Source organism: Mauremys mutica, chromosome 6, assembly GCF_020497125.1.
Source record: "Mauremys mutica isolate MM-2020 ecotype Southern chromosome 6, ASM2049712v1, whole genome shotgun sequence".
Taxonomy (NCBI): domain Eukaryota; kingdom Metazoa; phylum Chordata; order Testudines; family Geoemydidae; genus Mauremys; species Mauremys mutica.
In genome coordinates this window covers 13,457,108-13,937,722 of record NC_059077.1, presented here as the reverse complement: position 1 = coordinate 13,937,722, position 480,615 = coordinate 13,457,108, and the positions used below count along the sequence as shown (strand labels likewise).

General features: G+C 44.8%; 2 protein-coding genes and 1 long non-coding RNA gene across 8 annotated transcripts; 2 read left to right on the top strand and 1 right to left on the bottom strand.

Moving 5' to 3' along the window:
• Positions 1-6,654: 6,654 nt before the first annotated feature.
• ZBTB7C (zinc finger and BTB domain containing 7C) lies at positions 6,655-279,516 on the top strand. Of its 3 annotated transcripts, none has more exons than XM_045020359.1 (4): positions 6,655-6,758; positions 154,515-154,576; positions 265,927-267,123; positions 278,632-279,516. In XM_045020359.1, exons 3-4 carry the CDS (start codon positions 265,943-265,945, stop codon positions 279,266-279,268), a joined length of 1,818 nt encoding a protein of 605 aa, XP_044876294.1. In that variant the 5' UTR covers positions 6,655-6,758; positions 154,515-154,576; positions 265,927-265,942; the 3' UTR covers positions 279,269-279,516. The 3 variants fall into 3 exon arrangements, with proteins under 3 accessions (XP_044876294.1, XP_044876296.1, XP_044876295.1); XM_045020361.1 differs by lacking the exon at positions 6,655-6,758 and adding an exon at positions 47,953-48,064; XM_045020360.1 differs by lacking the exons at positions 6,655-6,758; positions 154,515-154,576 and adding an exon at positions 194,664-194,723.
• LOC123372332 lies at positions 232,296-247,150 on the bottom strand. Its single transcript, XR_006580216.1, has 3 exons — positions 247,031-247,150; positions 234,121-234,201; positions 232,296-232,845 (listed from the first exon to the last, which is right to left on the bottom strand). It is a non-coding gene; the product is annotated as an uncharacterized LOC123372332 (long non-coding RNA).
• A 45,721-nt stretch (positions 279,517-325,237) lies between the features above and the next one.
• SMAD2 (SMAD family member 2) lies at positions 325,238-408,967 on the top strand. Of its 4 annotated transcripts, none has more exons than XM_045021556.1 (11): positions 325,238-325,390; positions 339,856-340,139; positions 385,024-385,113; positions 386,192-386,385; positions 386,949-387,083; positions 390,846-390,920; positions 396,543-396,596; positions 398,498-398,710; positions 399,971-400,108; positions 400,271-400,415; positions 407,022-408,967. In XM_045021556.1, exons 2-11 carry the CDS (start codon positions 339,904-339,906, stop codon positions 407,143-407,145), a joined length of 1,404 nt encoding a protein of 467 aa, XP_044877491.1. In that variant the 5' UTR covers positions 325,238-325,390; positions 339,856-339,903; the 3' UTR covers positions 407,146-408,967. The 4 variants fall into 4 exon arrangements, with proteins under 4 accessions (XP_044877491.1, XP_044877494.1, XP_044877493.1 ...); XM_045021558.1 differs by lacking the exon at positions 325,238-325,390 and adding an exon at positions 339,575-339,614; XM_045021557.1 differs by lacking the exon at positions 325,238-325,390 and adding an exon at positions 339,601-339,681.
• Positions 408,968-480,615: the final 71,648 nt, after the last annotated feature.

The following is a 480,615-nucleotide window of genomic DNA, read 5'->3' as shown; positions in this document are numbered from 1 at the left end:
GCCGATGCTCTCACCGCAGAACTGCACATTGAGTTTGGTATTAGACATCTTATTGTTCAGATGGAAAGTAGTCACCATGGGTTTTGTTTTTTTTAAATTAGGCCTACATTTCCAGCATTGGAAATAATCAGCCATTGTACTAAGATCTTGGGTTAGGGTGCAGCTGATGGTATGGAGGCTTGTGTGCTGAACAGCTAGGGCACTGTCATCTGCATACATGAATTTCCTTGACTCCGTCACTGGTATATCTGTGGTGTACTGATAAAAAAGTATCAGGGCCAGAACAGAGCCCTGAGGAATGCCTGCGTTACGAGTTCTTGATCTACTGTTCTGGCCATGAAGGTATACTTTAAAGTGGCAGTCCCTGGTCATCGCCACCAAGAGGCGAATAGTTTGCTGGCAGTGAATGACATGGGAGATCTTGAGGAGAAGGCCCTGTCTCCAGACGGTGTCATATGATGAGGATAAATCAACCAGGGTGATCCCTGTCTACAATTTATGTTGGAATCCTGCCTCGATGTGGCCAGTGTGAAAAGCATGATTTTCTCTCTGAAGTGACACTTTCTACCCCTATCAATGTGGACTATTGTATTGGATTATCAGCATAAAGATGTTGCAGTCTTTCTTCCTCCACTCCCAATCATCTTATAAACAAAGGCCAGTTATAGTCTGGCCCTTTGTCTAATCATCCTGTTCTACAATTTACACCATAGACCAGATTTATTTCATGCAAACTTTTTTCCTGCTTCTGAATGTGGACAAAATTGGTGCTTAGATACAATATGGGTAAGTGCCTTAGAAATACTTGAGATAGCCAGACCTCTACATAAGAAAATGAAACTGACAAAGGAGTAAGGACTTACTTTGAAGATACATGTAATGCACTTTCTCTGAGAGTTGAAACACAGGGCAGTTCTAAGTCAACCTCTGCAGGTTGGGCTGAGTATTCTGTTCCCAGCTTAATACACAAGAGACACAAGCCCTATTACCCACTGAAGTATATGACAGAGAAGATATGGAGCTATTTATCCGTCAGTCCATCTCTCAAGTATGAGATCTAGGCTTTGATTCAGCCCCATCTCTGGCCAGGAGAAAAAAATTCACAAGTGGATCCACCCAAGAGAGACATTTGGACTGCTTAGAATAGAGAATTATCTCACTTTGGAGCTGCATTGTTAGTGCTTTCCCAGCTAGCCCAGTACTCAGTACCAATAGAGACTGCAGACCGTTTTCCATGGGGAAAATAACTGGATTGGCAAGGGGAAGATGGGCCTCCCTTCCTTCCAGCCTACTCACTGCCCATCCCCATACACATTGAACCTTGGATCTGCAAGGTGCCCTCCGTAGGGGCTGGAGGCACAGGGGAGCAGTGCTGCAGAGGCCAGTGGCCTCCCGTTCTGTGTGGAGGCATGAGAAGGAAGGCCCCCTCTGTGCATGGACCTAGGGGATATGATAAGCCTCATGTTTGCTGAGTAAGAACAGAGTCAAAAAAGAAACTCAAAGCAGTGTTTTGAAAACCCTGTCCCTGGGCTTGAGCTATGTTTGGTGATACAAACTACAAAGGCAAGGATGCTCTGGCACGGACTTTGGGGATTTCCTATGAGCCCCTTGTTAAAATTCCATCAAACTGAAGGGAGGGTTGGGATCATTTTCCTGTCCCTGGTGGAGTTTTGTTGTTGCATGATTTTCTCTCTTCAGAGACACTTTCTACCCCTATCAATGTGCTTTGCCTATGACTGCCTCCCTAGCAGTGTATTATCCTTTGTGCCTACCACGTGGTCACTAGGTGAAGGTGTGCACCGGTTAGTTAGCATGTCTGGTACGGCTTGTGCTCTCTAAGACTCTAGAATGCTGATGGAGACAATAGGCTGGCTACTGATGGGTTTAGGAGGCAGGACATGTATCCTGAGGTCAGGGAGCAGCAGCACATTCTGTCTCTCAATCACAGGAGTGTGTTTTACATCGGCTTGTTATTTTGAAAATAATCAGGGCCCAATGTGGTAACTAGTGAGCAGGCTAAGTGCTGGGCTGTTAGCTAGACTTCTCCATGAGGGCCGGAAGGAAATCTCCCCAGGAAGGCTGCAGGGGAGCAACACTACAACTAGTACTCCAGCTTCTGTAGCTGGTGCACTCCCTCTCCATAGGGGAAATTGGCTGGTAAATCCTCACAGCTGCTGATCCACTAGCCCTGCCTCCAAACCCTTGAGGCACGGGGGGCAAAGGCAGAACAGATCTTCATGACACACAGGCTTTGTGGATCCTGGGTGATGTCCACAAAGCCTGCCCCAACTTTCCGCAGTGGAAGCACTCTTCTGCGTCAGCAGAGAAGGCTCAGGATTTGGCGCTCCAGTTCTTTCTAATGGGAACCCCCATGTTGCAGTCCTAGGGTCCAATCCTACACTTAGTTATGGAAGATTTCTGTTTAAATCAATGGGAGTTTTGTCTAGATAAAGCATTCAGGATCAAAACCCTAGTTTGGATAATTAGATTAGCAAGGTTATCAGTACTGAAGTAGCACCAAAACACAATCAGGGCCCTATTGTGGCAGGTGCTGTTCACACACAAAAGATACATTTGAGAACAACATACCAAAAAACCAGTGGCTTGATACTAAATGTCCTTGTAAAATACCAGGGGAGTTTGTTTCCTGGCCCAACAGTGTTAGAAGATATCCTGGAAATGTCCTGGATTTAGATTTAGGTGTGAATAAAAAAAACCAAAAACAAATTACTGACGTGAAGGATGGAGTATGCGGCAACTGCTTAATGTTAAAGTTTGGAGCACTCTGGTATGACTCATCATATGCTTACTGTTCTCTGAAAGCTGGGGGACGGGAGGGGAAGAGAGTAGAAGGGAAGAAACCGATGACATTCAGGGTTACCAGATGAAGCACAATGTAGGTTACTTTCTGATTGTGATTTGGATAAACGTCACATGAAAAATACACAAACTGCTGTCAGATGCTCACTTTTTCTTCCTTTTGCAGCAGAGACAAATGAGTACTTGAACTAACCTGATTCAACAAGGGGAGGAGCTGTGGAGACTTATCACCCTTCTCATTTTAAAGAATAAATAGGATTTATTTTAGTTATTTATCTACTTTCTGAGAGCCAAATCTTACTCTCTCTTGATGTACCTGCAGGAGGTTGAAGAGCAGACCAGGAAATTCTGCAAGAGTTACCTCATTGTGGCATTAGCATCTGCAGAGGATGCAGGGAGTGTAGCCTCCTGATCTTAAGATCCATGGAAAAGGACACATCCCACTCCCATGGAGGGTCTTTTTCCTCTATGTAGCTATTCTAGCTCCCCACAGCTCCTTTGTAAGCACAATCAAGAATCCCCGTACCAGGTAGCATCCACACACCAGAAAGCAGCAGCAGCTGTTGCAAAAGAAACTCAGTGGGAATTCATGCTGTTCAAACATCTCTAACTCCCAATGAAATTTCCCATAAAAAATCCATATGGTCAGCAGGGGATAATGCCCTGGATAATGTCTATTTCCCTGCTCCACCACTTTGCATATCTGGATCTACACGCATAGAGCTGAGGAGCATCCCTGAGGGTCACCGTCTCACAGAGGTGATGAAACTATAGAGCAGTGATTCCCTCTGACAGCAGGGACCTGGGGTATTTCATCTTCTCCATGTATGACAGTTTCTTTACAGGAACTGCTCAACAGAGCAGTTTGTCCATCCTTCAGGTTTACTCTAGAGGGAGGGCGATTTCCAAAGTAAACTCTGCACAGCTCATTAGCCACTGTGAAAATCAGCAGAGTTGGTTGTACTGGGAATGGAAATGGGCTGAAGCTGTTTTTGTCTGTGTTTGCAGCAGTTTGACCAAGAGACCCAGGAAACCCTGACAGAAATTGTCAGTCTGCCGTTTAACTGGGCAGGAGGTGATCATATGATCAAATATATTGGGGGATGACCTGGGGTCGGGAGGGGAGAGAGTGATTTACACTAAAGAACAATACTGACACAAGGACAAATGGGTATAAACTGGCCATGAAGAAATTCAGGCTGGAAATTAGTAGGTTTCTAGTAGGCTGCCTCTCCCTCCCTCCCCACACAGCCCCAGCAGCTGGAGGAACTGTCATCTCCCCCTCCCCGCAGCCCTGGGGCTGGAGGAGCTCGCTCCCCCTGTCCTGGCCCCAGAGGAGTTCTGTGCCCCTGCTGATTGGGGGGGGCATACCTTCTGGAACAGCCTTCCCTTAGGAGGCATGGGGGTAAACAAGCTAAGGAGTTTTAAGAGACAGCTTGATAAGTTTATGTGTGGGAATCGGGATTACATGAAGGTTGCCAACAATAGCAGGGAACTGAACGCGGTGACCCAGAAGGCCCCTTCCAGTCCAATGTGTCTAGATGCCTAAACCAAAACACAGCCATGTATTGCCACCTTAACCCATCCCTGCCTTAGGCGCTGCCATTGTTGAGTATGAGGGGTAAGTCTGCCCCCAGGACTGGCGGCATCCCTCTCAACATGGCTGCATGAATATAATTTTAATTCCTGGGCCCGTTCCTCTCAACTTTTCTTTATGTATCCACTTCTATTCTCGCCGCCTCCCTTCCTTGCCCTCTGTTCAGTGAGCTTACTTCTGGCACAGTCTCCTGCCGCCACGCTGTGCTCAGGCAAAACTCCCACTAGCTTTTACTTGAGCACTTCTGGAATGAAGATTGCAGGGTTTACATTCTTATTATTTAACACTTACATTGCAGTAACCCCTGGAAGTCACAAGCAAGTCAGAGCCTCATTGTGCTAGGCGCTGTACAAACAGAGTAAACGACCATCCCGGCCTCAAAGAACTTAACAGGCTGAAAGAAAAGACAACAGGAGGATGAGAAAAACAAGTGGGAGGGGAGGGAGTGGCCAGGAGAAGAGAACGAATAGGATGTTCTTGCACAAACAACTTACATATACAAGTGTTAGCTAGTGAGTTACAGCCAACCACAACTTTACCACCTGCACATCCAGTACCAGAGACCCACTTCCTGTGCACGGTGGCAAAGGGATTTGAAGCAGAGTAACGCGGTGGCTTTACAGATTCTGGAGCGGGAGTCCCCCCCCCCGGCATACGGGGCAGCGCAGGCAAAAGCACCAAGGGGCTCACCGCGGGGGAAGCAGGCAAGCCCGGCTGGCAGAGGGAAGGCGGGAGTCAGCCTTGGCGCAGCAGCAAGGCGAGGCTAAGCTGTGACGGTCGGGAGGACGAGGAGCTTGTGCTCGAAGCGAAGGCTCCAGCCTGAAGCGTGTGGCCCCCAGGGCGGCCCTCCTGGGCTGGGGCAGCTCAGGCCGCCCCGGCTGCAAGGGGGAGGTGAGGGGCTGATTTGCAGCGGACGGGGAGAGAAGCGGCCCCTAGCACCGGCTCCCGCGCTGGCCCCACCGGGAGCCCCCCGCCGCTCATTCCTCAGGGCTCCGCCTTCGCTTTCTCCCACGCTCGACCCGCGCCCTCGGCCCCTGATTGGCTCCTTCCCGCGTCAGTCGGCCTGGGGTTCTTTGGTGGCGTGGAGCTGTCAAGTCCGGCTGGGTATCGGGGGGGATGTGGCTTGACCGGCCCGCCCTGCTCCCACGTGGCAGGCTGGGCTGGCCCCGGCGGGCAGCGCGTCCGAGGCCAGGTCTCCCGCGGCCTTTGCAGGCGGGCCGGGGGCAGCGGAAAGCCTGAATCGGCGCAGCCAGGGATCCCGCTGCCTGCCATGAACCAGGGGGGACTTCCCCCGCCCCTCGCTGTTAGCAATTAGCGGTGCAGAGACCTGGGAGAGCCCCCCACCCCCCAGCAATGCACCCCCCCCCGCGCATGCACTGACTAAGGGAAGCCCTGCGAGCCGCGCCTCCCGGGGAGTTCCTCCCGCCGTGCCAAGAATTAAGGGAACCCCTGGCGTGCAGTGACTCAAAGGGACCCTCCTTTCTACGCAGCGGTTCGGGAGATTCCCTTGTTCCCACCCACCCAGCCGCAGGGAAACCTGTGGGCGCTCAGGGGCTCCCCTGGGCTCGGCTGGTTGTTGGCTACCTTGAGCGCGGGGCTCGCGCGGGCTGCTGGCCCATGTTCCCCCCAAACCCAAAAGGCAGCGCCGGGCAAACTGCTGCCTTCTCCGCGGGGAGGGAGCCCCCCCCCCCAGCTGCCGGGAGTGCGACCCGGCAGAGCCCCCAGCCAGCAGCACCCCTAACCCCGTGGGCATGGACATGCCCTAGGTAGGCAACGCTGCACCCCCCTCCTCCCTCCCCGGGGTGTGCCCCGCTCCGGCAAGCCTGGGGGTGGGGGGCAGGGCAGGCACATGAGCTGGGCCGGGAAGGGAGGGTGTGGCAAGGGGTGGACGGCGCGCCGCGCCCCCTGCCCCGTCTCTCCCTGCCACAGTTCGCGTCTCAAGCCATAGAGGGAAGAGTGTGCCGAGGCGACACGCCGAGTGCATGTGTGAACGGGGGGGAGGAAGAGGGGAGGGGAGGGAGCAGGCTACAGACATCCGGGCCCTTTGCACATTCCAGTCCCACAGCCCTGGGCAGCCACCACCTCCGGGAGACGCTGCCAGCCGCCAGCGGAGCGAGCGCGGCAGGGCTCGAGCCCCGCGGTGCAGCAGCGGCAGCGGCAGCTGCTGCCAGCCCGGCCAGAGCCGCAGCTGGTGCCGGCTGCGCGGCGGGGAGACGCTGACAGCTGAGCCGGTGCCGCCTCCAGGAGACACTGACAGCCGCGGCAGCTGTGCGCCAAGTGAGGCGGGGGCGCTGCGCCCGCAGCTGGGCAGCGGGCGGAGGCGCCTTCATCCAGCACCCAGGTTTGTGTCCCGGCTGCGCTCCGCACGCGTTCCCCGAGCCACCTGTCCCACCCTCGGGTCCGGCTCTGGTGCCCGCCAGAGGGATGCTGCCATGCTTGCGGGAGGAGGGCTCTGTCAGGTCCCGGGGGAGGGCTCCGGGCTGGCATTAGTGGGCGAGATGGCTGGGAGGCAGGATCTTGCAGCTGCAAGCAGGGGAGGGTTGTGTCTGCCGGGGAGATGCAGGGAGGTGGTGGGGGGAAGCCATTCGCAGAGCGATCAGACAGGTGGTTTCCTTGGGAAGTTTTGCTGTAGTTTGCGTGGAAACCATAGTTTCCATAAGTCTGCCTGGCATTTGTAGGCGATTTCCTGTCCTGCCCTTATGGAGTTTATTTATTTACAGAGGCCGTGCCGGAGCCATGGAGCTGCCTGCAGCTGGGCAGTGTAACAGCAGCTCCTTGCGATGGCTAGTGGAAAGGTGGGGATGAGGGGTGCTAGTGCTGAAGTAGTGAGAGGACAAAGCTTTCAGCACGTCACTGGGATCTAAGGCACCCAACAGGCTGTAAGAATTGCCAACTTATTACATTTTACAGCAGCAGTTAGAATTTTATTCTTAATTGTTTTTAGTGCAGACTTCTAGATGGGCAAAAGATGTAGAGTGGTTTGGTGACATGAAGGAGAAAAAGTAAAGAACTAAGAAATGGCTTTAACAAGTCTCTCTTGGCTTAAAAATCACATACTAAAACCAAACCCCAAAGCGCCTTACCTATGTTGATAATAACACCGTCAATTTTAAAATCTAAATGGATGTTAATTTTGTAAGTAGCTTTACTTTTAGGATCTTATATTCTAGTGCAATGCTGTATGTTTTGGTAACAAACATTGGGCAGGGAGTGTGTGTGTATTTAAATCCTATTTATAAGGGTGTCTTTAAAAAAGAATGAAAGCATTTCTGGTGTTCTTAGCTTCTGTAAATTCTTGTTTTTTAAAAAATCTAAATTTTCAGACAGATTTGACCCCCAAGACTTACTGTACTTTTAAGCATCCACAATGTTCACGCCACAATTAGGAATTAAATGGAAATATAAGTATATCCTTTCACTGACTTGCTCCATAACACGATGTAAATGGTTAAAAGAAATCCATCAAAACTCTGCTAATGCAATGTGCTTTTGTACTTACAACAAATGGAACAGTCTCCCACTAAATTTGTATCCAGGAGGGAAAGGCTGGCTTGTGGTTAAGGCACTGATTGTGACTCAGGAGACTTGGATTTAGCTCCCAGCTCTTCCTGTGTGACCATGGACTTGCTTCATTTTCTGTGCCTCAGTTTCTTCTCTGAAAATGGGTTTAATAATATTTCCTTACCTCTTGGGCATGCTGCAGGGATAAATCTATTAATATTTCTGAGGCACTCAAGATATTCTGGTGAGGGACCTGTGTAAGTAGATATAACTGAAATTGCATTTCCCTCTTGTCTATAATCAAACGGGATAAAGAAACATCAAATGGAAATAATCCTAGGGGATTTTAGGAGACCATTGAAGTCTGTAAATTCTTGTTTTGTTTGCACCTGAACTTGCAGTCATTGCACATGGAGGTTAAGGACTGCTGGGTCAGTGATGAGAGCAGCCTTGAGACCTCCTGGAACAGAACACTGTATCGGGGGAGTGGGGTGAACGGGACACCTAGACTACTAGTAATTGTGCAAAACCCTATTCCCAAGCAAAGCCCTTTAGAAAGAAGTCTTGCTGTTTCAGTATTCCAGCAGGGATTAAGGAATGTGTCAGACTTGTGGATTTGTTTATTGTTGGCACAGATGTTAAATTCAAGGATTTGGACACCTTTCTGGATTCCTTTTTGCAATAGTTTAGAAGCTTGCAGATGAAGAAAGATGGCGCTACCCTTTCCCAGGGCTATCGTGGCTTTATCTTGTGTTGTAGCTAACAGCATAAAAAGATAAAAGAATAATAATAATCCAACACTAGGAAGCATTACTCTCTCCTGAAGATTCTCTGCTACTTTACAACCTACATTGCAGATCCTGAATCACAGATAGCTGAGAAGGCAGAGAACTCTTAAGTTATGTTGTCTATCTCCCAGCTAGCTGGAAATTTGTTACACCTTGCAGTATTCTTGAGTATTCTCCCTGAGATTCAGGCAGCAACTAAGCAAGCTAAAGACTAGATTGAAGCTGACTAGGTAGAAGGCGCACATTTTTAACAGTGCAGATAACTAACCATTGGAACGGGTTGCCAAGGGATGTGGTGTATTCTCTGTGTCTTGGAATCTTTAAATCAAGACTGGAAGTCTTTTGGAAAGATACACTCTAGTTCAGCCAGAATTTATGGGCTAGCCGCTAGATGCATAACACAAGCTTTGGAATGTCACCCAGGGATTCCTACAAGAGGTCAGACTAGATGATCATAATGGCTTTAAAATCTATGATTCCTCCTCCCCTTGATGGCCCAATTTGCTGTCTTTATTGAGACGACACCCCTGCCGAAAGCTGCCAGTAACACGACTTAATTTAATAGCTCTTACACTCAAGCAAATATAACGCTGAATGGTAACGTCTGTATCAGTTGATATAGCCTGCTACAGAGCATCCTGTGACTTAACAACATGTTCTTTTACTACTTGTAAATGACGCTGTCTTCCTATTTTATGCCCTCCAATTTTGTGTTTATGGGGAGGTATCTCTGCTGCAGCAGATTGCTGCCATGAATTATCTATCACATCTCCTTTGCTCATCCTCTCAGCACTAATTTCACAAACTCTCTTTACAATGGAGTGGGCCCAGTCCTCCCATTGAAACCCATTGCAGGACTCCCTTTGACTTTAATGGGAACTAGGGTGACCAGATGTCCTGATTTTATAGGGACTGTCCCGATATTTGGGGCTTTTTCTTATAGAGGTGCAAATTACCCCCCACCCCCTGTCCCGATTTTTTGCACTTGCTATCTGGTCACCCTTATGGGAACAGGACGGGAACCCTTTTTTGTGTACTAGCTTTTCAAATTCACTGCAGGCCAAACGCTTCCTTCAGGGTTGTGGGAGTGGAGGGGAGGCTGAAGCCATGGGTCTCAGTTGGGAGGGAGAGGGAGGGAGCGAAAGCTGCAGACTATTCCCCCCTGGGTAAGGGTAAGCCTTGTCTGTGGGAGCTCGTGGGGCTTCAGCGAAATGGGTAAGGCGGGGACTGGCTGGAGCAAAAACGGGTAGAGGAGCAGCTGGACTGCACTGTATTCTTTTCCCCCTTCAAGCCCATAGGCCAAGCCAGTGCCTGCTACTGCTCTGTGCATGTACAAGTGCAGTGGCTCCACTCAGCTCTGCATGGCTCCAATGACCCCTTGTTTCCAGAGAATCTTCCACAATGGACGGTCCCTGGAGCTCATGGGGAAGAAGGGGAGGTTCTGTTGAGCCAACGTCCACACCTACCTTTACCCATAATGTCTAATGGAACGTGGACCAGGCTGTGCGAGATTAACTAATGGGCGGGGATACAGCTGTGGCTCATTCAATGGCAGGACCTGCATACAAACTTATTAGTTGACTCTTGTCCTGTAATTGGATCCATGTGTGTGGAATGGTCAGTGGAGCTCAGCATGTGTATCAGAGCCCTCCTGCGTAGATCTGATGGGTGGATTGTGGACTTGCGTGGTAAATTTTGGAGGGCAGAGACCGTGGGTGAAATCCTGGCTCCCCTGCAGTCAATGGGAGCTTTGATACTACTGACTTCAGTGAGGCCAGGATTTCACTCCTTAGCTTGGGTACTGTGTATATGTACAGCACCTAGCACCATGGGGCTCTGAATGGAATCTTTGGGCACTACTGAAATACCAGTACTACCAGGGCCGCCCAGAGGATTCAGGGGGCCTGGGGTGTTCGGCAGTGGGGGGCCCCTGCCGCCGAAGACCTGGCACTTTGGCGGCGGGTCCCGGGGTGTAAGGACCCCCCGCCGCCGAATTGCCGCGGAAGATGCTCCGGGAGCCCGGGCCCCGCAAGAGTTTTCCGGGGCCCCCAGAGCGAGTGAAGGACCCCGCTCCAGGGGCCCCAAAAAACTCCCATGGGGGCCCCTGTGGGGCCCGGGGCCTGGGGCAAATTGCTCCACTTGCTCCCCCCTCTGGGCAGCCCTGAGTACCACTAATATTACTAAAAAGTGGAAAGAGTTGGCTGAGAAGGGGAAAAGACTGGAGTGGACTCCTGCTGGGCTGCGAATGCATTGCTCTACTCTACCATGGAAAGGGGAGGGGAACTTGGTGGGCAGTTTTCAGTGCTGATGACGGAGGGACCTTGCCTTCGACAGGTCTGTTAGTGTTAGCAATTACCAGGATGTACAAGCAGTGGTTAAAGTAGATTGGAACAGGAGAGGGAGCTCTCAGGGCATCAGTCACAGGGGTTGGGGAGCTGGGAGGAAGCACTGCTTACACAAGCCTAATGTAGCTCCCTCTGTTTTTAGCAGAGGAGGGGCAGCTGTGCTCCCCTCCCTCCCCCGCCCGATTCCCCTTACTTTAACCTGCTGTATACTGAGAAATATTAGTCATTATCTTTGACTTTATTATTAAGCCTTAAGATGTGTGTGGTTTTTTTAAATCTAAATATTGCAGGCCATACTATGCCATTGATTTTTTCTTTTTAAGTCAAACTCCCCACTGAAATCATTAAAGCTTAAAAATTGATGGTACAATATCGCCTTTTATTAGCAACATAACTTTCTTTTTTAATCAACACGAAAGGGCAGTCTAAGCTCAGATTTGTGTTCCGCATCTCTGCAACACTCAGACAATGCCCCCTCCTCCACATAGCAGCTCCATAGCTGTCAATGCAGCTTTACAAGGCTATTCTTTAAGAAAAACATAAAGAAGAGAATCAATGTCTGCGAGGTCCCCTTTTCTACTTTCCTCTTCCAAGGCCCTAGAGTGTGGAGAATGGTTCTATGTATTGTTTTAAAATGAAAATAGGTGAACGTTGACTTTAGTGGTCTATTATTTGTTATGTCTCTCGCTGCTCATGCAGAGACAGAGTTTCTGGTAGGAATGAACTTGCTATTTTAGTAACAGTAGCATTTTCCTCAAGGGAATCCCTCAGGGTTGGCCATTATGGTGTGGTACTGTAGCTCAGTAAAAAGATGGATTAGCTGGATGGATCTCCCCAGATGTGATTTTTTCCAAATGGCAGGTTTCAGCTATTTATGCCTGCACCTGTTATAATTCTTAGCACTTATATAGTGCTTTGCATGTTCAAAACCTTGCACATTCACTAGTTAATCAACTCCCTGAGAGGTATATATTAGTGTCCCTTCTCAGCTGGGATTATCAAGGTCCAGTGTTGCCAACTGTTGTGATTTTATTGAGTCTTGTGATATAGTTGATTTTTTTTATTTAAAGCCCCCACTCCTGGAGTCAAGTGAGCACATCAGAATCTCAGCTTTTAATTTAAAAAAAAAAAGAGTGTCTAGCCACAGAAAAGCTTGCAAGTGTGACCTGAGTGCACCCCAAAGGCTCAGAAGCCAGAAGACAAATAAAAAGAGCCCAAAATGTATTTTTTTTCAAGTCTCATGATTTCTGAGGTGGGGAGATTGGAGTCCCGAGGGTCACATAGCTAGTCGGTGCCAGAGTGGGGATTAGAAATCATGAAGATTAACTTCTGTGTGGCCTTGGCCAAGTCATTGCTGCTCACTGCCTCAGTTTCCCCAGCAGTATAAAGTGTGTGTTGGGTTCCTAACTCTCACTGCTACAGTTATGTCAGTGCTTCACAGTGTCCTGCCACCTGGCTCCTGCACCCCACTGTTTTCAGGGCTCTTATTCTTCTGCTGGGGGGCGGGTATGGAATACCTCCACCCTGAAATGCCTTCCTGCTCTTCCATAGCGGGAGCAAGAAAATCCGCCTTTGAGGTGATTGATGCAGCCATTCTTTCAAAGCAGGTGGAACTGCAAGAGAGATTTGCTCTCCCTCCGTGGATAGCAGCACTGGTTTCAGGCCTAACTTGCAGCTGGGGGAAATGCTGCCCCTTCCAGTGGATAGTGGATGTGCTGTTTGCTTAGTTATCCTGTCGGAAAGTGGTGCTACTGTGAAGATAGCTGCTCCCACGCTATCCCCTTGGAATTGTGGGCTGTTTGGAACTGATGTTCAATGTTAGGACCTGATCATATTCAGCACCCTTAACTCCCTCTGATGTTGGCAGGAGGGGAGAGTTCTCAGTGCTTCTCAGGATTCGGGCCTCGGTTTGCGATCTCTACAGACCGACTGTTAATTCCTGTCACTTCATTAGCACCTGGCTGTGAGCACAGTGGGCTGATAACTCTGATCTGGCTGAGCCACGTGCAGAACTACATGAGGTAGAGCAAAGGTGGCCTTAATTATGCAGTGACTTGTGAGCTGGAGACCAGCTTGGCTCCTGGTGCCGCTTAAAGTAGAGGTGGCTTAAGGAGAATGTGGACCCAATTGTGCAAACCTCGCTTACTGCTGGGAGTAACCCTTACTCATAGGAGTGCTCTGCCACTGCTGTTAATGGGACTGTTTGGGGGAATGCGTGTTTTTCACAAAGCTATGGCTTGTAGGATTGGCCCCTGTGTGAGAAATTCCTCCTTTCAGAATGGAGGAATGCACACAGTATAAAATCTGGGGACTATTTCACTGCCGATAGGCACGTGCCCCTACAATCTGTAATTATTATACAATACATCCAGACTGGGAATAAGGCATAAGTGTTTAACAATGAGGGTAATTAACCACTGGAACAACTTAACAAGGGCTGTGATGGATTCTCCATCACTGGCAATTTTAAAATCAAGATTGGAAAAGGTTTGCTCTAGTTCAATCAGGAATTGTTTTGGGGGAGGTCTCTGGCCTGTGTTATGCAGGAGGTCAGACTAGATGATCACACTGGTTCCTTCTGACCTTGGAATCTGAATCACATTCTGTTACTGAAAATTGCAAAGGCATAAAGCAAGAATGGGGCTTGCCTAAGCCAGGCTGTCTGGAAAACTAATGAAAAATGTGGTGATGGCTTAATCAGAGTGACTCTCTCTTATCTCTGTGGTAGGTAAATCTCCTAATAATGTTACTGCACTTTTTACAAACAAGAAGAAATAAAAGTAAAGATGCTGGAGGTGTAGAGTTTTTTATCATCACATTTTTAGGACTGTTTTTTCTACAGCCATAGCACCTGATTACACAGGGTGAGTAACTTTACTCTGGTAAATAAAGGCATGTGTGTGTTTGCAGGCTTGGGCCTGCAATAAGTATGGGGGGAGGTCAGAAAGGGATTTTTGAAAGTACCTAAGTGACTAAGGAGCACAGGACAATGGGAGTTGGGCACCTAAATCACATTTGAATATCGCATCTGTGTGTGTGTGTGTGTGTGTGTGTGTGTGTATATATATATATATACATATATATACACATACACACACACACACACACACACACACACACACACACACAAATCAGGATGAGATTTTCGTGTCTACAGGAGTCAGATGCACAAGTCCATTGACTTTGAATGGGAGTTGGGTATCTAACTTCCTTAGGTGGTCATGGAAATCTTATCCTATTATAAGGAAAAGGCAGAATTAATTCTCCAAAGACTTATTGCTCACCTGTGATGGGTTTACTGCCCACTCTTCAGTTGCTTGCTGGAAACAAAGTTTCTTACCCCAAGTCAGAATAAGCCAGAGATTTCACATTTCTTGGTCAAAATCTGCTGACAAAGGCACTTTTGAAGACAAAGTGAAACTGAGGATTTTAGAAACGAGGCCGAGGAACATAAATATCACTTTCAGCTACTTTTAAAAGTTCAACGCCCACATTTGCAAACATGGGTGCTTACAGCTAGGCACCTAAATCCAGATTCAGGCTTCTACATGAAAGTGGCCTGATTTCTTTTCTTTTCATAGGTGCTAAGTACCCCCAGCTCCTAAGGGACTCAGAGAGAACCGTGGGTGCTCACACCTTTGAAGATCAGGTCATTTATATTTAGGTGCCTACACATGGCTTTAGAAGCCTAAAGTTAAGTACCTAAGTTTGAAAATGTTGTCTAGTGTTTCCTCGTTTACTGCCAGACCGTACTCACATTTGCAGTGCTGCCATTCTCCATCACCCATCATTTAGATGAGGTTCACTGGAACAGACGTTTAGTGACAGAACAGGTATATTCAACTAGAAGTACCTACTATCATTGTTTTATTCAGTGTTTGTACAGTGCCTAGCACAACTGGATCCTGATCTGTGACTGGGGCTCCTAGGTGCTAGGGTAATACAATAATAATAATAATTAATACTTTATTGCAGTAAAATGGACAGTTCTTCTTACTAGCATACCTCACATGGGTGCTGTGAGCCTCAATTAGTCTTAGCAAAATATTTGGGATGATCAGATATATCATGCTACATACATGCAAACTATTATGGTTATTGGTTTTAAAAAGTATTCAGGAAGCTTTTTAAGGGCCAGATCCAAGACCCATTGAAATCAGTGGAAGGATATCTGTTGCCTTGGGTAGATGTTGGATCACGTCCTAAGGGTACGTTTACACTGCAAAAAACACCCCCCCCTCCCCCCGTAGCAGCGAGTCTCAGAGCCTGGGTCTGCAGACTTGGGCTCACAGGGTTTGTGCTGCCATGCTAAAAATAGCAGTGTAGTTGTTCCTGCTCAGGCTGGAACATGGGCTCTGAAGCCTGGCAAGAAAGGTGGGTCTCAGATCCTGAGCTCTAGACAGAGAGAGAATCTCTACACTCCTATTTTTAGCAACATAGGGTGAGCCTCAGTCTCTAGACCCAGGCTCTGAGATTCGCTCCCACAGGTTTGGTTGGGTTTTTCTGTTTTTGTTTTCGCAGTGTAGATGTACCCTAAGTATCTGACCTTACACATGAAGAGCAATAGCCTATGTTAATTTCAGGTAATGGAAAGGAGGAAAACCCTCTAATCATTAGAACTGGGAAGTTACAGGATTATTGGCTGTCACGTGTGATTCTGTGACAGAGTGCTGGGCAAAAGTACCCGAACCGGCACTCTGGTCACTGCAGCTTGAATTAATTACTCCAGAGCAGACCTCATTAAGAAGAGCCCTGCCTAACTGAGGAGAACTAAAGAGGCTAATTAGACATTTAGGGGATGATACAAAAGGCACAGGAAGGAAATGGGAAGGGTGGAAATTGAGAAATTGCTCTTCCCTGCTTGCTTCAGGAGCGGAGGACTCCCCAGGACTGTAGGTGTAAGGCTGTAAGACTCCCTAGGACTGTAGGCGTAAGGCTAAATAATGTACAAGAGGGGTGGAAACCAATATTGTAAATAAACTGCACGGGGTGTTTTACCAGCAAAAAGGTCACTGAGCTGTTTGTGAACTTGAGCAAAGGCAGGAGCGAGCAGGCCCTGCCACACGCTGATATAATGCATTGTTTGTTTTTTCATTGATTTGTTTTAAATTAAATCATACTAACTCTCCTAACAAAATAAAGAATAGGCCTTAGCCTGCATTCTTTCCATGCATGCCACTCCCACTGAAGGCAATGGGAATTCAGCATGCTTTTGGACAACACGGCATATTTCAATGCTTTGTACTTCTACAGTGCTTCCTATCTGAGACTCTCAAAGTGTTTTGCAAGCATTAGCAGTGGTGCCAGATCTCCTGATTTATCCTGAGTCTTGTAACATTCGATGGTTTTCTTGAGGCCCCAACTCCTGAAGTCATGGAAATATGAGAATTTCAGCTTTAATTTAAAAAAATAAAGTTTGTAGCCCTCATGGCTGTAGAGAAAATCTTGAAAATGTGATCCCAGTGTATCTCAAAGGTATAAAAAACAGAAGGTGGAAAGAACCTAACCTATACTATTAAATTTTGTTGGGGTTTTTTAAGCCAATTTCATGATTTTTGAATGTTTGAGTTTAGCAATACTGCATTAGTAAAGCTTTGTCATAACTCTTTCAGGCACTATTCTAGCAATTTTACAGATTGAGAAGACTCGGGTTCCATGGTGTTAAAAGGGCTTGATTCTGTGAGGTGCTCAGCATCCTCAACACCTCACTTAGGCTCAGGCACTAAGATTTTCAACGCTTGGTGCCTCAATCCATATTTAGGCACCTAAATACAAGTGGCCTGAGTTTCAAAAGTACTGAAATCAGTGTAAACAGATGAGTGCTGAGTACTTTGGAAAATCAGGCCACTTACGTTTAGATGCCAAAAATACGAATGTAGGAGCCTAACTTCTGGCTCATGTTTTTGAAAATCTTAGTCAAAGTGACTTGCCCCAGGCAATTCAGGGAGGCTGTGGAAGAGGTAGGAATGGAACCCAGACTACATGACAGCCCAGACTGTGTTTTTACCACAAGACCACTCTTTCCCTCTTAGGGCTTGTCTATACTTAAAATGATACAGCAGCACAGCATCAGGCTGGATACTGCCTACACCGGGGGGGAGAGGGGGCGGGTTTCTCCCATCGCTGTAAGTAAATCCACCTCGCCGAGAGGTGGTACAGTATCTAGTTTGATGGAAGAATTCTTCTGTCGACAGAGTGCAGTCTACATGGGACTTAATTTGGTTTAACTGTGCTGCTCAGGGATGTGGATTTTTTTGCATCCCCACCGTGACGTTGCTATGCCGATGTAATACTTTAATTTAGACCAGGCCTGAGTGAGGAGTTTCTGTTCTCCTCTCCCATAAGCACGGACAAAGAACAACCCCAAGCTTATACTATTTTCTCCAGGCAAGATTCTCGTAAGCTGTTATTTTAGGTACATTGTTTGTTTGTTTGTTTGTTTTTCAAACGAGATAAGTTTTCATTGTGTTCGAAAAGCTCTGGGGTTTCCTTTTCCCTCCCCCTCCTGGATAGACTTTTATAGACTCTGGCTATAAAAACGGGGAGGCTCCATCCAGGAAGTATTAGAATATAAAAGGAAATATTTCAGTTCTGTAGTGAATGAAGCTTGGCAAGTCCAGAGAGGATGTGGAGAGAAAGGGGGGGGGGGCGAAAGTGGCAGGTGTGTTTAGAGGGAAGGGCGTGCCATCAAATATATTTTAAGCTCTGGAAGTTCTCATTTTACTGCACTCTGGAGAAAAGAGGTTTGGTTGCTTTTTTTTTTTTTTATCCTCTAGTGACACACTTTAAGAGACAACACTAGCTGTTCTTTTAACTTGTTTCAACTCATCGAATTAATCAGAGCCTAGTTTATCTCTTGCGCTTTTTCGAGGGAGATGCCCAAGGTTTATTTAACAAAGAGCTCTTGCCTTACAGAACAAAAATTTGCATTTTTGTAGGAAATAGTGTTTGGGGAAATATCCTACCCATAAGTAGGGTGACCAGACAACAAATGTGAAAAATCGGGATGGGTGGGGGGTGATAGGAGCCTATATAAGAAAAAGACCCCAAAAAAACAGGACTGTCCCTATAAAATTGGGACATCTGGTCACCCTACTCATAAGGCTGCCCGCTTCCTCTACTGGATCCCGAGGGAGTGGCTGCAAAGGACCTGGGTTACAAAGGAAGGCTTCGAAGAGCAAGATGAAATGAGCAACTCAGCCGGACGGGGGGAGGTTTGGAGTTAGGGCACTGCTCCTGTTGAAGTTGATGAGAAAACTCCCAGGCAGCAGGATTGGGCCCTAAGGCTTTTGTCAAAGAAAAACTGTATAAGGGAAGCCAAATGGAGTGCAGGATGCTCAGCACCTGGCAGGACCAGGCCCAAAGATGGAGGGAACCAGCTGCTTGTTCTTACCTTCAAGTAGGAGAATCGCGTATCAATGTTTAACTCTTTAACATTCAGAGTACTGCATGGGCTGAAGACGTATGATCTGCCCATCCACACAGACTAAAACCAAACTGGGGGAAGAGTGGGGGAGGGGATTTGGCCAATGTGGGTAATATGCAGGATGTTGGGAAGAGATTCTCTAGTGTGCAGAGAGCAATTATCCTAATGAGGACATAGCTTGAGAGTCTCTTTTTCAGTGACTGGGTTCACAGAGCACCTTGCAGAGGGGTGGACTTATGCTTGTATCGTAATGCTGTTGCTTTCATAACATAGATTAATGTGTTGATGCAATACAGGCATCTCAATATGGCAGGATTTTGGGGCATTCTGACTCCCTAGTCTCGCTACTTGAAATATGGACTCCATGCCAGTCACATGTGGAAGGACGGTCTTATGGTTAATGTATTGGACTGGTACTCAGGAGCTCTCGGTTCAGTTTCTGGCTGTGCCATAGCCTTCCTACATAGAATCATAGAAGATTAGGGTTGGAAGGGATCTCAGAAGGTCAATCTAGTCCAACCCCCTGCTCAAAGCAGGACCAATCCCCACACAGATTTTTACCCCAGTTCCCTAAATGGCTCCCTCAAGGATTGAGCTCACAACCCTGGGTTTAGCAGCCCAATGCTCAAACCACCCAGCTATCCCTCCCTCTCCCTCTTTTCTCTGGGCTCAATTCTCCATCTGTAAAATAGAGATAATCATACTTCCTTTTTCTGTCTTCTCTAATTACATTGCAAGCTCTTCAGAGCAGGGACTGTCTCTTACTATTTGTGGGGATGGTGCCTAACACAACGTGGCCTCAATCTTGATTGGCACCTCAAGTAGCTACTGTAATACAAATAAATATTAATGAAGTAGTATTCAACAGAGCAATAGGTTGAAGATCTTACATTTACAGAGGGGCTTTCATCAGAAATGATGCCAAAGTGTTCACATAGGCTGCTGCCAGCACTGAAAGGTAGCCATCTCTGGAGTGGAGGGCAGCTGCTACCTAACACAACAGCATAGGACCTAGAGTATAGAACACTGCATCTGCTTGAAATGGTAGGACGAATGTAGTTCAACCCATGTAATTAAGCAGATTGGAATTTGACCAGGCTACTACTGCTAATACCCAACTCCTGAGATAAGTGTCACAGGATCTTTATTGTCTGCCGGTGGGCATGACATTGATTTTATAGATCATCTGAAAGTTTTCACCTTCTGCAGCATAGTGATCCCTGCAGGGTCTTTGGGCTCCTGAGTGGCATGCTGCCATATAAAGTGTGGCATATTGTCATTTGGTACTGACTGACAGGGCAAAGTGCTGCCTTCTGAAGTGCCATCAGCCCTTCCTGTAGATCTTGGGTTTTCCCCATATAGTGCATACCTGATTTACCTCTGCTTATCTTCTGCAATCTGGGGCAGTCACAACTCTTTCAGTCTCTATAGTAGGTCTGATCTGTCTTCTTGTAAAAGGGACAACTATGCAATTTGCAACAGCCCTTAGCAGCCGGTCTAACATATGTACAGGGAGGGGGAATTGGTTTTAATGCCCAGTTTACTTGGGGTAAGTCTCCACTAGAAACACTATAGCGTCTGCACTGCAGCTGGGCCGCTGTATCGCTGTAGTGTAGACACGTACACAGTGATGGAAGGGGGTTCTTCCATCGCTCTAGTAAATCCATCTCTCTGAGTGGTGGTAGTTAGGTTGACAGAAAAATTCTAATGGTGTGTGTACTGGGATGTGGGTTGGATTAATTATATTGCATAGGGTGTGAAATTTTTCACCCTCAAATTTGCATTTCCTTTTTTTGTAGCTATTTGATTGTAGTATTGTCTAGCCTAATGTATTAATTTTTATTTTACAGTTGTGCTTGGGTGTGGAGGGAGGGGATATGGCCATGTGTGAATGCATAACTTCTGGTGTTAAACACTAGCTTCTGGTGGTGCCACTCCAGAAGCAGCTGCAGGAATATTGGGTGGAGGGATTCTTGTTCCATAAACAATTCATAGAGTGGTTTGGGATCTCTTGCTATATAAATCCAAATTACTATGTCCTGCTTTCAAATACAAGCTACTGAGTAATCACACAAGTAAGTACTTATTCTCCCCATAATGTTTATAACAGTCTCATAAAGAAAGAGACAGACTTGATGGTATTAATGGGGACCATGTGGTCCAGTTGCATGCTCTTACACAGAAGATTAAAACAGCTGTAAATGGACTCTTATACAGCAACCTGATCAAAAGGGAAGGCAAAGAGAAGACTGTTTTTTGTTTTTCATTGTATTTTTTTTTTACATGGGCTGGCTTTATGATAAACACAAGATTAAAATGAAAACCCCAAAGTAAAAATAAAAAAGGGTGGGCAGGAACACAGTGACCTCAAGTAGACCATAAATGGGCTTGAGGTTAGAGTCCCAAAGGGCCTGAGACACGAAAGTCTGCAACTGTTTACAGTTTAAGGATTAAATTTCCTCTCTTGGCTTCCAGAAGTCAATCTCTGTGACATGAAGAAGGATATGAAAGAAAACATTCTGGGTATTCATTGTCACTTTTAAGCATGCTGATTGTCAATGAAATAGAGGAGAAGAGAAACATGACTGATGATAGTCACTTAAGTTGCTCAGTAGGGATTTGTAGCTGGCATTATTACTGCAGTGCTGTCTGCCCGCAGTGCTATCGTTGAGATCTGTCAGCATTTCCATTATAAATCTCTATTTTCAGATGTTCGGAACCTGATGGCAAAATTTCTGTCCAGGCTGAAATTTGGTAGAGGAGACCTCAGTTGGCTATCAGATTTCTCCCCCCGCCCCCCCCAAAAAAGGGGGGGAAGCATTTTTAAGTTGTATAAACGCAAAAGTCAAAGGACTACATACATCCTGCTAATCTTTCTCATGTGAATTGACTTTGATCAGTGATGACTAGTGAACAGAACTTAAATGAGTGTCATGGATTTTGCTGCTGTCTTGTAACTTCTTTTACATGAAACTTCAGGCATGCAAATCCTTCTTGCTGAATGTACTAAAAAGTAGGCAGCTGAGAGATGGAACTTAAAATGAGGAATGAACATGGAATGAAAATTAACTAGTAACTTCATTTCTTTAAAAGCAGCAAAGAATCCTGTGGCACCTTATAGACTAACAGACATTTTGGAGCATGAGCTTTCGTGGGGGAATACCCATTTCGTCGGATGCAACTGAGTATCCGTCTTGCACCCGACGAAGTGGGAATTCACCCACGAAAGCTCATGCTCCAAAACGTCTGTTAGTCTATAAGGTGCCACAGGATTCTTTGCTGCTTTTACAGATCCAGACTAACACGGCTACCCCTCTGATACTTCATTTCTTTAGAGTTTTTTTTTTTACTACCATATTTCAAATTTTGGGTCCATAACATGCATGTAAATGCACACTGTTAATGATACACATTCATAACCTATATTTGATGTATCATAATGTATATTGTAAATGCGGTTATGTACATTTATACACACATGCACCTACACTAGAGCATACAGGTATGTGCAAAATATTGTAAATTCAATATTAAAGTTGCAAATTTAAAATCACAAAATAGTAAAGAAATATAAAAAATTAAGGTTCCAATAACAACATTAGCTTGACCAAATTGCATATCTTCTGTATTTTATAAGGAATACATTTTATGACATAACTTCAATATATTAAGCTATACATTTAACAAAAAGAAAAAGCCAAGATAATGTTGATCTTTTGTGTTTACTATGCAATTTTAATATTGCATTTGCAGATTTTTGCATTTGTGTGTGTATAATATAATATATAAGTGCATGTGTGTATAACATTGCATTAATGGAGTTTTTTAATGTAATTTCATAGGCTTTTAAAAAGGAAAAAAATAAAATAAAAACGCCCATGCCTAATAAAGTTAGTATATTAACAGTCTTTGTTTAGAAGTTGCATTATCTTTGTATTACCCAGGTCCTCTCTTCCACTGTTGCCATCATTCAACTAACTTTGACTCTGATGTTTTCTGTCTCATATTATAACTCAATCTTGCAAACACATATTGTGTGCGTATAAAGGATTTCACTTCCATGTCCAGTTGATTCTAGAGTCATGTCTTTCAATTGGAGGATCTTTGGGGTCATGTGTATGGGGTGGTTCCAAAAGCCATTGACTTCAGTGGACCTTGGATCAGATCATATAAAAAACTGCGACCAGATTTTGGGTGCTGTGTAAATCATAAAAAAGCATGAGCAAAAATGATCAGGAATGCAGTCTCCTTGAGAACAAAGCCAACAAACCGTTTAGGCCATCAGAGGAGAGAGATCATATGCAAATCCAATACTCTACAGAGTTGCTTCATTTCTATCCCACAGATTATGCATAATCTAGCAAATAAAAATCTTTAAAGAATTCATCTAATGAAGAAGCATCTAGATCCTCTTCCAGATTTTCAATAGCAACTATATTAAGCCTCTCCAGTTCTTCTAGGGTTCTTATAATAAGAAAACAGAACAGACCAAAACCAAAAAAAAAAAAAAGCCCAAAACTCAAATCCACCCTTGAAGCAGTCTAAAATAACAAAGAGTTTACATGTGGAAAAAGGATGTTCTTGTGGTAATTCCTCATCTGTAAAGTGGGGATAATCTTGCTTCCTTTCTCACACCCTCTGTCTGTCTTGTCTATTTAGATTGTAAACTCTTTGGGGCAGAGACTGTATCAATGTGTATGCAGAGTGCCCAGCACAATGGGTCCTTGTGTTCAGTTGTGGAATGATGTATGCTATAGTAATATTTAGGGCTGTCAATTAATCACAGTTAACTCACATGATTAACTCAAAAAAATTAATTGCGATTAAAAAAAAAAGTCGATTAATCACACTGATAACAATAGAATACCAATTGAAATTTATTAAATATTTTTGAATTTGTTTTACATTTTCAATATTGATTTCAATTACGACCCAGAATACAAAGTGCACAGTACTCACTTTATATTATTATTTTTGATTACAAACATATGCACTGTAAAAATGATAAAATAAATAATATTTTTCACCTCCTACAAATATGGAAGTGCAGTCTCTTTATAGTGAAAGTGTTGGTTAGATAACTCCACTCAAAAACAAAACAGTGTAAAACTTTAGCGCCTACAAGTCCATTCAGTCCTACTTCTTATTCTGCCAACTGCTAAGACAAACAAGTTTGTTTACATTGGTGGGAGATACTGCTGCCTGCTTCTTATTTACAATATCACCTGAAAGTGAGAACAGGCATTCACATGGCACTTTTGTAGCCGGTGTTGTAAGGTATTTACATGCCAGATATGCTAAACATTTGTACGCTCCTTCATGCTTTGGCCACCATTCCAGAGAACGCGCGTCCATGCTGATAATAATGCTTATTAAAAAAATAATGCGTCAATTAAATTTGTGACTGTACTTCTTGGGGGGAGAATTGTATGTCTCCTGCTCTGTTTTACTCACATTCTGCATATATTTCATGTTATAGCAGGCTCGGATGATGACCCAGCACATGTTTGTTTTAAGAACACTTTCACAGCAGATTTGACAAAAGGCAAAGAAGGTACCAATGCGAGATTTCTAAAAATAACTACAGCAGTCAACCCAAGGTTTAAGAATCTGAAGTGTCATCCAAAATCTGAGAGGGATGAGGTGTGGAGCATGCTTTTAGAAGTCTTAAAAGAGCAACACTCTGGTGCGGAAACTACAGAATCCAAACCACCAAAAAGAAAACCAACCTTCTGCTGGTGGCATCTGACTCAGATGATGAAAATGAACATGCGTCAGTCCGCACTGCTTTGGATTGTTATCAAGCAGAACCCGTCATTAGCAAAGAAGCATGTCCTCTGGAATGGTGGTTGAAGCATGAAGGGATATATGAATCTTTAGTGCATTTGGCACGTAAATATCTTGGCAGTGCCAGCTACAACATTGCCATGCTGAATGCCTGTTCTCAGTTATAGGTGATATTGTAAACAAGGAGCAGGCAGCATTATCTCCTGAAAATTGTAACCAACCTTGTTTGTCTGAGTGATTGGCTGACCAAGAAATAGGACTGAGTGGATTTGTAGGCTCCAAAGTTTTACATAATTTTATTTTTGAATGCAGTTTTTTTGTACATAATTCTACATTTGTAAGTTCAACTTTCATGATAAAGAAATTGCACAACAGTACTTGTATTAGGTGAATTGAAAAATATTTTTGTTGTTTTTTACAGCGCAAATATTTGTAATAAAAAATAAATATAAAGTGAGCACGGTACATGTATTCTGTGTTGTAATTGAAATTAATATATTTGAAAATGTAGTAAATATCCAAAAATATTTAAAATAAATGGTATTCTATTGTTTTTTAATAATTTTTTTAATTGCGATTAATTTGTTTAACAGCGCGATTAATTGCAATTCATTTTTAATTGCGCGATTAATCATGATTACTTTTTTAATTGCTTGACAGCCCTGGTAATATTGCAAATAATAATAAAAGATGGGGAAATGTGCTGCTTGAGCCCCAATCTGAGAAAATTTTACTCCAAGAAAATGTAATTATTTTGGCTTTGTTTGGTGAGAGAGACCCAGGTGGAAATGTCTGTCTTCCCTAGTAAAATACCTATTTTGACACATGATCAAAAGCAAAAGAAAAGGAAGAAAAACTAACTCCACATCTCTGCAGTAGATCTTCCAGTCATATCAGTTTGAGGGAAACAGAGGGTTGGAGAGGGGGGTTGTTATAGGTTTTCTAACCTCATGAACAGCTCAACTTTAAAATCAAGTAACAGCTCAAGCCCCCCTTGCATTCTATCTGGAGTTCCCTCAAAGCCCCCTTGTTCACTATAAGTACCTGATCCTACAGTCTCTGGTTGTGGAAAACTTCTATTCATCTAGGCGGGAGTTTGAGCAAGAGCCACAGACAAAGGCACTGCCTTTGAATGCTCTATTCTTTTGTTATTTTAGTAAGATCCACACAGTTGTAATTGTGGCTTCAAATTACAGCATTTTACGCATTTAGACCCAAATCCTGCCATCTCATCTGCCTGGGCAACTCCATGTCCCTACACAAAGGCCCACCAAGATCACTCTCAGGAGTGTGGCCATAGTTACTTGATTTCAGGTTGTGAAACATAGGGCCAGATCCTCAGCTGGTGTAAATTGGTGTAGCTCCATTAACTTCAGCAGAGCTATGCTGATATACACCAGCTGAGGATCTAGCCCATAAATGCTTTCGTTTGCACTTACAATTTACTGTGGATGCAAGTATTTGTAGGATCAAAACTGTGCTTGCAATAGTGGAAACTCGGCTTTTGGAGCTAGATTTTCAAGGGTTTAGCAATCACAGTTGGAGCCAGATTTTCCCAAAGTGCTCAGCAGCTTTGCAACACTTCTGCCCAGTTTTCTAAACAGCTGTGCACCCAACATCTCGAGCTCTTTCCACAATCTGGCCCACTTACAGCAGTGCCTAAAAGGGAGCTGAGCTCTTCTGAAAATCTGGTCACTGGGGCACAGCAGAAATGGCTTAGCTACCAGCTGCTTCTTCAGAAGGGCACATAATGATTTTTGCTAACTAAGGAGTTTAACCCCTCAGAACCAAAACAGTGCAAAAAATTTACTGTGTCTAAAGCCTGGAGGAAGTGGGTATTATGTTATCTCGTAACTGGTGATATTGGGCAGCTTTATTTCCTAAGGCCAAGCCCACATCAGTTAGCATGATGATAATGTTATTTATCACATCACCTCCACTTCCAGTGGATGCATTGCTGTGAAACTAGATGGAACCTTAAGCAATGTTTGCATTAATGATTTTCATCCCATAACCAAGCTGAACTGAGGTTTGTTTGGTTTTTTAAAAATAATGCATAGAGTTTGTGCAGAGGATGACGCGGTATCACTGCGGTATTACTTCCTTCCCTTGTGCACCCTGTTCGATGGGCAACTACAGAATGTTACCAGGATAGCCAGACCATACATCAAGACCACGCTTTCCTTGGATATTACCAGGCAGTTTGGATGAAGGATTTGTTCCTGGGAGTTGTGGCCCAAAGGCAAAAGCAAACTTAAAAAAAAAAAAAAAAAGCAGAGGAGGAAGTTAAAGTAACCTTCCAGTCTTGAGCTAGTTTCCTTTGTTGTGTTTTTTGGCAAGAATTGGCATAGCACTCAAGGGGAAATTTGCTGTAACTTTCCATTCTTGCTGCCCATTGTCCTGCCCGTGGACACCAGATAAAAGGGACGAGGTGGGGGTGGGGAATTGTTGGTAGAAATATCAGGAAATTATACTTCTATTAACCCTCTGATGCTCACCCCATAACAGTCTCCAGTTATGGGCAGATGGATCTCACGTTTGTTGCACACACCGTTTGCTTTTCAGGTTAGTACTGTTTTAAATGAGGATGGTTTAGGTTGAAATTAATTCATTTGCCTTCCCAGGTCATGTTCCCATGAGAAGCAGGGAGCCTAATATGATGCTCCCTGGGGGAGGTGTAAAACTGGGGAGAGCTGGCTATTCAACATGACCCTTTCTTTCCTCTAAGCCCAGAGAGAGCCGATCCAGCAGGCCCACCCTGGAACCTGAGATCTGTAGGTGGGGTGGGGCAGGGTTGGCATCTTCCCTTTCCCCTCAAACCTTTGGGGCAAAACAGCAGAGTCTGCAGTCACTGGTGCAGCTTTCCACTCTGTATTATTAACCCCGCTCCTGAGTCCCTGAGGCCAGGAGCCATAGAGAACCAGTGTGTCGGACAGCTCTGCAGAGGCAATGGGCTTCTCCATGGTAGGCCTAATCTTGGTAGATCCCCCCGTGCAGATCTTGGTGGATCCAGAGGTTTAGCAGGCTGAGCCCCTGGTCTGTTCCCCAGATGTAGGAATACCACTCCGCTCCCGCGGAGAGCAGCCCAGGGGCCACAGTGGAATAGACATCCATTGCTATTGCCGCCACACCTGGGCATTTTCAGCCGCTTTCTCATCCCAGCCCCTGTGTTTCAGCAGCACATGGGGTTAATTTCATTCAGTAATGAACCTCTTCTCACCCACCTCAAACTCTTGCTGTGATTTTGGCCCTCTTCCCTTTTGTCTCTCCCCTTTGCCTCTGGTTGCCTGGCAACCCCATTGCTGTTGATGGGACTTAGTCATTATATGTTACTCTTTCTCCCCGTCCCCTGCCCCGTACTTCTCAAAAATAGAAAAATGGCCCACACTGGATTCCAGCTGCCTTTGAAGAACACTGCCCCGGGAGTGCAGAGAGCCTGCGTAGCAAGCAGAGGTGACTTATCACGTGGCCAGGCCAGCTAGAGGACTTACCTCTACAGGAGTCACTAGCTAATCTTGGGCCACAGGTTACGTCTCTGCAGGGTTTTCCCTCAGGGGCTTTGGAAATGGCAGGCACTTCGTCTGCCTAAACCTACCGATGTCCTGAGATCTGGATGGAACTTAGAGCGCCTTACAAGGAGAGAAACATCCACGTCTGAACAACTCCCCTTGGCTCTTCCCTGCTCCGTGGGGAACAATGGAGCCATGTAGAGGGAGCAGTAACTGGTAGGCCAATTTCCACCTGGATCTGCCCACACCTGAGATAAGCGTACCACAAAAAAACAGTTGATTCACGCCTCTTACCCGTACTCCCCATGAGGCACGGATCCCCGAGCCTCGGAAGGGCCTCAAGAAGGTCTGAGATCTAGTGGGAAGAATGCAACAGGGCCACACCTCTCCCCCTGAATTTCAATGGCACTTGTGTTCCTTCCGTGCGTCTAAAGATCCCACCTCAGCCTTTGGCTTGGTGCAATTTGTCACCCTCCAATTCAGATAGTGAAGAGTAGCATGCCCCAGTCCGACAGTCCTTGCCTCAGATAGAGTCTGTGGGGAGTTTTTTCTGACTAAGGGCTGTAGAATCAGGGAGCAAGTGAGAACAAGGTTGCTGCCTGTCCAAAGCCAATGGGGATGTCTTGTCTATTTTTGACACTGACTGAGCACACAAAATAAACAAGTAGCAATAAGACTTTGCATTTCTAGAACACTGTTCAACTGAGTGTTTCTGAGCTCTTCCCAAACATCTGTTAAGTCTGCTGGAACAATTTACCACAGGATGTGGTCGATTCTTCATCACTTGGTCTCTTTAAAATCGAGATTGCATATCTTTCTAAAAAAATATACAACTAGCTCAGTCACAAGATATGGGCTTGATGCAGGAATCACAGGGTGAAGTTCTCTGGCCTGTGTTATGCAGGTGGTCAGGGTAGGTGATCTAATGGTGCATTGTGGCCTGAAATTCTAGGAATCTACAGATTGATTAATACCCCTATGAAACAGACAAATATGTCATACCCTTCTCACAAATGGAAACCGAGGCATGGAGAGGTTAAGGGACTTACCCAAGGTCACAAAGTGCTTGCCACCAGTGGCAAGGCTAGGAACAGAACCTAGGAATAGTTCCTTAATCAAATCAATCAGATCATTTATCTTAATAAAAATAATATTTCTTTGAGAGTCATAGGGTTGAATTTAAAAAAATGCATGCTTGCAAAAATGCTTCTAATTGGCCAACTGCATACCCATTCATAGTAACTTTATATGCAGATTAAGTGCCGTTTTCATTCATTCTGCACATGGATTGCACAATCTGTCCTGCAAATACAAACATATGTGATAGCAGCAGTAGTCATAAATGAGGAAAAATTGGTTCTCCTGAAGACTGAAAAGTGTTGACCTATTGAAATACACAGGGATGAAAATGAGCCCATTTCTCCATAGGATCTACATAGCCATGTAATTCTTCCCCATGTAGAAACTCATATACACCTCTACCCCAATATAACGCTGTCCTCGGGAGCCAAAAAATCGTACCGCGTTATAGGTGAAACCGCGTTATATCGAACTTGCTTTGATCCACCGGTGTGCGCAGCCCTCCCCCTGCCCCCGGAGCACTGCTTTACCACATTATATCGAAATTCGTGTTATATCGGGTCGCGTTATATCGGGGTAGAGGTGTATAACTGATGACCCGTGGGGAGAACTGTGACACCCCTGAGAGATCCCCAAATGTTTCTCATTATTGAGGGAATGCAGGTCATCTTGTACTGCAATATGTAAAAGGGAGTCTGGAGCCATAACAGAGGAGGCTCCTCTTAGTCTGTTTTGTTAAATGGTCAATAGCACTTTTAATTTATGCTCAGAATAAGCATAGGAAACTGCATAGGTCATACATGCTTCATCCTTGGCCTCTTTGTTAGACCAAAGGAGGTGCATTTACATATGATTTACTTCTTATGTTATCCAGAACTGTTATTATTGATTCATACTCCAGAGCTTGGCACCAGGTGTAAACTATAATTCTCTGTGTTGACTTTCAGTTCATTGCATCTTGAGGCTTTTCCTTTGTAGGAGTCAGGGCTGCTCTAATGAGCTTTAAAATGTTTCCCACCCACTATTTACCTAATACACCTGAATTTGTATGGAATAATGGATGGTATAGCGCTCATCAGTGATGTTTTGACTGGGCCACGGATGAATTGTGCAGGTTATCCCAAACAATGGCAACAAAACTTTTCTGCCAAGGCTGTGCCATCACACATTATGTGTGTGCCACTTATTTTACAGAGATCATTTTAGAAACTCATCAGTGTGTTTGGATGTCTTATTGGTACAATTTCCACTGGGAAAGCCAAAAATCTCTGTAGAACTGAGAGTCCAACCGTCCAGGGCTTGGAAGGAAAAGGAAATTATACATTTTAGACACCACTGAAAATTACCTAAAATAGCTTTTCTATATATAATGATGTTGTGGTTTTTAGGGTTAGGTGTCTCAGAACCTGCTAGCGCTGGAAGCTAGCATCCCAGTGAAAGGCAAAATCCTCAGCTTTCCAGTGATGTCAGTCTCTCATTTTTAATCTTCACATGTTTAGAGCGTCGGGAAATTGAATTATTCTAGGGACAAAACTTACTGTTGTCCCTCCTGTCTTTTAGGGGCCTGTGTAATTTTGTAAGAGAAAAGTCTGTATTAGGGGGAAATTAGAAAACATTTTTTGACAGGATTCTGTTTTCTTTAACAAAATTAATAGTTGTTTTGAAGTGGCTCAAACATTATGAATGTTAGAATATATTCTAGGGGAGATGAATTAGTGGTCAGAGTGCAAATGATTTGTCAGAGGGGCATAATAAATGTACTTATCACATGGATCTGCAATTTATTCCCTAGATAAACCCCCTCCCCCCCGGATACATGGAATATATATTTATAAATTAATGGCACAGTATCTGTGGTGAAACTGTGACTGCTGCCTACCATGCTGACCAGTTTGGTCTTATTGTTTCCTTGTGCTCTCCCATCTGCCTATCTGTATCCACCTTACATTGTAAGCTCTTTGGGGGAGGAACAGTCTTGTGCTGTTTTTGTACAGCACCTGGCACAATGGGTTCCTGGTCTATGACTGGGGCTCCTAGTGCCAATGCAATACAAATAATAATGGTCCAGATCCACAAAGGGACTCAGGCATTGCAGTGCCGAGAGCAGGCCTGCCTGATCGGGCCATGGAGGCAAGATAGATGGGGCAATGGCTGTTTATCCCTTGTTTGATGATTGCACAGGAGCTGAGATGCTGTCTGCCTGAGGCAGCAGTACGCCTGCTCAGCAGCAGAAACTTGAGCACCTAGGGGATTTTTACAGCCAAAATGTAGATGCTGAGTGAGTTTAGACACCCACAGGGTTAGGAGGCAGCCGAACAGGGGTTTTATGGATCGAAGGAGTACCCAAAACTGGGACTTAGGCACTAAATCCCTTCGTGGATCTGGCCCAATAAAACTACAAATTTTGCAGATCCACGTGAACCAGTCTGGTCTCTTAAACTAACTAGAGTAGGTGGCTTTAACTGTATGTTTCCTACATGACTTTGATACAGTAGAACCTCAGAGTTACAAACCCCTCAGGAATGGACATTGTTCGTAACTGAACAAAACATTATGATGGTTCTTTCAAAGGTTTACAACTGGACATTGACTTTTGAAACTTTACCATGCAGAAGAAAAATGCTGTTTTTAACCATCTTAATTTAAATGAAACAAGCACAGAAACAGTTTCCTTATCGTGTCAAATCTTTTTTTAAACTTGCCCTTTATTTTTTTAATAGTTTACGTTAAGTACAGTACTGTATTTGCTTTTTTTTTTTTTTGTCTCTGCTGCTGCTTGATTGCATACTACTGGTTCCAAATGAGATGTGTGGTTGACTGGTCAGTTTATAACTGTGGTGTTTGTAACTCTGAGGTTCTACTGTACTGACAAACAAGTGTAGATAGAAGCAGCAAAGAATCCTGTGGCACCTTATAGACTAACAGACGTTTTGCAGCATGAGCTTTCGTGGGTGAATACCCACTTCTTCGGATGCAAACTAACGTCTGTTAGTCTATAAGGTGCCACAGGATTGTTTGCTGCTTCTACAGAACCAGACTAACACGGCTACCCCTCTGATAAGTGTAGATAGGTGGCTTAGATAAGCAGTAATACTGTAGTGATATCTGTCTCTGAGCCATCCAATGGCATTTTTGTGTTTTACCTGGATAGCGTTACCTGCACATGCTCTTTGAGCTGATAGCTTTTTACTAGAGCGCTGGTGGCCCCAAATCCTGTGTCTTTGTGAGTGACTGTTTTGTTTAAATTGAGGGAGCGAAGCACCCACAGGAGGGAGGGATATGCCACCAGGTGCTGCTGTGACAGACGTATGGCTTTGGTAGCAATGCAGCAGGGAATTTGTGGAGGGGTTTGGAGAGGATATAAACCCTCATGCTTCAGGGCATGAGCTGACCACTCACTGAGTGGTTTAGGATGGAACTTCACCCGTGGGCATGTTATTCTGTAATGGCTCATTACAGGAGTTCTTTTATCTTCCTTTGAGACATCTAGTGCCACTGGGGACAGGACACTGGACTGGATGGGTTGGCACTCTGATCCAGGATGGCTATTCCTATTTCCCCTATCCTCCTAGAGATGGCAATGGGTGGCTAGCCTGTTTAATGCCTGCTTACGCTTCCACAAAGAGCAGCTGTCCCTGTCCCCACCACTTGCAATCCCAGGGGCGTCTCTTCCCTAAGAAAGGTGTGTTGTTAACTAACATGAGGCAAAATCCTAGTAGAGATAAGAGACCCCTTAGCAGGTTGAGGCAAATTCTGTGGGGGAAGCCTGGGGTTTACCTTGACCTGCTCATTTGTTTGGAAACTGCAAAGTGCCGTGTCTTCACTAGGATTTTACCTCATGTTAACTTGTGTTAAGGACACACCTTTTTTCCTAGGGAAGACAATGACGAGCAGCCCTGCCTAATTAGAGTGAAAAGTCAGTGGGGCTTAGGCCAGGTCTATACTGTAAACTTACATCGGTATAATTACGTTGCTCGGGGGTGTGAAGAATCTCCCATCGGCATGGTTGTGTCTTCACTGAAGTGCTATAGCGGTGCTGCTGCATTTTAAGTGTAGGCTCATAAGCTGCGTTTGAAAATTTTACCCATAGTGTCTCTGTGCCTCAGGGTTCCATGTGTAAACTGCGGATAATAGCACTCGCCTGCCTCCCAGGGAGGTTGGGAGAATAAATACACTAAAGATTGTGAAGTGCTCAGATGCTACAATAATGAGGGCCATAGATAAATAGATACTTGGTGCAGATCTTGATTCCGTTTGCAGCTTACACAGCGAGGGTCTGTCAGTTCAGGAAATAGCAGGGCTTGGTTGCTTTTTGTGAATAGGCAGAAGACCAGCAAGGCCTGTTCCAGGACAGAAGGGCCCGGAGCCTCCACTGGGTCCCCCTCTGCCATTCCACAGACTTCAGTGGAGCTGCCCTGATTGACCCCAGCTGAGGGCCTGGCTCAGCAGACACCCAGCTGTGCGGTGTGCAGAGCAAGACCGGTGCTGTCGCCGAACAGAGCCAGTGAGTGGATGTGGGGGATCTGACATGATTTCTGTTTTACAGGAAGTTGTATCTAATTCAGGCTCATAAATAGACTGAAGAGAGGTGGCTATTTTTGCTTTGCTTGGTTAATTCTCTGGAAAGGTTTCAAGTCCCAGGTCTGAGTGTTGCCACATGTGTGTGCTTGGGGAGGGGAGCTGTGAAGACAGAGTGACTGCTATAGCTAGCACTTAGTCATACGCCCTTAGGAGCAACCAAAGGGCTCTTTACACGTGAGAGTCAGTCATGGAGCGTCGCTGCAATACCGGGTAGGTGCCTAGTTCTGTAGCCCTCATTACGTGCATAGTCCTGTTGATTTGTGTGCGATGACTCATGAGAGCAGGAGCTAAAGGATCAGGCCCTTTGATAAGGGCGTCATTAATCTCTGCTAGTGCGAGCTGCACCTTCCACTCAAGGTTGCTGTGACCCAATGTGATTCGCTCCCAGAGACGGCCAGGGGGTGTTTTCACTGCTGTTCTTCCTTGAAGGGTCTCACTGAGCGAGGGCAGCTTTACGTTCCACTCCATAGGAGCCCCACTGGTGGTGGGCTGCAGCAAGGATGCACTGATTGGGGGCATCTCCACCTATTTTAGCAGGGGTCCTACCCCTGCCAGTGACCCTAGAAGTTGGAGCTGTTGGGCCTTTGCATCTCAGCACCCACTCTCTGCCATGGGCCTTGCACACCTGCACAGACTCTAGAATGAATCTGGATCAAGTCAAGATTGGATGTTTTCTGAAAAGATGGGCGCTAGTTGAACAGGAATTAATTCAGGGAAGTCCTATGGCCTTTGTTATACAGAAGATCAGACTAGATGATCACAACAGTCTCTTCTGCTTTTGTAATCTATAAATCTGTATATGCTGACAACTGAGTTTTTTTTAACCAGGAGATTTTGAGATGAAGTGTGGGGAGTATAGGACCAAGCCGTGCTGCTCATGCTCCCTTTTTGGGTTAAAACCGTTTCACTTTGTTCAGGCCGCTCAGCATCATCATCTTTGTTTCCCACTCCCAGATCCCGTTAGCAAATGAAGAACCTAGTCGGGATTGTCTGTCTTGCGTTTTTTTTTAAATTGACTAATTAAAAAACAAAACAAATGTGTTTGCTTGAGATTCTCTGCCACGATCAGCTTTTGTTTGTTAGTGTTTGTAAAACAGAAATAATCTGTAGGCTGCTTTATAAAAAAAAAAAAAAAAAAAAAAAAAAGGAAGGCACCTCTCTTGTTTGATGTGAAAGGGGTGGGGGAGGGGGAGCCACACAGCCAGGCGATGTCTGTGGCGAAGGCCCAGAAGTGCCTGACATCAGCGCTAGTTTCAGTGCCCATGACTCCCACTGTCTAGAGGAAGCAAGTGACATTTCCTGTATTTAAACTTTCAGACCAAATAATCACAGAAGCTGTTTTTCGAAACTCACATTTAGGGCACAACCCCTCCCTGGTGTAAGTCTTGGTGGAATCGCACCAGTGATGAATTTGGCCCACGATATTCATTGTCATGTCGTTCTCATGCTCTAAAATTCATCATCTTGTTTAATCTCTTTTGAGTCCTTTTGAATTGCCTGTATGATGAAGCAGGAGATGCTCAGAATTTGTCTATGAACAGTTGTTTAGTTTTGGTTCCTGTGGGGTCTTGTTTTTAATAACATATGCTGTCCCACAGCAATGGAGATTCCAGCTCATTGCGTCTTAAGGTGGGAATGAGTTTCTGTTCTTTCTCTTGCCAGCCCTATGACTCTGAGTTATAAGTAAATTACATCCACATCTAACTCCTGCTTATTATCACGGTTACAACGAGGCCAGAAGGAAAAGAAAGAGTGGGATCGAAGAAACAGGAGATGGGGAGAATAGGGGGATGGTAAAGAAGGGAGGTGGCGAAGGAGGATTAGGAGGAAGAATATGAAATTTGGTTTTGAGGAGGCTGAGTTTGAGCAAGATGTCATGGGGGAGATGTCTGAGACACAGTTGTGGGTGCAAGGCTGGGCAGAGGGGTGGAGGCTGTGAGCGGAGCGCTGAATTTGGGGATCATCTGTAAAGAAGTGACAGCTGGAGCCATGGGGGCAGATGAGGTAATAAAAAAAAAAAAGGTAATAATTGGAGATATACCAATCTCCTAGAACTGGAAGGGACCTTGAAAGGTCATCGAGTCCAGCCCCCTGCCTTCACTAGCTGGACCAATTTTTGCCCCAGATCCCTAAGTGGCCTTCTCAAGGATTGAACTCACAACCCTGGGTTTAGCAGGCCAGTGCTCAAGCCAGCAGAAGAAGAGTAGGATGCTGAGGACAGAACCCTGTCCCCAACAGGTAGGGGAAGAGGAACAGATGTCAATGCTGCTGCTGCTGGAGCCATCACCAAGGTGAGAGCAGAATCAGGAGAACACAGGACTATGGACGCCAAGGGAAATGAGAGTATACTGCAGCCTGCTGCGTCTAGGGCAACAGTGAGATCAGGACCAGTGAGAATAGAGAAGACCTCTGTTGCCTCACCTAGGAAGAGGGCATTGGGGACGCTGGAGGGAGGCAGGAGCGGCTCCAGGCCCCAGCACGCCAAGCGTGTGCTTGAAGCGGCATGCCGCAGGGGGTGCTCTGCTGGTCGCCGGGAGGGCGGCAGGCGGCTCCAGTGGACCTCCCGCAGACGTGCCTGCGGAGGGTCCGCCGGACCCGCAGCTTCGGTGGAGCATCTGCAGGCACACCTGCGGGAGGTCCACCGAAGCCGCGGGACCGGCGATTGGCAGAGCGCCCCTTGCGGCGTGCCGCCGTGCTTGGGGCGGCGAAATGGCTAGAGCTGCCCCTGGAGGGAGGACAGGAGCCAGGCTGGCGGGGAATGAAACAGGAGCTGGAAGAGAGGCTGTGGGAACAGACACACATTTTAGGGTTATGGAGGTGACAGGAAGTAGGGACTAGGATAAAGCCAGGAGACTGAAGGAAGCAAGGGTGTGTCTAGAGGGAAAAGAGGCCGAGCAGATACAGAAAGACAGATAAAGAGAGAGAGATGGAGCGGAGGAAGTGCAGAAGTGGGAGGATATAGAGCCATGGGGACAGGCTGGGCAGGTAAATGCAGATGGTAGTTGAGAGATCTTAGGGTCTGAGATGGGGAGAAGGTGGGACTGAGGGTCAAAGGTCAGAAAGAGGAGGCCGAGGAGATTTCATCTTGCTTATCCAGAACAAAGCATTATCTGTGGCAGGGCAGGGTGTGGAGGAGTGGCCTGGCTGGGAGGGAGCTTGCAGGAAGGACAAGAGGATGCTGCCAAAACAAAAGAGCCGGAGCTCCAAACCCTGGAGAGGTGGGGAGTGACTAGCAGCTGTGTGCACGCGGTATTGGTGAAGCATGCATCAGTGAGCTTCTGCCATATTCGTGATCCAGGGACAGGTGCGATTGGCCCTGGGAGATGAAGAAAACCGCACCCAAATCCGCTTGATGAACCTGCCCCCTCGCAACATGATGAATTTGGAATCAGCCTCCATTCTCCCATCCTTTCCCCTGCCTCTCCAAAGCAGCAGCATCTTTCAGAGCAAGTCCCCCTGGTGGAGACGCTGTTGCTCCTGCATGGCAGAGTGTACTGGCTGCTGCTCCTCTTTTGTCTGATACATGAAGCAGCTGGATGGATTTGGGATTCGCAGGCTGGGTTTCTGAAGCCTGCCGTGCCCTGCAGCACTGGTCTAGTTGTGAAATACCATCAAAGGGAAGAGCGAGGTGCTGCGCACAGCTGGTGCCTTTAGTGTCGGCTAGTTGCCCAGTGGGAGGAGCCTGTGATTACGATGGGGCACATTGTGCCAGCTCCTCTGTGGATTTACAAGAAGAGGAGGGTGCAGGAAGCCCTGGCTTTACTTTTACCTCCAGCGTGGCTGTTGGGCACAGTTACAGCCCCTACCCTCCAGGCTGCTCCTTCCTAGTTCACCGATCACCACAGAGGATGCCAAGGCCCGGCTTCCCCTCTGTATCAACCATCAGGTCTTGCCGGCTGTGCAGCATGGAGTATGCTAGGGTGTAGCTGCAGGTGTGACCCTGCTATGAGCCTGTGAGCACCAGGAAGGAAACTGGATGTCAGGGAGCTCAGGGATCCACCCCAGAATTCCCCCCGCTCCCCAAGCTCGCACAGCTGAGTCTGATGTCATACCGCTCACCCCAGGCATTCAAAAATGAGTCAAGTCCCTGTCCCCCAGAATTGTAAGATTGGCTTAAAAATCATAAAGTTTAAACTAATACCTCTTGGCTCCTTTTCGTTTTCTTTCTGGCTTTGGGGCCTTTCAGGGTCATATTTTCAAGCTTTTCTCTGCAATTACAAGGGCTGGGGACTTTTTTTTTTCATGAAAGGTGAGATTCTCTCATCATCCCCTGACTGTAGGAGCTGGGGCTTTAAGCAAGACACTGAATGTTGCAAGAGTTGGCAACCCTGCCCAATGCTCATTGCCGCAGCACATGGGGAATCTCTTCTCAATGCAGGGCTGCTTTAATGAATGAGGATCCCAGCTACTCAGAGAGCAAGGTCAGCGTTATTGGGCCCTGCCTATTTGCTTTTGACCAAGTGTGAAGGGCTTGTGTTGCTTGTTCTCTCTGCTGCAGCCACAACTTTTTGCACTGTGAAATGCTGAGGAGCTGGAGATATTTATTGGTCAATAATATGATGAATGTTCATTTACAACTAGAAGAATCAGTGACAATGAGTTCCCAGGGATGATTTCTAGCAAAAGGCAACAAGAAGCCTCTCTCTCCTATGGAGGCCTGGGCGGAGTGTAAAAATATATAACCAGACTCTTGTGCTAACATGAACCTACTGGCACATATTACCAGGTATCCCTCCATCCATGTATGCAAGGGCTGCAGGAGGCAGCTGCACGCAGGCTGCGTGGGGCCGCTGAGCCAGAATAATCCATTTTGGGTTTTGTTTTTCTGGATCTTTTTAATCTTACCGTTGACAAAAGCAGGCTAGTGTGGTAAGTCATTTCCTTTCCAGCAAGCATTCAGTGTGTGCCACCCCTGGGCTCTGCCTCCCCCACCCCCACGCCCCTTTGCACAGATTGCTCCTTGTTCCATGTTCTGTACCACCCAGGGCTTCCTTTCCAAGTTTTCTCACACCCTTCTATATTTGTGCAGAAGAAATTTTAAACTTTTTTTAGACTTTTAAAGTCACAAAGCCTGGCAGCTGAGCATTCTAGAGGGTCATCTTAAAAACAGGCTCAATTCTCCACTGAGCTCAGGCGTGGTGGAGAGGAGGGTCTGACAGGGCACCTTTAAAATGCTTACTACAGCAAAGAATCAGGCACAGGGGAGCCTTGCTCTGCCATGACTCCTCCCTGCCCCCTGTATTCCAGGTGGCAGAGTTCTAGTGCAGGGACAGTGGAGATTCCTCTACCAGGTTTATATCACTAGAAGTCCCAGGACAATCCTTGGTTTCACTTAACACTGGTTATGTGGTACAACGTGAATCTGGTGGGCCAGAGAATGTTTCCAAAATCACTTTGTGACATTGTTGGCCCTAAGGCTGCCGGCATTTCAGTTAGCAAGCCAGCTGGAAGATGGGAACAGGACAGGATTTGTTAGTGCATGCTAGATGAGTTGTTAATTATAGTACAGTAGTGCCTAGAATCTCCAGAGAAGATCAGGGCCCCACTGAGCTGCAGGCTCATGTGTATATACATATCAGAGACAGTCCCTTAACTAAAGAATTTACAATTTAAATAGATAGTCTCATTATCCCCATTTTACTGACAGGGAATTGAGGGCCATATTTTAAAATGTATTTAGCTGCCTAAAGATGCAGATAGGTGACTGACGACATTTTCAAAGTGCTGAGGTGCCGAACTTTCATTGATTTCAACAGGAGCTAGGAGCTTAGAAGTTTTTGAAAACACCACTAGGTGCCTAAATAGCTTTGTAAATCTGGCCATGAGCAACATGCCCAAGGTCATGCAGGAAGTCTGTGGCAGAGCTGGGGCTAACGCTGGGTGTCTCAAGTCCCAGGCTAATGCTCTAACCACTGGACCATCCTGCCACTCTGGGCCCAACTCAGTGGTGACATAAACGAGCATGTAACTCATCAGTCTAGTGCCTTAACAACTGTAAGACCATCTTCTCACCCACTTTTATTGTACCTCAATGCTGAGGTTTTTTGAAATTTAGGGTTTGTACTATTTTGTCCTCTCCTCCTGTTTTATAGGTTTAATGTCTGCCCTTTCCCCATCTCGCCTGTATGTGTGTGTGAGTGTCAGAAAGAGAAGGGTGTTGTACACCTAAGACCTTTGCATATCCCCAGAACAGATGTGATGCAGGCTTCCTTGCCCTGCATAACAGGAGCTACCTGTTAAGTATGTGAAGATAGTTCAGTTTCCATGGCCCATTCAGACCTTAGTCTGTCTCCTAACACTGCCAGGTATAGTGATGGTTTTGCTGTAGACATCTGGCCAATAAGAATTAGAGAGAAATCTACATTTCAGAATTCAGATCCAGATCCCGATTTCGACCCCCATCTGCTCCCCCAAAATTTGGGCTCTTCAGATACACGATTTGGCATCGGCACAACTCCAGTGGGAGCAGAACTGAGGCCTTCAACTCATTTCACCGAGGTCACCAGGGAGTATCTTTTGTTCATTACTGACCTAAGCTGGAATTAAATTTAGTGACCTAGAAGTGAAAGACTTTTAAATTAAAGTCTGTAGCTAATGTAGAATGTAGACTGTTCCAGTGTCTGTCTGAGTCCTTATTACTAATATAGCACTACCGTTATTACTCTTTCTTACTCTTTTACTGCTAGTCATTCCTTAAGTTGTATATTGCACAGATGAAAAGGCACAAGATAATTTCTTCACATCAGATAAAGGCTTATTGCAAACCTCCTTTGCTGGAATCTTTGTTGCCTACACTCCGAATTCCCACTCAAGTGGTAGACCGTGTTATTGTTAAACTGTAATTGGTTACTGAATTATTTAACTGCACAGCTACCTCCACCAGTTACAAAAACGAATACTTAACTTGCAATTGTCTCAGCTGGGAAACAAATATAGGGCACCGCAGGCCCAATCAAATCCAGAGACGGAATAATTCTTCGGAGTCTATGTTTTAAAAGGGTTTATAGTTATTTTGTGAATGGAGAAATCATGCAGTGGAAGGCTTATACCAGCAATCTATTAACTGGTGCCTTTATAATTTGTAACTAGACCAGTGCTTCTCAAAGTCGGGCTGCCGCTTGCTCGGGGAAAGCCCCTGGTGGTCCGGGCCGGTTTGTTTACCTGCTGTGTCTGCAGGTTTGGCCGATCGTGGATCCCACTGGCTGCGGTTTGCTGCTTCAGGCCAATGGGGGCTACAGGAAGTGGCGCGGGCTGAGGGATATGCTGGCCACCCTTCCCGCAGCCCCCATTGACCTGGAGCAGCGAACCGCGTGTTTATCCAACCAGCTCTTAAAAATCTCCAGTGACAGAGATCCCCCAACCTCCCTAGGCAATTTATTCCAGTGCTTAACCCACCCTGACAGGAAGTTTTTCCTAATGTCCAACCTATACCTCCCTTGCTGCAATTTAAGCCCATTGCTTCTTGTCCTATCCTCAGAGGTTAAAGAGAACAGTTTTTCTCCCTCCTCCTTGTAACAACCTTTTATGTACTTGAAAACTGTTATCATGTCCCCTCTCAGTCTTCTCTTCTCCAGACTAAACAAACCCAGGTTTTTCAATCTTCCCTTGTATGTCATGTTTTCTAGACTTTTAATAATTTTTGTTGCTCTTCAAATTTCTCCAATTTGTCCACATATTTCCTGAGATGTGTCGTCCAGAACTGGACATGATACTCTAGTTGAGGCCTAATCAGCATGGAATAGAGTGGAAAAATTACTTGTTGTGTCTTGCTTACAACACTCCTGCTAATACACCCCAGAATTATGTTTGATTTTTTTGCAACAGTGTTACACTGTTCACTCATATTTCGCTTGTGATCTACTGTGACTTCCAGATTTCTTTCCGCAGGATCCTAGGCAGTCATTTCTCATTTTGTATGTATGCAACTGATTGTTCCTTCCTAAGTGAAGTACTTTGCATTTGTCCTTATTGAATTTCATCCTATTTACTTCAGAGCATTTCTCCAGTTTGTCCAGATAATTTTGAATTTTAATCCTGTCCTCCAAAGCACTTGCAACCCCTCCCAGTTTGGTATCATCCGCAAACTTTATAAGTGTCCTCTCTGTGCCATTATCTGAATCATTGATGAAGATATTGAACTGAACCAGACCCCAAACTGATCTCTGCGGGATCCCATTTGATATGCCCTTCCAGCTTGACTGTGAACCACTGAAAACTACTCTCTGGGAACGGTTTCCAGCAAGTTATGCACCCACCTTAGTGCAGCTCCATCTAGGTTGTATTTCTCTAGTTTGTTTATGAGACGGTCACGTGAGACAGTATCAAAAGCCTTACTAAAGTCAAGATATACCACACCTACCACCTCCTCCCATCCACAAGGCTTGTTATCCTGTCAAAGAAAGCGATTAGGTTGGTTTGACATGATTTGTTCTTGACATATTCTGTCGTGTGGATGCAGACTAGCGTCATTCGAGTGCCACTCCAGTAGCTTCCTACAATTCCTCCTGTGTGCCCAGAGAGGGCAAGCAAGTTCTCCTGCAGTTTACTAGAAAAGAATTCATAGAGTGGCTCCACAGCACAAAGAACCATGGGATGTGCCCCCAGAAGTCTTAGTGCTGTGACTATAATGCCAATGAGGGCACAGTAACTTGAGCACTATAACTCACTATGGCTGCTTTCACTCGAGCTAGGCTAACTTGAGAGGAGTAATTTGAATGTAAATAGCTCGAGTTAACTCCACAATGAAGACCTTCCCAATGGCAAAATTCTCCTTGACTTAAATGGGAGCCGAATTGTACCATAAATCTTTAGGGGCTGATTTTCAGCTTGGTCTTCACCAGGCCTTTTTAAAGTTGTACCTGCAGTTGTGTGCGCATAGGCAGCCTACTGACAGAAACACCTCTGCCAAGAATTACAGCTGCAAAACTGCACCCACAGTTATATTTGTCCGCAAGTTGCTGGCACAAAAATCCATCCCTTCAGGTGGAGAGAGAAGTTTTCTCATTGGTGAGTGCTAGCATTAACTCAGCAATGAGCCGGAACCATCGTTCGTCTGGAACCATTTCAGTTCCAACCCTGCTATGCAGCTTCTTCTGTCCTTCTGGTGTCTCTGTGTGCAGGAGTATCTGAGAACTGCACTGTGACCCTTCAGGGTTTGCTCTGAATTGGACTGTGAAATTTTCTCCTCCAGGTCCCGACATACGTGACTTGTTGGTGCTGGCTGTGGCATTGGGGCAATATGCAGTGGCTACACCTCTCAAACAATTCTGCACCGTGCTGTTGACCCTATTCTCTTTTAATTAAAATGTGAAGATAAATAACGTTGCTCGAGCACTTGGGGGGAAAAAGGAAATGAAGGTCATTTGTACATTGGGCTGCTGTCAGCCTCAAGTTAGACTCGTTCAAGAGCCATTTATCCTGCATGTTGCTTACTCCCAGCTAGGGTGATCAGACAGCAAGTGTGAAAAATCGGGATGGGAGTCGGGCGGGGGGGCGGGGGGGAGAATAGGATCCTATATAAGAAAAAGCCCCAAATATCAGGACTGTCCCTATAAAATCGGAACATCTGGTCACCCTACTCCCAGCTACAGTACACGTGGCAATTACCTTCAGACAAGAGAGTTTTTCCACATTTGTTTTTAGTTTATATTGCTCATAATAAAATCTAAACACATCCCAGGAAGCTGGCTATCTATTTTAGGGACATATCTGGCCCTCGTTACTGTATTATTGCTGTTATTGTTATTTTTTACTTGTATTACCATAATGGTCATGTTGTCCACAGATTGAGAAAGGAGGCGGTGGGGAGGCTTGGAGGAAGAGATTAAGAGCTCTGTTTTAGCCATGTTGAGTTTGAGCTGACACCTAGAAATCCACAAGGAGATGTAGTTATAATAGTAAAGATAATACGTGGGTATCTGAGAAGCCCCGGGCTTGGGGGAATCCCTGGCTGGCACAGATTTAATGTAGGGTAGTGTTTAATTGTTAGTACTGTCAGTGCTTCTTTGCTTTGCTCCCATCCGAACTCTGTGTGCTAGCAAAGTGAGATTTACTACAGTTCTTTTTCTGAAATGAAGCAAGCCCAATTCTGCTGTCAGTTACTCTGCTGTAACTCCACTGGCTCCAGATTTATGTAGGTGTAATTGAGAGCAGGCTCCCATGTTACAGAACTTTCCATTTACACCTTTTGTGCAAAATTACTCTTCCCGTGTGGAGTCAGGCGTATGGCAGCTGTGGTTATAAAATCTATCTATCTATCTGCTGAGACGTAGAGCATTCATGACTTCCTGAATGAGTGATATTAAAAAAAATCACAATTAACTTCAAAGCACAGAAGAGCTAATTAGTTTTAAGCCACACTTCACTGACACCCGACTTGGGATCAGAAACCAGTGTTTTTCTTCATAGCAATTTAGCTGGGACTTTTAAAACCCTAATAATATTTTTAATCCTAATTTGTAGCATGTAAGTTACAATGGAGATCAAATCTACGTGTAGTGCAAGGTAGCGGGCCCAAAAGAATCGCCTGCTCCATGGTGGTTTTATCAAACCAGCAGATAAACAAAGCATAACAAAAGAGCCAGCCTCCTCGGCACTGTGCCTGTTTCCATCACCTGCACTTTTCTGGTGCTATCATAACATGGATGTTCTCACGTCATCAATAACACAATAAAAAGGGATCTTATACTGGCAAGTTGCCAGGGCTGAAAAGGTTGGTGGCATGACACACAGGCTTGCTTTATTAATTCCACCTTGATTTGCTTAGCACTGCATTTTCACTCACTGGATGCCAATATTCTACAGCTGTCTTGAAAAGAGCTGAAATGTTCACATCATTTCTATGTGCATCATGGACACAGACAGCAAAAAGGCTAGTTGAGTGCCAGAAAATGGGGTGATCATAAGGGTCTATTCTCTCTCCATCTGCCTGCCTAAGCAGCATAGCTTTATTGCTGAAATGGATATTGCACCAGATCCTCAGCTGGCGAAGTCAATGGAGCAACTCTGATTTCCACCAGCTGAGGATATGGCCTATTATTAAATGGTTGATCTTTGTCTTTCATACTTTACAGACTGCTTTCGTTTTAATGTGTATTAAAGGACCTGGTATATTTTGACTGAGTTACTTTCCAGCAAAGTAGAAACAAAACAAAACAAAATAAGAATGATCAAATGTGTTCTTATGAGTCTAGAATTGCTGGGCCAGATCCCCAGCTGGTGCAAATCAGCATAACGCTATAGAAGTCAATGGAGTTACGCCCATTTCCCCAGCTGAAAAGCTGGCTCAGAGATGGAAAAGACGTATTAAGTCATTTAACACAACTTCCTGCCAGCGCAGAATTGTTCCCTACAGTTTTCTTTAATCTATTCTATGTTATCTCTAGTTCGCCATTTGTTATAGAATTTAAGCACTATATTCCCCAGTGCTTTGTCCAGTCTAGTTTCCAGTGACCCAGGTGATTGGGCTTCCATGACCTCCTTTACAATTTTTCTTCTAGCTGTTGAAAGATGTAGTTTGTGGTGATATCGTTTAACTGTGTACAAAGACTTCAAGATTGAGAATGTAATGGGAGGGCACTTGCTCTTGAGCGCCTCCTAGTGGCTGAGTCCTTTTCTCACCCCTGCAAGCTGCTGGCCCAGCTTGGTGGGTCTTCTGTGGGTTGGCCCTCTGGCTGAGTCACAAAGCCAAATGAACCCCTTGCGGGGTGATAAAGAGTCCAGTAAATGAACTGTCTATTTGCCCTCGCTCGAGACTTCAGCTCCAGCTCTGGGCCCTTTAAATTCAGCTCTTTGTTTGGACTCTCAAATAAACCCTGTCCCCTTTTGGGGGGTTATGCCACTGTGGGTGGTAGGGGAACCTGGGCCCACCAACTACTCCGAGTTCCAACCCAGCCGCCACGCATTGTTCAACTTCAGTTTCTTCCTTGGGCCTCTCCCTACCTGGCCCCTTTTCGCTTCACCCATACCTCAGGGTTAAGGTCTCAGGCCCTCTCTTCCTGCAAACCCAACTAAGCAAATGCAGCCAGTAACAGACTCTGGCTATCCTGTAAGTTCCTAAGGCCAGAGAGGAGCACCCCACCTTGCCCCTTCGGCCCCAGCCAGGGACTAACCTGCTCAAGCCCTGCAGTGCCTTTTATCTGAGCCTGTTGGGCTCTGATTGGCCGCTTCTGAGAGGACTGTAGGCAGGCCTGCAGAACCAACCCTTTTTGTTTCCTGGGACAGGGTGTAGTAGGACCTGGGGCCTCCGGGAGCCGCAAAGGCCAGCTATACCCCTCACAGAGATACAGGGCTGGATCCATCCAAGACTCTGCAATAGCTTCTGCCATCATAGACATTAGTAGGGGGTCTTGGTGTGCCAGAGCTCACCAGGGGATGCGGTTGCAGTGGCTGTACTCTCACTTGGACCAGAGAGGAGGAAGTAGCTGCGATCACCCTTGCACCAAAGGGGCAGTTCCTGCCCTCAAAATGGCTGATCTCAAGGGGAAGCAGGAAGCAGGGAAGAGCACAGGGCTGTTTATCTTCTAGGTGTAGGGTGAACAAGAGAGAACTGAACTGGAAATAGGCAAAGAATAGGTTGAGCACTTGGAGACGAACAATAATATTAACTAGTGCTTCTCATCACTAGATCTTGGTGTTGAGGTTGGGGGAGATTACCCCAGGTGGGCAGAAAACCCAGGTGCAGCTAGCCCAGGTGGGCAGAACAGGAAAAAAACATCCCAAGAACCATAGAGTTTGGATAGAACCTGGGATGCTGAACTTCAGAGTGGTTTGCTGAGTTGACGGCGGGAGAAGCAATAAGCAGGAGGTGATTGGAGAACACAGAATGAAGGAATGAAACTGCAAGTGTGGGGGTGGGGGAGGGATGAAGGGAGTTGGGATATTTTAGATTAGGTGAATGTTTTGGGCCAACTCCTGGCTGCAGCTGAGGCTGACTTGCTGTGCTTAGGCAGCATTAATCAGCTGGGAAACCAATTCAGCAGCTACCTGGGAATTCCCCTGCCATAGGGGGATTCCTGGGTGGTACAGGACTGGTGTCATGACTCCTGCAGCACCTCTACTCTCAGCCCATTGCGTATGAGATCTGGCAAAGGAAAAGGGCTTGTGAACCATGGTGCCGCTATGCCTGGCTGATTCCTAGGTGCTGCCAGAACCCCCTCGGGTCCATTGGCAGGTGGTGTTGGAGACCAGGGCAGATACTTATACTGGTCATGGGATTGGGGAGTAACCACAGTGGTTTAATGTCCCCTTTGCTGTTCCTGTCTCATGGACCTGCCCTGAGCACACCCAGTTTGGGGGTGGGATGGGGGATTGGGCCTTTGTCTTTAAATCTTATTGGTGATGTAACACAGAAAAGCAAAGCATGATTAAAAACCAGTCGCTGAGGTTACTCAAAGGCCCACGATGGTTTGTAATAACATAAGAACATATTGAAACCACATTTTGGGTATGTCTGCACTGCAGAGTTACCCCAGGGATTGGCACCCGGGTCTGAGCAGCCAGGTTAGCCTAACTGGGTACGAGCCGCCGCACTGCAAAGCTCTATTGGAGTTGCGGTGTCCTCACTGGCATAGTGCTCACCCATGTGTTGCTAGGACTTCTGGGGGCACATCCCATGGGTCTTAGCACTGAAATGAACTGAAGTGCTCTATTAGTCTTTCCCAGTGAATTGGGGAAGAAACTGTCTGCCTTTCTGGGCACACGGGAATTGTGGAAAAGCACTGGAGGACTAACAGAAGTGGCAGGTGGCCAGCCCGCCTCATTTGGACGTCAGCTTATGCTCTCTGTTGGGCCATCTAGCCTGGGTGTAAAGAACCAACAAACTTTGGTGAGAGAGTTTTGTGTGTGGACAGTAGCTGGGTTAGGGGTAGCACTTGAGTATGAGCCCAAGTTAACTCTGCAATGAAATCATTCCCAGCAAGACAAGTCACCTTAAACTCACAAGCCTCAACAGGAACCAGGCCAGGTTCTCTACTGTGCATCTCTTGGCACTAGACTCCTGTCTTAATAACTGTAAAGATCAGGGTTGCCAAGGTCTTTCTGTTGCTATAGTGAGATTAGATAGCACAGGGCTTCTGAATTCTGCCTTCCCCTATGCTGAGGAAAAACACAATCAGTTTGCTTTGCTTCACCAATAAGATTTTCCCAAGCAGCGACTCCTAACTGCACCCGAAATGCCTACTACACACCTTTATCTCTCTTAATATTAAAAAAAATGACTTATAAAGGCATTTTCCCCTTGAATCAATTTAAGATTCTCTCGGGCTGAAATGAGTTTACAGCTACAAATTGTGAAGTTCAAATATGTATTCATCTTCATATACACATCAGTCCAGCAAAATGCTTCCTATCTGGGTAATTAGTGAGTGCTGTGCTAGTCCAATCAGCAGGCTGCTCTTGGACACAGCTTTGCCTTTCATGTATGGGCGTGGTGCGGAGATGATTTATTAAATGAATGTGAGTGCTCTGAATCTGGTGAGGCTGCCGAGGGGAATTGCTGTTGAAATCAAGAGCTGGAGGGGTTGCAGGCAGAAGATCGGGGCACAGTTCTTATTTTACATTGCCAGCTGTTTGTTGTCTATTGCACATCATCAATAACAATTTATAGCATCTGGCCCAAGGATCAGCCGAGAGTAAGACACAATTTTATTTTAATTTTCATGGTGGATCTGACTACTTTCCCTTTTGTGTATTTAATAGTAATTCAGGTGAGGTTCCCCAAACGCAGGATCGTGTTGGGTAAGAGGCAGTTTTTTTTTCCTGTTTGTGTTTAAGATGTTCTTTACAAAGCAACGAGATTGAACTCTATGTGACCTGAGTGGAGTGAGGCACATCCATCCCCACTTCAGTGACTGCAGAGGACCCACTGTGTTTCTGCTGCGTGTGTGCATGGGGGGGGATGTTTGCATGATGTCTATGGGTGCATGGGAGGGGGGATGTTTGCATGATGTCTATGTTCAGTGTGGGGCTTCGGTTCTGTGCACACCATGGATCCCAGCTGGAGGAGTGCATCTGGTCTCCATTGCTCCCAGGGAGAAGAGAAACAATGGGGGCTACTCAGGGCTGCAGTAGTGTCTTCAGCCTGGCTCCACTCCTGCTTTGTGGCCCAAAGAAACAGGATTCCTTCCTCAAGAGCTTGTCGAGGATCTGTGCAAAGCCCAGCTAGTCAGGCTTGGTAAAGTGAGTGTGGGAGGATTTCCCTGGAAGATAGAGGTCTCTTTAGTGGTTCTAACAAGAAGCATTGCTTTGGGTTTGGCAGTCTCCCCATGTCATATCAGGCATAGAAGTGGACTAATGGAGATGCGTATTCTTGAAATGTTCACTTTAGAGTTGGGCTGCTGTTCTAAAGACTTAATTCTCTGACTCGGGTGGAAGGAGCTGGAGAAGTTTTTGTCACCAAAAATGTTCTGTACTCACTGAGCAGAGGGAGACGTGTTGGTGGGGAACAAACTAAACACTGAGATAAAGACATCGCCATCATTTAAGACAGTGGCTCTCAACCTTTCCAGACTGCTGTACCCTTTTCAGGAATCTGAGTTGTCTTGCGTACCCCAAGTTTCAGCTCACTTAAAAACAACTAGCTTACAAAATCAGACCTAAAAATACAAAAGTGTCACAGCACACTGTTACTCAAAAACTACTGACTTTCTCTTTTTTACCATGTCATTATAAAATAAATCAATTGGAATATAAATCTTGTATGTACATTTCAGTGTGTATCATATAGAGCAGTATAAACAAGTCATTGTGACATTTTAGTTTGTACCGACTCCGTTAGTGCTCTTTATGTAGCCTGTTGTAAAACTAGGCAAATATCTAGATGAGTCAATGTACCCCCTGGGAGACCTCTGTGTATCCCTAGGGGTACGCGTACCGCTGGTTGAGCCGGGGGCTAGCTTCCTGGGCCAAGAGCTCAGGGGCCGGGCAGGAGCGTCCCATGGGCTGGATGTGGCCTGCGGGCCATAGTTTGCCCACCTGTGACCTACCGTGGGCTCTCAGGACTGTCAATAAAATGGAGCTCCTTGCTGGTGCGCACTTACATAAAGTGCTTTGGGGTCTGGAGGTGAAGACGTGCCAGACATTCAGCACATTTCACAGGTGGAAAAATGGAGACACAGAGAACCTGAACGACTTGACTTTGTAGCCTACCAGTTGGTCTCTAAGCCAAAAGACCTGGCTTCAAACCTATTCAATAGATAAATATATCCTTAGAGCTCATTGAAAAATGGAGTTTTTTTCCTATGAAAAGTTTCAGGTTTTGGTGGAAATTTGAATACTGAAATACTTTGGCTGAAAACTGAAGTATTTTGTCTTAGAAATACTGCCCTGATGCATCATGGGAGTTGTAAGTTCATTGCCTCCAGCTCCCATTCTCTTCTATAAGCTAAGATCCGATTACATCTCCCATAGAATCATAGAAATATGGGGCTGGAAGGGACTTGGGAGGTTCATCTAGACCATCCTGCTCAAGAAGGGAGGTGGTGTATCACGGGAGATGTAGTCTGATTGGGGATCCTGGCCCATAAAGGAGAATGGGAACATGAGGCGACCAAACCACAACTCGTATGAAGCACCATGGCAGCTGTTATAAAGAGGACAGTGATTAGTTGGTCTCCATCTCCATGAAGGTAGGACAAGAAATAATGAGCTGACCTTAATCTGCAGCAAAGGAGATTTAGGTTAGATTAGGAAAAACTTTCTAACTATAAGTGTAGCTAAGAGAGGCTGTGTAAACCCCATCATGGAGATTTATAGGGATGGGTTGGACAAACATCTGTCAGCGATGGTCTAGGTTTATTTGGTTCTTCCTCGGCACAAGGGCCTGGACTTGACGACCTCTTGAGGTCCCTTCCAGCCCTACGTTTCTAAGTTTCTATTATTTCCGAATCAAATTGTACAGTATCTGTTTTCAAGAGTTTGTTTCTTCAACAAAAAAATCCAAAATTTCAATGCAAAGCACATTTTTACACACACACAAGAACTGTTGTAGTTGAAAATCCAATTTTCCATCAAAAAACAGTTTTGACAGAAATATTTCAACCGTCCCTATTTATTCTGCATCGGACACATGTCATCTCTGTGACTATATTTAATCTCTTTGCCTCAGTAACCCCATCTGTAAAATGGGGCTGTACTTCTGCCATCTGCGTTGACCTTTGTTGACATATGAGATTGTTATCACAGATTTTTTTCTCGCGTATTGCAAGGGTTTTATTGTAGCCACTCTGCATTAACTGCATGGCTGCTGGACCACTGAATCCATATAAACACAGATCCCAACCTTATCTTTGATCTCACCACTGCTTTTCTCAGCGCTGCCCTTCCTGACTCATAGTCACTTCGGGGTGGAGCTCTAAACGCACTATGTTAACATATTTTTTGTTGGAACTATCATGACTTAATCTTATCATCATTCGATGGCAATGGCTAAATGGCACTAAATATGTTAAACAATAATCGCTTGCATGAGCTCTGTTAAAAGGTTAAGTCCTGTTGGTAAATGTCATGCCCAGGAAGTCCAATTAAGGCTGATATTTATGCGATTGCACTCTCTGATCCCAAATGATTATTTTAGAAGCGATCGAGGGCCTGTTCCTGCTCCCAGTGAAGTCCAGCTATTTTGGTAGCAGCAAGATTAGGCCCCACACATGTCGACTTTTCAGATTTCTGGGAATTTTTATGAGCATCTTCCCTGTCCGTTTTTCTACAGCTGGTTTCCACTGTTCCCTCTTGCATTGCAGCTGTCATAACAAATGTACTTGGATTAAGAGAACATGGAACTTTTGAGGAAGCAGTTTTGACTTACACACATTTAAGTCCAAAGAGAAAAGCTTAGTTAAATATTTCCTAGGAGGAGGCACATGATCTAGGTACTACCCCTGTCACTGTAGTTCTTCACAGCCATTAATGGACTCTATTCTCACAACCGATACCCCACCGGGGAGGGAAATATGAGTCCTGCTTTGAGTGAGGAGCAGCTGAAGCACCACGTACAATAAGAGCAACATTTTCAAAAGTGCCTAAATCCCATTTGGAAAAGGGACAAAGAGACAGATTTAAAAATGGATTTAGGTGCCTAAAGATGCAGATAGGTCCCTATTAGGAGTCACAGAAGTGCCTAATTCCCTTTGGTTTCAATGGGAGTTGGACAGCTAACTTACTTTGGCACTTGTTGTGTAAATCCCAGTGGGTACTTAAATACCTTTGAACATCTTACTCTTAGTCACTTAGGAGTCCAAGTCTCCTTGACATTCAAGGGGACTTCGGGGCATAACTGTCAGTCACTTTTCTAAAGAGCACTGAGGCACTTTAGAGCGTATTCTGCCAAGTCTGTAGCCAGGCAAGGTGTAGAACCCAGGTCTCCTGAGTGCTAGTCCAACACCCTAACCACTAGACAATCCCTACTGTGACTGGGCCCTGATGAGCACTGTGCTCCATGTACCTGGCACAGAGTGCTCACAGAAGTGGGCTAAGGCTGTGGTCATTATGGCCAAGAGGAGAAATGGGAATCTCTCTGGCCTAGGAAAGGTTTTATCCTGAGCCCCTCTGCAACACACAGGGATCACAGACACAAATAGGCATCAGTGTCGCCTGGGGAATTAAACATGGGCCTTCAGCACTGAAACCCCAGGCCTCTGGCACTTAAGCCAAGGCAGACAGTAGGCTAGGGGTAGATAGTACTCTGTTGTAGTCACTGGGGCCAATCATTGCATGGAGCTGTGATCATGTGCCCAATCCAATGCCCACTAAAGCCAATGGACAGATTCCCATTGATGTTAGTGGACACTAGATTGGGCTGTAAACCAATATATAACACATTGTTAAGCAAAGTCGTATTAAAACTGCCCCGGACGTATTAACAATCAGATGTGAGGTGCTCTGACTTCCCTAAGATCGGACATTTGAATGATTCCCTTTCATACCATCTCTGAAACGGTGGTAGAAGAAAAGTATAAAATACGACTGCTCTCTCTTGTGTAGCGACCTTCACACAAACAATTTCCTAAGTAACCGTTTGCAGAGTTAGATGACTCATGGCAGAGTGTGATGGTCCCGCACCACTCTGAAGGGGTTAAGTTGGCTCAGAAGAGGCTAATTAACTTAGTAGGCTGCACCTGGGGGGAGACTTAGGCTTGACTGACCAGCACTAATTGAAGATGGAGCCTATCTGGGCAAGAGTAGGTGGGGGCTTGTATAAAGCAGGGAGGTGAGAACAGAAGGGGCTGCAGTATGGGTGTCTGCAGTCACTCTCTGGGTCTAGTAAGGAGAGAAGGAGGAAGCCCTGGGACCCTGACCCTACAGAAAAGCTGTACCCAGAGGGGTGGTGGAGAAGAAAGCCTCAGGAGGGAGAAGTAGGAAGAGGCCTGGGCAGTGGTAGCAAGGGTTGGGCCGGTGCAGACCTTGGCAGCTGATTGTTTTGTCCCTGGGTTGAAACCTAGAATAGTGTGTGGGCCTGGGTTCCCCATCTGGCCAGTGGGGAAGTGGCTCAGTTTTGAAATGGAAGACTGCCTGGAATGGCACCCAGACAGCTGGTCTGGTCAGACTCTGGAAGGGGAAAACTGTATAGTGACCTGGCCAGCGGGACTTTTCATGAGCAAGTAGAACAGTTCATAATTGGATTATGAAATGAATGAGGAGCAAGCGACTGGATTGTAGAGAGCAGGAGGATCCATGCAATGAGTGATTAAAGGAAGAGGGCATCAGACTGGACAGAGCAAATCAGATGCAACCACAAGGGGATGTCAACCCCATCACACCAAGGGAGTGAGAAACCAAGGGGCATAAGCCAGCACGCTGATTTCAGCGGAACTCTTAAAAGAAACAGTGAGGTGTGTAATATTCATCACTCTATAGATGTGCATGACACTTTACAAAGCAGGTACGTTCACTGATTACCGTTCATCATAGAACAACAGGAGTAAATGCTGGAGATAAGAATAGAGTGAGGTCTAGTTGTATGGTCATCTGGACCTCTAGAAGTTGAGACTTTTTGTGCTTTTGTTGATGAGTTGGACATTGACAGGAGCGGCAGAGGAGATGCCTTACTCACCAGCAGTGGTGGGAAAGAATTAGATGACAAAAGAGGAGGCCAATACTAGATCTCTGATGAGAATGGGAGTAGAGGAAATGAGGTCCAAGTCCAACCAGTGGAGCAATCCTGTGGAGAGTTTTCAAAGCAAGTAGAACAGTTCATAATTGGATTATGAAATGAATGAGGAGCAAGCGACTGGATTGTAGTAAGAATCAGGCTAGGAGTCCTTAATCTTGTTTACAATTGATAACCTACTCTATTATACTAAATATAAGTGTGGTAAGTCATGCATTTTTCTTACTGTATGGGATGGTTGATTTATGTTGTTTAAGGCATATTCGCTTTGAACTGTTAATTCCTAAGAGTTTCATTTAGAGTATCTTTTAAAGCCTTCCAAGGCATGATGGAGTTGTTTATTACACAGCTCACAGAGCACTGCAAACAGTTGGAGCACTTGATTGTTTTAATGTTCAAATGTTATGAACCACATCCTACAACATGTCAAGCTTATTCTGCTGGTTGTTAAACTAATGTTATACTTCATAATGAGCACTAGCGCCAGGAGGCATACATTATGCATGGCCGCTAACACTTTCACTCTGTTACTTTGGTGTATAGGAAAGTCACTGATGGAGCGTTAGGGGATAAGTAGCATTTGTGAAATCCTGATGTGAAGAGCAGAATTTGACTTTTTGGGAGTCACTAAGCTTAGGCACGCATCAGTAAAGCTTCAGCCCTGTGGATCCTAGCTAACCAAATCCCGGACTTTATAAAGGACCAATATCTTCTTAAAATTGATATTTGCTTATATTTTTAATCCTTCCAGATTTTGAGCAGAGCCTATGTTACATTGTTACTTCCTGCGAGTCAGAGTTTAACTCTCCTTTGTGTGCTTTAGTCTGTTCTAGTTGCTCAGAGGAAATATAGAACAATTTAGGAGTTTAAAGAACGGGGAGTACTTGTGGCACCTTAGAGACTAACAAATGTATTTGGGCCACAAGGGCTCCTCGTTGTCTTTGCTGATACAGACTGACACGGCTACCACTCTGAAACCTTTCTGAGTTTAGTCTTCTGTGCTGAACCTGACTTCTAGCTCAGCTGAGCTCTTCTCTGATGACAGGCAACTGGATTTTAAGATCCCAGAAATTCTAGGGTGTGTGTGTGTGTGTGTGTGTGTGTGTGTGTGTGTGTGTGTGTGTAAGTAACAGAGATGTAAGAGACATGATCATACCCTTGTTAGCTGTGACCCAGAAATACAGATTGTGGCACAAATGCAGTGAACTCTGGGGGGCGGGGTGTCAGATCATCAGCTAGTGTAAATTATCACAGCTCCTCCATGCATCCGACAAAGTGAGTATACACCCACGAAAGCTCATGCTCCAATACGTCTGTTAGTCTATAAGGTGCCACAGAACTCTTTGCTGCTTTTACAGATCCAGACTAACACGGCTACCTCTTTGATATTTCACAGCTCCTCTGACAGTTTACACCAGCTGAGGAGCTAACCTAGGATATCGGTGCAAGTTTGGAGCCCTGCACTAATTTTATACTGGACCTTAAACAGTGTACTGTATAGTGGGGGTGCTGAGAGCCATTGAACCAAACTGTAAATCCAGTATATGATGGAAACTCTTTCAAGCCAGTTCTAGCACCTATAACCTTAAAGCTTAGAAACTACTGTTTTGAGAACATTAAAAAGACATAGATATAGTTAAAAACCTGTCCACCGGATCACCTGATGTATTGTCTGTCTAGAATGTAAGCTTCTTGGGACAAGAACCATATCTTTCTGTTTTGTATAGGACCAAGCAGGCTGATGCTCAGCTGATAATGATAATTTGAGTACACTGATCATATTATGATGCCAGAGTGAAACAGCACTAATTCCTGCCAGCACCAGACCATGAAGATGTTAACGTGTGTCATTGTGAATTTAAACAGAACTCATAGAAGCAGAACTCTGCTGAGAGATTCTCTTTCAATGTCCTCTGAGGCAAAATGATACCCGTGCAAATCTGTTCAGAGCCATTTCTACAATATGACAACAATGGAAATGATGTTAGTGCGGGTCTGTGGAGACACTGTTAACAGTGTGACGATGAAATAAGATGTCAGAGTTAGCCTGTGGAGACTGTGGTACACTGTCGAGCCAAAATGGTGGCAGTGCAGATTGGAGTGGGAGGACATTGTAACATCTGATGTGAAGCGGTGTCAAGAAGGTTCTACAACTGCAATGAAGCAATCACCTTCCCTTCCCCTTCTCCCAGCAAAAGAAATCTCATACACGCTATATTTCAGTCACAGTATAGTGAAGCATAATTCTGGAATAGCAAAGACATTTCCACAGCCCACTAGCAAACGGTAAATCCCACTGGGATACATTCATTATGGAAGGAGCTAGAAACAAATGGTTTTGTGCACTCCTCTGCAGTAGATTTTTGATCCTGCTTACCTCTGTAAACAACCCCATGGATGGGTAATATTTGCTTTGGCTCTTCTTATTGTAACTGTCCCAAAATGTAACTTGATGCACTGGGCCTGTACGTTATTCCCTAGTACTATAATCTGTGTGTGTATGCCAGAAGTGTACTTGACAACGTAGTTTGCACAAGGGTAATCCTATCAATGCAGAACCTAGTGCCATGTTTTGCACTTGCTCTCACCCATAGCAGTGGTGCCTGATGACCATTTCCCCTGTGAGCACTCCTATACTCAGTCCTATGGAAAGTTGTTTTTGAAGAGCAGAGAAGAGATCTTGCTCTGTGTAAAGCAGAAAGGTGTTGAGAATACATTTACTAGAAACCCTAAGGCATTTTGCATGTGTACTCCGACTGAAATGTGCCACCTTAGCGCCTCTTTCTGCTGCAATCAAGATCTCTCTTGCTACAAGAGCAGTGGTAGATACCCCACTGTTGAGGCTGATGCTAATTCCCCTTTACAGGCCTGACTGAATTCCCATTAAAGCCGAAAGGCTGCCACTGATTTTGACAGCCTTTAGATCAGGTCCTAGAAGTCACATTTTCAAACCATTCCTACCTTGCACCAGTAAGAATCCAATAGTTTTGAATCTTTGCATAGTGCCTCTTCTCCCTAGGTAGAGGCTTTCTGCGAAACTTTGGTAGAAATCAGACTTTAGAGTTTTGAAGTTATGGGGCTGTAGTCTGCTTTTTTAAAAAACAAAAAACAAACCCATGATTCTAATGCTCTTTTGTCTGATCATGTCTTCAGAGCAGGGTGGATTGATTTAAATTGTGATTTAAGTGAAAAGCCTCAATTTTAATCATCGATAAGAATCAACTTTTCCATTTGTACTTCAGTTATTTTCAAAGGATAGGTGCATTCTCATTGGTAGACATAACCATTTAAATATGTTGGTTCACAACTAAATACAGACGTTATGCTAAATTTGGTACATCTTTTTGCTATCTGGGAGGGTATACTATAACTATATCTTTGCTTAAATGTATATAGCTTAATATTTTCAGATTCTTATTACTGGTAATTGTAAATTTTTAGTATGCTAGAAAGTGGTGAGTGATATTTCTTATTTACTAGATAATTAGCTTTTTGCTCATGATTTGTGTCAAGCTTCCTTAGGATGGTAACTGGAATTTAATTAAACACACAACAGCATATAATTTTTATTTTTATTAAACTAAACAAGCTCTTAATGCAGTACATGACCTATTGTGCCATATTTATAAAGCTTGACCTCAAAAGATAGATTATCTCTTTTTCCCCTGATTCTTTCATTTTGTGGAAAAGCAGCCTTTAACTCGGGTTTTGATAGAGGCTCCTGGATTCAGCATTTTTTTTTTATTTTAAATTTAGGCCTTAATATATTTCATATTTAAATTCAGATTTCATTTTAAACAGGTTTATTTTTAAAAAGAAAAACTTGCTATAACTTAAATAACAAAACAAAAAAAAAGCTTAAAAAAATAATAATAATCGTTTTATCCACCCTGCTTCAAAGGGGCTGGAGTAGGGATTCTACATTTATTTTTCTGGCTATGCTGGAAGACCTATTACAATAGTTTTTGGAGAGTTAATAGTGTAAACAGAGTCAGGATGAGCTCTATCCTGACATCTGGTGGTGAATTGTGGTGAGTTGTGGAAAAGAACTTCAAGGGCTGGTCTTGTTTGCATAGGCACCCCCACCTTGCCCAGCATGAGCCCACAGCTGCCCAAATAGTCACTTTGGCTGCTGTGGGATCCCCAGTTTCTCTGTTATTGGGGCAGGAAGAATAAAGTGGTGTTACCTTGATTATGTGAATCAAGGCCAGTGGAACTATTTTATGACGGAGGGACTCACCATCAGCTAAGTAGCACTCGCTAGACAAGGGACATGGGTTCCAAAACCTAGTGAATTGAGAGAGAGAGGGGTTGGGGACAGGTACTTGTACCTGATGGTATGGGCCCCTTTTGAGGGTCTAAAACACCAATTGCATCTCCTCTTCTCTCCACTGTTGAATAGCAGAGCTAATCTTGTTTCCATTAAGAATCTAGTTACAGGCTGCTGTGCTGAGTTCACTTTGGACCAAATGGTGCACCAGCACTGAGGCTCCCCTACTACAAGCTGAAATCACTAAAGAGCTAAAAGTACTAAGAGCTGAGATCACTGCGTGCTGTGTTAACTAGTGGGGGAGCTTGACGATATGTTGCTAAGTAGCTGGCAGAGTGGTGCAGTTTGGGGGATGGTTGGAGCGGCCCATGGGATGGTGATTGGAGTGAAGTGTGGCGGAACAGGGCAGAGCGGAGCAGTTTGTGGTGAAGGCTGCAGCAGAACCCAACGGGGAGGTGGGGCAGTTGGCCTCGGACCATGTAAGATGCCCCTTAATGCCCCGTGTGCCCCTTCCACCCCCCCCCCATTTCCACCCAGGCTGGGGTGTAGGGGGGGTAAAATTCTGCAGATAAACTTTTGAACTCTGGGGCTGCACTGACCAGGGACAGAGACTTTTGGGGTGTTGGACTTCTGGGACTTTGGGGTGATCTTTTGGGTTGTTGGACTAAAGACCCTGAGGGGAAAAGGATACTGCCAAACTTACTTGGGGTGGGTCTTTTTCTCATGGTTTGTGTTATAAATCCTGTTTGTGGTGTTTCCCCGACATAATGCCGCATTGTTTCCCTCCTTTATTAAAAGGATTTTGCTACAGTCAGACTCCGTGCTTGCAAGAGGGGAAGTATTGCCTCTTAGAGGCGCCCGGGGGGCGGTATGTAATTGTCCCAGGTCACTGGGTGGGGGCTCGAGCCGGTGTTGCATTGCGTTATTGAAACAGAACCCCTAGATACTGAACCCGGCCCTTGCTGCTGCCAACTCAGACGGGCAGAAGGGTTACAATAGGAAGGGAGATTAAAAAGTTATGAAAACCTGATGAGTATAAAGAGCAGCACCTGTGGTGTAAATGTTCATGACTATGGACTGATCTTCTGGCACCAGTTGTTGGACTTAGGTGGGAGGAAAGCAGAGGGAAATGTGGCAGGGCATGAGTCCAAGATGGAGCATGGGGGAAAGGCAGGGAACCAGGAGGGACATGTACTGGAGGGGGTAGCATGGGACTTCCTGGTCTTGGGATGGGGTGGAAGAGAGGACTTTGGAGGAGATAGGAAGAGGGGCACCAGAAGGATAGCAGAAACCGGTGGAAGGGATGAAGAGACTCTAGGGAATTCCAGGTGCACAGAGGAGGGGAAGCATAGAGAGGAGATGGAAGGAGGGCGCAGGGAACTGGGAAAGACCTAAATATGTGGGTAGGGTTGGCATGTGGAAACCCAGAGGGGACAGAGTGCTTAATACTTTTGCTTTGAAGGCATAATTATGTAGTAATGTTTGGAGGGCAGCCTGCTTTGGCAGCTTTTCAGAAGCTCGCAGAGCAGGGCTGTCCTCCTTCAGACCTTTTGCACTAACCAGCCTCACATTTTGTTGCTCATTCAAACAACAAACCAACCCTGGGAATTTCATAAACGAGACACTTTCTTACAAAGAGTTAATGCTCACGGTTGGAGGCAGTGTGGCCTCATGGATCAGGTATTGGACTGGGTGGATCTGTCATTGACCTTCTGTGTGACCTTGGGCAAATCACTTCACCTCTCTGTCTCCCCACTTTGTCTTGTCTTCTTTCCTTGTCAGTGCAGGGACTGTTTTTTCCCAGTGGAGCCCCAATCTTGGTTGGGCCACTAGGCATTCCTGTATTACAAACAATTAATGTTTTTCAGTAGAGTCCAGCTAATGCCCAAAACCAATAGGACACTGTTGTTGTTTTGTTGTTGCAAAAATTCTGTACCACTTGAAAGATTTAAATGTCCGGAAGCCACCTCTTCTATATAATCCTTTGTCACCCACTCTCAGCCCACTCAGGGTGCACTTCCCACCGCAATGTCAACATTTCCTCTTAAGAACCTTTGTAAAAAATATATGAAAGGGGAAAAATCACAAATTGCTGGGGTTTTATCATCTTCGTGTCCTTAGCCAAAGGATCGTAGAAGTTTGTTGTTTTGACCTTTGCATGTATTTTTGCAAATTTTACTGGGAGTTAATGAGAAATTTGGCTAGGTTGTGTAAATCAGCTGGAGTGAAATAAAGTGCTGAGGGACTCTATGTAGGCTTGGGAGAATTCTTTTTTTTTCTTTTATCATTTTAAAGGATTATCAGTGTTTTTAAGCATTTTTTCCCCAATTTTATCAATTTAAATTTTCACAGCTGTGCAAAGTTATGGAGGGTAAAACTATCTGGCGGTCAGACAATAATTAATGGCAATAGATGTTGAGATTCAAAAAGTTAAAGCTTAACTATTAAAACGCAAATGATCAGCATCACATATCAAAACATACGATGTAAAGAATATTAACTCAAACTCTTAAATTCTCAAGCAGCATTTTTCTTACTTTACCTATCTGTAACTTTTGATTATTATTGATGGAAATATTTTTTCATTGGTCCATGTGTGTACAGTAATATTGACATTTACCAATTAAAAATGAGTCCTTCCAACTCTAATTATATGGCAACAGGGAACTAGCTGGATCTCTTATTGTAGCATGCAGGCAGTGTTCTCCTGTGAACACATTGCCAAGTGGTTTTGATTCTGCTGGGCAATGTTAATATGATCCTGCTGTGACTCACTGACGCAAGAGGCTTGTAATTCTGCTTGGATATAAGGGAGATGGGAATGATGCTTTAGAGAGCAGGGAGGATCTAGGGTGTGGGCTGAGCAGTCATGAGAGAGGAGCCGCAGAGCAGCCTAGTTTGGGGAAAAGTTTGAGCTAAATTTTCTTATTTTCTGTTAATGGACACAAATACCAGGAAGGGGTGAGTTTTCACGGCATAGTAGATTAACTATGTTTAAGAGCATGTGGGGAAAGGCTCAGACTCAGAAAGGTGGGGGGTGACTTTTTTTTTTTCTTTTTAAACCTAATGCTGTTGTTGCTATCACTAGTTTTCTGAATCTGCAACATTCACCTCTTTTTAGTGAGCAGGGTGGTCTTGTGATTAACATGGAGTAATGGTCTCAAGTTGCAGTGGGGGATGTTTAGGTTGGATATTAGGAAAAAGTTTTTCCTAATGAGGAGGGTGAAGCACTGGAATGGGTTACCTAGGGAGATGTGGAGTCTCCTTCCTTAGAGGTTTTTAAGGTCAGGCTTGACAAAGCCCTGGTTGGGGGATTTAGTTGGGGATTGGTCCTGCTTTGAGTAGGGGTTGGACTAGATGACCTCCTGAAGTCCCTTCCAATCCTGATATTCTATTATTCTCTCCTGGACTGGGACTTAAAGTATGGGTTCAATTCATGACCCTGGCACAAACTTTTTATGTGACCTTGGTACTTAGCCCTTGGTCCTGCAAACTCTCGGGCACATGCTTGGCTTTACCCACCTAAGTAGCCCCATGTGGGACTGCTCAAATGCTTCAAGTTAAGTATGTCCACAAGTATTTGCAAACTTGGGGTCTTGGTTTCTTTGCCCTCAGTTCCCTATCTGTAAAATGGAAATAGCAGTTCCTTTGTCTGTTATGTCTATTTTTGCTCATTTGGTCTTTCATTATTGGGATATATGACTACTTTGTAAATTATTGATTGATTTCAGGTCTTGCAGTTTCCATAGACAGAAACATTCACAGTCCAAAGAAAGTCAGAGCTTCTGCTACGGGGCTTTGACAACATGCAACAGGCAAATGACCAAAGGAGAGTGTGGAAGGACAAGGTAACTGCAAAGACAAACCCATTTGTATAAACTAGTAGTAACAGTGGTCTGAGGAGTCGAAAGCAAATCTCAGAAAACAAAATAATAATTCTTCTAACTCAGAAGTGCGTTGGAACTGCTGAGATGGGGTGCATCTGCAAGGGGAACCAACAAGCCTATATACCCCTTCATCGAGGGGCACCAAGCTTTCTGGCATGGGGGTCTGAAATAGCCCTCACCTGGGCCTCTGTCCAGCAAAATACTCAAGAACATGCTTAACTTTAAGTATGCGAGTAGTCCAGTTGGTTTCATCTGGATCTGGGTCCTGAGTCAGGTCCTTGTGAATCACCATGGTAGCGGCGCTCCAGTGCACGGTGGTGTTGCTGGAAATGCCAAGAGGGCATGAGAGCCTTGTTTTAGACAGTTGCTTATTTTCATTTTTAATTAACAAAAAAAATACACTTTATTTGAAAGAATAAGCCAGCGGTACTCTCCCCCCACAGTTCTTCCCCTCCTCCCACTTCCTGTTTCCTTCTTCCCACCAGAATCCACTCCCTGATAAATAATTCACCCTGTCCCATTTTTAGGCTTATGGTATATACATTCACATGGATCCAAGAGTCTCCATTTAAAAATGTTACATTGGCTGAAAATATTCATTAAAGCAACAGATGTTACTAGCCCAGTAGGCTGGTTGGAGTAATAGGGAAGGGGCTTAAGCAGCAATGTGCAGAAGGGGATCTATGGAGAACTCCTCGTTAAAACTTTGTTACACGGCTAAAATGCAGATTGGGATGATTTTCATGTCACTGATGGATTTTCCCTCTCCCTGCCCTTTCCTTCTGTGCATCTTCACCCTTGGGAGATGGTCTCTCACTAAGGGAACCATTTTTTCTTCTTTTTTTTGTGTGTGAGTAACCTGTTAAAATGCCCACAGCACATCACTTGGTGTTAATTACTCTTGAAAGGCAGTGATCCAGATTCTACTCTGTTACAAGGGCGCAACTCACATTGACTTCAAGAGGCGCTTCACCCATTTATGGTAATCGAGGCGTATCCAGGAGTTTTATCACTTATTCCAAGCATAATTCCCAGATTGTTCTGTCTCATGTTGGAAACTTCAAAACAAGACGTTTATAATCCAGCCTTCATGCTGGCAGATTATGACTTGTAGTAAAAACTGTGCGTAGATCTCTCTCATCTCACCTAGCCGCTGTATGATGGTCCTGTTTAAACACATAGTACATGGGAAGAAAAAGGTGCACAACAAGCCACACGGTAGGGAAAAGAAATGCCAAGTGAACCAAAAGCTGAATGTTATGATGAATAGCTAGTTCTCACTGAGACAAGTCACTAGGCAAATTTGTAACCATAACTGAAGACATTTGTCCCATGTGACATTTGAGTTGTGTTGCAATGTATGGGTCTCTGTATGGAATAATGTAAAGTGTATACAACAAGACCCTGCCAGTCAGTGGAGGAAATATTGCTTCTCAGGAGACTGAATTGTATACTGTAGCTTATAAAACATGGTGTATACTGGCCTGTAAGCATTTCCTCTGAATGTGAACCATATTGCAGCATAGAAGAAGCAAGTGCAGATATGTTCTTGTCAGAGGAGAAAGTAGAGGGAAGCACCTCACAATCTCTTTAATATACATGCGCACACACATGCTAGATAGAGCTGCTTGGGAAATGGGGGAGAGGGGAAAATAGTTGTTGACTTAGGAGATCTATGAAGCCAGGACTCTCTCCTTTGTTTTTGTACAGCACCTTGCACAATGGGGTCCTGATCCTGCTTGGAGATTTGGGGAGCTGCTGTAATACAAATTCATTATTGCTGTTAATTATGGTCTTGTGCAAGTATTTCACTGTAAAGGTCCATAGTTGCTTAAAATTTAGACACTGAAACTGCTTTAGGGCTGGGTTCTGATGTCCATCACCCCAAGGTATTTGAAATAATAACCCCTTCAAAGTCAGTGGTGAGTTGCTATTAGTTGGAATTGTGCAATTGCAAGAGAGACTCAGTTCTGAGATACCTGAGTGACTCTATGGCAGTCATTGGAGATACTCCATATTTACAGCACGTAACTGGGACCTCGATGTGGCCCAAAGGGTGGAAAATGCCTCCACGTCTACTTGTCTACCAAACTGCCAACTTACTTCCCCTTTGTAATAAACCAGCCCCACCCCCTGAGATCATTCTTGAAGAGATGCAGAGCAGTTGCTTGGTATATGGACAGTAAGTTATAATCAGTTCTCAGTACTGTGTGAAATATGGGGTGCATGCTCGTGAGTGATGTTTTTGGCTGGTGAAAAGTGATTTTAAACATCCTTGTTTCCTGTTTGGCTTTTCTTAAGTGGACGGAGGGCCATCCAATGTTGGCATGGACACAGGATTCAAGGACACTGCTTGCTCCCCGGTGAACAAGAGACTGACTTCAGCTTCATTTCCCTCAGGGCAAAGATCATAAGAGTGGGGGAAGCATGCCTTTTGGAAAGTTGGCCTCTCCATCGGAGGGAGGGGGGAGGCAAGGCTGAACTCCCAATCTCTGGGAGCTTTCAGTTTCCTTTCTGCATGTTAACTTAGTTTGCTTCCAGGTGACAAACGCTATCCCTAGAGGAAAAGACTTTGCTGCCTGTGTGTCTTCTGCAGAGATGTTCCACTACTTGACAATCAATCATCTGTGGAGGGGCCTCAGCTGCGAGTTATTGAGCACCTGGACTCCTACTCTCAATGGGAATGGAGGACACTTAGCACCTTGTAGAGTCAGGCTTTTAAACAGGCTTAGTTAAGCACCACCTCATAACATAGTATAGTCACTATTGGGCGATTTATATTTGTGCGGCCAGAGGTCAAATGGGTTGGGAAATTTGCACTGGGGAGAAGAGGTTCTGCGAAAAATGTTAGGTTATGGGTGGGGTTTTTTGTTAGATAGCTTCTCACATTTCCAACTCGCCCTAGTCTCTGAGTATGCATGTGTGAATATGAGTTCCCCCTTCTTTCCTTCTACTCTGGCTGTTAGCTCCTGGACAATACAGTATTTGCATGTGCCCCTCTATGCAGGGCCAGTGCAAGGAAGTTTCGCGCCCTAGGGGAAACTTCCACCTTGTGCCACCCCCCCAGCTAACCCAGCCCCCCACCCAGGGAGCCTGCCACCCCCCCTGCCCGGGGAGCCCCCCCCCAACAGCTACCCCCTCCACCCGCGGCAGCTAACCCCGCCCGGGGAGACTCCCCCCCCCCCCCCCGCGCGGAAGCTAACCCAACCCGGGGAGCCCCCCCTCCCGCGGCAGCTAACCCCCCCCCCCCCCCCGCGCCCGCTAACCCCCCCGGGGGAGACTTCCCTCCTGCAGCCGCTAACCCCCCCGGGGGAGCCCCCCCCCAGGGCCCCAAACCCCCCCCCCCCCCCCGCAGCAGCTAACCCCACCTGGGGAGACTCCCCTTCTGCAGCAGCTAACCCCGCCCGGGGAGCCCCCGCGGCAGCTAACCCCGCCTGGGGAGCCCCCTCCTGCGGCAGCTAACTCCCCCCCCTACGCGGCAGCTAACACCGCCCGGGGAGCCCACCCCAGCTCTCCTCCGCTGAGCACGCCGGCGCCACTCTAAGTCTCCTCCACTCCCAGGCTTGCAGCGACGATTGGAGGAGACTTAGAGCGGGGGCTGTGTGCTCAGTGGAGGAGGCAGAGTGGAGGTGATCTGGGGCGGGGAGCAGTTCCCCTGTGTGCCCCCCCCCCCGTTACTGTGGGTGGCCCTCCCCGTGCCCTCCCCCCCCGGCCCCAGCTCACCTCCACTCCACCTCCCTGAGCAGGCTTTTAGGTGCCCCCATCCACTAGGCGCCCTAGGCGGCCGCCTAGTTTGCCTAAATGGTTGCACCGGCCCTGCCTCTATGGCTGTGACTGACTTCCCAAGCAGCTGCCATCATTAGAGGCAAGCATACAACATGTCTCCTATGCCACAGCACGTGCCGTTTTAATCTCCTGCAAGGCAATATTTCCTATGATGATGGGCAGGTGCCTTCATTATTTGTCAGCTAGGTACTGATCAGCACTCTCTGGGTATGACTACACTGCAGCTAACCACCCGTGACTGGCCTGTGTCAGCCGATTCAGGCTCGCAGGCCTTGGGCTAAGGGGCTGTTTAACTGTGGTGCAGACGTTCGGGCTCAGACTGCAGCCTGAATTTTGGGACCCTCTTGCCTCTCAGGGACCTAGAGCCCGATCTTTGCCAGATGCTACAAATGAGCTGCATCTTCCCAGGCAGTGAGTGCAAATGACACACCCAGCTCTAGGCCCCAAGACAGGAGTCATGTCTCTGGATTGCCCATGTGATACCACGTCATCCACGACCCACCACATCAGGTCTGTCATTTTAAATAAAAACCCCATATCAGTTGCACTTACAAATTTTTTTTCTACCTCCAGATTAGACAGGCTGAGTCCTGTGTGAGTGGCCTTTATACAATCAAAATAACAGTTAATAGATGCATGTAATAGCAATAGGTCATAATTAAAATAACTGCCAGACAAATATAAAGGTAAAGCCTGTAGGTACTAATCAGTCTTTTTTTAAAAACACAAAAAACTGGCTGGGGGCCCTCAAATATTCTTGGAGACTGGTTCTTGTTACCCGTAGATCATGTGTGGGGCAGGATACTGGGTGTGTAAAACCTTTAAGTTCTTTTCTTTTCCTTCCTTTATAGCCTAGGCACTCAGACAGAGTCACAAAAGAGGGATAGTCCGGTGGTTATGGCACTAGCTTAGGACTTGGGGAAACCTAAATTCAAGTCTCTGCTCTGCAACAAACTTCCCATGTGACCTTGGCAGATCATTGAGTATCTCTGTGCCGAAGGCCTGCTCTACGCTAAGGGAAGTGCTATGATCCCCATTTCCCCACCTCACAGGGGTGTAGTGGAAGGCTCAGACTTTATGGCAGTGGATGCCATGTAAGTGCCAAAGGTAGATGGGTAAAGCTACAGTAGAGAGAATGAACTAAAAATTCTTTCTCAGTCCCAGGACCATGTGCTTCTGCCATGCGATCTGAACAACCTAATGTAATTTCTGAGAAAAATGTTCCTTCCCATCCTGTTGAGGAGACTGAAGGAGAGGGAGATACAGTGTCATTCCTGTCAGTGCGCTAGGGAATGCAGCCACTTTTATTTTATTTTGATATTAAAGACATATTTTAAAGAAATGTCAACTTCTGAGCTGTTACTTTTATGATAAAAAAGACGTTTGCGCCCCCATCCGCTCCCAGGAGTAGTTTCAAGAGCAGCAAGGAAGAATACGTTGCGGGTTAGCTTTTAATTAATTTTAATTATTTTGAAAATGATGTGCACTGTACTCTGATACTTAATGGTCAGCCTCTAAATTCCCCCTGGATTGGGGTCTGCACTCTTGGCAGTGGAGTTGGGTGTTATTGCTGAAAAATATTGTTTGGTTTAATCTAGTCTGCAACTGACACAAGAAGCAGGAAACACTAAAGGCAAAATTCTCTTCCCGAAGTGATCTGTGCACCTCTGAGATTTCTAATGACTACTCTGCACTCCGTCCCCAAGGAAATCTTCCATTGCAGTGAGTTGCATAGGGACTGTGTGGTATATGCCATGTCAGAAATAAGACACCATCTCCACAAAGCACTTAAACCCATGTTTAAATCCCATTGAATTCAAAGTTCAGGTTAAGCCTGTGCCTACGTGCCTTGCTGAATCGAGACTTAAGGGGGAGTGTGTGAGGAAGAAGTTTCCTGAACTTATCAAGAATCACAAGAGACTTTTCATCCAAAAGTGATATGATTAGAACTGCCCGGCCCTCTGAGACTGGAGAGAGACCGCACTCTGTGGTGTCGAGATCAGCTGCTAGATCAGGAATGGATCAAACCCCAAACACATTGGGGTAAATCCTCAGCTCATGCAAACTGTCACTGCTCCATTGATGGAGTTTTGACAATTGACAGCAGCTGGAGATCTACCCTGGTTCCTAGCCCTGTCCTGAGTGCATTGTACTTACCTCTGACACATGCTGGTTTGGGGGAACAGAGGGGTGTGTCCCTTTTTTACACTTTGGCAACGCTTGTGTGGTTTGGGGTGCCGGTGAAGCTGAATTAAATAGCGTGTGGGATATACCATAGAGATCTGCAGCATAGTTCCAAGAAGGGAAAGCTTGGCTGAAATTTGGCATATGAAGAGAGGATAGTGGATTTGAGACCAAATTCAATGCAGCCAAATTATTGTTTTTGTATTCTGGCAATGCCTGCAGATCCCCACCAGCTTGGGGCCCCGTTGCGCTAGGTACTGTACAAACAGATGCTACAAGGCAGTCCCTGCTTTGGAGAGCTTACATTGTAGAAGACAAGACAGACAGACAGCAAAAATGCAACTGGATGCAAGTCCAGTTGAGTCTCTTCCTGGTTTTCCCCTTCTCATACCAAACCTTCTCCCCTGTGCCTGGCTGCCAGTCAAACTTCTTCATAGCCTGTGCTCAGCTGCGCCTGGATTCATACCCGTTTACAGCAGTGAGTAATTGGATCCTTTTATTTTCCTTTTCATTCAACTATTAGTCTCCTAAAAAAAGTACTACTGTATTGTCAGATTAACCCTTCCAGGTATTTTCCCTAGTAGAATTCCTTGGGGCTGATCCTGTGAGGTGCTGAGAGCCTTCAGCTTCCACTGCCTTCAGTAGGAATTGAGTGCTCAGCACCACCGAAGAGGTACTCAGGATCAAACATAATCAGGCCTCTGCGCTGATTAATCTGACTTCCGAATTCTTTCAATTAAGCCACAAAGCAAATCTTTTCTAGTGTCAGTACAGTATGTCGGTAGTACCAAGGGAGGCTCATAGAAATGCAGGGCTAGAAAGGACCTCAAGAAGTCAAGTCCAGCCCTTTATGCTGGCATAGGACAAGGTAAAGCTAGAACATCCCTGACAGGTTTCTCTCTAACACAGTGGTGGGCAACCTGTGGGCCGTGGGCCACATGTGGCCCGTCAGGGTAATCTTCTGGGGTGCCGTGAGACTGTTTGTTTACAATGACCATCCGCAGGCATGGCCGCCTGCAGCTGCCAGTGGCCGCGGTTCACTGTTCCCGGCCAATGGGAGCTGCAGGAAGGGGCAGCCAGCACGTCCCTGCGGCCCACGCTGCTTTCCGCAGCTCCCATTGGCCAGGAACAGCGAACCGTGGTCACTGGGAGCTGTGGGTGGCTGTAAGCAAACTGCCTCGCGGCCCGCCAGCGGGTTACCCCAGACAGGCTGCAGGCTGCCCACCACTGGTCTAACATGTTCTTAAGAATCTCCAGTGATGGGGATTCCACAACTTCTGTTGGAAGCCTGTTCCAGAACTTATACTCTCCAACTATAAGGGAATATCAAACCTAAATCTCCCTTGCTGCAGATATTAAGCCCATTTCTACTTCTCCTACCGTTAGTCGGCACTGAGGACAGTTGAACACAGCTCTCTTTATAGCATCCCTTAACATGCAAGAAGACTAAACAGTAACAGGGCTCTACAAAATTCACGATCCGTTTTGGTCAATTTCACGGTCATAGGATTTTAAAAACAGTAAATTACATTATTTCAGCTATTTAAATCTGAAATTCCACAGTGTCATAATTGTAGGGGTCCCGACCCAAAATAGGAGTGAGAGGGAGGATCGCAAGGTTATTGTAGGGGGGGGTTCCGGTACTGCTACACTTACTTCTACACTACACTGCTACACTTACTTCTGCACTGCTGAAGTTGGCGGCTGGCAGCTGGAGAGTGGGGGCTGCTGGCCCGGAGCCCAGCTCTGAAGGCAGAGCCACCGCCAGCAGCAGCACAGAAGTAAGGATGGCCTGGTATTGTATTGCCACCCTTACTTCTGCGCTGCTGCTGGCGGCGTGCTGCCTTCAGAGCTGGGTGCCCAACCAACAGCCGCTGCTCTCCAGCTGCCCAGCTGTGAAGGCCGTGCAGAAGTAAGGGTGGCAATTCCGCATTGCTCCTAAAATAACCTTGTAACCCCTCCCTGCAACTCCCCTTTGGGTCAGGACCCCCAATTTGAGAAATGCTACCTGGTGAAATCTGTATAGTATAGGGCAAAAGTACACGACCAGTTTCACAGGGGGAGACCAGATTTCACGGTCCATGATGCGTTTTTCGTGGCTGTGAATTTGGTAGGGCCAACTAATCAGGTATCCACTCCGTCATCTTTTCTCAAGACTAAACATGCCCAGTTTATTTTAAACCTGTCTTCATAGGTCAGGCTTTGTAAACCTTTTATCAAATTTGTTGCTCTCCTCTGGACTCTGTCCGATTTCTCCCTCTTTCCTAAACTGTGGTGTTCACACAATACTCCAGCTGAGGCCTCATCAGTAACAAGTACAGCATGACAATTACCTCCAGTGTCTTACGCATGACACTCCTGTTCAGACACACCTAAAAATAGGAGCCAGAATACTAGCCTTTTTGGCAACTGCATCACACTTGTGGACTCGTATTCAATTTGTGATCCCTTCAGTGCTTAATTTGTAATGAAAGAGGTGCTGGGGCTCAAGCCGTTTTTTTACTTTTATAACTGACATGGCAAACCCAGAGGTGCCAGGGTTCAGCCCTGGCACACAGTAAGCATTTGATCCACTCTAACCCCCAGCTCCTTTTCAGCAGTACTACCACCTAGCCAGTTATTCCCCATTTTGTAGCTGTGCATTTGATTTTTTTTCCCCCTTCCAAAGGATAACTGCAAAGTACTTCACTTATTGAGTTTCATCTTGTTGATTTCAAACCAGTTCTCCGATTTGTCAAGGTCTTCTTGAATTCGAATCCTGTCCTTCAAAGTGCTTGCAATCTTCCCAACCTGATGTCATCTGCAGATTTTATAAGCATACTCACTTGTCCAAGTCACTAATGAAAATATTGAATAGGTTGGACCCAGGACCAACCCCACTAAATACGCCTTCTCAGTTTGAACGTGAACCATTGATAACTGCTCGTTGAGTACGGCCTTTCAACCAGTTGTGCACCCATCTTATAATTTTATCTAGACCACATTTCCCTAGTTTACTTATGAAGGAGACTGCATCTTTTCCCCCATCCACTAGACCAGCAACCCTGTCACAGAAGGAAATTAAGTTGCGGTTTGGCATGATTTGTTCTTGATAGATCCATGCTGGCTGTTCCTTAATCCTATTATCCTCTAGGTGCTTCCAAATTGATTAATAATTTGTTCCAGTTTCAAAGTTAGGCTGACTGGTCTATAATTCCTGGGGTCTTCTTTGTTCCCCGTATTAAAGGTAGATACTATGTTTGCCTGTCTCCAGTCCTCTCACACCTTACCTGTCCTCTGAGTTCTCAAGATAATTGCTAATGGTACCGAGATTGCTTCAGCTAGTTCCTTAAGTACCGTACGTCGAATTTCATCAGGCCCTGCCAACTTGAATACATCTAATTTACCTAAACTTTCTTTCTGTTCTTTCCCTATTTTGGCTGGCATTCCTTCCCCCTTGTTGTTCATATTAATTGTTGAGTATCTGGTGACCATTAACCCTTTTAGTGAAGGCTCCAGCAAAATAGGCATTAAACACCTCACCATCAGCTATTAGCTCCCCTTCCTTGCTAAGTAGAGGACTTACACTTTCCTTCAATCTCTCTTCTAATGTATTTAAAGAATCTCTTCTTATTGTCTTTTATGTCCCTTGCTAGATGTAACTCACTTTGTGCCTTAGTCTTTCTGATTTTGTCCCTTCATGTTTGTGCTATTCTTTTGTGCTCCTCCTTAGCAATTTTCCCATGTTTCCACTTTCTGTAGGATTTCTTCCTGATTTTTCAGGGACATTAAAAAGCTCCTGAAGGAGCCCTATTAGCTTCTTCCTAGCTTTCCTTCACATCCGGATGGTTTGCATTTCTGCCTTTAATGTGATTTCACTGAGAAACTGCCAGCTCTCCTGAATGCCTTTTTCCCTTATATTTTCTTCAATTCCTCCCTGTTGGTCAGAATCAAGTCTAAAATGGCCATCCCCCCTGTTTACTTCCTAAAAGCGATCCCCAATACAGTCCAAGAACTTATTGGAAATTTTGAGTTTTGCCATATAACTTTTGCAACAGATATCTGGGTAGTTACAGCCCCCCATTACTAGCAGGTCTTGGGTTTGGGATATTTCTGTTGTTCTAGCAATACCTCATCCACTTCCTCTTCCTGATTCAGTGGTCTATAATAGACATTTACATGACATCACCCCTATTTTTCATCCCTTTTATCTTTAATCTTTACCCAGAGACTTTCAGCTGGCCTGCCTCTCACCTCCTTGTGGACCTCAGAACAAGTTTATATTATATTGATGTATCATGCAACACATCCTCCGTTTTTATCTTGCCTCTTCTTCCTGGACAAGCTATACCCCTCTCTACCAATATTCCAGTCATCCGACTTATCCCACCAAGTCTGACACCAATTAAATCATAATTTAGCTTATGTACTAATAATTCCAGTTCTTCCTGTTTACTCTCCATCCATACTCCTTGCATTTCTGTATAGATACCTAAGATATCAAGCATATTCCCTCACTGATTTCCCTCTTCCTGCTCCCATGACCCTACTGTAATTTTTCGTGTCTCCCCACTCCCCCATAATATAAAACCCTCTGTTAAGGGCACCTTTTTGGTGCTTACCTGCGAACTTTTGTCACCTGTGGGCTCGTGACACAAACATTCCTGATTTTCAGTTTGATAATGGAAACCCATTGTGATCCATGGAAGATATTTTTAGGAAACAAACAGGGAAACACTCCAAGACATGGAAACTTTCTGTTACATTTAAGGTTCTGAACAATCTCTCCTTACTGATAGAGGAAGTTCAGTGTTGGCTAAAATTGCTTGAAAGAGGTATTAAAATTATATCTTTGTGCAAGTTCCCATTATGCATAAGATACATTCGTTTGGGTGCAGATTACTGCTGACCTTTCATTGATGCTATGGGGAAAAGGGATTTCATGTGTTTATGTCAGTACCACAATTTAGCTGCGGAGTGGATAAATACTAATGCAACTGACAAATACCCTATTAGAGCCCACTGATACTCTATTATGGTCTGGGGCCATTTCCAATTTGGATGAAATCGTAACAGGCGTCATACGGTAATACTAGTGATGTCCCGCATTTATAGCACCTTTAATTTCAAAGTGCATTACAAACTATGCATCAAGAATCTCTTCACCCACCACTGAAATAGTCACTTCTGGCATAGAACGCAAGAGCTGCTTAGCAAGTAGATCTTTTAAGTCATTACTCATGGAAATAGTTGCATTGGAGTGAGTAGCTGCCGTGGCAACTTCATTACCACGAGTGGTCATGGTCTCCATCTTACATCTCCCCCAAAAGGTAGCATCTCCACCAAAGCATAACCCTTTCAGATGCTATGCTGGTGCATTAGTATTTCAACTCATGCTTGTTAAATCAGTGGTATGATTTCCTGCACTACCTTGGGTTTTCTGTTGGACTATTAGCTAAGAATCACCCAGGCCTGACCTTGTACAGCAAACAAAATCTGGTGAGTTTTCAGCCTTAACTGAACAGAGGAGAACAGCAGCTGTGCCTAACATGGTTGTGGTCAGTCAGTGTGTTCCATTCCTAGTCTGCATATCTTGGATCAGGTCCTTATTTTTTCCTGGCATTAATTATTTACTAGTTGAATGGCCAACTTAGTTTCAAAGTTGTTTAGTTTAATGGTGGGAATTGATTTAACCTGTCTCCCACAGTATTTACTGGGAACCAAGGTTTGGAGGTTATCCATCAATGGGAGGACATCAGCCAAAGACAGAAAATACATGGGGAGAAAAGACCCAAAGGGAAGAAATCTCTTCTCTGTCCCCAACCTCCAAAAAGAAGCTGTAGAGAGACCCAAAGAAAGAAGAGAAGAAGACAGGAGAGGGAAAGGAGACATACAGCTACATTCTTTGTAAAGATTCAGTTGCATAAATTATTCTTAATTTTCTTCTCCTAAAAGCACTGTCATGTTGCATTATGCCTCACCCATTCCACTCCAGAGATGGCTGTACTTGAATGGTGGATAATGCAATTAGTGTAGACATCAGGCCAAATTCTGAACTAACTTACACCCAGTGTGGCCTCAAGTAAATGGGGATCACAAGATGAGGGAGTAAATCAGCAAGGAATGGAGTCCACAGTCTGTGAAGCATCTTACTATGGAAGCTGCTATATAAACGTGGAAGTTACTCTTAGTCCTCAATTCTGTGCAAAATCCTTAGTGGCGCAATCTGGAGTGGGGAAAGGAGATGAATCAGTGCTTCAGATTTCCTGCAGCCCTGGTCAAGGGTCTCATTGCCGGAGGCAGGCATGTTTTCTTATTGGATCAGACCCTTAATTATAAATCCAGGTGAGTGGACATTCCTGTGCTTGGAATGTCAATTTTTCACAGTTTCATCAATTGGTGCAGTGTGCTTTCATTTGGAGAAAATTACACTATTAAAAAACAAACCAAATATGTGGTGCTATCAGAGGAAGGCTAAAATGGGAAATGGACATTGATAATAGTCAGGACTCTTTATTTATATTTGCTGTAGTGGGAAAGAGTTAGGATTTTGCTGAGAGTCTTTGGGCCAGATTCGAATACCAGTAACTCATATTCAATATAGCCCCATTGAGATCATGCCCACATGGTGGAACCCAGAAGCCCAACTCTGCAACTCTTCCAGTCCGTTTACAATCTAGCACATGGCATTTGGGTGCTGACTGAGATCACAGGCAAGAGGATTACTCGCATGAGTAGAGGTTGCTAGATAATACCCTTGATTGTCAGTGCTGGACTGTTCCCATCACTCAGAAGCCTCACAAATCCATCAAGGCTTGATATGTTTGCACACGTGTGTGTTGGGGGGAATTATTGGAAAAATGATATTTATTATATATGATTGCTGGCAAATAAATAAGGTTCTTACTTCCTCTGCCGTGCGAATGCTGAGAGAGTTTTTTCCTGTGCCTTCAAATCTGGTGATTAATATAACAATTGTTCCCCACGAATGACAGCAGTATATTAAGAGTGAACCCCATGTCAAAATAAATTGAGAGGTTATTTTCAGGTCATAGGCCAACTCTTCTCTTCGTATATAAATATATTTTTACAGGGTAGAAGTATTTCCAGACTTGAGACATTTCCAGTATTTGGTGTTTAAGGCATGTACAGAGACAGATCACATACAAGCATAGAGAAGATTTAAAACATGGGTTCTCAGCCTGGGGGTCATGACTCCCCTGACCGTGCCCTTCCTGTGTTAGATGGGAGGGGGATCCTGGCTAGGTAAGGAACAAGTTGAGAACCACTGATTTAAAACATAGCGGGGAGGGGGAGTGGGGTGATCCAGAATAACACTATGAAGTGAAGATCCTAAAAGTAAGATTTTGTGAAAAGGAGATTAGATGCAATATAGTTCTGCCTCTTCTTGTGACCAGGTGTGTAAGGTAGAGATTATGGGCTTGACCCTCCCTGGTACAGGTGCAGGGTGTTGCATGTATCAGAGCAAAGTGAAAATGGATAAGCAGCACAGGGAACTTAATCCTGTATTAATGAGATGTGTAGCCGCCAAGTTACTCCCACATAGTAGCAGGAAGAAGGTCAGAGATAACACATAGCTAAGCCCTCATGCATGCCAAGGACTGCATCTGAGCACAGATATGCCCATATTTTACACACCCTACTACTCTACCCACAGACTTGTAAGTATGGGAGAGGGTCCACATAGGGCTTGAGACTCACTCCTGCATAGTGCAGAGGATAAAGCATAACCTTACACATTCCCAACCCTAACCTCTGCTCATCTTTACGTAGCAGTTCAGGTACAGCTTGCGCTTCCAGCGGTGCCTTCCACAGTAACTTGCAGAAACGAGGCTTACAAATTGAGCTGCCTGGGATTTTTTCATCAAAATGGTTTTAAGATCCAAAATGGAGGGGGTGGGGGGGATGGGTCAAAATTGAAACATTTTTTTAAAATGTCAATTTTGGCAAAAGGCGGTGTTTTGATAATGTTGAAATGTCCCATTTCAACATTTTCAGAAGAGAATGTTTCAATTTTTTGTCTCAAAGTGACTTTTTGAGACAATTTTTTAATATAAAGTTGAAATTGGAGGGGAATGTTTCCATTTTATCAAAATGAAACAACTTGATTGACTCAAAATGAAAAAAAAAAACTTCATTTTGTGGGAAATTTTTTCTTCTGTTGTGGAACAGAAATTTTTTTGAAATTGCAGAATTTCCCACAAAATGGAAAACCTGGTTCCTTAATAACTGGTTAGAAGGTAAAGCCTTCATGTGTGACCCAAGCAAAATTCAGCACTTCTTTGATAAGGATCCATCTTGATTCCGGAAATCTTAAATAATATGCAGAAACACTGAATTTTCCCAGGTATCTGTCTAAGGTACTTATATGGCCCTATAGACAAGTGGCCGCCGCATGGAGCCCCCTGGTGGCCTCAGGGCAGCTGTGCATGCAGTCTTTCACCTCAAGTTTCCTTTCTTGGATCCCCAAACTTGACACTGGGTTTTTTCTGTCCAGTCACAACAGCCTTCCTGGGGATCTGGTTTAGTAACTTAAAGTTCAAAACTAAACAAAAGTCTTCACTTCAGCATAGCCCAAGCTCCCCGGTCTGGTCTGGTCAGGGTTCCTTACTCCCAGCCCTTCCTAGCTGCAGCAGGTCTCCGGGTCTTCCCTGCAGGAGCCTCTCTCAGGCTAGTGTCACTACAGCATCCTGAGCTTCCCCCCTTTCCTCCTTACAGCAGCCACCTCCTGCTCTTTCCAGGAAATGGTCAGATTCCCCTCAGGAGGGACTCATTCTTTAATCGGGGTTGGCATGGCCCCAGGCTCTCCAGCGCAAGGCAAGCCACCCTGTTACAGGCCCACCGTGTCATAGTGTTTGGTACCTCGCAGTCTTGAATGTATTTATCCTCCCAGTGCTCCTGTGAGGGAGGGAAGGACTGTTATCCCCATTTTACAGAAGGGGAACTGAGCCCCAGAGAGACTCAGTCACGTGCCCCTGGTCACACAAGGCGTTTGTGGCAAATTAAGGAGCGTGGGTCTCCTGAGTCCTAGACTAGTGCCCTAACCTCTGTGTGATGCTACCTTTCAATCCTGAGGCAGGAGCTTCCCAGATGACCGCTGCCCGATGGCTCCCCCCAGAGGGAAGGGAGGGAGCTGCATTCTGACACATCTTGAGAGGGAGTCATTCCCCTCTTCTTTTATTGACTCCGTTTATTATGCATTAATTATTCCCCTTGCTGTTTGTTCATGGAGTACCCTGGAAGGGGAGAGACTTTAAAGTGACCTGGCTGGAGGGCCAGGTTGGAGGAAGAGAGAGACCACTGCAGAGGCGGAGCGCCCATCGGCTGAAGACATCCAGCCAGGGGTCAGGGGCAAGGGGCAGGAGAAGAGCTGCTACACCACACCTGGCCGCAAGGTGGTGCGAGCAGTGAGTCACCCCCTGCACACTTCCCTGCACTCTTAAAGCATGATCGTAAAAACCATTCGCACTCCTTCCTGTGGATGAAGCTCAAGGGACTGCTAAGTAAAACGAAACATTTCATGTGCTTTTCTGTGGCAAACATTAATTATCTCAGGAAGTTTAGGGCCTGATCCTGCTCTCTCTAAAGTCAATGGCAAAATTCCCATTGATGTTAGTGGGAGAGGGCCAAGTTCTTAATTACTATTCTTAGAGAGAAAATGCTTGATTTGTTTTTCCAGAGCTTTTGGGGTACAGGATACCTGTTCTGGAAGCCTGGAGTGCAGAATCACAATAGAGATGGGAAAGACCTATCAGTCTTTGAGATTCTCCCCTCACACCCCTGGCTAGTTCCCATCAATACATTTCTTGGCACTTTGTCTAGCATCATTTTAAATATCTCAGCTAAGTGATGGGATATGCATGGCTTCCCTTGCAAGAATATTCCACTGTGCAATAGAACAGGACTTCTTTCCCTTTGATATTCCACCCAAACTTTACCTTGGTTACTTTCATCTGAGTATTCCTGGTTATGCCCTCTGGTTTGAGGTGGGAGAGGTCAGGAACCAGAATCTAAACCAAGCCTCCCACATGAATGAGCTGCTCTTTAGATTCATCAAGAGAACCTGGTGTGAAGTGTGCTCTGATGGAGAAGCCCTATAAAACTCAATAAGGGTGAAACCAACCCACTCATACAGAAATGTATTAGGGTTCTACAAAATGACTCTGAAGATTCTATAGAATTTCTTTAACAAAGCATGGAATCCTTTCTGTGGTGTATGTATATATTATGTATATATATATTATAACTGTCTTTGGACTTGTATTACTGGGATGTAATTCTCTGTTAAATTCTATAGGATGGTCCAAAAACCTGTAGAAAAGACATCATGCTCTATGAAATTCTATAGAGCTTGTGCATCAGCGTATGGAGTTGCTGAGCAAGCATGTTTGAGCAAAAGAGGAGATGTCTGTAAATCCTTAATTAATAGGCAAGCTGCAAAGCATCATCCAAAAGGTTGGTATCCAAAGTGGCTAGATAGGGCGGTCCACTAGTCACACCATCTAATCACCAGAGTCCCAGTGCCTACCGGCAACTCTATAACTGTCAACACCATGGCATGTGAGACAGGTGTCAGAAACTTTTGGATGAATGTTTCTCACAGCTTGAGGCTTCAGCTGTGAGCCAAAGCAGAGGTGTGGGAATAGCCATCTGTGTGGTGGTGATATCCCATTGCCTTTTGTTTCTTTAATTGCTAAGGGCTAGATTGTACCGTTTTAGGCACAGCCTTGGATTGGTGATAGCAACAGGGTCAAAATATTTAACCTTGTTGCCTTGGTTTCCTCATCTGTCAGCCTGGGGGCAACAATACTTACCTACCTCCCAGGGCTCTGGTAAGCACTAATTCGATAATGGGGCGCCCTCTTGCTCCCTTTGAATCCAGTGACGGATCTCTTCTTGATACCAGTGGTGTCCAGATTGGGGCCAGTGTTTGTAATGCTTTGGAATCTGAAGATGTCACATTCTAGGGGTTCGATTCAGACCAGTGAGGGGTTGTCACCACCTGCCCTGAGATAACCCTGGGAGCTTTAAATGCTCTGCTGCTCTGTGTCACAGCCTGGACACCAACAGCCAGCAGGCAAGCATGCAGTTCCCTGAGTGTCATGTGTTGTGCTTTACCTACAGCAGCCTGCCTACAACAAAGCAGCCTCATGGAGGTTCCACCAGCCTTAGTTACTACTTGCAGAGTGACCCCAACACACCCCAGTCCCGAATTTCCAGAAACCCATCTGCCCTATAATGTGCAGACCTCTCCTGGAACATTCAGAGGAATAATAAGGTCTGTTGCTCCTTTTAAAGAGACAAAAACAGAGCAGCTGGGTGCTTTAACTGGAGTTAACAATCTCTTCAATTCAAACACAGTACAGGGTTGGTTCAGATTAAAAGTAAAAGTAGTTTATTAACAGAGGTTTTAAGTGAGTTAAGGTATAAGGGATAAAGACAAAATGGTTACTAGCAAATAAAATACACTTTCTAATGGCTAAGACAAGCTACAGCCTTGGTTCAAGGTAGATTTCTTACCAATCTTTTTCCCCTCCGGCCACGGCTAACTTTCTCAGAACTACAAGGTGCTAATTTCCTTTGCCTTTCTCAGTGAAGGGTCTTTGCCTAAGCAGGTTTCTCATCTATATTCAGTTCCCAGAGACTTTAAGCCCCTTGGTTGAAGGATCCATCTTAATCAGCTTGCAAGAGCTCTGTCCCCTTGTCTGTTCAGTGATTGAAGCCAAGATGGCTTCTTCTCTCTCTCTCTCTCCTTATGTCTTCCCAAACTCACTGTTTTGTTCCCAGACTCAGGATGTCCTCATGCTGTTCTTCCCTGTGGGTGGGCTTCCCCTCTCCCTGCTGATGTGTATGTAAATAGGGCTTCCATTGTTTTTGGTCACACTTTGGTTAATTTCATTGGCAGTAGGTATGTAGCTGCCTTCCTTCCTGTCAGCGGGATAGCTCAGTGGTTTGAGCATTGGCCCTGCTATAAACCCAGGGTTGTGAGTTCAATCCTTGAGGGGGCCATTTAGGGATTGGTCCTGCTTTGAGCAGGGAGTTGGACTAGATGATCTCTTGAGGTCCCTTCCAACCCTAATAATCTATGATTCTGTGAGTGAGTACTTGTTTCTTCCTTTGGCCACACACTTTAAACCATAATATCAGTGCGTATCCATAACTCCTCATGTAGTGCTAATACTTACTTTTCACAATGGTATTTATCACCAGGGTGTCATTAACTTTCATAAGAGATGTTACTTGATACACTTTTATAATACAGCAATATTGTATACAGTCACTTGATTAAATTACTTATCATTTGAGATTCAGACCCCCTGTCTTTATAGTCTAGTAAGCCATTGAAATGTATTCTCAGATAAAGATCCTTTTCTCCTTCTGGGACGAGACACCATGCAGTCTGGTGAAGACTTCATGCTTTTTCCTCCCCTACTGGCAATAGTTGAGTCATTACCTCCTCCCTGTGTTAGCTTGATGGTTTTATTTACTTTTTATGTAAATTAACCTTCGTTGTCTCTGCCTGATGACCAGGCTGGTCAGCCAGGCAAACATATTCCCTTGTGTAGGATGGACTGGGCTTATGCATTGCTTGCCAAGCACATAATTCTAACACATATTCATAACTCTTTGTATACACCTTGTGCATACATCACACAAGAATATTAGTGATCAATGATATTCATGGAGGTTAAGTCCATTAATGGCTATTAGCCAGGATGGGTAAGGAATGGTGTCCCTAGCCTCTGTTTGTCAGAGGGTGGGGATGGATGACAGGAGAGAGATCACTTGATCATTACCTGTTAGGTTCACTCCCTCTGGGGCACCTGGCATTGGCCACTGTTGGTAGACAGGGTACTGGGCTGGATGGACCTTTGGTTTGACCCAGTATGGCCATTCTTATGTTCTAAGCTAAATGAACCCAAAGTTATGGAAACAGATATGAGTCAAGGAAGCCAGCAGAGTATCAGAAACCTGGAAAAATCTCTGACTGGATGGGCTCAGGCGTTTGGTCACAAGCTGAGATGGATCAAAAGTTTTGGATTTTTTTTAAGCAGAATTTTTTTATTGTTTCTTTAAATAAACACAGCAAGCAGCAACTGTTTAGCCACACACTTCTGAAACCCCAAACCATGTTCAGGTTTTGGCAGACTAATTTCAGCTTTTCAATTAAAAAAACCACAACAAATTTTGAAGGAAAGCAGACATTGTCCGTGCTTTTTTTCTGCTTTTTAAAAATCCCTAGTTTTTGATCCAAAAAAAGTTTTGACGGAAAATATTTGTCCAACCCTTTTAATGAGCTTGAGTGCCTTTTAGCACTAGCTGATGCTGAGAACCAGCGATACCTTGTAAAGGTGACTTGAAAAGAAGTGTTCTCAAAACTGGGTTTGTGCTGAGATGCGGAAGGTTTTTAAATGTTTATTTTTCCCAGGGCTCCCCCCCCCCCTCGGGCCCCACGAGAATATAGTATTCTATAGTATTGCAGATTTTTTTTATGGAAGGGGTCGCAGGCCACCTGAATCCTCTGGGTGGCCCTGTAAGGATGTGCTCAACTTTTTAAGCAGAAGAATAGCCCATTTGCATCAGTAGGGCAACTCACGTGCTTACAGTGAAGCATGTGCTTAGCTGTATTAAGGGCTAACTGAGGACAGAATTTTCCTCACAGTATTTAAAATGGCTGCTCATAAGGGCCACAGTTATACATTCTCCTAATTTATACGTTCCAGATATAGCAATACAGTATTGGTCCCAAACGAGTGCTGGCTTGTTTAGCCGAAAAAAAATCACTTGTATCTATTTCGAGTGCCTGTGATTTTTTTTCTTTAAATAGTACAGATGGTGTGTGCCATTTAACAGTGCGACTCAGAAAGGAAAATGCTACCAAACATTTGCCTGGTTATTCCTATGTGTTGGCACAGCAGAGTTTTCAGATGCTTGCCCGTATGTGGGGAAACAAGCTTTCTGTTTCTCGTATGCAGGGCAAACAGCTTCACTTTTAAAAAGTGACTTGCCTTTCTGGGGTGCTGTACGTAGGCAGGGCCTGATCAAAGCTCATTCAGGTCAGTGGCAAAACTCCCAGTGTATGCCTGTGCAACATTTGGAGCAGCTGAGAGATCTGGGCTAGAAAAACAGCTGTGTGGACAGACAGCACTTTGATGTTGCAGCTCAACCTCTGAAGCCTAGGGAAGGGGGTGGGTTTCTAGGCTCTAGAGTTCTAGGCTGAGCTGCAGCTTCAAAGTATTGTCTACACAGTGATTTTTAGAGTGCTAGCCCGAGTCCCGTCCCCCCCCGGAGCCCGAGTCTGAGCTGGGATGGGAGCCTTGCTTCCTTCCACTCACTGCAAAATGCTATGTAGAGATAACTGAATTGACTTCAGTGGGCTTTGGGTCAGGTCCATATTTAGCGAAATGCTTTGTAATCCTTGGGGAAGAATCGTGCTATAGAAATGTAAGATACTTAGCGTATTAGCCCTTTTAATGTAGAACAGTATTCAACCCATAATAACAAATAATATAGTATCTTATATTCCTAACGCACCCTTTATCCTAAAGTATCCCAAAGCACTTCATAAATGGCATCCATACGAATCATCCTTTCACGTTCCAGCTGCTGAGCTTACTTGTATAATCGTATTTTTATGATGTGTGTTTTTGTAGCACCTAGGAGCCCCAGCTGTGGACCAGGATCCCACCATGGTAGGTGTTGTACAAACACAGGGCACAAAGCCAGTCCTTGTCCCAAGGAGCTTGCAGTCTAAGTACCATAACTGGGACCAAACTTATGTAACCCACTGGTTAGTGTGTGTGGTACTGGGTCCCCTCTATGCCCAATCCACAGAAGATATGAATCTGTTGTGGCCCCAACTACGGAGCCATGGCTTTTTAGCTCAAGCTGTAGCAGTTCATACTTTTAGCTCTGGAGGTCTGCAATTCAGTCTTGGGTGAACAACACGCTCACCTCCTCCCCCTGTCCCCTCCCTGGCCAGTGCAACCCCCTGAGTAACCAGGCAGCAACTAGAGGCCCATGTATAACTCATATCAGTGTTCAGGCCTGTGGAACTGGGCAGTGGCATATTCCCTGGCCTCTTCTTTTTCCTGCTCCAGCGTATCACCCCTACACCACTTCTCAGGCCCTTCTTTCTTGCCCACAGAAGGGATGGCTGGAGAGCAGCATTTGGCCATAATGTGAAGTTTCCATTTATTAATAACACTGGGCCAGATTCTCTCCTCCTGTTCTAGTCTTCACTGCCCAGCTTTTCCCTGGACAGGGGACTTTGCAGCTGCCATAAAACAGCAGAACCAGCCCAGAATAGATGATACGTCAGGAACAGGAAGGGATTTGTCAGGGACGGGGCCAAGTGTGCCTGAGCGCCACCGTTTCTCACTGGGCATAAGGTCCCATGGAAACCATGGCCAACTGGTGCAAGCAAGAGCAGCCCCTAGACTCCTCTAACAGATGCCAGAGTTGGGGCATCTTGAGAATCAGGCATCTGTAATTGTTTCCCTAACTGCCCTCCCTCCCTTGTGCTATGTGGATTATATCACAGGAGAGAATCTGGGCCGCTGGATCTAATTCTGCCCTCAGACACTGAGGGTGAATCCTCTTGGACTAGAATGTGCATCTCTCAGGGCAGAACTGAGTCCTTTGTTTCTTCACCGGTGAAAAAAACTGTTTAGAACTAAAATCTTCTGCAATACAGAAGAATCACCTTCCATTTTATCTTCCATGCAACTCTGTCTCGGTGAGCCGCCCAGTAACATCCAGAGCAATAGTGAGAATGAGGCAGGGTATAAAAATGCTGTTCAGGTTCAGCTATAAATTAGCCTCTGCATTCTGCCTCTCAGCCTGGAGTGATTTCCAGATTCATAATGTACCTAGCCAGGAAGCGTGGAGCCCAGAGGTGTTTTAACCTTCATTTTGGAATGACCAATCTGGCAGCTTCAGTCACTCTCAAGTGGCAACTCTAGGCTCCTGCAGAGATAACGGCTCAGGTAATCACACAGGTCCCAAACTGTGCGCCACCTTATGTCATCAGGGCAATTTGAAAATCAATTTGATGTCTGTCAGGGAGGCAGCATGGCTCCCACAGGACCAGAGTGACATGCTGGGTCCACTCATTAGAATTCAGGGGGCAGCATTTTGTGCGAGCCAGAGGCTTGTGCAGTATTTTTCTGGGAAAGTCATAAAAATAAAGCATTACAATCATCTCCCCTAACTAAAGGCAGCAGTCGCATGGACCACAGCCCCGGCCCCAGCCTGTTACGCAGCTGGATTCTGTTTGGGCTTCAGAGACCGGTAAAGCGAAGTGCTAACCACAGAAAGTAGTGCGATGAGCAAATAAGAAAACAGACGCTGCTACCCCCTCATTTCCAACACCGGTGTGAGGGGGGCTCTTCGAACAGTGGTTTAGTCAAGCGGTTAGAAGATTTGAGGTCAAAGTCTGACATTGCTAGTGATGAATTTGAAGGCAATGGAAGAAGAGCAGCAAATGTTATGAGTAGGCTGCATGGACTGACTCCTGTGGAAAGATTAAAAGTGTTAAATACCTCTGTTATGCCTAAGTGACAGTAATAGGGACATAATTACAGTCCACACAATACTGGAGGGTATAAGAACCAAAGATAAAGAGAGATTGTTCAGAGTGGGGGAGGATGGAGCGGTATGAAGAGTAAGGGGATGAAATTAAGCAAAAGAAAGTTCAGGCTCAATTTGTGGACACTGAGATCTGTGAGGCTTTGTCATCTATGCATTATATTAGGCACCTTCTACATCACCAGCTCTCATGTCATTCCAGTTTATCACCCTCTGTTTTCAGTATAGCTACAATTACCTAATAAAGGGCAGGATTCTCTTCTCATGGATACTGGGGCAAATGCAGAATAATTCCATTAAACTCAAAGAAATCATAGTGTAAATGGCATCAGAATTAAAGCCCACAGGAGCAACTCTTTTGGAAAAAAAGAGGGTTGCCTTTTGCAACACTTAGTATAAGGGAGGGTGTCAAACATATGGCTTGCCCCCTGCATTGATATTCAGGATAGTCAGAATCTCAGTAAGTACATTTCTAGCCTTGAGGGTTGCAGAGTTAACCTTACAAATGGGAGTGTAGCCGACACAATGTCATCTTCCTGAATCTGCAGGCAGCCTGAGACAATAATGGAAAGTATGAACTCACCTGCCCCCTATTGGGATGCCAGTGATTTAACTCCCTTCTAGATCATCATTAACTCTTTCCACGTTGATTATTTTAGTATGGGAAAGGGAGGCTAAATTTTTCAATAGTTCTTCTACTAATTTTGCATGCCCGACTTTCTGAGTTCCCAGCATGAGACAGGCATCTGGTTTTGAGAGGTGCTTGCCACTTGCAGCTCACGTTGACTTCAGATGGACTTCAGCACCTCTGGAAATCAGCTCCTTAAAAGTATTTCCATATGATTTATGTTACATCAACTAAGGGCAGGTTGCACACAGGTTTTTTGCACTGGTTTAAACTCGTAATGTGGATACACTTAAAGTGTCTGAACCACCTCCAAACCAGTTTAGCTTCCTTCAAGTATCAGAGGGGTAGCCGTGTTAGTCTGGTTCTGTAGAAGCAGCAAAGAATCCTGTGGCACCTTATAGACTAACAGACGTTTTGCAGCATGAGCTTTCGTGGGTGAATACCCACTTCTTCGGATGGAAGCAGTGGTTGCATCCGAAGAAGTGGGTATTCACCCACGAAAGCTCATGCTGCAAAACGTCTGTTAGTCTATAAGGTGCCACAGGATTCTTTGTTGCTTCTAGCTTCCTTCAGTAATTTCCCAAATTGAACTAAACATGTATAAACACTGCATTTTTGTTAGGGGGTTGAAATCAATGTAAAATCACTTTAGATGCACTGGTGCAAGTTTTCTAATAAAGCCCTGAGACCCCCTTACACACATGTACCTAAATGAAACTTACACAGCATTACACGCTGCTTCTGGATATGGCCCGTTTGACGCACCGCTGAAATTAGATCATCATATTTATGGAAAATAAAATGAGCCACTCTGTTTCCTGCTGCACTTTCATTTTCTTCTCGGTGCTGTTGAAGCAACATTTGCTAGGGCCCGTGCCCACTTTTATTTCAGAGTTCATAACGTGTAATTGTGTTCAGGGCCAAATATAGGGAATGGAATTCTAGGGTGGGCTGCCTGCCTGTCACACAACAAAGCCTCAGAAAGGGTGTTGCCTCCTTTCAACATCCTCCTCCATAACCACTTGATCTGGTTGCGTGGTAACCCAGTGATCGTGCACAATTTACCTCCCCACCCTCCTCCCTTTTAACCCCCAGTCACCGCAACTGGCCTGATTTAGCCACTCAGCCTCTCTGGTTAATGTCAAATCAGCAAATGATGTTTGTTGAGTTCTGTATTTCCTTGCCGAGTTCGGGGGGAACAAGAGGAAAAAAGTGATCCGAAATATGAAACGATCTGCTGCATGACTGCACTCACTTCTCTGCTGATCTGTAGAGGTGTCAGGGAATAGGGATGAGACCGTGCTAAAGTTCTGCAAGTTCAGAATGCATGGAACTCCTTCCGAAAGGCAAGCAGTGAGTTAAGAAGAGTTTAAAAACTGCTGTGTTGACACAGAAAGTCATTCTCCATGCAGAAGCAACCTGACTCTCTGAGAGGGAATGCATTTGCAATGCAATTCTGCATTCTCTCTCATTTCTAGAGTGCCTGTTACCATAGGGCCTGATCCTGCACATATGCGTGGGAGTAACCTTATTTCTGTAGCAATCCTGTGGATTTCGTGGGAGTAAAGTTACTCATGTGCATGTTGCAGCATTAGGCCCTAAGTTAGTATGTAACAACACACGCAGGCATACCCACAGCTGTGTATATCCTGAACAGCTCAGCTAGGAGAATAAGCCTTTCTATGTGCCCAAGTAAATCTGGGATTTAGGGCTGGGAGGTTCAAAGGACCTACGAGTGTTAAGTGCCCGACTCCCACAGCAAGTCAGTGAGAATTGGGCACCTAATCCTTTCCTAGATCCCTTTTGAAAATCCCTGTCTAGATGGCGAGAGCTGCTCCAACAAATTACGGTAGATGTAAAGAAGGAAGCTGGGTTTTCCAGTTCAGGCCTGCTGAAAGCAGCAAAAAACGTCCCCCTTTACATGGGTCCTGCCCATTGATTGAATACCAGTATGTTTGAAATGTACCGGAGGAGATAGGCACCGACTGCGTGAGTGCTCCAGGGCTCAAGTACCCACCAAAAAAAAAAGGGGTGGGGTGGGGAATGCTCGTCACCTGCAGGGCTGGATTAATCTTTTGTGGGCCCTGGTGCCTCTGCTCCTCCCTTGCTGTACTCTGAGGCCCCACCCCTGCTCGGCCTCTGCCCATCGAGGGCCTGCCCACACTCCGCCCCGAGGCCCCGCCTGTCGCTTGCACGGGGGGAGGGAGGGGGAAGAGGAGCCGAAAACAAAAAAACAAAAGTCAGCGCCTGTGCCAGAGGACACCACTCTGGAAATTCTGTGCAGATTCAAAGAGTATAATGTACAAAATACAGCCACGATCTAACATGTCGGAGCAGGAGTCAAGAGATCCGGGTTCCGTTCCGGGCCACGCCACACATCTGTTCTGTGACCTGTGGCCTGTTAACTGAATTTCTCTGCATCTCAGTTTCCCCTTTGGAAAAGTGGGGATAATACCCAGGGCACAGAGGTGTAATGGGCCCTGGTTCGTTACTGTTTGTAAAGGTGCCCGAGGGAATAAATAGATCGTTCATTATTAATGATTATATGATATTACTGTTTATTGGTGTTAAGATTTGCCAGGAGCAGAATTTTTCCCCAGCGTGTTGTGTAACTCACAGTGATTGCCGATGGGAATTGTTTGAATAACAAGAGCAGACAAGGAGCCTGCAAAGTGTTTAAAGCCGGGGGTAAAAATAAGACTAAATTGTACCAAATCTGGCAAAGCAGCAATAATGAAATTCTACAGCGGGCAGTGGGAGGGCACCCCGACACAGTCAGCAAAAATGAATGTGGAAGCATTAGACTGCAGTGCCCTCCTTTAGGGAGCAACTGGGAGTCTTGGGGGGCTGATTCAAGCTTTAAGCTTCGTTAACCATGCAAAAGAACGTGATGATATGTGTGGTGGTGAGAGTTTCCTCAAAGTCTCTCTACTACTCAAAGGAAACACATGTCTAGGAGCACATGGGCAGCATGTGACCCCTCCCTCCTTTGGGGAGGCTAGCTCGTGGGCCCCGGCCCCGCCCCTTCCACTCCAGGCCCCGCCCATACCCCTTACCACTGGAGGACCCCTGGCTGAACTGCCCTGCCTCCCGGGCTGCTGGCCGCCCCAAGCACCGGCCACTCAAATCTTGGCCCGATTCCCGGGCTGCTGGCCTGACCCGAGACCCCACCAGCTTCGGGGGAGAGGAGGACCCAGGGCGGGGCCACGGTTTGGGGAGGCTTAACTTCCTCTGGCCTATGATACCCGCCGCCCATGCTAGGAGCAGGTAGACTCTCCACTTGAAACCTATTCTGGGGAGAGCTGCTGTTCCAGCTAGGAAAGCTCTCTGTGCATCCAAAGCTATGTGAGCCTTGGGGTGAGTGAACTCATGAGCTGGGTACCATGCTACCTGCAGTAGTGCCCTTGCGTCCCATTGCTCGGGGCCTTGATTCCTCCATCTGCTTATCACCTGATGTTTCTGAGCTGCCTGAAATGTTGGCCTCCTGGCTCCTGCTTAACTGGCCTCAATTCTCCTATGCCTTTGCCTGCTGCTCCCCTTCTTCGCTGGCTGCTCTGCCGTCTTTTTCCTGCATACAGGCTGGCTGTTAGCCATTTTCTTGCCTTGAGTGCTGTCCCCTTGCTTCCTCTGAGGCTGTTGCTTATTCCTTCTCTTCTGTTTCCCCACTCACCTGACCAACCCCAGGGCCACCTGCGTTCTGCAAGCAGCAGCAGAGGCAGTGGTACTGTATTCCTGGGTTTGGAGGAAGATTACAGCTGTTCATTGTATTTATTCAGTGTGTGATAGTGCATGGGCTCAAGCCACAAAATTCAGATCCAGGTTTCAAAAGCCTTAAAGTTACAAGGTGCTTGGATCTAGGGTTTTGGTTCAGGCCTATATCTCTGATTCAAGGAAACAATGAGACTTGATGTCTTCCTTCCCTGGACCTCAGCAGGGAGCAAAAGCTGGGAACTAGAACTGTGCAAAATGTTCACAACACAACCTGAGAACATCCAGAAGTCATGGGGCTCTGTGTTTGCTGGCAGCTCGTTTGGATCAGCTTCGTAGAACAGTGCGTGATCCCTACGTGAACGGCGAGGAGTTCCCAAATCTGGGCCTGTCTGTTTTCTTGTCAAATTCATACTTTAGATACAAAACCAGGTGGAACGGGCTAGTTTAACTGAATTTTGCATTGAGTTTTCAGATTCCATCAAACAAGACTCAAAGGTAAACGTGAGGGGCAGAGGGGTGTGTATGCACACCCCCTCCCACCCCGAGTGAGTCATAGCACAGCCCGTTTGGAGGTAGAACGGCTGCCATTTGCATAGCTGTGTTTAGAATCCCTGAATGAGTGAGAGCTGGATCCCTCCTCCTGACTATGCCCAGAACCCCTAATGAGTCACACCCCACACCCTCCTGTGTTCAGATGCCTTTCTGATTAAGGAGATCCTTGATGCACCAAGGTGCTGCTCTGTATGCCGCTGCTCCTGTTCATTCCCTTACATTTCAAAGGCTGCCCCTATGGGAAATTCCAGAAGACTCCATTCAAATCCTTCAGCTGATCTCTGGGGGTTCTAACTGGCTGACCAGTAGCCCCATAACCGGCAGTCGAACATGCCCATCCATTGATCTGTCCCAAAACCTCGTTGTGACCTGGAGGCAGTTGAAAATGTTGAGCAAGAATTTCCAGCAGGTCTGTGTGGCAACGACCTTGCTTCTGATGAAGGAGAGATGGACGTAACTGGGTGGAGCCTATCAGAGCCACTCTGCACAATGTGTGACAGGGGCATGAGCGAGTCACTGCTTCTCCCTCCCTCCCGCTGTAGTGAACACGCTTCCTCATCGGTCCTGCCAGTTGGGCATTTTAAAGTTAAGCTTGGAACCTAAATTTGCCTCTCCCCTCAGGAACGTATTGGTGTGCAGTCTCTTGGGGAATGTGTAATTCCCAGCCTGGGTAGATAGGTATGCGTTAACTCTGCTTGAGCTAGCACCTAAAAACAGCAGTGTGGGCAGCGGCTCGGGCTAGTTGCCTGAGTGCAGTCCCGCCTGATCCCTTGGCTATGTCCTTGGGGGGCTAGCCAAAGCCGGTATGTCTACCCATGCTGGGAATCACCTCTCCCAGTTCCTGTGCAGAGGTAACCTTGGCTTCCTCCTGATAATTGAGGTTTAGGATTCCCAGCCTCAGACAGTCTTCTCATCTCCAAGTCTAGGTCACCGACTGGCACTGCTTGTCCCATGCTCTGGCTTTTAATGTCTCCTGTGATTTGGAGTTGATGCTGGTACTCGGCTCCTCCTGTTCCCCATTCTGCGTCGCAAACTGGATGACATTCATACTGGGGGGCTGAATACCAGCTGACCCCGGACTACAAATATCACCCAAACCCATACAGTCTCTTTGTGTTCGGGGCTGGAATGGGCCCCCTCCCTTTCAGGCCTGGGGTTTGTTGATTAAGTTGGTTGGCCAACGGCCATTCGGTGGGGTTTTCAGAAGCACTCAGCACTACCTTAGATCTCAGGGAAGGCAGCCACCAACTAGGTCCTTCTTTCCCCACTCCCCGTTTCCACCTCAGTGAGGGCTTTGAGTCATCTGACGTGCAGTTTACCCCCAGTTCTAGCAATGGGTGGGAAGTGAGTGAAGACAAAGCTTAGCTGGGTTCAGAGATTCTTACCACTGTATCTAAGCCCTGTGTCAATTCTCCACTCCCACTCTCCACCAGCACCCCTGGGGCTATAATGCTGACCAATTATGGATTTTGCTTCTGCCAGAAGAGGTGCAGCTGCAGTGCCTTGATGGCCAGCCGCTGTCGTCTTTGGGCCACTGCAGAGAAAGCAAAGGAGAGGGGAAATTAGCTGAAAAGAAAAGGAAATCGAAAGGACATTTAAATAAAAGACCCAGCCATAGAATTTCTGTTGCCAGCAATAAATCAGCAGTAGAAGGTTCAGATGGAGGCAATGTCTCGCCTGGCAGGTGAACCCTAGGCTGCCCAGCCTCGGTAAGTGCATTTCCTGTCAGTGAAAATAGAAACACTGAAAACTGACTGGCAGGGAATGACAGTTAAAAAAATGCATGTGTCACAGAAAAGAGCTAGATCAGCTAGAAACTTAGCTTTGGCTTTTCTTCACAAGAGCCTATGGGTTATATGAGCACTTCTATTAGAATGTAACACATGGCTGTCACTATGCAGCGCTCCACGGCCACTAAGAACTTTGCAGGCGCAGAATTCAGCTCCTGCTGCTCCAAACTATGGACTCCAGACCACTTGAGCTAGAGGAAACTCTCCAGTAGCTACTAGCAGTATAAGGCTTTTATGACACACAGTAGAAAAGTTCTGATAAGCTTTTCCTCCCACATCCTCCATCTGTCCCCAGGCTTATGGTTGTGTGCCTTTGTGCACCAGGCAGCCAAAATATGGTGAACATCAGAGATGTAACTACACTGATATGGCTGCAAATGCATCAGTGTACTCCATAGCTTGTACTGGTGCAGTTCACCTGCACGCACACAAGCATGCTGGCACATGCCGTTCTTTTGGGGTTTTGGACACTGCAGGGAAATAGTTAACATTTGGTTGTTTCAGACATATTCCCTGTTGTCTGAGGAGGTTTCTGTCTGTGCAGTTAGAACAATTACGCTTGTAGGTCTGCTCTTGTTATGAGGCCTGTTTTATGAATGGAATTGTGTCAAATATGAAATTGCATAACTACTAACTGTGTTATGTAGCCTATCACTTAAATCAGCCTCTACCCCAGGTCATTGGAGGGTAGCTAATGAACCAGTGTTTTTAAAAAAAAAAAGCTCCAGAGGTGATCCTGGCAATTACAGGCCAATAAGACTAACTTCAGTACCAGGCAAATTGGTTGAAACAAGAGCAAAATTATCATACAATGTTGGGGAAGGGTAATGTTCCCTTTACATGGCTTTTGTAAAGGGAAATCATGCCTCATCAATCTATTAGAATTCTTTGAGGGTGTCAACAAGCATGTGGACATGGGTAATCCAGTTGATACAATATACTTGGACTTTCAGGAAGCCCTTGACAAGGTCCCTTACTAAAGGCTCTTATGCAAAGTAAGCTGTCATGGAATAAGAGGGAAGATCTTATCAGTAACTTGTTAAAAGATACGAAACAAAGAGTAGAAATAAATGGTCAGTTTTCATAATGGAGAGCGGTAAACAGGAGGATCTGCCAAGGACCTTTACTGGGACCATGTATGAATATGTTGAACATCACTTATCTGGAAAAAGGGGTAAACAGTAATCATACAAAGTTACTCAGATAGTTACCCTCAAATCTGACTGCATAGAGCTACAAGGGGAATCTCACAAAACTCCTGTAGAATCAGACAACCCAAGAAGAAGAGTGTGTACTAGTGTGCCAGAACCAGAAAGTGAAACTGACTATAAACAGAAAGTGAAACTCATCAGTTTAGTTTTCAATATCACCGGTGAGAAAAAGTGCAAAAAATAAATAAATAAGCAAACACCAACAGTGGTGAGAAGTAAATTTTATGCTTAAAATGATTTAAGCTTTAATCATCTAATATGTTTTTACCCTTATGGAAAAGTCCTATAGGACTTAGTAAGGATAAAACTAGTGGAGTCTAGAGAAATGCAATAGGGATCTGCAGAAGCTACTCTAAAAGTTTAAAGAGCGTGGGAGAGAATGATCGCTGTGCCATGGGTTTTCGAACCGTCCTTTTTTTTCCTCTATTAAATTTTATAGGAAGGTTAAAAACAACCTATAGAGAGGTGCCATCTTCTATGAAGTTCTATAAGATTTTCCCATAAAGTTGCTTACAAACAGTATCACTCATAACCTGATTGTGTGGCTGCACCTACAGTGGTAGAATTGACTCACCACCAGAGCAGGGCTAGACACCATAGTCTTAAAAACACCTGTGCCATGTCTACACCACAGTTACCCTGGTAGCCACCAGTAGTGCAGCTGCACCAGTGGTGAATTACAAATTCTGATTTTCCTGGGGTAGATACAGCCTTTTCATATCTCTAAACTGCAGTACAATATACAGCCCATGCAGTATAGCATGTGTTATTGAGTTGCAATACTATAGGACAGGCTGTGTGGTCTAGTGGTGAGGGCATTGGATTAGGACTCAGGACCCATCTCTGGGTGTGACCTCACACAAGTCACTTCACCTCTTTGTGACTCTCTTTTCCCTCCTACCCATTTTCTGTTTAGACTGTAAGCTGTTTGGGCCAGGGCTTGTCTCTCACTATGTGTATGTGCAGGGCCTAACCCAATGGGTCTTCGATCTCAGTTGAGGCCTCTAGGTGCTGCTGTAACCCAGACAATAAATACTATTAATTCAGAATCTCTCTGATTTTTGAGGATTTAAGGTGATCCCTAGGTATTGGCTGAGTATGTGGGGGTGTGATTTAAGTATGATGCTGCTTTTTTCCCTCCACTTAGATTAAAAATTAGACCAGTTCCATAGCACTGGTAACCCAGAGTTGTAGGGCCCTGCACTTATTTTAAGAGCTTGTAGGACTCTCTGATCCATCCCATTCCTTCCAGCTCCTACATGGCTGCTGAAAAGGCAGAACTGGGCAAACAACAGTAGCTTTTTATATTTCGATCTTGTAGTTTTGATGTGACTCATAGAAAATAAATGCTGCATCTTTAAGGATTGGCCTGCAGCTAAGTATAAGGGTGTATTAACTCCACCCTGCTGCTTTGTTAGGGATGTGGCTTTTTTTTTCTTTTTTTGGTGGTTCCCCCCCTCCCCTACTCTCAACCATGAAATAACCAAAGTTTTAAAGCAATGGTCCATAAGCATGCAGGCAGTTATCTGACTACGTGTGACCCACAGAAAACTAAAAGAGTGGGACTTAGTGGAAAGCAAATCTCATCTTCATGTAAGTATTGTGCTCCCTTACCTGGTGCTTATGCAGTTGTTATAATGAAGAGCTTAACAGAATATGTTGCTATACTTAAGACATCTCTCAGAAAATTCCAGCCTGGTGGTGTGCTGATGTTAGGTAAAGTAGAGACAGGTTTTTAATTAGAACTGTGTACATTGTTAAAAGCTGGGGAGCTGGTGTCACAGTGTATTTTCAATCAGTATGTTTAACGGTTTAGTCAATTCAATCTTAGTTTAGTCTATAGTTTTCTGCTATTGAAAGAGCAATTAATTCCCTCCTCCACCCCATTCTTCTTCAGCAAGAATCGGTTGATTTATCAGCTATCTTTTACAAGTGATGTTTGCTCTGATGTGCATCCACCTGCTTTTTATATGGTTGGTTAAGGTGTGGGCTCTTGCTCATTTTGTGCAGAGTGGATTTCTCTTGATAAGCCAAAGAAACTGCAGGACTAGAGACTAAAAGGGGCAAAAAATCCCCCTACGTGCTGTGCTATTTTGTTAGCAGCAAATTGTATGTTCTACAAATTACTGTTGGTTATGAACAAAATATGTCTGTCTGTTACCATATAACAATGTTCTGCCTTCAGATTGCCACTAATATATTTAAACTTATGATAATACCGATTGAAATCCAGTGCCCCCTTTTTTCTGAGTTCTGATTTATTCCTACCAGCCAATGTCATACTTAATTATACAGCCATAAAACTTTTACTTCACAGATTGTTAGGCATTTTATTAGAAAGGACTTGGAGTTTAGGTTGTTCCTTGAATAGCTGGACACTTTTAGCTCCCTGGTTATAGTTTCATAGTTTCTTTCTTTCTTTCTTTCTTTCTTTCACTGTGAGACTAGAAAACAGTTTCAAACTGAAGATATACAGGCTATTTATTCTGAAACACACAAATGTCAACCCAGAGATACTGTAAGTATTCAGAAACCACAGTGAAGCATTTGATGTATATACTTTGATAGACACATTAGATTACATTTGAGAAGTACCTTACATTTCAAAAATTTCCCCACCTAAAATATTATAAATTGACTCTAGCGTTTGAGGCTTAACAGGTTATCTACCAGCTGTAATAAAAAGTAGTAATTTTCATTTGGTCTTTTTTTTTTCCTGCAGAAGCTGGATAAAACCCAAGATACACATATTCACTTGCGTTCACCTTGGTCTAAGGGTGAGGTGGGGTGGGGTGGGAATTGGTCTAAGATACACAACTTCAGCTACGAGAATATGACCAATAGTCATCTAGCTTGGTACCCTGTCCTCACCTGCCTCTCCCATCAGACCAATGGTCCATCTAGGCTGATACCCTGTCTTCAGCAGAGGCCAGTACAAGATGCTTCAGAAGAATGCATGCCTGGGATTTGTTGTGAGGCATGAGGCTGAAGGTTAAGGCCTACATTTTCCAAAAAAGACTACGAATCGTAGGTGCCTCCATTTCTGGGTGTCAAACTTGAGACCTGATTTCCAGAGTCACTAAGCAGTTCCCATTGACTTCACATGGAGCTGTGGCTATTCAGCACCTTTGAGAATCAGGCCCAACCTGTGACAAGTGGCAAACTCAGAAATGGAGACACTCAGAATGAATGGACTCTTGAAATGGTAGCTGTAACTTAAAGCTGGGTGGGAAACTTTTGAGATTTCAAAAGATCTTCCTGTGCCAAACTGGGACACAGGCAAAATCTCAAGAATCTGAAAATAAAAATTCAGTTCAGGTCAAGCAGAATGTTTTGTTTTGATTTTGACCTTTGTATTTAATTTTTTTATTGTAAATGAACTTAAATTTTGAAGTGAAAAAACAGAACTTTTCATATAAAAAATAAGATAACATCCGATTGACAATTTCAAAACAATGTTATTTAAAAAAAAATCATCAGAAGTCACCCTTTCCTGAAAAAAAAATTGGTTTTAAAGAATCAACATTTTTCCTGATTAAAAAATGGTAAATTGAAAAATTCCTGTCCTGCTGTACCCTAAATGGCTTCATACACCTCTGGGCTTAGCGTACGCCTCACAACAGATCATTGCTTTTATAAATAGAAAAAGGGTAGGTGAAACTATGGTAATATGGTTACTAGATCCTGAGCCAGATGATCATGTTCTCCAGAGTACCCCTTAGCCAGATTGCTTCTTCTATGATCCTCACTTAATTGATTTAGATTCTAGGCACTCTTGCCATCAGAAGACAATACAGTTATCATTCCAGATCCAAAAGAGCAGCAAAACATACTACAAACCAAAGCCCTGCTCCTGCAAATACTTAAACACGTGCTTAACTTTACTCATGTGCGTAGTGCTATAGATGTCAGTGGCCATGCTCTCTATACATGTACAGAGAATGGCGAATAAACACATGCTGAAAATGTCACCATACTATTAGCTACAGCTTGTGCTGCTATTTGAGCATATCAACTATGAGTCTCCAGAACAGATGTTGTCTTGTTCCACTTTCACACCACCCATGGTTTCCTTTCCAACTTCCCCCTGACCCACCTTCTTCACAGACCGCATCACATTTTAAGAAGGAAAACCACACACTCTTTGGGGGCAGGGCTGTAGCACACAAGAGAGGACAGGGGAGACAGGGTTTATTCGCCCTGATGTTTTCATTCAAATTGCAGGTGCCTTTTGCCTTGGCGGCTGTGTTTCTATTACAAGTAAGCGCCTCGTCGTCGTTTCCCCGGTGCTCTCCCCCTTATCAGGTCTGGGCTTTTTGCTTTCCCTCATCTTCTCCCTGCTAGCCATTATCTGTGCTTACTGGAGTACAGGAGGTCAGCCATTCTGCTGACTGCTTGGGGAGAAACCTGCACTGTGGCCTTGTTCCATTCTGAGCACCCTCACTGCGATCCAGGCTTGGCTCTGCATTTATATATTAAGGCTGAATTCAAAGGCAAGGGGGAATCCTAGGTCCCTGCCTTTTGTTCAATGAACTCTATGATCCTTCAGTCACTCAAAAGATATTATTTACATGGCTGCTTCTGATTTTAAAACTCACGTGCTCACAGGATTATTGGCTATGGGATCGGGATAATAATTCCAAAATCAGTCCCCAAAATTCTAACAGTGCTAGGAGAAACTATTGGCACCGCAGCTCCTGCCTGTCTTTTTACGTCTTTCTCACTGCTTCCAGCAGAGTTCGGCGACCTCCTTAGAGCTCTGTTTATTTCTTCCAGTGGTTTCCATAAATGCTCTGAAAATGGGTAATGTCTACTGAACTTCACAGGGTTTTGAAGCATTTTGAGATGGAAAATGCTGCACAGCTCTATCTATCTCACCCTCACCATTGCGTCCTCATCCATGTTTGATGATGGTGACTTAACATTTACATTGCAGCAGCACCTAGAGGTCAACCAGACAGGGCCCCGTTGTGCAAGGCGTTTCCTGCCCCAAAGGTCGTACAGGCTAAAAGACAAGACATAACGGGGGGATGAGACAATCACATTGTGGATGGGGGATACGGGTAGTTGAAGCTGAGATACGTCTCTTATTCCATTCAGAAACATGTGAATTTGATTTTTTATGTCTGAGGCATCTTTTTAATACTGATGAATAAACTACTGGTTAGAACCTGCCAGTGCAGACCAGCCCTAATATCAGCAGATCCAGCCACAGGGTCTCTGTCCTATGCAGAGGGGTCTTTGAGTGGAGCAGAGCTGGTGCAGAGGCTCCTAAGCCATCTCCATTACAGCAGCTGGGGTGTTTGCAGTCCGGGCATGGCAAGGAATTCCTTAATCATTGGCAATCCCCAGCTGCCTTGAGGCTCATGCAGTTTAAAGCAGCTCTCAGGCTGCTCCAGCATGTGCTGGAGAACCACCCCAGAAAGTGGCAGGCCCAGGATTGGAAAGGTTCAAATGAGGCATGAAGCCACTGTGTCAGGGGGGCATTCACCTAGCAGCTGGGTGTGGTTCTGCAATCTTTTTTCCCCATTCCTGGCGCCCCCTGTAGGTTGCTGATCTCATGAGGCGGGTCTCCAGTGGCTCAGCCCTACAACCAAGTCACACAATCAAAAATGGACCCTTTCTACCATGGCAAAGAGTTCCCCAAACTGCCTGTCCTCGCCAGGAACTTCAGCCCCATCTCTGGGCCCTTTAAATCCAGTCCTTCGCTCGGTTATCTAAAGGAGCCTTGTCCCCTTCTTCGGGCTTCGGCGCCTTTGCCAGTGTCTGGTGGGGAACCCAACCAGGGACCCTATAAACAGCAGCCACATCCTGTCTCCTTTAATTCGTTGCTGCTGCATTCTTGTGGCTTCTTCCCACCTGGCCCCTTTACCTTCGCCTGTTACCTTAGGGTTACAGTTCTCAGGACCTCTCCCTCAGGTCCAGTAAATGCAGCCCCGTCAAGCTGCTCTGATCAGAGAGGAGCCCCCTTCCTCGCCCCTCTGCTTCCAGCCAGGGACTGACTTGCTAAGGTCCTGCAGCTATCTGAGCCTGCTGGGCTCTGTTTGGCTGCTTCCCTGCAATCTTTCCAAGCAGGCCTGGGGGACCCACCTTGCCGCTCCTCCCTGGGGCAAGATGTGGTAGGACCGCTGGGTCTCCAGCAGGGGGCCACGAAGGGCCAGGTGCACTCGGTCATAGCCGCTTTGCGCACACCCCTCCTCAGCTGTGCTTGCAGCCGAAGAGCTGGCCCACCGTTTTTAAACAAGCTCTCCCATGCCACCGTGACTTGTTCTGTATCAGTGTCCAAGGCCAGATTCTCAGGGGCCATGTGGCCGCTTTGCATGTGATTTGTAGCTCTGGAAATGCAGCATTTTGCCCTAGGAGGATCCCTCCAGAGCTGGCCAATCCCCTTGAGGCAGAGAGGCTCCTACTTTACCCTTCCCCCTGCTGCTGGGACACCCCTATGCTGAGCCGATCCGTGGCTGTGGTTTTGGCTCTGTGGTGGCATGGCATATACCATTTATAGGGTTAGGGAAGTGCAAAGATTAGTGGTATTTATCTGTACTGCAGTAGCACCTAAGAGCCCTAGTCATGGGCCAGGACCCCAGTGTGCTAGGTGCTGGACAAACACAGAACAAAAAGACACTCCCCACCCCAAAGAGTTTACAATGTCAGTATAAGACAAGAGACAACGGATGGATACAGAGAGAGGAGGGAGTGCAAGGAAACAATGAAACCATATCGATCAGCATTATGCCACCATTGTCCACTCCCACCTGCATAACTTGCCCAGAGTTCTCATTGGTTGTGATTTGCAGCTGGTAAAAAAAATTCAATTCCCATCCCACGGGAAATTCTGAGACTTCAAAATTTCATTTCTGTAGCCATCTCAGGGTATGTCAACACTACGAAATTAGGTCGATTTTATAGACGTCGATTTTTAGAAATCGATTTTATACAGTCTATTGCGTATGTCCACACTAAGTGCATTAAGTTGGCGGAGTGCGTCCTCACTACCATGCCTAGCATCAACTTACGGAGCAGTGCACTGTGGATAGCTAACCCACAGTTCCCGCAGTCTCCGGGAATTCCGGGTTAAGCTCTCAATGGCTGATAGGACAAAAAACAGCAGCGGGGGTCTGTGCTCTTGTTGGCCTTCCTGCAGCTCCAGCAGAGCTTCATCATCATGTCCATGTGCTCCCTCAACAGACGCTTCATCATGTCCTTTCCTGGCATCTGCCACTGAGTGCCTTGATGCATTAAACTGTGCCCTATCAATGTGAGAGGACTGCATTGAGCTCAGAAAACATGTCATCGCGAGTGAGTTTTTTTTTCGCCTTCTAATCTGCGATAACCTCAGGGACAGAGATGATAGGGGGAGCGTCGAAACATTCTACGCTCTATGATTCTGGGGGGACTGCATGGTCACCTGTGCTGCTGAGTTTGCCACGTGGACCAAACAGGAAATGAAATTCAAAAGTTCCAGGAGCTTTTCCTGTGTACCTGACTAGTGCATCGGAATTCAAAGTGCTGTCCAGAGCGGTCACAATGGAGCACTCTGGGATAGCTCCTGGAGGCCAATACCATCGATTTGTGTCCTCACTACCCCAAATTCAACCCAACAAAGTTGATTTTAGCACTACTCCCCTCACCAGGGAGGAGTACAGAAGTAGATTTTAAGAGTCCTTTAGGTTGACGGAATGGGGTTGGTTGTGTGGATGCATTCATTTTTAAATCGACCTAATGCAGCTAAATTCAACCTAACCCCGTAGTGTAGACCAGGCCTCAGAATGTTTCGTAAACTGAAATACTCCAATATATTTCATTTCAACCTTATTGAATTGTTTCATTTTGACTTTATTGTTTCCACACAGATTAAATTAGAGTAGATTCAAAATGATACAGTCAAAATGAAACATTTTGACATGTATCATTTTGAATCTACTCTAATTTAATCTGTGTGGATTAAACACATTAAATGAAACATTTTGACATTCTCTAAATAAAACGTTTGTATAATTTCCCACTGAAAATCTTGATGAAATCTGTATGTTTCCACAACACGTACAAATTTAATCGAATAAGCATTTTCAAATGTTTCGTGGAAACCTATTGTTGTGGAAAAATTCACCCACGCATCATTTTTGATCAGAGACTCAGCCTGAGGCCCGTTTATTGATAACACACCAACGCGTTGGGGGCACCAGCTCCCCTGAAGCAAAGCATACAGGAGCTTTTAAAGCTTGAAACCACAAACAAATTACACACACTTGAGTAATTATTACCTTATTTGGAATACATTGCAAAAGTAATACAGGTCAAGAGTTAGGTTCTTTTCGGTACTTTCCAGCACTCTTTTGCAACCTTGCCTTGTATGGATGTAATTGAGTTAGGGTCTCCTTCGTACTTTCCAGCATTCTGTTACGACCTTGCCTTTTAAGGGGTGCAATTACACAATTGTCTTCTACGGGGTACAGTTACACAATGGGGGTAGTTACACAAGTGGCATAGGGGAAATCATGAGTTACATTTATTTTAGATAATTGCTTCACGCTTATAGGTTACTTTATTGCTTCATGCAAGCGGTTATTGTATTTTAAAAGCAGTAGACACATATGGCAAATTGTTCTTGTTTTAGGGGCTTTCCACCGCCTTCCCTCTGGCCCCCCTGTGTCTTAACCTTTGACCGCCGCTGTCAGGGAGCACAACACTTAGGGCTGGTCTAAGTCCTGGGCTATTTGCGTAGCTGAAGTCGAAGTATCTTAGTTCGACTTACCTGGCCGTCCTCACAGCGGCGAGTCGACTGTGGCGGCTCCCCCGTCGACACTGCTTACTCCTCCTGCCGAGGTGGAGTATGGGCATCGATTCGCAGATCGATTTATCGCGTCTAGATGAGACGCGATAAATTGATCCCCAATAGATCGATTACTACCCGCCGATCCGGCGGGTAGTATAGACATACCCTTAGTTTAGCTCAGGTTTTGGGCCTGCTAGCTACAAGGCAGGCTTAAACCAAGCAAGTAAAAGCCTGGACCATCAGGGCCAGCTTAATTTTCTCCCACACTATTGTTTTGTGGAAAATTTTGTCCAGCCGTAGCTATAATCACGGATTTGGCCCCCAGAGAGCTAGATTAGAGAGAAACATGAGTAAAAGAAGATGCCTAGCTGTCTTAGAGTCTGAGCTGGTGAAATATATTTTGAATGAAAAATTTCAAACAAATAAAAAATGGCCTTTTTTCAACAACAAAATGTTCTTCTGAAAAATTTTGCTTTTCTTTAAAAAAAAAAAAAAAATCCCTGCTTTTTCCATAAAAGAGAAACATGGAAATTCGACGAAGTGGGTATTCACCCACGAAAGCTCATGCTCCAAAATGTCTGTTAGTCTATAAGGTGCCACAAGACTCTTTGCTGCTTTTTCATGGAAATTAAAAAATGTGGTGTTTTTTTTAAACCAAAAATCTTTGCCACTGAAATAGAAAATAAAAACCCAAACTGATTTTTTAAGTTTTAATTTTTCATAAGAAAAAAAGATTTGTTCGAAGTTTTCACAAAACATCCTTACAATTTTTCAACCCATTCTGCTTATAACAAATCTGGTGGTGGCAATGGCAGTGTTATTGTTAGTGGGCCTGATTCTGATTTCACACACAGCAGAATAATTTAAGAGTAACTCTACTGACAAGCCAGGTGCTGCAGAAATCACAATCAGGCCCAAATTCTTTCCTCCTGCTTTGGGCTGTGTACTTAGGGAACATGGACGTACCACTGGAAAGCCACCACACAACAATCAAACTATAGTTTAAGAACAGGAAGCAAGGAACTGCAGGTGGAGCTGTAGGCATTATGATGAGCATTATTTAATGAATGCTTCTTGTTCCTCAAACCTATAAAATGATAAAGGATAGTACAGTTGTTAGGACACTAGCCTGAGGCTTACTGTGTGTGGGGGGTTAATTCCTTGCTCTGCCACAGACTTCCTGCGTGGCCTTGGGCATGTCACTTAGTCTCTCTGTGTCTCAGTTCCACATAATTCCCTACCTCCCAGGGATGTTGTGAGGATAAATACATTTAAGATTGTGAGGTGCTCAGATACTACAGTAAAGGGGGGCATATATGTATGTTAGATAGATAGCCTCTGCCCACGATACTTACAAAATCTAGCCAATCTAAAACCATTTAGATGCACAGAATACACCAAGTGATAATGCTGGCTCGAGCTGGGCAAGTAATCTTGCAATGATCATTGTTGCTATGCTTTGCAGAAAGACTGTTTCAAGTAGGCATAAGAAGGAAAGCTACCCGTTGTCTTTAATAGACTGTGGGTCATAGTTTCATAGAGATTAAGGCCAGAAGGGACCATTAGATTGTCTAATCTGACTTCCTGTATAACACAGGCTATTAAATGTCACCCAGATAGCCCTGTATGGAGTTCAGTAGCTTGAGTTAGACCAAAGCATTTCAGTCCTCAGGAGACTAAATTGTTGTGTGCTGCAGGCAGAAACTAGGAGAGAATGAGGGGCCACCAACAGCTAAGACCCCTGCAATGAGCGGAAATTGATTACATAAGACGTGTTCCTAGCAGGTGACCCACGCCCCATGCTGCAGAAGAAGGTGAAAACTCCCCACGGTCCCTGCCAATCTGAACTGGGGAAAATTCCTTCCTGATCATACCCATAATGCATGAGTGCACATGTAGTGCCGACAGATCCTGATTGTCGGCGGGTGGGATCGAATCTGGGAACTCTGAAGCTTAGCATATCAGCCTGTACTGCATGAATTAAAAGCCACATGGCTCTTAGCTAAGTCGGTAGCAGACTCATCTGTCTCTAGCTGGGCTAGGTGCCACTAGAGGGGGACAGAGCACCACAGTAAACCGGCATGGGTTACACACACGCACATGCACCCAGGAGGCCGGGGACAGAGGTGTGAGAGAATGGGATGGCTCGGAAGAAGTTGTCAAATGAGACTGGGAGAAGACTCCAAAGGGAGAAGCTTGGTCAAAGTGAAAGAGGCGAGAGTGTGTGATTCAGTCATGTCTTAGGACAGAACAGCACCACCTACTGAACTACCAGCATCACTCCCTGAAGCACCTACGTCTTCCTCGCCTTCATGTGACAAGACCGCAGCCCCAGGTGAAATGCAGTCCTGACATCATAAGAAAGCAGAGTGAAAATTAAAGAGCACTACTAGGCTATAGAGCGTGAGGACAATGGTCCGACAAAACTCCAGGGCATTTAACTTCCCAGTCAGATTTCCACTTCTTCATGGGCCTGATTCTTTTGTCATTTTTCACTGGGTAAATCGAGAGTGAGTCCACCGAAGCCAGTAGAGTCACAGCAGTGAGCCACTGGGCTAAGTGTCAGGAGAATCAGGCCCAGTATTAAGATCCGAGTTCAATGTCTCGGTGTGCCACAGCCTTCCTGTGTGACCTTGGGAAGTCAGTGAGACTTGGGTGCTTTTACAAATGTTACCCTTAGTTGTTCCAGTTGTTGTTTGTGTTACCCTCGCACCCAGGACCCCACTGTGCAAGGCGCTGCACAAACACAGAATAAAACGATGGTCCGTGTCCAAAGGATTTTACAATCGAAGTATAAGACAAAAGACTACAGACAGACGGAGTAGAAGGGAACAATGAAACAGTAGTGCCAGCCTGGTTGGCTGTGGTCTCAGTGTGGCCTCGTGGGGTGTTGTGAGGCTGGATACCTTAGAGATTGTGAGATGCTTGAGTACTACGATGATGGGGGCTGTGGCAGTAGCTAGAATAGATTATCTGTGTTGTGGCATTGGCAAAATCCACATTCTCCTTCCAGCAGCAGTCAGGCCTGGTTTGTGAGGCTGCTGGGCCAGGCTCTCTAACGCAAAGCTCTGTTATATAGATTTCTCTGGCTTACAATATCACACTCCTGTTTTTGTGACTCCGTTACAAGCTGTCCAGCGCTCTCCGTTTCAGCTTTTATCGTTCACGCTGCAAGGCCCTGCCTAACATCTGGAAATGCACATGTGAGTCAGCGGAGGAGAGAAGGGCACAAATTCTGCTCTCAGGAGCCCCCACCCTATCCCCATTGCCTTAATTTGACAGATGAGGTATAAAAAATTGAAGATGTGCCTTTTGCATGGAAGCCTGGAGAGGCCGTTGGCATCCCGCTGCAGCCCTAGGGGCTCGGCTCATGGGGGTGGTGGAGAGGAACACCAGAGAGATTGTGCTTCAGGCAGCCTCTTCTGTTGCTGCTCCTTGCATACATGAGGCAAGCAGTCTGTTCCCCTTCACGGGTCAGTGCAAAGCAGGGCCGCGACTCTGCCTCCTTCAGCACCCCAGGGTGCAGTGTGCAGGGATTGCTAGAAGACCCTGGTGCAGACAGACCTGCAAGTGGGGAGTGGCTTCCCACTTGCCCTGGCAGGGCCCTCAGAGCAGAGCAGGCTGAATGGGCTCCGTTGCTGTGCAGCTGCACCTCAAACCTAGAGTGACGCTAATGGCCAAGCTGTTTAGAGGCTTGAAATGAAGCGAGCTGGTAAAACCTGAAAGGAAAACCCAAGTCACAGAGACAAGAGCGTGTAACACTGGACTCCTTCACATCAGCAGTTAACAAAGCACAGAGAGGCCCCGGAGAGAACAGAGTGTAGACAGTATTGCCAACCCCAAATGTTCAAAAATCCTGAGTCAGGCTCACCAAAAACCAGGAGATTGGCTTTAAAATCTTGAGATTTTTATAAAAATAATAGTGTTCTTTTTATTTGCCTTCTGCTTTTTGAGCCTTTAGGGAGCACGGGGGTCACATTTTAAAGGTTTCTCCACAGCCACGAGGGCTAAAAACTTACTTTTCCCTTAAGAATGAAGGCTGAAATCGTCACCTATCCACCTGATTCCAGGAGCTGGGGCTTTAAGGAAAACAATCATTATCATGAGACTCATGACAAAATCATGAGTTGGCAACACGGCATAGATCAGAGAAGGCAGAGGAGGGCAGGCCGGTGAGCCGCAGACTGGAGCGCGGCTTCCCATCCCCTGGACGGAGGGAAGAGAACATAAGCACTCACAGCTGATCCTAACACCTGGCAATATCTGCTCAGAACAGCCATTTCAAGACCACACTGAAGCAGAAAGCAAAGCACTTTGGGGTAACAGTCCCATGACTGGATGGCAAACAGGGACGCTTTATTCAGCAGCTAAGGAGATGGCGTGGCATATACTGGGGACTGTGATGGACCTACCACTAAGGCTACTTAAGAGCTTGCTTTGCCATGGTAGCCACAGCAAAGGGAGGGAATTCTCCATTGCAATGTGTCGGTTTGGCAAGGGCAGATTCATCTGAGCTGCCCTTGTGGTAGCCAGCCAGCCAAGAAATGAGAGTGGAGGAAGAAAACCAGGCTGCCACATCACAGGACCCAGGGAAATTTCTGGCTTGCATCAGGAATCTGCAGCCTGTCAGAGAAACTCTTTCAGGGGACTCCGAAAGGAGTTATGGGCCAGATGCTCGGCTGGTGTAAATCACCCTAGTTCTGTTTCATCAGTGGAGTGAGGCTGCTTTAGACTGGACAGGGATCTGGCCAAACTGACTTTAGAATTTATCAGTCAGTCCAACATTGCCAGAAAACATAATGAAAAGCGGAATCAGCTGCTACCAGGCAGGGTAGGACTGGTTGGCATAGGGAAATATAAAAGGGATTTCCTACGGCACTGCAGACAGCCATAGTACCAACACCGACGGTGGTTGTGTTTGCTGTAATCCTTCCCCCAGGGTCTACCTGTGGAGGTGACTTCCATGCATGCCTCTCCCCCTTCCTGCGCAGGGAGTCGGGTGTTTCCGTGGCACTGTTCTCCCTTCCCGGGAGCCATTTGAGATCTCTCTGCCATCTGAGGAGCTGCATGTGGGGAGTGGATGGCAGGAGCAGTGTGAGGGGGGGGTCAAGGGCTGTAGCTGAGCGAAGCTCATAGTTCCCATCAGGGGCGGCTCTAGGATTTGCGGCGCCCCAAGCAGGGCGGCACGCCGTGGGGGGGCGCTCTGGCGGTTGCGGGTCCCGCGGCTCCGGTGGACCTCCCGCAGGCCCGTCTGCGGGAGGTCCACCGGAGCCGCCTGCCGCCCTCCCACCGGACGCCGCCCCAAGCGCGCGCTTGGCGCGCTGGGGTCTGGAGCTGGCCCTGGTTCCCATTCCCAATGAACCCCCTGGGTAATGCATGGAATTGTCATGACCAGTGAGTCTGCCTTAGCATTGCTACTGAGCCCTTTCCATTCTGGGGAGCCAGCTCCCTTTGTAGACGGTCATGGGGGGAGGCAGCTGCTGCTGTGGCAGCATAGCTTATTTCAGGGCTTCTCAAACTGGGGGTTGGGACCCCATGGGGGGGGTCATGAGGATATTACATGGGGAGGTCACGAGCTGTCAACCTCCAACCCAAACCCCGCTTTGCCTCCAGCATTTATAATGGTGTTAAGTATATTAAAAAGTGTTTTTAATGTATAAGGGGGTTGCACTCAGAGGCTTGCTATGTGAAAGGGGTCACCAGTAAAAAAAGTTTGAGAGCCACTGGCTTATTTGGAGCTGTTGTGGAGGATCATGGCCACCTCGTGGGTAGCCCTGGGCTTCCTGGACATACCTGTGGATCTTGAATAATCTGGGGGTGTTAGGGCGCCACCCCCTGCTACTTCCAAATGGCAGAAGTGGGGCAACTCTCCCCCTTCAGATGATTTAGGGGAAATCCGTGCAGGTGGAACCCCTGTCTTCCTCCGTCTGCTCAGTTTCTGGGATGTGTGTACACAAATCGGTCTCTGTCCATTGTTTGAACTTGGCGTGGTGCAAACATTTCAGGGAGATTCTTGTTGGTTTAGGGTTGGCTGCAGTAGATGTTGCTAAAATGGAAGGTTACCGTCTCCTAATGAAACCAAAGCAGCATCTGCTTACAAATTTCAGCACATATTCAATAGCAAGCCAAAAAGGTAGGTAGGTGTGTATGTGAGAGAGAGAGAGAGAATGTGTTACTGGGAATGGCAAATCTCATTTAGAAATCCAAGTAAGCCCCACTCTTCCATGGTTGCACAGTATGAAATTAACTTGGCTCTGCCCTTCCCGTTGTTCCTAGCCATCATATTAAGTGCTGTGAAGACCCTTATATAGGCGGCTTCTTTCTGTTCCCAATTAATAATCCCAGATGCATGAGCTGGTTCATTTGTACAGCATTTGCTCTAACAGCTATCAGCATTCACTGAACTGTGGAGCAGCCACTTTGCAGAACAATAGGACAATCAGCACCACTGCAGTCTCAAGTGCTCATATCCTGGCCTTGAAGTGGCAGAAAAGAATTAGCTGGAATAATAGTTTGACCATTTAGGTTAATTGATTCCAAGGAAAAGCCTTGATGGAAGATCAGGGCTACAGAGGTGTGAGTCAGGGAAAACAGAGATCACCCTAGCTTGCAAAATTTGGATGTGGATTTTAATTGCCCCAGAGTTGAGGCATGTTCGGAGTGGGGGTTTTGGTTTCACACATTATTCTGGAGATGGGGATCAGCGGAGACATTCAGAGTCGGATGTGGGTTTGGATTCTGCGTCCCACCGAAGTTTGGAGAAGGGGCGCTGTTAGGGTGACCAGACAGCAAGTGTGAACAATCGGGATGGGGGTGGGGGGTAAAAGGAGCCTATATAAGAAAAAGACCCAAAAATTGGGACTGTCCCTATAAAATTGGGACATCTGGTCACCCTAGGTGCTGTGTCTATGTGCCAGTGCTAATCCGGTGCCTAACACTGGCTGGTGAAAGCACTGCCACTAGGTCCAGGAGAGCAGGGTGCGAATCGGGAGGTAGCTTGACTATGTCAGGGGTTTAGGCCCCAGCATAAGACTTTGAAGAAAGGCCAGTCATTAAGAGAGCAGATTGTGACTAGTCCTTGTATGGGAGCACATCTAGGCCTTCCTTCTCCTTGGACAGCCTGTGTAAGGGCCAGCCTCATACTCGGCCATACTCCTCCACTCCTTTTCCCCCAGCCTCATACTCGGAGTTGCTGGGGGAAAAGGAGTGGAGGAGTTAGTAGGGGATGGGTCCACTCCCTCTGCATCTTGGGACATCTGGGAAACAATTCGTATATCATAAGGATGCAGTTTTAATGACCAATGTCCTGAGGAATTCCAGGGCTAGAAGCCAGGCCTGTGTGTCTCTTTTTCCAGTGGGATAACACTCCTCTTTGTGGCCCTGTGATACAAGAGTGTAATCCTTTTCCTGGCCCAGGAGGGAATATTGCCCATCTTGTGCCTCTGGCCAGTTGTGAGGGATCACAGGCCTCAACCATGGGCCCACAAGTTAGGCCGTGACCACCACCTGCCAGCTCACCCAAACTACTGGAGAAGGGGGCTAGCCAATCTCTAGCTCAGAAAGAGCCCCGCCCACAAAGCTCCTGATTGGGGGAGACATCCAGTCCCACTGATTGGCTGGGACGTGTACTACTTAAGCCGGAAAGAGGCACTGGAAGTTGTCTGAGCAACTAGGTGAATCCCTGGTTGGCAGCCACTATGGACCCGGCCGGAAGCTACCCAAACAATGCTGTCCTGTGTGTGCTGGCAAGTTCTGCCGTTTATTAAAGCTATAAAGCTTTTGTGACTTAGGTCAAAAGGGAAAACTAAAATTCCATTTACTTGGATGGAAAAGCAGAAGATGCTCTGTGACATGAAGGCTTGAAGCTGCTGTGAAATTAGCACAGTGCATCTGGAGCAGAGAGGCGCATTCGATTTCCTGTTCCTGGCTTTGGTAAAGCTAGTATTAGAGATTTGGATAGCACAGGTGCACCCTTTGTTTCTCTGTAGGGGTGACACTTGTCTAGGGGAATTGTTGGAGCATATTTCCAGCAGAAGGGTATGATGGGTTCTGGAGAGAGGCATCAGGTGTGTGGTTAATATGATTGTTCTGCTCCTCCATCTTTTGTACAAGCCTTTTCAGCCCAGATTGCTTTCTGGCAAGAAAAGGTTTGGAGGGCGGCAGGGGAAAGGAAACACCTCACAAAGTTGTTGCTCTAAGTAAAGATGGAACTGTATAGAGAAACTTACAAGCAGGCCTCCAGCCTGCACATCCTTTCATTAGGAACGATCTATAAAGCCAAGGCATGGTTGATGGCTCTTCCTGACTGATGCTCTGTTTTCAGCACGCACCAAGGAGAATGCTTTGGTTCCAGTCACATAAATTACAGGCATGCAGAACAGGCATACAGATAACATAGGGCCCGACTCCACCAAGGCTCACATTCTAGAGGGTCTGGGTTGGGTTATATTCTCCTGATTCTAACTGATGATCCCTGTTTGATGCTCCAGAGGAGGGTGAACAAGCCCCTGAGATTTGCACCAATGGGGACAGTCCTTCCTGCCCCCCTGGAGAGGAGATTCTGCTGTGCAGGAATGAGGGCAGGATGAACCATGGTGCTGTGCTTTGCTGGAACATTAAGGGTATAGGGGTCCTGGATGTTCAGTGGGGCTGCAGTTGCACAGATCCCCTGGCCAAACCTCCCTCTGTGCAGGAGCTCCAGGCCAGCAGCCTGGAGAATGCAGTGACTGCGGCAGAGTAGCCTTCAACGGAAGATTCCATTCCCCTGCAGCTGAGCTCTCCTCCGCATGGTCTGTTTACTCTGGCTCAGTGCAGGGAGCAGGACTGGGCCCAATATTCCAGAGAGAAATTCCTTCTTGCTCCCAGATTTGGTGATCAGTTGACTCCCCCTGTGCATGTGAGCTGGAATCACGAAGGTTAAGTATCTCAAAGAAGAAAGTTGCTTTCTCTATGTGCTTATTGTGCTTGGTAGAAAATAATCGCCTCTTAAGTATCAGTTTGTGCGATGACAAAGATGCTAGCTAAAGTGTAAAGAAAGTCAGCTATTGCCATGGGAACTATTAGTTAATCTTCTAAAGTATATACATAACAAAGAAGAAAAGCTTTTATTTATTGGCAAGTCTCTTTTAAAAATAGATTCAGATTTTAATTTTAACTTCCCAATATTCATTTGGAAGCTGATTTCTTAGGAACATAGGACTGGCTATTGCTGATCAGATTAGGGTCCATCTATCCAGAATCTCGTCTCTGATAGTGACTGGTATTGGATGCTTCAAAGAAACCTCATAATGGGCAACTGTGTAATAACCTTCCCAAAGAGGAAGTTTTCTTCCTATCTCCGTCATTTGGTTATGTCCTGAAGCTTGAGGGCCTATATCTGTTATATATATATTTTTTTAATTCTGTCGATGTAACTATTAGAGCTGTCCAGGGAACTGAATTACACTTCTGCAGAAAATGTCAACGTTTTCGAAAAGTTTTCATCCCAAAAGGGGATAAAAAGCCAAAACCTCCACATGTGCCACGGAAGTGAAATTCCACAATGTTTCATTTTGGAAATGCTGAAACATGCCAACTGCACAGGGATGTTATGATGTTTTCCAAAAAGAAATATGCTCCGCAGGACCCTGGAATCCCCCGCTCCATGGCAACCCGTCAGGCTGGCTGCTGAGGAAACCAGCCTGGATTGCATCAGGAATTTTGCTGAAATCTACACATTGCCCATGGAACGTTTAGATTTTGAGGAATCAGTATTTTCCTATGGAGAAATGTTCCATTAGAAACTCTCCTACTAGCTGAAGTACCTGTGGATATTCTCATGAGCCTTATTAATAGCCAAGCCTTTGATGAAGCCTACTAAGCTCTTAGCTTCAATATCTTGTGACAGTGAGTTCCACTGGTTATAATTATGCATTGTGTTTAAAAAAAAGGGGATTTCCTTTTATCAGGTTTAAATGTTACCTTTCAGTTTCATGGGATATTCTCTTTGTTCTTGTCCTTAGAATTGCCTGATTTACCTTTTCTAGATGATTAATTATTTTATATATCCTCTCGTTTGTCACCTGTCTAAACTAAACTCACCCTGTGTGTGTGTAAAAGTCTTTTCCTGACCCTACTCATTTTTCTTACTCTCCTGTGAACTCCTATATCTGCTGTATCTTTTTTTGAGAGGGGGCCACCGGAACTATGTACTCTATTCCAGGTGAGGCTGTGCAATTGATTTATATAAGGACACTTGCAGTGTTTTCTATCTTATTCTTTAATTCTTTATTTGCTCTTCTGACTGCACTGAGCAGGGCTTTTCACTGTACTGTCTGCAATAGTATCTTTTTTCCGAGTGGTTGCAGATAGTTTAGAAAGCAGCAGTGTGTAGGCGGGGTTCAAAGAATCCGTTCCCCTGGGAATTGCCTGGCCTTGGTCAACATTAAATTTAATCGGCCATCATGCTGCCCAGTTGCTTAGCTCTGCCTGGTCCCCCTGGAGCTGTTCGCAGCCTTCCCTAGCCTTGAAGACTGGAACATTATTAAACACTGTGCTAGGCACCAGTTTCAGTTAGGGGTAGAAAAAGAAAGATAACATGCAAAGGAGCTGTTTGTTTAAGCTGCTTTTCTTTACAAGGGTTGTGGTCACCTTGCCAGCACCCAGAAATAAGTCTGGGCTAGATCACCCCATCCCACAGAAAAGTCTCTGGGGTAGGGTCACAGGGAGCAAAAATCTTCAAAGTGCCCTTCATTGCCAGATCGTTCTATCCGGGGGAGGGGGGGGGTTGCATCCTATGGAATAAGCCACTGGTTCGTCCCCCACAGCCTACAACCTGTGAAACCCCAGAGTCCGTTTGGATCTTTTGTGCCTCCTGACAAGTCCCCGACCCACTGTTGGCCTTCCTGGCAGCATGACTCCACTGGAGTTGTGCTATCAGGGAATACCCCACTGCCCCTAGGAGAACAGGTCCAGTGGGGTCACACTGCCCCAGGGACCTGGGTGGGGTGTAGTGATTCTGCAGTATAGAGGGAGTGCAGTTCAAAGCTAGTAGAACTTCTGGCAGTATCAGCTCTCCTGGAATTCCTGTGGGGTGGCTGGGAGTGAAGTGGGTCCCACTAGCTCTGCTCCCTTGTGCCTTGTCTCCTTTCCTCTCCCCGTGTGTGGGTCCCAGCCCCTGCAGATCTAGCTCCTGGTAAAGGGAAAAGGTGATGCCGTGTTGCTGGCAGAGACCTCCCCGCTCCCTCTGCTCAGAAACAGGGAGACCCCTGCATGAAATTTCTCCTTTGCATGTGAATCACGGGGATATCATCTAGCCCATTATAAATAATTAATACGACTTTGAGGAGTGTAGATTGGATCAGAAATGCAACAATTTGCCCTCTCGGTAACTGGGAAACATTTCTTTCCTTGCCCATTTCATCATTTCCTGTGTGATAAGAATTCCCTTTCCTTATGTTTCCTCTGGGGCCCAAAACAAGCCACTCGTTCGCTTCCTTATGTGTCAAATAGGACCTGGGCAAAGATGACAGTGGTGATAAGGTTGGTAGATAATTTGTGCTTCCTTTGCTGGCCAGAGTTCTAGCTCTGTAGATGAGGACACAAATTGTAGCTCCTACAAAAAGAGTGACTGTTTTTTTTCTCACTGAAAAGTGAAAGAATATCTGCATATTTCGGGCGAGGTTATGGAAAGTGACCAGTGATTTTTGGGTGCCAAGCTAGAAGGGGCCTAATTTTTCAGAGGGCAGGTTTCTAAGCCCTTTCTGGAAACCAGGCCCCTTTCAAGTCCTCAGGTTGGACGCTCCCAAAATGGAGGCACCCAAAATCACCAATCCCTTTTGAAAATCTTAGCCATAGATGCTGGAGTAGTAACGTGGTTATCAAGATGTCAACTGGGTTGCTCAATATTATGGGTTGGAGCCATGGTCCACCCGCCCCCCCGTCCTTCCCGTTTAGTTCGTGTGTTTTCCCCAACTCTGTCATGTAGTTGAATAAAGCAGCATGTTCCCAGCTTGCAGTCCTGTAAGGAAAGTGTGTTTCTTGTGCACTGAGCGGTCCCCTCAGAAAAACTGGAAAATGTTTCCCTGCTGGTGCTAATCATTTTGAGGAAGATCAGTACAGGGGCTTAAAGTAGAGGGTGGGACTTTCCAAGGCATGCAGCATTGGCCTAACTCTGCTCCCATTGAACTCAGTGGGGGTTTAACCTTTACTTCGATTGTAAGCTCTTTGGAGCAGGGACTGTCTCTGTGTTCTGTGTCTGTACAGCACCTAGCACAACTGGGTCCTGGTCCATGACTGGGGCTCCGAGGCACTATTGCAATACAAATAATGAATCATGCGAATTAATAATGTCATTGACTTCCGGGGGGGGGGGGGGCATGGGCGTAACGAGGTCAGTACTAAGTGCTTTGGATAAATCCTGCCACCAGTGTCTCTTTAAAATTTGTGAAAGAGAAAATGGTTGGTGATCACCTTGCTCGATCCCAGCATCACCAGCTCTTGTGGGATGGTTATGAGTCTTGCAAGATTTGGTGTTTTTTCTTAAAGCCCCAGTTCCTGGAGTCATGTGCAAACCTGAGAATCTCAGCTTTCTTTCTTTTTGTAAGTAACTTTCCAGTCCTCAAGGTTATTGATAAAAAACTGGATATCTAATACCCCTCCCCAACTTTTATTATATGCTTAAAATCTCATGGTATTCAAGCCAATCTCACGATTTGGGGGGAGATTTTTGAACACTTGGGGGTTGACCATTCTACAACCCCGCCCATTGACTCCCACCTCTTTCTTCAACACAGCTTGAAACGTGTGGCCTAATATTAGCCCATGGCTGACAATCAGCTAAAGCCAGCGCAGGAAGATCAGTCACCCTTCTGCTCTTCTGCCTATGCAGGAAAGGTGAATTGTTTTTTTGCAATGAAATTGTATATTGAAAAACTGAATGCTTCCTTGGCGTGCCTGGGTGGGGGAGCCCTGAAAAGCAGACCATGCACTGGTTCTAATTACAGGCATGGAGAAGCTAAGTGCTACAGTCAGTCAGGAATTTATACCTTTTCAGATCTACTTGAAAAGAAATAGCTTTCTTAACAAATTCAAAGCAGGACTCAGGAGCCCAGTCAGACAAGCTCTCTTTGATTTGTGCTTATGTTAATACTTCATCTTTGAAAATGTTCAGAATGGAGAAAATGAGCCAGGCTGTTTTTAAACTTCAGGGCCAACAAAATGGGGGGGGGTGCCCCGGTTGTACTTACCAGCTCCCCTTTCCTGTGCAAACTGGCATTGATGGGCGCACCATTATTAGTGGCATTCATTAGTAGTAGTGTGCATATTACAGTAGTGTTCAGAGGCTCCAATTAGGACTGAGGAAGGATGGGTTTGTAGGGAAGCCATGGGGCTAGGGCTCAAGAGATTTGGGTTCAGTTCCCTGTTCTGTTGCAGACTCCCTGGATACAACTACAAATCCCCCCCTCCAAAAAAAAACAAAAAAAAACAACAAACCCTACGGCAGTGAGTCTCAGAGCCCAAGCTGCAGACTTGGGTTTGTGCTACAGTGCTAAAAATAGCCGTGTAGACGTTCCAGCCTCAGCGGGAGTTCAGACTCTGGAGCCCGGGGAGGCAGAGCCCAAGCTCCAGTCTGAGCTGGAACATCTACATGGGTGTTTTTAGCACTGTACTGTGAGCCAGAGTCTGTAGACCCAGGCTCTGAAACTCACTGCCACAGGGTGGAAGGGCGTTTTTCTGTGTAGACATACCCCTTGTGTAAGATAATCTTTATCTTGCTGTGCCTCACTTCCCCACCTGTAATGTGGAGATAATAATCCTTCCTTTCTCCCACTCGTTATGCATCTCCTCTATTTAAATGGAAACTCTTTGGGGTGGGGGCTCTTTTACTGTGTGTGTTTGTACATCACCTAGCACAATGGAGGCGGATCTTGGCTGGGGCCACGAGGTGCCACCAACACATAAATAACAATCCTAATTCTGCTGAGGGGTTTACAGACAAGCAGTGAGAGACCATCCCTGCCCTGATGAGCTTCCGACCTAATTTAGGCCTAGTGACTTTTGCAAAATAGTGGAGTGAATGGGGGAGGGTGAACAATGATAACAGTGATAGGAAAATGTGGTTCCACAGACTATTTGCACAGTCAGTCAGTTTAGGAATAACCAGAAGGAGCAGCCTAGCCATTATCAGCTGGCAGCTGGCTCTAGGCATTGCAGTAGAAGTGAGTCATGGACAGTGACCGTGAAGGAAGACTCGGTGGCTTTGTGGACTAGCCCAAGGAGGGCGTTCAGTGCGTAAGGAGCAGTATGGAAAGGAGTGTGAAGACATTTGGGGGTATGACAGGTAACCTGGTGATGTTGGCTGGCATTGTTGGGAGAAGGGAAGGAACAGAGATGGCACGATGTACCAGAGCAGGCCTTTGCACACACAGATACATATGCATATGGTACGTGTGCCATTCAGCTCTCCAGTTTGGGTAATTTGGCCCCATTCTATAAGCTATATCACGTGACATTTTCATTTCCTAGGGCATAGGATTAAGTATAGAATAATAGATTATTAGAGTTGGAAGGGACCTCAGAAAGTCATCTAGTCCAACCCCCTGCTCAAAGCAGGACCAATCCCCAACTCCCTAAATGGCCCCCTTGAGAATTGAGCTCATAACCCTGGGTTGAGCAGGCCAATGCTCAAACCACTGAGCTATCCCTCCTCCTTGTTGGAGCCAGCTGCTAAGATGGGCTGAGATCACAAAGCTGCAGTGTGGGCCCCATTTTGAAATCTGCATGCTAATGAGACACAGTCCAGCGGCCTCCTTTATTTATACCGGGGACTTGCCGTGGTTGCAGCCAGGGTGTAGCTGCACCAGTGCAAAGCCCTAGTCTAGACAGACAAAGCCACTGGATAAACTCCACTGGTGCAAACAGTGGCTTTGCCAGTGTGTGCTAGGGCAGCAGTTCTCAAACTTTAGCATCCCCAGGACCCCCATTTTGATTTAAAAAAATGTGCGGCCTCCCAAGCCCCCTGCTAAGCCCCAGGCCCCTGCCCCCACTTCACCTCTTCCACCCCTGCCTCTTCCCCGCCTCTTTCCACCCCCTCCCATGAGCACACCCCATCCCTGCTCCTCCCCCACACAGAGCCTCCTGCACGCCAGGGAACCGAGGGTACTCTAGGGGGTCTGCTGGCCCCGCTGATCGACTCCTCCTCCTCCCTCCTTCAACTCCTCCCCCTGTTGTTCCCCGGCATGCAGGAGGCGCTGGGAGGGAGTGGGAGGAGTTGATCAGTGGGGCCGGCAGACCCCCTGGAGTGACCTTGTGGACTCCCATGGGTCTGCAGACCCCAGTTTGAGAAATGCTATGCTAGGGGATGTGCCAGTGCATTTACACTTGTTTCTGGCCAATGGCTGTAATAGATACACATCCCAAGTGCAGACAAGGCCTTAGTCACTGCTGATGTAATAATACTACTACTCACAGGAACTCTACTGTGGAGGGAATGATGAGTTGCCTACTCTCTAGGAAGAGGGAATGCCCCATTTGCACTGGTTCTCAGGGGTATCACCGCATCCTTTGAGCTGCATTTCGAAGAAGGCACCACTGGAATCACTGCAGAGATTTTAAGGGATTCTCCTGGGAGTTGAGGAGGAGTCTTTGCAACTACTGAACCCTTCAGCAAAGTTTGACTGTTCTGATACACAAGGCAGATGTTAGTCATGCTGCTTCATGCTCTTGTGGAAGGTGCTTAGATACCATGGTGATGAGGGCGGCATAAGAACCCAAACAGAAGAGAAGAGAATAGCCAGGGAAGGAATTCTGACTCACTCACTGTGTAGCTTGTGAGTGTGCAATGTGGCATGTACAGTTGACAATGTGTAAATCCCATTGTAGTGCACAAAAGTGCCCATGGTCCGGGCTTGCTGTTAGGTGCTGGGATTTTGTGGTTCCCAATGAGTCAGATGCTGGGCAGAATCAAGGGACTTCGATTCGAGGAGATGCGATTCAATTCAATTCAACAAGGCTTTATTCAATATGTACAAAGGGAGAGCCCCTGGTACAAAAAATCAGGCAGAGTCCCTCCAGCAAGGAGCCCCGCCCCTTGCTATTTTATAGCACATGGCACTGACATAACAAGTTACATAACATGAACCTCTAACCAATAAGCGTTAACCTTTCCATATATGGATTTCTTTATCACATGCTGATAGTTCTCCATTCCACATGCTGAGCTCAACCCCTTCCCCCGGCCTTCTCTAGAATGTTCCTAGGGTGGTGAGCCACAGTATGCTTCCCTATGCATAAGCACCCTGCAAACCACATTTTATCCAAAATGAACATAAGCGTACCCTTGGGACCCTCGTCCTAGACCAGGGCACCATTGTGCTGGGTGCTGTACAAACCCATAAAAAAGAGCTAATCCCTGCCCCAAGGAGTTTACAGTCTAAGACAAAGGAGAACAGCTGGGTACAGCAAACAGAGGTAGCACAAAGAAACAATGAGACAAAACTAGTCAGTATGAAAAGCAGTGGTCACAGCACACATACACAGTAGCATGTAGTACTGCAAGATGCTCCATATGCATATCTAAGGGGGTAGGGAAAATGCATCATATTCTATTGTATTATTGAGAAATAGTGTGTAATCATGTAAGTAAAGGGTTGTGTTGCAATGGATACACCCCAGGGGAGAGTTAAGATTGCTTATAAGCAACCTTAACTCTGACATTTCCTAGCTCTGGATGGCTCCAGCATGTAATTTTAATGTTGTTCTAATGTAGCTTTTTATGGATATGTTGTAGTAATTGCCAAATAATTGATAATTAAAAACAAATATATTTTAAATTATAAATCCCAGAAGAAAGAATTAAAGCTGAACTTTGCACTAACTCTGCATTCTGTTTTTCAAACCGACCTACCTACCTGTGCTCTCATCCTCATGTTGCCTGTGTGTTTGCTTTCTCGTTCCTAAGACTGCTATAATGCAATAATTTTTGCATGGAAGAAATAGCACATACAGTGTATGTTTGCCACTAAAGTTATGTTTTCTTAGTCCAATCAAGGGTGAAAGAGCATCTTTAATAGACACAAGCTAGAAGTAGTTTGCAGCTCCTCAGCTGCACAGATCAAGGATTATGTAAGGAGTGGTGCGGAACTACTTTTTTGAGAGGCTTAAGTAGTGGATTAATGAGAATGGGGGAAGAGTTTGTATAGTCGATATTTTGATTTTGAGAGAGCTTAAAAGCATAGACTTGTTCACTGTTAACATAGGTGTAGGTGGGAGGCTATGAATGGTTGTGATCTAAAGGCTGAATATTTTAATGTAATAACCAGGTTTATTTGATTTTTTTCTCAACTGTAACCTTGGATGAGCATCTTTTAGCATGACTTCGGCATCTAGAGGCTTTCATTCAGCACATGAGAACTGCGAGCACAGGGGTGTTATGACGTGATAGGAATAAGAGCAGAAATGGTTTTACAGTGCATGGTTTATTGAAATTCAGCCTGGGGGAGGAATAAGAATACATTTTGGGCCATATCCTGTTCTGATGTCACTGCACTGTCAGGAATGCATTTGGCTCATGATATCTTGCACTTAGAGGTAAGGTTGGGATTTCCAAAGGAGCCAATGGGAAATGAGTACCCAAATCCCACTGAATTTCAGTGGGTGTGGGGTGCCTAACTCCCTTTGGCTCCTTTGAAAATCCCAGCCTAAACCTTGTCCCTGGGCCAAGAGAAATCTCCTGCTAGGCTTGCCAAAAGGGATCATCCTGGGACCAAGAATTCCCAGACTGCTGGGCAGCCACCAAGACTCCAGTAGCCCGACTGCGCCGGGCCAGTGTAAGGAGCAAGCTGCCAAATGGATCCCCAGAGCAGCTGATCCACCATGCCCTCCTTTGTCCTCTATCCCATTCTGAGGCTTGCATGAGGATTCCCCATAGAGCAGAGCTCTGAGCGTTCCTCCCCAGGCAGCTTCCCCAATTCCTGCCCCCTGCTCATCAGAGCTGCATTGGTTCCTGTTGTATCTCACTAGGTGCACATAGCTCCCCTGGTTTGTGTTGGTAAGTTCCTAAGTGGTTCCTGTAGCATAGAGTCCGGGAACTACAATTCCCAAGATGCACCAGGGGAGGGAGAGGCGAGAGAGGAGAAGGAAAGGAAGAATGTGAGCTCTGGGAAAGAATGAGGGGAATTTACTTTACCTTTAAGTCTTCCTCCGAGGGGTTCAGGTACAACACAAACTGGCAAAGAGCGTAAAAGAACGACAGAGACGCAGAAATCTAACTTAGCCAAATGCCTCACAACTCCTGCTACTGTGATCTGCTGTTGCTGTTCCCAGGGAAACTCCCCCGGCCTAATGCATCTTGTTGAGGAGAGCAATTTAAAGGGGCAATTCTTATTTTTTCATAATGCTCCTTTTCCCCAGCCAGCACATCCCTCTGCCATTCTGAGTACCCCAGCTTGGAGAAAACCATAGAAACCACCTGACAAGTGGAAAGTGCCATCTACTGTGCTAAGTCCAAACATGATATCGTTCTTAAAAAAGTTCAGGAAAACTTCAATGAAATGGACTTACCGCCAGCAAGAAGAAATGTCAATCCCATACCAACTCAGTGACATATGTAGGACATACAATCTCTCAGAATGGCATAAGCCAAAACCAGACCTAGTGAAAGCCATTCATGACACACCAGAGCCTGACAACAAGGACAAATTTTGATCCTTGTTGGGATTGTGCGAATAAAATTCCAAGTTTCTACAGCAATTTGCTATGAAAGTAGTTCCTTTGCATCATCTCCAAAAAAGGATGTGAGGTTTGAATGGGATGAAGCATGCAAGCATAGCTTTAATGAGATAAAACATGCATTTTCCACAGCCCAGCTCTTACCCTTTTGATTCTGAGAAGCATACAATTGTCACAACAGATGCTTGTAAGTATGGTCTTAGTTCTGTCTTGACTCTCATAAAAAATGGATGAGAAGTCACCATTGCATTCACCTCCAGAGCCCTGACTGATCCATAAAAATCCTATTGTGTCATTGAAAAAGAAGCTCGGGCATGTTTCTGAGCAGTAAGACACTTCAGAACCTACCTGTGGGTTAGGAGATTTATCTTAAGATCTGATCACACAACTCTTTCAGCTTTATTCACCAAATGAGGTTCTGGATGAGCAATACCAAGAATTGCTGAATGGGCCATCAAACTAATGGACATTGTCAGGAAATCAATGTAACTTCCATGTGCCAAGAACAAAACTGCAGATTGTCCATCTGACCTGCCCATACCTTATCACGAGGGGGCAATAAAGATGATGCAGAGATTGTCATTGCACAGATCTCTGCTACAACTCAAGGAGTGATCACAGTCTCAGAGCGAGCAACAGCCATGAGTGAAGATAAGGTACATCAGGACCTAAAGACTTACATACTCAATGGATGGCCTTACAAGATAACACCAAAATATTTGCAGCCATATAGATACACATCATATGAATGGTCCCTAGTAAATTAATGGATTTTGAGAATTGACCATCTTGTTGCACCCACACTTCTGAGAGAACGATTCATTCACCTGAACATGAAGGACATCTGGGGAAGAGTCTAACTAAAAGACAACTATGACAAGACTTCTCGTGGCCAGGGATGGAGAAGCAGGTTGAGGAAATAAGAATTTCATGGCTAATAATAAGTCAGAGAAAACCTTCAGCATCCGTATCACACCTGTTGACTATCCCACTGTCCATGGGAGAAACTGACTCTCGACATAATGGGACCATTTGAAGAGCAGCCTGTTGTGCAAAAGTTTGCCATAGTTATGGTAGACTGTCATTCAAAGTGGCCAGAAGTTACATTCCTTGGAAGGGTTACCACTGAAATAGTGATTAAGTTCATGTCTAAGTCTTCACTTGAGAAGGATTTCCTAAGGAATTGGTACCTGACAATGAAATGGCCTCTGCTGAAATGCAACACTACCTTAATAGCAGTGGTATCAAGCACGAAACAGTTTCTTTATACCACCCAAGAGCTAATAGTCTAGTTGAGAGAATGAACAGATTAATGAAAGAAAGTTTGCAATTTACCAGGTTGCAAGTGAGAACAGGGAAAGCAGCTTTATCTGAAACACTGTTTGCTTTACCGGACCTCTCACCACTCAGCAACAGGAGTATCATTTTTTGAACTGCTAAGAGGATGCAAGGCCAATATATGACTTACTACCTGTCAAGGGTTTACATGTTTTCCTTTTTAAACCATACCGTCCAATGAAACGATTTGCGAACGTGTTGAGAAATACAGATAGCGCGTAGATTGTAAGAAAGGTGATAAACCTCAAGTTTGAAATTGGAGATTTTGTTTACGTGAAGCTGCCATGCAGAGTCAAAAAAGGATGTTAAAACTATTCATGTATCAGAGGGGTAGCCGTGTTAGTCTGGATCTGTAAAAAAGCGACAGTCCTGTGGCACCTTACAGACTAACAGATGTATTGGAGCGTAAGCTTTTGTGGGTGAGTACCCACTTCGTTAGATGCATGTAGTGGAGTATTCATGTTCTTTTCAGGTAACTGAAATCCAAGGTGATTTTGCTGTATTAAAAGTAGGAAAGAAGTGGAACGTTTCAAGCTCATCAGCTAGCAGCCGAAGAAGAGAATGCTGAATTCCACCTTGTACCAGAGAATGTCAGTGACATTTGGGTGCGGGCTCTGGGAGGGAGTTTGGGTGCTGGATGCAGGCTCTGGGCTTGGACAGTAGGGTGGGGCGCAGAAGAGGATGTGGGAGAGGGTGTTGGGGTCCCGAACATGGGTGGAACCAGGCCCCCTGGGCCCTGAATTTGCTGGAGTCAGGGCACCGTGGGCCCATACAACTCTCTGCCCCTGGCCATGGGGCTCTCACTGCTTCCGTCCCGAGTGCTGCTTTTCCTGTGGAATGAGGAGGGGGGAGAATTCCCTGTTTCCTTTTTTGCTTTGTCTCCCCCTTCTTTCCCAGCGCGTCTCAAGCCACCCCCTGGCATTCCTTTTCCTGCCCACCTTCCTGCAGGGCAGAGCCTTTCTCAAACACTAACTCCGGCAAGTGGTGGAGGAGGCTGAACTGCTCCCCGAGTCACTCTCTCCCACCTCGCCCTCAGCACGTTTCAAGGACCAGCACATTTGTTGTGAACTCCAGTCCCGTCAAACACAGCTGTAGTTGACACTGTGCGATTCCCTGGCAGAGTCATTCCAGCATGAGGGGCCAATGTTTTCTAACAGCTGAAAAGGAGGAGGGAAAAAAAAAAAGACTTTCCAGTCTATAATTGCCGGTGACCTGAGGAATCAAGAGCTCTGTGTGCCCAGTTCCCTCCCACTATGACTTTTCACTTCCCTCCTGGCTGGTCTCCACCAGCCACAAACCCTGTCAGGGTTTCTGTTTGTTTGTTTCACGGCCTGCTTTATTTCCTGCTTAGGAAAATGAAGAAGCAGCTCTAGGTTTTAATTTCTCTTTCAAGGCCTGCTCCTGCTCCACTGAAATCCACGGGAACAGGATAGGGCCCGGCAGTCTGTAATCAATGTGGTTGCCCAGAGGAAAATGTCTTTTGCAGGGCTCACCCTTCCTTCCAACGCCAGTTATTTCTCATGTTCAGTGTTAGCAGTATTGCCAGCTCCACGTGTTCAAAAATCAAGCCCCTTGCCAAATCAAGAGATTGCTTTAAAAATCCTGATATTTATAGTCAATAGTCAGTTTGGGGTCCTTTTCATTTGCCTGCTCTTGCAAAACATTTGGGGTTCAAGATTTGAAGCTTTTCTCTGCAAGGGATAAAGATTTACCTTTTTTTTTTTAATGTAAACTGAGATTCTCAGGTAATAAGATAATTCCAGCAGCTGCCATTCTAACCAAAATCACACATATCAAAAGACTCGTGATAAAATCGTGAGCATTGACAACACTGCTAGGGATTTTTGTCTTGGGTTTTGGAATTGCTTACTAGTAGGGCTAAGCTACAAAAGCTAAGCTACTGAGCCCAGTTCTGTAGGCCTTACTCACACTTAGAACTGCTCAAATTATTCACTCTCAGCAAATGATTCTGCAAACACAGCTTTTTGTGTCGTTTTTTTGTGACTCATCCACAAGTGGGTCGTGACATCTTCTACTTTGTTCGTCATTCGCAGCAGATAGTTTGTGTTAACAAATTCCAACCTCTGGATTGTCGACTGGCTGTTTTTCTTATTCATTGCATGGCATGATTGGTCACTTCAGTCACGTGGTGTTGCCTCTGTTTCCTGGTTGGATGACCTTTGCTTTATAAGCAGAAGGTGTCTGCCTTTGCATTTGCAAGCATTTGTAGTTATCTGACAAATCTGTTGCACAAATAATAACAAGAGCTTTTCAAATGCTCTTACAGCTGAAGTCAGAGGGAGTTGAGGACACCTGGAATCTTTCAGCAGGCATGGAGGGCCCTGTACAGAATCAGGCTCTATGTCACTGGAGATGATGCACCAGTAATTTACTGTACATGTCATTGGTGCAGTGCTGCCCAATGGCTGAAGAGCATGATGCAAGGCTGATGCTAAGGCTAGACGCGAGTCTGGATTTCTTGCAAGGTAGTATGCTGTTTGGCTGGACACAGTATAGGGCCATGTGCTATGGGATGCTACATACCCAGCTGTGGTTTTGAATATGATTTTGAGTATTTTCTTTTTGAATGTGCTTTAAAATGCATCTCTCCAGGGGAGCAATACAGCACACTGTGGGGCTTGATCCTCAGCTGGATGCTATGCCAATTTGTACCAGCTGAGGATCTGGCCCATTGTTCTGCCTTGCAGATAAAGCAGGATTTTGTGGATAAAAACAAATCTAAAAATTTGCAGAACAGTTTTGTGGAACTTGTAGTTTCCCAAACCATGGTCTTTGCTCCACCAGGGCTCTCTAGAATGCTTCCTGTGGTCTATGGGATTGACCATGTTGAGAGCCAAGCCATGGAGGGATAGAGAAGAGATGGGCAGGAGAGAGTGGAGGGACAGAGAAGAGAGCAGTGGTGACTGGAGAAGAGAGATCGGTCCATGAGAAGATCTCTCTCACTTAGTTATCTGCTGAATTTAAACTCTGGACAACCCTGGGTGTAACTCTTTCCTTTGTGTGGACCAGATCTTCAGGTGGGGTAAATCCATTGATTTAAACAGCTGATGATCTGTCTCATTATTTTAGAAGCGGTTTTTTATGTTCATATAACCATATCTGTAAATGTAAACCATATATTTTTAAAGCTATAGGGAAACACTCGTTCTCAAATTAAACCATTTCTATATCTGTAGAAACACTATCAACTTCAGTGGAGTTACACCGGATTGATACACTTTTGTTCCTTTTACAGTGCACGTTAAATTGCTAATCACTGTTGGTTAACCTTTTGAACACTACAGGCCAGGTTCTTGGCTGGTATAAATAAGCACAATTCAAAGGAGCTCTGCCGATTCACACCAGCCAAAGATCAGGGCCTACATCTCTAGCATAATCATGACCTTCCTTTTTGTCAAACGTCCATCAGGATTTTAGAGCATGTACCACAGTTTGTATGGACCCTCAGGTTATATTAGTGCCCCTTCAAGATATGCAGGCTGCGCTCTCTGGATCACCCAAGGAGGTTAGTTAAATAGGTGAGAAGAGCCGTTCTGGATCAGGAGCTCAGCATATATTCCTCTTTAAAAAAAATCCATTACATTAGTTTGGAATCCGTAGCCTTACTAAAAAAATAAAACTATTCTAATATGCCAGCACATGGCAGTATCGCAGTAGGAATCTGCAGGATTTTGAAGCTTTTTCTGTAGTAGTATTTTTTGTGATTTTTTCTTTTCTTTTTATAAAGCTAGTGGTGGTGAAAATTCGCCTAGTGGAGCTGGAAGAACACCACGGCAGCCATTACAAACTCATCAGCCTTCCTGAAGATAAATAGATTTAGGACACTTCATTATCTGTAGTATTCCTTTGTACAGCTCTATACTTAGCCTAGAAAATACCTTGATATTCCAAATCTTCAGGTTTACTGCCACAATTATTTGTTCAGTTATCCAAGCCAATTGGGCAGGTTTTAAGGGCTATCCTTCTGCTGTACTTTGCGCCTTTTGGGTAAGTTTGTTTAAAAACGTCCTAGCTCTCTGCATTGTGAATGAAAACTTCCGTATTAACCTTAATGCAAAAAAACCTTCCATGTTTGCCACTATAAAAATATGCTAATGCTATGATCCCTAATGGGTTACTCCAGAGAGCTGAGCCATCACTCTGGAACACTGCACTGTTTCTTTAAATTAAAGAAATAATTTAAACAGACAAATACAGTTTTTGGAAATTACAGCACAGTAAGAATGAGGAGATTTGCTAGGCTTCTTTTTAGAGCAGTAGCAGAGTAGCTAGCAACTGCACTAACCAGTCAAGGGGATGGGGAAAAAAGAAGGAGAAGTTTGCCTCCAAACAGGTACTAAAGCTCCATTTCCATGGCTACTGGATGATGGGACCTTTGAGCAAACAGCAATAAAATGGGCCTGATTCTGGTTTCTCCTACAAAATGGGCCTGATTCTGTTACACACCAGTGTAAGTGGGAACAGAATCTGGCTCTGCATCTCTGGGGATGGGAGGCCATCTGGGAACTGGTTTTGGCCTAGGCACTGTAAGTAGAAAATCCAGGCCGGTAACCATAGCTGGGTGAGTGCCCAGGCACAAATTCAGAGTGGGGTTCCCCACCGTCTCCCAACATGCAGCGCTGCGTTCCCATGGTTCACTTTCCATGCTCTTCTTTTATGTCCCTCACCCAAAACGTCATTCTCATTATGTCACCTTCTACTGCTCCCTGGTGACTCTCTGCCCACCTAGCCCTATCACTCCCCATCCTGGAGGTGGCTTCTCCTGTCCCTTCCACTCACATTGCTAACTCCAGTAGTCTCCACCTCTTCCAGTGGCTGTCTTCACTCCTTCCACTCCCTCGCTTACTATATCCGTTGCTGGTTCTGTGATAGGTGGCCACCTGTGTGAAGGTGGTCTTTGGAAGAAGCTCTGGCAATGCTCCTTCAACTTGCAGCTCTGTCCTCCGCCCCCTAGCTTCACAGAGGTGCAGGAATGGGAGTTATGCCAGGGAATAAGTCAATGAAAGAAGCACTGTATGTGCTGCTTCCACCCCTACACACCAGCCCCACCTTTTCACTGGGGGGGCAGGCTGTGGCTTGATCAGGTTATGGCTCTGAATCTAGGATGCTCTCATGATGAGAATTTTCCCTTGCTGTCCTGTGTAATCCATGGGTATCCTAACACCTGTTGCAACTTGTAGTTGGTACCCGGCCAGAGGCAGAGGCGTGAAGCGTCAGGGGGAGAATGGTGGGGAAACCTGTCCTCTGGTTTAGTCACTTCACCAAGAATCCGGGTAGCACAAGAGCTCCGTGGCTGATTTCTTCACCTCGAGGAAGGGAAGGGAAGGAGTGGGGGCACTCAAGCTTTTATGGTGCATGGGTGAGATTGTTTGTTCGATGCTCGCCTTGTGGCATAGAATGTATCCCCCATGTACGGAGGTGAATGTTTCTGTAACAGGATCCAGGGGTAGAAACCCATTTCATATCGATCACAGCCAGTTTAGCTGGCCTGTCTTTTCACCGCCCTGTAGCAGAGGGATTAGCCCACAGCACAGGTTCAAAGCACCAGCCTTTGTGCACTAGTAGACTGTCCATGCCTGTGTATTGTATTGCTTTGTGTGGCGAAGAGACACAGGGACAATGCAAACCTGTGTTGGTGGAGCAGGAAGTGGAATAGGGGGAAACAGGATGTGGTAGCCTGGCAAGCTCAGTGTTCATCTGAATGCTGCTAGGGCACAGATGTAAGGATAGCGGGACACTGCCAGGTTAAACATCCTATGTTAAAAAGATATTGTGCCCGATCAATCCTTTCTGTGGAAATACCTGGGACAGGAAGCCTGCGAGGAGGGAGGGCATCACCATCATGATATTCTTCTTGTAGAGTTTTCTGCAAGTCCTTCCAAGGGTAGGGATGGGAGGTGAGAAGAGAGGACTGTTTGCTTCCCAAGTCCTTTCCCCTTGGAGAAAAAGAGGGGGGACTGGCTATTCAGAGCCCTGGGGGTCTCCAGGCCACCCATGCAGAAGCACCAGCATAAAACCCCTTCAAGCTCTCCCCTCTGTTTAAAGTGTGCTGGGCTTCCCTACCCATGATGGTCCCCTGCAGTGGTGCTTTGCTAACTGAGTCTTCCTATCTGTGTACGGTACTAGTCTGACCCCCGTCACCACCGGATCTGAGTGCTTCACAATCTTGACTGGCTTTATCCGCACAACACCCCGGGGAGATCGGGCAGGGCTGTTATTTCCATTGTACAGCTCGGGAACTGAGGCACAGAGAGGATGAGTGTCTTGGCCCAGGTCACACAAGCAGTCTGATGAAGAAGACAATTGAATCCAGGTCCTATGCTTTAACCACTGGCCCATTCTTCGTCTCACGGCCCATCTAAAGGTTTCTTAGCTTTGTGATAGACCCAGGCCAGTTGTGAAGAGCAGAGTAGTAGAAGGGAGATATACTGGCCACTGGATAAGCAGTTTTCTGTTCCCTGAGTGACCACAGCAGGGGCTGCTCCAGGCTAATGAGAACAACTGACTCCAATTAACCTGCTAAAAGTCAGGTGAGGCAGTTAAGCACCTGACTCTAATTAAGGCCTCTCTGATGCTATAAAAGGGCTCACTCCAGTCAGGCCAAAGGGAGCCAGGGGAGAGGAAGTGTGTGTGAGGAACTGGGAGCAAGAGGCGTGCAAGAAGCTGAGAGTGAGTAGGCAGAGTGCTGGAGGACTGAGAAGTACAAGCGTTATCGGACATCAGGAGGAAGGTCTGGTGGTGAGGATAAAGAAGGTGTTGGGAGGAGGCCATGGGGAAGTAGCCCAGGGAGTTGTAGCTGTCGTGCAACTGTACCAGGAGGCACTCTAGACAGCTGCAGTCCACAGGGCCCTGGGCTGGAACCCGGAGTAGAGGGTGGGCCCAGGTTCCCCCCAAACCTCTTGACTCCTGATCAAACACAGGAGGAATTGACCTGGACTGTGGCTTCTACCAGAGGGAAAGGTCTCTGGGCTGTTTCCCTACCCACAGGGTGAATCTGTGAGGCGAGCTAATCCACCAATAAGCGCAGGACCCCCAAGGTAGAGGAGGAGCTTTATCACAGCTGCTTTTATAGATACTCAAAGAGCTACAGTCTATACTGAGTAATTTTCTTTCATATTCTTTGTGGAACAGCCATGGACCTTTGACTCTGTTAGGTCCTGTGGAAACAAAACATCCCTGTATTAGTGTTATTTATATAATGAATTCAGCACTCATAAAAGGTACCAGCTTGGCAGCTCTGAAGACAGACAATAGCATCTGTACAGCACGAGCAGTTCCATGAAAGTTTTCCTAATGTTATCCCTCACCCCCATTTCTCCAATGCCATTGAGTCTCAACCCTGACTAGAAAGACCACCTCAAGGACTAAGAAGCTACTTTAATCTCTATGGCCTATTTGATTCCAGGCCTCTCTTCTCAGATGACCAGTGAAGGAACCAACTGATGTTGCTGTTAATGTGTTTTTGGGTTTTTTTGTCATATCGCTTCTCTGTTAGGGACTGGACTGGGACCACCAACTTGCTTTGCCTAGGCCATGAAGGCTAATCCTGCAAATGGTTTAGTGCTCCCAGAGATACTGAAACCAATGGAAATTGAGAGCTCCCAACCCCACTTAGGAGGCACTCAGCGTCTCTCAGGATCAGGTCCTCAGCAACTATTCTATTCTATTCTAATTCACAGCATGAATTATTGGGTGAAATTCTATACTTTATTTTACGCAGGAAGTCAGATTAGATGATCATAGTATTCCATTTTGGCTTTAAAACCTGTGAATCTATTCTATTTAGATTCCTAGAGTCCAACCAGCACTATAGGAAATTAGTGCCTCAGTTACTACTGACTTAAGTTGTTTCAGACCTATTGACCTAGAGGTGAAAAACTCCAGAATTCATCTTACCAGGACCCTGAGATGGCTGCCACATGGCATTAGAAATTTTGCACCTAGTGATTAGATCAAAGGTCTGGATCCTGATTCTAATCTGAGTTGGTCACTCACTGCGATCTTCAGTATAACATATCCTTCTGCCTGCTAATCTGCCTGGAAATTGGTCAAGCTTAGGCCCTCACTAAAAACCAGATGCAGTCCGCGAATGGAACTTTCTTGGCTAAATGCATTTCTTTTTCTCAGTGTTGTCACACTGTAGATCAATGATTTGACGCTGTAATAATAACAACTAGTGTTCCAAATTACAGCCTCAACACCATCCAAAAGAATAAAATTAAATCCTTTACTTCCAGAGTGGGAATTTCTTGATCACCAGCCTGGCTGTGTTTTCTGTGTGTCCCATTTAGGAAAGAGCACTTCTGAACTTAACTTTGAGAAAGCTGTAAAAACATTTTAAATAAGAGCATTTCACGCCATCAAAAATAATCCAAGGCTCAATGTGTTGGCTTTCTCTGGAGGAAAAACCCCACAAGATTTGGAATTTTCAGAAAAGCTCAGTACCTATAATCAGGGCCCAGATTTTCAAAATAAAACTGATTCCATTTAGGCACCAGGATGTGCTAGATCCTTAAAAGGGATCTTTATGTTGGGTGCTGAGCCCATGTTTGGATGCCTAAATGGGATCTTAGCTGTCTTGAAAATCTGGCCCCAACTAAGAGTGTTGAACACTTACTCTGATTTCTGCTTAAAAATATGCTCTTAGCTGCATAATTGGACACCAGAACATATAGGGGCCAATTCCATCCTGCTTTGCACCATGTGCAGCTCCACTAGTCTCAGATTACCCCTGGGGGAATTCTGCACCAAAAAATAAAAACTTTCACACAATATTTTAAAATTCTGCATATTTTATTTGTCAAAGTAACTCAATATAATCATGCCAGATTCAATTATTTTGGTAATTTATTTCAAAATACTGTCAGCACGTCTGTCTGTAGCAATGCAGACAACAAAAAAGATTCAGGAAATTTTTTTTGACAGATTCCTTACTAGGCATATTAATACAGAACTCTGAGTAATAATTATTTAAACTACTATACAGAAATGTATTTCCCGCACCCCTCAGAAGCAGTGAAAAGGCTTGGGGGAGTCAGGGGAAATGGAGGAGCAGAGGGAGAGGGAAGTAATTACCAGGAAGGAGCCTGGGTGTGAACTTGGAGGGTTGTTGGGTGTGGGTGGGAGAAGTACGGAACAGGTTTTTTGGGGACAGGGAGGGATTGTTAGGAAGCCTCCACCATGAGAACCTGGCTGACCTCTAGTCCCTCTCATTCAGTCAGGCACATCTGCCCCTGCACCGCCCAACCCCATGTGTCCCTGCACCCCCACTCAACTATCCCCTCGCTCATTCCCATGTGGCCCTTCACTCCCACTCAGCCACCCCCACCCCATGTGTCCCTGCACCCCCACCCCCTTTCTCCATGTGTCCCAGTATCCCCACACCCATTCAGCCCTGCTCCAGTCTGCCCCCCCACTAGCCCTTCTGAACCCCAGTCTGTGATCCCCCAGCAGCCCCATGTACCCCATGCCATCGGTGTCCCCATGTCTCCCGACCTGGCCCCACAAGCAGGGCGCAGTGAGGAAGGCAGCCTTTTTCTCTTCCCTGTCCACAGCTGGGGCTACTGCTGCCTGGGAGTGGCTGCTCTGTTCTGGCACCACCGTGGCCACTGGTGGGCGAAAGGAGTAACTGCAGTACCTTTCTGGCAGGATTTATTTTCTGTGGGGATATTTTTGCATGGCATATGAATTCTGTTTGTGTGCAGTGGCACAGAATTCCCCCAGGAGTACTATCAGGAGGGTAGTATGGGTTATGAGCGTGGATAGAATTCGGTCCAGACTTCTTTCCATTTGAAGGGCCAGATTCTGCCTTCTTTCCATTTGAAGGGCCAGATTCTGCCTCAATAATCCCAAAGTAAAAAGCCCCCTGTAAACTGAAGCTAACTCTAAGGGCCTGATTCTGAGAAGTGCTGACCCTGTATGGAAAAGTCCAGTTGCATTTAATAGGGATGGAGCCAACAGGGTGCTACAGAAATTGCTCTGAAACCCAATCAAATTTAAGGGGGAATGAACTTCTTTCTGTAGGGTTTTTAGGTTTCAAACATCCAACAGAATTGTATAGCAGGTGTATCTGTCTCTCTTAAATGCTATATGATGGTTAATTTAAAAAAATCTGTAGAAAGTTATCATTTCTATTACATTCTGTAGGATTTTTCCAAAAGAGGAGGATTAATAAAAGCAGCTTCCCATTGACTTCAGTAGGATATGCGGTTGCTCAGCACCTGTCAGGATCAGCCCTTATTTTAGGAGACCAGGAGTAATAGTGTTACAGCAGAATGAAACTGATGATGATGATGAAACTGGCTTCACAGAGCTGGAGCGGCATCCATCAGTACCACAAGACTTGTCCTATTCTAATTCTGGTGCAACAATGTCCAGTGTCATTTCCAAGATCAGGGTTTGAGGGTTTTCACTGGGCTGTGTCCTGTTTTGACAGTCTTCGTTACAGCTTCTGCACTGCGCTGTTTTTAAAAAAGAAATTACAGCTCACTGCCTTGTAAATCGTAGTGGGGAGTGGGGATGTAGCTTCCTGCTCAGAAGCCTTGTTAGTTTCCTGTGTGAAGAGAAAAGAGATGAAAGTAGGTTGAAAAGGACCAAGCAGGGAAAGAGGAAGGGGTGAGGAGAAAGAAAGGGAGTGAGTCTTTGTTAAGCAGCAGCAATGCAATTAGCGATTCTTTCACATCCCCTTTTGGGCTTGGGGTTTTTCTTGAATTAAACGAGCAGATAAATTCATTCGCTCTGTGTTTTTAATGGCTCCTCTCAAAGCTTTGAACGTGATTGACACAAAGATGTCGTAGGTCAGATGGTGGTTTTCCAATTGCTTGCTTTATTAGGATGTTGCAACATAAACCTGTGGGAATAAACGACTGAACATCCCCTCCCCCACCATGACACACAGACTCTTGGTCTGCGTGCTGCCAGCTATGCAGGTGTGAGTCAGGAGTAGCTGTACAGAAATCCTCAGGTATAGCCCCTGCAAGGAGTGGGTTACACACCATTTGAGCACTGAATTAAGCTAGCGGGCACTCTGAATTTGAGTGTCCACACAAAAGGTTTGTACCAATTTAACTAAATCTGTTTCTCATCCAGTTTAGCTCAAAAGGTGCAACTTTTGTGTGGAGCCTTCAATGAGATCAGAACCAGGCCCCATATAATCAGGATGAAGGGGTAAGAAAATTGGCTCCATGTTGAGGTAGCCTGGATGTGAATCTGATCATACACCATGTAACTCCATTAGACCTGGTTCTGATCTCATTTACACAGGCATATATCCAGAGTATGCAATCAGAACTGGGGCCTTTGCCTGGAAATGGGTTCTTGTGACTCACAGTTTCTCAGCTCTGGGCCATATCTCCAGCTGGTTGGTATACACTGGCCACAGCTCCATTGACGAGCTGAGGATCTGGCTCTGTCTTTCCAGCACTTCCAAAACAATCAACAACACCTCCAGTTAAATGAGAACTCATTTGGGCCTTATGGTCACAGCTCTGCACTGTGGGAACACTAGGAGGCACTTGGCAGGGGCATACCTGCTGCTACATCCCGTAAGCAAGTACAGTGTGCGTTCCACTCCACAACTGGCCATGGCCCCTCCCTTTTTAGTGCTAGCCTCATATTCAGATACCACAGCTAACATTAAATTTAGGGTGGCCAGATGTCCCAATTGTATAGGGACAGTCCCGATTTTGGGGTCTTTTTCTTATATAGGCTCCTATTACCCCCCGCCCCCTGTGCTGATTTTTCACATTTGCTGTCTGGTCACCCTAGTTAAATGGTAGGAAGCACCTGAGAAGGGGGGAAAGGGAAAGAATTAACTTGTCTCCTTCCCCCTGCATTGGTAGAAGACCAGACCACACCCTGGTTCTAATTTATTTATAAAAGCAAAAGTGACTACATGTTGCACAGCGTCAGCAGAGCCGGGGGCTAGCTGCACATTGATTCATGTACCTTCCGGGATTTTAATGAGCTGTGAGGTGTGACAAGACATTAAAAAAACACCTGATGAGTGGAAACTGAACAGAAGGTGCTATTCAACCTTCTCCTACCCATATCCCTATGGGGACAGGGACGGGGACACACACACTCCCACACACGGACACACACCCCTGTTCTGAGAGACTATCAAGGTAACTCCACTTCTCAGAATTCTTCCTGAATTGTCTTCAAGATTTCAACACAGCTGATTATTCCTCAATTTGTTATAACCTGAAAATAAAGACAGATAAAGGCAAAATGTTCTGGGAAGAATGCCAAGCCAAAGGCATTAAATTATTATGTGATCTGTATCCAGATAAAGGATTTATGGCCTTTAACAACTTTTAGGAAAAAAGATAATGTTTTTCAAGACCAGTTTGGGAATTTCTTTAAAAACAGGGTCTTCCTTTTTATTTTATTGCTATTAATAATAACTGCCCCCTCCCCCAATGAAACCATATAGTCTGCAGATTTCTATATAGGAATTTCTATATAGGAAACCATATAGTCCGCAGATTTCTATATAGGGAGAATATAGTCTGCAGATTTCTATATAGGAATTGGAAATTAACAATGGGAAGTGATCAACATATTTTTTAAAGGCACTTTACAAGTCTCTCTGTATTGGAAAAGGTACAACTATCCATCAAAGCAAGGCTGGGGATAAAATAATTAGAAATCATACAACCATAGCAAGGGAAGATTAGTGCTAAAATTAGAAGCCATAAAGTTGTTTTTAGATTATATTGGAATCTGAGCAGTGTTTTATTGTGTGGCATTAGTTAAGAAAAGACATACCAAGTGGTGTGAATTGTCCAGATTTGGTTGTGTTAGAATAAATGTGCTATTGCCACTTTTGCTTGAGATGATCTATGAGACAATATTGATTGAAATCCTAGGTTGTCACCTAACGTGACTCTGCTTTTCCAATACATGGGCCTGAAGGGAGGTAGAATGGCCTTGCCGCTAAGGAATTGGTTTTGGCCTCAGGAGAACTATGGTCAGTGTTTCGCTCTGCCACAGATTTTCTTTGTAACCGTGGGCAAGTCACTTAATCTCTTTGTGCCAAGGTTTTCCCTGTGCAAAGTAGATGATAACGCATTCTTTCTCCCACCCTTTGTGTATCTTTGGGCAGGAACTCCCTCTTGCTGTGTTTGAAGAGTGCCTAACATAATGAGATCCCTGATCCCAGTTGGGGTTTCTGGATGCTATTGTAAATACTACTAATAATGATGCTGCCCTCACTTACATTGGTTTTATAGCCATGTTATGCCATTGACTTCAATAGAGCTACTTCAGATTGACACCAGCGCCAGTGGGATCAGGATGAGGCCTATTGGCTGGTCTCGTGGACAGCTGTATAGAATGTTTCCAGTTTCAGAGAGTCCCTAGCTTCTCCCAGCAGAGTCTTGTAGGAGGAGCCTTTATTTTTTTGGTCATATAAAACTTTTCATAGATTCTAAAGCCAGAAAGGACCATTGTGATCATCTGCTCTGATCTTCTGCAAAACACAGGGCATAAAGCTTCCCCAAAACAATTCCTAGAGCAGATCTTTTAGAAAAAAACACTTCATCTTGATGTAAAAGTTGCCAGTGATAGAGAATCCACCATGACCCTTGGTAAATTGTTCCAATGATTAATAGCCGTCACTCTTAAAAATTTATGCCTTACTTCCAGTCTGAATTTGTCTAGCTTCAGACTGGAAATCAGGCATAAGTTTTAACAGGAGGACAGATACAAATCCCAATGCAGGGTATTTTAAATGGATCTTTGTTATTCAGGATCATGTCAGGTAAAGGCTGTTTGAGTAGCTATAAGGTGAAAAGTCCCTCTCTGCTCCTTTCCGGTGTAATTGCTTTTAATCTTTAGACACTGTGCTGCTCCTTGTTGTTTACACACTGGGGAGTGGCACTGGCTTGCTAGTGCTGGGTGGGGAGGATAGATTGGGAGGGGTGCTAGGAAGTGAGGAAAAGCTGCCTGGATAAATGCTGCCAACTGGCATAATGCAGAAGCTAAAATCACAGCCTCCCAGTTCCAAGGTTAAAAAAAAAACAAACCAGCAAAGAAATGCATGAAATCTGAATCTCCAGTAATTGTTACTCATGGTTTGTTTTTCAGAGAGCCGAGGCCTGATGTCCCCGTGCATGTTCACACGTGTTTGTGTGCCTACTTTGCACGCACAGTTACTGCAACTGCATGTGCAGTCTAGGCATTTGAGCTTACAAAAAAAAAATAGCGCCTTATGCTCCTCTGAGCTATTTTACACTAGTGTAACTCAGTGGAGTAGAATGGAGTTACTCCTGATTGACACTAGTCCAGCTGAGAGGGGAACCAACCCAATAATCTCACTTCTTAGGAGCCCTGTGGTAACTGTTAATGCAGAGCTGGTTTGCACATATCAGCAGATCTTGGGCATCAGCCTTCTCAAGCTCAAGCCCTCAGTCGGAGCACAAGACACGTTATTACTTCCTGAGCACAGAGTGCTTGGCACTGAACGTACAGGGGAAGAGAGAGCCTTTCCCCCAGTGGCTTTTAGACCCTGACAGCGCAATTCGGACCCAAGTAATGCATTGGGTGATGGAGTCTTGCGGAGGTTGTTGTTGAAAGGCTTGGTGGAAATCTCTGGTGAAACATCTTGATTTTGAATAAAAACTTTGAGGATCGAATCCCGCCGAGGTGTCAGCCATAGAGTCCAGCGAAAGCAGCATGTGGGCTTTGGAGGGCACAACTGGGGTTTAAACAATGTTCTAAAAGTCAGAATGAGTTAGCACTCAGCCTGCTCCTGCCTTCCCCGTCCCCAAACAGAAACAAATCCTGTTGGCCCTATTTGTCCATTGACCTGCACCTTGTATAGTCATTTATACTTGTGCAATATAAGTGTAAAACAGGGATAAAGTGACACACTCATTTTGCACTGCAGCGGGCAATGGAAAATCAAGCCCATTGTGTTCAGTGACTGTTTAGAGCTGCACCGCAGGATTGGGCCCATTGTTAGCCCTGTGTCTCAGTTTAGTTTACATTATTGTGTGTGTTTCATTAATGCGCACACTAGCTGTACATTTGTAGGTAATATGGAGAATGGGTAAGGTGCCCATGCTCTGTGGCTTGGGAATGTTGCACAGTGAATAAACCACCGACCTGATGCTAACGTCCACTGTGGTGGGCATATTATTTCTTTTGTGTATCGCCTGTAATGGGGAGGGAGTGCGGGGGAACCTATTAGCTAGGTGGTCGCTAAGCACAAAGCAGTTGCCCTTGGCAATGAGATCGGAAAGCGAGATCCAAATCATGGATGGGTTTGGAACAAGGGGTTGTGTAATGCCTGGCTGCTGGCCTGCTAGTCTGTTAGAGAGACATAAGGGGAGTTCCTACGTCAACGGAGAGGGTTTTGTCCGGTCTGGCTGTGGTAAAGCCACGTACACCAAGGTTGTGATTTATTTATTTATTTTGGTTCACAAGACCTTGCTTCTCTCCGTGTCTGGCCCTCGGAATGTATGTTTCTCTTACAGAAATCGTCCAATTCCAAATGGGGACCAGTAGCTGCTGTCAAACACTCCCAACCCGGCCAGCCCATCAGCACTAATAACTCACCCACTCTGAGGCTCCACCACCCAGCCTCTAATCAAAAGCCTGGGAAAACAAATAAACCTTGCCTGGAAATGAACAAACTCTCGGCCTGCCAGACCAAGGCAGGGATGCAAGTTCCAGAATCTAGGGCTCTCCACTGACTATGCCCTTACACCCTCATCCTCCCATTTAAAACGGGGGACAGTTAACTGGAGCATCCCAGCTTGATCCAGTGACCCAAGAGGACAGAAGCAGCCCTCTCTAAGGTACCCAGGACCCAGCGTTCTGAGGGTGCTTTAGAGGGTGCATTGAATTGCAATGGACTATGCAGAATGTGGGGTGCTGGTGTGATGTGTTCCATGGGAGATACCCCAAGAAGCCAGTGGTACTATGCACCAGCTGCAGTCACCACATGGTGGTGTTACCAACATTACTATTCATTTAATTTGTTGGATCTGCACTGACTGTCTTGACCCATAGGTCTTGGATGTGGGTCTGCAGGGTGCCTGGGGGTCATCATGCTCCAACCCTTCTCCATGTCTTGAGGTCTTCAAATCAAGACTGGATGCCTTTCTGGAAGATGTGCTCTATCCGAACACCAATTATGGGGCTCAATAAAGGAGTAACTGGGTGACATTACTGGGTGCCTACGATATACAGGAAGTCCAATTAGATCTAATGGTCCCTTTGGGCCTTAAAGTCTATGTATCTATTATCAGAGGGGTAGCCGTGTTAGTCTGGATCTGTAAAAGCAGCAAAGAATCCTGTGGCACCTTATAGACTAACAGACGTTTTGCAGCATGAGCCTTCATGGGTGAATACCCACTTCGTCGGATGCAAGTCAGGACACTTGCATCCGACGAAGTGGGTATTCACCCATGAAAGCTCATGCTGCAAAACGTCTGTTAGTCTATAAGGTGCCACAGGATTCTTTGCTGCTTTTATGTATCTATGTATATTCAAATGCACACCCATTTTGTCATAGTGCGACTCTCTCACTCACTTGCCTTGGGAGAGTTAAGTTTGACAAAATTGAGTCATTACCCCTCAAACACACTTGAAAGAGTTTTTCTGCTAAGTGGTGGGAAAAGTACTAAAATTGACTCGGTGGCCTTAGAACGTGGACTTTAAAAAGTGGTTGTGGCAGAATTTTGCTAATTCAAGCTAATGACTCCCTGCAAAATACTGAATTATGGGAACAACTGGGCGCCTTCAAGAGATACAGACAAAAGATGCATGACAAAACACACTGTATTGTAATATCAGACAGAGCAGAACTTGGTCTTATGGAACACATTTCATATTCAGTGTATTTCAAAGCACTTCGCAAAGTAATGAGCTGAATACTGGCTGTGTGGCCAAATGGAGCATTCATTGTGTGCTTAACAATAGCTCTCACACAGCCCTATAGAGGAAAACCTGTCTCACTGAGAGAGGGAATATTGGCCAGGACACTGTGGTTATCCAGAACCCCTCTTTTGAAAAATACCATTAGATCCTTAGCATGCATTTGGACAGCTACCAGAGATGGTCCAAAGAGGCCACAATTTAATGCATGCCTTGACGGCGCTATCTCCATGGATATCTGTATGCATGCGTATCACTGAACACAAGTGGATCACTGTGAACATCCTGGTGCGAGAGGGACTGAGCTGTGAACTTTACAAGGCTGAACTGCCTATAAAAGGATGGGGATGAAAGTAAGGAGGCTTTGCTAGAGTGGATGTGGCCAAGAGACCGTTGTTGATGCGTGTAATATAGGCAGATGAGATGCTGGGAGTAGACGATCTTTTTTGCCAGAAGCTGGTAGTGGACGACAGGGGATGGATCACTCAATGATTGCTTGTTCCGTTCATTCCCCCTGAAGCACTTGGCATTGGCCACTGTTGGAAGACAAGATATTGGGCTAGATGGACCATTGGTCTGACCCTGTATGGCCACTCTTATGTTATTGTGCTCTTCAGGTTAACCCCTTGTTCTCTGTGTCCCATTTTGCCAAATATTGCAGATGACGTGCTTTGGAGGCTGCTGGACACTCGCTGTGTAATAATGCACAAATGCACGTCTCTCTTTTTTTATTCTCATGCCAGTTTGCATGACAGCTTCATTGGCTTAACTCATGACTCTATTCATCGTCTGTTCTCATTTACGGTCAGCCTTGCAAACCAGATCCCTGTACTGGAGTTCAGTGGTGCAGCTTGCTCCTCGAAAGGAGGGACATTAGCTCTGTGCTCTGCAATCTCAAATGGAACCAGTTGAACAAGATCAGACTCCTGTCGGCAGCTTCTTAAATTGCCATACACTGCAGTATCAGGCTCCTCACAAACAGGCTTTTTCTGTTTTAGTCTGGGAAGCATGGCGTTGACATGGGCTAGCTGTCAGTAAACAGACCACATATCTGGAGCGGGGAGGTGTCTGTCGCTCCCAGCAAGGGGAAGAAAAGGTTAATTCACTTCCCTGGAAGGGAGGAAAAGTACCTGCCACACCCTGAAGGGACTGTACAAATCTGTCAGTCCAGGAGGGTGGGGGCTGACTGAAGGGCCTCATTAAGGAAGTCGCCCTTTGAAAGGGAAGAATTTGGGTCATGGGTAAAACCCTTGATCTCTGGGAGGGAACCTGCTAGATCCCTTCCTACAGTCCTTGAGCTGAACAGAGTGAAGGGTGAGACCCTTTACTTAGACTGTATTTGGAATCAAAGGCAAAGCTGTAATGTTCTCTGAAGCCCCAGGGTCATGTGTAAGGAACTAATCCCTCCAGGGGGTTGGAATAAATCCATGCAAATAGGGATTTTTCTTTGCTGTGGTTATTTGTATTGTGGTAGTGCCAAGAAACACTAACCAGGATGCGGGCCCATGGAGGGAGGCTCCATAGAGGCACCGAGGAGGATCCAGCCCTAGGAGAGAGGAACTATTATTGTTCCCATTTTACAGGTGGGGAACGTAGGTGCAGAGAGATCAGGTGACGTGCCCAAGGTCACACAGGGAGTCTGTGACAGAGCTGGGAATAGACCCTAAATCTCTTTGATCCTAGTAGTCCCATGCCTTAGCCATAAGACCTATGTTCATCTGCGCAGCATCTTGTTTGAACCCTGATATTGGCTGAAGCCCGGGGACCTCACAGCTTCATTTGGGGATCATATGGTTGCTGTGCTGGATTGGTGGTGTATTCACTGTGTTACAAATCTCCAAGCAGGAGGAAAAGCAGGAACCAGACAAACTACTTCAAAGCCTGCATTTCCATCACCGCTTGGTCTCCATTTTCATGCAGCCAGTGTTCACAGAGAGGCGGGGACGATGCAGTAAGAAGAGTTCGCCTCGTAGCCAGTGCTGTCTGCTGTGCTGTCATCCTGGAGTAGGATTTTGATGATGTGCAGACTCTTTCCTTTCCTGTCTGCCTCCTGTTCGGTCAGGTCGGGTCTGCTTTCCAAGCGGAGGTGTCTTAAACTGCTGACGTGAGCGGCAACAGTAGCAAATGCAAACTGCCTGCCAGCCCCAAGCTCGTGTAGGTATTTATTGGATACCACGTAAATTAACTATTTCAGAAAAAAGGGAGGTAACCCTCTTAGCTTTCGCTGTGAGCCAATTACCTTGCATTTGAGAAAAAGAAACCCCTGCGCGATGGCACCGTAATGGATTGAAGTAAACTCCAGACAGTTTATGGGGGTTGAAGGCTTGTCGTATGTCGTGCATTGAAATTCAAAGCCATGGCATGTGCACTGACACAGGGCATCATGTTTCATGCATGTCCATTTCAGTTAAAAGCTCTGTCCCTCCTTACATCACCAGGGGCTGGGTTCTGCTAACTTTTGCTCATTGGAATGACCCTTACTCATCTTAGCAGCTGCTTTGAGCGTCATGGGACTTCTCGTGCGAGGAAGGGATGCTCTGGTGTGTAAGGGCTCGCAGGATTGCGAGCCCTGTTTGGGAGACAAGGATGTTATAAAGGTTTAAAGAGAGATGATGTTAAAGTGTTGCAACACTCCCAGTGACTGCACTGGGAGAAGGTTTGAGGCCCGAAGTGAAGGTAATTTAGGTCCTCGTGGTTGATGGAATTGCCCCCTCCCACCGCAAGTCTATGAGCAGAATCTCTGCATGTGGATCTCATGCCTCCATGGCACTGTTTCTATATCACCCCCCTACCTACTGTGGACTCTGCACTATGTGTCCAGGGTTTGCCCAGGGAAAGAATTGGGCCAGTTATCTGGTGTCATGGGGATTCTGTGGAAAACCTTGCTGTGCTATCTTTTCTGTGATCTCCAGGGTAGCCAGTGCTGGAGGGCTCTCTGTTAGTATTGCTCTAATGGAGCCATGCCACTAAGGAGCGGCATGGGGGTGGTATCTCTAAGGAGTGGTGATCCTACCTCCTGTGAGATGCTAAGTAAACTCAGCTCCCATTGACTCACTGGCCATTTTGGGGTGGACAGCGCTGGGTCTCCAATAGAGTTCCTGGACATGGAATTGCAGAGAAGGTCTTGCAGCAAGCCTGGAGAATGTGTGCCACTGTCTGTCGTGACTGCCCTCAGCACAGGGCACAATGGGGAGGTGTAAATGGCTCCTTATGGGAGCAGGGCAGACGCCAATCAAACCAAACCAGAAATGTTTGGGATGTAGGAAAACGCACGTTAATACAGCGACCCAGAGCTAGTCTCAGGAATTGGTCAGGGAACAAGAGGTGAATAGAAATGTACGGAGAGGGGTCACACAGACGTGTGTCCTGCACAGAACTTAGTCCAAGATTGCAGCATCTTGGACAGGCCTGCGCTTTTGGCCTTGCAATCCGGGGGTAAACCTCCTGCGGCGTGAATACATCCGTGGGTAAGCTGCACTGTAATTATACACGTCCAAGTCAAGGAGACCCTCACCATGAAATCTTCACACTGCAGAAATAATAACAATGATATTCATATCACTGTCCACACCTTCATATATTAGGGCTTCCCACAGCCCTGTGTTGTTATTCTTCAGGCTGTAAGAAAAATTGAGGGCTGCAGTTTTGTTGTGGAACGCAACTTTTACCACACACCGCAACTTTTAATAGTTGTTGCAAATTTGAGCAAGTGGCGTTCCGACCTGATGCTCAGGGTCACACCACCGCTGAAATGTGGCCCAGCCATCTCTTCGTCTAGCTTGCCTTCAAGGGCCATGCAGGACACACGGCGTCTCTTCTGTGCTGCTGCCCTGCTCTGGAAGGCAGGGTGCATACCATGGAAGAAGGTGCTGGAGCTTAGGTGTGAGTGAGTACCCAGGGCTGGTGCTCCTTGTAGGGGTACCCAGGGTTTCCATTTCTCATCAGGAAGCGGGTAATGGCCCATGGGCCTGTAAAGTACCAGAAAGATTGAAAAAGTTCTGCTATCTACACAGTATTTTCTTACTGGTTTCCACTGTATATAAATGAATCATGTGTGTTTGTTTTGAAATTTTTATGGTACTTGAACAGACCTCACCAAAACAGCAACTTTAACAAACTATGGCCACAACTTTTAAACTTAAAAAAAAATCACAACTTTCTCTCAACTTTAATTATTCCCGTTTTACAGCTGGGGAAGAGAAACACCAGAGGCAAAGTGATTTGCTCAAGGTTACATAGTGAGTCAGTGGCAGAGCAGGGATTAGATTTGCTACTGTACTGACTCCTAGTTCCTTTCTTAGTTCACTCCAGAGAGACCAAAACATAATGGGAAGCAATCAGCCAAAATATTAATGATGCATATTGTAAGATTCTCTGTAAATGACCTTTTTCAGCAAAATACTGAACAGGGACAGCGGGGGATAGGGTGCCAGGTCTTTGACCATGTACAGGAGAAGATAGAGTGTCAGATCTTTTGTCAACAGGGTCTCAGAAGGAATGGCTTTATTGGGCCAGATCCTCAGCTGGTGTAAATCAGTGTCCCTTGAAATCAGTGATGGTACACTGAGAATCTTGGTTCACTGTGTACATGTTAGCACCTCCCGCTAATCCTTTGTAAGGAAATACAGTATTGAGATTAGCCTTCTCATTGGGAGAATGCACTGTTCTCTTTACACTGGTCCTGGTGTTTAGGGACCATCACTCCCTGTGCAAATTGTTTTCCTTGGGCCTTCAGCAATGTGTTTCCTCATATACTAATTGGAATTCCTCATGTATTTAGTTTTTTAATACTAATTTCATTCTTCCTCCCCGACTCCCTCTCTGCAATATCTGAAGTGCAGACATATTTTTTTCGACTGGATTTGGTTAACGTACATTTTCCTGCGTGTGAAGGGTTTCTCAGGGTCTTGATAACTGTTTCTGTTCTGCAACAGTTGTCATTGACACGTGCCTCTTTCCTGTGGACTGACTTCCATCCTGCTGTGTTTTCTAACATCTCATAAACACATGGCTTCCATGCAAGCCTTACTATTACATATGCACAACTGATTATTAGGTGAGACTTTCCTGATTGCTGCCTAGATAAAGAACATATCTCTGTCTCTCAGGAGACAGAGAGAGCAGGCTAAAGGGAGCGTAAGTGATGGTTTAGATTTGATAGATTTATCTTCACGAGTGACAAGACAGATAATTCATGAGTGGCGTAGTTACAGGTGAGTTATCCTTCTGGTGTCCCTTCAAGAGTGAAGGTTAATGCCAGGACACTGCTGAGCCATCATTATTTTACCTATAGAATTTACACTTCTTCTCATGCCTTTTCAGAAACACTTTTGAGCTTTTTGGATAAGGTATCTTCGTCTATTTTCTTGTGATGAACAACTGCCCAGTTATTCACCTGTGCTCTTGTTTTGTTTGCTTTAAAACTAGAAATGAAGAATTATCTATCAAACCCTTAAGGGTTTTTTTTACTGCCACCCGTCACTGTAGTATCTGAACACCTTCCATGGAAAATGGATTAGCAGGAATGAAATCCCTAGTGGGGTTCATGGGGTCTCTAGCTCTTTTCCCTGTTCAGAGTATAAAATCATTGCTCGGGGTAGGGTTAGTTTGTTTCTTAAAGTCTGTGAAGGCTCATAAAGGCTCCTGGGCAGTGCTGGTGGTAGCCAGGGTCCCATTGACCTGGCTGGGGGGCAGGTGCAGGGGTGTAGCTGGTGCAGAGAAAATATCCTCAAATCGTAACATGCAGAAGCATTGGGCAGGTGGAAAGCAAAACCAACCCCACCCCAGGCTTCCAGAAAATCTACCCAACAAATATGACTAGACTGGAGGAGAGGAAGTGAATCTGAAAGCAAAATGACTAACAGTAAAAAAAATAAAAATTAAAATCAATAAATCTCACATTTTAAAATAAAAAGGCAACTAACACAAGGGACAATTATACAGTATCAGATAGTGATACAACCTGAATTCCAGCAGGATAGGAAATATGAAGCCAAAACCACTCAGGTGCTTCTAGATACAGATAAGGAAAGCAATTCCCATTTACCCATAGAAATAAAAAAGAGGTCCTGATAAAACACTCCATGACTGGACTGGATTAGGATTCTTGCTGTGAAAATTCATTACCGGCATGCAAAAGAATGAATATCTCGCAGCAGAGCTAAACTGAGTACAAAACAACATTCATCTGGGAAAGAGCCAATTCGTTCAGAATAAATAGATTTCTTTCAAAAGGAGTCGGGGGAGTGAATCTGTGGAAAACCTGTATCTCTGCCCTGACATTTATTATGCAAACCAGTGTACACCTCTCCAAAACCGGAAAGATTAGTACGTTTCCAAATACCAAATGTAGCCGCTCAAACTAACTTCGGGCCAGATTGTGATATGACTCATTGTGCTTTATTCCACAAGTACTTAATTGACTTTAGTGGGACTTCTGTGGAGTGAGGTACTACTCAACATGAACGTGTGTACTGCAAGCTTTAAAACAAATCCAGGCCAGCAGAGGGCTAGAATTTTCGTGTATATATAAAAGCTTATATTTGGTAATCTTTTGGGGGCCCATAACCTAGCGTTTTAACTTTGGGCCAGATTTTAAAAGGTATTTAGGTGCCTAAAGATGCAGACAGGCACCTAGGCTCTTTTGAAAATACCACTAGGTGCCTAACTACCTTAAAAAATCTGGCCCTTAGTCCTTACTAAGGCAAAATTGCCATTGAGGTGAATGGGGAATTTTGCTTCAGTAAGGGCTTTCCACCTAGGGAGACCAGACAGCAAGTGTGAAAAATCGGGACAGAGGGTGGGGGGTAATAGGAGCCTATATAAGAAAAAGACCCAAAAATCAGGACTGTCCCTATAATATTGGGACATCTAGTCACCCTATTTCCACCCCACAGTGGCAGGATGTGACCCTTAAACTGAATTTAGTGCTCAGCACTGGGGACTGAGGAACTGATCCTGTACTCCTGATGCTCCTGCTCCTGATGATCCTGTACTCCTGATGCTCCTGATCTGTACTCCTGATGTACACCTGTGTCTTCATGGAGCCTCACTGAAGACAATGGGGATCTGCCTACTGCAAAAAAATAGCAGGACTGGGACTCCGGGCACAATAATGAGAGGCTGACAAAGTGTATTGGGGGGTGGGGTGGGGTGGGGGGAAGGGATGTGTATGTAAATAAAAATTACTTATTTTACTTTGTCTTTGTATTTATGCATTTGCATGAACAAAAAATCTGGCCCCACTGAAGCCAATGGTGAAACTCCCGTTGACTTCAATGGACCAAGATTGCACTGAAGATTTTGAGCACATAGCTTGGAGCAAACAAGCTTTCTCAACCCCTCTGACTCAAACCAAAACAAACCAAAACAAAAAAATCAGCCTTGTGCATGCAATAGTCATTTGCATGGCCAAATGGGACAGTTTGCAAAAGGAGGTTCTAAGATGTGTAAAAACTTATTTGCCCCCAGAATATGGGGTGGGCACGTATTGGGCATCCTCTTTACCTTTAAGAGCTAAACTGAGAGATATCTGCACTAGCCTCTGGCCACAACTTGGCAGTTGCTTTTATTATTTATGAATCTTGTTTATTATGGTAGTGCCTAAGGCCCAGCCAAGAATGGTACCCCGTTGTGCTAGGTGCTGTACAGAAACACAGTAGTAGACAGTCTCTGCCCCAAGGATCTTAGAAAGCTTTTCTCGCTTTGCCCGTCCAGCCCCTGTGACAAGGTTGCACAAATATCTCCAGTTCATTAAGTGAGAGAATAGGATTGAATGATGAGTGGCAGGGGACTGTGGGTGTCTGAGGCTGGTTACAGGCTATGGGAAGGGAACAGCTTTGCATATTCTCTTTGGCTAATACAGGAGCCTCTCTGATTTGTTTGGGGGCAGTCTGTGTTTGTTTCTGCAGTGCATGGAGCCTACGGTGCTCCCCCTGGCATGGCTGCCCTCTGGTACTTCTCCAGCCCAGCTCTGCTAATGGGATCTGACCTGATGGCTTTGCATGTTTAAATGAATTAAACACAGCTGCTAGGAAAATACAGTAACCTGACGGCACCATGGCTCCATAGTCAACATTATCATTACAGCAGCACTTGCTTTAGAGTTCCACACTCTCGGGTTTGCTTTGAAAATAACTCGAAACCTGATCAATTGCTTCATCCCCTTTTTCTCCCTTCTCCTCTTCCTCATACAGTGTTTAACCCTTATCCCTCTCTCACTCCTCTGCCACCTTGGTCAAGTGGTTGTCTCCTCACTGCTTCTTAATCAGGCACATAGGTGGGTGGGTTAGCTATCCTGATTGGTCACAAAGAATGAAACGTGGCAAGTCCCCTCTCACGATCTGGGGCTGAACTGGTACCCTGGACACTGTTAGTGCTGAGCGTTGCCCTCTAGTTTATATAATATAATAATAATAACAATACCTGTCTCTTCTACAACAGTTTTCATCAGTAGACCTCAAAGCCCATCACAGTCTTTCGTGTGTTTATCCTCACAACACCCCTGTGAAGTAGGGAAGTGCTATTATCAGCATATCCTTCCTCTTTATTGTACATATGGTAGTTTGAAGCTGACAGCAACCCCGTTGAGAATTGAAGGATTAAATATACTGTCCCCAAAGCCAAATCCTATACAGTGTTGCATCTATCATGTAGACATTTCAGAAACTATACATTACTTTCAGACTGCTAGAGAGAGGCATCTCAAAACATGCTGCTTCTCTTATCATTTCAGCCCAGATACCTTTGCTCTGGTGACATTTCAACAGGAAGCATTTACATAGGAAGTAATGCTAGCAGCCCTATTGATTTTTTTTCCCTAGTCAGTCACTGTGTTGCATCCCTATTTGTAAGGACAGACAATGCCCACTAAGGATCAGAGGTGTTACATTTCCACAAGAACCAAGAAAAAAAGCCCCAGGTCAAGCAACACACATCTGGTTTCATTGTAAACTTGCACCAGGTTCACTGAAAGATCCACTCAAGTTTGAAATTTTGGAGCAGACGTAGGCCCAATGAGTCGAATTGTGGTTGTATATCAGAACCCCGAGAGGAGCTCAAGCTGCAGAATTTCAAACAACTCCACATCTGGGCTGAGGGAGAGTTGGTGTTTGGATCCAGGATTTTTGTTCAGCCCCACACACAAGGTGCAGTTTCAGTCCAAAGATCCTGAGTGCATGCTCACCTTCACCAGTTACATCCCATTGCAGTTCCACTGAGTTGATGTCTCAGAACGGTGCTCAACTCCTGCTGGGCAGGTATTCTGGAATTCTGACTTAATGGACTTTTCTCTCCTTCAGGGAACGATGGTTGATGAATAGTGCAGATGTACTCGTCCAATTCTGAAGATGCTTCTCTTATCCATATGATTTCATTCCACTAGTGTGGGTGGAGATTGCAGTGGGCAGATCTCTGGTTGTAATGATCAGATCTCAGGTCCCATATGTTGTCTGCAGCACTTTGGTCATATATCTATTCTGAGTTGCTAAACAAATATTCAGTCTGAACCAATGAACTGAGTGAGTGTGATTCGAGCTGTAAACTTTATGAGATCCTGCAGTTTATGGTAAATTTTAAATTGGCTTGCCAATCAGGGTACTTTTTTAAAGGAGAGTCATTTTGATGTGTTGCAGAATGCAATGTAGTAATTTCCACTATTATGTAGATGTTATCAACATTAAGAAACAAAGCAGGTGCTCCTTGGTGGACTGGTTTTAATGCATTCAATTTATAGAGTTCATACATATTTATCCAGTGTGGAAAACCCGTAACTTTTTCCCACTGGCTGTCCCCTTCCTTAAATTATGATTGTTCATTTATTTCTGTTGTGGGAGTGCTGAGCTGTCCTGTTCAGGTTTAGGGTTCCATTGTTCTAAGTCAGTGTTTCTCAAACTGGGGTTGCCGCTTGCGTAGGGAAAGCCCCTGGCGGGCCGGACTGGTTTGTTTACCTGTCTCGTCCACAGGCCAGGCCAATCACGGCTCCCACTGGCTGCGGTTCGCCGCTGCAGGCCAATGGGAGCTGCTGGAAGCGGCGGCCAGTACGTCCCTCGACCCACGCCGCTTCCAGCAGCTCCCATTGGCCTGCAGCGGCGAACCGCGGCCAGTGGGAGCCGCGATCGGCCGGACCTGCGGACCGGGCAGGTAAACAAACCGGCCCGGCCTGCCAGAGGCTTTCCCTATGCAAGCGGCGACCCCAGTTTGAGAAACACTGTTCTAAGTGCTGCAAAAACACAGGAAGACATGATCTCCTATAGCCCATGGCTCCAGTCTTGCAATCGATAACATGCAGCAGACTTCTACGCCTGCATGGAGCCCCTATCACTTCAGTGGGGCTTTGCCTAAATGCAGCAATTGCAAGATCAAAGCCTAAGAAATTATTCACCAATAAATGCCCATAAATTCCTGGGGGAAAATGCAGAGATATGTTATAATGATAAATAATAATATCTAAGGTGATTAAAAATCAATGACCAAGTAACAATGCATATTAAAAATTAATGTTCAGAAGTGTTTTTGAGGGTTGGATTTTGAGACATTTATTTAGTGTTCAGCACCCATCCTGTGCCTTAAACTGTGTCACTGGACTGTCTGGAGGGTGACTTCCTGTTTTGGCACTAATTATTATTCATTGCTGCTAATCCTTCACTATGGTTACCTATAATGATAGGATACTCAATTTCTGGTGTAGGGAGTAAGTGCTGGCAGAGGGCTGGTATATATGACATAGTGGGTCTTTTTCAATCAGTGTGCAGCGGCAGTCAAAAAAAGTTAACAGATTGTTAGGAACCTTTCGTAAAAAGATAGATAATAAGACAGCAAATATCATAATACCATGAATCCATGGTACACCCACACCTTGAATACTGCGCACAGTTCTGGTCAACCCGTCTCAAAGAAGATATATTAGAAATGAAACAAGTACAGAGAAGGGCAACAAAAATGATTAGGGGTATGGAACAGCTTCTATATGAGGAGAGATTAAAAAGACTGGGACTGCTGAGGTTGGAAAAGAGACAACTAAGGGGGATATGATGTAGGTCTATAAAATCATGAGTGGAGAAAGTGAATAGGGAAGTGTTATTTACCCCTTCACATAACACAAGAACCAGGCATCACTCACTGAAATGAATAGGCAGCAGGTTATAAACAAACCAAAGGAAATATTTCTTCACACAACGCACAGCCAACCTGTGGAACTCTTTGCCAGGGGATGACGGGCATGAATGAATGAATGAATGAATGACGTGAAGGTCAAAAGTGCAACTGGGTTCAAAAAAGAGTAAGATAAGTTCATGGAGGATAGGGCCATCAATGGCTATTAGCTAAGATGATCAGGGTGTCCCTGAGCCTCTGACTGCCAGATCTTGGGACTGGATGACAGAGTATGGATCACTTGATAATTGTACCAGTTCTTTTCATTCCCTTTGAAGCATCTGTCACTGGCCTCTGCTGGAAGACAGGATACTGGGCTAGATGGACCATTAGTTTAACCCAGTAGGGACATTATGTTTTTAGGATGCTCATCACTGTAGTAGCTGAATGACTTTTCTGAGCATGAAATCTTGACCCTAAAAAGGTCAATTGGGCTTTTCCTATTGTCTTCACTTGGGCCAGGATTTCACCCCGTGTGGCTAATTTCTCCCTGTAACAGTCTTGCTGTGTTTGCCTTTAACACTCTACCTTGTTAGCAGGTGTGAAACCTGCCGGGAAAGAGTTAAGTGGGTTCTGCTGACTTACTGGTGATGATGATTCCTTCTGCCACCTGGCAATAAGGGAGATGGCAGTGACTGTACAGAAAGCAAGGATCCTAGGACATGGGCAGAGCAGGGCTGAGGCAGGGACCCTAGGAACAAGCTGTGCCTGAGGGAAAAGTTTAAGCTGAATTCTGTTACCTTGGAGATTTCTTGGCTAATGAAGCCAAACCCCAAGAAAGTGCCTTTGTGTTTGTTGGCTTTAAGACAGCAATTCCCATTACTGGTGATGTTAGTGAAGATGAAAAAAACCTGATTTTAAAAGTGCTGAAACGAATAGATGATTGTAACGTTAATGAGCAGAATAGAGACACTGCTTAGCCAGCCTGTACCAGCATCTGCTTTCCAGTGCATCGAAGGGTGTTAATTCACAGCTGTTCAGTAACGCTGTCTAACCAGGAGAGGTTTATTTAAAAGACGGGGAAGAGATCTCTGTCAGGGAGTGATTTGTGAAGTTTGTTTGGGTGGAAGTAAGTCCCTGGCCTCTCATTGTCAGAGCTGCTTTTTTATGATATTAGCCAATGCATTGCAATGATGCTCCGTGTGTTTGTGTATGAGTGCTGTTCCCCTTTGCTATATCAAATCAGAATTGCTCGTTTGTGTGTCATAGGCCTTTTCCTGCAAATAGCTGAAGGAGATCCTTCTTTAATTCAAGTGGGCGTCTTTGTCTCTGGAGCTGGGGAATCTGAGTTTTATTCCTTGTGGCACCAGGAGACTGCAGATTGGCTAGGTACTGCAGCACAGCAAGAGACGTGACACCCTACACAGCCGTAGACTTTTCAGTGTATTAAAACAGAGGCTCTCCTCTACTTCCCAGTTCTTACATTAATGAGTTAAAGTTCTGTGTCTTATCACACTCATCAGCCAGATAGTCAAGGAACAGAGCCAGGTTGCAAAGAGCCCTGGAAGCTGCCCCATACTTTACCTTGTGGCTCAGAGAGAGCCCCATTGTCTTTGCAGGCTTCATGCAGTAGCAGCGCCTTCCAGCTATTGGTGTCAGACCAGGTGTCACACATCCAGTGCTCTTGAACAGTCCCTGGGAAGAGCCCTTCAGTGTGCCAGACCCTTAGGGTTGCACTCTTTCACTAGGGTAAGCCACTTGGCTTCACCGCCTCCTGGGACTGAACCCCGGAGCCTTCAGCATCCCTGCTTCATGCTGTGAGCTCCCGTCAGTGAGTCCACCTGAGTTGGATACCTGAGAGAGACTTGTCCACCCAAAGGGAGCAATGCATCTCCGCCTCCCTTAAACTGCAGTGACTCTCAGCCAGTGCTGTAAAAGCAAGAGGGTTTATTAGATGTCTGGAACACAGCGTAGAAAGTCCTTGGTTATCATAGAGAACAGAAAGTTACAGCACAGTCCATCTCTGTCAGCCCAGAGCCTGGTCCCTCTTTTCCCAGACCAGCAGAGTCTTCTTCCTTCCAGCAGCCCACTCTAACTGCAACCCACCCACTCCCACCCCAGCCCCCCCCTCAGTCCTTTGCTCTTATCACCTGGCAAACACTGTCACCTGTCCCTCCTCCTCGGCCCTTTGTTCTCCAGCTGGTCAAACACGGCTTCCTTTCTAAGGAGGGTGGGTCATCCGTGGTTGTTAGATGCTAGATCACACCAGGCAGCAGTCTCAGTAGTCTCAGTAGTTTATTGCCTCAACACTTCCCTTATAGTAATTCTATGGTAGGAAGAATAGATTCATGGGAGATCTGATGCGGCACGTTAATGATGCATTCAGAGTGAAAGAGATGAATTAGAAACCTGACACCATATCTAGTAGGGTATGTTTGGTTCATCCAACCTAAGTAGCTAAAAGAGACATTGTGACTACAAGAAAAGCCACGATAGAGCCTTATCATCTCATTCAGACTCCGAGAACATTTTACTGGGCTGGCTCAAAGCAAATGGCATCGGTCACAAACCATCTCATTTTGGAAGAGCTGCAGGAAGCTGTGCCTCTTTTGTCCAGCAAGCTGAACGCTAGTTGGTATTTACACAAAGTGGTTGGTTTGTTTACGGTCTTCAGAAAACTTTCAGATCTACTCTTGAACTGTAGGTAGCTTGTCACACCGTAATGCACCACAGTCCCTTGTATATCCGAATACATTTTATATACTCTCCTAGGAGATTCCTTCTGGTCTACAAATGATGAACCTAGACCTTATGTAGCGAGCCATTTTGTCTGTGAGGATTGTACCTGGGACCTTCATCAGCAAAAATTGAGGCCTCTGTCTCTTGAGCTAAAGGAGAATTTCTTTAAGCGTAAATATCAGGGTGTTGTAGTGCTGTTGTCAGCCACTAGAGGAAAACCTGGCATGAAAACCTTGTTGAAACCAATAGGAATTTTCACATTGTTTTCAATAGGGCTAAGATTTCACCCAGTGATCTCATGCACCAAACCAATCCATTGCAGGTACCCTATGACTTCAATGGGAGTTTTGCCTGAGTACGGCCTGCAAGTAATAAGCCCTGTGGTTATGTTGACAATGGACCATATTCAACTCTTTGCCCCTTTGTTGTTGACTTTCTGCTATTTAGCACCAAATGAGCCATTAGTCCTGAGCAGAGTGCTTACTCATCAGCTAATGATCTGAATTGGGGATGGGGCTAGGACAGGAGGTCAGGCTTAAGTGCACAAGGTCAGAACAGCTCCAGATTCTCAAAAGCAAACAGCATCATTAGTGGCAGAGAAGGCTCGCTCTTGCTGTCCGATTATACCACGGGCTTTACTGTTAGATCACTGAACAGAGTGCAGCCAGGGGGATGTTGCACAAACCACTGTGCGATATAAAAGTTACCTGTGACTCCAGGCATTGCTTACTACATAAATAAATATGCAGTTATTATTTAAGACCTTAGCTACGTGACAAGGGAAAATACAGAGCATTGAAGAGATTACTGGGGTTCTGTTCCCTTTTCGCTTCTTGAACTTTTGTAAACTATAATGATCTCACACATTTAATAAAATAGTTAAAATGCTCAAAGCCCCTTATTATTCTATTCTGGGACATTAACCTACTTGTAGATCCAAAGAGAAAATGAAATTTGCACCATCCCATAAAACAGTGTCCCAGAGAGTCTGGTCCAGGATTTCAGTAGAAGAGGAAGGACTGTTTGAATAATTGAAATCAACCAGGAAATGTACATAAGCAGTCTCAGTAGTTTATTGCCTCAACACCTTAGTCTGAGTTTCCAGCTCTAAATGACTAATTATAACCATCATCTTTTATATTTTGTTGACATCTTCTAATTCAAAATTTAGCAAATATAAAAAATCAAATTTGATCTGCCCCTGCCAAATGTAAACAATTAGATTAAGCACAATACATGCCTATTTTCTCTGTTATCTGAGTGACTCCAGCTTGGTTGCACTCTGCTAGATCACAGAGAAACTGTAATTGTGTTGTATCTTCACTGATTGTTGAAGATCCACTGATATAAAAAAAAGTATCCTCCTTTTTAAATCCAAATTTTAGGCCATGTTTGGGCTCAAGTCTTAAACCTAATCTGGATTCTTAATCCACTTCTAATTTCTAATCTGTTTTGCTTTCTCTGCTGCCACAGTGCTGCTGTGTCTGGGTTTCACAAAGCCATGTAAGAAGTAGTACACTCAAAAGATTTTACCATGAAAAACAATGATTTGGTTGTTTTAGTGAAGATGCGTGTATTCTTACCAGGCCAGATTGTAGTAGCTCTTGCATTTAGTTCTGGAGGTCCCCAGTGTATCAGCCAAAATGGCAGCCATTGCTCTAGCCCAGTGGTCCCCAACCTTTTCGTCTGGCAGGCGCCAGACGAAGGACTGTGGCGGCGGTGGAGCATCCGCCAAAATGCCGCCAAATTTCTGCAGCATTTCGGCGGCGATGCCTCTCAATGACATCACTTGTCGGCGGCAAGCAGCGTCATTGAGAGGCGTTGCTGCTGAAATGCCGCCGAAATTCAGCGGCATTTCGGCGGCTGCTCCACCACCGGCCAGGACGCGGATGCATTTAGATGCCCCCGTGGGCGCCATGGCGCCCGCAGGCACCGTGTTGGGGACCCCTGCTCTAGCCCTCTTCAGAGAGGTGGATTTCACCCTGATAACACGTTGGATATGCCCACTTGAATTCAAGTCCTTGCCTTTTCTTATTTCACAACAGGATGGAGCATCCCGCTTTGAAGATTTCCTGGCATTTGCTGCTGTTGGTTTTATTTCTATTTATATTGTAACAGTGCCCAGAGATTCCAATCAGCCCATGGTACTAGGTACTGTATACACAGTAGGAAGACATGGCCCTGGTCTCCCACAGTTTAGAGTCCAAGAAGGACCTTTTATGTGCATCACAATCTTAACATTGAAGTGAATGTAGTTCCTGGTATGTGACTGTCTTTGTTACACAGTTTTGCCCTTGTTTTGATATTATCTTTTGCCAGGCGGTTAGGATTCAGTTCAGGCTGATGTTGAAGGAGATGCCAGACCAGTTTGGGTAGCACCTCGGAGTCTATTGTGTGATGCTGCTAGGTAATTTCATGCTACAGAACTACAGGCTTAGTTGTCGAGCACAAAGAGGGATAAGATGCTGATCTGGACATTGTAAGCATGATTCATCAGGCAATGGGTATGGAATTGTATTATACCTTTACAGTAAAAAAGTGATTTCATGAGGTTGGGGTGAGTGTTGTGAGGGTGTCAGGGCCTGATTCTGGTTGTCAGGGCCAATATGCTGGTGTAAATCAGGAGTAAATCCACTCCTGTTTACATCACCCTTAGCCTTCACCCGTAGCCAGATTCCTAGGCTACTTGCAGAGTGAAGTGCTACTCAAGGGGACCAAGGGAAGGCAGAATGTGGCCATCAGGGTGAGATCTCAACAGGTTGATAAATCAGGTCTGATTTTTTTTCCCGTTTTTTTAAATTTTCCAGGAGATGGTCAAGGCTGCAAAGGGAACGTCTGCCTGAGATTTGAAACCGAGACAAGGGTAATTGTGAGTATAAATTCCTGCTACTTTGAGGTTGTTTCTCTGCTAGAAGAGTGAGGGGCTTTAGAAACAGGGCAAGTGGGTTTCCCAGAGAGATGTTACTGTCCTGACTTTTTAGCCACCTGAGGGATACATTCTTGGGGCCTGATCTTGCATGGTGCTAAGCATCTTCTATGAGATGCCGAGCAACATCAGCCACTATGGACCTCAATGGGAGTCGAGGGTATGCAGTGAGAGCCAGTCTGGGACACTGATGAGTCAGTAGAAGCCCAAAACCCCTCCAAAAAAGAACAAGCTATTTTTAAAAAATGTAAAGTGACAGAACTGCAACATGTTGCTTTCCATCAGTCTGTTGAGAATATTATTGTGCTTTATACATGTATCGTGCATGTATTTCCTTGTATGTTGTAACCCTACCTGTAAGAAGGAGAAACAGATATTTTACCATCTACGCAGACCTATGAGTTACCAAAGGATTTTTGTTTAACACTTTGATGAATGGCTTGTAGTTTCCTTATGCCTTGCCCTAATGCAGACCTCCTGGGTGACGAAGGACTCATGGGTCAGATGGTTGCCCAGCATTCATTGGTAGAAAGAAAGGATTTCAGATTTTTGATTTAAACGAGCTGAAGAGTAGGGGCCAGATCCTCCGGTGGTGTAAACTGGTGTTGCTCCATTGAACTGATTGCACCAGCTAAGGCTCTGGCCCCATATGTCACCACACAGCTGGATTGGTGACCCTGTTGCTCACAAGGGCTGAATCCTGAGAAGCATTGTGCCCTTTCTGAGCACCTTGATAACTGTGGGTCAGGTCCTAATCTCCTTTGTCCAGGCCTCGTTCTGCCAGCCTTGCACATGTTGAGAAGTGCCTTCACTCCTGGAGTAGTCCCACGGGATTAGATTGGTTCCTGTCCTGCATGCCTGTAAGAACTCCCCTGGCATGCCTGCAGGCACTGCTTGGACCTGAGGTCTGGGTGCGGAGGAGTAAGTGGGTGCTGTGTGCAGAAATGAGAATGTACTGCATGCATGAAACTCCCCCTCCATCCAAGCACAGGTAGTGGTGAAGGGGTATGGAATGGGGGCAGGACAGGTTGCAGTGAGCTGGTGCAGAGGGCATAGCGGTATAGGCCAGGAGCAAATTCCGACCCACCCACCTCCTCTCCTCCAAGCAGTCTCTGGGGTGCTCCTGGAACAGTGCAGCAACATGGGTGTGGCATAATCTAGCCCCTGGAAAGGAACGGTGCTACCCATGGAGTAAAGAATTAATGGTCACGAGTAAAGGGGGCAGAACTGGGGCCTTGGCTTTTCTCAGCCTTTACTCAGGCAATCTCCATATTGAAGAAAATGGGAGAGTGCCTAATGCCAAGAGCTCCTCAGGTCCCGCCTGTGGAAATACCTGTGAGGAGTGAGTCTGGGGGATGGAGGGAGAAAGCACTGCCAGGATCCTGTTCTGGGTTTTTCTGGGTTGCGCTATCCAGGATGGAATTTGACCACTTGCCTCAGAATGGGTAGAGGCTTTGCCCCTAGCCTCATGGATCCCCTGAGACCTGATCTTCAGGTGCCCAGCGCCATCCGTGAGGGAGGGCTCAGGATCTGCCTGACTGACATGAACAAGAGTTGCAGATGATGCTTAGAACCTGTCAGGATTTGGCCCGGTTTGTCCTCTGTTGCACGTACTTGGATGGTCTCTAGATCCTTTTTGCATTTTTCCTCTCTCTTTATGGTTGTTCTCAACTCCTCCCTAGTTGCCTTATGGTGTGTGGCAAGCTGTTTCCTCCCTCTCCTATATTGTTAATGAAGATACTAAAAAAAGGTTTAACTCAGATTCTTGTGCTGCCCCCACCATTCCACACCTCCCACTAGCTTAGTACATTGTGTTCACCCTATCCCTTTGCTCCAGGTTCTCCAGTCTCCATTCATAGCCAAGCCAACGAGAATTAAATCTGAGCGCTATGTTTTGTGAAGGACCGGATCAAATGATTTAATAAAATCCAAATATATCCAGCCACCACTTGCCCTTCATCCACAACATGACAATGTCTACAAAAAGGAAGCAACCCTGAAGCTTGTCTGGCAAGCTCCGTTCTTTAATGCCATGTTTTCTGCTGTTGGTGGCTACAGATGGTGACACCCAGTTCCCGTTTCCACCAATTATGGCTGATTTGGGGATGAGAAGTAGGATAACACCATCCACCTCTTGGTGCACGTCCCTCTCGCTAATCTGAGCACTGGTCTGATGTACCGAAATCCTGATGCTGCAAGTTCCCGAATTCTTACTGACAAGAAGTAATATAGCATTGCCTCTTTTGCCTCTTTTTCTAACACCAGTGTACCATTCTGAAACCGGCGTCACCTCTCTGCCAAGCAGTAGCAGATGGAGTCCAGGGTGAGTCAGCTTCCCAGGGTGGAGAAATCAGTGACGTGGTATAGTCTAAGCGTAACTTGCTTTATTTGTACACAGACAATGGGCTGTGGCATAATCTAGCCCACGGACAGTAACGATGCTGCTCCTGGAGTAAAGAATTGATCATCACAAGTAAGGGTGGACTGAGAGTTCAAACAGCATGGTTGGCAATCCCAGTCTCAGCCTAATGCCAATTCCTGGTCCATGGACCAATTCTGTCTCAAGAACTGACTCCAATCAGAGCCCAAGGCAGAGAGCAAATTCTCCTGCTACTCACACAGCTCCCTCTATCCCACAGCTGTCTCTATACAAACCTTTGCACAAACCAAAATTAATAATAACATACCATATCTTCCCAAGTGTCAAAACTTGCTCACACACTAAGCAAAGGAACTCAGAAGAGTATAGGTAAGTGCCATCTGGTGCCACCTGCCATAACAATAGTGTGTGTGCCCTTGAGATCTATGCACTACGAGGAGCTTTGGTGCATAGACCTCTGCCTCCATATGAGAAGAGTCTCAATTAGGGAGCTGTGGGCTCAGGACCTCCCAAGATCAGACTCTGTTAATCTCTCTGGGCCTCAGCCCTTCTCTCTAAGATGGGGATGGTGATGTTTCCCTCTGTCACAGGCGTGTGAAAGTAAATGAATTAATACATGTGAGGTACTCACATACCACTTTGGGGACATTATATGAGAACTTAGATAGAGGTGCCACTGAGGATCTTGCATTAAACTGATTTACTCCAGATGAGGCTCTGTCCCTTAGCTGAAAGAGGCAAACAGAAATCATAAAATCCTAAAAGCAGGTTCAGCTTATTAAACATACATTTATACTATAGCTAGTCTTAAATAATTGGCATTCGTTGGCATATTTGACTTGGATACTGTTTAATGATTTACTGAACTATCCATCAGTCTTTATAATCATCCCATGATCCTTTCTTGGGTTTCCATATGTTTACTTTGCCCGGGGTCTGCAAATCTCTCCAAATAGATTTTTCTCCTGCAGCCTTGTTCATATTTTTTTTCCTTCTCAAAGGAGCCATTTCAGTCTCCTTACAATTTGCACAGACATTTCAGAAAGCTGCGACACAATCTTTCTGCTGACGGGTATGTGATCTGTCCTGTCTCAGCTCCCGCTATTCTTTTTTGGTGGAGTCCCCATGAGAAGTAAAACTCTAATTTGCTGCGAAGAAATAGAATCGTTATCTAGACTGAAATAATTTCTTTTTCCAACCCACAAACTGATAAAACATCAAATTGGTGGAGTTTTCTTATCAGCTCATAGAATTTGTAGGACACAAAATAATGACCTGTCAACTCGCTTCGAGCAGGCCAGTTCTGTAGCTCTGCACCAATCATGTGGACCCTACCACAAAATGTAGGACAAAATCTAGGGCTGTCTTGATGGTATTTTAATAAGGATATTTAAGAGGACTTCTGAAAAGCCTCACAACTGGATGGGTAATGCGAGAGCTGAGATTTTAGTACAACCCCTTATTATTTTTGGTACCTTTAGGCTACTGTATTTACAATAGAATCTACACTTATGCTAAGTTTAAGGCAGTTGTATATCTTGTGTGTTCAGGATCTGTTAACTAGAGAGAAATATGCTGGCTTGAGTTACTGGAGCTCTTACTTTTCAATTTGGTGACAAACTGGCTGCTGGTAACCCGAGTACAGGTTTGACCAATATTAGCACCTGATCCTGCAAGCTTCCAGTATAAAATTTTGTCCACTCATTTAGACTACATCCGTTTTGGGGAGCCCAGCACCAAGGGCCTATTTTCCATGGGTGCAGAGGTCCCACAACTTCATTTGAAGTTAATAGATGCTTCAGATGCTCAGCCAGATCCAGGGTGTGTCAAGTTTGAGCCCTTAGAAACTGAAGGAGCCTAAATTAACAGACATGTCTGAAAACCGTGTCTCTGCTCATTAAAGCTGCCCTTATAGAAGCAGTCCCATTGAAGCCAGTGACAAAGAGTCCCATGGCACCATTGACATCAGACTCTCACATGAGTAAGGACACTCACACATGAGAGAGTTTGCAGGATCACGCCTTCCTGATGTGTGTTTTGATGCCATTGTGAAAGACAGGCTTGGATACTGATCACTGGCAGGCTGGTGCAAAACAGCTCATCCACTTTTGCACAGACACGTTTGAAATGGGACTACGCTAATGTGAATCTGGTATCATTTAATTTGCACTAGCAGGGTCCCCACCAGAGAGTTACAGTGCAACACTTCAGTGCAGTTCACACTCCCATAGTCCACATTGCAGGGCCATGTAGACATGCCTTAAGGAATCATCTCCCTGGCAAAACAGGTGAAATCGCTCAACTGGCAATGGTTTCAAGACCTCCGACCTCATTTATGTCAGTCTGAAGGTATGTCCGAGATGGAGCAACATACCCACATTAGTTTTTCCTGTGTAGGTGTGGTGGGACTGACTTCATTGCGTGCTATACAATCATACTGGGGACTTTAGGTACGTACACATGTTGCTAGCCTGCACTGAGGCCCGTACGGCTGCGTCTACACTGCTATTTTTAGCCCTGCTAGCACAGCTAAAGCTAATGGAGCTATGCCTACCTGTGCTGCAATCATATCTCAGACTGCAGTGCAAGACATACCCAGGAGAGTTGAGATCCTGCATAGGGTAGCTCCAGGGGAACGGTATCACCTTGTCGTAAACGGGGTTCTGGAATACTCTCTTTGTGAATACTCCTGTGGAATTCTAGAGCCATTAGAAGGTGCTTTCTGCGTAGGGCCTGGGAACTGACATTAGTGGGAGGGGAGAGCTCTCTCCAGGCCTCAGGATCAAGCCCCCACCACCCTGCAGGGTTAGTTCCTAACTGAGCTGCTCCCCTCTTTAATTAGACTTGTTCATCCAGACAAGGCACTCTGCGTTGGGCTGGAATTTTACTCCTACACTTCAAGATTTTTTTTTTAAAGAAAAATGTCTAGTCCTGATCTTCAAATATCCGATCCTTCCAGCCTTTCATTTGTCATTCAGATACTTTTTTTTATTTCCCTTGAAGTACTTGCTGTGAGCCCCATCATGCTGAGCACTGTTCATTGCATAGTGAGAGACTGTCCCTGCCCCAGTGAGCTTACAGAGTAAACAGAACAGGAGTACTTGTAGCCCACGAAAGCTTATGCTCAAATAAATTTGTTAGTCTCTAAGGTGCCACAAGGACTCCTGTTCTTTTTGTGGCTACAGACTAACACGGCTGCTACTCTGAAACCTGTCAAAAGGTAAACAGACAAGACTGAGGAAGTATTATTCTCCCCATTTCACAGATAGAGGCGCTCAAGGTCATCTACACTGCAAAAGACCCCCTGCAGCATTGCGTCTCAGAGCCGGCTCAACTGACTCGGGCTCATGGGGCTCAAAATGGCAGTGTAGACGAACCCACTCGGGCCCTGAAACCCAGTGAAGGGGGGGAGGGTCTCGGAGTCCAAGCAGGGCCTCTACACTGCTATTTTTAGTTCTGTAGCATAAGCCCTGAAAGCCCAAGTCAGTTGATGTGGGCTCTGAGACTCACTTCAGTGAGTTTGTTTTGTTTGCTATGTAGACATTCCCTTAGTCCGAGAGCAATTAAGTAACTTGCCACACACAGCCTGCAGCAGAGGTCTTCTGCTGCCCCAGGTCTTGTAAGTCCCAGGCCTGTACCTTAACCGCAAGGCCATCCTTCCTCTTACACTGCGCTGTCTGAGATTAAGGATGTGGTCTTGCTCCCATTGACCTCCATGATTATGCCCTAATGTAGCTACAGAGGGAAACATGCAAAAATCTAGTTAAAAAAAGAAAACAAATCTAGGTTGGACAGGATCTCGCCTCCTGCTGTGAGTCACTCCAACTCCCAACCAGCACAAGGCAAAGCAAAAAAGAAAAGCAACTCTGGAAAGGGTCAGTTCTTACTGCTTAATTGGTCAGCTGTCTATAGAGCCAATTTCTGCAGCTTTCTGTGGCATGGCAGGCCCCTAGGCAATATCTGACTGAATAGAACTGTAAGTGTTTAAACTGTATTGATGGAAACGGCTGTTTTATCCTATGTGCCTGAGATTTCAGCCCATCAGACACGAAACAGGTCAAGATTCTTATGTCATTGTGTGTATTATAGAGAGGAGAACAGAATACGCTTGATAAAAGTGGAGACTTAAAAGAGACTCTTCTTTAGGTATGAAACTTTCAAGTCACACAATGCATCAAAGAGCCATAGTCCGTACATTGAAAGGGGCGAAAGACATTACCTAATATTTTTATAGAATGAATAATAAGCATCCTGAGTGCCTGGAAGCTAATTTAGAAGTACAGATTGCACTGTGTCTCCCCAGTCTGAATCGCTCCCCAAAAGAGTCCCTAGCAAAAGAAAATGCATTTGGAGACCAACTTTTCTCCATTTAGATGCCCCCTTTTTGAATGTCTCCTGGTAAGAGTTACTTATGAAAAGATGAAATAAAGTCTGTGCTAGAAGCAGCATGTCTCAAAAGAAACTCTGGAGCCAGTAGGGATTCCACATCTCCTCTCCTCTACACACACATTTTTTTTCCTTAAATATTGAAAGCGTTGCATGCAGTGTACTGTAATAGGGTCCTTAGGATGCAGGGGCATATATTAGCATTGGGGGTAGGGGGTTCTTATTCTTCTTAGACACTTCATTCTTAGGGAATAGGGAGGTGTCTTGGGGGGGAAAAACACCCTATCAGCAGTCTTTGCTTTTGTTCCAGCAGAGGCTCCATTGTTTTGTTCGGACACGGTAAAGGATAACCTGTTGCTCTTTGCAGCAGGAGTTGGAAATCTTGCACACAGATGAAGGTACCAATTACGTTTCAGGTGCTGGTGTCGTGCAAAAACTGCCTTTTTAAACAAGAAACTGTTGCAGGGATCCCTTGATTTATTAGAGGGAGCATTCTGTACCTGCAGTACCCAGCAATATAATGGAACTGTGCATGATAGGTGAGATTGGCCCCTGTGCAATGGCCAATACAACCCATGGGGGCTGAGTGGGACTTGAGTGGTGTTTGTGTAGGCCTGAATTTCACCTTATGTTAGGAGACTTAGGGCCCAATCCAGCTCTCACTGAAGTCAATGAGAGTCTCTTCACTGACATCAATGGGATTTGGATTGAGCCTGAAGCACCCAAGCTTGAAATCATTGAGAGTTTTGTCAGGGGCACTGAAGGAAGCAGGATCTGGACCTAAAAATGAGGAGAGTGGAGCCCTTCTTTTCTAGACCCTTAAAAATAATCTACTTCCTGTGTGGTGTTCAGTCCCTGAAAGCCAAATCCTGTGAGATGCTGAATTTTCTCAGCCTCCATAATAGTAATGGGAGATGAACGAGCTCAGTGCCTCTCTGGGATCACCTATGCCTCACAGGGTCGATGCTTGTGAGAAGAAGCGTGGATGGAACCTCTGAAATCACCAACCAGAATGTTATGTTAACATCGAGACATGAGCTAGGTGAGCTGGATGAGCTAGGGGCTTGCTGATGGGACTAGGGAGTTTATCACGTTAGGGCCGCCGGTTGGAAATGGGATGAGACTGGTAATGTGTGGAAGCTGCTACCTGAAGGCTCTGTTGGCCTCTGTGAAATAAGCTGGTGGCCTCCCACCACATTCCACAGGACATCACAGAACTGCCCCAAGTGTCTCACACTCGACAGCAGACAGACACGGATTGAACGGGCCCCAGAGACTGAACTAACCTTTCACCTCAGCAGGTTGGGGTTGAATCTCATTAGGGGTGTAACATGGAGGTAGCTCGCATTCCTGCACTGAGCAGAGGGCATCCATCTCCAGGATTCTCAATGAGGCATCTTCCATGAGCCTTTAAAAAATATACCCTGTCTGGGGAAGCGGAACAGAACAAAAAGAGCAAGTGTGAAGGGAAGGATCACACCATCAGCAAACAGGCAGCACAACAAGGCTGCAAAATTGTCTGACCTGGGCAAGCCACAAAAATATCTAGGAAAATAGAATCTACAGGTCAGCTGGATTTCTGTTCCCCCTTTGCCTTGCAGAATGAGTGGCTGCTCCAAGCCAGCTCTATTTCCTGCTGCCCTCACTTGTCACATCAAACTTTATTTTTACCATCTGTGGAGACATAGTTAAATTTTAGTGCTCACTTATCTCCTTCTCCCCCAGGCCACAATTAATTGAGGCCAGGAGGCAGGCAGGGCTGCTCAGGCAATATTTACAAGAAGAAGGGAATGTTAATGGGTCACTTGGGCCGAGCCCTGTGGATGGGGGAGATGCTGCAGGTGGGAGGTGACAGTTGGCAAGGGAGGAAATCTTTGGAACTTCGCAGAGGCCTCTAGAGTGATTAAAATTGCTGAGAATTAGGCTTTTTATAGCAATGAATTAAAAGCTGCTCCCCACATTAAAATGCTAGTGCTGGGTCTCTTGTTTCTCTGGGACTCTTCTGGTGGCTGGGTAGCAGCGAGGCTGTGATGTGAAAGAGAACAAGGAGCCCGGGGGGAGAACGGCATAGAAGCTAGAGGAGCCTTTCAGAGTTATAAACTCCTTCGATGCTGCAGAACTTGAACGTGGGAGCTCACGAAGAAATGACAGCTGCTCCTCTCACAGTTCAGCCTGGCAGCAGCGTTCAGCTGATTATTATTATTTAAAGAGACAAGGTGGGTGAAGTAATATCTTGTATTGGACCAACTTCTGCTGGTGTGAGATAAAAGCTTTTGAGCTACACAGAGCTGTTCTTCAGGTCTGGGAAAGGCACTCAGAGTGTCACAGCTAAATTCAAGGTGGAACAGATTGTTAAGCATAAGGAGTTAACAGATGTTGCAAGAAACCATTCAAAATGAAGTGGGAAATTAACACCCCTCCAGTCATAGGACAAACGAGGTTTACAATTAGTGGTTTATAGATTATTGTAACGAGACACAAAACCAGGATCTCTACGGAGTCCATGATTTTTAGTCTCTAGCAAGTTATGAATTTAAGCTCCCAGGCTCATCTTTTGACGGTGTTGTGCAGATTTCCTTTGAGGATGAGGACAGAGAGGTCAGATATGGAGTGATCATTCTGTGAAAAGTGTTTGCCCCCAGATGAAAGGGTGTCTTTGCCTTTTATCATTTTTCTGTGTGAGTTCAGCTGAGAGTGAAGTAATTGTCTTGTTTCATCTACATGGCTGTTATAGGGGCATTTGATGCACTGGATGAGATACATGTTGTGATACAGCGTGTTTAGAACCCAGAGATCTTGAAAGGTGTGTTGTGTGGGATGTTGGTCATCATAGCAGTGGAGATATATCTGCAGGTTTTGCATCTCTTGTTTCGGCAGGGTCTGGTGCTGCTTTGAGTTGGTGTTTCCTGGTCTGTGGGACAGCTTGCTTCTGGTGATGAGTTTGATGAGGTTGGGGGCGGTGTTTGAAGGCCAGAAGATGGGGATCAGGAAAGATCTCTTTTACGCTGGGGTCCCCATCAAGTAAGGGTTGTAATTGTTTGATGATACCTTGTTATGGATTCCAGTGTGTGGTGGTAGGTATCCACTTGGGGTGTGCGGTCTCTGGATTTTATTTTTCTGTATTGAGGCAGTTTATCTCAGGGTACATGGATGTCCTGTTCCAGGATGCAATCTATTTCTCTAGCTCTTATTTGGTGAAGGCAATTTTAAATGTGTTAAGGTGAGACTCAGCAGGTCAGGGTCCCACCATTGCTATGTGCTGTTCATACACAGAGTGAATGGTAGTCCCTACCCCAAAGAACTTATGGTATGAAATACAAGACCCAATAGGTGGATGAGACAAACAAATTGGCCAGGTGGGTGCTGGCGGGGACCAGGGGAATACAAATAATAAGAGGTTGCACATTTCTTAGCTGAGCAGGAGCAGTATCCCAACACGCCACTTGCCGAGCTGTTATCAGTTGGGTTTCCTCTGCAAAATCTAAGGGCTAAAGGAGTTCAGGAGAGCTAGCAATCTCTCCTGGAGCCCCTATTAAAGGCACAACTGCAAACCATCCCAGCGTGAAGAAAAGATAGGAAGAAAAATAAGAGGCTGAAATGGCTCAATCAGGAGCTCTTTATGACCTGAAGATCAAAAGGGAATCCTACAAAAAGTGGAAACATGGATGAATTGCTAAGGTGCAGTACAGAAGAATATCACAGGCATATAGGGACAAAGTCAGAAAGGCTAAGACACACAATGAGTTACATCTAGCAAGGGGCATAAAAGGGAATAAGAAGAGGTTCTTTAAATACATAAGGAGCAAGAGCAAGACAAAGGAAAGCATAGGTCCCCTACTTAGCAGGGAAGGAGAGCTAATAACTGATGACATCAAGAAGGCTGGGGTGTTTAATGCCTCTTTTGCTTCAGTCTTCACTGAACAGGTTAATGGTGACCAGATACTCAACACAATTAATATTAACAAGGGGGAAGGAATTCAAGCCAAAATAGAGAAAAGACATGGTAAAGAATATTTAGATAAGTTAGATGTATTCAAGTTTCAGGGCATGATGAAATTCAGCCTAAGGTACTCGAGGTACTCACTGAAGCAATTTTGAAACCATTAGCAATTATCTTTGGGAACTCATGGAGGATGGGTGAGGTCCTAGAGGACTGGGGAAAGGCAAACATAGTACCGATCTTAAAAAAGGGTAATAAAGAGGATCCTTGGAATTATAGACCAGTCAGCCTAACTTCGATACTGGAACAAATTATTAAACAATCAGTTTGTAAGCTCCTAGAAGATAATAGGTTTATAAGGAATAGCCAGCATGGATTTGTGAAGAACAAATCATGCCAAACCAACCTAATTTTCTTTTTTGAGAGGGTTACTGGCCTAACAGATTGCGGGGAAAGCAGTAGATGTGATATATCTTGATTTTGGTAAAGCTTATGACAGAGACTCACATGACATTCTCATAAGCAAACAAGGGAAGTGCGGTCTAGATGAATTTACTATAAGGAGAGTGCACAACTGGTTTAAAGACCATATTCAAAGAGTAGTTATCAATGGCTCGCTCTCAGACTGGGAGGGTGTATTTAGAGGGGTCCTGCAGGGATCAATCCTTAGTCTGGAACTATTCAATTTTTTTCATTAATGACTTGGATAATAGAGTGGAGAGTACGCTTATAAAACGTGCAGATGACACCAGGCTGGGTGGGGTTGCAGGCACTTTACCAGATAGGATTAGAATTCAAAAGGACCTTGACAAATTGGAGAATTGGTTTCAAATCAACAAGATGAAATTCAATGAAGATAAGTGCAAAGTAATTCACTTAGGAAGAAAAAATCAAATGCACAACTACAAAATGGAGAATAGCCGGCTAGGTGATAGTACTAGTAAAAGGGACGCGGGGGTTATAATGAGTCACAAACTGAATATAAGTCAACAATGTGATGGAGTTGCAAAAAAGGGGTTACGTCATTCTGGAGTGTAGTGACAGCAGTGTCAGATGGAAGACACAGAAGGTAATTGTCACACTCTACTCGGCATTGGTGAAGTCTCAGCTGGAGTATTGTGTCCAGTTCTGGGTGCCACACTTAGGAAAGATGTGGACAAATTGGATTGAGTCCGGAGGAGAGCAACAAAAATGATAGAAGCATTTGAAAACCTGACCTATAAGAAACGGTTAAAAAAAACTAGACATGTTTGTTCTTGAGAAAAGAAGGCTGAGGGGGGATCTGCTAACAGTCTTCAAATATGTTAAGGGCTGTTATAAAGAAGACTATGATCAATTGTTCTCCCTCCACTGAAGGTAGAACAAGAAGTAATGGACTTAATCTGCAGCAAGGGAGATTTAGATTAGAAATTAGGGAAATGGTTCTAACTATAAGGATAGTTAAACTCTATGATGATGGATGGAATCCCCATCATTGGAGGTTTTTAAGAACAGGTTGGACAACCATCTGTCAGAGATGGTTTAGCTTTACTTGGTGCTGCTTCAGCACAGAAGGCTGGACTTGATGACTTCTCAAGGTCCCTCCCAACCCTACATTTCTATGATTCTGTGCATATTATAGAAGAGGTGAGTTTGGAGGAGTGACTAGAAGGAAGATAGAGGCCTTACAGATTTTGACAGGGAATTTTTCCCAGTCTCTCACCCTCTCTTTGCAGAGGCCAGTGTGAAGCCAACATTCCACTCATGTTCCACTTTAACCCCTCCAGACGGGCTCACATGGCACTTGTGTGGTGCCTGGGCCTCATGCCATCCCAAAACACAAGGTGAATTTCACCCTTAATGTATGTAGCAAAAGTGCACTTAAGAAGGTCAGTGGAAAGTGGTCTCCAAATTAAAGATCCCTTTAAAATTAACCATCCATGAGTCAATCTCTTTAAAAACAAATCAAGGAAGAAGAAGAAAAAAACAGAGCTAGCAGGAGATCAGTTGGAAAACAGACATCTGGCCTATCTTTGGGGGCTGGTCAGTAATAAATGGGGGGAAAGGAAGAATATGGCAGCACAGATTACAGGACAGGTGGCAGAAATCCACACCCTACCTTCATAGAACCATAGAATCATAGAATATCAGGGTTGGAAGGGACCTCAGGAGTCATCTAGTCCAACCCCCTGCTCAAAGCAGGACCAAAACCAACTAAATCATCCCAGCCAGGACTTTGTCAAGCCTGACCTTAAAAACCTCTAAGGAAGGAGATTCCAGCACCTCCCTAGGTAACCCATTCCAGTGCTTCACCACTCTCTGAGTGAAAAAGTTTTTCCTAATATCCAAACTAAACCTCCCCCATTGCAACTTGAGACCATTGCGCCTTGTTCCGTCATCAGGTACCACTGAGAACAGTCTAGATCCATCCTCTTTGGAACCCCCTTTCAGGTACTTGAAAGCAGCTATCAAATCCCCCCTCATTCTTCTCTTCTGCAGACTAAACAATCCCAGTTCCCTCAGCCTCTCCTCATAAGTCATGTGTTCCAGCCCCCTAATCATTTTTGTTGCCCTCCGCTGGACTCTTTCCAATTTGTCCACATCCTTCTTGTAGTGTGGGGCCCAATGCTACTGCAGTGTCTGGCTTTTGAGCATTGTGCTTGATTTTTATACCCTGCATTAATTATATTTTAATTATTATTATTATGCCTCTTTAATTGTCTGTGCAGTGCCCTGAGCACCTTTGAGGGCGGGGATGCTTCATAAACGCTGACTGTATTATTAAGGTCTGGTCTATATGTAAAAAAACAGAGTAGAGAGAAGACATACTTAGGCTCACCCAGACCCATTTGCATCTTAAAGTGGTTTCTCTTCTATTGTCAGGTCCAGATGTCAGCTTTCCTTGTCTCCCTTGCCTGCCCATGCTGCCCAAAGAGGAAAACCTGGTTCTGCCAGTATCTTACCTTGGGCCAGTGCTGCGCCTTAAAGGGAAATTTCACCCAGATGGCACAATCCATGTGGCAGCTCCCAGGGCGAGAGGTGCTTGTTGCCGCAAATGAACCATGCAATGTTTGTTGTGAATTTTGAGGGAAGTTTCTCATTCTAACTGGCATTTCTGAGCCTGGTGCCAGAGGCAGCCTTTGGCTGCAAAGCAAGATCATTTGTGACACTGGGAATGCAAGACCCCTGCCCACGAGAGATTGTGTAGCAGTTTGCGATAGATAGGATCCCAGCTGCAAAGTTCGGATCCAGATAGGTATTCATGGTGGTAGCTGGGCCGAGCCCTTCTCCAATTTCCAGCCTGCTTTTCTAGTGGTGTGAAGGGTCTCAAGCTGAGATTTTTCCAAGAAGCCTAAGGGAGTTAGATGTCCAAATTGGGACTTGGGTGACTAACTCCTTTGTGGTCCTTTGTCCTTTCTCTGTCTCCAAGAGAGCGCATGGACCCTGCATTAGGGGGAAATTCACCCTTGTACAGAGAGTCAGCCTGAAGCCCGTGCTCTTCTGAAGAGCTCCACCCGTTGTGGCCAAACTCTGCCTCCTGGGGATTGGCTTTACCGGAAACTTGCAAACAATAGCACAAAACCTTTCCTAGGATTTCTCTCCAGAACCTCCCTGTCTCTGCTCCCTGATTCCCTCTTCCTCAGTAGGCACCCTCCCCTAAGTTCTCTGTAAGCTGTGCAGCAGCCTATTAAGCGCCATGCAGGCTCTCAGGGAACCTGCTTGGCCGGGACCTGCCATGGCCTGGGGGGGTGCCCCTCCCGGCCAAACCCTCAGCCCCGGCCTGGACCGGCACCTATCCCACGGATCCTCCGTATGGAGGTGAGGTGTGACACATCAAAATCACCTGCGTCCTCTCCCTTGTATGCCGCCGGGAGTTAACGAACAGCTCCTGCCAAAATGAATCAGCAGAAGTTCAGCCTCTTTATGCAGAATGTTCTCATCTCAAACAGCAACAGTAGCAGAGCTGGGGGTAGGCATCTCAAGCAGTGACAAGAGTAGTGAGCAAAGACTCCCCACATCCCCTTTCTTACAGCTGATAGTACAAAGACTCACCCTCAGACCGGGCAGCTCTCAGCCAGCCGACTCTCTTTCCCTCTGTCTCCACAGCCCAAGAAGCAACATACTCGGTTCTTGTCTATATAATGCAATGATGCGTGCCCATCACTGTAGTGTCTGAGTGGTACAGAGTGGCCCATTATTGAGGGAAATTAAATCCCATGTGGTGCAGGATAGAACCATATGGAAAATAGTTGTAGAACTTCCTAGATCAAAGCACAGGATGCATCTTTAGCACCATAAAACCACATAAATATCCAGAGGATTAGCCTACCATCCATTTGGTTTTCAAACTGTGGGTCATGACCGAGTACTGGGTCGCGGAATGTAAGGCACTGGGTCACAGCGGCTCTGGTCAGCACCACCGACCGAGCCGTTAAAAGTCCCGTCAGCGGTGCTGCCTGGCTCAGGCAGGCTAGTCCCTACCTGTTCCGACACTGCGCTGCGCCCTGGAAGCGGCCAGCAGTAGGTCCAGCTCCTACGCAGGGGACCACGGGGCTCCGCATGCTGCCCCCAGCCCGAGCTGGATCTAGCATTGGGCTTGCTACTCACTTTTTGTATTTCAAATCCTGTATTCAGGGCCTGATCCAAAGCCCACTGAAGTCAATGGGTGCCCTGGGGAGAAGTGAAACAAAACCTACGTGTCACAGTTTATTCGTGGTGACAAGTGAACCAGACCCTCTGAACTTTCAGACTTCCGGGCTGAGCAAAGGGGTGCCGTTTCCCTCTGAGGCTGGCCAGGAGCACAGTTGTCATTGCCCAGGATTTTGCATGCTGTGAAGAGGAATCCTCATTTAAGTACAGGAGGGAGCTCGGTGCTAGCTCCAAAGGTTGATAAACACTGTCAGCTCCTGTTTGGGCCTGGAGCTCTGAAGAAAGACCCTGCGAAGAGGGTCACAGTCTGAAGCAAGCTGGGGTCTGAAGTACTTGTGTTTTGTAATGGTCTGGCAGGTCAGTCAACCCAGTTAAGATTTTATTCTCCAAAAGCTCTTTTGATCACTCAGTGATGTGAAATAGCAGCCTCCGGGAGAGACCTGCAGCATCCTGGGGTCTGTATGTGATTACAGGTCTGGTAGCCGCATTAACTTGGCTAGTGCCCATGCTGGCTTTGTGGCCAGGGCTGCAGTTTATTACCCCTGTTTGTCTTGACACAGGTAGGCAAAGAGGAGTTTGATTAGCCTGCAGGTGACAAAAGAAATCAGTCTTCTAATGTCCACAGCTGGGGAAAGGGACTCTATGGCAAAGGGGAAGGGACACCAGGTACCAGGGACCTGTCTATTATTACTAGAAATAGTCCGTGGAGGTTTAGTCTCAGGTTTGAGTTTGAGGCTGAGTCGCGTGCTATGGCTTGAATACCAGCACTGCTGAGCGCCCACAGATCCCCTTGAAATCAGTGGAAGCTGCAGGAGTTCAGCACTTTTGAATATCAGGCCAATATGATATATTGGTACTTTACAATCCAGCCTAAGTAAAGGGCGTCCGGGCTGACTCGGGAGCAGGGTAGGTTCTGAACTGTGACGCAGGGTTTTCCATCTGTGCCAACACAGCTGTGTTAGCTGATGCGCTGGGGATTGGGCTCTACGCTCCACCCATTCCCCACCCACACAGCTGGGCCCCTTGTACGTATCTCTCTATTAGCGCTCTATAAATCATCCTGGATAAATATACTGTGATAGACCTTCGTCTCATGGCCAGTCTAAAGGTTTCTTAGCTTTGCGATAGACCCAGGCCAGTTGTGAAGAGCAGAGTAGTAGAAGGGAGATATACTGGCCACTGGATAAGTGGTTTTCTGTTCCCTGAGTGACCAGAGCAGGGGCTGCTCCAGGCTAATGAGAACACCTGACTCCAATTAACCTGCTAAGAGTCAGGTGAGGCAGTTAAGCACCTGACTCTAATTAAGGCCCTTCTGATGCTACAAAAGAGCTCACTCCAGTCAGGCCAGAGGGAGCCAGAGGAGAGGAAGTGTGTGTGAGGAACTGGGAGCAAGAGGCGTGCAAGAAGCCGAGAGTGAGTAGGCAGAGTGCTGGAGGACTGAGAAGTACAATTGTTATCAGACGTCAGGAGGAAGGTCCGGTGGTGAGGACAAAGGAGGTGTTGGAAGGAGGCCATGGGGAAGTAGCCCAGGGAGTTGTAGCTGTCGTGCAACTGTACCAGGAGGCACTCTAGACAGCTGCAGTCCACAGGACCCTGGGCTGGAACCCGGAGTAGAGGTGGGCCCGGGTTCCTCCCAAACCTCCTAACTCCTGATCAGACACAGGAGGAATTGACCTGGACTGTGGCTTCTACCAGAGGGGAAGGTCTCTGAGCTGTTTCCTGACCCACAGGGTGAATCTGTGAGGTGAGCAAATCCATCAATAAGCACAGGACCCACCAAGGTAGAGGAGGAACTTTGTCACAATACACACAAGAAATCTCTATATCTGCGTGAGCATGGGTATGTCCGTCTCCCAGTCTAGTCTATCGTCTAATCCGACGTCCACTGATGTAAATGGCAAAGCTTCCATTGACTTCCATAGTGCAGGATCAAGCCCCATGTGTATACCTAGTACATGCATTTTATTTAAAATGTAGCTAACTCATTAGCAGAACTGGCCAAATGTTTGTCATCAAAATAGTTTTTTAACCAAAAATGCTTCCAAACTAAAATGAAAATTTTCACCAAAAATTGGTCAAAATGGGATGGGAAGGGGGAAGTTGATCAAAAACAAAGGCTGATTTTTTTTCAGTTTTCAATAAAATATTTCAGTTCTTGATAAAAAATTTACTTTTTGAAAATCAAAACTTTTTACTAAAAACTGATTTTATTTTTTGTTATTGAAATTTTTTTTTTTTAGAAATCTGACTTTCTTGTGGTTTTTGGTTTTTTGTTGATATTTTTGCCCATGCCCTATCGATGGAAAGCCATGTGTCAGGAATGGTTTGGAAACGTGGCTTTCATCTAGGCAGTCTGTGTAGGTTGTGCCCTTATTTATCTTGTGCTGATCCGACGACGGCAATGCACACCTTGTGACCTCGAGGCTTGGTTATTGTAATTTCTTCTTCACTGGGTTATCACGGAGGCTGATCCACTGCTTAAGCTCATTCAGAATGCAGCCACTCATGGGTTTGAGGTCACTGTTCAGCCCATTATGCGTTCTTTATGCTGGCTGCCTATTAAGTAGCAGATTCGGTTAAAATTAGCCTCACTGGTTTATAAAGGTCTGAATGAGACTGGCTCCAGTTATATATGAGACCTCCTCCTTGAGCCTCCATCTGGCAGGTTTCTGCACTCACACACCACCTGGTATTTAGGGGATCCACCATTAAACCTGAAGTCAGATGCAATCAAGCTTCTGCTCCAACAGGGAAGGTAGCAAGGAACTCTTGAAATTCGGTTCATTCCATCTCTCCCCACTTTTATAAAACACCTAAGAACTTTTTTTCACCGGGGGAGTTTTTAAATTATGATTGCTGTTGCTGTTTTATTGTTTGGGGGGTTTTTTTGTTTGTTTTATTTAGCTACCTTGTTTGTAATTTGGTAATGTGCTTTTATTCGTTAATGAGAAATTGTTTTATGCTTGTCATTCAGTTCCCGGAGTGCTTTTGTGGAGTGGATACTTCATAAATATATTATTTTAATTTTAATAATAATTATTATTTATTAAAATTCATTTTTTTAAATCCTGTGACAAATAATTGGCCTGTTTTGAGTAGCTTTGCTCTTTAGGTTTTGTTTGCTGAGGTTTGATTATTCCAGAAGAAATACAGACTTTGGGAGCTCCAGTCTCCATTTTGCTGCACAACGGAAGCTCCATTTCAAAATGGGAGGGGAATATTCCTCTTTTTCTTAACAAAATTATGAATTTTGATCAACTATGAAGAGTATTCATGTCCTGGTGTGAATGCTGGTAATTATCTTGCGGTTTTACACGCCCATGCTGATTTGTCTTGGTGGTGCAGGAGATGTAAATATCTCTATGCTGTTGCCTATTATAAGTGAGTTTTGGAAGATGGTTTCAGTCTCATAGTCCATCTAATGCCATTTGAAAGGCTGTTAAAATACAATTGCTCACTGATTTACACACTCAAGGAAGTGCCCCTTTGCTAGGAGCTGTGTGCTGAATAAAAGCTTTTCAAGTGGTGCTTTTACTAAATAGATAATGGAATGGCATTTTATTTTCTGCTTTAATCCATTATGTTAGTGTATGGAGGCATATCTATCTGATAGAGTGTAAGATACCAGAGCCAGAGAGTCAAACCACTTCCTTTTTTATTTCTCTGAAGCAAATTTTGTGTTTTGGACAGGCACCAGGCTCATGGCACGGGAAACTCAAATCTTCTGCAGCAGAATGGCGACCGCATGTGCAACTCTGAATAACAGTGCAATGGTGTTTCCCAGTTCTCATTTGGAGCGGTCACAGCTAGTGGTGAAAAAGCAGTTTGCACTGCATGGCCCATTCAGTCTGTGTTCTCTCTGCAGACACTGCCAATAAAGGGGCCAGTTGAAATCTCTCCACCATGGAACTGGGCTGAGAACTTCCTGCTTATGTCACAGGAGATGTAGAACAGCCATCTGTTGGCGATACTGCTCTGTAGAGAAGAAGGGTGGTCGGGATTAAGATATGGGCATTTGGGTTCAGTTCCCATCTGTGCCTGAGCCTTCCAGTGTGATCTTGTATACGTCTCTTAAGCCCTGATCTAGCAAAGTGCTTAAAGTTAAGTGTGTATTTTAGTGCTTTGTTGGGTTGGCCTCTAAGCCTCTCCATGCCTCAGTGCCCCACCTGTAAAATGGGGATACTTCTCAAGTAGCTCACAGGGATGTTGCGAGAATAAATTCCTTCATGATTTTGCACTGTTCAGTTACTATGGTAATGGGGCCATGCGAGCACAAAGGCCGATGCAAGTCAGCCATCACGAACCTCATCTGGATTTGAACTGGTGAGAAAAGGCTTCCCGTTGTATTTACCAATCCCCCGAGCCACTCGCTCTCCCACTTTTGTTCTGTAACAGCTGTTATTTTTTGCTCCAGGCAGTATCATCATTGGTTGCTGTGAATTGCATATCACGCCGGGCACCTAGGACAAGTCATCAAGGCCATAAGCGTGATATATCTGGGCACTGGAGTTACATTTTTTTCCCCCCAAGCGAGTTTGTATTGTAGGAGCAATGCTGTGCAGGTAGCTTCTAACCCACGGTAAGGTGGGCGGGCTCATTCTCTCGCCTTAGTGTTGCAGCTTTTCCGAGAAACTCTAAACTGCGGAGAACAGAGAGAATGATCTTTTCTCACATGTCATTCAGGATCGCCTGTAATTGTTAGCTGGAGTGCCTGCTCAGAGGAGCCCAGAGAGCAGTTGGCTGATGGGTTAGGAAAGAAACAAGAAACTTTGGGAACCAGAAAAGGGGCATTAATCCTATTGAGGCTCATCCTTACTAATTCTTTGTTTCTGTCAAACACCCAGCACTTAGCTGCTTTCTTGAATGAACCCAGTGTCTGTGCCTCCAAAAACAACTTGGTCCAGTGAAAAATAAGAGCTGCTACTGTCTCGTGTCTGGTCTGGAATGCTTTTTTCTTTAACTTGAATCTGTGACCCATCTGTACAGTAAAACACACACACACACACACACACACATATCCCTGCTAAGCAAAATTGTCCAAGGGTCTGATCCTGCAGCCCTTAGGGCTATTGAAGCCAGCTGGACTGGTCATGTGAGAAAAGGCTACTTAGTGTATAAGGTTTTCAGGATTGGGCCTAGCGAGCTGTACAGAGAGAGCTGATCAGAAGCCAAAGAGAATAGGAAAGTTTTAAGGAGAGATTTAAAGAGGGGAAGTGACTCAGTAGCTTGGAGGGAAGTGAAGAGGGAGGAAGGGAGGGTAAAGGAAGAGAATTCCAGATAGACGGGGTGGTGGGGATGGGTGGGCAGCATGAATGAAAGGGTGGCCCCTCCCTCAGCTGTAGGGAGCTGCTGGAAGGGGACAGACGGGCGGCCAGGACTGGAGGATCAGAGTGCGTGGGAAGTGGGGGAGGTGGATGTGACATTGGGGAGGCTCCCCATAACAAACTTTTCATAGCATGGACCACATTTTAATAGGGAGATTGTCTTGCAGACCACCTCCCCTCCTGTTCACAATCACATAACATCTCCGGGCCAGCCCCAGCAATTGCTTGGATGGAAAAGCAGTATTAGGAAAGCACTTAATGTATTTTAGCTGTCTTCTAATGCAGTTAAGCAGCTGGAAATGAGGAGAGCTGGCACCATGTCAGTAACCAGCTCTGCAAGGACTGTCCGCAGATGAAGGGCAAGAAGAATAATTATTGGCCTGGAAAAACTCTTGCATGAAAAAAGACTGAAAAGATTGGGGTCATTTACCTTAGAAAGGAAACGAATAAGAGGGGACGTAAGTGTGTATAAAATAAAAAACGGTCTAGAGAAGGTAGGTCAGGAGCATCTGTTCTTCCTTTCTCATAACACAGAAAAGGCAGCAAATTCAACACTCATAACAGAAAATACTTCTCCACTCAACATGTAATCAGACTGGGGAATTCACTGCCACAAGATGTCATTGAAGCCAAGAACTTAGTAAGATTCAAATAGGGATGCTTATAAGCCAAACATCCAGAGTTGTTCATTATTGCAGAGAGAGTGAGTATTGGAAGGTGTATTAAACTCATACGTCAGCATTTAAACCGATCTCTAACGGTTAAGGATTAGGATCAGACCTTCATGGGGGCAGATAATGCCACATCCGCTGTGAGGTTTCTTGTGCCTTTCTCTGAAGCATGTGGTGCTGGCAAAGATGCCGGAGTAGGTGGACTAAGGGTCTGATATGGCAATTCCTATTTTTCCTCACTCTGCAAGCCGCCAGCTGGCTGCAGACCAGAATGTGAAAACCTCTGAAACAGAGAATTCTGAAACTAGGAGGGCAGTTTTGAAGTGGACTCTGGGATGGATAGGAAGCCAACAAAAAAGGAACAAGAGATAACTCCTGCACTGAGAGAGTAATCTGGCCAAAGCAGTTGGGACACCCTGAAGATTAGACAGAAGAAAATGTACAGCAGGAAGGCCATATAATGAGGAATTGTAGTAATCAAGGTGGAAGAAGATTAAAGCACAAGCAGAGTTGCAGCAGAGACAGGCTCAAGGGAAGGAGAAAGTCTGGCAGTGCTCCAGAGGTGATAATAGGCAGATTTACTGACCAAAGAGAGGTGGGAGACTAAAATAAAGTAATGTTGGAGGTCAAGAATGACTCCAAGTGTTTGGGCTTTGAAGCAAAGTTAAAATCTGAGCTAAAGACATAGGGCCGTGGGACATAAAATGTGATTTTTACTAAATACATAGATTTAAAAAAAATCTAAAAATGTTACATTTGTTCCTGCAAAATCTGGAGCTGAGCTCTACCGCTGAGCTCTACCAGGCTGCACATTGGCAGGTCTGAGTGGAGTGTTTTTTGTTTAGAGATGACCCTGAACCAAAAACCTTTCATTTGGAGACCACGGAACTTTAGGACAGTTCTGATCCAGATCTGAATTGAGCAACTAGGTCTTAGCGGTATAATGGACCCGAACTGGAACCTGGAACCCATGATGTTCAGATCCAGATGTAAATGTTGTGACTGGGACTAGTTCCCATGGTTAGCAGAGAGGACACTTCAGGCCGTACTCCTGTGTATCTGGGGGATAGTTTGGGAGATTTTTTTTCTTTCTCTTTTCCTGCGGCAGAAGAACAAACTGTTAAAGCTTGCCACAAGCAAGCACGAGGGACACTAGAGTTTATTGGGGCAAAGCTTCCTCCCTTTGCGGCAGTCCTACCAATGCAGTTCTCTCCCTGGCAAACAGTGTGCTGCCATCCTCGAACAGCACAAGTTCCCTGCTTTGAAGAAATGGATGTGCCAGCTGCAAGGCAAAGAGATGCAGTTGGAACAAGGTGAGGTTGGGTGGGAGGCAGAAATCACTGATGGCCTGACGATACATGTGGGCTGTGGTCTCCATACATTTCTATTAGAATCACTAGGAACTGAAGATAAAGGTTGTTTTATTTTTATACTTTAAAGGGATTTACTTTCTCCAGTTTAAATTTAGATTTCTCTCCTCTTATTAGCCACCCCTTTTAGGAATAGATTATGCTAGAAAGAAAGGAGTTTAGGACACTAGTCTATGATTTAGGAGACCTGCATTCTAGTCCCTGCATTGCTACAGACTTCCTTTGTAACCTTGGTCAAGTCCCTTAGCCTCCGTAATGCTTTCCTACCTCACAGGAGTGTTGTGGGGATAAAATACATTGAGAGGTGCTTAGATACTGTGGTAATGAGACATGTATGTATCTTAGATAGATTTGGTGGCCTTATCCCAAATGCCCTGAATTCAGCCTGTCAAGGCCTTGGATGGGGCAGCATGCCCCTTAAACAGCCGGTCTTCCTCCCAGACTGGCTCCTCATATACCGCTCCTCTTCTTGTGGTTGTTAAAAAACCTCTCCCTCTCTCTGCATCCCAAGTGCAGCTGCAAAGGTTACAGAATGATAGAAGAAAGTAGCTCCCTTTAATGAGACTCCTTCGGCTAATGTAATTTTGAAATAGCAAACTGATCCAGCACACTCGTTTCCAATCGCTGCAGTTTAAAAAGGTGGATGGAGATTTGATCCAAATATAGCCTCTGCCTTCTGGGTGCTCATTCGTTGTGAAATTTTAGCCCCTTCTGGACATTATCATTCAAAATCAAATCTGTGGTTCATAAAGCGCCGACAGCCTAGGATTTGATAGACCGTTGGCTGTCAAACTTGGTATTCTGCTTACAGAAGCTGACAACTCCTAATGTTTCAGAAGCAGCTGACACCCTCCTTCTCCTACTATTCCTATTGAATACGCCCTACCAGCAGTGCGGAGTATAGGCGAAGAAAACGATTAGATCACTCTCTGACCCGTGAGACTGGATCACCCTTACTTAATCTCCATAAGTAAAAATTTTATTGGTCATAAAATTATCCAGACTTTTGGAAAAATCTAAAATCCACAGTACTGGTAAGTAGATGTTTGGTGAAGAAGTGTTTCCACCTATTTGGTTTATATTGACCGGTCATTAGTTTAATCGAGTGACCGCTTACTCTTTTGTCATGGGTAACTGCAAGAGGCCACCACTATTCCCCTCATAACTTTGAATGGCTCAGTGAAGTCCCCACTCAATTATTCTCCCTACCTCATTTTTTGTCATCATCCTTTCATCGTGCAATTCTGGAAATCTTTATTTCCCTTTTCTAAACCTTTACACTCCTTGCAATCTCTTTCTGAAGATGAGACAGAACTGGATCCAGTGTTCCAGATGAGGGTGTGGCATGAGTGGCTGCAGTGTCATCTTAACCCTCCTTTAAATGGATTCTCTTTATGTCAGTTTTCTTCAAAGCATTACCGGCTATTTACTGTTGATAATACTCAGCACTTACATGCAACTTCATGGGTTAAAAGCAATGTACAATGAGCTGTTAACTAATCAGTGACATCCCGTTCTCAAACCCTTATGACAGTAGCTGTGTAAGCTATCTAAGGTACTTTTACATAGCGCTCATCACTGTACTATCTTAGCTCCTCACAGTCTTTAACCGATTCATCCTTCCAACACCCCTGCGAGGTAGGGAATTGCTTTTACCGCCATTTTGCAGAGAAGGAATAGAGGACATTTTGCAGAGAGGAACAGAGACTCAATGGGAGTTAGGTGCCTAAATACTTTTGAGCAGTAGTTCTCAATCACAGGTCTGGGCACCCCTGCGGGGGCTGCGAGCAGGTGTCAGGGGGTCCACCAAGCAGGACCAGTGTTAGACTTGCTGGGGCCCAAGGCAGAAAGCTGAAGTCCCACTGCATGGGGCCGAAGCCTGGGGCCCTGAGCAACTTAGCTTCATGGTGCCCTCTGCACGGGGCTGGGCAATTGCCCTTCTTGCTACCCCTTAATGCCAGCCCTGGCTTTTATGTGCAGAAAACCAGTTATTGTGGCGCAGGTGGGCCATGGAGTTTTCATAGCATGTTTGGGGGGCCTCAGAAAGAAAAAGGTTGAGAGCCCCTGCCTTTTGAGGATCTGGGTCTAAGTGACTTGAACAAGGTCTCACAAGAAGTCTGTAGCAGAGCAGGGAACTGGTCCCAGGTCTCCACAGTCCCATGGAAGCTCACTGACCACTGGGAAATCCTTCCTCCTTGTTTCACAAATGGAAAAACTGAAGTGCACAGAGATTAAGGGACTTGCTCATGGTCACACAGTGAGCAAGGGGCAGAGTCAGAACTAGAATCTAAGTTGAGTCCTCTGTTGCATCTACTAGACTATGCTGCTTCCCTGTATGACGTATGAGACTTTCTTCAGCAGTTCCATCATAATAATACTTTGCCTGTATAGCTTTTTCCATCCAAGGGCCTCAATGCACTTTACAAACATAATGAACTTAACCTCCAAACATACCTCTGAGGTAGTAGATAAGTGTTATTTCAGTTTGAAGGATGGAGGCAGGGAAGCTGAGGCACAAAGGAGTAGGTGATTTGCCCAAGGCCACATTATATTGGTGATATCACCCAGATGTCCTCACGTCCTCTCTGCCTTACCCACTGGACCTTCCTTCCTCTCTCTATGGTAAAGGCAGATTTACAGCATTTTCCTGCCACCAAGCTCCTTTTTGTAAAGCTCAAGACAATAACAAGAGATCTGTGTCATTATAGTGGAATTGGTGCGAAAAGCTCTGTGAACGCTTGTCTGAATCCCGTGGGACAGGAAGTTTGAAAGAATCATCCCTCCAACAGATTGGCTGGATTGATAGAGCCAAACTACTGCAGTGGTTATAGTGATGGCGGATGCTGAAGATCTGCTCTATCGCAAGCTGAATCTGGAATCCTGTCAAAACAGGGAGAAGCCCAGATCAGTTATGTGTTCTGTAAAGTAATTAAATACATCAAAGAGATATACCCTATTCCTCTCTCTAATGACCAGGCATTAGAATTGACTCCTGTGGTTTGTAAGATCTTGACCTGAAGACATCTCATAACAGTGGGGAATGGATGCGAAATGTAGCCATGACGTGCATCTATAATGCATCTGGTTGTCCTCTAGTTTCTCTTCTTGCCATTGCTAGGTCCATTAGCTCATAAGTGGGGAAGTTTTTGAATAAGTTAGTTTAGAGCGGCAGGGCTGGGATGATAAGAGATGGCATATGTACAGCGTGATACTGTTACCTTCTGCCGCGTACGCCAGTAAAGGAATGGGGGCTGCTGCTTCTTTGAATAGAAATGGTAAATTGGGAATTTAAAAATCAAATTAGCGCACAGAGGAGCTCAATAAATTGTTGGGGCTATAGACAAGCGCAGGAGTGAAATGGATTCATTAAAATACAAATTATTTAAGAGACCAACCTGGAATGCTATTATGCAGCGTGTCAGTGACTCATTTTCATTTCACTGAGACTCAGCTACCGTTTGCCTGCACATGATGAATGAGCACTTTTTACTTCTTTTTTTGAAATGTGGCACAATATATGCCGTTAGAGCCATAGTGTCTTTTACCCTGTTAAAATCAGGCCCTCGAGGAGCAATCAGAGTGAAATCTTCAGGGAGCACCTCATATGGACTACAAAGTTAAGCAGAGTGAAGAAGTAACTGCAGTCTAGCTACCCCGGCCTGTTTGGTCCTCAGCTGTAGTGTTCCTCACTACTATGCACTATGTTCCCACACAGCTTTAAAGCAGTGCAGCTCTGCTTCCTCTCACCACACTCTGGCTTCGCCTATTTGGGATTTAGCTGGAGTGAGGCTTACACTTTGTGGGCCAGATTCTGCGCTCAGTGACAACCGTGTAAATCTAGTCATTCCATAGAAGTCAATGGATTTACCTCAGAATTAGACCCTGCTTAAGCATGCGCCTAACCTTAGTCACATAAAACCAATGGCACCACTCCTGTGCTTAAAGTAAGGCATCTGCTTAAGTACCTAAAATATGCCTTAGTCAAACACAGGTTATTGGGCTCAGTATCGGAGTAACCTGATGATGTTCTGTGACCTGTGCCATGCAGGAGGTCAGACCACATGATTTAATGGTCCTGACTGGCCTTAGTCTATGAATCTACTGTGCTGAATTGGGGGCTTACACAGCAGCTTCTGGTTGTAATATAAATCCAGTACTCTTTGAGCCTGATCCTCCAGTCAGTAGATGTGTTGCCTGAGTAAGAACTGTACGATAAGGAGCCCTTGTCTTCTGCAGATATTTTCCTCTCCTCTATATAGTTTGCTCTGGTTCAGTAGTTCATTCTTGCCCAGATCAGAGACGAAAATGTTCTGTCTCCTAAAGTGTTAATTGCAGCTGAATAAAGTTGTAGCTGACTCCCCTGTAACAAGGCTCAGTTAGGAGACTGGAGCTTTAGCTGTGTGAAAATGTGTAGGAGAGGCTAAGAAAAACATTCCGGCCTAAGCAGAGAGATTGGGGTGGGGGTGCGGGTCGGGTCGGAGCGGGAGGGCAGAAGAAGAGAGTTGAGGTAATATCTTTTTTAGAAAGACAGAGTGTTTGCGGTTACATCGCATTCCTAAATCTGCCTTCTCATGAATTAGGCTATGGGTCTGGCAGAGGAAAAAGAGGTGGGGTGAGCCAGTCCAAACCGGCCTGGCAGCAAAAGGGGCGTTTTCTTGGCATGGCTTTCACCAAGCGTCCTGGCACTGCGAACCCTCTGAGAACCTCATACAAAGCTCAAGCATTTAAAGGGACACCATCGGGTTAATGTCAGCCAAAAATCTGAAAAGAAAAAAAAATCTTGAAAATCATTAAAAATGTTAACATGTATTTAAATAGCAAGGGCAACCACGTTTTAAATTGGTTTCGATTTGCAGTGTTTGCAAACAATCCTGCATTGTGCTCGTGCATGAGAACCAGAAAGATGGGATTCAAAAGGGGAAACTGACTAGTTTATTTTCCTTGGCCAAGCTGAGAGAAACGCACAGTTGGATTTTTAACCTGATTTTTAATGTCAAGAATATTTAAGGAGCAGAGAATTTTTCACCAGTACATCTCAAAAGGCTAGATTTTTGCCACCATAACACATGCTGAGTAGAACCTTCCTTACTTCATAACTCGTCCCATTGGCACCCAAGAGAATTTGTGAAATTAGGTATTATTCAGCTTGAGTGTGGATATTGTAGTGCCGCCCAGTGTGCTTCACAGCAGCTGGAAAGCATGATCACCCTCACTTTGTGGGTGGGGAAATGGAGGCAGAGGGGTTAAGGCCAAAATTTTCAAAAGTGGCCACTGATTTTTCAGGTGCCTCCATTTTGGGGGCTTTCGATCTTGGGGACATCCAAACCAAGAGACAACCAACATCAGCAGCCACTTTGGAAGATCTGTGTCTCTGTGACTTGCTCAAGGCCAGACAGAGTTTAGGGACAGGGTGATGAAACATGTCTGGCAGAATGAAGTCAGCGTGACTTCTTTTCTCTGAGAATGAGATGGGGTTTCTGTAATGTCCTGGCATTAGATAAGACTTTGATTTAATGCCTTATCTCCTGAATTCACCTTCAGCACTAACAATACGTTCTAATGCTGTGCTCCAGTGTGGAGGATAGATGGGGCCTCTTTGAGTTAAACATCTGGGCGTTGAATGGCTGACCGTGCTTTGTCCCTGAAGCAAAAAGCCCTCCAAGGAGCCCTTGAGCAAGATTTTGAAGGGAGAGTTTTCATTGTTTAGTAGCAAAGTCACATGTAAATGCAAGGTAAGGAGAGTGTGATGCTATTAGCCAGAGTTCATATCCAGAGCATCAGAAAGTTGCTTAGAGTCCTTGTTGAACTCGTAATGCTCGAGGACACCTCTCAGAGAGCACATACAACTCTGAACAGCCCTTTAAAAATGCCAGTGCATGAAAAATGCATTTGAGGCCAACTTCATCCCTGATGTAACTTCATTGGCTTCAGTGGATGAACTGGAATGGTGGATGAACTGGAATGATGAATGAACATAGGCATAATTAATGTTTTGCATTTCTGCCGAGCTTTTCTTTAAGGCCTTTGCTAGCATCAACTAATTAAGTGACACAGCCTGAGCTGGGCAAACCCTGCAGGGTTCAGTTTGTGAACCAAACCTACAAGTCACCGTACAAGGGTTGCAAGTGACTCCATCCCTATCCTCCGTCCTCCATGACAACATCCCATCAACCTTTCTCCTCCCCTCTGGCACATACTAGCTCTGGGGCACTTGGCATTGGCCACTGTTGGAAGACAGGATATTGGGCTAGATGGACCTTTGGTCTGACCTAATATGGCCGTTCTTATGTTCTTGGCACCAATCTCCCTTCCAAGAGCCTGGGCACAGTATCCCTCTTATTAAATGGAGGGGGTGCCATCTGGCTGCCTTCTGACTATGCGGTGGGAGGATTCACGGCCGGGGCCACTGTCTGTGTGCACACACACATGCACACACGCACTCCAAGGGTCCTCTGGTAACATGAACATGCCTGACACCTCCTAGATAAAATCCTCCATCTCCCACTGCAGCAGCGCTGAGCAACCGGGGCAGGTAGTATCCCATGAGGTCTATTGATGTAGCTGAGGAACCATCAGGAGTTGAGAAAAGAAGACTGTGTGTGTGTTGGCGGGGGGGGGGATTAAGTCTTCAGATATGTAAAAGATTGTCATAAAGAGGGCAGAGATCAATTGTTTTCCATGTCCACCGAGTATAGGACAAGAATCAGCTTAGCTTGCACCAAGGGAGATTTAAGTTAGATATTAGGAGAAGCTTTCTAACTATACAGATAGTTAAGTACTGGAACAGGTTATCAAGTGAGGTTGTGAAATCCTCACCATTGGAAGTTTGAAGAGCAGGCTACACAAACACCTATCCAGAGTGGTCTTGGCTAAAGCTACATCTACACTACAAGCTAGGGCTGTGATTCACTTGCCTGTGTACACGTACTCGGGCTAGCTCTCATCAAGCTAGCATGAGTAAAACTACCAGAGTAGCCACAGTAGCACAGGCAGGTGTATGCCCAGGTAGCCTTTCCTTTGCTAGATGGGTTGGGATTTTATGGCTACGGGAGGTTGGGGGTGAGGGAATTTGGTCCACGGGAGCAGAAAGCAGGATGGAGCCCTCTATTCTCATGGTTAAAGAAAAAGGAATCTCAAGAACTATTTGAAATCTTCACTGAAATACCCTATCTGCCGAGCTCAATCTAATGGCCTGTGTATTGTCACTCTGTGTAGGAGAGATTTTTGGGATGTGGGGAAAGTCCCCAAGCAAGTGGAACATGTGGCAGCAGCAAACACATTGTGCCGCCCTCTTCGGAGCCTGCCCACTGTTGGTCTAGCATTGTACATCGGTGCTGTAGCTCCTAGAGCAGAGCCTCATGCTGATGGTTTAGGGTTCAAACCCTGCCGTCAGTCCATGTGGGGTTGTTTATATTTAGATCCCTGTCAACCTTCTGCTGCAGAAAGGGAGCCCGGTAGCTTGTTCCTTTCCACCCTAATGCTTGGCTTCTGGTTTCAAGGCTGTCTTTGCAAGGAAAAAGGGCTAGGGACTTACTCTTTAGAAAACTGAGCTTCTCCTTCCCTTTAGAGGGTTCATGGGCCCCAAAAGCCAGCTCTGGGCACAATATAAATAACAAATAATAATCAAATGAAATGACATGTCATTCAGAGAGCTGGGAAGTGAATGTAAAGTCGAGAGCCTGCAGGAACTCAGCGGGATTTCTCCAGGAGGCGACTTGAACTTTTAATTGCATTTTGACTTTCCAGCTTGCTTCCCTTTAATCACCACTGTGCAGTTGAATGGCTCCCACCCATCCTGGGAAGGTGAAACTGGAGCAAGACTGGAGACAGAGTGTGAACGAAACCATACAAAGGGCTGCCAGGGTTGGTTGCCCAGTGTTTAGACTGTGCTTATAAATTATGACCTCTGTGAGCACCAAATCTGAACAATGCCTTAAATGAGATGGGACATGCACAGCCCATAGGAAACAATATTGTATGAGCCAGTCTACACCCAGGGATAAAGATAAAATAAATGATCCATGTTTATACTGTAAATAGAGCACACTTCATGCACGCTGTGCTAATATGACACATCTAAACAGTATTCCCACATTTCCATCCATTGTCAAACCATGCTGGGAGGAAGTTTAAGGCTTATAGTAATTTTGTTAGAAACTCTTCATAATGCATTACAGTAAAATGAAGGTCTGGAACACACGCCCTATAGTGAGAGAGTAAAGAAGCTCAAACTATTTCATTTACCTAAGAGAAGGTTAAGAGGTGACTTGATCGTGGTCTCCAAGAACCTACATGGAGAAGAGATCTAGCAGGAAAAGACAAAATGAGATACTGTGGCTGGAAACTGCAGCTAGACAAATTCAGACTAGAAATAAGATGCAAATGTTTACGAGTGAGGGTCATTAACCATTAGAGCAACTTATCATTCTCCATCATTTGAAGACTTTAAACCTAGACTGGATTATTATTATTAATTGTATTATTGTAGCACCAAGGAGCCCCAGTGACAGATCAGGATCCCACTGTGCTAAACACTGTACAGACACAGGACAGGAGGATTATATGTTTCTAAATGCGATGCTCTAGTTCAAACAGAAGTTGTGAGCTTGATGCAGAAATTACTGGGTGAGGTTCTTTGGCCTGTGTTATGCAGGAGGTCAAATTAGATGATCATTATAGTCCCGTCTGACCTTAAAATCTGCGTATCCATGAATAAAATAACCCTTTGTTTTGTATAGAAGATTTCCTGCAAACTGGCTCCCAAAGCACTGCGTAGAGTTAACTAATAATACAAGTTAAGGAGTTAAAGACTAAATGACAGAGGGATATTAAGAGCTACGGACAAGGGAGGAAAAATATTTTCAGATGACATTTGAAAAGATGTGGAGGGGTTTTGAGCAAAGGAGGGCAAACATTGCAGAGGAGAATGCACTTGCACCAACAGAAGGAAGATTGTGGCTCGCTGGTATACTGAATATTGTTAGGCTTCAAAGGATTAGATTTTTATCGGTAATTATTGGTAAATATTGATTTCACTGTGCACACACGAACCAACAAAAAAAAATTCCATGGATGATGTTAATGAATTTTACAGATAGGCACAGTAAGAAAAATACTGCTTGAGAACTTCTTAGAATTCGTTATGGATATTTGCTTTGTATACTTTGACATGTAATGTGGATAATTTGTGTTTCAATGGTTATAAAGTTTTAACTTTTTGAATCTCTTAATGGCATCCACTGTCATTAAATAACTATTGTCTGGCCCTCTATTTTCTGAGTCCCTCACATGTGTGAAAATTAAAATTGATTAAAAAAATGTAAAATGCTTAAAACCAATAATTTGTTGCAACTGTGAACATTTAGATTGATAACAAATAAAAAAGCTTAAAAATAAGCATTGTTATTAGCCATTGAAATGATGAAAGAATAGAAACAGGACAGCTATTCCTGTTATATAATGCTGTTGGAAGAAGAGGAGATGAAAGTCTGGATCTTTCCAAGGGAAAAAGAAATGACCCAAGATGTCAGTTTCAACTGAAAGAATGTACAAGTTCAACATTTTCATTTTTCACATTGTATGTTGTAGCCGTTTGCCGGGCAGCTGGGCAGGGTCGGGGAACAGATAATGAATCTGCAGAAATGCAGCTATTTGTATAGCTGAGCCCATTAGAGCTAAGATTCTGTCAACTTTTCCATATGAAAGGACATTTTTCACAGGGTTGCGGCTGGGACATAAATAGTTTCATTTCAGTCTGAAACAGTCAGTAAGTTCTCAGCCTGTGAGCACTTTTTAAACATGATATTGGGAAGGAAATCAGGTCTATCACATTCTTAATGTGGGAGAAGCAAACTGACATGTTTGCCTCTAGCCATTAACATGAAATTTTGCAGGCATCTATGGCCTAATCCAAACCCCCTGGAAGTCAGGGGGAGTCCTTCCATTTATTCCAGTGAGTTTGGATCAGGTCCTTATTCCATAATGGGGAATAGCTGCTTGTGTACTGAGTCACGGTCTAGGCCTGGGCATAGGAGTAGTAGCTTGGGACTCCTGAGTTCTGATTTGAGCTCTGATACCGAGTCCCCTCTGTAGCTTTGGGGAAGTCACTTAAAGCTGGATTGTCCTTGAGTCCTTGCCTGGAGAGGGTGCACTGGGGAGACAAGCAAAGAGCTGCTCTCTCGCCTTGGGCAAGGGTCAGAGACAATTGGCTGTTGTCTGCACTCAGGGGAGTTGTGATTCATGAGGTGTATGCCATATTCCAAAGCTGCACATAACAGTTCACTGGGAAGAGGAGGACTCAGGGGCCATGACAGAAGCTACAGTATGATCTAGTCCATTGGCAGGAAGGAAGGTCGTTTGGTTAAGGCACTAGCCGTGGGATTCAGGAGATTGGAGCTCAGTTCCTGGCACTACTACAGGTTTACTAATCTAACTGATCACCAGATGTGGGGCTGGGAAGGGATTTCCCCCCAGGTCAGATTGACAGTGACCTGAGGTTGGGGGTTCACCTTCCTCTGCAGCTGCAATCCCCATCTGTAAATTGGGGTAGTAATACACTCTTTCTCCTACCCTTGGTTGGTCCAGTCCATTTAGAGCATGAACACTTTGCCAGAGACAATGTCTGACTATGGGTCTGAACAGTGCCTGTCACAATGGCACCCACATTATCCTGGCTCCGTGTAAACACAAATGGAAGTGGACTTCCTGCCTTGAAGCTCTGACCCTCTAAAAAAGAAGAGTACTTTAAGCTTTAAAAGCAAGCAGAAAGAACTGGCTGCTGCCTAAGGAATTTATACTCTAGCCGAGTAATCAAGCAATATATCCAGTATTTATATATGTATTCATTTAAGCAGCTATAGATGCATTCATTTGATTTATATGGCGTATCGGTGGGAGCAGCAGTTGTGACCACTCTTCTCTCAGACACAGCCCTCACGCTATTTGTTATCCAGATGCTTTCTGGGCTCTGGCTGCAATTGAGCACAATGAAATGAGCGCGATCTTCAGTGCAGGGATTCACTATTGTTTCATACCTTGCTTGGTGGTTGGTGGAGACAGGGAAAGGGTGAAGCTTAAGGATGAATTTAATTTATAGTACTCAGACTTCGTGACTTATCAAAGCCCAGAGCTCCTCATGCTGCCACACTGGGCATCCTTAGGTGTACAGCACACAGTTTGACCGCGGAATAATGAAAATGCATCAGTGCCCTTGTAAACGGGGATGCGCCAGTCTCAGGCAGTACAGAGGTTCCCTTTGGATAAGCACTCTGACCCTGATTCAGGAAAGCACTTAAGCTCATATTTAACTTTAAGCACATGTTTAAGTCCTTTCCTGAAGCAGGGTCTCAAGCTTTTGAAAGCTTATCAGACCTTTGCACGAGTTGAGTCTGCAGAATTCCCTCTCTCTAATGGCCTCATCTGGCCCCCATCACCGAAGTAGCTGAGCACCTCACAATATCCTCACAGCACCTGTGAGGCAGGGCCAGAGCTATTAACCCCATTTTACAGATAGGGAAATGAGGCACAGAGAACGTTGTTACTTGTCCAAGGTCCCATAGGAAGCCTGTGGCACACCAGGAAATGGAGCCCAGGTCTTCCAAGTCCTAGCCTAGTTCCCTGGCCTCTGACTATGCTTCCTCTCAAATTGGAAGGTCAGTCTCACCAGAAAATGTCTACTGCTTTTCTTGCATTCAGTTAGCCTAGAAATCGGGAAGGTGGGGAAAGTTATCGAAACATTTTCCAAGCAACCGTAAAGGTTTAATTCAAAGTTTGGGCAGAGGTTCTGCTCAGGTCTTATTTCACCAGCCTGACTTTAAACCTATTTGATACTTAAGTGATGTGTCTCATTCCTCATGCGAGATGTCTCCATGCTAGACAGAGGTGTGGGCTGTGATCCTGTTATCCCTTACAAACTAAGCAGCGTTGAGCTAGCTCAGTACTGTGATTGTACTAGGAGCGCTGTCATTTGTATAATGTGCACTAAAGGCCTGACCTCTTGTGATCACTGAAGAACCCATGACACCATTTTAGTAAGAGTAAAGGAGTTCACCCCAGAAACCTGAGTAGATTCCTGTTTCAATGATATTCTGCCTAGCCAACATTTTCTCTCAAGTTTTACTTGGCTAGACCATTCTTCTTCACTCAGTCTTAAACAGATCCAATGTGTTGCTTTTCACTGTTGAACAGCTGGTGTGCTTCAGCCCAGAGGTGGCTGCATTTTGGTGATTGTCGAAGTGGTTCCCTCTATAGAGTTTATACTGTGTATTAATTTGAGGCAGATACTCAGGTAATGTAAATTACTGTAGTTCCAGTGAAGACAGTGGGGTTTTATTGATTTACACCTGAGATTCTGGCATTCAGTAAAGTCCTTTGGGATCCCTTAGGATAAATCTGGCTTACAACTATTACAATTTTGAATAATATACCCTGTAAAATCTTTTGAACTCCATCTAGATTATTTGAATAAGGATTTAATTGCCTTAATAAGGATTTTTGCTGGTTTGGTATAGTCCTGGGTTTTTGGTTGAGAATGTTTTGGCAGCAGGGAACTCATGTTTTGACTTAGATTCTGCATATAAACGTAATATGGATGCCACAGAGAGTAATCTTCCATGACTCAGAATAGATAGCTTCTAATTCTGGCACTAGCTGGAAATGGCTCCTGTCTCTGAAAAAACATATGGTTATTAGAAATTAAATTTGTCCTTAAGACTCATCCCTTCCCCAATGCCCACAAGAAAGGAGCAAATAATAATGATTTTTATTAAAATAAAAGATAAAAATCAGCTACTGTCAATTGAATTGCCAGCATATGGACATCCCTAAACTACATAACTGTATGATCACTCTGTTATAGGCTTTGTCCATTCTCTCCCCGACATCGCCTCCCTCCTGCTGTTTTCTTCCACTTGTTGCGTCACATCTAAAATTAAGCCAAGCTCCTTCAAACACTTGTGCATCTGCTTGACTTTATTACCGTGAGCAGTCCCACTGAAATTAGTGGGACTGCTCACAGTAGTAAAATAGTTGAGTATATGCATAAAGTGTTCACAGATCAGGGACTTAGAGTGTAAACATTTTGGGGAAGGGGAACTTATATTTTCATTTTGGTAACAGTTTCAATAGCATTTTTAATTTGAAAAAAAAGAAGTCACCAAAAATTTGTGACAAAATGAAATTAAAATAAAAAGTTCATCAGATTTAAAAAAAAAGCCTTTTTGGACAAATTACATTTTTCTTTGAAAAATTTCAACCAGGTGTGGAAGAGTGTTACTTTCAACATTGAAAACATTACTTTCTTTCTGCAAGTAACACTTTCAATACTTTGTTACTGTTTTCCAACTGGCAAAAGTTGGAGAATATTCAGGAAATGGGGAAAACCCCTCAATTGTGAAAAAAAAATTGCAACAAAAATTTAAAAAATCACCTTTTCCCCCTGAAATGTTTTGTTTTGAAAAATTTGGGAAAACAAAATATTTCATCTTTACTCAACAAATAATTTCCAAAAACAAATTTCACAAAAGAACACCAACAAAATTGTGGAAAACCAAAAATTTCAGAAAGCAATTTTTTTTGTTTTTCCCCCGAATTTTTTTTTTAATTCCAGAAAACAAAAAATGTTGTTGAAAAAAGAATTTCCACAAAAAAAAATTTTTTTTTGGCAAAGCCCTATTTTCCAATTAAATAAAACTTCATTACAAAAGTTTCAGTCAGCTCTAATCTGACATGCAGGGGAGTGCAAATAAATTTAAACTCTAGGACTTCATAGGACAGCATTGATGTTACTGAGAATTTCAGCCTTTTATATTACCTCTCTAGTTTTAGTAGACTATATTAGTTTCCTAAGTGTTGTTTCTAATACCAATGAACTACCTGTAGATAGGATCTGCACTTTTTTTCCTTCTGCTACTGTATCTCATGCCATGTTAGAAGTATTTTAGTCTCTTGTAAAAGTCCTTTATAGATTGGAAGACCAGTTCATCCTGACTAGGCCTGACTGCAAAAACAAGAAATCAATTTCATGAAAAAATTCAAAGTTGTTTCCATTTTTCAGGGTTCAAAATTGACCCATTTTCTATTTTACATGATGTTTTTTGCAATATCTTTTATCATAATCATTTTTGAGATTGTTCGTTTACCAAAAACCCTGTTTTCAGTAAGAAAACATGGGTTTCTGCAAACGAAAAAATTTGGAAATGATTTTGATAAAAATGTTGGTAAAATATTCATAAAATAGCAATTAAACTATAATGGAAGATGTCTTGAAAAACAGAAAATTACAGTAAAGAAAGTAATTTTTTTATTAACAGGTCAGAAGAAAAGGCCATTTTTTCACAAAAAATCCTTTTGTGCAAAAAACATTAACCAACTCTAATTTGGAGCATACCTACTCTGGCCCACCCACTCTGACTCCTCCCCTCCAACTCCCATTGCTCACTTTTGTCTAGCAAATGACCCTCAGTCCAGCCTTCTTTGGCCACTGCTGCCAGTACTAAGAGAAAGGTGAGAAGGTCTCCTCTTCATTCTGCTTTTGTCTGTCCAAAGAAGAACTGACAACACCGTGCACAGAAGGGCTCACATTCTCTCTGCTCATGTAACTTTACTGGGACTATGCCAAGAGGGAAATTGGTTCAGTGAGTTTGATCCTGCATTGTTTGCACACCCCACACTCCCATTAGAAATCAGTGGGGGTGTGGGGTGTGCGAGGGAGTGTTGGGTTGGGTTTGGTGTGCAGTTGCTGGGTGGTGGTGATGGCCTGTGATACAGGGAGGTCAGACTAGATGATCCGGTTGTCCCTTCTGGCCTTAAACTCTAAGCTCTTTGACTCTGCAGGAAAAGCAGTGGTTGGCAATTTCTGTTCCTCTCCATTGCAGGATCAGGCTGGCATTTACTGGATAATGCCCAAGTTTTGCTTTTGCCTTATCTGGGGCCAGGCGGATTGCTAGCACTGACTTCACTTATTAATTTACCCCGACACTCCCTAGAAACCTGGTAGTCAGAGAAATTGCAGATAGTAGTTTGGGTGTGGGGATGGAAGCCGGCTCATTTTTTGTCTAAGTACAGAGGGCGTACAGTAAGTGTTTCAAAAGTCAAATTGTTCTAAGCAACGACCTCCTCAAATCAATGCCTTGAAAGCACTGTGTTGCCATCTGAGTTTTTGATCCTTGGTTTTACCTCTTATGTTAGAAGACTCACCCTGTATGAAATTTTTAATTAGACTAAAGCTGTGATTTGGATTTTTTTTAATGTAATGTTATAGTGTAAGCCAGCAATCCAAAGCATGGAATGTGTATATTGGTGCTCCTTTGTTTTAAAAATATCTTCATAATACCTTAGGACAGGCAGAAAAAAGTTAGATTATCTATGTCTGTAGTATAGCTCAGTGGTTTGAGCATTGGCCTGCTAAACCCAGGGTTGTGAGTTCAATCCTTGCGGGGGCCATTTGGGGATTGGTCCTGCTTTGAGCAGGGGGTTGGACTAGATGATCTCTTGAGGTCCCTAATAATCTGTGATTCTACTTGGCTGGATACACTGAAACTTACAACTGTCAGGGAATGAAAGAATTTCGAGAATCAGAGTATAAAGGAGACAGGTACCTATATAGATGGCAAGGGTGCTGTCCTGAAAAGCCTGGCTCAGGTGAGCAGCAAGGAGTTCTGCTCTAGCCACCAGAGGCAATGTGGGCTAGTGGCTAAGGCCCCGGATTGGGAGTCAGGAGGTAAGGGTTTTGCCACTGCCGCTGATCTCTTGTGTGCCTTTGTGCAAGCTGCTTTACCTTTGCTTTCCTCCCCAGTTCTTTGTCTTGTCTTGTTTATTTAGATTGTAAGCCGTCCAGTGCAGCCCTGTCTCTTGTTACGTATTTATACGGTGCCTGGGACAGTGGGGGCTGGTCTCAGATGAGGCCTCTAGGTGCTACTGTGATACCGTGTTTTGGGTTTAGTGTGCGGTAGTTAGTGGCCTATGATATACAGGAGGTCAGACCAGGTGGTCCCTCCTAGCCTGAAATCCTATGACTCTGTGACACAAATAAATAACAATAATGGGCCGGGTTCTCCTCTCATACTGGTGTAAATCAAGAGTGATTCTAGTGAGATGGAAGTCAGACCCAGGGGTAGGGTTGCCAACATTGTATTTCAAAATAATGCACTGTTTTCTTAGCACCCCTGCCCCCCCACCCCTCCTCACAATATTATTATTACCATTATTATTATTATCATAATTATTATTGAAGTTGATAATAATAAAATATAATAATCAGTGCTCACCTACATTTGCCTGGGGTATTTATTGCTGCTTTTTGCAGCACTCAGCAACTCCTGATCTTGTTGTGCAAAGACGAAAAAAATAAGGGCCGTCCCATGGGCCTTCTCACATAAATCTACCTCACCTGAGCAAAACGATGCTGGATTGGCCCCGATGCAGCACAGTCCTCTGCATGAATGCATATTATTCTGAGGTGGCTTTTGAACCCTGGACACAAATGTGGATTTCTGATTGTCTGTCGGTGATGTCATTCCTTTATTAATAGTGCCTGGAAATGCATGTGCCTAATTGTTCTCTCTCTCTGTCTCTCGCTTTACTATATGTAAATTCCATTAATGGCTCGGGGAAACTCCAGGCAGTGCATTTGGAGGGGATTACTGTACCTGTTGATGGTTAAAGTCCCTCAGTCTTCCACCTCATGTCTTACCCACCACCTGAGTTGTGAGATAATCACCCAGACCAGTACTGCCTGTTGGGTCTTAGTGGCTAAATAAAACTGCATTTATATGCTCCTTGTCTCTGTTTTCCTTCTCGCTCTGCAGATTAATGCACAATACCTGATGCTTTGTTAAATTATACCCAGTTCCTTTTAAAAAGAGGTGAAAACGTCTAATCCCACCAGTTTTCCTTAGTTTCAGCAAGTTTCACATTTGAAAATGAAGCAAAAAACCAACAAACCCCACTCAGAGAACTCTGATTTTAAATTCTGAACTGGTGTAAATGAGCACAGCTCCATTAACTCCACTGGAGGAGCTATGTCAGATTACAAGAGACGAGGATCTGGCCCAGAGGGTGTCAGGCGTTAGGTGTATGCTATATCTATAAACATCACCTTTTTAAAAACAGAGAATCTTTCAAAGGAACTTAATTTACTTGTTCTGAAAACGAAGCATGAAAAACTACTGGCAAAATTGGTACATGTCCCACACGCTGGTTAGACCTTAATAGTACAGGTGGACAGCGAGGGCTCTGTGCCAAATACTTTTGGTTTAGAGGGAGTGGTGGGAGTGAATTCTCATAACCGCTCCTTGAAAGGCTTAACTTTCCTCACACAAATCAATGACAATCTCCACTCTGCTGCAGACACCCTCGGAGCTACGTTGCCAGTTTCCCATTAAAACAAAGCGGTGAGTTTTATGATAGACCACGCACGGTGGGGACAGAAGGGGGAATACAAGAGGTGAAAAGGTGGGTTGGACGCTGCTCTTTTCCACACTGTGGCGGGTTTCCAAAAGATCTGATTTTCCTTACAGTATTTGTGGCTTATTTAATCAAGGGGAAGCATCCTGAATTTCATGTGCCGAGGCTTATCTAGTTTATTTCAAAAAGATCTCCAGTGTGCTTAGAGCTCCATAGCATGTTTCGGTTGCTGTCCTCTGTTATGATCTATCACGGCTTACATGAATTTTAATTGCTATTCAAACCAGAACCTGCTATTCTCTTTCTGATTTACTCGTGCAGCTCCTTGACTCTTTACCAGGCATGGAGATCTTGGCTGCACATCAAGACATATATAATGCAGTGTCTCAATTGGTGTGGTTTTTGCAAGTCCGGTTCAGATTTTTTTGTATCTGCGTTTAAAAGAATCTGTTAGCTTCTCCTGTTGATTAGGCAGGTGGGTTCTGAGCACAGGCAAAATGTGTAAAATGATTGATGTTTTTATTTTATTTTTAATAATTTTTGTTTCAACTTTTGCTTGTTTGAAATTTCTAAGAGAAAAAAAATCCTGTAAAATCCTTTAAATGTCTTAATAGACCCAATACTTATGGAATAATTGTCATTGAGCACTCGTTTGGAATGTAATTCTTATTATAGAGCTGGTTAGTACGGCTTTAATGAAGTTTAAACTGATCCACTTTCTGTTGTCTGTGCAGAAAGCAGTAATTGTGTGGGGGAAACAAGAAGTACTTTATCCTAAAACCTTGAGTCATCCCTATTTGGAAACTCAGGTTAAAATACTGGTGAGTGTCTCTGTGGATCTTTTTGCTTCTTTTTCAGCAAGTCCGATGCTGGTCTGTTTCCAGTGCAGTTACAGAGTTAACATTTTTTGTTGTTTGACTTGCACTTAGAAAATAAAGTGCTGTTTTGATGGTTCAAAATCTCTCCCAAATCCTGGTAACAGGGATAGCTATAACAGAGTATGTGATGAGGGTAATTCCCATAGCCATGTGGTACATAACATTCCATCTATTTGCATGATTTCTTGCTTATGATATTTGAGATATTCTTATTTGAAGCAGGACTTGGCTATTTAAAGGTTTTGCAGCCAGAAAAGGATTTTCAGTGCTCAGTGATCTTTGAGTTATTCGTCTCTTTCGTATGAAGTGTGCTTGTATAGACACAAACCAGTTCAGAAATTTCTTAGTTATATGATTGTGCAGAGAAATAGAATTCGTTCTGCTCTTGTATAAGCACAATACCACTATGGTCTAAGCCCTCTAGTTACAGTATTAGGGGGGAATGCAAATGGTTGTGATAATTTTTTTTCTTTATTGGATTATGGGGCTGTTAGTGAATTGTAGCATAGTTAAGGGGCTACAAAAGCATCCTTATATATGTGTCCCAGCCCAATCCATCACAGACCTTTTTTAAGCAGAGTCACTTGTGTGTGGTTTTATGCAGTGAATGAATGTCCACTAGGGGATAGTTGTGAAACTGACGTTGATGGTCCACATATTACCAAGTCAAATCTGAATCCAGGTCCCTGGAAATGAAGATTGCTAAGGTGGTCTAGGTGATGAAATTCGCTGTTGACAACCTTTCTTGAGTTCTAATCCCAGACTTATTACACCACGGGGCAAATCCTCAACCGGGATAAATTGGCATAATTCTGTATGGTCCTATGAGAATTTACCCCAGCTGAAGATCTGCCACAGTATGTCCCGGGCAAGTCACTTAACTTCTCTGTGCATCAGTTTCCCCTTCTGTAAAATGTAGATAATAATAAATACTGACCTATTTCACAGTGATGTTGTGAGGATGAATTAATGTTTATGTTTGTGTCGAGCATTACTATTGAAAAGTCAGTGCATTTGGGACATCCGTCTCCCTCCCCGCATGCAAGCTGCTATCAGATTTCATTTTGAAAGATGGTTGCTTTTTTGCACAGCAATGACTTATCAAACACCAGGTATGGATTTACTTACTACAAGAGACTGCAGCTATTAGAGTCTAGTATATACAAATTAGCACCCACAGGTATATTTGCATATTAGCTAATGCTGTTCAGATTGAGCAGGTCAGTTTTTTCCAATTGTCCTGGGCATGAACCATATGAAACCCAACACCTAAACTAGATGCAGTTGGCCTGGTTCAAAGCAGAATAGCTCCTTACCTTTGTGCCTGTCTCACAAATATATACGCCATTCAGGGACACATGAAACAGTACTAACACTTAGCGCTCGACACTTGATCCTGCAAACCCTTTTTCATGTAAGTAGTCTTTACCAGTGCAAGTAGTCCTACTGAAATAAATGGGACTAAGCCCCTTGGGGCAGGGACCATCTTTTGTGTTTGTACAGCACCTAGCGTGGTGGGGTCCTGGGTCCATGACTGTGGCTCATAGGTGCCACAGTAATACAGATAATTACAATAATAATACTCACACAAGTAAGGGACTGCTCTGGTGAATGAGGGTTTGCAGGATCAGGCCTTTATCTTTTGCTTTACATGCCTGTTTCTTTTCTCAGGGCAAATCTACATAACAAAATTAAGCTGATCTAAGTTACGTCGATGTACAACCACTGCAGTAATTAAATCGCTTATCCATGTCCACACTACGCTCCTTGTGTCGGCGGTGCACATCCTCACCAGGAGCACGTGCACCGATTGAACTTTCAGTGGGGGGCATTGTGGGATGGCTTCTGAAAGTCAGCAACAGTTGATGTCAGCAACTCGGTGTCTACACTGAGACTGTATCGACCAAGCTACATCGACCTAAGCACAACGCCTCTCACAGAGGTGGAGTTATTAACTCGGTGTAGTCGGCAAGAACTACATTTTAGTGTAGACACTTATAGAGTTAGGTTGATGTCAGCTGCCTTGTGTCGACCTAATTCTGCAGTGTAGACCAAGCCTTACTTTTACCACATTTATCACTTACACCAGTGCAAAATGTGTGTAAAATGCTGCCATTATCACTGGGCAGGGTTTGGCATCCACTTGGCACTTCCTTTGCCCAGATGGAAATGACTAATCAAGGTGCCAGGCAGTGAAGACTCTGGCCCCACATGTTTAAGCACTTTATGAACATTTAATCATGTAAAGGTGGGATTTTCAATGGAGCTTATGGGAGTTAGACACCATCTAACTGTCTAACTCCCATAGGCCCCTTTGAAAATCCTACCCTACATAAATAATTAAATGATAGATTTCATATAAGAAATCTATCAGAATTAGACAGTTAGATGGTGTCTAACTCCCATCAGCTCCACTGAAAATATATATAATTGTAATAAATGGCAAGGCATTTATATAAAGGCAATTATATAAATACCGGTATATATATAATTGTAATAAATGGCAAGGCATTCAATGATTTTTAAAGCAAAGAAGGCCCTTTTTTCAGATTTTGAAGTCTCTGTGCTATTCCTAAAATATGTCACCAATGTAAAGATTTTTATAATCCATGATTCTCACAAATCAAATAACATAACAGTTTAAGATAACAAAGAGAGGGTCATAAACTACTTCTAGCCTTAATAAATCTGGGGGTGTGATGATTTTAGCAAGCACTGTCAAGTCTGGTTTACTGAAATCTCCTGATGTTCTAACCTGTCTGTGTTTCACTGGGCTCTCAGCTCCGTTCTAGCAAAGGGAACTCAGGCTGATTTAAAAAACTACTAGCAATAAATACTGTGGATTGTTTTGCTTGATAACCTTCCCCTAGAATCACAAAGTATTTTACATGTTCCACTGAATCTGTCTCTAAAATGAATTGAAGTAGTAGAATGGTCAATCTTGGCTTTAATTTTAAAGGTCTAGTCGTGCAAGCCTAATTCACGAGAGAAGGCCCATTCACTTAGCCGAGTAAGGATCACTCATGTGTTACAGAATGAGGCCTTAATACCATGCTGAATAATAAATACAGGCTTTGTTTTGCATGGACAAGTCAACTCCTGTTATGATGGCAATTTCAGCAAGCACATTGGAGGTCAGTAAATCAGGTTGCACTTCATTTTAAATTCAATGATGGCCAAAAAGTCTGATTCTTTCTCCTTTCCTTTTAAATATAAAGATTAATACAGGGAAAAAGTTAGGCAGCATATAACAGGGTCCCGTCTGTGTTTAGAGTAAATACACAGGTGTAGAATTGTATGGAAATGTTTGCTGTGTTCTGATCCAGCTACACAACAGTACAGGTTTAGTCAATGAGATAGCTGGATGGTTTATTTTCTTTTGGCTGTGCGCCTTAGAGATGAATAGAGGGAGGGGATCTGGTGCTGGCTATTTCTGCCCAGAGCGATTTGGAGGCTCTTTCACATTAGTCAGAGCTCTTTTATTTCTCACTGTGTGCTCGATAACTTTCACTTAAAAAAAATTCACTCCAGTGCACAACTTGCTTAAAAATGTATTTTCCTCCTCATTTCTACTGACTGGTTCCTGGCAATTGTAAGCTTTTTCCCAGGGCAAGTCCCTCTCCCATATGTGCCACTTGAGAGGGGAATGGTCCTGTGTAGGGTGACCAGATGTCCCTATTTTATAGGGACAGTCCCAATATTTGGGGCTTTTTCTTCTCTAGGCGCCTATTACCCCCCACTCCCATCCCGATTTTTCACACTTGCTGTCTGGTCACCCTAGTCCTGTGCCCTCAGCTCAACTCTGTGAACCAGAGACCAGAAAAGCATCTGTGCTGCAAGGTTTGGTTCACACCGGTGTTTGCAGGGGCAGAGAACAAACACCTGCAGCTCTATGGGGAGAGTCAAGCTGTGTGAACTCAAATCCCCACCTCACACCTTTGTCAACCCCTAGCCGCAGCCTCTGGCACCAATAACCCTTGAGATCTCTGTCTCCTGATCATTGCTGCCTATCAGGGGCATTCCCTTTCCTGCTGCTTCTGCTTGGGAGTGAATGGGGGGGCTCCCCTGAAGTCCCCCCAGCTGCCAGAATACACATACTTTAAGTCCCCTTTACACTGTCAGAGTTGTAAAAGTCAGGCCCTACGCGTTATGGCTTCATCTGTCCTGGTGCTTGGCAGATGCTGAAGAGGAAGAGGGAATGTTTCACTTTGTGGTGGCCCTGAACAATGTGTTTGTGTGTCAGGGTGGAGGGTCAGACTATATTCTAGACTCCTCAGAAGACCCTGAGAATTTGGCCAGGAGTCAGTGGCTCTTTCTAACGGACTGTCCTCCTCTCCCTTCCCCAAATATACAAGTTTGGGGAGTTGCCACCTATTGCCCACTGAGGGCCCAACCCCAGGAGAGGGAGGAGACCACTGGGCTGGCCCAAAGACAATAAGCATAGAAATTCTGGCGCTTACTGGGAGGAGACAGGGTGGAGGGATGGAGGTTTGCCAGCTTTCCAGCTATGCAAACAGCCCACACCCATGTTAGCTGAACTTTCTGTTTAGCCTCACTAAGCCCATCACCATGGTATCTGGGCACCTGTTGCAAAAGTGGGTTGAGGTTCCGAGAGTATGTCCCACCTGGACCCCAGACTCAGTTTGAATGGGGCTTTTCGCTCTGCTGGGAGCTCCTGAGTTCTAACTCTGACACTGCCTTTATGGTATGGGAGAAGTCACTTAGCCTCCCTGCCTTCAAGTCCTGACAAGAGCTAGGTAGTGCATGTACTGGGACAGCTGCTTATTATGGTAATTCTAATCATCTCACTGCAGGGTGGATAAAAATTGATGATTTTTTTGAAAAAAAGAAACGTGTCGTGGATTTTTAAAATTTAAATTGCTTGTTTTATTTAAATTGGATTTTTTTATGTTGTTGTTTAAATTATAATGTTTTTGTTTTTAAAAATAAACCTGTTTGAAATGAAATCTGAATTTAATACAAAATATATTAAGGCCTAAAATGTATTATACTCTCTTAAAATAGGTAAATGTGCTGAATCCATAGGCCTCTTTCACAAACTTTGAGTTAAAGTCTTCTTTTCTGTATAAAGAAAGAATCGGGGGGAAACATCGAATTCTTAAGGTCAAGCTTTATAAATATGGCACAATAGGTCACATACTGTATTAAGGGCTTGATCCTGTGGGGGACCCTACTCCTGGATACAAGAGATTGGCTAAGTCATCACAGGCATTGGGACTCGGCCTCTGACTCGAGGAGATCATGTATCTCATCAGGATCATCCACTGAGCCCATCTGGGTGGTCTCACACTCCTATTTTATAGCTGCTCCCAACCTGAGCTCTGATTGGCTCAGTTCTCCAATGATGAATATTTATGACTCCTCATCCATCATGGAAACGTACTTACTTTCTAGTTCATGGAAAAACACTGTACTGCCCCGTAGCTACCAGGCCTTGCTTCTGGATGGTGGAGAAAGTAAATAAGGAAGTGTTATTTACTCCTTCTCATAACACAAGAACTAGGGATCACCAAATGAAATTAATAGGTAACAGGTTTAAACAAACAAGAGGAAGTATTTCTTCACACAATGCACAGTCAACCTGTGGAACTCTTTGCCAGAGGATGTTGTGTAGGCCAAGATTATAACAGGGTTCAAAAATGAACTAGCTAAATTCATGGAGGATAGGTCCATCAATGGCTATTAGCCAAGATTGGAAGGGATGGTGTCCTTAGCCTCTGTTTGCCAGAGGCTGGGAGTGGGCGACGGGATGGATCACTTCATGATTCCCTGTTCTGTTAATTCTCTCTGGGGCACCTGGCATTGGCCACTGTCGGAAGACAGGATACTGGGCTAGATGGAACTTTGGTCTGACCCAGTATGGCTGTTCTTATAGTTCTGGGCACTTCCGGTAAATGAACTTGATCTGCCTTGTTGTGTGTACACAGGCAGAGGACAGACAGACAGAAATCCATGAGTTTCTCAATTGCCTTCCTCTGTCTCTAAATAAATAAAATACTGCAGTGCAAAAGGCATGTGGGTTACACAAGCAGAAATCTTGGATAGCTGCTAATTCTTTTGTTTTACTGGGGATGGGGGTGGGGTGGGGTGGGGGATTTATGTAACAAGGGAGAATGAGACGAGTGTGCAATGCTGGTGTCAAAGCAGGACACTGTGGGAAGAAGGAGAAGCATTCTTCAGGGTGCAGCCTCTAGTACTGATTTCAGCACCTGTGAACCGGAGAAGAAAACCTTGCCATGGCTACAGGTCATAAAAAAGACCCTATTTGGGAATATTTTCAACAAATTCCTGTACCCCTGGGTAAAAAAGGAACACTGCCAAATGTAACAGTGCAACAAAATGATGCAAGATCTAGTTGTCAGAATGAAACAACATTATGAAAAATGCTGCTCAGAAGGCAATGGCTTTGAAGATGATGATGTGGACATATCTGAAAAATCTGGATCAACTGGTTAGTAAAATTATTTTTGCACCATTCCTATGAACTGCCTGCTATGTCTTACTATGCAAGTAGATGATAGTTTATATTATTGTAATAAATTTGTGTTTTGAGTGGCTTGCTTATGAATTTGAGTGTTTGTGTTAAAATATAATTGGTACATTAGTTTGTTGTGGGAGTATTTATTAATTACATTTTTACTGCTGGACTTCTGAAATGATTTTTTTATTGCTCAATATAATCAAACATCCTAGGTGAAGATTTCCTATTTAAAAGTAAAGTTTTATTAGGCATTTATGAATTTTAACATTTAAAAAAATTTTCAAGCTGTTTAGTATGTTGCTAAAGATAAAATAAATATTTAGATAATCCTTATGATTTATTATTTTTCCTAGAAAACTGGCTTTAGAATAAATTAGGTCATTTAAACAGCGGTACAAACAGCTGCAGTAGAGGAGTCTTTCATTTACAATCTCATTTTTTAAAGCAGTGCACTGAGTAATACTTTGTGAGTGAAAGTGACTTCTTTTACCATTTTGTTTCAGAGTCCAGTGCAGACATAAGGGGTTCTGAACATCCATCCTCTGCAGTGTCCACCAGCAGTGCTGCAACTAAACATATGTAAGATAGTAAATGATCTGTATTAAAAAAAAAAAGATTTTCTTCATCATCCAATAAAACCATGGATGAGATTGTAATCAAGACCAGCAAATTCCAGCAGACTCCATAGATGAAAAGATTGCTCAGTTCATTTATGCAACAAATTATCTTTTTCATCTTGTTCAGAATAAACATTTCATTGACACTGTTCAATCATTACAACCAGGCTACACTCCACCAGCAGAGCAGACATTGCTGGATACAGTGTATGAAAATGAAATTGAACCATGTGCAAAAGACATTGACGGAAAATTCGGAAATCTGAGTCTTGATGAGTGGAGCAATATACACAAGGATCCAGTAATATGTGCTTGTGTGACAACAGAAAATGGGGTTGGCTATCTTATAGAAATGATACATCAGGAGATGCCCATACAGCTGACTACTGAAAAGAAGTAGCAGTAAAAGCTATAATAAACTGTGAACAAAAATCCAAGTGTAAAGTGCATTAAGCTTTGTCACAGACCATGCTGCAAATGTAACAAAGATGAAAAAAATGTAAAAGAAGATAATGAAGGGAACCTGAAACGTATAACATATGGGCGTGACGCTCATTTGCTGCATTTTTTAGCCAAAGACTTAAGTACAACTCCAGGAATAAAAGAAAATGTTGTTGAAATTGCAAAATACGTCCGTAACAACCTCTTTGCTTCACATTCACCGAAGAAAGCAGGAGGACACAAAACTAATTCTCCCCCAAGATGTACGGTGGAATTCAGTGGTTGTCTGTTTTGAGCTGTTTATTAAGAACTTGCTTATTCTGATGAAAATGTGTGAAGAAAATTGTGACAAATTAGATAGAACTATCACAGCCAAAGTAGTCAACATCGGACTAAAGAGAAATTTAGAACTTATGTTGAATATACTGAAATCTGTTTCCGTTGCCTAGGCCAAACAGCAGAAAGATTGCTGATGTATTGCTGATACCGTTAAAATTCGGAAAGAACTTCAAGAGACAGTGAAGAAAGAAACACCCAACAACAAAGTTAAGTTGCAGGCAGTAAATAAGTGGATGGATCAAACACTTATTCCATCTCATTTTCTTGCCAATATTCTCGACTCAAAGTACCAATGGCGATGCCTAACTGCTGAAGAAGAACATGCTGCTATGACATGGGGATCTAATAATCACCCATCAAGCATACCAACTGTAATACATTTCAGTGCTGGGGGCGAACCATTCAAGCAGTACATGTTTGTTGATGATGGTTTAAAGAAAGTCACACCACTGAACTGATGGAAGTCACTAGCTAAGCAGGCTGGAACCATAGTTTGTTGAAGTCATACACCAGCTTTTCACATCAGTAGCCTCTTCTGCCCAGAAGCAATATTTTCTTCATTTGGACTAAGTCATTCAAAGTTGAGAAGTCGATTGGGAGTTGAAAAAGCAGGATAACTTGTCTTTCTCCTCCAGTCAATGAATAAAAATGAGGAGAGAAGGGATGAGAGTGACTAGATTTAAAAGTTTAAAGGACAGCCTGAGTAATTTAGGAGACTATTGTCTCATTTTCAAGAGACTTAGGTGAGTAGGAACTTAAGCTCTGGTCACTTTCACTGTAGGCATATTTGAACATTTTCCCTGACTGATCTGAAATATCCGTTTAATTCACTGACTACAGTTAATCTCTCGGTTCCTTTAATAAATCATTTAGTTGTAAATGTGAGACATGTTTTGATAAGAGAAGTTTATGTGTTTAAAATATATAATGTTGTTTTGTTTAATAAAAATAAATGTTACATGCTTTGTGTGTTTAATTAAATTACAGTTACCATTTTAATGAAGCTTGACACAAATCACGAGCAATAAGCTAGTTGTCTAATAAATAAGAAGGGCAACAAAAATGATTAGGGATATGGAACAGCTTCCATAGGAGGAGAGATTAAAAGGCGCGGACAGTTCAGTTTAGCAAAGAGACAGCTAAGGGGGGATATGATGCAGGTCTATCAAATGTTGAATGGTCTGGAGAAAGTGGATAGGGAAGTGTTATTTACCCATTCACATTGCACAAAAACCAGGAGTCACCCAATGAAATTAATAGGCAGCAGGTTATAAACAAACATAAGGAAGTATTTCTTCACACAGTGCACAATCAACCTGTGGAACTGATTGCCAGGAGATGTTGTGAAGGCCAAAACTATAACGGGGTTCAAAAAAGATTTAAATAAGTTCATGGAGGATAGGTCCGTCAATGGCTGTTAGCCAGGATGGTCAGGAAAGCAACCCCATGCTCTGGGTTTCCCTAAACCTCTGACTGCCAGAAGCTGGGACTGGATGACAGCAGAAGGATCACTCGGAATTGCCCAGTTCTGTTCATTCCCTGGCACTGGCCAATGTCGGCAGACATGATAGTGGGCTAGATGGACCCAGTATGGCCATTCTTATGTTCTGGTGAGGATTAGTTAAACAATGTCCGTACCATGCTTTGGAGGTGAAAACCAAAAATGCTAAATATCATTATTGGTAAGTGAACTTGTGGCAAAACCCTTGCAACCTGTTGTATGTTAAATGCCAAAAGTTGCATTAAGGCAAGGTTGTGGCTCACAATGGCCTCTTCTGCATCACGTGCCTGATCAAGGGTGTCAACTGATGTGTTAATAGGGAGTGAGGACCGTGATGTGCAATTGAGCAACAGTGGCACCTCCAAAGACATGCCAGGCTGCATGTCTGATCACCCAAGAGATGCAGATGCCATTGATTTCTCAGACTGGACATTTTCCTGTGTGATTGGCCTTTACCTTTCTCTCCAGTCCATCTCAATACAGGCCTGGAAGTCAGGAGACACAGGGTCTATTCCTGGCTCTCTCAGGTTTCCTCTGTGACTTTGGGCAAGTCACACAGGGCCAGATCCCGAAAGCTCCCTGTGCACAGAGACAAAGCGTTCCACACTGAACTGCTTGTTGCAATGGTGCCTTAAGAGAAAGTCCAGTGATTATGGCCACAGTCTAGAATTTGGACTTGGGTTCCCATCTCAGCTCTGCCACAGACTGCCTGTGTGACTGAGGGTAAGTCACTTGCCCTCTCCGATTCCGCAGGCGTAAAATGGGGAATTTACTTTTATCAGAGGAGTGTTGTGAGGATAAATAGATTGCGGATTGTGGGATGCTCAGATAGTACGGTTATGGGGGCCATATAGGGGCCTGTGATAGACAGTGTTTGCGATTCATTACCAAACTCCTCCTCATTTCTGGGAATGGATTTGTAATTTGTAGGTTCTCACCACAAAATCTGACTCAACATGTTTCCTGCATATTGGTTTTTTATGACCAGAGCTGGTCAAAAAATGAGAAACGTTTTTTGTGTTGTGGCGGGACAACGACTCACCGGCACGGCACCTCCTGCTGGTCGTCCAGGAAATTAGCTCTTTCCAGCCTGGAGCATGCTCTGCAGGCCAATGTCTTGCCTGCTGCTGGACCGGTGTCCTTCCCAGGGGTTCTGCCCATCACAGTATCCCCTCACTCTGGGTCTCCCCACCCAGGGGAACCCCCACTCCTCTATCCCCACCTTGCCTCAGTGGCTACTGCCAGTCACCATCTAGCCCCCGCTCACTGGGGCAGACTGCAGTCTGTAAACCACTCGTCATTGGCAAGGGGGGTTGGACCAGCTGCCTCTGCCTATTCCTGGGCTGCCCCTCTGCAGCCCTAGTACCCTTTTGTGGGCCCTTATCTCGGCCTGCAGCCTGGGGCTTTGCTAGGCTGGAGCTCCCCAGCTCCCTCAGCCCTTCCCCAGCACTGCTCCACCCTAGGCACCCTCCTCAGCTTCCCAGACAGCCAGGTCCTTCTCTCTCTGAAAGCTAGAGCGAATGTCTGTCTCTTTCTCTGACCTTCAGCCCTCTTATAGGGCCAGCCTAGATTGATTGAGGCTTGGCCTCACTGGTGGCTGCTTCCCTAATCAGCCTTTCATTTCTCCGCCACAGCCCTCTCCAGGGCTGCTTTTAACCCCTCCGGGCCAGAGCGGGGTGACCACCCCGCTCCATGTGTAAATATATTTTTGTGGAAAAATTCATTCCTTTTTCTCTCAACAGATTTCTAAATTTGATACTTTCCCACCACCTCTATTTGCCAGTTGCTCACCTCACAGTGTTTAAGGCCAGTAGAGACCACCAGATCATGTAGTCTGACCTTCTGTATATCACGGGCCACAAGAGCACCCAGCACCCATGTGCTAAGCCAACAACTGAAATTAAACCAAAGTATTACAGCCTACAGGAGAGAAAACTATTGTGTGCCACAGGTAGAGAATAGGAGATTACCGAGGTGCACCAATGCCAGAAGTCCTTGCAACGGCAGGAAATTGTGAGATATATCTCAGCCTTCCACGGTGTCACTTAGGTCACAGGCTTCCTGACGGACTTGTCATTTCCAAACCTTCTGTATGTCCCTATAGCGCTGGCTCTCGACCTTTCTAGACCAGTGCACCCTTTTCAGGAGTCTGATTTGTCTTGCGTACCCCCAAGTTTCACCTCACTTAAAAACGACTTGCTTACAAAATCAGACCTAAAAATACAAAAGTGTCCCAGCACACTATTACTGAAAAATGGCTTGCGTTCTCATTTTTACCACATAATTATAAAATAAATCAGTTGGAATATAAATCTTGTACTTTCATTTCAGTGTATAGTATATAGAGCAGTATAAACAAGTCATTGTCTGCATGAAATTTTAGTTCGTACTGACTTCACTAGTGTTTTTTTTATATAGCCTGTTGTAAAACAAGGCAAATATCTAGATGCATAAGGCACTGACTCCATGGGTGCTCTGGGGCTGGAGTAGCCACGGGAAAAAATTAGAGGGTATCCACCAACAGCCAAGCTCCCCCACTCTCCGCCCCACCTCCTCCTCCCCACTTCCTCCTCCCCCTCTGAGCGCGCTGTATTCCAACTCCTCCGCCTACCTCCCAATGCTTCCTGCCGGGCTGGAAGCACACTTGGGGGTGGGGGGAGGAGCAGGAACGTGGTGCGCTCGGGGAAGGAGGCGGGGCCAGGGCGGGGATTTGGGGAAGGAGTTGGAATAGAGGCAGGGAAGGGGCAGAGTTGGGACGGGGACTTTGGGGAAGGGGTTGGAATGGGGGTGGGGCTGGGGCGGGTCCTAATTGAAGGGGTGGAGTGGGGGTGAGGGTAGGCCTGCGGGGGGTCAAGCACCCAGGGGAAACAGGGGAAGTCAGCACCCATGTCTAGATAAGTTGATATATTCCCTTGAAGTCAGCACCCATATCTAGATAAGTTGATATATTCCCTTGAAGACCTCGTCGTACCCTGGTACCCTGGATTTATAGAGTGGGTGTGTTTTGAGCCCTGAAATAATCATTGTTTATTAAAGCCATTGAGCGGTGGTGGGTCTGGGCTCGTTTCTGCCTTCAAACGAGAGTGAGACCAGGTGACAAAACTCTAAGCGGCCTCGGATGAAGTTAGCACCTCTCATTTTCTAATGAATGCCCAGCAGTGGTGTGATAGCTGTTTTCATAGTCTATACTGAAAGATTTAAAAATATAAGAACATTGATGGCCCTTTGGAGCAGTAATTAATGCCTGAATGGGTTAGTTTTATGTAGAGGCTGAAATGTTAGAAGGGGTTGGATTGCAGAGGAAATAGGTTGGATTTGCTTTTCTTTATAATCAATTGTTCTTTGCATTGAAGAGGTCTGGAACTCTATTCTGGTATTAGGTATGTGCCGCTTACTGTCTTATTTATTTTTGGTATGAATTTCAAATGAGAGAGCCACCTAAATGGGCCTGGGACTGCATGGTGCAGGTCTCCTGCGATCACGATACTTTCCCACGTGCTGAGTAGTGTTAGACAGTGAGCTGGGTGGAGGAATGGGGGATTTGCAAAGGGAAAGGCTGTGATTAGTTTCAAAGAGCAAATTGATTTTAGGAGTGGGAGACATCCAGAGAAGTCAGTATGTTAAATAAGTATAGCTTCAGATATTCTAGGCCACCTGTGTCAACCCACCCTAGGGTGGGTTGTGCTGCAGAGCTTTCAATGGCCTCCAGTCACCATCCTGTTCCCAGTGGACAATTGGTAAAACCCTCACCTCATCTGGCATAAACGGGCAGTTACAACCGAGGGCCCAAGGACTGGACGGACATAGAGACCTAATGATCCTCCTGCCCTTCAGAGTGGTCTCAGCAGGAGTAGCTCAGAACCTTGCAGGAGGCACTCAGGACCTTGTATGATTGGATCGAAGGAGTCCCAGAAAGACACAGGCAACAACCAGTTGTAGCTTTTTGAATGGATTTCTTTAAGCGGAGATCACTTATAAACACATTCCCCTCGAGCTTTATCAAAAATGTTTTGAACAGGGGTCTTTGTTCTGCCACCCTCGCTCACGCTGAGTAACAAACCGCCTTATTGTGGGGATATCTGCAGATTAAAGCCCTACTCAGCATGAGTCAGTGCAGCAGAACCTGGGCCCTATCTTTACTGATATCAGAGGGCTGTATAGTCCAGTGATTAGAGCTGGAAATCCTAGAATCTGTTCCCAACTTGCCACTGGCTTATTGCTTGACCTTGGGCGAACTCCTAGATTTTAAGGCCAAAAGGGACCATTGTGACCATCTGGTCTGTTGGCCTGCACAACACAGACCATAGCATTCCACCCAATGGTTCCTGCATCACATCCAGCATATCTGGCTGAGCTAGAGCATGTCTTTTAGAAAGAGAGATCTTGTCTTGATTTAAAAACTTCAAGTGGTGGGTGGGCCAGCATACTCTTTGGTAGCTAGTTCCAATGATTAATTATCCTCACTGTTAAAAATGTGCACCTCTTTTCTAGTCTGAATATGCCTAGCATTGGCTTTCAGCCAACTAATCATGTTAACCCTTTTAGAGCCCTCTTCTAGATTAAAAAAAAACAAAAAAAAAACCTCTCCGTGCCTCAGTTTACCTTGCCTGTAAAATCCACTTGAGATTCTTGTGAAGAAAAGTGCTAAAACAAATACCTAGTGTGATGATATTAACATATAGCTGTAAATTTCCTGCAGATATTATTTTTTTACATTTACTGTAGCGGAGAAGCAGGATCGTTTTTAATATTCTAGCTTTTCATCTGCGCACAAGCACTTTGAAAACACTTTTGTTGCAATTAATTACAGTGTAATTAAAGCAGAGTGATGATGCTAACTGGGGGCAAAATCTTGTGAAACAAAATAGTGCTTGGGTTGATTTTGTAATTGCTCCGGGTTCCCCACATACAAATTAGAGTGTCAGGATTTTTAATTTACAGGAGACGCATATACACAAAATACTTAGGGTGAGGCTGCTGCTTGCTCTACATGCCTCTGCAAGGGATCAGTGGGTGTAGGGCACCTCCTTTCCCCTGCTTCCCTGCGAGAGCTACCCATATTGGTCCCTGTGCTAGGCTGCTGCTCCTTCTTCTGTGCAAATCAGCAGGGAGTTGGGGAAAGGGGGACAGGGAACGGCTAAGATTTGACTCCACCCTCCCAGCCCACAATGCATTGGACAGTGCAGCTGAGCTGGCACAGAGTGGGAAGTAATCTGTGATCAGGAGTGGATTACTCCTCCTCCCCCAAAGCAAGAGGGAATTGGGCACCAAATTGGGACTCCGCGTTGCCTTTGGATCCCTGATCTGCTGCCCCAGGCAGTGTAGCTATGTGCTCTTGCTTCCACGGGGCAGGTGGCACTGTTTAGCTCTGAGAAAACCTTCTCTTACTGCCTTCAAAAAGTTCCCAGGTGACGCACCAGCTTAGGTTCTGCTAAAGGGGTTTACTACTTCTCAGGTGGATGACTGCACTTAATTCTTATTAGTCTATTGAGAGATAAAGCAGAGCTGTAGTGCACTGACTCATCTATTACAGGTGATCTGCCAAGGTCATAAAAAAGGGGTAGTGTCCTTTTCTGCTTCTTTAAGGAGGACTGAGAGCTTTATTTTAAAGGTTCTTTCCCTCCTTTTTTTTACCTGAGCTATATATCAGGAATATCAAGTCTTGTCTTCCCTGTTTTTGATGGAAGTCTACTTGGAGGCTTAGAGAAATGGAGTGGGCAATTTCTCAGCTTTAATTAAAAGGGCTGGAGTTTTGACTAAGGAGATATTTCCTCTCAACTGTTAATAAGACATTTGAGTTGGGTAAGTTTTAACAAAAGCAAACAAGACACAGAGTTTACAGTATTGCCAACTCCAAGTGTTTAAAAATAATTAGTCATATCCTGAGATTGGTTTTAAAACCATGAGATTTAACAAATAATACATTTTGGGTTCTTTTTATTTGCCTTTGGGTGTTGGAACATTCAGGGTTCACATTTTCAAGCTTTTCTCTACAGCCTTGAAGCTTAGAAACCTTTTTTTTTTTTTAATGAAAGCTGAGATTCTCAGGTAATAATGCGATTCTGGCAGCTGCGGTTTTAAGAAAAACACCAAATATCATAAAATTCACAATTAAATTGTGAGAACCAGTGACACTGAGTTTAAATCAGTGCATAAAAATACCTTCCTGTCCCAGCTGCTCAGGTTTCACTTCCTTGGTACCAGTGATGTCAGAATCTTGCTGGTTCTCCAGTCACCCATAGAGTCTTCCAGGGGAAAAAAAAAAAAGACTTGCAATTTTTTTTATTAAACAGATAAAGAGGAACACACGTCTATTTTCCCCTTTGCAGAAATAATCGTGTGCCAAGGAAAAGGGATAGAATGATCCAGGCATCTGGTAATGGGTCTCCAAAACCTTTCACTTCTAGGTCACCAATTCCAATGTGAGCTAGCAGGGGCGGCTCCAGGCCCCAGCACGCCAAGCACGTGCCTGGGGTGGCAAGCCGCGGGGGGCGCTCTGCTGGTCGCCGGGAGGGCGGCAGGCAGGGTGCCTTCGGCAGCTTGCCTGCGGGAGGTCCACCAAAGCCACAGGACCAGCGGACCCTCCGCAAGCAAGCCGCCGGAGGCAGCCTGCCTGCCGTGCTTGGGGCCGCAAAAAGCCTAGAGCCGCCCCTGTGAGCTAGGTCCATAGATTAAAACCTATTGCTGGCTAGTGGCTGGAAGATGTTCATGGTCTTGGTCCAATTACAGGAGGCCACAGCACAGAGTCTCCTCCCGTGATTAATACTGGGTGATAGACAAAGCCCCAGGACTGAAGTGAGCCTAAATGCTGAACTATCCACTCACCCTAGCACGTTGGCGGGCAGTGGGAGGACGCGTATAGTGCCAGTGTCTGCATTGTACTCGCTCTGTGTGCAAATGGGGAGCCTGAGTCTCCAGGGCTGACAACCTGGCACCTGTTATGAATACTAAATCTACGACACGAATATAAAGCCCTTACACTGATTAATTTGAGCCCATGATGCTCTTATCCTCGTTTCAAAGTAATTGTCTCTCTTGTCCACAATTTTCTCTCCTTACATTTTGCTGCATATTTATTAGGTTTTGTGAGGCTATCTGCAGCCACATTAAACCAATTTACTCCTTGAAATGTCTGACCTTTGATCTGCCAGCCGGATCCTTTCAGAGCCAGGAGAAGAGCCTTTAATAATGTGCACATGAAAGGCTGGCTGTGGATTCTGTCAATTTCAAAACCTGGTCTGGTTAGTAAAGTACTGGATGAATCAGTTATTACCTAGTAATCATTGCTGTTATTTTTGTGCTAGTAGGGTTTATTCCCTCTCTTTCTGGTAGCTTAAAGCACCTTATGAGTCAGGTTACATAAAATGAATAGCCAGTCCGAATGCTGGTGCATATATGCATATACAATGTATATAATTCAAGCAGTTTCAGGATCCGTTTAGCCAGCTCTAGTCCTAACATAAACGGTCCCTTTCAGAGGTGGTAGATGAGTGAGGTGCATTTCTCTTTAAGAGTTAAATGTATGGAATGTTCATGTTACATTTAAAGCCTCTCTCCTCCGCATGAGTTCTGGAGGGCCTTAGTCACTGCCCCATCTCTTTAGACCCTGCAGCAGGCCACCGTTCTGACCCTGACCAGCGCTGCTGGGAAGTGCAGATGAAGAGTGAGGTTATGGCAAATGACGATAATATCATACTAACCATCTGTAGATCTCAGAGCACTTTACGAAGGAGGTAAGTACTGTTATCCCTATCTGTAAAATGGGGCCCAGGGACTCGTGTGACCTGCTGAAGATCATACATCAAGTCAGGGGCAGAGCCAGGCATATAATCCATATCTCCTGAGTCCCACTCCACTGCTCTATCCACTAGACCACACTGCCTGGTCATGATCTTTCAGAGTCCTTGGGTTTCTAAGGGGAGCATTGTGCTTAACCCCCGTATGCGGGGGCATAAAGGGGAAGGGGCTCTCTGCAACCACTCCATCTCTTGGGAAAGAGCCGAGGGGCATTATTCATAGATTCATATTAATAAGTTTACAGATTCCAAGGCCAGAAGGGTCTATTGTGATCATCTAGTCTGACTCCTATATAATTCAAGCCATAGAACTTCTCAAAATAATTCCTAGAGCAGATCTTTTAGGAAAACATCCAATTTCGATTTAAAAATAGTCAGTGATGGAGACTCCACCATAATCCTTGGTAATGTGTCCCAATGGTTAATTACCTTTACTGTCAAAAATGTTTGCCTTATATCCAGTCTGAATTTGTCTAGCTTCAAATTCCAGGAGCTCGACTGTGTTCTACCTTTCTGTGCTAGATTGAAGAGCCCATTATCAAATAGAAGTTCTCCATATAGGTGCTTATAGACTATGTTCAAGTCACCCCAAACCTTCTTTTTGTTAATCTAAACAGATTGAGCTCCTTGAACCTATTACTGTAAAGCAGGTTTTCTGATCCTTTAATCATTCTCGTGGCTCTTCTCTGAACCCTCTCCAATTTATCAACATCCTTCCTGAATTGTGGGCATTAGAGCTAGACACAGTATTCCAGCAGCAGTTGCACCAGTGCCAAATACAGCAATAAAGTAACCTCTCTGTACTCCTGTCTTATCCAGTCTCATCTATTTTATTGTCATTCGCTGCTTGTATTATAGTAATGAATAGAGGCCCTAACTGAAATGAGGGTCTCTTGTGCTAGGACTGTACACACACACACACAGTGAGACACACACAGTCTCTGCCCCAGACATTCAACATAAACAAGGCAGACAGCCTGGGAGAGGAACCAGGGTGTAGTAACTTGGCCAAGGTTGGACAGCACATCAGTGGCACAGCTGGGGATGGAACCCTGATGCCCATACCAGCGCTCTAACCACCCGACCATGCTGTCTCTCCATCTGTTTCTGCATCCCTGGGGTACCTAAGCACTGGTACTGTGAATAGTCTTTACTCTTGTGAGTAAGGACAGCAGGATCAGGCCCTTTCCCGGTATTTTAGGAAATATGTTACTGATCTTGATATTGTTTATTTCGAGGCGTCTGTACCTTCCATTGTACTGCCTGCCACTCCTTGTCATAGCTTTGAAACCACTGAGGCCAATACACTATTTTATTATTTATCGCTATCCATAGGGGTATATGCAAAAAGAACAGGAGTACTTGTGGCACCTTAGAGACTAACAAATTTATTAGAGCATAAGCTTTCGTGGGTTACAGTCCACTTCATCGGATGCATGCAGTGGAAAATACAGTGGGGAAAAATATATATATATATATATACACAGGGAACATGAAACAATGGGTGTCACCATACACATTATAAGGAGAGTGATCAGTTAAGGTGAGCTATTATCAGCAGGAGAGAAAAAGCACTGTTTGTAGTGGTAATGAAAATGGCCCATTTCCAGCAATTGACAAGGAGATGTAAGGAACTGTAAGGGGGGGGTGGGGGGATACGTATGGGGAAATAGTTTTACTTTGTTACAGGAGAGCTCAAGACAGGCTCCGTGCCCTAAAGAGCTTGCACCTTCACTAAAGACAGGGGCCAGATCTTCAGCTGGTGTAAATCGGTGCAGCTCCTTTGACCTCAGTCAAGCTATGCCAGTCTCCACCATCTGAAGATGGACCTCAACTTTTCCGAGTAGATACTATGGGCCCCAGTCTCTATTATCCTGCATCTTGTGCAGTCATTGACACCCATGCAGACTGGGGTAAAACACCACTAAATCAGAATGATGGCTCTTGGTGTTCATTTTGCATGGACTTGAATGACTACACACAGTGTAGGGCAATGGAGACTCAGCCCCCCATGTCTTATATATTTGTACAGCACCTAGCACAAAGGGAACCAGCTTCTAACTGGGGCTTCTGGGTGCAACCACAATGCAAATAAATGATAAATAGTAATAGGAGGAGATGGCAACCCAGAGGAGATGGGGAAGGAGTAGGACGAGGGTAAGGATAAGATCACTATGTCAGTGTCACATGGCAGGCTAGGAGATTCATCTTGGAGGCTACGACTTTATTAAAGGTTTAATATTAAGGACTAAAGGTTCAGCTGTGCCAATCAAACTCCTGCAGTCCTGGCAGCCGCTGAGCACAAGTTCAGCTCCTGGCAAAAACTAGAGCAGCCACAGAGCCTTGGGGCTACCCTGACTTGCACAAGCCCAGGGGCTGTTGTGCAGACAGAAAGTGCAACCATCTGGCCTTAGTTGTCTTGATTTGATTGGAGCCAGGGCCGGCTCCAGATTTTCTGCCGCCCCAAGCTGCGCGCGCATGCATGCATGCATAAATAAATAAATTAAAAAAGAAAAGTGGCGGCAGCACGATCGCACCGTTCCACTCTTCGGCGGCAATTCAGCGGCTGGTCCTTCACTCCGAGAGGGACTGAGGGACCTGCCGCCGAAGACTCAGACGTGCTGCCCCAATAGCGGCGGGAAGGCCGCCCCTTGGTATTGGCTGCCCCAAGCAACTGCTTCTTTACCTGGTGCCTGGAGCCGGCCTTGATTGGAGCTACAAGATCATGAACTTGTTTTCACCACTGCTGCCTCCGTACACAAGACAGTCCCCACTTACTGAGTGCTCCCTGTGACTTTTATCTCCCAGGGTGGAACATGGCTATGTGTTGGCTTGCAAAGATATCCTTGAATTTGCATAGCGGTTGGGTGTAACTGGAGCCAATGAAGACCCGTAGGACCACACAATCCAGCCTGCATCTGTGACTTCACCGTGCCAGTAGGTGGAGAGACAAAAAACCCTTTCCTTTGAAATGTGCAGTGGATCACATTCGGCTCCTGAACTCCATTTGGCCTCAGCAGGGTGTTTCTTTAAATGGTCGATCACACCTATCATTATGGCATATTTTTGAAAGAATGGGGCACAGCATCTGAAGCTTTTCTTCACACCCCCTCAGCTTCCTGCTCCAGTGACTGAAAAATCCCTTGATGGTGTCAATACACCGCCCTCGTCATTACCACTTCCTGGTGTGCTGGGTGGAGAGCGCCGATTAACTTTGGTCAGCTAAGGCTGGCACTGAGTTTATTCCTTGGCTCTGTAACTTTTGATTGTGATCAGCAGCCTGGGCAGCGGGTTTTGATCACGCTTCAAAATGATGTCTCTGAAGCGCACACATTCTGGTACATGATATAGTGATCAATCCTATGGAAATCAGTTGCAAAACTGATGTTGATTTCAGCAGGAGCAGGATGGAGCCATGAAGTTTAATCACAGCAATTATGGTTTCTTACACCTGCTTGGATCTCCAATACATCACACTATGTGACATCATGTTGTACAGCAACTCCATTTCACTCAGTGTGGTGCAACATAGCAGGTGGTAATTTGGAAGTGAACTTGGGGGTGTGCAAATATGTCGCAGAAGTGGCCTTGTCCTGCCTTTGAAACTCTGACATTTATTTTTTACTACTGCTTGTCATCTCTGACATGGGACCGCAGCTGTGATTTGCTTTTACCAAATGATGGCAGAGCTCTGATAAATTCCAAATGCATTAGAATGCTGGAGTCTCTTCCATCTCGTTTCATCTTATGGAAATGGCCTCTTGTATGCCATATGGGGAGGGACTTACCCCTGCCATCTCCAGCTTGCAGAATGTCGCTGCAGTGAAATACGGAGTTTCAGGGGAAGAGAGCCATCTGGACAGCTTTCTAGCACATCTGCGCTGACGATGTAGCTCTGCGAGGGCCTGATTGCCCATCCTCTAGGATTCAAGTTAAGAAATTATGGTAATGTCTGCAATCAAAATGGGAAGTGGAAGGGAGAAGGGATGAAGAACAAGGAAGCTTGGAAATGTTGTAAACAGGCTGATAAATATTTCCCTCACCCAGGCGTGCTTTTAGAACCTTATGAATTCTGATCCTAAAGTGGTTAATGTCAGAGGCCTGTCCTAGGTTTGCTTGTCAGCATTCAGCCTAGGAAATGAACAGAATGTTGCTGGTGAATTACTAAATAGACTCTAAATGGACATGCACCTGAAATAAACTGGGTGGGGGTGTTGGAGACAGATTGGAGAGGGACCCCAGCTTCAGAATCCAACTGGATCCTGATCCAAATGTTTAGAATCCTAAACTTGAGGGCTCTTTGGATCCAAGGTACTTGTTCAGACCCATGTCAGCTTGAGACTGTGTTATCTCTTGTGTATATAGAGAGCCACGTTGTCTGGAAGCCAGGCAGGCTACTGGGGCCAGAGCTGATGGGGAGGCACAGAGTTTATACTCTGATGGCCCTGCCTCCTGACCCATCCCTGGGATCTGCATGAGGATTCAGATAGGTTTGTGGGCAGGGTCTGTGACATGTTCTGCACAGGGAGCAAACCTTCTCTCCCATCTGAGTCAGAGCTGTAAGGGAGGAACTCCATGAGGGGCTCCTCAAAGCCTGGTTTCTGTGGGTTTCATCACGTAAAGGGGACAATCTGAGCCAATGTAATTCCTCTGGATTTTCACCTGCGTAACTGAGAGCAGAATCTGACCCAGTACAGTGACAGTGTCAAGTTACAAATCATTTGCAGGTAAACCATGAGGTTTCTGAAGCCCTGTTCTTCAAATCTCTGGGAGCTGAAATTCGTTCTGGCTTCTGGATTTGAAATTCACTTCTAAACAACATTCATTTTTCCAGAGCCCCAATTTTATCCAAGATCCAGAGATCCCTGGGAACCTTCGTAACATCAAGATTTACCTGCATAAAAAAATGTTCCAAAACAGATCTCCTTCCCCATATTGCTGATAGAATCTCAGGTGCTAAAATCTAATTTACTTTCCCCCTTTAATACTGATCGTTTACTTTCTGTATTTGTCTCAGCTTGGCCAATGTAAACAGACTGGTTAGTATCACTGATGCATCTGCTTAGTTTCTAGTCGATTTTACTTTCAGCTTTCATAGAGTTTAAGGCCAGAAGGGAGCACTAGATCATCTAGTCTGACTTCCCGTATATCACAGGCTGTTAAATTTCACCCACTTACCCCCGTATTGAGCCCAATGACTTGTACAAGCTTTTCTGTTCTAACACAGTGTTTGGGTTGCAAACACACGCAGCAGTGGAATGTTTGATTCTAAACAAAAAACTGTTTGCAGTGAAATTTCAAAATCTGCCTAATATCAAAGACCATTTCTTTTGGTCTTACAGTTTGTGAAAGTCACTTTCTACACAACCCTGTGCTGTAGCAATCAGTGCATTTGTTTAAGTCCAGCTTTTCCTGAACTGATGCCCTTGTTGTTGCTTTAGTTCTTTTCATTGATATTTGAAGTCAAGATGGCCCCAAACAAACACCCTGGATCTGAACTCTGGGCCTCATTCTCCACTCGCTTACGCTGGTGTAAATCACGAGTGGTTCCACTGAAGCCAGTGGCCCTTCTTTGCACCTGAGCAAAGTAGGTGGGAAATGGTACCAAACTAGAGTTCTGCACTCATCCTGGTGGTAGAATTTTAGCACTCACTTTGCACAGTTAAATGGCAAAGGGGAAGGCGTTGAAGAATCAGGCCCAGACGTGCTACACCAGAGTGAGAGGAGAATCAGACCCTCTGACCGTTACTGCCTCTCTTCTAAACGGCTCTAATGCTTGCTTATGTAGCAGGCATGTTATAAGGATGAAATAGTTACCAGGCCAAATCCCGCTTGCCTTATTTACACAAGCCGTTGCAGTGTTGCTGATTCTGATCTAACTTGCACTCATTTTAACCTAGTGTTAACCCTGCTGTCTCCTATGTTGTTGCTCCTCATTTACAGTGGCGTATGTGAGATGAGAATTAGACCCATTTGTGTGAGTAAGGGATCCAGGATTGGGCCCCATAAGTGTGAGTAAGGGGTGCAGGATTGGGCCCCGGGCATGTGAGTAAGGGGTGCAGAATTGGGGCCTGATTCTCTTACCCAGCCATAAAATCTCCATCCCATGAAAGAAAAATGTCTCAGGCACAGACAGAAGAAAAGACAAAGGCAGAGGAACTTCCCCTATATTTTTCTTTTAGGTCATTCAGGGCCTGACTCAGATGAGTGGGGTCAAGGTCAAAAGTCTTTCCACTCACCTCAGCGGGCTTTGGATCAGAACCTTAGGCTGAGATTTTGAACGAAAGCCGTAAAGGTGCCCTATTGAATTACAGTGGGAACTGGGCATCTAATTCCCTTCGGCTCCTCAGAGAATGCCGGCCTCACCGGACAGATTGCAGGCAGGGCTCAAACAGACCCCAGGCTTAACTCAGCTCATTACAAAGTCTGCGCGAGTTCTGCCATTGATTTCAGTAGGGGCAGCATAGCGCCCCAGCGTCATGGCCAGAATCCGTCCTTGCGATTGCAAAGCGCTGAGTGTTTTGTGAGCGTGGCAGCGATATTTGTCTGGAGCCCTGGATGCGAAATCGCGGCTTCTCGGCTGAAGTGAGCATCTGGGAGACCGCGTCATTTCAAGCCTTGCCGTGTCCTCTCTGCAAAGGTAACTTTGGTTTCTAGGGATAAAAGGGTAATAGCACAGGGAACCTGGCTGCAAGGTGGTTCACAACCAATTACAGTTGTCTCTGGGTAGAGCATCAGTGGCCATACAATTATCTCCCCTCACAGACAGACACAGCGGAGCTGCACACCACAGAGCTTTAGTCTTAGCAACAGAGTAACAGGAAGGGGCTTCCATCAGCCTTTCTCTCTGTGCCTTAAAGACAAGAAAAGCTAAACAATGGGCCACGTGGTCCTCTCGCTGCATAGGGGTGCTGGGAAGCCCAGAGGACTGATGAAGCGCCATCCACCTGACCCTCCACAGTAGCAGAGTCCCCTTCGACAAAGCCACCCGGTGGTTGTGGCTCTGCGACTTTGGGGAGGAGCCAGGGAGCTGCCTTTTGGCAGGGAGTGCTCTTCAAGCAGTGGAATTGACATGGAAGTTACTCCCCTGGCTGGACCGGCATTATCTTCCCCCCATCAGCATCTGTCGGTCTGCGCCCATTGGAGGTGGAGATTGCAGGTACAGCAGAGGGAGCGAATGGCAGCATTGAATCATGCTGTGAGGAAGTATGGGGCTGTGACTAACAGAGAGGCAGGGCTTGGGACCCACAGACTTGCAGTCCAGCTTCCCCATGGATCCTTGAGCTATGTGCCGCTTGAGGGACACAGAACTGCCCTCCTTCTGCAAGACGGCAAGCCCCCCTCTAAGGGCACCATGCAGCAGCAAAATCCAGAGCCAACATTCTCAGACTGTAGCAAGCAGATTCCCCCACTCCTGGTTTCTCCCGCAGGGGAGCATGTGGCCCAGTGTCATCGCCTCCATTTTCTAAAGGGATTAGGAGATTTAATTAACATCCTGCTTGACGAGCCTGGCCCTACAATCCAAATAAAACAAGGGCATCTTGCGACTCCAGCAGCTGTTTCTAGCTCTTAAGCTGATTGAAACGTCATGGACTGCAGTAAGCCAAGATGGGTGAGATCTGTAAAATGACGTCTGTCAGGAACAATGTGCTGGGTTGCTAGATTAGCGAGGCTGAGCTGGGAGCAGCGAAGCCTAGCTGAGGAAGGAACATCTTCCTGGTGAGGCAAAGAGATTGCCACATGCACGGTCTGAATTCGGTGTGGAACTCTCCCTCCACAACCCTGTGACAGAAGGGGGGATGGGAGGACACCAACAGTTGTTTTCAATAGGCAGTAGCAATAAAGGAAGGTTTGCCCAGTGGTTAGAGTGCTAGCCTGGGTCTTGGGAGACATGAGCTCAGTTCCCTGCTCCACCACAGGTTTCCTATATGACTTTTTGAGAGGCACTGGGTCTCAGTTCCCACCTATCACTGCCTTACCCACTCAGGGTGTTGTGGGCATCAGTACATTAAAGATGCTCAGATGCTACAGTAATGTGGCCATGTAAGTAGCACAGATAGAATAAGTCTTCGCACACCTACGAGCCACCTATATGAAATCTCTACAAAGGACCTGTGCCAGTAACAGCTACTTCATGTCACCTTATGTGACCACGCTAAGGCGGAAATGGGTGTGAAGCAAACCTGCCACATGTGAACACTTTGGAGAAATTTTGATCTGGAGCCAAACTCTGCAGCTCTATAATGAGGTTTAAACAAAAGTTTGCATCCAAACAGCCTCCCTCTCCAACTTTGAGTCTGGACGTTTGCAGCTCAGGGCAATTCTCGACTGTACAGCTTTCCCTAAAACCCCCAATGTGATTTTGTTTGACCGTTAGCTAAAAAGCAGTCCCACCAGAGAGCTGATTTTTGCCAGTCCTTTGCGTCCTCACCCTTTAGCAAGATCCTGTAGAGGTAGGTAGGTGGGTTGCTTGGTTGACTGATTTCACATTCAAGTAACCACAGAGGTGAAAGTAAGCCAATGCGCCGTACCGGGGCAGCCTGGCTTCCCCAGGTGGCAATTTAAAGGGCCTGGGGCTCCCAGCAGTGGCTGGAGCCCCGGGCCCTTTAAATTGCTGGCAGAGCCCTGCTGCTGGAGCCAGGGCCGGCGCTTCCATTTAGGCGACCTAGGCGGTCGCCTAGGGCAGCAGGATTTGGGGGGGGTGGCATTTTGCTGCCCTCGGTGGCAATTCGGCGGCGGGGGGGTCCTTCCGCGCTCCGGGTCTTCGGCAGCAATTCTGCGGCGGGTCCTTCACTCGCTCCGGGATCCGCTGCCAAAGTGCCCCGAGGACTGGGAGCACCGAAGGACCCCCCCCCCCGCCGCAGAATTGCCGCCAACGACCAGGAGCGCGGCAGGACCCCCGCCTAGGGCGCCAAAAACCCTGGCGCCGCTCCTGGTTGGAGCCATGGAGTAGCGGCAGCGAGGCTCCGGGGCTTATTTACAGGGCCGAGGCTCCTGCTGCCTCTACTGCCCTGGGCCCTTTAAATAGCCGCCGGAGCCCCACTGCCGCTACCCCAGGGCTCCGGGGGCTATTTAAAGGGCCAGGGTGGTAGAAACAGGGGAGTCCTGGGCCCTTTAAATAACCCCCCGAGCCCTTGAGTAACGGTGGGGCTCCGGTGACTATTTAAAGGGCCTGGAGCAGTAGAGGCAGGGGAGCCCCGGGCCCTTTAAATAGCCCCCAGAGCCCTGCTGCCAGAGCCCGGGGGTAGCAGTGGCAGCTGGGGGCTCTGGCAGCGGTTTAAAGAGCCCGGGGCAGTAGCAGCAGCCAAGCCCTGGGCCCTTTAAACTGCTTCCGGAGCCCTCGGCTGCTGCTGTTACCCCAGCAGGGGAGGGGGAGGGCACTTACCAGTACAGGGCGGGCCAGGGCTGGCTCTGACCCCCCCCATCCCTGCCCCTTCCGCCCAAGGCCCCGCCCCTTCGGGGGCCAGAGCCGGCCCCAACTCAGCCCCGTACCGGTAAATCCCTATTTCTACTTTCACTCCTGAGTAACCAACAAGGGGAAAGGAGTAGAATCAGTTGGTCTCAAACTTTTCTGCTGGTGACCCCTTTCACATGCCAAGCCTCTGAGTGCGACCCCCCCCCATATAAATTAAAAACACCATTATAAATTCTGGAGGCAAAGTGGAGTTTGGAGTGGAGGCTGACAGCTCGTGACCTCCCCATGTAATAACCTTGCAACCCCCTGAGGGGTCCCGACCCCCAGTTTGAGAACCCCCGGAGTAGATTTTGTTCAGTCATGAAAAATGGTGGGAAATGGCAGCGGGACTAGAATTGTGTCTGCTCACACCAGGATGGAATTTGGGCCTAGGATGATTTTTATTTGAAAGCCTCCGTGTTCAGTCAGGTAAATCTGCCTAGAGGCAGAACAGACAAGTCTCCTGAAAAAATAGCATTTATGTGAGATGTTAAGTCTTTTTACTGTAGCAGCAGTGGGTGAAAACGGTACAGAACTTCTCAAATGCTGCCTGCCTGTATCAAATGATGTATCTCTAAAGAAGGGAAACACACACACACACACACACACACACACACACACACACACACACACACACACACACACACACACACACACACACAGAGCCCTTTGTTATATCTCAAGGGAAATTTGAGTTTTATAGTACAGTAAATATATTGGCTCAGATTGTCCTGTGGGAGATGGCCTGACTTGAAGGGGATGGCTCCTTATGCTGATCTCCTCTGTCCATGTGGAAGGAGGGGCAGCACCTCTACAATACTGCACCCCATTATTCCCTCCCGTTGAGAGCTCTATGCAGGGTTGGGGATCCACAGCTGGGGAGGAGCCAGCTGGAATCAGGAGGGGGTGGCCTCTCATACTCTGTGTCCTCGTACTTAATACTCTTATGGCTGGACTCACTTCACGCATCCTACGGTCTCTCCCTAGTAATGACATACACCCTTTGCAAAGGCAATTAAAGCTTCACTCCATATTTTACCATAATTTCCAAGATATTGGGTCACATTTATCCCAGGTGTAACTACATGTTGGTGGGTGAGGTAGCCCTGGGGGAAATTGCCTTTTGGGCAAGCAGAGTTCAGGGAGCGGGAAGCTGGTGGTAGAGGGATTCTCACTCCCGCCTAGGGTGACCAGACAGCAAATGTGAAAAATCGAGACAGGGGGTGCGGGGTAATAGGAGCCTATATAAGAAAAACACCCCAAAATCAGGACTGGCCCTATAAAATCAGGACATCTGGTCACCCTACTCCCGCCTCCTTCTTAGGCCAAATTCAGAGGTGATGTGTAAGGTGCTGTAAGCTAACAAGTCAGAGCAGCATGGTGTCCCTATTGAATTGTCCCCTGCCCAAAATCAGTAGGTGGGTGTAGAAGGGTCTGAGTGAGTATGAGGTGGAGTATGGGCCGCTGTTTTGTAGTACACAATCATAGCACGCAGCAGTTTAGGACAGGAAGTCAAGCAGAATCTCACATCCAATCAAAACTTCCAGTGGATTTAGGTAGGCAGAATATAATTACTAGCATTGGAATGTGGCCAGGACACTGAGTCTGGCTTCCAATATAAAATTCCTGTATTGCCTTTCATACAGATAATGGGCCAGATCCTCAACTGGTGTAAATCAGCATAGCTCCTTTGAAGTCAATAAATGCCAATTTACCCCAGCTGGGGATCTGGCCCAGTAGGCTTAAAGACCTCCAGCTACAGCGGTCACTAGTTACCTATGTAAGGGCAAAGAAGAGAGGACGGGTCCTGTGGTTAGGTATTGGGAAACCAGATTTAATATCCTGTTTCCTTTGGGACCTTGGCTGAGTCACTTAGCTTCGCTGTGCCTCAGTTCCCCACCTGTAAAATGGGGATAATAGCACTGCCCTACCTCATTGGGATATGGTGAAGATCAATACATTAAAGGCTATGAGATGCTCAGATGCTATGGTAATGAGGCTAGTATAAATACCATAAAAAGACAAAAGACCTTTGCTAACTTTATGTAGATCTCCTATAACAAAAATATGCTTTCCAAGATACCAGGTTCCATTGAATTGGTTATAGACCGAACTAATCTCTAAGGGCCAATTACATCATGACTTTTTTTCCTGAAAAATCCCAATTGTCGCCATTTCCTCACAGTGCTCAGGATGTGGAATTCACCTTGTATTTGTAACGCAGACAGGGTCATTTTAACTTTCTGTATTGGTTTATCAGCATCATATGTAAAGATATAAATGTGCATATGAATGAAATTAGTAGGAAGAGAAAATGCTTCCTTGGGATACTAAAATGGGTTTTATAGCTCTTGTTCCAATCACAGTTTAACCAGATAACTATAATAAATACTATTTCAGCCCCAGTTCAGCAAAGCACTAAAGCACATGCTTAACTTTAAGTATGTGAGGAGTCCCATGGACTCTATAGTTTAATTTACTTCAATGAGACTACTCGTGTGCTTAAAGTTAAGCACGTGCTTAAGTGCTTTGCTGAATCAGGGCTTTTGTGTGCCTCCTTACAGGCCTGATGAGGTCAGGAGAAAAATATTTAGGGCATTGCTTTCAACATGTTAGCCATGCAGGTTCATGAATGGAAACATGCATGAATGTGAGTGCAACCAGGACGTTTGCATACCCGGCTGGAATGACTGCACACACAAGTGTCCAGGTAGCCACAGTGCTCTTGATAAGTAGCGTTCATTCATAGTAGGTGTGCAAATGCGTATGGATTTTTGAATGCCTTAACATTTGAAATTGAGGCCCTCCAGGACTGCTTTACGATGACGCTCAGGGCCTGTGCCATTGTCGCTTTCCTGACTTTCATGGCGATTGATAATTTGCAGACACAATACAAGAAAAATATTTGGAAAGGACAGCTTTATGGACAGGAACAAATCCTTTCTCTGCGGAGAACCCAGAGCTAGTTTGTGCTGTTTCAAATTAAGCCTTGAAAGCAGCAGACAAAGCTTCACCCATTTCTCTCCTCACTATCATTAAAACTGAAGTGTGTTGTCTGGATCTAGTATTTTGCCTTTCCTTAAGAGCGGCTAATCTTTTTAGAACCATTTTCTGTTGCTGTCTTCAGACTATCGAAAGCCTTCTCCTCTGTGTAGTGAAATACAATGCCCGTCTTAAGCAGCTCCATGTCCTCTTTTTTTTCTCACAAAGACAGAAGGAAAATTACAGCTTAACAAATCTGCCGTGTCTGAATTTCCCTGACTCCAATTTGCTGCTATCATTTTGAGTGCACATCACTTTCCCTCCTTGCCACCCACCTATTGCAGGGAGATTGCAAGGAACCTTTACTGTTTGCTGAACGATTCCCTGCAATCTGCTGTTTGCTATTTCCTTTGGGCTCTTTTAAGCCTTTTTACTTGCTGCTACTTATTTTTACTTCTCACCCAAGCTCTCGTCTTTCCAAACTGGTTATGTTTTTGTCGTTTATGCCACTTCTTGCTGTACATTCTTACTTTACCAGAATCCTCTCCCTTCCTCAATTGAGGTTCTAAAGGGGATGAATTTTAGTTACAAGCCTCTTCAACTTTTCCCACTTTTCCGAAGCCCCTCTCCCCAGGCTGTTTGGGATTCCAGGGCAGGTTATTGCTTTCCCCATTTGATTTTGCTTCATGAACATCCCAAATCTAACACTGGCCATCGCACTGCAATCAAAACGCCCAGTGATGTCAATGGGCCATACCCTGAAATCTCTGCTCATTTTTGTTGCTTGTCCATACTCTGGCAAAATCCCATTGACTTTACTGAATTCCTGAAATTTGTCAATGAAAGGGCTACAGAATTGGGCCTATCGGTTTTGATCTTGCTCTGGTGTGCTTGTTGTAGAGCAAAATTCAGCCCTGTACACAGGGTCAATGGAACATGGTCTTATAGTTAAGACAGTGGCTTGTCACTCAGAAGTAACTTCATTTCCTGGCGCTACCTGTGTAGCCTTTGGCAAATCACTTCAAAGTTCCTCATCTGTACAAGGGAAATAATATTTCTTTTCGTCCACTCTTTGCCTATCATGTTTGTTTAGATTGTAAGTTCCTAGGGGCAGAGATTGTTGCCTACTCTGGGTTTTGTAATTGTACATTGTCTAGCACAGGGGTTCTCAAACTGGGGGTCGGGACCTCACAGGGGGTCGCAAGGTTATTACATGGGGGGGTTGCGAGCTGTCAACCTCCACCCCAAACCCCGCTTTGCCTCCAGCATTTATAATGGTGTTAAATATATCAAAAAGAGTTTTTAATTTATAAGGGGGGGGTCACACTCCTTGCTTGCTATGTGAAAGGGGTCACCAGTACAAAAGTTTGAGAACCACTGGTCTAGCACAATGGGGCCTATCCTAATTTGTTTCCTTTAGGGGTTACAACGATATACATGCTTATTAAAGTTACCTTTATACATAGCACTAAAGTTGTGTATAGCACCTGTTGTCCCAGTCAATAGTTGTAGAATTACAATTCCCCCCTCTCTGGACCATAATCCAGATTCTGGGAATTCTTGCAGGACACTCTTATCCGTACACACATTTCCTGATCTCTTCGTGTTAACTGTCCTGAAGGCACATAGCAACCAACAGGAATCTGTTGTTCTGAACCTCTCTCCAAATTATCCCTGCTGCGTCAGCCACAAACATGACTGAATTTGTTTCTGCAGACTCCATCTCCCTTGCTAATATGGCGACAAGCGCGCCCCTTGTTTTACGTTGCCTGTCCCATTGGTCAGCTTTGAATCTTGGTATTTGCAGCATTCAGTCATTTCCTGGTTTGACCGTGTCTCCTGTTCCAATAATATCACTCTGAGCCTTGGAAACATGTAACTACAGTTCAGCAGCCCTTAGTTACCTATGCTGATTGGAATGCACATCACCAGCCTCCTTTCCTCTCTGCTTTACCAAGGCACCAAAGGCCTCCATTATCAGACCCACCACCTCCTACGTTATTAAACTGGAATTTAGAAAGATCCCCTGTCAGCTCCTCTTCTTCCTCATCACTCTTTGCTACTTTTAATCAGCAGGTGAATTTATGTTTGAGTAGCAAATCTAGGTTTTTTTCCACCCTTGGATGATTAAGAATCGTAGATATGAAAATATTCTATTGAGGTTTTTTTCTCCTTCCAAGACATGTTTTCTGTTGTGGGTATAATCCTGGAGTTACAGGTTTACTTAGTGTTTTCCTGAGCATCACTTTGCAATTACATTGTGGTTTAGGGAAAAAATCAGGATCTTTCTTCGTATTAAACTGATCCTTTCTCCATTATCTTCTAATAACAAAGAGGTTCTGCTCTCTTTATCCTTTAATAACAAACTGATTCTGCTTCCATTGCCCCTTAATACCAAATGGATTGTATTTCCATTGCCTCTTAATAAACAGATTCTACTTCCATTCCTCTTTAGTGCTAAATGGCATTGTGCATCTATTATTCCTGAATAGCAAATTCTGCTCCCACTGACTTTAATGGAGATAGATTTAGGCCTACACAGTGTAAGATACTTGGGGCTGAGATCTTGTCTGGATGTCCGTAAAGCGTAATGCAAGCATGTGGTGCTATATAAATAACCATAATCAAAAATCAATTACAAATTATTTTGTCCATAGTTTTAGTTTTGCAAATGATGAAAATATTGTCTCACAGATTCATAGAAATGTGGGGCTGGAAGGGACCTCGAGAGATCATCTATTCCATCTCTCCGGATGAAGTATTCCTAGACTATCCCTAACAAACATTTGTCTAATCTGTTCTTTAATACCTCCCTTGGTACTCTGGTCCAATGATTATCCATCCTTCTCATTACAAAGTTTTTCTAAATCTTCCTCGCTGCAGATGAAACCCATTACTTCTTGTCCTATCTTTGGTGGACATGGAGAACAATGGATCGTCGTCCTCTTTACAACAGCCCTTGGCATATTTGAAGACTGTTATCAGGTCCTTCCTCAGTCTTCTTTTCTCAAGATTAAATATGTTGAGGTCACATGTCAGGTTTTCTAAACCTTTTATCATTTTAATTTCTCTCCTTCAGACTTTCTCCAATTTGTCCACATCTTTCTTAAAGTGGAGGCTAAAGCCTCACCAGTGCCTAATGGACCAGAACAATGCTTAAACATCCCTTTGTTCCTTACATAAAATTAAGGTTAAATGCAGCGTGGCTTCCTCCATGGAAAGAACAAAATGCATGAAATACTGAAATTGTTTAGATTTGCCCCAAAGTAGGTTCAAGTTAAGGCACCTCTTTAGGGCTTTTTAGATGCATCTGAAAATGTCTCTGTTTTCTGGTTTTAAACAAAGTATTTCCTGGTTCTTAAACAGGGCTAGATTCTAATTGTAGTAGGAGATTTTGGGTGTGTGCTGATCATGATAGAATGCCCACACCCTTGGGGCGGCTTGAGGTGTGGCACAATCGATTGCCACACAAGGCATTTTAAGGGTGTGTTATTACACAATAGCTGCACACCCTGCCATGTCTCACTACGTTTTATTAGAGATGGGCCTGGACTAAACTCCCAATTCTAAGCAGCCCTAAAGTTTTGATAAATCCAGATGTGCACCCAAAATTAGCAGCTCAGATGTGTCTCTGCTGTTATATGGTATCCCTGTAGCGAAAACCACATATAAAAAAACCCTCAAATATTTTACCATGGAGGAAAATCAAGGACAGCCCAACCCCACAGTGGGAGCTGAGGGTGCCTTAACACCTGGCCACCTCAGGTACCCCCTGAGGGCCTACATTGGCATTGCTCTGTCTCTCAGGGGTGTGAAAAATCCACATAAGCATCTAAGGACGTAGTTAAGCCGACCTAACCCCCAGCGTGGACAGCGTTAAGTCTACAGAAGAATTCTTCCATCAGCCTAGCTCAGGGGTAGGCAACCTATGGCACACGTGCCGAAGGCGGCATGTGAGCTGATTTTCAGTGGCACTCACACTGCCCGGGTCCTGGCAACCGGCCTGGGGGGCTCTGCATTTTAATTGAATTTTAAATGAAGTTTCTTAAACATTTTAAAAACCTTATTTACTTTATATACAACAATAGTTTAGTTATATATTATAGACTTATAGAAAGAGACCTTCTAAAAACATTCAAATGTATTACTGGCACGCGAAACCTTAAATTAGAGTGAATAAATGAAGACTCGGCACACCACTTCTGAAAGGTTGCTGACCCCTGGCCTAGCTAATGCCTCTCAGGGAGTTGGATTACCTACAGCAATGGGAGAACCCCTCCCGTCACTGTATTAAGCATCTACACTAAAGCACTACAATGCTGTAGCTGCAGTGATGCAGCTGTGCCATGTAGTGTTTTAAGTGCAGACACAGCCTAAGTAAGCACAGAGCATTGTCTTTGAGAACAATCCATGGAGTCCACTAGGGACTGTGCTAGTGCTATTGATTTTAGGTGAAGGGCACTTAGATTACCAATAAATCTAGAGGATTAAACACAAGGGGTGATATTTACCCCTGTGCAGAAGGCTAGCAGAGGGGGCCCCTATTCTGAGGACTTGAGTTGGATTTCCAAGGGGCACGGTCTTTATGCTGGCCTTCTGCATGGAGGTGAATTTCACCTCAATTGAGGTGTCTCTGACACTGGTTCATTGCATGGCCTTAAGTAAGTCTGCTAACCTGCCTGCCTCATTTTCCTTGTTTACAAAATGGGGATAACAGTACTTTCCTATCTGTCTCATTGAGATATTGTGAGCATTAAATACCTATGCTTGCTCAGTGCTTTGAACGTGTAGAGCATTGTGCCAGTGCTATGCGTTATTACTGAATTGAAGGACTACCAATTGAATAAGGACTATTCATGCAAATTATGGCTTGCGGGGTTGTGTCCTTAGGGTCTGGCCTGAAATTAGGGCCAGAAGAGACCACTGAGATCATCCAGTTTGACCTCTTGCATGGCTACACAGTATTTCATTGCCACTAATGTCTTATTCATCCTTGTCTTAAAATTCTACAGGGGTGGGGCCTCAGCCACCTCCTTTGCTAATCCATGTCCAGTTAGTCTCAGAGAGATACTCTTCAGTGTCCAGCCTCTTTCTTCTTTACCGCTAGGTCATTAGTCCTTGGCTTACCACCCAATTCTGACTCCGCAGATGATTTTATTAGACTAATTTTTAAGCGGCGTGGGGGATATATTTAAATGAAACACATCCAAGGCAAATTTATGGAAAAGTCTTCACTTTCTCTGTGCCACATGATTGAATAAGGGGGCAAAAGATGCAACCTCCTTATTAAAATAATATAATTTCTCTCTCAGCTAGGAACCAGGGATGTTTTAATGACTGGGCTCATTAGACGGACTTTCCACTTAAAGTGTCTACCTGGCAATTACGGCTGAAAAAAGCATGACTGATGACCACACCTTCTGTGACTTAATGGGGAGTCTGAAGGCTGATCTTATTATCACACTGATACAGTCTGTGATAAAATAGAATTTAAGATACTCTCCTGAGATTTATTTGCCCATTAAGATGTTGCCAGTGGAAGGTTAAGAGTACTTGTAAGGTCAAAACTGAACGGAATACAATAATAAATGCTTGGAAGCAGTGTGGTCTGCTGGATGGTACACGGGACAGGGATTCAGGAGACCTATTCACTGACTGGCTCTGCTGGGTGACCTTGGGCAAATCATTTCACCTCTGTTTCCCCTCCCGCCATCTGTTTTCGCTATTTAGACTATAAGCTGTTTGAGGCAAGGGCTCTGTTTTAGTACCTAAAATGGAGCCCTGATCTCACCACTGTAATATAAATAATTACAATAATTGCTCACAGACTCAAAAGTACAGCACTCGGAGTCCTGGCCATGCAGGGTTCCAGGTGACAAATTTTTCACTTGCATCTGTTGCCCAACTGGCAGGAATTGCTGCGCAGAATAAATACAAGAGGTCAGCTCCCCAGCTGGCGTAAATCAATCCGGGTAGCTCTATTAATGTCAATGGCGCTATGCTGATTTGCACCATGTGAGGATCTAGCCCGAGAGCTTTATTTTGGCCCACGTACAGAGGGATCCCCCGGAACAGTCTAATTCAGTGTGAATTATTACAGATTTTCCTGTGTTGGTAATGAGAGGCATGTGACCGTTGCAATTCAAGGGATTAAAATAAACACAAGGAGAAGCTACCTTTAGAAGGGTTAAGGGAAGGGGAAATCTGTTGGTTTGTTACCTTTGTGTCTTCAGATGGATCTTTTTTCCCTTTAGCAATGAGTGATACTTGTACATTTGTTTAAAATGTTGCTAAACTCTTACACATGCTGTATAAGATACACAAATGCTGCTAAGTAGAACTGAGGAGATGATTGCCCAGAAAACTACTTGTTTGCATTAAAAGAAAGGAAAGGGGTTTGTGTTGTACAAAAAAACCTTCCTCACTGAGAGCAGATTTTTAATGGTTAGAGAGGTAAGGCGTGGCTAGAATTCAAACCAGGGCAGTTTGCAGAGAGGAAGGAAGGGAGTGGTGAAGTATCAGCATTCCCCTCTAATGCCAGCTTCTTGGACCCTCAACCATTCCCGGGCCAGCCCCATCCTCCTGAAACCCTGAGCAATGAACTCCCTCCCAAAGTTCCTATTGTTCCTTTTGTTCCCTCTACCCACCCGCAAGATTTTCACGTGACAGTTCTCCACCTAGCTCAGGAGGGAAGACTGTGGCTTCCTTGGGATCCCATCGATGTCATTTGGCCAAAGGTGTCTCTTCTGAGCATTAATCTGGTCCACCAACCTCAGTATGCTGCCTTCTCAGCACATCCATCTCTTGCCAGCCATCGCACAAAGGACTAGGGGTCAAATTTTCAGGAGCACCTAAGTAACTTGGGAGCCTCAGTATCATTGAAAGGCAGTGGCACTTAGCTTCCTAAGTCACTTTTGACTATGGGGTGTAGGCTCCTAAACCACTTAAGAGCTTCTGAAAATTTTAAGCAAGACCCTTTGTAAGGTAGCATGATAATTACACTTATAATTTTCAAGGCACTGGACAACCACTAACTGACTGATCCGCACAGCACTTTCATGACAGATGGATGTGTTATTATTCCATATTCTAGAGACTGGGCTGAAGAAGAGGATTAAAGGCCTCATTTTCAAAGGTGCTGGGCACCTACAATTCCAGCTGGAGTCAGTGGGGGCTCAGCACTTATGAAAATCAGGGCCTAAGTTACTTACTCAAGGCCAACAAGAAAATGAGTGGCAGAGGGAATACTAGAGTTCAGGAATTCCTGACTTCCTGGCCTCTGCTCATCTGGCTAGTCCATACTTCATTCCTTCTATCATACTATAATCACAGGCTTCTGCAATAGGTTATTTTGCTAATCTAAATTATTTTAGTGCCAATGGCTACAGTGGCAATTACGGTTAAGGGAAGAACTGATCAAAGAAAGCTAGTAACCCTCTTATAGCGCCAGGATATGGTTGTGCAAATGAATTTTAGACAGTGTCTTTCTGTTCCTTCCAAAAAAACAAACTCTGCCCAGCACAGCCGAGCTGGGGACACCAAGTTGAGCCAGCAGAAATTCTGGGAGTTCATCTGTTAAAACCTGGCTCGTCCAGTCACCTGTAAAGTAACAAGAAAATTGTACACATCTGTTTGCCTGGTGCAATTTCTACCACCGTTTTATGGAGCACATAGATTTGGTCCTTGTATAGGTAAATGTTCGTGATGATTTTACAAGGCTGATCTGAGGTCCCAGCTCTGATGGGTCAGACATAAAAACTGGCAGCAACCAACAATGTATTGAAACATTACATGAAAAGCTGCTCACCGTTGATTGATCTCGCCAGAGTACAAACAGTTCAGTTTCCACTGATACATCTCTGACTGACACCCAAGCAGTGCATGGAATGGTGAACCAAGCGATTCTGTTGTCATGGCAAGGGCTGGTGAAAGATTAACAAGATTTATATCCCAGCAAAGCAGAGAGTTGGAGAAGATGGACAAAAGCCAGAAGTTATGCAGGTAAAGCTGTTTGGTGGCTTATGTGAAATAAGTCAGTGGGCTTGGTCCATTTACACATCACAAAAACCATCACTACAATTGGCATCCCCTGTTAAAAGCCTCAGCAAAGAGTCTAGCTGCTAAATTGGCCATGAGGGTAAAAAGGCAACTCAAGTTGTACAATTCAGGAAGCGCTGCCTTCTACCAGGAAAGGAAGGAGCATGAAAGACTCCTTGAAGCCCACTAGAGCCCTCGCTATGCGGATCTTACTTTGATTGGGAAGTGCTAGATACGCCAGTGAAGGGGTAGAAAAGACAATCTAGATAATCTCGAGCTGCATCCATTGATTGTGAGGCGATACTGGCCAGATAAGTGTATGGATCAATCAGTACTATGGAAAACCCTAAGATAAACTGAAGTATCCTCCCACCCCCCGCAGTGGTCCCTCCACAACAGGGAGGCAGCATGTGTGGCTGTCATTGCTTGTGCTGTACATGTCCTGCAGATGGAAATAGAAGATTTCTATCTCCAGCATTGTCAATCCATCACCTTTCACAAGCTCTGAACACAAAAGGAGTAACAAGAAAATAAAAGAAACACTGTAGCCCAGAAAGCCATTCTGTGTTTTTCACAATTATATAAATTATACTCTTCCCTTACCCTTTAATCACTGGGCACATAAAATGCGCTTGCAGCAGAATCAAATCCTTCCCATTAAAGTTTCAGGGCAGAAATACCCGCCCCGTCTGCCTGGTTAGCAAGCAGCACAGTGCACTAGCCTTTTTCTTAAAACCGGCTTTACAGCAGGATTTTTCACTTTCAAGGCTGAGCCATTCCTTTTATTTTCCATTGGGGGGAGGGGGGGTGGGAATATATTTTCACGATTGGCCTTACCTTTATTACCTCCGCGTTTTTTGAAAACATTTACTTAGTGCTTCCAAACTCAGTGCGGATGCTCTGAGGTGCCCATGTGCACTAGATAAAGGTGGAAAGAAAAGACAAAGATCAGTTAGGGCTCCATTATGGCTCCTGCTGGCAGGTCTCTGCTCTTGGGGTGAAGCATAGGTCCTGCCTGAGAAGTGGTGGCTGGCAGCAATTTATTATTATTGTTGTATACTATTTAGTTGTATTAGAGTAGCCTCTCAGGGCTCACAGATGCTGACCCATGCCATCACCCATCCAGGCTAAACAAAAAATGTATTCATCCTCTGCACTTGCACCCCAAGTGTGTTATTGTTTTTCTAATCTTTGCTTGTCTGGGATTTGTAAACTCCTTGGGACTGGGATGGGCTCTGTCTGCGTCTGGTACAGAAACGTCCATGCTATTGGCACCTGACACAGTCTACAACTTCTATGGCTGTTCATTCTGCTGCTAATGATAATTTTAACTCATTAGTGAGTGGGTGCTATAGGTCCCTGTGATGGGTTGCCCCCCCCTTCCGGGGTGCCCCCTGATGTACTGGGGTACCACTGAGCCTGCCTGTTCCACCGCCTGGGCTCCCTCACCCTGTCCTGCTGTGCCAGACCCTCAAGCCTCCTCCAGCACACACACGGGTAGGAACACACCCAGCTGCAGAAAGACACAGACACTGAAATCAGCACTGCATGGGAAAGCATTCAGCTAAGGAATTGCCCAGCACTCCAGGGCACTCCCGCTTTGGCGAGTAAACCCAAAATTGCATTGTTTTGCACTGCACTAGGAACTGTCCAGCGTGAGCTCATGGAAATTCGCTCTCTCCCTCATTGTGGAGAGAGATATGCACAGCTTTTTTACCGCCTTTCCCCCTAGTTATGAGTTACACAAACTGGGTTTAAAATAAAACAAGTTTATTAAGTACAAAAGGTAGATTTTAAGTGATTATAAGGGATAGCCAACAGATCAAAGCAGATGACCTTAATAAATAAACAAAAACCACAAACTGAGTTTAACACACTAGACAGATAGGATATAGATTAGCAAATTCTCACCCTGAGTGATAAACAGACTGGCAGGCTCTTAAGGCCCAAGTTGCCTTGGCTTTCCCAGTTTTTCATACATGGGCTAAAGATCCTTCTGGCCTGGGACCATCACTTCTCACAGTTCAGTCTTTGTTCCCTTGGTGTTTTCAGTTGTGTTATTGCAGGGAGAATGAGGTTCCCCCGAGGATGTCATTGTCCCCCTTTTATGTCTTCTTCCCACTTGCTGGAAAGCTCTTTTGCTGTGACCTGGATCAAACAGTTCCCATTGTGTAGAGCTCTCTCTGAGAAGTTTCTACTGTACACAGTTCCTGGGGTAATCCCTGTGCTGGTGTGCATTTCCTTAATTGGCCATTAACATTGTTTGGCCTTTTTACTGGTGTACCTGAAAGGCTGCTTGTGGGTGCTTTCAACCTCACAACATGTTTTAGTAACACATACATAGCCAAACTTCATAACTTCACATACGACGATAGAACATACACTCCAATGAGATATTAATGTCTAGCAGTTTAAGACTTTTAGAATGATACCTCACAAGACATACTTTGTACAAAACATATCCTAATTATATGACAGTGGTGAATATTGGGGTGTCAGGTTGTCATAGTCCCCGTCTATGCTGATCTGCAGAGGCTAAGAGTCTCTCACTGCCCCAGTTTGAAAATGTTGGCGCTTTAGCTTGAACTGTGGCAGCTCATGCTTTTAGCTTTGGAAGTCTCTGGTTCAGTCCTTAGTCAGGTGGTCGCTCACGCATTCCCAGAACATTCCGGTATTTCCAGGATTAGGCTCACCTCCGCCACGGTGACAAAGTCACACTGCACAGAGGACACTGTTTTGTAGAGTGCACCTTTCTATCCCCACGCACGCACATCATGCCAGCAAGGGTGGAGCAGCTTGCTCTTCAAAATGGCGTCCCCCATCGGATACTGGACAAAACCATGTCCCGGGTTATCTCAATACCCGACAAGGCACAGAACACCCCAAAAGAGCACAGTCACGCTTAAAACTGGACTAATGGCCTGCCTAATCCTTAGTGTGTCGAGCAAGATGGCGGCCATCACAGAATTAATAGCTTATCTGTGACAGTTCAGGACACAGAGTGCGTTGCTTGGGCAATATGTGGTGGGCATTCAAGTCTCTTTTAAAGAACTCAAACGCCATAGTTCACAGGAAATTCTTTGAGATCCTTCAGGGAGCTGGACTGGACAACTTAATTCAAGTTTTGAATGGACACATATGACATGTCAGCATTTGTGTGTGTAATCCCTGAATTTGTGCAGCCAGTTGCATGACTGATTATCCCTTCCAGGACAGAAACGGAGGTGCAGTTACTTCAGGGGGCAGGTATACAAATGTGAAGGCTGAATATACAAAGATGGAGGTTGTGGTACACACTCGCTTTTCCCTGGGGTAAGACAGCCTGCACTAATTTGGAGTTGTCCCAACAGGGCTTTCCCTTATCTATTTTCCATAGGTCTGTGTATTATTGTGGATTGATGTAAGACTTGTGCAAATTACTAGTCCCCTTGTCTCCTGCAGAAAGGAGTGTCCCTCTTTTAAAAATAGGAACTCATTCAATGGCATTCAAAGCAGAAGGAATTTAAAGGGCCAGCCTTGTATGTTTTTATCTTCAGACATAGAGATTTACACATGCACTCCCATTGCCGTTAAAGTTGCCTGCTGGAAGTGTAAATCAGATTTCACTATATTAGACTCCATATATTCCAGAGAGCTCATGTGAGACATCAAAAATATAAATATATATATATACACTGACGATTTTGCTTTGACTTTTAAAGGCTGGATTGGGCTATATGTATTCAGTCAAATATGAAGTTCTAGTTACCCTCCTGATTCTCTCACTATGGAAGAGGCTTTTTTTTACCACCTATAGCAAGATGTAGATGTGGTTTGATGTAGATTCAAATTTTATTTTTAAGCATAACATGAAAATACAGCAGAGGAAACCATCTTAAAATACACAGAAGAAAATGCACTTCTGAAAAAACATTTGTTCGTGTGAGTAGTTTACATTCACGACACACAAAAGTAGGCACACAGGCGCACATGGCATTGAGGAACTTATGTGTATTTAACTACACCATGTGTTTTCATATACAAGCTGCTTTTACAGGGCCTGAGAAAGACCTGGAGCTTATAAAGTCATGTAGCCAATAAATGTGGGTAACTTGCCAGTAACTGTGTTCATTTCCTACCCAACCACGTCATTTAGGAGGCGGGTTGGAAAGCAGCCTTACCTGATGACCCAACAAAACTTATGTAAATAAGCCTTCCAAACAGCCTGCTACTCCAGGAAATGTCTGGGATCCCTACCCAACAAAATATCTCCACCTTCTCTGGGACTGAATGGGCAGCTGCCTCTCCCAGCCCCTCCAAAAATACTGCTCCAGACATAGGAGGCCATTGTGTAAAGACCTGATCAAATACTTATTGTCTTCAGTGGTCATTGCATTGGGCCTTTAATCCCTAATTTTGTGGTCCCCAAGGTCCCCTGCCTGCCCGGAACTCCTGCAACAGCTCTTTAGTGAATCACCAGAAATTCCTGTTGATAGAGACAAACAGCAAAATACTGCTCTTGGTCACACCTCTGCAACCTCATTAGGGATGAACAGCTATAAGTGAGAGCAGAACTTGGCCAGCAGCTTAACTAATAGGTTCTTCTATGCCACTGACTGTATGCAACACCCCCTGGATGAAGTGGGAACGTCCCAATCTAAAATCATGAGCCTCTACTGCTTGAGGTAAAGGACTGAGGCCGATTCAGCAAGGTACTTAAGCCAGATGCATGACTTTAAATGCTGTTCTCTTGATTCTGCCCCACTGAATTCAATGGGAGTGTTGTCCTTGACTTTGATGGGAGCAGGATCAGAGTCAGTATGCACAAATTCTGAGGTTGCTCAGGGGCTTGGATATTGCTTAGGAGGCAGAGGGCAAGTGAGGCTATAAAAAGATATATGATAAACGTATATTGCTCTGTAATAGATCACATAGTTCCACAGCTTATCACATAGCTCTGCTGTTTGTCACATGAATAGGCCCTCTGTATATGTGGTTTGTATGGGTGTATATTGAGGTTGATTTGAGTTTTGCAGAGACAAGGTGAGTGAGATAATTTCAGTTATTGGACCAGCTTCTGTTGGTGAGCAAGACAAGTTTTTGAGCTTACACAGAGTTCTTCAAGTATGGGAAAGGTACTAGAGGGCAGATCTACACTACACCCTTATCACTACATCACTTAGGGGTGTGAAAAATCCAGACCCCTGAGCGACACAGTTATACCAACCCGAAACCCGCCGACATAGCTACCACCTCTCACAGAGGTGGAGTTATTAAGTCAATGGGAGATCTCTTCACCAGATGTGCTACAGCAGCACAGCTGCATCGGTACAGCTGTGCTGATGTAAATTCCTAATGTAGACCTGCCCTGAATGTCACAGCTAAATATAAGGTGGATCAGATTTTTTTGCATATGTAGTTAACATATATTTCAAGGGGCCATTCAAGGGAGGGGGGGAAGGCAGCTGCCGGGGGTGGAGGTGGGTATTGGGTTGTAGACTGTTGTAATAAACCATAAATCCAGTGTTTCTATTCTATCCATGATTTTTAGTTTCTAGCAAAGTTATGAATTTAAGCTTCCAGGCTCATCTTTTGAAGATGTTGTGCAGGTTTCTTTTGAGGACGAGGACTGAAAGATCGGATACAGAGTGATCGCTTTGCGAAAAGTGTTCACACACAGGTGTCACGATGTTTTTGTCTTTTATCGTTTTTCTATGCGAGTTCATTCGAGAGTGTCATGATTGTTTCATTTCACCCACATAGTTGTTATTGGGGCATTTAGTGCACTGGATGAAGTACACCACATGTTATGATAGGCATGTGTAGGATTCATGGATCTTGAAAGGTGTGTTGGGTTTGATAATCATCGTAGCAGTGGAGATATGTCTGCAGGTTTTGCATCTGTTGTTATGAAAGGGTCTAGTGCTGCTTTGAGTTGATGAGTCCTGTTCTGTGAGGAACTTGCTTCTGATGATGAGCTTGAAGAGGTTGGAGGCTTGTTTGAAGGTCAGAAGAGGAGAGTACAGCCAGGAGAGATTTCTTTCAGGATCTTGTTCCCATCAAGGATGGGTTGCAATTGTTTAGCGATACCCCGTATGGGTTTCAGTGTGGGGTGGTAGGCAACAATTAGGGGTGTGTGGTCAGATGAGTTTTTATTTCTTTATTGAAGCAGGTTTTCTCAAGGTACACAAGGTACCTATGATACGATCTACTTCCCTGGTAGAGGGTCCTTGTCTGCTGAAGGCAGTTTCAAGTGAGTTAAGTGAAGATATATATAATCCTTGACTTTCTCCTCAGAGCTCATTCAGTGGTTTCTGAGTGCCTGGCTGTAGATAACAGATTTCTGGGTGTGCTTGGGGTGGTTACCGGGTTTGTGAAGGTAAGTGTGATAATCTATGGGTTTCTTGTGTATAGTTGTCTATAGGGTTCCATTGTTGGAACTGATTATGGTGTCCAGGAAATTGATGCTAGTGTGGGAGTGTTCTAGAGAGAGTTTAATAGCTAGGTGGTGGTTGTTGAAGTTGTGATGGAAATCTATGAGTTTTGCACATATATATGTGTATATATATAATTGTGTAGATAAACATATGTAACCCCAAGGAGATGACCTAGATTCCTGGGGCTCTGTTTGCTGGCAGCTAAGGGATGAGGTACACTGGCCGCGGTCACAGTCAGACAAACCTGCAGACACAGCAGGTAAACAAACCGGTCCGGCCCGCCAAGGGCTTTCCCTGAACAAACGGCGGCCCTTATTTGAGAACTGCTGGCCTTGAGAGTCTACAGGGTTTGTCTACACACAGAAGCTATACTGCTTTAAATATAGTTAAAGTGGTACAATCCTCCTAGTGTGGGTGCAGTTATACTCTTATCAAAGTGCTATAGTTGCATAGCTATTTCCATATAGGAAAGGGAATAAGCTACCACAGTATAAGGTACCTTTATAGCCATGAATTGTGTCTACACTAGACACTAACTGTGTCCACCCAAAACAATATAATGGTACAAAAGGTGTGTCAGTTGGTGTAAATCATATGCTAAGGCTCTAAATCCGTGCCTTCTTTGTACAGACAGACCCTTTAGCCTGGCTGACTTCAATGGGGCCGTCCTCTGTGGATTCATTTGTAGGATCAGGTCACAAGCTGGTGTTGTAACAGATATGGCAATATCCTTGGAGACCTTACTGAGTTAAGATTAAGTATCTTTGGGGTCCATTGTATTCAATGAAGGTTTGTGTATTACTATGGCCTGGGATTGTTTGTAACATCTTGCAGGGGGAGAGGAGGTGGCAGATGTGAGACCTATGGGTTCAAAGGATTATATTGAACAATGTGCCAGACAAGAATGGACTTTTGGAACAAAAGGTATGAAGTGGTTTTCCTGGGAAATATCTAGGGAGAGGTGAATGCAAATGCCCCACCACCAGTTATGCAAAAACCAAGCCCTTTGAAGCTATGCTGTGAGGAGTAGGCCTTTGTCTCCTGATCACTTTTTAGATAAGGCCAAGATCAAAGTCTGAAGCTGTATAAAGGAAAGACTGAACTATTCATGGTTGTTCTGGTTCTGAATTGGAGATGGTTGTGAACTTGTAACTACGGGGAAAACCCAGTTGTGGGTTTTTAAGGACTGACAACTGCCAGAGCCTGAACCTGGGTTGGTATGACCTCTGGTAAGCTTTGAACATGTGTATGTGTTCTTTTCTTGTTTTTAATATGTTTTTCTGTAATGCTTTTACCATAAGAATAAATGTGCTTGCTTAGAAAGAGTTGTGTAGTAACATATAACTGTGGCAGCTATGCTGTTCATAGCCTCCGGAGAAAAAGCAAAGCACAGTTGCTCTTAGGTGGTCTGGCTTGCTGGAGATAAGACAGTGTAGGCACGGAATTGTGCAGCCTGGAGAACTCCCAATCAGGAAGGAGAGAGACGTGGATAGCTGCTCCAGAGAAGTGACGGATGAGGTGCCAGGAACCTAGAGTGGTTGCCATCAAGGGATCATAGAGGGGGAATATAGGTACAGTTGACATGAACTGTGACAGGTATAACTTTCTTACTTTCAGTTACACTGGTGTAAACCCAGAGTAACTCCATTTAAAGCACTGAAATCACTCCATATTTGCACCAGTGTAACTGAGAACAAAATTCGGCCCAACAAAGCCAGAAGAACGTGTGAATTACATCAGTTTAAATTCCTTTAGACTTGCTGGGTCAGATTCTGACCATAGTTAGTGTAAATCTGCAGTACCTCCACTGATTGCAAGACTCGCCCATCCCCTCTGAGTCTGGCCTGAAGACACTGAAGCAGTTCCCACCTCCCCCTACAATCTTTTGCTGTAAAGCTCTTTGTGAGCCATTCTAACTGATTTTGTGTATGTATTTATGTTATGGTACCACACCTGTGATTTAATCTGACATTGTAATGACAGTGTGGTGAGTTCAAAATGTAGCGATTAATAGAGCTGCTCGGGGAAAAAATTAAAAAGCCTTTATTCTCAATGGCTCTTTGCGTCATGGGAAGGATCCAGACAAAATCCAAAGCCCATCAGCAGTTCTCGGGTTCCATCTGGAAACTGCCTGAGGTTCAATATATGTCAAAATAAATCAACGAGACTGTCTCTGTGGTCTGCGCAGTAAGGCAGCCCTTTTGTCTGTAAGGGTGGATTCTTCTAAAGTACTGAGAGCAGGTTTTGCTGCTTTCCTGCACTCAGGAACTATGGCATGAAGGGTCCGCCATGCTCCTCTATCTGCTCACAGCATGGAGTGGAAGGAAGGGCTGCGAGTTAAATCCGAACTTGAGCCAAGTTAATTTTTTTATGCCGTTGATTTGCAATGCCATATTTAAGGGTCATTTGCCAATTCCATTATAAGCCTCATTTACAGCTCAGCTGTTTTAAATTGAATCGAGCTGAAAGTTGGCATATGCTAGTTGTCAGCTGGGGTGCAGACTGGCCTTTCTTTAAAAATGGCTTGTATGGCTTAGGGGCCCAAACCTGCAATATCCTACCCATGCAAGTAATCCTTCCTCTGCGAGTAATCCCACTGATTTTCAATGTCTTCTTTGAGTCAGGGCTGCAAGATCAGGGCCTTAGATCGTTTTATCCCCCCTGCGACCCCCATCAGTTCTAGATTGTCTAAAAATTATTCTCCGGGTGCTTTTTCTTCTTGACTGTCCGTCGCTATGTACCCAGTGCTACCAGCACTTCTTTGCGTGAGTAATCCTCACGTACATGAGCAGTCCCAGTGAATTAAAGGAACTGCTCCAAGTCAGAAGAGTTGGCAGGATCTGGGGCTAACGGAACAGTTTCAGTACGCTTTTGGGCCTACAAAGGCCAGGCATCCAAAGCAGAGGCCTTCCTCAAAGGAGCAGTCAGGGTATAACTGAGATCAAAACTGACCTGGCATCTTTAGCTAAATCACACTATAAATCTGGGGGTGGATTAAAGTGGCTCCTTAAAACAGGTACTTGCCCATTGCTCCTTAGTCCACTATATATGGTTATAATAAAACATTACATAAACCAATGGGCACTCTGGAATCTGCAAGTCTGTGGCCTTCAGAGAGCTCATTAGTTGGTCTGTCTATATACAAAACCTAGATTAAAATATCACCATTCCCAGGCTTTCTGTGTTGATGAGTCTGTTGGCATTTCCATCAGAAACCCCCAGTTGCAAGGGGGTTATAAACATCGTGCGCTTGGCTGACATTTGGCCCGTGAAGTGTGATTCTGGGATCCGTCGCTTTGCAGAAAAATGGCCTGGATTGTTGTTCATGTTAAATAGGGGTGGGAGATGGATATTACCAATGACTCTCTAGCCTGGATTTTGTTTTGTTTCCATACTGCACACTGTGAATTGTCAGTGGAACTGCTTGCACGTGAAAGGATACTCACATGAAGAAAAGTTTGTAGTATCAGGCCCAATGTGCATTTCTCCTCCAGGCCTGTGAGTAATTCCCATTGGTTTCATGGACTAATTGCATTTGAAATGAAAAATAACTAGAGGACCCCACGACAGGGAGATTTAAACTACAGAGGAGCCTGAATGAAAGCCCCATTTCCGTACCACCCTGACCTTGAAAGCAGTTTGGATCCAGGGGTTTGGTTCCACTTCCATCTCTAGCTGCAAATAGGCCCATGCCAGATCTGAGCTATGTGACCACTTCCAGCGCTATAATGTGCTGTAACGAAACCCTGGATTCAGAAATGCCCAAACTTTGGGGATCTTCAGATCTGCATGCAAAAGTTGTGGCTCAGGCCCAGCTGCAGCTTTCAGGATGGTTCTTAGTGTGACAAACCAGTTATCTCCTTTACATAATAGCCCATGCGAGTCCAGAGGACAGCTGTTCTGGTCCAAAATGCTAACTGTCATACGCGTAGGCCTTGTCTACATAGGGAAATTGATTGGCATAGCCAGGGGTGAAAGTAACTTAAAGGACTTACCGGTACTCTGGAGTCCTGAGCGGGGGCGTGGCCTCGACCGGAAGAGGCGGGGCCTTTGAGATTTAAAGGCCCTGGGGCTTACTTTCACCTCTGGGCAGAGCTATTGGAGAATAAATTACCCTGCTATGGCTATTCCAGAGTTCCACCTGTGTGGATACTTTATTCTGAAATAAAAGTCACTTTCTTCCAGAATAGAGTGTCCACATGGGGTGCTATTCTAGATAGCATCTCTGCTATAGCTATGCTGGTCAATTTTCCATGTAGATGACATTTTAAAAAAGAAACAGTAACTGCAAAAAATCCAAGGGGAACCAAGCAGAACAAATGTCATCTCATGGCAACAAAGGGACACGTTGAAATCTGCAAGTGAGGTTAACTACTTGACCCTCATTAGAGCCCATGGGACTGTAAAACCTAAAACCAAAAATGTAATGAAGTCACAAAAGCAACTGAGTGTAGAGTGAGAGGTAAGAGTCAAGCCTGAGCTAGGTCCAAATATCAATCTTGGATCACTAATCTCAGCCATGAATGTCCTGGCTTCTGTGAATTTCAGCCACACCCCTGATCCTGTGAGGTGCTGAGCACCTTCAGTTCCTGCCAAACAGAGACTCAAAAATGGGCACAGTCAGCATCTGACTGGATCGGGTCGATTATCTTTCTTTTGCAGACAGGTAAACTGAGGCACAAGGCAGCAACCTGTCACAGTGAATCAGTGCCAGAGCTGTTGGTAAAACCCAGGCATTCAGACACTTCCTCCCTGTAAACTGGTGGGATGGCCCAGTGGAAAACTGGTCCAAAGGGAAAGGAAAAGGAAACTGGAGTTAAACCTTCTCTACCAGAGACTAGGTAATACCTCTGCAGCCTGTCACGTGCCCCACTATGGGCACCACATCACATTATTCGGACACATTGTGAGCATAAAGATTTTCAGAGCTAAAAGTTCCAGCGTTTCATCCTCTCGCCTGTCCCCAGTGATACAGAGGGCTCAGCGGCAATGCTAAGAAGCTAGGCGCTCATGTTACCCACTGTTGGGTGTGTGTTATGTGTCCCTAGTTCACAAAGGCTGTGAGGCTGTTACGGCCTTTAGTTCAAGTCTTAGCGGTTTATGCTTGGTGGAAGTCGCTGGTCCAGTCCTCAGTGTGCCCACCCCACCTACATCCCCTTGTGAAGCCAAACTGATGCCAGCTTTTATAAACTTAGGACCTGGTTCTGATCTCATGTACAGAGGTAAAAATTAGGAGTAACTCCACCAAGGTCCCCTGGGTATGGGGTTAGAATCAGGCCCTTGCTACTTTTAAAGGAGAATCACCAAAATACATACAATGGATGGGACTCATCACTAGGGATGGAGGAAGAATTGTCAGGGAGGACTAACTAGGGATAATGGGATGAAAAGAAGCAAGTGAAAACTATGGGCTAGACATCAGGAAAACTTTCCTAACACAGTGCGGTCAATAAGATTTCCCTTCCAAGGGAAGTGGTGGGATCCCTGAAGCTGGAGTTGTTCAGATTTATGCTTGAGCAAGCACCTGAGGAAAGGTCTGCAGGGAATAACACTGCCCCGGCAGTGGGTGGAGTGGATGCATCTTCAAATTCCATGATTAAGGAGTTGCATTTCACCTTCTCGCCTGTCTGCACCTGCCCCCAATGCCATATTAAGCCTGCTTAAACAGCGCACAGCTTTCTGTTTGCCTTGTTTCCTGCACCCCACACCCAGCACCGAAGCAGAGATACCCTCCTCCCCCTTCTTGGTGACTCAGGCTGACGGACTGCGAGCAGCCGCCATGACGCAGATCCATCTGTTTCTGATTTAACGTGTTAACACTCTGACCCTTTTATTTTTACTCCTGGAGACCTTCATTTAGTGTCTTTCACTTTTAAGATTTTTTTCCCTTCACTTTTTCTTTGGCCCACGGGTTATTTGAGAGCTGAGTTTTCATGAAGAATGGTGACACGCTGGCCTAGCAAGCTGTCCAAATTCCCTTGGTCCTGTCCACTCTGGAGGGATTTGAGCCAAACCAGTTTTCCATGGTTAAACTGGGCACATCCTGTAATGTTTTGTCAGGAAGTAAACCCACCCAGTGCATGCTGCTAAATAGGATATTTGTGTTATTATTCCTTTTCCTCTTTTTGGCTCTGAAGAGAGAAAAGGCCAGGGAGAGAGAGCCCTCCTTTCACACAGTTCTGAAATCAAATTGGCCTTTGGAGGGAAGGGGCAGCTCTGCCAAAGATGTGAGCGAAGCCCAGCTTTGGGAAGGAGCGATAGGATTCAGAATGGAATGAAATACATCCAGGGTTTTGTGGAGGACTCCAGCCAGGGCAGGAGTTGCTAGAGGTTGTAAATATACCCCGCTGGTCAGTGGCTGTTAGGTTTTGGCCCCTCTGTGCCTGATCCCTAAAGGTCTGAGTCTGTTACTGCCCCTACCTATAGACTCTGGAAGTTTATCTCAAGCTGTCTGCTGCAGAGGCCCCGGTTCTGTCCCCTGCTGTCGGTTGTGACACAAACACCCCATTCCCCCACCATACACGGAGTCACTGGCCACAGCTAGCATACCCACTGCTTCTCCCTCTGTGTTCCAATGCACAAAACTTCTGCTCTGCTATGAGACATGGAGCACGGCCCTTCTGCTCACTGGCCCTGTGCTGTGGGAACATCCCATTTCTGCTGTGTTTGGAGCTTTATAAACCTGCCCTAAGATCTGTCTGACTCCGATCTCACTTGCACCCTTGCGAATGAGCAATAATTCCATTGGAGGCAGAGGTATCACACCAGTTGGTGAGATAAGGATAAGACTCGATCCGTCTGTTGACTGGTGGTCAGCTATGCAGCGGGCAAGGTGATGTGAAAACGTACCTCCCGTAGCTTCAAGGCCTACCTTGCGTTTTTGTGCATTTTCACAGCCCCTTGAGGAGCACAGTAAAATGGTGGTCAGGACAGTGAATTTGAACAGTTCATTTTTTGTAGAAATGTAACTCCCCGGTCAAGTAGCTGGGGAATTTCTCTCTCTACCCCACCCCCCAAGAATATCGCATAGGAGGGGACGTGCATCCCATAGACTGTAAGCGAGTTTCCATGAATGTGGATTAGATGCTAGGGATAAATGGAAACTCAGTTACACAGTACCTGACACACACACCCTCCCACAGGATTTTCTATGCCATCTACAAGAAAAACAGAGATCTTCAGATATGGGGATTGATTCTGATCTCAGCTAATCTTGGAGTAAATGTAATCGCCCACCTGGGAATCTGCCGAGGCGAATACCAGGGTTAACAACTAGTCTTGTCAAAAGCAATATTGAATCTTTATAGACAAGTCTTGGTTTTAACTCTAACCTGAACAAGGGCACCACCAACGGCGCAGTGTCCTCGCATACTGTGGTGGACGCTGGGTTAGTAGTGATTCAGAAGTGGGAGGCCATGTGGATAACACACTGGACTGGGACTCAGGTGATGTGGGTTCTGTTCCCAGCTCTGTGACTGGTCTCCTAGGAGACTGTGAGAATGGCCCTACTAGGTCAGGCTGATGGTCCGTCTAGGCCTAGATCCTCTCTTCTGACAGTGGCCAGTGCCACGTGCTTCACAGGGTATGAGCAGAAGAGAGCAATTATCAAGAGATCCGTCATCCAGTCCCAGCTTCTGGCAGTCAGAGGTTTAGGAACATGCAGAACCATTAATGGATCTGTCCTCCATGAACTTACCTAACTCTGTTTTGAATTATACTTTTGGCCTTCACAACACCCCCTGGCAATGAGTTCCACAGGTTGACTGTGCGTTGTGTTACATACTGTTTGTTTTAAACCTGCTGCCTATTCATTTCACTGGGCAACCCCTTGTTCTTGTCTGATGCGAAGGGGTAAATAACACTTCCCTAGTCACTTTCTCCACACCTTTCATGATTTTATAGACCTCTAGCATATAACCCCTTAGTCACCTATGTTCTCAGCTAAACTGTCCCGATCTTTTTAATCTCTCCTCTTATGGAAGCTGTCCCATACCCTAATCATTTTTGTTGCCCTTCTCTGTACCTTTTTCAATTCTAATACACCTCTACCCCAATATAACGTGGTCCTTGGGAGCCAAAAAATCTTACTGTCTTATAGGTGAGACCGCGTTACATCGGGTTCAGTCCGATACGCTGTGCCAGACTGGATCAGCTTCCCCGGTGGTGATTTAAAGGGCCCAGTGCTCCAGCCGCTGCAGGGAGCCCCGGGTCCTTTAAATCACTGCTGGAGCTCCGGCAGCAGGGCTGAGGCGGGGATTTAAAGGGCCCAGGGCTCCCCGCAGCAGCTGGAGCCTCTGGCCCTTTAAATCACCGCCCGAGCCTGGCTGCCAGAGCCCCGGCGGGGATTTAAAGGGCCCCGGTGCTCCAGCTGCTGTGGGGAGCACTGGTCCCTTTAAATCACCACCAGAGCTCTGGCAGCTGGGCTCGGGTGGTGATTTAAAGGGCCCGGGGCTCCACATGAATTCGGATATAATGCAGTAAAGCAGCAGGGCTCGGGTGGCACTTTAAAGGGCCCGGGGCTCCCCGCTGCTTTACCGCCTTATATCCGAATTCGTGTTATATCAGGTCTTGTTCTATCGGGGTAGAGGTGTATATGTTTTTTGAGATTGGGTGACCACAGCTGCACACAGTCCTCAAGTAGTGGGTGTACCATAGATTTATATAGTGGCACTGATATTGTCTCTCTTATTATCTATCCCTTTCCTAATGGTTCCTAACATTCTGTCAGCATTTTTGACTGCCGCTGCACATTGAGTGGATGTTTTCAGAGAACTATCCATGATGACTCCAAGGTCTCTTTCTAGAGTGATAACAGCTCATTTAGACCCCATCATTTTGTATGTATAGTTGGGATTATGTTTTCCAATGTGCATTACTTTGCATTTATCAACATTGAATTTCATCTGCCATTTTGCCACCCAGTCTCCAGTTTTGTGAGATCCCTTTGTATCTCTTCACAGTCAGCTTTGAACATAATATCTTGAGTAATTTTGTATCATCTGCAAATTTTGCCACATTACACTTCATCCACTTTTCCCGATCAGCTATGAATCTGTTGAACAGCACTTGTCCCAGTACAGGTCCCTGGGGGACCCTGCTATTTACCTCTTTCCTTTCTGAAAACTGACCATTTATTTCTGCCCTTTGTTTCCTATATTGTAATCAGTTACTCATCCAAGAGAGGACCTTCCTTCTTATCCATGACTGCTTACTTTGCTTAAGAGCCTTTGGTGTGGGACCTTGTCAAAGGCTTTCTGAAAGTCCAGGTGCACTATATCAATTGGATCATCCTTGTCCACATGCTAGTTGACTCCCTTCAAAAATTCTAATAGACTGGGGAGGCATGATTTCCCTTTACAAAAGCTGTGTTGACTCTTCCCAACATATCATGTTTGTCTGTATTTCACTTATTCTCTTCATTACTATAATTTCAACCAATTTGCCTGGTACTGATGTGAGTCTTATTGGGCTGTAATTGCCAGGATTGCCTCTGGAGCTCTTGTTGAATCCCATCTCATCCTGAGGGACTTATTACTATTTAATTTATCAATTTGTTCCAAAACCACCTCCACTGACACCTCAGTCTGGGACAGTTCCTCAGATCTGTCACCTAAAAAGAATGGCTCAGGTGTGGAGATCTCCCCCACATCCTCTGCAGGGAAGACCAATGCAAAGAATTCATTATCTTGTGTCAGCCTGTGTTAGAGACATCAACGTCCTTGTCGTCCTTGAGTGTTCCTTTAGCACCTTGATCGTCCAGTGGCCCAACTGATTGTTTGGCAGGCTTCCTGCTTCTGAGGTGTTGTTAGTTTTTGTGTCTTTTGCTAGTTGCTCTTCAAATTCTTTTTTTGCCTGCCAAATTAGACTTTTACACTTGCCAGAGTTTATGTTCCTTTGTGTTTTTCACGGTAAGATTTGACTTCCAATTTTTAAAGGATGCCTTTTTGCCTCTGATCACTTCTTTTACTCTGTTGTTTAGCCATGGTTGCATTTTTTGGTCCTCTTTCTGTTGTTGTTGTTGTTTTGTTTTATTTGGGGTTTTCACTTAGTTTGAGCCTCTATTATGGTGTTTTAAAATAGTTCCCATGGATCTTGCTGGCATCTCATTCTTGTGACTGTTCCTTTTTATTTCCCTTTAACTAGCTTCCTCATTTTTGTGTAGTTCCCCTCTTTGAAGCTAAATGCTGCCATGGTGGGTTTCTTTGGTATTTCCCTCCCCCATGAAGATGTCCAATTTAATTATATTATGGTCGCTATTATCAAGTAGCTCAGCTATATTCACCTCTGGGACCAGATCCTGTGCTCCACTTAGGACAAAATCAGGAATTACCTCTCCTCTTGTGGGTTCCAGGACTAGCTGCTCCAAGAAGCATCATTAATGGTGGCTAGAAATTTTATCAATACATCTTGTCCAAAAGTGACATGCTCCCACTCAGTATGGGGATAGTTGAAATCCTCCATTATTATTGGGGTTTCTGTTTTTGTAGCCTCTCTAATCTCCCTGAGCATTTCACAACCACCATCCTGTAGTATATTTCTACTGCTATACTCTCATTATTCAGCCATGGAATTTCTATCCATACAGATCTTTTGGTGCAGTTTCATTCATTTAAGATTTATACTATATTTGACTCTCTGTTTTCTTTCATATATAGTGCCAGTCCTCCACCGGCACAATCAACTCCACCATTCCAAGATATTTTGTACCTTGGTCTTAGCATGTCTCATTAGTTATCATGGTTCCCCAAGTTTCTTTGATGTCTATTATATCAACATTCTCATTTTATACCAGGCATTCAAGTTCACCCATATTAGTGTTCAGACTTCTGGCATTTCTATGCAAGCACTTATAACATTTGTCAATATTTAGTTGTGTGCCTTCATGTAATTGTAATTGATGTTATTGAATGGGATCTTTTTCATTTAACCATTTCTCTTCAGGTCCTACCTCCATCAACTTCTATCCTGTCCTTGTTACTAGGATATAGTGTATCCCCTTTAATAAATCCTCCCCTAAGGGATTTGTTTGTCCAAACCATGTGCTCTTCCACACCTGTTGGGTTTTCTCAGCCTTTAGTTTAAAAACTCCTCTACAACCTTTTAAATTTTACATGCAAGCAGTCTGATTCCGTTTTGGTTTAGGTGGAGCCCATCCTTCCTGTATAGCCGCCTCCTTTCCCAAAAGACTCCCCAGTTCCTAATAAACTTAAATCTCTCCTCTCAACACCATTGTCTCATTCACATGTTGAGACTCTGCCGTTCTGCCTGGGGGAGCTGAGCAGACTCGGCCCTGGGTGGTCTGGCTATCGGCAGAAAAAGCACTTTGGATGGATGTGTCAATGACCAGTTAATGCTGAATCCAGTCAACACTGATCCCTCGCCCCCAAAGTGGGTTTTATTAATTTTGTATCTTTTCTTGTGAGTAGATGCAGCCCTTGGAGCACCATCTGGAATCTGGCTTTAATATACACATATCTCCATTAATTGTTCGTGTTTATGTGCACGCTTGGTATCATTTATCAGCCCGGCGGCTCTTTGCCAAAACAGTGTTCAGGGCATTGAATGTCCCTTGCAAAGCGGATCTCAAAGACTTCATCAAGCTGTGTAACAGAAGTGACCCACAGGCACTGATTTCAGAGATTTATATAAAACTCAGAAATTAGCAAGAATGTGGGGTAATTAAAGCAAACCCACAAGATGGACCCAATGTGAAAAAATAAACCTTCAATTATGCAAGGCACTGAAGTGTACAGGATTGCTGCGGGAGCTCCCGTCTGCATTATCTCAGGCTTGCATTACCCAGTGGAACTTCTGAGTAACTAGGAGAGCCAAGGGGCTAGATCCTGAAGTATGGCAAAGCTACGCTTAGCACAGGGCAGGGATGGGGATTATGGCACCTTTATGCCAATGATGGGCTCGTAACATAGAGCAGCCATAGTGTGCCCATCGTGAATAGAGCAGCTTTAATTATGCAAGCTGGTAACAGCCCACAGCATGGTGCTCCAGGCACACCCTCTAGTATTATGCCAGCTTTATGCCACCTGGGGATTCCCCCATGTAAGGGAAATCCCCGGTTAGCTCTTGAAGCCACTGTGCCATGCCTCTGGACTAATGCAAAGGAGATGGGGGCAGAGCTGGCATTCGCTCTAACTGTATTATACATTGATTCTCTTTGATTGCATCCGACGAAGTGGGTATTCACCCACGAAAGCTCATGCTCCAATACGTCTGTTAGTCTATAAGGTGCCACAGGACTCTTTGCTGCTTTTACAGATCCAGACTAACACGGCTACCCCTCTGATCTTTGATTTTAACGATTGTTCATGAAAATATATATGTAGCGGTCATTGGTGCATGCAAGATTTTCAGTCAACTGTCTGATACCAAAGTGAGGGGCACCCTAGGAGAGGCTAGACGAATGTTCATTGGAATTGCAAATGTAAATCTCCATGCACAGATGAAAGAATAGACACCAACTAAAATAAATAGAAACATAGGTAACTTTTGCAAAATGCCTGACCTTTGCTCAAGTAACCTCAACTAGGGGCCAGACACTGTTGCTGAGCGACTTGCAGACCCGGCTGCAGCCAGTGGTAATTGGGACACTTGGAACTTTGCAAGACCAGACCAGCCTCTTGCAAGATCAGACCCCTTTTTGTGCGAGCTGAGCAGGTTTTGGCTCATAATTTGCTGTTCTCCTGATTTTATCTTCAGATAACCTTTGGCCTTAAAAGTTACATAAAAACATATTGGTGGCATTTCCTGTGTGTAAACAATGTCATCGTTTGGATGAGAGATACAGTCAAAGCTCTGACCAGCTGCGTCCATTTGAGGTCACACAGTGCTTTTCAAAAGAATAGAGATCCTCACCCTGCTGTCCTGTTCTGATTCCAGTTTGGGTAATTAGATTCTGCCTATCTACATTTCTCCATGGAATTCCAGATGAGCAGGCTACCTTTCTTCATTTCCTGTCCTAAACTTCAGTGCATTGCGGTGGTGCATTGTAAAACAACTGCACACGCCACTGCAGAGGTGGCTGCATTTCAGTGGCAGGATAAAAACATACGGCTGTCTTATAAATAGCATATACTTTATTTTGGGTATTATGATGAGAGTTGCAAATAATGTTCTTTTAACATAGTTTGTGTGTGTGTACAGTGTATATATATGCTTTTGGGTATATATGTATATTTGATATATATATATTCCATATATATATGGAAGCATGTTGTTTGTATGTCAATTGCTTCCATATCAAATACGCTGTTTACCATTTATAAAGGTGTTTTTGAATGCACAGCCCAGCCAACTCAGGCTAGGCTATGAGAGTCCATGTGGGTTCTTCCCTCAGTGCATCATCAACTGTGAAAAAGGTCCCGCAGGCCAAATGATACCTTCAGTGACACCTGTATAACTTTGCTACTTTCACTGTATTTGCAGAGCTGTCACTGGATCTTAGCAAACCCTTCTGTTGATGGTGCACAAAAACAGTGTGCACAATGAAGATGATACACAAGAACAAATTAACCATTGCAATAACTTGCCTAGGCACATGGTGGATTCTCCATTGCTTGCAGTCACTGAGTGGACTGTAGCTCAAACAGAAGTGATGGGCTCAATACAGGAATTACTGAGTAAAGTTCTTTGATTTGTATTATGCAGGAGGTCAGCCTAGATGTCCATAATGGTCCCTTCTGCCCATAAAAGCTACGAAACTGTGAAAGAGGGAATCATATCCAGGTTATGCACTCTCTCGCTCTCTCAGCTGTGTTGGCTCTGCAGAGCTAACAGGATTAAAATATAATACACAGGTTTTTTAGTCTTAATGTCAGCAGATTTGATTCTGAAGAGACACATTAAGAAGCAAGGGTTGAGTGAGAAGGTGCCAGATTTGCATAGTGACGTTTCAGAGTTGACTTTAAAACCCTGTACTCCAGCAATGATGGGAGTTCCCATCCTCTGAATACCCTGCCTTCCTGCAAAGAGAATGTAAAGCTCAGGAGAAAGGCCAGGAAGAAGGCATTTGAAAGTCAAGAACAGGTCTGATACACACAGTTGTAGTATGATCTCACCCACGCTGCTCTACCAGTATGCTCAACCCCGACATCTCCCAGGCCACTCAATCTTTGGCCAATGCTGCCAATTAGTGGTGGAAGTTTTTGTGATGTGACCACACACACATTATTAATGATTATTATTATTGCAGGCAGTGTCCATTGGCCCCAGTCACATAGGAAAACAGAGCTCTGCCTCTACCAGCTTGCCATACAAGGCTATAATCGTGCACTTGACTCTACGTGGTTGGACCCATGTACCCATTCAGTGGGGCTGTGTGTGGGTGCAGAGGCCAGCCATGTGATATTGGTCACAGGATCAGGACTTCAGCAACTGGCCTGCGACTGCCAGACTCATTCTGTGCCTGTAGTACGTTAGAATCGGACTGAGTGCTTTTCCCAGTGCAGCAGGGTAAAAAAAAGAAAATGGAGACAAGCATTTCCCCTAGTTGACCTGATGCTTTCTCTTCCTTTCTTTCAAATGCATCATTTCATGTGTCTCCATTTCCTCTTCCCCACCCTCTCCGTCAGTAAAGTCTCTGAGCAAAACTCTAAAATTCAGTTTGCTTGACCTAAATAATTGGGTGGATGAGCCATGAGTTTATTACATCCTGCATAGGGGAAAAAAAGATGAACTGGTCTTTGTGGGGGAGGCTGGGCTATATTATTACAGTATCTTTAGTCTGCTCTCTCCCAACCCAGCAATAAAACTTTGTGGTAGGGCATCTAGCAATATGCTGATTTAAATGCAGCTTTCTGCATCCGTCCCCCCCCTTCTGTCTTTTTGTTTGATCAGTCCCTTTAAAAATCTGATTCTTATGCCGTGAGGAGGACGATGTTTTATCCCATTTCTTTTTTTCGTCGTTTCAATCATACAGCGGGTAAGTGAAAAACAGGCAGGTGGCACTTTCTGCACCACCTTCTTGCCTTAAGGGGAAAACAGTAGGTATTAGGGTGGGTGGTTTTAATAATAGGTTATCCTGGAGACAAGATGTTCAGAAGGGAGGTGTGCTCAAGGAAATATTTGCCTTTTTGGGGTTGTTTTTTTTTTTTTCAAATAAAAACTTCTGGCTATCTTTTGTAATGTGTGTTTTAAGATTCCGAGCTATTTTTCTGCAAGGCAAGAGATGCATTTTGGAAGGCTGTAGAAAGCAAGGGACAAGGGGAGCTTTGTCATTTTAGCTTTTGAAGGACAGAGGGCCAGCCCCTCACCTGGTGTAAATCAGTGTCGCTTCATGCAGTGACACCTGTTTACACCCAGTGACAATCTGGCCCATACTGATGAAAATTGTCATCCGATGATTATTCATATCACTTCTGTGGCACCTTTCTTCTAAGTGTTATATTAATTATCCACTGCAATCTACCTAAGTACATGTGCTTAGCCCTATTTGTTCAGAGGGGCAAACTGAGGCAGGAGAGATTAACTGACTTGCCAGAGGTCACCCAACAAGTCACTGGCAGAGCTGGGAATAGATCCCCAAAGTCCTGATTCCCACAATCCCCGGCCCCTCCCAGACAATGGCCTAGCTAATACTGAATGAGATGACCAGGGATTATTAAGCACCGGTCAGCGTATCTCCTAGAAAGTGTCTGCTGCAGTTTGACAGATTAGCCTACTCTCGCATGCACATCTTAATTGCCTCATTACCACGGTGCACAAATAAAAAATCATACCTTTATGGGATGATTGATGTAGCAGGGAGACAGGCAGAATAGAGAAACAACCCTGTCTGCAAAGGGAACCATACAAGGAGGAGCATTTCAGAAAGTCCATCCACTTCTACGTCCAGCTGTCAAGTCTGATGCTGGAGGAAAGGCTTGGGAATGAGGGGCACATCCCCAAATGGCAGAGCAAGGGCGATTGAACTGCTCCTATTATTGTTATTTATGGGGCACAACCAATGTCCACAGCATTGCACAGTTGTTGGTGAAGGGTGGCAAACACAGAGCAGCTCTCTGCCCCAAGGGGCTGGGCAAACAGCCGCAGTATGATACAAGCCAAAGCCAGGGTGAGAAAGGTACATTCTAGGCGAAGCGCTTTGGCAAATTGGTGAGCTGATGATGAGGTGAAACTCGTTTCTCTACTGCATCTACACTTGGGGTTTTAGACCTGAAACTTGCTGATGAGGGATTTCTAAATCTCGGTAACTGAGAATGATTGATGATGTGTAGGACAGTGACAAGACTCAGCAGAGAGAACATAGTCAGCAATATCTTCTCCTCAAGGGACATTGTTTAATGAGAAAAGCAAAGCAAGTAAACACAAGCGAAAAAAACAAAGAGAAACTCCCCCACTGAAGCTGGGGATTCATCCCAGATCTCTGACTTCTGGGTATGGACCATAACCTTCCGATGGACCATAACCAAGCAGCCAATGGATAGTCCTTCCCCTTCATGCTGGGGCACGGGGAAGGTGAAAGTTAGCTGAGTTTAACCCCTGGTTCAGTTGGGACCACATAATGTCACTGTCACACACTGACCAGGTGTGACTCGGATTGGGTGGAATTTGGGTCCAAAACGATGGCCCATCTGCTTCCACTGAAAAACGATTTGTCCTTATGTCTGGAGAATGTTTTGCTGCTTTTGAATTAGCAGCAAATGGGGGTGGGGCAGAAGGACGGGAAGAAATCACAAGAAATTTTGGTTTTGCCAGGAAATATCGTTTTGACACTTGCTAGCAGATGATGATCTGCTGCAATCTAAGGCTCTTTTCTACGCAGCACAGAATTCAGAATGAGCGTGAGTCCTGTGACCAGCGGGTAACATCTCACTCCGCTGTTGGTTTTGCCTTGATGCACAGAATGTATTCTGTAGGATGTGGTCTCTTGGAGGAATAGTCACTGACGGAAGAACATCTCTTGACAAACTGGTTTCTAGCTAATTGCCATCTTCTCAATAAAAAATGCTTCCAGAACTAAACAGCTGTCAGCACTCACAGGATCTGAGGGGTGAAATTATAGCAAACAAGAAGCCAGGAAATATACATTTGGAAAAGGGAATTCTTGGACAATTGTTTTTGCAAATAAAATGCTCTGTATTATAATAATATTACATGCAAGCATGCAATTAAGTTTGAAAATTGCAAGCTTCCACCAAAGGGTCAGGCAGTTGGAGTTTTAAGCATTGTGTATTTAAAGGGACAGCATTAGAGATTCAGTATTGAACCTGCCCTGCCTAGACTGCATGGATGGATGGATGGCTAGAGAGACAGAATTTGGGCCAGTATGAAGATAGACAGATAGATGCATTTTATAAATAAAAAATGAAGACAGTCCCCCAATCATAAGAACATAAGAAGAACATAAGAATGGCAATACAGGGTCAGACCAAGGGTTCATCTAGCCCAGTGTCCTATCTTCTGACAGTGGCCAGTGCCAGGTGCCCCAGAGGGAATGGACAGAACAGGTAATCATCAAGTGATCCATCCCCTGTCGCTCATTCCCAGCTTCTAGCAAACAGAGGCAATAGCCATTGATGGACCCATCCTCCATGAATGTATCTAGTTCTTTTTTTAACCCTGTTATGGTCTTGGCCTTTACAACATCCTCTGGCAAGGAGTTCCACAGGTTGACTGTGCGTTGTGTGAAGAAATACTTCCTTTTATTTGTTTTAAACCGGCTGCCTATTAATTTCATTTGGTGACCCCTTGTTCTTGAGTTATGAGAAGTAGTAAACAGCACTTCCTTATCTACTTTCTCTACACCAGTCGTGATTTTATAGACCTCAATCATATCTCCCCTTAGTCATCTCTTTTCCAAGATGAAAAGTCCCAGTCTTATTAATCTCTCCTCATACGGAAGCCGTTCCATACCCCTAATCATTTTTGTTGCCTTTTTCTGAACCTTTCCCAATTCCAATATATCTTTTTTTAAGATGAGGCTCAGCTATTGTGGGCATGAACACATGGGGATGCTGTGTACTGTTTTTATACCCTGCCTGCTTCTTGGGTTGGAGCAGACAGGCAAAGTGGAGAGATGCAGGGCTCACCAGCCGTGGCACATGGATGAGGAGTCTCATGTGAAGTCTGTCAGCCTTGGCAGTGCTCCTGAGCCAAGCAAAGCCATTGCTGCAGCTTTTAGCTGCTAACACATGATGTGCATTGTATCTGAATTCCTCCTGGCAGCCTTTTATCTCTGCCTAGTGTCTGGCTTCCCAGGGTGTGGTCCCCGGAGATGGTGAAGATGGTGGAGAAGATAACAGAGGAGAATGCTGAAGTGGTGCTGTTTAGCCTGTATGCCGCTCACACAGAGTTAGTCACACAGAACTGCCTGTAGTCAGTTATTGGCATATGCACAGCTCCATTTTGGGAGCAGTGGCCTGGCCTGGTGCTAGAGTGCTACTGAAGATGGATACATCCTGCAGATTAGCCCAAACCAACTCAGCACTGAACTTTGAGGGAACAACCCAAAACCCTGCATGTCAACACCCCAAGCTTTGGGACAATTCAAAGGCAGGTTTGAATTCTGACAGAGCAGAACAAACCAACAGCTACCTAGGACTTTTTCACATCAGGGCCACTCTGAACCTCTTGGTGGTAGCAGGGATAGAACTCACATCCTCCTGCTTCTAACACAGCCCCTCATCACTTGACCTCAATGAGAACACCCTCCTCCCCAGTTATTGTTACTTTTATTAGCTGTATAGGGCTTATGAGACATGGTTGATCAATGCTGATTCCATCCATTAGAGGGCAATATACTCAAACACACTAGCCAGTTCATTCCTCAGCCTCCTTGAAACAAAGGTGATAGTATAAATCTTCTTAACATAACTAGGGAAGCGGACCAGTTCCAAGTGCCCTTTCACAACACTGAGCAATTTAGTCGTCCGTGATTTCCCAGGCACCATTAACGATGAATGTACAGTCTTGAAGAACACACGTGGGATGTCTCATTATCACCTATTTGGCAGACTCTGCAGAATAACCCAGACTTCCATTTCACCTCTCAGAGTCCAGACCATTTGTACCACTACTGCTTCGGCAGGGAAGAAACATTCCTGTTGTCTAATATTAACATTAGTGCATTCTGACACATTTTGTATTATTTCTTTTTAAATGATCCAAATGCTAAATGGGCACTTCTCTCTCTCTCTCTCTCTCTTTTTTATGCATTGTTGTTTTCTGTGTGGCATAACTTCCGGTGGAGAGTCGAAAGTTAAAAGGAGGAGTGGGAAGCAAATGACCAAAAGAAAATCTTTTCAAGTGTAGATTGCAAAGCTGTGATTGTCTGAGCCAAGACATGGGCTTGGCGGCGCTTTCACAAATATAGCTTCTAGGGTGTGGTTGAGGCAGGTTTACAGTCAGTGGCTTGGCTAGAGTTCTGCGTGCTGAAAGGAGAGACAATCGCTAGTCTTCACTGCCAGCGCTGCCTGTGTTTGTGTGGCAGGGTGGGGGGCTTTGACTGCTATTGCTCTGAAGGGGGTGCAGGAAGTTCCCGAGCCCAAGGCCGCCTCGTTTGGAATGCTTTGAAACCTGAGGGCAGTGGGTGTCTCAGCAGATTAATGGCCTGTGGGGTTTCCCATCGCAGACTTGAATTTCAGACCCAAGCCAGATCAAACGGACCAGAAACGATTTTCAACCTGATGGCAGCAATTTCACAAATGGCTCAGGTAGTCCCCACCCTGCTCCCTCTTAAATCAGAATTAAAGAAATCCCCCCAGCCACTGTGAATGCTGGGCTCTGATGCAGCAGACTTTGCTTTTGGAGAGGCCTCCACTGTGGAGCAGATGTGGGGAAAAGGTACCTTGACAGCCAGGGAAGATTGAAGGTCTGCCTGGCATTCAGCATCCTGCCCGTTAGAGCATTGCTGCTGACCTTGCTTGGAGATGAAACTTCTTTGCGTCACTTCTAATGCACACTGACACCTTTGGAACAGTAAAGCACAGTGTACCACAAATCCAATTAGCCACAGTAGATAGTATGGCTTCTGCTAAGTTGCCTTTACAAACCCTGTATCTAGTATAAAAGAAATACTGCCTTACACTTGCTTAGCACCTGCCACCTGAGGATCATAATGCGCTTTACAAAGATGGAGAGGTATTATTCGCCCCACGGTATAGTTAGGGAAATTACCGTATTTTCTGCACCATAAGGCGCACCGGATTATAAGGCGCAGTCTCAATTACGGGATCTATTTCTGTACTTAACCCATACATAAGGCGCACCGTATTATAAGGCGCATGCTAAAACATACGGTCTACAAAAAAAGGTAACGGTGTTCATAGTGTAGTAAAAAGGTAACGGAAGCAAAACAGTGAGTTTAGTTGAACTTTATTCTACTATTTAACAATACACTCACATTATTTTTTAATCAATCTTCTCCCACAAATCCATCAAAGTCCTCATCTTCTGTGTCTGAATTGAACATCAAAATGCCGGGTTCTCTCTCATCATTGTCGGAGTCAGTCTCGTTGCCAGGTGGCTGTTCAGCAATGATGCCGGCTTTCGCGAAAGCTCGGACAACAGTTAAAGCAGATACCTTAGCCCAGGCATCCACAATCCATTCACATATGGTGGCGTAACTCGCCCGGCGCTGCCTCCCAGTGTTAGTAAAGGTGTGTTCGCCGTCTGTCATCCATCGCTCCCATGCCGTTCGCAACTTCGCTTTGAACGCCTTTGAGGAGTGGAGAAGGTAAACGTACGTACTGTACGTATTACGTAATGTTCTCTGATTGGTTTATCGCTGCCAGCGTACGTAGTTTACGTATTACGTCCCTGTGTCAGCGAAAAATGGTCCGACAGTCAATCAAGCAAAGCGCTTACCAAAGTCGCACAACAACATTTTTACAGATTTTGGAACTCAGTGCACACATAAGGCGCACCGGATTATAAGACGCACGGCCAATTTTTGAGAAAATTTAAGGCTCTTAGGTGCGCCTTATAGTGTGGAAAATACGGTAGTTGAACTGGGGCTTATAGAGTAAGGGCACTATTTTCAGACTTGGCTATGCCTTTGATCGATGAGGCATCTACATAAGTGGCCTGATTTTCAGAGCTCCTATAACTGCCATCAAATTGGCCACTTTTGGCCTAAGGCCCAGATCCTCATAGGTGCCTAACTCCCAAGGGAGGATTGGGGCCTAAGTGACTTCCCCACGGTCAGACAGACAGTCAGTGGCAGAATGAGGAACAGAGCCCAGGTCTCCTGAGTCCCAGTGCACTAACCATTAACCATACTGCCTGTTAGTGAAGTGAGGCTGGTTCTCATCCCACAGTTGTCTGAAACTGTGGCCAGTAGCGGCAGCTGCTGCCTGCAGTCCCTTAGCTTCCTTTATTCCAAGTCACTTGCATCCTTGCAGGAGAAATCTTTCAGCCAGAAATCAATTTGTGAAGCACCTATAGGTGCTGAGGTGAACATTGTTATAGAAGGGCAAAGAACATATTATTACTTTTGAGATTCGGGTACCATAGAGCCCAGCCCTTACTCATATGAGTGCTCCCAGTGGAGTTAGACCCTTTTTAATACAAGCCGTTCTTCAGGCTCCCTTGATGGCAGTGCACCTGTTTACACCAGGGAGAAAATTTAGTCCTGTATATGCACCATGTTATCATTATAGAATTATGCTTTTAGAAGCTGAGCTTTTGTTGTAATAAAATGATGAATGAGTATTGAGCACTCTCGTAAATAGAGTATTTGGAGATACCACTCAGAGCTTAATTGGAATGCAGTTATTTTAGGCGGCCTACCCACTATTTTTACAATGCTATAATTTTCTATTATAAAATGTATTTTTCTGTTAAACCCCATGTAATCAGTTTTTGGTCTCTCGCTCCCACTTCGTTTGTGTGTGCACGCTTTCATTTCTTTAAAGGGGTGACATTCATAGTTTGGAATATGTGCTGAGGCTGCTGATTCTATTTTTGGATCTGTTATTCTTGGAGAAAACACCCTTTAATTGGGGTAGGGGTGAAAGAGGCGGGAACAGGAGGGGAGCTTTAGGAAGGAAAGCGTTTAGCTGAAAGCGTCAACTTCAGAACATTTCCAGCTTGTGTCAGTTTCCCCCCGGAGCATGAGAATCTTAAGGTCATTTCTAGGATTGTTGCCCTGGAAAGCTGTGCAGAACTGCAGAGCTGCCAAACTACCAGGCTGGATAAGAGTGCCCTTTCTATAAACGTACATAATTTTTTAAAATTTAAATGACATGGCTCCCCTTCAACTCTGCCAGAATCCTGAAATGTTATCAGCTTTCCTACGTGCTTTTGGTCAGGCAGAAACAGAATGAAGCTCGAGAGAAATGCAATGTTCAAGTAAACGAAATCTAGTCTCTTTCCAAAAAGTGAGTTATAAGTAGTTTCAGATACAACATCTGTCCCTCCCTCCCCCTGCTCACTTTTGTAATTTTACAAGCACATTTCCCCTGAATTGTTTCTCTCTCTCTTGCTGCTACATGAAAGACCTGCACAAATAGGGAAAACTGACTGATTGTGTAGTGAGACTGACTACACACAGTGTGTATAAACAAGCTGATATATGTTCTTCCAATCTCTCTCAGGTACAGTGATCTTAGTGGTTACCAGTTGTAGGTTAAAAATAATTAGACAAGTGTCATTTTTAAGATGATGGTGTCTCGTTAAAAGAAAAAATTAAATGGTAATGGGGCAAAGGAAATGTCATTCTCTGTAACTGTTATTAGGATGCAAATACCTAAGAAGGAAGTCATCTCTTCGCAGTCTCCTTAAAAGCTATTTCTTATCTTACATCTGCTTGGATAACTTGGCAGATTTACTTTTTTTTAATGGCTATTTTGTAGCATGTCATATGGGATCTGTTGGGTTCTATGATGCTACAGTTATAAGGAAAGTTATTCAGCTGAACAGGGTTAAGCACAGAACTGTGTAACGAATCAATTTGTTGTAAACAACAGACATGGATCAGTCTGGATCATACTCACATCAAGGGATCTCGGACGAGAACCCTTATTCAGATCTAAAACATAAGCCTTAGTCACTTGAGCTAAGCAAAGCCTCTTGTAGCTACTGGTAGTATTAGGTCCTGTTTTCTCTTTTTGGCCGGCCTCTTCAGAGCAAAATCATTCACTCACTCATACACACAAGCCAGTGTGTTACAACCATCACTTTCAGCCTTTAAATCAAGATTGGATCTCTTTCTAAAAGAGATGCTCTAACTCAAACAGAAGTTATGGGGCTAACACAGAAATTCCTGTGTGAGGTTCTATGGCCTGTGTGACACACAAGGTCAGATTAGATTATCATAATTGTCCCAGCTGGCTGTAAAGTCTAATAACCAGAAACCAGGTAACCTGGATTTTATTTCCAGCTCTGACAAAAAGTTACTGTATGACCTTAGGCCAGTCAGGCTCACTGTCCCTCAGTTTCCCTGTCTGTAAAATGGGGACAATGGTAGCAGTGTTGTGTGTCTCAGTTCCCTGATGCATTTAAAGCCCTTTGGGATTCCGGGAGGGAAGATGTGTCAGCACTGCACCGTAACTGGCTGGTGCAGGTGCACCACTCCCTGCTATTCATGTCATCAGTGCTATTCTATAGCATAAAAGAGGTTTTCCTGTAGCTCAGGTTGCAGGGGCCTGTGTTTTTGCGGCAGATGGAACTCAGTTCTATCCCCACTGTCACCAAGAGGCTTCATTTGGCCACAGCACCGTAACAGTGAAGTGCTACATGGCTATAGATTTTTGCAGTGAGAGTATAGCACTCTCCTAACTGGCAGTGCTTTCACACGGGCTGACCGTTTTCTGCGCTGGCTTTTGTTTCACGTAGAAAGAACAGCCCTGCATATAAACAAGCGTTCTCGAGGACGTGGGGGATTTGCCTGCTCCAAAACAGGCCTTGGAGAGCAGGCTGGCTTGTGCTAAAAAGTGACTTAGGGCTGGAGGTAGTCCTGAGGCAGCTGTTTTGTGCTTAGTAGCGATGTCGTCGTTTTCCCAAGGCCTTGGCTTGCCTGCTCCCACATAGTAACCACCAAACAATGGCTTGTTGGGCATGGGGGTGGGCAAGGAGGGGAGAGATAACCACAAGGTCTCAGCTGGTTATTGATCTTCCCTGGGTGGGAGAAGGAAAGCAGCATTGCATGGGAATTCCCCTGCTCACAGGGAGACACGCTGGAAAATCTGATCCCTGGGTTCACTCCGATGCTTTCCCATCCCAAAAAGCAACGTTTGGTCAACGTTTAGGGTGACCAGATCCAGCTGTCCTTCCTCAGGAAAAGCCAACGGGTTTGGTTCGACCAGGGGTTTGCTAACCAATTCAAGCCAACATTCTGGGACAGGGAGGAGAAGGAGGCGGCCCAGCTGTCTCTCTGATGATCGAGCGCCCCCGTGCTACCCCTGGCTAACCTCCTTCAGCCAGGCGCAGCCCCGCCGTCTCAGCTGTGTGACCCCAGGAGCAGGAGGTGCTGTGCTGGAGTGGCAGCCAGTGGGGACCCTAGTACTCCACATGGCAGCTGACGAGGTGCTCAGCCTACCAGAGAGCTAAAGGGGGGAAAACTAATGAGGAAGGGGCAGGAGGGTGATAGGATGTGAGGAAGGAAGAAGAGAGATCTCGAGGCTTGATGGAGGAGAAGAGACAAGAGGGTGGGGAAGAAGGTTGCAGGAGAAATCCAGCGACACAAGGAGCCAGTGCAGTCTGGGTGGGAAGAGGTGCCTGGAGGAAAGCTCCAGCATGTCTGTGTCTGTCCAACATCAGGGGAGTAGGTAGCAGTCTCCCCGATGGTCCTCCCCTGCCTTTGGAAAATCTGCTTTGGAAAATTACCCATAGAAAATGATATAAACTGCACTGGCAACTGTGCAGTGGGAGTATTTCCTGAGTGAGGACTGCAAGGTTAGGGCCGTGGGGATGAAATGGCATTAACACTCTCTCTTTCTGTGTCTCGCGAGTTCCCAAGGGATTAATAGAGTCAACATGAGTCTGTTTGTTTTAGAAATCTCTTCTGCATGTGACAGTGTTAATATATCCCTAGCCAGCTGGAGGAAATGTCTCCTGTTTTCTGGGGTATCGCAAGTGGAAGCTCTATTGGAACCGTTTGAAAGAGGAAACATCTGACAGATAACACTCCGAGGAACCCATTAATATCAGGTTTTCGGTTTTGGGTGTAGGCTTTTTTCTTCTGAATCCCCTTTTGAAGCACAAGCTGCACAGGGGGGTGATGGAAGCCTTTGAACGGTAGCAGAGTAGATTTGATAATACTCTTGGAGATAAATGTGAGCTATACAGCCATCGCATCCAAGAAGCAAAGCCTTAAGTGTTAGATCTCCCCTCCCATCCACGCCGCAACTCTGACCCCAGTTCTTTGCACGGTCAGTTCTAAACATGGTCAGTGCCCACAAGCCACATGGCTAATACTCAATTACTGATGATGGCAGCTAACCATGTCTCACCTTTGCCAGTGGCCAAGGCAGATGCATGGTTGTTTTCCTGTAAGCACTGAACTGGGTTTGCTGCTTAGCCAGTTGGCCAGTCTTCCCAGGTCTCTGTTCAGTAGGACATCCCAAACATGCTGCTGTTTGCTCTCCATGTGTATGTCCATTGGATCATCTATCCCATGCCCAGGCAGTATGGGATAGCTGTGTTACAGTGCTAATAACACTGCATGTTAGGAAGGAAACCGGTCATGCCATGTCGTTCATTGAATACTGGGCATGCTTTTATTTTTCTTATTTAGTCAGATAGTGATGTAAATAGTCATAGTGCCTAGCAAAACACAAAGAGCTTAGCATGTAATTCAGGCAACACAAACACGGGCAACAAATTGGGTCTGGGAGCATGCGGGAGACATCACTGGGGAGAAATCAGTGGGAAAGGATTCCTGGAGGAGGGATGTGGAGGAGGAGAAAAGGCATAGGGGGATAAGAAACAGGAAGCTGTCTCAGGCACAGGAACAGCCTGAGAGCAGGCCTGAAGCTGAGAGTGGAAAGAGGGGCCAAAGGGAGAGAAGGAAGTGGAGAGCACAGCGGGAAGTGGAGATGAGATCATGGAGGGCTTTGAGGAGCTTAAATCTCACATAGCTTCGTAATGTGTAGGGAGCAGTGGAAGTAGGAGATGATTTTGTGATCAGCATTTTGGAGAGAGGAGAAGGAAGAAGTGGGCAGCAGGAGAGAAGAGAAGAAGTTCACAGTGTTTGAGACAAGAGGTGCCAGTCAGCTTAACGGATACTCAGAGATCTGCTCTCTAATTCCTTGCTGTCTGTATTTTGTTCTAGGGCTCTAAATGAGAATATGGCCAATGGTATTGAAGATCTTATTGGGATCCCATTCCCAAACCACAGCAGTGAAGTCCTTTGCGGTTTAAATGAACAGCGGCATGATGGTCTACTCTGCGATGTCATCCTCATTGTCCAGGACCAGGAGTACAGGACCCACAGGTCTGTCCTTGCAGCCTGCAGCAAGTACTTTAAAAAACTCTTCACTACTGGCACTTTAACAGACCAGCCCTATGTTTACGAGATTGACTTTGTCAAGCCTGAAGCACTTTCTGCTATCCTAGAGTTTGCCTACACTTCAACCCTCACCATCACCACCTCAAACGTCAAGCACATCCTCAACGCAGCCAAGATGCTGGAGATCCAGTGCATTATCAATGTATGCCTTGAAATCATGGAGCCTGACAGAGAAGCTGAAGAGGAAGATGATAAAGAGGATGAAGATGACGATGATGATGAAGAAGATGATGATGATGAAGAGGAGGAGGAGGAGGAAGAAGTGGAAGATTTTGTGAATCAGGAGAACCTCACGGATGTCCAAGAAGTAAGCTGTCACCAAAGCCCTTCAAAGTCTGACCTTACCGAAGAAACATATACAGAAGCACCTAGAGACTTCCCACACCATTACTCAGCCCATAGCTCTGCTGGCCACTTGGGTATGATACGAGACTTTTCCATCGAGTCATTACTAAGGGAAAATTTGTACCCTAAAACGAACATTCCAGAAAGGAGGCCAGCCCTATCTCCCTTCACACCAGACTTCTTTCCCCACCTGTGGCATGGAAATTTCAGTTCCTTTTCCCAGCTAGAAGAGCAGCAAGTGGACAATGGCCCTTTGGACCTGGTGATCAAAAAGAGGAAGATTAAGGAGGAGGAGAAGGAGGAGCTCCCTCCGGCTCCTTTCCCAAATGACTTCTTCAAGGACATGTTTGCCGGCAATCCAGGAGGTCACTTGGGGCACATTAAGGCAGAGAACGACTATAGCGCTTATCTCAACTTTCTAAGTGCCACCCATCTGGGAGGAGTGTTTCCTCCATGGCCCCTGGAGGAAGAAAGGAAGATAAAGCCCAAGGCATCTCAGCAGTGTCCGATCTGTAACAAAGTCATCATGGGGGCAGGGAAGCTGCCACGGCACATGAGAACCCACACAGGAGAAAAGCCATACATGTGCACTATCTGTGAAGTTCGCTTTACCAGGTGTGCATCGGTTATTACCGTTGGATTTAGCGGTGCAACTACAAAAGGGGGATGGCGCCCTAATAAAGCATTGATGGATTTATTGAGTCCAGCAATACAGGTTGCTAACCATGAATGCTATTTCATAGAGACCACTTGCTACACGTGAGCATGTGGCAGGTTAGGGCCTTAGTAGACACGGAGAAAGATCTCATTGAAGCCGCTCCATGGAGACACAGGCATTTAAGTAATGTGTCTCCTTGGACTTAAGAGTAAAGTGAATATCAAGGAAATAGGGGCCTGACACAAAGCCCATTGAAGTCAATGGAAAGACTCCCATTGATTTTAATGGGTTTTGGATCAGCCTGTAGGTTATCCAGATAGCTACTAACCAGACAAGAGTGTAAATAAAGGGATGTAACATTTTCCACCTGGTCATTGCTTACCGATGTGGAATCCACTGTGGAAGCACTGCAGAAACAGGTGTGTGACCAAGACCGGTGAAACAAATCAATGGATGTTTCTGGCTGAAATGTTTTTGGCTACCTAGATAATCTAGGGGCTCATCCAAAACTCACTGAAATCAATGGGAGTCTCTCTGTTGACTTAGTGGAATTTGGATCAGGACTCTATTTTCTTGTAATTCACTGGCAAGCCTTGTCTATGCATTGTGTTAGAAAGTGCATTCACTAGCACTGGGTTAAACATGATTTTGGCGTGGGTGTGGACCACAACCAGCTTCCACCTGTTTAAACACAACTGTCCTTGTCCATACTAAGGCTGAAAACATGCTAATTATGACATTGTTTGCTGTGTTGTTTTAGCCGTGTTGGTCCAAAGATATTAGAGAAACAAGGTTGGTGAGGTAATATCTTCTATTGGACCATCTTTCTGTTGGTTGAACAAGCAATCTTTCGAGCCACACAGGCAGACTTTTTCTTCTTCCCAGACCTGAAGAAGAGCTCTGTGTAGCTCGAAAGCTCGTCTCTTTCACCAACAGCAGTTGGTCCAATAAAAGATATTACCTCACCCACCTTCTCTCTCTAATTATAATGTGTTGGTTACCAGGTTTTCTAACAGGGTGCATGTTCCCAGCGGAGACAAGGATGAAATCAGCAAGCCTGGGTCCAAATTCTGTGCTGATTTACACCCTTCGCACCTCCTTTGACTTCAGCAGGGCCCTGGGAGGATATAAATGAGCATGGATTAGGCCCATTGTGCTCTAAGTCAGCAACACAGATCTGATGCAGCTCCATGCAGCTCTTCTCTGAAAAGCTTGGCCAATTAAATCCACGAGCAGAGACAAACAGATTCTTGGATCTGTTCTTGCTGAGTATAATTAATATCTAATGAGTACAATCTTTACCATAATAAAGCTTTCTGACAAGAGCATGGTCTGGCTGTGAGGGAGAGAAAGCCCTGTTAGGCTTGGGTGAGTGAACTGTTTGAAAATAATGTGACGAGTCGGCAGAGCAGAGCGCCTGACAATGGGCAGATACCTGGGGTGCACCAGTACTCAGCCTGCCTTTTCTTCCTTTGTCCCTATGATAATATTCACATGCAGTCTATGCAGATGATGAGGATTTGACCTGAAAATAAATGTCCATGCCATGCTACATTAACACAGCTGATACCGCATTCCAATATGCTGCACATTGTGCTGCAGGCTAGTGTAGCCAGTGTGATCTGGCTAACCCTGATGTTTAAAGGGAAAGGCTGATTGCCTGTGTTAATTAATGATTGCAGGTAATTTGTTCCTACCGTCACTGTCACCCCACACCTATTTACATGTAAGTGCTATTGAAAAATGCTGCATTGTTAGAACTGGACACATACAACTTCCATTTAGCTACATAATAGGGAGCAATAGTGCAAACTTCCCCAACCTGCCCTACAAATATGCCTCACCCCTGACCTGTAGGGACTGTTTACATTTTCACACCCATCCAGTGTTTGGCCAGCCTCTCTGTTGAGGCCACTGCCACTAATACCAATTACTACCAGGTGTGGTTGCGCTGGTGCTATGGATAACTGTCCATAAGGGAAGTAGCTAAGACCACAGACACACTTCGCACGCACCATAAGACGTACCTTGCTCTTATATAGCATTTTTCATCCATGTTATTTATGTTATCATAGCACCTAGGAGCCCCAGTCATGAACCAGGACCCCATTGTGCTAGGTGCTGTACAAACCATAGATCTCAAAGCACTTTACAAAGGTGGTCAGTATCATTATCCCCATTTTACAGATGGGGAAACAGAGGTGAAGTGGCTTGCCCAAGGCCACCTAGCTGTCCAGGAGCAGACTAGGGAAGCTAAGGGTTCTGCATCCCAGTATAGTGCTCTGACCACTAGGTCATACTGCAGGTTGAACCAACAGCCTGCCAGTAAGAAGTTCCAGATTACATTGTCTATCCTGTGTCTCCTTCCACTCCTCCCCCAAAACGCATATCTATCTGCAACCAGCTATAAGAATATCATTGACAACTGTACCTAATTGATATGCTGTAGCTTATGGCAGCTTATGTGCCATCCAGGGGACTTTGTTCATGGAGAAGATGCTACATTAGAAAAACATTCTGGAATAAATTCTGATCTGGGATGCACATGTGGTCCCCGTTGACTTCAGTGGGAGCTGAGCGTACAGCTGAGACAGAATTTGTCCCTTCAGTGAGCAATTCCCGTAAAATGAGAAATTACACTGAATGGTCTCGTTATTGTTATTAATCATTTATATTGTGGTAGCAATTAGAGGGCTCAGCCAAGCCCGGGTCCCAGTGTACTGCATGCTGCACATGTATTTATATGAGCTCCTTCCAACCACACTTTAATATGGATAGAGCTTTTCCAGAAGTTGTCAGGTGAGATTTTCAAAAGTGCTCAGCTGTGATCTGACTTTGCTGTCATAGAAGACAATGGAAGTTTTCCCAATGTCTTTAACAGACCCAGAGTGAGGCCAATGCAGGATGCTTTCCACCAGCTGCAATGGGAGCAGAATTAGGCCAGCTCCGAGTACTTTTAAAAATCTCACCTGTCCATTTGAAAATGAAGGGCAGATTTCAATTTGGGCAGGAAGGGCCTGATTCTGAATACTGTCTGGGTGTACCACTCCCACTGAACTCAGGACTTGGGTCCTAAGTCTTTTCTTATATCGTATTGTGTGCAATAATACAGAGAGTTGAGAAGATATTAAATCCGGAGATGGACAAAACAGAGATTGGTTTGGTTTTGTATAACCACCACAGAGATGGTTCTAATCCAGGACCCAGTTATCCAAACTTCAAAGAGAATTGGATGAATGGTTCTGATTTTGTACTACTGCAGTATAAGGGTTCTGTATTACACATTTGGCTTTCACGCATCAGATATTCTATATTACATGATTTCTAAATTCATATCCAAGAAGCAGAAGCTAGAAAATGGGTAACAAAGAAAGTCAAGCAAAACTAAAGCCGTAATCCTGCCTAGAATTGTGCAGGTATGTAACTTTGCCGCCATTGACTGCTATTCATTTGAGTAAAGTTCACATGCCTAAGTTTTTGCAGGATCTGCCCTGAATCATACCATCTAATCACACAACACTAAAGCTTTTTTCCCCCTCTCTGATACACTGAATAAAGTGGGCGTTTAAAAACCTTGAGATTTTTGTAATGAGTTTGCAATAGCTTTAATGCGCAGGGAGGAGGAGGGTTGTCTTTACAAAGAAGGCTAGGTATGTTTTTACTGTAATATTGGTGTAATGTTGATCAGTTGCGATTAGTTTTTAAACCCAGACCAGGGTGGTTGTGATGCCCATGGAAGGATTCCTGTGATTCCTGAGCAAACATCTGCCACCTATTGCTGCAGCGCTCTGGGAACACTACAGAACTCAGGGAATCCCCTCCGGCTAAAGAATAGATTAAGGCCCCAATTCTGCAGCTGGATCTGTGAACTCTTGCTCCTGTGTAAAACTGATTGCAAGAAACAGGGCTAATTTAATAGGACATTGATTTTTTTTAAAATGAAAATTCCTTAGACTCTAGTCTGGTTTTTGAATGTTTGGAGGATTAGAGAAAACTGACAATATGTTAGCTGTCCTTTCGCTGCGTTGTAGCCGTGTTGTTCCCAGCCAGGCCCACAGTTTTCAAGGAGAGGGTCTTCAAGCCAGAAAGACTCTGTTTTTTAATTTGTTGTTGTTATTGGTGTTGTGGTAGCAAACAAGGTCCTAATCAGTATCATGGCCCTACTGTGTGAGGTGCTATATACACACGCAGATAGGCATCTTCCTGCCCCAAAGATTTTATCATTTAAATCCTCAGTTCTTCAAAGACTCATGCTTAACTTTACACACCAAGTATTGCCACTGACTTTAAGGGGGACTTTTAAAGGCAGACACTTGGATACGTCTGTGGAGGACTGGGGCCTCTTTTGAAACAGGGTGCACAGTGAGTGTGACATACCAAAGAGAGAGAGGGTGGATAAGAAAGGTAAGATCCGGGGGTTCCATAAGTTACGTTTGTGCATCTCTTGGCACTTCCAAATCACCTAGAAGTGCTTTAAAAAGAAAAAAAAAAGTAAACTGATCATCTTTATTAACAAATATAAAAACAAGCCAGTGAAACCCTCCTACTTTATAATATACTGGCTTCTAGTAACAGCTGTCCATAGAATACTCCTGTAACTCACATTGTAGAGGCATGTGCTAAAGGATCCAGATTGTATCTTACAGACAGTTGTTCGTAATGGTCTGAATCAGTTGTGCCTGTATCTATAGTATACGATTCCGGCACTCAAGGTGTCTGTCAAGAAAAGGGATCCTGGTAGGTTAAAAATCATACTACTACTGTATAATATGATTTTTTTTAATTATATTGTTTTTAATTTGTATTGTATTGTAAGAGTATCAGTGACAACTGAACCTAACTGGTATGCTGTAGCTTGTTAAGGTTGACTGATACTTTCCGTTATAGGACTCCATTTTCAGTTGTTTATAACTTTGCAAAACTTTAACCACTTGAGGTGAAATTTTCCATCCAGGTGTCTGCCTCAGGCGGCTTTGAAAAATTTCAGCCAAAATGGTCCAGCTGTTTCTGAGAACGAGGTTGGGGGGGAACAATACATTGTTTTGCCCATTTAAAAAAATTCTGATAGCCTTTTCTTTGAAAAGCCCTATGCTTTGGAGGAGGGACTTGACATTTGGCAGGGTGACCATCTTTGTGTCAGGGAGATGCGTTTCGCCTTCCCTGTGAAAATCCACCCACATTTGGCCAAGCTATAAGCCTTTGAAAAATCGCAGTTCATACATGCTCAGTAGAGACTTCGATTTTAGCAGTTAAATTTCCCAAAGACTCCATCCACCACGGTGGAGTAGGACTTTGCCTACAACTGCAGCTCTGGGCCTTGGCAGGGTTGGGCATCTGAACTGAGAGCAGGGAGCCTGTCTCTCCTGTGCTCTCAGTGACCCCTCTGCTAGGCCTAGGCAGAGGGGGAGGCTGCCAGATTCAAGTGCAGACGAGATAAGAGCTGGCCCTGCAGGGAAGATGGGGGAGTAGACTGGGACAAGAAACCTGAGGCGGAAGCGATACTATGACTTCTGTGCGCCCTCATTCCACTTCCCCGCTCTGCCCCAGTCCCCAACCCCACTCCACCCTTTCCCCCAAAGCCCCACCCCACAAATCCTCTTCCTGACCCCACTCTGCCCCCTCCTCTGAGCACACCCTGCCCTCACTCCTCCTGCTCCCTCCCAGCGCCTCCTGTACGCCGCTGAACAGCTGATCAGAAGGCGCTGCAGGGGTGGGGAGGGAGCTGATCAGTGGGGCTGCCGGTGGGTGCTGAGCACCCCCTACTTTTTCCCCGTGGATGCTCCAATGCTGGAGCACCCAGGGAGTCAGTGCCTATGCTATGACTGGAGGCTGATGGCAGGAAGGAAGAGAGGGAAATGGACTGCGAGTTGGGATGGAGGGAACTGGGACTGACTGGTCAAGGAGATTGGAACTGAGAACCAGTGAGGGGGGGAGACAGATGTGAGGAAGAGCCGGGGTGTGGGGAGAAAACTGGCATTGGATGGGCAGAGACACTCAGTCAAGGCTTTGTGGAGGAGAATACTGAGATTGGATGAGAAGCCCAAGGAAGGAGATTGGCACAGGGACCCAGTGGGGATGGAGAATGTTGGAGAAGGGGAGATCAGATGAGGGACAGGGACGGGGAGACTGAAACTAGCTGGCACAAGGAGCTGTGGGTTTACGAGGATGGCGGGAGCTGGGAATGGCTTGGCAAGGAGACTGGGTGTAGGGGTGAGACTGAGATAGGGAGTCCAGAGGGGTGAGACCAGCCTGGCTAGGCAAAGAGAATGGGCCTGGGATGAGAAGCCTGAGGAGTGGAGAGTGGGACTGGCTAGGTTTAGAGAATGGGACTAGGACAAGGAGCTAGGGTGGGGGGTGAATAGGACTGGAACAGGGACATGTTGGAAGGGACCAGGCAGAAGCGGTCACCCTGAGGGGAGAATGGGCAGAAGATTCTGTGCCCATTAGAACACACTCCCCTCCAGAGACTGGAACGGAACCCAAGATTCCTGAGTGCTACCATTCCTCTGCTGTCAGCAAATATCTGTGAAAGAAGCACATACCCCTCTAGTGCTGATCCACGTGAGGATGACAACTGACTACCAGGGGCCTCACTTGCTAGGGGCAAAAATACTGGTTCATTTGCCCCTGACTTTGGTCTATATGCTCTGCTTATTGTGCCCCCCTTCACACTTCGCAAAATATAATCTAATCACCTATAATGTTCTACACCCTGACATAACTTTGTCCCCTCCCTCCCCCTAAGAATTTTTCTGAAATGACGCCCCTGTCAGTTACTGCTACCAATTACTCTGTTACCTCAGCCAACCTTAATTCTGGCATTTGCTAACTTTCTGACTGCTTGACTTTGCAGCCTTAATAATGTTCTTTTAATGTAGGTTTTTTGTGTGCCTATATAAATATAATTTAAATCTTAGTCCGGTTACAAACATTTTAGATAAATAAAACTGAAAGGATTTCAGAAATCAGATTTACTTTCTACTAGTATACAGTTTGTTGACTTTCTGCCTTTCTCTCCGTTTGGACAATTTAAATAGGTGAGGCAGTTTCACTTTTTAGGATCTCGAGCTATGCTGCAATGCTGGGGTTTGCAAACACTGTAGGAAAACGTTCAATTTTTTGAAAAAAATCAATTGGGTTTTTTAAAAAATCATGGAAACATTTCTATTGGTCTTAGACTTTTCCAAAAAATATTTATTTTACAAATAAATGTCATTTTGCTACTAAATCCAATAGGCGCTTTTAAAAATCTCTGAAATCTAAATTTGGAGCTGCACAATAGCCCTTTAATTTCGATAGTGTATGTGCCAAATTGTAAATCTTTGTGTAAGTCCCTGGGATATTACTGTAAACAACTAACTAGTGTAAAACGTACATATCCATATTCTGCAACAATCTCAAACTCTTAAATTGAAGCATCATACTTAAAAGCAAGCTCGTGAGACACCTCGTGGTCATTGGGAGTATAACAGGAAGGGAAGATTTAGCACCAAATTATATTTTACCAAGATGCACTAATCAGCAATGCCAATCTCACCAAGTGTAGCTGTAGCCATGTTGGTCCCAGGGTATTAGACAGACAAGCTGGGTGAGATAATATCTTTTATTGGACCAACTTCTGTTAGTGAGAGAGACAAGCTTTTGAGAGTGGCTTGAAAGCTTGTCTCTCTCACTGACAGAGGTTGGTCCAGTAGAAGATATTACCTCACCCACTTTGTCTCTCTGATCTCACCAAGGTCATCCTATTTCCCAGTGCATGTTAACCTCTGGTTTTGATGATAGGAAATGATTTAATTTTTTGTTTGTATTTTTATCAAACAATTTGTTTTGAACGTGTAGGGGACCAGATGCAGAATCTGTAAGTAGAAGGGTGTGATTGTGTGGCTTTTAGAAGAACATGAAATGACTAGAAAACAATAAGTGCAAAGTACGCTTTGGAGCAGCAAGGGAAAGGCAGAATTTCATAGACAGAGTCGGTGGTAATGGGGCAGAGTCAACCCTCTGATCTGCTGCGTGTTCAGTGCTAGAGAGCCCTGGGGGGATTGGACCGGGGTCGGTGGGATTTTAAAGCCTCTACTTCTTGAACTGAAAGACCCTGTCAGCTAAGGCTGAAGCAGGCTCAGGCGATATGTGGCCCAACCACCACTAGAGGGGGACAGAGAACGGCACCCTTAAAAAAGATGCATTTGCTCTGCTGCAAGCTTGGCCGGCCCTGCTAGGAGGAGCTGGGAGCCATTGCTCCGTGGTCCCTCTCCCCCTTTAGTTTGACTTTTGCCTTCAGGGGCATCAGGAAGAAGCAGTCCCTGCTGCCCTGGGAGCCCACTGACTTGTGAGCCACCCCTAATCCGCTCCAGTGGTTGCTGGTTATCAATACAGCAGCCTCCCTCTGGGGAGCGCACTTCCTTCTCAGAGCTCTTAGCCACAGCCAGCCTAGGAAGAGAAAGATTAGGAGCAGGATTTGAACCTGGGGCACACATGTAGCAATATGCAAAGCATTATCACTACACTAGCCAGGGAAAGTCCCTTCAAGAGGACCTGATCCTGGGAGCTGAAGTCAATGGGAGGTGAAGGCTCCCAGCATCTCTCAGGTGTTCAGTATTTCCCAGGACTGGGCCCAGAAGCCGTTGGCATTGCCTGGCACCTCTGGCAGGGGTACGGAAGCTCTCCATCGTGCAGTGGTTGATGTAGCTCAGTGGGGGCAGTATGGAAAAATCTGCCTGTGCTACGCCTCCTTTGTAGCTAGAGATAGCCTCAGGCACCAGGGCAGCAAATCTGCCACCTTTCGCCAGCGCCAAATTCTCTGGATAAAGGGAGTTCGAAAATTGTTCCCGGCTAAAATTCTAGTGCTTGAGTTCCTTGAGCCGGGTTTGACATGGGTGCACAGTTGGGGGCAACACAAGGAAATTCTCCCCACCCTGTTGCATCACCTGCACAAGGACCTGGCACAGTTGCAATCCCTGACCTCAGGGGACGTCCCTCGTCCATCTGCACCAGTCCATGAAGCAGGCCAGCTGCATTGGAAGAAGCAGGCGGCCCTGTCCCTCCCTGAGCCTGTCCCTGTGGTGGTGTGGCTCTGTACTGCCCCCTGCTGGAGCCAGAGGCTAACTGCCTCATTGGCCTTGTGTGACGGCTCTGTGAATGCCATTAGATGGAGCTTCCTGTAGCCTGCACGGCGCTGAAAGCAGCTGTGCCAAAGGGGCCCGGTGTAGCTGGTGTTATGGGATTTTCCCTTTCGTCAAATAGAAGTGAGCATAGTCAGTGTGTTTGTTAGGATGGACCTTGGGGCTTGTTGACACAGGAAAGCTATATTTAAATTGGTAGGGCTATACCAGTGTAATGCACCCCCGGCCCCCATGGGGGCACTCCTCTTCCATTATAACACCCCCACACGGTGAGTTATACCGTATAACTATAGCTGTTTCACCACACTGATATCATTCTATGCGCATCACTGGAAACATTTCCCATGGAGATAAGCTCTTGTGCTGTAGGGACGCTTGGCCCACCACTTCCAGATACCGACGTGCACCATGCTATCTAGTCCATTGGACTGAGGCAGTCAGGTCAGGGATCTTACATGGCCACCTCATTTGTGGCAATGCCACCACTGGAGCTTAGATTCCAAGGTGATCGGTTCCTGGGATACCGCTGCAGCCATGTCAGTGGCTGTCTGCTGCGTCACTATGTGCTGTGATTTATGGACCGTACCTGGGGTGATAGCTCAGAAAATTAAATATCTCTGCTTTCCCCGCTCACCCCCTCCTGGGCAGAGACACATGGACAGCTGCACCTCTTGTGTCCCCTGGTTACAGGGCTACTGCTGCAGGACCCATGCTGCCAGGGATGTGTCCTCCTGATGCTGCTCAGTAGAGGCTATTTGGGGGGTGGCGGGGAGATAGAACTAGGTAGGGTTTACTACTGCTCCATGCTAGGTGCCCAGATCTGTTCTGATGTGTGATGGCTCCAGCCCCAGCCTTCCCCACTACACCTCTGCTGAGCCTCAGCAGAATGCCGTCCTTGAGGAGCCTGGGGGTACATCTTAGATCTATACACCAGCCTACAGAAAGCTTGAGTAAATGGGGTTTGCACGAGGGAACAGTGCAGGGATTGGGGCGGAACAAAATCCCACCCACCGCAGGGCCTTGGGTAGCTCCAGAACCCCTCCATGGTTGTTTTTCCAACTCCAGAGCTGGAAGAGACATCCATACCCACTAAGCATGGACCCAATGGCTGTGCCTCTGCTCCTCCCCAAATGTCCTCTCCCCAATGGCCTATGCAAAGCTGGCATAGGCTCAATTCCACAGTATGCAGGTCATGGAGACCCTGAGTCCCTGCTCCACAGCTACATACTCTGCCTGTTGGAGCCACGGCCGGTCTGAACTTTAGGGACCTTCTGTAGATGGGTGGAAGTTCACCCTTCCAGAGCAGACAGTGTTGACATGCTTTTTCCCAGAAAGCTGTGCAGCTCGTCTCGCCAGTAAACCCACGTTAGTAACTAAATTGCATTGGAAAGTTATTATTGACTATTTGTATTAGGATCAAGTTTGGGTGGTAGGTGCTGTCCAAGGCAGGAACTGTAACTACCTCTGTGAACAGCTGACAAGCGAAGATGAGCAATATGCAATGGCTAGGGGGAGGAAGTCCAGCTGCAAAGCACTTGATATACATATGCAGATTTGCTAATTTATTTTTTTAAATTTTGTAATTACTGTACATAAATATCACTCTTCCCGCACTGTCCCTCAGCCTGGCCATTAAGCGCTGGGTGATTCCTTGGATCCATCATTGTAGAAATGGGTCTTATTTAATTTGTTTCCTCCTTTAGCATTTAATGTTAAAGTTTTGATTGTCAAATAACCCAAGAGACTTCCACGTATCACAACATTTTGGATACTGAGTTGGAGCCAAATTATTCCACCCTAGAAAGTGAGGGTGTAGAGTGGAAACACCAACTCACATTATCTGTAGCAAGTGGGTGGGTGGATTAGTTCTAGGTAGGGATGAATTTTAACCTACCTCTCCAGGTACTTATGTGATCCTTCATCACTGCATCTTAGGCCCAGATCCTCAAAGGTATATAAGTGTTAAACTCCCATTGAAATCAATGGGCATTAGGTGCCTGCATACCTTTGGGCCTGGGTCTTAGTGCCTCCCAAGTATCTCTCCTGACAATATCCTGGGGTGGTAGAGAAGCATGAGTATCCTCAGTTTACGGATGGGGAAATGAGGTAGAAAGAGATTAAGTGACTTGCTCACGGTCAAGAGGAAGATTATAGCAGAGCTAGGATCTGAGTGCCGATCTCATACCATAACCACAAGACTATTCTTCCTCCCTGGCACTGTCCTTTTTAATATTATGTATATTTAAAAAAAAATAAAAGCTAAATTGAGGGCTTAATGTGACAGCACCTCTTTAAGTATCTATGCTCAAGTGATAACAGGTGGCTGTGACTTTTGTTTTGTAGGCAGGACAAGCTAAAAATCCACATGCGGAAACACACAGGAGAAAGGCCATACCTCTGCATACACTGCAATGCCAAATTCGTGCACAACTACGACCTAAAGAACCACATGCGCATTCACACGGGTGTCCGGCCTTACCAGTGTGAATTCTGCTACAAGAGCTTCACTCGCTCCGACCACCTCCACCGCCATATCAAGCGGCAGAGCTGTCGAATATCGAGGCCCAGGCGGGGGCGCAAGCCCGCCGCCTGGAGGGCGGCCAGCTTGCTGTTTGCACAGAATGGCCAGCCAGACGAGAAAGGCTTCATGATGCCTCCAACTCTGGAGGAGATGAGCAGCCATCTTGGCACCACGGCCATGTGCCTTCCAGGCCCCAGCCACAAGCACTTCATGAGTGGGGCCAAGAATGCTCTAAACCTGCAAGATCTAGAGAGCCAGTTCGAAGAAACCCAAATGAAGCTGTTTGGGAGGACGCACCTGGACATGGAAAGGAATGGGGGCATCTTTGCCTTTGCCCTGGGCCATAACGAGAACATCTCGGCACGGCCATACTTCCCTCTCCCTGACCCTTGGAGCACAGGATTCAGTGGACTGCCTGGACTAAACCATGTGGCCCCAATTTCTGAGGCTAGCAACTAAACCAGTTCTACCCATGTACTGGGTGTGGTACGTTCCGTACCATTCTTAAAGAGTGAACGACTCTCTCTGATTCTCACCTGCTGTCTCTCATCATCTCACTCCAAAGAAACAATTGGTCGCCCATGTGAATCTAGACTGTGCCGTAGGATGGTAGGCGGAGCCACACCCAAACAGGCAATGGACATTCTTCTGAATGAGGTGCTGCTGTTGGTACTATTCTGTGATTGTACTAGGAAATGTAGGTTGAGTTTGTCAGTGACTCCACCAGCACAGTCTGCTAGGGGTGTCCTTTTAGACCATTTGTAGAGCACTTGGCATAAGAGATGAGAAGCTTGTCTCATCCCAACAGCAGAGCCTGCCCGTAGTTCTTGGAATCCAATTTTGCGGGAGTGGGAAGGGTCAAGCTGCAGGATGCAGGTGGCTGGTCTTTTGAATGCTTCTGAAAACATCACTTGCCTTAGTTTGGAGGTCAAGACAGTGCTTCGGAAGGAGATTTCCATTGCTCTCCATTCGTGATACCACATGGTCAGCTGGACATCAGTGAAGATGGCAAACCATTTTTTGGCCACTTCTAAATTCCTTGGGTTTTTTAACCCCATAATCAAATGACAAAAACAGTCTGAAAGGGCCTCGACATGGGCCAGATTCTTAGCTGGTGCAAATGAATGCCCCTCTGTGCAGCTGTGCTGATTTATTGCAGCTGAGGATCTGGCCTAGGGTCATTACAAATTACTAGCAAATATGTCACATGTCAGAATCCCTTGACGAAATTCTGAGCATACAAAGACCCTGCTGTCCAGGATCATCTGGGAAAAGGATTCAGATATTGCTCAGGGGATCCTGACTGAAAATTATTATACTAAAGAGTCCACAAAACAAGACTGTCACTGAGTGCTAGTAGAAATCATTCTTCAGCATTTGTCAGCTCAGAAATATAGGGCTTACAACATAAAATATGAGATACTTCATTGAAAGAAGGCTTTGATAGCAATGTGCTTCTAGTTTCCCCTTTTAAACAGTGGTGGTAACTTTTTAACAAACAGTCTACTGAGGTGACCTGCAGTTAGTTTCATGCCAATACAGAGACTGGTTTTAAGTTTAATCAAGGCTCAAAAATGTAAATTTAAAAAACTATGGCGTGCTCACTCTTCTTTTTACTGTTATCTTTCGGTTTCAGCAGAATCAAAGGAAACCAGAGGACCGTAGTTTATTTTTTTTTAATTTCAGTTCATCCATTAAAGGTGCTGCTCTTCAGTCACAATTCAAGGATGCTCTCTCTACTGGAGCACAGACGTTGCTACATGCACGGGACAAAATGAGCACCCTCTTCAAAGTCGCTCTCACATATGATTCCCTTTGTCAGGAAGCTCTTAGAGCATAAATAATTCCTTTCTGCTTTGAGAACACATTTAAAAGAATGATCCTGATGAACTGCCTGAGACTAGCTTCCCCGCACCCTCCAAAATTAAATGCACAGAGACCCTGTGTGCAATGAACAGTGGGAACTGGAAAGAAAACTTTTTAAAACTGCATCAAACTTTTTTTTGTATATGTACCAACTTCTTATACAAACTACATTTTACAGACAACTGGTTATTTCAGGTGTTTTTGTCTACGATTTGGAGTCATGTAAAGTATCCAAAGATGCTGAGTACTGTATAATCTACGAGAACTTGAAGCAAGGTGTGCTTTTGTTTTTAATTTTTGTTTTTGTTTTTTAATTTTTTTTCCTGTTTGTCTGTGGGGAAAAAAACTTTGGAAGTTTTCTATTTATAACTATTTTTATGTGATTGCTTTATGTACAAAAAAAAAGAAAGGAAAAAAAGATACACAAACAAGTTTGCCTTAGTTAATCATGGGACAATCATCCTTAACTTTTGTTGAACCTATAGATTTTTTTAAAACGACAAGCTACTTTTTCATATTTATTAAACAGTATTAATTGAATCTCTTAAATTATGAACAAGACTTGGTTCTTGTGCGTGTGGCAAACATTGGAAAGCCAAACTGTTCCAGAAGTGCAACCAATGGCAAGTTTTTACTGCAACATTTAAATGCCAATTTGTTTGCAGAATATACAAATTTGGCGGCTTCCAAAGGCTTTTTGTAAAATATTCACTCCTTATTTAATTGTCTAGCTGCAATGTTTATGGTTAACGGAAACCATTGTTATTATTATTACGATAAGAAGTTAAGGCTGATTTTCCCTGAATGAGCTCATTTTGGTTGTATGTAGCTGGCTGAGATCATTTCACGGTGGAAGGAATATAACAGACTCTATTTCTGCCTTGCCGTTTCTTTACATTTCAATGTTGTGTGGTGATGTTGGGCCACAGGTATATATACAGGTGTTCATGTGTGTGTGAAACATTGCAGGGAGCATCTCACTCTGCATTCTCCATGACCCTTCCATAACTCAGCCTTGCTCTCCTAATCATGAACTGCATGTCAACTGTGACTGTCAATGAGGTTCTTTTCAGCTGCTCCCTGGGAGTCTGAGGCTGATAGCATTTATAGCAGTATAACTCTATTAGTTGCAAGGGAGTCCCTTCTGATTTTCAACTGGTGTGAGATCAGAATCAGGCCTTTTGCCTGGAAGGAACTAGGTATGGCTACATTCTCTCCGAGCTAGTGGTGAGGTTTAGGGTGACCAGATAACAAGTGTGAAAAAGTGGGACACTTTTTTTTTCGGGGCTGGGGAGGCAGGGGGGGTAATATAGTTGCATATATAAGACAAAGCCTCTAATATCGGGACGGTCCCAATAAAATTGGGAGGTCTGGTCACCCTAGTGAGGTGGCATCTTCTTCCTCTTCTCATCATTATTAATTATGGCCCAGATACTGGAGGTACTTAAGCATATGCCTAATTTTAAGCACTTGTGTAGCCCTGTTGACTTCAGGGCCTATCATTCTTGTCACAGCGGAAGAACGACGTAGCTCTCAATTTTTTAGAAAAGACCAGAAGCCTGAAAAAAGTGGAACTAATACATTAAAAGACCAAAACCAAGAGAGAGTTTAACTTTCTTCGTAAGAGCAGTGACTAGAAATCAGACAGGAAACCACATACAATCCTATCCAACTGGTAGAGCCCCCAGTAAGTCACCTTGAGACACCAGATGTTTGAGTAGCTACATATTCAGTTAATCAAGTGAAAGGATAAGTGCTAAGCCCTGGTCAGCTTTCCCTGTTGGCCACAAATTCCTGCAAACGGATAAGAAAACATGCAGTTGTTCAGTTATATTGTCTGTTCAGCCAGCCATCATCCCCAGTACCAGAAAGATGTGGATAAACTGGTTGATAATTCCCACACACAAAATATATTTGCTCTATATCTCCACACACACGGGACATGTCATTCTGTCATGATGCATGCACTAATAAGTGATGTTTACACCGCCTGGGTAGCTCTGCTTGAGCTAGCGCACAATTAACTAGCAGTGTGAACATTGTGCCATGGTCTAGCCGCCTGGGTCCAAGGCTGCCCAATCCCCTGGGTCCGTACTAAGACTGCTAGCCCACACTGCCGCCTGTGTCAGAAGGCCCACACTGCTGTTTTTAGCGCACTACCTCGAGCAGAGCTAGCGCATGTCTGTCTACCCGGGCTGGGAGACGTGCTCCCAGCTGCAGTGTAAACCTACCCGTTCCGACCTTAAAGTCTATGAGTCTACTGAGGCCACGATTTTGAAAATTTGGTGCTGCAAACTTACAGGGAGCCAGTACTGCCAAGTTCTGAGCACTCTCAATTACAATTGTCAGGCTTAGAAAAGTAATGTCGTCTCCTTTCTTTTGTCTCTGTGCAAAGGCAAAAGAGAGAACGTACCTTCAGAATGTTTCATTCTAGACAGACAGGAGAGCAGGAGTTTCTTGTGACCCCACAAATGGGCAGGGACAGCTGGAGAATGGAAGCAGCTCTGCCTCCAGTCACCTTCCCCATTTGCTGGGGAGAGTAGTTGGCTGGGTGCATGAGGGTAGAGAGTTACTGCACAAATAACAGGTGAAGGAACCAGTGTTTCCAACTCTTGTTATTTTATCATGAGTCTCAAGATAGTCAGTGGTTCACTTGAAGCCCCAGCTCCTGGAGTCAGGTGATTACAGGAGAATCTCAGCTCGCATTAGAACAGTAAGTTTGTAGTACTCATGCTTGCAGAGAAAAGCTTGACAATGCCCCTTGCATACAAGGCTCAGAAACCAGAGAGTAAATAAAAAAGACCCCAGCTTTTAGTGTTCTTTTTAAATCTTGTGCTGTTTATGCCACACTTGTGATTTTGGGGGCAGAAGGGGGGCCTGACTGAAAGGGTTGAAAATGCTAAGCTTGAATATGCTTACTAGGTGCTTTCCCACTCTCTCTCCCCTGACCCCTGAGAGAAAAATGTAACTGCCTCACAGCACAGTGTATAATACCTGTGGCCTGGAAATGCCTTTTCAGTTGTTTTTATGTGTCGAACCAATGTTTTACTTGACTTGCACTAATTGCTGTAGAGCAGTATATTGTTAGATTTCTTTGGTTTGATTTATTTTTTTGGTTGCAATTCCTATTGGCTAACGAGCTGGCAGTCCTATAAACATACCTGTTGCACATTTTACACCCCTGGAGAAAATAAAATATAACCTGAAACAGCCGGTGTCCTAGATATTCTGAATGTAGCCACTTTGCATCCCAATGCCCCAGCCGGCACCATGGAAAATTCTGCTTCCTTTTGCAGAGCATCTAAAAACCAGCAATGTTTAGGGCTTGAGCTTGCAAGTCCTTGCTCGGGGTGCAGCCTCCAGTGAAGGTGCAATGGATGCTCCATGGGGGCTCCAGTCGAGTTAAGTGCCAGGTGAAGTCCTCTAGGCTGCGGGTCTGTCTACATTTAAAATGCTGCGCTGTTATAGCACGTCAGCGAGGACGCTATCTGCGCTGACGGAAGTGCTTCACACATTGGCATAGGTAATCCACCTCCCTGAGAGGCACTAGCTATGAGAAGTCCTCCCTTTGACATAGCACTGTCTACACTGGGAATTAGGTCAGTATAACTGCACCTCTCAGCGGTGTAGATTTCCCACACTCTTGAGTGACATAGTTATACTGACATAAGTTGCTAGTGTAGACCAAGCCTGAGTGATCATAAACCCCAAGCTCCCTGCAGACCCGGGCCCCTATTCAGGAAACGATCCTTAGGGTATGTCCACACTACCCGCCGGATCGGTGGGTAGCAATCGATCTATTGGGGATCGATTTATCACGTCTCAACTAGACGCGATAAATCGATCCCCGCCACGCTCCCCATCGACTCTGGAACTCCACCACGGCGAGAGGCGGAAGTGGAGTCGACGGGGGAGCCACAGCCATTGATCCTGCACCGTGAGGACGGGAGGTAAGTCGAAATAAGATACGTCAACTTCAGCTACACTATTCTTGTAGCTGAAGTTGCGTATCTTACATCGACCCCCCCCCCACCCTTGTGTAGACCAGCCCTTACTCTGCAGAGTACACTGGAGTACCTTCATGAATTGAGGGCCCACTGCCATACTTACGTATACAGGATACAAAAGGGTGGGGTGGAGGCAAGAATCAGTGTTTCTGAGGGAAACTAGTCCTAAGCCTCATCCTCATGTTCATCCAGCACTCAGATCCAGATTTTGAAAGGCATTGCAGTGAGATCGTTGCGCGATTTTGAAGACAAAGCTTTTTTCACCAAAAAAACGCAGTTTAGGATCAACCAAAACATTTTGCGACTTCACATCGAATTGGCTGAATTGCTTCAGTCAAAAAAAAAAAATTCAGGAAAATTCAAAAAAATAAAAACATTTTGTTTCGACATTTTCTAAATGAAATGCTTCCGTTTTTCAATTTCAATGATTTTGTGGTCAATTTTTACATCAATTTTATTGTTTTTTAAAGGTTGAAAAAAAAACCCTAGAAAATAAAAAGATCCATTCAACCTGAAACAAATTTTTTCACCTTTTTCGGTTTGCCAAAAAGGTTGGAAAACATTCACCTTTAAACACCACAAACCCTGCATCTTGGCAGGGGGTTAGACTAGATGACCCTTGTGGTCCCATCTATCCCATGGTTCTATGATCTTGGGTCACCCTGAAACAGTTTTGTTTTCCATTGTTTAGGCTGGCCATCCAACCAAAAAATGGGTTATTGGTGATTCACATCTCTCTCATTGCAATGCCAAGCAAAGCTTCAGTCTCTAGGGCCTGGTCCACACTGGGGGGCAGTGTCGAGGTAAGATACGCAACTTCAGCTATGGGAATACCGTAGCTGAAGTCGAAGTATCTTATCCCGACTTACCTCCCGTCCTCACCACTCGGGATCGACGTCCGCGGCTCCCCCGTCGACTCCGCTACCGCCACTCGCTCCGGTGGAGTTCCGGAGTCGACGGGAGCGCGTTCGGGGATCGATATATCGCGTCTAGATGAGACGCGATATATCGATCCCCGCAAAATCGATCGCTACCCGCCGATTCGGCAGGTAGTCTGGACGTACCCTAGGAGTTAGAAGCCAATGGGACTTGGGTATTGCACTGCTGAATGGAGCAACACCCAAATAGCCTTGCTCCCTCTTGAGCCTGACCGCTCTTGCTCAACTTTCCTTGGTGCCGGAGGGTGCTCGCACTCCCCTGGCCCCGCCCCAACACTGCCCCCTCCCTGCCCTTATTGGTCCCCTCCCCAAACCCCCGACCCGGCCCCTCCTCTTCCCCGAGCACGCCGCGTTCCTCCTCCTCCCCCCTCCCTCCCACTGCTTGCTGTGTGAAACAGCTGTTTCGCGGCGCAAGCGCTGGGAGGGAGCGGGGAGAAGCAGGACTAGGCGGCGCGCTCAGGGGAGGAGGCGGAGCGGAGGCAGAGGTGAGCTGGGGCGGGGCAGGGAGCACCCACCAATTTTTCCCCGTGGGTGCTCCAGCCCCAGAGCACCCACGGAGTTGGCGCCTATGCTCTTGCTAATAGACAGGCATAACTCGGCAGCTGCACAGCACTGTGCTAACGCATGCAGGCTCGGCTTGCCCTGCTCACCGTCTTCTGCACAGCGCTTTTATTTTGCTCTTCTGCTCCCAACTGACCACACCTCTGCTGCACGGGATCAAGCCTGTTCTAACTCCTGTTTAAGGTAAGTCTACCCTTGCGGCTACGTGTTGAGTATATACACGGCACACCGCCCTCAGCACGGGTATAAATAGCGGTGTAGATAGTGAGGCACTGCTCAGGCGAGTGGCATACAGCTACACCAGAACCTTAGGGTATGTACCTACACGTCTCTCTGCACACCCGGGCAGCGTCTCCCCTGTTTGCACTGCTATTTTAAGCTGTGTGTTGTCCCGTCACCTGCCTGCTTGCAGAGTGTTTCCCTGCTGCCTCCTGCCTGCCAAAGCCTTTCACGGCTGCATGTAGCTACTCACTGCAGTGTGGACTGGGGCGACACACTATGTAGCTACACATACCCACCACGCCACTGCCAGCACAGACCAAGTTGCTGTTGCAGTCCACACTAACCCAGTGTGGATCTTTGGCCCCCCTCAAGTGGCTGATGGATCGAGCCATTTACAATCTATTCTCATGCACCCTGACCAGGTGCTGAGCAAACACAGCTAAAGAGACAATGCCTGCCCTGGAAGGCTTTCTCCAACATGACAGGTAGTGTGGCCTAGTGGGTGGAGTCAATGGTGTGGGAATCAAGAGATCTAAGTACTTTTCCTGGCTCTGCCACTGACCTTGTGTGGGAACTTCAGCGAGTGTCTTTTTCCACTCTCGCCTTCTTCTGTCTTGTCTGTTTAATCTCCAGCTCTCTGTGACATTGTCTCTTACTATGTGTTTACACAGTCTTAGCATAACGGAGGGGCTGAGGGGGGGGGCTGATTTTGTGTAGGCTCTCTAGGTGTTACTGCTATACAAATATAATACACTACTAACTTCCACACGCGGAGGGGAGCCTGTGGCTCTCAGTGGGTGTGCGTCAAAGGAGGGAGCTTGCCACTGCTACAGGATGGTCTGCCCAGGCCCCGCAGAAGCCTGGTCACCGTGGATGTTCTGCAGGGTGCCAGCTCTACAGGAGAGGGAAGGTGAGGTGAATGTGTGTGTGTGTGTGTGTGTGTGTGTAGGTGGGGCATAGCTGGACTCTGCTACCTCCCAGCAATGCTGCAGGAGGGTCCTGGCTTGGGCGCTTCTAGCAGTGTGGATTCTGTGCTGTGCAGGAGCTACAGTCAGCCAGGAGGAGGAGGAAGCAGTGAGAGGCCTTTGGCCTCCAGCATTGCTGAGCTCTGTGGGGTTTGGGCTTGGAACCTTCAGCCTCTTTGTGGGGTGGTGGGGACAGAATCCCGTTCCCCTGACAGAACCATGCCAAGAACTCCTGTGAGTTGGTTGGGTTTCTACTCCCATGTGGGTGACGGTGCTGGGGGAGAGAATGATGTCCAGAATTAGGCACTGTGGTGACTCCACCTCCTCCCTCCCACACAGGGAGCCAGCATCACTAAGCCTACCCGCACTTAAGCAATAAAAATGTCTCTTAAATAGGACTTAGGTGGCACGTAGGCATGGACTGGCCTCTCTGCATCAGGGCGAATGTCACCCATGGACTTTAAAATGTGCAAAACAAAAGGCCGACACCCAGTGGCAAGCACAGTACAAAGAGCAGGCTACAGTTACCACCTTTGAAATGTAAAAAATCCACACACCCCCACTCCCACAAGGCAAGCCTGCCAACTCCAACCACAAGGCAGCCCCCCGCCCCTGCTTCAACAGCCATTAAATAGTATCTAGAGAGATAACACGTATAGATTAGGTTGATAACATCATTTCCTTATTGAAACTGCACAAGTGGGAACACTGCAGCATCTTTTGCTGGACACAGAAACGTCTCTCGTTAGATATCCCAGTGCATTGTGATAATAATGTCACTCTAGAGATCCATGTAAAAAAAAAAAACCTGGCAGATTAAATTATTTTTCTGGCAACTGGCAAATACGTAAAAAAACCCAGCCAGGCCAGTCAAATCCCAGCCAGGTCGTAACCCTTGCTCCGCTGGCTGAGAAGGCTTGGGCTCAAGTATAACAGACGTGCTTTTGGCTGCAGATCACTGGAAATCGTTTCATAGAATCATAGAATCTCAGGGTTGGAAGGGACCTCAGGAGGTCATCTAGTCCAACCCCCTGCTCAAAGCAGGACCAATTCCCAATTAAATCATCTCAGACAGGGCTTTGTCAAGCCTGACCTTAAAAACCTCTAAGGAAGGAGATTCTACCACCTCCCTAGGTAACCCATTCCAGTGCTTCACCACCCTCCTAGTGAAAAAGTTTTTCCTAATATCCAACCTAAACCTCCCTCACTGCAACTTGAGACCATTGCTCCTTGTTCTGTCATCTGTCACCACTGAGCACAGTCTAGATCCATCCTCTTTGGAACCCCCTTCAGGTAGTTGAAGGCTGCTATCAAATCGCCCCTCACTCTTCTCTTCTGCAGACTAAACAATCCCAGTTCCCTCAGCTTCTCCTCATAAGTCATGTGCTCCAGCCCCCTAATCATTTTTGTTGACCTCCGCTGGATTCTTTCCAATTTTTCCACATCCTTCTTGTAGTGTGGGGCCCAAAACTGGACACAGTACTCCAGATGAGGCCTCACCAATGCCAAATAGAGGGGAATGATCACATCCCTCGATCTGCTGGCAATGCCCCTACTTATACAGCCCAAAATGCTGTTAGCCTTCTTGGCAACAAGGGCACACTGTCGACTCATATCCAGCTTCTCGTCCAATGTAACCCCTAGGTCCTTTTCTGCAGTGTCTGCCCCGTCAGAAGAATAGCCAACAAGAAAACAAAGGGCTTATGGATACTGCACAAAACCAGTCTCCCCACCCTCACCCACAATGGATAAAGAAAAAACAACCACCTTGTTCATTATTGTTTCCCTACAGTTTACAATGACACGCCTCCGTGTGGTGGCCTTGTGTTACTACACTGCCATTTTAAATAAAACCTGTGGGATTACTGCCTGTTTCCAGGCATGCTAAAAGGTTTTGTATTTTTTTCCCTTTTCTTATGCTGCCTGAACTTTTATTTGGTGGGGGTGGGGGGAAGTATCACTGTTTGTTCCTCATCATTATGGGCCTGATTTTCCACTGCTTTACATGTTATGTAGCTGCACCTACCTATGCAAAATGGGTCTAGCTAGCTGTGTTTAGGCCCAGAGGTGCAAAGGTATTTTTTATGTCAGTGGTAGTTAGGAGCCTAAATATCTTTGAGGATCTGGATCTAACTACACAAGCTACAAGGCAGTGGAAGATCAGGCCTAATATATTTAAAAACATGCGGAAAGGGTAGATTTGGATCTTGGAGTCTATCACGTGGGTGCAGCAGGGCTAATCCTACGAAGTGCTGAGTACCGTCAACTCCTATTGACTTCGGACAGGATGGAGTCTTAGGCCTGGTCTAAACTTAAAACTTAGGATGACTTAGCTATATTGCTCTGGGCTGTAAAAAATTTTGCACCCTGAGCACTGTAGTTAGTTCAACCTAACCCCATTACAGACATTGCAAGGTGGATGGAAGAAGTCTTCTATTGGCCTGGCTACTGCCTCTCAGGGAGGTGGATTAACTCCATCAATGGAAAAACCCCATCCGTTGATAGAGCAGCAGCTACACTATGGCACTGCCGCACAATCGTTTTGCCACTCTAGCAGCTGTAATGTAGACATACGATCTTGGGAATTATGAGGGCTCTGCATAGTGCAGGATTTACTGCGATGTTACTGTGATGTTCGTACCTAGATACTACAGCGATGGGTGCCTTAAAAACGTTAGTGAGTAATAATAACACAGGTGTGGATGAGATCCAATTGCAAAGGATGTGACTAAATGACATTACCAAGTTCTGGTGTGTAGCTATTCAGGCTTACAAGGTGTTGGGCATCTGTTATATTAACCTGCAGTTCCAAAGATGATCAGGCAGTAACTATACCTATGAAGAAGTTGAATTCATTAGCGGATTAAAAGAAATTTAGCCTGAGCTCAAAAAGATTGTAGAAAACAACAGAAATTTTATGTATAAAGCTCACAAGAAGCACATATAGCGTGATGTGTTTCGACTGGATCCCTTGGGCTATGGGACATCATCACAGTGTAATGAGTGTAGTTCTGTTCTGTTCTTTACCGGGTCCTACACTGCTTTCATCACCGCCTCTTTGAGGCAAGGGCTGACTTTTTTTGTTCTGCATTTGTACAGCACCTAGCACAATGGGGCCCTGATCCAGGACTGGGTGGTACTGCAGTGCAAACAAAAAGTAAATAATAATAGTATCTGTGTACATAAAACCACTGCCTTCCCTGAACCGAATCAGAACTGCTGGAAGGTCTGTTCTAAGCCAGTGTCTCTACATGCTAACTCAAGCTTGTCAAAAAGTTTCAAAATTCCAATTATTTTTTTCCATTAATATTTTGATGAAAAGATTATTCAAATTGTGTCCAAAATTAGATTTAGGATTTTTGAGGGCGGGGTGTGTGGGGGAAACCAGCTATAAAGCAACAAAATTTTGGACTTGGGGAAACAAACACCAACAAAACCACGCACAACAACCAGGGATGTCACAAAATTGTCACAAAAAAGTTGCCCCAGGATTTGAGCTGTCCTAAAACTCACAAAGACCCTTTTTACCTCAAGCATTAAGAGGTCTGCGGAGCTGGAGGCGCTGCATTCTAGCCACAGTGCTCCTGGGAAGTTCTGAGTGGCCATGGTGCAAAGTACCCTGGCAACCATTAATGCCAGGTGGTCACAGGTCTGGTGCAATGTATTTGAAAATGTTAGAGTAAAGGCCACCTTCTGAAAGCTTAACAAAAGCCACAAAGGGAAGGTAGGTGATAAAAGGGAGCAGGCCGTACATACAGGACACCAGTGGCTAGAGAGAGCCCCTTGGTGTTAGGAAGATTGAAGTTGATTTTTAAAAATGGCGAAAAATGGACTGAGCTGGCAAAGGCCTGATAGAGCCTATTGAGAACTCATGCAGTAGTGGGATCACCAGCACTGCCCTAAATTCAACCTGCCCATTTACAAGCAGCCAATGTGAAATGTTCTGGGCTGGCATAATATGCCCTGGGTAATTCAGCAGGCAGCATGGGCTAGTGGATAGTGCACTAGTCTGGGATCTGGGAAACCTGGTGGTGGGGGGGTCCATTCTCAGCTTTGTCACTCGCTTGCTGGGTGACCTGGGTGCCTCAGTTTTCCCATCTGTAAAATGGGGCTGAGAAGACTAATCTCCTTTGTAAAGCATTTTGAGATCTGCTAATGAAAAGCTCTATATAGGAGCTAGGTATTATTGTTATTGTTTATTAACTCAGGCTAGTTAGCAAATAGGACGCTGCTTTTCTCAGTGTTGCCAACTCTTGCCATTTTATCCTGAGTCTCGCACTGTTAGTGTTTCTTTTAATGCCCTACCCCCTGAAGTTACGTGACTGTGCCAGATTCTGCACTCTAGTTTTCAAAAGTAAGTCTCTTGCCCTCATAGGTGCAGGGATAAGCTTGAAAACGTGAACCCTAAAGGATCAAAAGGCAAATAAAAAGAACTCCATCCGTATTTGTTTTTAAAGCTCATGATTTTTAAGCCAGTTTCACAATTTCTGGGGCCTGGCCTGGCTCATGCATTTGAATATTTACGATTGGCAACATTGCAGGCTAAACATGCTGCATGTGACAAAGCCACCCTTCTATAAGCTCTAGCTGAGTGGGGCTAATACACACATGGAGAATTTAAGATGAGATCTGGGGGGAAAAGGAGGCACATGCTTGACTGAAGATGGCACATAGTCCTCCGCAGAGAGCTGGCAGAGCTGAGGGTAATCAGTACTCTCGCTGAGTTGTGGCCCAGGCACAGATTCGGTTTCAACCCAGCTGGATTTGTACTCTATGCATTTCATTTACAATATATACCTACCTATTATATAGCATTTGTCCTCAGTAGATCTCAATGTGCATTACAAAGGAGGACGGTATCATTAGCCCCATTTTACAGATGGGGAAACTGAGATGCAGAGAGGTGATGTAACTTGTTCCAGGTCACCACCCAGCAAGCAGAGCCAGGATAGAACCAGAGGTGCCAGAATGGGGATTTGGGGGGGAGAGCGCTGGCCCCATCACTTTCAAAAGTGGGAGGGCTGCCAGTGGTCCCCCTACACACACACACTTTTAGAGAGCTTCCACCACTCCTGGATATGACCCATATCTCCTGAGTCCCAGTCCACTGCTCAACAGGAAACACAGTGGAAACCACAGAGTTTCATTAAGTTTCCATGGCAAAACCATGACTTTTGCATGAGTTGGTAACAGCAAGTTTCACTTGCTTTCAGATTTTGCTTAGAGAGGGCCTAGGCTGAAGAGTTCAGATCTAGAACCCATTCTCTCCACAGGCTGGATGTGGAGGTTTAGTGCGCCCAGCTCTAGAGGCAGGAGCTAGCTGCTAAGTCCAGTTTGGAGCCAAAGTTTGGGAGTGTTCAGGTGTGGGGGTGTTGACTGAGGCCCGAGTTGATTTCTGGTGCAAAGGTTTTGTTCTGCTCTACTAGGCTGAGCAGCATCAGTGAGAGTGTGACCAACCTGCCCCAAGCTGAAAGCACATAAACCATCAGGAATCCTCCCCCACTGAATAAAGAAAGAGAAGAATGAAATGTTTTCAGATGATTTACTGGTGGAGACATTAAAACAAGCAACAAAGATAGAGAGAAGAACACGCCGAGATGAGTAAAAAAACTAACGTGGAAAAAATCCATTTCCCTCTGATGTTTTGATTAGCAGCTTCAGCCATCATCCCAGGATAAATCCACAGCAGCTGTGTACAGAGTTCAGCATCTGCTGCTTAACAGCCTAATTGGGAAGGCATGTTAAAAGTTTAGGGACAGATTCACATTGTGCTCATGAGTTTTGTGCTTGGTTCTCCATTCTGAAGCCCAGGAAGCAGCATGCCAGCCACTTTTTTAACTCCCCACATGCCAAGGTCACTTGTGAGCCACCCTACATTAACTCAGAGACTGTCCCTTTAATTTTGAGAAGGAACCTGGCAGCTGAGCACGTGGGATCAGGTAAATTACAGAGCTAGTAGGATGGTGGGGATGTTTGGGACTGGGGTCTCGAATGAAGGACCACGGTGAGGGGGTATATCTGGCTTCTGCAGCTCCCTATGGGATGTTCAGTAGTCCTACTACACCCCACCCCCGGAAGCTGCTACGTGACAGGAAAGATGCAGCAGGAATTGGGTGAGATTCTTTGACCTCTGTAACATAGGTCAGACAGACTAAATGATCATAATGGTCCTTCCTGACCGTAGACACTATGAATCTATATGTCCGAATGAGTAGAGTGGGCTTTGAAGGCCTAGTGCCTAGTGGCAGTGACACAGCAGGAGAGAAACAGATGTCTTCCAATCCTGCAGCCCTTCCATGTGCAACTTGCCCATGTCTGAGCACAGGACTGGGGAGAGGAACTCCAGATCTGGGATTAGAACTTAAGTCCGTTTGGGCAAGACAGTTCATCTTTCTGCCTTAACTGCCTCATGTGTCAAATGGAAAGAACGACCTTATTGACCTGTGTGCATTAGTATTTAATAGGTGATACTGCAGCACTTTGAGACGGTAAAGCTTTATGTAAGAGATGAGTGTTAGTCATATTGGTTTCAATGACAGTTACTGGCTATTGCTGTGATTGGCCCAAGGTTGTTGTAGGACTTCTGAATGGCCAGAGAGGTGGTCAGTGCTATTGTTAACAGGAGGGCAGATGTCCACAGGTCAGTCTCATTATTAAAATGTTGTCCACACTATGATGAAGTTTGGAAACCCCTCAGCTATCATGTGTACGTGCACATGCTTTTCTGTAATGTTAAGTGACTGCGAATCCATTGTTCAAGTGTTTTGTGGAAAGTTTCTCCTTATTTTTGGCTTAGTTCACAAAAAAAATGACTAATTAAATTATATGCTGGCAGGTTTCAAAGGAACAGCCCTCGCTGGCAGTTGCAGTGAAAGATCACATTTTGAAGCAGACCTAAGCTTGTTCTCCACTGTCACCTGTATCTATTGGGTTTCCAGGAAATGGGGCGGGCGAAGCCCGCCCCATGCTAACGGAACCCCCCCCACAGCCTAAGGGGAGGTGCCACAGAGCCTCAGAAACCCACTAATTGCGGGGGACAACTAATAAAAGAACAGGGACAGGAGTGCGGTCAAAGGGTCATAAGAAGTGAGCCTGACGGGGACACCGAGCAGAGAACCCCGGACAGCGCCCACTGCTCCTCGAAGGCGTCAAGGGAGCCAGCGGATGCCACCCAGAGGATCTCCGCCCGGAGACGTGAACGGACTAAGGATCGGAAACAAGCCCCACAGTCGCAGGAGTCTCCATTGGCCAACCGCCTCTCCCTGGTCACGTAGATGGCCATTTTTGCCAGGGCGAGGAGGAGGTTGACCAGGAGGTCCCGCGACTTCGTGGGGCCACCTGTATCTATTGGGTTTCCAGGAAATGGGGCGGGCGAGCCCGCCCCATGCTAACGGCACCCCCCCCAGCCTAAGGGGAGGTGCCACAGAGCCTCAGAAACCCACTAATTGCGGGGGACAACTAATAAAAGAACAGGGACAGGAGTGCGGTCAAAGGGTCATAAGAAGGGAGCCTGACGGTGACACCGAGCAGAGAACCCCGGACAGCGCCCACTGCTCCTCGAAGGCGTCAAGGGAGCCAGCGGACGCCGCCCAGAGGAACTCCGCCCGGAGACGTGAGCGGACTAAGGATCGGAAACAAGCCCCACAGTCGCAGGAGTCTCCATTGGCCAACCGCCTCTCCCTGGTCGCGTAGATGGCCATTTTTGCCAGGGCGAGGAGGAGGTTGACCAGGAGGTCCCGCGACTTCGTGGGGCCACCTGTAACGGGTTGGTTACCCGCTCCTGCCCTGAGGGGTTTAAGAAGCGGCCTGGCAGGGCTTGAAAGCTGCAGCTCTAAAAGCTGGGCTGATTGGGGAAGCGGCTGCAGCTGGGCCACACCCTAATCAGGCCACAGCTGGCCTGTATAAAAAGGCCAGGGAAGCCAGGAGTAAACATTCTCCCTCTGCCTGTAGAGGGAGAAGGGCCTGGCTGCAGGGAGTTAGACAAGGTACCTAGCGTGGAGCAGAGCAGGGCTGGGGAAAGGCAGAGGAGCTGGGGAGCTCCTGCCTGGAAAGCCCCAGGCTGCGGCCTAGCATAACCCCAAGAGGTACTGGGGGTTGCAGGGGGCAGCCCAGGGGTAGGCAAAAGCAGCAGGTCCAAACCCCTTTGCCTGTGATGAGTGGCTGATACTGCAGTCTGCCCCAGGGTGTGGGGGCTAGATGGAGACTGGCCAGTAGCCAATACTGAGGCAAAGTGGGGATAGTGGGGTGGGGGTTCCCTTGGGAGGGGGAGACCCAGTTAAAGGGGTCCTGGGAGGGACACAGGGGGCCAAGAGGACAGGCGGATCACTGGCCTGCAGAGGGTGCTCCGGGCTGGAAATTGAGCTAATTCCCAGAAATCACTAGCAGGAGGCGCTGCAGGGGTGAGTCCAGCCCCTCTACATCACCCCTTACCCTTCTCTTTGTTAAGCTACAGGTGTTGAGCTCCTTGAATGTGTCACTTTGAGGCATGTTTTCTAGCCCTAGTCAGAAAGGAAAAGAGCAGTTCAGATGCTTGGCACTGATAAACCAAGTGAGAAGCAAAGACACAATACACTCCAAAAGGATTTTGCCCGGTGTGGTGTATGGCAGGATTGGGTGCAGAGGAAGGAGGCATGTCAGAAGCTGACGCAACAGCCACCATGAACTCTGTGCGAGATGACCTAGCTACATATGGTTGGTGCTTTGGAGATGCTGACCAGTCTTTGTTAAAGCATGGGCCTGGGATTCAGGCGATCTGGCTCCAATTTCCTCCTCTGCTACAGCCTCCCTGTGTGACCTCGGGAAAGCCACTCTGCTGTGGCTCCCCGTCTGTAAGAAGGGGACAATAAATGTTCTGTTCCGCTACCCTTTGTCTGTCTGGTCCATTCAGGGCTAGGTCACAACATTACAAACTAGACCCAAGCGCTCTGTTGTTGGGGCAGCCTGGAGTCACAATCTTTGTCCCAGTCTCCCCCTTGCCGTGGGGAGGGTGTACACTGGGACAGGTCTATACCCAGCACAGAGCACACTCCTTGAAATGCTGGGGTAGCTATGCCAGTGGTGTATTGGAACGTGTAGTTTGTACTCCACTCCTACTCCCCTTTCCTGTCTATCTGCAAGAGGGGGGATCATTGTAGTTCTGAGCAGCCTGCTTTCTCACGTGTGTAGGAAGTGGCTCTGTAGCACATGGGGGGGAAAAGGGGGTGCTGTATGCCTCCTTACCACCTTGGACTGGCATGCAGAATGGGCCACAACCTGGCCATTAAACTGGGATTGTCTCTAACTACGTACCGGTATGTACAATACCTAGCACAATGGGGCCCTGATCTCAGTTGTGGTTTCCAGGTGACACTGCAAAATTAACAATTATAGTCCATGGCAAAGCTCCCATTGTCTCTGCTGATGCAGGATCAGGGTCTAAGAGAATCTGTGGGCAGAAATTGCTCTCTCTGAATATCTGAAAAAAAGCTTGCAGCAACATTTTCAATACTGCCTTTAAAATGGGATACAGAGAGCAGTGATTTATGAAAGATAACTGGCTTGTGTTTGCTCTTCTCTGCCAAAAGTAATTGCAGCTGTATTTGTTGTTCAGGAAAGTGTAGTTAACAGGATCTCTTTGATTAGGCAAATAAATGGATTTATATGATAAGGCTCAGGCAACCTTGACATTTTGGGGACTGCTCTTGGTTCTGCTGACGTCAATGGGAGCCAGATCAAGCCTTAACCCTTGTGTAGAAGGCGCTGTCATCTCCCAAGCATCTCTTTGCGTCTGGGTGTGGCTCTTATGTGGGCTGCCTCAGTTCCCCCTCAGTGATATAACAGTGAGTTCACTTTAGCAGCCTGGTCAAGGAGAAGCCAAACACTCTACAGCAGTGTGTCTCCATTTAATAAAGCCTTCTGACAGGAGCACTTGTACTGGGGTTTCAAGGCTGTTACCTCAGAGCTCAGATAAAACTTAAAAGTCCCCACACAAGTCTCTGAGTTCCAGCAGCGGTTCCTTCTGCTGTAAGGCCTCAGGCTTCTCTGCTGCCTGGAGAGCTCTGCAGTCTCTCCCCAGCTTGGTCAGGGTCTCTTCCAGGCCTCCTTGCCTGAAGTGATTTGTAATTCACTCAGCCCACCTGCTTTAGGAGCATGGCCTCTGCCTCATTAACACTCGCCTCCTTCAGAGCCTCCTTTCCTCAGAAGCTCTCCTAACAGAGCTCCCCTAAATCTTTTATTAGGCCCAGGCGCTCTTACTTAATTAGCTGTCTGCCCGCTACTCAGGCAGTTAACTATCCCCAGGTGGGCCTTGGTTGGCTAATGAGGCTAGGCATTTGACTCCCCTTCGAGGGCGAGCCCCAGGACACCTTGCAGTAATTGTTTATGGCTTTAACTTCGGTAAACAGACAATTCATATTCACAGATTTTAGGTCTAGACGGGACCATTGTGAGCATCTAGTCTGACCTCCTGTATAACACAGACCAGAGAATTTAACCAAATGAGAGCTATAACTTCTGGTTGAGCTAGAGTGTATCTTTTAGGCCTCATCTACACTACAGATGGCCCCTAGTGTAGATGCAGCTTATGCTGACAAGATGTTTTTCTGTCAACATAGTAATATCTCCTCTCTGAACAATATTAACTATACCAGCAGAAGTGCTCATCTGTCTGCATAGCTGTGTCTACACTGGGGGTTTTGCCAGCATCGCTATTTCATGTAGAGTGTGTGGTTCCCTCCCCCATCCCCATTCCTGACTGATGTCGCTCTGCTGACAAAACTCTGCAGAGTATATCTGGCCTAAGAAACACATCCATTGCAACGTGCTATTCAACTTAACTATTTAAAACAAAACAAGTCATTGCTAGGAATGGGTGATTCCCCTCCCCAACCCCTTTTTTGTTCATTAAAGGACACTCAGGGTATTTCTACATTGCCATTTAAAACCCATGTCTGGCCGATGCCGGCTGGCTTGGGCTGGGGCTGCGAGGCTGTTTCATTGCAGTGTTGACGTTCAGACTTGGGCTGGAGCCTGGCTCTAGAACCCTGCAAAGTGGCTACACCATAACTGAACAGCCCCTTAGCCCGAGCCCAGCAAGCCCAAGTCAGCAAGCACGGGCCAGCCGCAGGTTTTTAACTGCAGTGTAAATATCCTCAGACCCAAATCTCCCTTCCCCCTAGGAGAATGTCCTGTGAAGTGGTGCAACACTGTCCCATCGACCCCTGGCAGGAGGCACAACCCTTCCCACACAGCCCTCTCCCTCTCGAGAGCCCCTTCCAGTAAGAAGAGGGACAGGCAGGCTAACTGCCCACAGATGACAGCAGTGTCTTGGATTTGGGGGCAGGAGTCAAAGAGGCCTGCTGGCTAGCCTGTCAAACCAGGAAATGGGAGTAGGCCAGTTTGCTGTCCCTTGAAGGTGAAGGGGAAAGAGCATCTGGGCTCCCCTCCTGAGAAAACATAGTCCCCCGAAGTCAAGGGGGCTACAGAAGAGATGTGGACAAATTGGAGAGAGTCCAGCAGAGGGCAAGGAAAATGATTAGGGGTCTGAGGCACATGACTTACGAGAAGAGATTGAGGAAACTGGGGTTATTTAGTCTGCAGAAGAGAAAAGTAAGAGGGGATTTGATAGCAGCCTTCAATTACCTGAAGGTGGGTTCCAAAGAGGATAGAGCTAGACTGTTCTCAGTGGTGGCAGATGACAGAATGAGTAATAGTCTCAAGTTGCAGTGGGCGAAGTCTAGGTTGGATATTAGGAAACACTATTTCACTAGGAGGGTGGTGAAGCACTGGAATGGGTTACCTAGGGAGGTGGCGGAATCTTCATCCTTGGAGGTTTTTAAGGCCTGGCTTGACAAAGCCCTGGCAGGGATGATTTAGTTGGTGTTGATCCTGCTTTTAGCAGGGGGTTGGACTAGATGACCTCCTGAGGTCTCTTCCAACCCTAATCTTCTATGATTCTATATTGCTGCTGTGTTCTTATTTCCTCTAACAAAGTCTTTCCTCATTTCATACGTGGACTAAGGGCTTGCCTATGCCAACAGCAGAGCTAGGGGGCTGCAGCTATAGCCCCATAGTGTAGATGTTTCCTACAGTGACAGAAAGGGTTTTCCCACAGATATAGTTAATTCACCCCTCAGAGGCGGTGTCGCAGTTGCCCTGAACTGTATCTGTATTTCCCCTCAGTGGTCCAGCAAGTACACCCAATCTCAGGCTTCCAGCTGTTGTTTCTCTTAGGTTGAGACCCATGTCTAACTGACTCCTGACCAGGGAGTGTCAAGGCTGAACAGCTCCCTATGACGACAGGATACTAAACAGACCTGTTTGAGAGACTGATAAGAGAGATTGCTACAGATATAAGTTACCACATAGTTCTTTCTAAACAAACCTACTTTATTCTTAAGGTACAAAATGTTACAGAGAAAACATATACCCATGCTAATCAGCTTACAGAGTTCATCCCTACTCTCATGTGGGCTCTGGCAGGAGCAGTCTTTCAATACTCCACACTAGGGGTTTCCTTGTGGTTCCAAGTTCATCACAGCTTCAGCTCAGACCTAGCACCCAGTCTTACAGCACCTCAGTAGGCCAAGTTCTTCCAATCCTTCCCTAAGGACTGGGGCCCTCTGTGGGCCAGAGGTTTTGTCTATTGGCTGGATCAGGAAGAAGGCCTCACTGACCACAGTAACCCCCAACCACTTCCTTACAGAACCCTTAATTTGAGTTGAAACCTCAGCATATGCCATGTCCCCCTTTCTCTGAACTCCCCCAAACCTTCTCCTATATGCTTCAGGGATCAGTCTACAAAAATCATACTTTTTATAGTCCTTCCCATAAGGGGGGAAAATGTCCAAGGCCTTCATCCCAGGCAATAGTGGAGCCAGGTATTTTACCATGTCCCCCTTTGCCGCTTTGTCATCCCCCTCCCTAAAGCACAAGTAATTTGGAGTCTGCACCATCTACTGGGACAGGTACCGGAGGACTAGCTGCTCTCCCTACTGGTCTATGGTTCTGCTGGCGCTGTTTCTCCATCTCAATCTGATATTGATGCTCCCTGTCCTTTTCTCTCCCCTCATGCTAACACTGCTTCTCCTTCTCTCTCATTCTGATGCTGATGCTCCCAGTCTGAAAGCGGCTGGATTTCAGATACAGGATCCCTCTCCAGCTGCAGCGTCTCCTGCTTTAGCACTTGAGCCATCCACACTCCTGTTGCAGTGCTGTGCTTGGTCTGGATAGAATCTAGTTGCTGCATCTGTTAGCCTCTTCCCTGTTTCCTTTCAGGGCGTCGGCTCCAAAACTCCCCCCAGCTGCTGGACCCTCTGCCGGCAGTCTGGAGGTCCTCTGCAAACCTGGACCATCATTCCTTGACTGCTCATTAGAATACAGCAAATTTACTAGCTGTGATTTCATCCAGTCCTCAGTATTGATCTGCCTGTCCCTGCGTAACTCAACCAGCTGATTTTTCCTTCAGCTGTTCATAATGCACTTTCCTGTCTGTCATTTCACTATTCCTTTCCTGAAAAGACTCTTGAGACCTTTTTCTCCGTGCTTTTCCTTTTGGAATCCTTGCTTTCCCTGTTTTCAGCACACATGCAATTCACAGTTACAGATCCCACAAACCTGGTACCCAGAGGGTAGCTAGGTTGACAGAAGAATTATTTTATTGACCTAGCCATGTCTTGACTGGGGATGGGGTTGGGGTTGTGGGGGGAGTGAGACTGACCTAAATACGGTGCTCAGGGGTGTACATTTTTCACAGACCACTGTTAGGTATATCTAATTTTTCAATGTAGAGCCATGCTCAGCATTTAGAAGTGGGGAAGTATCATCTATTAAGGGTGCCTCGGGAAAGTGTTTAGTGATCCCCAAATTTCTGGGCGGGGTCTTGAGCCAGTGGTGTCTATTAGCCTTAAAAGGGACCTCCCAACTGTAAGAATATGGCCTTTGTTGCTGCTGGCAGAAGGGTTACATAAGCATGAGGGGGCAGGTCTTTGAGGAAAATAGTATCCTGCAACACCACATCCTTGACAACAGTGCGTTTTCAGCACCCAAGAAGTGAGCCTAACGATGACCTTCAAAGGAAAAAAATGGGGTTGTAGGCAGGGCTGAGCACTCTTCAGGAACATAGTCCTCCCCATGTATTAATTAGTACAGTCTCCCCCTCTGCAGTTTAAAGTTGAGGATAGCATAGTAGACTATATATATTCCTCATGCCCTTGGACCTGGACCTGCAGGGGCGGCTGTTGGCATAGATCAGGAAAAGGGCCTTCATAGTGCAACTGCCACTGAGCAACTGCAATGAAGGTCATCAAAAAATGCAGAAAATGCTCTCAGGAAGGCATCCCAGTTGTTCTGCTCCAGCGGGGGAGCCCAATCCAGCATATCTCCAACTAACAAGCTGACCATTAATCCCCGCCTAGCCTGGTCAGTGGGAAAAATTCGAGGGTGGAGCTGGAAGACAAGACAGCACTGGTTCAGGAACCCCTTCAAAACATTGGGGTGCAGGTACTGCAGTTCCGATCAAAACATAGGGGTGCAGGTACTGAAGGACCCTGTTGGGAGGGTAGTGGCCCAACTCGAGCCTGGAGCATGGCCTTCTCTTCCTGGGATCACACTACCTGTGTGCAGAGCATCTGATTTTCTGCTGGGAGCTGATCCACTTGGGCACAAAGCACATAATTTTAGTTTGGAGTTGAGCAAACCACTCCCACAGAGCTCTATGAGGTCGGGTGGGTGGTGCTGAAGGACCTGCCCCTTCCATATCCTTGCTAAGGGACTTCCACAGAGGGAATAGAAAGTGGTCTAGGCAAACTGTAAGGGATCAGGGTGCAGGTAGTCTGACCTACTGGTCTCAGCTGGATTGGTGTCCCCAAGTCAAGGACAATTGTGAGGCGGTCAGCAAGCCGGGATCAGACTAATCACTAGAGCCAGGATCAATAGGCAAGAGTAGGGGTCAGAGATTGGAGATCAGAGGTAGTTACCAGCCTGGAATCAGGCTGGGTCGGAGACTGGAGATCAGCAAGCAAGGTGAGGTCGGGAGTCTCAGCAGACCAGAAGTCCGCATGGTTGCCCAGACAACTTCCTGGGCCACCCTCCAGGGTTAAAGAGTGAGCACGGGCCAATTAGAAGGTCACGGGATGCTGTCGCTCTGGACCGTTAGGTGGCACAGGAAGTGCCAACCAAATCTCCACAGTGCTCCTTGGAGATGCTGTTGTGTGGCTTCCTGGTGGCAATGTGGGCATGTCAGCTACTCTGGGCTCTAGCTCTGAGGAGCCTTACAGAAGGCAGGCCCACAGCAATCATGATGAACATTTAGATTATACCACGTGACAGAATTTTAACAATCTAAGATGGTGTAATTATTAAGGGATCTGATCTAAAGTGCAATGAAGTCAACAGAAACCTTTCCATTCAGGATCAGAACCTAGGGAGCCAGTTCAGCAAAGCATGAAAAATGTGCTTAATGATTTTCCCATCCTAGTCCCTCCCAGATTGTTTTGTATGTACCGTTGTTGAGAACACAGCTGAAATGAATGGAGAACGTGCAAGAGTCATATCATTTATGGCAGTGGTTTTCAAACTTTTTTTCTGGCAACCCAGCTGAAGAAAATTGTTGATTCCTGCGACCCAACGGAGCTGGGGATGAGAGGTTTGGGGTGTGGGAGGGGGCTCTGGGTTTGGGGGCACTCAGGGCTGGGGCAGGGATTGGGGCAAAGGCTTACCTTGGGCAGCGGTGCAGTGAGGGTGCAGAGGCAGACTTCCTGCCTGTCTTGGCACCATGGACCATGCTGTGCCCTGGAAGTAGCCAGCAGCAGGTCCGTCTCCTAGGCAGAGGCCTGCAAGCGGCTCCACGCAGATCTCGCCCACAGGCAACCCTCCCCCCTCAGCTCCCATTGGCCAGTTCCCAGCCAATGGGAATGTGGAGCTGATGCTCAGGGTGGGGGCAGCGCGTGGAGCCCCGTGGCCCCCCTGCCTAGGAACTGGACCTGCTGCTGGCCACTTCCGGGGCACAGCACTTTTAACGGTCCGGTCTGTGGTGTTGACCAGAGCTGCCACAACCCAGTGCCTTACATTCTGCGACCCAGTACTGGGTTGCGAACCACAGTTAGAAAACCACAGATTTATGGAATCAAATCGGTAAAGACCTATGCACCTGAATAACTTTACTCCTGGGAGTAGACCGTCAAGATACCACGAGGCTACTCAAGTGAGTAAAAATGATGTGTGCATAAGTGTTTGCCTTGGAGATATTTTTGTTTTGTTTTTAAATTAAAGGAATGTCTGTTACTAGAAAGTAGGAGATCGTGTTTAAGAGAAAAGAAGAATTCATTTGCAAATAAATTGAGATTAAGTCCTGAACATAGAGATGGATCAGAAACAAAGCATGATCATGGAGAAATAGCCAAGGATTTAGCAATTCGGGATTCTAAAGAGGATTTCAGTCCTTTATTTCAAGTCCCTAATCTTGAGTGAGCAAGCAATCTAAAGCCATCTAATAACGATGAATGAAATTATGATTTGGATAAGTGATTACTCTATTTTTCTCTTTCTGCCATTCAGAATAGATTTATTTTTTCACCACCTTTCATTGGAACATTATTTTAAATGGTGACAATTTTAACAGTTTAAATTTAGAAACCTCTTATCCTGGCTGATTAAAAGAAAAAATTGCATTAACCTTTAACATTGGATATTGTAAATCTCACTGTGGGGAGTGGTACTAATAGAACCCAAACCTATACTCTTATTTCAGACCCTGATTTGTGGATTTAATAGCTTGGCCTCTTCAAAATGCTTCAAGCTGACACTTGGTGTTGAAGCTCAGATGGACATTTACATTGGGTTTTTTTCCTGTTCCATAATTTAAAAAGTGTAACACATTTATTTTTACGGTGGTTCTACTGATCAACACAAGTCTTTTTTAAAATACTACCTAGCACAAAGGTTCGAGTTGTTAATCGTTGGTATTGTGATGGCACTTCGGAGCCACAGGCATGGACCAGGACCCCGTTGCGCTAGGTGTTGTACAAACACAGAACAAAAGACAGTCTCTGACCCAAAGTGCTTAGTTCTTCAAAGAGCTTTATAAACATTAATGGCTCAGATCTGCCTCCTCTACATTAAGCAGTATCCTACTTCCCGAACGAATTCATCTTTGAGCCCTCTCTTGGGGCTAGATTCTGACTCTGATTATGGGCCTGATCAAAGGAGGCACCCCCGATATAACTCTGTAATGGAAACCAGGACCTGGGGCATATGAGTAATTGGAACTATTCACTGATTTACCCCACCCCTGAGCAGGTGGGGTGGGGAAAGGGTGGAGCCTTGGCCAGCAAGTAAATGAGGTTAAGTCAGAGTATGGGAGCCACCCAATGGGGGATAGTAATTTAATGTTGGTATCTGGAAGCAGAAAATCACCCCAGGAGCAAAGAGGAAACAGAGGAGGAATTGCGGCTCAGCGAGTGTGTCCATGGCATAATGCCTCCTGTGGCTATGTCTGGGTTAGCGCAGCTCATGCAACATCCCTTGCTCATTGAAATCTAGCCCCAGAGTAGGTAAGAATGCTCTCCCTTCTGCTACATGAAGGTCTGCCTGTGCGTAGTGACTGGCTCTGCTAGGACATCTGTCTGTGCTCATGCACACCTCTGTGCACCGGTCTGAATGCTCCCAAACTCTGGAGAAGATCAGAACGTTGTGCCTCATGGCTAGCTCCAGTCTGGGAGGCTAACTAAAGGGGAACCGTCTCATGTCTTTGACACTATTTAATCTTACTGTCCATCTACAGTTTCTGTAGCCAAAAATCTGGGACCTATTATTTTCTAATTAGTGTAAACCACTCCTGGGCGTGCTGTTAGATTAGATAGCTATTCAAGGACAGGGCAATGGTTGTGCTTAAAGAGTTCGCTAATTGGGAGGTAGAAACTCTGAGGGAGGAGAGAGTCAGGAAAGGAGACCAGGGAAATGGAAGGAATGAGGCAGAAGGATTTGGAAGCTGCACATGGAGTGAGCCTGGAGGCCAGGTCCTGACACATGCTAGAGCCATTCTGTGCATCCGATGAAGTGGGCTGTAGCCCACAAAAGCTTATGCTCAAATAAATTTGTTAGTCTCTAAGGTGCCACAAGTTCTCCTGTTCTTTTTGCCCCATAGAGCTGCCTAGTTCCCTTCCATGGTGTGTGTGGGAGGGAAAATGCTTAGCTGCTATAGCCACCCCCTCCAGCTCACATATGGTTAGTGGCAGGGGTGCCGGGCCAGGTCCAGGGAGGGGACCCGGACAGAGGGACGGTGCATTCCACCAATCCCTGACTAGTCTCCTGGCCCCATGAAAGCTTGTACTAGCTGGCATAAGTCAGAGCAGCCCTAGCTAAGGGCTGACTAGGCCTCCTGGCAGCTCTGGTGATCTTGCAGGGGATAGAAGTACAGTGATGGCATTCAGTCACCTCTGTCACGTTCAAGTTGGCCAAACCAGAGGGAAAAAAGAAAATAAAAAGAGCTTGTGCCCTTTTCTGCTTCTTATGATGGACAAAATAGACCCAAACTGTTTTGTAATTTTGTTTTTTTTTTAAAGGGATGGGTGGGTTTTTCCTCCCTTGTTTGTATTTAGCTATGTCAGGAATGTTGAAGATTTGTCATTCCTGGTTCTGACTGAAGTCTCAGCAATGTGGATTGTGAGCTCCCTCCATGGCCTAATCAAAGAATGGAGGTTGTTGAATCTCAGGCTTTGTCTTATGCAGCAATTAGCCTTTGGCAGTAGCTACACCAGTGCCAACCCCAAGTGTAGACCGGGAAAGTTGCAGTTTGCCCTGGTGGAGCTTTTCCTGAACCAGAGCAAATTGTGCCTTTTTTGTTCCATACTAGGAAAAGTTTGCCAGTATAGCTATACCTGTAGAACTGTGCCAGCAAACCCTCCTAGTGTAAACACAGTTATACTGGCTTAAAAAGCTTTTTGCGGGTATAGCTTCCTCCAAATGAAATAAAATGTTCTTCATGTTGTAGTTATGTTCCTGAAAAATGCAACTTTAAGTGAAACAATGTTAAATGAATCCCATTTTCCCATAAGATTTAATGTAAATTCGGGGGGTTAGGTTCCAAGGAAATTTTTTTCAGGCAGACAAAGGCATTATATACTGTACTGTACTGTGGTGGGGAGGTGCCCCTGGCTTACCCCTAGGGCTCAGGGCTGGGGGTGCAGAGTTTGGGAGGGAGTTAGGGTGTGGGATCTGGGAGGGCGCTCAGGGTGGGGGTGCAGAAGGAGGCTCAGGGCTGGGGCAGGCAGGAGGAGGTGCAGAGCACTTACCTGGGGCAGCTCCTGTTTGGAAGTAATGGAAGTAAATGGGTGACTGCAGGTGATGTCGGCTAGAGAGCTTTGGCTTCTTTGACAACAAGGTGATGTTCCAGGAAAGAGGATTACTATGCTGGGATGGGCTCCATCTATCAAATACTGCGAAGAGTATCTTTGGACATTGTCTGGCTAACCTGAAATAGAAAGCTTTAGACTAGGTTCTATGGGGGGTGGTGACAAAAATCTGGCCAATGTACATCTAGGGTCAAATAATGAAGACAAGGGGAAGGGGCTAGAAATCAAAACTGCATTAAAAAGGCAAGAAGAAAAGCAAGAAGGCAGTCTGCAAAATACCTTTGATGCCGTATACAAATGCAAGGAGTATGGGAAACAAGCAGCATGAACTGGAAATCATGTTATATGAAGAAAATTATGACTTAATTGGAATCACAGAGACTGCTGAGAAGGATCTGGGAGCTGTGGTGGATTACAACCTCAACACAGGTCAACAATGCGATGCTGTTGCAAAAAAAAGCAAATGCTATTTTAGGTTGCATTAACAGAGGCATAGCACATATGTCATGGGAGGTGATAGTACTGCTCTGCTCAGTGCTGGTTAGGCCTCAGCTGGAGTACTGTGTCCAGTTTTGGTCACCAATGTATAGAAAAGGATGTAGAGAAACTGGAAAGGATCCAGAGGCGAGTGACAAAGATGATCAAAGGGATGGAATGGAATGGAAGGCATATGAGCAAAGGCTGAAGGAACTGGGTATGTTTAGTTTAGAAAAAGGGAGATTAAGTGGGGACACGATAGCGGGCTGAAGATACTTGAAAGGCTGCCATAAAAAAGATGGAGAAAAGTTGTTCTCTCTTGCCGGAGAGGGCAGGACAAGAGACAATGAGTTCAAACTGCAGCACAGCAGATTTAGATTAAATCTCAGGAAAAACTTCCTAGCTGTAAGAACAGTAGGACAATGAAACAGACGCCTAGGGAGGTTGTGGAAGTTCCTTCACTGGAGGCTTTCAAAAAAGAGGCTGGATAGCCATCTGGCTTGGATGGTTTAGACACAACAAATCCTGCATCTTGGTGGCGGTGGTGGTGGTGTTAGACTAGATGACCCTTGCAGTCCCTTCTAACCCTATGATTCTATGGAATAGCCCAATGAGAGAGAGAGAGGAAGCATATGCGACAACTCTTAGAAAACTGGTGTGCTAGAAAAAGTTTAGCTGGTTTCAATGGTCAAGTTAAAAAGGGACTAACTTGGCACCCCTCCTAGAACTCCTCATAACGGCAGTTATTTAAATAGTCAACTCTTTTCTATCGTGGCTGGCTCTCCAGCTATTGCTTCATTTCACTGAACTGTTCTTTACTCGCTTGACATTTTGTGCGTGTGAAATATTTTCGGTCAGATTTCCTTGCACAGGGAGAAATATACGGCTAGTTAAGAACAGACAAGTGATTAAGCCTTAAGTGAGGTTTAATCCTCCTTAATCGCATTTACAGAGCTGGTAGTTGGATATAAGATTAAAGCTATTAACAGGCGGACACTAGAGCATATAATTTCTTTATCTAACAAACACTGCTGTTTTTATTTAAATCCTGACTCTTTATGCAGAGGGGCTAAAGACTAGAGGGATAATCCGCTCCGCCCCACCCCCTGCTACCGGGACTCAAACGTTCTGGGTGTTGTAATCAGTGGCAATGCTAGCTACTCCCTTCCACTCCAGGACCACAAATGGCAGCATTCTGGTGTGTGCCTAGCTGAAGGAGAGAAAGGTCTGGAGCCCATTCACTTCAGCGCTCTCACAGTCGGGCACCCCTAATATGGCCTTGGGTTGGTGGAAAAATTAAAGATCTATGTAAAGCAAAGAATTCTATGCTCATCAACTGTATGTACAGCACTACTGAAATGCAGGCAGCTGTGGGGTGAAGGCAGGGCCGGCGCTTCCATTAGGTGACCCTAGGCGGTCGCCTAGGGCGCCAGGATTCGGGGGGCGGCATTTTGTGCGCTCCCCACGGGGCACACGGGAACTTCCGGTTCTGCTCCCGTCGCGCCGCTGAAGAAGGACCTTCTGCCGACGTGCCACGGAAAACAGCGACAGGCAATTGAGCCAGCTCAATGACTGCTGCTGTCGCCTGCGGCATTTCGGCGGAGGGTCCTTCTTCGGCGGCGCAACGGGAGCGGAACCGGAAGCTCCCGCGCGTCCCCTGGGGAGCGCACAAAATGCCACCCCCTGAATTCTGCCTAGGGCTCCAGAAACACTGGCGCCACTCATGGGTGAAGGGCAGGAAGCCGGTGGATAACTGGCACACAGGATGCTGCATAAGCATGATCAGAAAGAAGACTTTGGCTGAAAGTTCTTGGCCGAATGCCTATACAGAGAGTGCCATAAAGTTTTACAGGCACACATGGCCACCTTTTAGAAAGTCTTATACAGGAGACGCACAGAATAAACTTTGTGGTGTTCACTAGAGCTGGTTGGAATATCTTTTTCGGTTTAAATTTTTCAAGCCTAACACTCAATTATCTGTTTCAGAGGGGATGAGGGACTGAATCAAAACACTGGGGTCTGAACTTGTGATTCTAGGGAATGTAATAAATGCCTAGTATGCACAGGTGCCAGCTTCCAATTGTCCCAGGGGGTGCTCAACCCCAGCTCAGCCGCAGGCCCTGCTTCCACTCCACTCCACCCCTTTCCCCCAAACCCCCACCTCCACCTTTCCTCTTCCCGCCCTAGCCCTGCCTTGCACTCACTCACCCCTTCCTCCAATGCCCTGCCCCACCTCTGCCCCACCTCTCTCCGCTCCCGTCCCCCAAGCACGTCCTGTCCCTGCTCCTCCCCCTCCCTCCCAGCGCCTCCTGCATGCTGTGGAACAGCTGATCTGTGGCCAGCAGGAGGTGCTGGGAGGGAGGGGGAGGAGTTGATCGGTGGGGCCACCAGCAGGCGGGAAGCGCTGGGGGGGAACTGACTGCCGATGGGTGCTAAGTACCCGGCACCCACAGAGCCGGTGCCTATGCTAGCATGTTGCTTACACCGTTTCTCTTCTCCAACTCACATAAAACACATCCACTGACCCCTTGCCACACGTGAGCCTATCGGATACCAGGCTGTTCCAGCCCCCTCTCTGCCTTATACAGGACAACTCTTTCCTCTTCCACAATCTTTGGATGAATGAGGGATAGCTGACCTTTTCAAAGGACTTGATTTTACTTACAAAAGACAGATGAATTATAAGATGCTAGGAGAGGAATCATGGGCATTGTTTAGTTTAAACCTAAATTCAAGAATTCCAGTAGATTCTGGTAAGGATCACACAATGTGCTGTGAGAAAAATTACAGCGTGCGTAGAACCTAGGGGCAGAATATTTCACCCTGGGATATTTGCCCAGAATGCCGTGTGGTTAGTTTGAAAAAGCACAGAGCTGTGTGGACACAATGATTCACAAGATAAGTGTCTTAACCTGGCATAAACAAAATGTGTGAGTGTATTCTTTTGCTGTAGCTATTCCACATTAGTTATAGAAATAAATAAACTAAATCCAGAAAAATCTTTACTTTTAGAGAAGGGCTAACTCTGGCCTTTGCCACAGGGGTTGACTCCAGTTCCACTGATCTTCCATATCCACAGGTTTGTATTGTCTCAGGCAATGGCTATGTATTGCAGCTCCTGTCACTTAACACCCAGAAACCTTTCAGGTGATGCCTTTTATGGTCTTGAGAAAATAAGCAGCATGATGGCTTCCCTGAGCCTGTTCCAGCTGTGACTCTAATCAGGTATGTCACAGCTCGTGATTCGTTAGCCATGTCCAGTTGCTACTCTATCATCGTGCTCATTAAAGGGCAATAAAAAAGGTGTGTGGGGGAAAGGGGGGGGCGCATAGCAAGATTCCCCCACTCTGATAACCTTTATTACATTTTAAATGATTTTTGAAACCTTTCTGGCAGTTCAGTCTTCTGCCTCCTTTGAAGATATTGTAGAGCTGGGGAAGAAACGGATGAGACAGAAACTGTTTCAAACAGTTGTTTTTCCAAGCAACTAAACTTTATTTCCAGATCAGAGATGAGCTTAAAATACCTTGGCTCTGCCTCTGAATTCATCTAGCAGCAGGGGACCATTATCTACAGTTAAACAACTGCAAAATACCTGTTGATAACCACAATATGCACGTGCTTAGAGAGTCTTCTGCATGTCTGAGCTTTTGCCCTGGATGAACTTAGGGAAAAAAACCAGAGCATCTTAAAGAGACTTTTTGAGTCACTATCCTCTGAAAACAGTGTACCCACCACTATCACCGGTAAACTCTGAGATGATGACTTGAAGAGACTAGAGAGAAAAATAGTTTTTGGCTTTTCATTTTGTTCACTTTCTGCATTTGACAGCACTTCATTGTGCCTAGATAGTTCCAGAGGTTAGCTGATGAGCAGTTGTTTTGCTCTAATCATGCATGCTTCCTGGGGCATTTACACACACTCTTCTCCAGATTCTGCAAGACCTGTTTACCAGTAAAAGAAACAGCACAACTGAAAGTTAAGAATCAGCAGGCAAGTCTCTGTTCAGAGCAAAAGGAGAGACAGGCACCACCACATCTGCTGGTAGTGCTCTTGGACCTGCTCAGTAGCTCGGGTAAGACCAAGTCTATGCTAAAGAGCTAAACTGACCCAGCTACATCACTCGGGCTGTGAAAAACTGACACATCTGACATAGTTAAACTGGTATAGAAGTGCTAGGTTGACTGAAGAATTCTTCAGGCCATGTCTATCCTACAAAATTATGTCACTCTAACTTATGTTGGTGTACAGTCACCGCAGTTATTAAATTGCTTGTGTGTGTGCACACTTGGCACCAGGAGAGCTTGTTTCGATTGTATTGTCAGTGTGGGGCATTGTGGGATGGGTCTTGAAAGCCAATAACAGTCAACGTAAGCAACGCAGTGGCTACACTGACACTGTGTTGACCTAACTATATCGACTGTGAATCTACACCCGTGGTTCTCAAAGCCGGTCCGCCGCTTGTTCAGGGAAAGCCCCTGGTGGGCTGGGCCGGTTTCTTTATCTGCTGCGTCCGCAGGTTCAGCCGATCGCGTCTCCCACTGGCTGCAGTTCGCCGCACCAGGCCAATGGGGGCTGCGGGAAGCAGTGTGGGCTGAGGGATGTGCTGGCCCCATCACTTTTTACCTGCCTTAAGGACAGCAACAAAGTAGAAGGGGTGGAGAGGAGCGAGCATCGGGGCTCGGGGAAGAGGCAGAGCCTCAGGGGAAAGAAGGGGAGTGAGGGCAGGTTCTTGAGGAAGAAGTGGGGGGGAAGAGATGGAGTGGGAGTGGGGTCTCAGGGGAGGGGCAGAGCATAGGCAGGGCCTCGGGGTGGGGGCAGGGCCATGGTCCAGGTGCCAATGGACCCCCCCCCCACTTCTAGGGTGCTTCCGGCGCTCCTGCCTCAGTCAACCTAGCTACCGCCTCTCAGGGAGGTGGATTAACTACAGTGATGGGAGAACCCTTCACTATGGCTGTGGCTACGCTTAGCACTTCAAAGCGCTGCCGCGGTAGCGCTTTGAAGCGCTAAGTGTAGTCAAAGCGCCAGTTCTGGGAGAGAGCTCTCCCAGCGCTCTCCGTACTCCACCTCCCTGTGGGGAATAACGTACAGCGCTGGGAGCCGCGCTCCCAGCGCTGGGGCTTTGACCACACTGGCGCTTTGCAGCACCGCAATTTGCAGCGCTGGAGAGGGTGTGTTTTCACACCCTGCTGCAGCGCTGCAAATTTGTAAGTGTAGCCAAGCCCTTAGTGTCTACGCTAAAGCACTACAGTGGTGCGGCTGCAGTAGTTTAAGTGTAGACAGCCTAAGAAAGTGCTGTCAACTACGGCATTGCAGCTACCATCAACCACCCTTCCAGCTACTGGGATTTGCGTTGTAATTTTATACTAGGCATATTCCCACCTTCAAAGACACGACAGAATGAAACTCGAGACCCGCAAAATTGGTATAGTAGAAGCGATTAAGACAGTTCCCTGGAGATGATTCTTTTGGTTTTACTTTACTTTTCTTCAGAACTACAAGAACCAGCTTCTGTAGTGGTGTTGTGTGGCACCTTATAGGCTAACAGACGTATTGGAGCATGAGCTTTCGTGGGTGAATACCCACTTCGTCGGATTCACCCACGAAAGCTCATGCTCCAATACATCTGTTTGTCTATAAGGTGCCACAGGACTCTTAGTCTGGATCTGTAAAAGCAGCAAACACGGCTACCCCTCTGATACTTGTAGTGGTGTTGTTTTTTCTTCTCCGAGGAGGACAGAGGAAAGTGGGGTGTCATAGACATCAAATTTAAAATGTTGTACCAAATGTGATGCTCATTAAGACTTTGCATTGTCATAATGCTGAGCACGATGATTACTTACTCCCCAGAGCCAAAAGGGTCAGAACTCCAATCATCCTGCTGCAAAAGCACAGGCACCTCTCAGCTCAGTTTTAAGGATGTTTTCAGAACCACCCACCAGGCCCACAGGTTACCTTACAAACCTCGCAAAGCAGACACCCACCCACTGCTTGCTGTAGCAGACAAAACCACTGCTGAGTTCAGATCCAGTTACCATAGAAATGGCACACACAATGAGCCGGGTTTATGTTCCATGTCCTTCTGCTCCAAAAACGAGGTCTCCACCATCAGACTTATTTCTATAATTGTGCAGTAATCCTGAATGCGAGAAGGAGAACTAATATCATTCTGACATCTGAATGGCTGAGCTTGGGGCCTTGCTAAGGTTTGAAGTTTTTACTTGTGCAAACCACTTTTCCCTTTATGCTTCAGAACCCCCAACCCCGTGGATGATGACGAAGACAAACTCCACTAAAGATTTTAATGTCACTCCCCACTTGGTCTACATTATAAAAAGTATTTACATTGTTTTGCATGTGGTTGGGGAAATGATTTATTTTGCAATAAGCACTCACAGCACCATATGTTAGACGTTTGTCGTTCTCAAGTATTGCTTGCTCTTCGTTAGAAGCTATTCCTCTACGTCTTCTTTTGGTCTGTGTTTCCCTTTGTTTTGTGTGAAGTGTACGTCTTCCAACAGTTGTAACACTTTCAACATTTGTGGCTGTTTCTTTGGGCTTGGCTACACTTACAAATTTGCAGCACTGCAGCAGGGTGTGAAAACACACCCTCTCCAGCGCTGCAAATTGCGGCGCTGCAAAGCGCCAGTGTGGTCAAAGCCCCAGCGCTGGGAGCGCGGCTCCCAGTGCTGTCCGTTATTCCCCACAGGGAGGTGGAGTACGGACAGCGCTGGGAGAGCTTTCTCCCAACGCTGGCGCTTTGACTACACTTAGCGCTTCAAAGCGCTGCCGCGGCAGCGCTTTGAAGTGTAAGTGTAGCCAAAGCCTTAGACTGTTTGCTGCTGTGGCATGTATCAATGACTTGATTTAGTTCCAACTCTGATTGCTGCATGCAATGTAGTTGTAGCTGTGTTGTTTCCAGGATTTTAGAGAGACAAGGTGGTGTGAGGTAATATCTTTTATTGGACACTTTTCACGAAGTGAGCACTCTCTATCTGACCTATCTGTCCTCATCCTCCAAGGAAACCTGTACAGCACTTGCGGAAGACGAGCCTCAGAGCTTAAATTCATAACTCTGCTAGACACTAAAAATCATGGACTGAGCAGAGACACTGGATTTATCCCTTAACAATCTGTAACCCACTAACCCCCTCTTTGTCCTATGACTGCAGAGGTGTTAAAGGGCCACTCTGCCTTGAATGGTCCCTTAGAGCATATGCTAACTACTTATCAGTCTGCCCTACCTTGCATTTAACTGACTCTGGGAGTATCTTTCTCAGACCGTCCTGAAGAGCTCTGTGTGGCTGGCAAGCTTGTCTCTCTCACCAGCAGAAGTTGGGCCCATAAAAGCAGGAGTGGCTCTATGTTTTTTGCCGCCCTAAGCACAGCAGTCAGGGTGCCTTCGGCGGCATTTCTGTGGGAGGTCCTCCGGTAATGTGGATGTGGCGGCGGTTCTGTGAGTGATCTGCCAGTCCCGCGCCTTCGGCGTACCCACCCCCGAATTGCCGCTGAAGCTGCGGGACTGGCGGACCTCCCACAGAAACGCGGCCAAAGGCTGCCTGACTGCCGCCCTCATGACGACCAGCACGCCGTCCCCACCCCTGGCTTGCCACCCCAGGCACACGCTTGCTGCACTGGTGCCTGGAGCTGCCCCTGAATAAAAGACATTACCTCACCCACCTTGTCTCTCTGATTGTTGCAGCAGATGTGTTCTGCCTTCATTATCTTTGGTGCCTAAAACGATATGATCTTTTATAAGTCTGTCTGCAAGTGTGCCAAATTTGCATGAAGAGGCTAACTAGCATAATCCTGCTGTGCACGGGTCTATAGTTTCAAATTAGAAAATACACTTCTCATGTATAACATATCTTTTAGGCACAAAGGGCTGAAAGCACAAAAAGAGTAAAAAGAACAGGAGTACTTGTGGCACCTTAAAGACTAACAAATTTATTTTAGCATGAGCTTTCGTGAGCTACAGCTCACTTCTTCGGATGCATAGAATGGAACATACAGACAGGAGATATTTATACATACAGAGAACATGAAAAGGTGGAAGTATGCATAACAACAGGAAAAGTCTAATCAATCCTCCTGCTGATGATAGCTCATCTCAATTGATTAGACTTTTCTTGTTGTTATGCATACTTCCACCTTTTCATGTTCTCTGTATGTATAAATATCTCCTGTCTGTATGTTCCATTCTATGCATCCGAAGAAGTGAGCTGTAGCTCACGAAAGCTCATGCTAAAATAAATTTGTTAGTCTTTAAGGTGCCACAAGTACTCCTGTTCTTTTTGCGGATACAGACTAACACGGCTGCTACTCTGAAACCTGTCAAAAAGAGTTAGGCACCCGTGTCCCGATATTAGGCTCCTATGCTGCAGTTTTGCCTCCATAGTGATGCACAAAACTCCTGCCTAATCCCTATATGTGCCTAAACTTATTCAGGGTAAAAATTCCCAGGATGCTTATGTTTCTGCCTCTGGGCATGAACACTGCTACTTCCCTGTGGCGCCCAGATGCCTATCTCCTGCCTAACCCCCAGAGTGCTTCACAAACCAGGGGAAGACATACGTTCAGCCAGCTCAATCAAACACAGGGCCTGATCCCGTACGTGTGCTCAGGCTATTTATCCACAGCAGAACAATCATAGGGTCAGAAAGAGAATGACTCTGGAGTGTAGGGGTTAGGGCACCCCGCTAGGAGGCACCTAACTAAAAAGAGGGTTCCTGGCTGAGATCCACTAAACTAACCTAGGCAGGCACTTCCCTGCACCCTGCATTTAGATGCCTATCTCTGAGAGAAGGGTGGGGCTTAGCACCACCTGGGTAATTGCATCTCCCATGGGCTAATTTAGATGAGGCGCCGGCTAGCATGCTGGCTTTTGTGAATTACAGTAAGGTGCCTATCTGTCTCCATTCATTGTATAGGGAGCCTCAGGATCTAACTCAGGCTTTGTGAATCACACTGTTGTTCCAGTGATTTTTTTCTAGGCTGTGTCACACCTAACTCCTTTTGTGCATTCACCCCAAAGTATCTTAAGCATCTAAAGATTTTAATTCCATCTTGTCTGTCTTCATCTGCTAGCTGTAAGTGCTGGCCCATCAAAAGCAGCCCTTGCCCACTGCTGTATTCATAATAGCCACTTTGAATGCCATGCTGTCTTCATTTAATCTTCCCAGTTTGTCTATGAGGCCCTGAAGAAGCACCGGTTTTCAGAGACACCGCCATGCAGTTACATTGCCTGCAGGCGTGGAATGTTGCTCACAGCCATTGTAGCCGCAACAAAATAAAAACAGTAAAAAATATTTCACTTGTGACACCATCTCAAGAGGTGATATAAAAAGCAGCCACAAGAACCCATTTGCAGTGTACAACAAAAAGTTTTACTGATCCTACAAAACTGAGGAACTATGCTACATAGTCTTGAGCACCAGCTATTATTGCGGCATGAGTGCCATGGATTAAAAAACTGTCTAACTGATAGATCTCAAAGAGTAATTGTAAAGGGGAAAACATCATGAAATGGGAGTATTTCTACTAGGGTCCCACCCATGGCTCTTTTTGGACCAATAATATTAAATACTTTTATCAAAATGTAAAATTATATCTGGAAAATTTTTTGCAGATGACAGTTTGGTGGAATGATAATTATAAGGCTCAGTCAGGTCTTTGGATTACATAGTAAACTGGGCTCATTTAAACAACATATTTTAGTACAGCAAAATACAAGGCCATACATCTTGGACTCAAGAATGTATGTCTAATTTATAGGATTAGGGTAGAGGCACCATTACTAGAATACTATGTTCAGTTTTAGTGTTCACACTTCAGAAAGGATGATAAACTGAGAAAGATCCAGAAAAGAGGTACAAGAATGACCTGAAGTCTTGAAAACTTACCTTGGAGTGAGAGACTAAAGAAGCTTAATCTATTTAGTTTATCCAAAGGAAGGTTAAGAGATGACTTGTTCATGATCAACAAGTAGCTGCATGGGGAAGAGATTTCTGATAGTGTGCCCCTCTTGAATCTAACAAAAAAAGACATGATCCAATGGTTGAATGCTGAAGCTAGATAAATTCCCAACAGAAATAAAGTTCACATTTTTAATGGTGAGGATAATTAACCATTGGAACAACTTACCAAGGGAAGTGGTAAATTCTCCATCACTTGAAGTCTTTATAGGAGATAGAAGAACTAATTCCGTGTAGCTGGGGCTGTAATAGATTAATCAAACAATGATGATATTTTTGAGGGTCTTTGAATTCTCATTTGATGGTCTCCAGATCTTGTGCCGAGGTTTACAATGTATTCTCAGAAATTGCTGTCGTTTGAAAAATAAACAGAACATGCAAAAGCTGCAACTAACATTTTGCACCACTAATAATATAAAGGAAACACCACAAAGAATTTTAAACACTTCACAAACTATGTACACAAAGGTCACTTCTCCATCCACCTCAACTACCAGTCTCTCCCAGATGGTATAGAAAATTGGGGTAAATCTCATTTAGACTAATCTATACAGACATATGCTTAATTATCAGAGTGTATTTTACATGCTTTAAAATGGAAACAGACTGTATTGCAATAACTGACTGATCACAGCATAAATTGGTTTATTCTGATCCTTCTGACTGAAGCACAAACTATTTCTTTATCATATAGACTTAATTGTAACTATTAATTAAACCCAAGTCACTGAAGGGAGCAATAGAAAAGCAATAAAGAGGAGATAAAGATTAATCAAGCTAAAGCCCTGATCATGCCAAGATTGATGCATATGCTTAATTTTGTGTATTTGAGTAGTCCCACTGACTTCAGCATGTAAGTTAAACATATGCATAATTATTTGCTATATTGAGGCCTAATATTATTTCAGAAAAGAAGCTATTGTCCCATAGGCCCTATCTACACACAAATTTGTATTGCTTTATTAAAGGAGATTTAGGTAAACTGGTGAAACCCCCTGTGTAGAGTGAAATCAGAATGGCTAACAGTGGTTTATTTTGACTTAGCATAAACCTGTTCCTTGTTGACTTCAGATGAATCAAAATAAACTGTTTAAATAGATTCAAAGTGTCTACACACATACAGTTGCATTGGTTTCACAAAATAGGTTTGAAGTCACACCTTTAGTTAATCCAGTACAACTGTGGTGTGTAGATGAGGCCTTCAGTATTAAGTTATTTGCGTATCTTAAGATGGTTGTATTAATTTATCCACGAGAATTTTACAGTATGAACTGGGAATGTGAATAAATATACTCAGTTATTTTAGCTACATTATGCCTTTCTTTTAATAGATGCCACCTTTTACAGATAATGTCTGGCTGTTTTGTCTAATACCTTGATATTCAACAATTCATTACCTTTTTCTTAGGGCTTACTGTACATTGTTAGTCTCCAACTGGTTCATATTTCAGAACTTCAGTGAAGTAAGTCTTTGTTTTCTAAATACACACAATAATAATGATACAATTATTCAAATAAAATATTTATTAATAATAATACTTTTAATATAGTGTTCTTTACATGTGCATGGTGCTTTATAAATAAGGGAAAGACATGATTTTATAATTTGAGCGTACAATCCTGCAAAAACGTATTCAGGTATGTAACATTACATCTATTTAGACATAAATAGGAGAAGGGGCATCAAGACTTAGATAAGGGTTCTCAGTTTTTTCACTGTGTGACAGTTTCCGTCCCATCTGCGATCACATAAACTACCTCTTCTCTAGTTTGCAATCATATAATAAACTTATGGGCAGCTTCAGCAAAATTGTTCATGTGAAATATTGGGAAAATATTTATATACATTTTAAAAAGAGCTGGTTTAACATAATGTTGCAAACTCTCATGAATAAGGAGATTTTGGCCCCTGCCACAGGTAGTCCTGTAATAACTTGAAACGTTCCAACCTTCACGCCATTAGGGTGGCCAGATGTCCTGATTTTTATAGGCACAGTCCCGATATTTCGAGCTTTTTCTTATATAGGCACCTATTACCCCTCCACCCCCTGTCCTGATTTTTCACCCTTGCTATCTGGTCACCCTACACACCATTGGGAGGGAGTAATGAGAGAGATACTTTTCTCACATAATTCCAGCTCTTCCAATAAATGATGTTAATGTTTCTAGGTGTTTCACAAGCCTTAGCAACCTTTGGGTGTGGAGAAATTACCTTGCAACTCTCACAGATAAAATATCAGAGAGCTTCCCTAACATCACTTAAGTCAAGTAGGTCATGTCTACACTACAACTTTGGCTGACACAAGTTATGTCGTTGAAAAGCTGCAGACCTTTGCATATCACTCAGGTGCATGAATACTTATCTGCTTGCGTCAGTGCTGCAAATACTAATCCCGAATGCTTGTGTCAATGTAAAGAGCATTGCACCACAGGTAGGTAGCCCTGTGTGCCATGTACCATTGTCCAGTAAAATGCCTTTTGGGTCATATTCACAGTGTTTTGTTGGACAATAACCATTCACACAGGGATGTTCCCAGCATGCAAGTTTCTCTACCTCATAATACATTCCACATCCCATAATTTTTGTGCTGTTTTCTGAAAATCCCACAAATCTGCACAGTGCTTTTCAGTTTCTGCCATCTCTGCCAGAAGCACGGAGCCCGCAGAACTCATGAACATTCCAAATACAGGAGACATGATTCTCCTGTTCTTGCATACCTTCAGGAAGTACCGCAACAACTGTCATTGCAATGGGGGTGATGAGGATATCTTTGAGGACATAGCAAAAAAAAAAAAAATTTCCAGGTTGCTAGTAGCATTTGTGGAGCGCTGCTTCTGGGCTGTGGAAACGAGCAGTGACTTGTGATATTACATCACAGTATAGATCTGGGTTGATGAGCAATGGCTGCAGGACTTCTGGATGCAAAAGACCACATTCCTGGATTTGTGTTCTGAGCTCGGCCCATCCCTCCAGTGCAGGGACACTAGAATGAGGATGTGATGTCCTGGGTCTGTGAACCAAGGCCTGTGAGTCCCTAGAGAGCTGCCACATCCTAGGTTCCACCCAATAGCTACTGAAACCAGCTGAGCTGGGAAACTGCTAGGGCTATAGCTCCAACCAAGAGACCACCCACAGAAACTCTGATTGGAGGATTGCCTGTCTTCACCAATTGATTCAACTATGCCATTTAAGCCAGGAGGAGGAAGCGGGAGTTTGTGTGAGCAGCAAGGTGGTTTCCTGTTGTGGCTGCACTGGATCCTGTTTGTGCCTGCCTCCTGCACCCAACCCTGTTCCTGGTTCCCACTCTGCTCCTTGCTCCTGCCTTCACTCCTGCTGCTCCCACTATGTTCATGCTCTGTGCTTGAGCCTTGCCTCTCCTCCTGCCCTTACACCTCGCCTTCACTCCTCAGTGACCAGTCCTAGCTCCAACTTCTGACCTTGACCTGGCTTGACCCTTGCTTCTGGCATTTGGTATTTGACCTCAGCACTGACTTTCAGTTTCAATTCCTGGTTCTGACTCTGGCTTGCCCCCTGGCTCTGGTAACTGGCAGTTGACTCTGGTGATGACCCTTGGCTTCGTTCCCCACCCTGGATGCCTGCTCTGACTACTAGGCCAGACTGCTTGTATATTGGTCCATGACAGTGGAGAAGCAAGTGGCAATCACACTCTGGAAACTTGTAATGCCAGAGTGCTATGGGTCAATGGGAAATCATTTTGGAGTTGGAGAATCCACAGTTGGGGCCATTGTCATTCAAGTGGGTAGGGCCATTAATCATCTCCTTCTACACAGGGTTGTGACTCCGGGCAATGTACAAGAAATAGTGGATGGATTTGCAGTGGTGGGGTGACAAATGGAACACTTCCCCCATTATGGCACCAGCCCATCTTGCAACTGAGTACATCAACAGAAAGGGATAATTTTCCATGGCTATGCAGGCACGAGTGGATCACTGGAGATGATTCATCAACATCAATGTTGATTGGTCAGAGAAGATGCATGACACTGTCTTTAATAACAAAGGATTGTTAAGAAAGCTGCATGCAGATAAATTATTTTATCAGTGGGTTGCTGTGGCTGATATGGAAATGCCAATAGCATTTCTGGGAACCCAGCCTATCCTTTGCTCCCCTGGCTCATGAAGCCATATACTGGCCATCTTGACAATGTCAGGGAAAGATTCAACTAAAGGCTCAGAATGATTGTGGAATGTGCTTTTGCTAGATTGAAGGGTTGATGGTGTTGTTTACTCACTAGATGAAATCTTGGCAAGAAAAATATCCCAATGGCTATAGCTACACATTGTGTACTGCATAATACATGTTAGGCAAAGGGGGAAAAGCTGCCGCCAGGGTGGACATAGAGCATCAGGCTGCTAAATTTGAGCAGTCAGACACCAGGGCTGTTACAAAAGCCCAGGGGGAAGCTATGCATTTGAAGGAAGCTTTAAAGGTTCATTTACACCAGTGGCTCTCAACCTGAGGCCTGCAGGCTGCTTGCAGCCCAATCAGCACAGAGCTGCAGCCCATGTGACATTCTCAGGGCCATACAGGTAGTATTGGCTGCAGCCTACAATGGTAAATAGGTTGAGAACCACTGGTTTACACCGTCAGCCACATTAGTGTTCTGTCTTGAGATAATGTCTGTCTTGTGTTATGTAAATTATGGGTTGTTGGTTTTTTTGCCATGAGTATCTATTCTGTTGTGCCTGTTGCAAGTTTATAAATACTGTTGGGGCAAGGGCCTTGCCTGCCAGTATGAGTTATGTGGTGCTTGCAGTACACTTATGAATATGACTGAGGGTTTTCCTGAGGCTATGAACTCTGTGCATTTATAAATACTGTTTGATTTCTTGCTTACTGCTATGCATTCTTAAATATTTGTTGTAAGCTAACAGATTTTGATTCTCCAAAAATATAAATTTATTGAGTGGAAAAATGCAATGCACACAAAGTGCAAACAAACATACAATGTCATACAAACTTCAAGCTCTGAAGGCAGCAGCGCAGAAGTAAAAGTTGGCAATACCACACCATGTCATCCTTACTGCTGCACTGCTGCTGGCAGCGGCTCTGCCTTCAGAGCTGGGCTCCCAGTCAGCAGCCACCGCTCTCCAGCTGCCCAGTTCTGAAGGTAGCGCTGCAGAAGTAAGGGTAGCAGTACTGCAACCCGCTCCCCCGCACAATAACCATGCGACCACCCCACAATTCCTGTTTGGGTCAGGATCCCTGTGAAATTTCAGATTTAAATAGCTGAAATTAAATTTACTATTTTTAAAATCCTCTGACTGTGAAATTGACCAAAATGGACTGTGAATTTGGTAGGGCCCTATTTATGACTCTGCCACTGGTTTGTAAGAGAGCTGGTTCTTTACCTCAATTAGTACAGAGCAGGGATTGGTAACTTTTGGCAAGCGGCCCGTCAGGGAAATCCGCTGGCGGGCCAGGCTGGTTTGTTTACCTGCAGCGTTGGCAGGTTCGGCCAATCGCAGCTCCCACTGACCATGATTCGCTGTTCCAGGCCAATGGGGGCTGCGGGAAATGGCGGCCAGCACAACCCTTGGCCCACGCCACTTCCTGCAGCCCCCTTTGGCCTGGAACGGCGAACCGCGGCCAGTGGGAGCTGCGATTGGCTGAACCTGCCAATGCTGCAGGTAAACAAACCGGCCTGGCCCGCCAGCGGATTTCCCTGACGGGCCACGTGCCAAAGGTTGCTGACCCCTGGTATAGAGGCTTTTTATATCCCTAGGTCCCAAGTTCAGTCCCACAGCCCTAACAGGGATGTTCCTACATTTGACACTGCTGTTCTTAATCACTAGATCACAATCTGGTCCCAGAACCAGGAATGGAATGGAAAGCACATGGAGGGTAACAGCATGCTTTCCCCCAAAACCAGTTATTCCCAGAGCTGAAATAGGAGCAGTCTCTGTGGTGGATCTAAAGGTGTGAGTTTAAACTTCACACGTGACTAGAACTGGGCAAGAAACTCATTTCCTGTCCAAAATATTTTTGGAACTTCCCAAAGTTTTCTCATTCTACATTGGGACAAAGCTGAACTTTTGATGTGTTTAATGAAAGATATATATTAGCTAGGGAGCCCAAAGTATCCAATAGCGTAGGAGTTACGGCACTCACCTCACCTTGGATGTGGAAAACCCAGGTTTACATCCCTGATTTTGATACTTACCTGGGATGTCAAAAACCTGGGTTCAAGTATCTTAAGCCTCTGGCTATTGGCTACTCAGGAGCAGGTCTGTTTCAATCGCTCCTGTTTGAGCTGTTCCACTTTTTACAAGTACCGGTAATTAAATATTGATGAAGCCAGAGCGATTGACTCTATGACCTGGAGGTTAGGGCACTCACATAGGTGTGGAACTAGGTTCTCTCCACTGCTCCAATGAATAGTCTAGTCTCTGTGGTTGTCATATTCTGATTTCATTTGGGTTAGCATGCTGGTCTTGGTGGCCTGTGCTATACAGGAGCAGGCCTTAAGCTTTGACTCTAATATTTAGCTTTTGTAGTTTGGTTAATGACAACTGTCTCTTTAAGAACAGGGTGTGCCAAACTAAGAGTATTTGAGATCAGCCTGTGTGGGGAGATTTTGCCTTTTTGTCCAGCATTGCAAAAGGTCAGAATTTGATTTAATACATTTATCTTTCAAGACAGCAAGGCTCATTCTCATCTGTGTTATATTTGGGTCTATGGGGGGACCATATACATTGGGGCATTGCTAATTAGCTGCAGAGCCTTTCACCTGTAAGTCCCTAGTGTAAATCCTGCCCAGCTCATCAGAGATTACATTTTATTGTTCCCATTTAATGGATCTCCTGCAATTTAACAAGATTCAGAAAGAGACTGGATGCTTCCCTGGATATCAAGAACAGCCAGGCTTATCAAAATAAATAAGAAATTTGGAGAGCAGGATGAGGAGGGAGTCAGATTATTCCCCATCTGCCAAGAATGGGAGTTTTACACCTTAAGCAACAGGCTCTGGGCCGTGTCAGGGACAAGATGGACTTTGGGTCTGATCCACCATAGGGATGCCAAGTATTAAAGGGGTAGCCGTGTTAGTCTGGATCTGTAAAAGCAGCAAATAATCCCGTGGCACCTTATAGACTAACAGACGTTTTGCAGCATGAGCTTTCGTGGGTGAATACCTGCTTCTTCGGATGCAAGGTGGGTATTGGTATAGGGATGCCGGTGCTCCTAGGTGGTCATAAGATGAGATGAGTTGGCTGAGTCCTGGTTCCATCTCTGATGGCACAAACTGGCCCCCACCGTTGGGCACGCGCACGTCCCATGGTAGCATGGTGGCCTGCCCATTGGTAACGTATTTCCCAACTCGCCCCCACGCCGTTCGCAGGGCTGGGGCTGCCTGTCGAGGGGGGTCGTGTAGCATCCAACCCGGTGGGGCAGGCCCCCATCCCGACACTTGCTCCAGCTGTGTGAGGTGGTGGGTGCCACAGGTGTGGGTCAGGGCGGGGGAGTTTGGAGAGCACAAGACACAGCCACCCCCACATTGAATCGGGGGGGGGAGGGTAACGCTTTGGGGCCCATGCTGGGGGAGGCCTGATTCCTGGCTTTTAGCTCGTGCAGTGCCCAACGCTGCGAGCCCCCCCCCCCACTTTTAACCCTTGAGCGGCCACGGTGTGTGTGTGTGGGGCGGGGCTGGGAGCCGCGCTTCCCTCTCGGTGGCGGGTTGTGGGGGGAGGGGTATCAGAGGGCGCCGACCCGGCTGTGGGACTTGAGTAGTGCCGGGGGGGGGAACTATTTCTCTCTGCTGGAATCCGCTGCCGCGCGGAAGGTTACTAGCTCGTTATGCGAACGCCGCGACCGCTTGGCGGAAGGATCAGCGCTCTGACTCAAACTCGGTTATTCGCTCTCCTTTCTGCGCAACCTCCCCCCGGGCGGGGAGTGACACAATTGTAGGCCAATCAGCGAGTGTCGTTCCCGTCACGCTGATCACGTACTCCGGCCGGAGGTCTCCATCACGACGTTTCTCGCCGCCTTTCGCCGATTGGGCTTAAGGCCCGCCAATCGCTCAACTGGGCGGGACGTAGCCTCTCTCGTCCATCCGCCGCCCGCTCTTCCGACAACTGACTTAAGGCAGAGCCAACCTACGGGGTCGCTGCGTGCGCCGCGTCGCCTGCATTAACCAATGGCGCGGGGAGTGGGCGGCGGCAAAGAGGAAGCCACTAGCCAGCGAGAGAGGCAGCGGTAGCGGCGCAGCTAGGCGAGGAAGAGGTTGGTCTCTGGCCGGCTCTGGCGTTGGCCAGGCCGGGGCGGGGGGTGGCCTCGCCAGTCAAGGCGCGGATGCTGACCGGTGGCCCTTGCATGTGTGCGGGGGGGGCTCAGACCCGGAGCTGGGCATGGCAGCGCCCCCCCCTTTGTTGTGGTGGGAGGTGGCGGCTGCTGTGGGGGCGGGGGAGGCTCGGCCGGGGGGGAGGCTCGGCTTGTGGGGGGCTGAGGCTGGCGGGGAGTGGGTGTGGGGGGCCAGGCTCCTTACACTGGGCCCGGTTCTCTTTTTGCCTCCCCCTGTCCCCAGTACGGTGAGCAGTTGGGCCCTGCTCCCAGGAGGTAAACATGGGGGTGCGCCTGTCCCTCGGGGACAGCATGATTTGTGCGGGGCTGGGGTTGCAGGTCAGTATCACTTATCCACTTTCCTCCTCCTCCCCCCCAAAGCCTTGGAAAAACTCTAGCTCAGACTCTGCTAAACAAAGATCTTTACACCGATTAAATGTGGAAAATTACAGCCTCAGAAGCCAACGTTGTATAAAATTGTGAGCGATCTGAAAATAAAACTGGGGGGATGGAAAGTGACTTTCAGCCTTAATCCCAGTGGGTGTTACCTAGGGGTTGACCCTCTCTCCCCTGTTTGTAGGCAGTGAATGCTCATCCTCTTCACTTAGATGTAAGCAAACGTCTGTGAAGTATATAATCTCATACACAAATAAGCACATCATACCCAGTTGGTGCTATAATTGATGTACTGTAATTGCAAATAGTGGCCTTTTTAGCAATTTTGCAAAGTTCCCACTTGTAGCACTGTGTATATGTGTGAGGGGGAAAAATAGCTAAGTAAAATCGTTAGTTTATACCCTGTATAAAGGATGGTTCGGTAAGAAGACTTTCTTACAAGGCTGTTTGAAAGTTGAGTTTGGGATTCAATTTCAAATCTAAATTCACTCTTGTTTGTTTGTACTCTCCTGATTCACAAACCAAGCTTACAGCTTTTAGGAAAACATCCTTGACAATTACAGTATGGAAGTTTAGTTAAGTTCTACTCCAGATACAAACATCTACGAGACAAATACTGTTTGTATACTGTGGGTGACTGGAAACGTTTTCTTAAAGTATATCTTATGTGGGTGCTGAGATGTACATATCTCTGATGCAGTGTTTTAATGCTATAATAAGCAGCTCCTGAGTGTATAGAAAATAATGAAGATATGGTCATATCAAGAAGCTTACAATGAAATAAGCCATTTCAATTATTGCATTTGATCAGAGAGGGTGTCTTTAAAAAAAAAAAATCTTAAGCAAACTTCTCTTATCTAACAAATGGCTGCAGTAAGGACAGTTTTATATACTTCCAATTGTTTACAATTGGCTAACTGTTTAATTGTGGGGTGATCACAGTGTGTCAGATTGAGCAAAATGCAAACTTAAAAAGTGTGTGTGTTTAATATATATAAAACAAATAAGACAGACCCCCTCCCCTGTGGCCACTCATTTTTCACCCCAAACTGATCAGGTTCCTGTAGCTAAGAAAGGGGCCCTTTCAATCAGATAAGATTCCTGTTCTAAATGATTTTTAGACTTTCCTTCATAGATATTTTTGTTCCTTCTCTGGCATTAGAAAAAGAGGATTATATTTTGCTCTTCATGGGTTAATTCTTCCACAGAATTATTAACTGTCTTCCAAGAATCAAGGGAGGTAAAAATCAGTTTGATACATTACTCTAGTTATAGCCTTAAATTGCTAGGATTGCTGTTGTGATGTTAACTTTATCATGAGGTTAACTCTATAGTAAGAGTGTAGAAATGAAGTTCTTGGCAACCCCCACCCCAAACCAATTTATAGTGCACACTCCTACCTCTCCTCCCCCCAAAGAAAAGTAAAGGTGTAATATGGTATTAACCCTCAAAGAGACTCAATTCTTAAAAAATAATTTGATTATTTAAACCCAATTGTAGGCATTTCAAATTGATGTTTAACAATGTATTGGAAGATGTGGTAGCTTACCACTGCACTGGATTTCCTTTTTGAAGCCCCATACAGTTCAGACTCAGAAGTGCAGATTAGCAAAAATAGTGTGCAGAATTTCAGAGTTCTTTGGATAGTGAAGACTAGAATTGTGGATATTCTATGTAGTGTCAAACTTACAGTAGGAATAATCAACTCTAATGAGGTTTAGAAGGTCAAATGGTAATTAAAAAGACTTACACTTTGTAAGGGTTTAGTTCCTGTCTAAATTGACCTTTCTCTTTTCTCTCCCCTTACCTCTCCCCCGCCCACATCTTGTTGATTTTAATTTGTTCATACAATGAGAATTTCCAGACTAAAGGCCCTCCTGGATCCTTCTCAATCCTCTTATGTCAACTTGTTCTTTCCAAAGTGCTGAGCACCTGTAGTTATCATTGAGTTTAATTGGGGCCTGTGAATACTCAGTATTGCTGAAAGCTTGAGCGATGTAAACTCTTCCCCTCTCCTCCCCCCCCCCCCAAAAAAAAAAAAGCTTAGGAGAACCAACCTTGCAACATGTCTGAAGGGTGAGGAATTGGAGAGGGAGAAGAGAATTCCAGATTCTGTCTCAAAGAACAGTACATGATGAAACTTTAGTTATTGTAAAAGTATTTTAGGTTTTCAGATGTATTAATACTGTGTTAATGTATATAAATTCTCTGTAATTGAAAGCATCCATTTATGAGACTGACTTACAAAGTGAGCTGTGAATTCTGCTTTCCAAATTGGATGTAATGACTTTTTTATCATAAAGCCACAAACTGCTTGTGAATTGTGAGAGGCAAACAATACCTAAGCTTACTTTGCCAAAATATTTGTAACTGTTAATTTGTTAAACTGAATTGCTGCAGGTCATGCGATGGGATTAGTGGTTTTTTGTAGTAGAACAGAGGGTACAGACAGTCCTGTGTTCAGTACTATCTGGGCTAGAAGAAATTGAGGTAGTGCAGGTAATTCCGAAAGCTGAAAACAACTGGTTTCTTTGAAATGTCCCTGTAAAAAGTGCACTACGTAGGCTAAGGTTTCATTCCTCTTGACCTTTTACTATGGTTTATGGATAACTGACAATAGCACTAATTATACTGTGCACAACAAGAGAGCAGTTAAGGGAGTGATTTCTTGCTATCTGAGCGGCTTCAGTTGGAACTTCTGTTTCATCAACAGATCTCAACTATCTATAAATAATGACTGAAGACTCAGTCACTTCAGGACAGTGTGTGTGTTGATGGGGGAGAACTTGTTCACTTTTATAAGATAAACCATAAGCGTCATTATTTTATCTGTTTGATCCTTCTGTTACTTCATTTTGTTGGCAGACTTTGCTTGACTTGCATGAAGAACTAGGTAGGGTTTTTTTTTGGTATTAGTCTGCATTGAGGGGGATTTCAGTGACCCCTGCCTACTAGTTGTCAGCATTCTACTGGTTTATATTTTATAGTAGAATATTTATATATTTTATCATTTATATAGCTTAGCAGACTTTTCTTCACTCTTGATTTCTTTTGTTTTGATAACTCTTGTTACTTCTAGTGGCCATTTTAAACATCATTCTCTGATAAATGTGCACATCAGTGCATTTTTAGTATCAAACTGAGATTTGAATAGAATGCATAAAAGCCTCCATGAAACAGGCAGAGCAAATATGAAAAATACTTGCATAATTGCCATAACATTTGGAACCATAACTCTGCTTCTGCTGAAGTGTGGAGACGCACGCGCATACAACATTTCAGCAGAAGCAGAGTTATGGTTTCAAATGTGCACGCATGCTCTCTCTCTTTATTTAGCTTTGATAGCAAACAATGTAATTCCGAAAAACTTGCTTAGAGTATTAGGTATACATGCAGTGAGTAACTTAAAACAGATGAAGTGATGAATTAAGTGAAGTGTAATATTTGCTCTCTTTATAACTTTACCTAGGTTGCTAAAATACTTCTGCTCTGTTAGTCATATTACTAAGGGTATGTGTATACTTAAAATGCTGCTACTGCACCACTACAGTGTAGATTCTGCCTACTCCAATGCAAGGAGCTCTCCTGCTGGTGTAGGTAATCCAGCTCCCTGAGAGGTGGAAGTTAGGTCAATGGAAGAATTCTTCCATCAGCCTAGTGCTCTCTACACAGGGATTTAGGTTGGCTTAACAGTGCTGCTCAGATTTTTCACACCCCTGACCAATGTAGTTAAACAACCTAATTTTATAATGTAGACCAGGCCTAAGATCACTAAAAGTGACTCTTCTCCTTTCTCTTGCCTCCAATTTTTAATACCACACAAAAATGGTCATTTCTATCAATACATTAAAATTCCTAATAGTTAACCCTATCTTTCAACTCTAACTCCCCAGAAGAGCTGACAATATAGCTAATAAAAGAACAAAGGAAAAAAGTTAGGCTCATGTCTCTAATACTTTAACTTGTAATAGCCCGTAGTATTTGAAAGAAAAGATTTGGCTTCTAAAAACTTTCATGATTCATGGTAGGCACTTGAGTTTCTCATAATACCTTCATTCTAAGTATATTAAGCTTTATAAGACTTTTTCTCATTTGTTTCATGAAATGAGTGATAGGAAAAACAGGCTGTCTTGCTTCTTAAAAAAAGCAATGACGTGGCAATGGTGGCTCTTAAAGTCATCAATCTATGCAGAGTTCTAACTTTCAATCACTTTAAGGCTTCAGAGGCATGTACATAGACACAAGCTTGCAGTGTGTCAGGTAGATGGAGATATTAATGTCTTTATGATTGGACAATAGATTAAAGTGTGACATAGTAGCAGGGTTGGGATTGACTTCTTAGTGTGGTATCCTGAGGTGCCAACTAGAATCGCATGCCATGGTGCTAGGGAGTCTACAGGGATGACATTCATGCAGCCTCAAGTGGATTTGCTTTGTAGCCTTAAGCAAACTGTACAGTTGGATCATATCTTAACAGGAGATGGGGAATGTGCTTCAAGACTTTCACAGAAGCTACAAAAGTACAGTGTTTCTACTGATGAACAAGTATTTTGGGAGGTATCGTTAATGCTCCTTTGCATAAGAATGCAAAACTTACTTTTAAACAGTGGGTGTTTTAAATTGGTGGTACTTGCAGAATCACACCTTTTAAAGTTACCCTTAAGTTAAACTGTCTTAAGAGCAGGAGGGGTCTGCCTTAAGCTTCAGCAGCTGATGTGGAAGCCAAGGAGGGTCCTTGGCTCTGCCACTTGGGGCACTGGCCCATTAGCTAGCCAGATGGAGCTTGGGACCAGTTAACTGACCAGATGGAGCTTGTTGGGAGGCGAGCAGCTTTAGAGCCATTCCCCACTGCTGGCCTAATTGGCTGAATAGCTGAAATGGGGCTGGAACTGAGTCCATTGCTCAGCAGCCTGGATTCTCCCCTTCTCCCCCCCCTCCTCTGCAGTGGGGAGGGAAGGGTGTGAAACTGTTCCACCTGCCTAAGACATGGGGTGTGGGAGAGGGACAGGAGAGAGCTGAGGCTCTTGCTTATTACATCAATCTGTTCTTACATGTGCAGTTGCTGTTCAGAACCTATGCAGCAGCACTAGAAGGAGGCAGGCTGAGTTAGTCCCATGTCATGAATCAAGTGTTGAATTAGATCATACCCACTTCACCTCTCCCTTATTGCATATGCTAATTAGTGTCCCAAAATTCCAGAAGTAGTGGAGAAAGATAGATGTGAATTATATGGCTCTAGGGCTCAATTGTTTGTTTTTTCTTTGGTATCCAACTATTAACATTAGATTGGTAGCCAAGTGTGAAGAGCGTCGTCAGATTAGAGGCTCCTTTCATTTTGGTTCGTTTTCTGCAATCTAAGGTGAATGGGAAAAACTTCCATAAATTTTAAAGGCCGTGTGTTCCTAGTGGAATTTAACAAAATATCTTCCATGTTTGCGATAGAAACATGGTTCTATGAACTTGGAAATCAGTGTTTTGTTTAAATGATTCTTGTTTAAGGTAAGATTGGGGGAAAAAAATCAAATTCAGTGTTTACTTTTTGCAAGCTTCTCACTCTTAATGCTGTATTAACATAAGATACATTGTAAACATTTTCCTTTGTTGAATGCCCTATTAAAGCCTCAACTTTCAGTATTATGTAAGCTAACTAAAGGCTTTTTAACTCGTCTTACATATATTGAGCTTCAGTTAATTACTTAAACGTGACATTGTACTGAATTAATATTAAAGTTGACCTATGAAGGGGACAGGGGAGCTGCTCCTCCTGCCTACCTCACTCTTTCTTATTAATTGAAAGAGGCCTAAAACTTAGCGTCACCTTCCAATGTTAAAAGTAGACTTTGTCTATTGTGGTCTTCTATAAAAGACTGATCATATGACATCAAAAAAAGATTTAGAAAGGCTAAGAGTCCATTTTCCTCAGATTTCACTTCTCATCTTTTTTGAACTCCACAATGAGTCTTGAGAGAGTGTTTCTGGAGGTGCTCAACACCCTTGCTTTCTTATCTAAGGGTATATATACACTAGTACTTATTGTTGTATAGCTTTCGTTACATTGTCGTAAGTGCTGGTGTAGACAATGGTATATTGGAGGGAGACCTTCTCCCACTGACATAGTTACTGCTACTCGTGGGGCTGGAGTAGTTAAGTCAGCTTAGAGTGGTTACATTACACCAATGGCTCTCAACCTTTCCAGACTACTGTACCCCATTCAGGAGTCTGATTTGTCTTGCGTACCCCCAAGTTTCACCTCACTTAAAAACTACTTGCTTACAAAAGACATAAAAGACAAAAGTCACAGCACACTATTACTGAAAAATTGCCAACTTTCTCATTTTTATCATATAATCATAAAATCAATTTAGAATATAAATATTGTACTTGCATTTCAGAGTATAGTATATAGAGCAGTATAAACATGTCATTGTATGACACTTTAGTTGTACTGACTTTGCTAGTGCTTTTTCTGTAGCCTATTGGAAAAACTAGACGAATATCTAGATGAGTTGATGTACCCCCTGGAAGACCTCTGCATGCATCCAGGAGGATACATGCCCCTGGTTGAGAACCACTACATTAGAGAGTTTACAGTGGCACAGCTGCATTGCTTCAGCTCTGCCGCTGTAAACTCTCTAGTATAGCTGTAGCTAAAGAGTGCTCACAAACCAGATTCCTTAGAATTATAGTAAATCCTCCAGTAAAACTAGGGAAGATCAGATTTTTATTTAATCTTGTGATCTGAAATTTTTCAAACCTTGTACATCATGAACAAAGTGCTTTTGTTTCTAGAACATCTATAGTGCTACTATAAACAGATTTTCAGACATTCAAGAAGGTACAGCCTTTGTCCTCAGGATTTTAGTCTCTTGCATGTCAGCTGTAAGGGTCCCTCTTCATCTTCTATGCTTGGTTGTTGCCAGGATCACTGGCTTATCTTTAACACATGTGCAAAGGTGCTGCAGCAGAATGAAGTAAATTAGGGTTTAGAATAGCAAACTTGACTTCAAAATTGTGACTTAAAAGCTGATATTGCGGTACTTCTATTCTGCACTGTTAACTCATGTGTATGTCAGAAAGCAGAAATATATTTGCAGCTAGATAAAATTGGAGTTATTTCAACTCCACATTAAAGAAGGATAATTTACCTCAAGTAGGCTAACTCTCCTCGTAACCTGGTTTTACAGCACTTGGCCTAGAGGAGCGCTTGCTATTACAAATGCATGCGTAGAGTGCTAGGTCCTGCCTACACAGCAGGATGGTGGCCATACCCTTAGGTCTGGTCCAAATGGGGGTGGTAGTGTTAGATCAAAGTTACGCAACTTCAGCTACGTGAAACCCTGAGTCAATTGACTTGAGCTCACAGGGCTCAGGCTGTGGGGCTAAAAATAGCCCTGTAGACCTTCAGGCTCATGCTGGAGCATGGACTGTGAAACTCACCGAGGGGGAAAGGTCTCAGAGCCTGGGCTTCAGCCTGAACCCAAATGTCTACATGGCTGTCTTTTTAGCCCTGCACCAAAGCCCCCTAAGTCAGTTGGCCCCAGGCTCTGAGACTCAGTGCTGTGGGATTTACTTTGCTGTGTAGACATACCCTGAGACACAACAGAAATTGCAGTTTGAGACACAATGTGCAAAGGATGTGGAGAGGAACAAAATAGTTAATGTAACTTGCTTATTCCTAATTGCCTCTGTACTTGACCAATATTAATTCAGTAATTTTATTGTGCATGTTTCAAAAGTGCATCTAGTGGCTTGATGCCTCGTTATAGGGAGTGTGTTCAGTGTGTTGGGGTAGTGTCAGAGTGTAGCTAGTTATGTCAGAAGAGGACAAACTTTAAGGATGTAATGGTGGGAGCAAGGGACAGGCAATGGAATAAGAACAAATGAGTGAGAGAGAAGCTCCACAGGCTTGAGCTTGATTTGGTGGAAAAAAGTTGCGGGTGGGATGGGAGGGTGAGGCAGTTTTTAGTTGTATTTCTTAAAGTGGAATAGGCAGTGTGAGGTATTATGCAAGCCATTGGTTGAAGATGCAACCAACAGCATGGGAAATGGTTGCGTTTTTAGGTGTGGGCATAGGTGAGATTCTAGACACTTTGGAGGGAAGCTGTATGAAGCTTTTTAGACATGGGGGTAGGATGTGGAGCATGGCACTCTAAGGGGGAGAGTAGTTGAAGATGATGCCTAGATCATGAGCCAGTGACAAAGGTTGACATCAACAGTGACTGTATAGAATGAGGATGTATTAAGAGGAAAAGTCAGAAGTTGCATTTTTTTAACCATATTAAGCTGACACCAGGACTTCAAGGAGATGTTGGGCTGACATGGGACTGGCTCTTTGGCGGTGGGTTGGGATTGTAATAGACTTGGATCATTGGCATAGTAAACATTACTATGTCCAAGTTGAGAGTGCTAAACAGGGCAAATAGTGAAGTGGCAGTGGTCTAGAATGAAGCCAATGGACTCCCTATGAAGGAATGGAAAAGTTGAGCTTTTGCCAGAGTAGTTTGTCAGCACAGCATAGGATCAGCATCCATATTGTTGTTAACTTTGTTTGCATCAGTTTTCCAGCCACAATTGTGCTTCACTTGTAACTCACCTTAATGTGCACCAAGCAAAAGGCCACAACATTAATTCCTGTTTGGACAACTTTTGGATAATGTGAAAAGATGTAGGTAAAGAGGTCTGGATCAGAATCTGATGGCACTGTTTCAGAATTTGCAAAACTTACAGCTTCTGAAAGCTTCCATGCTTGGCCTCAGCCTAAAGGTGGCTTTTTATTTTTAAGCTTGCAAACTTCTTTCAGCCATTTTGATGGTGGCAAATACACTTTTCTTTACTGCCAGTTCCTCATGTGCACCCCCACCCATCAGAGTTGACATCGGTGCGGTCAGACTTCATGTGTTAATAGCCTCTGCTTTGTGGTGTATCTGATTTTGGGGGACAGTGTAGCTTTACAAATAAAGCTAATTGAGCATATTCAAAAGAGACTTGAAAACTTCAAACCCAGATCTAGATGGTTTTTTTTTTTAAAATCAACACTCCTGCCCTACTCTTGTCACATTTCTCTGTGCTCTGCATGACAAAAATGTGTAGGTCACAGGTGGAATAGCTTGCAAGTAGACAAACTGTTGAAACACAACTAAGCTCTGATGTAATATAACAATGGTTAGGAGCAAGAAGCTATCTTAGGAAAATTAAGCATCCCAAAAATTTAAGAGGGTGTCATGAGTTTTGGAATTCTGCAGTGTTAAAATTCTGAAGCTTTTCTGTTCAGAGAGAGCCTTCACAGTACAAACTGATACTCTAGGAAAGCCGTTTGTTCGTTCTTTCATTCTTTCTTCCCTCCTTCCTGAATGTGGCCACTCAAAGCCAGTTGCCATTGCATTCAAAATCAGGTACTGTTGAGACTTGAGGGTAGCAAATGTATTTATATTTAAAATTAGGCCCTGGAGGACTGGACCAGTGAGCTTTCACCTGTACCTGATGAACTGTTTGAAACTATAATTTAAAACAAGCTAGAGCTAGAAGATCCTGTTTGGTTAAGGTCTAACCAATATCCTTTCTGCAAAGGAAAATTGTCTAATCCTTTCTTGGACATAGCAAAGTGGATAAAGGAGTATGATTGATTAGCCAAATGTTGATAAATGTCAGGTAAAAATTATACTCGAGCACAAAACAGTTCTAAGTCAACGAAAGACTCAAGGGACCTGTGTGTTGTGTGGCTGAGAGTGAAGATGCACCTCTACCCCTGTATAACACCACCCGATATAACACGGTAAAGCAGCGCTTCGGGGGAGTGGGGCTGCGTGCTCTGGCAGATCAAATCAAGTTCGATATAATGCGACTTCAGCTATAACGCGGTAAGTTGTGTGTGGGTTTTCTTTGTTTTGTTTGCTCCCGAGGGCTGCGTTTATATTGGGGTAGAGGTGTATAAGCTAAATGTGCAGCTGTCTTCCCAAAAAACCCCCACCAAAAATATAAGGCTGAATAAAGAATAGCAGTGATTTACAATGGCATGTCCTGATGGAAAACACTGTGCGGTATTGGTTACCCATCTCAAAAAGGATGTTTCAAAATTAGAGAAGAGCAACAAGAATGATTAGGGGCAAGTAACAATCCATCTCTTCTTAGCCCTGGTCTACACTAAGGTCGGGGGTCGAACTAGGGTACGCGAATTCAGCTACGTGAATAACATAGCTGAATTCAAACTACCCTAGTTCGACTTACTTACCCGTCCAGACGCCGCGGAAGCGAACTCCGCGGCTCCAAGGTCGACTCCGGCAACTCCTCCTGCCGCGGTGGAGTACCGGAGTTCGAACTAGCGCTTCCGGGGTTCGAACTATCGCGTCTAGATCAGACGCGATAGTTCGAACTCCGAGCAGTCGAACTCGCCGCGTCGACCCAGCAGGTAAGTGTAAATGTGGCCTTAGAGTTTTACCGTACAGGCAAATAAGAGTATGTTAGTGAATTGAAGGTAGGTTGTTTGCACACTGTCTTGTAACACAAGAGCAAGAGAATATTGGTTTTAAATCAAGGCAATTAAAATTTGTGATTTTAATCGTGATTTAAATCAGGAAGCAGAAAACCTTGATGTAATTGATTTCAGTCTTATTTTGCATGTGTGTTTGTTTTTTTCCCTAAAGAGAAGTTGATTCTCACTGAGTAACCAAAAAGGTGTATGATTTGCAACTAAATACAGCCTTTATGCTAAATTTGGTGCTTCTTTTGGGTAACCAGGACAATACACTCATTCATATATAGTTTAGTTTACTTTTATTCAGATTCTTAACTTTTTTTAATTTATTTGTTAAATGGTGAATGATGGATTTTTATTGTAGTTTGTGTCACTATTTAGTTGGATTGAAATGCTCAAATACATGAGAAGAATACTTTAAAACTTCTATTAAATAAAAATGTGCCAGATAAACTTTTTAATCAGAACAATGGTTTGCATAGTTAGCTAACTGTTGAAACAAAAGAAGTAGTTAATGAATTGAACAGATTTATTTCTTGTGGTCATATTTGTCAAGATTTTACAACTTGTAGATCTTATCCTCGCACCTAATTTTTATGCACATGTTGGAAGAGGGGGGAAAAAGATATCCAGTCTTTTAAGCTCCCTATTAATTTCTTAACTTTGAATGAACTAGTCATTGAAGTGAACTAGTTGAATAAACTGAACAGAAGAGATTCTCTTGGCACCTGCAGCAGAATCTATAGCTGTCAAAAAAGCTGCTTTAGTACTTCCACAAACTCTGGTTCCTGGTGCTTAGCCTATGACTCCCAGCAATTCTGTGTTTTGACTTTCTTTAAAACTTCAGCAGCAAACATGTATTGCTCAATATTATTTTTTAAATTATTAGTCTAGTAAATTTAGGCCTTAACATGGGTTGTAAATTTCCTATTTAATTTTAAATGGGTTTATTTTTAAAAATAAGCCCGTGTTTGTTTCAAATAAACAGGTCAGTCAAATAACCATAGGCTTTTATTCATGCCGCTGACAGGTGGCAAATTTTAAAAATGATTAAATTCACTGCAGAACATCCAGGACAAGAACTTGGCAAGAGTTAGAGGGGTTGGAGCCTTATTTGAATGTCAGTTTTAGCTAGTTAAAATTTTGAAAGGGAGATAAAACCTTATGATTCAGAGTTTGACAATGATTAGGATGAGACCGTCACGGGAGTCAGATTATCCCTCATCTGCTGATTTAGATTTCTTGTACCTTTTCTGAAGCATCTGGTTGTGGCCGCTCTCAGACTAGTTGGACCATTGGGCTGATCAAGTATAGCTGTTCTTATGTGAAGTATAAAGAAGGCCAAACTAAGTGCCCTATTTTATGTGTGGTTTCTTTTCCTTTTTTCCTTATCAGATGATGAATTCAGTCTTCTGGACTCTCAACTGGAAACCTAGCTCCAGTAATGGCTTTATTTTATCGTAATACATGGAGAAGATAGCACTGCAAAATTAATGCACTAATGAATTAATTTCAAATCAAGAGTAGACTAATGGAAGGACAGAAAATGTTCTCCATCTTCATATATACTTTATACAGAGCTCAGTGTGTACAAGCCAAAATTTGAAGACAGGGTTTTCCTCAAATAAATCTGTTTTCATCCAACAAAGTCAGTGGAGCTAGTCAATGGTACCTGTGTAACTAAGATTGTAATTTATAATTTAAGTGTTGGGAAATTGATCCTGGTGAGTATTCACCAAGTATAACGGTGTTAAATTATAACGTAATAAAAAAAATGCATGTTCAGTGAAAGCAAGTTTTCTGTATCCCTGTAAACTCATTTTTTTCAAAATGTGAGATGTGAAGCTTTCATATTGAAGTATATGAAATCAAACTAATATGGTTGTTAGCTCACATGGGAGAAATCTCAATTTAAATAAAATCAGTTTTCCATTAATATAAGGGGAGTGGGTGTGCATGGAGGCACTGGTTGAGGATAATGTAGATTATCTTAAAACCTCTGATTTAGTGGACCGACTTTTAGGTTTGGGAGCCAGGAGGAAATGCTGAAGTCCCACAGCTCTTTGAAGTAAGGAAACATTACAGGTGAGGGAATTGAATCTTGGTAGTTAAGTGGTTTGCTGAAATTCAAACAGCAAGTCCCTGCTGGAAACACAATTAGAGCCTATAGTTTCTGACTTTCCAGTCCCATGATTTATTCACAAGACTGTCCTTAGGAAAGTCACAACACTTGTCTGTCTTCCCCCCAAACTGTGTAGTTGGTTCTGAATTTATATGGATTATCCAAAATTACTAAACACTAATAGAAATTAAGAATTCTTTACAATAGTTAAAGCAGATACAGAATAGTCAAACAGCATCAGGCAGGGTGACTTCTAAGTAAGGCATGCATTTTTAGTGTCCCTTCCAGGCTTGCAGCTATATAAACCCACAGACATCCTGTTGACTTTTTTGAACTGATAGTGGATATCAGATGAAAGATGATATGATGCAAAGATAGATCAAACTACTTCTGTTGCAAGCACCAGTGGACAAAAGCTTGGATTAAATACAAATAAAGTTCTTGGTATTCTTACTGAATGTTGGCAGACTTCATTGCCTATGTTTACACATAGCTTGCAGAAAACCAATAGTATACCACCCCCTTAGAGGTCAGTTTATTAAAAACAAAAAACAACAACAAAAAAACACTTCAAATTGATTGCATCCCTTGTGCAAATAAAATTTGGTAGCCATTTAAATATTCTGGTATGGCAGCAAATGGCTAGCTTAAAAAGTTGGCAGAAGACTTCTTCTATGCAACAATGATCGTGACATGTCCAAGTCGTGAATTAAGTAAGCGACATCTTACTCCAAGATGGACAAAATGTACCTTGGTATATATCTTGCTGTCAAATTTATCAAAACTTAAACTGAACAAATGAATTGGGTTTGTATAATCCGCTCAGTTTGGAGGATTATCCTGTACTATGTCCTCTTAGTAGCATCTAGATGAGTCGCTCCTTTAAAACTCCATTGTATTATTGAACTGCTACTTGTAAAATGAGTGGATTAATTTTTTTAATATTAACTTAACAAGTGGTATCATAAGTGGGAAAACTATATAGATCTAATGCAAAAACAAACTGATTTCTGCACTAGTCACAGGCAAGTTATAGAATGAGACATTTTTCTGTTTAAATCCCTTGCCTTCATTTAAACAGCTGAGAAGAGGAGCGTATTGTGACTTTTAGAACTTTCACAATACAGTATGAGAATGTCATAGGTATATGGTGTGGGTTTGGAGGGAGAGGATGGATGGTTAGCTACTGTTTATGTATGGGGGGGGGGGCAGGACTTGTACCTGACTGGAATCTAGTCTGTGAAGGTAACATAGAAAGTTAATGCTGTCTTCTAGTTAAAAAAACCAAACACTTCAATTGTTGGACTAGGCATTCTAGAATATCCCCAAGTTCTGCTGCATCTGGGTGTAAAAGAGTCTTATCAAGGCATCTACCCCACTAAAAACGAGGTGCTAATGTGTCATTCTTTCTTTCCCTAGATTGGATAGGGCAGCTAACTTATTGGACACAGTGCTGTTTTGGAGAACATGTCATCCATATTGCCATTCACTCCACCAGTTGTGAAGAGACTGCTGGGGTGGAAGAAATCAGCTGGTGGTTCTGGAGGGGCTGGTGGTGGTGAGCAGAATGGTCAGGAGGAAAAATGGTGTGAGAAGGCAGTGAAAAGCTTGGTCAAGAAGCTCAAGAAAACAGGACAACTAGATGAGCTTGAGAAAGCAATCACCACTCAGAACTGCAATACAAAATGTGTTACAATACCAAGGTAAGTGCAGTTGGGTTTGAAATAATTTCAAACTACTTAACGAGTGACTGATTAGACACCTATTTTAAATCATCCCTACAGACCATTAACTGTGTAAGTAACATGCTTCAAAATATTTAACCTTTTTTCTTTGAAAACTAGTAGCTTAACATGTCTCAGTGCTTATTTTAATATTTACAGTTGAACAGTGTGTTCATAAAATCTCAATCTTCCATAGGACAAATATTTTAAGACGTGCCAATTAAAATTACTATCTTGATCCCCACTTATGCAGAATGGTTCTGTGAGCTGTTAGTTTGTAGCATTTTCTTTGATTCTTTCAGTTAACAGCCCTGGAAGGGCCTACAGAACCTGCACTTCCAGTGTAAAATTGACTGTTTTTCCTTGGTCAACACTTCAGTCAGCTAATTGTGTGTAAAGGTCATCTTTAGGTGTATGCTAAACTCATGTCAGTTGTACAATCTGCAGCGCCGCCACCCCCTCGTTGGATGGGAAATCGCATGCCCTGAGGCATTTTGCTGTGAGAAAACTTACTGTGTACTTACTCTTTCTTACCAGTTAATGAAAGCAATTCCTATTAACTTGGAGTACATCTCTTGTTCTTTATATTGATATATGGGTGAATTACTTGCATTTTTTTTCCTCTTTAACTTTCTCAATTTTATTCATAGCAGCTCCTGTGTGAAAGGATCATACTTTTGTTGTAGGTCCATATTATGTATAATACCACTGAGGCATGTGCATTATTTTCATTAAACTCTTTTCAGAAAGTCAATATGGGAGCACTTCACAGGTGCCTTGTTTTTCTTGCTCTGAAAAACTTTCTACAGTACCTTATGAAATGGGAACGCTCTAGGCACATAGGAGCTCTATTAAGACTAAGGAGCTTCTTAAGCAAGAGTGTTGCTCCTGTTTTTGAGAGGTTGAATTCTGTTGAAGTAGGTCACGTGGGCTGGAATATAAACTTAAAACTGCATACAGCTCTTAATGCACAGTAGAACTTTGACTGTTCAATGGATGGCTATCACACCTCAACAGCAAATTATAACCATTATGTCATAGCTTTTACATCCCTTGTTGCGTATGGCATAGCCTTTTGCTCACATTTTAGGCCTACTACTATTTTTATCCCCATTCTTTTTTCTTCCCTGCAGCAACTCACTTCTGTGGACTTCATTCCCATCCCTTTCCTCATGCAATCTAGTCTAATGAAATGTATCTTGCCTTTAGTAGGCTCAGGTAGAATTCACACCCTTTGGAGCAATTAAGTGGCTTTTTTTATATCTTTTTGGCAATTTGCAATCAGTTAACTTTTGGAAAGTCCTCTGCTACCACAAGGCCTAGAACTTTTTTTTAAAATGAGCTTTGATTCTTCAAAACTTGATTATGCCATATGGGTGTACATTGATTAAAAAGTTGGATTCAACTTTTGGCCAAATTATTAATCTTTGAGACACTTCTGGTAGATTTCTAGAAGGCTTAACACTTAAAACGTAAAATGAGTTGTCCAAACCTCTTGAACTAGCTTGCATTTTCTAGCTTTGGGTTTATGTACTTCCATGTAAGATGAGTATTTTAAGTAGCATGTCAATTTATCACTGCATTCCTTAGGATCTGCTTGCACCCCCATTCAGATAACTTCTCGTGTTTGTGCACCCTCTTTGTGGCAGAGTAGTAACTGAAATTAGTCAGCGCTTAATGAAATACCATGGTAACGCTGGGTACAAAGTATATAGGAATGGCAAAGTAGGTTGTGCTGCTGGGGCAGTGGCACTATGCTATATTTGACTCTTTCTTTTAGATATCTTAAATTAATCAAACAGTGCCATAGAATCTCTCTAGCTAGAAATTACATATGTAAATGAGTATAACAGCCAGAATATGCTAGTGACCACCTGACCAGGATAGTGATGGTGATTGTGAAATGCTCCAGGAGAACACCCAATACGGTGGTATTTCTACTATCCCCATATTGACCAGGTAAATATCACCTCAGGACAGGATGCAGGGAACGATTCTAGACACCATTAACGACTGCTTCTTGGTGCAGCTAGTTCTGGAACCCAAAGGGAGAGGCAATATTTTGATTTAGTCCTAAGTGGAGCATGGGGTCTGGCATAAGAGGTGGAGATAGCTGAACCATTCAGTAATAGCAACCATATTGTAATTTAAATTTAACGTCCTTGGAAGGGAAGATACCAAAGAAACCCACCACAGAATCATTTAGCTTCAAAAAAGGAACTACCAAAAATGAGGATTTCAGTCAGTTATAAATTGTCAAGTGAAATGTCTGCAAACTGCATGGAAACATCTTAAGAATACTGGAATAGAGATTCAAACTACATGTATACATTTTTTCTTTTTTAAAAAAAGCACGAGGACTAAAAATACCACTACAGTTAAAAAGAGGTTCAGACACAAAGACTTCCTTGAAAAATTGGAAGTCAGATCCTAATGAGGAAAACAGAAAGGAGCACAAACTTTGGCTCTTGAAGTCTGAAGGTATAATTAGGCAGGCCCAAAAAAAAAAAATTTGAAGAGCAAGTAGCAAAAGACAATCTAACCGCAGTGTTTTAAAGTACAGTTCATCAGAAGCGGGAAGACTGCTAAACAGTCAGCGGGGCCACCAGATAACTGAGGCGCTAAAGAAGCGCTCAAGGAATTCAAGGCCTTTGTGGAGAAGCAAAATGAATTCTTTGCATCAATTTTCACTGCAGAGTACGTAGGAGAGATCCCTCCCCCTCCGCCCCTGAGCCATCTTTTATGTGACAGATCTGAGGAGCGGTCCCAGACTGAGGTGTCGCTAGACGAGATTTTAGAACAAATTAAACAGTAATAAGCCACTGGGACCAGATGGTGTTCATCCAAGAGTTCTGAAGGAACTCAGATATGAAATTGAAGAACTAACACATTACATATCACAGTTATCACTTAAATCCGCTTCTATACCAGATGACTTGAGGATAACTAATCTGACTCCAGTTTATAAAAAAAAAAAAAAAAAAAGCCAGTTCCAGAGGCAATCTTGGCAATTACAGGCCAGTAAGCTTAACTTCAGTATCAGACAAATTGGTGGAAACTATAGTAAAGAACAGAATGATCAGACCTGTAGATGACTACGATATGTTGAAGAGTCAGTGCTGCTATTGTACAGGAAAATCATGCCTCACCAATCTTAGAATTTGAGGGTGTCAACACACACATGAACAAGGGTGATCCAGTTGGTATAGTGCAGGGGTCGGCAACCTATGGCACGCGTGCCAAAGATGGCACATGAGCTGATTTTTTTTTTCTTTTAATGGCACACTGTTGCCTCCAGGAGTCCCGGCAGGCAGCAGTGTGCCATTAAAAATCCTGCCTGGCCCAGCCTGCTCTTCTCCGCCCTCCGCGCCCTCACTCACTGCCGGGGGGATAGGGGGCAGAAGCTTGGTCCTGCCAGCTCCCCTGTCTCTTCCCATAGTGTGCTGGATTCCTGCCCCTCTCCGTCCGCGCCCCCTCCCTGTAGGCTGATCGGCTGATGGCCCTTGCAAGGGAGGGGGACAGGAAGGAGCAGAGTCAGTGTGCTCGCTGCTCCTGGCAGAGGCAGAGAAGAAGTCGTCGGGGAGGGCCTCGGGGGAAGAGGAGTGGGGTGAAAGAGGGGCATATCCCCTCCAGCCCTCTGCCCTGACCCCCCCCCCCCACACCACCCAGGCCTGAGCCCTGTACCCCCTCATACACACTCAGCCCTCTGCTTGACTCCTTCCCCCCCATACCCAGCCTCCCCACTCCCTGCCCTGACACCTGCACCCCTCACATGCCCCCAGCCCTTTGCCCTGACTCTTGCACATCCCTACCCTAACCTAAGCACCAAACGGGAGCTCCTGCACCCCCCCCATTCCCACCTGCACCTCTTGCACCAAATGGGAGCTGCCCAGCTAAGTGCCCCACACCCAAACTTCCTGCCCCAACCCTGAGCCCCCTCCCTCATTCTAGCTCCTGGCCAGACCCTTCACCCCCAGCCCTGTGCTCAGTGCACTCGCGTGCCCTCAGCTCAGTGCAGAGAGAGGAAGAGAATGGGCGAGAACCAGGGCGAAGGTAGGTATCCACTGTATGTGGGCAGGGCCGGGACCCCAGACCGGCAGCGGGCTGAGCGGGTCCAACAGACGGGATCCTGGCTGGCAGGAGCCGGCAGATGGAACCCCTGAGCGCTCAGCCTGCTGCCGGTCTGGGGTTCTGGCTGCCGGATCTGTGCCAGCCGAAGTCCCGGCCACAGGTCCCGCTCAGCCCGCTGCCGCCCTAGGTGAACAGAACCCCAGACCAGCAGCAGGCTGGCAGCGTAAGATCAACATTTTAATTTTAAATGAAGCTTCTTAAACTTTTTGACAACCGTGTTTATTTTACAATACACCAATAGTTTAGTTATATAATATATAGACTTAGAGAGAGAGAGACCTTCTAAAAAAACATTAAAATGTATTACCAGCACGTGAAACCTTAAATTAGAGTGAATAAATGAAGACTCAGCACACCACTTCTGAAAGGTTGCCGACCCCTGGTATAGTGTACCTGGACTTTCAGAAAACCTTTGACAAGGTCATTCACCAAAGGCTGTTAAGCAAAATAAGCAGGCATGGGATAAGTGGGAAGGACCTGTCATGGATCTGTAACTGGTTAAAAGATTGGACCATTTATTCCTACTCTTTGTTTCCTTTCTCAGAATGGAGAGAGGTAAATAGCGCAGTCCCCTGAGAATCTGTACTTGGGCCAGTGCCCTTCAATAAAACGATAAATGATCGGGAAAAGAGGGTGAAGGTTGAGGTGGGAAAGTTTGCAGATATAAAATTAGTCAAAATGGTTAAGTCCAAAGCAAATTGTGAAGAGTTAAAGGGATCTCCCAAAACTGGGTGATAAAATAGTGGATGAAATTCAGAGTTGATAAATGCAAAGTAGTGCACTTTGGAAAATATAATCCCAGCTATATATACAAAATGATGCTCTAAATTAGCTGTTAGCACTCAAGAGATCCTGGAGTTATTGTGGATAGTTGTATGAAAACATCTGCTCAATGTGCTGCATCAGTCAAAAAAGCTAACAATGTTAGGAACCATTAGGAAAGGGATAGATAAGACAGAAAATATTATGTCCCTGTCTAAATCTACAGTATGCCCACATCTTGAATACTGCATGCAGTCGTGGTTGCCCCCTCTTAAAAATAAATATAACATAAGAATTGGAAATGGTTCAGAGAAGGGGAACAAAAATGATGAGGGGTATTGTAACTATGCTGATTCTGGTGGGACCCAACTGAGTGCCAATTCAGGACAAATTGCTTAGTGCAGGGCAGTTACAGCCCAAAGCTGGGGTTTTTCCACCTCTAAGGAAAACCAACCCAGCCAGACAGAGAGGACTTTGGTTTTACCCCACTGGCTAACCACAAGCAATTCCCTTTAGACACACCAGTTTCCCAGTATCACCACCAGTGCCACTCATTATGGGGATGAATGATTGTGAAAACTAATACCCCAGTAAAAGAGAGAGGTTCTCCCAATCCCAAAGGACCAAGCTCCGGACAAAGGTCAATATACAAATTAGATCTTACCCACAAATCACACTGTTGCCAATCCTTTAGAATCTAAAGGTTTATTCATAAAAGGAAAAAGATATGGATGAGAGCTAGGATTGGTTAAATGGAATCAATTACATACAGTAATGGCAAAGTTCTTGATTCAGGCTTGTAGCAGTGCTGGAATAAACTGCAGATTCAAATCAAGTCTCTAGAGTACATCCACAGCTTCAGTCCTTTGTTCAAAGCTTCAGTTTGTAGCAAAGTCCCTCCAGGGGTATGAAGGAGTATTGAAGACAAGATGGAGATGAGGCATCAGCCTTATATAGTCTCCTCCAGGTGTAAGAACACCTCTTTGTTCTTACTGTGGAAAATTACAGCAAAAATGGAGTTGGAGTCACATGGGCAAGTCACATGTCTATGTGTGACTCAGTTTTTACAGGCAGCAGCCATTGCTCACATGATCCCAGGAAGACTTTTTATGTGGTTTGGAGTTTTCCAAGATCCATTGTCAGTTAAGTGTTTCTTGATTGACAAATGACTGCAAGAAGCTGGGACTGGATGGTGGGATGGATCACTTGATAATTGCCCTCTTCTATTCATGCCCTCTGATGCATCTGGCACCGGCCAGTGCCAGAAAAGAGGGTACGGGACTAGCTGGAGCGCTGGTCTGACCCAGTATGTTCCTATGTTGTTAAATCCTTTGTTCACTTAAGCCATTGGTCCCCAACCTTTTCCGGGTGGTGGGCGCTGGACGACGAGCCACCGAGGACCATGGCTGGCAGACAAGCATCAGCTGAAATGCCACTGAGAAGCGGCAATGTCAAGAGGCGTCACTGCCAAAATGCCACTGAAAATCAGCGGCATTTCGGCGGTGACGCCGCTTTTCGGTGGTGGTTTGGCAGATGCTTGTCCACCAGCCAGTACCCAGGCACACACAGATGCCCTGGTGCCCGCCAGGGCACCCACATGCACCACGTTGGGGACCACTGCCATAAGCAGCCGTCAATCAAATTGAAGTGCAATCTCTGTATTGATACCTGGCGCATTCAGAATGTTCCAAGTTTGTTCTTCAGAGTACTGCCTCTGTGCCTCCTTGTTGTCCTAGCACCAACTCAAAACTCACTGGGAAGCAGTATCCATGCACTCAACATCTTTGCTTGTCTGATTATAAAAATAAATAAGACTGAATAGTTGCATGGTCCCTTCTGACTACCTTAGGAGTAAGAATCTGGAACCCAGAGAGAAGTTCCATACTGTTTAGTTTCCTAAACCCTAGTTTTATGAAGTACATGTGGCCCCTCCACTTCTGGGACTAGAAGATTGCAGGCTTATGGGCACTGAGGATGCTCTACTCCCCAGAAAGTGTATTCCTTACTGGAAATACCTCAGGTCTCCCCCACCTACTAAATGTGGTCATCTTAGAGTCCCAGAACACTGCAGTTGCTGAGATGTCTGAATAAAAAAAAACAACCAAAAAAACCCCTAGACGATTATACTAAAACTGCTGAATAAGAATTTGTCTTTTTTTAAAAGTTGACTTTCTGAATTCAGCTATTCTGTCTTCTGTGAACTCTACCAATACAGTGTTACAGTTCTTCACTGCAGTGCATTGCAACAACCTCCTCTGCAGAATCTGGATCTTCAGCTTTAAATTGGGGAATAGGATGACTGCCTCTTTACACACTGATATGTAATGTGGAGAAAGAGCTGCATGATCATGAGCTTGAGTGATATGCTGAAGGTCTCGTGGCCAGTACTAAAATATCTTTGGAATATCTAAACATTATAGATGTTTCCTTATGCAAAACACGTTGTTGTAGCCAACGCAGGGGAATTCTTTTTTAACTCTGTGGTCGGTTACTATTTAACTTCTAAGACAAGGCTAATAAAACAGTATCTTAAGCACAAGTGAATAGGATGTGATCATGTGTATAATGTGCAAGTAGAATAAAGTCATATGTGTACTTTGAAACTGGCCGTACTAAAACACCAAGCTGAAAACAATTGAGCCAGATCAGAGAAGAACACATTTTTCTGAATAAGAACAATTGGAACCACACAACACTTACCTCGATGCCACAGTTGAGGAAGGAGGCCGCCATATTGTTTAAAAAACTGACCGGGGGTTAGAGGGGAAGTGAAGGCAGCTTTTGGAAGTGTTTGGGATGTATAACTAATGTAAGAAAGGGGAAGTAATGAATCTAAACCAGAAATTGGGAATTATTGAAGTTTTGAGGGAAGCCAAGGGCCACAAGGAGAAAACTATGACCACTGGTCCATTGCAGTGCTCGCACAGCCTCTTCTTCCCATAGGCAGAGGAGATCCAGTATCTCCTGTCTACTCCAGACGCACTTTGCTTTGGCACATGTAGTTGGCATGGTTAGTTGGGCAGTTGCTCATGACGACAGAGCTGCTAGCTGTGCTTGCCAAGCTGGATAATCAGGAAAAGGCGTTTTAAAAATGTGGTGGGCTTTAAAGGGGAGAGGGAACTTCTGGTGTCCAGGACCTCTGGGCAGTGGAGTTTACATTTGTCAGGCATTGTGATACAGCTGCTGGAGGGCTCTTAGGTTTGACATCAGTAACACGGTGTGAACTCTAGTGTTGCATTGACCTCAGTACAGCAACCCTGGCTAAATGCTGTTTTGGGAGGTGGTCTTACTGTGTGTGTAATGGGGATGTTTACGTCGGTGGGAGACACGTTTAAGTATAGAAACGTGCACAACTAGGTCAATGCAAGGTGGCTTACCTCAGCCTAACTTTGTAGTGTAGACCTGGCTGAGTTTAAATAACTTTTTTTGTTTTTGTTTTGTCAAGTAGTATCACAAGACTGCATACACTTCTCAAATCTTACTTGTTCCTGGAACCAATTTTAATTCTTACATCTGGTCTGTCAAGGTGGCTGTATACTAAATAAACTTCATATGAATGTTTTATAACGTACAATGTTCATTGAAAAGCTGTTTATGTAATTTAAAATAAGTTCTATCAAACATAAGAGTTCTGAGAAAGCAGAAACACATGGAATGCATGTTGGGATTGCACAGCGGGGATGCTTAGCCCTTCGTAAGTGGGTCAGTAATCTAGAGCAGAGGCTAAATAAGTGCAGAGTTCCTTGTGATGCTAGTCACCTAGTAGTTTGTGGTTAGCTGGCTGAATACTCCAAACAAATCAGTGGGATTTTAATCTTTTTAGTCTTTAAGGAAACAATAGGTATTAAATGTTGCCACCTGTGATCTTTATTTTCTAAAATCCATAAGCGTGTTCTGCTTTCAAGAATTTGGTTTACAAATATGCCTGGGCTTGGCAGTTTTAAACTAATGTCAAACAGCACAATGTAGTACCAACAGTAGTAACAGTACAAATGTATAGTGCAAGAGGATGAATTTTATATGGAATTCTTGTGAAGAAGCAGTTTCTTCCTGGTATTCAGAAAGGATTTTTAAGTGACATGGGTCAAGTGAAACCAGTGTCATAATATAAGAATGGCCCTACTGGGTCAGACGAAAGGTCCATCTAGCCCAGTATCCTGTCTTCTGACAGTGGCCAGTGCCAGGTGCCCCAGAGACAATGAACAGAACAGATAATCAAGTGCTTCATCCCCTGTCGCTCATTCCCAGCTTCTGGCAAACAGAGGCTAGGGACATCATTCCTCCTCATCTTGGCTAATAGCCATTGATGGACCTATCCTCCATGAATTTATCTCGTTCTTTTTTGAACCCTGTTATGGTCTTGGCCTTCACAACATCCTCTGGCAGGGAGTTTCACAGGTTGACTGCGTTGTGTGAAGAAATACTTCCTTTTTGTTTTTAAACCTGCTGCCTATTTATTTCATTTGGTGATCTCATAACACGCACTAGGTGAAGTAGTAAACACTTCCTTATCTACTTTCTCTACACCAGTCATGATTTTATAGGCCTCAAGCATATCTTCCTTTAGCCGTCTCTAGTCCCAGTCTTATTAATTTCTCCTCATAAGCTGACCAAAACTGAATCTCTTGTATTAGTGTTAGCTATAACTGAAATCAAACCTTTAACAGACCAAAGCATAACACATGGTGAACAGTCCAATGGCTTATTCCCCTACCTAAACTGCGTTTAGACTCAGGGTATGTCTACACTACGAAATTAGGTCAAATTTATAGAAGTTGTTTTTTAGAAATCGTTTTTATATAGTTGATTGTGCATGTCCCCACACAGTGCTCTAAGCGCATTAAGTCAGCAGACTGCATCCACAGTACCGAGGCTAGCGTCGACTTCCGGAGCGATGCACTGTGAGTAGTTGTGAGTAGCTATTCCATGGTTCCCACAGTCTCCACTGCCCACTGGGATTTTGGGTTGAGATCCCAGTGCCTGATGGGGCAAAAACAGTGTCGCAGGTGGTTCTGGGTAAATGTTGCCCCCTCCCTCCCTCCCCTCTGTGAAAGCAATGGAAGACTATAGTGTCGTGCCTTTTTTTTTCCTGGGTTACCTGTGCAGATGCCATACCATGGCAAGCATGGAGCCTGCACAGCTGACTGTCACTATAAGTCTCCTGGGTGCTGGCAGACCTGGGACTGCATTGCTACACAACAGCAGCAGCTCATTGCCTTTTGGCAGCAGACAGTGCGTTATGATTGGTAGCTGTCGTCATATTCCTGGGTGCTCTCTTAACCGACTTCGGTGAGGTCAGTCAGGGGCACCTGGGCAGACATGGAAGTGACTCTGCGAGGTCATTCCCATCTTCTGCCGAGCACCGAGGAGATGGCTAGCAGTCAAACTGCACCATCTGCTGCCACTCTAAAGCTGTAAAAGATAGATGGAGTGGATCAAAACAAGAAATAGACCCGCTTTGTTTTGTATTCATTTGTTTCTTCCCTCCCTCCGTGATATCAACCGTTGCTAAACCGAGGGTTTTGAGTTCGATCCTTGAGGGGGCCTTTCTGTGTGACAGTTGTCTGTTTCTCCTTGATGCAAAGCCACCCCCTTTGTGGACTGTAATTCCCTGTAAGCCATGTCGTCAGTCGCCCCTCCTTCCGTCAGAGCAGACAATCGTTTCGTGCCTTTTTTCAGCCCAGACGCCATAGCACTGGGATCATGGAGCCCGTTCAGATCACCGTGGCAATTATGAGCACTGTAAACACCATGCGCAGTATTCTGGAGTATATGCAGAACCTGCCAAAGCAAAACCAGGCAAGGAGGCGACAGCAGCGCGGTGACAAGACTGATGAGGACATGGATGTAGACTTCTCGCAAAGTATGGGTCCCAGCAATGTGCACATCATGGTGTTAATGGGGCAGATTCATGCTGTGGAACGCTGCTTCTGGTCCCAGGAAACAAGCACAGACTGGTGGGACTGCATAGTGTTGCAGGTCTGGGACAGTTCCCAGTGGCTGCAAAACTTTCACATGCATAGGGGCACTTTAATGGAACTTGCTTTCCCCTGCCCTGAAACGCCAGAATACCAAGATGAGAGCAGCCCTCACAGCTGAGAAGCGAGTGGCAATAGCCCTCTGGAAGCTTGCAATGCCAGACAGCTACCGGTCAGTCGGGAATCAATTTGGAGTGGGCAAATCTACTGTGGGGGTTCTGTGATGCAAGTAACCAAAGCAATCACTGAGCTGCTGCTACCAAAGGTAGTGACTCTGGGACATGTGCAGGTAATATTGGATGGCTTTGCTGCAGTGGGATTCCCTAACTGTGGTGGGGCGATAGATGGAACCCATATCCCTCTCTTGGCACCGGAGCACCAGGGCAGCCAGTACATAAACCGCAAGGGGTACTTTTCAATGGTGCTGGTGGATCACAAGGGACGTTTCACCAGCATCAACGTGGGATGGCTGGGAAGGGTTCATGACTCTTGCGTCTTCAGGAACACTAATCTGTTTAAATGGCTGCAGCAAGGGATTTACTTCCCAGACCAGAAAATAACCGTTGGGGATGTTGAAATGCCTATAGTTATCCTTGGGGACCCAGCCTACCCCTTAATGCCATGGCTCATGAAGCCATACACAGGCAGCCTGGACAGTAGTCAGGAGCTGTTCAACTATAGGCTGAGCAAGTGCAGAATGCGCTTTTGGACGTTTAAAAGCGTGCTGGCGCAGTTTACTGATTCAGATAGACCTCAGTGAAACCAATATTCCCGTTGCTTGCTTGCTGGCTGGCTGGCTGTGCGTTCCACAGTCTGAGAGTAAGGGGGAGACATTTATGGTGGGGTGGGAGGTTGAGGCAAATAGCCTGGCTGCAGATTACGCACAGCCAGACACCAGGGCGGTTAGAGCACAGCAGGATGTGCTGTCCAGAGAAGCTTTGAAAACCAGTTTCATGACTGGCCAGGCTATGGTGTGACAGTTCTGTTTTGTTTCTCCTTGATGACCGCCCCCCCCCTTGGTTCACTCTGCTTCCCTGTAAGCTAAACACCCTCCCCTTCCCCCTTCGATCACCGCTTGCAGAGGCAATAGTCATTCTTACTTCACATTCATGCATTCTTTATTAATTCATCACACAAATAGGGGGCTAACTGCCAAGGTAGCCCGGGAGGGGTGGGGGCGAGGGAAGCGTGGGGTGGGGGAGGAGGGAAGGACAAGGCCACACCGCACTTTAAAACGTATTGAAGGCCAGCCTTCTGTTGCTTGGGCAATCCTCTGGGGTGGAGTGGCTGGGTGGCCGGAGGTCCACCCACCGCTTTTTTGGGTGTCTGGGTGAGGAGGCCATGGAACTTGGGGAGGAGGGTGGTTGGTTACACAGGGGCTGTAGCGGCGGTCTGTGCTCCTGCTGCCTTTCCTGCAGCTCAGCCATACACTGGAGCATCGACTCTTGCCTTCTGTCAGCAATCTGACGCCACCTATCCTCTTCAGCCCGCCACCTCTCCTCATGTTCCTGTTGTGCTTTCCTGCACTCTGACATCGTCTGCCTCTACACATTCTGGTGTGCTCTGTCAGTGTGGGAGGACAGCAGTAGCTCTGAGAACATCTCATCCAGAGTGCAGTTTTTTCACCTTCTAATCTTCGCTAGCTTCTGCGAAGGAGAAACATTTGCAGCTGGTGGAGGGGGGGGGGGGAAGGGAGATTGGTAGTGAAAGACACATTTTATAGAACAGTAGGATCACTCTTTCCCGTTAAACCTTGCTGTTCACATTACACAGCACGTGCTTTCGTTACAAGGTCTCATTTTGCCTCTTATATTGAGGGCCTGCCGGTGTCGCGTGAGAGATCACTCACGCAGTGCCAGGCAACAGAATTCAGCTTGCAGGCAGCCATGGTAAGCCACAGTCTTTTGGCTTCTTTAACCTTCATAACGTGAGAATGGTTTCAAACAGCAGTGCCCTCATTTCCCATACCAAGCGGCCGTTGGGTTGGCCATTTAAATTGGTTTGCAATTTAAAAGGAGGGTCTGCAGTTTGCAGGTTAGCATGCAGCACAAACCCAAATTCTCCCCCCCCCCACGCAATTCTCTGGGATGATCACCCCTCCCCCCTACCGCGTGGCTAACAGCGGGGAACATTTCTGTTCAGCACAGCCGAGCAGGAACGGGCACCTCTGAATGTCCCCTTAATAAAAGCACCCTATTTCAACCAGGTGACCATGAATGATATCACTCTCCTGAGGATAACACAGAGATAAGGAATGGATGTTGTCTGAATGACAGCAAACACCAGGACCATACGCTGCCATGCTTTGTTATGCAATGATTCCAGACTATGTGCTACTGGCCTGGCGTGGTGGTGTCCTACCATGGTGGATGGAATAAGGCAGCTCTCCCCAGAAACCTTTTGCAAAGGCTTTGGAGGTATATCCAGGAGAGCTTTCTGGAGGATTTCCGCTACATCCCCATACACGTTAACAGACTTTTCCAGTAGCTGTACTGGCTACAAATTCCAGGGCAGATTAATCATTAAACACGCTTGCTTTTAAACCATGTGTAATATTTACTAAGGTACTCACCAGAGGTCCCTTGTCTGCCCTCAGGCTGCAGGAGCACGCCTTGGGTGGGTTCGGGGGTACTGGCTCCAGGTCCAGGGTGAAAAACGTATCTTGGCTTTTGGGGGAAACCGGTTTCTCTGCTTCTTTGCTGTGAGCTATCTTCAATCTCTTCATCATCTTCCTCGTCCCCAAACCCACTTCTGTGTTGCATGATTCTCCATTGGCAGAGTCAAAGCACAGGGTTGGGGTAGTGGTAGCTGCATCCCCCAGCATGGCATGCAGCTCAGTATAGAAGCAGCGTGTCTGCGGCTCTCCCCTGGACCTTCGGTTTGCTTCTCTGGCTTTGTGGCAGGCTTGCCTTGGCGCCTTAATTTTCACGCGGCACTGCTGTACATCCTGTTATGGCCTCTGTCCTTCATGCCCTTTGAGACTTTTTCTAATGTTTTGGCATTTTGTTTACTGCAACGGAGTTCAGCTAGCACGGATTCATCTCCTCATATGGTGAGCAGATCCCATACCTCCTGTTCAGTCCATGCTGGCGCTCTTTTGCGATCCTGGGACTCCATCGTGGTTACCTGTGCTGATGAGCTCTGCATGGTCACCTGTGCTCTTCACGCTGGGCAAACAGGAAATGAAATTCAAATGTTCGTGAGTCTTTTCCTGTCTACCTGGCCAGCACATCTGAGTTGAGAGCGCTGTCCAGAGCGGTCACAATGGAGCACTCTGGGATAGCTCCCGGAGGCCAATACTGTTGAATTGCTTCCACACTACCCCAAATTCGACCCGGCAAGGTCAATTTCAGCACTAATCCCCTCATCGGAGGTGGAGTAAAGAAATCAATTTAAAGAGCCCTTTTAGTCGAAAAAAGGGCTTCATCGTGTGGACAGTTCCAGGCTTAAATCGAGGTAACACTGCTAAATTCGACCTAAAATTGTAGTGTAGACCAGGCGTCAGTTTGCACTACGCTGCAACTGCAGTAATGGGTTACGACAATAGAGGAATGGTCAAATCTGAAATATTAGCATTCAAAGCACAGGATTGCCCCTGGGGTACTGCCGGTTGTCAGAACTATTTGACAGAATAAATGTCCTTGAGAGAGAGAGAACAAGCAGGAATATTTCTGGTATTAAGGATTTATTTTATAAAGCTGAACTGTCTGTGGACCAGCAGAGTTCATAGCACCAACATTGAAGTGCTTGATTAAAGCAAGCTGATGTTTCTCAGGTGAAGACTCTCCATCTAATCAAAACTCCTGAAGGAGTAGAAACCTATAATGGGACTTTAAGGGATGCCATAAAACCAACATTGCTTGGTATCTGTTCCACTGCGTGCTCAAGGAGTATGAATAAAAGAGGTGGTGGTGTACTTAAAGGCTACCCTGAGTAGAACCTGTTGTGCTCAGGGATTCTACTTTTTGGATTCTAAACTTGTATTTTCCCTATCTATTCTGCATTACATGACTTTCTAGAGGCAGTGGAGAAGCATCATTATAGTAGGCTCCATGGCTTTGAGATTACACAGGATTCTAATGAAGTGTCAACTAGTCTGGTACAGACTCAAAAGTAAACCGCCTTTTACATAAGGATTTCCCAGTAAGTAGCAGAGCTAGCCCCTGCAAACAAATTGAAATAGGTTTTATAGAGTACTAGATCAAATGTCTCAAGCAGTGGCACTAAAGTAACCCTGTAAAAATGGCCATTGAGGCTCTTGTTGGACTCTTTACACAATCGAGCTGTTAAGTATTCACAAGTCTCTCTTCAGAATCTTGGTCTGAATGTAGATTGTGTGGGTTTTGTTAATAGCCACAAGCTTTGTGTGAAGTAAATCTAGTCATCCAGAAGCTTCCCAGAGCCACTCTTGTCTTGAATCTCATTCTAAACATGTGCCCTTTTTCTTCCAGGCACAGATGTTGGTTCATTATGATAGCTGAATGTTGTAGATCAGAGATTAATGTTTCACTTCCAGTTCTGTGAAGTTTCCTCTTTATGCAAAATGTGGTTTTTTTATGGAAGTTTAACCAGTGCATTTTAATTCTGTTTCTAATATGCCCTATGCAAGGGTTTATTAGCTAAGAACTGTAGAATCTGGCCTTGTTCTGTGAATGAATTCAGAGAAGAACAAAAGGATTTGGACAATAACTATCCAAAATCTTAGCGTATGCAATAAGTTCTCAAGCACATCCCATGTATGCTGGTACTCTACACCTGTAGTTCCCAATGTCTCTCTCACTGCAACCTTTATCCCCTTCCAATCTGGAACTCTTTGCCTTCTAGCTGTAATACATCCCTTCCTTCCCATATTGCCAATTGAGGGAGTTGGGGAGAGGAGGAAGGGCAGGCTGGTCACTCTCTCAACACCTGTAGCTGACTCCCAGAGTGAGAGCCTATGGGTACGTCTACACTACGGGACTGTTCCGAATTTGCATAAACCGGTTTTGTAAAACAGATTTTATAAAATCGAGTGCGCGCGGCCACACTAAACACATTAAATCGGTGGTGTGCGTCCACGGTTCGAGGCTAGTGTCGATTTCTGGAGCGTTGCACTGTGGGTAGCTATTCCGTAGCTATCCCATAGTTCCCGCAGCCTCCCCCGCCTCTTGGAACTTCCGGGTTGAGATCCCAGTGCCTGATGGGGCAAAAATCATTGTTGCGGGTGGTTCTGGGTAAATGTCGTCAGTCACTCCTTCCTCTGGGAAAGCAACGGCAGACAAGCATTTCGCGGCTTTTTTCCCTGGATTGCCCTGGCAGATGCCATAGCATGGCAATCATGGAGCCTGTTTTGCCTTTTGTGACTGTCACCGTATGTGTACTAGATTCCGCTCACAAAGGCGATTCAGCAGCGCTACACAGAAGCTTGCTTTTGCTTTTGCATGACAGCAGAGATGGTTACTAGCCATACTGCACCATCTACCATACCATAAATTGGTAATAAGATGGTCATGGTTACCAGTCCTTTTGCACTGTGCCATTTGCTGCTGTCATAAGTGCCCCTGGCCGATCAGCCAGGGGCGCAAAAGCCAAAATTGGGAATGACTCCCTGAGTCAATCCCTCCTTTTTGGTATCTAAAAATAGAATCAGTCCTGCCTAGAATATGGGCAAGTGTACTAGAGAGCCACTGTATCATAGAGCCAGAGAGCACAGCTGCTCTGTGTCAGATCCCACAGAAATTATGAGCTGTATGCTATTCACAGGGGGTGCTCCTGCAACAACCCCACCTGTTGATTCCGTTCTTCCCCCAGCCTTCCTGGGCTACCATAGCATTGCACCCCCACTTGTGTGATGAATTAATAAAGAATGCAGGAATAAGACACAGTGACTTGTTAGTGAGAAATGAGTGGAAGGCAGCTTCCAGCTGCTATGATAGTCCAGACAGGACAGTAAGGAGTGTGGAGAAGAGGAGCCCAGCATCCCTCTGCTAGTCCAGGGGCAATTGAATCTTTTCTTTACACATGAAGGGTGGGGGCTGATGGAGCTCAGCGCCCTGTTGCTATTATGAGGATGGTTACCAGCCATACTGCACCATCTACAAGGAAAAATTAGGGCCAGGCGCCCTTGATTGACCTCACTGATGCTAGTCGGCATGGTTACCAGCCCTTTTGCACTGCCCCATGTGCCAATAGACTGATGACGAGGACGGGTATCAGTCGTATTGCACCATCAGCCACCCATGGCGGGGGGGGGGGGTGAGGATGTTAGTGTTGACGGCTGCAGCATCGCGTCTATCTGCAGCATTCAGTAAAGATAGGGTGAAATGTAAAAGAGTCAAGAGAGGATTGTTTTCCCTTTCACTTCTGGGGGTGGGTGGGGGGGTGCGTAAATTGCCGAGCTATGCCCTGACCCACCGCGGACACGGTGTTTGACCCTAGAAGCATTTGGAGCTCAGCCAAGAATGCAAATGCTTTTCGGAGACTGCAGGCACTGTGGGATAGCTTGAGTCCTCCAGTCCATGAGCGTCCATTTGATTCTTTGGCTTTCCGTTACGCTTGTCACGCTGCAGTGCGCTGAGCCCCTGCTATGGCATCTGTCTGGAGATTTAAAAAAAATGATTTTGAATTTCGTCTTCTGTAACGGAGCGCTGATAGAACAGATTTGCCTGCCCTTACAGCGATCACGTCTGCATGGTCCATGCGGGAGCTCTTTATTTTGATTTTTAACTGCATCGCCACACGTGCTGATCGGAGCTCCATGCTGGGCAAACAGGAAATATTCAAAAGTTCGCGGGGCTTTTCCTGTCTACCTGGCCACTGCATCCGAGTTCAGATTGCTGTCCAGAGCGGTCAGTGGTGCACTGTGGGATACCGCCCGGAGGCCAATACCGTCGATCAGCGGCCACACTAACCCTAATCCAATATGGTAATACCGATACTAGCGCTACTCCTCTCGTTAGGGAGGAGTACAGAAACCGGTTTAAAGAGCCATTAAAATCGATATAAGGTGCCTCCTAGTGTGGACGGTTGTGGCGTTAAATCGGTTTTACACTCCTAAAACCGATTTAAACGCCTAGTGTAGACCAGGCTTCTGTCGCAGTCTATTCATGTGGAGAAGTGTCGGGAGCAAGCAGTGATGGTGTATGATAAAATCATAGCCTTACTACTTTAGTCCATTTCAGTGCAGGTGGTCAGGGAAAGATCATGTCTCTGGATGGGGTGGTTGGAGAGTGAGACCAGAGGGACAGGGAAGAATACACGCAGCTGATGAACAAGCCTCTCCTGGCCTCTGGGGGTGGGTGGAGAGATGCATGGCTAGCAAGCGAGCCCCTCTTGGCCTGGAGGGGGAATATACATGCAGCAGGTGAGTGAGCCCCCTTGTAATGTGGGGGGCAGAGGGAGTGGAGAGACGCACAGCTGGTGAGCAAGCCCACCCTGTCCCATTGCAGTCGGAGGACAATCCTGGTTGGGGAGAAGAGGTTGGTGCATAACAAGTGCGGCTGGTGAATGAGCCCACCTTGGCCCTGGGGAGGGGGTTGGTACGGAACATGCGCTGCTAGAGCATTATGCGCTAGGTTGCAGGTTTACTCAGGTTAACGCATTTTTTTGTCCCCCATCCTAATTTCCATCTGCAGAGGGGCAGATGTGCCAAAATAGAGGGGCGCTGCAACAATGTGGGCCATGTCACAATGCCCAGAGCTGGGACCACAGGAGCTGATGCTGCAGGGGTCATAATTTTAAAAAAAAGTCTAACGATTACTATGAACATGCCAAAATTGCAGCCTTACTGATTAGTGAAATATACATATATATGAGCAAGGGCAGAGTCAGATTTGGCAAGGAAAAAGTCTTTACAATTAAACAAGCAATTCAGAACTGCTATGTTAGCGTCAACAAACTTTGTGGAAGAGGAGCTTCTGATTCTGAGTGCCAACTTGTTCACATTATGGTGAAGAAGCATGCTTATAACAGACTTAGTTTTAGTGACTGCACAACTTTTACAGCCTTAAAGTGCCTCTTCACGTCTTATAGCACTCTCGTGTTCGGTTCACTAGGAAGCTTTGTCAGCCAAGTGGTCAAATGGCATGGGATCCCATAGGCTGGATTCTAGTAACTGGGGTGCTATTGTCATGTCAGTTTGGGTACCATGAGTGCAAATGAGTCTACAGAAAGTACCAAGGCTTGTAACTGGGGTAATAGTTTACCCCCTGTATCTTGATTGTGTTAATATTATTTCAGAATCTAATGTGACCAACGAAGTCAAAACAGTCATCCGTTCTGTCCCCACCCACTTTATCACCTGACAAATTCATGACATGATCTAAATTGCTGTCTTCTGAAATTTACAAGAGTTCAGGAGAGCCAGTGTCTCTCATTACAACTAGATGAAGCTACGAACACACACTTTCTGCCCAATTTAAGATTTGTTGAGAAGGAAAATTTGGCGTATGAGGACTTTATGCATTGTTGTCCACTGACAGGATGCATTTTGGGAAGGAATCGTTGGAGCCTTCCAACAATCTGTTCTTGCAACTAGACTAGACAGGCACATCAGTGATGCCAGCAATGGTGTTTGGAGAACTTCAACATAAAGCAGACACAGAAAACATTGGGTACCCAATTGCAGCAAAATGGCCAGTTCCATGGCAAAAATACTGAATTGTATAGTATATTTGTGTGTGTGTAATGCCATTTTCCATGGCTGAAGAATTGCATAATCCACAGGGCCTTGATTGACATGAACAGAGCACTCAACACTTTTTTGGATCTTTTTGTTTCTGGCTTTTTTTTTCAGATTTGGGTGAGGCACCATTGCATTGGTTTACGATCAGCTGATGTCTGATCACTTTTAGCAGTGAAGAGAATTTCAAACAATCTTTTCCCCTTTAAATTTAAGCATAAGAAGGGGAGCAGGTGGTCACATCTCTCCCCCACAAACAGCCTTTTCAGTATCCTCTGAGGGCATCATTACACACTGATTGAAAACATACACTCTAAACTGCACTGTAGATTACAGGTTGCTGGGTGAGTCTGTGACCGAATGCACCCCTATATTCACCCCCCCCACACACTATTGTAATACTGCACAAGGCATATTTTGTACAATTATCATTTGAAAATGTATAACTTCCGGGTCAATAATATCATGTTGCTACATACATTTCACCATGTGTAAAGTTATCAGTCATAGTTTCAACTTATGTTGATATGTGGTTACCAGACAAGTCTGGGGAGTGGATAAAACCTTTCTCAAAAGACAAAGGACAAACGGAGACCTCTAGTCAGGTGTCATCAAAGTTGATAGGCAATCACCTGTCAAGTGGCCATTCTTTGGCAAAGAGGTGGGGTGGGGGGCAGTAACAGATCAATCTGCATTTTAGGGAGCAGCATGGAACCTCTTTCACTACATGACTCCAGCCCTCACAGCAGGAATTAAGTTTATCTAGGGGTAACCTTCAGGAAAATGCATTTCAAAGGGTGACTGGACCATAAAGTGAGGGTAAAAACACCCCCCAAGATGATCTTTCATCTAAGAAAACGAAGGAAGGAGCCATTTGACTTTCGGTGCAAATCCTGAATTGAGAATTAGGTCAGTAACGTTGCTGGGAACCTGTAGTGAGAATTTTACTTTCAACCAAGTTTAGTTTGTTAGAAGGCGTCTTATCTTTATTTCTCTAGTAACCATTTCTGACTTCAATGCCTTGTACTCGCTTAAAGCCTTATGTGTACTCACTTAAAACATATCTCTTTGTAGTTAAATAAACTTGTTATATGCTTGAATCAAAACTCATCCAGTGTTGTCTTTAAACTGAACTGTGTGTAACTCCATTTAAAGTAGAAAACTGTTGTGCATTGGGGGGGAGGGATAGCTCAGTGGTCTGAGCATTGGCCTGCTAAACCCAGGGTTGTGAGTTCAATCCTTAAGGGGGCCATTTACTGATCTGGGGCAAAATCAGTACTTGGTCCTGCTATTGAAGGCAGGGGGCTGGACTTGATGACCTTTCACGGTCCCTTCCAGTTCTATGAGATAGGTATATCTCCATATTGACTCTTCACAGAGGCAACAGACCTAAAATACCTGAACAATCCAGGAAAGGGCTGGACAATGCAGAACACATTTTGGGGTGGGGTGGGGTGGGGGAATTCAGGACTAGGAGTGTGTTGCTATCACCCTGCAAGTGACAACCAAGGCTGGTGGAAGCCAGTCACTGGAATATGGTGGCAGGCTGCAGCTATACACACACTTGGAATGTGAACTGCATGCTCGTTGACTGTTTGAGCAGCCCAGGTTGAGAGCTACAGCAGCAAAGCACTGAGAGGCACTCCAGGTTGCAGGACAGATGGTGACACAACCCTTCTCTGGTCTGGATTGCACTCCAGCATGTGACAACATCTGTAAATGCTGAGTGGACATTTGGTAGGAACTCTATGTAGTCTTCTATATCAGGTTTTGCCTTCTAATCTGTGGGAAGCTTAAATTCTGAACTTAAGTGACCGTTATGGATCTGTTGGGGAGAAGATGCTTAGAAATAAGCCTAAGCACTTGCAGTTCTTCCTTTTGGAAGGCTGTAAAACGTGCATGCACCCTTGCATTTCAAAGCTATTTAAGTTGTTTATGAAACTTCCTCTGTCTTAAAACTGAGACTCTGAAACTAAGAAACTGCAGTGACAGTTTTGGTATAGAGGAGTCTCAAGGGGTTGGTATGCTAGTTAGGAACTTACTGAGAGAACAGGAGTTTAAACAGGTTAAAATGAAGTGAAAATAACCACATGGGGAAATAATTGGCATAGCTGGCAATAAAATCCCCAAACTGTAACTTTTCAATGGCTTCCTGAAGTATGAGGATCCTTAAGTTCCCTAATGCCCTTGTCATTAGAAACTGGCTTTTTAAAAAAAAGCTGCAAAATAGCTCTGTTGCAACATTCCTTCAACAAAATACTATGGGGTATGCTGCCATTGGAAATGGTCAAAACTTGTTGGGAGGATAAAAAGCATCTGGAATTGGGACTAGTATGGACTGCCACATGTATGTTGCTACGGCTAGCTTCATATGTCAACCTTTTGGTCTGTGTCACAGCCCTAGCTGAGCTCTCCCTTCTGGACACTCACCAGGCTGCTGTATTTGGGTCCCAACACACTGGATCCATATGTTTTCTGCTTCCTGAGTCTGAGCAGAATCCAGACATTTGCCTCTGCCTTTTAGGTGCACATTCAGGGTATGTCTAGTCTGCAATTAGACACTCATGCTTGGCCTATGTCAGCTGACTCACGCTTATGGGGCTTGGGCTAAAGGGCTGTTTAATTGTGGTGTAGACATTTGGGCTTTGGCTGAAGCTTGGGCTCTAGGACCCTGCAAAGTGTGGGGAGGGTGCATTCCTAGAGCCTGGGCTCCAGCATGAGCTCAAATGTCTACATTGCATTTAAACAGCCCATTAGCCCAAGTCTCTCAAGCCTGAGTTGGCTGGTGCTTGCCAGCAGAGTCTAATTGCAATGTATACATACCCTCAGGGTGCAATTCCACTTTTGTAATACCCCTTTTTGAACTGAGACCTGTCCCTCCCCATTCCAGCTGCCTAGATCTTGTGACTAGCCCTGCTTCCATTTTGTATAGACAGCCCTCCATTGTGTCACTACTTGCTGGAATTACAGTCTAAAGTGGAAGCAAAAAAAAAACAGCAGAGAAGGCAGACCCACCTTACAATGAGAGTGGAGTTTGTAGTCTGCTACAGGTACATAGTTAATAAGCAAAATCCATAAGTTGTACATAGTTCCCCAGTCATCACATCCCTCTATTGCAGTCATTCCTACTATTCAACCAGTTTTCCCCATGGTATAGCTAAATGTGGCCCTTGGTGTTCCCTTGCAGGAGGGATAGGTTTTAAGAACAGGAGGCATACGTTCAAAATTCAGAACAGTATCTGGGGGATCCTTGGTGCTGACCTGAAAAAATTTACTCTGGCATCAATATCTGCAGTTTGCTCTGCCTTCCTCACTTATGCTGCTACTTTTGTTTGTTTGTTTCTAAACTCTGTCTTAATGGCCACACAGGAGGGGGCAAGGATGTGTTGGGTGCCCAAAGCTTAGAGATTGGGAACACCTAATAAACTTTTGTTAATCCAGATAGGCAAATACTTCATTAAAGGAATGCCATCTTTTCTATCAATTACGTCTTTTGGTTTCCTATCTTCTGCCCTGCTTCTCTGCCAAGGTAACCAGTCACGTTATATGTAGTCCAAAGTTGGGTGTTTGATCTCCATTATGCTTACCTGATTCATTGGAATGTTAGTGCTTACACACAGGTGTGTAACAGTGTTCCTGCAGTGGGATATTAGTGTCTCATGCCATGTTCATTTTTATCTTCCTCAATCATTCACTATTGTAATTGCAGCTTTTGAATATGTATTTCAATTGCCATATTTTTCTGTACACCTCTTGATGTATTTGCCAAATACCTGTCTGAGGGCTTGGCTACACTTGCAAGTTGCAGCGCTGGTAGAGGCTTTCCAGCGCTGCAATTAGTAACCATCCACACCTGCAAGGCACATCCAGCGCTGCAACTCCCTGGCTGCAGCGCTGGCTGTACACCTGGCCGGGATGGGGTGTAGCGATTGCAGCGCTGGTGATCCAGCGCTGCTCATCAAGTGTGGACACACACCAGCGCTTTTATTGGCCTCCAGGGAATAAGGAGATATCCCAGAATGCTTTTAACTAAATTACTCCCTTTGTTTTGTTATGCAGCCTCTTACCGGAGCTGTTTATCAGCTCCTGTTTGCTGTGATCAATCTGTGAACAATCAAATGAGATCCTCCTCCCTGTTGTGAACGAGCTCTGTGGAGCTCCTCCCTTGCCGCTGCTGCTATCTAAAAAACAAACAAAGCTCCTGTTTGCTGTGATCATCTGTACCTGGCTGTAAACAATCAAATAGAGGCAGGCAGGGAAACAGTGGGGAGTCCTGTTGCCTGCAGGCTGTTTGCAATTAAGAGTTAAGACTAAGGGGTCGGAAAAATGTTCTGATTTTTCAAGTCAGGAAGCTAACACACAGTGTTGGCTCCAAAAATCCACTCTCTCTCTCCCCCCGCTCCCTGTCACACTAGACCCCACTCCACCCCCCTCTTTTGAAAAGCACGTTGCGGCCACTTGAATGCTGGGATAGCTGCCCATAATGCATCACTCCCAACAGCGCTGGACATGCTGCAAATGTGGCCACACACCAGCGCTGGTAGCTGTGAGTGTGGCCACACACCAGCGCTGCTCCTACACAGCTGGATGACCAGCGCTGCAAACTACCAGCGCTGCAAACCGTAAGTGTAGCCAAGCCCTGAGCCACTTTATAATAGGGCTTTCAGCCTGATGAAACAAAGCAAAGGGTATATGGATTGAGGAATTGGATTTCACAGTGCAGTAGTCAAACCATGCATCCTTAGATGGTGAGTTGTAAAAAGTTGTACAGTTTCTTATAGGCAGATTCCAAAGCATTTTTATTGTAACAGCTGTTAGAAATAAAGTAATGCTGTCTGCTTAGAGGTATTCTTTCCTTTTGGTTCTGTGCAAGGCTATGGCTGCAGTTAACGTTCTAATCTTGTCTGGCTGGAACTGTTGAATCCTCTATTAGGGGACCATTACAGTTTAGGTTACAGCATCATGTAACATCACTGTTCAGGGAGTCCTGCAAAAAAAGGAAATCTTAGTGTTAAAAAATCAGACTAAAGTCTGCCAATTTTAAGATCCCGGTATTCAGGAAGTCATGTGATTGAACCACCGCATCTGCTACAGTGCTCATAGATTCAAAGGCCAGAAGGGCTAGTGTAGTCATCTAGTCCAGTGGTTCTCAGCCTTTCCAGATGATTGTACCCCTTTCAGGAATCTGATTTGTCTTGTATACCCCAGAGTTTCACCTCACTTAAACTCCTTGCTTATAAAATCAGATATAAAAATACAGAAGTGTCACAGCACACTATTACTGAAATTGCTTACTTTTCATTTTCACCATATATTTAAATACAATTTATTTTACACGTCAGAATATAGTCTATAGACCAGCATAAATAAGTCATTGTCTGTATGAAATTTTAGTTTGTAGTGACTTTGCTAGTGCTTTTTTATGTAGCCTGTTGTAAAACAAGGCAAATATCTAGTTGAGTTGATGTACCCCCAAGGGTACATGTATCCCTGGTTGAGAACCACTGGTCTAGTCTGACCTCCTGTGTAATGCAGGACAGGTCTTCTCCAAATTGGTGTACCAAGCAAGCAAGAAAGCATTGGCATGTCAGTTAAACTAATTTGCATGCAAATATATTTTAAATCTATGAACTGGTATTTAGCTGTCTTACCTTGCACTATTCACAAAAAAGCTTGTATTTTGAATCAGTGGGAAGCAAGGATCTGATATTTCATAGTAAAAGATTAGGCCATTTTTCTGGCTCAGATGAAGTACCAGTTCCTGTTTCTTTAACAAACAAGCTTTAAAGTATTGCTATTTCTGCCTCCTATGACTGGGAGTTGCTGGTAGAGGGAGGATTCTCCTATTTAAAGAGCCCAAAACTCTTTCCCAGACTTAGAACAGGTGGTAGTCTTCACCTGGGAGATGAGAGGATCGACAGTATTTTACAGTAGTAAGAAAGAAAAGAGGGTGTTCAGAGATAGGAGAAACACAACTACATTTGGTATCTGTTTGGCTAACAAGATGGCCTACTGAAACTATAAAGAAATTGCCAGTGTCTTCCTATACAAGTAAATGCTTGGAAGTGGCTAGGTATAAAAACAAATCACAGCTCCACTCTGATGAAGTAACTGCTTGTGATCCCATTAGTGGCAAGTGTCTTCCTAACCGTAGCAGATGCCAGTGAAGGAGTTGTACTCTAGCCAGGAAGAAGTGTAGATGCAGCTTCAAGCTACGACTAATACAAGGTCAGTTTGTCACTCAGAAGCTGACTACTGTGCTTTAAAGCCCATACTGGAGCCCCAAATTACCCCATAAGTAACACTTGGCTATTTTGATGCAATTTGGAATTGAAAATAAGCATCCATATATGCATCTATGCTGAATCTGTATCTATAGCTCAACCATGCACTTAGTCTGATATGAAGACACTAGTGTAGGGCTTGGCTACACTTACAGTTTGCAGCGCTGGTAGTTTGCAGCACTGGTCATCCAGCTGTGTAGGAGCAGCGCTGGTGTGTGGCCACACTCACAGCTACCAGCGCTGGTGTGTGGCCACATTTGCAGCATTTCCAGCGCTGTTGGGAGTGATGCATTATGGGCAGCTATCCCAGCATTCAAGTGGCCGCAACGTGCTTTTCAAAAGAGGGGGGTGGAGTGGGGTCTAGTGTGACAGGGAGCGGGGGGAAAGAGAGAGTGGATTTTTGGAGCCAACACTGTGTGTTAGCTTCCTGACTTGAAAAATCAGAACATTTTTCCGACCCCTTAGTCTTAACTCTTAATTGCAAACAGCATGTAGGCAACACGACTCCCCGCTGTTTCCCTGCCTGCCTCTCATTTGATTGTTTACAGCCAGGTACAGATGATCACAGCAAACAGGAGCTGTGTTTGTTTTTTAGATAGCAGCAGCAACGGAGGAGCTCCACAGAGCTCGTTCACAACAGGGAGGAGGATCTCATTTGATTGTTCACAGATTGATCACAGCAAACAGGAGCTGATAAGCAGCTCCGGTAGAAACGGAGCGAAACGGAGCTCCTCCGGAGGTTCACAACAAAACAAAGAGAGGCTGCATAACAAAACAAAGGGAGTAATTTAGTTTAAAGCATTCTGGGATATCTCCTTATTCCCTGGAGGCCAATAAAAGCGCTGGTGTGTGTCCACACTTGATGAGCAGCGCTGGATCACCAGCGCTGCAATCGCTACACCCCAACCTGGCCAGGTGTACAGCCAGCGCTGCAGCCAGGGAGTTGCAGCGCTGGATGTGCCTTGCAGGTGTGGACAGTTACTAATTGCAGCGCTGGAAAGCCTCTACCAGCGCTGCAACTTGCAAGTGTAGCCAAGCCCGTAGACAGGATTCTTGTGTTTTACTAGTCTGCCATGAAAACCAGATCATCAGTTTTTCACGATACCATGGCAACAACTCTTGAGCATTATCTATGATGATTCGTTTGCTTTCACTTGTATGGATGCATTGAAAAATGTTAGCGTGTCATCAGATCTTCCCAACTCTCTGTAGCTCCATGCACTTTAGGGCTAGTCTACACTAGAAGTGCTACATCGGCGTAGCTGCACTGATGCAGCTACACCACTGTCGTGCATCTGATAGACACTCTGCTGGTGGAAGAGAGCTCTCCCGTTGGCATAATAAATCCACCTCTGTGTCAGCAGGAGAAGCTCTCCTGCCACTGTAGCCCTGTCCACACTGGCGCTTAGGTCGGTGCAACTTGTGTTGCTGAGGGGGTGGCTTATTCACACCTCTGAGCAATGTAAGTTATACTGAAGTAAGTGGTAGTGTAGACCTGGCCTCAGGTCAAAAAAGAGCTCTAGTGTAAACAAGGCACTGGTATTTTTAGGGCTGTCAAACTATTAAAAAAATTTCTCTATTGCACGATTAATCGCAATTAATAATCGAATACCATTTATTTAAATAGTTTTGGATATTTTCTACATTTTCAAATATTATGTAAACAATGTAATTAAAATTACAACACAGAATATGAAGTGTACAGTGCTCACTTCATATTCTTGATTACAAGTGCAAACATTTGTAATAAAAATATAGTAGTATCTTTCAGTACTGTAGTGCAATCTCTTTATCATGAAAGTTGAACTTACAAATGTAGAATTATGTACAAAAATAACTGCATTCAAATAAAACAATGTAAAACTTTAGAACCTGTAAGTCCACTCAGTCCTACTTCTTGTTCAGCCAATTGCTCAGCTAAACAAGCATTACAAGTTTGCAGGAGATCATGCTGTCCGCTTTTTGTTTGCAATGTCACCTGAAAGTTTTTATGGCAGTGTTGTAGCCAGCATTGCAAGATATTTGTGCCAAATGCACTAAAGATTCATATGTCCCTTCATGCTTCAACCACCATTCAAAAGGATGTGTGTCCATGCTGATAATGGGTTCTGCTCAATAACCATCCAAAGCAGTGCCGACAGATGCATGTTCGTTTTCATCATCTGATCATTTCATCATTCAGGTGCCACCAGCAGAAGGTTGAATTTTTTTTTCTTCCTTTTTTGGTGGTTTGTTTTGTTTCCACATCATAGTGTTGCTCTTTTAAGACTTCTGAAAGCATGCTCTATGCCTCGGCCCTCTCAGATTTTGGAAGGCACTTCAGATTCATAAACCTTGGGTCGAGTGATGTAGCTATTTATTTATTACAAATCTTCCGTTGGTACCCTCTTTGTGTTTTTTGTCAAATCTACAGTGAAAGTATTCTTAACAGCATGCTGGGTCATCATCCAGACTGCTAGAACACGAAATATATGGCAGAACGTGGGTAAAACAGTAGGGGACATGCAATTCTCCCCCAAAGACTTCAGCCATAAATTTAATAAATGCATTTTTTTTTTAAACGAGCGTCATCCACATGGAAGCATGTCCTCTGGAATGGTGGCCAAAGGATGAAGGGGCATATGGCTGTTTGGCGTATCTGGCACATGGATACCTTGCGATGCCGGCAATAAAAAGGTGCCATGTGAATGCCTATTCTCACTTTCAGGAGACATTTGTAGGTAACAGGCGGGCAGCATTGTCTCCTGTAAAAGTAAACAAACTTGTTTTGTCTTAGTGATTGGCTGAATAAGAGGTAGGACTGAGTGGACCTGTATGCTCTGAAGTTTTACATTTTTGTTTTTGAGTGCAGTTATGTAACAAAAAATCTGTTGATAACTTGCACTTTCACAACAAAGATTGCAGTAATTGTATGAGGTGAATTGAAAAATACTATTTCTTTGCCATTTTTTATAGTGAGCACTGTCTACTTTGTATGCTGGGTAACAGAAATCAATATATTTGAAAATGTAGAAAAACATCAAATTTAATACATTTTAGGGCTGATTAATTGCAGTTAACTCACACTAACTCAAATCGTGGTTTTTTAATTGCAATTAATCTGTTTTAATTGCACCGTTAAACAATACAATACCAATTGAAATTTATTAAATATTTTGGATCTTTTTCTACATTCTGTGTTGCAATTGAAGTTAAAGTGCATATTTTTGATTATATTTGCATTGTAAAAATGATAAAAGAAATAGCATTATTCAATTTACCTCATACAAGTACTGTAGTGCAATCTCTTTATCATGAAAGTGCAACTTACAAATGTATATTTTTGTTACATAACTGCACTCAAAAAACAAAACAATGTAAAACTTCAGAGCATACATGTCCACTCAGTCGTCCTCGTTCAGTCAATCGATAAATAAGTTTGTTATTTACAAAAGATTATGGTCTTGGCCTTCACAACATCCTCTGGCAAAGAGTTCCACAAGTTGAGTGTGCGTTGTGTGAAGAAATACTTCCTTTGTTTTTTTTAAACCTGCTGTCTACTAACTTCATTTGGTGACCCCTAGTTCTTGTCATGAGAAGGAGTAAATAACACTTCCTTATTTACTTTCTTCACACCAGTCATGATTTCCCCCTTAGTCATCTCTCTTTTCCAAGTTGAAAAGTCCCAGTCTTATTAATTTCTTCTCATACAGAAGCCATTCCATACTCCTAGTCTTTTTTGTTGCCTTTTTCTGAACCTTTTCCAATTCCATCTTTTTTCAGTGGGGCAACAACACCTGCACACAGTATTCAAAATGTGGGCGTACCATGGATTTGTATAAAGGCAATGTAATATTTTCTGTCTTATTATCTATCCCTTTCATAATGATGCCTGGTGTTCTGTTAGCTTTTTTGACTGCTGCTGCACATCGAGTGGATGTTTTCAGAGAACTATCCACAATGACTCCAAGATCTTTCTTGAGCGGTAACAGCGAATTTAGACACCATCTTTTTATATGTATAGTTGGGATTATGTTCTCCAATGTGTATTACTTTGCATTTATCAACATTTAATCTGCTATTTTTTGCCAAGTTATCTAGTTTTGAGAGATCCTTTTGGGGCTCTTTGCAGTCTGCCTGGGACTTAACTATCTTGAGTAGTTTTTGTATCCATCTGCAAATTTTGCCACCTCACTTTTTGCCCCTTTTTTCCAGATCACTTATGAATATGTTGACTAGGACTGGGCCCAGTACAGACCCTTCGGGGACACCACTATTTAGCGCTCTCCATTCTGAAAACTGACCACTTATTCCTACCTTTTGTTTCCTATCTTGTAACCAGTTACCAGTCAATGAGAGGACCTTCCCTCTTATCCCATGACAGTTTACTTTGCTTAAGAGCCTTTGGTGAGGGACCTTGTCAAAGGCTTTCTGAAAATCCAAGTACACTATATCCATTGGATCCTCCTTGTCCACATGCTTGTTGACCCCCCTCAAAGAATTGTAATAAATGGTTGAGGCATGATTTCCCTTTACAAAAACCATGTTGACTCTTCCCCAACAAGTTATGTTCATATATTTGTCTGACAATTTTGTTCTTTACTAAAGTTTCAACGAGTTTGCCCAGTACTGAAGTCAGGCTTACTGGCCTGTAATTGCCGGGATCACCTCAGCCATGAAGACTGATGCAAAGTATTCATTTAGTTTCTCTTCAATGACTTTATTTTGAGTGCTCCTTTAGCATCTCAATTGTCCAGCAGCCCCACTGGTTGTTTAGCAGGCTTTCTGCTTCTGATGTACTTAAAACTTTTTGCTATTATTTCTTGTGTGTTTGGCTAGCTGTTCTTCAAATTTTTTTGGTCTTCCTAATTATATTTTTACGCTTCATTTGCCAGAGTTTGTTTATGCTCCTTTCTATTTTCCACACTAGGATATAGCTTCCACTTTCTAAAGGATGCCTTTTTGCCTCACTGGTTCTTTTACTTTCTTTACTCTTCTTATTTACAATGTCATCAGAAAGTGAGAACTAGCATTTGCATGGCACTTTTGTAGCTTGCATTGCAAGGTATTTATATGTCATATATGCTAAACATTCATTGGCTCCTCCATGCTTCCATGCTGATGACGCATTAAAAAAATGTGTTAATTAAATTTGTGACTGAACTCCTTGGAGGGAGAATTGTATGTCCCTTGCTCTGTTGTACACTAATTCTGCTGTATATTCCATGTTATAGCACATGTTATTCATTTTAAGAATATTTCACTGCAGATTTGACAAAACGCAAAGGTACCAATGTGAGATTTCTGAAGATAGCTATCATTCGACCCAAGGTTTAAGAATCTGAAGTGCCTTCCAAAATCTGAGAGGGATGAAATGTAGAGCATGCTTTCAGAAGTCTTAAAAGAGCAACACTCCAGTGTGGAAACTACAGAAACCAAACCACCAAAAAAGAATCAACCTCCTGCTAGTGGCATTTGACTCGGATAATGAAAACAAAAATGCGTCAGTCTGCACTGCTTTGGATTGTTGAGCAGAAACCATCATCAGCATGGATACACATCCTCTGGAATGGTGGTTGAAGCATGAAGGGACATATGAATCTTTAGTGCACATAAATATCTTGCAATGCCGGCTACAACAGTGCCATGTGAACGCCTTTTCTCTCTTTCAGGTGACCTAAACAAAAAGCGGGCAGCATGATCTGCTGCAAACTTGTAATGTTAGGCTGAGCAATTGGCTGAACAAGTAGGAGCGAGTGGACTTGTAGGCTCTAAAGTTTTATTTTTTAATGCAGTTATTTTTTGGTACATAATTCTACATTTGTAACTTCAACTTTCATGATACAGATTACACTACAGTACTTGTATTAGGTGAATTGAAGAAAATACTATTTATTTTTTACAGTGCGAACACTTGTAATCAAAAATAAAGTGAGCACTGTACAGTTTGTATTCTGTGTTGTAATTGAAAACAATGTTTTCTACATTTTCAGACATCCAAAAATATTTAAATAAATGGTATTCTATTATTGGTTAACCATGTGATTAATCACAATAAATTTTAATTGCTTGACAGCCCTAATTTCAATGGTATTCTATTGTTTAACAATGTGATTAAAACTGCAATTATGATTAGGTTTTTTGAGTTAATCGCATGAGCTCATTGTGATTGACAGCTGTAGTATTTTTACCACTGGGAAATAGTGGAAAGACACCAATTACTCTGGCCTAACTGTGCTTTTGACAATCTTCCCCACTATCTAATTTTGCTCATAGCAAACTTGGAGCACTGACTGTGAGCTGCCTTTATTTTTTTACTACAATGTTTTGTCTGCAACTAAACAAGTGGTAGCAAATAATAATGTTCACTGAGGGAAAACTTTAAAGTTCATTGAACGCAGGGTCTGAGTCCTCTCATCCTGAAAGACTTAATCTGTTTTCCTGTCATTCAGCATTGTGTGAAAGAGGTCAACAGGATGTAAAAGAACAATTATGAGCTGCAATGAGTTCACACCTCATTGTATGTTTGTTAGTTGTATCAGAAGAATGCAGCATAGTAATGTGACTTTAGAGTTCATGCAGAAACCAATCCAAAACATTTGTGCAGTTATTTTTTAAATATATATTCAGTACCCATTTAAGGGCACAGGTAGTTTCCAGTTTACGTTTTGTGTTAATCCCTGAAGTTTTTGCATTTAATTTTAGAAATGAGAATTAGGGTAATTTATTATTAACCAGAGCTCGACAGTCCCCTGGGCAACTCTTCTCTCTCCCTCCCTCCCTTTTTATCTTTTCCCTGTCCTGTGGCAAGATAGGAAGTGGGAATCCAGAGCCTGACACTGCAGGTCGGCTGCTGCTGTGGCTGGTGCCATGGAGTAGGCATCTATAGCGCTCCCCATCTCCTGTTGCTGGTGTCTGGGGCTGCTCCTCAGCTCCCAGCCCCCTTTGACTGCTTGTGCAGCTAAACCCCTCACTGCACATAGCCCCTTGTTACCTCCTCTGTGCACTCTGAGCTTCACCCCTCATTGTACATAGCCCCTAGCTACCCCCAACCTGTGCCCTGAGTAGCTTTTAATCTTTTTGAGCTGAGCACACCCATTTGAGTCATAATTTTGGTTGCAGACCACCTTCACCACAGGTAGGCTGGGTGGCCTGCTGAGGTGAGTTGAGAGTGGAAGAGCCACTCCCTCCCCAGGCCCTGTTGTGCAGAGCTGGCCCAAGCCCCACCAGGCCTGACACCCAAAATAAAAGTCAAACTATACCTCTACCCAAGTGCCAGTGCCATGTGGGGCAGAAGGCCCGGAGCCTCAGTGGGCACACCTTCCCCTGCCCCTCTGGGCTCTGGAGTTTTTATAACATGGGTGTGGGCGGGTCCAAAAGAAAAAGGTTGAGATCAACTGTATTAGGAAATAGATATAAGGTAACCTGAAATAAGGCACTTAGATCGAAATAAGTGCCCCAACAGGGGTTTTCACCAGTTTAGTTAAAACCACAAAAATTGTCTAGGCCTAGGACTGTCATTGACTTCAGAGGTATTTATCTCCACTTCCTCTTCCTTTGGAGGCGTGCTCTCCCCACCCCCATACCAACGCAGTTTAGTTTACATGAACTAATTATAATCCGTGACATAGGCTTTTAATTCTTCTAAACAGGAAGAAGGTTGACTAAATGACACTTGGAATCTCTTTGCTTCAACTGCTGATGGCCTTCCACTAAAATACAAAAGCCAAGTCCCATAACTACCTGGTGTTACCCTGAAAAGGCATAATCTACTCTGTAGATTTAGCAAGGACTTTGTTGAGCAGATTACTAAAATGCCACTTCTAAAAGGACTCTAACTGCATTTCCAAAAAGTACAGATTGTTGACGCTATTTTAAGCATTTACAGGGTCCTCAGCACTGTCATATCCAAACATCTCAGAATTCTTAATGTAATTTACACTCTCCCCAACTCTGTGAAGTAAGAAAGTATTACCCTCACTTCTAGAGATGTGGAATTTGGAGAATAGACTTAATTAACTTGCCTAAGGTTACATTGGATGTCTATGGCAGAGCAGGAATTGAACCTGATCTCTGAAGTCTAGTCCATGGCCTTGGCCTCAATGCTATCCTTCCTACCCTGGCTTAGTACAGCTGGGGAGAGGGGTACAAAATTTCTCTGATTCTAGGATTGTCTGGTTACTGGAAGTAAACTAAAATAGCTCTATGACATGTTCTTTCGGTAGCTACCAGCAGCTCCATAGGAAGTGTCCTGGCTGTTGGTATCAGGGCACAGCGAATGTCCCTAGCTCATGGAAAATGGGACTAGATATAGTGTCTCATGTAGCAGATCTATGCTACATGAAGTTAACCTTATCTTAAATAAAATGCTAATAAAAAGTTCATGACATCTAACTAGGAAACATGAGATGAGAACATGAATTAAATTAATTGGATGAGGCATTTCAGGCCATTGTGGCCTCTTCTGTATTGCAGAAACTGTGTGAACTAACTACTGTTTAGTTCTCCTACCACTCATGTCAACACACACGTTTCTAAAGATACAGGTATTGCTTTGAGGACCTGTAGTCCTTAACTGTTATGTTGCACTTGATAACTCTGGTGGGGCATTTAATCTCCCCACTACTGTTCCACAGTACACCGCTCACTGCTTAAAGCAACCTCTCTAATTTACTTTCTGTACTGCACCGGCTTCATTTCGACCTGAGGCTACTTAACTGTACGAATATGACTGCATGCCCCATGAAGCTCAATTGCATGCTGTTTTCAGAGATGGACTCTTTGGGTTAGCTGACATCCATTACCGGGGTTATCTGGGACATCACATAACCGAAGATATATGCAGATACTGGTGGCTATTATGGAAAAACTATTTCACTAGGAAGGTGGTTGAGCACTGGAATTGAGTTACCTAGGGGAGGGGGTGGAATCTCCATCTTTAGAGGTTTTTAAGGCCTGGCTTGAGGAAAGCTCTGGCTGGGATGATTTAGTTGGGGTTGGCCCTGCTTTGAGCAGGGGGTTGGACTAGATGACTTCCTGAGGTCTTTTCCAACTCTAAATCTTCTATGGGAAACTAGGAGGTCCACGCCCAGCTGAACTGTCATTTGCAATACTTTCTCATATGAACAGCTGGCTGAGATGTTACTTGGAGTGACCAGCAGTAACACGATTTAAAGACTGAAGATTCAATATGATAAGGTTGGGACAGTAACAGTAGTTCTAACTTGTTACCTACACAGTTCTTTGACTCGCTCTCTCTCTAGGGGCACCCACCCGTAACCTGTTCCTAGGCCTCAGGTGTAACCCTGTTAATTTAGGCACCCACCCTTGCCCTTCCATGCGGTCAGGGCATAACCTTACTCTCTCTGGATTTGTGTGGTCTTTTACCAGTGAAAGAGCCTTACACAGTAATAGCCTACTTAACCTCTATTTATTAACAATTACCAAAAAACAAGAATGCATACACTAAACATACAGCGCTCACCACTCCAACTCCCATTAAGGCACATTAGCTTCTTGATGGCCAGTCAGGATCAGGTCATCTGGGGACTCCAGTTTCTGCAGGGTGTCATTGGCAGAGTGTTGAGGTCTGGCAGCTCTGATCTTGGGCCTGTGTCCTGGAGTTGGTTCCCCATAACTTCCTTTTGGACCCCAGTTTATATTCTGAAATTTGAGTCCTGCTACCTGTACCATAGCCAATCGTTTTACTAACCAATCCTAACACATTGTAACAAAAAATACTCTAACCTAATCATACCCCAGCACCTTAATTAATTTACACCTAGCAAAATTTTCCATTACATTGATAAAGAACCAGAAAAAGACCATAGAATATCAGGGTTGGAAGGGACCTCAGGAGATGATCTAGTCCAACCCCCTGCTCAAAGCAGGATTAATCCCCAGACAGATTTTTGCCCCAGATCCCTAAATGGCCCCCTCAAGGATTGAGCTCAACCTTGAGTTTAGCAGGTCAATGCTCAAACCACTGAGCTATCCCTCCCCCTCTTACAAACAGTAGAGAAATAGGGACCAGAAAGATAAAACAATAAAGAAATGAGGATTTCACAACCACAAACTATTGATAAGTGATTTCTTCCCAGACAGAATGCTGTCAAACTCAGTTTTCTTTAACCATCTTAAGATGTTTCTTTATCTGGTGATGGTGGGCATTATTAGGACAGGATAACCTTCTTAACAGCCTATTACATTTTTTTGATGTAATTTAGATGGAATGTGAGGATCTGACTTCCTGCTTCCTAGCTCATGGCTGCTGCTGCTCTTAATATGGCTGCAGACAAAGGCCTTAGGCCTTACAATATGGCTACAGGAAAAGGCCTCATCCTCTCAAGCCCAGGGCAGAAAAGGTGAGAGCTGGACTCCATTTAGGACTATCTCTTCCACCCAGAGGTGCTTTTGGATAGCATGGAGGGACAGTGGTAACTGACTCGGAGAATGCTGATGCCAGTGCACTGAGTGGACCAGCAAGTTAAGAAGCTGGAGCAGGAGAGACCACACATTGTGTGAGGGTCTCAGGATCTACTTTCAGGGTACATCTACAATACCCGCCAGATCGGCGGGTAGCGATCGATCTGTCGGGGATTGATTTATCGCGTGTAGTATAGACATGATCAATCGCTCTCCCGTCGACTGCTGAACTCCACCTCGGCGAGAGGTGGAAGCAAAGTCGACGGGGGAGCTGCACTGCGCCGCGAGGATGGGAAGTAAGTAACTTTAATTCAATCTAAGATACGTTGACTTCAGCTACACTATTCTCGTAGCTGAAGTTGTGTATCTTAGATTGATTTCTTCTCTTCCTCTCTTCCCCCCCTCCCCCCAGTGAGACCAGGCCTCAGGTAGCAAGGATCAAGAGAGAGTGGCCCAGCTGTGTTGTCTAAAAGGAGTTTGGATACAAGGGTCCTTTACTCTGGGTATGCAACTTTTTATGTAAGTGGGCTGACTGTTGCAGAATGGCTTTGAGTAGTTGCTTCTTGAGTTCTTATGCTCTCAATAGCGCCTTTAGTTCATAATATTCTCCCCCTCCATCTCTGTCCCTCAAGTGCCACCTATAAAACTCCCCCTCATTCCATTCAGTCTTCCCTCACCCCCGCCCGGGCCTGGTATACCCCATGGTGACCTCCCTTTCAGCTGTGTGGGTTGCTGAGCAGTGGCCGATAAACAGATTTTAAAAGGCATATTGAGATGAAGGGAGGGATTTATACTTAGAAAATAAAATTGTTGTTACTAAAAATCAAACGTATGGCAAGAAATTACCCTGATTACTATGGACAAATTATTTAGTACACCTCTACCCCGATATAACGCTGTCCTCGGGAGCCAAAAAATCTTACCGCATTCATTATAGGTGAAACTGTGATGTCGAACTTGCTTTGATACGTTGGAGCGCGCAGCCCTGCGCGCTGCTTTACCGTGTTATGTCCGAATTCATGTTATATCAGGTCATGTTATATCGGGATAGAGGTGTATATATGTTTTAGCCCATATGAGGAATTGGGGAATATAATTAGCATCAATCTGTTCTTCCTGGAATTAAATTTCATTATCTTGCTATTTAATGTATGAAAATAGGCCTAAACAGATTTTTCCAGGCAAGTGATGTACGAATAAGAGCAATGATGACACTTCTTTATGCCTGTTGTCAGATGTGACTCAGGCGTCTATAAATCTAGTAGGACACCAGTTGGTTATGGTTACTATCTTATCTCAACTCCTTCGAGTTATAGCAAACTCAAAGCAAGTTCTCCAGCACTGCAATCAAATTTTGGAGAAATGCCCTAATACAGTAAGTACAGCAAACTAACCAGCTTTTCCATTACTCTGACAGTTGTTTCCCTCTCCCCCATTGATGGGCTCCTCCACAAAGATGTGTGAGGGTTCTGCTTGCTTGCAGCAAGGAACCTCTGTTAATTCAGATAAGGCTTGTGGCTGTCACTTTATCTCCATTCTACTATTGCAGTAATCGAGCATTCCTATGTCCCAACTCATTACAAAGAGTGTGAATTCTAATATCCTTACCATCTCTGGTCCAATGAGTGCCCTTCATGAAAGAGTAGAATGAGAACTTAAACAAGCTGTTACTTTCATTACTGTTTCCTAGTATTTAAAAGGATGGCTAGGGTACTACTATGGTTAACTGTTAACTTTATTTTTCATTTCCATTTCTGCTCCTGCACTACAGGTTACTCTGAATAGGTGTGGGGACAGGCAAACTGGATTCACACGGGTGGAAAGGCTCATGAACCTAATGTCTGGGAAAAGTAAAAGCCTGCAAGAACTGCTCTTGGGACATAGAGACATTTGACGAGGTGTACAGGTTCAAGAAACACAAAACAAGGGTCACCTCCAAAGGATATGATAAGTTCAGGCATGAGGACAGGGAAATAATACAGGACTGTTTCAGAAACAAGAGAAATGCAAATGGATAACACCATTCTGAAGTGAAATTTAACAAATAAGCATGCTGGGAAACTAATGACACACATACTGGTCAGCTGTATCGCTGTAGTGTCTGTTCTCCTACTTAATACTGCCACTTCAGCTAGAGACAATACTGCCTGTTGAACTGTCCCTACTGTCCCTCTTCCCTGCAGCCATTCCACTCCTTTGCAAGACTGTGACAAGGAAAGTGGAACCCAATTATGCCTTTCATGAACATTTAAGAGATCTACAGTCCATTGTAGTGTACTTAACTTATTTGATATGGTAGCTGTCCTGCAACCTCATACATGTATAACACTTCTTGAAAAGAGAGGCTGTGTGTAGCTTGCACCTAAAGTGTGCTGTGTTCTAATACCAAACCCACCATATTCTTGCACCTCAACAAATCATAGCTAAAGCATAAGATACAGAAATGCTTAAAACCATCAAGTCAAATGCTGCCATCGTTAGACTGATGTGGTGGCATGTCATGCCATCAATTTGAATTGTCACTTAGAATCATAGACTATCAGGATTGGAAGGGACCTCAAGAGGTCATCTAGTCCAACCCCCTGCTTAAAGCAGGACCAATCCCCAGACAGATTTTTGCCCCAGATCCCTAAGTGGCCCCCTCAAGTATTGAACTCACAACCCTGGGTTTAACAGGCCAATGCTCAAACCACTGAGCTATTCTCCTTATGGGTTGATATACATGATATTTAACAAGAGACATATAATACCCAAGGAGAAATCTGACACAAACTGAACTATGACCATCACTGCCTCCGCCCAGTGCCTCACTGTCACTTACACTTATGTCAACACTATGCTGACTGCAGGCTCTTCTAAAAGTAATAGCCAAGATGCAGCAGCTTTTCTGTCCAGCTGTGCACAGGAAAGTCCTGTTCCCTCACTCCATAATTTGTAGTCAGGAACTGATATTAAAGTTGCCACTTGGTGGTGGTAATCTCATAAAGCCCTAAAGGATAGTGGCAGGTTCATCACAATTTTTGCATGCTTCCGACTATTGATATGCTAAGAATTACTTCAGGTGTTTTTTTTTAATCCTGCTAATTGCTCTTCAATATTCTCTTCTCCCTACTGACTTATCTCTGCTTGTTACATTCTGTTGGTTATTTCTTCAGCTGGCTTCTAGTCTTTAAGACTCCTGTTTGGCTCAAATTTTATCTTATGTCTTGCCATTTCATCACACTGCCCTTGATACCTTTTGTTTAGGAGTGTATCTACTCTCCAATTCTTATAACATGTCCAAGAAACCTCCATGCTAAGTTAAGGGATTTTAACATTACATTCTACTTGACCAGTTTCTGAAACCTCCTCCCCTTCTAAATTGTATGGTCACAGCACCAAACACTAGCACGAGCCTTCTTGCAGGATGCTTACTAGTTACTACTCAAACAAATTCCTTTGTTTACAGCCAGTGTATATGCAGATACCTGAAGTTGCACATTAGGTGTTTCTGAAAGTGCTTGTAATGTTCTATGCACCCTTCCAAATGAAATGCAGTATATTCTGCCTTGAAATGAATGTTAAAATTGAGTTTTTGTTTTTAAAAATCCTTCAACACTGCACTTAGTCACTTTTTTTCTTGATACAGCAGCTGGTAGGGTATGACCTTACTAGAGTATTTGAATTATGACCAGGGTTTGGAGCCAGATGCTCTACGTATGGTCTGTTCCGTTCCAGAACTTACTTTAGAGTCTGTGGACTCTTTTGGTAAGAGCTGCTTTGCCACCTAATACTAATTGCTCTTTCCTATATAGGTTATATAAGGTAATGCAAAACAGATTTCTGAAACACTGATGTAGGGCAGTATCCCTGCCCACCTCACTGAATGACAAGAGGCCGCTTTGCCCACTTTACCATTATAGGTCAAACCCCAACTGTCCTCTCCTACTGTCCATATTTGCAGGTAAATCATTCATCATATTCAAATCAGAAACTAATCTCTTCCAGTCCATTACCCTTCTACAAGTCCACTGATGCAAACTAGCAGTTGTTTCCCTATGTCCAGATTTAGTCAATACAGCCAATGAAAAGTGTGGTTTTTTTTTCCTTACCTTTTTCTAGTTAGGCTCTTCCTTTACCCACTCCTCCTGCGCTACATTCTAGGATACTTTCTTCACTGAAAGAAGCAGCTTTAGCATTCTGTCACAAATTTATGGAAGCTTTACTGCAATTGTTGGCTCCATTTGGACAATTTCTAGCCCAGAACAGCTTCCTTTGGAACGCTAATCTCCATTTAGGAGGAAATGGAAGGGCTGAAAGCACACTGCCTGTGGTAGCAGAATGAGGGTCACACTTAAAGAATCTCACTGCGCTGGTCCGTGACACTTTTGGTAGTCGGAGAAAGAGGCAGCTTGCAGATCCAGCTTTTGCACCTCATTCTGTGAAAGGTTTGGGCATCCAAAGATCCCCAGCAGAAGCGTGTATTTAAATTCTGAGTTAAAGAAGGGAGATCTTGAACTGAAAGGATCTAACCCTTTATCAACCGCATCTGTCCTGTGGTCAGTTCAGAGGTTTGAGTATACAGGACCAAACTGTCCATGGTGTTTTCTGGCTTAACAGGTATTTGTTAAGGCTTTGTCCTTTTCCCTGAAAATTCCCCATTTACCCAAAATAATGTTAATGCAAGGAATATGCTAACTCCAGAGGGTCTGCTTTCTCTTTCCAGGGAATGACTTTCCCTTCCTCCTAACTCCAGAAGCCTTAGGACTTAAGGGCTCTCATGCAACTCAACTTGGCTAGCCTCCCTCCCTGATGGAGATTCTCAGTTCCATCTGATGCAGAAGAAGCACTCCCAGTTTCTTCAAGGAGGACTTTCCATGAAGACTAAAAGACTTACCTGGCAATTCTCTAAAATCCAGCCAATTTAAAAATCATGAGGAAACCAGCTCAGCTTCTACCTGTTTACAGCTACATTTCTGACTAAGGGCAACTATACAAAGCCCTATCAAAATTCTCATGTAAGCAGTTATACTACTATAGCCCCTGGTGTGGATATTTTTATTAAGGTACAAGAGTGCCGTTTTTTCATTTAGCTTAAACTCCTTCCCAAGAGACAAACTAAACTGAAAAAAGACAGTTGTACTGGAATGTGTCTGCCAGGGTACTGGTGCTATATTGGTTTAAATTCACATCTTAGGTTATACCTAGACAGAAAAGTCCTTAAGTAACTGTAAAGAGATGATGAGAGTACTAGGAAAAATGCATACATGAATCCTAGGTTGAGACTGGGGCAATCAGTTTACTTTACCCTTTTAGGAGTCATGTGTTACAGGGGTGATACCAGGACTGTAGAAAAACAAGTGATTTTTAAACAATTACGGCATTTTTACTAACTTTTATCTCTAATCTTATGGGGAAGGGGGAGATGGACCCACCTCATACCGAAAAAGTGAGGACATCAAAGTCAAATTAAGTGGCTAAAACAAATATGGATCACTCAAGCAGTGGAATGTTTGGTCACAGCTCCTTTTGAAATTCTTTGAAAAAACAAATCAAGTCACTCTTACAGAGGACGAAGCCCATACCAAGCTTGAATAATTGTTTTTTAGAATTCAGTATGCCTTCCAAAGGAACAAATGTCTTGCAATCTCAAATAGTGCAGGAGATCGTTGTTTTGCCAAAATTCCCTGTTTACTGAGAGTGATTCTTCATCCCAAAATAAGTTATGGGAAAGCTGATGCTGTGACAACACAAGCTTGGACTGGACTGGCCCAATTTTATATGTGGGGAGTGATTCTACTTTTTGGCATTGGAGCCAGGAAGGCTAGCAGGTTGGATTATCTCAGATTTTTATCATCAAGGCTTGCTTCAGAATGCAGTCTTTTTTAATGTCTGTTCCATTTTGAAAGATTTTTCATTCTGTTAATCAGTTTATCTAGAATAAAAGTGAACATTTAAAATCTTATTCCATTTCTTGGACTGGTGGTTTTTTTGGACACCATCTGGTCTGAAATCTCTGGGTGGGGCACAAAAAGGGAAACGGCTCTGGATGCAGCTTTGATAGTACGTCGGTATAGGTTTGCCACAGTGAGCAGTAACAAATATGGTAATGCTGACCCACTGTACTGGTTTCAAGCGGGTTCCATCCATGTAAATCATAGGTTCCCTTGAATATGTTTGATATTTGTACCAGGACATCTACATCGGTGGCTTGTCATAGATGGTTGGAGTTGAGTTGAAGACCCAGTGTAAGCTAGCCCCAAATCTCATTTTGATGTTACCTCTCTTCTAAGCAAATGTGCCCTGGATCATAATGGGGGACATACTGCCTGCACTCTGGACCTGTTGAAAGATAAAGGACTTGATAACTTTTGTGATTAAGTATTCTCACTTTCTGAATAAAAGCATCCTTCCCTCCTTAGAACTGTGTTCCAGGGTTCATTGCAAAATAGTGTCATATGTGATCAATCGGGAATGCTGTTTGTCTGAGATCAGTGGACTATACTGTGTTTTCCAACCCACTTGGGATGAGCTAACAACTTGGGGATCTCCACAAGTGTTTGGAATTAGTCGTTAGCCATTTAGACAAAAGGACTGCTTGCATTTATCATGCTCTAAGTAATCCATACAATTTAGTATAAGGTTTGAAACATTACAGTTGTATTTGAAGGAGCCCCAACTCAAAGATAACCAACTCCAATCATAAAACCATAAAGGCTTCATATGTTAATTAATACCCAGCACATGGTATGTACTAATGAGTCTTTAGACCCAGGCATCTTGGCAATAGTGATCAGGGGCGGCTCTAGCAATTTCGCCGCCCCAAGCACGGTGGCACGCTGCGGAAGGCGCTCTGGCGGTCGCCGGTCCCGCGGCTCTGGTGGACCTCCTGAAGACGTGCCTGCGGAGGGTCTGCTGGTCCCGCGGCTCCGGTGGACCTCCCGCAGGCATGCCTGCAGATGCTCCACCGGAGCCGCGGGACCAGCGGACCCTCCGCAGGCATGCCTGCGGGAGGTCCACCGGAGCCGCGGGACCAGCGGACCCTCTGCAGGCACGCCTGCGGGAGGTCCACCGGAGCCACCTGCCACCCTCCCGGCGACAGGCAAAGCGCCCCCCGCGGCATGCCGCCCCAAGTACGCGCTTGACGCGCTGGGGTCTGGAGCCGGCCCTGATAGTGATGCATATTAAAGAAAATGATCTAGCCAGAAGACTGTAAAATTTCATTAGTAAAGTGTCTGACCACCAAACCAAAGGTGATCCTTCACTCAGGTTCCTTATCTTGTTGCTTTTCCATGACACACAGATGCTAAATAAAATTCCAGTAAATTGAATGAGACTTGGTTGTAAAGGGCGTGTATGTGAATGGTTGCTGTTTGAGTTTCTTTATGCAAAATAGAGCACTCTTATACAAACAATTTGTGCGAAAATGAAATGTTGCTTTTTATTTTTAAATTGCTCATTAGCACTTACCTCTGACTACTTAGTATAGGATACGTTACGCTAATTTTAATAGTTACATTTTAAATATCAAAGCTTGAGCTTGTAAATAATGGTTTGGAGATCTTGGATTTCTAATCTATGGTAGCATTTTAAAGGTGTGTTAATAACATTAAAGAACTACAGCAACCAAACTTCAGACTGCTTTATAACTGGCGCCTGGCATTTCAAAGCATTGTATCCAAACATTAACATTCTCTTAAGTTTCTGAGGTGCAAGGGTTATTCTGTTTTTATAGATGGGAAAGCAAAATTGTTGACTTCCAAAGGCCACAGAGATGGTCTGATAGAGCTGGGTATGGAACACTGAATATCTCGCTCCCAGAAACATGCCGCCCAGTCTACAACATCACACTGTCGCCTCTTCACTTAAACCTGTTGTAATTATTATTGTGGAGGCTCTTTTTTTCACTGCTGCAATCCATCCGTTAATCTCAGAACTGATTTATCCAAAAAATACTGTCTTTCACAGAATGGTAAGGGAAGGTGGGGGGTTTTCCCTGTCCCCCTCCCCCCAGCTTATTTATGGTTTTGGTAGTCATTAGTTAAAATGTAACTCTAAGATGGGCTACTTTGAAGCTATTGTGTTAGACTGTTTTTTCTTTTATGTATACACTGTGGGAGCAGAAAATAGTATTTGATACCTGCTTTAATTAAGATTTCCCATTTTCTGTAGTTGTCTTAATAAGACAGGCACTCTTCTGAAATGAGTTGAAGTTTTTTGTCATGGTGATGTCTAAAAGTTGTTCTCCTTATGCTGTGGCAGTTCAACTTAAGATGCACATGGCCTTACTTTATGAACTCCTTAAATAGGTTTATTTTAAAAAAATAGTTTTAAAAATTAAATCATTTTTACAGCCAGGTTGATGAAGTTTTGCGTGTTTTAAGGGACATTACAACTATGTTGATTTCTTAAAGCCAGAGAAATTGTTCACCTTTTAAAAACATTACCATTTACCTTGAGTCACATGTTCCATTTTATTGGACTCCTTCATATAGAAAATAGAGCATTTGTGTTAGGTTTAACTGATATCTAATGCTATATCTTCTATGTGAAAGGAAGTATTATGTACACTTTTCCATGTTTTACATCATGGTATTTTGAATAACCATGTTTCCATATTCACATCAATTTTTTTGTTTTTTGTTTTGTTTTCAATTTATGCACAGCACTTGCTCTGAAATTTGGGGACTGAGTACACCAAATACGATAGATCAGTGGGATACAACAGGCCTTTACAGCTTCTCTGAACAAACCAGGTGAATATGCTGCCCTGTCTCATCATAGAGATCTTGTGGGAGGGATTGGTTTTGGAGGGTCTGTAGAGGGATTTTGCTGTAAATTATACTAAAATGCTTCCTAGTCATCATATGGTACAGCACTCTAAAAACAATTGCTTGCCACTATTTTTTAAAAAAAGTTCTCAGCTGATGTTTTGACCAATGAAAATTCTAATTCTGGAATAATCCTCTTTCCACACCAATGCCATTGAAAGAATGGGAAGACTTGGAAAATGCAAGCGCTAATGTGTTGTGTTACTTATAACAACCAGGTTAGCACACTTAACTCCTTAGGCCTAATTATACAAAGTTTTAAAATGGCTTTGTATGTCATAGATTTTTGAATATCTGATCAATTAGCAAGATTTAAAAAAATTATTCTTTAAAAAAAATTAAATAGGCTTTTTATTTGTTCATGTCACCTTTACTTTGTGTATTGAGGTTTGTCTCGCCCATCCCATAACAATCATAAACATCTGCATTTGTGTAAGCCTATGCAGTCTGTCTTAAAACTAGCAAAACACTTTCAACTGGTAGCACGGTACATGAATACTCAAGTACATAATGAAATTGCACACTTTTACAAGATGTGTTTTGAAGCTTTTGCATTATTGTTATACTGCCATGTGGATCACCTGAGCAGCTGACTGCTTTAGGTTTATTTGAAGTCCTCAGGAAATTACTCTTCTTAACGCATCCATGCTACAGTGTAGTCCTGAGGGGTAGAAATTGAGGGAGTGTTCATAGTGTGCAGTGTTACAAATGTCTTGTTCATGTCAAATTCATATGAAGTATTCATTTTATGTGCTTAGAGTTATAATGGCTTTTTAATTAATCCCAAACTCATTGGCATTAACTTATTCTAGAGCTTCTCAAGTTATTTTAAAAGTACTACCTTCTGAAGTTCTCCAGCAACAGCAATTTAAATATTGTAATCCTTTTGTTTTCTGAGGGGGTAGAGAAAACACTCAACCCCCCCCCCCATTCCCCAACCTTTTGATTATGATGATTTTTAAGATACAGCCTGTAAATATTTTTGAACATCTTCCCCATATAGGTCTCTCGATGGCCGTCTACAGGTATCTCATCGTAAAGGATTACCACATGTTATTTACTGCCGCTTGTGGCGCTGGCCAGATCTTCACAGTCATCATGAACTTAAGGCAATTGAAAACTGTGAATATGCTTTTAATCTTAAAAAGGATGAAGTATGTGTAAATCCTTACCACTACCAGAGAGTGGAGACACCAGGTAGGAAGACTGCTGTTAGACATTGTAAAGAAGCCCCAGTACAATGTTTACCCAGAAAACTCTTAATAGATTAGTTGGAGTCCATTAGTAATATTTAGGGCGCAAAAGTGAGCAGCAAAGGGTTGTCCATGCGGTTTTGCCAAAATGGCAAGATTTGGATGAAAAAATAGCATAGATTTTGCAAACTCAAATAATTTGACTATTGGTTAACTTTTCAGTTGTGGTAATATAGTAAAACTTCTAAAATGTATATTTTATTTGTGTTGGACAGTTTCAAATCCTCAGTTTAGCATGAAAATGTCTGCAATTAGTGTAGTGAAATCCACCTGCCTTAGACTACTGAAAACATAAATGACCATGTCCAAGTTGGCTGATATGGAATAGTCCTATTAAACAGGCTTTTTACAAATCTGATACTTCTGATAACTGATTTAGAACTACTGTGTAATTGCCTGAGTTTTAAAACAGCTCAGCACATCTGAAGATCTGGTTTTCGTAGAACATAGAGAAGTAAAATAGATCTTTATGGGATCTCACTAATGTTTTATATTTTACTTTCCCAGTTTTGCCTCCTGTGCTAGTGCCACGACATACTGAGATTCTAACAGAACTTCCACCTCTTGATGACTATACTCATTCCATTCCTGAAAACACTAACTTTCCAGCTGGAATTGAACCACAGAGCAATTATATACCAGGTATCTTTCTTTTTTAAAAGATACTCTCTATATTAGTGGTTAATGTCCATGTAATAAGTCAAAGGTAGAAATTAAATTAAATCTGTAATTGTTCAGATTACTGGAAAGACAAACTCAGGATATGCTTTCTAAACTTCAAAGTGAGGATTTTTTAGCTATAATAATTCAAGTGAAAATATTATTTATAAATATGCTTTTTGTACAAAACAATTCTGTATGCTTTTACTAAACTAATAAACCAGCTTTGTTTGTTTAAAACAAAAATATTACACAGTGTATGTGTTTATTTTTATTAGACAGCATGTCTAAGATTTGAGATGCTGTTGAAGACAGTAGTCTGACTTGATAAATGATCTGGAAAGGGGGCAGTGAACATTGAAATGGCAAAATCTGCAGACAATACAAAATTTCTTAAAATAGTTAGGTCCAAAGCTGACTGCCAGGAGTTACACTACTGGGTAACTGCATGACAAAATGCCAGATGAAATTCATTTTTGGTAAGTGCAAAGTAATGCACATTGGAAAACATAGTCCCAGCTATACGTTCAAGGTGATGGGGTCTGAATTAGCTGTTACCACTCAAGAAAGAGAACTTGAAGTCATTGTGGATAGTTCTATGGGAACACCTTCTCAGTGAGCAGCAGCCACTTCTTGAATACTGCATAAGTTCTAGTTGCCCTATCTCAAAAAAGATAAATTAGCATTAGAAAAGATACACAAAGGAAACATGATGGGGGTGAGGGGGAAGGTGAGAAGATATGGTAGAAGTCTTTAAAACCATTAATGGTGTGGAGAAAGCGAATAGGGAAGTGTGTTATGTGGGGGGGTAAATAACAAGAACTAGGGCTTACCCAGTGAAATTAATAGCAGGTTTAAACCAAACAAGGAAGTACTTCTTCACCCAACATACAGACAACCTGTTGAACTCATCTGCTAGGGGATGTTGTGAAGGTCAAAAGTATAACTGGGTTAAAAAAAGAATTAGGTAAGTTTGTGGAGGATAGGGCCATCAATGGCTATTAGCCTACATGGTCAGGGGATGTAACCCCATGCTCTGGATGTTCCTAAACCTCTGACTGCCAGATGGTAGGACTGGAAGATATGCATATGCAGAACTTCAGTTTTCAAACTGTGTAGTAATGAGGGTCTTCAATACCAAACTTCAGCTTTCTGTTTTGGGCTGCTTTGGTGCTAGGTAGGGAGCTCTGTGTTCTGAGGCAAAGACCCTATATGGAAAATTTGAATGACAAAGGTTGAAGGTTAGCAACTGAAAACAGGAGGGATTGATTAGATTAGAAACAGTTATTGAGCTTAACTATAGCTGTTGGCTCCAGGGCCGCGGGGGGGGGGGGGAGAGAGAGGAGAGAAAGGCAAGTGGGGCAATTTGCCCCAGGCCCTGGGCGCCGCAGGGGCCGCCCCCACGACAGTTCTTTGGGGCCCCTGGAGTGGGGTCCTTCACTCGCTTCGGGGCCCCCAGAAAACTCTCATGGGGCTTCTTCCGCTCTGGGTCTTCGGCGGCAATTCGGCGGTGGGGGGTCCTTCCACTCCGGGACCCGCTGCCGAAGTGCCCCGAAGACCCACGGCGGGGGGTCCTTCCGCCCCGGGACCCACCGCCGAAGTGCTGGGTCTTCGGCAATTCGACGATGGGGGCCCCCCCGCCGCTGTAGACCCCAAACCCCCTGAATCCTCTGGGCGGCCCTGGTCGGCTCAACTGTAATGAATGCATCAGAGGTGGGAAGAATCCACTTTTCAAAGTGGATTGAGTTTATATTTAAAAACAAACACAAAAAAATTCTTTCCTAACAAGTACTTCTTGAAACCATTCTTTTCACTACTTAGAGTTACCTTTAATATAAATGTGGCTAGTAATCTGATGTGATGTAATGATAGTACAGTTCAGAAAATAGTTACCTTGGGTACTTTATTGTGTGCAAGCAGAACATTCATTTCCGGTATCTACAGCTGTGATCCCATTGAATATGTGTGAAAGATTTCCACAATACATGCTAGCTTTTTATGACTTCATTATAAATTTGTTTGCTATATGTGAAAGTTGTATTTCCTGTCTGACTTTTAGTTTTGTTCAATTCCTTTGATCCCCCAAGTGCAATCTTGGATTAGTGCATGACTTTAAAATCTTTTTGCAGTACTTATTCTAAAAGTAGAAATTCAAAGTTGAGGGCTTTTTACTATTCATTTAGTTACAATATTAACAGTCTCTCAATTACCATGGTAATATATCTATTTTAATAGCAATCAAGTAACCCTCCAGTCATTTAAGGTTCATTGAAGATATTTAAATCTTTTCACTTTAGTTTGTAAACTTTAAAAAGGGAAAGGCATCAATAGGTGCCTTGACAGCAAAAGGCTTGCCTGGCTCAGAGATTTCGTATAGAAAATGGCTTCCCGAAGTGCAGTGAGTTAATGCCTTCAAGGCAGTATTAAAAAATACATATTTTTGAGGGCAGAGGAAGCCAACCGTAGTCTCCTGTATGTTTTTATTTTTAAACCCTTGCCACTCAAATTAGACTTCTAGTATCAAAAACCCTCTTAAATTGTTCATGTAATTAGTAGGGCTGTCGATTAATCACCGTTAACTCAGGCGATTAACGCAAAAAAAATCAATCATGATGAATCGCACTTTTAAACAATAGAATACCAATTGAAATGTATTATATTTTTGGATGTTTTTCTACATTTTTCAAACATGTTGATGTCAATTACAACACTGAATACAAAGTGTATGGGGCTCATTTTATAATAAATATTTGCACTGTAAAAATGATAAAGAAATCGTATTTTTCAATCACCTCATACAAGTACTACAGGGTTTTCTTTTTTATTACAAATATTTGCACAGTAAAAACAACATAAAGTGAGTACTGTACACGTTGTATTCTGTGTGGTAATTGAAATCAATGTATTTGAAAATATAGAAAACATCAAAAACATTTAAATAAATGGTATTCTATTATTCTTTAACAGTGCAATTTTTGTAATCGCTTGAGAGCCCTAGTAATTAGTTAACATTTAACAGATTGAAATTTTCTTTAGAAAGCCAAGGAAGGTGATAAGCATAAGAACTTTTGTGGTGCTTTGAAAACAAGTTAGAATTGCTTAGAATCCGAGAGGGGAACTGGCATGGATGGGATCATTGTCGATTGGAAGGTATAGCTAGTTGACATAAGCTTTCCTTGGATATTGAAGAAGGAAATGGCTGGAACTGTGGACTGTTGTAGTGAGGGCTGGTTTTCTGTAATGTACAAAATTCAAAAATGTGGGCAGGGTAACTGATAACATGGCTATCCTACATGAAAGTGGCTAGTTCATGGATTTTTCAGTGTTGAATTCACCAGAGGGCCTCTCACTTTTAATTCTAGTAAATGTGAAATCTGTTGATCAATACTGCAAAATTCTGCAACTGGCTGAAATGCAAGCATGCTATAGCATGCTACAAACAAGAATTGCATGTGAAGTTATATATACATTTATGTAGTGAACACTTGACAAATGTGAAAAAAAAAACATACGTAGACAAGATTACACACAAATTTCACCTAGATAAGGCACAGACATAAGGCTAGAAGGTGTTGCAGATGCTGCTGTGACAAATGCTGTTGTGACAAATAACACCCACCAATATGAAGTCCTAACTCACTGCTCAAATAGTGTATGGCACAGACTGTTTAGAATGAAAATCCTAAAAACTTAATCAGTGAGCTAACGTATGTAATATTGATACAATTTGTTTGCTCTTTGCAGAAACGCCACCCCCAGGATACATCAGTGAAGATGGAGAAACAAGTGATCAGCAGTTGAACCAAAGCATGGATACAGGTAAAACATATTCATCTCTTCACTATGTGTTCAGAGTTGGGATTTCTAGGTGTGATCATCTAACACAGGCCTGCACAACTCGTAAAGCAGCGTGGGCCATATTACTCCAAAGAAAACAGCTGAGGGCCGAATCCCACCGGCCCTGCCAAAACCCCCAACCCAGCACCGCCACGCCCCCCTGAAGTACTCCCCCCCCACAGCACCGCCCACCCCACAGAAACAAACTTTCCTTCCCCAGCGCTGCCCCACCAAAACAGTGGTATTGAACCTCGGTAATATGTTATAGCAGGCCCCTAAGGTGGTATAATTTAGGTAAAAGAAAAATGTCGTCTTGCTAGAAGTAGAATAAGCTCTTCCCCCAACTTTGTAATCGATTGCCCTGTTGAATGAATGAGGTGTGACTGAGGAAGGCGTGGAAGGCAGCACCTCCAGACAGCTGCAACCCTTGGAGAGGGGATGGGAGCCAGACCAGATCAGTAGAACATGTCAGCCACTGACTCCTCGCTTGCCTCCTCAGCCCGCCCACCCCGTGCTCTCTCCACCCCCCCGCCTCACCTCCTCACCCCCCGCCACTGCCCGACGCAGCTTTCCTCCTCACCCCCTGTGGGCTGCACAATGAGCCCACGCGGGCCGCATGTGGCCCCCAGGCCGCATGTTGTGCAGGCCTGATCTAACACAATGGGATGACTTCTTTCAACCATGGTTGTAATAATGGAGGTCTGACAGGCCTTCTTTAATTGTAAGCCTAACTGTGGAAAGTGGGTAGGGGTTCATAATTTGCTACAGTGTGCTGTTATATAAAATAATTTTAAAAAAAGTAAAGGGGTGAGGGGAACTGAATTAATTAAAAAAGAAAAGGTTTATTGATACCACTCAAGCACTGTGTTGAAGATTATGACTGATAATAGGAGTAGGGGACCAGAAGGCAGTGGACCATAAGAACATAGAATGGCCATACTGGGTCAGACCAAAGATCCATCCAGCCCTATATCCTGTTTACTGACAATGACCAATGGCAGGTGCCCCAGCGGGAGTGAACCTAACAGGTAATGATCAAGTGACCTCTCTCCTGCCATCCATCTCCATCTTCTGACAAACAGAGGCTAGGGACACCATTCTTTACCCATCCTGTCTAATAGCCATTAATGGACTTAACCTGCATGAATTTATCTAGTTTTCTTTTAAACCCTGTTATAGTCCTAGTATTCACAACATCCTCAGGCAAGGAGTTCCGCAGGTCGATGGTGTGCTGTATGAAGGAGAACTTCCTTTTATTTGTTTTAAACCTGCTGCCCATTAATTTCATTTGGTGGCCCCTAGTTCCTATATTATGGGAACAAATAAATAACTTAGTTTTGTGAGATCTTTTTGAAGTTTTTCACAGTCTGCTTTGGTCTTAACCATCTTGAGCAGTTTAGTATTGTCTGTGAACTTTGCCACCTCACTGTTTACCCCTTTCTCCAGATCATTTATGAATAAGTTTGAATAGGATTGGTCCTAGGACTGACCCTTGGGAAATACCACTAGTTACCCCTCTCCATTTTGAAAATTTACCATTTATTCCTATCCTTTGTTCCCTGTCTTTTAACCAGTTCTCAATCCATGAAAGGATCTTCCCTCTTATCCCCAGAGGGACCTTGTCAAAGGCTTTCTGGAAATCTAAGTACGCTATGTGCACTGGATCCCCCTTGTCCACATGTTTGTTGATCCCTTCAAAGAACTCTAATAGATTAGTAAAACACGATTTCCCTTTACAGAAACCATGTTGACTTTCGCCCAACAATTTGTTCTCCTATGTGTCTGACCATTTTATTCTTTACTATTGTTTCAACTAATTTGCCTGGTACTGACATTAGACTGATTGGTCTATAATTGCCGGGATCACCTCTAGAGCCCTTTTTATATATTGGTGTTACATTAGCTATCTTCCAGTCATTGGGTACAGAAGCTGATTTAAAGGACAGGTTACAAACCATAGTTAATAGTTCCATAATTTCAATGCCATCTGGTCCCGGTGACTTGTTACTTGTTACGAAATTGGTACTTCAAAAAATAGGCCTAATGTGGCAAAATAATGAGAGTCTAAACCACTCTTCCCATTATCCTTTTTGGGGCCTTTAAAAAGAAACTTGAGGAAAAAAGAACTTTTTACCATCCTTGTGGCAGTAGCAAAAGGATTGTTGCTGTGACACCAGACCTTAATACTCAGGTTGGGATGCTTGACTATAATCACTTCATCAGAGGGGAGCTCAGCTTGATACATGTGAGATCCTGCTGTCTTGCTTCCCTCATTTGTCCTTTGCCATCCCCACCACTATCTTGCGCCTGTTCTACGTCTTCCTCTCTTGGCTTTTCACCTGATTGTAAAATCAACTGCGCTGCACAGCACCAGCATAGTGAGATGAGCTGGCCCAACCAGCTCTGCTTGGCTGAAGGACCAGTGAAGGAAAGGGATCTCTAATCAGACCAACCAAATTATGTTCCTGGCCAGGGAGGTGAGCTGTGGTCCAGAGGTGGCCGATCTGCCAACCAAAAGCATCTGTCTGAATGATCAGCTGACTTGTATCTTGAGTACATCAACAAAAGCCATATTTCCCCCCCATTTATACTATCCTATCTCCTGTCTATCCTGTGGCTTTCTTGTCAAAAGCAGGAAAGGGACTGTCATTCCTAGCTCAGAATTACACAACAGAACTAACCCTTTTCCCCTCACTAAGGAGGACTATTTGGCAGAATAAGAAAGAGACTGTAACCACTATTCATCCTTTTTAATTAAAAAAAAAAAGTGTTGATAGATTTTGACTGTTTATTTTGCATGATCACTCAATTTCAGTTTCAATTTGTTTTGCCTTGTTTTAAATCTTTTTTTCCATTTGTGTATGTTAATCAGTACATTTTTAACCTTCTGGAGTAAATTTTATAGTACATTAGTTAGGGTACAAAGCAGGCTGAGGTCTCTCTCCTCCAAATCCTTGGCCTTATTTTAAAGCTGTTCAACTTTAGACAGTTTCAGGGTCCTGTTAACACGTTTGACTCTTTGAGCCCTTTATTCCATCTAAATTAACAAAACACCCTTTCACCACAAATCATGATGGAATTCCCCTGGTATATACAAGCATATTATTCCAATCTCTTCTGAAATTTCAATACCAATTTAATATGAACAATGACTATACGGAAATGACTTCTTACAAAAGAACATAACTATCCCAGGTAGTTTCAAGGATGAATCAGACTGGGGCATACTTGCCACTATCTTGCCAGACTATCCTGAAAAGAGCATCTTGTAGATAAGTTTATATTAGCCAAAGAAGTTGACACATCCTGCTTTTGTTTCCAGAAGTCTAGGGGGCTGCTTGATCTGGTCTGCTTAATGAAATAGTATGACCATTTTGAAAACCTTATTCTATATAACATTTTTTCCTGTTGTGCTCATCACCATGGTGTGAGAGCATCAACAATGAATCTGTCTTCGCAAGTACCTCTGATGTAGAGAAGTATTCCCATTTGACACATAGGGAATGGAGGCAGAGATTAAGTGAATTTGGTCAAGGTCACACGGGAAGACTGGCAGAGCTGAGAGTAAAACTCTGATCTCATTGGTCCTGGTCCATTGCCTTAACTGTAAGATTCCCTGACTGGCGGTTAGACGTCCCCATAACTTTGCATGACTAGTGCTTGATGCTACCAGTGCTGATGATAGAATATATGTAAAATCAATTGCAAAAGACAATTGCTAATCTCATTTAGCCAGTAACATGGGGCGAAAGACTAATCCAGTCTTGCTCACTATGTACTCTTGGAGGAATTCTGTGCCAAAAAATGAATTCTGCACACAATTTTTTAAAATTCTGCATATTTTGTCAAAATAACACTACATAATCATGCCAGCTTCAATTATTTTGGTAACTTATTTCAAAATACCTGTCAGAAACTGTCTGTAACAACACAGACAAACAGAAAATTTTCCCCAGGAATAGAGTTAAAGAAACCTCTACAACAACTCAGTTCCTGTTCCTGTCACACATCACCTCCATATTGGTGCACATAAAAAAATTCATTCTGCACGTGGACTTAAAAAATTAGAGGGAACCCTGGTCAGCACTGTTACCTCTGGATGAGAAGTTCCTGCTGACGGTGCGTTCAGATAGTCTATCTTGGCAGTCTGTGTTTAATGTTGGCAGTCTTACTTAAATTGGACTCTAACTGCGCTAGTTTAGATAAGGGCTGCAGTGCCTCAGTAGTATATACTTGATGCCTTAGTTAAAAGGCTAACCTGCTAGAACAGGGGTCGGCAGCCTCTGGCAGGTGGCTCACCAGGGTAAGCACCCTGGTGGGCTGGGCTGGTTTGTTTACCTGCCGCGTCAGCAGGTTTGGCCGATTGCGGCTCCCACTGGCCGCGGTTCGCTGTCCCAGGCCAATGGGGGCGACATGGGCAAGGGATGTGCTGGCCGCGGCTTCCTGCTACCCCCATTGGCCTGGGACAGCGAACCACGGCCAGTGGGAGCCGCGATTGGCCGAACCTGCCGATGCGGCAGGTAAACAAACCGGCCCGGACCCTGGCGAGCCGCGTGCCAGAGGTTGCTGATCCCTGTGCTAGAAGCAACCTTGTGTTTTGTGTCTTTGCCTCTTTCCCCTGTATTTCTTCTCTAGTCCATAGTAGACTGTGCAGGAGAGTTCATGTTTCTTTTCTCAGTCTTTCTTCATCCTTCCATAAAGAATAGTCTTTTAAATATATAATCCCAGTTATGTCATTTCCAAAGACATGCCTGGCCTCCAGTGAGAGTTTGGATCTCAAAGCTTCATAAAACCTCTGTATTTGTCACATCTACCTTCTTTTCTAGCTGTCCTCACTGGAAGTCAAGCTTGAAGCCACTGGTTTCTACAGTCGATTAAAAATAAACAAAATATACATGAGGATTTAAGATATAATCACATGCGGTGAATGTAATGTGAGTTCCTGCCAAATACTTAAGATTTCACCATTAAAGGTGTTTAATACAGTAGAGCCTCAGTTATGTACATCAGTTACAAACTGATTAGTCAACTACACACCTCCTTTGGAACTGGAAGTATGCAATCAGGCAGCAGAGACCAAAAATAGCAAATACTGTACAGTACTGTGTTAAACGTAAACTACCAAAAAAGTGGAAAGATTTAAAAAAAATTTTTTTTGACAAGGTAAGGAAACTGTCTGTCTGTACTTGTTTCATTTAAATTGAGATGGTTAAAAGCAGCATTTTTCTTCTGCATAGTAAAGTGTCAAAGCTATATTATGTTAATGTTCAGTTGTAAACTTTTGGAAGAACCACCATAATGTTTTGTTCAGAGTTCTGAACAGCCTCGGGAACAGAGGCCTTCATAACTCTAAGGTACCTACTGTACTAACAAAAAGCAAAAGTAGCTTCTAAAGTGTGTTGGGCAATCGTGTATTGATATTTTAAACTAAGGATAAGGCACTTCATTTCTGAGCTTTATTTCGACTACGGAACACCATGCTTCTCCATATGCTAGCATTATATTACGATATTATTCTTTGTAATGAACTACAAACACATGTGATATCTTGCAACCAGTTTTCCAGATGAAAATTATCTAAAATATTCTGAATTATTTCTACAGGATCTCCAGCAGAGCTATCTCCTAGTACTCTCTCCCCAGTTAATCATAGCCTGGGTAAGCTGGAAATACTTCACTTTTAACTGTTTCCTAAATCGTGTGCTTCGTATATGTATCAGCATAAGTCTTTCTCCTTTTTTTTGGGTGCTGATCATTCACAGAAGGGTGGAATCTGTATTAGAAGGAAGCAGTGTCATGGTTAGCGCTCATTAATGGTATCTTTGCTAAAACTCAGGTTTAATTGCAAAGATGTTAAATGCGAATAAGTGTGGTACTCTTTTTCTTGTAACTGCTGAGACCTTGGGAAAGGGTAGAATGGCTGAGGCTATGCAAGAATGATGGGAGCAGGAAGGGAATTTTACTTGTAAGAATAAATTACTTAAGACGTCAGTTGGTAGCTGTAATGTTTCCATATACATATAGCTGCCAGATAATAGGGGCTAATTTTAAAATAACGATGGTGCCCTTGAAGCTATCAGTCTCTTCTGTTATGCAGCCTACAAGTTTCATAGACAAATGATTACAGAATAAGCAGTGCAATAAGCTTTTCTACATTGAGACATTATTTTCTATTATTGTTAACAGTCAAGAAGCAGTTTGCCAACTGACTGAAGACCGCAAGAATCTAGTGTTGATTTGTATTGTAATGGAGAGATACTTCTGTAAAGTGGCTAGAAGATCTGGGAGTAGAACATTTAATATTCCTGCTAAAAATCTCTCCAGCACTGTAGTAGCTGCCTAGACTTGACTTCTATCACACTGCTGCTTTAGTATGCTAGTGCACTTACACAATAGTGTCACCTGTGGCTACAAGGGAACAGCTGCTTCCTCCTACCTCTGTCTTGGTGAGGTGTCATCAACTGTCTGCTGCATAGCTATTAGGAAGAATTACAAAGGGTCACAGACTGGCCAGGCATGGGGAAGGGCATGTGGCAGGAAAATCAAGAGAAGCTGTGTTGGGAAAAAGCAACCTCTGAAGGTGAAAATGGGAAAAATAACTCAGGGTGATGACTCGGAAGGTACAAGGGAAGAGATTTGGGTGGTGAAGAAGAGGCTAGAAGGGGAAAACTAACAATCAAATGGGACAGTGTAGAAAGGCAAAGGTTTTTTCCTAAGACCCCAATATTCTTATCAGTGGCCCTGTGTTTTGGACATTCAGCGTAGGATTGTAAACTAATCCTCCTACTGGATAAAATTTTACCCCACTCTTTATTTCCTCAGTTATAAACAGCAGTTGCTCAAATCTACTGAGTAAGCAGTGATCGTGTGAGGGTGTTCCCTCACCTGGATTAGAGGGCTTAGAGATGGGTGAGAATGACGAGGGGCATGGAAAAACTAATTAAAGAGATTGAAGGGACTGGGCTTGTTCTCGGAGACAAACAATGTACGTTATAAAAGTGTACAAAATAAAGATTTTATATGGAAGATACATTGGGAGCATCTATTAACTTTTCATAATACAAGGATAAGAGGATATTCCTTTTAAAAAGCAGTAGCTTTAAAACTGATAAGGTATTACCCATTCATATGGATAACAGGAGTATCTCAGTGTTACAGTACATGCTTGGGGGCGGGGAAGGGCAGGGTGAGGGGATATTAAAAACACTTGCTTCAGAACATAATGACCAATAGTTAGAGATTGGCTTGAGAGGAAACTTTTTTTGTGGTCAGGCTATGCCATAACTACATTTCTGTAGCATTTGTTACTTGCCACTCAGTCACAGGATACTGTACTGGATAGACAATTAGTCCAGTATAACAGTTTTTATGTTCCTGTGCAGAATATGGGCTGTGAGGAGGAAATTCTCTCTGCATGATCTATAGAAAATGAAAAATTAGTTACTGATTGATTATAGCTCATGAGCTATTGCCAAGACAAATCAATTTGAATCAATAACTATATATTTTTAAACATCTGTTTCATTATCACAGGAATTCTCACTTTTTCTTGTTTTCAGACTTACAGCCAGTTACTTATTCAGAGCCTGCGTTTTGGTGTTCAATAGCGTATTACGAACTAAATCAGAGAGTGGGAGAAACCTTCCATGCATCACAGCCTTCCCTGACTGTGGATGGTTTTACAGACCCGTCAAATTCAGAAAGATTTTGTCTAGGTTTGCTCTCCAACGTTAACAGAAATGCCACGGTGGAAATGACAAGGCGACACATAGGTATGTTCTAAATCTTGTAACCATCTCTTTAAGGGTAACGGCACTTACCTGAATAGAGCTGGATGGTTTTTGCTAAGTTCTGAGTGTTGCCGCTTAAATTGGATCAGCATAGGACTTGGACATTATTAAATGAGAACAATAAACGAAACAAGCAACGTTTAATAAAATTCTAGCAGTACTGAATTGTGTTGTGACTCTGGCCTTTCATTAGAGCTGGTGGTGGTGGGGGAGAGGCAGAAGTCAACTTGCAAAGCTTACACTTCTGTTTTGCTGGATTTCAATGCGGATTTTTTTGGTGAAATCTTTCATGTTAAATCAAAACTTTCAAAAAGCAATTGTGGTTTAAAAGTCAGTTGTTTATGAAAACTTTAGATTTTTGGGAACTACCAGCCTACAATTTAACTGCTCAAGCAAAACTGTCAGTAAAAAAGAAATCCAATTGGGAACCCCTCGAACAATAAGCAAATATTTTTTTTAAAGAAATGGAATTACAAAAAAATAAAAATCACTTTTCATAGTGCGTCTCCTTGCTGTATGAGCTATTACATCAGCAGTAGCTTGCCATTAGAAATATGTTGTTTATATGAAAATAACTAATTCAGATCAGGTATTTTTCTAGACAGGAGAGCTAGTTCAGATTAAGTAGGAGCAGGAAGAGGCTGCCTTTTTGTAAGAGCCAAATGAAGTCTTGTGGTACCTGTGACAAACTGGGGTGGGGTGGGGTAGGAGTCTATTCAGTGTGAGGAGGGCCTTGGAGGTGAGAGGAAGTAGCAGACTATCCATGAGCCTTGTTCTTCTTCAGAGTATTGTGGCACATGCTGCTTCACCTACCACACTAGTATTTATACTAAAATCAACAAGATTTAATAAGAAAGTTAATCTACTTGTTTTAATTGCAAGTATTGCTTCAAGAGAGAGAGTATGTGAGGAATCAACATTGCCTTCAAACTTTGATTCTGATTGCTTTGCTTTGTCTCAAAGTACTAAATAAAAGGAAGAAAGTCTGTTCTTGACAATAAATTCTTTCTTCTCGTTCAAGAACAATACATTCTAGGGTTGTGGGAGGAGGAATTCTTCTTACCACATCCTGCTCTCACTACAGGTGTCAGCTGGCGATATGGCCATATTGCCAGCTTAACTGATTCACCTTGCAGTTCTGAGGGCCAACTTTCCCGCCCCCAGTGAAATAAAGAAGTCTTCTAATGTGTCAACCAGTTCAGATCATATCATTAAGTGAAGCTTCTACTAATCTTGTTTCAGGAAGGGGAGTGCGTCTGTATTACATTGGTGGGGAAGTTTTTGCTGAGTGCCTAAGTGATAGCGCAATCTTCGTTCAGAGCCCCAATTGTAATCAAAGATATGGCTGGCATCCTGCAACGGTATGCAAAATTCCACCAGGTAAGAGCACAAGCACAAGATATACTAATCAAGAAATGGAGTAAATTTAAATGCACTGTCTTCCTATTAACTTCTAGAAGTTGGCTCTTCACATTGCCCTTTTAGGAAAGCCTGCAAGTATGCATGGGCTGTAGTTTTCTAAACTTTTTTTTCTCTTCATAGGATGCAACCTGAAGATCTTTAATAACCAGGAATTTGCTGCTCTTCTGGCTCAATCTGTGAATCAGGGTTTTGAAGCAGTGTATCAGCTAACTAGAATGTGTACCATAAGAATGAGTTTTGTTAAAGGATGGGGGGCTGAATACAGGTATGAAACATTCATTTTTACTTTTAAATTTACTCTAATCAATTTTCTCCCCTTCCTCCTGTCTCACTAATGCCCCAGCTTGAAAGGCAGATGATTAGACTGCCACCATCATTAGGAATATACTGTCAGCAAATAAAACAAGAGAATACAGTTATGTTTCTTCTTCGAGTGTGTTCCACAATAGGTGTGCATGCTCGCCATGTGCACCGGTGCCAGAAGTTTTTCCCCTACCAGTATCCATAGGGGAGCGCCATAGCGACCCCTGGAGTGGCGCCTCCATGGTGCAGTATAAGGGGCGCTGTGCGCTCCCCCCACCCTCAGTTCCTCCTTGCTGTCAGTGAAAGTGCTTCAGAACTGCTCTGCTCCAGCTTTGCTGTAGCTCATCCCCAAAACTGCTTGTTCGTTCAGTATAGAGTACCTGTAGTGAGTGAGTGCGTGTGTGCGCTCGGGCTGGGGTCTGCCCTGTGCCCCGGGTTTTAAGTCGTGTGACACTTGTAGACAATCTATGCCAGTGAGTGATCCGCACGCAGACTGTTTACACTGTTTGGGGGAAACCCATCTCAGCGATCACTGCAAGATTTGCAAGTTGTTTAAGCCTTGGACTAAGAGTGAAGGGGACTTCAGGCTCCAGGCTATTCTGTTGGAGATGGCTCCGGCGTGCCACACTGAGTCGGCCCGGGCACCGCGGTGTTGGTGTGCGGCGACCCTTCGGCGCCATCGAGTACTTGGCACTGCTCCCCATCCACGGGGCACGCCAAGAAGGTTAGGAAGAGGCCTTCTTCACTGCAGCACTGGAGTAAACCCGGGACAGAGGCTAGACCCATGTTGGGCAGTCCTCACAACTGTTCATCGCCTCGGCCAAGCATATGAAAGGTCAGCTGATCTCCACTCAGCGGCTCTCCAACTGGACCACCTTGTGCATCTGTACCTGTTATGACCTAGTGGGAATCCCTCTGCCACCAATTGTGAAGGCCACCAATTGCGCAGGCCTCGTCGGCTGCCTTTTTGGCCCATGTCCCCATTCAGGACATTTGTAGGGCTGCCACGTGGTCTTCCGTTCACACGTTCACCTCTCATTATGTGATTGTCTCTCAGTCCGGGGAGGATGCCGGGTTTGGCAGGGCCGTTCTCTGTCCCGAGAGTTTGTGGACTCCTTCCCACCTCCAACAGATATAGCTTGGAATCACCTAATGTGGAATACACATGAGCAATCACTCGAAGAAGAAAAGACACCTTCGAGATGTGTTGCTCATGTCTATTTCACATCCTGCTCTCCTTCTCCTCTGTCGGAGTTGTCTGGCAAGAAGGAACTGAGGCTGAGGGCAGCTTGCAGCACCCCTCATACCGTACCATGGAGGTGCCACTCCAGGGGTTGCTAGGGCGCTCCCCTACGGGTATTGCTAGGGGAAAAACTTCTGGCACCGGTGCACGTGGCGAGCACGCACACCTATTGTAGAATAGACATGAGCAACACATCTCAAAGAAAACCAGTTACAGAAAAGGTCACTGTCTTTTCTATGGGAGTGAGAGTGTTCTCAAACCCTTATGGATCAATATGTTAATTTGTCTCACATTGCAGTAAACTAGCTTTTCTGATAAAAGTGTGGTATTCTAGAAATTAGATTTAACTTCTTACATCGATCTTGCTTACTGTGGTGGAACCTCTCTCCACCATCTAGTGACTTTGAAGTTTGTGCTGTGATTACTTGCCTTTTTGTAAGATCTACATAAAGCCATTGTGTCTCAGTGCTGCTCCATGTGGAGTGTAATGAGCTGCTTAAGATGTGATGTTGTTTTCAAATGATGGTAACCAAGGAATAAATTTGGAATGACTCTTTCAATAAGTGTATTATAAAGAATAGAACAGCTAAAGCACGCACGTTTGGGAGATGGGAAAGAGTTTGGAACTCATTGTGGAAAACGTAACTATGCAGGAATATGATAACTTTGTATGTGTTTGTGTAGTAAAACTGCTAAGAACAGTTTTACGAATGGAAAAAAAAATTTTTAATTCATTGTTGAATTTATTCCAGTTATGTTCTCTATTAGGGCAAATTAAATCTATAGAGGAAAGGGTTCTTTATAAAGTACAATATGGGAATTCAGGAGGAACAGCATCTGACTTATATGAGCTGAGAAGCTCTGCAGGAAAAATTTGGATTACTTTGTCCCTGGGGGGAGAGGTGTGCGATCAATTTAAAAAAAAACCCCTCAAATGTCTGAAGTTTTCCACAGAAAGAATAGGGAATTGATATATGAAACATCTCTACAATATGTAATTACTGTAAAATGGAATTATTTCAGGCTTTGAAGGTGTATATTTAATGCTGCCTAGGTTCTACTGATGCTTTGTCACCATTTTGGGTTTAAAAATGGATCCGTCCCAAGTTTCAGATCGGGATCTGAGATAAAATGAGGAATTTGAGTCATGGAATAAACTGGAAGTGCTTCTTTTAGCAAGAGGTAAACTAGAGGGAAAACTGGCCCAAGTTTAGAGCTGGGAGTTGGCTCAAAGGGATTGTGTACATTAAAGCAAAATTAAATACAACATTATTTTTAATCTCATTTAGCTATACTGATTTTAGTGTTCAAACTGCAGAGAGCCAAAACTTGAAACACACAGAGCTTCATAAAGAGAGAAGGGTGTGCCGAAGGTTGCAGTGGTAAGGGTAGTGTGTGTGTGTGTGTGCGCGTGTTGAATTTTAAATTGCTAATAAACGTTGGGTCTGCAAGATCCAGTGGAGCTATTGGTAGAGTGGCTAAGTAACTATTCCTTACTGAAAAGGAAAGGATGCTAATCTAGTTTCTCTGCATCTGTATGTTTTGACAGAGAATATTAAGTTCTTGGTGGCTTATGGATAATAAACACTTCTAGGCAAGATAACTGGCTAATCTATGTTGTCTAGTAGCAAATTTAAGCCGTTGCCAGTTTTTTATGAGCTAGGTAAGTTACAAAGCTAGGCTAGATGAGTGAACAAAGGTGAGTTAGGACTATTTGTAGGTAAAAGTAAAAACAGGATTGTATGTAAATGATTGGTCTTGGAGAAGTCTCTTGGTTATCTGTAATATTTAGTGTCATCTACAAGTTTCATAATTTAAGTGGTGTAGTTAAGGCAGGAGGATATTTACAGCTATACAGGATAATCTTGGTTCAGGTAAGTGGTCTGAGGTGCCTAAATGTAAAATGATGAAATTAAGTAGAATTTATCAGCCTTGTGAAACTTCCAAAATTACATCCCTGGGAGGGTCAAGATAAGCAAGGATGAATCAGTGCCTAACTTAAGAACAAAAGCTTGCATTAACGCGTTTCTGTCTGGTAGTAGGACTGGCTGTTTTGGTAGACAAAATGTTTATGTTCTTTGCTTGACATGATGGTTTGTATGTGTTGCATGAATCCAAAGAAGCAATTATAGGGCCCAGGTTAGAACACATGAACTTGCTGTCCAATTTTAGTACCTTTTATTTGAAGAAAGGTAGTCCAGTTGAGGAGATATAGTAATGGGCTACATGGAACTTCTGTCCTGTTTTAAAGAGGACTAAATGGATTGTATTTCCTTGAGATGAGAGAGGAGATTTTTATGCCAGGTACATTTTGTTCTGGCATAAATATATAGCAGGGGTCGGCAGCCTTTCAGAAGTGGTGTGCCGAGTCTTCATTTATTCACTTTAATTTAAGGTTTTGCGTGCCGGTAATACTTTTGAATGTTTTTTAGAAGGTCTCTCTCTAAGTCTATATATTATATAACTAAACTATTGTTGTATTGTAAAATAAACAAGGTTTTCAAAGTGTTTAAGAAGCTTCATTTAAAATTAAATTAAAATGTTGATCTTACGCCGCCGGCCCGCTCAGCCTGCTGCTGGTCTGGGGTTCTGTTCACCTAGGGCGGCAGCAGGCTGAGTGGAGCCTGCAGCCGGGACCTCAGCTGGCAAGGGTCCGGCAGCCAGAACCCCAGACCAGCAGCTGGCTGTGCGGGGCCGGCGGCCAGGACCCCAGACTGGCAGCAGGCTGAGCGGCTCAGCCCTCTGCCGCTCAGGGGTTCCATCCGCTGGCTCCTGCCAGCCAGGATCCCGGCTGCTGGACCCGCTCAGCCCGCTGTCGGTCTGGGGTCCTGGCCCTGCCCACATACAGTGGGTACCTACCTTCTCCCTGGTTCTGGCCCATTCTCTTCCCCTCTCTGCACTGAGCTGAGGGTGTGCGAGTGCACTGAGCACAGGGCTGGGGGTGAAGGGTCTGGCCAGGAGCTAGAAAGAGGGAGGGGGCTCAGGGTTGGGGCAGGAGGTTTGGGTGTGGGGCACTTAGCTGGGCAGCTCCCATTTGGTGTGAGGGGTGTAGATGGGACTGTGGTGGGGAGGGGGGTACGGGTACAGGAGCTCCCGTTTGGTGCTCAGGTGGGGGTGGGAATGTGGGGGGTGCATGGGATGGGAGGGGCTGGGGATGTGTGGGGGTGCTAGAGTCAGGGCTGGGGTCGTGGGGCAGGTGAAGGAGTCAGAGGGCTGGGTGTATATGAGGGGAGGCACAGGGCTCAGGGCAGGGGCCTCGGGGGGTCTGCGGGGCTCAGGGCGGAGGGCTGGTGTGTGTGTGTGTGGAGGGGGGGGTCAGGGCAGAGGCCTGGGGTGTGTGTGTGGAGGGGGGGGTCAGGGCAGGGGGCAGGAGGGGATATGCCCCCTATTCCACACACACATCCTTCCCCAAGGCCCTGCCTCTGCCTTCTTCTCTGCCTCCGCCAGGAGCAGCGAGCATGCTGACTCTGCTCCTTCCCGACCCCTCCCTCGCAAGGGCCATCAGCGGCCCGGAGAGGCGGAGGAGGGGCAGGAACCCAGCACACTACGGGAAGGGTTCTGCCCCCCGCGGAGGGGGGAGCGGAGGGCAGAGAAGAGCAGGCCAGGCCGTGCTGGGCTGAGCAGGGCAGGATTTTTAATGGCACGCTGCTTCTTGCCAGGACTCTGTCAGGCAGCAGCGTGCCATAGGTTACCGACCCCTGGTATATAGTATCAAGATGGTGAAGTAGTCCAGTGCACTTTGATAGAGGGTGGACAGTGCCTCATTTCTTCTACAGAATGTAAAATCACAATAAATATCACCTTGGTCCGTTGGGATGCTGGTCTAATAACTTTTTTCTGCTTTTACACTTCCTCTTATTTATACAAATAAAGTTGGAAAAAAGCATGTTGTAAACTCGTAGTGGTGGTCCTGGTGACAAAAGTAGAAGTCATCAGGATTGCTTGCTTAACTGCTGTCTCTGTTGCATTATGACTCCTCGTTCTGAGTGTAAGGTAGCTATAAATACCAGGGGAAAAAAATCTATAAAACTACTTAGCAACAGTGGACCTAATCCTGCAGTCCTAGGTCAGGAAAACTCCCATGGATTTCACTGAGTCTGGCCCTCACCCACTCAAGGCCTGATCTCCTACAGACCTGTGAAGTGAAATAACTGCTCAAGTATAATACATCCTGTACTTGGATACCATCTTTTTCTCTTAAGAAATTACTTGAGAGAAACTCTTTTGAATAGCACAGAGGGGTCCCCAACGCGGTGCCTGCGGGCGATGGAGCATCCGCTGAAATGCCACCGAATCTCTGCGGCGTTTTGGCGGCGATGCCTCTCGATGACGCCACTTGCCACTGACAAGTGACGTCGTCGAGAGGCACCGCCACCGAAACGCCGCAGAAATTTGGCGCCCACCAGATGAAAAGGTTGGGGACCACTGGAATAGCAGGTCTCTAAAATAGGAGTATTGGGAGTTAAGATTATTACTTTAAAAATTTAATGAAGCCTCAGCAACAGAATGCCATAAATAAAAAGCTTGACGTGAAAAAATGCACATTACCCTAGTCTATTATAGAAGTATAAAATTTTGAAGTTGTTTGAGGAAATTAAAATACACTACAGAGAAGTTACAGGAAATCAGCAGAGATGATGTTTGGTGTTTCTGCAAGATAACACTTAACCTGTGTAACCACACGCTCAGTTATGATGCACTTGTTTCTGACAAAATCTAGCACAGCTTCCTTAAATTTTTCTCTGCAGCAACTTTTATAATCGGCAGATCTGACACTTTCTTTTGGTTACAGTATTACTACTACTTAGCTGTATTGGCTCTGTTGTTCTAATCCTTGTGCATAAATAATAAAATAGTTTGTCAAGTTCCAGTCAACTACCTGTGCAAACCCTTTGAAGGCAAGGGGGGTTACTTAAGCTTTTTCCTGTGTGCTTAATGTCACCCTCAGGACTTTTTAATATTAGTGAGTTTGAGAAGTTTAAATATCAGCTTGACTCAAACATGGGTATCAGGTTGAGTTTGTAGGGTGGACAGTCTGGTTTTAAAAATAAATCTATATACAAGTAAAGCTGATCTCCTTTTAATGTGACAGTTGGACTAAAAGCCACAAAGCCAATTTAATCTTGGTGTATGTGGAGATTAATATTGAACCCCTAAGGTACAGCTGTAGCTTGTACATATTTGCGAAGAATCTGTCTCCAAGAAGTTTCATTTTTGTAGCGCTTTAGTCTTCTCTCACTTTTTGTTTTTTGTTTTTTTGTTCGAAACACACCTATACAGGCGTCCAAAGTCTCTTGGTAACTTCTTTTCCTCTTTCTTCTCCAGACGGCAAACAGTAACAAGCACTCCTTGCTGGATTGAACTCCATCTGAATGGACCTCTACAATGGTTGGACAAAGTATTGACTCAGATGGGCTCTCCTTCAGTACGCTGCTCCAGCATGTCGTAAAACACCTTCCTCTGTTACCAGTGGGCTAAATATCAAGTCCAGTCAAAAGACTTAATATAACAGCTCGTCTCTTAGTATTTGTGTGTGGTTCCCATGAACTGTTTACTATTCAAAAAGATTTTTAAAAAAAAACACAAAAAAAACAGCACTTGAGGTCTCATCAATTAAAGCACCTTGTGGATTCTGTTTCCTGTACTCTGATACTAGATGAAAATTTAGTGTATAGAAACACCTTCTGAAGGAGGAAGGGACAGTCCTAAAGACTCTTAATGGTGTTTTCATTGGGTGTATAATTGAGTGTCCTAAAGGTTTATCAATAACATGAATAGTTGCGTATATGTACAGGTAATGTATCATGATCTCCAATATCACAGTATTGTGCTGTTCTACATTTTTAGTACCCATAAACAGATGTGTGCTCTTTTTAATTTTGGGCAAACTTCTGATAAAATTCCAAGTTCTCTCTAATCCTATATTCTTTTTATATTTTTTATATATGCAGGTTTTAAAGTTCTCCTTTAAAAAAAAAAAAAAAAAGGGGTGGGGTGGGGGGAAGCCGACTTTCCTTGTAGAAAAAGCTTAACTTTTTGCTGCCTTCTTGAAAATCCCTCCTTTGGAAGGGAAAGAAATGCCTGAGTTTCATCTCTGAAATCTTAAACACTTTGTAGAGTTAATGGGGCCCAAAATGAATTTATATTGTAAATTCTGAGTCTACCCATCACACTAGGAGCCTACTACTTCCCCTCCCCATCCAAAGTAATGCATCTGTTGCCGGCAATAGATGCATTGACACTGCCGGCACTGAGGCGTTTGTGACTTGTTTTGTACTTCAAATCATTAAGAGCAAATACTTTATTCAATGCTACTATAAATTTTCATTTCATGAAAGAGACTTATGTAAACCTACAAGCTATTGGCTTACCCCTTTACACCTATATTTTAAATAGATGTCACTTAAATCTTGAGTTTACTTTTTGAACCCAAATACCTTTAAACAGCTTCCCCCAGGGATAAACTAGACTCTTCCATGTAGGTTTTAAATAGATGCAGCTTTTTAACATATTTAGTGATGGAATGTAAACTCTTTGATCTGAGTGGCTTTGTATGGCTTAGTTACATACCAGATCATATGCATTCATTATGAAATAATGAGCCTTGTAAAAGTAGGTGCTTCTGCAAAACCTCTAGGGTAGTGGTTGTTGAGGTATGACCAGCAAAGGAGGATTTTTAGGTTCTTCAATACAGTGCATGTTATTGTGAACCCTTGGACACTACATCTGCACCATACTAAAAATATCTGAATTATATTCTACAAATAAGTCTGGGTTGGGGAAGGGTTGGGAAACTGTATAGAAGGGTTATTCTGACTTGAAAAATATACATCTTACTAACAATCTTGTGATCTAGCTGTCTGTCATTCTTTTGTTATTGTGGCAGTAGCAGGATTGCCTTTGTCTGGTTTTCCTCTCCCCTCATTCTTTCATTCATTACACTAGTTCTGTACTTTGTAAGTACAGCTAGTGATTACTTAGCTTTGAGAACAAAATGTGGCCAGTGTTACAGCTTTTAATCAGTTGACTGAATTGAAGATAGTGATGGATATTTTTATGCCATAATAAATAGGGCATATAAGCAATACCAAAAATTAAGCCTTGAAAAAGTGGGCCAGGCAATTTTTAAAAATTGGAAATGCATTTACCAGTTTGTGGTAGTTTTACCAGTAGACTGATGTATTGGTAGAACTTGTGAACCTAAGAAATAAGCTTCATGCGTGTTGCATTTGCCTAATATGTGAATACACTAATAAAAGTTCTAATTCTCACGATGGTGGTTTTTATTAATGTTTGACAGCGGCCATATCCCACAACCACTCTACTTAGTGAATTATCTTATGGAAGAGAAGTCATTTCAGTCTCAACATTCACACTAACCCAAGTTTGCTCTAATTCATTTTAGAGTTTTCTGCCTTATCTCCCCTTCTGGGAGAAAATAAAATAATGCAGCATTCAAAATGAGTTCAAAAGCAAAATTACTATCTTCTGTATTGTGATGAGGGGGAGAACTAAATTCAAGGAAACCAGAATTAATGGCAGGAGAATTTGCACTGTGTGAGATTAGTTAGATACATATTAGACGGAGCTTAAGGTCAATCTGAAGTAATATCTTTTATTGGACCAACTGTCATACTTAATCATGTTTTGTATCATCTGTTTAGAACTTCGAGATTTCTTTTTAGTCTACATTTAACAAAGAAAACTTTCCAAACTGTAAATAAAAGTGGAAGTCACTTTTTGTGGCAAATATCCAAATTGGATCATAAGTAGTAGGTCAGAGGTTATCTTTTTTCCAGAGAAGTAGCTAGAGAAGAGTGACTCTCTGGGTGAAAGACAAAATGGTTTTGCCATCACATAAATTGCACTTATGAACAGTCTGAAACTTGGATAAGCTATATGGCCTGATGCTGAGGTCATACGCTGTGCATTTGTGGCTTTGTCCCTTCCAGCTTTGACACAACTATTGCTCACTTCATTTTGAACACTACAGTAACCCTGATTAGTGTCATTTTTTTGGCACATCCTCCTATCCAGTGTACAAGGAACCTACAAATACTTATCAGTGGACCTGTGGAGCTTAAATGAAAGCTTAGACTTCCACATACATGATTCCAGTAACTTCAAGAAAAACATGAAATATCCTGAGACTCACAATTTAATTTGTAAGCACTGGCAACACAGCTTTATATCTGTGCCTCTGTTCCCCTCCCTTTGTATATGTTGTCTATTTTTATATTGTAAACTCTTTCCAGCAGGGATTCTCTTGTTATAGCTTACTGTGGTGCCTCGCTCAAAGGAGAGTCCCTAGTTCTTATTGGAACTTCTAGGGATATGTCTACACAGCGCATGGCAAGCAAGTCTCTCAGCATGAGTTGACTGACTTGGGCTTGCACTTGTGCTCTAAAAATACCTGTATAGACAGCGCTTTGAAGTTGCAGCTCAGGCTGCAGATTGGGCTTCAAAGCCTGAGCAGCAGCCCAAGCTGCAGTTTCAAAGCACTGTCTACACTATTTTCAAAGCACCAGTGCAAGCCCTGCAAGACCAAGTCTGTTGATCCAGGCTGGGAGGCTGTGTGCTGTGGGTTATGTCGCCATATACCCTAAGTGCCACTGTAATGCAAATAATTTGGAGCATGATGGAAGTTTTTAATGGTGTCTTGCAGTTAAGGCACTGGATTAAAAGTGAGGACATCTGGGGGTCAACTTCTGACTCCCCCAAGGGCACCGCCTGTGGATGTTACGTAGTCATTGTGCCTTAACTTCTAAACACAGGTGTTTATAAGATCACCCATGACAGTAGAAGCTGAGCACCTTTTCATGTGTAAGAAGAAAAGAGTAATCTTAGGTTAATTCATATAACAGAATCGACATTATGTATACATAATATACCTCACTAAGCCTCTTATTTTCAAGTATCCAGCAACTCCATGTTGAGAGAGAGCCTGATGTTTTCTGGGATTGAGCTGACTATCACATAATAGTTCTAAATTCTGGGTTCAGTGTGGCATGTTTTAACCTTTGATCTTTCAAACTTAGTTGTGTCAGCTTTTTTTCACAATGTATACTGAGGTTTTACTGCAGCTGGGTTTTGAGTTAAAGTATGGTGAAATCAATTTTCACTTTACTCCACCCAGACCAAATGTTTATTTTTTATTTGAAGTACAAAATTTGTTCCAGTAAAGGCAACGCTGCTTGAGTATAACCAAATTCCGGATACTTGGATATTCAAGATTTTATCTCGTTATGTGCATTTTAATAAAGCACTGTTTCATTGGAAGAAATCTCCATTTAATAGATAATAATATGCATGCCATGTTAAAAAGCACTTCTAGGAAGATATATGTGAAGCATTTATTTTGACTGCTTCCAATTTAATGGCCTATTTGTAGCTATGAAATGCATTAGTGAAGTGTATATCTCCTAAATCTAAACGTGTAATTTAGAATATGCACACTATTCATATTTTAAAATGTTCATATAACCAGTGCTCATATTGTACTTCCTACTTGATATCTTGTCTGTCTTCAGATTGTGATCTCCACAAGGTAGGGAGTGTGCCTTCTGTTTGGAAAGCACCTAGCTCATTGTAGAAGTTACTGGAAAGATCACCAGATTTACGAAGAATGGAACCGGGGCTCCAAAACTGAAAACAGGTTTTGATGTGGCCTGATGGGTCGCATTCAGAATTCAGGACGCAGCACAGGCGACTGCACACAGCACAGGCAATTGCAATAAGAAAGGCGGATGATAACCTTTTGGTCAAACCTCAGTGCTCTTCCTAGTCGATCACAGGATCCTGCTGACCTACATAGAAGTCTTCGTGGAAGTGGATGGCAAAGAACCAGATTGGCATTTCTTTGAAAGGAGCAGTCAGAGCCAGAGTGGTGAGGGATGGCTGCTCTTAAAAAGACTGGAGTCTCACAAGGATCGGTCTTGTTCCTTCTCCTTTCAGTATGCGACCCTTGTGAGGTGTGATAGTGATATGGTAACTGCCCACAGCTGTACGTTTGTCTAAAGCCATAAAAGAAGGGCACGGCCAGCAGCAATGGAAGAAGCTATATGAAAATCTTAGCTGGCAGCTGCTCTGCCCAGAGGAGACAGAACTTTGCAATGTCAGGAAGAGGAGAAACTCTTAGAGGAGTTTGCATAGAACCTGCCTCGGACTCCCATAGGTGGCACCTGTGGTGGATAGCTGTCAAGCAGCAGTGTAGCATTGGCTTTGCTAGATTAATTCCTGCTTCTTGATAGTCAAGTAGTGGTCAAGAAGCAACTCTGGATTGGCAAGAAAAAGGCTTGTTCCTCTTTGGATGGGGTTTTCAGAACAATTCTCTCCATTCTGGATTGTATTTCTGCAGCATGACATCTCCCATGATTCTGATACATATAAGCTATTCTGTTCAAACCTCTAGTACAGTCTGTGCTAGCCATGCCCCTGTCCTCTAGCTTGTTGCCAGAACTGCCTCCTAAGTAGCGGTTCACTTGGCTCCTCATGTTGGAGTCACAAAACAGAGCTGGGAGGGCAATGTGTGCCCTCCCTATTCTCAGGCAGGTCCTGGCGCTGCTAGAGCATGGGGCACCGAGTCAGACAGGCCAGTTGGGTCTCCCACGGCCCCCAAGAAGTCACAACTTCAACACAGACAAGCCCGAGCAGGAGCTGCAAAGCATATAGATCAGGCCATAGATGAGGACTTCAGCTAGCCAGGCTAGGGGATAAGTCCTAGGACAGCACAGGACCAGAAAGACACAACCCTTAAAGGGCACCACGTCCCCCTCCCATAAGTACTAAATTCCCTGGGGAGAAGCAGGATTCGTATTCAGCTCCCCTTCTTCCCAAATCAAACCAACTCTAGTAATGAGACCCTATCCCCTAGGGCAGGGGGAGTGGGACTCTGAAGGGAAGGACATTGAGGGAGACTCATCCAGAATGCTGAAGGTGCTGCATAAAACAAACTGCAAGAGACCACATCCTGGCCACAGCTGGGTGGCAGTGCCCACTAAGTAGGTCAAAATGGCTTAAAAAAAAAAGTCAAAAAGTCTTTCCCCTCCCCCAAGGTGTTCAACCTTGGGCTCAACCCCCTCCTCCCTCCACTAAGGAAGGAGAGCTCTCCAATTCTGGCTCTGAGCAGAACATGGGTGGGTGGGAATGCAGCAAAGGTTCTTCCTCCTCCCCCATTGAAATGTTTGAAATTGTGTGCAAATGGGTTGCATCCACAATCCAGATCCAACCTGAACAGGCACATAAGGACAAGCCTAAAAGCAAATATCAGCCTTCTAAATTCTTGCCTGAGACATAATTTTGCTGCACCCATCCTTTGAGAATGTGATCAGACTCAGAAATGGGAAAAACTGACACCAGTAAATGCATAAGCAGGCATGCACTTGTAATATCTAAGTTGTGAGAGACAAAAAATGCCATCCCAGTTATACCAAATATTGATGCTCCAGGGACATCTTTCCCAAAGATGCAACTGAAGGGAAGGCCCCCCCTCAGAAGGGACTTGGAGGCTTTTTCAGCCAGCCTTGCCCCTAGCAGCTGCACAAGCGTCACAATGTCCTGGCCGGACGACCGTAAAGCCATGAAGGATAAAGATCTTCCAGATTTCTGGTCTTCACTTAAGAAAATTTACCCAGCAACAGCCTTTGGGGCAGATGGCACAATGGATGCAATGAGATTTCCAGTCAAGACCACGGGATCCTGCTTAGCCGGAAGCCACATCTGGGTTTGCCCTGGAAGATCAATGCTCTGAAAACTACAGACTGGGGGGAATAGCCCATTTTTATCAGAATTGTAGGAGATGCTGCTAGCAGAATTGTAAATTTCTCCTTCTCCTATCCCAGCTCCAGGAGTGCCCAATGGGAGGAAAAAACACCTAGTAGTTAGCCAGGCACATGGCAGAACTGGTGGGGGAGAGAACACCTTCCTAATGAGGTAAGAATATGTGCTTAGACTCAGAGGCACTATGCAGTGTAGGATGCGAAGGGTGGGAGGTGAGCTGGCGTTGGGGACTGGAAAGGACTAACAAAACGATGAGAGTGGAGTGGTGGGGTTGAAGGAAAGGAGAGAGAAGGTGATATAATTGCTGGAAGAACCTGAATGTTTGAGAGAGTTTCCTGCAGCAAGTATGAGAACTGAGAGTGAAAGCCAAAGCTCCCCATACAGAAATAGGTAAGTATAGTCACCTTAAAAACAATTTGCACTAATTAAAGAATATAGAACCAATGCAACTGTAACTTGCGATGGGAGCATAACTTTGGAATGGAAAGAATCTGTGGTACCGATCCTAAGCAGAGGCTTTTTACAAAGCATCCATCCCAGGGCCAATGTGAAGAGAGGTCTGGCCACACAGTCCTCCACGACCACTGATCCTGAAGAACAGGATTTTGCTGCTGCTTTGCCTCACCAGAGAGTGCTCAAAACAATCAGCCCAGTTCTTGGAAGAATTCCAACACTTGCCCAAATGAGACTTTTCTTATTTGTTTATAAATATTTCTCTTAACATGGGGTTATCAGAATTGTAGAAGAGGGACCTCAAGAGGTCATATATTCCTGTCCCCTGCACTGCAGTGGCTTTAGGAACTGCAGTCCAGGGTTCCACACCGCTCCCGAAAGCGGCTGGCTGCTGGCAGGTCTCTACAGCCCGGGTGGTGGTGATGGGGGGGGGGGAGAGGTGGCTCCACACGCTGCCCCCATCCCCAGCACTGTTCCCACAGCTCCTGTTGGCTGGATGGCACTTGCAGGTGTGGGCAGCACACTGAGACACGCTGAACCAAACTCCCTCCCAGAGCCCGCATGCCCTCCTGCCCCCCAACCCCCTTCCCCAGCCTGGAGCCGCCTCCTGCACCCAAACTCCCTCCCAGAAAGAAACTAAATATAACAGCTGTTCTAAGGTAAAAGTAGGCTACTTTGAATTAACATAATATATTCGACATGTTTTAAAGCTGAAATGTAACCACAGGATGGCTTTGTTAATTAAAAGGCAAGTTTAGTATAGCGTTAATTGTGATCATTTTGTTTTAAATTAGGAAAAAGACTATACAGGGGCTCCACAAAATCTAATAGCCCCGGGCCCACAGCAAGGCAGGACTATGTAATAACTAGACCATTCCTTACCGGTGTTTGTTTTAAACCATAGACCATTCCTTACAGAGATTTGTTCTTAAAAACCTCCAATGATGGAGATTCCACAACCTCCCAAGGCAGTTTATTCCAGTGTTTAACTACCCTGATGATTAGGAAGTTTTTCCTCATGTCCAACCTAAACCTCCCTTGCTGCAATTTAAGCCCATTGCTTCTTGTCCTATTCTCAAAGGTTAACCAGAACATTTTTTTTCTCCTTCCTCATATGTACTTGAATACTGTTATCGTGTCCTCTCTGTCTTCTCTTTTCCAGACTAAACAAACCCAATGTTTTCAATCTTCCTTCATAGATCAGGTTTTCTAGACCTTTAATCATTTTTGTTGCTCTCCTCTGGACTTTCCAATTTGTCCACATCTTTCCTGAAATGTGGCACAGAGTATTCCAGTTGAGGGCTAATCAGGATAAAATAGAGCGGAAGAATTACTTGTGTCTTGCTTACAACACTCCTGCTAATGCATCCCAGAATGATGGTACACTGTTGACTCCATATTTAGCTTGTGATCCACTATGACCCTCAGCTCCCTTTCTGCAGTACTCCTTCCTAGGCAGTCATTTCCTATTTTGTATGTGTGCAACTGATTGTTCCTTCCTAAGTGGAGTACTTTGCATTTGTCCTTATTGAATTTGATCCTATTTCCTTCAGACCGTTTCTCCAGATCATTTTGAATTTGAATTCTATTCTCCAAAGCACTTGCAACCCCTCCCATCTTGGTACTGTCTGCAAACATTAGAAGTGTTCTTTCTATGCCAGGGGTTCTCAACCTTTTTCTTTCTGAGCCCGCCTTCCCCAACATGCTATAAAAACTCCAGGGCCCAGCAGGGGTATGTGTGTGTCCAGGGGGTGGGGGAGATGAGACTCGGAGCTCCAGCCACTGGGCAGATGTGGAGGTCCCCTCAGACATAGGTGTAGTTTGATTTCTATTTTGGGGGATGGGCCCCGGGGAAGGAGCACTATCTCCATCCCCTGACTCACCTCAGCAGGCCACCCAGCCTGTCTGGGTTGTGGAGGGAGGGGTGCAACCAAAAATTATTTGAGTGTTTGCTCGTCCATTCCATATTAGGTGTGCGTGCTCGCCACAAGCACCTTTTTCCATCAGTAGTATCCGTAGGGGATCAGCTATGGCGCCGTCTGTCCACTCCCCCCCACCCCCCCGAGTTCCTTCTTGCTGCCAGTGACGGTGCTGGAGCGTCTGGTGCTTCAGCTAGCATTGCACTTCGTTCAGTGTTTCTTACGAACGTTTTCCTGCAAAAGAGTTGTACCTAGTTAATAGTTCCCTTACTGTTAGTTCTAATTTAGTCCATCCCGGATGGGACTTGGCTTAAAGACAGGGCATACCCCAGTCCCCAGACTTTAAGCCCTGTGATCATTGTAAGCGGCCTATGCCAATCAGCAACCCGCACAGTAGTTGTTTAAGGTGTCTGGGCAAAGTGCACATAAGTGACTAGTGTCACATCTGTAAATCCTTTAAACCGCGGACAAAAAAGGAGAGAGACATCTGTCTCGGGGTGCTCCTGATGGAGTCAGCGCTAACTCCGGCACCGGAGCTGCAGTCCGACTCTGCCCCAAGCACCACCATGTTGGTGGGGAGTGCCCTGTGGGTGCCGTCTAAGCCGGCATCAGTCTTTCTCCCCAGATCTGGCCAAGAGCCGAAGAGGACTGCAAGGGGAAGATCTCCCACTTCCCGTAAGGTAAAGGAGAGGGCCAGAGGAGAGCCAAGGCCCGTGCTGGGCGGCTCAGCACCTCCATCAGGGTGTCGGACCCCAGCTCATGTCAAGTGGTCCAGCCCATCCCATACTATGCCTGCCACACCGGACAGTGATGAGGGCCTGTCAACCAGAAGTCCCGTGGACACTTGAGATCCTGCCATTACTGGTGCCACCCACACCGGCTATGGTGGTACCCAGGTCCAGGGGTAAACCCACCTTGGGACCTCCCCATGTGTCCCTGCCTCAGTGGCATTGCTCCCTATCACGAGGGACATCCCGCCAGCGCTCGCCCACCTGGAGCCATCATGCCTCGGAAGTAGGGAGGCAGACTCAGTGAAGCTCTCTTCGGTCTCCAGACCCTGGGCACCAACAGCTGGATTGGGTGCGCAGCTCGCTGGTAATCTGGTGCAGACCTCCAGAGGCACGTGTCCCCTGGCAAGAGCATCAAGATCATTCCTTCGTGTCTCTAATGTCTCGGCACTGATCACACGACTGATCATTTGAGCAAAGGCACCGGTCACTGACCTGCCGACACCTGTCACCAAGATGCGGATCCCCATGGTCGGGGAGATCCTTCCGACCACTGGCCCTCTGCTGCTTGAGATCCTATTACCGGTTGAGCAGCATGAGGCGTAGATTGCTGGATTGCCGATGCACCAAATGCCACCGATCTCCGAGATCCTGCGCGAGAAACTCTTCTTGGACAGTTCTACGTCAAGACGTAGCAGCTGGCACCGCACAGAGAAGGGCTGCTGGGTCGCCTGAACATGGTCACCTGACAGCCACCACCCTGGTTCTGGCTCCGGCATGGAGGAGTAGTCCTTGACATCGAGACAAGCCCTGGCACCGGTGGTACTGTCTACATCATTGGCACTGCAACCAACCCCCTGACCCCAAGGCCAGTAGCTGGCAGCCTGGTGCCCCTGAAAGTCTTGGGGGTTTACAAAGCCTTTGCAGGCCATCCAGGCAGTGTTGGGGGCCTCAGTAGGCCGCCCTCCTCTGGAGGTAGAGGCCCCAGAAAGGAAGGCCCCAGGAAGGAGGACCCAGGGGAATAGTCGACTGGATCACCAGGGGACGTGGCAAATCCCATGGCACCAGCTTCTTCCTCCTCGTCGCCAGATGAAGCGATTATGGGTCCCCCTCACCTAGTTCCATAAGGTGATGCTAAGTCTCATCAGGAGCTATTGAAAAGGGTCGTCTCCAACCTGGGGCTCCAGGCTGAGGAACTAGAGGAGCTGTCAGACTCCCTGTTTGACGTCCTCTGCTCCATGACATCTGCTAAGGTGGCTTTGCCCCTACGTGAAGGGCTAGTGAAAATCACTGATGCCTTATGGTGACCCCTCCCCCACCCCCCATTTCAAAAAGGGCTGAGTGCAAATACTTTGTGCCAGCTAAAGGTCACGAGTACCTGGACGCTCACCCGGCCCCAAACTCCCTTGTACTTGAGGCTGTTAATCAGGGTCAGCCTGGGCTACGCCCAAAAATAAAGACTCAGAGACTGGATCTGTTTGGGCGAAAAATTTATTCGTCTTCCAGCCTTCAGTTGAGAGTGGCCAACCACCAAGCCCTCCTCAGCTGCTACGACTATAACGTGTGGCAGGCCATGGCCAAGTTTGAGGCATCGCTTCCCAAAGGGTCCGGGAAGGAATTCTGGGTGATACTTGAGGATCAGACACGGCGGATTCCGTGGCTCAAACCATGGCCTCAGCCATCTCCATGCGGCGGGCACACTGGCTGCTCCTCTCTGGCCTGTCGACTGAAGCTCAGCAGTCGATGCAGGACTTCCCCTTCGACGGCCAGGCCCTGTTTGCAGGGCATGCAGACGGTAAGCTGAATGGACTATAAAAGACTCCCGCACTACACTGAAAACTCGAGGGCTGTACGGTGCTTTGGGAGGTGCTCTGGACTGCTTGTAAGTTCTTATAATGATCACCAACAGAATGTGTTTCCATTTGCTTATGTAGCAAAAAGATGGAGGTCATCCCACTAAACAATAACTTGGGGGAAAAAACAGGAAATGGTTTGTATTTTTAAAGGAACTTTCCCAAGTACCAAAGGCCACCCTCCTTCTCCTAACACACAGGGATTTTCAGGAAACAATCCCATACAACAAAAAAGTCTCAAAAGAGAGTTAGGCTGTACTTCATTTACTTATTGTGGACCTGGCCAACTGCTCTTGCTATTTTAAATTAGATTTCATTTGAAGAAAAAATTGGTGGTAGCCCCGGGCCATGAAAATTTGAAATCAAGACATTTTTTTTACAAAAGGAACAACTGTGTGCAATTTGCAATGCAAAAGCTAATGAAATCCATATTCCATGGAGCATGTACAGTGAAATTTTATGAACATGAAAGGAAGTGTTCATAAGTAAGTTAATACTCACTGACAGAGGAAGATTCTCTCTCTGCCACTGTGGTACAGCCTGAACAATGCACTGTTTGATGCTGTTGGCTAGGAACAGATATTTTATGTCAAACAATATTTTGTTGATTGTATTCTTTAAAGCAGTTCATTCCAGCACTCTAGGGCTAGATCCTGTGCTGGGGAAAAATTGGCATGACTTGACCGAAGTCATGGAAGCTGCACCAATTTACATCAGCTAAGTATCTGGCCCAAAGTGTCCATAGGAGTTTTTTCCACTAACAAATGTAAATCTAGTTAGTCTTATGCGGTGCTGCTTCTCATTGCCTGTGGAAGGCTAAAGTAAATATGCCGAAGGTTTCCTGGGAAATTTACTACACTGCAGAATGATGAAGCCTTGAAATGTACAAGCGTTATCAGTGCAGTGTTATAGATGGGAGAAGCCGTCAAACACAGCTAAATGCTAGTCAGGAGAGGTGATTTTAAAAATTCTTGTCAGCTGGGACAAAGTTATGTCTAGGCTTTCAATGGCCTTGACGAGCAGCAACAGCCTGCAGTGAAATTTCCATGTGGCAATGGCGCATAAAAACGTACCAGCTCCGATGGCAGTAAATTAAAGGAACAGGTTTGATCGTAAACCTCCTGGAAAATAGGAGGCTATCAAAGCGGGCGGGATAATTAGCATAATTACATCACAGCAAATGCAAAGGAAATCGTATTAAGGGATATTGTATTGCAGGAGCTCTGCTTCAACTGGTAGTACATGTTGAACGAAGGGCTAACAGACTGCTTCAGGGAACAGAGCAGTAACATCTTGTTATGAATTTGTTTATCAAGAATGCAGAGATAGGAAGGAACAATGAGGGCAGTTAACGGGCTGAATTATTGCTTTTTTAACCTTGCTTTCCCCTGATAGTCTTTTCTCAGTGCCCCAGCACCCTTTTTGATTAGACGCAAAGGAACAGCAAGAGCCAAGAGTAGGCTATAGGGCCCAGTCCACCAGAAACTAGGAATCTGCTTATATCGGTGCATCTCTCCTGCGGTCTTCCCTTGATCTCCTTACTGTTATTTATGCCGCTACCTTCATATTAATGATTTCAGCTGTCTCTGAGCTACCCTCTTGTGTGTAGAAAGCCAATTACACCAGTTTAAATTCCCCTCTCCTAGTCTGCTTCAGTTCATTGTCTCTCTGGGCTGAGCCGTGCTTGTCTCATGTGATGTACTGAGAAGGGTCAAACTAGGTCAGCTGGGAGAAGTCCAAAGGCAGTGAAAGAAATTTTAGTTGGTGATTCACTGTTCCCTTGGGGTCACTACTGAGCCTGGGATGTTTTGCTGGTAGGAGGTTCTGTCTTTCAGATGAGCTGTGGAACCAAGGCCTTGACAACATGAGGTTGTTCAAAATCGATTTGCAGAGAGTGAGGGTGGTTACCTTAGGTCCTGACCAGTTTTGTATAATTATGCCATTCTGTCTAACTTAAAAAAAACAACCAAACAAAAAACACCCTCTTGGAGTATTAAGTAGATATATTTTCCTTCACCTCCTGTCATAGCTGTTGCATTCCATCCCACAGGTGGCTGCATTTTGATGGTGGGTAAAGTGAAATGTCTAGATTAGTTTTGTAAACCAATAGGTGTCCTAGGGATGCTATACAAACATATAAGACAGTCCTTGCCCCAAAGAGCTTAGCCTTAACCCCTTCTATCCTATGTTCATAAATCACACCATATATTACACTCGCTTTGTTCATGTGAAAGCAAATCCAGAGTCCAAGTCCAAGGAATCCACATCTCATTCATGAGAGGGCTAAAATCAACAGAAATGGAAAAACAGATGGGAATTTAAAAAAATAAAATTCTGCAGCTTTCAGATGAGAGAAATGAAACAGCCACATGGTGGCAGCAGAGAATAAGGAATGAAAAGTTCCTGGGTTGGCTTTATAATGGAGTGACCCAACACTAGGGCACCAGACTATGGGCAGTTGGAATCACTGGATGGCAGGCTTTCTCCATATTTTCAGATCTCTCAACAAATCTATGCCCAGCTCAAGGGCTTCACGGTCGTTTGTGTTCCACAGTGACTGTTCAGAACTTCCTGGTAGCAGCGAGGGTAGAACTCTGCTCCTCCTCCTCCAAGATCATAGGCCCCGGGCTCTTGAGTTAACAGAGAATCTCTAATAGAGCACTGTAATGTGGGATTTGTGGCCAACAGAGCAGTTCTGATTCCATCCAGCAGAAAGCAGTGGGGCACATACCCATCAGTCCAGTACACAGTAGTGAACATAGCAAGGGCGACTCTAGATCACATTCTAGGACTCATTGGGTTGCGTTTGGCCCATGTGGTATAAACTGGGCTCCCCTGCTTCTAGTGAGAGACTGAAGAAGCTCAGTCTGTTTAGTTGATCAAAAAGACAGAGGTGACTTGATTAGTATCTTAGAACATTGTTTCCCAACCTTTTTGATACCAGGGACCAGTTTGTTGCCTTCCTAAACTGTGTCAGGGAGATCTTGAGGACTGGTGCTGGTCCATGGACCGATCATTGAGAAACACTGTATCTTCGAACACATAATGGAGAGAAAATACCAGGTATTAAAGGACTTTTTAATCTAGCAGAGAAAGGCATGACAAGGACCAATGGCTGGAAGTTAAAACTAGATCAAAAGAGTTTCTTGCACATTACTGTGTAGATACCTTACAGACACAACCTTCAAAGCCAAGGTTATGTCTGCACACAAAAGATCACATGCACATTTTGTAGAGTTCTTAGCCCAAATTCCGTCTCCTCAGTTATTCTGTAGCATGTGAGCTGGTTGCTACCCTCTGCACCAGAAGTGGCTGCGTCCCAGTGGTGGGGTATGTGTGTATTTTGCTTTGAGATCAAAAGTGCCGTAAGTGTAAATTATTATTATTTATTGTCATAGAGGAGCTTTCAGCACTGCCTGGTAGTCATGAAAGTCATCTAGGCATGAATGAAGACCTATTATGTAAAAGGGAATGGAAGCAAGAGGTGGAAAGGTCTAGTGGTTAGTCAGACAAGCTGAGTTCTCTCCTGACTATGATGCTAGCTTTCTATATGGGCTTGGGCAAGTCACCGTGCCTCAGTTTCCGCCTCCGTATAATAAGGTCGATCTTTGGATGAAAGGTGCTATGTAAGTGGAAAGTGTTAATAATGTTGTTGCTTGCACCCGAGCTCCACACTTTGCTATGATTGCCCGTAACAATGCAACTTTCCTTTATCCCAGATGGTGAGATGCGTGATGTTCTTTCTGACAGGTCGCTGTCAGTGCCCCTCCCTGGATGGATGGATTGACAGAGAATGTGGGAGTGGCATGGTTCACATACTTCCCCCCCTGGAGGCCTGGTTCTCCCCTCGGTTATGCACGTTTGACACCAGTGAAAGTGAACCTGCCTGACAAAAGGGAGAATTGGTCCCTCAGGATGGATATGCCTACACTGTAAAGAAGGGGAAAAAACAACAACCCTGGGGTGCCAAGTCTCAGGGCCTGGGTTTACAGATTTGGGCTCGGCCGTGGTGCTAAAAATAGCAGCGTAGATGTTCCTGCTCGGGCTCTGAGACCCACCCCCTCAAAGGTTCTCAGAGCTTGAGCTCCGGCCCGAGCAGGAATGGCTACACTGTTCTTAGTGCCAGAGCGTGAGACCTTCGAGCCTAAATCTGTAGACTCAGGCTCTGAGACTCTCTGCCACGGGGCGTGGGGGTGTGTGTGTTGCAGTGTAGACATACCCTTAGGGAGCTGGGCACTCTGCCCCCTCCACCTGGCAACAACGCAGCCCTAGCCACAATGGGGATCATAGCTCAGAAATTACATGCATGCTACTCTTAGCTTCCTGTGGGTATTACTGCAGGAGTGGATCAGAGGGCTTAGTGACCGTTTTCTTCTATTGAAGGAATGTTCTTGCTAACCTAGGAGTAGAAGCATTGTCTCTGCAGATCACCGGACTGTAATGTTTGTGCCCTTAACTTCAAGGCAAGTTTTTTCAACCACTCATACAGATCTTTTTGGTGGAAACCTGCATGTTGGCCTCTGAGCTGTCTGACTACATCCTAGCTTCACATTGCAATGTGTTCATTGGGACATGTATGTAACATCTGTGACTAGGATAGCTTCTGTTCGCTATTAGGAGCACTGTCAGGATTGAACCCGTTGTGAACAGAGCCTCCGGAGCAAGGGGAAACTTATTGCTTGCAGTTAAAGCAGTTTGAAGATTTGAACCGGAGTACAATAGCCCCCTAGTGGCCTGTTTCAGGTCGTGGTTCTAGTTGGCCCATCCATAGTTCTTTTGGGCCATTGGGAAATGCTTAAAAAGGATACTGAGTGGTGGGCGTGGGGGTGAGAGAGAGAGAAGAGGGGAAACAATCTAACTGCAACAAAGAGAGATGCCAGGATAAAAAGCAGAAAGGGATTTGATAGTGGTGGCAGATAAGGGGAGTTCGGGTAGCCCTGAAGATTTTCCACTAGATCCGAACAATGTCTGAAGCTGGATCAGTGTCTTCCAGAGGAAAGGTTCCTCATGGTGCTGTTTTGTGTTTACCTTGAAGATGTGACCACCTTAAGTCTCTTTTTAATATTTGCTTATTGTAAGTTGCACGTTCTGAATAAATGCTGATGGGAAAGTTGGAATCTCTAACAGGTGGGCCATGTTAAACCTGTCAGAAATAAGGGGGCAAGCAGGCCCTTTCATACAACTGTCTGGGCCTAGAATAAATTTGTTAGTCTCTAAGATGCCACAAGTACTCCTGTTCTTTTTGGGCCTAGAAAGGCCCCATCACTTGAGGCAAGCTGTGCTATCTTGTGGTGGCTCTTTATGTAGTTCCAAACACTGCCACTAGGTGGTGCTCACTCCATTCTAGGAATGGTGCCGCTCCCTTGTTTGTATTTGTGACACCAGCCTTATCCTACATTGTGTTAGTGCATGATAGAAATAAACTTTGTCTTTTGTAATAATATGATTGGATTGTGGGGGGACAGAGAAAATGCTGGTTAGTGCCATAAAGGGCTTAGTCTGAAGCAGTTCCAGCAAGAAGAGCGGGTAATGAAAATCTACAATATACATCCTCCTTGCACGTGCAGCAGATGAATTTCAGAGCGTAAAAGCAGTTCTTGTCTTTTACAGACATCTGATCTCTGATTAGCCCGTGTTTAAGCGTGGCACCATTCTGAATGCTCCCAAGGATTGTTACAGCACTGTTCCTCCTAATTCCCTTTTTAATCATACAGGGCTAGGCTGCGCAATCCTTCCTCATGCAGATGGCAGCTTACTCACAGGAGTAATCCCTGATTTCAATGGGATGGCTCCCAGGAGTAAGTGCTAACCAAGTCTGATAAGAGTGCCACAATCTAGCCTAGAGCGTTGCCATAATAAAACTAAAATCTTTAAGGAGAAAGAGAACTTTCCACTGTTCTCCAGTGCATCGGGAACATTTCCATATGGAGTTTCAGTTCGCTTGTCATGGATTAATAACTTGTTATTCAGCACCCTAAAGTGTGCTAGGCCCTGTACAAACAAACAGATACAATGGTGACTGGTGGGAAAGAATAGAATAAACAAGGGTGGGAGCATTTACAAGCTAGAAATATAAAAGCTTCCTGTGCTCAGAGTGCTGTTTGACCTTCACCTGATGCAGGCAGCAAATGGTGTCAGAACTAGGGAACTAATCTTCCCAGTCTCAAAATCGATCTTCAGCAATGTGCGTGAGATTTTCTTGGAACAGACCTGGATTCTGCCACTTTTGCTTGTGTGGAGTAGTCTCTTACTCTGAGTTTAGCAGGGCTACTCACTGATTAAAGTGCTACTCACTAGGAATAAGGTGGCAGAATCATGCCTTAATTATTAACTCTTTGAATGGAAAGGGACAAATTTTCATAGTCTCTGCAAACCTCCACAAAATGAGGGCACACAAATTGGACCAAGTATTGGTGTGTACAGATATGTACACCCAGACATTCAGATGTCACATTTTTGGGAGCAGTGTAGTTGCAGCTGTCTCTCTAATATTTTTGGGGGTCTCTTTGAAAACTGTAAAGAGGCAGCAGAGATGGTCCAGTGGTTACAGTGCTAACCTGGGACTTGGAAGATCTTGGTTTGTTCCTGCTCTGCCACAAACTTTCTGTATGACCTTGGGCAAGTCACTTAGTCTCCCTGTGCCTCAGTTCCCTGTCTATTAATGGGGATAATAGCACTACTCTGCCCCACATGTGTGCTGTGATGATAAACAAATGCATTGAAGTGGAGGAATAGCTCAGTGGTTTGAGCATTGGCCTGCTAAACCCAGGGTTGTGAGCTCAATCCTTGAGGGGGCCATTTAGGGATCTGGGGCAAAATTATCTGTCAGGGACAGTACTTGGTCCTGCTGTGAAGGCAGGGGACTGGACTCAATTCAATGACCTTTCAAGGTCCCTTCCAGTTCTACATTTCTATGATTCTAGGTGCTCAGATACAATGGTGATGGAAAATTGTCTAGACAGACATGGAGTAGTGGTCTAAACATGGGACTGGGAGTCAGGAATTCCTGAGATGTGCTGTTTGATGCTGGGCCAGTAATTTAGGCAAAAGAGAGAGATGTCAATGCTTTCAAACTTGGTTGCCTAAAGTGAGGCATCTGAATCGAGATTGAGACACTTAATTGAAAGTGGTACAGAGCATTGTCAATTTCCATTAATTGCTGCCATCAGGCAACTTCTATTTCAGTGTCTAAGATAGTGGATGTAGGTGCCTTATTTCAGACAAACAAGTTGGCCTTAACGTCTCCCTCCCTCACATTGAATCATAGAATCTCAGGGTTGGAAGGGACCTCAGGAGGTCATCTAGTCCAACCCCCTGCTCAAAGCAGAACCAATCCCCAACTAAATCATCCCAGCCAGGGCTTTGTCGAGCCTGACCTTAAAAACCTCTAAGGAAGGAGATTCCACCACCTCCCTAGGTAACTCATTCCAGTGCTTCACCACCCTCCTAGTGAAAAAGTTTTTCCTAACATCCATCCTAAACCTCCCCACTGCAACTTGAGATCATTACTCCTTGCTCTGTCACCACTGAGAACAGTCTAGATCCATTCTCTTTGTTTAGTCTGAAAGGGGGTTCCAATCCCAGTTCCCTCAGCCTCTCCTCATAAGTCATGTGCTCCAGCCCCCTAATCATTTTTGTTGCCCTTCCCTGGACTCTTTCCAATTTTTCCACATCCTTCTTGTAGTGTGGGGCCCAAATCTGGACACAGTACCCTCTCTGCAGCCAGAGAGAATGATTCTTACCTAGTCCATAGAGGTGTTGAGAGCCCAATTCTTAATGTTTGGAAAGTGCTTTGAGAGCCTTGTATGGAAGGTGGGATAGAAGACTGATGTATTCACAGTAACCTTAGAAAGTGCCAGTCTTTACTGAGACTTTTATTTACTTTTTTTGTTTCAATACATCGTAAGTAATGGTGCACAAGGATCAATTCAGCACAATGGGTGAAATCTTGGCCCTAGTGAAGTCAATAGCAAAACTCGCATTGACCTCAAAGGGGATGGGTTTTCACCCAGTAAGAAATTCAAGGGCAACATCCTTTCATCCAAATTATTAATTCTTTCTTTAATCCAGAGTGAATTGATTAAAAATAAAAAGGAAACCAAGTGGCTTCGGGGGGAGGGGAGAAACTGTTCACACGTAGCAAAATATAGGGCCAAATTCTGCTCACAATTACGCTAGGGTAAATCGAGAGCAAATCCACTGCTGTTGATGGAGTTGCTCTGGATTTACATCGGCGTATTTAACTGCATTGTCATCGGCGTTTATATGGCTTTGTACATCAGTATAAAGGAGTTGAATTTTGTCCAAAATGCTACCCTATTGTTTTTTCAGTGACACAGATATGCATTTCAATTATTTGCATCCTTTGTTTCCACATCGTGAGCAAACACACACAAGTGCTGTCTGTCCTACTCCTGCTACACATGGCCAGTGAGTAAACCATGGGTGTATGCAGAGGAAGAGCAATCTGAGCTGTAATTTTTGGAGGATAAGAATCCAATTGAAAGTTCCTTTAAAGGAACTTTGCCGTTTTCTGTCTTTCACTCTTTTTATTCTTGAAAGTTGCTTTCTGAAACATTACTGCTGGTGCCATTTCAGTGCTGGTTCTTAGTTTAAAATCTGAAAACAAAATAAACAAAAACACCTAAGGGCTATAAAACCTCAAATTTCTGTCTCAAACCAACCTCTAACTGGTTGGGTTGACGAATAAATTCACTCTATGGACAGATTTACACCCTAATTGACCATTAGGGGGTCTCTTGTTCTTTCCTTTGAAGTAGAGCTGGCTGGAAATTTTTTGAGGACTTGTTTTTTTTTCCTTGAAAAAGGCTGATTCATTGAAACAACCTGTTTGTGAAACTAGGTTGGGTTCGATGAATTTCCTGATCCGAAGAAATGTCAAGAACGAATCTTAAAACCGTCTGTCCCATTTTGACATTTTTGAGACAATATGCTGGTTTTTCTGGTTCAAAACAACTTTTTCTGTCAAAATATAAGCTGATTAGACTGGGAATTTTTTTAAAAGGTGTGAAATAAAATAAAACATTGAAATTATTGAAACAAATTTTTGATTGACCCAAAATAAAACAAAACTAAGTTTTTTTTGGTTCATTAATATTTTTGAGGTTTTGACTGTTTGGCCCAATTTCAGGCAGGGGAAAATGTCGAACTCTTGAATATTCACAGAGTGGGGAAAATGTTTCCTGCTCAGCTCACCTCTGAAACATCTGCTGGCAGCAGGATCCTTGACTAGATGGATCCTTGATCTGATCTGGTTTGGCAATTCCTAGGGTCCTACCTGCTGTGTATAGATAAGACAATGATGGAATGGGATAGTGGAGAGACAAGACAAAGGAAGAGGGATATTAGAGGTGCTCGCTAAGGTAGAGTGGGCAAACTATGGCCTTTGAGCCGTTTTAAGCCGGTCAGCGAGCCACACCACACGGCTCGGCCCTACTCTGGCACTCTGGCTGGGGTGCAGAGTCAGGGGCTGCACCACACAGCTCCCGGAACCTGCGGCATGGCCCCACTCTGGCTCCTACGCGCTCCAATGGGAGCTCCATGGGCTGTGCCTACGGATGGGCCTGCGCGCAGAGCCGCCTGGCCATGCCTCCATGTAGGAGCTGGAGAAGGGACATGCCACTGTTTCCGGGAGCCACTTGAGGTAAGAGCCGCTCAGAGCCTGCACCCTCTGAGCCTCTCCCCACACCCCAACCCCCTGCCCCTGCCCTGATCCCCCCTCCCACTCTCCAAATCCCTCGATCCCAGCCCAGAGCACCCTCCTGCACCCCAAACCTCTCATCCCCAGCCCCACCTCAGAGCCCGCACCCCTTCCCACACCCCTGCCCCAGCCTTGATCCCCCTCCTGTCCTCTGAACCCCTCGGTCCCAGCCCCACCCCAGAGCCTGCACCCCCTCCCGCACCCCAACCCCAATTTTGTGAGCGTTCATGGCCTGCCATAAAATTTCTATTCCCCGATGTGGCCCTCGGGCCAAAAAGTTTGCCCATCCCTGCACTAAGGTGACAGGCATGGTCTAAGGTCCAAGATAAATAGGTGGTAGATGAGTGGGATGTGATTTTCAGAATTTTTTCTGAGGAGAAAGAGGAAGGTCTTTATTGCAAGTGTTGGTCATTTTTGCTCCTGTTACCTTTTGGGGAAGTATTATAGCAGAACAAACTTCCTAAGCGGTTGAATGAGACAGGAATGACCTACTCAGTCAGTATTAGCAAGACAACCAGATGGAATCACATTCATGTTCACAAAATACAAATAAATATACAGGGAAATATTCTGTTATGTCTCATAAAGGGCTGAATTCTTCCCCCAAATTATACGCTGGGCATTGATTTCAAAGGGGATGTCTTGTGCATTTTAACTCAGGGCAGAGTTTGGACCATAGTCCGAACAATTTCTCCCAGGACACATCAGACCCCAGCAGGCTCAGATTAACCAATGTGCACGTGTATAGTGCACTTATCTAATGGGGGGACTACACCACACACACACACACAACCCAACACAGAGCTAGGAGGGGATGGGCCATCGTGGAGGGGGGTGGTCCCCGCCTGCACACTGTGACAAGAACCAATGGGTTGAAGCGGAGCCCAGCCTTGCAGGACAGGAGCTTGTGTGAGGTGGGTTCACTTTCCAGTACCCAGCCCTGTGGGGACCTGACACCCCCCTCTGCTGGGGCCCCCCCACCCCCTGGGGGCAGGGAAGGCGGTGGGGAAGGCAATTCCCATTGTGCACAGGGCTTCAAAATTCTCTAGTCTGACACCAGATGCCAGTGACTCTCTGAGGACTGGCTGGCTGGGAGCGATGTGATGAGCTGGTGAGGACCTCGGCTGGAAGGACAACCTGCTGCTGAAGTGAATATTCTGTAGTGCACATCTGAGTTTCCTCATCGGTGAAGGTACGAATCATCTCATCCATTCAGTCTTTGACACTAGATGAACCAGGCTTTACCTGTGTTTGAATCTGAGCCCTGGCTGAATGGTTAAGGCAAACGGAAAGTGTTCTGAATACCTGGCCCAACTGGATTCAATGGGAGGATCAGGCCCATTTAGTTTAACATTTGGTACTCAGAGGTTTATTTGTAGCATGATGATTCTAAATTGTTGCATCTAGTTACATTCACAGGCACAGTAGGACAGGGGTAATCAATTATTTTTTGTCACGGGCCAAATTTCTTGGTCATGGTATTGTCAAGGTCCAGATTCCAGTGAAAATAATACAAAACCAGTAACAATATTGATAATAGTAAGTAAATAGATGTTGTGGTCTGTTCAAAAGCATCTGGCAGACTGGATTTGGCCCATGGTTTGCCTATTGACTACCCCTGTGGTAGGAGAATTTGAATAGTGCCCTGAACACCCAGTATTAATGATAACTTTAGAGCAGTCTTTTTATTTTTACAGCAGCTACCATGCCATGGTCCTGGTCCATGACTCCAACCACTTACCAAACTCAAAGGTGAAACTTGCTTTGGTTTTGCATTGCTTATTAGCTCAAATTTCTTGAATGTAGGAGATAGTTATGAGGATTTAATTAATTTTTGGGAAATGAAATCATGTTTAGAATCCCAAAATGAGGCCTAATCCAGAATCCAAATCACAGGCTGATTCAAGAACCCAAATGTTAATTGGATTAGAATCCAAAAACTGGCCTTGACTCTGAATTCAGCTGGATTAGAATCCAAGATTAGGATTTCAATTCATGTAATATTAGAATGCAAACCTCACACTGGATTGCACTCTAAGGGTACGGTTTAGCGCGTCTAGTGTAGATGCAATAAATCGATCGCCGATTGCTCTGCTGTCGACCCCTGTACTCCACCGTGGTGAGAGGCGGAAGTGGAGTCGACAGGGGAGCGGCGGCAGTCAACCCCACGCTGTGAGGACGCGAGGTAAATTGACCTAAGATACATCAATTCAGCTACACTATTCTCGATTTTTTTCCCCCCCTAGTGTAGACCAGGCCTAAATCTGAGGCTTGATTAAGCAAGAGGAGACTGATCCAGAGTCTCCGAAATGACCAGCTACAGGCAAAATAATTCAGACTCTAGCTGAATTTAAAAAAGAAAATGCTGCTTGTGATTATTGCTACTAATATTAGCTTTAAAGACCACACGGAACTTTTGTCCAGGTAGCATTGTGCCATTTATCAGAATAATCTGACTGGTTGGAACTGGTATTCCTATTTAGAAGTGCCTGCTCAGTGACCAAGTGATGAGAGCCACAGCACGGTAATGATTTGGTTTCCAATGAAATGTTGTTGACACAAATAAGTCTGAGCTCAGAGATCTTAGAAGTAAGGACCTTGAGGGCAATGTTGTTTGAAGACCAGAGAAAGCAGAACAAGCTGATTTCAAAGATAAGGTTATTCTGCATTCAAAACAAACCTTTAGCTATTAATACTAAATGGCAACAAAGGAGAACCTGGTCATTTACGGGTAATAAACTATTAATTAGAGCTTGGTCATAAACTATTCCCGACCTCTGAGTCAAGACAATAACCAATCTTGAATCCTTTGTTTCTGTTCTCATGACTCCAGCAGTGTCAAATGTTGGATACAGGTGAGTTGAGTTCTTCTCTCCCTTCAGGAAAGGTGAAGCCTGGTAACTTGAGGATATTCACCAACTTAAAACTAATTAGTTTAAAATTAAATTTTCCACTCTGCCAGACCAAGCACAATAAGAGGGATCTTAAGACACAAGAGGCCTTTGGAAAGGAGGAGGAGGTGAGGGGGAAATAAAGGAATCAGCATGCACTTCAGACGTATGCTAGGACTAATTATCTATAGGCCAGATCCTCAGGTAGTTTAAAATCCAGCTGATTCCAATGGAGCAATGCCTCTTTACACCCGCTGAGGATCTGGCCCCTCTTTTTTTCTCCCCCCTCCCTTACCTCTCTTGGTAAATGTCAGCCAAAGGAAAAATAATGCTGCTGATCTTTCTATTTGGTGTCATTCGCATGAAACGCACCGAGGCCAGCAACTCCGCTGTCTGCCTGCAACAAGAGAGACCTCAAAGTCGCCTCTTGGTATTTGATGTACAGGTCTGTCTCATTTTACGCTGGGGTTACGTTCCGCAGTCAGCGCGTAAAGCGAAAATCGCGTATGGTCAAAATTACATTGAGTTTAATGGCGGGCGGAATCACCCACGCTACAGAAACAGTATTTAAATTGTTTTTCTCTTTTTTTTTGTTTTTTTTTCTTGTTTTTGCCGACCGCGTAAAGCTGAAATCGCGCATGTTAAACGCACCTAAGATGCGACAGACCTGTATCTGGTTTTGGAACCTTCCTGATGAATGAATAAATTAGGAGAGGGAAAATCTACTACTAGACTTCAGCCTCAATCCACCTGCCCTTCATAACCCGCTCCTTTCTTCCCCCCTTCCTCTCCAGCTCCTTCCTTCCTTCCCATGTCCCTTTTACCTCTTTGTTTTTCCTTTAACTAACCCCTTCCTGGCTTTGCTTCTCTCCTGTCCCTGGCCCTGTATACACTTCGTAGGTAGAACAAAATGAAATAGTAAAATAAATAACCGTAGTGCTGCTAATAAAGCTACTGTTCCTAGTTAGCTGAGCAGATGAGCCCTAGAGCATGCGGTGGTGGTTGAACGTGAGAGGAACTGTAACTGTTCATAAGCAACAGTAGCCCTTTCCAAAGTACAGTATTGGTTTGATGGATCATTAAACCAAGATAAATAATGCTGAAGTGTACATGAAAGCAGCCAGGATTTAAACATAATTACCCAAGGAGACTTGGAGCTTGGTTCTCCTCTCATTTATGCTGGAGTACGTCAGGAGAAATGGCCCTGAAGTGAATAGAGTTGCACAGATAGAAAACCTGGGTGGCCCTTGGACTCATTGCTCCACACTATATCCTTTCTGTTTACTGGACTAATTCTGGGCCAGATTCTGAATGTATTTACGCTGAAGTGGAATAACTCCAGGGACATTACTGGAGTTACTCAACTTTACGCTGATGTCAGTGAAATAAGTCTGTCCCTCTGTTTTAACTTTACTGTTTTAGGAGCTGCTTTAAGGTCAGTTAATTAAGATTTAGAATGTCTGGGCTAAGTTTTTTGTATATTTCCATGCAGTCCCGGTTGTGTTTGGAGTTTGTATAAGATCTAAAAGGACCATTGTGATCTTCTAGTCAGACTATCTGCATGACCCGGGCTGTAGAATTTCAGCCAGGGATTCCTGGGTTGAGCCAATCTTAAGGACTTCAAGTGATGGAGAATCCACCACATCCTTTGGTAACTAGTTCCAATGGTTAATTAACCTCGCTGTTAAACATTTGCACAAATTCTACCCCCAGTTGGAATTATGCAATTGTAATTGAAATCTGTGTGGAATTTCAGGGCAGAATTTGCCCCTAAGACCCCAGAGGAGGACTTGAAAAATCTAATTAACCACCTTAAGAGATTTAGTATCAGAGCCGTAGCCGTGTTAGTCTGGATCTGTAAAAGCAGCAAAGAGTCCTGTGGCACCTTATAGACTAACAGACGTTTTGGAGCATGAGCTTTCATGGGTGAATACCCACTTCGTCGGATGCATGTGAGATTTAATTCACCTAAGCTAACTGAAACTGCATGAGTGAACTGGAGAGGAAGAATTCCAGACCTGCCTACCATACGTACGTTAGCAGGGTATTAAGTTTTATGCCATCATAATAGAGTCCTTTACGCTAAACATACCTTGAGGTTATGGCACAGTTACCTACCAACTTCTGAAAGTTCCTGGAATTACAAATTAAGCAACCCCCTTCACTTGGAACAGCTAACCAAGACAAATACCTTTACCTGAGTTTGCAGAGAGTCTGAAACAGTTGTTCTTAGATATGAACCACAGCATTTGTATCAATGCTTATTAACCCAGATGCAAATGATGGTACTCTAAATGTCAACACTGATAACTATTTCACTGTTTATCCAAGTGCATTTTTTTAAAAAAAGAGCAAGTACTACATTAAGATGTCAGCAGTGTTCAGGATAAAGAAACAAGGCACAAAAAGTGACTTTCACAGGAAGTTTGTGGCAGAGCAGAGAATTGACCCCAGGACCTCTCCCTGTGGCAGCATCTCCTGTCCTACGGGACTGGGTATGGCTCCCCACTGTGGGTGTTGTGTCCCGGTGCCCAGTGCCACATGCACAGCGTCTGAGTGACATCTTTGTGATGAAAGGGCAGCTGGGCCAAATTTGAGTGAGTGGTATTGGAAGCTGGTGCCCGGAGTTGCTGCACTACTCAGGTTTGGCACCCTTGGTTTCATTCTTCCTGTGGGTGCAACCGAATCCATGAACTTGTGCTAAAGCTGCCCTGGATATTTAGGCACATATTTAAGGGACTGGGACTGGATTTTCAGAGAGACCAAGCAGCAGATCCTACTGAAGTCAATTATCTCAACTTCTTTTCAAAATGTGCCGGTGTCAACAGGGCTGATTTGAACCAGAGTTTCACGTTTAGCTAGGAAATGCAGCAATTGTTTTATCCATTTCTTTATTTTATTTATTGTATGGCTGGAAATTTGCAATGCTAATGTGAACCACCTGGACCTTGACTACCTCCCGTCTCCTCTTATAAAGTCAGTTGCTTGGACACCAGAGGGTCTCTCCCCACCCCCCATGGGATGAGTGACTTTTTTTCGCCTGGACCTCAAGAGGGCAGCAGAGAAAAGAAAAGCTGACTTGGCTAGGAGCTACTGTACGGAGTAGGAGCAGCTGCGTTTCAGTATCCAAACACACTTCTCTGTTAGGAGGGTAATTTAGAGCAATTACACCGATTATTATTGCTTTTCTAATTAGTGCTTTTCCTACAGAATTAGCTGAGTGTTTATTAGGAGCCGCTTGTTGCCAATAGCTTAACTGCTTCGGCACCAGTTTTTATCAAACGTTAGTGGGTTTTTATTTTTTTCTCTGTAACTGTTTTTGTTATCTGGTTTCACATAAAAGCACCGATTAAATATTCATTTTGCTTTGTTACATATAGTATTAAATTTTTATGAGCTGTATGTTCTCCTTGAAGTCTTTCTTGGTGGAGCTAGCCAAGACGACCTTAAACCAGAACGCTTTTTGTTTGTTTGCTTGGGTAATAGGGTTCCTGCGGGTATTGAAATTTGGGATTGCAAAGGGCCATTGTCAGGGACTGCTGAGTTTGCCTTAAACTCAGGCAGGTGCCCCTCATCATACCCTCTTGTGTGTGTGCTATGCAGCACAACGCTGTGAGATGAAGGTTGGTCTTCCACGTAAGGTTGGGACTTGGAAGAACCTCGGTTCAATTCCCAGCTCTGCTACAGGCTTCCTGTGTGCCCTTGGGCAAGTTTCTTGATCTCTGCGTGCCTCAAAAATTCTTCCTTTTGTCTATTTCGATTGCAAGCTCTTCAGGGAAAGGGTTCTCCCTTATTATGTGTTTGGACAGTGCCCAGCACAAGGGGACTCTGATCTTGGTTGGGGCAGTGCAAATGTAATACTAATAATAGCTATGATGACAAAGTACACGAAATCCCCCACTGCAGATCCTGGCACAATGTGGTGAGTTAAAGAGCTTGGTCGTGATTCACTTCCATGGTGTATGAAAGTTGCACTCCCATGAGTAGCCTGCCTCCCCTCTGGCAGAATTTACCTTACCAGAAGGTTGTAATCCAATCTGTATTCCCTGGGCAGGGTGACCAGATAGCAAGTGTGAAAAATCGGGACAGGGGCTGGGAGGTAATAGGCATATAAAACAAAGCCCCGAATATCAGGACTTTCCCTATAAAATTGGGACATCTGGTCATCCTATCTCTGGGGCTTCTACTAAGGCCTTGCCTTTGCCAGGGCTTTACGTCGCTTAGCTAACTCAAGTTAAGAACACGCTTTTTTTTGGAGTGAAGACAAGGCCTAACAGAGGCAGCTGCAGTTCTTCAGAGGGCTCCATAAGACCCCACTGGCGGAGGCTGCTGGATGATGAACTGAAAGTGTATCTCCTAGTTGTCCTGGCTCTGTCCTCAACCTTGTCAGCCATGGCCATTTTGTGAGTGTGAACAGCTGTAGGCCCTTGATGGAGTGGGAGTTGGTGGCTTGTGTCACTGCTTCAGATTAACTGTTGTGTTGGTTCTGCAGGAGGGATGGGATTTGGGCCATGGGACGTGCACAAACTCTGAATTTCTTGGCTGCGGTGGGTTGAGATCACTGCCTTCGTGTTAGCTCTCGGAGGTATAATGGTGTAATGGTGACAGGAAGGATGTGTTCAGATAGACTAGCTAGGTGCACAACTATACAGCTTCAGGACTATTCCTGTTCAATACGGTATATGTAAATCAACAAATCAATAAATTAGTTACCAGAAGTCCCTCCTCGCCATCTGCCCCCTTCTCAGCTGGCAGTAGATCTGAGTGGGGTGACCAGATGTCCCAATTGTATAGGGACAGTCCCGATATTTGGGGCTTTATCTTATAGAGGTGCCTATTACCCCTCGCCCCTTGTCCTGATTTTTCACACTTGCTGTCTGGTCACCCTAGATCTGAGTGAAGAACAGAAAAAATGATTTTGCAGAATATTTCAAACTTTTGCAGTTGTTTGTTCCATTTCAAACCCTTGGAAAAAATTTTTTATTAAAAAAAAAAAATCTTCGGGAATTTTAATTTTTCTTTCTTTCTGCCCCCGTTTCCAGCACTGTGTGAGACAGAGTGCCAGCAGCAGCACCCTGATCACTGACGTTGCTTGCATCTTACAAAAGGCTGCAGGCTCAGCTGGAAGTAGTTATCCACTTTGTGTTGGGGGATTATGAGCTGCTGGATGGTCATTTCTAAGCTGTTGATACAATTGGCAGTAACTAGGAGGACGTAAGTGTGAGGAACAGGAAGGAAGAGCTCGGAGGGTGAGCTGTGTGAAGGTCAGAAGCTGTGTAGGAAGCTCCTGCTGCACTATGTCCATCTCTTGTTCTGTTTGCAAAAGAACTGGAATAAAAGGTAGACATGGTGCAAGGAAAACAGCCTTGGTGTTTGACTGTGGGCTGACAGAAACAGGGAAGAGAGCATGGGGCACTGCGTAGTTTAGGGAGATCCCTGTGACAGAGTGCCACAAAGTTAATTCGCTCCCTTTTTTTCATTCTTTTTTCCTTTTCTACTCTTTAACTTGGAGGACTGACAAAGTTGCAGTGTTTCATTTTTTTCCTTTAGACTCTGTGCCACTTTTCCAAAGTTGAGGATGTTTCAAAATGCTGTGGAGTGGGAAAAGGAAAATGAAGGATGATTGTTTAAAATATAATTTTTTTCTTTCATTTGCTGGAGAAAAGAGGAGGGAACCCTTCCCCCCGCATCTGGAATTTTTATTTTCAGTTTTCTGTAATCAGAACAAAATACAATATTTAAATTCAAAACAAAGTGGAAATAAAATTCATTTCTCTTCAAAATTTCCCATTGAAAAATTTTATCAAAAAGTGTCTTGCAAACATTTGTGTTTGATGAAAACTCATTTTTCTGCAAAAAAAAAAAGGAAAAAAAAATGGTCAAAAAACCTTGACCAAATCGAATTCTGGTCAGTTTTTCCAGTGGTGTCATGGCAGAAATAGTTTTGGTTTGTTGGGGAGGGAAGGGGTGAACAAAACAGAAAATTAAAATAAAATTTCTGTGAAAAAAAATCCTACAAACTTAGTCTTTGTTTTTCTGTCCCCCTTTTTCAGAGGTGAAGGGGGAGAAGAAGGGAAAATGCCAAACCTGGACATTTTCCGTTCGGAAAAATTTCTCCAAAATTTACCCCCAAAAATAAAAACAAATTTATTTTCAAAAAGCTTTGAAACTAAAATGTTTTAGAAAGTTTTGAATTTTTTTCTTCCATTCCAGCTCTAGTGAAGGTGCTTCTGGAAGAAGTGGATTAATAGGTAATGGAGGAGGGCTTGGTTGGTGGAATAGAGAGGACTGTGTTGGTGACACAACATGACACAGAGGGGACTAGGGAAGGACAGTGATTGCAAGAAGCAGCAGCTTGAATGTGATGCGGCTGAGGGGCTTAGAGGGGTGATCTGGTCAGAACAATGGGCCAGGAAGATGATCTCACGGTATAATTGGCCTATATTTTCAAAGATGTGAATGCACATTTCATAGATCCCTTCTGGCTTTGGAATCTATGGATCATTGTGATCATCCAGTCTGACCTCCTTATAACACAGGCCACAGAACTTCCCCAAAGTAATTCCTAGAGCAGATCTTTTAGAAAGATCCAGTCTTGCTTTAAAAATTCAGTGATGGAGAATTCACCATGACCTTTGGTAAGTTGTTCCAATAAGTAACTACTCTCACCATTAAAATTTGAAATTTGCAATCAGACGCCTCTAAATGACCCTCTATATGCAACTTCTTGATACCATAACTTGCTTATTGTTGTCCAGCTGGCATCTCCCCCAGAGTGTTCAACTGCCTGGCCTTGGGTGCTTTCCCAATTCACAGCCCTTTATTTAGCATCAAGGTTATCCAAAGCTTGTTGGAGCTGTCTGCATCTCAGAGGTAGTTTTTTCAGGTTGAATAGGATTTGTTTCCTTGCTGTGTCCAGGAGAGTGGGGTGCGCATGACGACTGTCGGCTTGTACCCTCTAAGCTAGAGAGGGGCTGAGTCCAAAAATCCCCAAAGTGGAGCACCACCCCAACGTTGAGGAAGTTCAGAGCTGGATTTGAAAGTGAACTTTATGGCTCAAGCCCGGCTCTGGTATCAATATGTATTTTTTTTAATGAATTCATGACTAGCCACAAACTTCCCAGCTGTCGCACATTGCGGGCACTTGGAGAGTCATGACAACAGCTTGGGTAGAGTTCAGAACCTCCTGCCCCCAAAGCCCAGGCCTCCATTGCTTGTAGGGTGAACAGATGTCCTGATTTTATAGGGACAGTCCCAATTTTTGGGTCTTTTTCTTATGTAGGCTCCTATTACCCTCACCCCCACCCCCATCCTGATTTTTCACATTTGCTGTCTGATCACCCCAACTGCTTGAGCTAAAAGAACTGACTCCTATCGCTTGTGGCACGCTGCTGAGAACTGATGATTCTCTCCATTGAAAGGCAGCACTGTGTATACACACAGCCCCAGCAATGTCACCACCTGGCTAATGTTCTCGTGCTATTCTCTCTGTATGCGGCGTTAGGGGCGGTATCTATTAACGCTAATGGGGGTTGGCGTGCATGCATTTCTGTGCATCAGGATGAAAATCTGCCCCTTGGTGTGTGTGGTCCAGTTCTAGAGAGAGAGAATGGTGAATCCTTTTCTATGATTATCACACCGCTCCTGACATGCAACTCTCCAAACCAAATCGGGATGAAGTTGCAGGACAGTGCATGGTCATGTTGAATTTATTGTACCGGCTATTTAACCAGTGCTGTAACTGTTAAGCCAAAGGATTAGTGACTTAGACACCAAGATGAACCCTCAACTGTTGTAGACTGGGATGTAGGCAGTCATACCTAGTGGTCAGAGCAGTGGTGCTCAAGAGCCAGAGATCAGAGCTGGAGTCAGAGTCAGGAGACAAAGCCCAGGTCAGAGCTGGAATCAGTAGTGGTGGTGGAGCATAGAAGCAGGGACCTGGAACAGGGGCAGGGACCTGGAACAGGGGCAGAAACAGGGCAGGAAAGCAGTAATCAGGAACAAAGCATCGCTCTGGAGTTGGGCGAGAAGGCATTGTCCAGTGTAGCAGCCAGAGAGGCCAGACATCTCCAACTGGGAGCTTTGTGGGCTGTGTCTATGGTGAGCTAGGATCCACTAGCCCACACGGCCTGCTGGTACCAGCACGCTGATGAGTAGTGACTGCGGTCTGAGGGCTGTGTTCGGGACCTGTGACCGCTCGCACCAACAAGTAAAGAGAATACTTACTGTTAGATCACACACACTTAGGGTCCATGTATTAGAGTAGCACACGTAAACAAGCCAAGTGTATGGTCTATGTGTTCCTACGAGCTTTTATTATTTTAAGGCTGTTTCATTTTTTTCCTCTAAGATTCCAGGGCTTGTAGAATAACTACATTGCAAAACATTGAACAGAACATAAAATCCACAAAATTACACCATACTTATGGGTTTCCAAAAGCTAGCTTTGCACTAAATTCCCAGGGATAAGTACGGTAGGAAATACACAGCTAACGTGTGTCCACCCACATAATGAGCAAAGCTGTTCCCCTAATAGTTTAAATAGAGGAAGGTGGAAAGATAAATGAAATTCATAGTCAATAGATCATTTCTTATCTCCCTCATCCCCCTCTTGGGGAAAAGGGTTCAGTGTTTCTATAGGAAGAAGTAACTTCTATAAAGATGTTGCTGGAGGTGAGAATAACAGAGGGACTGTAGGATATTCCCTTCTGACTATCCAGGATGCATTTTAAAAAGTGTGTGGAGCTTAGTGTCTCTGGAACTGTATGGATGTAAAATTCATTACTGACTTTCTTGTGCACACGCTTTCTTGTGCTCGATACTTTAGAGGGAAAAAAATCCCCCCTGCTCCCTTTTATGCTGAAGGCGACTGTTTAAAAAAAAAAAAAAAAAAGGAAAGTGCTGCCGAAAGTAAATCATAGGGTCATTACCATAGAATCCTATAAAGTAGATGGAAAATATCCATCAGGCCATCTTCTCTAGTCCGTGGGGTCAGAGCAGGGCTCCGCCCTCTCCTTGCCCACTCCCCACCTGCTCCAGAGAGCAGCATGCTGCACCCAGTCGCTTCTGTGCACCAACGTCCAGGTGGCTTGGGTACAGATTACTAAAGCTATGATTTAATCACAGGTATTTTTAGTAAAAGTCATGGACAGGTCACGGGCAAGAAACAAAAAATCACGGCCTGTGACCTGTCCATGACTTATACCATAAATACCCCTGATTAATTCTTGGGGGGTGGGGGGGCCTACAATGGGGAAGCCTGCAGCACTAGCTGTGGGGGTGGGGAGCTCTGGGGGCCCAGAGGCTGCTCCAGCCATCCCGGGACTAATCCAGGAACCGCCAAGCTACGATTGCTCCCACGACCCCAGTACCCGGGGCCAGCCGCATCGGCCGCTGCTCGGGCAATCCCCAGGACAGCTGCCTGAGGCTGCCAGAGCAGCGGCCAGTGTGGCTGGCCTCGGGGCTGCTCCAGCAGTGGCCAGTGTAGCTGACCCCAGGACCACCCAAGGAGCTGGCACCGGGGTCAGCCACGCTGGCCGCTTCAGAAGTCACGGAGGTCACAGGAAGTCACAGAATCCATGACTTCCATGACAAACAGGGAGCCCTAGTTACTCCCTTCAAGGGTGTATAATCCAGGTCAGTCTATCTCTAAGAAAACTATTCCATTACCCTGCAATAGCCCAAATGCCTCCCTCCACAAAGTACTTACACCATCTTTTCTATTGCAAGACAAGAAATTGTGGCTTTCATGACCAGCTGTCCCCCGAGGAGTCTTGGACCAGTCGTGTGTGCTGCCTCTGCTCTGCATATGGCCCTTGTAGTGTTGGAGCTGAGCTGGTCCCCGGATATTAGAGAGACAAGGTGAGTGAGATAATATCTTTTATAGGACCAACTTCTGTTGGTGAAAGAGACGAGCTTTTGAGCTCTGCAGAGCTCTTCTTTCGGGTCGGAAGAACGTGCAGCTAAGAAGCGTGTCCCTTTTTCACCAAGAGAAGTTGGTCGGATAAAAGATATTATCTCCCCCACCTTGTTTCTCTGTCTGTGACAGTGCAGCTCACATCAGGACAATAACCACAGCCAAAGCAGCAGGTGGTAGCTGGTTGATTTTTTTTATTTTAAAGGAAAAGTGTTTTTCTGTTTTGTTTTGAAAATGAACTTTGTTCTGGGGGGAGGGAAGGGAGAGAAATTGCTGACAATGTTTTTCGTCTCTCCTGACAAAAATGTTGTGCCTCGTTTTGAATTTTTTTAAGGGGGAAATGTTGATGGGAAAACATTATAAAATCATGGGAAAATGGTCTTTGGTCTGCCAAAAACGTGGACAATGTTTTTGATTTAGAAAAATTGAATAAAAATTTGAAAAATGAGTCAGTTTTTAAAATTTTCATTTCACTGCCCCCCCCCAAAGAAAACCCACAGACCCTGAAGTGGCTACATTTTAGTGGAGTCTGCGGTGATTTGTACAGTGCGTTGACTTAGTAAAGTGGTTCAGTTGGAAAGGTGTTCTATGAATGTAAGATATGAATAGTCACCTGATCCCCCTCACTCCCATCCTCTCAAAGCAATCAGCCGATTCCCAGGCCTGGACTTAGTGACTTCCTTGTCATCCTTTAGCCTCCTATAAGCGTCTCCTCCTTTTTGTATCTTATCCTTCCTGTATTCTAAGGGAGTACATGTGGGAGGATGCTAAGTTGGCAGAGTGAGTTAGATAATGGAGCAGCTACAAGGCAGGGAATACTTAGCCAAACTCTTTCAAAATATTAAAGTTTGCGCGGAAGAGCGGAGGCTTAAACTGGCTGGGATTTCTCAGACCTGGGTCTGTCTATTGTGTTCATAGCGAGCTGCTCACTGGGATTTCCCAGCTGCTAATTTGCAGAATCCCACTTCTGCTCGTGTGTATTTTTCTTTACTCTAGAATAACTACATTGCAAAACATCGACGTAAAATCTGTGGAAATACATCATACTTGTGGGTTTCCAAAAGCTAGCTTTAGAATAAATTCACAGGGATAAGTAGGAGAGGAAATACACTGGCTAATATGTGTACATGCACACGGTGAGCAAAGCTGTTCTCTGAACAGGTGGACGGTGATAAGAGAAATTAGTTTTTTATGTTTTCGTGTGGGTCATATTTTCCATAGGAAAAATGTGGCTGGTTAAAGATGAGAGAGAGATTTCAAGGCTACAATTTTGAAATGGCTCCATTGGATTTGGATAGACAGTACATTTGGGCATCTAGTAGAGGATTTCTATCAGTGAGATATCTAGATAGGTAACCATTGTCCTTTTGGAGTGCTTGTCTGGGATTGGAACCCAGAGTAACATGAGGAAGAGTGTTGAGGATCAGCACAGAACATTTTTAAAGGCCATGGCATTATGATTAAAAGGGCATTATGGGCTTGATGCAGGAACCACTAGGTGAGGTGCTGTGGCATATGTTATACGGGAGGTCATACCTGAGGATCACAATGGTTCCTGCTGGCTGCGAAATCTCTGAATTATGTAGCTTATTGAATACATATTTTGGGCAGTATATATTATTCTTTTGACTTCAGTATGATAACCTGTGAGGCTCTTGTGACTTCTGAGACTGAGGTTCTGATCCTGATCTCATGTGCATTGATGTAATTCTGTGGACTTCAGCAGATTCACTCCTGATTTGCACTGATGGAGCTGAGGGCAGAAGAAGCACACCCTCAGATGCTGTGGTGGGATTTTCAAAAGTGAAGCTAAGGGAGTTAGATGCAGAGCTTGAGAGGCACTTCGGTCCAGATCCTCAGTGGTAATTAGATGCCTACTCCCTTTGAAATCAGTAGCAGGTAGGTACCTAAATGCCTGTGAGGATCTGGGCCATAGGCATTTTTGAAAATGCCACCTCAACTCCCTAATTCTGCTTTTTACTAAGTCAATGAGAACTTTGACATTGTCTCCAGTGGAAGGAGGATCATGCCCCATTGGTTAGCCCCTTTAACCATGTGATTATTGCACTATTCAAATAAGAACATATCCATATGATGCATGTTCTTTCCACAATACATGTATAAATCCCATTAGAATTAATGGGATAGATTGGTGCACACCCATCAAGAGGTCAATCTTGGCCTATAAAATCCCCAAACCAGGTCCTGCCGCATGATCTGCAGAGAATGAAGATGCAAGTCATAAATGTGCTAGTCCATGTTAATAATAATAAATAAGAATCTGCACTTCTATATCATGTGTCTTGTCCCAGTAGTTCCAAATGCTTTGCAAAGGAAGGTAAGTAGTATGATGTGTAGGGACTGTCTAGTTATGTCTGTATAGTGCCTACCTCAGTGGGGTCCTCGCCTCTAGTATTACTGTAGTACAAGTAATAATTAATGGTGGGTAAGTACCATTATCCCCATTTTACGAGGGATAATGCCATGGAGAGATTGTAACTGGCCCAAGGTCACTTGATGTGTCAGTGGCAGAGCTGAGCCTTAAAACCATGGCCTCTAACTTTCAGCACCATGCTCCAAGCACAAGACAGCCCTTGTCAGTCTTTTCCTTTCCCTGTAAGAAGTGATGATTGACATGTAATACCCATTGAGAATAGTTCCTTTCATTCAGCAGGATTCCAAATTTTCTGGGCCAAATTTAGTAAAGGGTGCAGGTCCAGCTGAGTCCAGCGGAAGCTGAACATGCTTACTCCAGGGCAGAATTTGACTCTCTCTGTCGGCGGAATGGATCCACATTTATGCGTACACAAGAATCACTCTTCAGGTTGAAATGCAGCCATCTCTTAGGAGAAACCTCAACACCTGTTTTGCTGTGCAGGATGACTATTAGATGAGGAAGTGAAGTGGTATGGGATCTCTAATAACCCGAATGGAACAAGATGCAAGTTTTAGATCTTCTTTTAACCACCCAGTTCCTATCAGGCAAACTCTCCCACTGCATGACAAAAATCCAGGTGAGTGCAACACAAATGGACTCCTCATGGGAGTCGCATTTCATCACTGTACTGTGGGAGAGCCGTGAAAATCAGACTGGGTCCCAGAAGGGTTTGGGCTGGTTGTAGGAAACAGAGACAGGCTTTCTGGCCTGCGTTTCGTGGTTTCATGACATAGAAACAGAAATGCCCCAGCAGATTAAGAACATCCTCTTTCACCTAAAAGATACGGGATGGAGCAGGGAATCAAGGAAAATAAAGAGCAGAGCCATTGAATAATTGATGAGCTTCAGACCAATCAATGCTACAGCAGAGCAGGGCTAATTAAAGGTTTCGAAGGAATCCCTGTAGTAATTTACTCAAATGCAAGAAGTTCATTCTCTCTCTCTTTTTTTCTGTTCTTAGGAATTCCAGTTTTAGGCTTCGGCAGTCTCTAACCACTGTTCGCTTTTCCCCTCCAGGGGGGTGTTTGCTATGGAAATATGCAATTAATCTTGCAGCTATCATAATTGCTAATTATTAAAACAACGCTACCCCCATTTTTGTGGCCTACTTTCATGTTTAAAATAATTTAAATAACAGAAAAAAAAAGTTAGCTGCAAGCAGAGTGACAGGGCGAGAGAAGTGTGATCCACAAACGCGACGCCCCAAAGCCTGCAACCCTTTGCTGCGATGTTACCGGCTCTGAGACGATCCTATGGTATCAGCATTAAAAGCCAATAATCACACATTTTGGATAAAGGATGTTTTGTGAAATAACCTTGCAACATGCTGAGGAAATGCTTTAAGGCACCAGGAGTAATTCTAGCCTGTTTACGGAATTGGAAGGACCGTTTGCCTGCATTTCTAAAGAACCCGTCACTGGTATCCAGGTGCTAGCTGTTTATGTAGAATATTAATGGTCAGTGATGAGAAATGAACTGGCAGAACTATACAGTATCAAGGGAAACCTGAATCGCATTGGGCTAGATTCTCAGCTGGTGTAACTTGGCATAGCTCCATAGGACAATGCTCATATATACCAGCTGAAAATCTGGCCTTGTAGCATAAATCCATTGAATCAAACCCAGCTCAACAGATGCTGTTGGTTAACTGAAACCCAGTTCTGTCCCCCAGAGCTAGCACTATGGTCTCCATTATACTCCAGGTTGTTGTCTACCGCAACCGTTGAAGAGCTGGAGGTTACTTACCCTGAGATCAGCTGGCTGAAGGGAAAGGTGGAAACTAATTTCCCCAACATCAGTGAACTGAGATGGAGCATTTTTGCTGTCCCCAGCTGACCTTGGGGGAGAAGAGGCAGCATTCCAGCTGTCCTCAAGTACAGTGCTAAGCAACCTGCCCCAGCTCAACAAGGGTCTTCCAAGAGTGCGGTAGCTGGCTCGACCCCACCACACATACACAAGGCAGTAAGGAGTGGACAGTCTGCTGCCAGCACTTCCTGTTGGAACTAAAATCCCAGCAGCCTTTGTGTGGTTGCTAGGATGTAGTCAGCTGTCGGTAGGTGTGAGGGGCCCTACGCAAAGTAAATTCAGATCCTTTCTATCTCCGTCAGCAGCTATGACCATTATTATTGTTTTACCTAGTATTGCCTAGAGTTGAGAGAGGGCCCTGTCATGTTAGGTGCTGCAAAAACACATACCGAGATGGGCCCTAGCCTAACAATTGAAATAGACAAGATAGGCACACGGTGGCAGAAAGGAAGGATAGTTATCTCCATTTTACAGATAGGAAACTGAGGCATAACGGGATTGTAATTTGCCCAACATCACACTAGGAAGTCTGAGACAGAGCTGGGAATTGAACCTAAATCTCTGAGTCCCAGTCCAGTGCCTTAACTGCAAAACCAAGATCTCCTCATACTCCTAATGGCCCCCTTTAGCTGAAAATTGCTACTGGGCAACCTACCCCAAGGGCTGTGGCTGGGATCGGCAACTTTAAGCACCCTGGCGGGCCGGGCCGGATTTTTTTACCTGCCGCATTTGCAGGTTCGGCCAATCGTGGCTCCCACTGGCCGTGGTTTGCTGTTCCAGGCCAATGGGGGCTGCGGAAAGCGGCGCGGGCCAAGGGATGTGCTGGCCACCATGGGACAAGGTGTAATTATCCTTTCCAAGCAGGAAGGATCACCATAATTGGGGAAATTTAGCCTGCAACCTGTTAGCGTGACTCAGAAAGGGCCATGGCTGGCCGGTCAGGTGTTGTGTGTATTGCCGGACTATGGCAACTCTGGGACCTTACATGGCTGTATTGATTGCCTAGACCTAAGGCTGTGACTTCATTTGACCTGGTTTCCTGGTGCACTCCATTATTCTATAGGTGTCATGTTGGTGAGACAAGGAGGAAGCTTGTAGCTAGTTCCTGCAGGATTCCACTCATGAGCATCTTATTACTTGACTTTTTTCTACTCTATCATTATGTTCATTTGAAGCTCTCTTGAAAGCTAGATTTTGGAAAGCTGTAAGTGATACTTAAAAATAATGTAACCAAGCCTCCCTCAGAGATGAACAGCATGAGCATCATTTCCTTCATCAACATCGCAAAGTAAAAAGAGAGGAAGAAGTGAACCCCACCTTTGAACATGCTGGAGGTGTATTACACCCATCTGCATGTGTGCTAAACATCAAACAATGGAAACTGAGAGAGGTGGTCAATTTTCCTGAAGCAGGCCTGGTGTATGTAGATATAAGGTTAAAAATGTCCCCTTGTGTGTTGGCAAGAGAAAAACATCCATTTTCTTCCATGCATAAATGAAAGCAAAAATCAACAGGGTTATAATAAAACATGAAAGGCTTATGTGTAAGCTGGGAAGCAAGGCTTTGAATGGATTCCAGGTGGTCTCAGGTGGTTGAAGGTATATCTCTAATATAGAAAGCAATTAGAAACAGGTTTTCTATTAACTGGCTTACTTTGCTCACTGCTTTGATGAAACTGACCTTTCCTTCCCCCAGTACTGCAGAAGGCAACAGGTGTTAGGCAGACAAACCTTCACGTCCAGATGTTCAACATGGACATTGATTCTCCATCTCTTAGCTTATCTTACCGGCAAAGAATGATGCTGCAACCTTTGTTTCTTTGTTTGTTTTCATGATGTCTGAATCCTGTCTCTAATTACCGCTCTCAGAAGATCTCTTTGAAAGTATAAAACCGAGAATAGATATGGCCCAAAGAACAGACTGAATTTTGTTCCTAGTTCCTTTATTCCTAGTTCACAGGTACAACTCCCATTCAGATGAGCAGAGAGCAGAATTTGGTCCATTTTTAGGAGGTTAGGGCAAATTAATAGCCTTTGTTTCTCACACTATGGGTCAAAATTTCCAGAGATGTCAATGGGAGTTTTGCAGCAACATCAAGGATAAAATATGGATCATGGGGCTTAGTTTAGCCCTGGTGAAAAAAAGCCTTTCCTGGAGTCATTCCCACTTACACCAGGGTTGAACTGAGCCCCTAGTAATTTGGTTAAAACTGGAAGAGACCCTTGAGTCCTGCTAGTGAAGGCAGGGGGCTGCACTCAATGACTTCTATGAGATAGGTAATTTGGAAGAGGGCACTGGTTTTATCTTATGAAAAGAGTTGGGAAACTTTCGTATCCAGGCAAACCAGAAATGGCCTCAGTTTTTGAAGGCCTTAGTTGAATGATTTCCCAATATGGCTGTTTTTATGTTCTTACGACTTCTTCGCTAACATATCTAATAGCCCATATGCAATTTGAACAGGAGGAGGAACAACGGGTAGCACGAGGCTCTGACTGGTATCCATTGCTCAGTATTTGAGTTAAGCAACTGGCTGGTCACACAAGGGTCTCTCATCCATTGTTTCCATTTGAAACATATGCCAGACAAAAATTACTTGGCCATTCTCTTTCCTCTATAAAACCTTTTTATAGAGGAATGATAGGGGGGAAAAAAATCTGAGAACAGAGTTAGATACAGCCAGTTGGTCAGCACTGACCATTTATTCCGGCTGACGTGTTCTCTGATCCTATCTTTGTTGTCTGAAGGCTTGGCTCCTTTTGGCCCTTCCAAAACTTTGTATCATTCTGACGCTGCACCCCATATTTCATAAAAAGATGTTATGCCATATTTATATCATAACCAGGGGCAGCTCTAGCCATTTCGCCGCCCCAAGCATGGCGGTATGCCGCGGGGGGCGCTTTGCCGGTCGCCGGTCCACCGGAGCCACCTGCCGCCCTCCCAGCGACCGGCAAAGCGCCCCCCGCATGCCGGACACTGCAGGGTCATCTGATTATATCACTTGGTATGGAGTACTACCTTGGACACTGCTAGTGCACTGTGGGTACCTATCCCACAGTCCTTCTGTCGCTAGGTGTTGTGGGACGACTGAGCGGATCGCAGTGCATCTTGGGACAGTGCTAAATGTCCCATGATGCATTGCTTTCTGTCCCAGCACTCCATGGGCTGCTGGCTTTCTTTCACAGCATGTTTCAATGGCCCTTCTTTGCTCTGCACTCCGGCATCTTTGTGAGAAGGGATGGATCCCGCACTGCTCTATGCTGTTAACTGTCATGAAGACATCACAGATGGCAGTGCATTTAATCATGAAGTTTCTAACTGAGGAAGACTCGCAGGCACCCGACATTCTGCATGACATGGATAGGAGCAACTTTAGATTGCTTTTGGCATTCACAGAGCAAGTGCATAGGGTGGACCATCGCTTCTGGGCTCGTGAAACAAGCACTGAATGGTGGGATCCTATTGTCATGCAGGTGTGGGATGATTAGCAGTGGCTACAGAACTTTCGGATCCAGAAAAGCACCCTCCTGGAACTGTGCATGGAGCTCGCCCCAGACCTGCAGCACAAAGACACCTGAATGAGAGTTGCCTTCTCGATAGGCAGATGGAAGCGGCAATGCCAGACTGCTGCCTGTCAGTCGCAAATCAGTTTGGAGTGGGGAAGCCAACCATTGGGGCTGCGTTAATGCAAGTGTGCAGGGCAATAAATCCCAGCCTTACAGGACCACAGGCAAGGTGAAAGAGCAAATTCGTACAGAGATACAGAACATGTTGGGCCTAGGAGTAATTAAGGAATCTGACAGCTTGTGGACATCCCCTGTGGTCTTGATCCCCCAAAAGGGAAGGTGCTGTAAGATTTTGTGTGGATTATAGAAAACTTAATGCTGTTACTGTAACAGATGCATACCTCAGGCCAAGAATTGGTGACCTGCTGGATGTGCTAAGCCAAGCCAAATACCTCAGTACTTTTGATCTGATCTGAGTTGACTCATGTGCCACAGATGCTCTAAGACTCCATAACTTGTTCCCCTGTATTTCCAGAGTCTGTCTTTGCTTGAGTAGCTGCTCTGAGCCTACTCCAGCTTCCTTCTGGTTCCTTTACTCTCAGCGGGCCTCTTTGTCTGCTCCTGCGGCTCCCTGGACTTTATCACCTGCTTTGGTTCAGAGTCACGAGATAAATAAGCAGTTTCCCTACAGGTCTGGCAGCCGTTGGTTCAGTCATGTGTGATGATGATGCCACTCAGGACAGAAGCTGATCCCAGAAACCAGGCCATTGTTCATTTTGTAGTGGATAAACAACTGGGAAATGGCTTTTGGACTGGGAATGACAGAGATGGGCAAGAGAGGTAAGGACACTCCCTTTGTCATGGCCTGCTCACCCCCTTCTACCGCTTGGCATCAGGACTCACCTAAAATCTCCAGAGCTGAACCTATCTCACTGAGCTCAATGTGAGTTTTCCATGAGTAAAGTCAAATAAGAACCTCAGGGTTTGGTCTGTTAACTACAACAGAAGTTTTTTTCTAAGTAAAGCATCCAGGATTTGGCTCTGACGACATATTTATCATTATGTTCTCCTGGGTTTTACTTTTGAGTTTATAAATTCAAAGCACTGAGCAAGGCTTTGCCATGCCAGCAGCCCACCTGTGCCCACGTCTACTTGTGTTACACGTACAATGCTTTGCAAATACAGCGTGTCTAATGATATTCACAAATAGTTAGTTCAATTGATTAATTGATTAGTTCAATAAATTATTTGCAAATTAATGTTTCCACTATTAGACCTGCTCCAGAGAAAGTTGAACCATATTTGACAAATAAACTAGTTGACGTTTTTGTTTGTTGGCAAATAGTGGGTGAAGACTTTTAGCAAAGGACGGGAAAAGATGGGGCAATTCCTAGGAGTTGCTTGGGTCTGTGGGAAGCCAGGGGCTGGTTGGTTATTTGCTGTGGTTGGACAAGGCTGTGTTCACGTTCCTTCCAAATGTGCTCCCCATACCTCCCTCCCTCCATTCCCCGTGCCATTTGGGCACATCTTCCTTATATAGAACTCTTTAATGACAAAACTGACCAACTGCAAATATTCCCATTCCAGGAGGGCTTGTCTCGATCTAGCCAGCTGGCTCCTGTAGAGCACATTCTGGTAGGGATGGACACAAACCCTGAATCTGAACACATTCCCCCAATTTTTTGTGAAAGTCAGGATTCAAATCCAGATCAGACTCCGGATTACATCGTGGCTGGCTCATGGACTGAAGCAAACCCCTGGATCCAAAATGCCCGTGAATTTGTGGGGGGGTGCGGGGACGGGTCAATCAGGATCTGAACTCTGTGCGCCTCAGGCCCATCGCTTCATTTCAGGAATGAATCCCAGCACGGCTGAGACCTAGAACTACCAAGCCTCGCACGCAGAATGAAGTGCTGACAGGACTGAAAACGTTAGGAACTGACTACGTTCCTGAAGAGTGGCAGATGGTCTAGCAAACTAGACCGTTAATCCAGCCAAATTATGGCAACAGATGTTTGAAGATGTTTGCATTCAAATTCAAACTGTTAGCCCTCTTGGATGATCCATACAGAATGAGGACGTTCACTCTCCTTATTAATTAAAAGCAAAAAAAAAAAATAAAAAAAATCCACATTGGTGATTGTGCCAAATTGCTGAAGCATTTTTCACCTGCTGTAATTGAAAGCGTTGCTTTTCCCCTTCAGGTGTAAAGGGAGATCCTGCGCTAAAGAAGGCCGAGAATCTGGCCGGTCGCTCTCCCGGCTCTGCCAGGCTGGACATTTTTAAAGACCACAAAATAGTTAAAAAACACGCTCCTGTGTAACAGCAGGATCCACTGGCAGAACTGTGAAAGATTGGCGGACTGTAATGATGTGCGCTCGCTGCATGGAATTGCCCACCAGCCATCTGCAGTGTCCTCGCCGCTACACATAAGGGGGATGCGGCATCAACAGGAAGAGGGAGCATTATTGATGCTCTTGCCTCGGGGAGGGAAGCAGATAATGGATGTGGGATGTTGGCCGTGCTTTGTCATCAAACGAGGGGCCTGAAAGATGGTGCACTGGAATATTATCAGTCATTCCTTGATCAAGATGTAATACTATCAAGGTCCTTCTCTCTCTCTGCACTACTGAGTGCTTTCATATTGGAGGCTGCTGTAGACGTTGACCTGTTTGGGCTAGCGTGCGGGGCCCTCCAACTCCCCCCCCCTCTTTTAACCAATGAGATCCCCCAAATCTGAAAGCGATGTGCACTTTATTCGATCACATGGTCCTGATCTATAAGGACCCAGCTTGAAAACATCGTAGCAATAAAAAAATAACCCTCTGACTTCCTCCGCTTGCCAGACTCCCACCCTCTCTGTATCTTTATATATTATGTGTGAGCATGCGCATGCTTAAATTTTATTTGCACGGTGCTATTGACAGGAATAGCACTTTACAGACAAATAAAAAGGTCAGTCCCTGCCTTGAGATGGCCATAACACAGCCAGGGCTGGCAAACATGGGGTTTTATCACTTCTCACCTGTATTTAGGCAGATCAAATAATTACATTTTTTACAGCACTTTGTAATGGCTTGATGCAGCCAAATGAGACCTCCCTCCCAGGGAGCTTAGGCGGCATATTAGCTTTATCACTTGATGACTCATAAAATGGTGTGCACCCCTTAGTGATTACCTGGCTTGCTCGACACATCTCTGCAGGGAGGATATATAAAGGTTTGCATTATCAGTTTAATAATGTAATGGCCCTTTCCATCTGCTTGTGAAATGCGGTGGCTTCCCTATTCATATACCCATTGTATAGAGGAGTAAACCGAGGTACAGAGGTATTAATTGTCTTGCCCAGGGTTTCTCAGTCAGTGAGTGGCAGATGTGGAATTTGAACCCAGGGCATCTTGACTTCCAAAGTCTCAGATACTCTGTTGATTTAGAAGCTGTTTCTAGAATGGTAAACGAAAAGGTAGCAAAAGCAATGATATGCACTCAAAAAGTATTTGTTCCATGGGGACCTTAAGGGAGTCAGAGCAGTTCATTGGCAGCGCAATGAACTGCTCTAAATTATTCAGATCCTTGTTTCTGTGAAATGAATGGAGGCTGATGGAGATGGAGGAAATAAGAATGGCCATTCTGGGTCGGACCAATGCTCCATCTAGCCCAGTATCTTGTCTTCCAACAGTGGCCAGTGCCAGAGGATTCAGAGGGAATGAACAGAACAGGGTGGTGATCCATCCTTTCGTCCAGTCCTAGCTCTGACAGTCAGAAGCTTAGGACCCCCCAGAGCATGGGGTTGTGTCCCTGATCACCTTGGCTAATAGCCCTTGATGTATCTATCCTCCATGAATTTATCTAATCCTTTTTTGAACCTAGTTTTACTTTTGGCCTTCACAACATCCTCCCCTCATAAGTTCCACAGGTTGACTGTGCACTGTGTGAAGAAGTACTTCTTTATGTCTGTTTTAAACCTGCTGCCTGTTAATTTCATTGGCTGCGTTATGTTATGTTCATTCTTGTGTTATGTGAAGAGGTAAATCACACTCCCCTATTCACTTTCTCCACACCGTTCATGATTTTATAGACCCCCTTAGTTGTCTCTTTTCCAAGCTGAACAATCCCACGCTTATTAACCTCAACTCATATGGAAACTGTTCCATACCCCTAATCATTTTTGTTTCCCTTCTCTGTACCTTTTCTTATTCTAATATATCTTTTTTTGAGATGGGGCGACTAGAATTGCATGTAGTATTCAAGGTGTGGGTGTACCATGGCTTTATATAGTGGCATGATATTTTATGTCTTACTATCTATTCCTTTCCTAATGGTTCTTAACATTCCAGTGGCTTTTTTGGACTGGTGCTGCACTTTGAGCAAGTGTTCTTAGAGAACTGTCCACAATGATGCCAAAATTTCTTTGTTGAGTGGAAACAACTAATTTAGACCCCAGGATTTTGTATGTACAGTTGCGATTGTTTTCCAATGTGCATTACGCTGGACTTGTCAACACTGAATTTCATCTGACATTCTGTTGCCCAGTCACCCAGTTTTGGGAGATCCATTTGTAACTCTTAGTCAAGTCCAAAGCTATCTGCTATCTTGAGTAGTTTTGTATTGTCTGCAAACTTTGCCACCCCTTTTCCAGATCATTTATGAATATGTTGAACAGCACTTGTCCCAGTGCAGATCACTGAGGAGCCTCACTATTTACACCTCATTGTGAAACCTGACCATTTATTCCTACCCTTTGTTTCCTGTCTTTTAGCCAGTTACTGATCTATAAGAGGACCATACCTCTTATCCCCTGACTGCTTACTTTGCTTCAGAGCCTTTGGTGAGGGACCTTGTCAAAGGTGTCCTGAAAGTCCAAGTACACTATACCAACTGGATCACCTTTGTCCACATGCTTGCTGACATCCTTAAAGAATTCTAATAGATTGCTGAGGCATGATTTCCCTTTATAAAACTGTGTTCACTCTTTCCCTAACACACTGTATTCATTTTTGTGTCTGATAATTCTGTTCTTTACTATAGTTTCAACCAATTTGCCTGGTACTGAAGTTAGTCTTACTGGCCTGTAATTGCCAGGATGGCCTCTGGAGTCCTTTTTTAAAATCAGCATTACATTAACTATCCTCCAGTCATCTGGTGCAGAGGCTGATTTAAGTGGTAGGTTACATACCACAGTCAGTAGTTCTGCAATTTCATCTTTGAGTTCCTTCAGAACTCTTGAGTAAATACCATCTGGTCCTGGTGATTTATTATTGTAATAAGGACAGGAAAGTAGCAGTAGATTAAGTTGATTGCACTTAAACTTAGGTTCCCCAAGGCTCTGTAGTGGGACCAGTACCAATTTCATAGGACATTCTTTTAATCAGAGTATGTTATCCACATTAGAAGTGGGTGGACAATTGACACATTTATCTTTTTCTCTTCAAAAGTTATCCTTGATCAGGTTGCGGTTTACAAATGTGTTCATTGTGCTCAGGAACTTGACAAATAGTTTGTACAAACAAACATCAGCATGTGGATTGTTCTCAAAATGAAGCCTATGAGTAGTCATTTATGTGCAGTGTGTGATTTGGTTCCTTAAGTCATGTGGTATTGTTTCCAATTCCTAGTTGGATGACCTAGGATTTATAAACAGGGGAAATTCCTTTTTTTTTTTTTGGTCCCAAGTTGCGAAATTCATAATTTATTTGAAGAAACAAATATTAAAATGAGTTTTTCAAAATGGCCATGAGCATACTTCTCAAATGCACTCCTTCCCACTGATGACACGTATACTTTCTTGTGAACAAAAATTCACTAGAATAAATACTTGAAAGTAAAACAGTGTGTGAATACTGGCAAAGTGAAGGGATGGATTTCATTATCAAGAATGTTCATCCAAAATTAAACACTGGGAAACAGGATAGAAAACCGGTGTAGTGAAGGAAGTGACATGGCAGCTTTTGAGAGAGTAACAGTAACAAGCAGGGAAGAAGTCTACAATTTGACATTTGGGCCAAGATTTTTGAAAAGTGACTATTGATTCTAGGTGCCTTGATTTTTGGAAGCCCAATTGAAAAGGGCCTGAATATCAAAGGGTGTGTGCTCAGCAAATTCTGAAATCAAACCTTCAGAAGGCATGAAGATGGGCTCCAAAGTTTCAGGCATCCAAAAATCACTAACTTCTGGAAAATGTGACCTTTATTTTGACAATTATTTCACTCTCATAACTATGGAATGGTGATGAGTGGGGAGGGCCTGGGTCTGGTGAGACACTTATGTGGTGACGTCAAAATGACCATTTCTTCTCGTTGCCAGATATTCCTTCTGTCTGACGTGGTACATTCTGAGTGCATGTCCTCTTTTCCTGCAGCTTGCTTCTCTTTCATTTGGTTCTTTTCCTACAATGAACAGCAGTGAACCAATAAAAATTATTATTTTGGGACAATGAATACAGTTGATATTGTTTCCACTTTTGAATTTTTTATTTTATAACTGCTGGTGCTTCCTTCACCACTGCTTCATACAATCTATTTCCAAGGGTTTGTGCCACTCTTCTCAGGAATGTGTGAATTCCTTCCATGCCAGATAGATTGGCAACAAAGCTGGTAATCGGCTTCTTGCAGTATCTGGATCTTCCCTCTGTTGTGTTCTAGGAAGCTCTGTTTGTAATAAAATAGAGGAGGCAAAGATAGCAGCTGATGCTGTGAATGTTGGTTAGGGTTATGGTGGAAAAAAATCACATTAAACTGTAATTATATATCTGTGCATACACATATATTCTATATCTGTAACATATATGTGTGTATATAATCTGTAACTGTTTTTTGTTTCACCCAGGTCTGATCAATACAATGCAACCAGTATGGCTGCAATTTGCTGCTTACAACTGACTAAGCAAATTTTAGAAGGAAAATTCATTTTCACCTTGGTCTGCAGATTTCAGGATGGATCTTAAGATTTAGTGTTCCAATCCTCAAGGACTCCAACAGGTTATTGTTTCTCCAATTGCGGGTGAATTGATCATGTAAAACAGGCATATAGTGGGATAAAAGAGAAGGAAACGCTCATATAAAGTTTACCAGCTATCTGGGTGAACTTGTAACCACGTTCTGGCCCAAATTCTCTGTTTTTGATACTCAGCAGCAGTGTAGTCCAGCAGATCGGGCATTGGACTGGGTGGCAGGAGACTTGGATTCTGGTCTCAGCTTGCTACTGACCTGCTCTGGGACCTCGGGTGAGTCACCTCTCTTTCCCCTCCCATCCTTTGTCTGTCTTTGTGGTCTAAGTAAGCTCTCTGGGCACGAGGTCTGAATCTTGGGAGCAAGCCTCTTAGCCTGGGCAGATAGGCTCATGTCAGGATGCTAAAAATAGCTGTGTGGCCATTGCGGCACAGTTGGAGACTTGGGGTAGCCACCCGAGCTCACATTCACCCTGCCGTCTGGGTCCGAGCTCAGGTGGCTAGCCAGAAACTTTGCTGGTGCTGCAACATCAGCAGCTAGTATTTTGCACGCTAGTATGAATCTGTCTACCCTGGCTGGGCCGCTTGCTCCCAGCTGCAGTGTAGATGTACCCAAGGAGGCCCTGATCTTGCCTGGTGGTAGTGGAGTACAGTTGAGTAACAATAATAACTAGTCACTGGAGAAACTCTCGATTTACATCAGTGTAAGACAGATCTATAAGATCTGGTCTATAAGAGATCGTTTCAAAGAAGCGCAAATACATGTTGATGGCTGACAATATGATTGATCCTGTCTCAAGTTAGTACAACAGTTATTACCCTGGATGCAGGCGTTCCAGGGCATGGATTGGAACATGAAATCACTCTCTCCATGAGAGGTTTTATTGCAAGGGTTCTTGCTGAATCCAAATGAACGCCAGTGTGGCAGAAGCTCTCCATGCAGCTTTACGAGCACTAAGCCAGCAAACACAAAGTGTATAGGTAACTCCTACATTTCCCCACATCTCCCTCTCCTGGCTTCCTTACTGTGCTTCTCTCATCTCCCTCTGGTGACAACATGTCCTTCTTTTACAGTGCTGGACTTCAACGGGCTCAGCTGCACTTAATTAGCTCTGAACTTCGAGTGCTTCCCTGAACTGCCTCTGTCCTGATGGGAAATTAGCTCCAGAACACCAGGTCAATATGTGGCTTGGCAGAGCTTCATCCTAGGACCAGCACTGTGGGTGTGGGTATTGCAGCAGAACTTTGGGGTCCTCTCCGGGTGGTTCCAAAAGACGGAGGCACCTTGTGACACCAGGAAACCATTCTCAAGATCCATTTTGGATCTCTAATTATTACTGGACACATCCTCAGCCAAACAGTAGCTATGATTTTTTTTAACTAATTCTGAAACTGATAAAATATCCCTCGTTTCAATCTGCTTCTCTCTTATAAATCACAGTGACATTTCCATTCTCTCCATAGGGGTGTAATAAGCAGATGCAATGAAGAGTTTACATGGCACTGCAATAGATCATCTATCACAGCGGATGTACACTGAGCAGATCAAGAGTGAGATTTACTCCCGGGAGCACCCCCCAGAGAGAGATCTCAGGGCTTAGTTAAAGATCATTGTCTCTGTTCATCATCTCGTCACTGATTTCGGCATCTCTTTAATCGATATATTATTTTATAGGGAGTGAAGTCTGATAATTAGAGGAGCCAGGACTCTTGGGTTCTACTCCCCGTCTTTTGCCACTAAGTGGCTGAGCGACCTTGGGCAAGTCACTTAATGCCCTTTGGGTGACAAGCACGGGGTTCAGGGGATTGTCTAGGCTTGTGTTTGGCCAAGCCTAAGTTGTCTGAGAGCCCGGTGGCTGGATGGGGTGAGGTATGCCCTGATGGAACAGGCATCAAAGGAATAGCTTCAGAAAAGACCAGGGAAGTTAAAGGGCTGCTCCAGCTCCTCCGAGGCATGACTAAGCCAGGAGGCATAGGTTCTGGTGCTTAGAGCAGCAGCCCTATGCTGTAGGCGCTGTACCCTGACACAGATAGCAGAGAGTAAGGGGCTCCTCCCCCATGCACATCTAGGAGCAACAGAGAGAGAAAGAGCCAGATGGGCTGGATTTACTGAACGTTTATGGGATTAGTATGGGGAGGAGGAAGGTTGGGAGTAGGGTCAGGGCTAGGAGGGCTGAGGAGGGAGGAGGTGGAAGGGCTTGGGGCTCCCCTATCGGTGTTTCAAGAGGATAAGGGGGCAGCATTGTGGATAGGCTGCAGAGCAGCACCTGACTGTGTTGGGGCCATACACTGTGAGACCGCTTTGGGGAGGGAGGCTCAGGGGAGAGGAGTTTCCTTTCCCTTCCTAATAGGAGACTCTTGCAGGACCTTTCTTAAGCTTGTAGCTCATAGAGAGGTGCAGCCATTCTGTGAGAAACCAAATGGGCAGCTAGAGGGGCCATGCTAGCGGAGAGCCATGCCGTCTCCGTCCCAGCCGGGGTCTGAAGTGCACTCGGCAGCCTGGCTGATTTTCAAAGGATCACCAGCCACACAGGTTGCACCCCCAAGGGCCCAAGGAGGAGCACTGCAGTTGACAGAAATAGAAAACGTACCTGTTCCGTGGTTACAATACGGTTACGTGTAATGCAAACCTGATGTTAATGGTTTTGGTGGCCAGATATCTAGGATCAAGCTACGTCCTGCCCTTGTCCCATGAAGCATTTCCTGGTTAACACACCGTATATAGGAAGGAGAAATTGATTTGAACGGAAATCTTGAATTCAAGGGAAAGTTTGCATCCAGATGCAAATCTTTATAGTGGGAGTTCTGAGAGCCATTGAACCAAACTGTAAACCCTGTATATAATGGAAACCACCTCAAGCCAGGGGGTGCAGCAACACCCTATTATTCCCAGTTCCAGCACCTGTGTCTATGTATCCACATTTCTAATATACCCATCACAAATATGTAGTGAATTCTCTTATAGCTCTTAATTTTTCAGTTTGTTTTTGTATTTCAAACACAACAAATACAGACTTTAAGGGAAATCTCTTTCTAAACACTATTGTCTCAGTCTTCAAAATACCTCTGTCCAAATGCTTCTTAAATCAGGATTTTATTTTGACTTTGATAATTCTTCTGTGGCTTCCAAAATATGTAGAGAATAATGTGTGAGGGCTGGGGGGATCTACTGTAGGTGTTAATGCATGGAATAAATTCCTAACTATTATAGTCCATAAATCCCATGTGATTTACAGTGCTGCATTCACTGTTAGCACACTGTCATTTTAGGATATGACAACAATGTCTAACGACCTATATTGAGTATACAGATTGGTATGTTCAGAGGAACCTGCTAATAGTGAAAGTCTGTTTATATTGGAGTAGAATTAATAACTTCAATGCATTTCAATGTATAAACGGCAATTTTGGTTATAGTGAAGCCTTCAATTAAAGTGAAGCTGTCCTACATACTGATCATATTGACCTAAAATTCTGCATAAACTTGATATTTAACAATTTGCTGTAACAGAAAGTAATGTAACCTGGGCTCAAGGTGTCCAGTCTCAGGGCACAGTATTTGCTTTTTTCTGTAGCGGCTTTACCCACCTGTAATTGCAATCGAAGGTAGGAGCCAGAAGATATTTCTTTGCAGACGAGACAGTGGTTGTGTTGTTATGGTATATTATGTTACTTTCCATTAGACCAAAAACTTTTCATCTCTAACCCTAGGAGGTGACCTATAGTAAATACAGTGTCATATTTAGCTTTTGTAAATAGCTCAGTGCTCATGAATGTTTTATAGTGGGGGTAAATATCACGTTCTCTTCACTTATTTACATCCGCACAGCATCACAGAAGACTTGTTGGTATTAAATATTAATCGGTAGCTTCAGCGAATCTATGCTTTTGTCAAAAGTGCATCAGGCCACACATCTTTTTCTGGCCTCACACATTCCGAAACCACAGGATCTTCTGAAGAAAGAACTGGAAGTGCATTACTAGTGTCTTACCAAACTGTCTCTCAGGGTGGATGGCCACAGTTTCTACTGGCCGATCCCTCTGATGCAACAGAAGGATGGGAAGAAAATGTCAAAGCCCTTCAGTGGGCTATTTGAGAGGCCAGTGGTGTAAATGCACATATCCAGTGATTTGGCCTGATTCTGAATTTCTTATACTTCCCAAACCCGCCACCTGTGTAAGGATTTCACAGATTCAAAAAGCCTGAATGGTCCATCATGATATCTAGTGTGACCTCCTGTATATCACAGGCCATAGAACTTCACCCAGTTCCTCTTGTATTGAGCTGCATCACTTGTGTTTGGATAAAGCACATCTTCCAGAAAGGCCTCCAGTCTCGATCCGAAGACATCAAGAGATGGAGAATCCACCATTTCCCTTGGGAGCTTGTTCTAATGGCTAGTTGCCCTTGCTGATAAAAACTTGTGCCTAATTTCTAATTTGAATTTGTCTGGCTTCAGCTTCCAGGCATTGGTCCTTGCTATACCTTTCCCTGCTAGATTAAAGAGATCTTTAGCACCCAGGCTCCCTGTGAAGGCACTTTTACGTTGTAATCAAGTCACCTCTCAGTCTTCTTTTTTGATAAGCTCGACCGATTGAGCTTCTTTAGTCTCACTGTAGGACATTTTCTTCAGCCCTCAAATAATTTTAGTGGCTCTTCCCTGTGCCCTCTCTCATTTTACATCAAGTTTTTTTATAAAATTGGACACCAGAACCGGGCTCAGAATTCCAGCGTCGGTCTCACCCCTTATAGAGATACCTGGGTAAAAATCACCACCCCACTCCCAGCACTACTCTGTTCTTTATACATCCAAGGATCATCAGTCCTTTTTGCCACAGAGTCACAATGGGAGCTCATGCTGAGTTGCTTGTCCACTCTCAGACCCCTAAATCCTTTTCGGAGTCACTGTTTGCCCGGACACAGTCCCACGTTCTCTAGGTATGGCCTGCACTCCTAGGTATTACATCCCTTTGCACTGGGCAGCGTTAAAATGCACTTCGCCTGAATGGGGTCGGCATTCCAGAGAGAGCAGTAGAAGGGGGAGGGGAGTGGGAAGGAGGCGTATAGGCATGAGATTGAGTGGTGCCATGAGCGGGGAGACGGTGGCAGGGATATGTGTGTGTGGGGGGGCGGGATGGTGTGAGGAGGCGGCAACAGAGAAGGGTGTGACTGTGGGATCTGGGTAGGGTGACCAGATGTCCTGATTTTATAGGGACAGTCCTGATTTGGGGGGCTTTTTCTTATATAGGCACCTATTACCCTCCACCCCCTGTCCTGATTTTTTTTTACATTTGCTGTCTGGTCACCCTAAATCTGGGTTTGTGCTGGTGGGAGGAGGGGGAAGATCAGGATGAAGGAGGAAGAGGAGCAGGTAAAGCTGGTGGGAGCTGTAGTGGCGTTAGGACAACATGGATGGGGGAATGCAGCCAGAGGGGGAATGGGAGGAGGGCTACTGTAATGCAGAAGAGGCAGTGTGGTGAGAACCATGGGTGAGTGGCAGATGGATAAGATAAACAAACAAGAAGTGGAGTTTGCAAAAGGCTGTGAATCCCCTTCCCCTCTCCCCACCACCCCGGATTTAGGCAGCTAGAGTGCGCTGCCTTGTCCTAGGGGGAGGGGGAGTGGTTGAGAGGGAAAAGAAGGTGGCTAAGCTCTGGCAGTGGATCTTGGGGGCAGGGATGACACCAAGGCAGGAGAGTCCCCCCGGTGCTTGAAGCAGGTGTTGCTGCCTGCAGCCTGCTGCTCTCTCAGACCCTTTGTCTACAGCATCCTTTCCCTGGTCAGTACAGATCACCCCGTTGGCTGAGTGCCGATCTGGCTCCCTGCCCTTCTGAGGCATGACTTGTTGCTCATTCCTTGTTCTAAGTGGGATTGGCTCATTACAATATGCTCAGCTGGGTTGCTTGACCAAGGGTAGTAAAGATACTTGTATAATGTATATCTATAAAACCAGCATAGCACCTGTGATGTTTGCATTAAGCTTTCAATTTGTTCTGCGGGGGGTGGAATTGCTAAATCAACCAGGTGCCAGCGCACTGTGCACATCTGATACATGCTATCATTGCTTTCATTTACCAACTGTTAGAGACAGGTTGTGTTTGCAGTCTACCTTAATCAGTGTTAAATTAAAGCAAAGGCAAAAAGATCATTAATTTTTTCCCTTAAGTACCTGATGGTTAAGATTTTCCACTAGTGATTTTTGGGGTGCCTCCATTTTGGGGTATCTAAACCTTAAAGGGGCCTGATTTTTAGAGGATGCATTCCCAGCACTTTCTGAAAATCCAGGGGCTTGAAGGTATCTCAAGTTGCGCACCCAAAATCACTAGTCACTTTTGTATTGATTTTGACCATTTCTAATTTAAAAAAAAAATACTGTACGGTGATTATCTTAAATTTTGAAACAAGCTGGTGTTTTGAATAAGAAAACTGGAATTTTTCATTTTGAAAAGGTCAAAACAAACTGTTTTGGCAATTTCCAAACTTTTTTAAAAAAAATTATTTCTTCAAGTAGAATAATTTGTCGAAACTGACCCATTCCCACAAAAAGAATTATTTTCTGATCAAAAAAAGTTTTGTCAAAATTCCAAAACCAGCTCTATTGTAGGGCCAGGTCCAAATTCAGATATGGGTGAGATTTTAAAAAACGCTCATTGTCATGAGAGCACCATTAAAAAAACAACAACAAGCCCTTTTGAGAATCCCATTTGATGTGGTTCTTCCTTACAACATGGAACCTCGAAGCCTGACCCAACTTCTGTTCCAATCAACAGAATGACTCCCATTGACCTGAATGGAAGCCGGAGCAAGATCTTGGGGATTGACCCATTGAACTAAGTGATTCCTTCCCCAAAGCACAGAATAAGCAGCCGGGGAGTGTGGTTGACAAGAATACCCTGCCAAGTCCAGGGCTATGTATATGCAGATAGCTGGGTATGGAGCTGGGGGAATAATTTGTAATGAATAGTTGCCTTGAAAATATCTTTTAGAATGCAATAGAATATAATAACCTTTTTTGTAGGCTTTTGAAACCATTCTATAGAATTTAATAGAAAATTATATCCTTGCTATAGAATTCTACAGGATGGGTGAAAAGCAACAATACAAAGAACTCATTGTCCATTACATTTTCTAGGAATTTAAAGAAATGTCTATAGAATCTTATTAAATTTCTAAAGAACCCTCTTGGTTTCATCCTATTAAGTTCTATAGGACTTTTCTGTAAGGATTTATTTGATGAATTTCATCTTTTTCTGTTCACACATTGCCCGTGATCATTGAAATCTAGGGGAAAATCATGTGCATGAGTATTTTTTGAGTAAGGAACGCTCAAGATTTAGATACTTTAGACACCGGAAGAAGTTTGCACTAAGATTTTCATTCAGCAATCTACTTCAGCAGGCATGGAGCTTCTGGCATGTGTCTAGTCCCATGGGCTTCAGTGGGTCTGTTCACAGCTACACCCAGTTTTACACTGATTTCATTGGTGGTGTTCATGATTCATATGGGTGTGAGTGAGTGGAGAACCAGGCCCATTGTGTGTAATAGCATGTTTGCTTTGGGAGGTTATGGACATGCTACCCGTAGAGGGCAGTAGATTTGATAGTGTGCACAAATTCCAAGCTGCTACATTTTAAAGTATTTATTTGTAAAAGATCTGTTTGTGTTTTGCACCTGCAGAGATGACTTCCATCCTTTCCCTCTGACTCTAAGGCTGAGTGGGGTCATTGACTATGCTCTGGTGTGTATCAGAGAAGTGGTTACCTAGGCACGGAGGACAGGTGGTGGAATGACATTTAAAGGCATTGATTCTACATGGAAGATGCATTCTGTCCTTAATAAACCCCATGAATACCTTATTTAAATAGTCAGTGTCTAATTTTTTTGAGATGCTCCCCAAAAGACCAAACAGACTAAAAATACACGATAGAAAAGAAAGTCTTTTGGTTTCATTAACTCTGTTTTTCTGACCTAGGGCCTGTTCCATTGACTTCAATGGCTCTTACTTGGCTCTCACTGCTCCCCATGAACCAAACCCATTAAAATGATTGCCAAACTCTGAGTGAATAGTGATATAGACATGAGTTTGTCAGGTAACTATTAGCCTGTAAACAGCTAACAAGTTTTGCAACATCCATTATGCTCTAGAATAGTCCACTAACAAGGACAAACCTACAAAACAACTAAACTGCATTGTAGAACCTTTAAGCCCTTTAAAATTTCCTAACCTCTGAAATCTCCTCTTAGGATCCAGTTATGGCATCACAATGTCAAGCGCTAATCTCTCCATTAAAGCCTTTTCACCTATTTCCTCAGCTGCACACAATGTACGTATTTAGACAAAAGCAGCGGCTTTCAGAGCCATTAAAGGCTCAGGCCAAAAGTAAAGATGATTTTCTTATGGCCGAGAATGTCTGGCAGCCAGGGTGGGAAAAATACATCATTCTTTTGCTGACCTTTATTTAAGATAACCTGTGAGTGTTTGGATTACAATGTTGTGGCTAAGATTACTGTGGTATTTAAATATTATGCTATTAGCCAAACGCTGGCATATATAAACCTGTGATAATTGTCCCTCAGTATTTGCTGTCAGTGCTCTGGTTTTATCTGTCGGATTCAGCTCACAGCTGGTCCTTTAAAATATCCTCCTCCCTGCTTATAAACAGTTATTTTATATTTACAGCATTGAACAAAATCTTTCTTCTTTTGTTTTGTGACTCGACACACTTCACTTTAATTTACTGATCAGTGACTTACCCTCCTAATTAAACCAAATATGTTCTGTTTTCAGGAGGTTATGTTGTATTTTCATCCAGCCTTTCCAGGGTGCGTCCATGTCCAATACAACTATATTTCAACGTCTGTGATTTATTCCATCCTGATTTTTAACTGCACGGATCCCAGAACTGTGTTTTCTTCCTAGAGTCAATAAATGAGAAGAAAAATGAGGCTCTCTGTCTTAAGCAAAGGAAACTGGGTTTACCAGGGACACTACTTTGCTGATAACTGTGTGTAAGAAAAATCTAATTAAGGGCCTGATCCTGCATGCCTGCCTCACCCCAAACCTTCAATGTTTCAGTGGGAGTTTTGGCTTTTGATGGACTGTGGGATGAGGCCTCAGATAATTTTCAAGGTGGACATTTTTGCTTTGCAATGGGCCTGATATCCCATTGCCTTTGAGTCACATACACCTCTGTGATGGGAGAGCAAATGACTCCACAATGGAGAACCTGGCCCAGTGTTTCTGCTTTTGTTTTTCTTATGGCATGTAATAGTGCCTTCCATTTATTGCAACCAAAATCCACCAATAGAAATGGAGGTGCTTTACCTTTCTAGGTGGGTAACCGGAATGGCTGCTGTATAGGATGCCACAGGGAAGGAGGAGTGGTACGAAGACCTTGGGAGGAGGCTGAATGAACCAGATGCCAAGAAGCCACTCTGACATACAGCTGCAGAAGGAAGCTAGCTTGCCAGAAGGTAGCCTGTGTCTTTGACCCTGATGATAGATGGGTGAGAGTTTGGGGAAATGAAATAGTTGGAGATTGACTGGGGAGAGGCTCTAAACCAGGTTAGTGCACAGGGGTTCAGCAATCACCCTGTAACAGACACTGACAGGGGTCAGCTTCATTCACTGTTTAACTGATCAGCACTGGGTGGCATGAGGCCCTGCATAACATAGCTGGTTGTCAGAGCCTCTTAAAGGTACAGTTCCCCCACACTGTAGGCCTTTGCCTTGGGGCGTGGCTCCTGGAGTCATTGCATATAGGAGGGAAAAATTCAACTGCTCTCACACATTTACAGTATTCAAAATTAATGATACGAACTCAGGAAAGGGACCAGGCTGTCACCGGGGACAGCTCTGCTCAGTGTGCAGCTGCAGTCCAAAAAGCTAAAACAAAGTTAAGAAGGGAAATAATAAAGAGATTATTATAAAGCATATAATGCACCCGCACCTGGATACGGTGTGCTGTATGGGTCACTCCATCTCCAAACGGATATTGCAGATATACAGAGGGGTCCGAGACAGACACTGAGAAATTTATAAGCAGTTCTCCGGCTCTTGATCAAGAAAGTTTGAAAAGATTAGGGTTATTTACCATAGTGAGGGCATGAGTAAGAGAGGACATGATAAAAATATATAAAATGAATCGCCTAAAGGGAGGAAGGTCAAGCTTCAGTTCTCCCTGTCTCACAACAGAAGAACAAGGGAAGAGTCAATGACACTGAATGATGGCAAATTCAAAACGGATAGTTAGAGTGTGGAACTCAGGCCTCAGGATGTGAGTAAGGCCAAGAATTTAGCAAGATTCAAAACGGGGCAGGAGATTTATATGGATATCAAGAATATGCAGAGTTATTGCTATTAATAACAAAGAATTATTAATAAGAAAGGATATTAAACCTCATGCTTCAGGGCTAAGCCAATCTCTAACTACTAGAGACCGGGATGAGACCTAATGTGGGGACAGAGTATCACACCTCTGCCCACAGTGGAGTTCTTATACCACCTTTAGTGTCTGGCACTGGCCACTGTCAGGAACTGGATATTGAACTGGATAGACCTGGGGTCTGATCCAATCTAGGAATTCCTCTGTTCTTGTGTCATGTGATTACATCAGTGTAAGCTTTCAGTAAAAAATACATTTCTAGCTTTTATGGTTGCAAATAACCTTGATTATGTGACCCAGGTGTAACTGATGCAGCGCTGTCTGCCTGAGTCTGCAGAGAGCCTGAAACCAGTAGCTCTCACCCAGTCACTTCCTGCTGCCAGACCAGCCTTTTGAGCAGGGTGGAGAACCCCTGCTGCCAGCTCTGCTATTCCTGAGGGGAGGAGGCACTGCTGCTCCTTGGGGTGTGAAGAGAGCCTGATGCTACTGCCCCACCTCTCCGTGAGGAGGGGTGGGCCTCCATGTAGGGGATTGGGTCTCAGACCTTAGGGTGCCTAGGGCCCCAGATAGCCTTAGCCACCCTTGAAGTGACCCCAGCCTTGTCCACACAGACAAGTTAGGTAATAATTGGAGATACACCAATCTCCTAGAACTGGAAGGGACCTTGAAAGGTCATTGAGTCCAGCCCCCTGCCTTCACTAGCAGGACCAATTTTTGCCCCAGATCCCTAAGTGGCGTCCTCAAGGATTGAACTCACAACCCTGGGTTTAGCAGGCCAATGCTCAAACCACTGAGCTATCCCTAACTATATAGGGATATAGTTAAAGCAGTACAAACACCTCTCCTACCCCCTGGTGTGGATGCAGTTGTACTGGTATAAAGATGCCTTAGACCAATCCAGCTATTTCCATATGGGAAGGGGAACAAGCTACAGCTGTATAAGGCATCTTTATAGCAGTACAGCCACATCCACAGTAGGGGTTGTACCAGTATAACTACATTGGTTAAAAAAAAAACAACCCACATCCCTAATTGACCTAATCAGACCAGTACAGGAACTGTGTGTGAACCAGGCCCCAGAGACCCTGCCTGCACATAGGGTTAACAGCTCTGGAAGATAGTGTTTCAGGGAACTGCTACCCTACTGGCTGTGTATGTTTGTGAAGACAGAGGGGGGGACAAAGGGGGCAATTTGCCCCGGGCTCCGCAGGGGCCCCCAAGAGAAGAGCGGAGGCTCCCGCCTCCGCCCCTCTCCTGGAGCCTCAGCGCATCAAGCGCCGAGTCTCCGGCCGAGCCCCTGAGCCCCGCCCCGATCCGAGCCACGTGGTGAGGGGGCGGGGCTGGGAGCTCCAACGGGGCCTGAGCCCCGCCCCGCTCAGAGCGGCGTGAGGAGGGGGCAGGGCAGCTGCCTCCGCTCGGTGTGGAGCTCACAGCCCCGCCCCCTCACCATGCGGCTCTGAGCGGGACGGAGCTCAGGCCCCGCCGGAGACGCGGTCGGGTAAGAGGCTGAGGCCGGGGCGGGGGGGAAGCGGGACCCGCCGCCGAAGTGCAGCCCGGTCTTCGGCAGCGGGGGGCCCCTTCCGTTCCGGGACCCGCCGCCGAAGTGCCCCGAAGACCCGCGGCGGGGACCCCCCCCCCGCCACCGAATTACCGCCGAAGACCGGGCTGCGCTTCGGCGGCGGGTCCCGCTTCGGCGGTAATTCGGCGGGGGGCTCCCGCCGCGGGTCTTCGGGGCACTTTGGTGGCGGGTCCCGGAACGGAAGGGCCCCCCGCCGCTGAAGACCCCGGGCCCCCGGAATCCTCTGGGCGGCCCTGGCACTGAAGTGATTTGCCCAGGGTCATGCAGGAAGGTTGTGGCAGGACTTGAATCTAGATCTTCTGAGTCCCCATTGCATGACTCAACCACAAGATCACCTCTCCTGTCTGGCTCCGGAGACCCCTCAGATCCTATTAGGCCAAATCCTGAGGTCCTTGTTGACTTTTGACTTAGTCCTTACTTAACCAACCCCACCCCCTCAGAGAGCAATAGGAGTTTAAGGTGCTTCAGAAAGGAAATGTTCAGCACCTTGTCTAGCTCCTGGCCCATGTTATTTATCGAGTGCCAAGCACTAGAGGCAGTGTGGCCTAGTGGATAAACACTGGAACGGGAGACCTGGGTTCTGTGCCTGGCTCTACCACTGTCCTTGGGCAAGTCACTGCCTCATTCTGTGCCTCAGTATCCCCATCTGTAAAATGGGGATAACGATACTGATTTCCTTCGTAAAGAACTTTGGGATCTACTGATGAAAAGCGCTGGTATTGTGGTAGGATCAGTACCTGCGCACTGCATGGAGCTTCTGCATTTCCAAGGGCCGGAAGGCGAGATGGTGTTTTCCTTGTAGAAAGCTGTGGACAGTGGCTGCTCTGTGCTAGCCTGTGCTTTTCATAATCTCTCTCTTCTCCTCTCTCTCATGTTCCCTGCTGTTTATCGGAATTTTTAGTTGTCATTCTTTACACTGCTGTGGTCTCAGTATCCAGTTAAGCGGAGCCTTATATTAGCCATACTACCTAACAGTGTGACATCTGTGAATGGCTTCCTAATTACACAAATAAATCAGCGTGATTGGAAATTCTTGAGATTTTATTGGGAAGGAAATTTATAGTGATTAAAACCAATTAATTTTGGGTTTCTGTTCATCCAGTGGTCTCGGATGCTTCGGTTTCTACCTGCATTGTCTCAAGGAAGTGGTGTTGGTGAAAGAATAAATTAATTGATTTCTGGACGATATGATAAGTGTAGAATTTTCCAAATGAGTTTGTTATGCATCTTGCATCAGTTGCAGTGTTTCTGTTTTGGCATCTAAAAATATCATTCAGGGCTTTTACTAAAGATTCAGACACACTGAACGGAATCTTTTTTTAATCAAAATAAAGAACCCTTTTTAATTACTCAGACTCCTTCACAGTTGGAGGTAATAATTGTCTTACGTTCTTAAGTAGCACTGTTATTAGCCTTCCCTAGAGCTCTTCTATTTTACAGAAGTTAGCAACAGTGTCTGTTGAATGCCAGGATAGAGGATGTGTCAGCTTCAATATTTCTGTCTATGTGTCTATGCAAGCCAGACTCTTCAGTGGTTGGAATTAAATGTATTGAGTCAAGCCTTTTTGTCCTGTGCCAACATTCCCAGAATGTCTACATACAGGAACATCCCAACTGGGCTACAGGAGGCAGGGCACATTAATAAATAGCAGGGGAATAGTTAGACCCAGATTTTCAGAACTGCGTGCTTGCAATTGTGCCTGCAAAAATGTGTATGCACCTTAGCAGTTGTATGGCTGATGATGGAACGTTGCAACGGAGGGGATTGAAGGTGTAAATTGTACATGTACCGTTTTGTGCTTGTGGTTTGGAAAATCTGGCCTATATCTAGAAAATAAAATCCCCATTGGATATGGTGGAACTGCTCTGTATGCAATAAAATTTCAATTTCTACAGATAGTGCCATTGGTTTAGGGGGACTGGAGATGAAATAAGAGACCAGATTTTGGGTGACAGCTGTATTGAAAAGGCATGCAGGTTGTCCACAGTTGTTAATAAGCCAGAATCAAATTATTTGCTACTTGCAGGTGGGGAATGCAGCTAGAGACCATACAGGAAGAAATTTAATTTGTCCCCCTTGTTTAAATTCCCCCAGTGTTTCCACAATATTTCTCCCAGACATCTCTGCATTGTATCAGGACATTTTTCTGCCAGTACATCAAGGGATTCATTCTACACTGGAACCTCAGAGTTACGAACTGACCGGTCAACCACACACCTCATTTGGAACCAGAAGTCTGCAATCAGGCAGTAGCAGGGGTGGGAAGAAGCGGCAAATATAGTACAATACTGTGTTAAATATAAACTGCTAGAAATAAAAGGAAAGATTTTAAAAAAATTGACAAGGAAACTTTCTGTGCCTGTTTCATTTAAATAAAGATGGTTAAAAGCAGCATTTTTCTTCTGCATAGTAAAATTTCTAAGATGTATTAAGTCAAAGTTCAACTGTAAACTTTTGAAAAAAGAACCATTATGTTTTGTTTAGGTTACGAACAACCTCCATTCCCGAGGGGCTCGTAACTCTGAGGTTCTACTGTAATTTTGTGTACTCCAGTTTCTGCTGGCCTAATGCCATTGACTTTAGTGTAAATCAGCAATAACTCCACTGATGTAAGCGAGAGCAGAATTAGACACCAAGTCCTCAAAAGAAGCTGTTTCTACCAGGCATTGAAACCAATCCTCTAATGTGAGAGGATTTGAATTCCATCACCTACGCAGCAATAATCTCTTCTTATATTCAACGGTCTTGCTAATTCAGCCTACTTCTTGTGTGAATGAGAGAGACAGAGAGCTTTTATTTCAGTGAAATTGTCCAAGGGTATTGAACCTGTTGGCTGAGGTTATCATTATCTTACCATTGTCAGATCAATGGGCATGAATGGAGGGTATGACCAATAACCATGTTATTTCCTTGAGACTCCCAAGGAACTAGCCAAAATCAGCCTCTTAATAAAGGCAGAACTTGAGAACCCCAAAGAGAGTAATAACGCAAGAAGCATGTTCACAGTGGTCAGACTTTTTACTCAAAAGTTTTCCCTGTAATTGAACATAATAAAAGATCACGACAGAAGAGTCCTTAGCGAAGGTGATATAAAACTGTGGCAGAGAGATTACTGTGCCAATCTGCATGCCTCATCAAAGCCACTCAGAATACAGGATGACAGAAAGACAAGGATGGAGCTAGAGCCATAAATCCTGGAAGAGGAAATGGTGCATGCTATTATGAAAATGAAGCCAGGGAAAACACCAGGGGTAGAAAACGTACCAGCAAAATTGTTAAAAGGGAGTGGTGACTGTGGAACTGATCTCGTGGAAAATTTGCACTGATGTATGGATGACTAGAAATTGGCTGGACAACTGAAAAGAGGGAATCTTTCTGTCCTTACCAAAGAAAGGAGAGATTGCAGAGTGTAGTAACGATTGTATGAGCAACCTGATACTTCACACAAGCGAAGTGCTGCTCTACATAATCCAGGATCGCACAAAGCGAATGATGGAAGCAGAACTTACCACCACAATAAACTAGTTTCCTAGAGGGACAAGGCACACAGAATCAAATTGCGAACATCCATCACATCATTGAACAATGCAGGGAGTACAATCACCCATTGATTGTGTGTTTCATTGACTACCCAAAAGCATTTGATACTATCCAACATGACTGTCTTTGGAGGATACTGGTAGACCGGGGGATTCCAAAGCATTTAATTAAACTCATTGCAAGTCTCTACCATCAACAACAGACCACAGTGTGAACAGCAGCAGGCAACAGCAAGTGGTTTTCCACTGGATGGGGTGTGAGACAAGGTTGTCTTCCGTTCCCAAGCCTTGTCAACATATATGCAGGATTTATTATGAGGCAAACCCTGAAAGATTTTGACAAAATGGAAGGAGATGGGATTTCCATTCATTGAATTACATTGGTGATTGTAGCAAAGAACATTGTGTCATCAGCATATGTAAGATCAGTTAAGAGATGGACTTGTTAATTGCTTCCTTTTTCCAGTTGCTACAGTTCTTCAAAGGTGGGGCTGGGTTCTAGGATGCTTCCTAGGGGGTAGCATGGAAGTCTGGCTAGGGGGAGTCCTGGGGCCACAGCAGGAGGCATTTTGGACAGATGGGTGAGGTGGGAGCGTGGGAAGAAGAGAAATGGAGCGATCAGGGGAGAGAAAAGGGCAGTAGTTGACACAAGAGGTGACCAAGGCCTAGACAAGAGTTTGAGTAGTGGGGATAGGGAGGAAGGGATGGATTTTGTAATAATCAAAGCTGAAGATGCATCGGGAGAACTTCCTAATGAAAGGACGAAAATAAGCTGAGATAAGGAGTCATTATTCTAGCATCAGGGTCAACATCCCTAGAAAGTCAGGCTCTAATTTTTTGGGAAGGATCTTCCTCAGTGTTCCACTGTCTTTTTCAGAGGTTTGTGTTGAAGTGGCTCATCCCTGTGGTACTGATTCCCTCTGCAGCTGGTTGGCGTGACTCTGAGCCTGGCTGGAAGGGGTTGTCTGAGAGAGAGATGCTTCCTTCTCCCCCTCTGTCCCTCCCCAGGGTTGAGCATGCTGCTTCCTGCTGGCCCAGGGAGAAAGGCACCAAGCCCAGTTAATCATCCCTGTGTTGTAGGCTGCCTCCAGACACAGCCTGGGTGTGTTACTCTTTTGCTTCAATTTGAAACGTCAATTAATCAAGCCCTGCAAACAATCTTTGAGATCAGTAGTAGTCGTATCCTCATTTTGTGGTTATTTCTACTTAGATTCTGTAGGCATCAGTTCTAAGGCAATGCTAGGCACCATTCAATATTCTTATAAAATCTATCTGGAAGTAAACATAATACCACTGTTGATGTGCTGATGACACAAGGCGTGGCAAATTATGATGAGGACAAGACAGTTGTATAGAGTGACCTGGATCATTAGGTAAACTGTGCCTATTCAAACAAAATGCGTTTCAATTCAGCCGAATACATGGTCATACAACTAGGAGCAAAGAATGCAGGCTATACCTTCACTGGAAAACAGTGACTCTGAGAAGAATTTAGGGGTTGTAGTGAACAAACAATTAAACATGGGCTCCCATTGTGGTTCTGAGGGAAAAGGAAGCAATTGAGATCCTTGGATGTATAAACAGGAGAGCAGCGAGTAAGAGATTTTACTTCTGCATACAGTACTGGTGAGACTGATACTGGAATCCTGCATCCAGTTGTGGTGCCTACATTTTAAAAAGGATGTTGGAAAAACTGGAGAGGGTGCAGAAAAGAATGACAAAAATGATCTGGGGGGTGGCAAAGATACCTTACAGTGAGAGCATTAAGGAGCTCAATCTGTTTCGCTTCTCAAAAAAGATTGAGAGATGGCTTGATTATGACTCTAAATATTTTCATGGGGAGAAAATATTGGCTACTAAAGGGTTATTTAATCTAGCAGAAAGAGAAATAATAAGAACCAATGGCTAGAAGCTGAAGCCAGACAAATTCAAGTTAGAAATTAGGTGCAAGTTTTTAACTATGAGGGTGATGAACTATTGGAACACGTGATGGATTCTCCATCTCTTGATGTCTTCAGATCAAGACTGGATGCCTTTCTAGAAGTTGCTTTAGCCAAAATAAAGTTATTGGGCTCAATACAGGGGCAACCGAGTGCAATTGTATAGCCCATGTTATACGGGAGGGCAGACGAGGTGATCTAATGGTCTTTTCTGGCCTTAAAAATCTATGAATGAATCTATGAAGTGGACTCTTTCCCTACTAAGCTGAACAGAGAACCCAGGAGTTCTGACTTCAAATTTCCATTTTGCAGTGTCTCTTAGACAGCAACATTGTGGGGGGTTTCTCTTCTCCCTCCTGCCTATTATTTGCCAATACTATCATGACTTGTTGGTGTGGGGTTCAAAGCACCAGTGAGATATCACTGCTTCCCCTGTTAACATCTACTAAGATACTAAATGTCAGTATGTAACTGATGCCACAGATAAGTTATCTGGTTCTCCGTATTGAGACAAAAATCAAAACTCTGATATTAGTAAAAGGAACAGAACTTCTCATCCATAAATTCTCAGATAATCTTTATGGTTGTAGAAGAAAATCTAGCCAGAATATCAAGTCATCTGTGGATATCCCAGGATCTGGTCTAACACAAGATCCTGGCTTGCCTGCTTAAACATAATACCAACTGAACTGATCAGCTGAATGTAATATTAATTAATTAATACAATCTTTATACTGCACAAGGCTCAATTTAGCTGATGTCAGCTCTAGTTCCCAAGATGGGACCAGTTTTCAACATAGCACCCATTTTATTTTAACCCATCTAAAGAAGGCCATATGACAAGAAATACTGTGAAACTCAGTATAACTAGATGGAGTTACTGAGTAGATTTTCCTGTGGGGGCAGGGCTGCCCAGAGGGGGCGGCAAGAGGGGCAATTTGCCCCAGACCCCGGGTCCCGCTGGGGCCCCCACGAGAGTTTTTCGGGGCCCCTGGAGCGGGGTCCTTCACTCGCTCTGGGGGGCCCAGAAAACTCTTGCGGGGGCTGGACCCCCGGAGCTTCTTCCTCTCCCGGTCTTCGCCGGCGGGGGGTCCTTCCGCTCTGGGGCGGAAGGACACCCCGCTGGCGAATTACCGCCGAAGTGGGACCCGCCGCCAAAATGCAGCCGGGTCTTTGGCAGTAATTTGGCAGCGGGGGGCCCCTTCCGTTCCGGGACCTGCCGCCGAAGTGCCCCGAAGACCCGTGGCGGGGACTTCCGCCGCTGAATTACCACCAAAGACCCGGCTGCACTTCGGCGGCGGGTCCCGCTTCGGCGGCAGGGGGCCCCTGCCGCGGGTCTTCGGGGCACTTCGGTGGCGGGTCCTGGAACGGAAGGGGCTCCCCGCCGCCGACTTACCGCCGAAGCGGGGGCCCCCCGCCGCCGAAGACCCCAGGCCCCCAGAATCGTCTGGGCGGCCCTGTGTGGGGGAGGGGTAAGTATAACATGTTGTAATAGTATACAGTTGTTATATTTGTGATATAACTGATTGTGTTAATATAAAATGGTTTGGTTTAAAATTCCTCCCCTCTCTCTATTGATACATTTAAAACCTAGATCTAGTTAGAAAATTTTCAATGGAAAATGTCATTTTGTCAAACTCGAAATGCTTCATGGGAATGTGACAATTTAGATACAATTTCACTTAGGAAAAATATCCAAACGAAGCGTTTCAAATATGTCAATTCAACATTGGAACAGAACGTTTTGAGTTTTCATTTCAAAACATCTTTTCATGTCAAATTTTTAATTTTTTTTAAAAAGTCGCAATCTGAATGAAACATTTAGAATAGATTGAAATGAAATGTTTCCATTGACCCCAAATGAATTTTTAAAGTTATGTTGAGCGGGAAATTTAGAATTTTTTAGTTTTTGTTCTAATTCAGAACAAAAACAAAATTAGAAATTGTGGAATTTTCCATTGACATGAGAATTCTGCTTTCCATGCACCTTTATTAACATCTGAAACATAACTGACAGAGAGAACACTTTCTCTGCAATATAATGGTAGAAGAAAGACAACATAAACTGAGATAAGGACTTGAGAGAAAATTAATTGCAATTAGTATTATCAGCTGAATGTCCCTTTGCTTGCATACTGATCAATTTAATTGGATATCTACTTGTTTTAGTATTATGAGGACATGCATATCGTGTCCCCTCTGATTTGTCTCTTGTCTAAACGGGGCGTATGTTCACTCTCTATAAACGTTTTCATGATGCTAATTATTTTTATTTATTGTTTCTGAAGCCCTATTTATTCTGATCTTTTTTTTAAAGATGGGTTGACCAATACTGAATGCAGTATTTAAGATAGGAGCATCCCACTGGTTTATATAATGATACAGGAATCTTTCTTAGCTGCTATAATTCCCATGATACATTTTACCTGTCATAATTTTTATTGACTTCACTAAGGCTGCATTCCTATTTTTGAAGGACAACTGTAAAGCTGCTTGCTCCTTGCAATTTACCCATCCTGCTCTTGTTTTTCTAGCATTCACATGTCCCTTTTTTATGCAGGGGTATACACTTTTTCTCTGATTCTGTAATGGCTGCTTAAGTGGCCTCTCTGCCGGTCTAAAGATTTTAATTTCCTCACTTTTGACTTTATGGGTCATGACTAGCTTCCTTATATTTTAAACCCTGCATCGCTAAAGTCCAGTAGGTGGTATTTGGTACGAATCTTCACCCTCGGGGTTATTGTTCTTGTACTTAATGACTCAAATATAGTTTCTTTTTAAACTGACTCTTGTGTGTTACTTAGGTTTACATCTAGAACAGCCTCTCCTCTTGTGTTCTCTAGAACTAACAGTTCCAAGAATCTGTTGATTAAGTGTCAACACATTTCTACTTTAACCTTTGTCCTGTTGTTACATATGACCAGTTTCTATCTGAACAGTTGAAATTACCAGTTATTATTGCTTTAACTCTTTGCTCTCCCTTAACATAGTGCACTCAATACCCAGTAAATACAAGATGTTACTGAGATTACAATCCATCCCATTGTTTTTATTTTTGCCTGGAGACCTACTTTTTAAATGTAATTTCTCTGTCCTGTTGTTTTTCTGGAATGTCCCTCGGCAAACTCAACCTGTCCCTCCTTCATCTTTGCTGCAACTTCTATCTTATCCTTCGATGGTGATAGTTACCTCAATATTACGGACAACCCAACTGATGTCTTAATCCAAACTCAGTGCTCCTCAGAACCTGTCAGCTCTCCCCTAACTCTTAGGGCTAGTCTACACTTACCAGCCGGGTCGACCTGGTGAGTTCGACTTCTCGGAGTTTGAACTATCACGTCTAATCTGGACGCGATAGTTCGAACTCCGGAAGCGCCGCAGTCGACTTCGGTACTCCACCATTGCAAATGGCGGTGGCAGAGTCGACCTTGGAGCCGCGGACTTCGATTCCGCGGCGTCTGGACGGGTGAGTAGTTCGAACTAGGGTACTTCGAATTCAGCTACGCTATTCATGTAGCTGAATTTGCGTACCCTAGTTCGACCCTGCTTCTTAGTGTGGACCAGCCCTTAGTTTAATCCTCTCCATGCCTAGCTCCCCTTTGGAGCCCTCTCTGCTATCCCTTCAGCATGTACTCTCCCTTTCTTACATGTGGACACCCATAAATGTAATTATAAAAAGAGAGAGAAAATCTGTTTTAGTCTTCTCTCTGCCTACACTTGTGCTGCTGCTTTTGCTCACCTGCCTGTAATAGTTCACATTTACTTTGGTTATTTCCATTTGACATTTCCCTCAGATTTGACACCTGAGGAACAGGACCTCTGAACAAGAATCTCACAACTCAAGTCCAACCATTAACTGGCACCCAAAAAATGTCCTAGGTGCTTTTGAGACACATAGGAAAAATCCTTGTTCTGAAGCTCCGACAATCTAAGGGCCAGATCATGCTTCCTTTACTCACCTTGAGTCTTCTCCGTGAGTACAGCCAAGAAGTCAGTGGGGATACTTGTCGAGTTAGGTACTATTCAAGCCGAGTGCAGCAGATTCTAGCGCTGATTAGATAGCACATAGAGGAAGTGGACAAGCCCGCAGGATAGACCTGCATTGAAATAACATTTTTTATTTGCTCTTCATAGCCATCTTCCAGATTTTTTTATTTTATTTTATTTTATTTTTACTCACAACAGGAACACTGAGCTGGGATGTCTTGTCTTTAACCTGGTCTCCAGAAGTCCCTTCCCCCAGAAACCAGCTCTTATTGTCTGATGCTGAAACATCTCCCAAGGCTATGACATGAACTGGTTCTAAGTTAAGACAGGTAGGGGAGATATTTCCTCTAAGTTTAGATGTGGCTAGTGTCTACTGAACCATCTCAGCTATTCTTAGTACACGTCTATGACTTGGGCTTGACTTTGAGATTCCATTCATGAGGCAGTGTTCCAAAGTTAACCTACACATTTCCAGACTTCTGCAGGAAATGAACCTTGCATTGTGGTGATGCTGGGAAATAAACAGTTTGAGACTCATTCTCAGCATCTTAGGCAAATAAGAAGCCAGGAAGCAAAGGGCCTTGTCTACAGTATGGATTCTATCCACTGGTTTAGCTCCACAAGTGTAAATCTGTAGTGTAGACAGGCAAAGCTTTTCCATTGGTGCAGCTAAACCCTGCTTGAAACATGTCCACACTAGGGGATGCACTAGCCACCAATGGCTGCAACCAGTGCAAATCCCTGGGAATCAAAGAGTTAAATTGCTTGTATGTTACAGGTACTTTTCATTGGAGAAGCCCCCTGTCAGAAAGTGGTATCTTTTTGCATGTGAGTTTTAGAATGCTTTTGTGCTAATGCATTTATATTGTGACTGCAAAAAGCCTTTTTTAAAGAGGAAGATAAATCTTACCCAAATCTGATAATCATTTTTTTAAATCTGTGCTCTGCGATTTATGTTGATGTTTTTTTCTCCCCCTAGAAAAAAATACACCCCCCCACTGCATCGAAGACAGAAATAATAGCTTGTAAGTACTTAAAAGCTTATGGATAGGAAACTTAAAACTGGTCGGATTCAACCCAAATCCTATCAGATTTTCTTCGTTCTCATAAACCTTTAATCAGCTCCCATGGGGCATTTTTGCTAACCATAAAACATGTGATTAGATGACACATGAACTACTAGAATTATGACAGCAAGATGGGCTTTGACTTTAGTCCGACTTAAGAATGGGAATTTAAGAAACCATTCAACTGATAGGACTAGCTGATTGCCCTAGGAAAGGCGCGAGGGAGGGGAAGTCATGTGGAAGGGCTTCCATCTTTGCTAAGGAAAAGCCAAGCTGTTGGTAAATGGCTCCGTTAACCGATCTCACCATCTCACAAACTCTTGATAGTCTTAACTGCTTTGCACTCACCTGTGCATGTAGACAGACAGACGGGAAGCCTTGATCACTAACTTTTAAAGCATCTCAACCACTGCCTGCCTGCCTCTGTCTGCATCCCACTCTATCAGCTAGGATTAATGGGGTACTGAGTCTGGAGGTCCCTGGAATGAAACTCCCAGGGTAATTATCTCAGCAGAGGGTAGTCACCCTTGAAATTCACTTCCACAGGCGAGCAGGATGAGCCCCAATGCAAGACCCATCTCTTCACACCAGCCTTCTCCCAACAGTGATTCTAGAGAGCCATTTAACGGTGGGAGGCAATATCATCTGGCAGAGTGAGCAGGGGATCTGCAGGCAGAAGACCTGGTTTTTATTCCTAGCTCTGTGACATGAAGGCATGTCACTTCCTGTATGTTCCCTCTCTCACCTTTTGTCTGTCTTGTCTACTTAGAATGACAACTCTTTGGGGCGGGGATTGTCTCTTCCTATGTGTCTTAATGGATCTAGCACAATAGAGGCCCCAGCTGAGATAACACACCATGTGCAACCATAATAATAATTACTAGGAGATAGCCCCTGAGGCTGATCCAACTGAAGAAGAGACTTTAAATTAGGACAGGAATGGAGTATTGGTCCCTTTATGACAGAATTTATATATGTATAAACATTATATATTTCATGGTCAAACAGCTATTAAGGTGATAGGTGCACTGGAATGCTATAGCTAGTCTAATTGCACTATATTATATGCTACTGATTAAATTATTTACTAGCGCAAGAATTTGCAAGTTTTTCACTTGGTCATTTTTTTCAGAATTTTTTTTTTTAAGAATTGAATTTGATGTTTGTGAAAGGTGCTGGCTGGACAGAGCTTTTTAGTGAGAGAACAAGTTGGGTGTGCAAGTGTAACCCTCTGGTGAGCATGTTTCACAGGTCCCCAATCCACAGAGAATTTGAAAGTGTTACTTACAGCTCCATGCAAAGAGTTTTAGCCTGAGTTGTAGCAGCTCATGCTTTTAGCACCAGAGGTCCCCAGTTCAATTCCTAGTGTCAGACAAGATGGTGGCCATCACACAAACAGAACCAATTCAGGTATGAAAATTTCTCAAGCTGTGTCTTAGACCTATTTTGAAAGGACCTCCCTATTTTGCAAGGTCAAGGTAATTAACTCTCTGAGATAATCCAACTCATGGTCAGCCTATTTGGAGTTCCATTGAGGGAGCCACTTAGTCCCAAATGGGGTGGCATTGACATCTGTCCCCTAGGAAGTGGTGGAGTGACATCACCAATCCATTTGACATGGACATGAGATGGTTGTTGGGAGTGAAGGCAACCTTTGATTGTCAAGTGCAGTTTCCGTGCATTCTTAAAGTTGTTCTGCAGAGATCAACAACGTGAAAAACAAAACAACCTGCCCACACTAACAATCTGGTCAGTTGTACAGGAATGGTCTTTATTGAGATGGATTCTGCACCTTATTGCAAGGGTTTGTTGAAGGAAAGCTAGTCGTTAAGACCTCAGAACAGCTGAATGCCCTACTGGAAGACATTCAGATACTATGGAGATGAGGGAAGTACTTCAAGAAAGTATATAGAATAAGAATAGAAAATACAACACAGTGATATTACAAGAGGATGAGTTTCCAGTAGGGTATTTACCATGTAGGACTTTCAGTTTTGGAATTCACTCCCCAACTTGGTCTGAAATTATCCCGTATGTCTTGATCTTTAGGGGAAACTACATGGTCCATCTCTTTTACTAGGCAAATGGAGGGATGTCATCAGGGCTGATATTTTGGAGCATGCCAAGATAGTTTCTTTTGATTGGAATCTCTGGTTGATTATTCTCTGGTTTGGGCAAAGCTGCTGTTTATTTTTATTGATAATGTATTTTTAAAATTAAGTCAAAGGTACCTTGGGCCAGAACAGGTACATTTTATTCTTTGATTGGTTATAATTCTAGCTAAATAAATGTAGGCAATACAATATTATTCTACTCTGTTAACATCCCTGGAAAAACTATTATCCAAAAACCTGCCAAAAGTGTAATAATTTTTAGCAAATTGTACTAAAATAATTGTAGATGATTTTATACATGCATACGTGTGTGTGCATGTGAACACACGCACACATTCACTCAAACAATACGGTT

Bases quoted from the DNA above. Each gene is read 5' to 3' on its own strand.
- ZBTB7C (XM_045020359.1), top strand. From the start codon at position 265,943: ATGGCCAATGGTATTGAAGATCTTATTGGGATCCCATTCCCAAACCAC. The intron at 267,124-278,631 runs GTGTGCATCGGT...TTTGTTTTGTAG, and splicing joins TGTGAAGTTCGCTTTACCAG to GCAGGACAAGCTAAAAATCC.
- SMAD2 (XM_045021556.1), top strand. From the start codon at position 339,904: ATGTCATCCATATTGCCATTCACTCCACCAGTTGTGAAGAGACTGCTG. The intron at 396,597-398,497 runs GTAAGCTGGAAA...TCTTGTTTTCAG, and splicing joins CCCAGTTAATCATAGCCTGG to ACTTACAGCCAGTTACTTAT. The intron at 400,109-400,270 runs GTAAGAGCACAA...TTCTCTTCATAG, and splicing joins GGTATGCAAAATTCCACCAG to GATGCAACCTGAAGATCTTT.